This window comes from Choloepus didactylus, chromosome 5 (genome assembly GCF_015220235.1).
Source record: "Choloepus didactylus isolate mChoDid1 chromosome 5, mChoDid1.pri, whole genome shotgun sequence".
Taxonomy (NCBI): Eukaryota; Metazoa; Chordata; class Mammalia; order Pilosa; family Megalonychidae; genus Choloepus; species Choloepus didactylus.
The window spans coordinates 160,940,285-161,517,000 of record NC_051311.1 but is presented as its reverse complement, the minus strand read 5'-3'; the positions used below and the strand labels follow the sequence as shown (position 1 = coordinate 161,517,000).

The window sequence follows — 576,716 nt, the reverse complement described above, 5'->3', positions numbered from 1 at the left end:
ACAGTTATCCAAGGCATACAGTCAATTATTCACAGTACCATCATATAGTTGTGCATTCATCACCCGAATTTATTTTTTGAATGTTTTCCTTGTATCAGAAAAAGTGAAAATAAGAATAAAAAAATAAAAGTAAAAAAGAACACCCAAATCATCCCTCCCCTCCCACCCTATTTTTCATTTAGTTTTTTGTCCCCATATTTCTACTCATCCATCCCTACACTGGATAAAGGGAGTGTGGTCCACAAGGCTTTCACAATCACACTGTCACCCCTTGTAAACTGCATTGTTAAACAATCATCTTCAAGACTAAAGGCTACTGGGTTGCAGTTTGATAGTTTCAGGTACTTACTTCTAGCTATTCCAATGCATTAAAACCTAAAAAGCATTATCCATATAGTGCACAGGGATGCCCAACAGAGTGACCTTTTGACTCAATTTGGAATCTCTGCCACTGAAACTGTATTTTGTTTCCTTTTGCATCCCCTTTTTGTTCAAGAACATGTTCTCAATCCCACAGTGCTGGGTCCAGATTCATCCCCGGGAATCATATCCTGTGTTATCAGGGAGATTTAAACCCCTGGGTGTCAGGTCCCACGTAGCAGGGAGGGTAGTGAGTTCACCCACCAAGCTGAGTTGCCTTACTTTTAAAATGAGGCAAAATCCATCTGAACATTGTGACTTTGTCAAAGGGACCAACTGAAGAGCAGAGAATATAACTGCATGTGGAAAGAAAATGGAACCTTTTTTGTGTGCTAAATCTTCTACTATCTCAATATAAATGCACTACACAATTTCATATGGGGACATATGAAAAAATTGGAATTTAAATTGTAAGCTTTATACCAGTATTAAATTTCTTGAACTTGATAACTGTATTTAAGGTGGTTACATAAGTGAATATCCTTGTTATTATTAGGAAATATAGAGGTATTAAGTGCTCAAGAAGCATGGTGTACTCAACCTACTCTCAAATGTTTAGAAAACAGATAAATAGATGAAACACAGATACATGGATGGATAGGTAGAATGATTAGTAAAAGTGGCAAAATGTTAAAAGCTGATGGATCTGGGTATCTGGAGTGGGGATGTTGGAGCTTTCTGTATGGGTGTGTGTTATTTTCATAATTGTCACAGAATAGAGGTCATAGAGGTTGATGACTTGTTTGGCTTATATAAAAATTGAATTGTTCCCATCATTTCAAAGAAAAAATATGTTTTTTTTTTTTTTTTGCTTGCCTTATATCACTGGAGTCTGTGGGAAATCTGGTCCCACATTTGGACATGACAGAAACTGGCTGGAGTTGAGTAGCCTGTCATTTCAGGCAGAAGCAGGGGCTTTCCAATCCTCTAGGGACACCATCCCACCCACTCGTGATCATTGTTTGATCCATTTGACATTCAGACTCCACATTCACAGGTATGGAGTCCAGCGAAATGTGAAAAAGAAAGGCTGCTTCTACGGAGCAAAACTGTGTGGGGTCAAATGGCAGAGGTAGGGTGAAGGATGCTTGCATTTCTTTAAAAGCCCATTTTTATGATTTCATACATTTATGATCTGCTAGATTACTTCAATTAAACAAACAGAAAAGAACCACCATTAAGATATATGAAGGTAAGTTTCATTCAGTTCATTAAGGTTTTTTATTTTCATCTTTCTTCCTTAGATTTATTGTTTTTCTTTAATTCTGCTAATTTCCGCTCAGTTGTTTGGGGCTGTGGGCATCCTTGTATAAAATTATAGTGAATGGGGAGGCTGGAGAATGTGGTAGGAATGCAGAACTCTTACATCAGTGTCTCAGGGATAGAAAAATTGTTATTCTGTGTTTTGGCCTTGGTTTTACAAGGTGAAGCCCAGCCGTATCAGGGGCAGAACTGGGAAGCTATTTTTCCACTCATTCCCATCTGCCTTATGGTGAAGATAGAGCCAGTATTCTGCTATTTGGATGGCTGCCAAGCTTATTTTTTTAGTGTTTTATTTTCTAAAATTTTCTCTTGTATTGCTTGTTTTATTTAGGAATTGGAAGAGGCTTTATCAGACACTGCTAGTCAGATGCCATTTTGTACTAGAATTCTTTTAATGCTCTGAATTAGTTGAGTGTACTGGCCTTTCCAAGGATATTTTCCTAGTGCCAAAAACTTAAACTCAAGAAACCTGCTTTCCTTTTGAAATTCTAGACACACGGAAGACCAGTAAGGGGGTATTTTCATAAACCCTTTTTCCTACTTTTCTTAGATTTGCCTCATTTTTTTCTTCTAAGTCTACTTATTTTATGTGTTGTAATTTTGACTTTACAATTATGAAAATACTTAAACACAAAACTCTGCTGCTCAGAAAAGTTCTGAATGCATTTTTTAAAAAAATTTCATATCACACAGTCCTTTCAAATATGTATGTACCCCTATCCTGCCCATTTCTCTCTTTGTACACTTATACCTCCATGCTCCAACCAGAATTACATTCCGTCTGTGTTACTGAATAGTGTTTTAACTTGTATGTACATTTTTATTCTTGTTTCCTTGCCATCAGTTTACACAGTAGCCTGTGTGATTTTAAATTAGAAAGGGGATTATGTCATTCTTCCCCTTCATTGCATTTGGTATAAATGACAAACCATTTACTGTCTAATTTGAATGCCTCAATTCCTCTCACCCTCCCTGTTCTAGTTTGCTAATACCGCTGCTATGTAAAGCACCAAAAATGGTTTGGCTTTTGTAAAGGGGGTTTATTTGGTTACACAGTTAGAGTCTTAAACCCATAAAATGTCCAAGGTAAGGCTTCAATAGAGTATCTTCACTGGAGGATGGCCATTGGCATCTGGAAAACCTCTGTTAGCTGGGAAGGCATGTGGCTGGAGTCTGTTCTGGAGTTCTGGTTTCAAAACGGCATTCTCCAAAATGTCAGTGTCAGCTTCCAACGGCTGTCTTCAAAATGTGTCTCTCAGCTGCAGCTCTTCCAAAATATCACTCTCAGTCACTCTGAAGTTCCTCTGTTAGTGAGATCTTTTTACAGGAGTCCAGTGAACTAATCAGGATCCACCCTAAATGGGCAGGGCCACATTTCCAGGGAAACATTCAATCAGAGGTCACACCCTAATCAAAGGTGTCACTCACTGCTGGGAGGGTCACAGCTCCAAGAAAACACTCAGAAGTTTCCAACCTAATCAACACTAATGCATCTGCCCCCACAAAATTGTGTCAAAGATAAGGGCATTTTGGGGGACATAATACATCCAAACTGGCACACTGCCCCTCACTCACTTTGCACCAGATTCACCTTCTTTCTGTTCACGAATGTCCCAAGCTCATTCTTGGATGAAGGCTGATCAACTTGCAGTTCCCCTGGCTGGAAATGCTGCCCCATTTCTTTGCACAGTTTGCTCTCACCTGGCCTTCAGATCTCAACTCAAATGCCAACTCCTCGAGGAGGCCACCTCTCATCACCTGGCATAATTCAGGCCTCCTCATTCCCCACTTAGTCAATTTTTGTCATAATAGTGTATTTTAATTTCTGCATAGTAATTACTCTATGATATGATCTAGCTCATATGTGTTTGATTTTGAATCATCTGAATTTCACTAGAAAATAAACTCCAGGGAAGCAGACACTTCGTCTTCTTTTAGACTATATCCGTAGTGTGTAAAAGAGTATCTGGAACACAGGTGCCAAAACATATGTTTCAATAAAGTGACAAATTTTAGAAAATGTTGGAGACCTTATTTTTTTCTGATTTTTAAAAATAATTTATTTAAGGCTTTCTAAGCCATGAAAGCATTAAATGAAGTATATCTATATATGGGATGTTTCAAGTTAGTTAATTTGGATTTTAAATTTGGGCCCGGGTGGAAGTCAGGTGTGACACAATGGGAAACCTAGGCCATAACGCCTGAGCAAAGATCCTTTGTTACTCACAGATACCAGAGAGAGAGGAGGGCCAGGAGGGTCCACAGGGAGCTTGACTGGATGGGGTGGCTCAACCAGCAGGCAGGGAGCACACAAGTAGGGCAGGAAAACTCAGGGACTTGTGCCTTCACTGTGGTCCAGGGGTGGAGGTTAGTAGATTTCCCAAGGGAGAGAAGGCTCAGTTAGTTTAAGGCAAACACATGCAGAAAGGGACAGGAACTGGGGATCCATGCGTGCTGGGACGGTTAGCTTATCCTTTGGGATTGGGTGTGGGTACTTGAGGTGTGCGGGTGGTGTAGGTGGTGGTTGCAGGTGTGGGTTTGAGCTCTGGGGGGTAGGGGGTTATTCCCCAGGGCTGGAAAATGCTTATTAATTAGACTGAAGTTCAGTTGCAGCAAGTGTCTTAGCCAAAGGAGATGGATGCGCAGGCAGCAGACACAAAAATTTGAGTTATGACAAGGGATGTAACGTGTTTTATATATATATATACGCGCACACACACACACACATACATACTCACACACATGCATACATGTATGTATACATATATTTATTGGTATTCCTAATAAATTTTTCAACTGGTTTTTCATAGATCAACAAAGGCATATTAAAGTTTCTACTACTGTTTTATTTCTGTCATTTATTCCTTATTTTCTAATTTTTTAAAACATATAGATAAATTGAGAGACAAATTAATTGGATTTACTCTTCAATAACAGTTGAAACTTTGTTATATTTTATCATTTGATTTCTATCTCAAATGATACATATATACAAACATACATACATACACATATACATACTTTATTACATACTTTATTGTGCTTCCCCTGTGGCATGACTGTTTATTTGGAATCACTTTTTCTCTTTTATCACATTTCTGAGGCTCTTTTGATAGGTTTCCTTGTGTTGTTCAGCACAGAGTTGGATTTCGTAATCTGAAACATTCTGAAAGTCTTTTTTGATCCTCTAATTGAAATAATCCATTTGGATTCCTTCCAATGATGACATGTTTGCGCTTTATCTTAGATTTTTTATTTTTTCTTTTTGGGTTGTTTTTCTAATATTTGCAGCAAACAATATTTCTTCATATTATTTGAGGTGTTAATCCTGTTTTAATATATTCTTGATTACCTCTGTTAATTTTAATTTGATAATCATCATTCAACCTTTAAGTTTGGAAATGTTAACATCATTAAGAAAAGAATGTGTACTCCAACTTTCAACCATAATTTAAGTAATCTATAAAGGAATAAAGTATCTCTCATTTAAAAAGTCAAAGAAAATTGTCCACATTTCCTTTGATGCCCCAAAAGAAGTTTAAAATGCAGTGGACCAGAATTTTCCTCTGAAAGCCAAAGCCTTCATCCAAGACCCCTAAGAGTCTCCTGGATGACTCTGCCCCAAGCACAGCTCCACAGGGCCCTGCGTGGGGTCCTCTTCCCCCAGGTTTTGAGCATATGGGACAAATAAATGTCTGGACAGATGAGGGGGAACCTCATCTGTCCAGGGTCAGGTGTGGTGTGTGTTTGGCCGTCTCATAGGATTTAGGGCCAGGAATCCCTCTTTTCCCAAAAGGGTGAATAGGGGTGATCAGAACACAGTTCAAATGGGCTGTAGCTGTTCCTGGTTAGCCGACAAGAAAGGAAAGAGTGTCAGGTCAGTGAACTGCTGGTCTCGAGGCGGAAGGAAGCATCCTGGACTTGCTACCACCTGGGCAGAAGGAAAAGCCTCCAGCTGGTGGGGTAAGGAGGGATTCGGAGGGGTGTCTACAGGGACAAAATATTCTTGCTCTTTATATGGAGACATTTCTTCATTAGTGCTTTGTACTACTTTCCTTGTCACAGAAGCCCCTTTCCCAGGACATAGGGGAGAATAAATACGATTCCTCAAGCATCCAACGTGGCAACTAGTCAGTTTCTGCCTGTTTTTGTTTATATCCTTGAAACACGCCATGGGACTTTACCTCTCTTGAATCCCACATTCTTGATATCCAGATGCCAGCCACCATTTTCCCCTATACTTTAAGATGTCCCTTTCCCTCCCAAATCCTGATTATGACACAATAATCAATCATAGAGCTTTTTTTTTTTTAACTTTACCCAGGAAATATATGTGTTGGATACGTGAGCTAAGGACATCTGACCCTGCAGTGATAAATTGCCCAGGAGTCACATTTGCCATAGTTGCAATTACAGCAGACTTGAACTTATATTTTATCCTTTAAGACCCATTTAAGATTCTGCATCTGACTGAACTTAACACTTTTTGGTAGTAACATTAAACTTTCCATGTGCCTTTGGATGATGTTTATGAAGAAGATCACTGGTGTTTATTTCAGTGCAAAATCTTGCCTCTTTATTCCCTACAATGTGATTCGCTCTCTTATACCTTTCAGCAAATAGTACCATCTAGTATTACAGCTCTTGGAAACAGATAATAAAATGACCTGCAGGTCAGTACAGTAAAGACTTCTTGGCATTGACTGATACTTTAATAGCTCGCGAAGACTTCCTGTGAATAGGAACTCTTCTAAATGTTCTTTCCTCTAGTGTTCCCCAATCTTCTTCTTAGTTTGAGTTACTGAATCCATGGCGTTTTCACTATTGATTAAGTGTGAATTGTCCTTTTCAATTAAATAGGGTTTTGAAGATGTTCTGATTTAACAAATATTGTGTTAACCATCACTAAAATGTTCCGAAAACTTGGCAGAAAATTTCTCTTAATTTGGGGTTTAAGAAAAAAAATATGTCCCCTAATGAGAAAATATTTATATTCAACAGAGTAGCTCCACCAACACCATGGGGAAAACATTTCCTTTAAGACGCATTTCACATGCTACAGTCTCCGTGAAATGTTCTATATTTTGTCTCCTTAGAAGAACTACTCAATATTTATACATCTATAACACTTTCTCACATCTTCTATTTATTTCCATTTTTGCAGAATAACTAGCAATCAGTGAGTGATCCACCTGATGTCTAAACTCTTACAGATTTCATTTTAACTTGGATTAAAACATACCTCATGTTGAATTATTTGTCAACTACATTTACGATCAGGAAAATCACTTATATTCCCAATTCAGTATGTGAAAGTACATAATATTATGACTAAAATTTTTCAGTTTCTTCCTCCAAAATGTTATTAAATATTTTTAATAACCCAATAAATGAAAAAATACATCAGCATAAGCCACATTCATTGAATTTATTTCTATTTCAGCATGTTTTCTATCTAGATATGGAAATTTTATTATTTTAGCTAAGCCCTTAATATAACCAGGAGTTTAGTAATATACTGAGCTCTCTTTTGATAGAGTTTTCACAGATTTCAATTTTCTAAGATATTAATTGTGTTAACCCAGCCTTTCAAAAAGGGTCAATTGGCCAAGATAGTCCTTGAGTTCTTAAAAATACTACATTGTGAATTCCAGTGATCACAAATCAAATGATTTTACCCTGACTTCACTGACTTTAACACCCCTGTATTTCACTTTTAGAACTCTAACTTTGGATTCTTGAAATGTCTTATTCCTCTAAGCATTATATATTGCTTTGAATTTCCTTTACTGATCACCATATCTAGCTCCTTTTTCCTTTGACTCATAGTACTCTCTTTGCATCTCTTTCTTCTTTACAACAAAATATTTGGAAAGCAATCATCACGACTATACCCAACTATTATCTCTCCACAAACTAGCCCTCAAGTCTACATGTCTCCCTGAGTTTTTCTTGTCTGAAAAATCATTCATTTAATCATCTATTAATGTATGCATGCCTTGTTGCTATAAACCAAAAGCTGATTTCAGAACATCTCAGTTTTCAATGATATGCCAATATTTAATACTGGGCACCTAGAAAAATAAATTTACTATACCCTCTGCTTAACTTCTGCATATTTAAAGGATTATAGATTCATTCCCCAATTGTTACTCTTTTGATTTTTCAGAATAATGATGGATCTGGTAACTTCTCATGGATTTACATGGAAGAATCATCTTTTTCTCTTTACTATGATGAGAGGAAATATGTTTCATATGTATCTAATTTTAGAAGAAAAGGACTGGGTCCTGTGAAAATATTTTCAGGTGCTATTTTTTTTTTTTCCTAAATAGAAAGGAAATTTACCATGGTGAAAAAGCAAGTACTTTACAACCAGATTCCCCCAAAGCACTGTAATAAGAGAAGTGTCAGGTGTAATATGTTTAAACAATAGAAATGACCATGGCAAACTAATGGAATGAAAGTTGCTGGATGGCATTGTTTTATGGACCAAGGTGATGTTTTCTGGACAGGTGAATTGAGAACTGAATATCATCTGTGTGTGTGTGTGTGTGTGTGCACTTATGTAAAAAGCAAAGTAAAAAATATTTGTACCCAGGCCTGTATGTTCCTAGAGTGCCTGGAGGTGTGCTCGGGAGTGGTTCCAGAAGTCCATTCAGCAGGCAGCTCACATCTCATTATTCATGACTTTACCTTCATTTGCTCCATTACCCACTGCTCATCCAAGCTCTAGGATCTAGTTTAAAAGTTCTCACTGTCTTCTTTAGTAGCCTTCAGTAAATCATGATAATTACCTCCCCAGGCCATCTTCATGTTGTATCTTTCTATGAATTTTTAAATCCACCCTTTCTCAAGTCACAATAACCACTAGAAAATAAAATGAATCTTTATAATTGTCATTAACCACACAAGAAAACAATGACAATATTTTGTTGAAATCTCAAAACCTTGTAGTCAGTACCTTTACCACTCTTCTCCCCAAAGTATCCAAAAAAAAAAGGATAGGTTTTTATATACTCAGACTTAATATAAATTCATGACCCAGTACAAAAATATCTCCAAGAACACTCTTCCAGTTAAGTCACACCTTCTCAGGAGCTCATCTTTTGAAATTAACACCTTCCCAGGAATAATTTAATCAAGTAGTCAGATTGTATAAAATGTAATGAATTCTATAATATTTGAGAGGAAGTTGAGGCAGTTCCAGAGCACTGGAAATTTTCAAGAACAGATTCAAGCAGGCATGCAGTGGGTTTCCTCAAAGAGGCTGCTGGGACTGGATGGCAGATGGGCTGCCAGCTCTTCTCCTAGATGGAGCACATCAGACTGTATGAGCATGGGCTGAAGAGGGCTCACATTGAAGTGGGTCCCAAGACCATACTTGGGTTTGGTGAATCCCTAGAAGAACTCACAGCTATTATTCTAATGGTTCAGCTTATTAGAGTGAAAGGATATAGATCAAAGTCAGCAAAGGAAAAAGGCACATGGGGCAGAACCAGGAGAAGCTAGGTTCGGCTTCCATTGTCTTCTCCCAGTGGGATCGCACAGAGGACACTTCAATTCTTCCAACATCGATGTGTGAAAACACAGGCAAATTGTTGCCAACCAGAGAAGCTCACCTGAGCCTTGGTGTCAGAATCTTTACTGGAGGTCAGTCAGGTAATCATGGAGCACCCAGGTGACTGACTTTACTCAGTTTTCATCCCTTACCCCAGATGTGAGCTGATAAAACATGCCCCAGGGCCCCAGGTGAACAAAAACAGGTATACAACATAAAGTTTATTGTTAGTATAAACTATCTGGCATGGCCTAAAACCCCTGGTATACAAAAATACTCTTATTAGAGAGGATATTCCAAGAGTTTGAAAGTTATCTCCCAGGAGCTGAACAAGGGACAGTCCTTTCTTTGGAATGTGCATGGTTTGAGCACACGGAACCAACTGAGTTAATCCTTTCCTACACACTTATATAGTAAACATTATTTCTGTACTTCATTGTAAGGTCTATAGACATTTAGAAACAAATCAAAACATACCAAGTGTTAAAACTTTGTATGCACCCTACAAAAAGTAAACCTTAGGAAAGCCATTTAATCTCTTTGATTCTTTGTGAGAAATTGGGATTAAGAAAGAGAGGAAGGCAACAGAAGTGAGTCATATAAGGGAGACAGTTGCCTTGTAGCTTTTGTTAAGATAAAATAAGTAGAAACACAGGAAACCAAGACCTTAGAAGAGCCCTGTTGAATCTTCTGAGGTTGAGCTGGTGGCTGAGACTTGGGTAAGAAGACGGTGTTCTTGTGTTGTCACATGGTCTCCCATACACAGAACTAGACTTACCTAACCTTTCTTGTCTGAGAGAAGTGGAGAGAAAGTAGCAAAGGCACAGCTTGGGTTGTCATGTAAAGTAGCAGTTGAGACTGAAATCTCTGCACATCATGATATTTGAACTTAGCTGCAGGATAACTTCATGTGATGCATTTAACTTTGATTTCTGTTTTGCCATTTGTAGAATGGGTATAATAATGGATCTGTTGTCATAGATGCACAAAAGGGAAGACCACAATTTAGCTGTGCCACTGGGGACAAATAGTGGGCATAAAGAGCAGTTTTTGCATTTATATATAGAAATGATACTTACTTCAATGCCCCCTGTTACTTTATTTTTATGGCTGAGTCCATTTCCTCTTCTATAAAGAGGTTTCCATTCTAAACACTCTGTCCCCATCTTCTATTCACAGACACTTAGTGTAAGTAAATGATTAGTTCTCTATGAAGGTAAGATTGATCAACATCTCAGAAGAATGACTGCTCTACTTCAAATATCAGTCAGTTAACCTACAAATGGTATCCTGAGTCAAATTCTCATTCCTAATCCTAGATGTAACTTATACTGTTTATCTATCTGGAGTAGGAGAATTGCTATATTCTTCTCATTTTCTTTTCCTTTATTTTCTCTTCCCTTTTTCCCTACCCTTTCCTTTCCTTGTTTCCTCTTCCTTCCTTCTTTCCTCCTTACTCAGTCCTTCCTTCCCTCCCTCCCTCCCTCCCTTCCTTCCTTCTTTTTTCTGTGAGGCCTGACACTTGTATTATTGGAATCATTGCATTCTTGGAAAAGAAGGGTTTTAATAGAATAGAATTTCAGTTTGGATAATTCCTGAGTGATCCTCTGGGATTGGTCTCTCATCAAGCATTTAGTATGGGTGCTACATAGTACTGGGGTGTACCTGGCATTGAGCTAGAACTTAAAGACACAATTGTTGAGTTGGATCAGTTTGAGTGCTCTACTTTATTTTGGACCATTTTATCTCAAATATTTTACAGGAAAAAATAGTTGGAGTATACCAAAATGAATAATAGGAGGATGCTACAGGTTTAAAAAAATATAAAGCTTTCAGCATAATTATCCCTGGTATAGAAATTAAGATGATTTTTTTAAAATGAAAGACTCTATACTATTACCATTCCTTTGTTCTTGAGGGTGAAACTCATTTATATTCCCAGTATTTTTCTTCCATATAATTTCAGTAATTCCTATGAATAGAGACCAAAGACATAGTACTTGTCTCCTTAGTCACCAAGGCCTAGGGCAGAGGAATGATTGGGGGCTCATGAAAAATTGTCATTGATTACGGGAGGAGATCTGGAACTTGCAATAGAGCCATGAAGGGGGAGACAAGATAAACTAACAGTAGGATAAAGCAGCTCAGATGGGCCTTAAAAACAAACAAGCCAACAGAAACCTGAAGTGTGAGCAACTAAAAACAAAAAGATACTAAAGAGAAGAACCAGCTTTGCTCCATTTAGCTGAGATATTCTGCAGCCCATTCTCACCTGGAGCCCCCTAGCATTTGGACTGCTGGCTTTTATCTTTGTGAGTTACCCCTTGCTCTGTAACTCTGTCTGTCAGCAGTCACTCACAGTGGACGCCCAAACAGACTCCAAGATAATCAACAAAATAATCATCGTTTCCTTCATTTTGAAAGCTATGGTATCACAGTCGGAACACAAAGCATCCCTCAGTAGTACTGCATTCTTTCATTGCATCATCACTGCTTCTACATGTCCTCTAAGGAGCACAAAATGATTCCAGTTCTCTGGTGCAGATAGAGATAAAGAAGATAAGAAATTTGAGTGCAGATAGAGATCAGGCCAGTACAAACTCACCTACATAACAGATCATCTCTATATCCTGCCACCCTCCCTTTCTAAATCCTTTTGTAATATTCCTATCAATAAATGGAGAACTCCTTAATTTGCCACATGAATTTAGGTACCACATCCTACCATGCCTTCATAAACATATATGTTATTTATTTATTTATTTATTCATTTATTTTACCTGACACACTGCAATTTCCACTCTCCATGCCTTCGGTTATGCCATGTCCTCTGTCTACTCCATCACTCTCAGTATCCCGACCGTTTGACATGGTGGAGCTCACTATTAACCTCCTGTTTAAGGCCTCCCTGACTCATCACATACAAAAATAGATAAATTTATAACTCAATTAAAAATAAATGCAGCCTTACTCTCCATCCTCTCCTTCATAATGCTTCATTGCACATAATTGTAGCCACGTATCCCATTATGATCTTAGTACTATATCTTCCATATTCATTATATTTTAAGCACATAAAGAGAAAGACCATGTCTTACACATCTGTGCATCTTCCACAATATTTATAACAATACTTGGATCTCTCTAAATATTCATCATACAGTCACCATGATGACCTAACTATAATTTGTCTTCAAAGTTTTCCCCCTATCTAGAATCAAACAACATTTTTTTTTTTTTCCTGTTCCACCATGTAGGTGGAACTATCACGGCAAATATGAGGCAGACATACTGGATTCTCTGGATGAAGATTGGGGCTACACAAGATTCTTGCCACTAAAATGCTCACAAGCTGAGAACAGAAATTGACACATAGCAGGTAATACAATTCAGGTGTCACTGTAGAGATTTGTTCTCAGTGATATGGGAGTACAAAAGGGAGAGTGATTGGTTTTACTGAAGAAGGGTATATTTGTCCGGGTTCTATTGGGAAACAGAAACATTATGAAATTTTTATAAGAATTGTCTTATGCAACTGTGGGGATGGTCAATTTCAAATTCAGTAGGGCAGCCCACAAGCTGGGAAGTCTGATGAGGGTTTTCGGTGGATTCCCCAGGAGAAGCTGGCTGGTTGAAGTAGAGATAGAAACTCTCTTCTGATTGCTGAAATAATCACTTCTCCTTTTAAAGCTTTCAACTGTTTGGATCAGACTTTTCTCATGGTTGATGGCAATCTCCTCAGTTGATTGTGGATGCAATCAGCCATAGATGCAATCAACTTACTGATGATTGAAGTCCACAAAATATCATTACAGTAACAATCATGCCAGTCCTTGCTTGACCAAATAACTAGGCACTAACACCTGGTCAAGTTGACACACAAACTTAATCACCACAGAGGGAAAGGAGGACAAAAATATTCCAGAGAAGAATGTATGGGTGCAAATTTAGCCTTGCTGAGAGATGAAGAAAGAGAAATCAAGGCACAGAGAAGAGTATATGCAAAGGTACGAGGTTTAATTGGAGAGACTTACAGATATGGAGTTCAAAGAAAGTTTCAATTAATAATAAAAGATTCAATTAATAATAAAGTGACAAGGGCACTTTATTGGAGGGGTAGGCTTTGAGCAGAGTTTTCAGTAATAAATGTAATCTAAACTGATCAAGAGGAAAAAGAGGGAGCCTTATTTTATGGGACTTCAGTTGGACCAAAAGAATGGATTTGAAACACTGTAAAGACAATTTTGGCAAGAGCAGGCTTGGCAAGTGCCTAAGGAGATAAATATGGCAAGAAATTGAGGGCTTGAAAACTACCCTGAGATACTGGATATTCTTCTGTTCTCAAATAAAAACTACTGGTGAGTTTTGAGCAAGGTATTTATATGTAAGAAGACATGTGTAACCAGATTCATTCTGAAGTAGTTGGCCCATTTATGAATTCAATTAAAAACAAACATTTTGGATGATGACTTTATGACAAGTATTTTGCTCAAGTGCTAAAGCGAGAAAGAACATGGAAGATAGATGTTGCCTCAAAGTACTATTGCTGTGGGAGACCTAACAATAAAAATGAATAAATAAATATCATAGAAATACTGATGCTAGCTGTACCAGCCTGGGATTAGGGAAACAAACTCAGACTGAATATAAGAAAATAGAATTCCTTGGGCATTTTCCTTAACTGTTTTTGTGGGATCACCACAACCTCATTGTCAACCTCCATCAACACAGACTTCGCAGGAAATTTTAGGGTGTTTCTAACATGTGACATGATCCCATGGCCTAATGAGCATCTTCCTGTTTTTTTCAGCTGGGCTGGCCGTTTCTTTCCTATTTTCTCCTGAAGGGACATGTCTGCTGCAACCTCCACTATTGGGATGTCTTGCCTTCTCTTCTGAAATGGGCTCCCAGAGCTTGGTTGGTTCCTGTAAAAATTGTTGGTGCTGAAATCTTGGCTTCCTGAAGCAGTGTTCTTTTCCACATGACTGCACCTTGCTGAGCTACCCATGCGCTGCCACTGCCATGCAGGGACATCCATGCAATAAAACTACTGCACATTTGCTGGACAAGCGGAGGAAATTCCATTCCCTGATTTCAGCATCACACTTTGTTCCAGTGGCCACACACGGTGCTTCCTTGTCCAATAACCTCTCACACTGATTTTTGTGAAAAATTTCCAGAAATTTCTCTCAAAGCCTCTGTACCTCAGACCCAGGTAAATGTTCACAAGAGATTGGGATGGAGGTCCATGCGACTGAGACAATGCTGACTTCAGAAGAGCCTTTCCCTTAGATTTTACAACTCAAATGCTTTCCTTTCCCTTAGGAAGAGCTGGAAGCCATGCAGGTAGACACCGGGTGAGCTTGCCTCATCAATTCTCCTAAAGTGCCCAGTCATTTATTAAGCCTAGAATGAACATGGTTAATTGGAACAATCCTCAGCCCTCCTGGAGTGAATAAATAAAACTGCAACTCCTGTTACTGGAAGATCCAAAAGTAATGAACCCCTTGCTAAGAAGGCAAAATAGCCAACACAGGATCACCGATATTCACACATCTTCTGACACAATGAACAGAATTGGCCTTATGTGTAATTAAGCAGATGCCTTTCTGATGAGAAATGGTAGATTCTGGCCAAGTGCTCCTCACTCTGTATTCTCTAATCTTACTGACCATCCCATAGCCCCTCACCCTTATTCAGAATTAAACTCGTTATTGCTGAACCAGGAAACAAGTCCAAATGCAGTCCCTTCATGCTAGTAAGCATTACTCGTGAATTGATTGATGGTAAGTGCAATAGGCAAAAATATATTTAAACAAAAGAAAAACTAGCTGTTGCTCCTTTTTGTTCTAAGAGGTTGGGTGAGGGGAATGCAGAGTGTGGCATAATTTCATTCATTTGAAACTTACTGTCAACCTGTGATGTTTCCTTCTATTTACAGAGATTATGGGTGAGGGCAGAGAATAAAAGCTTTACATTTCAAAGCTGCTGACATATATTTTTGGTGGTAAAAAGTGAAACCTGGGGCCCACAGAGCTTTTGTTTCAGCAGAAGCCTTAAAGAATCTTTTGATATACAAAGGTAGACACAACACAAGTACAAAGAGAAGAGCTAAATTTTTCTGCATAATAAAGTAGAGAACTGACAGCCGAATGTGAGATTAAGTTCTGAGATTAAGAGGTTGGTTGAAAGGAATGACCATGAAACAAATAAGCCCCAGAGGAATTGAGGAATGGAGCCAATTTGATTTAAACTGCAAAGAACACGGTGAACTTAGCTAACATTTGGGATACACAATTGAACTATCTGATCATGTCATGTACTGGCTAAGCAAAAATGTTTCTCCATAGACTAAAATATTGTGGATTGAGTCAATTTTTCCTGCTTTCTAATAGAAATAAATTCATAAAAAGAAGCTATTCATCTCTTTTCCATGATGTTCATATCTGTGGGGAAGACCAATCAAAATTGGCCTAGTATTAATGGATATTATATTAAATATAACTTGCAGAGCTCTATAACATAATTTTACTCCTGAAAGAATTTATTTTCTTAATCAGAGTTTTAGAATATTTTATAATTAATAAAGCAATATGTTAAAGAAATATTTTTAATTCAACCACAATTTCCTTTTCCTGATAAAATACAAATCCTTATATATTTTTTGTTTAAGTGCTATTTTTCATCTCTATGGTACAGTTATCATAAGTTTAAATAATATATCTAAATTTTTATTTCTTGAGTGACCAGCATTTTCAATGTTATTATTTAAATTTGTACTATAAAAGAAGGCATTAAAACTTCTTCCCACTTTTGTTTCCTTCTGCTAACTATACATTTTATAAGTTAAACTATTATTTTGACATTACCTTTATTTAAAATATATTGTCTTATTAAATGAAGAATTTTTTTCTATAGGTTGATTACAATTTTTAACTTTATAAAAGAGTATATAAAGTATTATGATTGTGTCAGTAGTAAATATCATTACAGAGCCTATAATGTGATTAAACCAAGGGATAATAATGTAAACCTCTGCTTTCCAAACCTACCAATAGAAAAACAGGATAAGTGTCAGAGTCAAAAAGTACTTCTGATTTTTTTAAGTTTCTATATCCTAGTTCATACATCTCATGGATTAATGTTTTCTTATATTTCCTTCTAATTTTAGTGGAACATCAAACCAATATATAAAAGATGCATGGAAAAATAATCATCTTCAGAATCTGCATCAGTAAAATGTATGTATTTATCTTCATACTTGCTTGATTGTTTGAATCAATATTAAAACAAAAATTTCCCTCAGATTTTTAAAGGAATTTTTGTATTGATTTCCTCTATTCAGTGCTACCAACAAGAAATAATTTGTAAGTTGGTCTGTCATTATTATTTATGTAACCAGCATTGTATCTCTGTGAATGTTCAGGATTTTTTACAGTGTTTGGGGTTGTGTCCTTCCCCAGGTGCCTGGGCATGAGCCTTTCATCCTCCATCCTGATCTTGGTTGGACTGCTCCAGTCTGCCCTTTTCTGTGCCACAGGGCAATTGGCTTCCCTTACATCTTTATTTACTCCTCTGCAATCCATCAAGTTTCTATTTTCTGAAACTATATTCTTCAGTATTTCTCACATATTTTCCATCTATTTCATTCTCTTTGTTGCATGGAGTTTCTTTAACTTGATCAATCTTCAAGATCATCAGTTTATTTAGCTCTATCCATTCTATTATTCAATTCATCCACTTATTTCCTATTAATTTTGCCAGCAATATTTTTTCTTTTATGGAAGCTGTTTTGTGATGTTTGACTGACCCATTTTCAGACCACTGTATTAATGCTTTATGGACTTAATCACATGTCGAATCATTCAATTCTGGGACAATTCCTCTGCTTGTAGTAGGTTGATTTGTTATGAGCTTGTTCACTGACTTGGGAATTTGAGGGTTGGCTTTCAAAATGAAAGGGTGTGAAAAGAACCACCTCATTTTATGACCTGCAGGCATGAAACAAGCAATCAGGCAAGGAAACATCCCAGTTCTGCCTAGGCCACATTGTCTCCTGTCTTCCTTCTGTCGTGAGTTTGCAGGAAGATATTTTCAGGGAAGAGATGGATATCACCCTTAAACTATCTGTTTCTAGAATTGACTCAGATCCTGAGGTGTCCACAAGATTTCTCCCTGGATTACTGTTTTTTGAACAAACTTTGTCTTGTGTTACTTATCAAGACCTTATGAAGACAGTATTGTGTTGTTTTTTCTGTGAGCACATAGTTCTGAATGAGATCTCTTCTACAAGCTTTTTGTCCTCTGGGGATCAAAGATCTTTCCTCTGTAATTGGTGAAAAACAACAATAGGGGTCTGAAACACAAGGTACATGAACATTGTTTTCAACAAACTTTTGTCAGGCTATCACAGGTTTTTTTTCAGTCTAAACCCAAGTCCACGAGTCCTCTAGATGGAATACTGCATTTTATAAGAATAAAAATAAAAATAGTTTAATTTCTCCAAGGAAAATTAAATATCACAGTGCTGATTTGAAGCACCCTTGATATAAATAAATTTGTTCATATGAGAGGCCCTTTAGAACAGAATGGGAGTAAAATTCCATTCATTGGTCTGTGTTTGCTTATATTGGAAAGAAGAAGCTTCCAAATGAAATTCAGGCTCCCAAATTGCTTTCTTATAAAATTCCTCTGCCAAAGCAAATAAAAATGTGAAATATTTAAACCAATTTTTCTTTTAGATTACCCTAAATGACAACTTGAACTTAACTGGCCTTTAGCCTATTTTTCTCTTTCCTATGCTTCTACACTTTCCTTTGTATCTACCCCTCTGTCCAGCCCACTTTCTAACATTTCAGGCCAGCTGGAAACCCCCAAAGCTCAGTTGGTTCTTATAGTTAAATCAACTTTAAAATAGGCCAAGTCCCTTAGATTTTTTTTTTTTTTTTCCAGCCCTGGTATCACTCTGAACTGAAATTCACAATCAAAGACTTTCTGAAGTTTAGACAAGAAAAACATTTACAGAGGGATGTGAAATAGCCCTAGGAACATGTAATCCATAGCTGTCTGACCTATATAAATTTTCAGGTGTTATAAGGAAACTCAGATGCAAAAAAACAAAAACAAAAACAAAAACAAAAACGGATGGAAATTGCAGGTTGGAAGATACTGAGAAATTGCAGAGAAATCCAGAGGGGATTTAAAACTCTGTAGATTAAACAAAACATTTTGGAGACTATCTCCAAAGCCTTTGCATAAATAGATCAGATGCTAATTCATTCCTAAAAGTACTATGAGGTTCCTAATGATAGCGTCTTTAACACCTTTAAACAACACTCAAGAGTAGATCCTGAAGTGGATGTAACCTCAGCTCTTTTCTCACTTTTCATGAATGTCCTTAAGCTAGAAATGGGGGATTTAATATACAAAAGGATACTGGGATGTAAAAGAGCTCTGTGGCCAAATCTCCCAAATACTCACAGAACATTTTGATAGAAACTTAGACCAAAGCCTAAAAGACTCACTGCATACTAATGGCCTTGCAGATGAGGCAACTAGATTCTCCTACCTCAGTCATCAAGCACTGGTGGCGGGAAACACTTGGTAAGAATACCTGTAAATACTATAAGCAAAACAGACATTGGAAAACCAACTGTTCCACACCACCTAAAACACTGAAGAAGAAAAATTGAAGTCTGTGATTAATGAAGATGCTCTGAGGAGAGATTAAAGTGTAATTTCCCATTTTACTTTGAACTCAAAGGAGAAATTTCTTTAAATATTAAAGGACCCTTGAAAAATGTGATTGATACAGGTGCTTTAATATCAACCATAAACCCTGCCATTGTCACACAACCTTTCCCTTAGACTTAGCACACTTCTAGCCTCAGCCTGTGACTGTCATATTAGAATCTTCATTGAGAATTTTTTGCTCCTGTGACACCACACCTACTATCTTAAGAGCTTGGAGTCAACTATGCAAATGGATTTGCAAAATTAAATGCTCCCCTAGTGGCATTTTTTTTTTTTTTTTTTTTGAGATCCTTGAGCACTCTTCTATTCATAATTGGTTTATAGCTAATTGGGACTTTAAATTACCAGTATATGTGCATCTAATTAAGCCCAGAAGGAAGATCTCCATGAAGTATGAGGCATTTTGTGGCAAAAAATATTCAACTGTTTTATCTTCAGTGCTACCTAAGGTTCCATATGTTATTGTTGTAGATTTTTGTTCTGCTTTTTTCAGTGTCTCTATAGATCAAGATAATCAATACCTCTTTGGTTCTTCTTGGGAAGTTAAACAATTTACCTGAACAGTGATACCTCAGGGGTTTTCTGAGGCACGCTTCTATTATTTACATGCCATTAACCACAACCAAAGGGTCCTTAAATTTCTGTGTGATTCTACCTCTAAGTAATACATGAATGAAATTTTGCTATATTCTAAAGATAAAGCGACTGCTAAGATTAACTCCCTCTATGCACTTACTCTTTTAGCTCAGAATACATAGTTTCCAAAGAATATTTTTAATTTTGTGAGAACAAAATGTATTAGATGGGTTATGATTTATCCCAAAGAGTTAAATCCCTGCATCTTGATAGATTATAAGTCATTGAAAAATTGTCTAAGCTGCTTAATAAAAGAAAATTAAGAGATTTTATTGGTCTCATTGGTTACTGCAGGCAATGTGTTCCCAATTTTTCTAAAATTGCCACATTTGAATATGAGTTTATAAATCCTTGATAATTGATTCCTATCCTGGAACATACATAAGAATTGTATTTTGTGACATAGAATCAGGTCTTCAGTATCTCCCCTTGCTGGGATTTTCTAATTGCCATAAACCTTTCTACCTATTTGTATATGATCAGTCTAGACAAGTCCTTGATGTTCTGACTCAACTTCAGAGGGATCATGAGTGACCCATTTCTTATTTTAGTCTTTCATTAGTCCAGTAGGCAAAATTCTACCCACCTTTTCTAAGAGGTCTAGCAGCAGCAGTCAAATAAGTAAAGTCTTCTACTCATTTGATTTTAGAATGTCCCTTAAGCACTATGATCCCTTATATTGTAAAACCTTTGTTACCTACTGGAAATTTACCTTGTTCGGTATGCAGGCATAGCTCTTAGGAAATTTATTACTATCTTCTCCATGCATTTCTATTTATTCTAGTACATTTTAAATCCTGCTACTCTTCTTCCTTTGCCCAAGAGGAAATCCATGCCTATCTCTTCTCTGACTGAGAATTCACTATGTCTTCCATAGGACTGTTAGACAACCTCCCCAAACCTCCAAATTTAATCTTGTTTGTTGGCAGATTGTAGCTGAAGACTGAAATGGGAAACTATCAGGCAGGATATGTCTTAACAGATGCCAATTCTTCCCTAGAATATGACCCCTAACCAAATTTAAAATTTATCCATACGGCAGAACCTACCATACTCATCATAGACTGCCAATTGGGAAGAGATAAGAGAGTTACTATATACACAGGTAAAAGACATATCTTTTGAATAGTCCATGGTTTTCAAATGCTGTGAAAGCAATAACAGTTTTAAACCTCTGCCAGAAACAAATTTAAAATGATCCAAATATTAACTAATTGTTTTCACGCCTTCTGAGATGGCAAGTATCAGAAAAGCCCTTACAAAAAAAGGATAACATGGAGGCAAAAGAAAATGTCTTTGTTTATCTTTCTACAAGTAAATAATAAGACTGGATCCCACAATACTACAAGAAGTCAATTATTTGGAGAGGTTCAAAGAAGTTGTTATAAAATACCTGTGATTGACTTTGGAATCTGAAAAGAGCTATTAGAAATAGTTGTGTTGTAAATTGTATGATAACAGTCTCTGGAACTCTCATATTTGTGTAGTGGGATCTCAAATTAAACCCGACAGGGATTTTCCATAAAATAATTCAGAAGAGCAAGGTAAAATTGGATACTATCCTCAGCATCGACAGAGACAGTTTACAAAGACGGCTGAGAGTACCCCTTTAAACTTGTCTCATCTGTCACTATCATAATCCTGATGAAACTATGATGGTGGTACATAAACAAAAAACCAAGCCTCTAGTGCTTTAGTGAACACTTTTGTAGTACTTCCTTTTATGGGTCTTAATTATTGTTCACTGATTCTCTGGGTAGATTGAAGATTTTCAGTTCTACGGAGATACTGCTCTGACAATAGTGAAAATAAAATAAAATAAAATAAATAAATAAAAAACAACCCCCAATGAACCACAACAAAACAAAATACTTTTATGTTTTATCTATTTCAACCTGGGAAATTTCAACCTATCTCCAGTGATATGCACACTCTTATTACCAGTATTAGAGAACTTTGCAAAGCCTTCCTACTTCCTATTTTATTTATTGTTTCTATGTTCCTCAATCCTCAAGAAATTAGAAAGAACCAATGACATTTTAAAATCCAAGTTAGGAAAAGGATAAAAGGATCTGGAAGTCTTGAGCTTCATTGATCAAGAGTGTATCATGTGGATCTTCCATCCATGGGAGCCACACTCCAGACCTCATTGAATCTCAACACTTGAGCTCATTACAGTTCACCCTATTAGGTTAGATATTTCTCCCCTGATTTTCAGCTCACTTATTCAGGCAAATGTGGCAAAGTACTACAAGTAACTCATGCAATATACAAAATCTTATTACCCACCAGTAAAAGTGCCTTTTTTTCATATCCTCTCAAAAAGGCTTTATCGCAGTGGTCTGGAACTGAACGTGTCGGTGGGGTTCTTGTTTATAGCTACTGGCTGATCAGGGTATTGGCAACTGAAGGTTGGTGTGGCTTTGCTAATTTCTTAAAACAAGACAACAGTGAAGATTGCTGCATCAATTGACTCTTCTTTCTATGAAAAATTTCTCTGCAGATGCAATGTTGTTTGTACAGATTTTACCCATAGAAGAACTTCTTTCATAATTGGAGTCAATCCTCTAAAACCCTGCTGCTGCTTTATCAACTCAGTTTTTGTAATATTCCAAATCCTTTATTGGCATTTCAACAATGTTCAGAGCATCTTCACTAGGAGTAGATCCCATCTCAAGAAACCACTTTCATTGCTCACCTATAAGATGCAACTCTTCATCATGAGATTGGGACAATTCAGTCACATCTTCAGGCTTCACTTCCTATTCTAGTTATCTTGCTCTTCCTATTACATCTGCAGTTATTTCTTTGAGTGAAGTCTTGAACCGCTCAAATTCATCCATGAGGGTTGGAATCAACTTCTTCCAATCTCCCGTTAAGGTTGATATGTTCACCTCCTCATGGATGTTCCTAATGGCATCTAGAATGGTAAATCCTTTCCAGAAGGTTTTCAATTTACTTTGCCAAGATCCATCAGTAGAATCACTACCTAAGGCAGCTATAGTCTTTTGAAACATATTTCTTAAACGATAAGACTTACAATTCAAAATTACTTCTTGATCCATGAGTTCCAGAATGACTGTTGTGTTAGCAGGCATGAAAACATCATTGATCTTCTTGTACATCTCCATCAGCACTCCTGGGTGATAAGATGCATTGTCAAAGAGCAGTCATTTCTTAGAAAGAATTTTTTTTTTTTTCTGAGAATAGTGCCTCAGAATTATGTCCCAGTAAACCATGTTGTAAGCAGATGCACCATCATCCAGTTGTTCCATTAATATAGCACAGGCAGGGTAGATTTAGCATGATTCTCATGGGCTCTAGGATTTTTGAAATGGTGAATGAACATTGGTTTCAACTTAAGGTCAGCAGCTGCATTAGCTCCTAACAAGGGAGTCAGCCTGTCCTTTGAAACTTTGAAGCCAGGCATTGATTCTCCTCTCTGGATGTGTAAGTGCTAGATGGCATGTTCTTCCAATATAGGCTGTTTCATCTACAATGAAAGTCTGTTGTTTAACTTCATCAATTATCTTAGCTAGATCTTCTGGATAATTTGCTACAGCTTCTGTATCAGCCCTTGCTGCTTCAAGTGGTTGAGCTGGCTTCTTTCAATAAACCTCATGAACCAACCTCTGCTAGTTTCTTCTGCCAATTCCTCACCTCTGTCAGTCTTCACAAATTGAAGAGAGTTAGGGCTTTGCTCTGGATTAGGCTTTGGATTGAGGAAATGCTGTGGCTGGTTTGAGCTTCTATCCAGGCCACTAAAACTTTCTCCATATCAGCAATAAGGCTATTTCACTTTCAGTGGAGTAGTGCTTCTAATTTCCTTCAAGAACTTTTCCTTTGCATTCACAACTTGACTGTTTGGTGCATCAAGTCTAGCTTTTTGCCTTCATTTGCTTTTGACATGGCTTCCTTACTAAGCTTAATCATTTCTAGCTTTTAATTTAAAATGAGAGACTTATGACTCTTTATTTCACTTGAGCACTTAGAGGATATTGTAGGGTTATTAACTGTCCTAGTTTTAATATTATTGCATCTCAGGGAATAGGGAGGCCTGGGGAGAGGGAGAGAGACAGGGAAACTGCTGTTTGGTGGAGCAGTCAGTACACATGCAACATTTGTCATTGTTTGCCATCTCATACAGGCATGTTTCATGGCACTGCAGAACAATTACACCATAACAGATATAATAATAATGAAAAAGTTTAAAATATTGTGAGACTGCCCTCCCCCCTACGTGGGATCAGACACCCAGGGGAGTGAATCTCCCTGGCAACGTAGAATATGACTCCCGGGGAGGAATGTAGACCCGGCATCGTGGGACGGAGAACATCTTCTTGACCAAAAGGGGGATGTGAAAGGAAATGAAATAAGCTTCAGTGGCAGAGAGATTCCAAAACGAGCCGAGAGATCACTCTGGTGGGCACTCTTACGCACACTTTAGACAACCCTTTTTAGGTTCTAAAGAATTGGGGTAGCTGGTGGTGGATACCTGAAACTATCAAACTACAACGCAGAACCCATGAATCTCGAAGACAGTTGTATAAAAATGTAGCTTATGAGGGGTGACAATGGGATTGGGAAAGCCATAAGGACCAAACTCCACTTTGTCTAGTTTATGGATGGATGTGTAGAAAAGTAGGGGAAGGAAACAAACAGACAAAGGTACCCAGTGTTCTTTTTTACTTCAATTGCTCTTTTTCACTCTAATTATTATTCTTGTTATTTTTGTGTGTGTGCTAATGAAGGTGTCAGGGATTGATTTAGGTGATGAATGTACAACTATGTAATGGTACTGTAAACAATCGAAAGTACAATTTGTTTTGTATGACTGCGTGGTATGTGAATATATCTCAATAAAATGATGATTAAAAAAAAAATAAAATAAAATAAAATAAAATATTGTGAGAATTACCAAAATGTGACAGAGAGACATAAAGTGAGTACACGCCATTGGAAACATGGTGCTGATAGACTAGCTCGACGTATGGTTATGACAAACCTTCAATTTGTAAAAGCAGAATATCTGCAAAGCACCATAAAATGAAGCACAATGAAATGAGGTGTGCTTCTAATACAAGGAAGATCTCCAAATTTCAGTGAACATCTGCATCATGAAATGACTGAAATGTAAAATAATTTACTGCTCTATATGGATATATAGAAGAATCTGAGTTTCAAATTCTTCACCTGATTATTGGGCAAATCAAGATCTATCTTGAAGTCTTGTTAAAAAGACATAAGACAGCAAGGCGGGGCAAGATGGCAGACTGGTGAGCTGTATGTTTTAGTTACTCCTCCAGGAAAGTAGGTAGAAAGCCAGGAACTGCGTGGACTGGGCACCACAGAGCAATCTGACTTTGGGCATACTTCATACAACACTCATGAAAACGTGGAACTGCTGAGATCAGCGAAATCTGTAAGTTTTTGCGGCCAGGGGACCCGTGCCCCTCCCTGCCAGGCTCAGTCCCATGGGAGGAGGGGCTGTCAGCTCCGGGAAGGAGAAGGGAGAACTGCAGTGGCAGCCCTTATCGGAAACTCATTCTACTGATCCAAACTCCAACCATAGATAGACTGAGACCAGACAACAGAGAATCTGAGAGCAGCCAGCCAGCAGAGAGGAGACAGGCATAGAAAAAAAACAACACGAAAAACTCCAAAATAAAAGCGGAGGATTTTTGGAGTTCTGGTGAACATAGAAAGGGGAAGGGCAGAGCCCAGGCCCGAGCTCAGGCCCTGAGGCGCATATGCAAATTCCGAAGAAAAGCTGATCTCTCTGCCCTGTGGACCTTTCCTTAATCGCCCTGGTTGCTTTCTCTCTTAGCATTTCAATAACCCATTAGATCTCTGAGGAGGGCCGTTTTTTTTTTTTTTTTTTTTTTTAATCCTTTTTTCTTTTTCTAAAACAATTACTCTAAGAAGCCCAATACAGAAAGCTTCAAAGACTTGCAATTTGGGCAGGTCAAGTCAAGAGCACAACTAGGAGAGCTCTGAGACAAAAGGCAATAATGCAGTGGCTGAGAAAATTCACTAAACACCACAACTTCCCAAGAAAAGGGGGGTGTCCGCTCACAGCCATCATCCTGGTGGACAGGAAACACTCCTGCCCATCGCCAGCCCCATAGCCCAGAACTGCCCCAGACAACCCAGTGTGATGGAAGTGCTTCAAATAACAGGCACACACCACAAAACTGGGCATGGACATTAGCCTTCCCTGCAACCTCAGCTGATTGTCCCAGAGTTGGGAAGGTGGAGCAGTGTGAATTAACAAAGCCCCATTCAGCCATCATTTCAGCAGACTGGGAGCCTCCCTACACAGCCCAGCAGCCCAGAACTGCCCTGGGGGGAGGGCACTCACCTGTGACATAGCACAGTAATCCCTCAACAGAGGACCCGGGGTGCACGGCCTGAAAGAGGGGCCCACTTGCAAGTCTCAGGAGCCATACGCCAATACCAAGGACTTGTGGGTCAGTGGCAGAGACAAACTGTGGCAGGACTGAACTGAAGGATTAGACTATTGCAGCAGCTTTAAAACTCTAGGATCACCAGGGAGATTTGACTGTTAGAGCCACCCCCCCCCCCCCCGACTGCCCGGAAACACGCCCCATATACAGGGCAGGCAACACCAACTACACACACAAGCTTGGTACACCATTTGGACCCCACAAGACTCACTCCCCCACTCACCAAAAAGGCTAAGCAGGGGAGAACTGGCTTGTGGAGAACAGGTGGCTCGTGGACGCCACCTGCTGGTTAGTTAGAGAAAGTGTACTCCACGAAGCTGTAGATCTGATAAATCAGAGATAAGGACTTCAATTGGTCTACACATCCTAAAAGAACCCTATCAAGTTCAGCAAATGCCACGAGGCCAAAAACAACAGAAAATTATAAAGCATATGAAAAACCAGACGATATGGATAACCCAAGCCCAAGCACCCAAATCAAAAGATCAGAAGAGACACAGCACCTAGAGGAGCTACTCAAAGAACTGAAGATGAACAATGAGATCATAGTACGGGAGACAAAGGAAATCAAGAAGACCCTAGAAGAGCATAAAGAAGACATTGCAAGACTAAATAAAAAAATGGATGATCTTATGGAAATTAAAGAAACTGTTGACCAAATTAAAAAGATTCTGGACACTCATAGTACAAGACTAGAGGAAGTTCAACAACGAATCAGTGACCTGGAAGATGACAGAATGGAAAATGAAAGCATAAAAGAAAGAATGGGGAAAAAAATTGAAAAAATCGAAATGGACCTCAGGGATATGATAGATAATATGAAACGTCCAAATATAAGACTCATTGGTGTCCCAGAAGGGGAAGAAAAGGGTAAAGGTCTAGGAAAAGTATTCAAAGAAATTGTTGGGGAAAACTTCCCAAATCTTCTAAACAACATAAATACACAAATCATAAATGCTCAGCGAACTCCAAATAGAATAAATCCAAATAAACCCACTCCGAGACATATACTGATCACACTGTCAAACACAGAAGAGAAGGAGCAAGTTCTGAAAGCAGCAAGAGAAAAGCAATTCACCACATACAAAGGAAACAGCATAAGACTAAGTAGTGACTACTCAGCAGCCACCATGGAGGTGAGAAGGCAGTGGCACGATATATTTAAAATTCTGAGTGAGAAAAATTTCCAGCCAAGAATACTTTATCCAGCAAAGCTCTCCTTCAAATTTGAGGGAGAGCTTAAATTTTTCACAGACAAACAAATGCTGAGAGAATTTGCTAACAAGAGACCTGCCCTAATGGAGATAATAAAGGGAGCCCTACAGACAGAGAAACAAACAAAGGACACAGAGACTTGGAGAAAGGTTCAGTACTAAAGAGATTTGGTATGGGTACAATAAAGGATATTAATAGAGAGAGGGGAAAAATATGACAAACATAAACCAAAGGATAAGATGGCTGATTCAAGAAATGCCTTCACGGTTATAACGTTGAATGTAAATGGATTAAACTCCCCAATTAAAAGATATAGATTTGCAGAATGGATCAAAAAAAATGAACCATCAATATGTTGCATACAAGAGACTCATCTTAGACACAGGGACACAAAGAAACTGAAAGTGAAAGGATGGAAAAAAATATTTCATGCAAGCTACAGCCAAAAGAAAGCAGGTGTAGCAATATTAATCTCAGATAAAATACACTTCAAATGCAGGGATGTTTTGAGAGACAAAGAAGGCCACTACATACTAATAAAAGGGGCAATTCAGCAAGAAGAAATAATAATCGTAAATGTCTATGCACCCAATCAAGGTGCCACAAAATACATGAGAGAAACACTGGCAAAACTAAAGGAAGCAATTGATGTTTCCACAATAATTGTGGGAGACTTCAACACATCACTCTCTCCTATAGATAGATCAACCAGACAGAAGACCAATAAGGAAATTGAAAACCTAAACAATCTGATAAATGAATTAGATTTAACAGACATATACAGGACATTACATCCCAAATCACCGGGGTACACATACTTTTCTAGCGCTCAGGGAACTTTCTCCAGAATAGATCATATGCTGGGACATAAAACAAGCCTCAATAAATTTAAAAAGATTGAAATTATTCAAAGCACATTCTCTGACCACAATGGAATACAATTAGAAGTCAATAACCATCAGAGACTTAGAAAATTCACAAATACCTGGAGGTTAAACAACACACTCCTAAACAATCAGTGGGTTAAAGAAGAAATAGCAAGAGAAATTGCTAAATATATAGAGACGAATGAAAATGAGAACACAACATACCAAAACCTACGGGATGCAGCAAAAGCAGTGCTAAGGGGGAAATTTATAGCACTAAACGCATATATTAAAAAGGAAGAAAGAGCCAAAATCAAAGAACTAATGGATCAACTGAAGAAGCTAGAAAATGAACAGCAAACCAATCCTAAACCAAGTACAAGAAAAGAAATAACAAGGATTAAAGCAGAAATAAATGACACAGAGAACAGAAAAACAATAGAGAGGATAAATATCACCAAAAGTTGGTTCTTTGAGAAGATCAACAAGATTGACAAGCCCCTAGCTAGACTGACAAAATCAAAAAGAGAGAAGACCCGTATAAATAAAATAATGAATGAAAAAGGTGACATAACTGCAGATCCTGAAGAAATTAAAAAAATTATAAGAGGATACTATGAACAACTGTATGGCAACAAACTGGATAATGTAGAGGAAACGGACAATTTCCTGGAAACATATGAACAACCTAGACTGACCAGAGAAGAAATAGAAGACCTCAACCAACCCATCACAAGCAAAGAGATCCAATCAGTCATCAAAAATCTTCCCACAAATAAATGCCCAGGGCCAGATGGCTTCACAGGGGAATTCTACCAAACTTTCCAGAAAGAACTGACACCAATCTTACTCAAACTCTTTCAAAACATTGAAGAAAATGGAACACTACCTAACTCATTTTATGAAGCTAACATCAATCTAATACCAAAACCAGGCAAAGATGCTACAAAAAAGGAAAACTACCGGCCAATCTCCCTAATGAATATAGATGCAAAAATCCTCAACAAAATACTTGCAAATCGAATCCAAAGACACATTAAAAAAATCATAAACCATGACCAAGTGGGGTTTATTCCAGGCATGCAAGGATGGTTCAACATAAGAAAATCAATCAATGTATTACAACACATTAACAAGTCAAAAGGGAAAAATCAATTGATCATCTCAATAGATGCTGAAAAAGCATTTGACAAAATCCAACATCCGTTTTTGATAAAAACACTTCAAAAGGTAGGAATTGAAGGAAACTTCCTCAACATGATAAAGAGCATATATGAAAAACCCACAGCCAGCATAGTACTCAATGGTGAGAAACTGAAAGCCTTCCCTCTAAGATCAGGAACAAGACAAGGATGCCCGCTATCACCACTGTTATTCAACATTGTGCTGGAAGTGCTAGCCAGGGCAATCCAGCAAGACAAAGAAATAAAAGGCATCCAAATTGGAAAAGAAGAAGCAAAACTGTCATTGTTTGCAGATGATATGATCTTATATCTAGAAAACCCTGAGAAATTGACGATACAGCTACTAGAGCTAATAAACAAATTTAGCAAAGTAGCGGGATACAAGGTTAATGCACATAAGTCAGTAATGTTTCTATATGCTAGAAATGAACAAACTGAAGGGACCCTCAAGAAAAAGATACCATTTTCAATAGCAACTAAAAAAATCAAGTACCTAGGAATAAACTTAACCAAAGATGTAAAAGACCTATACAAAGAAAACTACATAACTCTACTAAAAGAAATAGAAGGGGACCTTAAAAGATGGAAAAATATTCCATGTTCATGGATAGGAAGACTAAATGTCATTAAGATGTCAATTCTACCCAAACTCATCTACAGATTCAATGCAATCCCAATCAAAATTCCAACAACCTACTTTGCAGACTTGGAAAAGCTAGTTATCAAATTTATTTGGAAAGAGAAGATGCCTCGAATTGCTAAAGACACTCTAAAAAAGAAAAACGAAGTGGGAGGACTTACACTCCCTGACTTTGAAGCTTATTATAAAGCCAAAGTTGCCAAAACAGCATGGTACTGGCACAAAGATAGACATATAGATCAATGGAATCGAATTGAGAATTCAGAGATAGACCCACAGATCTATGGCCGACTGATCTTTGATAAGGCCCCCAAAGTCACTGAACTGAGTCATAACGGTCTTTTCAACAAATGGGGCTGGGAGAGTTGGATATCCATATCCAAAAGAATGAAAGAGGACCCCTACCTCACCCCCTACACAAACATTAACTCAAAATGGACCAAAGATCTCAATATAAAAGAAAGTACCATAAAACTCCTAGAAGATAATGTAGGAAAACATCTTCAAGACCTTGTATTAGGCGGCCACTTCCTAGACTTTACACCCAAAGCACAAGCAACAAAAGAGAAAATAGATAAATGGGAACTCCTCAAGCTTAGAAGTTTCTGCACCTCAAAGGAATTTCTCAAAAAGGTAAAGAGGCAGCCAACTCAATGGGAAAAAATTTTTGGAAACCATGTATCTGACAAAAGACTGATATCTTGCATATATAAAGAAATCCTACAACTCAATGACAATAGTACAGTCGGCCCAATTATAAAATGGGTAAAAGATATGAAAAGACAGTTCTCTGAAGAGGAAATACAAATGGCCAAGAAACACATGAAAAAATGTTCAGCTTCACTAGCTATTAGAGAGATGCAAATTAAGACCACAATGAGATACCATCTAACACCGGTTAGAATGGCTGCCATTAAACAAACAGGAAACTACAAATGCTGGAGGGGATGTGGAGAAATTGGAACTCTTATTCACTGTTGGTGGGACTGTATAATGGTTCAGCCACTCTGGAAGTCAGTCTGGCACTTCCTTAGAAAACTAGATATAGAGTTACCATTCGATCCAGCGATTGCACTTCTCGGTATATACCCGGAAGATCGGAAAGCAGTGACACGAACAGATATCTGCACGCCAATGTTCATAGCAGCATTATTCACAATTGCCAAGAGATGGAAACAACCCAAATGTCCTTCAACAGATGAGTGGATAAATAAAATGTGGTATATACACACGATGGAATACTACACGGCAGTAAGAAGGAACGATCTCGTGAAACATATGACAACATGGATGAACCTTGAAGACATAATGCTGAGCGAAATAAGCCAGGCACAAAAAGAGAAATATTATATGCTACCACTAATGTGAACTTTGAAAAATGTAAAACAAATGGCTTATAATGTAGAATGTAGGGGAACTAGCAATAGAGAGCAATTAAGGAAGGGGGAACAATAATCCAAGAAGAACAGATAAGCTATTTAACGTTCTGGGGATGCCCAGGAATGACTATGGTCTGTTAATTTCTGATGGATATAGTAGGAACAAGTTCACAGAAATGTTGCTATATTAGGTAAATTTCTTGGGGTAAAGTAGGAACATGTTGGAAGTTAAGCAGTTATCTTAGGTTAGTTGTCTTTTTCTTACTCCCTTGTTATGGTCTCTCTGAAATGTTCTTTTATTGTATGTTTGTTTTCTTTTTAACTTTTTTTTCTCATACAGTTGATTTAAAAAAGAAGGGAAAGTTAAAAAAAAAAAAAAAGAAAAGAAAAACAAGGAAAAAAAAAAGATGTAGTGCCCCCTTGAGGAGCCTGTGGAGAATGCAGGGGTATTCGCCTAACCCACCTCGATGGTTGCTAACATGACCACAGACATAGGGGACTGGTGGTTTGATGGGTTGAGCCCTCTACCACAGGTTTTACCCTTGGGAAGACGGTTGCTGCAAAGGAGAGGCTAGGCCTCCCTATGGTTGTGCCTAAGAGCCTCCTCCCGAATGCCTCTTTGTTGCTCAGATGTGGCCCTGTCTCTCTAGCTAAGCCAACTTGAAAGGTGAAATCACTGCCCTCCCCCCTACGTGGGATCAGACACCCAGGGGAGTGAATCTCCCTGGCAACGTGGAATATGACTCCCGGGGAGGAATGTAGACCTGGCATCGTGGGACGGAGAACATCTTCTTGACCAAAAGGGGGATGTGAAAGGAAATGAAATAAGCTTCAGTGGCAGAGAGATTCCAAAAGGAGCCGAGAGGTCACTCTGGTGGGCACTCTTATGCACACTTTAGACAACCCTTTTTAGGTTCTAAAGAATTGGGTAGCTGGTGGTGGATACCTGAAACTATCAAACGACAACCCAGAACCCATGAATCTCGAAGACAGTTGTATAAAAATGTAGCTTATGAGGGGTGACAATGGGATTGGGAAAGCCATAAGGACCAAACTCCACTTTGTCTAGTTTATGGATGGATGAGTAGAAAAATAGGGGAAGGAAACAAACAGACAAAGGTACCCAGTGTTCTTTTTTACTTCAATTGCTCTTTTTCACTCCAATTATTATTCTTGTTATTTTTGTGTGTGTGCTAATGAAGGTGTCAGGGATTGATTTGGGTGATGAATGTACCACTATGTAATGGTACTGTAAACAATCGAAAGTACGATTTGTTTTGTATGACTGCGTAGTATGTGAATATATCTCAATAAAATGAAGATTAAAAAAAAAAAGTAAAAAAAAAAAATGTTTAAAGCATTTTCAAATTAACGACCTTTACTTTTAATTAAACTATCAATTAGATCTTCCAGAGCTGCATAAGATACAACAATTCCTTCTAATTACCCAAACTCAAAAACTATTTCCTTCTCCTTCACCCTTCAATGACCATCTCCCAACAAATCACTGTTTTCACTAAATTCTAGTTCACTTTCACCTTAAAAGGCCTCATTTCCTCTTCCTCTCCGTTCCAGGAAAATACTATCCTTAAGCTCCCATCCTTCATTCCTAGATTCCTGCAGTGAACTCTTGATAAACTGTCTTTAACATTCACCCTCCTATCTCTCAAAATCTATTTTACAGTACAACTGATTTCTCTATCTTCACTTTAAATGAAATCTCTGGTTTTCATTATCACCTTAGTATGTTCCCAAATAAGGGCTGGACAGTATGCACCATACTTTCCTACTTTCATAGCTTTGCTTATAACATCCCCTATTTTTTTTAATGTCTTCTTCCTATTCCATCTACCCTTGAGAAAACAGTTCAAATCTCAACTCTTTCACAAACCCTTTCTAAATGTATACAGCTTTCAATGATTTCTCCCATTTCTCTCATAAAATATTCAAAATCTCCATTAATGACTATTCAAAGACAAAACCTAAAATGTTAAGTTGATTTCAAAACAAAGAACAAGTAAACCACAATAATCAGTCAGGTAGATTAACTTACTCTCCTCCTTCTTCCAGATGATGTTTTAGGAAGATCGCTATCCTCCTTGGAATAAAATAAGAAAACCTTAAATGTTAGATTCACATTAGAACTATAATAATCTAATAAAAGGCATTTAAAAAAAAAAAAAAAAAGAAATATGCATTTAAGTCTCCTCCGTGTCTTTTCACAACTTGAGGACTCATTTGTTTTTATCGCTGAATAATATCCCATTGTATGGATCTGCCACAGTTTTCTATCCATTCACCTATGGAAGGGCATTGGGGTGGCTTCAAGTTTTGCACAGTTATAAATAAGCTTCTGTAAACATTCCTGTGCAGGTTTTTGCGTAGACATAAATTTTCAACCTTTTTGGGTAAATACCTTGGAGTGCAATTGCTGTATTGTATGGTAAACCTGTGTTTAGCTTTGTAAGAAATTGCTGTCCTGTCTTTCAGAGTGGCTGCACCATTTTCATAACCATCAGCAATGAATGAGAGTTCCTGTACCTGGTGTTGTCAGTGTTTTGGATTTTAGCCTTTCCAATAATTGTGGAACTCATATTTTTCATACGTTTTTTTGATTCATGTTTAGTTATGGGCTATCCTTGCAGGTGTTCTTAATCACTATATCCCAAGGACAAGAAGATTGGCTGGCACATAATTTTTGTTCAATAAATATATTTACTGACCAGGATATAAATCACTGAAGACTTTGGGTATTTTAGACTTTTAAAGTGGTGGCAGATATATTGTAGTGTTGAATTTAAAAATCACAAGGAACACAAGATAAATAATCATATTTCTTTTTTAAAATAAATAAAATAATTGGAAATAAATACACACTAAAATATTAACTGTTCTTCTGAAGTTATTTTATCTATGCTTTTTTCCTCCAGTGAACAGTTTTCTTTAAATCCAATACAAAACTTCGATGAGCTATACAACATAGAGCATGAGACAGTTACATGGTAATTTGCTGGAGGAGGAAGAGGGAGTGAAGATGAAGGAGGGAGAATATTAATGGTATAATGAAATTTCAAGTGTTTCTGCCCGATGGAAAAGCCATTTTCCTTCAAATTCCAATTAGGAACAGACTAATTACAAAGTCATCTTTTTGTTATAGAGCCAGGGGAAAAGTGACTGTACAGAGAACACAGACATGAGGCAAATTGATTAAGTTAGAAAGACAATCGGAAAATGAGGCAGTTAGATAAATAGAATCCACGGGACTTTACGCCAAAGCAGGAAGCCAGCATTTTGTGGAACGTGTTGGCAATAAGCAACACTTCCAAAGGATTTGGGTCTTATAGCCTGTATTTTACAGCACTTAAAGATCTACTTAAGTGGAAGGTTTTTCTTTCTGATCATTATGAGTTTTACAATAAGAACTTACCTTTCTAGCATGGACTTACTAAGGAAAAATAAAACAAGCATGTGGGGAATAGACTGTGATCAGCACAATTTGATCAACACAAAAAGAAAAATCCAGACAAGATGTCCAACTATTATCTGAATTACACATGTTGCGGGGTTCTCACAATTTTCCTAGAGAGCTTAGAATTTGGTCTTATGATCCAGGGAATAGCATTTGTGATTTTGTTACACACAGTAAATCTTCATACATGAAGAACCAAATCCAGCACTCATTCTATAGTGTGAGTTCAGTCACTTTCCATAAGTCCTTCTGTCCTTTCATAAGCTTGGCAAAACTGTCTGGTGATTTGTCCTTTAGGGTGAAAAAACTGATCCCCTCCAGCTTGGCCGCACAGAAAATGACTTGGCTTCCTGCCTCCTTCAACGTCTTTCTGCTGGATGCTTAATGACTTCACTTACTAAATCAGAGCAAGCAATTCATTTCCTGAGAGTTAATCTAGGGTAAGATGCCTTTCCTAAGGTGGGCAGCATTGTCGTGTGATGGGTGGAACAATTAGGAGATGGTGCTGGAGAAGTCACAGACACACACTCAGCGGCCATCTCCCAGCCCTCACCTACCCCCTGCCTCCTCTTCCACTGTGTGACTGTTTCATTCAGTTTCTATTCTACAACCTGGGGGAGATGTTATGTCTGATGGAAAGGTTGACCAGATCTCAAACCTGGAAACTGGGAACAGGCAGCCCCAGATGCTCATCGAGGCAGGAATTCTCAATGGCTGGTGCCCCTCCCTCCAGGGTGGATGAATACCACACTCAACCAGTATGGATTTGTCTGTCTTCTTGGACGCAAAACAGGGCCGGTGGAGCTGCCACCTACTGACCTCAACCTGAGAAATTCAGCCACCCTGGGAGACCAGCCATGATGGAATCTCTTCCCCCTGATCTTTCAGACCCTTCACGCTGTGTAAGTAGTAAAGCGCTCATTTGCTGAAAATTCCTGCTGTGCTTTGCGCCTGTGTTCCCACGATGAACTGTGTAGCAATTCTCCCCACAGAGGTGGGTTCGAGTCAGGTCTATTCACAACTAGACCAGCACATTCACTAGGTGGGCTTGTCTCTTCATCTATTTGGAGTGGTTTTGACACCACAGTCTTAGTGATCTCACTGGAATCTAACTGTGCAGCTGAGTCCCGGTATGCACTTGGCAGAGACTAGTCAAAGGGTTAGAGTTGGTTTTTAGGGTCTAGGGCTTCATATGATGGAAGTATGAACTGAGAATCTGGAAACACAAGGAGCACAGGATGGGATCAAACCATGCCTAAGAGAGTCTGAGGGTTAAACTGGAAACGTTAGATACACAAAGCACAAACACATGTCTGGGAGAGGGAGCCAAAACAGAAAGTCAGAAAATGAGTAAATTCTGAAATGGACACTCATTAAGGCACACTGTGGGGACAAGAGTTTGAGACATTTTCCTTAAACTGGGCTGGATACTGAAAGTTCTCCCTACTTAGTTTCTGACCTCATGGGAAGAGGTATGCCTCCAATATTTTAGTATACAACTTAGAAGGAAGCAGAACTCAATGAAAAGTATAATTTGAATTCATTCCCAACTCCAATCAAGTATGAGAGAACTGATTGATAAGTATGCATCTACAAAACTAAAAAGACAAGAATAAATTTAAAAAAATCTTTAAAATCTATCAACACAACCAGTCATCTCTAGAAAATAAATGATCCAGCATTTGCATGCAAATATGATGATACAATCTGAGAAACTCCAACAAGTATCCAGAAGGTCTTCAGCATTGTTTTGAAATATTTTCTGCCCCAGACTCCAGATTATGTGATGACCAGAAGGTCAGCTGATCCCAGAAAGTAGTACAAAGTTCAGTTGAATACAAAGTGTTAAAGCCATCCCCCAGCTTGAATTTGCAAAAACTCTAACTGACCATTGTCTTCTTGACGGACAGCCCCAAACTGGAATAAAATGTCAGGATAATCTGTGTATAACAATGGACCAACTACTCAAACCAGGGGAAAGGAATGTTTCAAGCTTGAGAATAGCAAAAAAAAGAAGAAGAAAGATAAAAGCAATTGTGATTGATTTTCATAATTGCATTTTCCATAAGTCATAGAGTTTATAGGCTACCCCTAATCTCAAATATTCTGTATATTGAGCTCACAAGTCGTGGACGTAGCCTCAAAACTTTAGAATCTCTATAACATTGCACATATAGCCACTTATACCAGCAAAAGTACAAAAATATATGTTTTTTTCAGACCCCGTGAGTAGTGGTTTGGATGTGCAAGTACCCCAGAAAAATATGTTCCTTAAATCTAATGCATTCCAATGGATGTGAGCCCAATGTAAGTAGGACCTTTTGATGAGATTGCTTCAGTTAAGGTGTGGCCCACATCAGTCAGGATGGGTCTTAATCCTATTACTGGAGCCCTTTATAAAAGAATGAAATTCAGACAGAGAGAAAGTCACAGAGGGAGCAGCCAGGAGCTGAACATCAACAGAGACTGAAGAGAAGGGAGAGACCAGGAGACGCTGCCATGTACTTGCCGTGTGACAAGTTAAGAAACAAGGATCACTGACAGTCAGCCCCAGAATGCCAGTCTTTGGGGAGAAACCATTGCCTTGATGATGTCTTGATTTGGGCCTCTATCTTAGCCTCAAAACCATAAGCCAATATATTTTCATTGTTTAGCTCAATTCATGTCATGGTATTTGCTTGAGAAGCCAAGGAAACAAAAACACTGTATCTTTCTACATAGTCCCTTTCCCATTCCTTCTGGGCACAATTACAAATTTTCACCCCTCTAAAAGACCCGTATTCCACCCCTATTCCAAATCTCTCAAGAGATCACTCCACTCTCTGCACCACAGTCCAAATGGAAGACCTAGGGAAAAATTCCTCAATGCCTTCACATGCCTAAAACCTTAACTATGTTTATACCCAACCCTGAATCAGGTTTTTAATGGAGGAGGACACTGGTCTGCATCTCCTTTTTCTAAGGCTGATCCATCCTCCATGCCCTCCTGTCTCTTCTCTTGACCTTCTACGTAATATTTATATGTATTGTTGCCTCCTTCTTATACTCTCATCCCATGATTTCCAAGCCACCATTTTCTCTGATTTTTCAATATCCCATTATAGCCATTTTCTCTTAGTTTTCTTCATGGGATCTTTTTCCTCTGCCCCCTTGGATGGCCTCTTTCCCATCATTCTGGTGTCAACCTTCTTTCCTCCCTCTGTACATCCATCTTCCCCATGATTTCATCATAACTAAGCTTCAAACATCCCTTGTTTTCCAGAAACTCCCACATCTGTATTTCCAGCCCTAACTTCTACGGCTGTAAAGGGAAAACCAAACACAGGTAGTCACTGGCTCACTGGCCACTTTCACCTTCAAGCCCCTCAAACCAACCTATCAAAAATGTTTTCTTTTTTCTCTAAGAGGGTCTTTCTCCTACTTCCTCCGTCTTTGTTAATGGCACTACCAGAAGCAACTTGAAGTGGATGCATTAGCATGCACTCATGAGATATTTTATCTTTAAGAAAGAAATGCATATTTACATGTAATTCCCTACCCTGTTCAATAAAATGTCCTAGTATCAATGGCCAATCCAGGAGCAATAGATATCAGTAAACCACATCTTGCTGTATTTTGGAGATTAGGTATGGTTTAAGGAGATGTGTATTGGGTGCTAGCTTGACAAAGGGTGGACTGTGATGGTTAATTTTATGTATCAACTTGGTAGGATATGGTGTCCAGTTGTTTGTTCAAACACTGACTTAGGTGTTGTTGCAGAGGTATTTTGTAGACGGGATTAGTATTTACAATCAGTTAACTTCAAGTAAAGGAAATTATCCTCAGTAATGTGGGTGGGTCTTTTTAGATTTGGTGTGCTACTCTAAATCTAAGTCCATTTGCCAAGCAACTAACAGAAAATCTGTTACTTTTGAGTGGGGACTGGAAGGGAAGGCTCTGAAACAGTTCCAGGATGCTGTACAAGCTGCTCTGCCACTTGAGCCAAAAGATCCAGCAGATCCAATGGTTCTGGAAGTGTCAGTGACCAATAGAGATGCTGTCTGGAGCCGTTGGCACACCCCTATAGGAGAATCATAGCAAAAACCTGTAGGATTTTGGAGCCAAGCCTTGCCATTCTCTGCAGATAATTACTATCATTTTGAGTAAATGTTTTTGGCCTGCTACTGGGCCTTGGTAGAGATTGAATGCTTAACCATGGGCCACCAAGTTACCATGAGACAGGAGTTGCCTATCATGAGCTGGGTGTTGACTCACCCACCAAGCCACAAAGTTGAGCATGCACAGCAGCACTCCATCATAAAACAAGAATGGAATATATGAGATAGGGCTCAAGCAGGCCCTGAAGCTACAAGAAAGTTACAGGACAAAGTGGCCCAAAAGCTGCATTACCTCCTCTCTCCTAGCCCACACCTAGGGCCTCTCGGGGAGTTCATATATGCTATCAAGAATATGTGGGTAATTCCAATAACTCAAAAACAAAAGGAAAAGAAGTACATTAAAAAGGTGAGCAAAAAATAAAAATGGCTAATTGAGGAAAGGAACAGCCTAAATGGTTAATAAGTTTATGAAGAGGGCTCAGATTCTTTAATGCCAATTTAAGTAACAACAAAATACCACTTTATGACAAGTATTAGAGAAGATGTGGTTAAACAGGAACCCTTGCCCCTTGCACACCACTGGTGGGATTGTAAGGTGGTATGGCCACTCTGGAAAGCAGAGGGTTATACTTGGAGTATTTCAGTGCGCATTTGCCGCATTACTCAGTTTTCGAGTTTGCTAAAGCTGCCATTAAGCAAAATACCAGAAATGGGTTGGCTTTTTATAAAGGGGATTTATTAGGTTACAAATTTACAATTCTAAGGCCATAAAAGTGTCCAAACTAAGGCATCAACAACAGGATACCTTCACTGAAGAAAGGCCGATGGCATCTGGAACACCTCTGTCAACTGGGAAGGCACATGGCTGGCATCTGCTGGTCCTTTGCTCCCAGGTTCTGGTTTCAAAACAGCTTTCTCCAAAATGTTTCTGGGCTTCTGTCTCTCTTAGCTTCTCACCCTCAGCTCCTGTGCATCTTTGCTTGTTCTCCCAGGACATTTCTCTAAGCATCTGGGCATCCTCTCTTAGCTTCTCTGGGGCAAACTGTGGCTTCATCTCTTAGCATAGCTTCTCCAAACATCTTTCTGTCTGCATCTCCAAGCATCTGGGGTTGTGTTGGCCCCTGAACTCTCTTAAGGACTCCAGTAAACTAATCAAGACCCACCTTGAATGGGCAGGGTCACACCTCCATGGAAATAATCTAATCAAAAGGTCCCAATCACAATAAGTCTGCATCCACAAGACTGGATTAAAAGAATATGGCCTTCACTGGGGTGCATAACAGTTTCAAACCAGCACACCAGCTATCAGCTCCCTGTCACACAGGAACTCTCACAGACATCACATGAGAAGGTTCTTCATGGCTCTCTAAGGTGATGGGACTGGGAGGACACCTAAGTTGCCATTTCATTTGAGGTGGAGGGAAGGAGAAAAGGAAAGAGAGGTCCATGTGTACTGACATTGAGATGTGGCCCTGAGGAAACCAAGGCTCCTGGGGTGCCCCTGATGGACACCTGTGGTCCAGACCCAGTCCTTCCAGGCACCTGTCAGACCACTTCAATCCAGAGGTGGTGGGACATTGTCAAACAGTGTCCAGAGGAAAGGCATTAGCATAATGAGGATATTTGCAACCTTGTTGGAGTTCAACAGTTTAAATGCTGCAAACAACCTAGAGAAAAGATTTTAAAGGAGACACACTATCACAAAAATAGAGATATTATGTTTACTATCTGTGTCTCCAAGTATAGTAGCAGTGAGGTACAAGGGAACTTTTTAGCTCAGCATCAGAGAGGGTTGTCTGAAAATTAGAGATATTGAACAGGGAAAAGAAAATCCCCCAGATTCCAGCTGATTGCTTGAAACCCTGGAAAAGGGTCCAGAGCAAGTCTACAGCAGAGGTGGAGGCTGGACTTCATGCTTCTAAAGGAGTGTTTCCAAAATAGTTGACTACAGGGCAATGCTTGATTACATGACAATTTGATTTCATTGGCATTTCATGGCAATGAACGGACAACACACCATATGTAGGCCAAGAAGTAGAAGGACTGCTCAGAATGGATACTTAACACGGCCAGATGAATGAGTGGCTGCTAGAAATCAGTGACATTTTGTTGATTCATAGGCTATTTTAGTTAAGTATAATAAGAAGCATGTGTTACGATTCTGAGGCACAGTATATGGCATAATCTAAATTCAATGCTTGATTAGTCAATGTGGCACATACCTCAGCATCACGTTTCTTGAATTTTTCCCCCTCTTGAGACACCTGTGGTCATCTCCTGGTACATATACATCCCCTTGAAAATGGTTTGGGAAATATGAGTGTCTCTTCTCATAGAAAACTGAGGAACATGTCCATTCAATACCCATGGAATGCTGCCTCAGACTCCCGTGTGCGGCAATTTTTGAAGCCAGAAGAGACTGAGTTTGAATTTTGCCTTTGCCACATGCTCATTAGATAATCTTGGGCTGATTCCTACCCTACTACACCTCGGTCTTCTCATCTGTACAATGGAATAATAACAGACACTCATCAGAACTCTTCTCTGAGCAATTAAATGAGCTAAAATTTGTAAAGACCTTAGACTGTGATAATGGTATTCAGTAAAGAACAGCTCTTCTTATGCAACCTTCCAAGTCTCCTGATTTTTCTCCAATTTTTCTAGACAGAATAGGAGTCAGCAAACTTTTTTCTGTAATGGGTCAGAGAGTAAACCTTTTAGGCTTTGTGGCCCCTACAGTCTCTGTTGCAAGTACTTGACTCTGCCCTGGTAGCATGAAAGGAATGGGCATGGCTGTGTTCCAATAAAATTTTTTGATTTTCTTCCTAAAATGCAAAACTGATCATGACATACTCCCTCAAACTCTCCAGGGATCCTCTTGTCTTTAAGACAACGTCTGAGCAGAGGCCCTCCATAATCTCCCCTCCATCTCACCAGCCTTACTTTCTGCCACACCCTCCCAGGCACCTGTAGCCACACGCCCCAGAATCCTGCTGGAAGAGCCAGGGCCACAGATGGGAAGCACGGGGTGTGAAACAGAGTCCCTCTGGAGAGTATTAATTCATTCTCAAGCTCGAAGCCCTGTTGCAAGCTTTGAGTAGACTGCGTTTCCTCAAATATTAAACAAGCCTACGTGACTGTACTCCTCTCTGATCTTGTCCTCATTTTTCCTCAATAGGTCCAACATCCATTTCTCATCATGTGTTCCGGGTGTTGGCAAAGGCCATCAGCGTCCATCTCACAAGAACGTCCCCATCAACACCTCCTCGCCTCCACCCTCCACATCCAGTGCAGTCCCGAATCCTGGTGGCTGTGCTGCTTAGATATGTGGAAACTTTTCACATTTTGGCATATTATTAAAATGACAATTCTTGTAGGACATATTGGGGGAAACCAGAAAGGACATGATGGCCTCAAGCTGGAGCTCGTAGGAAAAACTCATTACAATTTCTTAATAGAAATGATTAGAATAAGAAAAATGAAAGTATTAAGGGAGAATTAATCTTTAACTCATATTAAACGCCAAAACAAAAACTTTTTGAACATTTTAATAGGAAACTTCAGCATCCTTCTAAGATTATAACAGACCTCAGATGAATAAATGGACTATCAGGACTTTTGTTTGCAATGGTCATATGCAATACCTACCATGACATTTTTTTAAATGCAGTTTTATTGAGATATATTCACATACCATACAATCATCCAAAGTGTACAACCAGCTGTTCACAGTACCATCATACAACTGTGCATTCAACATCACAATTAATTTTTTGAACATTTTCATTACTCCAAGAAATAGAAATAAAAATAAAAGTACAAAGAACACCCAAAACATCTCATACTCCTTTTCCCCCTTATTATTCATTTACTTTTTGTCCTCCTTTTTGCTACTCATCTATCCATACACTAAATAAAAGGAGTGTGAGCCACGAGGTTTTCACAATCACACAGTCATACCATGTAAGCTATTTACTATATACTAAATATTATATATATATACTATATAGTTATATGATTGTCTTTAAGAATCAAGCATACTGAATTGCAGTTCAACAGTTTCAGGTATTTCTTTCTAGCTATTCTAATACACTGAAAACTAAAAAGGGATATCTATAAAATGACTTCTCAACTCCATTCAAAATCTCTCAGCCAGTGAAACTTTATTTCGTTTCATTTCGTATCACACTTTTGGTCAAGAAGATGTTCTCAATCCCACAATTCTGGGCCCAGATTCAACCCCCAGGAGTCATATACTATATTGCCAAGGAGATTTACACCCCTGGAAGTCATGTCCCATGTAGTGGGGAGGGCAGTGAGTTCACCTGCAGTGATGGCTTGGAGAGAGGCCACATCTGAGCAACAAAAAAGGTTCTCTGGAGGAAACTCTTAGGCACAATTATAAGTAGGCTCAGCCTCTCCTTTGCAGTAACAAGCTTCATAAGGGCAAGCCCCGAGACTGAGGACTTGGCCTACTACAATGGTAGTCCCCAGTGCATGCGAGAATATCAGGAATTCCTCAACTGGGGAAGTTTAATATTTCCCATTTTTCCCCAGTCCCTCAAAGGGGCTCTGCAAATACATTTTTATTCTCTGCCCAAATTACTCTGGGATGTATCGGAGCTTCATGCTAACCTGTACAAACCAACCAGATCTCACCCCCTATTGAAGGTTCCACTAGCATGACATTTTAATGGGGATCATTTCAAATTATTGAGAGACCCTGCTGACAGAGTCATTTTTCTTGTCACACAAGTAAGGAGTAAATAAAATAAAACCATTTTTACAACCAATTAAAAATGGCTGTAAATTTTTCAACAATCATTGAAAATTAGATTTAAATAATAAAGAAGCTTTCTCCTTGACTTTTATTTTTAAAACGTAATGTTGAAAACTCCTGTAAAAAAAAACAGTGAATGTATTTTTAATCCAAATTCACATTTTTTAGTTAAATAACTCAACACAATGATGAAACTCAAAGTCAAAGGCACTCTGTTGCCTGGAAGCCACTAAAATGGCCCATCAGCTGGAAATGGTAAGAAATGTCTACTAGTAGTGCAGGTCATTGCCAGAAGTTGTTCCCTCCAGGCTCCCTTTCAGGGCCCCCAAACCACATACCCAGGGGCAGATAGCCATAATGTGCTCCTTGGGCACTTGTAGCAAAATTCATGTGGAAGTGTCCCTCTTTAGCAATGTTTGTCATGGCACATTGGAGCAGCAAGTACCAGTAGTTACTGATGGTGTCCACCACCACACAAACAATTCCCTTAAGACTCCTCTGGGAAGCCAAAGATGAGGTTACTTGGCCCAGAGGCTTTGAGTCCTGGGACTCAAGCCTCCCCAGTCCCTGCCCAGCCTTCCGTGGGCTGCAGCAATGGGTCACCCATTTGCTGGGATACCCATAGGACATTCTTGCTGGACTTTTGCATCACCCTTCTCACTGCTTTCCCCCATCTGCTCTTGCCACCCTTCCAGACACTCCCAACCCACCCCACATGTGGCCAAAGTGAGTTTTATTTGAAAAATCTAAGTAGGTGACTCCCTGTTGAAAGCCCTTGATGAGTTTCACATCTCCCTTAACTAAACTTGAGTACCCTTGACTCAGTCTGCTTTGTCTGATGGAGGTCAACTCCTACAGTATCTTTCCATGCTTCGTGCATCCTTGTTCTCTGCATTCTGGTCACACTGGCCTTTGTTCGGTTCCTTAGATCACCAGTCTCCCTCCCATCACTGAATTTACCCATGCAGGTCTTTCCATTTGCACCATCCCACTCTCTACCTTGGGCAAAGTAATGCCTCCTCTTTCTTCCATTCTCAGCTTCATCCTAATTCCCCAAGGAAAACCTCCTTGACCTCCAGGACAGAGTCAGACTCTTCTTAGCATCCTTCACAATACTTGAGGCAGCTGTAGTTTTGCACTCGTATTGGGGCTATTTGGTTAACATCCATCTCTCTCACTAGACTCTAAGTCCATGAGGGCAGATGTGGTGTCCGTTCCTCTCTTCTCACCCTTTAGTCCTCAGTGCCTAGCAGAGAACCTGGCACCACGTGATTTTTAAAATACATGTTGAATAAATTAAAGAAGTAAACAATAATTTTCCTAGATGACATGTAAATTATGTCATTTTTACCATTGTCTGGTCTGTTAACCCCAACCTGGGGAAAGACCCAAGAAATATTTTAGATATCAAGACCTAGACACATCTGAATCTATCTAGAAAATTATCAGGGTGGGTTAATAAGCCAGGAGCCATGGTGGGGATGGGACAGGGGGTTGTTGAACAAAGGCTATTGAAGACAAATATTTGAATTTGGAGCAAAGGGTCTTACTGGCTGACTTGCAATGTCCTGTAAGGCCTCTATGTTTTTTGTTATGGGATGTGGATTATTACTAAGGTGATGAGAAAGGAGATGAATTAGAAAAATACTACAGTCTTGTCATGGGAGAAGGGAATTTTCTCTTATAAAAGGCTTAGTCAAAGTACATCCTTTTGAGTTTAATTTATATCTAACCCACTCCAATGGGTGCGAGCATATATTGTGATGTGAATAAAACTTGAAAGAGATTATGAGGCAGACATGTCTCCTGCTTGTCTGTATTGCCCCAGCACCCAAAGCACCTACAGTTGCAACTTACTGTGATAGGTTGTGGGAAGAGAGGAGAAGGAAAGGCAGGATTGCACTGATGGCAGTAACTTTAAGGTACAAATTATATAAAAACTTAAACTAAACTGAGTGACAGAAGACTGGACTGGTCTTGACTCATCCAGGAACAAGCTTTGAGCTTTTCAACTTTGGGCAAACCGCTTCACCCTTCCATCCAGCTCTAATACTTCATCAATTTATGATTGTTATCCCATAATATTTATATTGATAGGTCAAAACATCACACTGATTTCCTGAGAAAGCTCCAAATAGTGACACAAAGGCATTGCAAAGGGACAGGACATCAAAGGATGAGAAATTGCAGAAAGTCACACTCAAAGATGGGTGCCATGCAAACTGCAATAATAAAACTCTATCTGACCACTCGACTCTCTAAAATGAGAGGTGAGTCATATCTGTGAGGACACTGAGCCGTTCAGGAAAGATCAGTGTGGCCATTTGACCTCGGTTCTGCTTAAAGGCTAAGCTCATCGAAGAGTCCAAAGAACAAAGCCAGAGCTATCAAGGGAGTTGGAGAAGTTTATTTTTCCACAGAACAAGTGGTTTTCTTAACCTGAGGTGTTGAAATTTCATGAGAGGCTATATTTCTGTTATTTCCCTCAACAGTAACTCAGTCCAGAACTCTTGAGAAAGAGAAAACTCTCAATGGATCCCCAGCCTATTCCAATGTATTAAAAATGTGAATTATCTTGTGTTGATTAGAACTATTCTAGATACAACATTCTCGCATGGTCAGTCAGATGCCCTACAATTTCTGTCATAGTGTGACAGACAGAAATCCCCTGGAAGGCATTCTATCATATATATTTATATCCAGATATATTTATATCCAGAGGATAATGACCTAACAAGCAATAACTGAATGCACTTATTACAAGAGGAAATGCATCTGCTTACCTGACACAAACAAGGCCTTGAAGAAATGAAACTAAATACATTTTTTAGTCCATACAGTGTGCCAAGCAAATGGTGCTAGGTGCTTTACATATGTTATCTAATTTAATACTCATAATAACCCAGTGAGGTAAGGACTATAATTTTCATTTCATATGGGAAGAAGCAGAGGCTTGGAGAACACCCAATTAGCACAGGCTACACTTGGGATCTTAGTCACCATGCAAATACGTGCCTTCGGCTTCCAGCAGAACTGGAAGAACACAGATCAAATCAATCCAATTTCATTACTTGGGGGAAGGAAAGAGCCAGGTGCCATCATTCATTTATCAATTCATTCAACAAAACTTTAGTGCATCCCTAATAAATCAGTGATTCTTGAATGGTGATGTACATGTGAATCACCTGGGGAAGCTGTTACACTGCAGAGGCTGATTCACCCAGTCTGGATTTGGGGCCTGATTATTTACATTTTAACAAGCTCCCAGGTGATACTGATGTTGCTAGTCTATGGACCATCATTTGAATAGTAAGATGCTCAATGGCCAGACCTGTGCTAAGCCAGAGAAATACAAAATTATGCAATACCTGGTCCCTGAGCTTAAAGCACTTACAAGGATAGTAGAAGAAGGCAGAGAAGACAAGCATATCCACCAAAATGCCATAGACTCTGCAGGGGAACCCTAAATCTTCTGGGGTTAGGGAAGAAGAGAAGATTTCATTAAGGAGGTGTTTAAACTCAGCTGTGAGAAAAACGGAGTTGTTTACTCATGGGGAGACAAGGGTACAAAGTGCATTCTGAGCAGAAGGAACAGGATGAGCCAAGGCAGAGAGGGGTACATGCTCTTGAGGATGCTGGGAAACGCAGATGAGAATTTGCCAAGAGCCTGCTACGTGAGCACCAGTTAATCTATGGTAATGCTTACGAGAACCTTAAGGTAGACACTATTATCTCCATTAACAGGAAACATAATTTATTTGTTCATGGTCACTAATGTGGATTTAATTGTGCCCCCCAGAAAGACATGTTCAAGCCCTAACCCCAGTCCTGTAAATGTGAACTTATTTTTGTAAATAGGTCTTTGAAGAAGTTATTAGTTAAGAAGAGGCTGAAGTGGATTAGGGTGGGTCTGAGTCCAACAGGACTGGTGTCCCTAGAAGGGGCAGAAATTTGGACACAGGCCTAAAGCCAGAGTTAGAAAAAGAAATGCCACATGTCAGAGGCAGAGCTTGAGTTGTGCGGCCACAAGCCAAGGAACACCGGAAGCCAGTGGAGAGGCATGGAATGGATTTGATTGCAGACTTCCAGCCTCCAGAACCATGAGGCAATGCCTTTCTGTTGACTAAGCCAAATAGTCTATGGACCTTCATTACAGTGAGCCCTGACAAATGAGCATGGTCACACGTAGGAAATATGAGAAGAATCGAATGCAAAGATCTCCATCCTCAAGGAACTCAGAGACTTGTCTTTGTTTTAATTGTAGACTTGACATTTTCTTTTGTAAGGTGAGGACTTTGAAAAAACATTTACTGTTTCAGTATCAAAAATTTAGGAAGGACATATCTATGAATAAAGGAAAACGGTCAATAATAGTACATCAACATTTTCTCTGAGGACTAGAGAAAACTTCACCCTGGAATGACATCAGAATTCCTAGAGAAGGAGCTTGAGGGAGTGAGTGAGAGAGAAAGTGAGGTCACTGATGGGCGAGGCAGACAGACCTTATCTTCTGCACTTAGGGGCTGAGATTTTACCCTGTGGCGAAAGGACTTTGGTGAGCAGAGATGTGTATATTCAGTTCAAAGTTGAGAAATGTCGACCAAAAATGATAGATGAGTAAACTTTCTTGTAGTTATTAGCAGGCAGACCAACTATTGTTAAGGTTCCTCCTAGATGGAGTTAGTAAAACCATATCATGTGCTTTTAAAAGAGAGTTTGCCTAGATTTTTATATGACAGAAGGTCGTATGTGTAGTTCATGCAAAAGGGGCATGAGATTATTTAAGATCACATTCAATAGGAAGAGGGGTTAACACTGGCTTCTGGTTCCTGCATAGAGATAATAAGCTCATTGTCATCTATCTCTCCCACCAACTAGAACTAAAATCTCTGGACAAAATACAAAAGGCAACTGTTCTGGGTTGCTAATGCTGCCATTATACAAAATACCAGAAATGTATTGGCTTTTATAAAGGGGGTTTGTTTGTTTACAGATTTACCCTTCTACAGCCATAAAAGTGTCCAAACCAAGGCCTAAACATGAGTATATCTTCACTGGAGAAAGGCCATTGGTGTCTCGAAAACCTCTGTTAGCTGAGAAGGCATGTGGCTGGCATCTGCTTGCTCCCAGGTTGCATTTCAAAATGGTGCCCTCCAAAATGTCTCTAGGCTTAGCTTCTTGGGGCAAACTCTGGGCTAGTATCACCAACTCATCAGCAAAAGTCTGCTTTCAATGGCTGTCTCCGAAATGTCCTAAGCTGCAGCAGCACTGAGCTCCTTCTGTCTTAGCTCTTATAGGGCTTCAGTGATTAAATCAAGACCCACACTGAATGGAAGTAATCTAATCAAAGGTATTACCCACAGTTGGGTGGGTCACACCTCCATGGAAAAAACCTAATCCAAAGATTCCAACCTAATCAACACTAACACATCTGACCCCACAAGACTGCATTAAAGAAAATGGTGTTTTAGGGTACATAATACATCCAAAGTGGCACAGCAACTAACTGCAGATTCTGTAAAGTAATAGCAAACGGATTCTGAAAGGAAGTCCTTGAAAAATGACCAACATAGTGATGGTTTTTCTCCTAAGTTTATTCCTTCTTTGCCTCCCTGCTTTGATTTGAGGGCAGACCAAAGTAGAAAACTGTGTAATAGTTGCAGTAAGTAAAAACTCTTAAAAAAGACCACCTTTCTAGCCAGAAGACTGAGATAAAAAGTTCCTGCAAGTTTTAGAGTGTGGATGAATCCTTGTTTTCTTTCTCTCATTCTTTCTCTCCTAGTTGTGCCTCAAAGCCAGACATAGTTGTGGACTACACTACCACAATGGCAGAAACATTAAAATCACCTAAAGTTCTGACAGATGCACCCATCTCTCTGGATAGAGGAATCTGTAAAAGAGGTCCCTATTGTACAAAGGGGTATGGGAGCATCCCCAATTTCTCTCTTTTGCCCCAAGTGTGAAACTAAGGGGAGCAGAACTGTATGAGAAAGCAGGAGCTTAAAACTCTGGAAGAACCCTATTTTTCTGCTCAGAGGAATTTAGACTATGGTACCTGGAATCCAGAGAACATAGGGAAAATCTCTGAGAGGAGAGAGCTGGAACACTGCAACCCTAATTCTACTATAAACCAACTCAACTGCTGGCCTTGGCCCCAACCTATGCACGTGCAAAAACAGCCAAAGAAGAAAAGCAAGGCTTTGAGAACTAAACTGTGATAGAAACCACCACCCCCAAGTCTCAGGCCAACCATGAGTGATACATGAGAGCCACAGACCCAAACAGCATAGAAGAGATTTTGAAATCTGTGCTAACAGTGGAACCATCACTTACAGAAGGTGAGAAAGAACTGGTAGTGGGTACTTTACCAGTTTGACTTTGCTAAAACCCAAAATGTCAACATTCTGCAGAGTAAGCTAATGGGACCCGGAGTCCAACAACATAATATTCACATTGTCAAGGATACAATCCAAAATTACTTACACCAAAATAAGGAAAATCTGACCAATTATCAAGAGAAAAGATAATCAATAGGTTCAATGCCCCAATGATCCACATGTTAGAAATATCAACGATTATCTTCATAATCCATGGGATTACAAGTGCACATACTTGAAACAAACTCACAGCAAAGAAATAGAAACTATATAAAAAAGAACTAAATGAAACAGACTCCTGGGGAAGATATCAGAGTAGAGACTCAATTTTTCCTCCAAAACTATGAAACAGGCAGGAACTATTTATTTTGAAATTCCAGAGGCCAGAAGAACACTGTACAGCATCCGAGGAAGGGCAGGAGGAAGAGGCTGACAAATTACGCTAAAGAACTGTAAATTGATCTCTCCACATAGCAGCTACCAGTCCCCATGCCCCACTCTCATGGCAGGCTACCACAGGGTCCAGTCCCTGGCTAGCAGCTGGTGAAGAAGGGAAAACAAAAATCATCTTCCCCAAGAACCAGGATGTGCATGGCCCGTCACTGACCACAGCTTTTGATTAGCGAATTCAGATCGCTGGGTCCTGGCTCTGAGGGCAGCCATGGTTTCAACCCTCCCCAGACAGGGGCAGAGGTGGTAGAGATCTAAAGATGCACTGCTTCCTCGGGGCTGCAGGGGGAAGTTAGCTGAAGGGCTGCATTTGCCGGGCAGGCCAGGAAATTTCAGCTTGGGGAGACATCAGAGAAGTTTTTGGTGCCCTTCCTGACCCCCTCCATGGGGCATGTTGGAGCCGGTCTGCTCCCCCTTCAGGTGTCTCTGGCCTGTTTTGTCTCGAAAAACCAAATTGGGAAAGTCCTCTCTGGGATGACCCTTGTCCCAGAACTTGCCCTCCAGGCAAAAGTAACCAGAGGCAATGAAAGGAGTGTAAAAGACTATAGAGGCAGACAATTAGGACAAAGGCCTGTCTTTTTATTTTTTTATTTTTATTTTTTTCCAGATACTGGGGAGAGGATGGTTTGTCCCTTGGGAAACAGAGCAGACAACCAAACTCCTGTAAACAGGGGAACTCCAAAACAACTTACAAGCAAAAGCCCAGGACAAGACAGAGGCCCAGTAAGGCATGGAAATCAGTGCACACTGCATTCAGCTTGGACAGACCTTCCTGATAGGAGGCTGAAGCTCAAGAAAATCTCTGTCTTAACACCAGCTGGTTATGAAACCAAGAAACAATCATCCCAGGGAGTAAATCCCAGAGTTAACATTCTAAACTATTAAAATGTACAGTATGTAACAAAAGAGTAAAAGACAAACAAAGAAATAGGAAATTATGGCTCCTCCAAAAGAAGAGGATGAAAATACAGAGAACACCAATAAAGAAGATGAGAATGTGGGCATACTGAACAAAGCCTTTAAAAAAAATGATCTTAAAAATGCTTATGGAAATAAAACAAAGTACGGAGAAAGAGCTACAGGATATCAGGAAAACAATGAATGAACAATATGAGAGTCTAAATAAAGAGATAGGAATTTTAAAAAGGAACCAAAAAGAACTACTGGAGTTGAAGACCACAATCACTGAAATGAAAAAATGCCCAGGAGGGTTTCAAGAGCAGATTGGATCTGGAAGAAGAAAGACTCAGTGAACTTGAAGACATGACACTTGAAATGAGTCATGCTGAGGAGCAGAAGGAAAAAAACAAATGCAATATTAAAAATGAAAATAGCCTAAGACAGCTATAGGACACCATCAAGAGCGCCCATATGCATTATGGGAGTCCCAAAAGGAGAAGAAAAAGAGAAAGGGCTGAAGGAATGATCAAGGAAATAATGACAGAGAACTCCACAAACTTAGCAAAAGATGTGACTATACACAACCAAGAAGCCCAGAGAACACCAAACAGGATAAACATGAATAAAAATATGCCCTGCCATATACTGATTACACTACCAAATGCAAAGGACAAGGAGAGAGTTCTGAAAGCTGAAAGAGAAAAGCAATGTGTTACATACATGGGAATCCCAATAAGTTTGAGTTCCAATTTCTCATCAGAAACCACAGAGGCAATTAGGTAGTGGGTTGAAATACTTAAAGTGCTGCAGGAAAACTACTGCCAGCCAAGAATGTTATATCCAGTGAGACTCTCTTTCAGAAATAAGGGAGTGATTAAGACAGTCTCAGATAAACAAATGCTGAGGGATTTCATCACCACTAGACCTGCCCTACGAGCAATAATAAAGGGATTTCTTCAGACTGAAGTGAAAGGACACTGGAGAGTGGTTCAAAGCAGCATAAATAAAGACCTGTGGTAAAGGTAACCATCTGGGTAATTATAAATACCAGTTTTACTGTATTGTATTGTTTGGTATGTAACTCCATTTTTTACTTTCTACAGGTGCTAAAATGCAAATGCATAGAGTAATGATAAACAAATGTTTTTGGACATGCAGTGTGCAAAGATATAAGTGGTAACAAGTACAAAAAAATGGTAATGGTAATGTGCCTGCTATTGAAGTTAAGTTGGTATCAGACCAATTATTATATAATTATATATTTAGAATGTTAAATTTTAACCCATGGTACCTCAAGGAAAACTGATGAAAAACATATCCAGATAGAAATGAGAAGGCACTCAATATGGTACAACACAAGGAAGCAAATAAATAGAAAAATAGGCTTTAATAGAAGTTAGAGACAAAAAAAAAAAAGTATAAGAATTACAAAGCCTAATTAGAAAAATGACAGAAGACCTATAGTATCAGTAGTGACTTTAAACTGTTTGTCTGGATTAAACTCTCCCGTCAAAAGGAACAGATTGGAAGAATGGATGAAAAAAAGTATGACCCAACTATATTCTATCTGCAAGAGATGCACCTTAAAGTAAAAAATACAAGCAGGTTTGACAGTGAAGGGATGGAAAAAATATATCATGCAAGTAGTAACCAAGAGAAAGCTGAGGTGGCTATACTAAAATCAGATATGAGATACCTTAAGTCAAATCAGTTATGAGGGACAAAGGTGTTCATTACATACTGATACAGGAAACAATTCAACAGAAAGATGTAACAATTATAAATATATATATGTACCTAAAAGAAGAGCCCCAAAATATATGAAGCAAATACTATAAGATTTGAAGGGAGAAATTGGCAGTTCTACATTAATGGTAGGAGACTTTAACAAATCACTCTCAGTAATGGATAGAACAGCTAGTCAGCAGATCAGTTAGGAAGTACAGGACCTGAATGATACACTAAACCAACTAGGTCTAACACACATATATAGGACCCTGCACCCAATGAAAACAGAATACACATTCTTCATGAGAGCACATGGATCATATACGAGGATACTTCATATGATGGGTCACAAAACAAGTCTCAATAAACTCAAAAATACTGAAATCATACAATGTATATTCTCCCCACTACAGCATGAAGCCAGAAATCAACAACAGAAGAAAGGGAAAATTCACAAATATGTGGAAGTTAGACAACATACTCTTAAACAATCGGCTAAAGGAAATCAGAGGTGAAAACAAGAAATATCTTGAGGCAAATGAAGATAAAAATACAACATACCCAAACTTATGGGATGCATTGAAGGCAGTGCTGACAGGGAAGTTCATAGTTGTAAATGTTTACTTTAAAAAAGAAGAAAAACTTCAAATCAGAGACCTAACTTCAATACTGGAAGAGCTAGGAAAAAAAGAACAAACTAAATTCAAAGTGAGAAGAAGGAAGGGAATATCAAAGATTAAAGTGGAGATAAATGCAATAGAAAACAAACAAAAAAATAGAATTAAAAAACCAAAAAGTTCATTCTTTGAAAAGAACAACAAAATTGACAAACCTTTAGCTAAACTGATAAAGAAAAAAAAGATAGAGGATACAAATAATGAAAATCAGAAATGAAAAGGAGGACATTACTACTGACCCTGCTGAAATAAAAAGGACTATAAGTATATACTATGAACAACAGTATTCCTATAAATTGGATAACTTAGATGAAATGGCACACAAACTGCCTACATTGACTCAAGAAGATACAGAAGATCTCAACAAACCAATTACCAGTAAAGAGATTGAATTCATAATCAAAAACCTCCAAACAAAGAAAAGCCCAGGACCAGATGGCTTCACAGGGGAATTCTACCAAACATTCCAAGAAGAATTAGCGCCAATTCTGAACAAACTTTTCCAAAAATTGAGGAGGAGGGACCACTCCCTAACTCATTCTATGAAGCCAACATCACCCTGATACCAAAGCCAGATGAAGATAACACAAGAAAAGAAAACTACAGACCAATTTCTCATATGAATATAGATGCAAAAATCCTCAACAAAACGCTAGTAAACCAAATCCAACAGCATATTAAAAGAATTATGCACCATGATCAAGTGTATATTTATCCCTGGTATGCAAGATTGGTTCAACATAAAAGAATCAATTAATGTAATACATCACATTAAAAGAATGAAGGAAAAAACACATGATGATCTCGATCAACGCACAAAAGGCATTTGACAAAATACAGCATCCTTTCTTGATAAAAACACTTAGAACACTAGGAATAGAAGGAAACTTCCTCAACATGATAACGAGCATATATGAAAAGCCCACTGCTAACATCATACTCAATGGGGGGAGACTGAAAGCTTTCCTCTAAGACTGGACACAAGACGAGATGTCTACTGTCACCACTGTTATTTAACATTGTACTGGAAGTTCTTGCCAGAGCAATTAGGCAAGGAAAAGGAATAAAAGGTTTCTGAATTGGAAAGGAAGAAGTAAAACTTTACCTGTTTGCAGATGATATGATTCTTTATACAGAAATTCCTGAAAAATCCACAATAAAGCTGCTAATAAATTAAGCAAAGTGGTGGGGAACAAGATCAACACCAAAAATCAGTAGTGTTTCTATACACAAGTAATGAACAATTAGAAGAAATCAAGAAAAAAAAATCCATTCACAATACCAGCTAAAATAAAAATGAAATGTCTAGGAGTAAATCTAGCCAAGGATGTAGAGGGACTTGTACACAGAAAACTGCAATACATTGCTAAAAGAAATTAAAGAAGACCTAAATTAAAGGAAGGATATTCCATGTTCATGGAATGAAGACTACATATTAAGATATCAATGTTATGCAAAGCAATTTATAGCTTCAATGCAATCTCAATCAAAATTCCAGCAACCTTCTTGGCAGAAATGGAAAAGCCAATCGTCAAATTTAAATGGAAGGGTAAGAGGCCCCAAATAGCTAAATCCATCTTGAAAAAGTATGAAGTTGGAGAATTCACACTTACCGGTTCTTAAAACTTATTATAGTTGTTAAGGGTGCATTCCCTCCCCCTTCCCTGCAGCAGCCATGGAGAAAGGTGAAGTCACCGAAAAATCACAGATCCCAGGAAGGGATGGGACAATGGATGCAGGGTCCGGCGATGCTTGGTAGCAGAGACCACTTGAAGGAGAATTCCTGGGCAGAAGTTAGGTCAGCCAGAATGTGGCTCCTTATATTGGTGTCCATTTTCTTATGTGCATCTTTTGTTATGTTTTTGGTATATAAAAACTTTCCCCAGCTCATTGAAGAAGAAAGAGTGAATATGAAGGTTTCCAGAGATATGGATGATACCAAGGCTCTAGGAAAAGTTTTATCCAAATGTAAGGACACCTTTTATGTACAAGTACTTGTAGCTTATTTTGCTACATATATTTTCTTGCAAACATTTGCTGTTCCAGGCTCTATATTTCTCAGTATACTCTCAGGGTTTCTTTATCCCTAGCCTTATTTCTTGTTTGTTTGTGTTCTGGACTCCATGCCTCATTCTGCTATATGCTTTCCTATTTAGTTGGGAGACCGATTATACAAAAATACCTAACAGAGAAAGCACTGAAATGGTCACAGCAAGTTGAACATCATAGAGAACATCTCATTAATTACATTATGTTTTTGAAAATAACACCATTTCTGCCTAATTTTTTTATTAATATTATATCTCCTGTGATAAACGTGCCGTTGAAAGTTTTTTTTTTTTTTTTATTGGCACTTTTCTAGGTTTTGCACCTCTCTCTTTTGTAGCAATGAAAGCAGGAACAACTGTACCAGCTTACAACAGCACAAGAAGCTGTTTCCTGGAACTCAGTATTTGTTCTGATGATTTTGGCTGTTTTTTTCCATTCTGCCAGCCATCTTCCAAAAAAAAAACACTAAAGCAGAAATTTGAGTAAAAAAATCATCTGGGTTTTAGTTTTCTTATCATCATCATCATCATCTCAGGATTAGGAGATGCATCCATTTATGTTTTAAAATCATCTATTCAGGAATTGAAACAAGGAATTTGTAAAATAAAATTTCCTATAAGCTAGTTAAAAGAATGCATTTAATTGGCAAGGGAGAGGAGAAAGTAAAAATGGAAATTGATGTACTATGTAACGTGCTGTCGGTAGTAATGGTAAACACCTAAATTACTATGCAAAATATAGTAACAGATAATTAACAGAAGCATGGTAGTAAATTCTTGATCCAACTGATTCATGCAACTTAATTTATTTCATGATCTGGCTATACATTCTTACCCATGATTTGATAATTTAATGATATTTTTCTCTCTTAGCTCTCACTAATAACTAAAATAGATATACAAAAACAAAGATTCTAGATTCTGGCTAAGAGCAACCTTCTTTTAGAGCATAAATTTGAAAACTAATGCTCAAAAGAGACTTACGTATTTCATCCTCTTTCTACCTTTGAGGTGAAAGATTTGTTTAGAGCTTGTAGACCACTGAATATGAAAAGGATATCACATTATTTCTATTTTGTGAATTTTATTTTTGTTTTTTTTCTTTTCAATATTTTTATCATGGATTAGTCTGAAATTAACTTTCACAATTTTTCCACTGTGCATATACACAATGAGGAGTCTATGATAATTTGATGTTGATAATTTATATTCAGATAATATTTTGTTACATGATACTCCCTTATTATCTCAAAAGGGGATCCAAAAACACTGCAACATATGCAGTCTTAGATGTTAAGTTAATTGTATTACTTTAATATTTCTAAACAGACATAGAGGAAGCACAACCCTTAAGTGCTTAAATACAGCAATTGTTCAGTCCAATGATTGTAAAATTTACCTCATTTAATTATTAGTCTTGTCATTAAGATATGCATTATATAATTATCTTTAAGCATGATACACACATAACAAGCATGATACACACGTAACAATGCTGTGTTTTGTTTCTACTGATGGCCTTTTTTATTTGGAGCTGCTTTTGATTAACACAGTTTCCAGATTTAGAGTTTTTACTTTCTCTAATTCACAAAGTAAAGGTAAATTAACTTCTCATGTGGTAACTACTATATTTAAATAGTCCTGCAAAAACTAAAGAGCTTTTTGCTTCTTAATAGTAGGTTCTTGATTCCACGAGTCTAGGACATAGCCAACTGAAAGTTCCATCTTCAGTAAAGCTTGTCATTATGTTGAAAAGTATTTTAGCTATGGGAGAAATCCTCATATGTTGTTCTTGTGAGAAGTATGATCATCCTGAAAGCCTGTTTCTAGTACATAATGTGAATTGATTGATTTTGTTATTTTTTCTATCACAGTATTAACAAATGGATTTATTGTAAATACAAAGAAAATATATTCTTATGTCACCTGGCCTTTTATGTTAAGTTATTTATTGTTATTTCTAGCAAGGTTTTCTTCCTTTCTTATTGACCAGAGACTGAGTCATAAAAGCTTTTGTTACTTTTTAAAATGAACCTAAAACATACCCTTTTTGGACAAAGTTAATTAAATAGTACTGCGTAAAATGTAATTGAGTAAATTTTTATCAGACTTTAAAAAAATGAAAAGAAGAGTTTGGAAAAAAAACTTATTGTAAAACCACAGTAATCAAAACAGTATGGTACTGGCACAAGGACAGATATATAGACCAATGGAAAAGAATTGAGAGTTCAGAAATCAACCTTCACATTTTTGGAAAACTGATTTTTGACAAGGTGGCATAGACCATTCAATTGGAAAATAATAGTTTCTTCAACAAATAGTGCTGGGAAAACTAGATCTCCATTTGAAAAAAAAAAAAAAAAGAAGGATGTCCCCTACCTCACACCATATACAAAAATCAACTCAAAATGGATCAAAGACCTAAATATAAGAGCTGGAGCTACCAAACTCCTATCAGAAAATGTAGAGATGCATCTTCAGGGCCTTGTGTTAGGCAATGGTTCCTTAGACTTTATACCCAAACAAAAGCAACAAGAGAAAAAAAAGATAAATGGGACCTCATCAAAATAAAAAAACTTTTGTACCTCAAAGTTTATCCTGAAAGTAGAAAGACAGCCTACACAATGAGAGAAAATATTTGGAAACCTTATATGTAATAAAGGATTAATATTATACATACATATATATATATCCTTCAGCATTACAACAAAAAGACAAAAAAAAATTAGAAAATGGTCAGAAGACTTGAACAAACATCTCTCCAATGAAGATATACAAATGACCAGAAAGCATATGAAAAGGTGCTCAACATCATTAGTCATCAGAAAAATGCAAATCAAAACCACAGTGAGATACCATTTCACACCCATTAGAATGGCTGCTGTTATAAAAATGGAAAATAACAAGTGTTGGAGAGGATGAAAAGGAATAGGAACACTCATTCAATGCTGGTGGCAATGTAAAATGGTTCAGCTGCTGGGGAAGACAGTTTGGCAATTCCTCAGAAAGCCAACATAGAACTACTATATGACCTGGCAATCCCATTACTAGGTATATACCCAAAAGAATTGAAAGCAGGGGCTCAAACAGATATTTGCACATCAATGTTCATTGCAGCATTATTCACAATTGCTAAAAGAGGAAAGCAAACCAAGCATCCATCAACCAATGAATGGATAAATATATATACACATAAATGAATACTATTCAGCCATAAAAAGGAATGAAGACTAATGTAAACCAAACTAAAAGGAAAAGGATGATATTGACTGTGTTTTAAAACTTTGACTTCTGTATGAGACCAAAGGAAGTGATGTTTATTTAGTGCAAAATCTTTATTTTCTGTAGCATGCTATATAATGTAACTTGTTTGGCAAGTTTGTTCAAATACCATAATTACTTGGAACCTTGAACAGGTTGATTTGTACAGGTTAGCATGAAACCCAATACATCCCAGAGTAATTTGGGCAGAGAATAAAAAGTATTTGCAAAGCACCCTTGAAAGTTTGGGTAAACTTGGAAATATTAAACTTCCCCAGCTGGGGAATTCCTGATATTCCCACAAGCATTGGGGGCTACTATTGTGGTAGACCAATCCCTCATTCTTGTGGCTTGCTCTTGTGAAACTTGTTGCTGCAAAGAAGAGGCTAAGCCCATTTATAATTGTGCCTAGTTCACCCCCAGAGAACCTCTTTCATTGCTCAGATGTAACCTCTCTCTCTAAATCAACTCTGTAAGTAAACTCACTGCCCTCCCCTCTACATGGAACATGACTCCCAGGGGTGTAAATCTCCCTGGCAATGTGGAACATGACTCCCATGGATGAGCCTGACCCAGCATTGTGGGATTGAGAAAGTCTTCTTGACCAAAAGGGGGAAGAGAAATGAAACAAAAAGTTTCAGTGACTGAGAGGTTTCAAATGGAGTTGAGAGGTCATTCTGGAGGTTATTCTTATGCATTTTATAGATATCCCTTTTTAGTTTTTAGTGTATTAGAATAGCTAGAAGGAAATACCTGAAATTTGTTGAACTGCAATCCAGTATCCTTGATTCCTGAAGACGATCGTATAACTATATAGGTTATATGGGATGACTATGTGATTGTGAAAGCCTTGTGGCTCACACTCCCTTTATCCTGTGTATGGACAGATGAGTAGAAAAAAATGGGACAAAAAGTAAATGAATAATAGAGAGGGGAAAAGTAGTATGAGATGTTTTGGGTGGTTCTTGTTACTTTTACTTTTATTTTTATTTTATTTCTTGGAGTAATGAAAATGTTCAAAAAATTGATTGTGGTGATGAATGCACAACTATATTGTGATACTGTGAACAACTGATTGTACACTTTGGATGATTTTATGGTATGTGAATGTATCTCAATAAAATTGCATTATAAAAAAGGAATGGATTCCTGATACACATGACAACATGAACCTTGAAGACATCATGTTGAAATAAACCAGACACAAAAAGACAAACATTGTATCATCTCAGTGATTTGAAACAATTAGAATAAGCAAACTCATAAAGTCAGAATCCAAAATATAGGTTACCATGGGACTGGCTGGGGATAGGGAATGGGAAGTCAAGGCTTAAAATGTACAAGGTTTCTATTTGGAATGATGGAAATGCTTTGGTAATGGATGATGGTGATTGTAGCACAACATCTTGAATTCAATTAACAGCACTGAAATATATATATATATATATATATATATATATATATATATATATATGAATATGATTAAAAGGGGAAATGTTAAATTATATACACATGTAACAGAATAAAATTTTTTAAAAATCCATGGAGTGACATTACACAAACAGTGAACCCTAAGTTAATCCATGGATTTTTATTAATAGTACAATTATAAAAATGTGCTATCATCAGTTTTTACAAATGCTCCACAACCATGCAAGGTGTTGGTGGTGGGGTGCTGCATGGTAATCCTGCATTTTATACATGATAATTCTGTAAGCCCACAACTTCTCTAATAAAGGGGAAAAAAAAAGAACTAAATGAAACTTTTAGAAATGAAAGACACTATATGTAAAATAAAAATTTCACTGAATTGGCTCAATTGCAGAATGGAGGTAAGAGAAGAAAGAGTCAATAAGTGAAGATAGAGCAATAATATGATCCAATCTTAATAATAAAGAGAAATAAGTTTTAAAAGCAAACAGATCAGGGAGGGCAGGGCAAGGTGGCAGAGTGGTGAGGTGTGGAATTTAGTCTCTCCTCTAGGGCAGCTGGTAATTTGCCAGGAACTGTATGAAACATTGTTTTGGGGTCTCCAGTGACCAGCCACACATCATACACAAGTTTGGATCAGGTGGAAAAGCTAAGGTCACAGCAAAATTTATTCACTTCTGAAGAAAGTCTTCACCCCAGTCTTTAACTGGCAAGTCAGGCTGACCAAAGAATTAAACTGGAGTTGCCCCAAAGAGGAGAGGGGAGAAGGGAATAGTGGCCCTGGGAGATGGCTGGAGTTCCTAGGACTGGGAGAGTGGAGGGAGGTCCAGCTCAATTGGCAACCCTCCTTCTGGGAACTTGGACACCAGGGGTGGGAATTCAGAAACCAGCTTCAGTCAGCCATGCTCCCAATGGGATCAGAGTCACTGGGAGGACTAAAGATGCCACACCTCCTTACACTGGTGAGAGAGCTATGGGCTGGCAAGTGTCACCTCCTGAACATGATAGGAAAAGAACTGAGTCTAGAGGCCTCATAGGAGGCTCGCATTCTTAGGGAAACTCCATACCCTTCTCCTGAGACCTGGGCCTCTCTAGACTGGGAAAACCTGACTGGGGTTGACCATATCTGAGGAGACCCTCTCACAAAAAGACTACACAGAGGCAGGGCAAGAAACAGAAAAACAAGAGGTGAAAAATTCTGATCAACTAAATAGAACCTAAGTTAGAAGTCTAGAATAAGTTGAACTGAACACCAAAGTTTAGAGAACAAATCCATCCAACAAGAAAACCCGAGGTAAAAGAGTGAAAATGAGCCCCAGAATAAACTAATCAAGAAAGTCAGATCCCTAGAGAACTTAAGATAGTGAGTCATACTGGGAAACACAAAAATATGGACCAGCCAAAGGAATAATTAGTTCAACCGAGATACAGGAGTTGAGGCAACTAATGCTAAATCACTTCAATGAACTGACAGAAGAACTAATTAAAGATGTCCAAACAAATCTAAATCAAATCAATAAGCTGAGGGAAGATAAGGCAAAAGAGATGAAGGGTATAAAGAAGACACTGGATGACCATAAAGAAGAATTTATAAACTTGAAAAAACAAATGGCAGAACATATGGGAATGAAGGGCACAGTGGAGGAGATGAAAAACACAATGGAGGGATACAACAGTACATTTGAACAGGCAAAGAAAGGATCAGTGAACTGGAAGACAAGATGTTTGAATTCATACACACAAAAGAACAGATGGTGAAAAAAATGGAAAAATATGAGCAGGGTCTTAGGGAGCTGAATGACAACATGAAGCACACAAATATACATGCTATGGGTATCCCAGAAGGAGAAGATTCATGGATTGGAAGAGGACTAAATAGAACCTAAGTTCTATTTAGAACTTAAGATAGTGAGTCATACTGGGAAACACAAAAATATGGACCAGCCAAAGGAATAATTAGTTCAACCGAGATACAGGAGTTGATGGCAATTTTACCTAAATTGATTTATAGATTCAATGCAATACCAATTAAAATCCCAACAACTTACTTTGCAGAAATAGAAAAAACAATAAACAAATTTATTTGGAAGGGCAAGTGTCCCAAATAGCCAAAAATATCTTGGAAAGAGTAATGAAGTGGAAGTTCTCACACTACCTGACTTTGAAACATATTACAATGCTACAGTGCTCAAAACAGCATGGTACTGGCATAAGGATAGATATACCGACAAATGGAATCGAATTGAGTGTTCAGAAATAGACCCTCACATCTATGGACAACTGATCTTTTTTTTTTTTAATTCATTTTATTGAGATATATTCACATACCATGCAGTCATACAATACAAAACAAATCGTACATTCGATTGTTCACAGTACCATTACATAGTTGTGCATTCATCACCAAAATCAATCCCTGACACCTTCATTACCACACACACAAAAATAACAAGAATAATAATTAGAGGGAAGAAGAGCAATTAAAGTAAAAATATAACATTGGGTGCCTTTGTTTATCTGTTTGTTTCCTTCCTCCATTTTTCTACTCATCCATTCATAAACTAGACAAAGGTGGGTGTGGTCCATATGGCTTTCCCAATCACACTGTCACCCCTCATAAGCTACATTTTTATACAATCATCTTCAAGATTCATGGGTTCTGGGTTGTAGTTTGATAGTTTCCAGTATCTACCACCAGCTACCCCAGTTCATTAGAACCTAAAAAGGGTTGTCTGTATTATGCATAAGAATGTCCACCAGTGACCTCTCGGCTCCTTTTGGAATCTCTCTGCCACTGAAGCTTATTTCATTTCCTTTCACTTCCCCTTTTGGTCAAGAAGATGTTCTCCATCCCATGATGCTGGGTCTACATTCCTCCCCAGGAGTCATATTCCACATTGCCAGGGAGATTCACTCCCCTGGGTGTCTGATCCCATGTAGGGGGGAGGGCAGAGATTTCACCTGCCAAGTCGGCTTAGCTAGAAAGAGAGGGCCACATCTGAGTAACAAAAAGGCATTCGGGAGGAGGCTCTTAGGCACAATTATAGGGAGGCCTAGCCTCTCCTTTGCAGCAACAGTCTTCCCAAGGGCAAGTCCTGTGGTAGAGGGCTCAACCCATCAAACCACCAGTCCCCTATGTCTGTGAGCACATCAGCAACCATCGAGGTGGGGCAGCCCAATACCCCTGCATTTTCACCAGCTCCTCAAGGGGGCTCTGCATATTTTTTCCGTGTTTTTTTTTTTTTAATTAACTCTTTTTTTTAAATCAACTGTATAAAAAATAAAAAAAATTTACAAAAACATACAATAAAAGAACATTTCAAACAGACCATAACAAGGGAGTAAGAAAAAGACAACTAACCTAAGGTAACTACTTTACTTCCAACATATTCCTACTCTACCCCAAGAAAGTAACCTAATATAGCAACATTTCTGTGAACTTGTTCTTACTATACCCATCAGAAATTAATAAGACCATAGTCATTCCTGGGCATTCCCAGAACATTAAATTTACCCACAATAGCTTATCTGTTCTTATTGGGTTATCATTCCCCCTTTCTTAATTGCTCTCTATTGCTAGTTCCCCTACATTCTACATTATAAACCATTTGTTTCACATTTTTCAATGTTCACATTAGTGGTAGCATACAATATTTCTCTTTTTGTGCCTGGCTTATTTCACTCAGCATTATGTCTTCAAGGGTCATCCATGTTGTCATATGTTTCACAACATTGTTCCTTCTTACTGCCATGTAGTATTCCATCGTGTGTATATACCACATTTTATTTATCCACTCATCTGTTGAAGGACATTTGGGTTGTTTCCATCTCTTGGCAATTGTGAATAATGCTGCTATGAACATTGGCATGCAGATATCTTTTCATGTCACTGCTTTCAGATCTCCTGGGTTTATAACGAGAAGGGCAATTGCTGGATTGAAGACTAACTCTATATCTAGTTTTCTAAGGAACTGCCAGACTGACTTCCAGGGTGGCTGAACCATTATACAGTCCCACCAACAATGAATCAGAGTTCCAATTTCTCCAAATCCCCTCCAGCATTTGTAGTTTCCTGTTTGTTTCATGGCAACCATTCTAATTGGTGTGAGACGGTATCTCATTGTAGTCTTAATTTGCATCTCTCTAATAGCTAGTGAAGCTGAACATTTTTTCATGTGTTTCTTGGCCATTTGTACCTCCTGTTCAGAGAACTGTCTTTTCATATCTTTTGCCCATTTTATAATTTGGCTGTCTGTACTATCATCATTGAGTTGTAGGATTTCTGTATATATGCAAAATATCAGTCTTTTGTCAGATACATGGTTTCCAAAAATTTTTTCCCATTGAGTTGGCTGCCTCTTTACCTTTTTGACAAATTCTTTTGAGGTACAGAAACTTCTAAGCTTGAGGAGTTCCCATTTATCTATTTTGTTGTTGTTGTTGCTTGTGCTTTGGGTGTAAAGTCTAGGAAGTGGCTGCCTAATACAAGGTGATGAAGATGTTTCCCTACATTATCTTCTAAGAGTTTTATGGTACTGTCTTTTATATTGAGATCTTTGGTCCATTTTGAGTTAATTTCTGTGTAGGGTGTGAGGTAGGGGTCCTCTTTCATTCTTTTGGATATGGATATCCAACTCTCCCAGCCCCATTTGTTGAAAAGACTGTTATGACCCAGTTCAGTGACTTTGGGGGCCTTAACAAAGATCAGTCAGCCATAGATCTGGGGGTCTATCTCTGAATTCTCAATTAGATTCCAGTGATCAATATGTCTACCTTTGGACAATTGATCTTTGATAAGGCAGTCAAGCCAAAGCAACTGGGACACAGCAGCCTCTTCAATAAACGGTGTTTGGAGAACTGGATATCCATTTCCAAAAGAATGAAAGAGGATGTCCATCTCACACCTTATACAAAATTAACTCGAAATGGATCAAAGACCTAAATATTAGCGCTAAGACCATAAGACTCTTAGACGAATATGTAGGGCAATATCTTAAAGATCTTGTGATAGGAGATGGTTTCCTAGACCTCACACCCAAAGTGCGAGCAACCAAAGAACAAACAGGCAAATGGGATCTCCTCAAAATTAAACACTTTTGTACATCAAAGGACTTTGTCAGAAAAGTAAAAAGGCAGCCTACGCAATGGGAGAGATATTTGGAAATCACATGTGAGATAAGGGTTTACAATCCTGAATATATAAAGCAATCCTACAACTCAACAACAGAAAGACAAACAACCCAATTTTTAAAAAATGGGCAAAAGACATGGACAGACACTTTTCTGAAGAGGAAATACAAATGGCTCAAAATCATATGAAAAAATGCTCAACCTCACTGGCTATTAGGGAAATGCAAATCAAAACCACAATGAGATATCATCTCACACCTACCAGAAAGGCCATTACCCAAAAAACAGAAAATTACAAGTGCTGGAAGCTAAGTATAGATTTGCCATATGACCCAGCTATTCCATTGCTAGGTATATACTCAGAGGAACTGAAAGTTAAGACACAAACAGACATTTGTAAACCAATGTTCATTGCGGCATTATTCATGACTGCCAAGAGATGGAAACAGCCCAAATGTCCATCAGTGGACAAGTGGATAAAGAAACTGTGGTATATACACATGATGGAACATTATGCAGCTGTAAGACAGAACAAAAACATGGAACATATAATAACATGGATAAACCTTAAGGACATTATGTTGAGTGAAGTTAGCCTGAAACAAAGGGACAAATACTGTATGGTTTCACCAATATGAACTAACACTAATGAGCAAACTTTGAGAGTTAAAGTTGGTAACATAGGCTATCAGGAGATAGAAAGAAGGTAAAGATTAGACATTTGATGCTGAAGGACTACAGGATGTTCAACAGGATTGATTGTATAGATCCAGAAATAGAATAATACTGTGTGATGGTAGCACAATATTATAACTACACTGAACAAAGATGTCTGAGAGTAAGCTGAAAGAGGTGGGATGGGGCATGTATAACACCAGAGGTAAAGATGGATGATAAAGACTGGGACTGCATAGCTTAGCAAAAACTGGAGTGGCCAGTGACTGTTACTAAATGTACAAATATAAAAATGTTTTTACATGTGGGAGAACAAATGAATGTCAACCATCCAGAGTGTTGAAAAAGAGATGGTATTGGGGAAAAAACATAATCAAAGCAAACTGGAGTCTACGGTCAACAGTAGCTTATTGTAATATGCTTCCACTAAATGTATCAAAGGCAATATACCAAAATTAAATGTGGATGATAGGGGAATATAAGGGAGGGATATGGGATTCTTGGTAGTGGTGTTGTTGTCTGTCCTTACTATGATATTATATTGTATGACATTTTATTTTTCTTTTAAGTATCCTTTTTTATTCACTTAAAAGAAAAAAACTTTTTTTCATAGTGATCAATATGTTCAAGTGCTGACTGTGGTGATAAATGTACAAGTACATGATGGTAACATGAGCAACTGACTATACACTGTGGATAAATGTATGGTATGTGAATATGTTTCTATAAAATTGTAGGAAAAAATATAAATAGGGATAAAAGTGCTGGAGAAAACATGGAGAGAGGGATGTACCTATTTATTGTTGATGAGGAGGCATAATGGTGTAGCCTTTCTGGAGGTCAGTGTAGCGGTTCCACAAGAAGCTAAATATGTGGGGGCCATAAGGTCCTGCAACCTCATTATGGGGTATGTACTTGGAAGATCTGAGAGCAGAGACATGAATGGACACCTGCACACTGGTGTTTATGGAGGCAGTATTCATGATCTGTAATGGATGGAGCTGGCCTAAGGGTACATTGACTGAGGAACAGAATGGTGAACTGTGGTGTATGCATACAATGGAATATTGAGCAACTACAAGAAGGAGTGAAACTGTGAGACATACAACAAGATGAATGGATCCTGCAGATAGCATTTTGAGTGAACGATGACAGAAGCAAAGGCAAACACTATAATGCCTCACCAATATGGACTAACTACAATGTGTAAACTTGGAATTAAATCCTAGAGCACAGCCTATCAGGGGAATGATTACTGTAATGGTCCCTAGATTGTAAGCTCTTATAGCAGTCAAATCTATTCCTGAATTATAATAGCTATCTCCAAACTCTGAGATGCTGATCCCTTTGTCTATAACCTGATCGGTCTCTGGAACGCTGGATATCTGTGTGACACCTGAAACTCAGAGCTAGAGCTTGGCATATATGAATGTCAGTATTAGCACATACCACAGCTGTTAAAAAAAAAACTGAAAAAGAGTCTAGACTTTAATTAGAGATATGAATGAAGCAGATCTGGTTAAGACTAGGGCAAATCAGGCCAAAGTGTAAAGGTCGAAACTGACTGTGTTTTATAACTTCTATTTCCCATGTGAGACCAAGGGAAGAGATCTTTAGTTGGTGCAGGATCTATATTTTCTAAACAATATAATTTTTACAGTCAGTTTGTTCAAACACCATAATTACGTGGAACTTTAAATAGGAAGTGAGATATAGTAGGCTTGTATATGTTAGAGTGAAATAGCAGCACATCCCAAAGTAATTTGGGCAGAGAATAAAAATATAATGTACATGCAGGGCCCCCCTGAGGAGCTGGGGGAAAATGCGGAGGTGTTGGACTTCCTCACCTGGATTGTTGCTCATGTTCTCACAAACACTGAGGACTGACAGTTTGGGATGCCGAGCCCTCTATCTTGGGGCTTGCCCTTGTGAAGCTTGTTACTGCAAAGGAGAGGCTAAACCTGCTTATAATTGTGCCTGTCTCCCTGAGTGCCTCTTTGTTGCTCAGATGTGGCCCTCTCTCTCTCTAGCTGAGCCACCTCAGCAGGTGATCTCACTGCCCTCCCCCCTATGTGGGACCCGACTCCCAGGGGTATAAGTCTCCATGGCAATGCAGGATACAACTCTTGTGGATGAATCTGGACCCAACATTGTGGGATTGAGAATATCTTCTTGACCAAAAGGGTGATACAAAATGAAACAAAATAGTTTCACTGGCTGAGAGAATTCAAATGGAGTTAAGAGGTCATTCTGGTGGACATTCTTATGCATTATATAGATAACGCTTGATAGGTTTTAATGCATTGGAATAGCTAGAAGCAAATACCTGAAACTATCAAACTGCAACCCAGAAGCCTTGACTCTTCAAGTATACATTGTTACTATATAACAATGTAGCTTACCATGAGTGACAGTGTGATGGTGAAAACCTTGTGGACTGCACTCCCTTTATGGATGGGTGAGTAGAAAAATGGGGACAAAAAATGAAATGAAAAATAGGGTGTGATGGGGGGATGATTTTCTTTTTTACTTTTATTTTTTATTCTTGTTCTTATTTTTTCTGGTGTAAGGAGCATGTTCAAAAATAGATTGAGGTGATGAATGCATAACTATATGATGGTACTAGGAACAGGTGATTGTACACCATGGATGATTGTATGGTATGTGAATATATGTCAGTAAAATTGAATCTAATTAAAAAAAAAAAAAAAAATCTTCAGGGATCCATGTGACAATATCAAGGCATCAAACATGCATGTCATTGGAGTCTAGAGTCCATGAAGGAGAGGAGAAAGAGATTAAAGCAGAAAAAACGTAGTAAAATAAAATAAATAATGACTGAAAACTTCAAAAACTTGGTGAAAGGCATAAATTTACAGACCTGAGAAACTTAGAAAATCCCAAATAGAGTAATCTCAAAGAAACCAATGCCCAGATACATCATGATCAAACTACTGAAAACCAAAATGCAAATAAAAAAATCTTAAAGAAGTCAAAGAAAACAAGTACATTACTTTTGGATAACAACAATTCAAATGACTACAGATTTCTCTTCAAAAACCATGGAGGCCAGAACATAGTGGAACAACATCATTCAAGTACTAAATGAAAAGAAATGCTAACCCAGAATTCTACATCCAGAAAAAGATCATTCAGGAATGAAGGAGAAATAAAGACATTCTTTGATGCAAGAAAACAGAGAGAATTTGTCAACAGAGGCCAGTTCAAAAATAAATGCCAAGGGAAGTTCATACTCAAAGGTAATGCTACCAGAGGGAAACTTGGAATTTTAGGATTTAAGGAAGAAAAGCAGAAATTGCAAATATCTGGGTAAATATGATAGATTATTTTTCTCTTCTTTGGTTCTTTAAAATATATATGACTGTTGATTTGCAAAAATTGTGACACTGTCAGAGGGGTTCAACGTATGTCGATACAACACATATAACTAATACAACATACAGTAGGTTGGCTAAAGAGATCTCTGTGGTTGTAAGGTTTCCATGTCTTAACTGAAGTGGTAAAATATTAACTCTAAGTATACGGTGAAAAGTTAGGTATGTATATTATATTCCTAGAGCAACCACTAAAACAATAATCCAAAGACAAAAAGCTGAAAGTTCATTAGATAAGTTTAGAAGAAATACTAAAAATATTCAAATTATCCAAAAGAAGGCATAAAAAAGGAAGAGTGGAATAAGAATAACAAAAAACAGAAGAGACAAACAAAAAATCTATAAAATGATAGACCTCAATCTCAAGGATTACATTCAATGTTAATTATTTACATCTACCAAATAAAAGACAGATATTAAAAGACCAACTCAGCGCTGCCCACAGGAAACTCTCTCCCTCCCACGTACATTATGTATGTTTGGAGTTGGGTCCCATAGCAAGGGTTCTTGGGCCCTAAATTGTGTCTGAGTTTTGGAGACAGCACTTTTGGTTTAGACCCAGTATCTTTTTCTTCCAGAGTGTCCCCCTGCTGCTGGGATGGCTGGAGTATAGGGTCCACACCTCCACATGCTAACAGCAAGTGCTAACTCACCCCTCCTACCTACTTTAGAACCTTATTGCACAATCTTTTATCTGTGCCCTGCTACTTTCTCTTTATGATCAATTCTTCTTCTGGGACTGTCCATTTTACTGTCGTTTTGTTTTTTTCCAAATTCATCTGCATCAGTCAGGGCTTTTATTGGGCTATGAACAGCATAAAATTCAAACTATGGGATCTTAAATTAGCAGCTATGGAAGTCTAGAAGTTGGTGGTCCAGGGCTGCTGTGCAATTCAGTGGCATCCTCAGTGGAGGAGGCTCCTTTCATCCCCTTTCACTGAGTTGTGAGACGCATGGCAACCATCCTGTGAGCAAGATGGCCTTGGGACCCCCAGACATCACACGCTCCTCACAGGAAAAAGGCCAAAGTGGAAAGTGGTCCAGTTAGCCCCACCAGAAATCTTTCCTGAGGATTCCACACACCAGCTTTCTCTTGCATTTTATTGAACAGAACTGAATCCCATGTCACCCCTAGTGTCAAAAGGAGCTGAGAAAGCTGATATTCTAGCACATCCACATCTGCAGTGGAAGAAGTTGAGGCAGAAGAGGCTGGGCACAACATGCAGTATCTGGGTATGCCGCCAAAGGGGGATCTTTTGTGCTCCTTGGCTGGTAAGTATCATTCAATTCAAATAACTCAGGGAGAAAGTTCTGGTCGCCTGGCACCCCCACCAGCACTCACCGATACTCAGCCCCAGGCTAACGAGAAGCCCTGATAGGTATATTAAATTTGTGAACATGTATGTGCATGCTTTCACTCATGGCAAGTGTATTTTGGCTTTTTATAGTGAAGTGGTAGGTCAAATTACCATTACTCAGTTCACCTAGAGAAACTATGATTCTAAAACAGGATATACATTAAAAAAATGCACGGAAAAGAATAACTTCAAAAAATATGTATTGTCCTGCATCCCCATACTATCTTTAGAGCTTTCCCATCCTGTGGGATCCAGGTAGCTCCACTAAAGACCCAGGGAACAGCAGATGGTAATGAATGTTGACCACATAGCATTAGATCCTGTGCCTGAGCAATCCCCGAGCAGCCCCAGGCCAAAAGCTGCTCCTTTTCCAAGCCACCTAGAGGCCTTCAACCATTCCCCAAAGGCATGTTCTTTGCTTCCCTTCCTAGCAAGATATGACTGTCGAGGGTAGAACAGGGCAGGGGGACGCATAAGCTCTGTGGCCAAAAAGATCCCAAACCAAGCTCCAGACCTACTGTGATGGTTAAGGCCATGTGTCAACTTGGCCAGGTTATGGTGTCCAACTGTGAGGATATTTCATAGACAGATTAGCATCTATAGTCAATTGACTGCATCTACAGCTGATTGCATCTACAATCAATAAAGAAGATTGCCCTACACAGAGAGGGGAGTCTTCTGTCTCCTCATCCAATCAGTTGGAGGCCTTAAAGCCAGAACTGAAGATTTCAGATGTCAGGAAGAAGAATTTCTGCATCTTCTCCAGCCAGACAACTTCTCCTGGGAAATAAAACTTCACCTTCTTTGGAGTTTCAAGCAGGTGGCATTCCCTAAGGAATTAGGATTTGCCAATCCCCATGGTCGCATGAACCAATTCCTACTCTCTCTCTCTCTCTTTCCTTGGTTCTGTTTCTCTGGAGAACCCTGACTTATGCACTTACCAACCAAATGACTTGGGAGAATGCCTCAACTTCCTTATCAGCAGCACTAGGATTATTAAACCTTCCTGGGATGTTGCAAAGTTTAATGAGATAATGTTGTGCAAAACAGGCAACAAATATTTCTCTCCCTATAAAATACTAGATTTCTGTAATTTGGCATAAATGAGGATACAGGGATGACTGTGTGGTTGCATTTTTATATTTACACATTGGTCACTTTATAGAATGATATGTGTTATACAGATTGTCACATCCTCTTATCCATCATCTTCAGATATTTTCGTTTGTTTGGTTTCCAGTGGTTATTCTGAATTTGTTACTAGAATTGACCTCTTTTTTGTTGATTTTCAGAGGATCCTAGTTTAAAAAACAGTGGAGGAAAGTTGCATGTGTCCCAAACTGGGATGCTCTGTTATTTCCAAGTTTGTTATTTGTAAATGTGTTTTTCCCCCTCCCTGAGCTTTTCTCAAGGGGTTAGATAGTTCCAGATCTTTCCAGCACTTGGACTAAAGTTGAGTTGCACACTTAACATTCTTCTTTAATTATGAAGTTGAAATAAACATTCATAGATGCCAGACCCAATTGTTGATGGGGACAAAAGTGCATGGGCCCTTGGGGAGAGGAGTGTCAGATCCACACTGAAATAAAAATGATACATAGTCCACATTATCATCCTTTGAAGGAGAGACAAGGCAGAGAGAGTTTCCATTTTGGCTTTTTCCTTGTTTACTGAAAAGGAAAGGTGGAGAAGCCTGAGTTCCCACAGGCATATGCTGTGTTGTGCAACTTCCTTGAAAAGGTACCAGGGAACCAAGGCCTCTGCTCCCAGCTGACTACTCTTGAGGAACAGTCATCTCTGTGCCACTCAGACAGATATGTGCACAAGGAACCAGCACTGGGGTCTTTTTGTAGGGTCTGGTTTGCTCTAGGATGTTGCTCAGCAGAAGGGCATGAAGATTCAGGCTCAGGGAGAACTTAGAGGCTCCCATGCCACCATCAGTATGATGATGTCAACTCATAAGTCTGTGTTTCTGTTTTAGCTAAAACACTTGGGTGAGTCTCCACGTTCTGCAGGTAAAATAATAAGCCCCTCTACCTCTCCAGCATCATCCTGTCTCTGCCACTCCCCTGCAAATCCAGGTTATTGCCTCTGCGCTTTGACACAGTGGCTTCCTTTGAAGAGATGTTCTCCCCTTTCTTTTCACTGGAAGAACACTGACCTTCCCTTACGTCCCTTCCCTGCTGTGATCTGCTGGAGCCCTGCACTCCTCCATGGAGACAGGTACCACATTGCTCAATAATGTCCAACTCCTTGTATGATGGTCTCTTCGTACAACCAGGGGACTAGGATAGCATTTGAACCTCAATAAGCACTTCAAAAAAATTGACAGTGATAGTATTAGCAGTAGCAGCAGTTATGCTTGGTGTGTCTCTTGTTATTGTCATCAGACAGAAAAACAAACAGAAAAATAAAATTTTCTTTAACTGAAGTCAGAAATTTGCTTCTGGGACCTCCTCCCAATATACCAGGCAGTTGTTTTAGCCAAATGCTGCCTAAGAGAAGAGTAGAACAAATGGGATACAGGGGGCTGAGCTGTGATCAGGATTCAATAAATATAATGAGGGGAAAAAGCATGTTGCCTGCCATCTATTAGGAGCTCAATAAAGCTAAATTCTCCCCCTGTCAGAAAGCACAGCCCTCCATCCCCACTCCAGGGATATCTGGAGCAAGAAGGGACATTCTCCAATTGGTTCATTCTATTACCAAACACAAACAAGAGCCACAGGTGGGCATTCTTCCAGCTGGAAGATGTCAGAAGGAACAAACCAACTCCTGCCCTTGGGGAGTCTGCTTTCCTGGGGAGGGGGGTAGGTGGAAGCCCAATAAACAAATGAATATAATTATGATGTTAGGGGATGATAAGCACTAGGAAGAAAAACAAAGCAGGGTCCAGAGATGCAGTGGCATGGGTGCCATTTTAGACACATTTATTCAGACATTTAGCTAGTGCCTAAATGCACCAGGGATCACAGTGGATCTTGGGGAAACAGATGGATAAAACCAATTGGCTTCTCTCAGAGAAGTGAATATTGAGAGATGGAGAATTTTGTTTGCCCACCTCAACCACATCAGAAATTCTGCACATGCCCACAAATAGGGTCCTACTTGAAACTCATCTTTGTAATCACCCACTTTGATTAGACTAACCAAGGTTTTCTAAGTTTGATTATTTTTCTTTTCCTTTCTGCTTTCTTCTTCCACAACTGAATCTTTTTAATCTAGTGTCCTCAGACCTCTGTTCTCCTCTAGCAATATTTAGGGTTAAGACTGGAGAAATAGACTTGGGAGAATTATTGGACTCCCCATGAATTTCCAAAAGCAAAAGAATTAATTCTAAAACAAATAATTTTCTATATTCTAGCAGACACATCTCTGAATTTTTTAGGGCACTTAACTAATTTAAGAAAAAAAAAAATCTTTTGCTATAATCAAAGAAAAAGTGTTTCAAATGTATTATTATTTGATGTCATTTTCCAAGCCTCATGAATCTCTGTGGAGATCCACCCAGGCCCAATTGTCCACTGAAATACATTGGACAATAGTCAAGAAATAATCAGATGCAGGTGCTTTCAGTTTGGTTTTATTGATCTCAAAAAAAATGCATAAAGTTGTTGTCAGAGGCAGGTGTCCCTGCAAAGCAGATCCTCAGTGATGGTTCCTAACATGGGCCAAAAACATGTCCGTCTCTCCTGGCTCCTGCACAGCCTGCCAGGACACAGCCCTTCTCTTCATCTTCTCCTGGAGACTTCAATTTACTCTGCCTCATTCCTCACCCCAGAAATTGGCTTCCAATTTCCCTAGATCCCATCTTCCCTACTGTTGCTGAACCTAAGCCCACGGAGATCTCCCTCCCACCTTCCCTCTCTTAAACTATTTTACTTCCAGTAACTACAGTGAATGCAGGATCTTGTAGGGAAGTTGGAAGCTCCCTGGAATCTTCAAGGTTTTCAGGATCATTTCTATGGATTTCACTCCTTGGCATTGTATGAAGTAAGTGCTACCTATTTGTTTCCAAATAGAAAAAGACCTCAAAAAATGCACAGTGAACTGATGACAATAGCTGCCACTGGGAAAGCAAATGGAAATGGAGAGTGGTCAAGGGGGATTTGTACAAATTTTACAGTGAGAATATATTCAAAATAAAATCAGAAGGAAAATATTGGCTCTGAGCTTCTTAGTAGCCAACAACATATCTATATATAATCAGTTATGAAATGTGTCAGGAGTGGCCTGCCTGGTCTCTAACGGGTCATTTTAACTTGGGGGAATAAAAAGAGTCTGATTATTTTGGCATGCAATGTCCATTCACCCTTCTGTTCACCTGGGAGGCCATCGTCTCCCAACATCAGTACTGATGTCAGATAGTACTGACTCGGGATTAATGAGTACATTCTCTTGGAAACAGATTGGTTCTGGACTACGTGACCCATCAGAATCAATGAGAAGCAAAAAGACTCAGTGCTCCAGGGAAAGCGAAAAAAAGTCGAAGCTGAGAAGATGTTGGGCCTGTGGATGCTGTATAGCCCTGCTCCCAAGTGGAAGGGTAGGGTGGGCGCAGGGCCACAGAAAAGAAAGTGAAGCCAAACAATGGAGAAGCCAAACAGCCAAGACTGGAGGTGGTGCTCAATCCCCTGGATTAAGCCATTGAAAAGCAGAAGTACTTTTGAGTTGGGTGAGCCTCTCATTTTCTTGTCTTTTTTCCACCCAGCTTGAATTTTCCACCAGTGGAGCCTTAGAGAGCATGTGGGAGTGTGTGATACTGTCCCAATCCATTCGCTCCCCCTCTAGATAAGTGGATGCTAAGTCCACACCCATCTGCCCCTGTGGGAGGGCAATGCCCCCTGCCCTTAGCCCCTGGCCTTCGGGAGCTGCTCCTGTCATGCGATGTGATGTCATGTAATGGGATGTGAGCAGATGTGACACATGGCAAATCCAAGCAGAAGCTGTAAGAGTCATCTGCCTTGCCAGTTCTGGTGCCTTCCCTTCTCCCTGCTATGAAAATGGGATGTGACAAAGCAGAACCACCCCCTAACAAGGAGAACTCGTGGAGCTCGGTGCTTGGAGTAGTCATAGCCAGCCTGCAGCTGGCAGGATGGGGACTGCAGGGTGCATTGAGGGACATGTATTGTAAGCAGTGGGACCTGTTGGCTTCTGTTGCATTGACTAATGAAAGCGGACGAGTACGGAATCCTACCCCTACATAGGTTGGTTCCCAATCCAAAGACGTCCTTACCCTCACAGAACAGTCCCACTTATATCTCCCAGCAGTGGCTTAGAAAGCAAGATGGCAGAGATGTTTCTTGGATGCCTTCTCTGTCTTGGCAGGCTGTGGCCTCACTGGAAAAAGCAACCATCAGAACTGGCGTCACTGGCTGCATTAACAATCAACACTCCACAGAAACAGGTCATAAAAAAACAAATGCTTGAAACTGGCCAAACGTTTTCCCTTGCTATTTCCAACTCAGGGTTTCAATGTTTTTATCACATGACTAGAAAGTTCTACCATCTTAAAAATGTACATTTATTCAAGAAAACACTGGTGGCTTTTTAGAAATAAACTGCTTTCTGAACAAGAGAAGAGATGCCAAGGAACAAGAAAAGCTTGTTAACTAACTCCTTAGCGTAATGAAGTATAAAAGACATCTCTTTTTATGTCTCTCTTCTTGATGACATGGCTTTGGAAAGCAGTCAAGTTCCACAGAACCAAACAACCACATTTAAGAGAATTTGGTTCATTAGCAGAAATACATCTCATGATGAATAGAAAATGAGAAAAAAAATTTGGAATCAAATACGCTGAGGAGTTCTGGGAAGATTTAGGGGTAATCTCTTCAAAGAACTTCTCATATTATGGGTACCTGTGTTGTAGTACCACTTCATCCAAGACCCTGGAATTACCACAGAGGCCTCCACTGCAGAATTTGACAAGTCCAACAAGCACCTTTTAAAGATGAGGAAAGAAGGGATAGGACTTGTCTAAGGTCACAAGACAAGATAGTGGTTAAACTGGAACTAATACCTGCTTCATAATGTGACCACTTTCAACAACTGCATTTCTTTCCCATGAGATTGTCAGTGAACATCATTTTCCTCTAGGAACTGATGGCTCACTGGCAAGTGAGGTGCCGTGCTTGTTGGGGCCCGTGGGCAGAGGGGTTTGAACCCCCCGTGTAGTCTGTTGGAAGGGAGAATGCCAAAGTGGGGGTAGTTAGAGGATAGTGGCAAAGCCAAGAGGTGGACTGGGTGGGCTTTGGCCCCTTCCTCATAACTGACAATAGTCCCCAAACCACCTCAATTACTCTAATTAAAACTCCTTGTATGCAGATGCAACTTCTAGACCAGCTACTTGGTGTCCTCTTCCCTAAAGCCATCTGGTCCAGGGAGAGCTTCCTGGGAGGTAACTCTTTGAGGGGCTTCTGGGTTTTCCTGCCAGCAAGAGGAGATGAGAACAGAAATTTCCCAAGGATGGTCATGTGGGGATGGGGCTGGCCAATGGGAAGGTGCTGCAGGGCACAGCCCACTCTGCAGGGTAATCATTTCTTTTACCTTCTTAGTTTGACATAAATATAGACTTACAGGAAGTTGAAGTTCTCATGAAACTTTCATCCAGCTTCCCCCAGTGGTGACACCATGTATAACTGTAGAGCACTATCAAACCTGGAAATGGATACTGGTACAACACTATGCATGAGACTTCAGATCTTATTCAGTTTTTATCATTAATTTTTTTTATTATTAGAGCACCTGTAAGTTTACAAAAAAATCATGCAGAAAATACAGAGTTCCCATATAGCAACTGCCTCATACTCATAATTTTCCCTGTTATTAACACTTTGCCTCAGTGTGGTAACTTTGCTAGAACTGATAAGACAATATTATTATAATCATATAATTAACTATAGTCCATAGTTTATATTAGAGTTCTCTCTTTCTGGTTGTATAGGATAATGTTGTGGTTTGTTTTTAAAGTTTTATTCTGACAAACATATATATGACTTAAAATTCCCATTTGTGTGTGTCATGAATATATATGTGCACAGAGTTAAGATGGCCTTTTTCAGAGATGGTTGATACATCTCTTCCTGTGCATTCCACTTTGCCATCTGGGCCCTACATTCTAAGATGCCTTGGGAAGGTGCTTCTGCCCATAGAGTTTTGAGTGCAACTGCTTTCATTCCTGGTCCTGCCCCCACCCCTGGGAATCAGCCATGGTTCTGTTTGTCTTGGGTCAGGAGATAAATCCAAGATACATATCTCTGGCTCTACCCAGCATCTTGCCTCCCTCTGACCACTGAAGTTTGCTTCTGGGAAGAGCTTTCCGCACCCATCTTCTACTTCCCTTAGATAAGAGAGTGCACTCCCGGAGCTTGCTCAGCTGCCCAAGCAAAGGGACTTCTAAGGGCTTCCTCTCAATGCCAGACATATGAAAATCCCAGCTCCTGGCACACCCAGGCCTCAAAGCTGCACCCCACTAGATTGTCCCTTTAGCTATTTCAACACAGGGTCACTCAACTCAAGAATGGACTTCTGTGTGCAGGGCCCAGAGGCCGTGACCAGGAAGGCTGGTGGGAAGGTGAAGTCCAGGCGGGAGGCCAATGGGGAAGCCCCAGAGAGTGTCCCAGGATCCATATGCTGATGAGAAGGCTTTCCTCAGGAAGATGAAACTGCATGCAGCTGGTGTACAGCTCACTTCTCAACACATGACATAATTCTTTACATCTCAAAATTAAGGAAAGTAAGAAATTCATCATTGTTTTGGGGAGTCCCTTCCAACATCATGCAGAGATTTGGGGGCTCTCGGGCAATCCCAAACCATTGCAGGAGCTTTTGGCCACAAGGCCCCAGGTGGTCTCTGCTTTTAGACACACTTCCTAGGCTGCACAATCCTTGATGCACACTCTCCTTCCAGACCACTGACATCGGGCTCTGGTCCACTGAGCACCCCAGAGCATCTTCCTGTGAGGCTATCCGGAGAGCCAAGCCTAACTCTCCATCTCTCCTTTGATCTGGGTGGGGGTGGGGGGGCAGTCACTCAAAGGCACTCTCCTTTCTTCTCACACTTCTGGACCACTTAGCGTTATCCCTTCAATGATGTGTTTAAAAAACACATCAATAGAGGAAGTATAATGTTCTGTCAAATTATGCTTTCCATTCCACCATCCAAAATGCCCTTAAGCACAAGAACACAAATGTTTGGCCACTGGGTTTGAAGAGGAAAATGTTATATAGCAAAGAGAACAAAGCATGATAATGGATTAGGGCATTTTCCTACCATGTGTCTGCCGTGGGTTTGTGGTCCCAGGCCACCATCCAAGAGCCCACCACCAGCACTTTCCTGCACAGAGTCCCACAGACATTCCAGCTGCCACCCTGCTGAACTCTTATTTTTGTAAATAAGATAAGGAACTTATTCATTCAAATCAATAAGAGCAGTGTTTACTGATCATAAATACTTAATTAGCTCAAGCTACAACAATAATAAAACCATGAATAAAAACATGACATATTGAGAGATTAGTTGCAGAAAAGCTGACGTAAGGCTGGCCTAGGGAAATTTCTGGAGGGTTGTGTAAGTCAGAAACAGTGAGTAAAAAGTGAGCCATGACAGGTACTTCATTAGAGGAAATTTAATACAGGGATGTGGTTAAAACATGTAAAGCCCATGAGGAGACTGGGAGGCAATTCAGAGATGAATGGACTCAGGAAGCCACTGCAATCCTGTAGTGGAAAACTCTTCCACAAGGAGGAAGTAGAATTACCAGAGAGATGGGGCCACAATCAGAGAGGCTGCCCAACAGGAGCCAGAAACACCACTTGTTTCAGTCTCCTGGCTGCTAAAATAAATACCATACAATGGGTTGACAAACAATGGGAACTTATTGGCTCATGATTTTGAGGCTAGAAGATGTCCCAAATTGAGGTATCAGAAGGCAATTACCAGAATGTAGACCAAGACCAAGAACTTGACCAAACTGGGGTACATAATTCAAGTCATTGCACCACCCAACACAGGTTAGGGGGTGCTTAGAATACCCTCCAATCTTACACCAATGCCCCAAAAGGTACATAGACCCAAAAACTCATTGGCAAAGGAGACTGGGAAATGCAGTTCTCTATGAGACCCTGTGATATGAGCAAATGAGTAGAAGGATGAATCTAAGCGCAAATAATGAACAAAAGCAGGGAATAGATGCTTTATATAAAAGTGACTCAAAGAGCCAGTTAAATTCTTTGCTTTTCAGCATTTTGTTTGGTAGGTCATGATGGAGCCTAATGTGTGTGAGGGGCAAGAACCATAATTGCATGAAGGTCACTCGGGGATGGAGAGAAAACCTTGAAGATAAACAGAGGCCACAAGGCTATGAAGTTACAGCTACTCACAAGCAGTGGGTGAGGGGAGTGGGACAGCTGGCCTGCCTGCCACAGAGGAGTGTCAGGGAGGGATAACTACAGTGGGAACCATGTCACAGGGGAATATCTCATGTAATCATTGCAACTGTAGACTTGAGAAAACTTAGGCATAGGGACATTAGGCAACTTGTCCTAAGTAACACAGCTGGGAATAGATGAGAGGGAAAAGAGAGGGGGGTTAAAACCAAGAATCATGTAATCAAGGAGGACCGTGCAAACATGGGTTGCTTTGTTCATCATGTCATATTTATGTTTCTTCTTTCTTCCTTTTCCATCTTTCTCTGCCTCCTCCAAATAACTAATGTTACTTGATCTCTTAAAATATGCTAAGCATCTCTGCTTACATTTCAATTGTGCCATCTCATTTAATCCATGCAACAACACCAATTTATCTTGTGCTCCAGATATAGAAACAGGTTTCAAGAGATTTGCCCCCAATTAGAGAGTGAAAAAGTAGCAGAGTTACAGTCAAATTGTCCCACCTCTAAAATCTGTGGCCTTTCCACTGTATTACACTACCTCTCAAAAGACTGTTAAAACTCACACATCTATGGCCAATTTTTGACAACAGTGCCAAGACAATACAATGAGGAAAGAACAATCTTTTCAACAAAAGTTGTTGAAACAAGTGGATGTCTACATTTTAGAAAAATAAATTTAGAAACTTCCTCCTCACCAAATAATTCAAAATGGGTCATAGACCCAAATATGAAAGTGAAAACTGTGAAACTTCTAGAAGAAAACAGAAGAAAAATCTTTGTGACTTTGAGTTAAGCAAAGATGGTTTAGGTATGGCACCAAACATGATCCTTGAAATAAAAACTGGTAAGCTGGATTTGATCAAAATTAACAAAAAGACAAGCCACAGACTGGGAGAAAATATCATATGTCTGATAAAGGGCTTGTATCAAGAATATATAAAGAACATTTACCTTTAATAAGAAGAAGATAAACAATCTTGGCAAAAGATTAAAATAGACAGTAATAAACACATGAAAAGCTATTCAATATCATTAGTCATCAGGAAAATGCCAGTTAAGACCACAGTGAGTGTTCTAGTTTGCTAAAGCTGCTGGAATGCAAAACACCAGAGAAGGACTGGCTTTTATAAAGGGGGTTTATTTGGTTACACAGTTACAGTCTTAAGGCCATAAAGTGTCCAAGGTAACACATCAGCAATCAGGTACCTTCAGTGGAGGATGGCCAATGGTGTCCAGAAAACCTCTGTTAGCTGGGAAGGCACGTGGCTGGTGTGTCTGCTCCAAGTTCTGGTTTCAAAATGGCTTTCTCCTAGGACGTTCCTCTCTGGGATGCAGTTCCCCAAAAATGTCACTCTTAGTTGCACTTGGGATATTTGTCCTCTCTCAGCTTCTCCAGAGCAAGAGTCCACCTTCAACGGCCATTTTCAAACTGTCTCTCATCTGCAGCTCCTGTGCCTTCTTCAAAGTGTCCCTCTTGGCTGTAGCTCCTCCTCAAAAGTTCACTCTCAGCTGCACCGAGGTCCCTCTGTCCGTCAGCTCATTTATATGGCTCCAGTGACTCAACTCAGACCTACCCCAAATGGGCAGAGCAACACCTCCATGGAAATTATCCAATCAGAGTCATCACCCACAGTTGGGTGGGGCACATCTCCACAGAAACACTCAAAGAATCACAATCTAATTAACACTGATAACCTCAGCTCATACAAGATTACATCAAAGATAATGGCATTTGGGGGACACAATATATTCAAACCGGCACAATGAGATACCACTACATATCCATAAGAATGGCTATAATAAAAAACACAATGTCAATTGTTGATAAGCATGTAGAGGACTTGAAACCCTCACACACTGGTCATGAGAACAAACTACTACAGTTACTTTGTCAAAGAGTTGGACAGTTTTTTAAAAAACTAAACATAGGCTTACCCTACGCCAAACAATTCCACTCCTAAGTATCACCCAAGAGGAATGACACATATTTCCAAAGACTTCCGTGCAAATGTTCATAGCAGCATTATTCATAATAGCCAAAAAGGGGAAACAATCACATTAACTGGTAAATGTATAACAATATATGGTATACCCATATGATGGAATGCCATGTAACAATAGAAGGAAAGCACAACTGATACTAGCAAGGACATGGATGAACTTCAGAAACATTACGCTAAGTGAAAGAAGCCAGACACAAGACAGCACATATTGTATGATTTCATTTATATGCAATTTCTAGAAAAGGCAAAACTCTAGAGACAGAAAGTAAGTCAGTGGTTGCCTGGGGTCAAGAGCAGGAGCAGGGCTGGGTTGCAAATGGACACAAGGGAATTTGGGGACATGACGGAAATGTTCTAAATGTTCAAAAGCTGGATTTTAGTGATGATTACCCAGCTACATAAATCTACTAAAAGCCACTGAATGCACAATTAAATGGAATGAATTTTATGCTATGCAATAAAGCTGTTAAACAACTTTTACTTAGAATTAGTAATTATGACGTTAATGGCTACATTATATTCCATCAAAGAGAAGTGCCATATTTTACTAAACAATTCTCCAACTATTGATTAATGAGATTATTGCCAATTTTTCCCTATTTTAAATGCTTTGATCAATTATCCTTGTTCGTGAAGTTTTACTCACAACCATTTCTTAATGATTTCCTTGGGGTAGCTTCCCAGAGAGGGAATACAGGACAAAGGGACTGCCTTCCACCCTGCCTCAGTTTACCCCAGAGTTGCTAAAATATGAGGGACATTTGATTTCTTTAATGTTATGCAAGGTTAAACATTGAGTCCAGCAATGGATTGAAACACACAGAATATGTTAAAAATCCAGGTGTTCATAAAAGTACTAAATAAACAAGCAACAAACAAAAAATTATGTGGTTGCCTTTGGAGGATCCTAAGAAATAAACTAATTCTGAAAAGTGTTAAAAAAATGTAAAAGACTGGGCAGAGATTCAAGCATTTATTCATATTTGTTGTAAAACCTGTATTTCTGGGTAACAAAATGTGATCATTCTAGCTGGTAAATGCAGAAGGCAAATAAATAGTCACTCCAGCTAGTACATGCATAAGAGAAAAATATAATTAGGAGATCATCATTTTGTGATCCCCCCAAGTCACTATCCTGAGAAGCCTTTACTTGTCATAAAAGGAGTGGCCCCAGGGGTACTGAGGGTGGGTGTTAATACAAAAATGGGGGAGCAGGGGCAAAAATGCCAAATGCACCAGTCCAGGGGTCTAGATGAACTGACCCTGCTCAGAGGATGTCTCTAGAAAGCTGAGCTGGATGGATTGAGAGGAGCCCCCTGGCTTGTCCAAGGCCCTCGTGGGGAGGTCTCCACACCAGCCAATGAGGGCATCAAAGTGCTGCTCCCAGCCTGACCAAATGGAGGCTCCAGGAGAGCCCCCCTTCACTGACTGACCATTCGTGAGCCAGGCCAGCTCCTCTGCAAGGAGGTAGATGTGAGCCAGGGAAGACATCCGTGCACACCTGGTCACCATGTGCCTTGTGGGACCCCGAGCAGCGTGGGCTTTACTGAGGAGACAGCAAGACCCCTCACCCCCAAGTTTAGAGTTCCGGAGGCTTGGAGGTGGGGCTCATACGTGTACGTGAACCGGCCGCACCCAGCGCTGACTGCCTCCAACACCCTCAGGACTGCGAGATTTATAAATATCTTTACAGTGAGAAGGGAAGAATGACATTTTCCGATTCCTAGCAAACAAAGCAAGCCCCCTCTGACTTTACACCAGTGGAGCAATTGCTTACAAAATACACACCCCCTCCTCTCGTGTTGATAATTTTCTAGAACTCACAACACTTCTCAGCAATAGGATCTTTTTGTCTCTCATTTACAGAGTGGGGAAAACTGAGCCTCCAAGAAACCAGCAGAGAGAATTAGGCAGCGTCAGGAACCGCTAAGTGGCAGAATTCAGCCAATCAGGTCTCCATCCTTTTCTCCAGCCCCAGGAAGGTCAAAGCCTGGCATCCTCCAGGATGAAGGTTGAAGCAAGGGCTGGAGGTGGGAAGTGGGAGGTGGGGTTGGGGTCCCCAGTTCTGTCCACATTTGCTCATGCACCCTTTATTGTCTGTGTCTGTTCCATGCTCACCTCCTCTCATCACCTGTCTGTATGTCTGTCTGTCATCGCCAGCCCAGGGGTTCCCCTGCTCTGCGCTGCTCCCACCCCATCGTGCTCCCACCCCACAGTGCTCCCCAGCTGGTTCCTTACAAGGCCAGGGGACAGAAGAAACTTTGCCCACCCAGAGGCCAACGTGCCGGGTCGAGCCAGCCAAGCTGGGGTCTGGGTTAAACACGTGGAGGAGAGGGAGGCATTTGTAAGCCGAGCTCCAGCAGGCGCTGGGAGTACCCGCTTCTCCTTCCAAGCAGGAGCAGCTGAGCGCAGGCTCCGCCTCCATCGCCGGCTCCGCCCTCCCGCCAGGCTCAGGTGAGCGGCGCGGAGAAGTACACGAGCGCCACCTGCCGGCCACACCGGGATCTGCAGAGAGCCGGGACATCCACAGACAGCCTGGCAGGTGGATCTTTCTAGAACATCCTTAGAATGGTTCTAATCTGGAGTATTTGGTATAAACCTCTACATAGTGAAGTGCATTGCTGTGAGGGTTTATTTATAGGTGTTTTGGTTAAAATAAGTAATTTGTAAAATTATGGCCATTTTTGAAAACACACAAAAAAGGGGGAAACTCCCACCTCTCTAACACAACCACAACTACTTTTTGTGTTTCTCTCTCATATCTTCTTTCCACTGTATTTACACTTCTACATAATGACAATAATGGGGATAAGGTAGCCCAGGGGTCTGCAAATTTTATCATAAAGTAAATATTTTCAACTTTGTGTGCCAGTGCCTCTCAGACATCTCAGCTCTGTGGGTGCAGCAGTAAGGCAGCCACAGACAGCAGCTGAGCAAGATTTAGCCTGCAGGCAGTAATTTGCCAACCCCTGGTGGAGCCGATGGGAATTTGCAACCACCATCTCAGCTGTGCAAAATGTGTTTCCCACATTATTTTCTTTAAATCATGTGCCAGCTCGGCTGGGCTATGGTGTAGGTTTAAGTCATTTGTCAGTTGATTGCATCTATGGCCGATTTCATCTACAATTAACAAAGGAAATGGCCTTCAGTAAGGTCTCATCAGTCATGTGAAGGCCTTAAAGAGAGAACTGATGATTTACGCAGGCAGAAAGGAGAAGCCATGGGTAGCAGGCAGAAGCTGGAAGTCAACGGAACCTCTGAAGAGTAAGGAGAAGATGTCATGTGCATTGCCATGTGACAGAAAAGCCAAGGACCCTAAAGGATTGCCAGCCAGCCAGAAGGCACCAACCCCAGGAGGAAGCCAGCCCTCTAGCTTCTGAAACTATAAGCCAATAAAATCCTGTTGTTAAGTCAGCCCATTGTATGGTATTTGTTTAAGCAGCTGGGAAATTAAAACATGTGGTAAATGTGTCTTCAAACCCACAACTCTCTCAACTCTCTGGCATGTTGTTAGGTCCATTTTCCATTGGTTACTCCTGTCACACCCCAGCCTGGGCCATGGGAAGGTCCTTGGGGTCCCCAGACGTCCCTCTGGGTCTTGGGCCTGCTGTGTTGCTGAGGAGCAGGGAGGCCCCTGACGCCATGTGGTCCCAACCACTCTTGGTCCAGCCCATGCCACACAAACCTGTTGGGTTTTGAGGGTGATAAGGAAGACCTCAGACAAACACTCACACACACACACACACACACACACACACACACACACACACACACTCAAAAGAGCAGACCCACTTACCCAGAATCACTGCCACCCATCAAGTCTCCCTGGGGCTGTGTGACAGTTGGTTTCATGTGTCAACTTGGCCAGTTGTGTGGTCAAGCAAGCACTGGCCTAACTGCTACTGTGAGAATATTTCATGAAATTAAATCATCAATGAGTTGATTGTATCTATGGCTGATTACATCTACAGTCAGCTAAGGGGAGTGTCTTCTGCAATGAGAGATGCTTAATCCAACCAGCTGAAGGCTTCAAAAGAAGTAATGACTTCAGCAGTCAGAAGAGAGAATTTCCATCTCTACTTCAGCCAGCCAGCCTCTCCTGGGGAATTAATCAAAAACCTTCATCCGAGTTTCCAGCTTGTAGCCTGTCCCTACAGAATTTGGACTTGTGAATCCCCACAGTTGTGTGAGACACTTTTACAAAATCTCATATTTGCATATATCTCCTGTTGATTCTGTTTCCCTACAGAAACCTGACTAACATAGGCGGGGAGGGCAAGAGAAAGATGGTTCTGAATTGCAGCTGCTGTCATCCTCCAAGGACCATCCCCTCGATGAGCAGAGGCTTCCCTAGAGCCAGGAAAGGAAAGTGTCTTCTAGGAGCTCTGCTTTCCCTCAGCACTGCACCCCCCCGATAAGGGAAGCAAAAAGGGCTTCTTCAAGTAATGGCGAACAAAACACCAGTAATTCTCTTCGTCTTCCCAAAGCCTTACCCTAGCACATCTTTGCATTCACACAAAGATTACTTACTTGTTGCCCCCTGTGGACCTGAGCCTCACTACCTCCTGGGTAAAGATTTGTCAATAGAGCTGCGCTGGCTGGTGGGATGTTTTCCTGTGTCCTCCTCGAGATGCTCAGGCTTCACAGTCTAACGGATCTCAGGTTAATTTATGGCTGTGTGATTACCAGCCATGGTCATATCTTAAGCCCTCTTAGCCTCCTTCAGTTTTCTCAGCTCCACCATGGGGCTCTATCTTGTCATATCCACCTCACTAGTCATTCTGAGGACAATGAGATAATGCCTGCACAGATTAAACGCTCAATAAAGGCTACATATTAATATTGTTCAGGTCACTTGATGAGCCACAGTTCAGGAACCAATCCTAATATTTTGTATTTATTTTTTAATTTACATAGGTAAAATCCCTTTTTTTTTTTTGAGTGGGAGCATATATAGTTCTATGAGTTTTGACAAATACATAGAGTCAAGTAACCCGGCCACAATCAGGACACAGAACAGTTCCACCAACCTGAAACACTCTCTTGGAATGGGCAAACTGTGGTCCATCCATGCAGTGGAGTATTATTCGGTGATAGAAAGAAATGAGCTCTCAAGTCACAAAAAGACACGGAGGAACCTTAAATGCATATTGTTAAGGGTGGGGGGTGGGGAAGCCAGTCTGAAAAGGCTACATACTGGATTATTTCAAACTTATGACATTCTGGAAAAGACAAAACTACAGAGACAATTTAGAAGATTGGTGGTTTCCAGAGATTGAGGGGAGGAGGGATGAATAGGTCAAGCCCAGGGCATTTTTAGGGCAGTGAAACTATTCCATACGATACTGTAATGGTAGGTATATGGTATGCATATGTCAAAACCCACAGAGCTGTACCACACAAAGTGAGCCCTACCTATAAACTTTAGTTAATAATAACGTATCAATATTGGTTCATCAATTGTAACAAATATACCACACTAATGCAAGATGGTAATAATAGGGGAAACTGAGGGCGGAGACATGGGATTTGTGGGAACACTCTGTACTAGTTGCTCATTTTTCGTAAACCTAAAACCACTCTTAAAAACAAAGTCTAGTCCCAGACCAGCAGGGGAAGCAGCTGGAGAAGCTGCAGCCTGCACCCTCTCCTGCCTGCCCTGGGGTCTCTCCTCCTTCCTTGTCCTCCTCCTCCACACCCCCCTTCCCCCTCTACCCACTCCCGGCCTCCCATCCTTCCCCTTCCCAGCAGCTCCCCTTTTCCCCATAGTCGCCTTGCACCTGCAGTTTCTGGCTTTCATACCCAACAGTGACCAATGACTCGACCACTCAAAGTCCAGCTCCCCAGAACACTGTTCAACCTGGACACCAGTGTGATTGAAGGTGGATTAAATGCCACTCTCACCATCCGGCTATTTATGTGGTACCATCGGAAGGAAAGGAGAACCAGTTAAGAAGATGCACGAGGAGAGTGGTGCACGTTATCAACATCTCAGAATGGAATTATCCTGAGAGAATTATCACTTTGGCTGGACCCACTAACGCCATCTTTAAAGCCTTTGCTACGATCATTGACAAACTGGAAGAGGACATCATCAATGACCAATAGCACAGCTGCCAGTAGATCCCGGTCACCCTGAAGCTGGTGGTCCCCACTGGTCAGTGTGGCTCTCTCATTGGGAAGGGGGGCTGCAAGAGCAAGGAAATATGAGAGAGTACAGGGACCCATGTCCAGGTGGCAGGGGATATGCTCCCCAACTCAACTGAGAGGCCAGCGCTATTGAGTGTGTCAAACAGATCTGTGTGGTCATGTTGGAGTCCCTCCCAAAGGCCATGACCATCCTGCACTGGCCCAAGCCGTCCAGTTCTCTGGTCACTTTTGCAGGTGCTCAGGACAGGTAAGGCACAGGCAGCGAGGAGGGACCACCTCTAGAGACCTAACCATTCAGGGACAGTAAGCCATTCCACAGCCAGATTTGACCAAGCTGCCCCAGTTGGCGAGCACTTTCCCCAGGATGGGCCAGCAGGTGTCCTTAAGCTTCATTCTTACCTTAGGTCGCTTGTCTGCTGATCAGATCTTTCTCCTCAACTCAGTGTTTCTCCTCAATGATTTTATTCCAGTAGTCTAACTTTCCTTTCAACGGTGCCGTAAGAAAGGAAGCCCAGCCCTCTCACGCTGACTCTCACACTCTGAATCTCAGGGAGCCTCATGTTCCTGACCCTGTGGCCAGCTTTGCCAACAGGGAACTCAGAGAGTAGCAGTCTTGGGAGAGTCACACAAGGATGTATTAAATCCTCAGCTCAAGGCAATGGCATCCCAGCCATTTCTCTAATTATTGGACCATCCAAGGGGTACTTGGTGGAGAAAAGAATCAGCAGCTCCTAGATTAAAGTAATTGTACTCTAGAATTTAGTCTAAGAAGGCTTGGGGAAATTTTACCCCCTATTGTATCTATGAGGGATTTCTCCTGAGACTTCCCATCAGCACCAGCCAGCCCAAAACCCGCCTCTGAGATGTTGTTACTGGGGACCCAGAACACAAAAAGCTGCTTAGAAAAAACTGTTTGAGGAAACCCTGTTTGTGAACTGCCAAAGAAAGGTGAGAAACAGAAGCTTCTGCTTGGGTCTGCAGAGTGGGGAGAGAAAGAAAGAGACCTTGCTTTTCACTCTCCTGGAAACTTGTCCAATCCCCAGTAAGATTTTTCCCTTCTTGGGTGCCTTTAATACTTTAAAATGGCTCTTCAGAAGCCAGCGAAACCCAGGATATATGTGTGCGTGTGTGTGTGTGTGTGTACCACTGGCACAGACATACGTACACAAGGACATGTACACACAATTCTCTTCCACGGCCAAGCCCATGCCCCTTCCCTGGCTCTGTGTTGTCAAAGACTCATCATACCCAACACCGACAATGATGATGAAGATAATGCAGCACCATTTATGGAAAGCTTTCTGCATCTGGATTTTGCACGCATTCTTTTTATGCAAACTTTTCTTCAATCTTCATGGTAATCCATTGGAGAAATGTAGCCAGGGGCACGCAGGCTCCCAACCTGGCTTCCAGCCACGTGGAGAGCAGCAAAGAAAAACTGGGGTCACCAGCTCCCAGCTCTACAGCACGCTGGCCCTGCAGGGCTCTGACAGCCCCTCAGAAGTGATGCTAAAATGCTTTCTAAATGTTCCCATGACTGGTTTTCTCTTTGATCTTTACATGCACATGGGGACAGCATGTGCGCTTTCACAACTGTTAGTTGATTGGATCCTCTCAGATTGAATCACTTCTCAAGAAGTGATTTTCTTGGGATTTGCATTTCATGGAAGGGTAGGATCATCCCCCTGTCTCCCAGGGGTCTTCCCTCAGCTCAACTCCACTCACTGACTAGGAGCGCCAGGGTCCTGGGTCCTCTGGGCAGCTTAGAGACACCTGCCCACCCTTGCCAGGACACGTACCTGCACGTGGGCCCCGTGGGGCTTGTAGCTCTTCTGAGAGCAACTTCTCTTATCCCTCTTGCCCCTTTCTGCCTGCTCAGGGGGAGCCAACTCTGGGTGCCCGCTCAGGCAGACCCAGGTACTTCCCTGATCATTTTTTAATGATAAATCACCCCCCAGACAGCTTCAGCTGTAGAAAACAAGCCCAGTTCAACATGGAGGACAGGCAGGCCCTGGTCAGGGCTGAAGTTTTCCGTGGGCCTTGAAGCCGAGCGTCTCCCTGGCCCAGACCCAGAGGGGAGACAGGAGGGAGTGGGAGGGGATGCATGGAAAGAAGACAAGACAGCCTGGCCAGGGGGAGGTCTCCTTTTCCCTGGGGCTTCTGGGGTGCTTCAGAGCCAGGCCCCACTGCCCTGCACCTCCTTGACTTGGGTGAAGGCTTCCTATTTGGAAATTGCTGCTTCCTTTGTGAGCCCTAGAGCTCCTGTCTATTGGTAGCCGTTCCTCTGCTCAACCTGTCTGGCCTGTGGGGCGGCCACACATTGAGGTCCACAGCCACCCTTCCTCCAGCAGACCTCACCTCAGCACCTGCTCCCAGGAAGGGGCTATGCAGGGACATAGCTGTCCTCCCCATAAGCTGTGAGGCCAGTAGCAAACTGCGCTGGGTTTTGTTCCTGTCTTAGCATCTGCCACCAGGCCTGATGCAGTACATCTAGGCAGCAGTCGGAGAAGTGAATGTGCACAGCATTTCATGCACAGCGCCACACACACAGCAACACACACAGCACCACACACACACACACCACAGCACCACACACAGCATCACACAGAGCAACACACACAGCACCATACACATGCACCACACAGCTCTAAACACACAGATGCACACTGAGAGCTCTACACACACAGCTCTAAACACACAGATGCACACTGAGAGCTCTACACACACAGCACCACACACAGAACATCACACACAGCTACACACACATAGCACCATCCACAGCTCCACATACAGCACCACACACACACACACACACACACACCAAACAGCAGCACACACAGCATCACACACGGCACCATACACAGCTCCGCACACACCACACACAGCACCACACATAGCATCGCACACAGCACCACACACAGCTCCACACACACCACACACAGCATCACACACAGTATCACACACACCACACCAGCACCACACACAGACTCCACACACAGCACCCAAAGAAGTTTAAGGCACACCCCCAACATCATAAGGAACTCAACCTTTTTAGATGGACCAGCCACTGGGCTTCCAGAAAAGGAGCGGCTTATCCCAAATTGCTGATTTGTAGCCACAAGCTTGGTCTTTTCTCTAGTACCTTTGCTTCACATCTAAATAGACCTCCTGGCTTCCCCTTTCACACCTCAGCCGGCTGAGGGACTCTTGCACCGAATGTAGTCAATCCTGACCTGTCCAGAACCTTCCAGCCTGGGCTGGAGCCAGCTGTGACCAGGAAAGGCCCAGCTGAGAATTCCTGGGTTCCGCGGACCCCTGTCTGCTGAGTGTGGTGGAGCTCTGGATCTCACCTGCCCATTACCTGCTGTCCCTGCCCAGGCCCCCGGATCTCCATCCTGGCCTGCTCCCACTGGACCAGCCGGCCAAGCTCCCAGGATCTGGCAAGATCTTGCCAGTCTCCTCTTTTCTGTGGGCAAATTCTGCTGCTTGCCAGCTTCCCAAACGTTGGCTGGAACAGCCATAAATAAACCGAGCTCTCCTCTCCTGGCTTGGAGCAGCAATGTCGCCTCGGAGCCCACTATGGACTCTCACCTACCGGCTTGCATTTCCTAATCTGAGGGGACATTGGCGAGCTAAACCCATTTGTGTTGGGTAGTTGGTCTACCCTACTCAGAGCCCCTGTTATGTCTGGGGACATTTGCAAACTCTCTTCCACCCTCTCAACTTTCCTTCATCTGGGCTCCTGTTTGCGTTCCAGTGTGCCTTGCCGCTGGGCTGCTGCATTTCACAGACAAAGAGATCAAGACGCTGCAGTTAAACAGGCTCATCCCAGCAGGTGTTTCAGGATTTCTTGAAACCAACACCATTTCACAAGCTGTATAACTAGCAAGGATCATATATGCCCTGATGTAGTAAGTTACTGTGACCACTAGGGGTCAATACGCCCTCACAATTTTCTCAGCCTCCTGCTCTTTTTAGTCCTACTCGAGTGGTACTGACAGATCCAAGTTCAGCTGGGATCTCCCTATCAACTGAGGGCAAAGTGTGCAATGAGGGAACCAGTTCACAGGAAATGGCTCACCGGAGGATAGTCTGTACAGAAGACCTCTCAGAGCCACAGAAAGGACCCAGGCTTTGCAATATGACAGGGTGATTCTAGCAGCCTCCCATGCTCGATAGCCTGGTGCCCCAAGAGAAAGAAACAGAACCAAAATAAAATTAAATGAAATGAACAGAAAGGTGATGAGGAAACAGCAAACTTTTCATATTTATTTTCAGGCCTGTCTCCTGAAGGTGGCCGAGTCACTAAACTTTTCTGAACCTGTGCTTCCTAATTTATAAAATGGGGATGGGCCACTCTTACAGCCCAGAGGAGAAAGTGGCAACCCTGGGCCCATAGCAATGTCTGGCTCCCTCCTCTGGGGGAAGACCCTCAACCTCCTGCATCTGTTCATTTCCAAACCACTAGGACCATCTGACTCGTCTTTGGCTCTTAAATATAGGAGCTGCCCTTTAATCATCAACAGCTCTCATCTCCAAGGCGAGCTTTCTTTGCAGAGTGCCAGCCGGGCCACATGGCTGGATTTGTACACTTTGGGGCCCATATTGGATGGGCCTGGCACTGATGGCACATGTGACTCTCCCATCCTGGCCAACACAAGTTTGTGGGTATAAAAGAGTGTCAGTAGTTTTCTGGGGCTTCAGTAAAGGGGAAACTGGAAATACAAGGCCTTCAAATGATAGCTATGGTGGCAAGTACTTTGCATTGTGCGTGGCAAAGTGTAGGCACTCAATCAATGGCTGCTGTATTGTCCTAATCCACTAATCAACTAGATGTAGTGTTAGAATCCAGGTGACCAGATATGGTCTGTGAAACCGGGCCATGGCTCCCCAAAGGAGAGAAAAGTCCTTTCCGCTGACTGAAACATGTAACAGGTCTCCCTTTGTTCTTTGCAAAAAGAAGCTTTGAGCAACTTTTTTTCCCCATCTTTCTCTTTCCTGCCCTACTCCAAGCTGGACAGACAGACGGCTCTGTCTGTGTCTGAGGCATTCCCTACAAGGACACAGACTTCACCTGACCATACAGTAGAGCTGGTGGTCCAGCAAGAGTGTCAGGTTGAGTTGTGCAGTTGCCCCAGGACCTGAGATTCTGGTTTTATGGGTTGGATTGCAGCTGCTCCCCCAAAGAGATGTTCAAGTCCTAATCTCCAGTCCTGTGACTGTGACCCTATTTGGAAATAGGATCTTTGCATCTGATTAGTTAAGATGAGGCCAAAGTAGATGAAGGAGGGCTCACATCTAGTATGACTAGAGTCTGTATAAGGAGGAAATTTGGATGCAGAGAAGATAACCATGTGCAGGAGGCCGAGATGGAGTTATTCTGTGGATTGCTGGCAAGCCACCGCCGGGACCCTACAGACCTCAGAGGGAGCATGGCCCTGTGGACACTTTGGCTTGGACGTCTAGCCTCCAGAATTGTCAGAGATGTCTGTCATATTAAGCCACCTAGTTTGTAGTACTTTGTTATGGCAGGACTAGGAAACTCAGACACCAGTCCACCTCTCTCATCAGTTTGAGGAATGCTGACTTTTCCAGTACAACATAGGAAGCCTGAGTTTCACCAGCTTTTAAGGATAAAATTTTTATAAAATGAACTTTGAAGTCAAACGGACATAGAAAGAGTGCAGCTTAATTAATTTTCACAGAGTAGCACACACAAGTGAAGAAAGAGGATAGCATTAGTATCCCAGAAGGCCCGGTGGGGTTCCCTTCCATCCAGCACCCACCTTCTCTCCAAAGATAACCACCATTCTGCCTTCTACTGCCATAGGCAAGTTTGCCTGTTTCGATATTTATGTAAATGAAATTATATAGTATGTGCTCTTTAGCATCTGTGCCTTTGACCCAATGTTATGACTGTAAATTTCATCAGTGTTGTTGCATGTTGCATGCCCAGTTTATAGAGGCTCGAATGTCAGGTCTCAGTCCACTCCTTGCAGAGGAGCATCTTCAAATGGGTGTCTTACCTGTGCTCACAAAGGGTATCCATCCCAAGGCACCATGCAGCATCAGAGGCTCACGATGCTTCCAGAGCTTGTGGGCTGCTGGAGCATGGGGACACAAGGAGCCTTCCTTCCTGCAACCCAGTCCAGGGCACATTATGGTCATTGACTTGAAACTTTTCCCCATTTCTAATTTAAGTACATAGTGTTATAAATTTCCCTCTCAGCACAGCTTTAGTTACATCCCACATATTTTGGTCTGTTTCATTTTCATTCAGTTTTACATATTTTTTATTTCCCATTTAGAGAATTTTTTATGTTGTCATTCTTTTATTGATGTCAAGTTTGATTCCATTATGGCCAGAGAACACACTCTGTCTGGTATCAAGTACTTTAAATTTGTTGAGATTTGTTGTATGGCTCAGGATATTGTCTGTCTTGGTGAAAGTTCCATGGGTGCTTGAGAAAGAAATGTGTATTCTGTCGTTGTTGGACAGAGTGTTCTCTATGTAAACATCACTTAGATCCTTTTGGTTGGTTGTGTGGCTCAGAACCTGTATATCCTTGCTGATTTCCTATTCAATCAGTTCTCAAGAAAGGAGTTTTGAAGTCTCCAACTATAATTACAGATTTGTGTATTTCTACTTTCAGATCTTTCAGTTTCTGCTTCATGTATTTTGAGACTCTGTTGTTTGGTGCATTTAGGATTGTTATGCTTTCCTAGTGAACTGATTCTTTTTTTCATTATATAATGTCCCTCTTTGTCGCTAGTAATTTTCCTTGCTCTGAAGTTTGCTTTATTGGATGTTAATACAGCAACTTGTTTTTTCTTTTAAATTACAGTTTTGATATTATATCTTTTTTCATCCTTTTATTTCTACCTATATATATCATTGACTTTAAAATGAGATTCTTGTAAACAGCATATAATTGGGTCTTGTTTTCTTATCCGTTCTCCTAATCTGTCTTACGATTGGTGTAGTTCGACCATTGCATTCAAAGTAATTGTTGATGTGTTAGGTCTGAAGTTTGCAATTTTTTATTTGTTTTCTCTGCTCCTCATCCTCTGTTTCTTATTTCTTGCCTTCCTGTGGGTTACTTGAGCATTTTAGGACTCCATCTTAATTTATTGAGCAATACTGAATTAACTCTTTGCATGGTTTTGTAGTGGTTGCTCTGGTTGTTACAATATGAATATGTGACTTATCAGGGTCTACTGGTATCAATATTTTACCACTTCAAGTGAACTGTGGAAACTTCACTTCCATATAGGTCATCTCCAATTTTAAATATCACGGTCTTTTTTTTTTTTTTTAAATATCATGGTCTTGAGTCTCACATGGTATTGTAATTTTTGTTTCAGTCTTCAAAGAGGATTTATAAAACTCTTGAGGAAAAGGAGAGTCAATGGTATGTACTCATATTTCTGCTCTTTTGGCTGTTCTTTCTTCCTTCCTTAAACCTCATTCTTTCCTTTACTATTTCCTTTCAGTGTGAAATTTACTTTTTAAATAATCTTTGTGAGTAGCCCTTCTAGCAACTAATTTGTTTAATTATCCTTCCACTGAGAATGTATTTATTTCTCCTTCATTCATGAAGGATAGTGTCACTGTTCTAGTTTGCTAATGCTGCCAGAAAGCAAAACACCAGAAATGGATTGGCTTTTATAAAGGGGGTTTATTTGGTTACACAATTACAGTCTTAAGGCCATAAAGTGTCCAAGGTAATGCATCAACAATCAGGTACCTTCACTGGAGGATGGCCAATGGCGTCCGGAAAACCTCTGTTAGCTGTGAAGGCACGTGGCTGGCATCTGCTCCAAAGTTCTGGTTTCAAAATGCCTTTCTCCCAGGACGTTCCTCTCTAGGCTGCGGTTCCTCAAAAATGTCACTCTTAGTTGCACTTGGGGTATTTGTCTTCTCTTAGCTTCTCCGGAGGAAGAGTCTGCTTTCAATGGCTGTCTTCAAAATATCTCTCATCTGCAGCTCCTGTGCTTTCTTCTAAGTGCCCCTCTTGGCTGTAGCTCCTCTTCAAAAGTTCACTCTCAGCTGCACTGAGATCCCCCTGTCCATCAGCTCATTTATATGGCTCCAGTGACTCAACTTAGACCCACCCTGAATGGGCAGAGCAACACCTCCATGGAAATTATCCAATCAGAGTCATCACCCACTGCTGGGTGGGGCACATCTCCACAGAAACACTCAAAGAATTACAATCTGATCAACACTGATAACATCTGCCCACACAAGATTACATCAAAGATAATGGCATTTGGGGGACACAAAATATTCAAACTGGCACATTCTACCCCCTGGATCCCAAAATGACATTATCTTTCCATATACAAAATACACTCATCCCACAACATCACAGAAATTTACATCATTTCAGTAGCAATAGTTAAATATGAGATCCCATCAAAATCAGTTACAAACATGGTCTGTCCTAAAGCAAAATTCCCCCCAACAGTGGACCTGTAAACTTAGAACAAGTTATGTGCTTCCAATATACAAACGAGGGACATTCATAGGATAAACATTTCCAATGCCATAAGGAGAAACTGAAAGGGAAACAGGGTTAACAGGACCAAAACAGTTCCTAAAACCTGCAGGACAAACTCCATTAGATTTCAAAGTCTGAGAGTCATTAACAGAAAGACGTTGCATCCTTGGGGCTTGAGAGAGGGGGAGTCTAACCCTTCCTAAAGGCCTTTTCAGCAGCCCTTTCCTCTCCAAATGCTTGGGTGAGTGCTCCAACATATCCACACTTGGGGAGACCAACTTCTCAGCTCCACCCTCCTCAAACATTGGGGCAGCACCCGGATTCCCTTCCATCTCCGGGACACATGCTCAACCCCTTCATAACAGTGTGGTGGCAGCCAGGCTCTCCCCAAATCCCTGGGAATGTGCTCCACCTTCTTTGGGGCTTGGAGTGGCAGAACATTCCCTGAGCATTGAGGCAGAAGGCCCGCCCTTGACCTCCAGGGCAAACTCACCCTTTCCATGAGTGTGGGCTGCTCCGCTCTCCCAGCCTGAGACCTCTTGACTCCAGACCTCAACCTCCATGGCTCTGTCTTTGAAGAAAGTTTTCCTTCAATTTGTTCTTTGTCTGTCTCCTCCAGTCCAGACTGGCAGCATCTCTGTCTATAAAGATCTCACAAAAATTCTGTTGGCTTCGCATGAAGCACACAGGGATCAAATCCATCAGACAATAGGACTTTCCACAAATCCCTTCTGGATAACTCTATCTCCAATCTTGACTTGTACTGAAATGGCAGCTGGGTTCCATGTTTGGTTAAATCCTCATGTTGGGCTGTACCTTCTGGGGATCCACCCACTGGAAGCCTGGAATTTTCCAAACCATCAGTTTTTGGTTTCTTTGAATCCAAGAGTTCAGTTCTAAGTTTAACTCTCTCTGCTCACATTTTACTATAAGCTGCAAGGAGAAGCCAGGTTACATCCTCCACATGTATTCAGGAGATCTCCTCAGCTAAATATTCCAGGTTGTCGCTTTCAAATTCTTCCATCTGACATCAGGACTCAATTTTGCCAAATTCTCTGCCACTTTAAAACAAGGATCGCCTTTCTTCCAGTTTGCAACAACACATTCATCATTTCTGTTCAAGGTCTCATCAGAAGTATCTTTAGAGTCCATATTTCCACAAACAGTCTCTTCAAAGCAGTTTAGGCCTTTTCTATCAAGCTTCTCACAATTCTTCCAGAATCTTCCCCTTATCCATTTAAAAAGCCATTCCAACTTGTTTGGTATTTGCAAACTCAGCAGCACCAGCACCCCACTTCTTTGGTACCAATATCTGTTCTAGTTAAGTACAAGATCCCATCAAAATCAACTATAGTCATGGTCAGTCCTAAGGCATAATTCCCCTGTAGCCACAATCCCTCAAAAATATCACTCTTAGTTCCACTTGGTATATGTGTCGTCTCTTAGCTTCTCTGGAGCAAGAGTCTGCTTTCAATGGCTGTCTTCAAAATGTCTCTCATATGCTCCTGTGCTTTCTTCAAACTGTCCCTCTTGGCTGTAGCTCTTCTTCAAAAGTTCACTCACAGCTGCACTGAGTTCCTTCTGTCAGCTGCTTTATATGGCTCCACTGATAAACTTAGACCCACCCCGAATGGGAGGAGCAACACCTCCATGGAAATTATCCAATCAGAGTCATCACCCACAGCTGGGTGGGGCATATGCCAAAGAAACACTCAAAGAATTACAATCTAGTCAACACTGATATGACTGCCCACCCAAGATTACATCAAAGATAATGGCAATTGGGGGATACGATATATTCAAACTGGCACAGTCACGTATAGAATTCATGGTTTTCAGTTTTTTTCTTTCAAAACTTGAAAAATGTTGGGTCATTTTCTTCTGGCCTCTGTGACTTAATATAAAATATTCTGTCATTCAGTACGGGGTTCTCCTATGGGTAGTACATGATTTCTTCCTAACCACTTTCAAGATTTTTTTTTTTTTTTTTTTTTGCTTCAGTTTTCACAAGTTTAATTACGGTGTGTCTTGGCAGATTCTTTTCTTTCTTCTTTATCTTGTTTGGGATTCACCTATTTTCTTTAATCTAGAAATTTGTGACTTTTGCCAAATTTGGGGAGTTTTCAGCCATTATTACCTAAAATGTTCTTCAGTCCACTCTTTTACTTCTCTTTTTCTGGGACTCCAATAATACAAATGTTGGGTCATGTTTTTTTATTGTCCCACAGGTCCCTGGGGGTTTGTTTTTTTAAGTCTGTTTTCTCTCTGTTTTCAGATTGGCGAATTCTACTTATTTATCCTCAATTTACTAATTCTATCTTCTGTCCACTCTTTTGTGACCACCAGTGAGTTTTCCATTTCTGTTATTATATTTTTCAGGTCTGTGATTTCCATTTGGATCTTTTTTTAATAACTTCTATTTCTTTACTGTGATTTTCTATTTTTTTCCATTTGTTTCAAGAGAATTCATAATTGTTGTTGAAGCATTTTAGCGGCATTGCTTTAAAATCCTTGTCAGGCAATTCCAACATCTCATGTATCTTGGTGTTGGCAATGGTAATTGTCTTTTCTTACTGAAGTTGTGATTTTCCTGGTTCTTGGAATGTTGGGTGGTTTTCACTTAGATCCTGCACATTTTGGGTACTATATTAGGAGACTATGGGTCCTATTGAAATCATTTATTTTATCTGACATTCACCCTGTTTAGGCTTAGCATGCAACTCCTAGCTGCTTTTGTGGACTTTGGTTCCACTGACAGTTTAACTTTCAGAGCCTTTCCAGTGTTATTTTTGTCTGCTTGGTTTATCCGGTGCTGCTGGGCTCCCACTGATCCTTCCTGTTGCTGCTTGTGGAAGCGAAGGGCTTTCCCCAGGATGGGCCTCCAGGTGTCTCTCAGTGGAGGAGGGGTCTTGGACCCACAGGAATGCAGAAGCTACCCTAGCTGGGTGCTTGTTGTGGTCTGATCACCCTGAAGGGCATTCCCCAGCCTCCCTGGTGTCTCAGACTTGCAGAGGCTTCCTGGGCCAGGTCAATTGTGGTGGAATTGCTTTTTCTGATGCCCCCTGGTCATGTGGGTTGGTGACAGGTCTCAGGAGAGCCCCCTCCCACCCCTATCTTGCCTCAGGCCAGGCTTAGCACTATAGCCTCTAGTTCCTCAGGAACCAATAAGGCCAATCCCTGTGTAATACAATGCCCTTTCTCTGCACTGCCCCATGCCCCAAGCTCACCTGGAAAACTCCAATTCTTCCTCTAAGCCTCCCTGCAGATGTCCTCTGCTCTGTGAAGTTTGACCTCTCCATGGCATCAGGCAGCTCATCCCACCAGCCTGGTACAAGCATACCTGTACCGGGGCCAACAGACATGGACATGAAGCCTCCTGACGGGACGGTGGGTCTAAGGCCCCTGCTACGTTATCAAGTGCTGAATGATGGACAGTGGGTCGGGAGGCCTGCACATGGGGGATTTACCAGCTGGAGGCCTCGGAGTCACCGGGGCCTCCTTTTCCCCTGAGCAGAATCTGATCTGGGGTCTAAGGCTGACTGTTCTCTGAGTGGCATGACTATAATTAGTCCAGACAGTCTTCTTGAAAAGTGTACCCTGCCAACTACTGTGAACACAGGCCATCTCTCACCTTTATAACCCATTGTGACGTTTGCTGAGGACATGGGCATTGACTGGCTTCAAAGGCCCATTGGAAACTTCCTGCTCAGCAAGACTGAATACACCGTGGCCAGCTCTTGCTTCCTCAGAGGCCCCCAGGAACTCTGACTTGGGGCTCGGAGGGCAGAAGAATATCTCAAGTTCATCGTCTCAACAGATGTGGGGTGAAAACCAATCTTCCTTGAGTTTCTTTCATTGGAGTGTAAAGCTAAAGCCTCCACTGGCTCCGAACACAAAGAGGAAATGTGGACCTAAGGTCTGCAGGGAAAGGCTAATTTAAACTTTTATTATTTGTCTGGGACCATAAATGGGCCCGAATTATTGTTTCTTTCCCAATATGGAGCTGAAATAGTCACCAAAGGTTAAGTTACATAAACAGTGATACCTCCACCCTTAACCTCAAATTGTAATAACTACCACTGTGGAAAGCCTGGGGAGGAGGTGCTATTATTCCCGTTTTCTGTATGAGCAATGCGTGGCTTGCTGCCCACATCCAGTGGGTGACTAAGCATGAAAGCACATTACACTGAGATCTGTTAACCAGCAGAACTGCTCCAGACTTAAGGAGAATTAGGTGAGCAGTTCTGTGCCCCCATCTTAAATTATACCAATTCAGGAGGGAGATAGAGAGGGCAGAGGGGTTGGGGGGCCCAGACCCAATTGTTTTGTCCAGGTAGGAAGGGAGAGGGGCAGTGTGAGCAGAAGGAAGTAAAAGGCCAGGCCAGAGAAGAGAGGGTAGAAGGGGCAGTGGTCAATCCCTGCTCACTCATGAGGGCTGAGAGCAGGGGCTGGGCCTGCCTTGTTCCCAGGCCTGTCATCTGGTGAATGGGTATGTGAATCCAGCAGGTGACTAACTTTCAGGTTCCATCTCAACTAGGGGATGTGGGGAAGCTCCCAGCAGGGGACTGGTCTGACACCGAGGACTCAGTCCTGCAGCCACTGTGTGTGTATGTGTGTCTGTGTGTGTGTGTAAGTGTGCATGCACACACACCTATTCATCTCATCAAAAACCTGTCAGACATGCTGAGCCCTCTGTCTTGGGGCTGGCCCCTATGACGCTTGTTACTGTAAAGGAGAGGCTAAACCTGCTTACAATTGCACCTAAGAGTCTCCCCCTGAGTGCCTCTTTGTTGCTCAGATGTAACCCTCTCTCTCTAGCTAAGCCACCTCAGCAGGTGATCTCACTGCCCTCCCCGCTACTTGGGACCTGACTCCCAGGAGTGTAAATCTCCCTGGCAATGCAGGATATGACTCCTGGGGATGAATCTGGACCAGGCATTGTGGGATTGAGAACATCTTGACAGAAAGGGGGATGTGAAATGAAACGAAATAAAGCTTCAGTGGCTGAGAGATTTCAAATGAAGTTGAGAGGTCACTCTGGTGGACGTTTGGTGGATGTTCTTAGCACTATATAGATAACACTTTTTAGGTTTTAATGTATGGGAATAGCTAGAAGTAAATACCTGAAACTACCAAACTCCAACCCAGTAGCCTTGACTCTTGAAGATGATTGTATAACAATGTAGATTACAAGGGGTGACAGTGTGATTGTGAAAACCTTGTGGATCACACTTCCTTTATCTAGTGTATGGATGGATGAGTAGAAGAATGGGGACAAAAACTAAATGAAAAATAGGGTGGGATGGGGGGGATGATTTGGGTTTTCTTTTTTATTTTTACCTTTTATTCTTATTCTGATTCTTTCTGGTATAAGAAAAATGTTTAAAAATAGATTGGGGTGATGAATGCATAACTATATGATGGTACTGTGACAAGTTGACTGTATACCATGGATGATTGTATGGCATGTGAATATATCGCAATGAAACTGAATTAAAAAAAAAAAACCTGTCAGAGTACCTACCATCAACCCTGGGCATTGTGAAACCTTTGACTGTAACTGTGGTGGTCTGAAGTTGTATGCACCCTGGAAAGAAAGTGTTCTTAAGGTTAATCCATTCCTGTGGGTGCAAACCCACTGTGAGCAGGACCTTTTGATGAGGTCACTTCAGTTTAGGTGTGTGTGTGGCCCAGCCCAGCTGGGATGGGTCTTAATCATATCACTGGAGTATTTTATAAGCAGAATTAATTCGGACAGACAGACAGAAAGCCACTGGAAGCAAGCTGAAATGGAACCCAGAAAAGAAGGGAGAGACCAGGAGACACTGCCACGTGCCTTGCCAGGTGAAAGAGGAGGCCTCTGCATCCCTTCCTTCCTTCTGTTCAAGGACACCATAAACACAGGATCCCAACACAAATGCGTGTGGCAAGGAGCAGCCTGTGAGAAAGACTCAGATGTGAGCTTCTGAAGGTCAGAGGTACTTTATGCAATGGTATGTCAGGCCTTAATGTGACAAATGACAGGCAGATGCTAAGGGATGCTGAGTCCAAACCTAGTCGTTTCTGACCCCTTCTGGACTTTTACCATCAGAAAGGATGTCATCCATGAATCTGTCAGTGTCAATGTCAAAAAGACCTGTCAACGATTAAAGGACTGGGGTAGGCTATTTGAAGCAAAACAACCATTTGGTAGCATAGCTCATTAGAGACTTAGCCTCCCCCTTGGTCCATTGCCGCCCTCTATTTTGTGTGTCAAGGCACATACAGGGCAACCTCCATGGTGACAATCCTCCTGAAATCAAAGCTTCACAGGCTGCAGCATTTGGATACTTGTACAGTAGAGCAATGGCAAAATTCTGTCATAAATAATTTGGTGAGGATCTCCAGCAACAGAATGCTACCATCTTTGGGGAGAAAGCATCACCTTAATGATCTTTTGATTTGTACATTCTTTTAGCCTCAAAACCATGAGCGAATAAATTCCCATTTTTAAGCTGCACCACTTCATGGTATTTGCTTCAGCAGCCTCAAAAACTAAAACAACTTTTCAGAGGTTTCTGGGCAGAAATCTTAACACCTATTTCTGAAAGCAAAACATATATGAATTTACACCTGAATCCACTGATCCCTAAGCAACCTCCTTCAACTCCCAAATAACCCAGCCTCCTCACCCCAAAACTCCTCCATGCACACATACACACACATTCAAATCCTTAATCATCCAGTTGAAAAATATTAAGAGAGCCATTCAGAATGCTATCATCCAACACAAAAACATCTGTCACAAGAGGCTTACAAGCTCATAATTTTATTATACTCTGAATAGAGATGATATTTAAAGAGCAGAGAAAACAACTATACAAAGGATTTATAGAACATTCATTTACATACCAGATATATTCTTTACAGTATCAGAAAAGGTAAAAATATTCACTAAAAAGTAAGGCAGAGAAGGAGACATTACAAGGTCTTTGACGTTGAGGCAACGCACGGAAACCCTTTAATGCAGTGTGACTTTTTAACATGGTTAGAGTTTAACACTGGAGTATTACAACAATACATTGAATGAGTAGGTTAAAAGGACCCTGGATATAATATTTGTTGCAAATAGTTATTGTCAACTTATCAGCATTTTCTGTCCGGGACAGTCCATTTGTGCCCAACCAGATCGAGAGGCAAGCTGCCTGGGGACACCCCTTTTTCCAGGGGTGCAGAACCCCACTGGGTGGCCGTGGCTTGCTCCTGGTTTCTAGGTACAATGCATGGGTGGTGACTAACTGGAGTCACCTTGTTCTCTTTTAATGCACATGCTAATCCACCAGGAAAGGCAGCTGGTGGACTAGCTCATCAGAAACCACACAAACTGGTTTCTTTTGGCTCCTAAGAGGGAGCTCATTTCTCGGAGTTACTTCCCTGATGCTCTTGACTGCTGTGAGCAGAAATCACACCTGGTCAGTCAATGGAGCACATTTGTGTGGTGTCTTGAATGCTCTGCACAAGGACGGCTGTGGGAAGCCCTGGCATCTCCCTAATGCACTGGTAGCTTATGCTTTTCTGTATCGCACCCCTGTCTCACTCAAATTTCTAAACAATCCCTCTTGGGCTTCATTAGAAGGATAAGGGATCTGACCTGTGGTCTTTGGGACAAACTTGGGTTTCAACCATCAATATGAGGTGACCACTTGGTGAGAGCACAGACCCCTCCTCCCTTTTGACCAGCGTCTGCAGTGGGTGCTGCACTGAAATGCTAGATGCCTCCGCGAAAGACATCACGGACCGTAGGAAATGCCAGCAGAGGCCAACAGGTATCCGGGAAGGAGGCCCGTGAAGACCAGGGCAAACATTTGGCACAGAAACGAGGCAGCTGCCTTTGGTGCATCAACAGGAGCTAAAAGGTGGAACCACCCACCTGCTTTTGTATATATACACACATATGTACAATACCCACTGCAATCCAGCTCGTCGCTAACTCTTTCTCTGCCCCTCATTTTAAAACAGAGAATTCACCAAGCAGAATTTCAAACCCTAGCTGGGCAAGAATTGCTTGTGAGACCTGTGTGATCTAAATGCTGGAGTTTGAAAGCAGAGAATGGGAAATGCACAATGGATTGCACTCTGCACGGTCGCCCATATGACAAGCACACCGGATTATAAGGGGAAGGAGATGATGCCTTTACCAGGACTTTGGCCAGCCCCATCTCCCACTATGAAGAAGTTCCAGGATCATCAGCTTCATGTGAACCTGTGGCCACGGACAGATTTGGGTGGGAAACCCATTGCATTGGAATATTCAATGATTTGGGAGCTAAGACGATATGGGAAAGTAGCAGAAATAGTTCCAAGTATTGAGAATTGTTCTCTTGCACCTCTGCATCCCTTCCTTCCTTCTGTTCAAGGACACCACAGACACAGGATCCCAACACAAATGCATGTGGCAAGGTGAAGCCTGTGAGAAAGACTCAGATGTGAGCTTCTGAAGGTCAGAGGTACTTTATGCAATGGTATGTCAGGCCTTAATATGACAAATGACAGGCAGATGCTAAGGGATGCTGAGTCCAAACCTAGTCGTTTCTGACCCCTTCTGGACTTTTACCATCAGAAAGGATGTCATCCATGAATCTGTCAGTGTCAATGTCAAAAAGACCTGTCAACGATTAAAGGACTAGGGTAGGCTATTTGAAGCAAAACAGCCTTTTGGTAACATAGCTCATTAGAGACTGAGCCTCCCCCTTGGTCCATTGCCCCCCTCTATTTTGTGTGGCAAGGCAGCTGCAGGACATCCTCCACGGTGACAATCCTCCTGAAATCAAAGCTTGACAGGCTGCAGCATTTGGGTACTTGTACAGTAGAGCAATGGCAAAATTCTGTCATAAATAATTTGGCATAGGTAAACTATAAATTATATAGCAATGGCATTTTACTTCCATCTTCTCATTTTATCCTGTCTTGGCCATACAGGTTTCTCTCTGGTTCAGTTCATCATTCAAGACCCTTTCACATGAGCGTGAGGGTCCTCACCACATGTGGAGTTTGGGTTTTATAACATCACAGTGTTCTTTCCAGAGGCTTCAATCAGCTCATTTAGCATATCACATCGTCACTGCGTTCACGTCCCTCCAATGTCCCAGAAGCTCTGGACTTGCACTGACCTCCATCAAACATGCATCCCCTTCTAGGTTTCCCACATCTCCAGCATGGGAAAGACGAAGGTGAGAGAGACCGCTGGGTTTGGCGGCATTGGCTGGAGATGTTTCTGCAGGTGGCATGGCATGGCTGGTCACACAGGTCTCTACGGAGCGAGCCAGCCACTCCTCCTTCTCCAGGCAATGCTGGTGGACAAGGAAGAGGGGACAGCCCACTCGTTCTTTCTGTGGCATCTCCTTGCACAGATCTTTTGAGCATGGACCCTGTACCCATGGTCTTTTACCCAAAGAGCACTTGGCTGTAGAAATGTGTCTGATACAAGGCTTCTTTTGGAAAAGGCCAGAAAATGGTGAGGTGTTTTGTTCTTGTCTTTGTAAAGTTGGAAGCTCCTCCTTTCCCTCTTGGGCCGGGAATTCCCAGGTTTCACCAGTTTGCTACAAAGGTGGTGGCCCTGTCCTCATCCCACTGACCTCCCAAGGTCCGTGGAAGTCTTCCTGAGGGCTTGGGGTATGAGGGCGACTCAGACCTTCCTTGGGGAGCCAATCATGACTTTTGACACAAAGTTCACAATGGCGCTGGCAGGCTGCTCGGGGTCATGCTCCGCAAACAGGTGACACACATTGTCTGTGGTGCTGCCCTGCTTTCGGGCCACAAACCCAAAGACCCTGCAAAAGGAAAGCCGAGGTTAGCTGAGCCAGCATCCTGCAGTGCCACCTCTTCCCTCTGCCCTCACCAGCCATTACCACCATCACTGGGAGCAATTCGAACGGCCATTCCTGCAAAGTCTCCCGCGTGCCAAACACCCTGCATGGTACCCATTGGCAGGCTTTGTCTCTAACCTCCATGCACCCTGCATGGATGATGCCGTGACTCCTTGCTTGCAGGTGAGGCATTTGAGGCTGAGGGGAGTTGAGCGATCTGCCCACAGTCACAGAGCTAGGACATGAATCAAAGCTGAGGCTCAATTTACTGCACAGATGCTTCTCTATGGGGAAGTGGCAGTGGGACCACTTAGCTGGATTCCTCTGAATATCTCAATGGGATTCCTGAACCCCCTGGAGCTCCTGAAGCAGAGTCTCTGAGGGCAGGCGGAGAGATGATTTTTTTATCTCAGAACTTCTGAGCTACCTCAAGAAGCCACGTGTTGTCATTAAATCAAATCAGACCAGCTCTTGAGCACAGAACAAAGCAGCTTGAAAAGCACTTCTAAAGAGCCCTTGAGCATTAACAACTCATTTTTGATTCCTGAGATGATTTCCTGATGTGCCCTAACCCTGCCTAGATGTCAACTTGGCCAGATGCAAGTGAAAACAAACCTATGTGTTTGCAAATGACCGAGTTAAGATGAAAGCAGAACGCTGCCTCCAGACAGCTTTTGCTTTTAAAAAAAAAAATACGTGTGCAAAGATTAAAACAACATATAGGGGAAATAGGGATTTTGATAAAAGCGAAAAAACAAAGTTAGTCAATACTCCACTGACCCTCTTCTCTGGGTCTGTAAGCCTAAGTTACAAACCACACAGTCACGGGAACTGTTTGAAAGAAAAGCATATTCAATTATTGTTTCTGAGAAGAACTGAAGCCACCATCTTACCAGAGGGCTTCTGGGTCCTAAACTTAACTCAACAGCTACCATTATTTGTATCCAAAAATCCCTGGTAAAGGTCTTCTCTTTCGTAGAAAAATGAAGGAGCATGGCAGTTTCCATTGCATGGAAGAGATGAGCACATAACAACCAAGTAACCCCAAAGCAACTGCAAATTTCATGATGAGGCAAGCCCTGTCCCACCCAAAGGTTGGGAAGGGTGCCTGGAACAAAGTACCCACTGGAGGGCTGGGGGAGGTGATCTGAGCACTTGATCAGATCCCTCAACAGATGAGAACTCTGAAATCATCCCAGGAAAGGACACCTGAGATACGCTGTTTTTGGTCACTGAATCTAGATGATGCAGAGGAGCAGGCTGATGCATGGAAATCAGGACAGCTATGCCTCAGAGCAGGAGTGAGGACAACATCCGGCAGTCTGCCCCGATGGCCACCCTGGGGCTGCAATGCCAGAGGGTCCGGTGGTTGTGGGGAGGAGAGACGGGAGAGTGGTGTGGTGAGAACATATGGCCACGGGGCCCCTGGGAGACTCAGAGAACTAGGAAAGGTCCCTTTGTAAAGAGGGGGTCTGCCAAAGTCACCCCCAGGGGTCTGGATGGGACAGGGGAAGGAGCCAGACAGTGGAGGGCATGATGAAAACTGTCCTCTGCTCTGGATGTGACAGACTTCGAATGTCCGTGTCATCTGTGCTCATGTACACAGGAAGCTCTTCCACTGAACTCCCCGACCTCAGAGCTATTTCAGGTGACACCCTCTATCGAATGGCTGAAAAAGTGGCAAGATCTGTCCCGCTGTATTTATAGTATAATTGCATATATATATATATATATCAAATGTAAGTATTGCACTCAATGAAAGGCCAGCAGAAACATTAGCACAACCCAGGCCCTCTCTTGCAATGACCCTTCTTTTTTTTTTAAGTGAAAAACAAAACCACTGACATCATTTAGTCATTTTCAGGAAATCTGGACTGAATTCAACTTTGGCTCATGACTGTAAGAGACACAGTAAAGAATTTCTGGCAACTTACTTTGAAGAAGGGCCATCTTTGATCCACCTGGTGAATTAAAGAGAAAAGAAAAGTTGTGTTAACTTTTATTAAATTCAAGGGTAAAATGAAGCACACGCATGGCTTAATAAAAATGCAAATTTCTTACTTCCGGTCTTGTGGATCCAAAGCACAGAAAATCACGCTGTTTACGGGGTAGTGCCTGCGGAAAAAGAGCCTGTTGGGGGAAACAGGAGGGGAGAGAAAGAGCGTTGTCACTGGTACTTAAATGATCCACGATACTGCGAGGGGGATCTCTATATGTGAGGAGTTGGGGGCCCGAAAATCATTTCACATCTCTACAAATCAGTTGAATCTGAGCACAAAGTCTGTGCTCATTCAAAATCAACAGATAATATAAAGTTGGGCAGGACAGGTTTTGAGGAAGAGCTGGCATCCAAAAAAATAAGAAAAAGAATGACTTTAATTCTAAAGTCAAAGGCCTCCTTGTAGGAATAATGTGGGAAAATAACTTTGAAAGGGGAGTGAGATCAACCAGCATGTTCCTGCCACATCAAAGCAACTTGCACACTCTGAGAGCTCAATAATTGCTCACTGTTGGAACACTCTGAGACCTAATCCCAACTCATTAACAACAGAACAACATGCTGAAAAGTGACCTGAAACGGGCAAAAGGAAATAATGTATATCAAGCCTATACTCTCACCCAAATTGAAACAGCTACTGGTTAAAAATATCAGATTGTAGTGATGGTAGCGCAATATTGCAAACGTAATGAATACTATTGAAATGCATGCTTGAAAGCGATTCAAAAGGGAAATTCTGGGTTATATCCATTACTATAACTTCAAATAATTATTATATTTAAAAAACATCAGCAGACACTGATCATAGCCTCAGAGTGTTTTTCAGATGAACTGAAAAGATTTTTGAATTTGCAAATTAGATGCAAATATACAGGTAATATCTAAAGCACCAAATATATTCTTTTAAATTTTGCTGATTCCTAGGAAAAGCCTAGGGACAATTACCAAAAGCTTACCCATGGTTACTGGGATATTTTTAATGACAGGGTACAGCCTAGAAAGGAGCTGGTTCACTAATTACTTCAAGGACTTCTGACACTTTCCCTGGATGAGGCAGTAATCAGAAACCCCCAGCCCCTGCTCCCCCTCCCTCCCTCCACCCGGCAGCACCCCCAGTGGCCCCCCCAGCAGGCACTCACTTCCTCTGATTGTCAGTCAGGGTGATGCCTTGGGTGGACACCTTAAAGTGGACCACGGTGGAGATGGGTGGGGGCTCCTGGACCAAAGTGAGGCTCAGGGCCTTCTGCACGGCCTGGTGGCCTGTGAGGGACTCCATCTCCACCGAGTTCAAGTACCACACGTTGCAGGCTGCAAGAGAGAAAGAGTGGAACACATCCATCACGTGCTTGCAGGAAACTCACGTGTTCTTTCTACCACTTGGCCATTTATGGGCCCTGGGTTTGTAAATGACCTGGCTGTGCGACCTGGGCCAGGTCCCCAACTCAGAAGGTGTGGAGAGCAAGTGACCTAAAGGTGCACCTTCTCCAATGCCCATAAAGAACAGACAAGTTCCTAGAGCAAAGGAGACCCCTGTTCGGTGGCTGGGGGAACCAGAGCCTGCCCTCCTGCTGGCCCAGGGGCAGTATCCACACTTGCATTGTTCAAACCTAGTGTCTTAGTTGGCCATTGTTGCCATGACAAACACCACGTGATAGGTTGGCTTCAACAACGACTTTACTGTCTCATGGATTTTGGAGGTCAGAACCCCAACCTCAAGGTGTTGGCCTTGCCATCTCAGAATTTCTCAGAATCCTTGGGTGGCTTGTAATAATCCTTGTGTCCCTTGGCTTGGATTGCTTCCATCAGGTGGCGGTCTGTCTTCTCTCCGCTTCCAGCTTCTGCAGACAGATTGCATCCGAATTTCCTCTGCTTATAAGGACTCCAGCCATACTGGATTAAAGCACACACTGATTTACTGTGGCTGCATCCAAATAGGATCTTTGAAGATCCTATTTACAAGTGAGCACCACCCCCCGCCCCCCGCACCCTCCCACCACCACACACAGGACCAGGGGTTACAACTTGGATATTTCTTTGTGGGAAACACGATTCAATCCACCATAGCCAGTGGCTCTAGCTGGTGCTGGAGATGGCCTCCTCAGGCCTCAGTGTCATCTGGATGTGAAAGGAGCATGAGCACAAAATCTCAACTACAATTCCAGGAAAGGAGGCATCTGAGGGAAAGTGTGATTTTGAATCTCAAAAACTGCTTTGCACCACACAGGCATCAAGAATCAGCTGCTGAGTGAATGAGTGGCCGACTTGGGGTGAAGTCAGAACACAGGCGACCGAGAAGCTGGGACAGCCTGTCCTCGCCTGCCAGGAAGTGCCTGGGGCCGTTCTCCTTGGCCACCTCCTCTCGGAGGAGGAACAACCACCGAATATAAAGTGGGCTTTGTAAAAACCCTGATCTTTCTTTCAGCTTGAATTGCTGCAGCTCAAGCAGAAGCTAACAAGGGCCTTTTGGATGTGTGTGAAGTCAGCCTGCCAGTGCTGGGAGACCTTAAGACTCTGACTAAAGCCCATCCCGTCCAAGGGAACCACTCACTGCCTTGCCTGGCCAAAGACCAGAAATGTTCCCTCCCCTGAGGAAATTGAGCTGCTCTCTTGCCTCACTCCATGTATGCAAGTCCTTGTGTGTGAGCGTGGGGTGTTTAAATCCCATTTGCAAAGGCCGCTAGATTTCTAATGAGCAGGAGAAAAATGCTTCCCTATTATCCCTGCCAGTGTAGACAGCAGTCGAACGAGTGGCGCCATCCTCATTTGCAGCGGTTTCTTGCCAGGCACGGCCCGCTGGATGGAGCAGTTCCACCTGCTCTCTGCCTTCCGTTCTGACCTTGGAGAACAGTCGGGGGCACTGACCGTTGGCGTGTGCACCCTCCCCATACATGCACTCACACACAGGTGGACTACGAAGAAAGGAAAGGGTAGAGGTGTTCCTGGATGTCAGCATGCAGGGCCTCGGCTGAGCTCCAGAACCCTCCATCGTCTCAACAGCAAATGCTGTAATGCAGGCCATTTTTAAAGTTTGAGAAGTTTTGAGGCTTCTGAAATCCGTGTGGTTAGGAAACTTGTACTTCAGAGGGTATACAGAGTTACTGCAATGGGGAAAGAAAGTAGGGACAAGTCTTTGCATTGCTGGGTTAATAAGAAGAACTAAGCCATTCTCTTACTCCAGGTGATGAACAGAAGTCTGTCAGGATGCAAGTTTCACTGACCGTGCAGGGAAACGCTGTCGAGGATCATTTCATTCACTGAAGGAGGCCCAGCTGACCAAGGTGAGCCTTAAGGAAAGGTAGTAGATACTTTCAAGGAGGCAAACAGGCTTCAAAGATGTGGTGCCAAGTGTTTTTCCAGGAGGGTTGTCCACTAAATGGAGCTTTCAACACTCACAGAGAAAGAGTGAAGCATGTGACTCCTGCTTCTTTTAAACAACAGGATTCCCCAAACTTAATAAAGGAGTTCTGTCTGAGATGTTATTTTCCTTCTACAAAATTGAGTTGGCAGTTTGCTTTCCCTCTCATGAAAAAGAAGTTGATACTTTGCTTCTTCAGTTATTAAAATGGTGTTCTAGTTTGCTCATGCTGCCGGAATGCAAAACACCAGAGATGGATTGGCTTCTATAAATGGGGGTTTATTTGGTTGCACAGTTACAGTCTTGAGACCATAAAGTGTCCAAGGTAACAAACACATCAGCAATCGGGTACCTTCACTGGAGGATGGCCAATGGTGTCCGGAAAACCTCTGTTAGCTGGAAAGGCATGTGGATGGCGTCTGCTCCAAAGTTCTGGTTTCAAAATGGCTTTCTCCCAGGACGTTCCTCTCTAGGCTGCAGTTCCTCAAAAATGTCACTCTTAGTTGCACTTGGGATATTTGTCCTCTCTCAGCTTCAGTTTCAACGGCTGTTTTCAAACTGTCTCTCATCCACAGCTCCTGTGCTTTCTTCAAAATGTCCCTCTTGGCTGTAGCTCCTCCTCAAAACATCACTCAAGCTGCACTGAGTTCCCTCTTTTTGTCAGCTCATTTATATGGCTCCAGTGATTGAATTTAGACCCCCCCCGAATGGGTGGGGTTACACCTCCATGGAAATTATCCAATCAGAGTCATCACCCACAGTTCAGTGGGGCACATCTCCAAGGGAACACTCGAAGAATTCCAATCTAATCGGCACTAAAATGTCTGTCCCACAAGATTGCATCAAAGATAATGGCGTTTGGGGGACATAATATATTCAAACTACACAAATGGCATTGTGTCATTAGAAGAATTTATAAAGAAGTTTTTACCCCAAACACAATCATTTTCATTTCTTGACGCTTAACCTATTGCTGGTTATTAACAAGAATACCTACCCTCTATCAGGCATCAGTGGAACGTTTTACATATGTTATCTCATCAGATCGAAATAACAATCATATAAGGAAGATTCTATTATTACCCTCAATTTAGATAAAGAAATAGATAAGGAAACCAAGGCCTAGTGACATTAAGAAACTTGCCAGAAGTTTCCCAGTTTGGGGGACTGAATCGTGTCCCCTATAAAGACATGTTCAAATCTTCATCCATGTTCCTGTGGAAGCTGTTATTAGTTAAGGTGTGGACTCATTTGTGAATAGATCTTCAAAGGCCCCATTTCGATGAGGCCACATTGAATCCATATAGCTGAAGTCCTTATAAGCAAAGGACACTCAGAAGCAGTCACTTAGTAGAAGCCCAAGTCAGTAGAAGTCAGAAGCAAGAGAATGAGGCAGAGCACAAGTGACAGAGACACAAACCAAGGAACCCCAAGGATTGCAGCAAGCCAGCACCAGAATTCTGCAGACCCTGGAAGAAAGCACGGTCTGTCGAGACCTTGATGCTGGACTCCTAGCCTCTAAAACTGTGAGACAGTAAATTCCTGTGGCTTAAGCCAACCAGTGTGGTATTTGTCATAGCAGCTCTGACAAACCAAGACTCCCTAAGCCACTATGATTGTACTGCAATGTACCACCTTCATGGCAGACTCTTTAAATGTCTACTGAGAACTTACTAGGTACCAGGCATGGGCAAAGGACATGCAATCAGTAAGAAATGTGTAACATTCCTCTAGGATTGTCTATTAGTTATATTGTGAGGCATTTAAGTTTTCTGCAGTTTTCCTCTGTCATCGATCAAGCCCACTGATAAGCTCATTTAATTGTCACAGTACAGATCCATCCTTTTTGAAATGTGGAGAGGCAGGGAGAAATCAGTGATCCCCTCTCTCAGTGGTCTCTGGGGGGACGGAGCCCTTCTGCACACCTCTCAGAGCTGGCGGGCTCCATCCCTGTCGTATTGTGTCCAAGTGGGAAGAGAGCTGCTAGCTGCTGGTTCCCCTGCCTTCCTGCTCTTATCTAAACTTGAGGGATTTACTTGTGTGCTCTTGAGAAAGAAAGCAGAGTTGGCAAAAAGTCCTTAAAATAGCAATTGCCCGGTGCTCAGCGCTTGCAAAAGTTTGATGAAACGGGCACTTTTACGAAGTGCTGGTGTAAACTGGGAGAGCCATTTTGGATGATAATTTGGCAATATTTATCAGGAGGATTAAAAATGCCTACTCTCAGTAACCTAGTGGTCCCACATCTGAGAAAAACCTTCTAAAAATCTTTCTAGATCAGAAAACAAATAAGGAATTATTCTATAACCAGGTGAGATAACTAAATTGCGGGTGAAGATATTAGTGCCACATATTTATTATAGTGAGAAAATTTTGAAACAAGTTGTGTCCAAAAATAGGGGAATGGTCGACTAAATCCCCTCAATGGAATACCAAGCAATCAGAAAACAGTGATCATGAAAATTATATAGCAATATGGAAAACGTTGTTAATGGTTAATGGGAGAAGCAGAGTAAAAACTATCTCCCTGCTTTGATTACAACCCTGAAATGAAAACCATGTGTGCCTCTGAACAAGTTGGAAGGGTGCCTGGACATTTTAAAAGTTAGATTTTAGGAGAGTGAATATTCTTTTCTTTGATTTCATTGGTATTACTGTAATGCTAATTATTCCATTACAAAATAGAAAGAAAAGAGAGAAAACTGTGATTTCATTACCATTAGAATCCCACAAACACAACAAAAGCTGGACCTGGTATAAATTTGCATTGACAGGCTGCTACAACCCATACCTGTTCTCACGTGCAAGTACTTTGATAGTGAATAGTCTACCTGACTGGGGAAATGTTGGAGGTTGAGTTTGGGGAATCTCTCTCCCCAAATGAGTGCACCTCAAAGCAAGATGGGGATGCTGTCGTTTTTCAAAGCACATCTTGGAGGCAGTTCTCATGAAGACATGTTGGTCCATCTATGTGGAGTCCCCCAAAGCCCCTACATTCTTCAAGCAAGAGAACCATCCTGTGCCAGGTGGGTCAGCCAGGTAATGATGTGACTGTGCAACCAGGCCTAGCCCAAGCCTATGCTATTCCACTAGACAAGCAGTCTTGGCAAGGGGTGAAGTTTCAAAGGAATGGTGCCCAGTGAAGCCTGAGACGTCAGGTGTCCATCCAGTGCCCAAGCATGAAGCCCTGTACATAGGGCTACTGTGGGAAAGCAGTTTGACAATGCAGAACAAAAGGCTAACACCCACACGTTCTCACCCAAATTCTGGAAATTTCTCCTAAGGCAACAATCCAGAATTCAGAAAAAAAAGAAATAATGCAGAATGATTGTTGTTAAAGAATTATTTGTAGTGTCGAAAAATTAGCAACAAGCTAAACGTACAACCATAGGAGTTGAATTATAAGAAGGACCATTATAGAGCCATGGAAAGTGACATCCACATTACATCTGTAAAAAAACATGGACATCCTTATTATGCTAAGTGGAAAAAAAGAACATAAAACAGTTATATATGCAGTGTGATCACAAGAACAAAAGGAAAAGTAACACAGAAGAGAATCCAGCTGACATCAGGAGGGGCAATTGTTGGATTTGAGAATACAGATGCCTGGTTCCAACTCTTCTTTCCAATGTTTGACATTTTTAGTGGTTGTATACAGGTAACAGGTCTATGAGTAATTTTCTTTTTCCCTTTCTTTTTTGTATTTTCCTTTTTATAATTTAAAGAGCACATATTACTTTTATAAAGAAAATACACCTTATGTTAAGTTAAAAAAATTCAACCACAAAATTTGGGGAAAATCTTAGAAGTTTGGTAAAAATGCCTTTCTTTTCATGACTATACAGTATTCCCCTATTTCAACAAGATACAATTATAAACTGAGGCTTAAAATATAAACAAAAATTGTTTTAGAGACTGGAACAAATGCATAATGACCTCGATATCAAATGAAAGAGGATTAAACTGAATAGAATTACAAATTCATTCCCATCTTTATGAGCTGTTCAATTCACCTAATAATTCTGAGTCTCAATTTTCTCAGTATTTACAATGAGGAAATTGAAGGAGTTAATCTTGAAGGACCTTTGCAAGCCCGGGAGTCTAGGATGCTAATTGGATTAGGACAACTAATGAAATTTAGTGGAAAAAAAACCAAAAACTTTTTACTTGAAGGGACCAGAGAAGGAAATAGTTCAATAATTTCCCTACAATGGTCGTGTTTGCACTTATTCTGCACAATTGCACCCAGTCCTTTAAGGGAAGATTTCCTGTTACTGGTGATGTCTTCACTTCTCAAGAGACTTGCTCTCCTCATTCCTTGCCCTGTGCATCTTGCTACTCCACTATGATGGGAGCATGACAAAAATTCACAGCTCTTGATGTGTTTTAAAATTAAGAGATTTCTAAAGGAAAATAAGCTCCATGCAGTCATCATTTAAACCTCATACAGAAATGCCCAACTTAGAGCACTAAACAAGACCTCAAAGTTCTGACTCAAGAGCTCTAAGAAGGCCTCCCCTCCAAAAATAGTTATTGATACTTTTCATGTATTATTTTAGAAGATGGTACAGTGTACTTAAAATGATAAAACAGAATAGGAGAAAAAGCTTTTCTATCTGAAAATATGGGCTATTACATTATATTACTGTTATTCATTCATTCATTCACCCATTTATTAATTCAACGTTAAATAAATATTAGGTAAAAATGAAGCATACAGAGAAATATGAAAAAGTGCTTGTGATGAGCTGATATCAAATTGAAAGTACAGAACGCAGAGGGGTATGTACCTCTGACGGCAGCTACCTGGGAAGGAAGGAAAGGGTGGTACAGCGGCCAGCCGGCTCAGCCACTTAGGAGCTCTGGACCTCAGGGTAGACTAGCTAGTGTGGCTGCCTCAGGGACTTAATCTGTAAGATGTGACCATGAGAGACCATTGTCCCAGGTGCTGTGAGAGGGACATGCGTTTCCGGTCTAAGTGTCATGGAAGTGTTTGCTAGGATCATTCTTTGACATTTCTCTTTCGCGTTGTCAATGAATGAGGTGCAGTTAGAAGTATGGGGCAACCCCAACCACACCCCATTCCCTGCATATCTCGAGGGAGACAGGGACACAAAAGCTACACGATTGCTTTCACCGAGGGGAGGCTACAGTTCTGGGCAGGCTCTCGACACCACCTAAAACAGGACCCAGGTGCTGGAAGCCCAACTCTGACTTGGGGACCCATTTCCCCAAATGTCTGCCTGGTTCTATCTCAGGGACGAGGACAGGCTGCAAGGTAGAGCCTGGTTCTCACAAGGGAAAGGATGAGGCTGGATGCAGCAGGAAAGGCGAGTGCTCTTGGGCCAAGATAAGAATTTTCACGTGAAAGCGGAGTGGCAAGAATGCAACAGCAACTTATGTGACCAGAGCATTTTTCAATCTCCTACTCATCTGCTCATCGTGACCAGTGCGTAAAGCGAGATTAGTATCCCTGGCGAGCAGGTGTAAACCTCAAGTCTTGTACAGTGGAGGGATTTGCTATAGGCTAAAACCCTAAGTGGCTGGGACAGGACTGGAAACCAGTGCTGCCCAAAACCCTCATGATTTTGGAGCCCTGCATTCTGCTGTCCTTGCTATTTTGGACAAACTCTTGTCACCACTGTTCTGGCCCCATAAAAATTATCTATCTTAAAGAAGACTCTAAGGAGAGTTCAACGCTACAAAAATTCCTTCCCAATGAAATAAGCTTCAGTGGCAGAGAGATTCCAAAACGAGCCGAGAGATCACTCTGGTGGGCACTCTTACGCACACTTTAGACAACCTTTTTTAGGTTCTAAAGAATTGGGGTAGCTGGTGGTGGATACCTGAAACTATTAAACTACAACCCAGAACCCATGAATCTCGAAGACAGTTGTATAAAAATGTAGCTTATGAGGGGTGACAGTGGGATTGGGAATGCCATAAGGACCAAACTCCACTTTGTCTAGTTTATGGATGGATGTGTAGAAAAGTAGGGGAAGCAAACAAACAGACAAAGGTACCTAGTGTTCTTTTTTACTTCAATTGCTCTTTTTCACTCTAATTATTATTCTTGTTATTTTTGTGTGTGTGCTAATGAAGGTGTCAGGGATTGATTTAGGTGATGAATGTACAACTATGTAATGGTACTGTAAACAATCGAAAGTACAATTTGTTTTGTATGACTGCGTAGTATGTGAATATATCTCAATAAAATGATGATTAAAAAAAAAAATTAATAAAAAAAAAAAAAAAAAAAATTCCTTCCCAAACCAGAGTGATTTTACTCCACAAGGTAACAGATACAGTGATATACAATTTTACACTTTAAAAAAATCATAGAAAAATAATCCAAATTGTACATAGGAAATAACAAGGAAATAGAGGCAAGTCTCATTATTTGTGGTAATTATGAGCTAAAGAGTCACTGTGAACAATGAATTTGCGAATACTGGACCACTGCTCCCAGGGGAAACACAAGGTTGGGTTTCTGAGAGCCTCTGGTCCCAATATTTTCATCAAATGATCAATACATAACCTTGTTTCAGGTGTGCCTCTGTTTAAAGGCACCTTACTCAATAGATATTGTTGACTCATTAACACTGAACTCACAACCAACAGCGCTATAGCTCATGCCTGAACGAAGCTTATCTAACACATGTATTTTCTTTGTAAGGCACATCAGAGCCTTCCTGCACTTGGGAGCCCTGGACCAAAAGCCAGCCCTGCTCTTGGGGCTAATTTAAACAGCAAAATCACCAACAAAAAGCACCAAATGGCAGGCAAACAAACAAAAAAACAAAATAAAAACAAAAACAAAAACGTGGCACTAAGCAGACTGTGAAAAGGACACTTGTTTAAAGTCTGAAAGCTGAAACAGAAAGGCAGTGCCCTCGTCTTGATACACCTCAGCTGGGAACTTGAGAGTCAGGCAACTCAAATATTTTGCTCCTCTGCGCATGTCCACCAATGACTACAGAAGCATCACAAGGATTGGTTTGGGGGGTTACAAATCAATTCTAGTGAGGAGGCAAATTCTCAAATACAGAATCTGCAAATGAGAATCGATTGACCTGCATGTTTCATACACCTTTACCAAGGAGTGAGAGCTGCAAAATACTTTGCAGACCTGGGGTACAGAATGTAGGAACTTCTAGTTCCATCTTCCTCCAAACTCAGCAATCCCTCTGCAACATCGCCAACGGTGAACATCTACCTTGTACGAGATGCCTCCAGGGGTGGGAGCTCAATGCTTCCAGGTTGGTGGCTTCCATCTTCCTCTCCAGCTGTGTCCCTCCGTCACTAGAAGGCTCCTATGATCCCTGGCTTGTCCACAGCCCTCTTCGACTGAGGCCGTTAGAACCACCCCTCCCCATGCTCCCAGTGCCATTTGGTCTTTGGGGAGTGGCACAGTCACTCTCGTTGTCTGGTGCCACGCACGTCCTTCTGCAGCCCGGGCGGCTGGCTGCGTGGCTCAAACTGTTGACTCATGTGGAGCTCCTCATTGAGTCACATCTCGTGAACATTTTTACATTTACAGCTGGCAAGGCAGGCTGCCCACATCCTGGATTACTACATTTCCCCCCAACTAAATACAGGACTTGAAATTTATTCCACTGAATTTTGTCTTGTTAGGTTCAGATCAATGTTTCCAGCCTGTGGAGTCCTGGAGCTGTCACCCTACAGTTACTGCCTCACCCAGCTCTGGGCAAAGCTTCTAGAAAAGGCAACCTCCTTTCAAACACATAGGAACCAGAGGAAAGAGGTATAGGAGACCTGAAGGATGGATAGAAATGAAGAAAAACTGTATCACCGAATCATGTTTTCTGCATAGTTACTGGTGCTAATAATGAAATGAAACCACGTTCACTGACCTGCCCCCTGCTTCAGCAGCTCGGCTGCAGAATTGGCGGCTGTCTGGGGAGACGTTTCTGCTATTTCCTCCAACGGATCTGCACGAAGGAACAAGAAAACACAGAAATGAGTCCTGTTCACCAACAAAGAATCCCAATGACAAAGGTTTTTTGTGTCATTTGATGAAAGAATTCCCAGACAGTGACATGCACTGGTTTAACAGAGTTGGAAGTTTCTTTAAGAGTCAGTAATACAATCCATAGAAATGATGATCACATTTCTAAACAAAAATAGGGAGAGTATGGCCCAACAAAATATGTTTTGGATCTCTGAATTAATTTACATGAATAATTAAACAAATTTGAAAAGGCAAATCACATTCAGCCATGTTTACATCAACTTGTCTTTATGCAAAGTAATACGATTACGTGAAATTGATACTGTTTAGGAAAGCTGCGGCAGATGGTCAGATCACCATGGTATGCTGTGGATTTTATTTCTAAATGTTATAACAGGTATTTCTTAAACTACTATAAAAGTAATGGTAACCAGTCATCCAGCCCCTAAGTTCAACAGTATCAACATTTTGCTGATTTTGTAGCATCATAAAAATTGAAGTGTAAACATCCTCGAAGATCTCGTAGTGTGGATTATTTTATTTGTTTTAGTTACGCAGTCTTTGCTCCAAAAAACCCCTTCCCCAAAGCCTGCTTGGGTGCAGTGGGGCCGCCTCTTTTCTCTTACAATGAGGGAAAGTGTTCTGTCTTTTCTTGGGTTTACCCACAAGGTATGTAATAAGAAGAAACAAAACAAAAACCCTTCAGGTTTCATTTTTCTCAGTGGTTCCTTACGGATCCCCAGAACCAGCGGGCCTTGACAACTGCAGAGAATCTTATACAGAGAGCCGCAGGCCAAGCATTCAGGTCCTGATGTCCGTACCTCTGTCTGGGATGAGCAACTTGCAGGGCAAAGCCAAGGCAGTGATGGAGTGCTGATACACCAACGCCGTCAGGCTCCCTGCACAAGGGACGGACAGGGGAGAAGAGGTGAGGGCAATGCCAAACTCCAGGAGCAACACACATCAGAAGACGGACATCTCCGACTCGGCTTCACAAACAAATTCCATAAATTACCAGGCCAACACAATATTTGGATTTTCTATTTTTAGCGAGTTAAAAAACTAATAACGTAAACAAAAATAAAAACATTAAGTTTGCTTGGGCATTCCTGCTGACCGTCAGGGACAAGGGAATTCCAAGCAGGCTTCCTTGAAAGGTTTTCCAGAGTGTGTATAAGAAACACAGATCCACAGCGATGTTCCATGGGGGGAGAAAGCTCCAAGAGCCTGTGACTTAAATCCTCGCCTTAGAGAATTATGATTCACCCTGCACTGAAAAAGCCTCTTACATCCCGTTAACCCAGGGCTCCCTACCCTTACCTGAACACTGCACTCTTCTCTTGAGGCACAGGTTCTAATATGCCAAGGATATGTGCAATTTAGGAAATAAAGATCTAGACAAAGCATATTAAATAAATTCTCATCTCTTCCCAAAAGGAAGGCTGGATTCCGCATCTGACTCAGTTGTTTTAAACAACCTCTTTCAGATTTGAACCCCCAACCTGGTGGACCAGATCTCCATGCCTGAAACAATTTTCAATTTGGTTATATATTATAGGAGATGTTCTAGGCGACCAATTGTAGGTAAGTTAGTTTGAGATGCACTGCAGAGTTTGAATAACCAGTAAGACCATTCATACTGTCATGCACGGGAAAGATATGGGGATGTTCATTTTGTTAAAAACCCATTTTACATATAATCAATGATCTCATGAAAAAAGGCCATATGAATAAAAGGAACAAAGAGAAACATTTTCAGTATGCTGTTCTTAGCTTTAACGGCAACGTTATTCCTGAATGTTTCTGGAATGGCACAGTCATAGACACTGTATCAGGGACATGACATTCAAATTCACTGCTAACTCCTCCAGTTAAACATGATCAAATGCAACATAAATCCCCTCTACCCACCCTCCCAACCCCCAACACTCACAACATAACATGCATAAGAACTCAACATGAGCAATTTAAAACTTAGTTTAAGGGCAACTGTTCTCTCTGATGTAATGATCTGGAAGCTCCTCGTTGCAGACAGATGGAGAAAACCATCTGTGAAGTAGAGTTCCCATCATCATACTTGTTTAGAGGACATGGAAAAACCATCAGGAGATATCTGTACTCTCAGAATACTTTTCTACCCATCAGAAATCTCAGTCTCATTCTTTCAAAGAAATTCTTCCAGCTCCTTGGAAATGCTCTGTGAGGGCAATCTCTGGGAGTTACTTAGGGGCCATTTCACGCTCTCTGATGGAAAGGGCCTTTGAGGGATTCCTCTGCCCTATCGATCACTAATTCAGGGTGCTTTAGTTTTTACACCTTTTTGCTAGAATAGATACGGGCCCACTCCCCTACCCTGTTCACGGCAATGGTTCCCAACTGAGCCTTGAGGAGGTGAAGGGTACAACCCAGTTAGGAGCCCAATATGCACTGTATCGCTCAGCAGACATGAAATTGCTGCAAAGGGTGAGCCCTTATATTTTTAGAAACCAACATGTTCCAATAAAGGAACTTTGTGCAAAGCTTCAAGGAAGGGGCAAATTCAACCAAACAGTTAAGAGTAAGTAAAGGGATTCTTTGCATACACACGTCATTACTAAATTATAAGGAATAAAACATATGGTCTGCTGAGTCTGAAATGAGGGGGAGTTAAGACCAAGACAACTCCAACTTTCCCCACGTATGATGTCCCCATAAAGGGCTTCTGAAAGTGCTGTAATGATGATAATGCTTTCCATCTGCACATGTGCACAGGACTTCCCACAGGTCAGCTCATTTGGTCTTCCCAACCAGCCTATGAGTTAGGAACGGATCTCACTGTACGGACAAGGAAGGATGCTGGGGAGTTCGGTGCTTCCTCTTTATGCCAGTAGGATGGGGTCACACTCAGGCACCAATGGGGACCCCAGTCAGCCCTCATCTGTCTGCTGTGGCATCCACAGGACCAGGGTCATATCTTGTCAGCATCTGTATTTTCAGTCCTAGCACGATGCTTCTTGTTTGTTTTTGAGAAAGCTTTTCAGAGCAATTCCAAATCTGGGTTATTTTCAAGATAATTCACATCAGAAGAATCTCAAGACTGGGGATTAGAAGGAAACATTGTAAGTGACACACCACCAGGGTGATGGATACAAAACCTCAGGTGGGAGAACAGAGGGACCTTTGCATTGTGTTTTCAGGACATCGAGAGGAACCTCTCAAATAACTCACCGAAATACGGCTCATTCGGGCACCCTTTCAATCGCACGCCCTTGGGGGTACACTCGATTAAAAAATGCCGGACGAGCTCATTGGCCAAATCTCCAGCTGTGGAAAGAGATGGAGAAAAAAAAAAAAAAAGAATAATGAAAAAAATGAAAGAATGAGAGATGTTGAGAGAGAGAATCAATTAAGCAAGGACAATAGTCATTCTGGGAAAGACAGACATGCTGTAGGGCTGGAACTACCACTAGGAAGATGCTGATGACAGAGGGAACACAGGACAGGCTCTCAAACATTGCACAGGTATCCCCAGCTAAAGGAATGAACTTGCAGTTAAGAAGTACAAACTCGGATTGTTAGCTCCTTTCCCTCTAGAGGGAAGAGAAGTAAGAAAGAAACAGAACATAAAGTGATACCTAAGAACAAGTCATTGAAAAGCATTGGAAAGATGTGCTTCTCTGGTTAAAATTTAGCCCTGAAAGCTCAGGAAAAATAAACACCTGCAGGAGGAGAGCACACTTTACCAAATTGTTACTAAATAGCACATATTTGTTCGTGCCAGCACACGAATCCAAACACAAAGCACATCACGAAAAGCTGAATGAATGGCACAGCTGTCTAAGGGTGGAAGGGTACAAATAACATAAACAGATGAAGAAGGAACTATTAATCAACCCTCATGAATCCAACATAAATTATGCTGTCCTCTATTTTTGTCCTCTTCCCTATGACTCCTTCACTTTCCTCCTGTGAGCGTGTCTGCCTCAATGTATAACTGAAGACCTCCTGACAGCAGGACCTCATGGGGCTGAGTTGGTCCCCGGGAACTCGCCCAGGGTGGGCTCTCTAGTGCTGCTTATAAACTACAGTGGCAAATACGTGCAAATATTTAACAGGGGCAGTAAAGCTTGAAGAAAAGGAAAGGATCAGATTACATACAAGTTTTTATTGAATTTAGGAGGAGAAACATATCACCATTAGGTTATGGGAGGAAAATTGCCCATGATTTCCAAACCAAAAGAGAGACCAAGTTTGGGTGTGGATGCCAGTTGAGAAAAATAGCTCAGCTGGAAATCCATCTGCTAGGGGTGATATGGAAAACAGCACCCTGAACATCTGTAGCTGCCATGACTCCCTGTGGCTATTTGCTTGTTTAGCGAACTCTCTCTCTCATCTATCCTTGGACTATGAAGTCCAAATGCCAAATTCATGGGTGGGTGAAAGTTTTACCCAGAGGACATGGGCCACGCCTGATTTCTTGAGATCCACTATTCAAACAGCCTGCACTTTGTTACCATCATCTTAAAACTGGGCCCAAGGTCTGTCTGAGATGCACAATGGTCACCTGCCTTTCTTAGAATGCCGAGGAGATAAAAGCAGTCATATATTGCCCTCCTTGCCTTGAAACTGTCAATGGAATCCAAGGAGCTGTGGGGAAGATGGGAGCTGCCAGCCCCTCATTCCTGCTTTCCCGCACTGATCCCTCATCTCTACGGATGCCACAGATGTTCTTGTCTTGGGACTCTCATTTTTCCTATAATCATCATTTGCATGTTTCCAAAGAAGGCCTGGGTGCCTTAGATCCTCAACCACCAGGACTGGTTCAGAGCTCTTCAGCTAAAAAAAGGCCTGTATTCCTACTCAAAAATAGCACTTTGTTAAGCTTCTTAAGCTGGGATTTTGGGCGCTCCCAGACGCCACCTAAGCTCACCTTCTGTACCTCTTCTGCACAAAGCCCATTCCTCCCTTTACTTCAAGAGAAAGTTCTGTCTCCCGGATGTCTGCAAACTGCTCTGACTAGACCCTCTTAACGCCATCTCTTATCCCCTCACTTACACAGAGGCTGCTTTTTCCAAAATGCATAAAATGCACCCATCTTGGCTAATTCTTGAGGCATTAACCAACCAAATCTTACATTCTTCAAGGCCTAACTCCAGGGTTAGTTTCTCCAGGAAGCTTCAAGCATGATTTGGATACATTCTTTCAGGTACTAGGCAGGCAACATGAGTGCAGCAGGTAGCAAATTTAAAATCTACGGTTACTCTGATTTCCCACACTCCTAGCGAGCTAAGGCGTCCTTATAACTAAGTGACCTGGGGGCAGCATAGCCCACATTTCCATTTCAGAATAAAAGAGAGGGTAAGAAGAATCTTTTCCCACTCCTTAGAGTTTCTGGCATAGCATTTGTGGTGGTTTGGAGCTATGTACCCCAGAAAAACATGGTCTTAAACTTTATCTATTCCTCTGGGTGTGAACTCATTGTAAGTAGGACCTTTTGATGACGCTACTTCAGTTAAGGTGTGTGTGGCCCATCTCAATCAGGATGGGTCTTAATCCTATTACTGGAGTCCTTTATAAGAAAATGAAATTCAGAGAGAAAGAGAGAAAAAGCCACAGAAGCAAGAAGCTGGAAGTCAATGGAACCTGGGAGAGCAGGGAGTGACCAGCAGACACTGTCTTGTGCATTGCCATGTGGCAGAGGAGCCAAGAACCAAGGATCACCGGCTGCCAGCCCCAGAATGTCAGTCCCTGGGAAGAAAGCATCACCTTGATTTGGACTTCTCCAAGCCTCAAAACCGTGAGCCACTACATGGTATTTATCTAAGAGTGCATACGTTCAATGGAAGACTACAAGCAATGAAAGACAACAATAGCCATGAGCAATCTTCAAAATACAGTGAATGAATCTTAAAACCACAATGTTGTACAAAAGAAGCAAGACACAAAAAGATACATACTATATTCATTTTCCTATATAAAGTTAAAAACAGGAGAAACTAAACTATAATATGGAGGGATTCATATTTTGGTTGTTAAAACATGTGAACTTAACACTTGACATAATAGGTTACTGTTTTGCGATGGTATCGGTATAGTCATTTGAACTACTGTGTATATTGTAAGACAGAGCAAGTGAGTAAACATATTGATGTTCGTGGGAACCAAAGTTCTCCCTGTGGGAGGAGGGGTATACAAATCTAGAATGAGAAAAGATAGGGAGGAAGCCTATGATGCTGTATTTGAATCAGAGGTAATCTGCACGAGCTCATATATTTTTAAAAATATTTCTTAGCTCTGTTCACTATGGAGAAGCAATGGCACTCCATCAGCAAAGAGCACAGCCAGTGACTGGCTCTTGGTTTTTAGACACCATTCCCCAGTCGACATAAGTAGGGAGTTGGCAAGAAATGGCTTGGGTAGGGGAATTCCAAAGTTCCCCTCTACTGTTTCAGAAAGCCCAAAATGCTCACAGACGAATGGGGATATGTCTAAAGGATGTAGGAGCCAGCTTGAAGGGCCTTGCACTCCTCAAACTTGGAACCATTTGGACACCCAACAATCATGGCAATGACAGAGTAGAACACACCAGGAAGGGGCATGCAGGGGGCTTTCTAACAAGGTTCCGTTTCCTGGGCTGTGGTTACGTGTACATGTGCTTTACGATAATGTGTCGCACTGTACACTTATGCATGATGAGCTTTTCTGTCTGTGGACGATTTTCATGACAAGAAGGGCCAAAAAAAAAAAAAAGCAAGTAGGAGATTTGCATATATCTATACACAATTCAGCAAATACCTTTCCCCTGTGCAGAATGTGTGGGAAACAAGACAAATAAGTCACAGGTCTTTACCTTGAGCAGGTCATAACCTAGTGAATATTATCACTTTATGTTCGTGTCAATCTAGAGATCGCTACTAAGTACAGGTGCAGAAATAGTGTATGTCATATGCTACCTTTTATATAAGAAAAAGGAAGGAAAATACATATTTGCTTGCATTGGCTAGAGAATCAATGATAGGATACACAAAAATGTATTGCAGATTTATTGTACCCTCCTAAGGGAGGGTGAGGGGGTAGGGAGGTAGATGGGGTAAAAAAAATGGGTAAACTGGGGAAAAAATGGATAAAAATGGGAGAAGATGCTCAATGTTATGGGAATGCTCAGGAATGATTACGGTTTGCAAACTTTCTTCAGTATGGTAGGATCATGTTGGAAGCAATGTAGTTATTTTAGTTTATTGGATTTTCTTATTCTTTTGTTTTGTTAAGATTTGTTAATTGTCTTGGGGTATGGTAGGGACATGCTGGAAGCAATACAATTATTTTAGGTTATTTGTTTTTCCTATTCCTTTGTTTTGTTTTGTTTGAATTGTGTTTTTTTTGATGAAGTCAAAAAAGCCACTGCATTAAAAAAATTAGCTTCAATGTGGTTATTAAGGTTATTTGGTTTTTCGTATACCTTTCATTATGGTTTGTTAATTTTCTTGGGGTATGGTAGGAACATGTTGGAAGCAATGCAGTTATTTTAGATTATTTGTTTTTCTTATTCCTTTTTTGGATATGGTTTATTAATTTTCTTGGGGTATGGTAGGAACATGTTGGAAACAAAGTAGTTATTTTAGGTTATTTGTTTTTCTTAATCCTTTGCTTTGTTTTGTTTGAAATGCTGTGGTTTTTCTTATTGTTTGTTTTAATTTTTTGATAGTTAAAAAATTTTAAAAATGGGTAAACTGGGAAAAAATGGATAAAAATGGGAGCAGACAGTTATGGATGCCTTGTTCTATCGTTCCGATTTTTGAATAACGGAATCTATTATCTATTCAAAACAACAAAAAATAACATTTAAAAATAATGAACATTCTTGATTAAGAAAAACACTTATTTAAAATATACCTGAAAAAAGAAATAGTAAAAAGAAAACTCATGAGCATTGTTACAAGTCACATAGCAACTTATTAGCATAAAAGTAAACCAAGGGACACTCTAAGGGGGTTGGTTTAAGGGACCCAGCGACGCTACCTTTCTTGTTCAGCTGCAAGACGGAAGGCGGGGGTGTGGTCACCTTCAGAGCCAGACCGTACGCGCCGCGGAAAGAATGGCTGTCCCTGATGATGAAGGATCCGGGCTCCTTGTCCTTCAACATGGCGATGGCTGGAAGGACGGGAAAAGAAAGAAGTCAAGGTCTGCGGTGTCAGATGCCATCTCCTTTCATCTGTGCCATCGAGGGGTGCTCTGGGCTCAAGCCTACAAAACCAGCCCCCTTGCCAGGGCATCCCCTTGCCCTTCTGCAGGAGGGCCCTGTAGTGAAGCAGGACACCTTCCTGTCTGCAGGTGAGGGGCCCTGGTGGAGAGCCAGGGTGACACACACATCCATGGGGAGCCCGGCTGTGAAGGCGGCCAGGGGAAAGGGGGTGGCCCTCTGTGGGGCTCCGTCCCGGATGCTCTCTCTTATACAGGGTATCTGGTTACTCCCCCAGAACCCAGGGGTTCAGGAAGGTTCCCCCCACCCAACAGCCCCCACCATGGCGGGTCCCCTCAACAAGCAACAGGGTCCAAAGATGGACAGATGGTGCAGGAACTGGAATCCCAGCTGTCACAGTGCACCCCTGCTCCTTCTCCTCTTTGGAACCATCCCCAGTGTGCTATTTTTCAGAAAGATTTTAGACTATATAAGAGAAGAGAAGTTTCTAACCACATTTTCTGAAGATAGAAAGGCTATACCCCCAAAGGTACTGAACAGCTAACACAAATTCCAAGATTCGCCACAGGGAATGGCAGAAGGGTGGCCCCGGGGCAGCCATCTCTCCTGTGGCATCTGAGGCGGACATGGCCGACTGAGGCCAGCCTACAGGGCCCGTCTCTATGTGGCCGCTACCCATCAATCGGGGTGGACGGCTGAGCAGAGCAGTGCCCACCTTGCCCAGGCAAAGCTGGAGGGCATTTAGCTAAACACAGCTATTGCTCAACACATGAAACCCAAACAAAACCCACCTCTTCATGCTCAAAATCTGGCACTCCTAGTCCTCCCCCAGGATAGAGGGAAAAAGACGGACAGTGTTAGCGTAACGTCAGCTTCAAGTTGGATGCTTCCCTGACCCAGCCCAGAATTTTCTCTGACGACAGGAATATATCTCTGAGTTATATTCACAGAAAAAAAGAGAAATCTAGGGATTTAAAGTATAAGTTATATAAAGTTCCAGCTACAGCATCACTGTCTCTTTTTTTTTTCCATGCTGAGGGCTCTGTCTAGACAGATTAGGGCATGGGATATGAACCATTAAATGGCAGGCCATCCCTGTTACCCTCCAGTAAATAATTTCACAGTGTCTTCTGTCTGAGGCCCCCTTATGGGTTCCTACATTGGCCCCTCAACTACAGGCATGGCATCTGTTGGGCTCTAAGATGAGACAAGGGTTTCATCCACACACTTTTCCACAGCCCTGCACCCTTTCCCCGGGGCTGAATTAGGAGATGCAGGATAAGCTCAACACCCTTCTCGTGACAAGGCAGGAAATCATAAACTGGTCATCTGGAGGGGAAAGAGGGGGTGGAAAACAGGGACTCTCAAAGTGAAAGAGATTTGGTTCCAACCCCCAACAAGGGTGTAATGCCTGATACTTGTGGAATGAAAGCCGGTTAGAGCTTCAACCAACATCTGTCAAACCAAGATGGCGGCCCAGGGGGCTAAGGGGAGGGAGAGCACCAGGGCACAGAGCAGGGAGCTCTCTGGCATTTTGAGGACAGGCCTCTAAACCATGCACACAACTGCATTTTTCCTCATAATATGCTTTCTAAATTTGAGGGCTGAACATGTATTATTTTCCTTAAGTAGGGAAAATCTCAGAAATTTTTTTTCAATTATGATATATCTCAACAGACCTTTTTTTTTTTAAATAGAGCTTTTAAAAAGCTATGCTGGAGGCGGGGCAAGATGGCAGACTGGTGAGCTGTATGTTTTAGTTACTCCTCCAGGAAAGTAGGTAAAAAGCCAGGAACTGCGTGGACTGGACACCACAGAGCAATCTGTCTTTGGGCATACTTCATACAACACTCATGAAAACATGGAACTGCTGAGATCAGCGAAATCTGTAAGTTTTTGCGGCCAGGGGACCCACGCCCCTCCCTGCCAGGCTCAGTCCCGGGGGAGGAGGGGCTGTCAGCTCCAGGAAGGAGAAGGGAGAACTGCAGTGGCAGCCCTTATCGGAAACTCATTCTACTGATCCAAACTCCAACCATAGATAGACTGAGACCAGACACCAGAGACTCTGAGAGCAGCCAGCCCAGCAGAGAGGAGACAGGCATAGAAAAAAAACAACACGAAAAACTCCAAAATAAAAGCAGAGGATTTTTGGAGTTCTGGTGAACACAGAAAGGGGAAGGGCGGAGATCAGGCCTTGAGGCGCATATGCAAATCCCGAAGCAAGGCTGATCTCTCTGCCCTGTGCACCTTTCCTTAATGGCCCTGGTTGCTTTGTCTATTAGCATTTCAATAACCCATTAGATCTCTGAGGAGGGCCGTTTTTTTTTTTTTTTTTTTTAAATCCTTTTTGCTTTTTCTAAAACAATTACTCTAAGAAGCTCAATACAGAAAGCTTCAAAGAATTGAAATTTGGGCACGTCAAGTCAAGAGCAGAACTAAGAGAGCTCTGAGACAAAAGGCAATAATCCAGTGGCTGAGAAAATTCACTAAACAACACAACTTCCCAAGAAAAGGGGGGTGTCCGCTCACAGCCACCATCCTGGTGGACAGGAAACACTCCTGCCCATCGCCAGCCCCATAGCCCAGAGCTGCCCCAGACAACCCAGTGTGACGGAAGTGCTTCAAATAACAGGCACACACCACAAAACTGGGCGTGGACATTAGCCTTCCCTGCAACCTCAGCTGAATGTCCCAGAGCTGGGAAGGGGGAGCAGTGTGAATTAACAGAGCCCCATTCAGCCATCATTTCAGCAGACTGGGAGCCTCCCAACACAGCCCAGCAGCCCAGAACTGCCCTGGGGGGACGGCACTCACCTGTGACATAGCACAGTCATCCCTCAACAGAGGACCCAGGGTGCACAGCCTGGAAGAGGGGCCCACTTGCAAGTCTCAGGAGCCATACGCCAATACCAAAGACTTGTGGGTCAGTGGCAGAGACAAACTGTGGCAGGACTGAACTGAAGGATTAGACTATTGCAGTAGCTTTAAAACTCTAGGATCATCAGGGAGATTTGATTGTTAGGGCCACCCCCCCTCCCCGACTGCCCAGAAACACGCCCCACATACAGGGCAGGCAACACCAACTACACACGCAAGCTTGGTACACCAATTAGGCCCCACAAGACTCACTCCCCCACTCACCAAAAAGGCTAAGCAGGGGAGATCTGGCTTGTGGAGAACAGGTGGCTCGTGGACGCCACCTGCTGGTTATTTAGAGAAAGTGTACTCCACGAAGCTGTAGATCTGATAAATTAGAGATAAGGACTTCAACTGGTCTACAAACCCTAAAAGAACCCTATCAAGTTCAGCAAATGCCACGAGGCCAAAAACAACAGAAAATTATAAAGCATATGAAAAAACCAGACGATATGGATAACCCAAGCCCAAGCACCCAAATCAAAAGACCAGAAGAGACACACCTAGAGCAGCTACTCAAAGAACTAAAGATGAACAATGAGACCATAGTACGGGATATGAAGGAAATCAAGAAGACCCTAGAAGAGCATAAAGAAGACATTGCAAGACTAAATAAAAAAATGGATGATCTTATGGAAATTAAAGAAACTGTTGACCAAATTAAAAAGATTCTGGACACTCATAGTACAAGACTAGAGGAAGTTGAACAACGAATCAGTGACCTGGAAGATGACAGAAGGGAAAATGAAAGCATAAAAGAAAGAATGGGGAAAAAAAATTGAAAAACTCGAAATGGACCTCAGGGATATGATAGATAATACGAAACGTCCGAATATAAGACTCATTGGTGTCCCAGAAGGGGAAGAAAAGGGTAAAGGTCTAGGAAGAGTATTCAAAGAAATTGTTGGGGAAAACTTCCCAAATCTTCTAAACAACATAAATACACAAATCATAAATGCTCAGCGAACTCCAAATAGAATAAATCCAAAAAAACCCACTCCGAGACATATACTGATCACACTGTCAAACATAGAAGAGAAGGAGCAAGTCCTGAAAGCAGCAAGAGAAAAGCAATTCACCACATACAAAGGAAACAGCATAAGACTAAGTAGTGACTACTCAGCAGCCACCATGGAGGCGAGAAGGCAGTGGCACGATATATTTAAAATTCTGAGTGAGAGGAATTTCCAGCCAAGAATACTTTATCCAGCAAAGCTCTCCTTCAAATTTGAGGGAGAGCTTAAATTTTTCACAGACAAAGAAATGCTGAGAGAATTTGCTAACAAGAGACCTGCCCTACTGGAGATACTAAAGGGAGCCCTACAGACAGAGAAACAAAGACAGGACAGAGAGACTTGGAGAAAGGTTCAGTACTAAAGAGATTCGGTATGGGTACAATAAAGGATATTAATAGAGAGAGGGAAAAATATGGCAAACATAATCCAAAGGATAAGATGGCCGATTCAAGAAATGCCTTCACGGTTTTAACGTTGAATGTAAATGGATTAAACTCCCCAATTAAAAGATATAGATTCGCAGAATGGATCAAAAAAAATGAACCATCAATATGTTGCATACAAGAGACTCATCTTAGACACAGGGACACAAAGAAACTGAAAGTGAAAGGATGGAAAAAAATATTTCATGCAAGCTACAGCCAAAAGAAAGCAGGTGTAGCAATATTAATCTCAGATAAAATAGACTTCAAATGCAGGGATGTTTTGAGAGACAAAGAAGGCCACTACATACTAATAAAAGGGGCAATTCAGCAAGAAGAAATAACAATCATAAATGTCTATGCACCCAATCAAGGTGCCACAAAATACATGAGAGAAACATTGGCAAAACTAAAGGAAGCAATTGATGTTTCCACAATAATTGTGGGAGACTTCAACACATCACTCTCTCCTATAGATAGATCAACCAGACAGAAGACCAATAAGGAAATTGAAAACCTAAACAATCTGATAAATGAATTAGATTTAACAGACATCTACAGGACATTACATCCCAAATCACCAGGATACACATACTTTTCTAGTGCTCACGGAACTTTCTCCAGAATAGATCATATGCTGGGACATAAAACAAGCCTCAATAAATTTAAAAAGATTGACATTATTCAAAGCACATTCTCTGACCACAATGGAATACAATTAGAAGTCAATAACCATCAGAGACTTAGAAAATTCACAAATACCTGGAGGTTAAACAACACACTCCTAAACAATCAGTGGGTTAAAGAAGAAATAGCAAGAGAAATTGCTAAATATATAGAGACGAATGAAAATGAGAACACAACATACCAAAACCTATGGGATGCAGCAAAAGCAGTGCTAAGGGGGAAATTTATAGCACTAAACGCATATATTAAAAAGGAAGAAAGAGCCAAAATCAAAGAACTAATGGATCAACTGAAGAAGCTAGAAAATGAACAGCAAACCAATCCTAAACCAAGTACAAGAAAAGAAATAACAAGGATTAAAGCAGAAATAAATGACATAGAGAACAAAAAAACAATAGAAAGGATAAATATCACCAAAAGTTGGTTCTTTGAGAAGATCAACAAGATTGACAAGCCCCTAGCTAGACTGACAAAATCAAAAAGAGAGAAGACCCATATAAACAAAATAATGAATGAAAAAGGTGACATAACTGCAGATCCTGAAGAAATTAAAAAAATTATAAGAGGATATTATGAACAACTGTATGGCAACAAACTGGATAATGTAGAAGAAATGGACAATTTCCTGGAAACATATGAACAACCTAGACTGACCAGAGAAGAAATAGAAGACCTCAACCAACCCATCACAAGCAAAGAGATCCAATCAGTCATCAAAAATCTTCCCACAAATAAATGCCCAGGGCCAGATGGCTTCACAGGGGAATTCTACCAAACTTTCCAGAAAGAACTGACACCAATCTTACTCAAACTCTTTCAAAACATTGAAAAAAATGGAACACTACCTAACTCATTTTATGAAGCTAACATCAATCTAATACCAAAACCAGGCAAAGATGCTACAAAAAGGAAAACTACCGGCCAATCTCCCTAATGAATATAGATGCAAAAATCCTCAACAAATACTTGCAAATCGAATCCAAAGACACATTAAAAAAATCATACACCATGACCAAGTGGGGTTCATTCCAGGCATGCAAGGATGGTTCAACATAAGAAAAACAATCAATGTATTACAACACATTAAAAACTCGAAGGGGAAAAATCAATTGATCATCTCAATAGATGCTGAAAAAGCATTTGACAAAATCCAACATCCCTTTTGATAAAAACACTTCAAAAGGTAGGAATTGAAGGAAACTTCCTCAACATGATAAAGAGCATATATGAAAAACCCACAGCCAGCATAGTACTCAATGGTGAGAGACTGAAAGCCTTCCCTCTAAGATCAGGAACAAGACAAGGATGCCCGCTGTCACCACTGTTATTCAACATTGTGCTGGAAGTGCTAGCCAGGGCAATCTGGCAAGACAAAGAAATAAAAGGCATCCAAATTGGAAAAGAAGAAGTAAAACTGTCATTGTTTGCAGATGATATGATCTTATATCTAGAAAACCCTGAGAAATCGACGATACACCTACTAGAGCTAATAAACAAATTTAGCAAAGTAGCGGGATACAAGATTAATGCACATAAGTCAGTAATGTTTCTATATGCTAGAAATGAACAAACTGAAGAGACACTCAAGAAAAAGATACCATTTTCAATAGCAACTAAAAAAATCAAGTACCTAGGAATAAACTTAACCAAAGATGTAAAAGACCTATACAAAGAAAACTACATAACTCTACTAAAAGAAATAGAAGGGGACCTTAAAAGATGGAAAAATATTCCATGTTCATGGATAGGAAGACTAAATGTCATTAAGATGTCAATTCTACCCAAACTCATCTACAGATTCAATGCAATCCCAATCAAAATTCCAACAACCTACTTTGCAGACTTGGAAAAGCTAGTTATCAAATTTATTTGGAAAGGGAAGATGCCTCGAATTGCTAAAGACACTCTAAAAAGAAAAACGAAGTGGGAGGACTTACACTCCCTGACTTTGAAGCTTATTATAAAGCCACAGTTGCCAAAACAGCATGGTACTGGCACAAAGATAGACATATAGATCAATGGAATCGAATTGAGAATTCAGAGATAGACCCTCAGATCTATGGCCGACTGATCTTTGATAAGGCCCCTAAAGTCACCGAACTGAGCCATAATGGTCTTTTCAACAAATGGGCTGGGAGAGTTGGATATCCATATCCAAAAGAATGAAAGAGGACCCCTACCTCACCCCCTACACAAAAATTAACTCAAAATGGACCAAAGATCTCAATATAAAAGAAAGTACCATAAAACTCCTAGAAGATAATGTAGGAAAACATCTTCAAGACCTTGTATTAGGAGGCCACTTCCTAGACTTTACACCCAAAGCACAAGCAACAAAAGAGAAAATAGATAAATGGGAACTCCTCAAGCTTAGAAGTTTCTGCACCTCAAAGGAATTTCTCAAAAAGGTAAAGAGGCAGCCAACTCAATGGGAAAAAATTTTTGGAAACCATGTATCTGACAAAAGACTGATATCTTGCATATACAAAGAAATCCTACAACTCAATGACAATAGTACAGACAGCCCAATTATAAAATGGGTAAAAGATATGAAAAGACAGTTCTCTGAAGAGGAAATACAAATGGCCAAGAAACACATGAAAAAATGTTCAGCTTCACTAGCTATTAGAGAGATGCAAATTAAGACCACAATGAGATACCATCTAACACCGGTTAGAATGGCTGCCATTAAACAAACAGGAAACTACAAATGCTGGAGGGGATGTGGAGAAATTGGAACTCTTATTCATTGTTGGTGGGACTGTATAATGGTTCAGCCACTCTGGAAGTCAGTCTGGCAGTTCCTTAGAAAACTAGATATAGAGCTAGCATTCGATCCAGCGATTGCACTTCTCGGTATATACCCGGAAGATCGGAAAGCAGTGACACGAACAGATATCTGCACACCAATGTTCATAGCAGCATTATTCATAATTGCCAAGAGATGGAAACAACCCAAATGTCCTTCAACAGATGAGTGGATAAATAAAATGTGGTATATACACACGATGGAATACTACGCGGCAGTAAGAAGGAACGATCTGGTGAAACATATGACAACATGGATGAACCTTGAAGACATAATGCTGAGCGAAATAAGCCAGGCACAAAAAGAGAAATATTATATGCTACCACTAATGTGAACTTTGAAAAATGTAAAACAAATGGTTTATAATGTAGAATGTAGGGGAACTAGCAGTAGAGAGCAATTAAGGAAGGGGGAACAATAATCCAAGAAGAACAGATAAGCTATTTAACGTTCTGGGGATGCCCAGAAATGACTATGGTCTGTTAATTTCTGATGGATGTAGTAGGAACAAGTTCACTGAAATGTTGCTATATTATGTAACTTTCTTGGGGTAAAGTAGGAACATGTTGGAAGTTAAGCAGTTATCTTAGGTTAGTTGTCTTTTTCTTACTCCCTTGCTATGGTCTCTTTGAAATGTTTTTTTTATTGTATGTTTGTTTTCTTTTTAACTTTTTTTTTCATACAGTTGATTTGAAAAAAGAAGGGAAAGTTAAAAAAAAAAAAAAAAAGAAAAAAGACAAACAAGGAAAAAAAAAAAAAAAAGATGTAGTGCCCCCTTGAGGAGCCTGTGGAGAATGCAGGGGTATTTGCCTACCCCACCTCCATGGTTGCTAACATGACCACAGACATAGGGGACTGGTGGTTTGATGGGTTGAGCCCTCTACCATAAGTTTTACCCTTGGGAAGACGGTTGCTGCAAAGGAGAGGCTAGGCCTCCCTGTATTTGTGCCTAAGAGTCTCCTCCTGAATGCCTCTTTGTTGCTCAGATGTGGCCCTCTCTCTCTGGCTAAGCCAACTTGAAAGGTGAAATCACTGCCCTCCCCCCTACGTGGGATCAGACACCCAGGGAAGTGAATCTCCCTGGCAACGTGGAATATGACTCCCAGGGAGGAATGTAGACCCGGCATCGAGGGATGGAGAACATCTTCTTGACCAAAAGGGGGATGTGAAAGGAAATGAAATAAGCTTCAGTGGCAGAGAGATTCCAAAACGAGCCGAGAGATCACTCTGGTGGGCACTCTTACTCACACTTTAGACAACCTTTTTTAGGTTCTAAAGAATTGGGGTAGCTGGTGGTGGATACCTGAAACTATTAAACTACAACCCAGAACCCATGAATCTCGAAGACAGTTGTATAAAAATGTAGCTTATGAGGGGTGACAGTGGGATTGGGAATGCCATAAGGACCAAACTCCACTTTGTCTAGTTTATGGATGGATGTGTAGAAAAGTAGGGGAAGCAAACAAACAGACAAAGGTACCTAGTGTTCTTTTTTACTTCAATTGCTCTTTTTCACTCTAATTATTATTCTTGTTATTTTTGTGTGTGTGCTAATGAAGGTGTCAGGGATTGATTTAGGTGATGAATGTACAACTATGTAATGGTACTGTAAACAATCGAAAGTACAATTTGTTTTGTATGACTGCGTGGTATGTGAATATATCTCAATAAAATGATGATAAAAAAAAAAAAAAAAAGCTATGCTTTAACTTTGCTGTGATGAACCCTCGTGCGGTTCACACTGGCCAGGGCCCCTCAGGAAGCTGACGGCCAAGCCCCAGGACAGGCCCACATCCCTCTCAGTCCCCAGTAAGTCAGGCTAGCGTGTGCCAGCAAAAGGTAGCCAGAGGATAATTTTAGACTTGTTATTTTTTAAGACAGAAATGAGCTTAGGAGCCTAATGTGCTGAAGTTGTAAAAACGGAATTTTATATATCCCACATGCCAGACGGACACTTGGCATCACGATTCCCTTTTAAAGCTGGTGGCCTGGAGCGGAGGGAAGGGGCGTGAATGTGGTTTCTTCCCAACTTCTTTTCCCTACAATGAATACTTTCAAAGACAGTGACAGAAATAAAAGTCTAAGAAAATACAGCTGGAACAATAATATTTAATTTCTATTTGACTTTACTTTTTTTTCCCCTCCTAAGGTATTTTATGCCTCAGAAGAAAAACAAGGAATTAATCTTGCAAAAGTAAAATGTGATGAATCACACTCCAAAAGAAGCTATCTTGTCTTTTTTTTCCTGTTTCTCCTATACAGCTACCTGAAATTTCATTGTAGCTTTTTAAGAGGATATATCCTGATGGTTAAAACAAAAACAAACTAAAACCCATATCTGGCCTCATCTCCTAGGTAGCTAGATGAAAATTTCAAAAATTTCATCATAGCTTTTCTAGAAGAGGACACATCCTGATGGTTAAAACAAAAACAAAATGACACCTAGACTCAGTCTTGTTTGGAGAAGTTGGCACAATAGAACATGGGTTTGTCTGTACACAGGTATCTTTACTAAATATCTAGGAAATGGAAGAAGTCACGCTTTTAGAGTCCAGTCGGAAAAATCACACAGTGAAACATTTTTAGATGGGTCTACTCAAAGAAATAATCTTAAATGTGTTGTTAAGATTAGGGAAATGAAAATAGTAACTGTGACCATTTATCAAGCATCTACTGTTGCTGGCAATGAGGTTAAGTGTTTCAACACAGCATTTCTCGCAACCCTACATGGCAGATATCACCGTCTCTGAGCTACAGAAGAATCAAGGGGTGGATTCCAACTCAAGCCTGTCTGTCCTGAATTTGGAGCCTTCTGCACAACATCACTCTTGCAAGCACAATCAGAGAAGAGGGCAGCCTCACCCAGCACATCAGCCTGGTTTAGAAAACTGGATCAACTGAATATGGAGCCTCTACAGAGTTGTCTCGAACCTGGCTTTTGCTAAGAACCTTCCACAGTCTTTCCAGCTGGCCAAGACACTGTAGCTGATGGTGATGGCCATTGGAATTATTGCAACAAGAGCAAGGGATAGAAAAGTAGCAATAGGGACAGAGCATCCGGCCACATCAGAGCCCTCAAAACAGTGGTGAGTACCATTTTCACAGAAGGCCAATTCAGGAGATTAAGTCTTTCCAGGCCATTTCCCACCCCCCCCACTTAAGATGACAATAGCTTCATTGAGTTCATGCACATTCTTACAACTTCTATCATCTACTTAACTGAATAGAAGCATAGCAATGAGAAAATTTGGCAGTGCTATTTTTCAGCCACGAAACTATTCATCTCTAGGCATTTCTGAGAAATAACTGTAAGGGAAGAGCTTGATGGTTTTTCTTCCTGAGGTCAAGATACTTCGAGCCAATGTGGTTTCCCACTGACCATGGGCAGCTTGCTAACGAACCCTCACTGTTTTAAGTCATTCATTGCCTTTCTCCAATCCACCATCCACCAAACTAGCCCCCTGGGGATTAATTTCATTTCCTGGGTATCTTGATCCCAGTCTTCTGATCATTGGAAAGGCATGGCCCAGCTCCAACCCTGCCTGTGAAACATCAGTCTTTCCAAGGTAATCCCAAAGGTGATGAGCCCTACATGCCACCAAAATCACACTTCCCAAGAACGACACCCATGCCGCGGTGTCATCCCCTTCAGTGAGGACTGTGCAGCCCCTGTGGACAGACACCAGGATGTCATAGGGGCCAGACACAGGATGCTGATCACGCCAGGAGGCAGCCCCTCCTCCCAAGTTCTCCCTTTTGCACATCTCATGTCTTGGTAAAAAGTGATATATTACCCAGTTGCTCAAAAATACGAATGATTGCAGATTTTTAAAAACTGCCTTTAGGCTGAACAAGCCCACATGTCATCGGTCAATTCCACCACCAGTCCTTATCACGAAGAGCTGTGCTTTCGTATCTGAAGACACAGAAGAGGGCAGTGCCGAGGCAGCAGGGTCCTTGTCATTGTAGAACAAACCCGTTAAAAAGAGGGATGGCTCTCCTTCCTTTCTGACCTCCATCTTTTGTGGCTTGGGATTGGAACAGGGCTGGGGGTGTCCGTGCAGGTGCCAAAGGTACTGGTCTCCTCTCCTCACTCACTAGTTGTGGTGGTGGTGACGCTGGCCGAGCTGCTGGTGCGTTGAAGCAGCCAAAAATGACATATCCCACACTGGAATGTTTGGCCAGTGCCCATTCCCCTGCCAGCTCTTTCATTAGTACTGAGTTTTTCCTATAAAAATTTAAAGAACTCTACATTTTCCCCTGCAGCCATGCCATAAAGGGTAGGTCTTGCTTTGATTCAAAACCACACCCAGTCAACAGTTCTCTGACATCCTCACGCCCACAAGGAACCCAAGTGCTCAAGCGTGGCACAAGTCCCAGGAGGCCGGGCCTTCCCGACATACCTTGTTCTCTCGAAATATCTGGCTTGTACCAGAACTTGGATGTGTCTTGAACAAATTTCACTGTCACGTGTTTTTCACCTGGATTATCTGCAAAACAAAATTCAAAAAGTGTTAACTGCAAAGGGTGTCTTTTTATTGCCACATCTCACCTCTGATTATTAATATAGAGGCTCAAAGTTCAATTTCCAGGGCAGGGATGGGCGTGTGGTAAAAGGACAGAAAACTACATTGGAAACGACTATCTTGGAGATGGCGGAAACCACTTCAATAACACTCAACGAATACAACATAAGACTTTGGTTAGGACTTTGCAATAAATTTTTTTAAAATACAGAGAAAGATATAAGGTAAGATTGGTGTTATTTGATCAGTCTTGTTATTTCTTATACATTTGAAATCTCTCATAATTAATTTTTGAATGAAGTCATTTAATTTACAAGAGAAAGTTATTTTAGAGGAACAATGATTCTGAGTGAAAAGAACCACCGCAAATGACTGCTTTATGCAGTGTTGGAATGCATCTAACTTGAACAGATGCAGAAGCCAAGATGAATGAATAAGAAGCACCAGATCAATATTTTGCTTGTGTGATAGTGAGACGGAAAAGCTGGGATTCACACAGACAGACTTAAGGACTCTGGATTTTTCTTTCAAGGCGATCAGCCCAGTAATAGACATTGGGCTCTGGTGGGAACTGCATTCCAGTTCATTTAATCCATCCCAGGGGCCCTTCCTTTCCAGAGTGAAGCTGGAGGTGAGTCCTTCTACAAGAGAGGAAACACGCCTACCTGGCAAAGGTGAGGCTGCTTCTGAAGCCTTGGAAAATTCTGGAAGGACGTTGGGGAAAGGGATGCTGATGGTGCTCCCACTGTGGGGGCTGGAGAAGCCGCTGGAGGACGGGGAGACGGAGCCAAATGAACGGTCTCCCTCTGAGGCTCGCTTCTTCTCAGGAAGGGGTGGCTGCCCGGGGAGGGTCACCCCGGGGCCCTGCAGGCTGGGGCCGTGCTGCCCGCTGTGTCCAGCTGCCACTGTGAGAAAGCTGTGGGACAGGAAGCCATTGTCGGCAGCCCCTGCTGCTGTCAGCGGGGCACTGGGGGTGGCGGATGCTCCGTGGGAACCAGCCAGCAGGGCCCCTGGGTCTGCCCCAGGCAGCAGACCACTGCCCACTGCAGGACCACTGAAGCTCAGGAAGGCCTGGCCGCTCGGTGTGGCCAGAGCGCCTGGCGGCTCTGCCAGCGTGTGCTCATGGCTGTTGAAGGCGACCTGGAGCTCTGGAGGCGGGAAGTGGGACAGCATGGGCGAGTCTTTGACGGGGCCGGAAAACTCCGAGGTGCCAAGGACACTCCCCGTGGGCCGGCTGCTTCCCAGCATAATGACAGCGGACTTAGGGCTGGTCTCTAACCACTGGTGTTCTGCAGTGCTTAAAAGACAAACCAAAAGAGAAGGCGAGGTGCCTTATGAGAGGCTTCGGATCGGCAACAACATGTTCTTCAAGATAAGTGCAATTAGTTCCCACTCTTTGAAGTCCTCCCCAGCCCGCTGCCCTGCACCCCAGGATGTGTGTGTGCACCCATAGGGAAATCAGTGAACCCCTTCACCGTGGTCCTGCAATCCTGGGTGCCAGTGTCAACCATGGCACGCGTCACTATGCAGAGCACCGTTTGTTTATTGTGTGTCTTGTATTTCCCCATTTTGTTCATCTTCCCTGATTTCTAACATGGGTGCCTGGCACACAGTTTTCAAAAAGTTTGTTGGATGAACCAGCTGACCGAGGGATGCCAATGAGAATATCGGAAATTACCATACATTTAAGAATACAGAAAGTTGGGTAGCAAAACACCAAGTAATAGATGCATAGTTCAGTAACAAATGCTTATTGGGCACATACTCTGGGTGGGTGATACCAAGTGCTTGCCTGAGATGCTTTTTAAAATGAGAAAGGAGGTGAAATTAAGGAAGTTAAAGAAGGAGCAATATAATATGCCCATACACAAAGAAACGTATCCCTATTCTGGATAAGAGGAGTGGCACCGCATACAAATTTATGCACTGGCAATGCCTGCATAAGGTAAAAATAGGACATTTCTCTCTCTCCGTGGCCCCCTTCCTTTCTGTGCTCCCAATCCCACTGAAATTGATTTTTCTACATTGCCCTCTATTTCCAATGTGTTCCTGTATGTTCCCCTACACCGGCATAAATGCCATGCTTCCATGAGCCAGCCTCGTCTTGCACGTGGGCCCTAGAGCCTGTCTCCGCCCCAACCATCACTCCAATTTCCAGCCCTGGGCAGGGCCTCCTTCCTGGCCCTAGATGCAGAGAAGAGCCGGAGACGCAGCACGAACTTGCCCCACCACAAACTCCGTTTCCAACCTCAGTTCAGACCCTGTGGTCAGGCAGTGCTTTTACGGATACCCAGGTTTTAACTTTCCAAATCTCGGTCAACTCAGCAGCTAACTGGAGCTGTCTCAGTTTTCCCCTTGAACCCAGTTCTAAATCCATGCTCATTTCTACAGCTCTCTGCCTCTTAACAACTGGAGCCTACCTTAGGAATGAAAAAATCCTTATTCATCATTATAATTTCAAAGAGTGACTTTTTTCAATTGACAATGGTAGCCTAATGGGAAAACAAGCTTTCCACGTTCCCGTCATCTTGGTGAGCATTTTTAAGGGGTGCAAAGACCCATCTTCCTACCTCTCTCTCCTCTGGGCAGGGCTGTTACTTGCAATGGTGCAGGCAGACGTAAAAGCCTGTTGAAAGGCAGGCGTGGTTGGCATGTCGGCCCGAAGCATGGCAGACTTGGATCCAGTAGGGCTCTCTGACATCCCTACGGAATGGTTCCGGATCTCAGAGCAGCCACGTGGTTCTGTACCAGGACAAAATAAAAGACAGACAGACCTTTGTTAAAGGATTTGCTGGGTTGTATAACTTCAGGCTCTTTTCTTGTCCATTTCTGAAAGCTTTAAGTGTCCATGTCTCTACTGAACCAGTACAGTGAAAGAGATGGCAGGTTTGCTCTTGCTTGTCTCTGCTTCCAAAACGGGAGATACCTAGTGTCAATTCCCACATGTGGTTTTCAACAAATTATGGTTAATTCATCAACTTAATGATGGAATATGTGATAAGTGTCATGTCTATTGGGCTGGTCCTCTCAAGGCTTCTGTCACTAGTTTAAAGCCAGTTTACTCATAATTACTTATGGTGTTTATAAACAAGTGCACTTCTCAATTAGTAAGTGGCAAGGCCTTTCTTTGCAAGCCAGCAAAGAATGTGTGGCCAGAGGGAAAACCCTCTACCAAAGCAACTCACTCTCTAAAAAGGGCAGGACCTATAGGTGCCAGGCCAGGGAGGGGTTCACTTAACCCTTGTGCCGGTTTGGATGTATTGTGGCCCCCAAGATTCCATTATCCTTGATGCAATCTTGTGGGGGAGAATGATTAATCTTTTTGATTGGGGTGTGACCTTTTGATTGGATGTTTCCGTGGAGACGTGCCCCACTCAACTGTGGGTGATCGCTTTGATTGGATAATTTCCATGGAGGTGTTACCCCACCCATTGAGGGTGGGTCTAAATTAAATCACTGGAGCCATATAGATGAGCTGACAAACAGAGGGAACTCAGTGCAGCTGTGAGTGACATTTTGAAGAGCAACCGAGAGTGACATTATGAAGAGGAGCTACAGCCAAGAGGGACAGTTTGAAGAATGCGCAGGAGCTGAGAGAGGAGCCACAACTTAAAAATTTTGAAGATAACCATTGAAAGCAGACGCCAGCCACGTGCCTTGCCAGCTAACAGAGGTTTTCTGGATGCCATTGGCCATCCTCCAGTGAAGGTACCCAATTGCTGATGACTTACCTTGGACATTTTATGGCCTTAAGACTACAACTTTGTAACCAAACAAACCCCCTTTATAAAAGCCAATCCATTTCTGGTATTTTGCATAAGGCAGCATCAGCAAACTGGAACACCCTTCCATTTGGTTCCAAGAATATCTGTGGCCATGTGGTCACTGTACACTGAGCAATGAGCAGGGGTCATGCACTCTGGGTTGTGCTTTCTACAAAATACCACCGAGCTTCAGGACAGCCCAGCCCAGTGCTACTATCATCCCGTGAGGTTTAAGGAAACACCATCACCCACATGGAGAACGTGACGCAGAGCTGGGATGAGAACCTGCCCCATCTGATGCCCAAACGCATGTATACTTCACGGAACTGCACGCATTCCATTTATAAAACTTCTGCCCCGTATATGATCTAGGCTCTCCATTATTTTTTGATACCTTCCTTTCCCATTATTTCTGGATGCTTTAAACTTGTCTTAGATGAAAAACTTTGGGTGATCCATGTTGGTGATGGTAGCACAATAGTGTGAGTGTCATGAATACCATTGAATTGCATATTTGAAGTGGTTAAAATGGGAAATTTGAATTGTATATATATATATATATGCAACTACTACAAAAGTTTTTTTAAAACAAACAGCAACAAAAACACACCTTAATTTTTGTTTTTTTGTTTTAGATTTTTTTTTTTTAGTAGGCTTTAAGAACTGGACACATCTGCCACAGCCAATAAAATAATATTATGAGAAATACAGGTCATTTTTGCTGTCTGCTTTAAAACAAGGGAAGATTGATAAGAAAGGTTTCCATATTGTTCCTATTACTCAACTCCTGCAGAGACGGCATCAAAATTTAGAGGTTCCCAAAAGCCTTTGCTTCCACCTTGATGCACAAGTGTGCTTTAAATAAGTATGCTAATTTAATTACCCTGAATAAAGGCTATTTCTCTCTGAAAATAAAAACTTATAATAAAATGTGACACCAGAATCACACTCTTTATAAAAATGTGAATTTCCATTTACTAAGAATCAAAATTAAGGGATTCCCAAAAGCCTTTGCTTCTACCTGCATGTCCAAGATTATTTCCTAATATGCTTTAAATAATTAGGTTAATTTAATTATCTTGAACAAAGGCTATTTTTTCTCTTCAAATGAAAACTTATAATAATAAAATGTGACACCAGAATCACACTCTTTATAAAAATAGGTATTTCCATTTACTAAGAATTCCTTGAAAGGAATTATCCGTGGCATGAAAATAAAATATCTCTAGGTTTGCATTAAATTCAAGTATCAATAAGAACCCATCTGTAGATTATCCGGATGGGGTAAGAAATAAGATCCCCAATGTGAGCAAACTATTCTCCAGTCCACTCATGCGACTGCTCAAAGGCAGGATGTGATTTTAATGTTTTTTTTTTTCAAAATGGATCTCTTTACAAAATTGGCCCTATGAATTCACAAATGGAATTACTAAAATGGTTACACTTTGTTCCACTAAAGTAAACAGCCTCCCACTCCACCGAAAGAGAAAAGAAATGCTTTAAAAACTTACCGTGTTACCACATATGGGGAACAAGACACTTTTTCTGTCATATGCCAGCATTTCAAACAGAATTAAAGATTAATGGCTTACCTTTTTTTAATTTAGCAGCATATTTCCCTAATTAAACTTTATAGATTTCTGAGATAGTAATCAGCACACACAACACGTGCAACATGTGGAAATTTTAGTTTCTAAAGCATCAACATTCTTGGTTATCTCACAGAGAGAAAGTGCACTGCAAAACATGTCTTTAAAAACAAAACTGCTTTATGTTTTGAGGTATAACTGACTTACCAAAATGTGCAGATATGTAAACTGTACAAGTTTTGACATATGTAAAATCCATGAAATCATCACACAACCAGCTAATTAACATATCCATCACCACCAACAGTTTCCTGGTGCCCCTCTGTCACCCCACCCCTTCTTCTAACCCCAAGCAATCAGTGATCTGGTTTCTGACACTTTCCACTAGCTTGCATTTCCTTGAATTTTATATGAATGGAATCATACAATATGAATCCTTTTTTTATTTTTGCCTACTTTTACTCAGCATAATTATTCTGAAATGTATCAATAGCTCATCCCCTTTGTTGCTATGTAGTTTACCATTATATGGATATATAATTTTTGTTTATCCATTTTCCTGTCAATGGGCATTTTGGTTGCTTCCAGTTTGGGGCTCTTACAAATAAAGCTGCTAAGAACATAGATATTTTTTGCACTGAAATATACTTTCAATTCTCTTGGGCAAATGCCTGTTAATGGATTGGGTAGATTACAAGGAAGGCATACATTTAACTTTTCAAGAAGCTACCAACCTGTTTTCTAGAGCGGTTGTACCAATTTACATCCCCACCAGCAATACAAGTAGGCTCCTGTCCCTACAAATCCTGGTCAACACTTGATAGGGTCAATCTTTTTAATTTTAGCCATTCTAGTGAAATGTAGTAATGTCTGCTTGCGGCTTTAATTTTCATCTTTTAATGACTAATGATGTTGAGCACTTTTTTTGTGTGCTTGCTGATCATTTTTATGTCTTCTCTAGTGAAATGTCTATTCAAATTATTTGCTTATTTTAAAATATATATATTCTGGACACAAGTTCTTCCATAGATATATTATTTGCAAATATTTTCTCCTGTTCTTCCATCTGCATTTTTATTCACTTAACAGTATCTTTCAAAAAGCACAAGTTTGTAATTTCAGTAAAGTCCAATTTATCAAATTGCTATATTATGGATAGTGCTTTTTGTGTTGCATCTACAAAAATCTTTGCCTAGCCCTAAGTCACAAAGGTTTTTTCTATGTTTTATTCCAGAAGTTTTATAGTTGTGAGTTTCACACTTAGGCAGATAATCCATTTTCAGTTAATTTTTGTGTATGGTGCAAGGTATGCATAAAAGTTTCGGTCTTTTTTTCACATGGATATCCAATTGTACTGATACTGTTTGCTGAAAAAGACTATCTTTTTTTTTTATCACTGAATTATTTTTGTGCTTTTCTCCAAAATCAGTTGTTCTACATACATGTGTCTATTTCTGGACTCTAGATTCTGTTTCATTTATTCGTTTATCTCATACGAAAGGTATACTGTCTTGACTACGGTAGCTTTATAGTAAGTCTTATATTAAGGTAGTGTTAATCTCCCAAATTTGATTTTCTTTTTCAAAGTCGTTTTGTCCTTTAATTGGGGGTATTTATACCATTTACATTTAATGTGATTATTGAGATGGTTAGGTTTAAATCTATCATTCTGCCACTTGTTTTCTATTTGTCCCATGTATTCTTTGGTTCCCTTTAACCTCCTTTTCTACCTTGTTTAGGATAATTGTATATTATTTTCTGATGCCATGTTATCTCCCTTTTGGGCTTATTAACAGTAACTCCATGTATATAACTAATAAGCCAACAAAGGAGATCAAGTCTTTTAAAAATATACAATTATCCAAAAGAAGGGAGAAAAAAAATCTTTTATTTACCCATGTAGTTAACCATTTTCAGAGCTTTTCATTACTTTAAATTGATCCATATTTCCATCTGGTATGATTTCCCTCTAAGGTACTTCTTTTAACATTTGTTGTAATACCAGTCTGCTGGTAATGAACTCTTCCACACTTCTGTAAGTCTAAAGAAACGTTATTATTTTACCTTCATTTTTGAAAGATATTTTCACTGCGTATAGAATTCTAGACTGACAATATCTATCTATCTGTCCATTGTCCTCTTGCTTGCATGGTTTCTGACAAGAAAGCTCTTGTCATTTTCATAAGTGTTCCTCTGTAGGCAATGTGTCAACTCACCGACCCCTCTGGCTGCATTTAAGACTTTTTTCTTTATCATTGATTTTGAGCAGTTTCATTGTAACACGTCACAGTGTGGTTTTCTTCACTTCTTTTTTTGCAGCACATTTTTCACATTTATTTTTCTTTATGTGCGGTACAGTCCATGAACCTCAGAAAGCAAGTGCAGGAGGAATCATTTCTTTCTGGGGACAGCAATAAAGGCTTCCAGGAGGAAGTGGTATTGGAGGGAAGCCTGGAAGGAAGGACAGGTGGGATTCTGACGGATTGAATGAGGACAAGGAGTGTGCTAGGCTTGACTGTTCCTAGCGCAGGAGCTGCCCAAGGTTCTCTAGGACATTCATGCTATGGAATTAATGAATGACCAAGCAAAGACTCAGAGGAAAAAGGAAAAGCCCGGAGCACGATGTGGAAACACTGCTCAGAGGCTGGTTCAGAGGAGTGGGATGACAGATACATACTGACCAGCCAAGAGGTTCCCACGCCAAGGAGCAGCACAAAACCTCGGAATCAGAAAAATGTGTTTCTCATATGTACCCCCCAGAGCTGCTGTAAGAATGACACGAGTTCATATGTAAAAGAGTGTGGTCCCCGGCACACGCAGAGTTTACTCAGAGACATTAGCGATTTCTATAACCAACGGCGCTGCTGTACATTCAGAGTTGTGCCAAGTTCCCACTCCACGAAGATATAGACAATCCGACTCTAAGACTCAGAAACCCTGACCCTGCTCCTATGGCGCCTGAGAGCTCTAGCAAATAAGAAGAGACTGAAGGAAAATAAATCCTGCTTTGTTCTTCCTACCACTTCACTCGTCCCAGAAAATAGCAAGCCCAGCACTTGCCATGAAAGTGGGCATTATTTATATTCCCCTCGCACCAACTCTGGGGCAATACGACTCTGTTTTGTCCCCTCTTGTTGGAACCATCCCCTCCAAACATGCTACAAGACTTAACCCTTTATTTGAAGAAGAGGGGGTACCCAAAGCGCCAAGGGTCCTTATGTATTCCAAAGTCCTCAGCTCAGGGAGACCTCAGTTTCCAATGCCATTTCTTCTGCAGAAGCTTGGATCCACTGCATGCTCTGAGATGCAAGCCAGCTAAAAGCAACCACCACATGGCTGAATGCCACAGCAATGTAAACCACTCACTAGTTGGGTCTCGGTAGAAAAAGGAGGTGCTCTTCTTTCACAGTTAAGCGGGTTTCTGGCCATATTTTCGGGTCTGCACAGTTACCACTAGTTACAATTATTGCCATTGCAGACAATGATGAGGAAGAAGATGACAGCCACCTTTTACTAATCACCTATCATGTGCCAAGGACAGTGCTTGGCAGATTTGGATATATTATGTCTCCCAAAATGCCATTATCTTTGATGCAGTCTTGTGTGGGCAGGAAATGTACTGGTGTTGATTGGGTTGGAGACTTCTGATTGGATGTTTCCGTGGAGATGTGATCACTCAACTGTGGGCAAGATCTTTCATTGGATAATTTCCATGGAGGGGTGGCCCACCCATTCAGCATGGGCCACGATTAGTTCACTGGAGCACTATGTAAACTCAGACAGAGGGAGTGAGCTTGCTATAGTCAAGAGGGACACTTTGAAGAATGCACAGGAGCTGAGAGGAGCTGCAGATGAGAGAAGTTTGAAGATGGCCATTGAAAGCAGACTTTTGCTCCAGAGAAGCTAAGAGAGGAAAAATGCCCCAAGAGCAACTAAGAGTGACATTTTTGAGGAACTGCAGCCTAGAGAGGCACATCCTGGGAGAAAACCATTTTGAAATCAGAACTTGGAGCAGACACCAGGCATGTGCCTTCCCAGCTAACAGAGGTTTTCCGGACGCCATTGGCCATACTCCAGCGAAAGTACCAAATTGTTGATGTGTCACCTTGGACACTTTATGGCCTTCAGACTGTAACTGTATAATCAGATAAATCCCCTTTATAAAAGCCAATCCATTTCTGGTATTTTGCAATCTGGCAGCATAAGCAAACTGGAACAGTGCTAGACCCTTAACATCTCCACTTTCCTTAGTCTGCACGATACCACGAGATATGGTGCACCCCACTTTGCAGGGGAAGTCAATGAGACTTCCAGAACTTGAGCTCCTTATCTAAGCACTGCTGGAGGAGCTCTGAGTCCACTGCCCCTGCTGGGAATCTAGAACACATAAGAACAGGAACCCTACAGGACTGCGAAGGACATTTAAAATCTCAGTCCAATAAAAGGAAAAATACAAAAGCTAAAAGAGTTAGAGCCACAGGTTGCAACCTGTCCTGCACAGGTTAACTTCATTTCTAGAAATCTGCTCACCCTAAGAGTGGATGTTTGTAGTTTTTTTTGTTCAACTTGTACGCTTGATATTCACAGTTAAACTCCAGGTGAAATTTCCAAAACAACAACTGTGAGCCTGTCAAGCAACTTGTTTCTGAGAGGGTCAGGCCTCCACGTCTCAGCTCTGTACCCAGAGGAGGCCAGGGTATCGGCCCAGGGATGCTTTGGCAGTGATCATGACAATCTGTGCTTCCTAGTTTGGTAGGGAGGTCTTGGATGGCAATCTTCTGTTGGGGGAATTAACCATACGGCTGCTTTCTGAACGGGAAAGTGACAAGGCAGGCTGTTCTTAGCAATGGGCTTAGCACCATCTGTCTTGTTCTAAGTGTCAAAGGCGGGAACGCTTTCCATCGGGAAGACAGGGGATAGGCTTTCCTTCACCCAATTACACCCAGTGCCTTCTCAGAATAGACACGTTTCTTCCAAGGCAAAGCCTCCTTCCTGAAGCAAGGCACACCTCCGCTCATTTACGAGGAGCTTCCCCTCCACAGGACAGACTGAGGCGATGAAAAACAAAAAGGATGCTGTTTCTAGAACATTCTCACTCTGTCAGAGTCCTGCCATCCCATCAGGTCTCGGGCCCCAAACAAACACTCCTTTTAGCTCCCCATCCTCCTCCGACAAAGTCTGACTGGTTTTTCCTTTTCCAATGGGAGCAGGAAGATTCTCACATTTGCCCTTTCCTCCTGAAACACAGCCGAGGAAGGCAGGAGGCTCCGAGGGGTTGGGAAATTCAACCTCATTTCACTTTCTGATTTTTTTCCCCTAAGCCAGCTGGTGCCTCCAGGGCCCTGAGAAGAGTGAGGGGCCGGGCAGAGGGCGCTGGGGGGCAGCTCCCACCAGCAGGCCCGGGTGAGAGTGGCCAGCCTGCTGTCCTCCTGGGAGCTCAGGAATTTCTATGTGAGGACTCCTCTCAGCTTCTACTTCCTCCTTTTCCTTCTCCAGAACACGGGTGACAGAGGGTCACAGTCTCTTTCCCAAAAGCTCTATTTTTATACTTTCATTCAAGCTGCTGCAGTGAGGTTCCGTGGGAAGCTGGTTAACACGTGCTCTCTGCCATATACTATTTACATGATATGTCAGTTAACAGGAAGAAAAGAACCTTCTGTGGGCTCACTCATCCCCAAAGCCCTGGGGCCCGGCTAAAGGCCAGAGACCTAATTATGGAAAGAATTGTCAGATACATTTAAAAAAAAAAGAAAAAGGAGGGATTTTACAAAGTATAACCCTGCCATATGATTCTTATCTGTAGATAAAGGAACCATAACTTAACTAAACAAAAATCTGGGTATGTGACACAACATTTTCCTGTCTTCTCAATTATGTAAAAAAATCTTATAAAGGTATAAAAATTGTTCATTCATACATCAATTACTGTTAATAATTATAAATTATCTTAAAATTTTTTATATTAGCTTTGTTGAAAAAGAAAATAAACTTAGCTGAAGTCAAGACTGTACTCTCTTATTCGGGGGGAGAAAACTGAGTTTTGTAATATTTAACTAACAAAAACATCAGTCTCGATCTTTGGACCATAAATCTAAGGGAGTATTCACAATAAACTTCTAGAAGAGAGTGAGAATATCTATCTATCCATCCATGCATCAATCCATCCTTCCATCCACCCATCTATCCTTCCATCCACCCACCCACCTGTCCATCCATCCATCCACCCACCCACCCATCCATTCATCTATCCAAATTCCTTTCCTTCCTTCTTTCCTCCCTCCCTCCCTTTCCTCCTTCCTTCTCTCTTTCCATCCTTCCATCCATCCACTCATCCATTTCCAGAGGTAATTATGCAGTTAAATATAAAATTCCCTTAAGGCAGCTCTGTAAAATGGTGCATTAGTACACCTTTTGTCACTTTATTTCAGTATATTTCTAAAGTGGTGAATCTGGAGGCTGCTGAGAATGAATAACACCGATCTGCAAGTTCTAGTCTTGACTCTTTCACCAACAGACCATGTGACACTGGGCCCATTCTCAACCTCTGGAAGCTTAAGGTTCTTAGTCTGCAGAATCCCATGTCCTGGGGTCAGATTAGATGATTTCTAGGGCCTATTGAGCTCTCAACTACCAAATTCTATTTTAAAAAGTAGGATTTTATATGGAAGGTTCTATATCAATGAAATTTTTTTAAAAAGAGTCCTCATCTTTAAATTCTTTTGTTAGTTGTCTGTGAACAACAGGCCATTTAATTAACTTTCTTGGAAGCAAAGGAAAAATGGGCAGCCAGCCATTTTCCACATAATGAAAACCTAATTAATAAAAAAAACTCAAAACCATGAAAAAGCCAGTGCCATTGTACATGGTTTTTGATGAGAATCAAAGGCCTGTGAATCTAGGAATATAGACAGAAACGATGAGCAACCCCCAAACGGATATGCACATACTTTCTCGGTCTCAAGTTTTTTCTTTTGAAAACCATAATGTCAAAATCACAAATTCTATGCAATTTTTCCTATCACTTAAGGTCACCATTTTCTGCAAATAACAGGAGTGATCTCAAAATGACTAAATTGGCGGTGTCTCTTGGAGCATGCGGGGTGAGGTGTGTCCCAGCCAGAGGTGAACTCGAGATTCTCGTCTATTAACAGACAGGTGACCCTTTTGTTAATTTCTCATACAAATTCCTTTTACCCAATAACACAGTAGGAACCAGCGAATGCAGATACACTAGTTCGTTGCAATGGGGATCCTGTTTTCTTTTATTCCTTTGCAGATGCCCTGTGCATATTCAGATGTTCTCATTCAAAGAGAATGGAGAGAAAACACATTTTCTCCCATTTAGTTGGGGTGGTGGAGGGAATTCTAATGTTCAAACAAAGAAAACAGTTTTTTTCCTCATAGCAAGTGTTTCCAAAGCAGTTTCTATATTTTTTTAAATGGACTAAGCCAGGCCTCCTTCTCTAAGTGACTTAAAAGACCCTTTAGCAGCCTGTAACAGGCAGGAAATCCTGGGGATGCCACCTACATATTAACTCTCTGGGATAATAATGAAAAACAGTAATAATAACTGTTGATGAGGTGGTCACCACGTGCTGTGGAGATGCCAGTACGACCTCCGGTTTACAGAGGACACTGGGTCTGGGGGCCCTGTGGTCTGCCCAGGCTGTTTGTACTACTCAAGGAAGTACAGCAGCAGAGCCGCCACCTCCCCCCTGCCCCCCAATGCTGTCTGACTCCAACACCAGCCTTTCAAACACAACTTCACTCTGCCTGTCCTGGTTGCTGGCCACTGTCCATCCAGAGACCCCAACTTTGAATGAAGATATAAAATGCCGTAGTGAGAAAGGAGAGAGGGCAAATTTAAACCCTTTTCTCGTCCCCCAGGAATGCCTGCCTGAACCCCGTTTCTGTACTGAGTGATGAGATGCAAATATTGGCAGGTCCAAGGGACACAGGGGCAGCCACTCGGCCCCTGAGCCAGCTTTGTACCACGCTCCTGCTTCTCGCTCCACCGTCTGGCTGGCAGGGCACTCAGTGCCTGGGCCTCTCCTTGCAAATCACTCCCTAACACGCTTCCCAAGTTCCTGCAGGGCTGGATTACCGAGTAACAGGGGATGTTAGAAGTGAGTCTCAAGTAAAAGAAAACAGGCCACTGTCTTCTTTTCTCTCCCTCCTCCTCTCTCTCTCCCTGGGCCTGGAAGACTGCAACTGGTTAACTCACCAGATTTAAGAATTTAATCAATACTTACTTAGCCTCCCACTGAGTGCAATCACCACCAGCTTTTAATTCTGCCAATCACTCTTATCCATGCTGTCTGCTCTTTTAAACTTTAAGGTATTAAAATATCAATATGCCATTTTTACCTATCACAGGTTTTAATAATAGGTGGTATTGATAAGGACTGGAGAGAGGAGTTGCTTGCACATCTACTGATGACAGTGCAAATCAGTGCCACTGCTTGAGAGGAAAACTTGGTAACATCTGCTAAAATTAAAAAACAATGCATATAACCATCAGTCTAACAAGAATCCAAGAATTTGATAAAGAATGCCAAAGAGAAAAGAAAAGAAGTGAAAGAGGAGGAGAGGGGAGAGCTGGAAAGGGGAGGGAAGGGACAAACAGATGAAATGTCTATCAGGAAGAAACTAGTTTAAAAAAACATAAGAGAATGCTACGTAGACATAGTATGCATGATAGGAAAAGATGTCAAAATTACATGAAAGCAAGGAAACTGCATAACTGTAGGTTACTTTAAGCCCAGAAAATAAGTTCTGCACCTAGATGTACAGATTCACACAAAAGTTGGGAGGTTTTACAAGAAACTGCTGTGTCTAAGGAAAAGGAATGAGGACTAGAGGGGTATTTCACTTTTAGCCAGTTGCCCTATATCAATAAAATTATTAGTTAATAGAGAAAATATCTTGCCACTCTAAAAAGCTTTGTAACTGCACCTCTCAGCTATTACCTTTGAAAGCTCACAACCTCCTTCATCTGACCAAACCAATGCCACTCCTTCCACTGGGTTGTCAGGACTAATCAGAAACAAGACGGCCACTCACAGTTGCCTTTCAGTTGAGCAGGGTCCTGCCAAAATTAATTGAGGGTATTAATTTTATTTAAAAAAAAAATAAATTTTGACTGTGTGGGGAGATGTGGTTCAAGCAGTCTCATCCTTGTGTTGTCTGCGGATGCGTATTCTTCTGTTTGTTTTTGAAGGGAGGGATTGAGTCCTGGTATAACTTAGGTCTTCAATAAATTGGATCCAAGGCTGTCTTGTTTTGGAATTGTCAACAGTAATTGACAGCTGGCGATAACAAGTGGCCAGTGTACTTATTTACAGGTCATATGGGTATCTTGCTGTTAGGTTTGCTGTCCTGGATGGTAAGTTATGCAACTCTCTCCCCCTACACTGGGCAAACAGGCATTCCACGTGCATGCTGCGTGTCTGGGCTCACACATGTCAATCGTCACATTGGGAATGCAGAGATAGATGTATACATCATGGAAGTATTTGTTGATTTCAAAGTTCAGCATTTTCACCCCTTCTGCCAACAGGACCTTGATGCTGATGAGGGGAACCAACCTCTTCCGCTGATTAGCCCCTGAGCCTCCAGGAAAGCCAACTCCCCCTGCCCCCTGCTCCAAAGAACACCAACAGCGCCCCAACCCCCACAGGAAAGCATTCCGGAAGGATGACTATCTTACAGTGAGATGACTAGACCCCAAGGCTCGGGCTGGAGTTCTTAGGAAAACAAGCTACTTGCTTCCTGCTGGATCTTAAGAAAAAAGATCACAGGGCCTGGAAGTTTCTGGGCCATTTGGAGACCAGAAAGGGCCTGAGTGTGGAGCTAGAGCACAGGACATGGGGCTGAGAAGTTGGGGGGCAAGGGGGCAGAGAGCGAGGGGTGAGCGGGCGGCCGGCCGGCCCTGGGGATTCTGATGGGTCCTGATGAAACACCTGAGCCAGACCCCTCAGCTCTTGGGTCACATTTCCTCTTGTGTCCTTCAGCCAGTTCCAATTGGGACTGGTTATTTGCAACAAAAAGCAGCCTCAGTGACAAGTGACCCCTGCCTGAAAAGCTGCTCCTAATCTCATAGGAACCAGATAGACAAGTAGGATTACAGCCAAGGGCCACAGAACACGGTGAGAAGTGTGTGCAGTGGCGACTGAGAAAGAAAGCAGGGATCTAAATTCCCCTCAGGGAGGCCCTCTTTGTCCTGGGCCAACAACTACCGAGGAAGTGTTTCCAGGCAGAGAGAGAAGGCTGTGAAAAGGGCCTGAGACAAAAACTCCTGCTTTGAGAGACACAGGCTGATTAAAATGATAGTGATTACCATAACAAGCAAACCAGGTTTTACATGGGAATGGAGAATATATTAGCAGAAAGCACGGGCTACTCCAGACAACACTGAAGTCTATGTCATGGAAGATGCTGTGCTTATCATCTCCCCAGTATGGTAAAAAATCTTCAGTTCCCAGAATAATTTCAGTCCCATAACCGGATCAGATCACATGAAAAAGGTTTGATGCTTTCTTCAGTTGGGCAGGTTTCCCATTTTGATGGCTGGAAGCAGTATACCAGAAAAACATGTTCTTGAAGCTCATCCATTCCTGTGGGTGTAGATGGATTTTGGGTGGGACCTTTTGATTAGGTCATTTCAGTTGACAAGTGCCCCAGGGAGGGGTCTTAATCCTCTTAATGAAGTCCTTTATAAGAGATGGAATTCAGAGAGAGAAGGACACAGAAGCTCAGAGAGAAAAGCCAGAGAAGGTGAGAGAGGACACACAGAAAACAGAAAAACCACAGAAACAGAGAGGAAGTCATTGAAGCCAGAAGCTGGAAGCAACAAAACCCAGAAGAGAAGAGAGCAGCAGACGCTGCCATGTGCCTTCCCATGAGACAGAGGAATCCAGTCAGCAGCCAGTCTTCAGGAAGAAGGTATCGTCCTATTGATGCCTTGATTTGAACATTTTCATAGCCTTAGAACTGTAAAATTGTAAGCTAATAAATCCCCATTGTTAAAAGCCAGCCCATTTCTGGTATGCTGCATTTCGTCAGCTTTAGCAACACCCATAATATCTTGCTTTCCTTTAGAAACAAGATATAGAAGCATGCCAACCTTCTTCATAGACCTTCTAAGAAGGTCACTTCAGCCTGGTACATGATGGCTTGACTTTTCAAGTCCAGGAAAGAAGACTTTATCCAGGATAATAACTTTCTCCTGTAATGGTTATAACATAGAGATTTAAAAGGATGTTCAAACAGGGGGCCTGGGGTCGAACCTCTCTTATAATCTCAGAAAGTATCCAACTGTGACTGGAAAATCTTACTTCCCGTGGAAGATTTCAGGGGACATAAATCCAAGGATGACATCCCTAAAGGACCATCGTCTCTCATTTAGGGCTCTTGGGTGATATGAATCCATTAAGCTCCTTAGCCCATAAAATAACTGGGTCCCTGGGCGGTTAAAGGGAGGTTTTTAGCCTAACTTCAGAAAGAACTTATTTTCAGAAATTCAAGAAAATGTCACTAGCCAGATTCTAAAACCAAGTCCTGAATAGGGTAGTGGGGATTTTACCTGATATTTCTAAATAGCTCTGCGAATGATAAACACAGTATCATTAACCCCTTGTTAGGCAAGCATTTTGGGGGACTGAATCATGTCCCCCATAAAAGGACAGTTGGGTCCCAATCCCTGGACCTGTGGGTGTGAGCCCATTTGTAAATAGGACCTTTGAAGATGTCATCAGTTGAGGTGAGCCCAAACTGAATGAGGGTGGGCCTTGATCCAATAAGGCTGAAGTTCTTATGAGCAAAGGAAATTGGACACAGAGAGAGATGACACAGGGCACAAGGAGAAGCTGGAAGTCAATGGATCTCAGGAGAGAAATGAGAAGACACCATCATGTTGCCATGTGACAGAAAAGCCAAGGACCAAGGATCGCTGGCAGCCAGCCTCAGAACACCACAGTCTTTGGGAAGAAGGCATTGCTTTGCTGACACATAGATTCTGGACTTCTCCTAGCCTCAAAACGATGAGCCAGTAAATTCCCATTGTTTTAGCAAACCCATTATATGTTATTTGTTTCAGCAGCTGGAAAAATAAAACAGCATTCAAAATCTCAGTTTAAGTTAAACCTCTTTGCTAACAAAAAGTTGTATTCTCCCCGTAGTACATGCCATTGCTGATTAATTTAAGGCGGATTTTTGCAATATGGGCAGAGAATCGTACTGTTTTTTTTCCCAGACAAAGTGAACTTTCTTCATAAATTACCCATACATTACTAATAATTACTATCTGCCTGGTATGTAACAGGCTTATTTGCTCCTCAAACATTTCTCAAGGGTGTATGCTATCATTATCCTACACTTACGAGAAAGCAAAGGTTTAATAAATGCCTTTCATAACTTACATCAGTTAAGAAACTAACATGTATCACCCAGATGGTACTTGGCTGGACTGGGATTTGAACACACAGGTTTTCCAATCTCGTTAGCCAAAATCTCATTTGGCCTCCAGCCTTCTGGGTTAGAATCCTGATGCTCCTACTTATTAGGTGTATGTCTGGGGACATGTAGCCTCTCTGCAAAGGGCATGATAAATGATAAGGACCCCTGCTTCAGGGTTATCGGAAGGATTATCTGAGTTGGGACATGAACTGGGCTTACAACAGTGACTGGCCCCAGGGAAGCTTCAAAAATGTCAGGAATTATGGATAAGAAATTAAAATACACAAGAGGCATGAGAGAACAATGGCTTCTGAGCAGATGGCATATAATTTCTAATTAGTCCCTTCCAAGTTTGGGAAATGGCAATTCTGGCAAGGCAGGACAAAACTCTAGCAAATACAAATAATGCCCAAAGCCTCTGTCTCATGGGGGATCTGAGCTGATCCCAAAGAAGGAGCAGTCAAAGCCTTCTATCACAGCTCCTGACGCTTGTCCCTTCCAGCTTGTGGTTTAAGGAGCAACCTTTGGAGGCTCCGAGGGGATCACATGTCACTTGCCAAATCACTGCTACTTTTTGTTTTTTGTTTTTGTCTTTTAACTGACATTTTCAATTCACAATATTTCCAAGAGTCAGGCTAATAGCTTTGACTGATCCAAGCATCTTGTTAACGTCAACCTTTGATTTTTCATGTTTCTGTTTTGCTTCAGGCCGGTTTTATTTTCTCTTTGGACTACGCTATGGTCAAAGGCCCAGCACCTCACTCACACAGTACACCCTCTGACTCCAGCGCCGCTGTCAGTGTGAGGGCTGGGCTGTGAAATCACGCTTGGTCATATTCTAAACGGTCGAGCCCAGCCCAGTTAAATATAGTCCAAAGCTCATGAGTATAGATGACACCAATTCTGTTTTTTCCTAAGTTGCAATTTGGCTGGGTTTTGAGTATAGTTTTGAATGTATTAAAATTGCTCCAAATCTAACAAATTACCTTCTGATTAATAAGATAATTTTCATGAACCTGAAGATCCTGGTACATATGGTTCCCTCTACAAGAGGCAATGGCTTGCTAACTGGTAGACAACCCGAGACAGAAATTGGGACACACCTGGTAGTTCTCATAAGCACCTGTTCCAGAGGAACTGAATTCAAGAAATAGTAATTTTATCATGGGGGCAAGGAAGAGGAAAAGAGTCTAGGGGTCAGAAGAATCTTCCCTTTTAAGAGACTGAACTGACCTGATTTTATTATCTATTTTTCTTTTTCTAAAAAGGTCAGCAAATTAAAATTCACAGTAGAGTTTTGCTCCTTGTCTAAAACATTCCAAATGCCTTTCTAACCAATGGTTCAGGGTGAGTGGCCACCTGCTGAAGTGTCCTGCCTTTTGGTCCATCCATGTTTTAGAGTTCCCAGTGAAAACGGGGCAGAAATAGGTGATGGGAAGCAGAACAGGTGTGCATTGCATTTGTCCCCATCCCATCGTCCCTGGTGTCAGTGGGGCCCAGGAGGGGGCTGAGGCTTCCACCTGTGGGGGTGCTGGTATGAGATGCTGACCCAGTTTTGCTGGGAACATGTCAGCGGGGGCAAGGAGGGAGATGAGCTTCCAACCCACCCTCTACAGCAAGGCAGTGAGGCCAGCTCCCCACTTTTGTCAGGATGGTGTTGGCAGGGCCCAAATGAACATGAATATCCACTTGGCCCTTGAACTATACCTCAGTAGGCAGCTGCCTGCTAAATAAGGAACGTTAAATTAAAAAGAATCCAGAGCCTCATAACATAATATCAAAAAAAGTTCAAGATATGATAAAAAAAAAAAAAAATAGTTGTTATACCAAGAACCAGGAAAATCACCTGAATGAGCAAAGACTATCAGCTAAGGACAACATCAATATATAATCAGATGCTGGAATTATCTGACAAGGTTTTTGGAGCAGCCATCATAAAAATGCTCCAACAAATAATTATGAACTCTCTTGAAACAAATTTAAAAATTTGAAAATCTCAGCATGGAAAAGTTATCTTTAAAAAGGTAGAAAACTACAATAACAGACAGTTTTAAAAATCTCTGGATGGGCTCAAGAGAGTGAAAATGATGAGACAGTGTCAGTGAACTTGAGAACAGATCAACAGAATTCACTCAATCAGAACAAGAAAAACAAATAGCCTAAAAATGAAATGAACAGAACCTTATGGACCAGTGAGAAAAAAAGATGAAAATCCAACTTTGTATCACTGGAATCCCAGAGGAGAGGAGAAAGGGGACAGGATTGAAAGAATATGCAAATAAATAATTGCTGAAAACTTTCCAAACTTGGCAAAAGGCACAAACCTACAGATTGAAGAAAGTGAGTGAACATCAAACACAATAAATGACAACAGCAACCAAAACTCCCATCAAGACATATCATAATTAAGCTTCTGAAAACTAAGGACAAAGAAAAATTCTTGAAAGCAGTGAGAGAGGATAGATTACTTATAAGGGAACACTAATTCAAACAACAGCAGATATCTCATCTAAACCCACGGAGGGCCGAAACATGTCACACAACATTTTTCAAGCATGGAAATAAACATCTGTCAAGATTTGGCAAAAATATCCTTCAGGAACAAAGGGAAACTAAAGAATTTCTCAGATGAAGGAAAACTAACAGAATTTGTCACTTGCAAACTTACTCTTAAATAAATGGCCAAAGGAAATTTTCTAAACAGAAAGGAAATCATAACAGAAGAAGGCTTGGAATTTCCAAAAGGAAAGAATAGGTAAAAAATCAGGATAATACCATAGGCTAGCCTCTTTCTCATGAGTTTCTTAAATTGTATTTGATGACTGAAGCAGAAATTATAGTACTGTCTCAAGTGGTGCTCAAAGTATGTAGAGGAATTACTTAAGACAATTACATTTTAAAAGTGGGGAGGGTAAAAGGACTTAAACAGAAGTAAGATTTCTACAATTCACTCAAATTGGTAAAACACTGATACCATTTGACTGTCATAAATTTCATATATATGTTGTAATACCTACAGCAAACACTAAGAAAACTATGCAAGATGATGTACTCAAAAACACTATAAATAAATCAAGAAGGAATCCTAAAATACGTTTAAAATATATACATATATGGGAGAAATAGTGGAGGAGGGAGATACAGGGAAACTACCTAACTCATCCCTCTTTCTTTCACCTTGAGATTTAAAAATTGTGTTTCACTTTTATTTAGCAAGGGCTGGTGCCAGCTCATCTTTTCTTTTCCTTTCCTTCCCTCCTTCCTACCTTCCTTTCCTTCCTTATTTCCTTCCTTCCACTCTAAGGCTTATCAAGTAATTAAAATTTTTAAATCACATTGTTATTTGGTGACAGAATTAGATCAGGGGCTTCACGCATCTTAGACCAGTGTTTCTTGAATTTATATCCTGGCAAAGGATACTGGGCAGTGGCACTTAACAATGAAACAGAAGTATGGTCTGTGAGGCGGAGCTGGTTCCCTAGCTCCTAACATAAGATGTGAGTCATCACCTTTATATCATAAGTAATTCCTGGGGAGAGAGAATATATGGAATAAAGAAGGTCTCAGGTTGGCCTCAAGTAAGGTGAGTGGGCATAATATTCTAAACAGATACAGGACTTGGAGTCCAAAAGCCTGGGTTTCAACCCTGGATCTGCCATCTAATGATTATAAGACCAGCTTAGAGAAATTACTTAATATCCTTCAGCCTACTCAAAATATCACCACCACTCCCTCTCACCCTGATTCCATTTCAGCTGGGCAATTGTCCTGGACATTTTTTCGTTTTTTGTTTATTTAAATACAGGTAGGGGAAATTAATGCAGGAGAGAAGAGGCAAAGTGGGCAGCAGCTAGGTTTATTGTTGATAAATCACTCACCTACAAATTATAATGTTCATCAAACCCAAAACCACCAGCTGGTCTAACTTTCCTTATGCAGCCAGATCTGACTGGCAGCAGTTTTTAAATCACACATTTCTCAAAAGTCCGAAATCCTGGTTATATCACACATATCAACTTTCTTTCCAGAGACTAAAAACAGAAATCAGAATAATAGCTGTTTTTTACTGAGAGCCTACTGTATGCCATGGACAGGCATTAACTTGTATAACCCTCATAAAACTTTTCCATGTGCGAATCATTATGCCTGCCTCTGGATATGGAAACTGGGATTCTGAAGGGTGAGATTTAAAATACTTGGTCAAAGAAAACCAATTGGGCTCTGACTCGTAAAACCATAAGACATCCTTGCCACCACACATCGGTGAAAGCTCAAATTCAGCAGCCTCCATTTAATCCTCCCTTAAAGAAGCTTGTTGTTTTTCCCAAAAAGCAATATAAAATGCCTCTTGCAGAGGAGGCGGTTCACCGTGTGTGGTCATGGAGACACAGGGGTGCTTTGTGAGCAGCCTAAGACCACATAAACGCTACTCCCACGTGGACGGCTCAGCCACTGCACAGGAAGTGCCACCAGTGACAGTTTCCAGGTCCCAACCAGCCACCAGCCCACACGCTGCTGAAGGGCGAAAATAACCTCTGTCTCCTCATATAGACAGACAGGAATTCTCTCAATTTCATCCTGAGCGCTAGAAACGTATTTCTATCCTAACCAGACAGTTACCAATATATTGACCAACATACGGTGTTTGTGGAAAGTGGGAATGAATAACCAGACAACTGTATATAAATTGCATTAAAACAACAGGAAACATTTCAAAAGACATTAATCTTTCAATCAACTACAGAGAATCTGACTGATCCTGGAATGGATTTGAAGATTTCCAAACTGGAAAGAATGTGGCGTGGGGGGTGGGGGGGGGTTGGGGGTAGCACTAGCCAACTTGGTCAATTTTAGGGCTACTACATAGTTTTGTTTTTTTCAAAATAAAGTGCTTTGGATTTTTTTTTCTCTCTCTCTGCCTGTTCTTTTCAGAGCCACTACACAGTTTTTATTTTCATTATAAAGTATTTTGGGTTTCCCTCTCTCTCTCTCTCTCTTAATCTTCTCAAATCTTCCAGCTAAAACATACACATGCTGTGTATGCATGTATGTGTACGCACAGCAGCCACAGTTCAACAGAATGCAAGAAACCAGCAGAACCTGCAGACCCCCGCGGCCATCAGGAGCTGCACGGGGCTGATGTATGCTGGCTGCGCAGCCAACTTGCCCCAGGCGCCTGCCCACCAGTGCCACCATCACAGCTCAGGCTGACTCGCCTGGGTTCCACCACTAGGAGATATCAGGGCTAAGAGGCAGGGATGGAACCAGACACTTCCCTCCAGAACTTCTGCTAAATCCATTTGAACAGGTTATTTCAATGCAGGTTAGTAAACTTGTTTAGAAGTACATCCTCTCCTTGCTCCCGAGGTAAAAGTGCCAATGGTAAATCTCATTTCGAAACCCCAACATTTAATCCTGACACGTGTTTTAGTCTTCTCTTAGGAAGCTATACACGGTGCAATCAAAAAGCAGCCTTCTGGTTTCTGAGGGGGCCTGGGGACAGTTTTGTGTTTGAGGCAAGCAGAGGTCCTTCAGGGGTTCTGGGAGAACAATGACACCTCGAATAGGGGAAGAGGGGGCTCAGGCGCACTCTCTCTTTTTCTCCATGTTGGCAAAAGAATGCGCTGGGCCAGGAAGCAGTCCCCAGCTCCGGAACCACTGCACATCTGCAAACCAGGCCTTTTGTTCATTCCAAGTCAAAGTGGGCAAAGACAAAGCAAGACTTTCTTGTCTTCTGCAAGGAGAAACCCCTCTAGGCTCAGGGGCCAGAAAGTTGGTTCCAAAGCCTCAGGAGCTCGGGAATGGGCACAAAGTTACAAGGGAACCTTGGGTTACCTGGAAACGCCCCTCGCCAGCATCACACCTCGTCCTCACCCCCACCCCCACTCCCAGCCCGCCCCCTCCCCCAGCCGCCCTGGAGATCAGGTTTCAGCTCTGCAGCCAGACCCCTCGGGAGCCCTGATGCTCCAAAAAGGCCCCGTGGAGCCGGGAAGGCAGAAGGGAAGCAGCCGCGCGCCCCGGAGCGTCCGCCTTACCTGGGCACCCCGAGGCGCCGCTCAGTCCCTGGAAAGCCCCCAGAAAGCCCGGGGAGGCGCCCACCACGCTCTGTGCGGAGCAGCCCCGGCGGCCGGCGCGGCAGTGGTGGCGGCGCCCCGTCCCCGCGGCCACCCCGTCCGGCGGCGTCCCCCACCCCGGGCAGGGCTACTTGGAGCTCCGGTCTGTCCCCGGGGAGGCGGGGCGGCCACCGCCACAGAGGCCCATTCAGAGGGCGGGCAGGGAGCGCCGGTCCCGGGAAAGAATCCCGGGATTGTTGGGCGGCAGTGGGCTGTCACCGGCGGCCTGCCCATTCACGGCCTCCACGCAGTGACTCCGCCTCGTTCCACTGGGCCCGGCTGTCTCTGCATTCCTCTTTTCATTTTTTTTTCCTTCCCGCCCCCCTTCCCCTTTAATCTCTTGCAACCTCCCAACTAAAACACACCTTTGCTTTGTTTCATTGTCATTCCAGGGACAAGGAGCCACCCCAGGGGAGAGCCCCGGGACCCCCCTGGGAGAATGACACCCTCTGCCCCAAGGCCTGCCCCTCAAGCACCAGCTCCTTCAACTTCTGGGCTCTGATTCTCCCTGGGATCCCCCATACAGAAAGCCTCCAGCCACCAGCTAGAGCTGAAAGGAAAATCAGGGCATGAGAGTCAAGTAGAGTGAGGACGTCCCTGCTCTGTCCCCTTTGCGGAATCCACACAGCCACCCCTCTCTCCCAGGTTGGGTGCCTTTGCCTCTAGTTTGGTTCCTGGACCACCAACCTCAAGGCCGTTCACACCATCAGACAACGCAGATCAGAGGATCTTCTAAAATGCAAATCCGATCCTGCTCTAACCCTTCATGGCTCCAGATGCCCTGGTTGGCTCCAGATGCCCTGCCCAGAGTCCCCCACTGGGAGCCTCATCTTCAAGCCTTCAGCCCACCCTATCTGGTGGATCAGCTGTTCTACCAACGGGCTGGCTGATCTCTACACATTACATCCTTTCCTTACCCGCTTTTCTGCTCATGCTCTTTCCTTTATTTGAAAACCCACCCCCACGCCCCCCCCCCAAGAACTCCTATACATTCCTCAATACCCAGTTCAAATGACCCATATTTTTACAGAACTTTTTGACACAGTATCTTCCTCAATCAAACATAAGTACTTGCTCCCTCACTTCATGTGTAGCCTGAAACATACCTGTGATACAGTCTACACAGCGGAACAGAGGGGCTTTGCCACAGGTATTGGCCTTAGAGACTGTGAACTCCTAGGGGGCAGACACCACACATTACTCTTTATAGCCCACAAAGCACCAGAAACATCGGGCTCTCACTCTTCTCTTATGAGCCTGGCAAATTCCACCCATTCTTCCAATCCTCATACAGACATGACATTCTCTAGAAAATTCTCTTTGGAAGGCATAATCCCCATGTTTCTCTCTGGATGCCCCTTTCTTGCACATAGTCTGGCCATGCATTTGGTCCACTTATGCATCTGCCTGTCTCACTGAGCACACACAGGTTTACAGAAAATGTTTGTCGAATGGCACTTCAGTGACTCGTCAGCCTTCTCCAGACCCTGCACAACCCTCGAACACACTCATCGACCTGAAAAGATGCAAAAGCATCAATGCCCCTCCCAAGAGAGGCGAGGCTTCCTGGGGTGCTTAGGGCCACCTCTTCAAACCACAGGCCAGGAAGGCCCCTGGGACCCTCTGGCCCTCAGGTCTGATGGGGCACTTCCTCCAGGGACGTTTCTCCGACGTTCCTCAGCACAGACGCCGAGCAAGCTCAGCAGGCAGACAGCCGGTCGTTTGCCACAGAGGAGAGGAAGGCTGCCCTGCCAGCCGACAAGGGTGGCTGTGACCGGGGAGGGCACTTCCGAGGGTGGGTCCCTTTCCTTTTGTGCCTGCCGGATGGGTCTGGGCAAGCCCACAGGGATGGGCAGGAAAGGAAGGCACAGCATCCTTCTGAAACGAGGAGCCAGTTTCTCGCTGCTGCAGCCGAACCATTCCACGGACAGGGCAATTTTGAATTGGGAGTTTACAGACACTTAAGAACCTTCTTGAATCTTTCTTCCCTCCCTCCTGTCTGCTGGGCTGCAATGACGGGGACGGAGGAGATTTTTCCGGGCTGTGATCTGTTGGGGCAGCAGTTCTGCTGACAAAGACACATATTCAGAAAACTTGCCACTGAAACTACGCTGCTACCATGGTGGAACTAGAATGAGGGTCAGTAGGTGGGATTCGTGACCGTCAGGGGTTAAACAGCTCAGCTCTGTGACTGGCTGGGACCGCCTCTAAACCTGAAGTGAAATAATGAGATTCAAGCAAAGCCACAAATCAGAACCCTGAGAATTTTCTGCCCCACCACCCAGCAATGTCAACGTTTCCCTCCACAAACCTCAGGATCTTAGAACAATTCAGGCCTGCCCATGCCTGCCCTCTCCCTTCTCGCAGTCTTGAAGCTCACAGCCTTCGCCGTGCTTAGTGAAAGGCAAGCCCCTGTCTTTCTGCTCATTCGTTTACTAACTTATTTAAAGCAAACACACATTTTCACCCAGAGCCTACTATATGCGAGATGCTGGAGAACACAAGTGAAACCCATGCTGTCCTCAAAGCGCTCCCCATCTGATAGAGGGAGTCTAATGCATACAGTCCAGAACAATCCAGAGGGGTGCAAAAGGGTGACATCAACCAGGAATTTGAAGAGGCTTCACTGAGGAGATACCGGGGGGCAGGGGGTAGGGGGAAGGATGGACAGTAGGGGGTGTTTTTGGTGTTCTTTTTTACTTTTATTTTGATTATTATTCATATTTTTATTTTATTTTATTTTGGAGTAATGAAAATGTTCCAAAATTGCTTGTGGTGATGAATGCACAACTGTATGATGGTACTGTGAACAAATGATTGCATACTTTGGATGATTGTATGGTACATAAAGATATCTCAATAAAATTGCATGAAAAAAACAAACACATGAACAAACAAACAAAAGAATATACCTTTGTTGGGGTACATAATTCAACGTACCACAACAAGCTGGCATTTTATGGCGGATGTGCCAGCCTGCAGTGACAGAAGGCTCTCCAAAGAAAATACAGGGGGTGTTTTCCCTCTTGAAGCCCCCCTGAAAGACCACTGAGGTGGGCTGGTGTCCACAGGGGACAGCTTGGGCAGAAAGGAGTGAATGCTTTCAACAGAGAACCGTATTTTCAAATATATGCACTAAGCCTACAAAATGTATTTTCTTTCAAACTGTTCTGTTTGGTGAGACCCTCCTAAGCCACCACCCTGCTGTATCCTGCTCCGATCAGCAAGGGGGAGACAAGCGTGGGGCTGAGCTGCAGTGGAACTGGTGAATGGACCCCAGTTGGCTGGCTCTGGGTTGCTGTTCTCTGGGGAGCTGCCAGCCTGTGACCTGCTCCAGGGCCACAACAGACCCACTTCTCCAATCCCACGACAGAGCACAACTTTAACAAGGGACTGCACTTTAGGACTGCTGAGGAAATGCATTCTGAATTTAAAAAACTAAATTTAAAGGCACATTTTTGGTACATTATGAACATAATGTATTTGGTATATTACATACATTACAGTCTGTAAGCCGAAATCTACGTTCATTGTTGAGACTGTCCCCCAGTGCCATGCACAGTACACATGGATATTATTTTGCTCAAATTTAAAAGATGTTTTAAGAGGTTATAAAACTGGTATAAGGTCAGCTTCACTAGGACATTTGAGATTTTACAGCAGGATACAATGGCTCCGTGTTCCTGAAGAGGCTAAGAAGGGAATCTTTACTGAGTCATTTTGTTGCATCTTCATTTATTCCCTCCCTCCGTCACCCAAGGTTACGTGCGGCTGGAGAGGCTCCTGTGCCTGGTGGGGAGGGGGGCCACCATCAGCGTAGTAATCTCCTTGGTCATTCATACTCCCATCTGGTTCCCATTTTCTCTCTTCATCTGCCTTCTAATACCTCTTGTGAAGCCCATATCTTTTCTTTCCAGTTTTCTTAAGCAATCTGCAAGGTCATTGAAGGGCATGGAAGAAAGAGAACTGGAGTCATGTCCAATGAGCCCCCCCAATTGAGTGTAACCCAATTTTCATCTCTGGATATCAGTCACTACCTTAGTAAAATGTGGGGCAAGAACCAGAGGCCCTCCAATGGAACTAGAACCAGAGGCTCTCCAGTGAAGCTAGAACCAGAGGCCCTCCAGTGGAGCTAGAAGCAGAGGCTCTCCAGTGGGGCTAGAACCAGAGCTCTTTAATAGGCCTAGAACCAGAAGCTCTTTCCAAAGGAGGTAGAACCAGAGGCTCTCCAATGGAACAAGAACCAGAGGCCCTCCAGTGGGACTAGAACCAGAGGCTCTCCAATGGAGAAAGAACCAAAGGCTCTCTGATGGGCCTAGAACCAGAAGCTCTTTCCAAAGGAGCTAGAACCAGAGGCCCTCCAAGGGGGTGAGAACCAGAAGCTCTCCAATGACCTCCACCCTTCATCCCCTATCTGGAGGTTTACCATGATGCACAAGCATAATACTGAATTATCACCAAACTTCAAGGTAAGGACCAGAACAGCTTCCTTTTTCCAGTACTGAAAACAGGGGCATCTGCTCAGCAACTGATGATCAAAGTGGAGGGCTCTCTCTTCTTCTGACCAATGCTTCCACTATCACCACTGAGGCCTTCTCACAGAGACTTCCAGAACTCAAAATCCCAGAATCAGCTGGAGAGAGCGCACCACATCCTGGGCACAGATGCCCCCACATGCGATCTTAGGGACTCAGTAGAAGAGGAGGCAGAATTGCTACCCCATTCCCACCTGACAGTCTAGAAAACGGAGGGCCAGGTTGGAATACTGGCTTACAACCTCAGAGCCGGGAGGTGACAGTCTAGAGGCTGTGACTGTTTCATAGACCACAGCAAAATCCCACCGCTAAGGGGCCCTCGTCTCCTTTAGTCTCCTCCGCTAATAACACCCAGCCGTGGCCCAACACCATTCTTCGCGTTTGGACCGCAGGGGCTAGAAATGTGATAGGAGCAAAAATCCCTGTTGGCAACATGTCAGAATAACTTTTCCATGTGGGGGTTCTAGGGCCACTTTCCAGAGGAGTTGCTGAATAAATTTAGGAAAACAAAGATTCCTTTAACCCGAAAGCAAGCCAGCCAAAGAGAGCATTAGTTATGGTCAAGAAGTAGTTTGACTTACTTGGGGATACTTCTAAGCTGGCCTGTTTGGTGATGAGGTGTCAGTACCTTTTAATTTTTGAGCTTCATTCCACTGTAATGAATTAATGTTCCTGTCACCATGGACTCCTAACAAACCATCCACAAGCTGGTTTTTATGCTGATCTGCATGAACCCAGCATGGATGTTTATTTTTTAATACTTAGAAGCAATCCACTTTTTCTTTTTTCCATTTACTTAACTGTGGGTGGGGTGGTTGGACAATATTTGATAACCCACACCAGGTAATTGAGCTCAAATGTTACACTGTCAGAAGGTTCCCATTCACCAAGACACATTCCTTTGCACAAATCGGATCACTAAGTCTACTACACACATCTTTTCATATTCACATATATGTATATTCATAAATATATGCACACGTATAAATATATTTATATGGATTTGCTTTTGAAGTTCTGTAAAATTCAAAGTAATCAAGGGCATCTATAAATGTCAAACATGTTCACATTCAGTGCGAGTTTTTATTCCTACTATAAGCATTACCATTAAAAAAGTTCATAAAAATGCAAAAGAAAAAGGAGTTGGTACAGGAAGGAAGAGGGAGGACTGGTAGAAAAGCATGTTATAATTTGTCAAGCTTTGAAGAATGGCAGCTTTTAAAAAAAAAAGTGTTGTCTCAAAGTAATCTCAATCTCTCCCCCTCCTTCCACCTCTCCCCCTCCCTTCTTCCTCTTTTCTTCTCCTTCTCCCTCTCCCTGCCCGTCTCCTCAACAAGATATTCCTGGATATTCCTTTTCTTCCCTTGTTTCTGTTTCCTAGGCTGCTTAAAGCAAGTATCATGAAATGGTTTGAAGAATGGGAATTTATTAACTTACAGTTTTGAGGCCAGGAAAATGTCCAGTTCATGGCAACATCAAGGCGATGCTTTCTTCCCAAAGACTGGCTGCCGGCGATCCTGGCAAGACACATGGTAGTGTCTGCCGGTCTCTCCCATCTATTCCCAGTTTCCTTTCATTGATTTCAGCTTCTTACTTCTGTGACTTTCTCTTTTGTTTCTCTCTGTATTCATTCCATTTATGAAGGACTCCAGTAATAGGATTAAGACCCATCCTTAATGAGGTGGGTCATGCCTTAGTTGATGTAGCTTCATCAAAAGGTCCTACTTATAATGGGTTCACACCCACAGGAATGGATTAGATTTAAAGAACATATTTTTCTAGGGTAGGTACAGCTTCAAACCACCACAACCCTCTAGCAAGCATGCATTCATTTTTTCCCCTTTGAGAGGTTCAAATAGCATTAAGCAAATCCCCATGTGTCCCCTCCCTTAAGCCAATGATGAAAACCTTTCTTGTTCTTGTTGATTGTCAGTCCCCTAACCAAGTCCTTGGATTAAAGCGTTTTCTCAGGGGCCTTTCATGAAACCCATCAACTGACAATAGAAGGAAGACTGCATGCTTATCATTTCCCTAAAAAGATCAAACCCTACTCTACTCTACATGACAAATGAATTAGAAATAGAAGTTGCAAAATGTATAAAGGGGTTCTTTTTAAGGAAAATAACACCAAATGTTAATAATTTTCACTGAAATCCAAAGTCTCCAGATGACATCTGGAAAGTTATTATGGAATAATACGGAATAGTTATGGAAGAATTCATATCTCAAACTTCATAATTTTCCCTATTTTGCCTATACGAGTACTGAGATTAAATGACCCCTTTATTCAAATTCTTAAAAATGGGTTTCAAGAACAGCATTTCCTCCTGAGGTACATGTCTGGCATTCCTGAGAAGTCTAAGGATGCTGCCCCCAAGTATTTTGGGGGGTATAATATAGGCTAAGTCAGCAAGCCATGTAGATAGATCACTCTGAGGGCCGCCATGTTCTAGGCTGGGGCATGGTAAGATGGTAAGACCCAGCCCCTGTCCTCCTGGAGTTCACAGTGTTACATCAGTGCTTTAGTTTCATTGGCTGCTCAAGCAATACCATGCAATGAGTTAGGTTCACAATGGGAATTTATTAGTTCATGGTTTTGAGGCTAGGAAAAAGTCCAAATCAAGGCATCATCAAAGAAATGCTTTCCTCCCAAAGACTGGCATTCTGGAGCTGGCTGCTGGTGATCCTTGGTCCTGGGCTTCTCTGTCACAAGGCAATGCACAAGGCGGCCTTTCCCTGCTCTTCTGAGTTCTGTTTATTTCAGTTTCTTGCTTCCCATGGTTTTCTCTCTCTGTGTCTGAATTTCATTCTGCTTATAAAGGACTCCAGTAATAGAATTAAGATTCATCCTGACTGGATTGGGCCACACCTGAAAAAACCTCATCACAAGGTCCTACTTACAATGGTTTCATATCCACAGGAATGGATTAAGTTTAAGAACATGTTTTTCTGGGGTCTATAGCTCCATGTTACCACAATCAGACAGGAAAAGATGATAGAAACTGTGCTCCAGGACACTCGTCACATGGATGTCCACTGCCATCTCCTACACCTGTCCCCAATCATGCCTGTTCCTAAATCAGACACACTCCTAGGAGAATAAAATAGCACTGGAACTCATATTTAAATATTAATATTAAGTTAAATATTAATATTAAACATTAAATATTTGAGTAACTATTTAAATATTAATCACTCTCCTGGAGGTCATTTAAAAGAGGACACAAGGACAGGTACAAGGTCATCCAACAGGAGAACATACCTGAGAAGAATAGGCTACTTTGGCCTCCAGTCGACCGAGGGCTGTGCACCAAGGGAACTTATCCATGCCCCCAATTCAGGCTCCTTATTACTGCCTACAGTTTCATCCATCACTGGTCTTCTTTAGATTGTGATATTGTCTCTTTGCTTTGCTGTTTTACCAATATTACTGGCATCCACCCCATTTACTGAATGTCTATAGGTTCTGGGCCAAGGGCATCAGCTACACTTTCTCGCTTAATCTCAGTGACAATCCTGTGCAATACTGTCTTAGTTTGTCAGACCTGCTATTGCCAATGGTTTAGGTTTAATGAAGGGAAATTACCCTTAATTCTTGGTTTTGAGGCTAGAAGAAGTCCAACGGCTTGCTGTTACGTTCTCTTAATGCTGCTGTTATGCAAAATACCAAAAATGGATTGGCTTTTATAAAGGGAATTTATTAGGTTACACATTTACATTCTAAGGCCATAAAAGCATCCAAACGAAGGAATCAATAAGAGAATGCCTTCACTGAAGAAAGGCTGATGGTGTACAGAACACCTCTGTCAGCTGGGAGGGCACGTGGCTGGCATCTGCTGGTCCTTTGCTCCTAGGCTGTGTTTCAAAATGGCTTTCTTCGAGTTTCTGGGCTTCTGACTTTGCTCCTCTCTCTTTGCATCCTTTCTTCTTTCTCCCAGTTGTTTCTCTCTGAGCATCTAGGGGTCCTCTCTTAGCTTCTCCAAGTCAAACTCCGGGCTTCATTTCTTAACTTAGCATCTCCAAATGTCCTTCTGTCTGCATCTCCAAGTGTTTCCAAGTGTCAACATCTGTGATGGCTCTTGAGCTCTCTTAAGTACTACAGTGAACTAATCAAGATCCACCCTGAGTGGGTGGGGTCCACATCTTCATGGAAATAATCTAATCAAAAGGTCTCACCCACAGTTGGGTCAGTCACATCTCCACGGAAACACTCAATCAAGAGATTCTACCCAACAAGATTGGGTTAAAAGATCATGGCTCTTCTGGGGTCCATAACAGTTTCAAGATGGCACACTTGGTTTCTCCAGGAGTCTGTAGCTTTCTGGTGCTGACTGCCAGCAATTGTTGGGGTCGCTTGGCTTGAATCCTTGCCTCCCTATCCCATGGTGATGTCCTCTCCATCCCAGTTTCTCTTTCTAAGACATCCAGAAACCTGGATTAAGACCCATCTTCATTCAGCTGGCCCCACCTGGACTAAAAATAACATCTTCATGAGGTCCTATTTACAATGGGTTTACACCCACAGGAATGACGATTGAGATTAATAACATATCTACATTGGGGCACAGAATTCAACTGACCACAGAAAGGAATTATTCTATCTTATGGGAAATAAAACCAAGGCTTAGGCCACCTGCCTAAGATCATACAGTTAGGAAGCATCAGGGCCAAGATAAGTGTACATCCGGCATTGGAAAAGAGAGATAGAAGTCAGCGAGAGTAACCTCCAGACCCCTCTTTAGCAGATACTGCCCAGACCGCTCCCTTCCACTGAGAGGCACTGAAGACAGCAGCATTACAACAGCAGGACTTTGTTATCACACATCCTACTTAAGCAAGGCAATGAGGCTGGAATCCAGATGGTAGGATTCCTAAAATCTTTCAAAATATTTTGATGTCAAAGTGCACAAAGACCTATTTAGTCATTTTTCAGCTGTGTTCCTCATGAGCTAATAACCAAACAGAAAAAGAAAAAAAAAATGTGTGTGGGGGTATAGTTTCAACTGTTTTTTATGATACTTATTAAAATAGGAAATGTTTTTCAAGGGAGGGCTGGTTATAAAGACATTTTTTCATGGATCAGCTCAAATAAACTTGTATTTATCACCTATCTCACTTTATCTGCATGTTTATGTATCTGAGGGTTTCTTTCTAAATTTGTTGAATGCCCAGTCGATGACAGATGAATGACTATCGCAGTTTACAAAGCACTTTTTATGTCCACTGCCTTATTCAAACCTCGTGACTACCTCTAACTATGGTAAGGGAGCATTTTTATTCATGCACAAGTGAGAAATAGGAAGCTCTGCGAGGTTAAGGCAGATCCAAGACTTCCATGCAGTGCTCACCTGCAGAATCACAGTGAGATCAGGTAGAGACAAACGTGCCTCTTGGCTCACTTCCAGAGGGGTGGATGGTTTCTGGTTTGGGTTTCTGTTTTGGTGGTTTGCATTACCACATAATGGATCCTCACCAAGCTTCCAGTTCAGACTGATCGGTTTGGAGTAGCTTTGCCACTTACGTGGCTTTGCCATTTACTTCACTTCCCAGTGTCAGTATCCTCCTCTGTAAAATGGGGATTACAGTAAGAGCTACCTGTGTGACACGATTGCAAAGATTAAAGGAAATCACCCCTGACAGTACTGAGAGGAAAGCCGAGCACAACAGGAGTAGCCCGTAACCATGAGCAACCCACTGTTACCTCTTGAACCCAACAGAGTTCAGTGGCTCCATCTGACATTGCAAAGAAGGTGTGATCCCCAGGCAAGAGCTGGGGGTTAAGAGTGAGCTGCCTGTCCTGAAGCATCATAGTGAGTCAAGACCTTGTATCTTTATACTCCTCATGGTCTTCCTGGATGTTAATCTTTGGGACAACTGAAATAAAAAATCTAGAAAACTCTTACTAAGATCCTTAAGGTTATTCTTAAGATTAAATAGCTCAAATTTAACATCTGCTTTTAAAAATTTTTTTCCGTGTGGCTATTTTGCCCATGGAAGGGACTTAAGACATATCAGCTGAACTGGAATTCTGATACATGTTGCACATGCAGGATGTACAAAGAATGGTGTGTTCTTGACTGACCCGTGGCTCCGGCACACAGAACGTGAGAGTCCATGTCTTCCCACACGGCCTCTGAGCTCCAGGAGGGACCAGTCACGTTGGCATATATTTGCCGGATTCCTAAGGATCCTGTGTTGAACCCATTATAGGTGCAATATAATGGTCATAAAGTTCTCCATCATGAGCTGTTAGTGAGTTTGCAAGCTTTTTTCTGGTATTTTTTTCCCTTGTGCTTATCATCCGCCATCTGTGGCTTGTCATCAGTGTGTTTGCTTCTAACGAGCCTGTCTTGGGTGTAGTTGGGGGGATGGCTGAATGCCAGGTCAGAGGGGCTGGGTTCTAGTCCAAACCCAGTAAACATGTTCCAGAAGAGGCCATAGAGAATAGAGTGTGAGTAATCCAATGAGGAGGGGCAAGGCTGTTTGCAGCCAGAAGAGAAGGTCCCTTTATTTGCTTTCATCCAAATTATAAAACCAGCTAAGAATACACGCAGGGCTTTATGTGTGTGTCTGTTCTATTAATACTTATTTAAACATCCACACCTCTTCTTATGCAATGCTCATATAGTATAGAAATAAAAAAGTAACACTGCATACACTTTTTTTTTGAGCCCTAAATTTCAACCAGAGCTGCTATGAAATATAGCTAGCTTAGCTGCTATCCACTGGGTATAAAGAGAAGCATTTATGGTCCTAAAAGCATGAAGGAAACGTTAGGAGAAAAATGGCCCTTCTATTAAATTATACATAGACTAGGGTTTCTCTGAAGAAAGAAGGAAAATGGAGCCAGCTTTCAAAATTATGCCCATTCCTTGCATAAGGGGCACGATTTAAATAAAATTTAATGTAAAACTCCCAATCCCAGAAATATGCCTAGTAAACTCTATTATCAGAGAAGCCCCAACTGCCTTCACTGGGGCAGAAAAGAAGCAGCATAAAGAACCTGACATTACAGAGAAGAGTACTTTAGAACATGCGTAAGGGTTTAGGTAACGTCCCGTCTCCGACCGCCCAAGTCTGTCCCCATCTTTGAATTTCAAGGAAGAGACAGACCCTCTCTTGGGAAGATGTGCTGAGAACAGTCCTGATTCTCCTGCCTCCGTTTGAACTCTCTCCTCCCCACAGACGGTGCAGGAGCCAGACCCAGCCGGCTCCCAAATGGACACACTGTGGGTATGGAAAATGGTCTCGAGTGACCAGCATTCCATTAGGGAAGCCAGGCTTGGAAGGGCACGGTCAGGCCACTGCGTACAGCCAGGCAGCAGAGGGGCTGTGCACATAGACCCTTGCACAGAAACTGCTGCTCTCTACTGGAATCCACTTTTTCTGGATGGGTTGGGGTGTTCTAGTTTCTTCCTTTCAACTCCAGGTTGGCCAGTAATGCTGCAGGAGTTAAACAGCACCCATGCTCAGCTGCCAACAGAAACCACCAGCCCTGCCCATCAATGTAAAGCTCAGACAGTGGACGTATGAAAAGTATTTAAGAGACATGATCCCCTAAGGGTACCAGGCAGCCGTTCCACGGTGGGTTGTTAAATCCCTGGTAGACTGCATGGCCACCCTCCCACACGTGCCCCTGCAAGATCCGTCCCACCCAAAGCTTCTGAGATGGACACAAATCAAAATATTTCTGCTCAGGATAAGGCAGTAGTAGAAACAGTTACCGAACAAAGCAGTTTCTGGAGCAGACGAGGCTGCCTGCTCCTTGTAGTGCATCAGAAGCAGGTGACTTTCTTAGCAGGTGACTTTCTTACCAGGTTCTCCTTTGTACAGGCCAGCTGGGTGGCTTATCGGCAGCTCTGATGAACTGAAGTGAGGATGATGCGGCGGCGTTTTCACTACAAAAGAGAGCATGACAAGAGGCTGCTATCATTCTCCTCCTAGAGAGGGTCAGATCACTGCATCCGTGTCTGGCTGGTTATAGTTTTTTCTTACCATATGGGGTTTCTGGTGACACTGGAAATGCAGGTGTCGGAGGGATGGACTCGTTGCTATTTTTGGTTGGAGAGAAGATTCTGCCATTGATGACATCGATGCCTGCGGGGTAACTGGTGATCGCTGTCTAAAATCGGCACGAGGGAGAAAAAGATAAGAATGGAGGAGCCAGGTGGATCTCATCTGTTGTAGGGTTCCCCTTAGCCGGTCTGGTGCACAGATCCCTGGTATCAGAGTCAGGGGGCTGGGGCTGAATTCCTGCTCCACAACTAAGAAACCTGTCTCTCCTCTCTGGGCCCTGGAAAACTGGGGCAAAAAGTTTTAATGTTCAATATTAAAGGGACACATATTTTATACATCCTTTTCATAAGAGATTTTACAGATGATGAATGACATTTACAGAGTCTGTAATCATATAGGAATTGTGCATTACAGCATTCAGCGAAAAAGGCCTGATAGAATCATCTTTAGCTATGGTATGTTCACAGATGTGTGAAAATATGCAATAAATTAAAAACCTAGGCACAGAAAAAAAGCCTGGAAGAAAATATTCCCCCAATATTAACAGTGGTTCTTTTGTGTGTATTAAAAGACTATGAGTGGCCTTTTTTCCTCATCTATTCTGTAGATTCCAACTTTTTCAACTTGAGAATAAATAAAACCCATATTGGAAAAGGTCAATCATGTCAGGGCACCCCAACCTGTCTGATTAAAATTAACCACCCCTCCCAAAAGAGCACACCCTTCTTCTGTTGATCTTACATGGAGGAACAAATCGGCTCTGACGTGTGTTTTTCCTGCCTCCCTCCCAGGTGCTCCGGGAAGGTCTTGGATGAAGGATTTCAGATCCTAACGGATGACCTCAAAGGAAATCTGTGTTTGCCCATGCCATGCGGGCAGCCAGTTCTTTAATTATATTGTCACTAATCGACATCGCCCATGCACATGATTTGCGTCATCATGCCCACTCCACAGATAAGAACACTGAGGCTCAGGTGAACAAAGTGACTTGGGCAAGCCTGCACAGGTATTTCTGCGGTGAGCCAGGATCCACACTCGGGCTGGCGTGACTGTACACTTGAGCTCTCCCAATCACCCAGCTCTGCCTTTCAAAGAAGAACCCAATCTGGGGGATGGGGAGGACGGCCAGATGCAGGAAGGAGGGTGACAGCTGGCATGCATGATGGGACTAGACCTGGGCGTTATCCCGTGTCCCCCGACGTTCAGTCCAGGAGAGAACAACGATCTAGCAAGTGGCACACAGCAAACTCTCGGTGTTGGGAACTGAACCGTGTCTCCATAAAGCCACATTCAAGCCTTAATCTGCAATCCTGTGGGTGTGAACCCATTTGCAAATGGGACCTTGGGAGACATTATTATTAGTTATGGTGTGGACACATTTGTGAATAGGACCTCTGAAGATCCTATTTAGACGATGCCAAATTGAATCAGCGTGGGCCTTAATCCACATGACTGTGTGCTCACAAGGAAGGAAATCTAGACAGAGACATACGACTGAGCAGGAAAAGAAGAAGTGAGAGAATGAAGCAGAGCGCCATGTGATAAAGGCAGAGATGCACGCCAGGGGACCCCAAGGATTGCTGCAAGACAGCATCGGGATGCTACAGACACCGAAGAAAGCATGACCTTGTTGATACCTCAATATTGAACTTCTAGTCTCCAAAGCCAGGTAACAATAAACTCCTGCTGTTAAACCAACCCACTGTGTGGTACTTGTCATAGCAGCTCTAGCAGACTAAGACCTGGGACCAGGCTTCTACCTCTTTGGTGTCTGCCGAAGTGAGAAAAGACGACAGATGTGGGGCTTGGTCCACGTGGGTGGTCTTCCCCCATCCACATTTGGAGAAGGGCGGCTGCCCACCAGCATCATTGTCATACTGTCCAAGGCTCAACTTCCGGAGTCTTCCGCCCAGTGGGTCCTCGCTTACAGGGCCTGTCAGGAGAGATAACATGTTGACTTCAGGGAGCTTTCTTTACAGCTGACCAAGAAAATTCATAATTAAAACCCAATTCGCAAACTTCTGGAGGACACTGGGTATTTCATTACTGGCTGGCTCTGCTCCTTCAGGGGAGCCACTGGGGCCACTATTCCCAGATGTGTATCTCCAGGGAGCCATTCTCAGCCTAAGATGGGGATGAGAGCCTGGGGGTGATCGTGCAGCACGGGACCTCCCAACCATGCAGCTCCCACCAGCCAGGCTCCTTCTGCTGCAACGGGTTTCTAGGGGATGGGGGCCTACAGCATGATGCACCCCACAGCCCTGGGAAAGGAGAGTGTGAGTGTGACTTGGCTATGGCTGCATATGGACGGTGCACCCATGTGTCCCCGGCATTGTGGGGAGGCCCCGTGGGCTCCACATCAGGACCAGAGCGACCCAACAGCCACACGCTCTGCAGTGATGACATGCAGCATAACATAAGCACATCACTACATAATAGTTTGAGTGATAACAATGAGAAATCCAACAGAAAAATAATACAGCAATGTAATTCAAGCACCAGCCATAAATACCGATCTGTCCAAACTTTGCTGTGCAAGAAACATCTCAGGCATTTATTAGAGAGAGAGATTCCCAGGTCCCCCCGCTCTGGACCAAATCAGAGTCCCTTTTTAGGGGGTGGGGGTGGGGATGGGTAGATAAGAGGCAAGAGCTGGAATTTTTTTTTAATCTCCTCCAGAAGCTCTTACAATTAGGCAGACTGGGAAAAACTACCACAGGCTATTAAAATAATAATGTTTCTATTGATGATGATGCAATCTAAAAACTAAGACCTAACAAGAATGTCCCCTACAGTTTAGACCTAAGCTAATAACATACAACCTCAATAACTGTGCAGCTCACCGTGAAATTTCATTTCAAGGCGAGATTTAAACCACCAATGTGTGTGGCACATGTAAGGCTCAGCTTAGAATGACTTTGTTCCAAATCAGCTGTCTGGGGCAAGTAAAGTGAATATAATATGGTTGTGAAACATGCTGTGTTATGTCAAGCACCGCTGAGCAGTTACTGCCTCACCTCCATCTCTCGACTCCCACAACCTAATAATAAAAAGTGGAGGTAGAATGCAAACGCTTCCCGATAAAGGGACGATAACTTTGATGTTGACAAGTGTGCTGGTTTGTATATATTATGTCCCCCCAAAAAGCCATATTCTTTAATGCATTCTTGTGGGGGCAGAGGTATTAGCGTGGATTGGGTTGGAACCTATTGGTTCAGTGTCCATGGAGATGTGACCCACCCAACTGTAGGTGATAACTCTGATTGGATAATATCCATGGAGGTGTGGCCCTGCCCATACAGCGTGGGCCTTGTTTAATTTACTGGAGCACTATATAAGCTCAGACAAAAGGAGCCCACAGCTAGCTGTAGCTGAGACAGACATTTTGAAGATGGCCATTGGAAGCTGACGCAGACATTCTGGAGAACACCATTTTGAAACACAACCTGGGAGCAAGCAGATGCCAGCCACATGCCTTTCTAGCTAACAGAGGTTTTCCGGATGCCAACTGGCCTTTCTCCAGTGAAGGTACCATTTGTTGATGACACTTTATGGCCTTGAGACTGTAACTGTGTAACCAAATAGACCCCCTTTATAAAAGCCAATCCATCTCTGGTGTTTTGCATTCCAGCAGCATTAGCAAACTAGAACAAGAAGGCAGAAGACATGAATCTAATGTGTGTGAATGAAAAGGAGGAACAGAATGCTCTGGAAGGTGTGTTTTCTCGGTTGGATGGATTCCACCACCCGCCGTCCCAGCCACCAGGTCACCGTGGGTTAGAGGGCCCTGAAGTGGTTTTCCAGGGGTCATCGCCCTTGGTGAGGCCAGGCCGGTGACATCCGTCCACTGGAGAGGGGAGGAAGTCTGCCCGGTACCACCCCGCAGGTAACAGAGTGAGTGGAAACCCAAACCCAGGTCTCAGGCTCCCTCTGAGAATCCTTCCAACAGCTTCTTACACCCTCCGTCTCCACTTCCAACAGCTCCCTCCACAGATCCAGGGCTGGATCCATGACCCCTGACCCCACATGACCTGGGTCACGGGTCATGGACACGGGACCTTCTGACTTAAGCAGTAAGAATGGTGTCATTACAGCAGAGCACCCCAGGATGCTAAGCAGGGAGGGGAGGATGCTCACATAAGTTGTTGATGATGGAACACAGGAGGTGATCTTGGCTAAGTCATTGTGGGCCCAAATTCTTCTCTGAAAAGCAGAGAAAAGCTACCTATCTCCCGGGGCTGTCGTGAGGATTAAACAGGCTTATGAGGATTTCAGAAGGAGAAAAAATTTCACCCCAAAGGAATTTGTCTGTAATCGTGAGCTGGGGCATTCAGATGCCCTTTAAATGACATCAGCAGTCCATTTGTCTAGAAATACAGAGGTCCCACTGCCTCTAAGCTTTCCACAGATGCAATTAGGGAATGGAAAGTTATATTACATTGTTCAACTTGCAAGGGAATAAGTGGTGTCTAACCTCAAATAACCCAGTGTCTTCTCACTGAAGTTATTCCCTTAAAGGATGCCCACAGAAAGATGTGGCCAGGTGTCCCCTAAAACACTGCCTCTACAAATCCACTCCCAGGAAAATACCCAAAGAAACTGAAAGCAAGGACTCAAACAAATACTTGGAAACCGATGTGCATGGCAGTGGTATTCACAGAGGCCAACAGGTGGGAAAGTCCCACGTGTTCATCGACAGGTGAATGGATAAACAAAATGTGGCAGATCCATGCAACAGAATATTATTCAGACACAAAAGGGGAATGACATCCTCAGATGAAGCTCACGTTGATGTTCGCAGTGCAACACGGATGAACCTTGAAAACGCAATGCTGAGTCCAATAAGCACCAGAGGACAAACACTATATGATTTCCCTTACATGAAATATCCAGAAACACCAACTTCACGGAGACAGAACGTAGATTAGCGGTCACCAGGGGACAAAGGTTAAGGGGGAAGGGGGAGTTGTTGCTTGGTAGGTACAAAGTGGAAATCTGAAATTAAATTAAACAAACAATAAATATTGCCTCTTTGATCTGGGGAAGGTGTCCTGGAAACAAACTTTGACGCGTTGTGGTCCTAGCCCGTCAGCTCGTGGCCTGATGTCCGAAAGCAACTCCCTCTAGAAGCCATCAAGCCCCACTTGATGCACATCTGCTAGTTCATTTACAACTAGCGGACAGCCCTGTAGGTGTGCTCAGAAGGTGTCTCGGTAAAAAGAACATCTGTCTTGGGCTTTCCTACCCTTTCAACCCCAACACAAAGCTCTCTCCTCAAATTCAGGTGTTCCAAGAGCTGGCCCCAGTAATTTCCCTACTTAATACAAGTCTTTGCAATATTTTCTCAAAATTCTTTTCTCTCTGAGCATTCAAACAGAATGCTTTCCATTTAAAAATCCCTCCTGCAGAATGTTCTGATGATCAAATCCCAGACACCTATGCTATGGAAGATACAGCCTCTGGTTACGCACAGAGCTGGGTGCTTCTTTATTTGGACAGAGCAATGTTTCCTGATATTCTGTCCCTGGAGCAATTGGGAGGACTGTTTCCAAACCCACAGTGGGATCTGGGGCCCGACCCCAGAGTGGGGCTCAGCAAATGCTGATGAAGGAGTGAGTCAGTGGGCATGTGGAGAAGGATGAGCAAGGGGAACTGGGCTTCCAGGATGTGATGTACAGAGAAAGTCTCTCCTTGGCCCGGAAAGTGACATTTTACATCCCTGCAGAAGGAAAGACACAGTCATGGAAGGTGGCCAGAAACCTGAGCTCTCGCGGCTGAATCGGGGGCTCCGGGTCCTGCTTTCCCCTCACTCTGCAGCCATCGGGAGTAAAAGGTTCGCAGCATCATACATTTTCGAATTTGAAACTCCCAAGAAAACAAGCCAAAATAAAATCTACTTTTAAGGTATAGCAAACCCACAACTGTGTCTTGATATGAAGGATGCAACTCCACTGCCTAGGAGGTAGCTGAAATGGCAAAGACAAACAGAAACAAACCCAGATTTATCCAGCAACAGTGACCGTCCAGCATTGGGCAGGGTGTGCTCATTTTAAAAATCTCTTAATCACAAAATGCAGGGAGGTGAGGGAGGAAAGCAGGGCCTCAGGTTGGGGACTGAGTGCTGCACCACACTGCAATTCGCAACAAGGGTCTGGAGCCAGATTCATCTGACTTTAAAACCCACAACTTCAAACTCTTTTGGGGGGTCACTTTTCCTGACCCGCCACTGCTGTCCCTTCCCACTTCAAAAGGCCTCCTTGGGCCACACAGAAGGGTATGGGCCATGAGAGGCCCCAGTCCCCAAAGAGCACAGAAGCACCCCACTGGGAAAGGGGGGGCTCCTTCTCCTGAGTCGAACGGGGAACAAATAAGCTAAGAGACCTGGGAGCTGCAATGCTTTCTGAATCCTTATTCCCATGCTCATGGAGAAAGAAGAGTTAACAACAGTTGATTATTTACTATTTTAGGAAATCCTCCCTCATGCATTCGAGTAAAAATGTGGGGTCTGTTAAGGAAGCTGGCTGATGACGTGGTTTCAGAGAGTCCGAGAACGGAGGGTCTGGAGAAAGGAAGGAGCAATGGGATTTTAAAGTCCTTCCTGTCCTCAAACGGTGTGATCTGGATGGTCAGACCAGACAAGTCGATCTGAGATCTCAGAGAGGACACCCTGGATCTGAGTATGTGAGCCTGGTTAACGCTGTGTTTGGAGCCAGGACCCCAAACAAAAGGCAGAAGGGCTCGCCCAAGCATCCAGCATGGCTGCTGGGCCGGGCTCCGTGTTGGGCTGCGGGGTGGAGTCCGGCTCCCTGCTCATGAGAGGTGAGCCCCTTCCGCTGCTTTGTGTACAAAATGCTAACACATTATGGACTGTGGGTATTAAATGAGATAATGCAGCAAGAGCCTGAGACAGGTAAGTTCACAGTCAATACGTTAAAAAGCGGCAACGATCCCAAAGGCCAAAATTCAATACTCATGCAGTCATTAAAAAAATCTTGTGTTACAGGATTTGAAATGGACAAATACGCTAAAAAACATTACATGAAAAAGCCAGCTTACACAAATTGCTTGTGTAGTATGATTTCATTTTGATTTCAACACATAAGGAAATGTGTCAAAATGAGAGGTTCTCTCTGGGTTGTGGGATTTCAGACATCGTGAAAATTTTTTTGCAAACATCTATATCTACAGAGTTTCACTAATACTATGTATTACATTTACAATTAGAAAAACAAGATACATATTACCTTTGAGAAGAAAAATGTTTCTTTATATTCTGAGTCCCTACTCAGTGCTGCTACCTAAGAATTTTACAAAATCCTTATCTAATTTTGTACTAATATTAGTTTCTCAGTTTTGATCCACAAACTCATGTGCCTGGTCAACAAACAGCATTCTTTCGGATAAAGCTACCATGTCTGATGGCCACATCTAATCAGATACACAGGAAATAATACGGGAGGTGATTTTCAGTAGCAATATGCTAAAGAGAGATACATAAGTGATATTCATTTACAAGAATGGGATTTGTCTCCAAGATTTTAAAACATGAAGTGCTGTTTGATTTTAGTGTAGCATGATTTTCTACATTCCTTTAGTTATTCAACAAAGGCTGATGGCAAGTATAGCAGGTACCAAGGAAAGGACTATGGTTACTCAGGCAAGGAAACTTGGAAAATTCGGGTCCATGATGTGCTCTTTATGAGAAGTGGTAGCATGATAAGGCGGAATTCAAACCCAGGTCCCCTGAACTTTTTCCTGGAGCTGCCTGCATGGAACCACCCCACGGCCCCTATTGATACAGCCAACCCACGGCCCCCCAAATCTCACCTATGTAAGCAGAAGAGGCCCGGGGCAAGCTAGCTCAGGAGGGAATGTTGGCCATAGGTTGCCTGGAGCTGTGGTCTGTTGCTGCTTTCCAGAGGCAGCTTTGAAAGGGGGTTTCACTTTCCCCTTCTTTTTAAATAATGATTATAACAATACAAAGTGCGCCCCCTGGAGGCTGAGGGTTAGATTTTTCTCCCTCCCTCCCTGGATCTCTTACACACCGTCACACAAACACACATGCACTCACATGCAAAGGTGTATGCACTTGCACACATGTGCACTTGCACAAACACATACACCCACACTCACACATATGCACATGCACACATACAAACTTCTCTGGGCTTCAACCCAACCTCACAGCTGTGCAAGCTGCTAGCCAGACTCAGAGATACCATGGGGGACGTTCTGAGAGTTGACTTCTGTGCTCTGGAGAGCACAGAGGAAGCTCATTTTATATCACAACCCACCGATGTGCTTGGAGGGAAGCTCCTTCCTGTGTGAACATAACCTGTTTCCACCACTAGGGAGCTGTCTAACAGAACACCCTGGATGCTGTGTTTTCTAGGAATAATTTTCCCTCTTAGCCTTTCTAGGATGAGGAGGAACCACAAGCGGCTCTGTTTTAGGGGCATTGGTTCAAGCTTATTTCCCAAGGGCCGGGTAGGGGCAGGAGGAGACAAACCACGCCCCCACCCCAGCTTTCACCCCTCTTGATGGGCACTGCCCTCCCCTCACCACCTCCAAAGCTGTCCAGCCTGCCTGGTGCTAGAGGCTTCTCTGCACTGGACCCCCGTGGACTGGCCGGACCCTGCTCCCAGGGCTCTCCAGCCAGGCCCAGCTTCAAGGCACCCGGCGTGGGGCCCTCGAATGACCCGGCAGTGGGTGCTCAGTGCAGCGGGGAGACTTAGAGTTAGGCCACACAGACAAGAGAGCAGAAGGCCAGAGCTTGTCGAGAGCAGGATGCTCAGCTCTTGCTGATATTCGCTATCAGCACGTTTGGTTGACCTGGGGTAGGGGCAGTCTTCTTAACAAAGCTACTATAAGAACGGAGAGTGGCACTGTCCCCAGGCAGCACTCAGGGGGACCAAGAAGGTGGGGACAAAGAGCATTTCTGCCTCATGCATGGTGCCTGTGGGATGCTGCAGAAGCTGCAGGGGCCTCTTACTCCCTCAGTGGCGTTTCCTTCCTGAGTTCAAACACAGGGGCAGCAGGCCCTCCCTGTCAGGAGGGGGCAATGCCTGGGTCTTAGTTCAGAGAGCCCCCATTGAGCCCCGAACCTGCCCATCCTAAGGACTCAGTAGCTCTTCGTTAAAATGGTGAGCTCTGGAGGGCTGAGGAGGCAAGGGTGTGAACTGGTGATTCCAGGGCCACTTGTAGGGATCTCAGGGCTGAAGGACTTCTGGCTTGTGCCAGGCTTTCCCCCCAAAGGGACCTCAACCTCTTAGCAAGCACACACACTCCCGCCCCAAACACTGTCTCTCTAAAAAGTGACTTGCTAACAGGGTTCAAGTGTTTTTTTTTTTAGTACTACTTTTTTTTTTCTTATCAATAATAAAATGCATATATGTCTTTGAACGAAATGTGCAACATACAGAAAAATAGAAGGAAGAAAATTAAGCTTCCCTGGACTCCCCAAGAATCCCTGCAAACATGCCCTGTGTTTTAATGCATACACACACACACATATTTTTTAATTGCTTTTTTCATACTTAGTCTTAAATCAATTAAAATACATTTAATTTAAAAGTCTGAACCCATCAACTACTTATTACATACTTAATATATGAAATCATGAGCATTTGAATTAAATAGCAAAGGACCATGTCTTCCTTTTCACTCTCATCTTGGTCGGGCCACGGTCTCTGGAAGCTTCTCCCGGCCCTACTGCTGCAGTCCTATGGGACAAACACCACATCACTTTCATGAAGCTTCTGACGGGATGCCACTTGCCACACTGCTTGGCCCTCATGCCTCCGTTTACTCCCCGGGGCCCTCCATTCTCACACACCGAGCAGGGAGTACGGGGCCTGCAGGACACAGCTTACATGTGCTAGCCTTCACCACCAACATCTCACCAGGTGCCCAAAACGAAGCCTGAAGGCCGCCAAAACTTAATTCACAGCCACGGTGAAGAATTAACTCTGATTTAACTAGGCCAGGCAATGCGAATAATGAAATGCTCAGTGAGTTGAATAACGAAATAGTTAAAATCTGTTTTCTGAATGGTATTAAAAAAAAAATCCATTCCATAAAAATGGCCTTGGCACTATTGGTTCTTCCTTCTCAGTTAAGAAGTCAAATGCAGGAAAAGGAAACCACCAATGGAGAGCTAATGAAAGCAGGGAGCGTGCTGCCCGGCCATTGCAGGGCCCCCAGTGTTTGGGCAGGGCCCCCCGTGGCTGGATAGAGTGTAACCATCACAGCTCTGGTGTTGTGTGGCCCGACTACAGAACAAAGAGACACTGTGTCACCTCTGCAAGCACCTGTAGGAGGCTCTATGGACAAACAGCCCTTTCAACCACCTCAGCACCTCCCTAGGGGCCGGTTTCCCTCCTTAGGAAAGAGAAAAAGGGGGGTGGCAGAACCGGGCCGGTCGCCATGGGGCATGTCACAGGCAGCTGTCCCCTGGCAAAGGGCAGGCTCCGTCCGGGAATGCCCACCCACCCACAGCTCACCGCTCCCTGACCAGGTGCTTCCTCTCCTTCCCAGCTACTAAAAAGAAATCAGAGCTGCAGCCGACCCCTCACAGCGACACAGGGAAGAGGAGATCAGAGTGGGTGGGATGCACTGCAACCTAAAAGCACCGAGTTAAAAATAAACACCACTGGGGATATGTTTCAGATTTTCACAAGGATGCCTTCAGAGGCTTCCCCGCAGCTGAGGTCCCTGCAGAAAGGGAGGGAGAGCGGGTTTCCTTTACGGGAGAGCCCACTGTCCTGCTGGTCTCCGGAAGGTTCTTTCCTTGCTATCCCAATAAGGGGACATGGTGGTAACGGCTGCACTGCATCCCTCGACCAGATGCTGCACGGCCCCTCGGCAACCCCCACTGGGAGGGCACTGGACACCTGCCTGCTGGTTTCCTTTCCCCTCGCACCTGCCATGACTTTCTCAGAGCCTTGAGGTCTGTGCTGACCCTAAACTGTAAAATGAGCCATGTGTCCTCAGGCTCTCCCTCCTGTCACTTCTGACTATAGACGTTTTCTCACGTTAACAATTTCGCCGTCTATCAGGGGTGGGTGGAAGAGGGGTGGGGGGCAAGCCAATGAACACCCGTGGGCCCTGGCCAGCCAGCAGGCAGGCAGAGGTGCTACCTCTGCCTCTTGCCAAATCTAGGAGGTGGCTTGACTCCAACTATGAGCCTCAGGAGACCAGCCACACGCAGCTGTGCAGGCAGCAAGCAGGCACCGAGCCCTGACCATGTTCCTGGTAGGAGGCTGGGAGAGCGTGCAAGGAGAAAAGGTGGGGCCTCGGCCCTCAGGAATGTCCAGGCTACAGAGGTAGGACATTCCATGCGGACAAGACAGAGCAGGCGAGGGCCCTGAATGGGAAATGCACAGACTCTCTGAAGGCAAAGAGCAGGAGAATGGGCCTCGTGTAGGGGAAACCCAGGAGGGCCTCCCTGGGGAGGTGATATTTCAGTTAAGCCCAGAGGAAGGGGTGGGCATGGGAGGTGGGGAGCGGGGTGCACCTGGCCAAGGGTGCCCTGCTGAGTGCTTCTCTCCTGGGACTGAAGCCATTTTACACCCTCAAGAGTCCGTCTTTGCCATCTGTCAATTATCCCCAACCTGCAAACGAGGAGACTGAGGTGCAGGAGGTAACTTTCTCAGAACATTTAGCTAGAAATGAAATTTGCAAAGAAAAAAATAACCCACAAAGCTTCCTGGCAACTCTGTGACTTTTTAAAATATGCTTAATTTCTAGTGGCATAAAGAAATAGGGAGTATGAAGCAAAATATCCTAATGGATAACTCAGAAAGCACTTTCATTCTATTTTCTTTGAAATCTGCTGTGGGTACAGACTTGCTCCAGACAGGTGTGACTGTCGGGAGCTCTCTGTTCTGCAAGTACTTGGCCAGATGCACGGTGTCCTGAACCTCTGCTGGAGGCAGGGACAAGGGGAGGGAAGGAAGAGCTTACAATGCAACCCATCACGTTACAAACCCAGGCGCTCAGGCCTCACCCCTTCTGGGTGAAATCAGAACCTCTGGGGCTGAGACCCAGTTGCAGGCATTTTTTTAAAACTCCCCAGTGTTTCAACGTGCAGCCAGGCTTGAGGACCTCAGCAGTTCTCACCCCTGGGGTTCACAGTGGAATTGCATGGAGAACTTTAACAAACAAAACAAAACAAAACAAAACAAAAAAATAATTCCAATGCCCAGACCACAGCCCAGACCAATTAAATGAGAACTTCTGGGAGGTGGCAAACGGGCTCCTGTATTCGTGATTTCAAAACGGGCTCCAGGGTAATTTCAAAAGTGCAACCAAGACTGTGTACTCCTGGTCTAAAGATTAGATGGACCTAATGATATCCTATTTTAAAACAAGGTCTTCATTTTTTTTATCTGGGCCACTGGAAGGTAAATCGCCCTTAAGCTATCTGCTTATCTTTACACCATAGGAGTTGAAGCCCTGGGTCTCACAGGCATGCACAGTGGGTTCTGGAAACTCCCATGCATTCCTAGGAGCAAAAGCAAATAATCTCCAAAGACTGCTTCATGGTTTGTTTGAGGCCTCCTGATTTTGGTTCATTAAAATAAGCACGTGCATCTTCTAAAAAGCAAGCCTAAAAAAAGAAACGACAACGGAAAGCCCAGCACCCTTCTTAGCATAAATGTCCCCAGAAATGGTTTTAAGGAGCATTTTTTTTTCCCACCTAAACTAAAATAGGGATCTATTCACCCATCCCTCTGACGTACAGATCACCCTCTTGAAGGTGACATGCGGTTCTCTACAACATCCACTGTGAGAAATCACCAGCCTGAGTATTTGAGTTTACACACTATAAAAGACAGCCAAGAACAACTTTAAGCACACCGTGACACTGTCTCAGCGCTGCACCTCTTTGAAATCCACTGACACCAGCGTCTTACAATTGCTGAAGGGAAGAGTCAGGCCCTGGCAAAGTTACGGCAGCAGGCAGAAGAAGGCAACCCCAGTTTTCGGGTTGCAAAATCGAAAGTTCTTTCCACTGGGAAACTTCCAAGTGTCTGGTTGGAGGATAGAATCTCTTCTCAAAAGACATGGTTAAAAAAGGGACACACTAGGAGGGAATCCTTCCAATATTAGAAATTTTAGCAATGCCCCTGTTAAAACTACTGCACATAAACTGTAACTCACAGCGCAGATGTAAAAACTGCACAGGAGCTCAAGGGCCATAGCACAAACTGCCTCAGGCCTTCCTCCTGCTCTTGAGATAGGTATCAGGAGAATTTTATCACCCGGGCTTTAATTCGGTTTTTGCTTATTTTAATTTTTCTTTTTTATTGCCTTGTTTGTTTTTGAATTATTTGATTGTACCGGCCTCCTCTTCAACAGTTTATATGCCTTGCGCTAGGACGGTCATCATTGCCGACCCCACACATTTCCCTCCAGGGTACATGGTGGGATTTGCTTCCCGCCAGCTTTGGCCAATGGATGGAAAAGAGAAATGACATGAACTCCTTCTGGACAGAAGCTGTGAGAGCCAGCATGTGTTTCTCCAGTTCTCCAGACTGGTCCCTGCTTGGGCATCCATGCATGAGGTCCAAGGTAAGCCTGGAGCAGTGGACATGGGGCACAATGAAAATAAAAATAATAAAAAAGGTCACCGCTTTCAGTCACCGTATACCCTTGGAGTGGATAAATTAGCAATCCTCACCGAGCAAAGGAGGCCTTCTTCCCAAGACGTTTGTCCATTAGGAGATCAGCCTGCTTCCAATCTACCTACAGCCAGAGCTTCCAGAGACATTAGTTGCTTGCCACATTGGAGGCTGGGGGTTTCCAAGGTGGAAATGCAAAGAATCTAAAGGGTGTTTCCTCAACAAGTTCCACGTAGAATTATCATACGACCCAGCAATTCCATGCCTAGGTATATGCCCCAAAGAATTGAAAGCAGTGATCAAACAAATAACTCGTACACCAATGTTCATCGCAGCATTATTCACAATCGCCAAAAGGTGGAGACAACCCAAGTGTCCATCAACTGACAAATGAATAAGCAAATCGTGGTAGGTTCACATGATGGAATGTTATTGGGCCATAAAAAGGAATGAAGTTCAGATTCATGCTACAACTTGGATGAACCTTGCAAACATCATGCTTGGCGAAAGAACTCAGACACAAAAGCCAGGTATTGTTTGATTTCATTTCCATGAAATATCCAGAATAGGCAAATTCATACAGACGGAAAGCAGATCAGCGGTTTTCAGGGGCTCGGGGAAGGGGGAACAGGGAGTGACTGCCAATGTGTACAGTGTCTCTGTTTGGGGAATGAGAAAGTTATAGAACACAGTAGTGGTGAGGGTTACAAAACATTGTGAATATATTGAATGCCACTGAATTGGACACTTTTAATTGATTAAAACAAGTAAGTTTTATGCCATGTGTATTTTACCACACACACACACACACACACACACACACACACACGAGGGGGTGGTTACTGTTTTCGAGGTTGGGCCTGCCTGAGGGTTTTCACCTTGAAATACACATTAGTTTAATATAAATTACTTTCCTTTTATTTCTCCATTAACATTAGTGTTAGGGTGTTACATAAATTTTCTTTTAAAAATGCGACCCCTGACCCATTTTTCATACCCCCTTCCCACCACAGCCAAATCAACTCCCTCCCAAACTATGTTGCCAAAGTTTCCATTTCTCCTTTCTCCGAAATTCCCACCTATCCACCCCATAAATAAGTTCTTGTTTTAATAGCCCCAGCCAGACAGCCTTAATTTGCTTTAACCGAAACCTGAATTTAAAATGACCCAGGGACATAAAATACCCTGTAAGTGAAATCGAAATAACAGAGAGGAACACAGTCCCTGAAAGAAAGCAAGAAGTCCAATCATTACAAATTCTGGCAACGACACAAGCCCACTCCTCACTCATTGGCCAACGATAATAACCAGCATACATGTAAGAATACATGACTAGAGACACACCCAGGAAAGCAAATACACACATACAAAATCAATCAATGAAGAAATGATTTTCCAGCATGACAGCATGAGGAGCTCTGCTGACCTGTTCCCCAGTGAAACTGGTGAAAGTAATTTAAAAAACAAACAAACAAAACGAAACAAAAAAACAATAAGCAATAAAGCTCCTGGAAATAGTCCTACAGGCAAACAGCAAACAAAACAGCACCTATGTGATAAAATCTATGAAAGTTGGGTAAGAAAGGCAAGGGTCGGTGATATTTCAACCAAGCAAGATAGGTCCCTTCTTCCCATCCCTTTCTGCTCAGCCAAAGTGGAAACTCCACTCAGATCGCTGCAGGCAAGAACATGGGGCTCCCTCTGGCCCCAGCTCCCGGCTGCCTGGGCGAGTCTGGTTGAGAGGCAGGAGCTCCCTTCTTCCACCCAACTCCCACTCATGCTCTACCTTGGGCACGGTGTGCTGAGAATTCTGAGGTCCTGATCACCCCTCCACTGGCTCATGAGGCTGGTGGTTCCACACTAGGGGAAGCAAGCCAAGAGGACCACAGGCTGCTGCTACCGCCACCACTGAGCACTCAGCTCCTGGAGTGGGGGTGACACTTGGAGAGAAGCCTGCCACTGCCCCCTGCTCAGAGATTCTTACTGGCTTGGAGAGGTAGGGGGAGAAGCAGCAGGACACAAAACAGGTAGCTCCTAACCTCTTCCCAAAGGAACTGACTTCATTTTCAACAGATCTTGGAGAAGTTTAAACTTAAGAGGGCTCTCAAAAACGGTGGAGGTTGTGGGGAACGGAATTGTGGGGAGGAAAGTGGTGGTTCCAATGAAGATACAACCTAGACTGTAGGTTGGCTCATTAGCATGAGAGAACCAGAAAATGAGAGTTGGGAGGAGCTGGGATGGGGTCAGAGCAAATATCAAACACTGACCTCAGAAAGTCTTCCACCTAAGGAGGGACAATTTGATTAGTTTATAGGGAATTTATGCCCCAAAGCACTGTTGTAAACAATAAAGTGATCACACAGCAATCAGTGGTGTTTAACAGCTGGGTGTGATCAGGAAGGAGTGGAAGAGAGCCCTATCAGTAACAGTGTCGTCCCAGGGTGACCACGTGCAAAGCCAAAGCTGTGCCTTCCTAAGGAGCAATGTCAGAGTCAGCCCTGGGGGTGGGGAATAGAATTCCCGAAAACAATCCAGCCAGTCACTAAACAAATAAGCAAATAACAAGTCCCAGAGAGGGGCCACCAGTATTCTAAAGGAATCTATGAACAATTGCATGCCAACATATTAGGTAACATAGATGAAATGCACAAGTTCCTAGAAAGACAAACACCAAAACTAACTCAAGAAGAAATACACAATCCGAATAGACAAGTGAAGAGCCTGAATCAGTAATCAAAAAACTACCCATAAAGAAAAGTCCAGACCCTGACGGATTTCATCACTGAATCCTACCAAACATTCAAAGAATTAAAAATTCTTCACAAACTCTTCTAAAAAAAAACAGAAGAGGGACCACTTCTCAATTCACTCTATGAGGCCAGTATAAGTCTGATACCAAAACCACGTAAATCACAAGAAAATGGAACTACAGCCCAATATCTCTTATGAATACAGTCAACAAAAATCCACAACAAAACATTAGCAAACCAAATCAAGCACAGCCAAAATGAATTATATACCATGACTAAGGGGGATTTATCCCAGGGAATTTAAGGTTGACTTAACATCTGAAAATAAAATTAATGTAAAACATCATATGAATAGAACAAAAAAAAAAAAATCACATGATAAACGCAGAAAAGGCATTTTACGAAATTCAACATCCTTTCAAGCAAAAAACCCTCAACAAATCAGGAGTAGAAGAGAACTCCCTCCACCTCCTAAAGGGGATCTAAAAAAGCATCGCCTGAAAGTGGACCAAGGCACCTGCCATGTGTGCAGAATCATGGCTTTGGGGCTGATAAATGAGGAATGAAATGTTTTGAGGCGCTCTCAAGGTATAGAAAGCAGAGACGGGTGTGGATCTTACATTTCACAGGGGAAGCCATTCCTGAGATCCTCAGCTATTCTTAGGTCAGTGGAATGAAAGCAAGTGATGCAAGATATTCACTATGGGTTGAATTCTGTCCCCCCCAAAATATTGTAAAGTTCTAACTCCCAGCACCCCCAAATGTGACCTTATCTGAAACAGGGTCGTTACAGATGAAATTAGGCAAGTTAAGACGAGGTTTTACTGTATAGTAGGTTGGACCTTCAATCCAAGACAACAGACAGAGAGAGCAGAGAGCACACCACCAGGTGAAGATGGAGGCTGAGAGGAAGATACGCTGCCCCAAACCAAGGGACACCAAGGACCGGCAGCCACTGCCTGAAGCCAGGAGCGAGGCACGCATCAGGTTCTTCTCTACAGACCTCGGAGGGGGCACGGCCCAGTCGCCCCCCAACTGCTGGCCTCCAGAACCATGAGCCAATACATTTCTGGTGTTTGAAGTGATCCTGTTTCCAGTACTTGGTTTTGCAACCAACTAGGACACCACCCACCCAAAGGCTGCCCACCCAGGAGAGCTGGAGAGCAGGCGAACACCAGGACCTTAGCAGCACCAGGACTTGCTCGTCGCTGAGGTGCAGCCAGAGAGAGACGGGACCAGGGGAGAGGGAACCCCGAGGCAGCAGGGGCCCTGAACCTGATTCCCACCATGGCCCCATTTTAAAAGGGGGCTTGGCTGTGCACTGGTCTGCACTGGGAGGGCCCAGGGCCTCGGTCACTCGAAGCTTTGGCACAGGACACAGACTTTCTGAGAACGTTCTTGCACCTCACCGGGACAGAAGCACTCGAGGCTGTGAGGCAGAGGCCTTGCTCTGTCACCATGACCTGCACAGCCACTAGACAGGGCCAGGCCGTCCCACTGTGCCGCCCCACGGCCCCACACAGCCCTGTCTTCATTCACAAGCATTTATCCAGCTCTCACCCTGCAGGCGGATGTGCTGGGGAAATGAGGAAGAAGATGCAATGGGTGCTCCCCTCCAGGGGTTTTTCAGGCTAGCCAGAGAGTTGGTTTGGTGGGCGATGGCAACACCAGGGGATGTGGCTCTACATTCAAGGCACTGCGGGTACGAGGGTGAGAGGGGGGTGCTCGAGCTGCCAAAGGCAACTCTTACCATCATCATCCTCTTCATCACTGTTATTAGTTCTTGCTAGTACGAAGAAGAATGGCTTGGGAAGTCTTGGCCTTTGTGCCTTTTTTTTGTCTCAGAAATACTAAGACCCGCGGTGGGTGGGCTGCTGCCTGCAGGGCTGGGTCACCACAGAGCTGGGGTCACCACAAGAGCTGGGATCACTGCAAAAGCTGGGTCCACTGCAGAGCTGGGTCCACTGTAGAGGTGGGGTCACCACAAAAGCTGGGTGCACTGCAGAGCTGGGGGCACACAGCAGGGGTGGGTACACTGCAGAGCTAGAGGCACTGCAGAGCTGTGTGTGATGCCAAGTTGAGCAGGACACCTGGCATCTCCCCAGAAGAACCACCAGCTAACACCATTCCCAACTCCCTAAGTATGCAGGGAACTGGCTGTCTTTCTCATATTCCAGACATGATCTGCAAAAAATGAATAACCTTACTAACCCACTTCAGGTTGCTGAAGGCTCCATGCCAAATCTTCCTCTACAGCCAGAATGAATACATCTGTGCAGCAGTCAGAGTCAGTGGGCGAGACAGGAGGCAAGACAGTAACAATGGACTAGGGGAGAAGGCAGAGCACCCCTGAAACTCCCTAGCCACGGCTTTCCTGTTTGTGAGTGAAACTCAGGTGGTCTCTGGCCAGCCCTGGCACGCTGTCCATTCGGCTGAGCCCTCATGGCCCTGCCATGGCTGCAGAAACGAGCAATGTATCTGCGTGGGGTGCTGGCTGTTCCCTGGGCAAGCCTTTCAAATGTGCCCAGCCCTTCCTCCAACACACATGGAAGGGCTCAGCTTGCTGTCCCTGCTTCCCCCAACCAAGGTGGATGGATGTGGGCTGGTGGAGCTGGGACATCTTCAAAGCACAGGTTTTCACCCATTGCCTAAACTTCTGAAGATGTTCCAGTGGCTTGTAACCAGATGGCTAGCTACAATGCTTTCAGGCTTTCTGTGCCATCTGGTTCTTTTTTCTGTTGGTAGCTGGTCTAGCCTCTTCCACTCCAGAGAAATAAACAAGCACTAAGTTTAAATTTTGAAATCCAATGGGTTCCAAAATTCCCTATACCTACCCAGCTATACCATTCCTTGCTCAATTAAAACAGCTTTTGGCTGCAGACTTATGCACTCTTTTGATGGGACTTCCATCAACACAAGATGTACTGGAGTGGGATCCCAAATACCCTATGCAGGTTGTTCTGAGATTGAATGCCCACTTTCCAAGCTTGTTTACATTAAAAGGAGTGTGGTTCTCTGTCACATTTCCCTGTGTGAAGCTTTTCTAAAAGATGACACACATCCTGGATGAGGAACCCAAGGTTGAAGACATTCTGGTCATTGGTGAGCTATCCCTGTAACCTTACTTAATCACTGCTTAGGTAGAGCTGCTCATTTTAATGGGCTTCCTACTAAGTTCCAACGTTTACAAGGGTCTCTGACGATCAGCATCCAGTTTGTTTATATCTAACCTCCTGACATTGCTACAGTTCAAAAGGTATGAAAAAAGAACTTGCCAAGTGGCCCAAGATTCCTCTCAAAAATGAATGGGTTAACAGATATTTTAATTAAATTTACACGATTAATAACCAAATGTGCACTGAATTTTACTAGACTATTGTTGAAGTATTAAAGCTCTTTAATTTTAAAAAATGTAATTTATTGTTATAAAAGGAATTAAAGAGGATCCAAAACTGTTACCCTTTTTTTCCCATCTTAGTCCCCCCTTCCTTTTTTGCACCAATTTTCATCTCGATTATAGACAAATAGAAATTTCAATTACTGTTATCAAGTGATTTAAAGGCAGCCACTTGAGGGTTGAGCATATGAAGCTGCTTTAAAAAAAAACTCCAGGTTTACAACATTTTGTCATAACAAAAACAAAGAATCACTAAGTATTGAATTCAATCAAATAAAAAATTCATTAAAGAGGCCATTATATGTTAACTTGGGCTTTGAGGTCATTTTCCCTATATACAAATCTCATGTTTGAGTATACTCAGAAGCCCCCGACCTTTTCCAAATCTCAGAAACAGATTTTAATCCAGGAAAACAGACTTCTGATTTTAATGTTTCCAGGTAATACCTTTCAGATTGGTTTGGTGAGGCAAGTCACGTCCCAAGAAAATGGGGATGGTGCCATTCCCACCGAAACCATCATTTTTTTGCTCCAAATTTCATAAATGTATTTGCTGAAATGAATTAACACCTCTAAATTCTTCGAGCTGGACCTACCACTGAGCATCTGCTACACTGATTGATTATTGATGGTGTCATACTGTGGGATCATAGAGTTTGGTAAACTACTCTAGGAGACTTTCCTATTCCTTCTTTCTCCCAGGAAATGACACAAAGGGTCCAACTCACTCAGGCAAGCTGGTTGCCCGCAATGTGTTCATTTAGGGTCTCTGTATAGGAGAGGTACATGCAAACAAACACTTCCGGAACACCTTCCCTGAGACAGGCACTGGGATAAGGGCTTCCCTGTAAACCACACAGAGCAAACGGAGATTCACCAGGGTGACAGAATGCACCTGCCAATGTCACTCACATGGCTCAGCCTGGTGGCAAGGACTAACCGTCTGCAAAGCTGGCGTACCCTCCCCAGCCCGCGGTGCATCCAATGTGCCAGACCCTGCTCCAGGGCTGCAATCCGAGCCTGTGTGACTCTGAAGAGGGAACGGGCTCTGTGTCTACACTGCAAGGCTCCAACTACCACTACCTTGGACAGCTCATCAACCTCCTGATGCTTCAGTGGACTCAATGGCCAGCCCAGGGGGTCTAACAGTCCCTGCAGGACAAGATCCCTCATGAGCCACTGCTTCTAAAGCCTTGAGAACAATGCTCGGCAAAAATATCACTCTCTTCTCATCAGTGTTACTGCCACACCATGATAATGTATTTTCCCACTTATATTTTATCATCTCATTTAGGAACACCAAAAAAAGAAATAGGGGAAAGAAGAAGGAAGCAGTAAGTGTTCCTTTCTTGCATTAAAGCTTTTAGTATTTTACTCAATGAGGCAGGCCTCCTTTTCAGGAGACCCCTGATTACCCCAAGGCACACGCCAACACCCCAGGACTGGCGGAACGTTCCAGCATCATGGGGCACCATGCCCTCGGGTCCCTGGGGAGAGACTCTTATGAGAAGGCAGAACCTGGGACCCTGGTCAATGTCTGCGAGCCACGCTGGCTCTCAACAATGCACACTGACCACTCTTTCCCCTTCTCTGAGCCCCCAGCAGTCCCTAAGTGTAGCTTGCCCCAGCCCAGCCCCAGTCTCCCCGAGTTCACCTCCCTGTGGCAGCTTCCTGAGACCACACATCCTCCCTGCAGTCCCTGCCAGAAACACCCCCCTCTCCAACCCATCACACCTCTCCCTACACACCGAGCCATCCCTGAGGCCCCAGCCAGCCACGGCCACTCTCCAGGGACCTCCCCTCTTTAAACCCCCGTCAACATGGAGAGCATTTCATAATGAACGTATCCGGGCACTTGTCACATGCCACTGAGGTTGCTGGCTTAGGGAGCTCTCAGACGTGGCTGTAACCCCCTGCAGTCACTGCCCGTCCACTACTGTCATCCCTCGGCTGTCCCCAGGCCTCACGGGGGACCCACTCACAGAGGCTAGGAAGGCCCTGCCCTGGTCCCCACACCAACCCCAGCTCTTAAGGATGGAATATGCCCCCCAAAAACGTATGATCCAGTTCTAAACCCTGGCCTCGTGAACAGGACCCTATTTGTGTTATTAATTAAGATGAGGCCAAACTGAATCAGGGTGGGCCTTAATCCAAGATGATCGGTGTCCTTAAAAACAGAAAAAATTGGTGAGAGACGGAGGGGAGAACGCCACGGTTGCTGGCACTCCGCGAGAAGCACGGCAGAGACTTCTCTGTGGACCCTGAAGGAAGCACAGCCCCCCCGACACCTTCATTTCAGATGCCTGTCCCCAGAACTGTGAGACAAGGCATTTCTGAAGTTTTAAAGCATCCAGAGCATGGCACTTTGTTCCCGGACCATGGTGCCTGGCCTGGGGGGTGGGGGGCTCTGGATCCCCGTCCCAGTTCTCAGCCCCCAAACTCCAGAACCTGCTTCTCACCAAGCCTTCTGCATTCCGCTGAAGGCCGCCTCCTCTCTGCCCTCTCTCTCTGTCCCCCTTTTGCCAGCCCACATGCCCACTCTCTCCCCTGTGGCCGCACCGAGATCGTCTCATTGCCTGAGCCCGCCTCGTTAGCTCCTGCCTCGGGGCTCTGCTCACAAGCTGCTACCTCTCTCCAGATATTCCAGAAAACTCTCTCCAGACAACTTTAACTGCCTCGTTATTCCTCTGCCCCCACAAGGCGGCTCTCGGGGTCCCCAATGCCATCTTCATCACCAAATCTCCAAGCACCCCTTTCCTCAGAAACACTGAACACATGCCAATCCAGAGCTCAGCCCTGGCCTACAGAACAAATACATGCACAACTATCCTCCCTTTATTAACCTGTTTAATTCTCACAGCGAGAAAGGTTTCATTATTCAGCCCATTCTGCAGATGTGGAAACTGGGACTTGGAAAATTGCAGGGCCCAAATTGCAGGGCATGCAAGGGGCAATGGAAGAATACACACTCAAACAGTCTGGCTACTGAGCTCCGCTCGTAAGCACTCCTGCACTATGGCTGATAGATGCTAATAAGTGCCATTCCTTCTCGTAATTCATGGTATTATGTTCTGTAGAGTCAACACAAATACTGAATTCACAAGTGCTGAACCACTGCTCCTAGAGGAAATACAGGTTTAAGCACCCATGGACTCTGATCACAACAATTTTGTCAACTCGTCAATATATAACCTTATTTTCCTGTGTTTCTGTTTAAATACACCCTGTTTAATATAGCGTTGATTTTTAAAACACTAAACTCGTGACCAAGAGCACTATAACCCATGCCTGAACAGAGCTGATCTAACACACATTTTCTCCATACGGCACTTCTTGCAGTTGGGAAGACTGGACAGCACTTCGGCACTATGTTTGGGGGCCATTTAAATAGTGAAAAAAATTGCCAACAAAAAGCACAAAAAAGCAAAAACATATGGCACTACATAGACCATGAAAAGAATCTGTTTCTGTTTACAATCTGAGAGCTGAAACAAGAAAGCAGAGCATCGCCTTGTTCAACCTCAGCTGGGAAGTATGCGCTGAGCACCTCATATTTTTGGCCGCCCTGTGCATTTCCACAAATGACCGCGGGAGAGATGCAAACACTTATTCTGCTGTTACAAATAAATTGTAGAGAGGCAGCAAATGTGCAAATACAGACTCTGTGACTAATGAGGCTGTATTTGTAAAATGAATGAATGATCAACCCCTTCCTCTGGGCTGTGCCCAATTCCTTCCCTGCCCTAGACGTCATGGGCAGGTTTCTGTGCAGCCCATTCCTTCTCTCTGCCACCCACCAAATCTGCTATCAAGAGGTCACAGAGCCCATGACCTCCTGTGTCAAAATTCACGAGAGCATAAATGCCTCTCCATGGTCAACTGATCAAAAGCTAAGTTCAGAATTGCCGAGCAGCAGCATTTTGCAAACATCAGCTCACCTTGCCTCCCGGGAACCCTGGTGGCGGTGTCCCCTGTGTCCTTCAGCCGGCTGCTGCCCCGGAGCCCACCACCCAGCCTGTCCGGGGACGCAGAGCCGTTGGCCTGTCCACCCAGAAGGTTCATGTGTGTTGGGATGGGCTCGAAGGTTGGGTCTAGCTCCAAGATCAGCCTGTTGAGCTGCTCGATGGACTGGTCAATATCCAGGGTTGGGGAGCCCGGGGAGAGAGTGGCATTTGGCTCCAGGTCAACACCGTTCATGACCTTTGTGTCTGGAAATCTGGGCTTGAAGTCTTGGCTGGGAGGGGGCTGCTGGGGGGCTGGGGCATCTGGCCCCCCGCCTATGCCCCGCTGGACGGCCACTCTGCTGCTGGCCCCTCGGGTGGGGGTGACGGGGACACGGGGCTGTGCCGCAACAAGTCTGGTGCTTTCCGGCGAGCCACAGCCGGTCAGCTTGGCCTCACCATCCGGCGCGAAACTGTACTGATGAGCTGCCACCATCTGCTGTTGGCGCACCCAGGTCTGCGTGAGACAGCCGCTCTGCCCGTAGGTCTGCGTCTCGGCGGACACCGGCGGCTTCCGCAGCAGAGCCGGGGCCGGCTTGGGCTCACGGTTTCCGAAAGACCGCTCATAAAGGGGATCGGTGCCCATGCCCAGGTCGGGGGCCAGGGTGCTGTGCTGGTCCTCACCAACGTTGCTGCCGAAACCGTCAGACAGGAGGGAGTTCTGGCTGCTCTGATGGCCCTGGAAGGCGCCCAGGTGGGCCGCGGGCCCCTCCGAGGAGGACAGGGTCCCCAGGCTGTCGGTGCTGTGCAGGTCGTGGTGGGGCATCTCGTCGTCCAGGATGTCCGTCTCGCGGTCTTTCAGCTTGGCGTCCCCGTTCACGTGGACCTGGGCCGGCACGATGTGGCGGGTCCCGCTGTACTTGCCGGGAGCATCCGTCATATCCTTGAGGGACACCCTGGAGTCCTCGAGGCCAAAGCCGCTGAGGAGCTGATCCAGTTCGGCCTTCTCCTGGGGGCTCAGGCCCCGCCTGGCCCCAGGGGGCAGCCGCTCCTCGGTCCTGTCGGTCCTGGCGGAGGTGGTGGAGTGGCCCGAGTCGCTGCTGACCGACAGGGTGTGGTCGCTGTGGTGGGGGCTGCTGGTGGTCAGGACGGCCTGGGGACCGCCCGGGACGCCGGAATCCGAGGCGCTCTTCTTCCGCACCTTGGCGTAGAGGCTGCCGTCCACCGGGCCCTGCGTGTGCAGCACTGCGGGGAGAAAACGGGAGAGCGCCTCAGTCAAGCATGAAAGCCAGCTTCAAACGCCATTGGAGTGAGCAGGGACAGTTGTCAGACAAATAAATAAACTCATACCATAATGTATAACGAACAGGGACAGATACTCCCTTAAGATCCCAAGATTTTACATAATGTCCCAGCAAAGTGAATGCTGAATGACCAAAGGAATTCAAATAATCAAACCTCTCGGAAGCCAGATTCATTTCCACCCGTATCTCTGCAAAGAAGACTGTCATTTCACATCCCTATGGAATTCTTCACACTTCTTTTTTTTTTTTGATGGCTTACCATCAATTTCATCTTTATTTTGAATGTTAAGTATAGCTCAGCTCATAAATCCCCAACACTCGACCCTTCGCTGATACGACAAAGGAGAGCTTGCATCCCTATCTTTGCCTTACTGTGACGGTTAGTTTCATGTGTCAACTTGGCTAGGTTATGGTGTCTGGGTGTTTGGTCAAACACTGGCCTGATTGATACAGAAAGGGTAGATTTTGTAGACGGATCTACATCATTAGTCAGATGATTGCATCTACAGTTGATTGCATCTACAATCAACAGAGGAGACTGTCTTCAGCAAGGATGGCAATCTCCTCATCCAATCAGTTAGAGGCCTTAAAGTGAGAACTACAGGTATCAGAGGTCAGAAAGAATTTCTGCCTCTTCTTCAGCCAACCAGCTTCTCCTGGGGAATACAATTTCACCTTCATGGGAATTTCCAGTTTGTGTTGCTATCTATCTTTATCTCCTGTTGGTTCTGTTCCTCTGGAGAATCCTGAATAATACACTCATTAACATTTATTGAGCATCTCTATGTGCCAGTTAACAAAGTCTTATTAAACAGAATACCTGACTGGCAAACCTGCCATCCTCCCAACATTCAGAAACTTGCTAAAATCTAAATATATAACTAAATAACAAGAGAAAGTTAGGAATGGTCCTTGGCCTCCCCATCCAGGGGCCAATTGGCTCCTGACACTTGTATGGCAGGACCAAAGAAAGAATACCAGGGGGCAGATTATGATGCTCTGATCTCAAGAAATCTGGAATGTCAGAAAAACAAAAATGAGGCCCCAAGTGTGGGTAGGAACAGCTGCACACTCCGCAACCATCAGTAATTACAGCCCCAACTGTCAAGTTCAGCAACTCCCCAGGCCACAAACTGCTGACTGGCCACCATACCTCACCCTCACCACACACCTGAAGTCAAGGGCCTCCTGAAGGCTACGCCCCGAGCTGCCGAGAGACAAGCCAAAGAGCGTGCACCAGAGCTTGTTGCTAACCACCCCCATTCCATCCTCCTCCAGCTTTTCTATTTTCTTGACTGTGCAATTGTAGACATATCATAACAAGGGGAATCCATGCCTTCTGGTCACCCGGTCGAGAGGCGTGAGTCACACGCGTTCCTGCAGCAATTGAGCCTGGTCTGGAATGTTCCGGGGACCTGCTGTTCCTAGCTTGGGCTGCCGGGCTGAGGGCCTAACCACAGGTCTGTGCTTCTGGGCTCTCTAAACTCACTTGGGCAGCATGTCAGGACAAAACCCTGCGCAGCCTGAGGTGCTGAGCTGACAGCAAGCGCGTCGCTGGGCTTCCTTCTTGCTACAACTGTGCCCAAGGACAGGCCAAAGAGGGGCTGCTGTGGGAGAGGATGGGGACCTGGCTATGGCCCCTCAATGGGGCCCAACACACAGGAAGGTCTAGAAAGGGGCTGGTGAGCAAAATGACACGTCTGCAAACAGGGCAACTGAGGCATGAACTTATAAATGAAAGGTCCTAGTTTGGACTTGGCCGTGGGGCTAATTTAAGGTAGCAGCAGTGATAGATGTCATTTATTGAGACAACTATAGGATGAACACATGATCACACTTTCTCTCATTTTCACAGTATAACCTACCTAGGAAATGAGATCTTGTTATTCCTGTTTTATAGGTAAAGAACTGAGGCTCAAAGAGAATGAATAACCTGTCCAAGAGAAGGGCAGCTGCTGCCTGGCGGAGGTGGGGCTGAGCCCAGATCTGTGTCCTGCTCGGAGAGCCAGGAGGGCACACATCTGAAGACCCATGTCTGGTCCTGTGTGAGAGCAAGTTGGCATCGAAGTCGGGGGTGGCTGGTGGGTGGGGGCGCTAAGAAGCCAGGCCTGGGACTGGGGGCCTGCCCCCATATCCTGTGCTCACATGGCCTACTACTTTCGAAAAGGAAGAATCTGAACTTTTTCCAGTTGGGCAAATGAGACTCCTAAGTTTCCCCGGAGCTCTGAAGGTGGAATTCCCATTCTACCATCAACAGAGTGCATGTTCCTGGTCAGGACATTTAGACTCTTTGGGCCCCCTGGTTCCTTATTTCTACGTGGAAATAACCATCTCTGTCTTTTCTGAGAATTAGAGGATATATATGTAGGTACCCAGCTCACTGGCCCCTCATAAAGGGCAGCCGTAGTTACTAACAACATTTCTTTCTATGGCCGACAAGGCTCAGTGTCTTCTCTGGGCTTCATTTCTTCCCTCCCTCCTCTTCCTGGACAGGGCAGCCCGTGCCTGCCCCAGGGCCTCTGCTCTCACCCCTCGCCTCGATGCTTTCCACGGGTTGCTCCCACACCTCCTGCCTGGGCCTCCCTCCCCCGCTGGGATTTTGTTCACACATGCACTTACCTTCTGACATACACAGGTTTACCCCCGTATTTACAGGTTGCCTGCCTCCCCCACGAGAATGGAGGCCGCTCAAAGGCAAGGCTTTACTCTGTTTTGCCTCCTGGGGTATCCCCAGCATCAGAGACCACCCCAGACATCACGTGGGCACCGTAAAACCGAGCAAGGAAATGTTCTAGCTTGCTTTCCCATGATAAAACCTGGGGAGCTCTTTTAGAAAGCTCAGCTGCCTCCATGGGCAATACAAATGAAAACTGACCAACCACTAAAAATAAAACATAAACCACAAACAAACATGGGTCTGAATGTACAAATACTCCCCCAGCCCCCAGCCCCCAGGGTCCCCCCAATCCCTCTCAGGCATCAAAACAACCTCCTCCAAGGAGCACAGCCCACGGAGCAGCCTGGCCTTCCAGGAGAGCCGGAGAGCGGAACTGGCCATCTGTGACTCACACTCCGTGCTGGTCATCAAATGCCACCGAACAGAACTGGAAACAGGGAAATGTGTCTTGAAGTCACCTCATCTCAGGGTCCCAAAATTTCAAAGGAAACCAAAGCCATTATCCTAACCATTAGCCCAACGTGCCAATCAAATGAAACGGAAGGCAAGAGGACCCAGGATCTTTCAACATCACCTTTGTGGACACTATGCTCGGAACTGGGGGTGCGAAAATGAGGAAGAAACTGCGGCTGGCATACAGTAACAGCGTAATAAACGGTGTCATGCTGTCTGATAATTCTGATCCCCTTTAGCCCCCTGCTTTCTGTGGGGGGGATGGGGGTGCATTCCTCTGCTGTCATCCCCACAGCTCTAAGGGGCAGGGCTGGGTACCCCACCTTCTCCCCTGAGACTCTTGGAACCTCGAAATCATCTTACGTGAAAAACGGATACCTCATCTAAAGGCTTTCTGCTCGTGTTTTTTTTTTTTTTTTTTTTTTTTTTTGAGACCCACTTCAAAAATAGCAGAATAGGTGCAAGAAGGGAAACCAGTACTAGAAATGAAATGTAGCTGGGTTTTTCAGGAGAAGGAGCCTTGTGGGGTCAACTGCCAGTTTCTCCACCAAAAAAAAAAGGACCACGCCCTTGTGTGAAGGCCCCCAGAGGCTTTCGTCAATAATTAAAGGACACCCATACTTAACCAATGACAGGTTGCTCCTTAACATTGAATTTCTGGCTTAGAAAAGTGATCCAGAAAATTGTTTTCTGGATCCAAACCAGAGAACTGAGACAGCTGACCAAACTCCCATCTGGGGTCCTGGGCACGAGGCTGGTGCTGGAGCCCCTGCCCCACAGCCCCACCGACAGAGGAGGGGGAGACCCCTCTAGAGATTGGGACACTCGGCCAGGTGGAGGGGGTCCTGCTGGGTCCACCCGCTGTGGAGCCAAGCACGTGAGCAAGGATAAGGAGATTCTGGAAAGTGGCATCCAGGCACTTCATCTGCTCTTTGCATGAAGAAGAAATATTTGAATGACATATTTTAACTTTTTCCTTTCAGCTTGTTATCTTAGAACCCAGTGCTCAGAGGGAGTTTGGGAGAGTCTGAATCAACCTTCATTCTGCAAAAGAAGAATCTCAAAACTCTGAGAGGGAAAAGACTTGCCCAAGGTCACACAGAGCCTTTTGGCTGCAGACAGAAGACTAGAACCTGGAACCTTCCTAGAATGAAACATCCATTCTGTCTCCATTTTCCAGAATTTTGACCCACCCTCAACCAAGCAGGACAGAGGGCTGCACTTTCACTGGGCCTTCTAACATTGTCTGGCAATAATTTCCAAAGTGGCCAGATTCTAGTTAAAAATCAGACAACCATAAATGTGCTTCTGATTACGTATGCCGAATGACACACCAGTGAGTTTATCATCCGGAAAAGAACTAAAAGGAAGAAAACACAGAGCGGACATTCTCATTTCATTAAACGACAATAAAGGCAAGGGCAGACTCTCTCACCCCACCCCTTATTCCCGGCCCACCTGCACCCTACTTTTGGAAGGTGGCATTCTCACAAGGAGGGAAAGAAGCATTCAAAAACCATGTCAAAAGTAGTGGAAGAAAATAAGGCAGACCAAAAAAAAGAAGGATGCAAACATTCCTTCTCATCCTGGCTGAACACAGATGAGCCAACGCCTACCTGTGCTCATAGATGTGTTAAAAATCAGACAGCTTGCGGGAGGGCTGGACCTCACACTTTACCTCCTTCCAATTACTGGTGTTCAATGATGGAGAAGATGCATAACGGATTTATAATACGTTAATACATTCAACTATCCATTGGCTCTATTCCCTCCCCCCCCCCAAAAAAATAATAAGCCACCTGGAATCAATTTTCTTCTTTCTATGCATGGACCCTAAGAATGTTCTGTTTTTGTGATCAGGTTTACCTGAAAAGTAAATTTGCATTTCAAAAGAGCTAACAGTACCCTCACTCTACCCGCTCCATAAATCTGCAGTGAAGAAAATCGGAAAATTCCTCTCCAGGCAAGTCAGTACCTGTGTAAGAACTTGCTCTCTGTGGTACAGTTAACACAATGTGCTGGGGAAAGAGCTAGAGCCCAGGGAATAGAGAGGGGGTGAACGCACCCCCACCCTCCAGGAATGTCACTAGCACTGGGGAGCAGTGTGATGGAGGGAGGCAGGTACATTTCCAAGACAGCCAAACAGATGCGTGGAAAGAGACAGGAGAAAGAGCAGGTTGCATGAATGGAAATCCGTCCAGGAATGGCTGCTCTCAGGGGTCCCTGCAAGAAAGAGACCCTTTTTTAAGAATCAAAGACGCATTCTACATACTGGGTCGATTTTTAAGCAAACCCACTGCCATGCTCTGGAGCTCTCAATTCTCAAAGCAACCCTGTGAAGCAGGAATTGAAAAGCCCATTTTACAGATGAGAAAACAGGGTCTCAGAGAAGTTGTGCTAATATTTAAGATAAAAAAATCTTAGTAAACAGAGCCTCTGAGATTCAAACCCAAATCCAAAGTCCATGCTTTCTGTTCCTTGAAAACATTGTAATCCCCAAACTGGCCAACCTCTTTTATTTGAGATTAACACTTTAATTCTTGAAAGGAATCTTGAGTAACTTCTGAAAATAAAAAAATCTAAAGCATGCTCCATACACACACACACACTCATTTGCACACACACATACAATCACATTGACACACATACACACTCTCACACATCCACATAATCACACACACTGTTAAACACACATATTTCTCAGAAACTACTTATTCCTATACACTTTATGTTCTCCCTCCTAACTAACAAAACAGCTCATGATACAAGACAGAAACCTGCATTTTAGTGGCAGTTGTTAGCTATGTCCACAATTTCACACTGGAATTCCTAAACCAAAAAAGCAGGTGTTCTTTGGAGTCTTTGCACCTCCACTCTCCCAGTTAATGACTTCAGGTGCAGTTTTCCTTGCCAGCACCCCTGGATTCCTGCCCCACCTCACTTACCCGGCCCACAACCCCCTTGGGGTCAGGAGACCTCGATAAATGAGAGGCTCCCCAGCCCCCTACCCTGAATCACTGCGGGCCAAGCTGCTTGTTCCTCTGATGGTCTCCAGCTCACCCCACTAATGACTCACTGGAACCCCCAATTCACTCTAATGAAATAGTTCCAATAATTAGAGACAATATAGCTAACAGGAGGCCATGACTTCCAGTAGGGGGCTTCTTATAAACACAACCTTCCCAAGGAAAAGAGTTGGGGCAAACTTGGGTCTGAGAAGAAGGATTTTGCTTTCAAAAAAAAAAAAAAGAAAAAAGAAAAGAAAAAAGATCTTCTACATGCAACAATATGCACGGATCTCGAAATCACTAGGCTGAGAGAAGCCAGATTCAAAAGGCTATGACTCTACTGTATGATTCCACTTATATGACCTTCTGGAATATGCAAAACCGTAGGGTCAGAAAACAGATTGAATCTGTGGTGCTAGTCAGACCCTGGGGAGGGGGAAGGGCTAACTGCAAAGGAGCATGAGGGACCGAATTAATTGTGGTGGGCGTTTCGTGAATGAATGTCAAAGTCATAGGACTGTACCCTAAAAAGAGTGAACTTTACCATACGTACATTATACCTCAATTAAAAAAAAAAAATGGTCATGAGACCACGACAGAAATGAGTCAGAGTGTAAGGGATCCCACCCAAATGTGGCCCCTCCCCATTTTCCCTTCTCTCCTCCCCCTCCCTCCATTCCTCCCCCTTCTTCCCCTCTTCAAGGACCTCTCCTTTTTCTAGATTCCATGAGGTGGTGGGAACTCTTTTCTCCTTGGAATAACTGTCACAGTCTCTTTGTGCCTCCCTTGAGACAGGAAGTTTTTTTTGACTTTTGATGTGCATGTCTTCACTCCCCTTCCAGACTTTCTAGCACAATCCATCTGGGTTTGAATCCTGGCCAGACCACTGCTGTGTGGTCTTAGACGAATTACCTAACCTCTCTGTGCCTCATCTTGTCTGCAGAGAAGAAATCTGGTGACAGGCATTCAATGATACCTGCTGCTGGGGATCACTGTTGCAATTGAATGGAGTCAATGTAAAGGGCCCAGCATGTGGCAGGCACTTAATAAATAGTAGTTTCTTGCACCAGTGATGAAGTCCCAGGATGCACATATGATTCATATCTACATACCCTCGGGGCCCAGGACCACGGGAGTAAGAGTGTCACTAAGTGTTTAATTAATGCATATACCTAACTCAGGCCACTTATATTTTGGGAACTGATGAACTGTTTTGAATATGTCTAAAGTAAATGAGGGATTTATTTTTTAACTTATGCAAAACTTCCATACGTCATCCTCTGACATGCCTCAAAATTCCCCAGGCATCAGTTTGCCCAAATGGCACAGATTTCTGGTCATGCAGCCCCAGCTCAAGCTCTTACTGGCTGTAAAATGGTGTGTACGCAGCATACTTACTTTCTGACTTGGTTTCCTGGCTGACTGATAACACTGATGGCAAAAACAGCAATGATACATTAGCTGAACCACTACTGCATCCAAGAAGTTCATATATATTATCTCATTTGAGGTTTACAACAAACCCATAGGGTGCATGCAATTCTCTTCTGTCGTAGGCAGGGATAATGGAAATGAAGACTGTGTCCCAGTTAGACATTCAGCCAGCAGCAGGGAAGAGGCTCCAGCTGGGATCTTCCAACGTAGGCCCAGGCATCTCACCAGCACACACCACAGGGCTCTCCAAAAGGAAGGGCAGTTTCTCTCAGCCTTGCAAAGTGCATTCTGATAGACCCGCTGCAATATCAGAGCGAAGATTTCCACATTTCCTCTTTTTTTGAGAGTAGATGATGCCATTCAATCAGCTTGGCCCTAGAATGGGTCTTTATTTTCAGAGCTGGTTACAATGCAAGCTGAAGGGATATCTGTTAATTCATAATGTCTGAGATGTATAAAAGTTGATCACCAAGCGAGGCAGCTGAAAATTAGGATGGAGAATCTTCATTTCAGATTGGAGCTTGAGGGAGACAGCTGGAGGTGGGAGGACTTCTCTCCCCTAGGGGCCTTGGGGAGAGCAGGCACCAAATGGCCCGCCCCTTCCCAACTCAGGAAAAAGAGGCCGGAGCCAGGAAAGTCACCTTTTCAAGGCTGGGAGGTGTTATCTCACCAAATCACAAACGCAGAAAGTCCTCTCTTTTTCATCTGGCCATTTATAACTTTAGCATTCATAATCCCCCATTCAAGTCAGGTTTGCTTTTAGTTTCTAACAGTAGGATTCAGCCTCTTTGCTAATTCAAGATTCCCAGGGTTGGGATTGAATTATTTTTCATTCCGGAGAAAATCAAAAGCTAAAAAATGATGAATACACTTGGGCCTTCAAGAATGTTGCCTTTATTCTACAAAATCAGAGACAGTAATTTTGATATACTACAAGGTTGGTTAAAATGTATCTGTTCTCTAGCCTTTTCTTTTTTTAATGAAAATCTCTATTTCTGGGCGTGAGCTCCATTTCAAGACATAACTTCTTTTGGTGGGTCAGTCTCCCATTTCTTAAAGCTCCCTCCCTCCCAAGCCCCAGACACAAAAAAGACCCTGTGCATTGCAAAGCAGGAAGGTACAAGCGGCAAGAAAATAGCTTGGCAGGTGGATACACCAGGACCCCTTGCAAAGGGCTGTCAAGCTGGATAGTGAAAAATCTCTAACCTGGGGCAATGTGGGGCTCTGTGTTTATTTTTTTTTCTAAAAATGAGGCAGTATGCAAAATTCTTGGAGAAACACAGAACGGGAGCGGGGGAGATAACGGCAAGAGCAGAAGTGGGACATTCCAAAGAGAAACACCCTGCACAGAAACAGAGCCGCAAACTGCCTTCCCGGACGGCAGAAGCTTTGCACTTCAGGGAGGTGAGAGTCTTCATGAGCTCTGGGCTGGGTTCCAGGTGCCCCTGACAGACTCCTAGGGAAGGCTCCGGAATGTTGTGATAAATGAGCACTAGAATTCAGACTATGTCCCACAGGCGTGTTTAGTGCACTCGCCAACAACCCACACCAAAAATCAAAGCAGACCGAGCCGTTACCCTGGGACATTCTTGCCTTCATGGACCCAGGCATCTGAAAGTGGGCTTGTCGTATGAAAGCATTTATCTGTGCAGCCTCTGATGTTATAACTTATTTCCCTTTCAGGCACTTAACTCCTAAATGCACTCACACCCGAGTCGGCTAGATAAAAGGGGGTGGGGGGGTGGACATCAGCCTAACCAGAGGACCCCCTGAGCCTGCCAGCCACGGAGTCTGCCCAAGAGCTCCCAAACACAAAATCCTGAACTCTCCCCCAAAAGAAGGTGACCCGTATGACTCCTCTGACTTACAAACAAATAGTCTTCCCTGAAGGCAAACCTTGACAAGTCCTGAGCCACATTCCTTCCCGCCCAGTTAAAAACTTCTATTTCACTTACCACTTTCTCTCTTCTACAGTTTAGCACCATCAAGCCCCCTTTTGAGGTCTTGCTAGTTGGTAAAGCTCAGAGAGACCCAGGGGTCTATTTCAGGTCTTTGCAGCCTCAGAGAAACCATGTGCACAAACCATATGCACACACACTCACACACACACACACACACACCCTGCTTACCTTCTTCCAAAAAAAAGCCCAGCCACTCTTGCAAACTCTGACTGTTAGACCCCCTCTTCCTTGAAGAAAGCTTTCAACCGCATCCTGGAGGTGGGGGGCAGTCCTTCTCCCTGGCACGGAGGGGACCCAGCCTGCCTGCTGCAGATACTGTAGAAGGTCTCTTCGGATAAGCACAGGACTTTGATTCAGCCACAGTGGCCAGTGCAAATGTAAACACCAGGGTGGAGTTTAGTGTAATCAGGTTTAGTGAAATCTGAACTCGTGAGGCTCTGAGGAGGCGGAGAAAAGCATTCTCCTAAAGGGAAATTCAACCAGACTTCTCTGCCTTCACTCCTTAGCCTTCCCCGGAGCTGAAGTTGGGGAGCCAGCACTAACCTGTTTCAGTTACAGCATCCATTTGCTTTCTTCCAAATAATCCAGCTGGAAAAAAACATTTTGTCTCACAACCTCCATCTCCTGCGAGCTGTTTCAATCTTTTGTGCACAAAGGGGCCGAAAGTAAGTTTTCAGCATTAAATACACACTGCACATTTTCGCAGTTTCTCTCCACACCCCAAACCTCCACGATCAGTTTACAAGTTCCTTTTCATCTCAGCCTCGTCGCATTCAACTCAGGTGGGTTTCAGCAAGCGTTACACTCCGCTGGCTTTGGCTGCGTCTTGGTCACAGCGTGACCGCACGCCTTTTGCTCTTGAAATGAACAGAAAGTGCCAGAACAAACAATACAAGGCGCCTCTGATGTTTCAAACACAATTGGAACCCTTACAATCGGCCCGCGCTGGGGGAGAGAACACAACTAGGCTACAAACAGAGGCAACGGGTGATACTTACGTTTAACAAATCAACTGAACGGCCACAGAGGCACGTGTTAAGTATGAGGTATCGAGACAAAACTCCACTCCAATTCAAGAAGCAGGGTTCTCTTTTACTATGGATGGTGGCGTCCTTCTCGTGTGAGAAGCTCTATTAAATTTGGTACTAGGTAAAGGGTACTGAGTGATTGACTCTGCCCTCTTATCAAAGAGTCAATATCACTGCTCCCACTTTGCAAATAACACTGCTGCAGCAACGAAGGCAGCGACTGATTTCATCGTGCACTATTCTTCCTCGAAAGAATTCACATAAAAAGAAAAGAAATTAGAACCTGCTTATAATTGTGCCTAAGAGTCTCCCCCTGAGTGCCTCTTTGTTGCTCAGATGTGGCCCTCACTCTCTCTCTAGCTAAGCCACCTTGGCAGATGGACTCACTGCCCTCCCCACTACGTGGGACCTGACACCCAGGGATGTAAATCTCCCTGGCAATGCAGGATATGACTCCCGGGGATGAATCTGGACCCGGCATCGTGGGATGGAGAACATCTTCTTGACCAAAAAGGGATGTGAAATGAAACGAAATAAGGTTTCAGTGGCTGAGAGATTTCAAGAGGAGCCAAGAGGTCACTCTGGTGGACATTCTTACACACTATATAGATAACCCTTTTTAGGTTTTAATGCACTGGAATAGCTAGAAGGAAATACCTGAAACTATCAAACTCCAACCCAGTAGCCTTGACTCTTGAAGACGAGTGTATAACAATGTAGCTTGCAAGGGGTGACAGTGTGAGTGTGAAAACCTTGTGGGTCGCACTCCCTTTATCCAGTGTATGGATGGCTGAGTAGAAAAATGGGGACAAAAACTAAATGAAAAATAGGGTGAGATGGGGGGGATGATTTGGGTGTTCTTTTTTACTTTTATATTTTATTCTTATTTTTACTTTTTCTGGTACAAGGAAAATGTTCAAAAAATAGATTGGGGTGATGAATGAACAACTATATGATGATACTGTGAACTGATTGTACACTTTGGATGATTGTATGGCATGTGAATATATTTCAATAAAATTGAATTAAATAAAAAAAAGAAAAGAAATTAGAAATGGAAGTCTGAATGATTGGCTTTGAGGACAGAGACAAATTTCTTTCACTCCCGAGGGTTTGGAGTGTGCCAAGTTGCAGCCAGCTCCACATACAGTTATGGTGTGTGTGTAAGGAGGGGAATCCCAGCCTTGCATAGGACAAAAATCTTGGAATCAGACCACTGCACCACAAAACTGCCAACTGTGCAAGAAAAGCAGCAACTAAACTACCACTAATGAATAAGAGAACATAAACATTTTTGTCTTCATTCTCCATTTACAATAGAAAAGAAACAGCAGAATTCATTTTGTGTTCAAAAGGAGAGTTTCCTTTAATATTGCTAAGTTTTCTTGGTGGCTCAGGGTGACTTGTCTCCATGTTGATGATAGTGTTATAAATGAGCTGCTATAAGCCTTCTTGAATACACGGCAAGTGGCACCAACGTGACCTTCAGATCCTGGCCAAGGTGCGGGCACGCTCAAAATGCTTTCATTTTCCATATGTTCCGGCGAGTGAGTTTTGATTAGACAGAGCCTATTCAGGCTGTTAGGATTAACTACTCGGGAAGCAACGTGCTCTTCTGAAACTGTGCGGTTGCTTTGCCAAGAGGCAGCTCTGCGGCTCAGGGTGTTTTGAATGGCTCCAAACCTTGTAATCCCAATGAGTTGTAATTTAGTGCATGGGGTTACATATCTAATACAGAATAAACTTGGTGAGGTCCCTGAATATCTGAAAATAGTTGGCAAGTAGGACAGGAGGCCTGCAGAAGGTTTAGTGGGATTCCTGTTTGGGATGCAATAAAGACAGAAGAGACTTCCAGAAAGGGGAACCAGCTGGGAGGATGGTCCAACATGTGGAAATATTAAAAAAGTAGTAGAAAATATCAGCATTGTCAGAATATCTTAAGGTCAAAACTTGTATAAGAAAACTCAAAACAGAATTATTCCTAAGAGTCCAAAAGGGGAAATAACCCAAACGTCCATCAAATGATGAAAGGATAAACAAAATGTGGTGTTTCGGTTTGCTAAAGCTACCAGAATGCAATATACCAGAAATGAGTTGGCTTTTACAGTGAGGATTTATTAATGTACAATTTACAGTTCTTGGGCTGTGTAAATGTCCCAACTCAAGGCATCAACAGGACGATACCTGGACTCTGAAGACAGGCAGCCAGCATCTGGGACCCCTCTGTCACGTAAGAAGGCACCTGGCCAGTGTCTGCTGGTCCTTTGCTCCCGGGTTTCATTGCTTCCAGCTTCTGGTTCCTGTGGCTTTCTCTCTGAGCTTTTCCAGGGCTTTTTCTCTAATTTCATCTCTTTACTTCTGTATGTGTTTTATCCCCTTATAAAGGACTCCAGTAAGGGGATTAAGACCCATCTTTATTGGTCTGGGTCACATCTCAATTGAAATAACCTAACCAAAAGATCCCATCCACAACACATCTGTACCCTCAGGAATGGATTAAAAGAACATGGCCTTTTCTGGGGCACACAACAGCTTCAAACTAGCACATATGGTAAGTACACAGAGGAATATTATTCAGACGTGAAAAGCAAGGATATACTGATACATGCTACAACATGAAGGGACCCTGAAAACATTGTGCTGAATGAAAGAAGCCACACATTACATGATTCCATTTATTTGACATGTCCAGAACAGAAAAATCCACAGAGACAAAAAGTGGCTACCAGGGGCTGGGGGGAGGGGGGAATGGGAAGGGACTACCAATGAGTACAGCATGCAGTTTCCATCTGGACCGGAGGAAACCTTCTGGAACTAGAGCACGGTGACAGTGGCACTGCCTTGTGAATATGCTTAAAGCCAAACCATTGAATTGCATACTTTAAAATGGCCAACTGGTGAATTTTATAGATAGGTAAAATAAGACTATCCTAAGGATGGGAACTTGGATGGTAAAGTTGGTATATTTGGTTAGTATAGCTGGTATTTAAAAAACAAAAGTTTATCAGTATTTTGGTGGTTTACAGTTGTACATATCCCCTCAAAAAATATGTTCTTCAATTTAATCTATTCCTGTAGGTGTGAATTCATTGTAAGTAGGATCTTTTGATGAGGCTACTTCAGTTAAGGTGTGGCCCACTTCATTCAGGATGGATCTTGACTGTATTACTGGAGTCCTTTATAAGAGAATGAAATTCAGACAGTGAGAGAGCCACAGAAGGAGCACCAGAAGCTGAACATCATTGGAACCCAGAAGAGAAGGGAGAGACCAGGAGACACCGCCACGTGCTTTGCCATGTGACAAGCTAAGGACCAAGGATTGCCAACAGCCGCCCCGGAACACCCAATCTTTGGGAAGAAAGCATTACCTTGATGACACCTTGACTTAGACTTTTTTCCTAACTTGACCCATTAAATTCCCATTGTTTAAGCCAACCCATTGGTATCTGCTTGAGCAGCCAAAGAAACTAAGTATCGAACACAGCCACACGTGGACTTGTGAGGATTCAATGAAGATTCAGAAGCCAACCTTGAGGAAAAAGGGGATTTCTGCAACAGAGCCTGAAACTCAGAGCATGGAACATCACAAGAGCAAAAAACAAATTTGGTCTTGTCCACGTGACCAACAAAATAAAGCTGGAGAAGGGAGGGAAGGAAAAGATGGCAAGGGGGGAGGGAGGGAGTGAGGGAGGGAAACTGAGTCCAGGGACCTGCACAGCCTGCCCCCTCCAGCACGTAGGACCTCTGGTTTTCTTCGATGAGATACCCAGAAGGTGATCCTGCTGCTTCTGCTCCCCAGGTGCTCTCCCCCAACACTCTGACATACGATTCATGAGAAAGCCATACTGTATATGCACGACCACAAAGAATTAACTACCAATCCCAAGACGACGTTATCCACACAGCCCCTATGATCCCCTCGGTAAAGGGGGATTTTCCATTTTGCCCCATCCTATTCAAGAGCCCAACAACATCCCTGACCCACTGGGCCTGCTCCCAGTTCAATTCTAAAGTATCTCTATGGATAGCATCAACAGCAAAGTATCAGTATTGAAATTCTGGCAGAATTCCTGGGATCTGCACCAAAGCACAGCTGTAAGCCTAACCCTTTGGCCTAATTCCAGTGAAGATAGAGTCCAGATCACAAAAGTAGCACCAAAGTCCAGCATATCACTGGGGTATGTCATCCTTGTTAATGGGCCATATACATTAAAAACCAAAGGTATCGCTGGCTTTTAGCTCATGGGGCCATCACTGGGACACCTAAATGGCTAATTTATGCAAACATGTACTGGAACACATGATTTTTTTTTCATTTTTTAAAATTAACGTTATCAAAAAATTTAAAAAAAACAGACAATAAAAAAATTTCAGACAAAACCAGAACAAAGGAATAAGAAAAAAAAAATAACCTAAAATAACATTACTTCCATAATGTTCCTACTCTACCCACAGAAAATATACAGACTATAACCCAGCAAAGGAATAAGAAAAATAGATAATATAACTACATTTCTGTGAACTTGTTCCTACCATACCCACCAGAAATTAACAAACCTTAGTCACTCCCGAGCGTTCCCAGAACATTAAATTTACCCACAATAACTTACCTTTTCTGATTAGGATATCGTTCCCCCTTAGCTATTTGCTATCTATTGCTAGGTCTCCTACATTCTACATTATAAACCACTTATTTTACATTTTTCATTGTTCACATTAGTGGTGATATGTAATCTTTCTCTTTTTGTGCCTGGCTTATTTTGCTCAGCATTATGTCTTCAAGGTTCATCCATGTTGTCATATGTTTCACGAGATCGTTCCTTCTTACTGCCGCGTAGTATTCCATCGTGTGTATATACCACATTTTATTTATCCACTCATCTGCTGAAGGACGTCTGGGCTGCTTCGATCTCTTGGCAATTGTGAATACTGCTGCTATGAATATTGACGTGCAGATATCTTTTTGTGTCACTGCTTTCAGATCTTCTGGGTATATGCCGAGAAGTGCAATCGCTGGATCAAAGGGTAACTCTGTATCTAGTTTTCTAAGGAACTACCACCGTCTTCCAGAGTGGCTGAACCATTATATAGTCCCGCCAACAATGAATAAGAGTGGAACGCATGACTTTTGTGGCACTTTCTCTAAATTTCAAGAGTATGCTCAATTGACAGAATTCTGAAGGCAGAGGTCAGCTCAGGTTTTCCAGACAAGAAATTAAGGTTTGAAAAGGGAAGAGAGTTGGCTGAAGACAAGAAGCACACCAAGTAGGGCAGAGTGTGCAGTTCATGAGAAGAAGCACCAACAGGCTGTAGGGGAAAAGTGGGATAATGAGCAGGACTGGAGAAGTGGTGGGATAATGAATGGGACTGTAAAGCAAGTACAGCCTGAGGACCTAATGTTCCCCACACAGCCTTGGTTGGTCTCCCTTTCTCCTCTCTCCAAAGCTCTCCTCCCCCTCACAGAGGCTTTCCCTGCCACTGTCTCTAATATTCCATTACCAGGATGCCTGGCCCTGGCACCACATGGGTTAGGAAAGCAACTGGCCCTGGAGGAGGTGACAGCTCAGGGCCTGGAATAACTAATTAAACTGTCTCCAGCACCATTCGATTTAAAAACATAGCAGCCAAATTGTTTTTTATGACTTTTAACACAGAGGGCAAGACTCTTAAGATTTCTAGAAAAATTGCCCCATTGCCCTCCTTCCCAACTGAAAACACCACTAAGCTGTGCCTGGAACTCCTTGTCAAATGTCAAATAGCAGGACTCACATCAACAGCAGAAGTATGTGGTTGACGGGCTAGAGACTGTAAGTCAAACAAGTGAAAGGAAGGTAAAAGCAAGGCTTGATGGCCACCTGGCCCGTTGGAATGGCTAACGCCATCATCTAACACAATGCAAGCTGCAATGCCTGCAACACGTTAAGGAAAGCTTGGTTTTCTGGGCAAGATCTAGAGACATCGTCCTCTGTATGGGTTCAGGGAGTCAAAACATTAATTGAGTAGCCACAGAGACCAAACACTGCCATGAAGGCCAGCGGAGCCTTCTCATTGTGGATGACAGCCCTTGTTCCTGATGAGCCATTGCAGCCTAAAGGAGGCTGTTTTAGTTTTCTGGTTGCTAAAACAATTAGAAGCCATTGGATTGGCTTAAACAGCAGGAATTTATTGGCTCATGGTTTCAGAGGTCAGAAAGTTGGCTTCCTCCAGGGATCAGGATCCTCTGGCTGGCCGGCAATCCTTGGGTTCCTTGGCTTTCCATCACACAGTAATTGCATATGGCGGCATTTTCTCCTTTCTCTTCTGGGTTCCACTGACTCCTATGTCTTGCTCTACCCGTGGCTTCTCTCTGTCTGAATTCCACTCTGCTTATAAGGACTCCAGTTACCTGGATTAAAGCCAACCTGATTTGATCGGACCATACCTTAAATGAAGTATCATCTTCCAAAGAACTTATTTACTGTGGGTCCATACCCACAGGACTGACCGGGGGCTGGGGCCCAAACATGCCTTTTGGGGGAAATTGATTCAATCCCCAACAGAGGCTGAGGGACCTGCGTAAGCCCACACACTGAACAAACAGCAGAGACAAGACATGAAATTTTAAGTCAGATTCCGATGGCCCCCTCCTTCCACCAGGTTGCCAAAACGTGCCTCACTTTCCAAAATCTTAAAAACCAACCACAACTTCTGGGGAAAAAATGCGTTTTCAAAATGGTACCGCCTGTCACTTGACACGTCTAACACACCCTGTTTTGGGGGCCAACCCCCCCTCCCCCACACCCCTGTCCTTCTTGACTCAACTTGTGCTACTGAGCAGCCCAATTACAGGAACTTGGCAGAGAGTCTCCTGTAAGGGATGATCACAACCCTCTCAGGACAGCATCTTATTGTGGAGCATGCTGAGAAATCTGAATCCCCTTTAGACAGCCTGTTCCAGCCAGCCGCTGTGGAGGCTTCGAAACAACTGTGGTTGTCTGGGAAGCCAAGCATGAGCTCTTGGAATGTTTCTGAAGGCATCACCTTAAATGAGCAGAACCCAAATCTGGCTGTTCAGTGACCCTCAGTAAGAATTCTGGCTGTGGCAAAAAAACAAAACAAAAAATCTAGGCAAAGGCAAGGAACTGAGGGAAAAAGAAGGGGCTCCACGAACCTTCGTGTCCAACTCTGGGCCACTCTTGAAGTGTCCCTGCCCCTTTTGCCCTTCATTTGAACCTGTAACAGTCTTGCTCATCTACCTCATAAATGTCAGAATCACCTTCTCTATCCCCACGGCCACTGAGCACTCAGGACTTCAACAGTTCTTGTCTGGGGAACTCTGGAAACCTCTTCACTGCTCTGCCCCTGCTCCAGACAGAGTTCTCCGGGGCCTGCTCCCTAAAGCTTCCTGTGTCATCCTTCTGAATCACAGCATCAGCCACGCACTCCTTGGATCCCAGGGAAAGAACCAAGCTCCCAACCGTGATGATTCCTAACCAGGCTTGAGCTCACTTTCCATCTACAGTCATCTCTCTGCCCCAGCTGGGGCCCCTCACACCCCCACACCATGCTAGGCACACCCTCTTCCTGCCTTCCCTGCCTGCTGAGGCATCTTCCTGGATTGCACAGGCTGAGTCGCTGCTTCTCTTCTCCACTTCCGCAATTCCAGGAACATGCAGCAGTGACGGCCCTTGGGACACTCTACAGTAACAGCTGACACCTATGTCTTCCCAATGAAGGGCTCTGCTGTGTTTTTCTCTCCTCCAGCCCCTCGCAGCCACAGGCAGACAACAGGCTCTAAGGAAATGTGAGATGTGTGGAAAAGAGACATTCTATGCATAATGTCTTCAAAAATAAAAATCACATAGAGCTTGGGGACATCTTTAGGATCTGCTCATTAACACACCCTTTTATATGGGCAGAAACTGAGGTTCATACGGAGCTGCGGCTCATCCAAGCACACAGATGGGGCGAGTGGCGGCAGCACCAGAGCAGGGGTGATGGCCAGTGGGAAGAAGGAAAGAAGCCCTCCACGGGGCCTGGAAACCTGGGGACACTCAGGCCTTGCAGAGAGAAGCCCTGTCGAGTGCTGAAGAAAGAATCCAGTTTGTGGGGGGTGGAGAGGGGTTCAGGGCCCAAGGCTGGTGAGAACAAGAGATCTTTTTTTGGCAAAAAAAAAACTGAGTTAGAGGAGAAAACAAGCAACAGGCAACAGCTGCAGCAAAAACATGCCCCAGGTGCCGACAACTCTCACAAACACAAAGAGCACAAGGCTGCTGGTGGCACTTGATTTTTCGAACAGCATGCAGTCCTTCATGCTTTAGCCCCAGCCACTCTAGAAAGGCACGGACAATTAGAATTTGTCCAGCCTACTGCCTTCCTTGGGGGTGTCATCTCAATTCTGAGATCCCATGCCTGGAAGGGAGGATTTTCTTCAACCATCAATTGACCTGGTCCTGATATAGCTGGGAAGTATCCTGCTATGGTGAGAATCCCCCCACCAGTCCTCTCTCTGGGACAAGGGGGTCTCCCAGTTCTGGCCATGGATGGGCACCCACTTAGGAACATCCAGCACGATCACAGACTCAGAGGAGAAAAGGAAACCCAGGCATGGTCGTGTCATCCCTTAGCCACGTCAAGCAAGAAGGCTGAGAAAGACATAAGAGCTCTAGGGTGGAAATGAAACATCATCACTGACATTTGAAGGACATTTAGAGGACAGTGTTCCCATGGTCACCAGTCCTGGTATCATGGCTATTTTGCTGTGCTGGAACTGGGAAAGTTGAGGTAGATACATGCTTCTCCCAAGGACATCTCAGAGTTCAGGTAAGTTCCCCAAATCTTAGTGACCTCCTATTTTAGGCCAGGTCATCAGCCCAACTCGGGAGATTCAGAGGAAATGGCAACAGCCATGGAGCCCTATTAATGCAAGATCTGAGCTTAGGGCTTTACACTGATCATTCCGTTTCACCCTCTCAGCAACTCGACTGCCACCTGCAGAAGAGGAAACTTGCCCAAGACTTATGCCAGTAGGTCGAGCATCAGGGAAACCAAGCTTAGCTGTCTGGAATGAACCAGAGGGGCACACTCACAGGAGAGACAAACAGAAAAAAGATTCTTCTAAAGAAACAAAAGCAGCAGACAACAAACTCCTACCCACCCTTCAAGGCCCAGGCCAATTTCCCTGCTCTTTCTGAAGCTTTTCCTTAAAAGATGCAGGCTGTTTCCCCCAAAGCCTCTGCCCTGTGTTCCAGCTCCATTGCCCCTTGAGCATGGGCCCTGTTAGGTCAGAAACAGGTCTGCACAATGTATCCTTGTGTCCCCAAGGCCCGGCAAAATACTCACGTGATGAATGCTTAAAGAATGAACACGGTTGGGCATAAGCTAAGTGGAGGGTAAGAAAAGCAGGTAGGGGAGGAGACGCTGGGCCAGACCACTCATATTGATCCCAAACAATCCTATACATGTGGGGCTAGTGACTTCCCAGGGGAATAAGCTCTGAGCCCCCCAGTGGCCCAGCCACTGAGCCTTTCCACCCACCAGGGGTTTCTGGCCAGCAGCGGAGATGCTGGCGCCTCTTAGGTACTTTGAGGAGCATGGGCAGGGTGAGTTTCCGGAAGACGGCATTTCAGGCACTTCTGCTTTGCTCCTGCTGATAAGCCTCTATGTCTGTTTCCCTGCCCTCTCTCCCCTAGAAGCTCCAGAGTGCCCAGTGCCCTTGAATCTATTTCTCTCTGTTTAAACCACCTGAAGAGGATTCTGTTGTCTGCAGGCTCCACCCTGCCCAGGAGGACCACAGAGAGTATTCAGTTGCCGGGAAGATGTCTATACCAAGCAGCTTTAGGAAAACAGATCCAGAATCAAGTCCCATTCCCATGGTTTCTCGACCATGTGGTTTTGACAAGCGACAAGTCACACAGCCCACCCATGATGGCTGGGCAACAAAGCCCACCTTGGAGGTGTTTCTAGGGACACCTCACTAGTTTCCAGCTTTTGGTTCCTTCTGGGCACCATTCCCTTCATCTCTAAAGTGGGCTTGCAATACCTTCAGCAGGTTCTCGTGGGGATTACACAGAGAGCATATATGAAGTTTCCAGAAGGCTGCCCTAATGTATACCCAATGATATTCTTTTCCCCCCTACACTTCTCTCTCCTCAGGGATATTAAGTGACCCATGAAATGCTGACCCTGTGGGGCCTGCTGTGGGTACAGCAGGCCCCACAGGCCCCAGCAAGGAGGAGAGTTACCGAGATTACGTGTGCATCTCAGCTTTGGGAAGATGAGACCTTCTTAACCCCTCGCCCGCAATGGAATTAACTTAATGCCAGCTTCTCTGTCAATAAAGAAAACAACATGGCATTTGCAGACAAAAGGTGCAGGCACTTCCAACAAGAGCCCCAACTGACTGCAGCCGCGGAAGGTTCTACGCCAGGACAGCAAGGATTTCTGAAGATAAACACCATTTAAGTTCTGTTTTTATTACCAGTAGAGACTAAAGGCGGAGGTGGGAGGGCAGAAAAGTGCACCCCGTAATACATCATTTTCCAGCTGAAAGAAAGCGCTTCATGTGCTGCCAAACCTTCCTTTACTCCTTGTAGCTTTAAAGAACAAAGCTGGATGGAGTTTCTGCCCTGGTGAAAAAAAAAAAAAAAGTGGCTGAAACTCAGCTTCCCACCCTACCAGGGCCCCAGCTCCCGGCTGGCGCATACAGCCATATGCATCCTTCTCCAAGAAAACCAGCCAAGGACCTGCCTTCTCCAGGCTGCTGCAAGAGTTAAGGGGAGTAAGGAGCACCCCTGGGGAAGCAGGAATTCACCAGCCCAGAAGAAAGTCTCACCACGCAAGAGAGGCTGACGAGTTTTGAAGAGCTGAAGAAAAGGAGAAAAATTCAGAAAGGGTAAGTCTTCCCGCAGAGAGTTTACCTGTGCTCCCTTTCTGGAGGATGGCTTGGCAAGACGACCAAAACCTTGAGAATTCTGCAGAACCAAGCGGCTTAAGTCACTGAGGAGGAATTGCTTATTAATAGTGAAATCTCTGGAACCACATCCAAACTCAACAGTAAGAGAAGAAACGCACGTTGGTAATCCCCCTAATGGAATACAGTGTCGTTACCGAATAGGGCAGAGGAAAAACTGTTAAAACAGTCTATCGAAGCAGAGATGATTAGATGGATGGGTTATGTGAAAAATGCAGGTTATATAACAATACAGGATGATGCTGTTCTTGTTAAACCTTTAAATGGTGTTGTTCAGCCTTTACATGGTATTTAAAACCCATGCTTCAAATATACCCAATGAAAAGTGGTTTATCTCTACATAGTAAGGTGAGGAGTAACTTCTCCTTTTAACTTTTTGCCAGTCTGTATTTTCAAAAATTACTATTATAAGCCTGAATTCATTTTATAATAAGAAAACACAAGCAGAAAAGTCACTCCATCGGATTGGATGCCGTGGCCACATTCCATAACAGTCCAGTTATTTTATTATTGTTTTTTTAATCATGGGAAGGGAGTGGAGTGAGCAGAGGAAACCCATGCACTGTTTGTTTGTAGGTCATGAGTGAGAATTCTGCAGGAATTCTCCAGGAACTTGCTGGTGGGAATGCCAAGCAGTCATGATCCAGGCTTTGGGTGGAACAGCTCTGAGCTAGACTTCCAGATTCCTGGCCCTTCCTCCTGGCTCCCTGCTCCCCAGAGGCACTTCTGAGCTGGGGTGTAGGGGGTTGAGGGTGCAAGGACAGAGCCAAACACACAGAGCCCAGGGCCATCGAGAGGCATAGAGGAAAGCTGTACTTGCATCCACTTTGTCTCTGGGGACTATGGGAGCAACTACTTGAAAAGGGAATGTTTGGCTGCTTTACAAAGTCTGAAAACTATCACATGGTGCCCCAAGTCTCTTTCCATGGACCTTGTGTAACTGATTCTCTCGATGCTTGCTAGATCCATGAGTGATGACAATGTGTTCTCAGTTGCTGACTCCTTGATGAGCCAATGGAACCAGGGATGGACCTGAAGTGGGCATCTGCTACTATCCCCGGCCCAACGTCCACCTCTCCATCCTTGGGGAATGACCCCTTGATTTTCCTCTGGGAAACTAGCCCTCGACATTGCCCGCAGCCTCGGTAGGCCTGCTGATCAAGGCACCCTGCCCGCCCCCAGCCAGAGGTCAGCCCATGGCCACTCAGAGTCCCTCCTCCAGGAATGTGAATCTTGAGACACTGGACGGAAAATGGCAGAAGCCCACGATCCTAACGGTGGTCCCTGCAGGGGCGGGGTCCTGGTTATGCCATCCAGACCCAGAGCACCATGGGTCTGGTCCTTTCCAAAACCTCCAAAAGCTAAATGGCTTTCCAGCAAATTCCTTCCCCCCACCTACCCAGCTACCCAAAGTTAAATTGCTTGCAATCGGAGAAACCACTGAGCCAAAAAGTCCAAGGGTTCAGAGGCAATTCCCTAACTAAGCCCATCCATGGGGCAATAATTTAAAGGTCCTGGCACAAAAAACAAAAACAAAAACAAACAAACAAACAAAAACAATGATAGAAGTAGCAGCACTGATAATATCAATGAACAATGTCATAGACTCTTGGACGGCCACTGCTGGGTCTGGCAATATTTATTTTTACTCACATCCACTCTTCCTTCAATAGCCCTGTAAGTGGGATATTTTCATGATGGCAAAGTAAGTTCACAGAAAAGCTGAGGTTTAAAATACAGAAGCATGGACTCCCTGGCTTCACTCTATTTTCACAGGCAGGCTATAAACCTTTTTCCCTACTCCCTACTCTAGTCCCCTTGACATTCTCTCCCCCAAAGTATCTGTGACATAATTCTTTCCCAGGTTGCCTCCTCAACTTCCTTCTGATTCACTCTCAGTTCCTCCCTGCACAGTTGCTCCTTGGGGGTGGTGCGCGCTATGTCCAGCTGGGCTCCCTGTACACAGGGCAATGCTGACCACCAGCCCCTGTCTGCTGGCTCCCAATCTGAACCCTTGGCCGGTGACATCCCTTTGGGTCACTCAATGGCCTGCTGGAGCCCACCACCAGCACATCACCAAAAGGAACTCATCACCCTAGGCAGGCCAGTTGGCTCAGGCTGCTAAAACAGATACCATACAATGAGTTGGCTTAAGCACTGGGAATTTTATTGGCTCATGGTTTTGAGGCTAAGAGAAGTCCAAAATCTAGGGTAAGCAAGGCCATGCTTTCTTCCTGAAGACTGTGGCATTCTGCACCTGGCTGCTGGCGGAGATCCTTGGGTTTCTTTGGCTTTTTCGTCACATGGGAATGCACATGGAGCTGTCTTCTCCTTTCTCTCCCAGATACTGTTGACTTCCAACTCCTTGTTTCCCTCTGGCTTCTGGCTTTCTCTCTTTGTCTGAATTCCATTCTGTTTATAAAGGACTCCAGTAGTTTGCATCAAAGTCCAACCTGATTTGGTGGAGCCACAGCTTAACTGAAGGAACATCTTCAAGAGATCCCATTTACAATGGTCCATACCCAGCAGAATGCAGACCAAGAACAAGAACACATCCCAATTCAATCCACATGAACGTTCCTCTCAAAAGAAAACTATGTACAAGGGAATTGTTTTCTTCATCATTTTTAAAAGCTAGAAATATCAGACCTTAGATATTTACAGTTCAAGCTGTTTCACTGATAATTTATTCCACAAACATTAATTGAGCATCTATGTAAAGAAGCACTCTGGGAGGATACTACGGTAGACTTCTGTTTTCACAGGCTCTGTGATCCTTTTCAACTGGCTGTAACTGGCAAGGGCTCTACAATGTATGTATCTCTTGACAAACACCCCCTCCACACACACACACACACACACACACACACACACACACACACACACACGTATTTTCTACACATGTTCATGTGAGTCTTAAAGGGTGATGAACACAACTATTTGGGTTTGTTTGGGTTGTTGTTATGTTTTTTTACACACAAAACCAACATGCATCCTCCATCACACTGGGCCACATCACCGGCTTTCAGTTTCTATGTCATAAAACAGGAATGACAATGCCTGCCCAGCCTGCAGGCTCAGATCGGAACCTATACAAGGACAGCTTTGCTCATATAGTACAAGAGACCGGGGATCAAATAGAGAGTGGCCAGGTACAGAACTCTCCTCTGAAGCATTCTCTTCTCATCACTGCAACCTGGGGCCCCACAAAGCTGTCCCCAGCCCTCCTCTTACACCATCAGTGCATGGGGCATCCATTCTCGTGACCAGCTCTTTAGAAGCCTCTCTTCCCCAACAGTCACTGATGCTCCAGCATTGTTCCTTCTTCAGCAGACAAGGACCCTCCCATCAACAGAATAATGCAGATTCCAGCCCCTTCCTTTTCACAACTCCCAGGATGACGCTGGGCTCCTTGTTGCATTTCTTTAGTCTTGGGTAGATTCATTTTATAGTTGCTCATCTGTTAACTCAACATATCACCCTGCTCACCAGCTCTCACATAAAACTCAACCCTTCTGCTCAAATACCAGACCCCTCAGCCTGGCATTTAAGATTTTAAGTCAACTGGCCTCATATTCTCCAGCCACCCCCTCAAATTCATTTATTTACTCTTTTCGCCTTGGGTTCTTGATTCATTTCTGCATAAACCAGCCCTTCATCTTTCCTTCCTCCAGTGGAGAACCCCACAATGTGTTCTACAGAAAACACTTATGCTGAATAGCGAGACATATTACTGAAGAAATAAAAAAAGAATTCTGTGGTCACATGTTTGATAACCCTTATTTAAATAAAATGACAGTGGACATTTCTGCAGATATTCTCAGAGACCATTAAGATATAAATGTACACTGTGCATCTTTATGCTACCCTCTGTATTTTATCCAAATGTTTTCAGCTATAATTATTTTAATACGCTTCTTATCTTGAACGACTAGAGTTCTGAGTCCTGCGCATCGGGAAAGAAGACTGTTTACTTTATAGCCCACAGAAAGACTCTTGTCTTTCACAAAGACTTGCCACTGACCCCCAAACTTCATATTCTTGTTCATGTCCTCAGCATTGACCTCCCATCTCTGGGTTTTGACCTGCAGTGCAGGTGTATTCTGGGTCCCAGCAATTTCTTTGATTGAAATTTCATTTCAGACAGACTACGGAGGAGCATGCCTTCCCCAGCACAAGAGGAAATAAGTACTATCAGTGGGACACAGTGGATGATGATTCTCACACTGAAGAAGAGTTTGCCTCCATGTAATCACTGGAAGCTCAGCAACCCACAACGGTGGGGCAATTTTGTTTTTATTGCCACGGCACCTGCTTTCAGCTGTGTTTTTTTTTTACATCTGGATGTAACTCATTTGACAAAAAGTGTTTTGATTTTCCCTCCCAAATCAGGTCTGGTTTTCAATCAGTGATTGAAAAAGGTGAAAGACCAGAATAATTACAAACTGGGATAAAGACTTGATTCCTGGCCTCTGCTATCAACCTCCAGGTGTTTCTTCAAGTAATTCCAGCATACACTTGTCCCTTCATTCCTTTCCTCTTTTGTGCTTCTACTTGTGAACCAAAGTGTATATTCCGTGAGTGAACAAAGACTATGTTTGGATGAAATGGACTCACAAAAATAGAGATTAAAATGTATGTCCATTAACCTGGGACACCACAAGTAACAAGCCAACAGAAATAAAAACACTGTCTCTGGCCCTTGGGGTCACTCAGTAATAAGGCTGCCCATGGTCATACGTTTGGCATTCCCCATATGCAAACAGGAAGTGAGGGCATGAAGGAAAAAACGGTTCCTGGCAATAAACAAACATACAATTTCAGGCAAGGAAATTCCTATATATAACCTCACTGACTAGCCACCCACCAGCTACAGCTTTGCAAAGCACCGATCAAAATCCAACAAGCATGAATGCCAAAGGGTGTGTGTTCTGGACTTCTGAAAATGCAACAGAATTTTCTTCTTCTGAGCCTACTGCAAGAATATTTCTGACCTAAATGCCAACAGGCTGTTTTCTCTGCCCCTTCTTTTCGGTAACTCTTTGCACAGGTGATAACTCAACGTACCTTCTCCATCTGCACTCAGGTTCTCATAGGAGTCCCAGCGGATCAGCGGGTCTGCGGTGTTGTAGTCGACAATCACTCCGTGACCGTTGTGGAAGTGTTCAGACCCTGCCGGAGCACAAAGAACCACCGTTAGTCCTTGCAAAGCCCGGCACCTCCACCTGTCCATCCAGCAGGTGGAGGTGGGCAGAGGTGAGTGCCCGAAGTGAAATGTGTAGATTCACCATCCCACCTTTCTAGGGCAGGGATAGTGAGATAGTTTGCGTTATTTTCAACAAACTGAATGGTGGTTAAAACCGCTCAGGGAAAGAGGAGTTGGACATCTGCCATTCATCTAATGCGTTCAGGCTCTGGTTTCCGAGGGTTGTTACTTCTGAAAACAAGAGTGCCTGGATCTTCTTGTAGATCTGGAAATAGGCCTAGAGGTATAACTTTCTGTCAGAGGAGGTAGGTGGGAGAGGCACGATTTGAATCCAGGCTTTATGGACTCCCAAATCGTGGTTTTCCTTTAATCATCTTAAGAAGGCAAGATGATTTTTATGACACAGGCCTTGGGTCTAACTGTTCACGCCCAAATCTACAACAATGCGCACAGGAAGAGGGTAATTATGTTCCACTGCTATTAAAAACTGAATTAAAACTTTCACGCACATAGACTGCAGTGATAAAATGCACTCACTTTGACAGTAAAGAGACTGATTCGTTTCTTAAACATATTTTTATAAGAAAGAAGAATGTGCTTTGCAAATAAATACCTGCAGTCGATTGCATTTTTAATTCTTTCAAAAATCGTGTGGCTGTTTTGGGGGAGAAATAAATGTTCAGCACAATCTCTCAGGAGAGCAAGAGGTAAAATTCCAAGAATGCCAACAGGGCAGGACCCTAGTATGCATGTTTTGGACCCAGCACCTCCCCTACTGGGCCAGGCGACCTTGGGAAAATCATGCCTGCTCTTGGGTCTTAACTGCCTTAGATCTCCAAGCCACTACCACCTCCCCACTTGCAATTTTCTTTTTCTTTTTTAATTAGAAAAATCTTTTCAAACATGCACAAAGGTAGGAGAAGAGCCCAACAACCCAACGTATCCATCACCCAGCTTCACTCTCCCTCACCATCCTGCCATCCACTATTCTGCTAATCTACTCACCTTGGATCCTCTCAGGGGTGGCTGAGAAGACTAACTCGATCTTCCCATAATCAGGAAAACGGTCATCTAAAAGAGAAATAGTATCTCAAGAAATTTGAAGACAGCAAGCCCAAAACAGTGAGGCTCGCATGGAATAATTTTGTCCTTATATCCCGCAGTACAGAACTAGTCCAAAGCCTGCAATAAACACCCTCAGTGGCATGGAAAGCATGGATACTTTCATTGCTTTCTATCATTTTCTTCTTTGAGAGATCAATAATAAATTTTTCCTAAAATTCAGTAATAAATTTTTCCTAATTTGGTCAACAGACTCAAATATAGGGGAGGAAGAGGAGGAGGGAGAACAGTGAAAGAAACAAACCAACAAGTCTATGCCAGAACCCAGGCTCCTGCTCAGTGGTGGGCTGGGAGGGGCTGGGCTGGGAAAATTTATATTGTATATATATTTCCAGGATTTTTCTTAAAAGGGAGCAATTAAAGAGACAATAACAATTAAGTGCAATGCGTGATTCTGGAGAGCATCTAACAAGGGAGGAGAAAAGCCTCAAAGGGACAATACTGGGACATATGAAAACACCGGAACATAGACCATAAGCTTCATATCAACGTTAAATCTCTTGAACTTGATAACTGCACTTAAGGTGGTTATGCAAGTGAGTATCTTTGTTCTTTGGAAATGTACATGGAAGTATTAAGCCTGATGTATACAACCTACCCTTAAGTGTTCCGAAAACAGACTGATAAATATGTAGACAGACAGGTAAAAGGGTACAGCAAGTGTGGCAAAATGTTAAAACTGGTGGATCTGGGTCCCCAGCTGACTCAGGGGGATTGTATTATTTTTCTAACTGTCCTATAAGCTTGAAAAAATTTCAAAATAAAAAGTTAAAATTAAAAAAAAAAAAAAAAAAAAAAAGGCGCCCGGCTGCGCGCTCCCCCTAGCCGCAGGGCCACCACTTGTTCTCCGGGGCGCACAGACGCAGCGCCCCCGGCCTCACCTTGGCTGGCGTCATCCAGATCCTCCTTTCCAAATACAAGCCCGTAGCCCTGAACGGCGCCCGTGTGAAACTGCAGGCGGAAGATGACATCGCGGGTGGCCGCGCCGTATTTCTTGTGATAGCACTTCACCTGGATTAGAGAGGGAAAGAAAAGGAGACGCTGATGCGGCTGGAGGAGAGCGCGGGCGCCCCCCACTTCCAGCGGATGCGGCCGGCGTGGGCGCGGCGCCGCCCCCCTCTGACCCGGGACAGTGGGGGTCTCTGGAGATGCTACTGCCTGCAGCGAGTGGGCGCCTCAGGGTGCGCCTTTGGCTGCGTTCTCTCCTAGACCTTCTGCAGATGTCTCCTCCCCTGTGTGGTTTTGATGGAACCGAAGTTCTGAAATGCCAGGATTCTTAGTCTTCAGAAGGCCACACCCAAATCCTTTTAGACTCAGGAGAATGGACCCCATTTTGGAAACCATCTGGAAAAAGGAATTCCAGGACTTTTGTTTTTTTTTTTCCCTAAATTTTAACAACTGACGGTAAGGACAACTGTTAACTCAACTGTCCATGTTTCGACTTAAAGCCTTCCTAGTTTCAGGATAGAAGAACCACCTAGCCATTACCAGCTGTAACATAAATGCTTCTGAGCATGTTATGATTTAAAGGGGGGGGGGGGGGGAGAAGAGAGAGAAGGGGAGAGAGAGGGAAGGAAAAAAGGAAGGAGAAAGAGAGGGAGAGAAAGAGGGGGAGCAAAGAGGGAGAGAGAGAGAGGAGGGGTGTGGAGAGAGGGAGAAAGAGAAAGGGAGGGAGAGAAAGGAAAGAAGGCAAAGAAGGACCAAGAAAGGAAGAGACAGAAAGAGAAAGGGGGGGGGGGGGAAGAGACAGAGAAAGAGGGGGAGAGAAAAAGAAAGACATTTATTCTCATGTTTGGGGTTGTCCAGGTATCCCCGAGGTGGTCATTTAAGGTAAGTCTTCAGAATCACCACTGAAGTGATGCAAAATTAAGGAGGTGCCCCCCAGCCTCTCTGGATGATGGGCCTGACGGCCCCAGCTAGGAAGCCCCAGCCTCCAGCATTTCAAGCAGGGAAGCTTGGGAACAGCAGGACGCCCTGAGGTCCTTCCCCATCTTTAAGCAGGGGAAGGACTCCTTGCCCTGTCTGTGCCCACAGCTGGCCCCGGAGGGATCTGACTCGTATAAATGAGAAGATCCCTGCGCAGCAGGCCGGAGGGAAAGCAGGAACCTCCCCTCCTTCAGAGGGAAGGGACAGAGCCTGCAAGGGTTACCAGGAGCCAGGCTCAGGTTGGAATCTGCTCTTAGATCCAACAGTGAACCAGGCGGGAGCCAGTGGTGACACCCAGCCCCAGTGGGAGGGGCAAGCTGGAGATGCCGGGGCTGGGGGGGGGGGGGGTGTCCTTTTCTCAAAAGAGACTTTTCTTGGAGAAAGATGGGTTTAAACTATTCAAACAGTTAATGAGAAAGAGCCATGCCAAGTGTGACATAGACTAGCAAGCTGGGAGAATTTCACAGGTGAATGCACCATGTTCCCAATTGGCCAGAGTCGCTCTGACACCAAAGAAAAGGAGTAAAGGAGCTTCAAGAACTCATGGCCTGTGTATGTTGAGAATGTGTGGCCCTTTGGACAAACAGAAGTCATTTACCCTTGTACTATCTACAAGGAAACAGTCTGATAAACAAATGAAAAAAAATGTAAATAACACCACTGGGAGGAATGTTTCATGTTGACAAACACTTACTTGGCACTTAGTGCCATCACAGGTGCTGGCAGGGGCTGTTTTAAACATAGAGGGGAACCGGACTCAGGCCTCTTTTCCAGAATCCCTGGGATGCAGGGTGTTTGTAACTGATCAACAGTAATTTTGAAGAAACAATAAAACCTCATTTTTTCTCTCCAGTGGCAAGTGGCATGTGTCTTGTTTGCCAGATCTGCTGTGACAAATACCACACTGTAGGAGCCCAGGGCCCAGGACATTCCCCAAGTGCCTTGAAGCCTGTGCACACAGCAGCTTGCTAGACCTAGGACAGTTAAGGTTTGACCTACTCCTGTTGCAGGATCAGGCCTCCGGTGCTAAATGTAATCTACAGCTTACCTCCCTCCTCAAACTACCTCCCTCCCTGAAACTCTCTGAGATACTATTATCTACAAGATAATCTATAATCCTCCCCTCCTCCCTGTTGACTACAATCGATCCCTCCTTATGTCACAAGACCCCCGCTCCTGCGTTTATGCTCTCGTACCCATTTGAGTGGCTTTGCCCTAACCCTTACAAACTACTCCCTGGGACCCCCTGCTTTTGCGGAGTATCTTCACTTTGAGCTCTGAACCCACTGCCATTCAGAGCAGCTCCTGAATCCAGGCAACATGACCAACTTCCATTTCCTTGTAAGTAAGCCCTGAATAAAAGTTCTTGCCTCTGAACATGCCCGGCATCTTCTTTGGCCTCTCGGCAGCAAAGGCCCACTTGGGCCCTGACACACACTGAGCTGACTTTATAAATCATAGGGATTTCTTGTCTTGCTGTTTTGGAGCTAGAAGTCAAAGACCGATGTCTTGACAGGCTGTGCTTTCTCCTAGAGTCTGTAGCGTCCTGTTGCCGGCTTTCCACAATCCTTGGGGGTTCCTTGGCTTGCATCTCTCCTTTCGTCACATGGTGATCTGCCTGGTTCTCTGGCTTCTTCTAACTTCTGGCTTCTTCTGACTGACCACGTCCTAACTTCCTTTGCTTGTAAGGACTCCATTCACATGGAATAAGGCTCAACTAATCTGATCTGGCTTCACCTAAATAGGTTCTCTGAAGACCCTATTCCCAAATGAATCCATATCTTAACTAATAACGTCTTCAAAGGTCTTCTTAATAAATGGGTTCACACCCACAGGGACATGGCGGATTAAGACTTGAACTTGTCTTTATGGAGGGCATGGTTCAATCCCCAACAGCATGTTAACCACAAATCTTCTCTCCCACCTTTGACTGATGAACTCTTTAATATTCCATCGGGACCCAGTCAAAGACCATCTTCTCAGCATTCCACTGAGACTGTGCTGACAGCTGTGCCCTCCTCCATGCTCTCCAAGCCCACTGCACTGACTTCTCACCAAATGCTTTGACCCTTGTTTACTGCAAGTAGAGACCCCTGGAGAGAGATCCTTCCAAGGAAGGGAGTAAATCCCACATGTGCCCCCACCAAACACACAAACACTGCCTCCATCTCCAGCACCAAAGGATACCAGGTATCCCTCTCTCCCTCTTTGCCTGCTTCCCATTGGGTGCCTTGGAAGTGGGGAAAAGGAAAAGAGAGGACCCGATTCAAGCCATTCTTGCCCTCAAATGTCATACTTAGGAGCACCAAAGATTAAAAAAAAAAAATGAAACACAACAAGGCAAGGCCCTGAGGGAGGCGGACCCCCACGGCCACCATGGAGATATGGCCCAGAGAGAGTGAGCATCCAGAGAGCAGAGTCGGTTCAGGCATGGGTACCTGCATCTGCCTGAGGAAATCAGGGAAGACTTCTCAGAGGAGGTGATCTTTGCCTAGGATCTGACATACAAGAAGAATCTCCCAGGGAAGAACATGGGGGTGGGGGTAGAAGGCTACAGGCCCTGGACATGGAGGTGTGAGCATTTCACCCACTAAGCCATCAAAGAGCTATCTTACCTCTGGCCCCAGTCTGTGCCTACTTCCAGGCCCCAGTTGTACCCCTACCTTCTCCAGAACCTAAGACTCGTGCTAGTTTCCTCTCTTGCACCTGAATGCAAACAGTGGTGACTCATCCTGCAGGAATTCAAACTAGGCTGCACACACCAGGCAGAGGGGAAGAGTTCAGCCCTGCGTGCCCTGGGGTGGGGGGAGGGGAGAGAGGAGGAGCAGGAGATGGGGCCCAGGTCTGCCCCCCAGTGCCCACTGAGCAGAGCTAGGATCTCACAGGCCCCTGTGCCAGTCTTGTGTTTTCAGAGAACAAGGTCCTCAAAAAATACTAGGGCTCAAAAACGGAAGGAACCATGATCCACTCCCATGTTGCAAGACCATCTGCTGCCCTGCGCTCACAGGACACTTATCCTGGGTGTTTCCCTGGGTATTTTGACAACATTTTGATGTTTGCAGGCTGACTTGAGATCCTCACCCTTGAGTAAGAAGCCAAAAAATCATACTCCCTCTGGTGCACATGCAGCTTCTTTTCCCATTCATCAGGGGAGGTAAATACCACCCCCACCCCCTCCAATTCTCCTGCACACTCAGAACTGACCCTAGCTCTCCTCTGCAACACACGGAAAATCTCTGAGGTCTTCCCAGGGTGCCGTGTTCCTGGCAGCCACCACCAATAAGCTGGATTCCAACCTCGAGAGGAAATCTGCCCACCAGCCAGGAGAGGCTTTGGCTTCTTTTGTCCTCCTCCTTAGCATCCAACAATTACAGATTATTGCTGTCAGGAAATCTTTTTAGCAGTAAAGAGATCAGAAACGTGCTCTTAACACTCAGTGGAAAGAACTAGCAACATTTTGCTTAATACCAGGGCCTCAAATTCCTCCTTCTAAGATAGAAAGTGAGAAACATTTCAGGAAGATTAGAGCAACTGAAGTATACAATGTTCCCTTCTTCCTTCTGGTTTCAGTATTTTTATTCACCTAGGTCCCTCCAGATAGTTTCTAGAAAACGTTGATCCTTTGCCTTCAGATTTTAGAAAATCCTCATTTGAAACAACAATTCAGAGAGTTGCAATCTCAATTCCGAAGTATGGGAACATAAAATAAATACTAAACGCTGCATCGAATCACAAACATGGGTCACAGGGCAAGGGTGGGGTGGAGGTTTAGGTCACAGCTTACAAGCAATGCTCAGATCTTGGGAAAGTTACATAGCTTCTTTGGAGTTTACCCCTGAATACAACTTGTAAATCCAAATGTTCACGACAGCTGACATATCCATATATATCTTACAGGCTATGGACTTCTAGAGAAACCAGTGCTACTCAAAAATGTTGTGTTGAGTGACTAATGACTGGATATATTTTTATTTCAGACTCTCCATCCACAATAGAAAGAACACTTTCGGCTAAAGGACAAGGATGGAGGTCAGAACTCTGGGGTACCTGCCCCCAATTCAGAGGTTAGCCCTGAAGCACACTCAGCATCTACTCTCCTCTCTGTGGGTCAGCTGTTCTCAGCAATAACTCCTATTCAGATCCAACTTTCCTCAAACTATCTCACTTTCCATGCACATAATAAAAATGGAAAACAAACAAACAAACAAACAAACAAAAAAACAGGACTCTCACAGCATCACCTAACATTAAAGAAGCATCACATCCTGTTTCAACACACTTTCCTAGTGTCCTCGGTGGCTGTCTACACAGTCTTCAAAGAATCTGTCCTCAGATAATGTCTATAACTATAAACGTAAATGTTTAAGACATTTGATAGGTAATCCACCGAAGTCAAAGGACGTATATCATCCAAGGACACCACTGATGTGATTTTCCTTGGAATTGAAAATGATTTCCCATGGCTGGAATATGGCAATTCATTACTGAAAACCATTGGAAGTTTAGTGGACACTGACTGTACATGAAACATGGCTAAATCCGCTGTGCTTAGAATGGCTTAAGACCTGGGCCAGGTCTTAAAGATTCACAAGATAGCAAGGGAAAAAGAAATATATCCACAGATAATCACAAAAATAATGTGATGAGAGGTAAAACAGAAGTCTATAATAACAACCTATTGTGGGAGCAAAGTCCAAGGAAGGAATGAATAGCACCTTCATTTTCTCCGATGTTATATAAGTGCCCTCCCTAAGAAATAATCATCATGGAGTTCTTTGAGACAACTTCTTGAGGAGGGAGCTTCTTATTGAACTCAGTCAGGTCCCTCAAGTGAACTCACAGAGGCGAGCAACCAGGAAGATAGAATCTAAGTGGCCAGTGGGTTTGCCCGAGAAGAGGGAGCAAGATGGAACGTGTCAGAGGGAAAAGCATTTACAAGCTCTGAACCAGAGATACCAAGACAGGAGGTGGGGGGGACGACAAGCTGGATCAGGTCTCTGGATCCTGGCCAGATAACCAACGGGCTTGCTGCCCAGCGTGAATTCTTTATCAAGGTGACATAACATCTCAAGCTAGGGTGGTGTTTCTTCATCGCCCCTGAATGCACTGCCCTCTTATCTGACAACATCGTATTTTTTGAACATGTTGAGGTCCTGACCTTTTGGAAAGGGTGGATGTAAGAATCTGACTTTCAGTGAAAAGCACTTTGCAGGGAAGGGATGGGTTAGGTCTGTGGCTGGGGAGTGGCTGAGTGGGGAATGGGGTTTGGCTGGGGTCAGGAGAAGGCAGAGAGCTGGTCCACGATGATTTTGCAGTCATCGGTAACAGTGCCAGCCACTATCTGCCAGACTGGGAGGAGTAACAAATACAGCTGCCTTTCCCCAAGTAATTTTCTTGACCGGTGGTTAGAACTAACTATGGCCCTTAGTTCTTTGTTAATTTGTCCAGTGCTATCTTTGTTAGCAAGTCCCAATGCAGAATTCCTCGTGAGGAATTCCTCACGAGGAATTCAAATTGGCAGACAGGCCAATTCGTCTGCAAACCAGGCAGCCAGCTAACAAAATCGAGGAGGGGAAAAATAAAAGAGGACAAGATGCCTTTCCAAAGGGCACTGATGACCAACAGTAAGCCAGCCTTTTGAGGCTACTTTCCTCCTTCTAAAGCACAAAGGTGGCCTAAGGAAAACACCCACACAAAGAAAACTCGGGCTGAGACATCTGCAGCCTTTTGGGTGGTAAATCTATAAAAGCGTTTTCTGCTGCTTGGGATCCTTTCCAAGTCATAATCATTGCCAAATTCTTTATGAGAACTCAAACTGCCTGCAGAGCTGAACCTTCACCCTGAAAATGCCCTTTAATTCATTTTCCTCCATCTGCAGCTTCCTCGACTTATGACAGGCTCCCTGAATTTGCAGAGGTACCCGTCAAGAAACAGGGCATGTCGAAATTTAAGGATGGCTGCAAAATGAAAGCAGCATGTACTGTGTGTGTGTGTGTGTGTGTGTGTGTGTATGACCATTTTTGGTTCATTTAGAGATGGTGGAGGGGCTGGAGAGGAGGAATTTGGTGTTAGCTCTGAGAGCCAATGCCTCAAGGAACCTAGAGCCAATTTAAGTAGAAGAAAGGAAGATGGCACTCTATGCCCTCCAAGAACACTGTGCCAATAACAAGGAACATTCCACCACATTTTTTCTACCTGTATTGATCCTTGAGTTCATATGGGATCAAGAGGACTAGGATTATCAAGCTGCTGTATGACTTAAGACTCCTTCAATTACGGTCTGAGTGGTGTCTACTGCCCTCAGCGGTGGTGTTCCTGCAGCCGTGTCCTTCAGGCGTCCACCATCTCAGCTCTGTCCTCAATCTCTCCTCCTCTGAAATGCTGGACATTGTCTCTTCAAACCCCTGAATCTTCAACTCCTTCTCCTGTGGCACAGGCACACAGGGACACAGTAGGTTCTATCAGGACTAGAGTTATTTGCTTGCTTATCGCATTAAACAATTGGAATCTAAACTCCCAGGGGTTGGACCTGTACATTATTCTTTTTTCTGTCTCCAACATTACCCAGTTCAGGTCAGACGCTGTGACCACGTGTTCCCAAATGAATGCTGGTGAAAGGACACAGCCAAAGGTGTCAGATGAAAATGCAAAATCTTACTAAACATTCTAGAATTGTCTTGCTTAACGAATACAGATTAAAAAGCACTTTTAGGTTTCTTAGAGAGAAGTGAACTGAACCTCTAAGCTAATCAAGTCTATCAGGGCAAGGAAAAATCATGCTGTCATGGAAAAATGCCATTTTTCGGCTTAAACCACATCATTATTCCTCCTTGCCTCTGATAAGGCTGCAGAAAATAAGTGCAGAGTACACGAAAATGAATCATAAACACAGGAAGGAGAAACCAGATAATCACACACTCCTAAAAATATCCCATGTTGGGGATGGATAAAGCTGCAGGAAGGAAATGACTTTATCAAAGTAAGGATCTCCTGTGAAAAAATACAGGATACTGTATTTGCCAACATTTCAAATGGTGACAAATAATTCATGGTAAAGATGTCCTGTGGCATCAAATATTTGCCCCAAGAGATTCCAAGCTCAACCCGGACGCCTGACTTCCAGAACTCTTGCAGCCCCACAAATTCTTCCCAGGTGGACACACTTAGAAAACCCCATCATCTGCAAATCACACGTCCATGAATCATTAGCTGACTGTTCCCCACATAGAGAGGTGAGGGGACCAGCTCCGCACGACATCAGGTTCTCTAGATCAACAGTATGAGGCAGGTTTTTCCGGCAGAGCTCCCGGCCCACCCAACTTGCTGGGGATTTGGCCTTGGCAAGCCGGTCTCTGCCCCTAGTCCCAGGCTCCTCATCCGTAAGACAGGAAAATAAAAATGCACTTGGTCCAGCAGCAACACCTGACCAGCACTCAACAAACGTGAGCCGCTATTACTCCTCTTTAGTTTCTCAGCCGTTTATCGAGTGTCAGTTTCCTCTCTGACAAGCAGGGTGACGGATTCGGGAGAGTCTAAGGTCAGTAAGCAATGGCCCCTGCCCACGAGGCGCTCAGCATCCCCTGGGGGGTGGACCGATTACTGATTATTTGGATGCAGTCTAAGTGAAGGGCTAGCCGCATGCCCAGAGGATCATGGGAGCTCAGACAGACAGACACCAGCGCTGGATGGGCAGTATCAGCAAGGCACAGGGAAAAGGGACGATGAGACGTGCAATAAGCCACTGATGACGCTGTGCTACTGCAGCCAAGTGGTTCAAAGGGACTGGGAAGAAATCAGCAAATTTTCTGTCCCATTAAGGAATGTCATCGTTCTCCCGTGGACGCTGGGTGGTAAGCAGGGAAATGCCGTTGTGGTCAGAGCTGAGCCCTAGATCCTTCTGGTGGAGGACAGACCAGAGGGGAAAGGCAGGAGCTGGAGGGGAAGCTGGAGTGGGGCCCTGGCAGTCGTGGTCGAGTCAGGGAACCTTCCGAGTGTAAAGTCTGCATGACTGAGCAGAGGCGGGGATAAGGGGCATGCCAAGGATGAAGCCCAAGTTTACGGTTTGGGGAAAGTGGTGGGTGGGCAGTCCTAGAAACCAGCAGGCTTAAGGAAAGAATGAGATCATGTGGCACAAAAAATGAGTGGAGGGTGGATGTCAGGAGGGAGGTGGGCATAGACGTCTAATCTGGGGGGCCCGCGCTGGACTGGAATGAAAAGCAAATGAAAGGCAGGGGGAGCCAGAGGCGAGAGCCGGGCAGTGCTCTGGAGAGATGCAAGCCTAGAGGATGCCTGCCTCAGAGGGAGCTCAAAAAGGAGCTGGAGAAGGCTCCAGGGAGGGATACGTGAGGAGAGCAGGAAGGAGGCTTCACGTGGGAAATCAAGGGAAAAGAAAGTTCCACCAAAGAGGAGATGCACACATGGACGAATGCAGCAGAAAAGGCCACAATGGTAAGGTCCAACGATGTGTGCTGCAAGGCCAAGGCCACTGTGGTGGGCAGAAGCCAGAACCAAGCCTTGGAGCTAAGGAGTTAGGAGGAGAATGGAAAGTTAGGTATGTCTCTCCTTCCCTGAAACACGCTAAGGAAGAGGGAGAGAAAAACTGGACAGTACCCAGAGGGGATAACAAGTCAAGAGAGGGTTCGGTGCCTGGTCATGGGCTAAACAGAAGGAACCAATGATGAAGTACAGAAGAGAAGACATTAAGAGACCTGAGAAGAGACAGGCGAGCCAGGGTCAAGGGCAAATTGGGAGACGTCAGTCTGGAGGGTCACTCAGAACCCCAGAAGAGGGGAAGGAAGGCAGATGGGCTACGCGTCATTCACACAGCACCCCACACAGCACAGCAGCCCCCTTCTCCCTCCCTGACCCAAGTTCTGCTTGAGATTCAAGCTCAAGTTGAAGTGCAACCTGCTTTATGCAGCCTCCACACACTAAGCCATCGGATGCAGGCACGTCTTTTATGAATTCCTGCAGCTCTTTCCTGTATGTCCCTCTAGGTGCTGGCAGTTCAGCTCTGCATCTGGGACCTTCTACATTGGCTCACTCCTGCATCTCACAGTCAAAAAGGACACCTGGAACAGGCTCCTAACATGCTCCTGCAGTTAGCCCCGCAACATTCACCCCCATCTCTGGCTTCATGGCTTCCTAGCATGCCCTCATTTCATATCATCTGCTCCTTGTCCTGCAATTTCAGTGCTCTTCATGTCATCATTCTCTCACTTGGATCTGGGGCTTCATTCTACTTCTCTAGGTCTGAATTCTCTTTACTCTCCTTTGCTACGACTCCCTCTTTCCCTTTGGATTACCCTGTTTGTAGAAAACTATATACAGAGTCCCAAGGACCCTCCACCCCAGCTCTGGGCCTCATGCATGCCCAAGTGCTATAAAAGAGGAGGGATACAAGCAGCACCCTGAGGGTGCTTTATACCCCCAGCCGCTGATGCAGGGCCTAGCTCATCAAAGGCTTACAGCCATTCACTCTCCTTGCTGAATGGCTGTATCTCCAGAAGTACTGACAAAACAATAGGCACTTCACAAATGCGTCCTGAGTTTAGTCTTCTTTATCTGCAGCATGACCTTTAGAATATCCCTGTTCAGCATCAAGTACACTTACTATTTTGAGTTACAAATGAAAACTTCTGAGAAGGTCCAAATATGCATCGTTTCAGATCTCCTGTCATAGCAAAGAAGGATCTTCTAAACCCTGGGTCGATGGATAAATATAATTGAAAACAACCAGGGGCCACCTTTCACGTGGCTTCTGGGTGCCCAGAATGTGTCATCTTTCATCAAAAGACAATTTGGGCAACACCATCCTCCAGCACACGGGAACCATGCTTTCCTGCGCTTGTGCAACCACAGCTTCAACAGCCTCCTCGGAATGCCAAGGTATTTCATCTCGGAACGGCATGTGGTCCCAGGCCAAGTCCAGGCACGCCCGGTGGGGAATGCCTCCTGCACCCACTCACGGCCCCTCTCCTGCCACCCCACCCCATTCCTGGGCCTGCCTCCCAGAAACCCAGGGCTAGACCACTCACCTCCCATCTCATGGCCCCTCCAAAACCTCCTATGCTCACCCGCTGAGGGCTGCCTTCCAGCTGCTACAACTGCAATTCGTGATGTTTATGCTCCGAGTGGCTATTGTCCCCCCACGGGTAGGTTATGAGGCCGCGTGCTCTGGCTGTAGGGCGGGGGGGAGGCTTGGCTTTCCTGGTGCCAGAGCCAGGCGGGACCCAGGCCAGCCTTGTAAGGCATGTGGTGTCGGGTCACTACACAGGAGGAGGAGGGAGGGCTCCTTCCCACCAAGGTCATGCCTTGCCCTGGTCTGGAAGATGGCAATGAGGATGGCTCAAGTTCATAGGGGTGTGGCCCCTGCTCCTGCCAGGGGCTGTCTGTCCAAAGAGAGTTACATGAATGAGCTCACAGAACCTTCCTGAAACCCCGGCATGATCTTCATTTTACAGAACGGGGCACTTTGAGCCCAGAGAGGTTAAGAGACTGGCCTAAGGCCACACAGACTCTCTTTATGTGGGAAACCTGGTTGGAACTCAGATGGGGGTGACTCTAAAGCCAATTAAGTCTGTGCGACTTCCAGGGGACACTTCAGTCTTCATGGTGGACTGTGTCTCCCAAGGAGTTCCTGTTCATGTAATACCTTCAGGGCATGTTTCTTGCCACTTCCAAGAGACCACATCCTTTCTTCCCCATTCTAGCTACTACTCCCCAAACTGACATTCCTACAAGGATTACATTCAAGGTATAATTCAAAGCATTTATGGACACATAAAAGAGTTCTGACACATTTCCCAAAAGTAAAATATGAAAGCAACTGACTCCTACAGAATCTGGCTTCAACCTTCCTGGATATCTCACTTTGTCACAATGCCTTCCCAACAAACGCACAAAATTCCATCAGAGGTCTTGAAACTTCGGTACTCTGTGCCCTCAAATTATAATACCCTTTCCAACCCCAGTCGCCTCGGGACCAACTTGCACATCACTTCCCTCGGGGACCCTCTCCCCAGCCCTGTCACACATCCCAGAGACCCGCTGCCATCCAGGCCACAATCAGGGGAAGGGAGAAGGGTCATCGTATGCTCTTTAGGGAAAGAGAGAGAGAGCACACCCCAGCACGCGTCCCCTCTCACTTCTTGGGCTTTCAGCCACATCTTGCAGGTCATCGCAAAGGGACACAGTCAGAAGCACCGACAACTGAGCACGGTGAGTCCTGTTTGTGAGATGCCAACTCCCAAAGCCATCCCTCCCCCGGGACAGGTGAGTGGCCACGGGGACCGGGGAGGGTGGGGAGTCACAGCACCTGGGGCAAACCCTAACACAGCATCACTACCTGCCCCTCAGCCCCTCTGGGTCCTGGGGGACTCCTGTTTCAAGTTGGAACACCAGGACCTACCTCCCGGAGCTGTGGGCAGATTAAACGCTGGATATGTGTAAAGCCCTGGTCGATGTGGGCATACAATAGGTGCTCAATCAGTGCAGGGCCCCTCTGCCAACAACCCCAGGAGGTCCATGGGAGACACCATCCAGGCTGCACTCCCAGGAAAATGGTCTCGGGAAGAATAGTGAAGAAACACACTCTTTACTCCTGTCTTCTCTTCCTCTCTCATCATCAAACGGGTGAAGCCCCAGAAGTGTTGCTGCAAAACCCTACAAAGACACCAAACTCCTCTTTTCCCAGACCCTTCTTTCTTGAGAGGCAGCAGAATATAGTGGTTCAGAAAACAGGCTTTGGAGGCAGACACTACTCTTACAAAATCTTGTAAAACTATTAGCCACTCCAAACCCCAGTTTTCTCACCTGTGAAATAAGGACAACAGATCTTTCATCTTGAGGCCATTGGAGGGTGCAACAATATTTGTGAAGTGCTTAGCATAATGCCCTGAATCTAGCAACAGCTCAATCTTTCGCTGTTGGTCTTAATTTTTATTCCCCATCAAGCATGTCCAAACTGCCTTTCTGACTTGCAGAATCTTTCTCTCACGCTGGCTAGCGTGTGAAACTGGACACAGAATGGGGAGGACTGGTCTACCCCCTGCCTCGCAGCCCCAGGGGAGGTTGCAGACAGACTTAGTCGAACGTGAATACATACACAGGGCCCTCATCCTTATTAAACTCCCTGGTTTGATTTTTGTGAGTCTTCAGGATAGAGGAGGTGAAGTAAGTGTTTTAAAATCCAAATTTTTACTAGAAAGTAATGAGAATCCTCAAAAACTTTGGATGAATCATTTATCATAAAATAAAAACCTAACTTAAACATTCTTACCTGCTTATTAAGGCAGGTCCTTTAAGGCCACATGAAGATTACATTTAAGTTATTCCATGCATGTTGATAGCAATAAATGTGTGCTAAATTTTTCCCTATTTCAGACCAAAAGCTTCCCTGAAATTATTTTAAATGCCTGACTTTTTCTATTTTCAAGATACAAAAAAGGCAAAAGTGTAATAGCTAATCTCAACCAAGAACCAAAACACCCAATAATCAAAATTATCAGGCAAAATCATTGTTTTGATCACTAACCAAGCTGTAATAACACTATTTGTATTGCATTTCATATTTTAACCCTTAATGATAAGTCAATATTTCACAGTTATGCCCACTCCCCGAAAGTCCTATTATCAGGGTACGACTGCAAATTACAGTCACAAAACGAGAACCCTCATATGTTCAATGGCTGAGTAAGGACTTTAATTTCAAATTAATATAAATCAAATAGTTGTGCAATGATAGAGAATTTGAGGACAAAGATTTGTACTTTCTCTTTAATTAAAATAGTTTTACTCAGAAAATTAACCAAAGACCTGAAAGTAAAGGCTAGTTTTCATTCTTTCTACAGTTTCTTTTTTTGGGGGTATGGGGGTGGGAGCAGGTTATTGTTTTAAGATAAAACTATTTGTTTTCCTTTTGAGTGACTGTCACTTGGCAAGCAAGGACTCTGCTTGCAGACACTCATGCACTTACCATGATGTCCCCCTTCAGCAGCTGGGCTGGTTCTACGGCAATGCAGATCCTGCTTTGGTTCTCTGGGCCAACATTGCTTTGAGATAAACAGAGAGGATAGATTAATGTGCAGCTACATGATTTCATGCAAGGAATACATTTGGAAGAAAGCAACACTACAAAAATATCCCAAATAGCCCAGTATTCTAAATTCTGAGCATCTACCCTGTGGAAATGAGTCAAAAGTTTCAAAGAAGCTACTAGAGAGGGTCACGAGAGTTTTATCCCTGTGAGTGGGTGCCCTGAAGTTGCTGAATGTCCAATGCAAAGGGACAGCCACTGAACCATGATTTGGGAAACACTTCCATAATAAACTGCAATGCAACTAGAAAGTGTCATCCATATCTGCAGAGTCCAAAGGGAATCTGGAATCGTGAGCATGGTTCATTTTCAGGGGCAGCACATTAGTGAGAACATTCTTTACCTTCATTAGCTTTCCTTCAATGTTCATGAAATACTTATCCCAAAACAAAAGTACAAAGCAAAAGAGCCCAGGAATTATTTCAGATTCTAAAGCTGTCTGAGTACCCTTTGTCTAAAACGCACTGGAGAGAAAAAGAAACAGAATTAGACACTTTTGTAGGACTCTTCCTAATATGTTGACTTCTGTAGGGCAAATGAATGTCTTCCCATGAAGCTCCTTTCTCCAAGCCCCTTTCACCAAGGAGCCATCAAGAGGTACAGCAACAGGAGGTCAGCTCAGAGGCAGGAGCATGTCCAGATGGGATGAAGGAACCACCCTCGGGCTCTCCTTGTCAAATCCATGCCTCGGGTTCCCACAGTTTCTTTTTACTCCCTCCCATCCCCTTCATGAGAATGCAGCTCAGGCTGGACCATGGTTTCTGGGGGTATCCTCATGGAAAAGGATCGGCACTTACTAGATCCCCGAGGTGTACACGGGCTGCATGGCTTGGTAGAGCTTCAGAAAGGGCCGGCACACTGGAAGAGAGAGCGGAAGCTTTTGTCAAGGCATTGCATATGTGGCTGCGTGGAGTAGAGTGAAGAACAGTTTAAGGAGCAGAGAGGAGAGGGACGACATTTGGAAACACGGAGACCATGTGTGCCGCTGTCGGAGAGCACTGTGTGGGTCGGGGGGAAGCAAAGGGAAGTACGGGGGACTCCTGGGGGAGACCGTGGACCTGACCTTGAGGAAAGACCTCATCAGGCAGAGCTTGCAGAGCCAGTTAAACAGCTCAACCTTCATCCTGAGGGCAAGCAGCGGTCGCTGAATGGTCAAGCCGGCTGCTGGCACCATCAACTTGCAATTCGGCAAGATCGCTTGGGCCTCCATATGTGAGGAACTGAGGACAGTGACATGCTTGAGGGAGGCAGGGAAAACTGATGAGCAAGCACCCGAGCCAGAGTGGAGAAGAGGAGGAGGAGGAGTTCCTCCCATTGGGAATATGTCACATGCTTTCCCATCAGGTCATCTTAAAAGGAGGGAGAGGAGATGATATTTTAGAGACTAGTTTGAATGGAGAATGACAGATTTAGGACCCTCTCTGGACAGGCTTCCCTCAAGGCCAGTGGGCGCCTCTGAGACCAAGTTCAGAGCCGCAGAGCAGGCCAACAGGAGCTGCTGGCCCAGGATGACATTCTCCTGGGGTTGATTGTGGGTGGAGGGGTTGGGTGTGGTATGGTGATGAGTTCTGGGGGTTCTTTTTTGGGTTTGATGGTTTTTTTGGTCTATCTTGGTGGAATGTTGGTGGTGTTTGGATACACTACTGCTATGGCAACTGAAGAGTACTCTGAGGCTTGGGGGTCAAATGCCGCTGTTTTAGGGGGTTTATTTGTGGGTTTGTTAATTGAAGGGTTGGTGGTTGTTTTGCTTTTAGGTGGTGATGATACAGAGTGTGTTTTGTGGTCTTAAGTATATAGAGGATTGGGCTTCCTGTCCTCCTTTTGATAGATCAGCTGGCCAAATCAAAGGTGGTGCATTGTCCACAAAATGATGGCCTACAATAAACTACCAGAAATGCTAAGGATCACATCTGAGATGTCACCATCCTGATTCCCGAAGAAGGAAGGGAAAGACTTGCTTAAATCAGAGAACCCAGGACCGTCCCTGCAGGTGTATGTATTGTGGCAGCAATCAAGAGACTCCACTGCGGTGGACGATGGCTCACCTCCTCCTGTATCAAAGTTGGGGATTCCATGTAGGATGACAAAATGCAGAAAGAGAGGTGAGGCATTCATTTTCACCGACCCCGACAGAAGACCGCTGAGAAACTGGACATACCTGCAAAGACATCAAGCTTAGAGCATCCAGAAGCACACTCTACTCCTCACGTCAAGCTTAAGTAAAAATCAGAGCTGGAAGGGTTGTGGGGAACAGTTATCACTGCCAAAGAAAATGAAACACAGCCTTGCTCTCCCTGGGGTTCCTGGAGGTGAACAATACTAACTGTTTGCAGTGTGGTGGAGTTTTCAGCAGCCAACTCCCACGGAGCCCCAGCCATGGAGCTTGCAGATTGGCCATGCACCTGAGCAGACATTTACTGCGTGCCACCGTATGCCAGGCAGCAGGGCCACGGACAAAAGGAAGCCCCAGTCATGAAATCCCCACACTCAGCTCTTATTGCTCTGCCCCAAACAAGTGCAGAGCAATACTTCACAGGCAGGGATGTCCACCAAGACAAAATGTGGGCAAGGCGTGCCCCCTCCGCCCCCAAGCTGTCAACAGTCCTCTGGCAGGGAACAGCAGGAAAACAAAACAACTGCCCTAAAATGAGGGTGTGCTCTCTGACCAAAGCCACACCTCACAAAGCATCACGCCTCCTCAGTCCCAACTTGTCTAAATTCCATCAACTCTACTTTCTCATCATACACAGGAAACCTTAAGTGGAAGACTTGAACCCTCACTCCCATCACATGCCGATGACTTCAGAGACCACAACTAATGGATGAGAGGCTCTTGGAGCTTAACATAAGGGGTACAAAACCCCAGCTGCTGAACTTATGCACTGCTGCTAGTCGTGTTTTCTCCTACTGTTCCCCTTTTCTTCGTAACTCATCTCCAAACTGGCAAAGTCTGCCTCTTCTACATGCCTAAAGACAAGCTGTGATGGTCAAGTTGGTATGTCAACTTAGCTTGGTTATGGTATCCAGTTTTTGGTCAAGTAAGCACTGGCTTGACTGTTCCTTTGAAGGTATTTCCTAGATGAGTCACATCTATAATCAGATGATTGCATCTACAGCTAATTGAATCTACAATCGACAGAGGACACTGCCCTCAGCAACTCGGGGAGTTTCCTAATCCAATCAGCTGGAGGTCTTGAAAGCCAGAACTGAGGATTTCAGAAGTCAAAAAGAAAAATTTCTATCTTTACTTCAGCCAGCCAGCTTCGCCTGGGGAATTCAGACTCAGCAACAGCATCAGCTTTCTTGGAGTTTCCAACTTGTGGTTTACCCTGCGGATTTTGGATTTGCTGGGCCCCATGGTTGCATGAACCAATTCCTGTAATAAATCTATCTATAGATGGATGGATGGGTGGATGGATGGATGGGTGGATGGACGGACGGACGGACAAATGATAGATAAGATACTCCATTGGTTCTGTTTCTCTGGAGAACCTGACTGATACACCTGCAGCCTTCCTCCCTGGTTAAGATATATTAACCTTCATGCAGGGTGTCGTTGCTGACTGCAGGCAGCCCATTGTGCACATTTGGCAGTTAAGAGAGAAATTTCTGTGTCAGCAGTGTTTTCCCGAGGTAGCACTCATCAGACATGACCTGAGGTGATGGTGGAAAAGCAAGCAGACACCCATCCTGCCCACTGATGCCTTGTGGCCTCAGCTCACCGTCCTGGAGGGCCTGGCCTTGCCCTGTCCTACCTGGCCAGCCCCTCTTCCTGGGCAGCTCCCATCCTTTAGCTCCCCTTTCTGGGGTTCTCCTTCACCCAACACACACCTCCACTTAGGACTCAACACCTCTCCACACTCAATCTACTACTTCTCACATTTGGTTGCCAGAGTACTGCAATCCCCGGAGGGAAAACAACAGACAAGCAGTAACAAAAACTTCACAATATCTAATCATCTATGTTTATCTTTAATGCCTCCAGCAGATTCTAGAAGACAGGAAGCAGTTAAGTAAACATTTGCAGAATGAAATAAATGCCTGCACCACCATCCCACAGGACCGTTTACACCTTCCAACCATCCCAGTCCCAGGCCGACCCCTGGGTGCCTCAACAGCCATCCTATCATAAGAGGAAATGGTCATCAAGCTCAACCTTACTTATGTTTACTGAAAGTTATAGTTTATGTCAGCAATTCAGACACAGTCCATTATTCCAAGGAGCTAGAACTGAAAGCAAATCGAGCACAAGGAAATTTCTGGTAAACATTACAAAACACCTACTTAGGAAAATGTTAGGAAAGACATGCTTCAGCTCAGATACAATTCATCCTGAAAAGTGGGGCATTTCAGCATTTCCATCTTCCTGGTGGCAAACAGCCTTTCTTCTCTCTCAGAGCAAGAGGAAACCCTACCACGGTGCAGGAGAAAGTCCGAGAAACCCCTGCCTGGGACCCTCAGGGGGCTGTGGAGACCAGATGACTGGGCCTGGCCAAGGTGGGCTCACCACCAGGGGGCTCCCACACTCTTCCCTGTCCGGCATTTTCCATCATGACAACAAAATTTCTTAACTTTTCTGTACTTAGAAATAAGAATGGGTGGATGTTCTCCTTATTTTCAGTCACTTAAATTTGACCCATTGCAGATTTCACGGGATTCCGTGGTTCCCTTGTTTTGAACGAAGGTAAGACGGGAATCACAGATTTTATTTGGTTATTTTGGTTGGAATTACAGATGTGGAGATTAGAGGGAGCCCTGATACATCCACCTCTCTGTGCAGCTCTAGGCACCAGAAAATCCGTTCTTGGCTTGTGTTGCCTCTTGATAGCAAACTCCATCTGCACATGGTCACTGCCTCGGGGGACTCCCCTGCAGGTGTTCCAGCAGCCACTCCAGGTAAGAGGATGCCTGTACTCCACAGGACACTCACCTGGCCCCAGGTGCAGGCAGAACTCAAGGCCTCCAGGTGGAAGCCCTTTCACAGTCTACATTGATGGGAAGGGGCTTCTGATGGTGGTGGGATCAAGATGCTCCCAGTTAAGTCAGATGCCAGCTTTGAGCCCAGATCCCTCCTCCAGACAGTGAGCCGGGGGCACCAGCTTATTTATCGCCAAGGCCCCCTTTGGAGGGAGCCCAAGTGCCTCCTTGACTTAGCCGTCACCCAGCTCTTGTTCCTTGCCGGGAAGAGCCTGTATCTTGGCTGACACGGTTTAGCCTGAATTGTTGCCCAACGTTGCCAGTGAGAGCCAGAGCAGTTTCAGAGAAGTTTGCTTTTCCCAGACCAGGAGACTAAAGGTGACAGTAGGAGAATCCGATTTCCCAGCAAGACCCCCAAACAAGGAGGTAAATGCCCAGGGTCACGAGCTGCTCCTTCTGCCGTCTCTGTCCCCAAGGTGGGAATTTTCCCTAAGCCCTGAAAAAAGTAACACTTTCAATATAAGATGTTGGCATATAATCCTCATCTGCCATTTCAAAAAAAAAAATCTTTTTTTAAATTTATATTTTCAGGGACATGAAAGACATAAAATATTAAGGATGAAACAACTTATTTCTCTTTTCATATTTGCATTCTTAATTTAAGCAATTTATTTTTTGTTTCAGGGTATTTTCAAAATTACTTATGTTTCAGGGTATTTTCCCTTAAATGAAACACTACTTTCCAGCAATTCTACTGACTAATTTAGTAGAGCTGAAGTTTATTTTTTGGTTACACGTTCTTCGGATTTGCTCATAACTTCCGGTTCAGAGCTCTCAATGTGATGATATTGTAAAGGCTTACTATACAGATTACTTTAAGTACAACCATGATCAGAATGGTCACAAAAAAAAATTTCCACCAACCCCATACCCCTCCACCCCCATTCGCACTCTTGCAATCCCACTTTGAAGACAGGAACAAATGACAAAAGTTCTTCATGTATTTTTTGGTTAGATATGATGAGTACAGATATCACCCTTTTCTTCTGCTTTCAGGCTATAACTATTAAAACTTTGGCCAGCGGTATAAATGAAGAGCTGTCACTTGTTAGATGAGAATGAGGTCAGCACTGGGGGCCCTGGACTTGGAGTCCCCCAGTCAGCCACTGCCAATTCAGAACTACAGATCCCAATGGGGCAGAGTGATTGGGGAGGTCCCAGTTCTGCCAGCTAGTGTGGGACTTTATGCCAGTCCCTTAAGCCTATGATTCTCAATCCACAGCAAGCACACGTGGGAGGGGGGATGCCGTAGAGTGATAGCATACACCCAGTGCCATAAATTTAAGCGCAGCTCCTCTTTAAGCAATGATTTTACTTTAGTGTGCATGGTGGAGTGAGGAGACTAGAAATTTAGTCATTTCCTGTTGGATTAAAACTTTTATATAGTTAAACAAACACAGATATATGAAAAAGTTGTACTAGAATCTTCCATGTCAAAGAGAGACCCCGAGTGTGGCCAGAGGATGGTGGGGTGGCACCTTCAAGACCCCCTCATACCTGCGATACCCTAGAGGACATCTTTGCACCCCTCTCTCAGGAAATGTGAGCTGACCCAAAGAATTAAGCTGCCATTCTCCATCATTAAACACAAAGTGATGGAAGTCGAGAAATACGTAACTGCCTGTTCAACTCCTTCTTGAAAAGAAAGGGAAAATGGAAATGAAAAGGAAGAGGCAAGGGATCAGGGGACTTCAATAATTTTCATTTATCACTTTCATTATTCTACACAAGGATTTTTTTCTTAATTATTTATAAAGAAGAAAGGGCTCTGAGCTCACAGTACGGCTCTAATCCACCAGTGAGAACGATCACCAGATGATAGGAAGCCAACACCAAGGTTTTTGACAAGTCGCCCTGTCTGCTGAAGGATAAAGGTACAAAAAAACAGAACTGTCCATTGCCACAGCTCTTGTGTCCTAAACAAGCAATTAAAATGGGCCATGGTTGGCCTGGCTCCCGTGGGCCAAGGCTCAGTGGCATTTAAATGTAATGAGGAAAGGAACCCAGAATGCACTTCCCGCTGAATGGGCCTCAAGCATAACAAGCCTGCTAAACCAAATATTTATCATCTAAAGGCTCTGAGGAGGCTCCGTCATTTCTCCATCTGTGGCTGCTGTGGAAGCTCTAAGCTTCTCGGGGCAACAAACCGCAAGCTCATTAATTCACCCTCCTTACCTACTATGAGAACAGTTGTGAAATGATCTCTTGAGCTCAGTCCTAAAATAGCCTGCAGAGCTCCCACATGGGGCCTTTAGAACAACTCCCAGCCACAGGGCCTACTTGGAAAGTCTTTTCACTTCCTTTCGTGATAAGGAATGCCAAGAAATTTCGCCCCTGCTCTGAAATATCCCTGTTGGTGTATATCACGCATCCATCTGTCCAATTATTCACTCACTCAGTAAAGGGCTATTTGGCGAGCAGCTTCTAAGTGCTGGTACTGGGCAGATAAAAGGAAAACGGAGTATTAAGTAATTTCTCCTGATCTTTGGGTGCATTGAGATAAGTTTTGGAATGTAAACTGAATCCACACCATCGTTGCAAAAATGTAAATGTTGTAGCTTCAAATGTGCAATGAGAGGAAGGATCCATGAAAACTTGGGGGGTGGAGGGGGCATGGATATTAAAGTCAGAAGATTTTTTCCCCTTTTTTCTACACTCTTTTAATGTTATTATAAAGCTCCTGGAGCAGTAAGTGACAAGAATAAAAGAAGGAAATAAGGGCAAATGAATTAGATCTCACTAACACCTCACGCCCCACCCAGGAGTTTGGATAATTGGCCCCATTTTGGAAAGGGGTCAACAAAGAAATAAAGACCAATGGTTCATATAAGGGGTTATTACTGACAAAATGTTCTGTTTTCCTCAAATGCTCACATTCTCTGTGAGATGTTTTGCTCAATATCCATAACCCACATTTCTCCAGAACATTCTGGTCCAAACCAAAATGGAGTCAACCATTGGAAATGAGCGAAAAAAAGGAATAGGAGCCTCAGACAGTCCTTACTACCCCCTTACTGGGTTGAAAACACAAGGCCCTTCTCATCGCCGACATATACCTCTGCCTTCCCACCCAGCGCCTGCTGGCTCAGGGTACTGCAGAGAACAGATGTGAGCTATCAAAACTCACATACAAAGGGTCAGGTATACAACTAAGGGGTCTCCAAGACATTAAACTCATTTTGGCAAATGCTCTGGAAATTCTTATAAAAATTAACTGTTGCTTCATTTAAAACAAACATACAAAAGTTCTATAGCCCTATTATGTCACCATCTGAAGAGGAGGTGGGTCAGGAGGGAAAATTGGCCACCAGACTTTCTAAATGCCTCTTGACTGTGACCTCCCTCAAGGTCATCTTCTTCCCCTCAGGCTTGTGGGATAAAGAGCAAAAGGAGAAAGTTCTGCTGTACCAAGACTGTTTCCCAACACTTATGGAGTGCTACACAAGCAGTAGGGAAGCAAATTGGTGAGGCAAGGTGAGTGTTTGAGTTTGCTTGGCTGCTCAAGCAAATACCATGCAATGGGTTGGCTTAAACAATGGGAATGTATTAGCTCATGGTTTTGAGGCTAGGAACAAGTCCAAATCAAGGTAACATCAAGGCGATCATTTCTCCTGGAAGCCTGTGGCACTCTGGGGCTGGCTGCCAGTGATCCTTGGCCCTGGGCTCCTCTTTCACACGGCAAAGCACATGGCGGCCTCTCCTGGCCTCTCAGTTCTCTTCTGGGTTCTGATGAATTTCAGGTTCTTGCTTCCCGTGGCTTTATTTTATTTTTATTTTTTCTGAATTTCATTCCACTTATTAAGGACGCCAGTAATAAGATTAAGACCCATTCTGACTGAGGTTGGCCACACCTTAACCGAGGTAATCTCATCTAAAGTTCCTGCTTACAATGGTTCATGCCCACAGGAATGGATTAAATTTAACACTATGTTTTTCTGGATACATACAGCTCCAAACCACCAATATAAAAGAGAAATACTGCCCTGGCCTCAGGGAGTTGTCTATTACAGCAGTTGGCAAATCATGACCAGCGGGCCACATGTGGCCCATCGGCTTGTTTGTCCTAATAAAGCTTTATTGGAGCACAGTCAATTTCATTCATTAGGTTTTGTCCTGTCTTATGACTGCAGAGTTGAATAGCTATAACAGAGACCACAGGGTCCACAATGCCTAAAATATATACTTCCTAGTCAAATACATATAAATGTGCTGACCAGTGGTCAGGCAGAATAGAAACAAGTCCCAAAATAATAATGAAAATCAAAACCTGCCCCAAGAGCAGAAACCCAAATTTCTGAGCATGTGGAGAAAGTGGTCATAGACTCACCTCTCTCAGAGCTAGCCAGTAAGCATTGGTGGCTCTGACCATCGACCTTGGGATGGCTCATTTTTGCTTTCAGCATGAGAAAGCACCCCCCACCCCCAAATCCTCTGGCATATTCCCAGGACAGCCGTTCCCTATGGAAGATCAGGGGAGGGGGATGTCCTCTCTCTCTTTGGAGCAAGAGGACTATTTGGCATGTTTCCACATAAATCCCACTTGCATCTTTACTCCAGCTCCAGGGGATATATACATACCGTTTCTGGGATGGTTGCATTAAAGCTGAAACTTTATCATCATAAAATTTCTTCATTGCGAATCTGTCGAGGGCCTGGTCAGCACTGTGGAAGCAGAGAGAGAGGACATTAACTTGATGGCCCAGAAAGCAAGGCCAGCTCTCTGCAGCCGTTCTATGTGACTGGCTTCTACAACGGGATCCATTCTTCTGCTACACCTTGTGTTCACCCACTTCAACCATCTTTTCTTGGAATTTATTTCCCCACAGATCAAAGCACAAGTCATACCAGCAGACTCTGAAATAGCAGCTGAAATCCCTCCATCTTACCAGGGGGCTGCTACTTAAAAGTGCAGTCTGCATGGCTCACATAATACAATCTGCCTGAGGTTTCTTAGTAGTTCCCGTTTCCACACTACCTCCCAAATAAAGGGGGCCAGTTTAAATGGGAATTTGTAGGCAGACCAACATGTCAGGATCCAGAAGAAGCTTGGCAAATCAGCAGAGATTTAAATATAGGGAACCAAGATATAGGGTACCAAAGAAATGGGGAACCGAAGTCCAAAACACTTCCTTTATTGGACACCCCATTAAGTTTCAAGAGGCAAGTCTAGGACAATGAAGGGGTAGGCTTAGTGTCCCCAATTAGTGAGTCACTTTACAAACAAACTCAAGAAGTGTTCAGAACACTGAAGTCCAGCCCAGGATCGTCACAGTTTTCTGAGGTTTCAGGAGCTCCATGCTAATTTTTTTTGAAGTCACTGCCACAGAAAGTAACCCTGCTTTCTCACGCAATTTATCTGACAGTAAACTTTAGTTTCAGAAAGCCTACAAGTGGTATTTAACAGAACTTTTAGGAAACACCAGAACAGAACATTCTTAGGCTTTCCCGATCTTCCTTCAGCATAAATAGTGGAACATGAGTCTTAAACCCTGAGATGTGTTTGAAAATCTGAAACGTTTGGACCCTCTCCTTAGAAAACTGGGCACGGACCCAGCCAGACAAATTTTATGTACAGTCCAGAGACACATGGGCAATATGAGGAGCCAGAAAAGACTAGGAAAAAAATATGCAGAGAGCTAGACATAAGGACAATAGCAAATGCTCAAAATTAATTTTAACACATCTTAACTTTCATCATTTGCTGTAAAATGGATGACTCACTGCTGGCATTCATCTAAATGAGGGGCTGTGCAAGTGGGATAGTCATAAACTGAAAAGTCCATTTAAAGACTCAATATTTAACATATTAAATGGACTTCTGACTATTTTATGGATTATTATTTTTTATGGTGAATGTACAAGAATGTTCCTTGTCAGCTGAGGTTTCTGGAGTACAGTTGGTGATAATGTCACAAAAATATGTGCTTCCTGTGACCCAATCTACTTCAGGGAATATAATCTAAGGACAAAAGATTATAGAAATGATCAATGATGTATAAATAAGAATGGGTTCAACATGGCATGCTTTATAGCAGAGGATAAAACAGAAGCAACCTAAATTCCAAAGAAAGGCTAAGAGCAACCTCAATCAGCAGTGGGTTAAATAGACACTATTATATCCATCTAATGAATTCTATCCATCTAATGAATCACTATAAAGGAGCACCATGCAGCCATTAAAATGAAGCTACAGATCTATATTATTGTCAGCAAAAGACATTTATGAAAGTGTTAACTTGGAAAAGCAGGTTATAAAGCAGTGTTGTGGTGTCATCTTATTTTTTGAAAGTAATTAATATTATTACTATCAGTAATAATAAGAGTATTAATCACAGCTAATGCTGTGTCTGTCCTCTCCAAGTGCTTTAAAGATGATGGCTTTTAATTTGCACAAAACGCTATGAGGTATGACCATTATCCCATTTTCTAGATGACAACAGTGAGGCTTACAGATTCTTGTAAGTTGGCTGACACCACACAGCTGAGACACGTGACTGCAATTCCAAAAATCAAGGGTTTGTAGAAATAGTGTCATTGATACATTTTCAGTGAATACAGCTCGTGGCTCACCAACACTTCTACAAAAAGACGGGACTGTCCAAGGTGCGTGGAAACTGGTCCCATAAAGAATTGCACTGTCAGGGGCAGAGGGTGTTTTCTCTCCAGATTCTGCCGGGTTCAGTTTGGCCTCTGACCAAATGTCTCTGGCTTAATTGAGTGATTCAATGGGAACCTGGAATCTCAGTTTGCCTGGCACACACACAGACGCTTATTCTCACCAGGAGGGGTCTGACTTTCACTCGGGGATTGGGTTTCCTCCCTGGCAGGCACGAGCGCCCCACTTTGTATCCAGAGAAAACATTCAGAAAGTCAAATTTCACTCCTTCATACTAAAAAGGAAAAGGTTTATCAGTCAACACCAATAGGCTTAGATTTCCCCAGAAAGGAATGGTTCATGCTGCACAAAAGTGGGCATTGAAGAGAGAGGGCAGATGCAAATTCAAAACCGAGAAGGAATGAGATTTTCGGAACAGAGTTTCCTGTGCCAGTGGTGATGTGGATGCTGGTGGGTGTTATCTGTGTAGACCAGGAGTGCTGGCTCGTGGCCGAATGTCCTGTCGGCTTTGCCGTGCCCAGCATCCAGGGTCCACGGGGGCACAACTGGGAAGCCTCTGCAATTACTTTCCCACCTCCCGAGAATCGTTTCCTCCAAACAGACACTCCCTGGGCACAACTGACAGGAGACAGTGAGGTCCCGAGTGCACCCTGGTTTCGAACCTGGCACCCCACTCCCCCAGCTATGTGACTGCGAGCAAGCTGCCCGACTCTATTGAGCCTGTTTCCTCACCTGTAATGATGAGGAAGATGCTGACTGGCTCACAGGTCAGTTGGGAGGATCAGGTGAGAAAAGGACCATTCACGAAGAACGTCCCAAGAGCCCGGAGCACACAAGTGATGGCAGCTGTCGCCATAGTGTGTATAACGTGTGAAAATACAGCGTGAGATGACACTGCTCTTGCTTTTAGTAAGTCATATTTATCACTACTGTTTTTTTTAGAGAATGACAGTAAGCTCAATGTATTTTTGATGCCTTAGTATCATTCTTATATAACTGCTAAATAGGAAAATGTCTTTTCTGCAAGCTGAAACCCTTAGCCCTACACAACAGCAACGATGGAATTCAAAGCCAAGGACCACATGGCACCGGGCTGAGCGAGGATATGCATCTGCTGAGCCTGCAGGCCTCCAGCTCAGCCCTCGGGCCCACAGCCCCCAGCCCGCTCAGCCACAGAGCCCCTGGGTAGCCCGAGGCAGCGTGCCCACACTGTCATCCTACCTGGCCGAAACGTTGGTGAAGTGCATGTAGGATGAGATGACCACTCCGATGCGTCCTTTCCCGCCCTGCAGGAGACAAAAGAGGAACTAATTTTCTCTCGAATCCCAGAGCAGAGACATCATCGGAGCAGGAAAACCCTCCCTCCCCGAAGGGTGGATGGAGAGCTCGCTTTGGAACAGGTCTCTCCTCTGCCTCCTGGCCCTGGGAAGATGGAGCACCTGACACAACTGCAGCCTCTGCAGTAGAGAGCACGCAGGCTGGGTGCAGACGCAAGAACTGGGGCGTCTGCGGGAAAGAAACCCTGAGGGCAGAGCACGCAGCAGCAGCCAGTAATTTCACTGCTTCCCAATTAGGCCAAAAGAAACTGTGCCTGGGGCTACAGCAATTTGCAGGACTTAATTACTCAGGTGAGACAGAAATGAATGCGGGCCCCAGGCTGATGACGATGGTCGGGATTCAGGCAGAGCTCAAGTCGGTCAGGAATGCAATGACAGATTCCAAAGTGCTGGCAGATATCACAGCTTTGGTGCCCCTGACAGCTCAGAGCTCGCTGGCACCACCTTCCCAGAGGAAGAAGTTACCAAGGCAGGTGGTACTGAAAATGAATCACTCAAATCAAACCCACAGATGTCCACAGTCTAGACAGGGCCACCCAGCCCCTTCTGAGGGGCCAGCATCACTATCAAGAAGATAATGCAGTCTGGAAGCAGCACAACTACATAACAAGCCACTGTCACCCAGAAGTGCAGCTTGACACTTTCCGGAACATTCCGGCATTCCTAGAATGGTGGTTGGCAAACCACAGCCTACCAGCCAATTCCGCCCACCACGTGCTTTTCCTGCAACCTGTGAGCTAAGAATTGTTTTTACATTTTTTAATGGTTGAAGAAAAATCAAAAGAACATTTTTCCTTGTGAAAATTACATGAAATTCAAATTTCCCGTGTCCATATTGGTCGGAACAAAGCCGTGTTCATCTGTTATGTATTGTCTGTGGCCACTTTTGCAAGAAAACAGCAGAGTTAAGTAGCTGCAAAAGAGACCACTTTGCCCACACCGCCTAAGACAGTTACTCTCTGGCTCTTTAAAAGTAAGTCTCCCATCCCCTGATCTAGGATTGCATAAAGCCAAAATGACAGGGTCTCCAATATAAAGATCCCTAAGTCTATCCTTTAAAGGAATGGCCAAGCAAATTCAAATCAAAATTCCAATAAACCTACAATCGTATGTGTGTGTTACTGAGGAGTATCCTGTCTCATGAAAGTGAAGCAGGATGCCTTTTAAATATTTAATGCAGACATGAGAAATCCTCTAGAGCCGAAACCTGACATTCAAAATTATTCAATGTCCAGCTACTAGTATGGTTCTTGCATAAAATTATTTCTTTTAAGACTGAAAATTAGTTAGAAGGAAATAACAGCAAACATCAGCTAAAATAAGCTCAAATGGTTGCCCTCTCTGTTACCATCTTCAATGAATTATTGCTTTTCTAGCTCTAAGCTATGGATATTAAGCCTGTTAGCACAGGCAACACTCTCGGAGACGTGAACAGTTTTTGTCTATTCTTAACAAAAAGCATAGAATCACTGGACAGCACAATTTGCTCTGCGTGTTCTCCACCGTTGACTCAAAAACAAAGGGTGTAATGGCGATGAAAGCTTCCAGGCTATTTCTGCTGAATCAGTAACTCGGGGATGGGTTGGATGAGTGAGAGAAAGGGGATTGCAGGCCGACAGAAACACTCTCCTTCATATCAACCAAAAGAATGGGGAACATTGCAATACTGACCTCTCTGTCTGTTACTCTCCAAGCCACGACAGGCCCAAGTATGTTAGTAATTTTTGGCACGATGTTAAAAAAAAAAAAAAGTACATTCTGCAAAGTGCGTGGATTTGGCAAATGTCAGCAATTTCACCCACCAGTTTATGATGAACTGTTAATGTCAACATCAGCAATTTCAAATTAAAAGTGGACTTCTCTCTCATGGCATGTTTTCTAAGAGTACTAGAAATGGATTATATGATACCAGAACAGGGAAAACGATGAACACATCATCTTTAGTATGTTTCAACACGTTTCCAATTAGTTCTGTTAACAAGATTTACCCAGAGAGCCTCGAGTTGCTTAGGAAAAGGGTGCATGTTGGAAATCTCTATGTGGTAATCTCATTGTTATCCACATGTTTTAAATATTAATATAATTTATTTCATTTAAAAAAAACTGAAATGAAAAGGAGATATGGGATGAATAGTTCAGGGCAGTGCTTCCCAAACTCCAGCTTGCACCAGAATCCTCTGAAAATACAGATTGCCGGGCCTCACCCCAGCTTCAGCAGCTCTGGGCTGAGGCCCTAGGATTTGCATTTCTCACAAGTTCCCAGGTGATGCTAAAGTTGTTGGTCCCTGGACCACACTTTGAGAACCACTGGATTCAGGACTGCAGTTTGGCTTGGCCTGCTAGTGACCTTGGGCAAAAAGGACCATCCGTATGAGGCTCACTGTGTAAAAAATAATCAGGTCAAGACAAATGAAAAACTTAAGAGTTTGTTTTAATTAACTACAATTATTTAGAAAATATTTAGAAATAAAGTCTCTTTTTTCCCTATTTTTTTTTTTTTGTTTGTTTGCACCAAAAGACAATATTTGGGGGAAGCTCCTTAAGATTATGACATTCTTTAAAAAGCTCAGGTCAACTTGGATAATTTGGCAAGAGAACAAATGAGACCCGTTTGCTTGAAAGGAGTATATAATCATGTTAGATAGGAGAAAAACAGATGAAACCAGAAGCTGCAAATTGTGTTTCTATTTTTCCTTCCATACCGAGTAATCATCAAATGCCATGAATGGAGTGGCTTTAAAAATCATCAGCAGCTATCTCTATTATTACATGAGTGGATTTCAGTACCTTTGAAGGAAGGCAATATTGAAAAGCTGCTCAAAGGAAAGATTCTTTTAAACCAAATTCCGTAATAGATGTACTTTTGCACTGCTTTTGAGTGTCAAAGGCAGTCTGAAAAAAAAGGTGTTTGAAGATGGAAATATTGACATTTTCTAGATGTTCTGATGGTCATAGAATGTGACGCAGAATAATCAAAATGGAGAGCTGCCCTGAAAGTACCCTGACACACCCCACTGGCAAACTTCCCCTGCCAAACTGTTTCTCGCACACGATACACTAATTCAAGGTAAGTCTGGGATGATAATTTTTCCTTTTATAACAAAAGTAGCTCCCGGGAGGGTGAAGTCCCACACTATTAACTGATAAATCTGCTTTCAGTTCAGTCCCTTTGACATTAACAAATTTGCAATTCCAAGGCAGTTAATAAACCTGAGAATTAAAAGAAAAACTCTACCAGGTGGTGAAAACAGGAAGAAAGGATGCAAATAGCACCGAGGACAAATGTCCCCTCTGCAGTGTGTCTGGACTCCCGGTGGCAGGAAACGCCTGCAAGCTTCTGAAGCCATCAGGGGCTGAGGTTAAAGGTAACCAGTCTGGGACTACCCAGTGAAAACGCACATGTAGCTTTTCAGATGGGCTGGTGCAGCTTATGAAAGCTCATATGTCATTGCACCTAGCATCATGCTCATAATCACAAGTCAATCAGTTACTGTAACTCAGATGGGACAAAAAATTGGATGCTGTGTATTATAAAAGTGCCCTTCTCTTAGGTGGAGCCCTAATCTTGGGGTTTGCCCTTATGAAGGTTGGTAACAGCAAAGGAGAGTCTAAGCCTACTTACAACTATGCCTAAGAGTCAAGTCACCCCCAGAGAATCTCTTTTGTTGCTCAGATGTGGCCTCTCTCTCTCTCTCTAAGCCAATTCTGCAGCTAAACTCACTGCCCTTCCCCCTTACATGGGACATGACTCCCAGGGATGAACCCAGACCTGGCATAGTGGGATTGGAAAAGCCTTCTTGACCAAACGGGGGAAGAGAAATGAACCAAAATAAAGTTTCAGTGACTGACAGATTTCAAATGGAGTCAAGAGGTCACTCTGGAGGATGTTCTTGCACATTATATAGATATCCCTTTTTAGTTTTTAGTGTAATAGAATAGCTAGAAGGAAATACCTGCAACTGCTGAACCGCAACCCAGTAGCCTTGATTCTTGAAGACGATTGTATAACTATGTAGCTTACACTGTGTGACTGTGTGATTATGAAACCTTGTGGATCACACTCCCTTTATCCAGTGTATGGATAGATGAGTAGAAAAATGGGGACAAAAAGTAAATGAATAATAGGGAGGGATTGGGGGATGGGATGTTTTGGGTGTTCTTTTTTACTTTAATTTTTATTCTTTTTTTTTTTTGTAGTAATAACGTTCAAAAATTAATTGTGGTGATGAATGCACAACTATATAATGGCACTGTGAATAACTGATTGTACACTGTGGATGACTGTATGGCATATGAATGCATCTCAGTAAAATTGAATTTTTAAAAGTGCCCTTCTCTTTTCAAAATGAGAGCTTTCCATGAAATAAATAAGTAAATAAAAATGAAAGGATTCACACTCATAAATATCATCATTAGTTTAAAATTCAGTTACACATTCAGGGACCTCAATCCTACAAGCGCTCCTTTCGAAGTCTGGGAGGTTTGGTGTTTTTTTGTTTTGTTTCTTTTAAGAAGTATGAAAACCTAACCACACAAAGACCTACAAGGTATGTCACATCAACTGAAAAGTTAAAAGCGCCCACACGGTTCATTAACCCGAGATGTGATCAGCTGGATCTTCCTTGCTGCAGGGTGGAGAGCGCCCCCTGGAGGGCGGGGCGCGCCCTGCTTACCCGGCAGTGGACGACCACCACGTGCTGGGGGTCGCTGTTCAGCCAGGACTCCTGAGCCTTGCAGACAGTGCACATTTTATCAAGGGGCGGGGCGTGCAGGTCTGGCCAGCCCACATCCATGATCTGGAACGAGAGACAGCGTCCTTAGTTTCCTTTGAAGCATTCCACAGAGATCTCGGGTTTGTCTGACCTTTATATTTCCTTGGGGAGTAAAGAATGATGCTGCCTTACCACATGGCCCAGAAATCCCATTCCTAGGAGTATACCCTAAAGAACTGAAAGCAGGGGCTCTGAGACATACCTGTCCACCCATGTTATTCCCAACAGCCAGAAGGCAGAAGCAACCCAAGCATCTACCACCAGATGAATGAATAAACAAAACATGGTCTAGGCACACCACGGAACGGTCAGCCGTTAGAAGGAATGAAGTCCTGATGTATGCTACAACACGGATGAACCCTGAAGGCATCAGGTTCAGTGAAATAAGCCAGACACAAAAGGACAAAAAAGTGCACGATTCCATTTATGTGAAATATCTAGAATTAGCAAATGCATAGAGAGAGAAAGAGATTAGCAGTCATCAGGAGCTAGGAAGTGGGGTGGGGAGAGAGAGTTATTGTTTAATAAGTGCAGAGTTTCTGTTTGGGGTGACAAAAAAGTTTTCCTAATGGACAGTGGTGATGGCAGCACAACATGTGAATGTAATTAATGCCACTGAATCAAACACCTTTAAATTGTTAAAAGGGGAAAATTTGGGAGAAAGAAAAATTTGAGAAAAAATTAGAGAGAATGCACAAAAATAGCAACTCTGAGTAACCCTGATAAATAGATCCAGTTCTAAAATCTATGATAGCCAAGTAACATTTTTATTGTATTTTATTTTATTTTCCTTTTTTTAAGGGGAGAGAGGAGGCAGAGCTCTCTCTCTATATATACATGTCTCTATATATGTTAGTTACCACGACACAATTGTTTTAAAAAGAACACAAAGAAAGTTTTTTGTTTTTATTTTTAAGGCCCATGCTATGTGTTCCTTTTCTAAAACTTAGGGAGAATGGTGGCCAGTTTCCTTTACCGCAAAGAAAAAAGGTCACGGATTATGTTGCCTAATTGAGACATCTCTTTGAGCCTCTTATCTCTGCTTCTGCAGCTGGGATGACAATTCTAGATCAGCCTTTCAGGAGCCGCTGATGGGGCAGGTTGTGTGGGAAGGGGCTGAGACCTGGCAAAGTCTGAAACAGAAGTTCTTGGCCCAAGCTGCTGCCAAAATTCCTCTCTTCAAACTAAAATCACAGTATGGGAAAATGCAGTTAGCCAGTCCCCCACACACTGTGTAGATAACATCTTAGAGACCAAGGACTATCACACACAGTCAGGGAAACAACAAAACTCCTCTAAAGAGAGGAATGCACCCACGTAAGGGGAAGCCCCTGACAACCTGAATTTTAATTTGCTGCATTAACAAAGAAAGCGAGGCTCACGCGATAATGAACATACTGGGTCTATATGCATTGCTATGCACAAAAATAGCAACTCTCAGCAATCCCAATAAATAGATCCAGTTCTAAAACCTATGAGGGCCAAGTAACATTTTTACTTTTTAATTTTATTTTCCTTTTTTTAAGGGGGCAGGGGAGCCAGAGCACTATCTGATTACAAAAGCAATAGAAATAGTGTAACATGATTGAAAAGTTCAGAAAACCAGCAGAGAGTAGGAAAAATCTCTCCCTTCAGAGGTCACCAGTATTCCATCTAGATGAATTCCTTGATCTCTTTTTCTCTGTGCACATAGCATAGATGAGATAATTTTACATATAAATTCTACATTCTACTTTTGGTGGTCTCTTTTTCTACATGTATGTAACATAATTGAGATAACATTACACGTAAATTCTGCATTCTACTTTTGTTAATAGCATCAAAGCGGGCAATTTACCATGTTACTATGTTTTTTTTATTCTAATGGCTGCAAAATATTCCAACCCATGGACATCCCATAACTTATATATTATGTTTGCAGCCTTAAAATTTCTCTCCAAATGTCTGTGATTAAAAACAACAATGGAAAAAGAAGGGGTGGATGTGGCTTTATAAAGAGGCAGCACGAGGGAGCTCTTTGTGTGGATGGAATGGTCCTGAATATGGATTGTGGTGCTGGTTACACAAATCCACACATATGATAAAGTGGTAGATAACTACACACACACATACACACATATACACGAGTGTATGCAAAACTTGCAAGATCTGAATGAGAGCCGTGGAGTGTACTGATGTCAATCGCCTGTGCACTCTTAGTTACGCAAGCTCTGACCATGGGGGAAACTGGGTGAAGGGGACATAGGCCTTGTCCAAACTGTGCTTGCAACTTCCTGTAAATTTATGGTTATTTCAAATTTTAAAAATAAATATTAAAAACAGATATGCACAGCTCCTAATACCCATTAAGTCACTTTCCCCAAGATGCATAACAAACTAGATGCGCATGAGGAGGCTGAACGTCTTTACATTTTAGGAAACTCAAACTATAAAGGAATAAAAGCCATACCTTTGGGTTAAGTTTTGTCAGGTCATATCTCTTTTCAGAAAGGTTTAATACCTACAAAGAGGAGAGAAAAAAGAAACAAAACCTTTTAGGCAAATCACCATCCTCTGAGATCACAGGAAAAAACACTATTGCATTTTTATTCTGTTTGCCTTCCAGGTATCAAGAATTGTGAAAGATGGCAATATAAACATGTATGTTCTGCCACAGAATAATACAGATAAAATACAATAAGGATGCATGCCCAATACCACGGGACCTGTCCTGTCCTAGAAAACACTAGCTTATTCAGGGGGAAAGGAGGCCCAGTGGGAGGGGAGAGCTGTCCCTGGTAATTGTCCTGCAGAGTATAAGTGGCCTGGGCCTGGAAAGTACTGGAAAGGACGCATTCCTGATATCTATAACCAACGAAAAAGCACATTCTAATTTCATTGGCAAAGCAGAGCTCCATGCAGAAAGTTAGCAAGTACTCAAGTAAAGGAAAAAGAAAGAAAAGACAATTTCAAACAGTAAGGGACCTTAAAAATTACCATACCAGTCCTCTCCTTCCAGAGACTGGAAATCTGAGGCACTGAGAGAAGGTGGCCTGTCCAAAAGTCACCCAGCTAGTTACAGACTATAATGGGCATGGGGAGGCTGCTTTGACCCTTATCTAGGATCCCACAATGTATTTTTAACCTCAGCACAAGCTGTGCCCTCAATGCGTTAAATATCAACTATATCCCCAGCCCTGTTAGAAATACTAGAGGCACAGCAGATATAGACCTCCTCACTCACTATGGAGTGAGAAGACACATCAAAGTCACAGGAATGGTTATGGGGGATTGAGGAGTTGTTTTATTTTCACATTTAACAGTCTGAGAAAGCAATCTGTGGGGTTAGAGACCCTTCCGACACAGAAAGAAACAGCAATACCTCATCTTTGGACTTGTTAATCCGGGGTTTCTGCAAGACATGTGCATGTGGCTTTCTTCAGATTCTGCAAAAGGGTCCATGTCCCAAAGCAAGTCAGGGACCCCTGTCGGAGCATTCTGCAGATGATTAAGCTCTGGTCCCAGTAGGGACCCTCGCAGCATCTGTGGAAGCACTGCCGCGAGACCCCAGCCCACAGGGACACAGCTAGTGTTCTGGTCTCTCTTGGTGGTCTACAAAGTGAAGGTGTGCCCGGGGGAGGCGGGGAAATGCTGGAGAGGGGAAGTCAGAGTGTGCCTGTGAGCCAGCGGGGAGGCTTACTATTCCTGATGAGGACACCCACTTGTGAGAAAGGAAGAAGTCCCGGGAGCCGAATGCGGAGCCCATCGTTGGAGTCCGTGACTACCAAGATAGAGGGGCTCAGACGTCCCTCCCCCTATTTATACAAGCAGGTCACTGCCAAGGGCAGATCTCAGGAGGAGAAAAGGCTGGGTCCTTCAGTGTACTGAGGAGCTATGAACAGAGAAATACATTCCCGCAGTGGAGGCCAGGGCTGGGGGGACAGAGGCTGCTTTGAACTGAGAGGTCCGCAGCCCTGCTCTGCCTCCTGGGTACACCTGAGTCCAAGGTGAGTCACCTGCAGAACGCTGATGACAATGACAAGAACTGCCTCATTCACTTATGGTCGATACATTCGCTTATGGTAGATACATTCGCTTATGGTAGATACATTCGCTTATGGTAGATACATTTGCTTAATGTAGATAAAGAAGCCTTACAGGGGCAAGAACAGAGTCAGTGTGAAGGAGCTGAAATTTAATTCAAAGAATGACTACCTCAGTCTAAGGAAGAAGACCTGGCAGCAGGAGACAGGCTCTCCCTAGGCTAGAAAAAGTGGAAGAGAAAATAAAGGGGCAAGTTCAATGAAGGCCTTCGGTGAGAGGCTCTTCTCAGGGACATCTTCAAATTTGGGCTCTGCCTGCCAACACTTATTTACCACGTGGACTTGGAAAATCAAGCTATCTCCTTGTCTCCTGGGCAGCCCCTTCCTTTATCTTCCTAATTTTTATCATGCAGGAGGGGAGAGTCAGAGTCAGAAGTTGACCTTTTGATACCAGGGATGCCGTATCCGACTGGCTGGGGTGGCTGGCCAGAACAACTTCCCAAGAATTTTCTGGACAATGGGAAAGAAGGTGGGAATGCATCAATGCAGGAGGCAATAGTGGCCATCCCTGTTCCAGACTGTTCCATTTTTCTGACTGTTACCTATGAAAAGAGATCACTCTCTTCCCCGGCAGAGTAGTATAGTGGCAACAGCACAAAACTAAATCCTGATTTTGCTGTGTGCACCAAGGCTCTCTGAGCCTGCGTCTTCATTGGTAAAAAAAGGGATCTAAGAATATGGAACTTCTTTTTCTACTTCCATTTTTATTTGATGTTTCCAAACACACAAAAAAAAGTCAAGATTCTTACGCCAATTATCTTAAATGAAGCAATTCAAAGTGTGTACAACAGTCATTTTCCCTTCTTCAGTGTTGCTGAAGTGTGATCAACAGAAAAATGAAAGGCGTGTGCTTAGTTGGAACATGTCACTGTTTACAAAGCATGAAGGACAGTTTCTACCTCGTGTCTGCAAATTCTTAATTTACAATAATGAGTTCTTTTCTGTTTTGTCTTTTTTTTTTTTTTTTTTTTTTTAAATTTGCGAGGCACATGAGATTGAAAACTTTAGCTGCCAATTTTATCCAAGTACCACACCAAAACCACAGGTGACAGTTCCAACACTGCAAAGTTTGGTGGATTGAGATAGTAGACATTATTTTTTGTAGTAGGTTCAACTGTTTAGTTTGAAAATGTTGGCTTTTTCTTTTAAGAAAAATGAATTTCCTTAGGGCCTTTCCTCTAATTTTGCTTGACTGGGATCCAAAAGAAACCCACACAAATTTAAAGTATGACAACTCTAAAGTATTCTGTTGCAGTATACAAATAAAAGACACAGGAACTTTGCTAGTTGCATAGACTAAAGATGATCATTTGCTAAACGACTCACATGGCACAACTTAGTCCAAACATTTCTAACCAAAGAAAACTATACAACAATATTTATAGGTTAAATTTTTAAGAAATGGTAGTTATCAGTTCTGTACATATTTTTGCATGTCAAACAAGAAAACATGCCACATACCATGCAACCCTTGCACAGCTGCCAGACCCCTAGTCACGCAGTCACCTAGAGCCATGTCCTGCTTACCAAATAGTTGTCCCCATGCTTGGACTTGAGCATGCGTGTGACCTCCTCCAGGTTGTGGAGGTAGGACTCCTCTGAGCAGCTGGCAGGGAAGGAGACAGCGATGATGCGCTCCGTGATATAAGTCAGGTCGAGCTCGTAGCCGTCCTCCATGGTGGGGCTCAGGACAGCAGGCCTGGGGGAGAGGTGGGGGCTCGTCAGGAGACAGGGACCCAGCAGCCAGGAGAAAGGAGGAGAGGACGGGCACTCGCTGGATCCAGTTTACATATAAGGACACGGAGCTACGGGCAGCGTGGGGCTGCATTTTCTGAGCTCTTTTCCAATCACAGGCTGGCACTGTATAAGTCTGAGAAGTTTCCTTAAAGGTCATTTCAGGGTCAATACAAGCTACTAACAGGGAAAAAAATCAACATGGAAAAAAGGAGTTGAAAGCAGGGCCTCGGGAGGTCTGAGAGCCAAGCAGACGGGGTGCAGTGGAATCAAAGTGGGGGATTTTAATTCTGGTTTCGATGGGAGGAGGGGTCAGGATAGACTTAGCCTCCTTGGAGGTTTCTAGGGCAGACAAAAGGCAGGAGGGAAGAGAGCATTCCAGGAAGAAGGGGTCCTGCCAGCAGACTCCAGGGCTGCGAAACAGCTCCACACACGTGACACCTGCGAGCAGCCTGCTCTGTCTCACCTGTCCCGGGCTGGGGGCAGGTGTAGTAAGAGAGGAGGCTGGTGGGTCCCAGGGGCCAGATCCGAGGCCCTGGAGGCCCATGGGGGAGGCTGGACTTGACTCTCTCAGGGGTGGGGACGAACTGGGAAGGAACGTCGGCTGCAGAATAAGCAAACGAGTTTTCATAAACTTTTCATAAAGTTCATTCAGCCAGGAGAATTGACGATGGAGGAGGGGGGGAGGAAAAGGGAGAGGTGGAGGAGGAAGAGGAGGCAGAGGCAGAAGAGAAGGAGGAGAGGGAGGAGGAAAGGGGGTGGAAGAGGGGGAGGAGGAAGAGGAGGAGGAGGAGGAAGAGGAGGAAGAGGAGGAAGAGAAGGAGGAAGAGGAGGAGGAGGAAGAGGGGGAGGACGAAGAGGGGGAGGATGAAGAAGAGGAGGAAGAGGAGGAAGAGAAGGAGGAAGAGGAGGAGGAGGAAGAGGAAGAGGGGAAGGATGAAGAAAATGAGGAGGAGGAAGAGGAAGAGAAGGAGGAGGAAGAGGGAGTGGAGGAGGACACTCTTTAAAAATGCCTACAATACCACCATCATACCTAAAAGAACTTCAATATCATCAAATATCCAACATCATAAGTTTATTTCTTACAGTTCATTTGTTCAAATCAGGATCCAAACTATTTACCAAGATCTCTCCCTCTCCTCTTTTCACAGATATGGATGCAAAAGACACATATATTATTATTTTGAAAATCAAATCAGAATTTCTGAACATGGATGTAAAAAAAAGATGTCTCATACACCAACCACAATCCCCAAATAGGGAGTCTTGAAAGATTTTTGCATCCAGAGCACTGGCTGAGGGTAGTCTCTACGGAGGCAAAGGCAGGTCTCAACCTGCTAAAATTGCTAAAATCAAATCTGGAATCTTTTATTTTTACAATCAAACCAGTCTGATGTCATTACTCACTGACAGACAACCACGTGTTCTCACAGTCTGGGCTTCTAATACCGTGAGATCACATCCAGGAAAAGGGACCTAATATATCTCATCTTTGAGCAGTTACCCTTAAAATTAAAAACCAATTAAGAAGTGAAGCTAAGATGGTGGCATAGAGGAGTGGAAGCTAGTGAGTCCCCCTGGAACAACTAATTAAGCAACCAGGAACAGCTAGTAAATAATCCGGAATAACTGTGGGGGCACAAAGGTAACCATCCACTCATCATACACCAACCTGAATTGGGAGGAATGCCCAAGATCGCAGCATAAAATCTGTAAGTAAAAACTGAGGATCCAAGCCGGGAGCCCCCTTTCCCCACATCTCAAGCTGCAAAGCCTCGTGGAGCCAGAGAGCAGCTCTCTCCAAGCGAGTGAATATAGCACCGCTGAGCTCCAACTGGGGTTTTAATTATTAAGTGTGGACTGTTCGATACTTTGGGTGAAGACTGACCTTGGAGAGCCGGAGGGTGGCCACAGACTAGCCCTGAAGAGAGCTTTCTGTCCCTGTTTCAGCTCAGTGGAGAAAGCCTCAGCCATTTTCAGTTCCCAGTGCTCTGACCCAGACAAGGGTAGAGATAGCACAGGCAGAGAAAGACCACCGAAATGGTAATAAACTCCCCCTAGGGGTATATCTTCCCTAAGAGGAAAGGGGTGGGGCCCAGCTCTACTACCTGCCTTCCATTCAGAACCAGACCCCCAGAGCCTGGGAGAAAACAGCCACGGGCCACATCTACTTACACCAGTCTGGAGTTACAGGCTGACAGGCACCACCTGCTGGGCAGAAAAGCACAGTAACCCGAGGCCTCATAGGATGTACCAATTTTCTAAGACACCCTCAGGGAAACCGGATACTGAATATTTCTTCCGTCTGGGACCTGAGCCTGTCTGGTCAGGGAAAACCTGATTAGGGTAACCAAGGAAACCATGCCTAGACAACATAAAACTACAACTGACACTAAGAGAAATGAAGTTACGGCTCAATCAGAGGAACAAACTTACACTTCAACTAACATACAGGAACTTAAACAACTAATACTAAGTCAATTCAAGAAGTTTAGGGAGGATATGGCAAAAGAGAGGGACCGTATAATGAAAACACTGGGCATGGACAAGGCAGAATTGAAAGTTTAAAAAACCAACTGACAGAATCTATGGAAATGAAAGGCAAAACACAAGAGATGAAAGACATAACGGAAACATACAACAGCAGATCTCAAGAGGCAGAAGAAAACACTCAGGAACTGGAGAACAAGTCACCTGAAAGCCTACACACAAAAGAAGAGATAGAGAAAAGAATGGAAAAATACAAGTAACATCTCCAGGAACTTAAGGACAAAAGAAAAATTAGGAATGTACATATCATTGGTGTCCCTGAAGGAGAAGAGAAGGGAAAAGGGGCAGAAACAATTATACAGGAAACAATTAATGAAAATTTCCCATCTCATATGAAAGACATAAAATTACGATCCAAGAAGCTCAGCATACCCCAAACAGAATAAATCTGAATAGGTCCACACCAAGACACGTAATAATCAGATTATCAAACGTCAAAGATAAAGAGAGAATCCTGGAAGCAGAAAGAGAAAAGCGATCCATCACATGCAAAGTGTGCTGGTTTGGATGTATTATGTCCCCCAAAACACCATTATCTTTGATGTAATCTTGTGTGGGCAGATGTATTAACGTTGATTGGACTGTAATTCTTTGAGTGTTTCCACTGAGATGTGACCCACCCAATTGTGGGTGATGACTCTGATTGGAAAGCTTCCGTGGAGGTGTGTCTCCACCCATTCAGCATGGGCCTTTATTAGTTTACTAGAGCACTATATAAGCTCAGACAGAAGTAGCGAACTTGCTACAGCCAAGAGAAACACTTTGAATAATGCACAGGAGTTGAGAGAGGAACTGCAGTTTAGAGAGACATTTTGGAGACAGCCTTTGAAAGCAGACTTTTGCTCCAGAGAAGCTAAGAGAGGACAAATGCCCCAAGAGCAACTGAGAGTGACATTCTGGAGAGAAGCTGAAGCCTAGAGAGGAATGTCCTGGGAGAAAGCCATTTTGAAATCAGAACTCTGGAGCAGATTCCAGTCATGTGCCTTCCCAGCTAACAGAGGTTTTCTGGATGCTATTAGCCATCCTCCAGTGAAGGTACCTGATGGTTGATGCATTACCTTGGATATTTTATGGCCTTAAGTCTGTAACTGTAACTGTGTAACCAAATAAGTCCCTTTTATATAAGCCAATACATTTCTGGTGTTTTGCATTCTGGCAGCATTAGCAAACTAGAACAGATTTTGGTACTGGAAGTGGGGTTCTGCTGTGCTTGCAAATACCAAACATGTTGGAATGGCTTTTTAAATGGATAAGGGGAAGATTCTGGAGGAATTGTGAGGAGCTTGATAGAAAAGGCCTAGACTGCTTCAAAGGGACTGTTTGTGGAAATATGGACTCTAAAGATACTTCTGATGAGGTCTTGAGCAGAAATGATGAATGTGTGGCAAACTGGAAGGAAAGTGATCGTTGTCTTAAAGTGGTAGAGAATTTGTCAAAATTGAGTCCTTGTGTTGGATGGAAGACAGAACTTGAAAGTGATGACCTGGAATATTTAGCTGATGATATCTCCAAGCAAAATATAAAAGAAGCAGCCTGGCTTTTACCTGCAGGTTATAGTAAAATGCAAGAGGACAGAGATAAGCTGAAAAATGAACCCTTGGTTTCAAAGAAATCAGAAATTGATGGCCTGAAAAACTCTGGGCTTCCTGGGGGTAAAACACCAGAAGCTACAGCCCAATGTGAGGATGTAACCAAACATGGAACACAGCTGCCATTTCAGCACAAGCCAAGATTGGAGAAGGAGTTAAGCTGAAAGGATTTGTAGAAAGTCCTATTGTCTGATGGCTTTGACCCCTGTGTGCTTCATGGGAAGCCAACAGAATTTTTGTAAGCTCTTTACAGAACCACTTCCAGTTGGGACTGGAGGAGACAGACAAGGAACAAATTGAAGGAAAAGTTTCTTCAAAGACAGAGCCATGGAGGTTGAGGTCTGGAGTCAAGACGTCTCAGGCTGGGAGAGCGATGTGGCTCACACGCATGGAAAGGGTGAGTTTGCCCAGAGGTCAAGTGTGGGCCTTCCACCTTGATGTTCAGGAAAGGTGTTGCCACCTTGGGCCTCAAAGGGGGTGGATCACATTCCCAGGGAATTGGGGAGAGCCTGGCTGCCACCCCACTGTTCTGAAGGGGTTGAGCATGTGCCCCAGAGATGGAAGAGAATTGGGGCTCTGTCCCAATATTTGACGAGGGTGGGGCTGAGAAGTTGGTCTCTCCAATGTGTGAATATGTTGGAGCACTCACCCCAATGTTTGGAGAGGAAAAGAGCTGCCACGAAGTCTCTTCAGAAGGGTTAGACTCCCACTCTCTCCAACCCCAAGGATAAATGACTCTCAGACTTTGAAATCTAATGGAATTTGCCCTACGAGTTTTAGGAGTTGTTTTGGTCCTGTTAACCCTGTTTTCCTTTCAGTTTCTCCTTATGGCAATGGTAATGCTTACCATATGACTGTCCCTCCTTTGTGCATTGGAAGCAGATAACTTGTTCTGAGTCTCACAGGTACGGAGCCAGAGGGGAATACTGCTTTTGGACAGACAATGCCTGTAACTGATACTAATGGGTTCTTGTACTGACATATTGTTACTGAAATGATGTAAGTTTCTGTGATCTTGCAATGGGACTAATGTATTTTATATATGGAAAGATCATGTCATTTTGGGGTCCAGGGTGTGGAATGTGCTGGTTTGGATATATTATGTCCCCCAAAACACCATTATCTTTGAAGCAGTCTTGTGTGGGCAGGAAAAGTATTGGTGTTGATTGGGTTGGAGATTTTTGATTGGATGTTTCCATGGAGATGTGATCACTCAATTTAAGGTGAGATCTTTCACTGGATTATTTCCATGGAGGTATTGTCCTGCCTATTCAGCAGGGATCTTGATAAGTTTACTGGTGCACTATATAAGCTCAGACAGAAGCAGCAAGCTTGCTACAGCCAAGAGGGACACTTTGAAGAACACACAGGAGCTGAGAGAGGAACTGCAGTTTACAGACATTTTAAGGGCAGCCATTGAAAACAGACTCTTGCTCCAGAGAAGCTAAGAGAGGACAAATGCCCCAAGAGCAACTGAGAGTGACATTCTGGAGAGAAGCTGAAGCCTAGAGAGGAATGTCCTGGGAGAAAGCCATTTTGAAATCAGAACTCCAGAACAAATGCCAGCCGCATGCCTTCCCAGCTAACAGAGGTTTTCCAGACACCATTGGCCATCGTCCAATGAAGGTACCTGATTGTTGATGACTTACCTTGGACATTTTATGGCCTTAAGACCGTAACTTTGTAACCAAATAAACCCCCTTTATAAAAGCTGATCCATTGCTAGTGTTTCCCAAAAAAGCAGCATTAGCAAACTAGAACACAAAGGAAGCGTGATAAGACTATGTGCAGATTTCTCAAAAGAAACCATGGAGGCAAGAAGGAAGTGGGGTGATATATTTAATATACTAAAAGAGAAAAACCACCAACCAAGAATACTATATCTGGCAAAACTGTTCTTCAAATATGAAGGAGAGCTTAAAATATGCTCTGACAAACTGACAATGACAGTTTGTGAACAAGATACCTGCTCTACAGGAAACACTAAAGGAAGCACTAAAGACAGAAAGGAAAAGACAGGAGTGAGAGGTTTGGAATACAATTTTGGGAGACAGTAGTACAGCAATGTAAGTACACTCAACAAAGGTGACTGTGAGTATGGTTGAAAGAGGAAGGCTGGGACCATGTAGGACACCAGAAGGAAAGACAAAAAATAAAGACTGGGACTGTATAACTCAGGGAAACCTAGGGGGCTCAACGATTGTAATAAAAGGTATAAATATGTTTTTACATGAGGTAGAACAAATGAATGTCAACATTGCAAGGTGTTAAAACAGGGTGGGATTGGGGGAAAATACCATCATTGGAAACTAGAGACTATAATTAACAGAAACATTGTATTGTGCTTCCTTTAATATAACAAAGGCAATATACCAAAGCTAAATGCATATGGGGGGTGGGGGGAATAGGGGAAGGATATGGGACTCCCGGCCTTGGTGATGTTATCTGACTCTTTATTCTACTTTAGGTTAATGCTATCTTCCCTTTTGTTGCCGTCTAGCTGTCATGTTTTTGTTGTTGTTGTTTTATTTCTCTCTTTCTTTTTTCTTTTTCTTTTGTCTCTCCGCCTTCTTTGACTCTTCCTCCTCTCTGGGGAAGAAATGGAGAAGTCCTTATATAGATAGTGGTGATGGTGCGGAATACATAAATATGTGACTATTCAATTGTTTACTTAGGACGGAATGTGTGGTGTGTGAACAAAACCATCTTAAAAGAAAAGGGTTGAAGAAGAAACCTTGAGGGCACTATATTGAGTGAAATAAGACAGACACATAAAGGCAACTATTGCAGGATCTCACTGATATGAACTAATTGTAATATGTAAACTCATAGACATGAAATATAAGTTACCAGGATATAGAATGAGGCTAAAGAAGAGGGAGTGTTTGCTTCTTACGAGCAGAATGTTCAACTAGGGTGAACTTAAATGTTTGGAAATGGACAGGAGTGATGGTAGCATGTTGTGAGAATAACTAACAGTGCTGAAAGGTGTATGAATGTGGTGGAAACGGTAAACTCAGAGTCACGCATGTCACCAGAAGGAAGGCTGGAGGTCAAAAGATGGGAATGTATAAAACTGAATCCTATGGTGGGCAATGTCCGTGATTAACTGCACAAATATTAGAAATGTCTTTCTTGAACTAGAACAAATGTATGACACTATAACTAGAAGTTAATAATAAAGAGGCATATAGAAAAATATATATACCTATTGCAAACTATATACTACAATTAGCAGTATTTTAACATTCTTTCATCAACAGTAACAAATGTACTATACCCAAACTATGAATCAGTAACGGGAGGGGGTGAGGGGTATGGGAGGATCTGAGTTTCCTTTTTTGTCTTTTATTTCTTTTCTGGGGTAACGAAAATGTTCTAAAAATTGAAAAAAAAATTAATTGTGGTGATGAATGCACAGCTGTATGATGGTATCATGGGCAATTGATTGTACACTTTGGATCTTTGGATAGTTGTATGGTATGTGAACAATCTCAATAAAATATATATACATTAAAAAAAAAAAAAACCAAGTCCAGTAAAAGGGAACACAGTGAAAATACCAGAGAAAAGAAAGCAAGCAGTGTGGTGTGTGTTTTAAAGTAGATGTGGTGCTAAGGAAAAAAATGCTTACCCTCCGTTTCCAAGTATTGTCAGAAAATAAAGTCTTTAGATTCCAAAAAAATAAATAATAATAATAATAAAAAAAGCAATTAAGGTTACTGTAGAATAAATCAACATAGGCCCAAGTTTCCTCTGGGAACTTGATTTGAGTCAAGGCCAGAGACGTGGAAAGAGTTTTCAACACGGATACTCACTGCAATGATTTATCACAGCAGATAGGTGGGGTTCGTAAGTGGTGGCGTCCTGGCACCTGCAAATAACAAGAAGCTGGTCATTTTGAGAGTTCATCCTCCTGCCAGCTCATGCATTCCCATGGACCACAGAGAAGGAACAATGACAACTTTTGCATGGTCGGTCAAACATTGTGACGGTCGGCTTGTTTTGTCACCTCAGAAGGTTCGCCATCACATCAGTGTATTTCTACCCTGAGATTCCAGATCGCACATGGCTCATCTGCAGGAAACAACTTCCATTAAGGAACAGGACAATGGAGCTTCCCTCCAGTTAAGGCAAGGTAAAGAGTCACTAGAAAGGTAGAAAGTGCTTTTCTGATTCGCACAGTAGGCACTCAATAAATACTAGCTGTCACCACCATCCATTAGTAGAACTTTCTCATCATGAACATAATTAACACCACTGAATCACATATTTGACTGTGGTTCAAATGGGAAATTTTAGGTTGTATATATGTTACTAGAATGAAAAGTAAAAAAAAAAAAACATAGGACTATACAACACAAGCAGGGAACCTTCATGAAAACTATGGACTATAGTTGATAGTACAATTATAATAATATTCTTTCATCAATTGTAACAGAGGTACCACACTAGTGCAAGGAGTTTATTTTAGGGGGTTATGTGGGAAGTCTGTAATTGATGCATCTTTTTACTGTAAACCTACAATTTTTCTAATATAAATGAATGAATGAATGAATGAATGGTTAGCCACCACCATCATCATCATCATGACTATTCTTTTTTTGAAAGAACCAGTTAATGACTTTCAAGGAGTTTTCAATTGTCTACTCCTTTTTTTTAAAAAAAAAAAAAAGCCTAGTCAACAGGGAGAAAAGTCTCCCATCTTAAGCACCTAACAGTTTATATTACCCTTCCATAGACATCCACCATTTTGGGAGATGTTCCCAGCAACTTGAGGAGGAAAGAATTAGTCAGCAGCTTTTCAGAAGTGAGGACATTGAGGGTTGAGAGACAAAAGTGGGGACTGGTGGAGAGGTAGGAGATGGCCTCATGGCACAGCACTCCTAATGCTCTCCTGCCACACTGTTCTTTTCTCTCAGGACTCCTGGCGAGAGCTCCTCAGTGTCCACGTGGGCTCCTGGATGCTAGCTCCTGTGAAGCGCCAACCCAAAGCACATCCCCGCAGAAGGTTCTACCAGCATGCCAGCTGCCCAGAGCCTGCCTCTGCCTCCCCGGAGCCCAGGACCTCCCCTTCAGCGCCAGAGCTCTCAGCACTTCCCCTGGCCACAGAGAAACCCTTTCCAGAGAGCCTCCAACACCCACGACTGCCATGTGGTTTCCCACTGAGGCACCTGCATCCTAACCTGGGCTCCACGGTTTCTAAGGAAATTTCAGGGATCAAGGTAGGTGTTTTCCCGGACACAAAGCCTAAAGCCAACTGCAAACACCAGAGAGATAATGATCTCAGCTTCAGGGGAGTAAAAAAAGAAAAGCCAGGGGTGACAGCTTGCTCTTTCCTCAGATACACGGCCACGTGTCCAAGAGATCAGCCTGGGAGCCAGGTTGCTTGGGTTTACCTCCCGAGCTGCAAATCGCCAGATGTTTGCCCCAAGGCAAGCCTCTTAAGTCTTTCTCTTCTCCAGTCCCCTTGTTTTAGAAGTGAAAATAACAGTGCAAAGTCTCAAGGAGTTGTCTGGGGATTCACTGAGACAATTCCAGCAAATGGCTCAGAACCCAAGTGATGGGGACAGGAAAACACCCCGTCTCCACTGTGCAAACCCGAACCAGGGGCAGCACCTCAGCTCCCTGCCGCCCCAGCCCACGGACCTCCCCACTCCCAGAGCCAGCCCTTCCTGCTCTGCTGCAGTTTCATGAGCCCACGCAGAAATGGGTGCAGGAGGCTCTGAGCTGACTGGCCCCAGCTTCCAGAAGCCCTGACTGAGCCACACTAGACAAACTCGAAAACTCAAAACAATGTTCTGTTTGGTTTGCCTATAAGAATAGTGAAAATTAAAATGCTGAAAAGATTAAAGTATTGGTGAAAAGGAAACAGACTCAGCCTCTTAGAAGACAATTTGGCAGTATCTGTATAAAAAGCCTTTAAAATGCATGTACCATTTGACTTAGCAATTTCAGGAGTCTATCCTAAGGAAATAACAGATAGTGTGTACGACTATACGGACAATGGTGCACTGTGCTCTGTCACTTATAAAATACCACAAAGTAGCCCCCAGCCTAAGAGCTCAGCAGTATACCGTGATTCAATACAGTAAATGGGCAGGTGAGCAAGCTACGCAGACCCCATAGGTGCCAATGATCCACTGAACAATTAAAGCAAGCACAACCAGCTGAAGAGCACTATGGGCACACTATTGTAAAAAGAAAAGGACAAGTTTTACACACACACATGGGTGTACACACATGAACACACATATGCTTACATACATATGTGCCTATGTGTGTGTATACACTAACACACAGACTCACACTCATGTATGCACATACACTTTTACACATGTGCTCACACACAGTCACATGCTTATGCACACATGCTCATGTGTGTACTTTGCACACATGCTTTTGCCCTCACATTCAAACTTGTGCACATGCACACATTCATGTGCTCATACATGCACACATACATGTTCACACACACGTACATGCTTGTGCACACACATGTTCATGCACAGGTACAATCACATGCACACATGCATATACACCCATGCATGCCTGCTTGCACTCACACATGCTCACGCAACACACTCTCACGCACACATACGTACACATATACCCTCATAGGTGCACACATGCCTACACTTTCACACATCCTCACACACACACACACACACATACACACCCACATGGATGAATGGCCAGACTGTAGACTGATGCGGCAGTAGTTTATTTCTGGAATGTGGTAGTACATTATCCCTTTTTCTGACTTTTTCCTGATCTTATGCATTTTTTTCTTTTTCTACCATGAATTTGGATTACTTCCATCAATGCAGGGGAAAGCGGCCATGCCTCCAGGGATGAGGCTCTAGTTCTCCAGTGTAGCATTCAGGATCCCACCCCACCCCCACTGTCATCAAAGGGGCTGCTGCCACCTGCTTCCCCACCGCAGGACGAGGCCAAAAGTGGATGGTGAGGACCCAGGAACCGGACAGCCCACAGCCCACCTAAAGACATTCAGATTCAAACACTGCACTGGAAAAAAGACACAGAGGGGCTGAGGCCGGCCTGAGAGCGAACCCCTGCCACTGCTGTGTGGCCAGGTCACGGCACCTGAATCCCTCTCCCAAAGTGCTGCCCGGAAGCCCCTCCCCACCATCCATCCCTGCCTGCCCCCTGCCTCCCAGGCCTCCACCCACCTTTGGCGACCACAACTTGGCTTCAACCTCTGCCACCAATCCCAGCTGATCGTCAGAGTCACCAGGGTGGGGAGTGGGCACTGGAGACTTTAAAGGTAACTGGGTGATTCCCCCCATCACCGTGTTAGAGAAACAGAGGACCCCAGAGGGAGGCACATGACACAATTCATGGTCCTTTTAGCTCGTGCGGGTTTTTAAATTTCATTTGGGGGCATGCTGGATAATGTACGCAATATATTTGGAAAGTGATACATGTACACAATTTATTAAGTAAATACACTTATTGTATTATGTTATACTGTATTCACAATTAAGAATAAGTATTTTTTACTGCAAGGGTATATAATCAAAACTGGAGAGCACTGCTTTCACTACTTAATTAGCATAAAAGAATTTGATTCCTTCATTTAATATTTTCCAAACTTTCCTGTATGTCCACGAAGAAGGGACAAACTATGATACACCATGTTGTGACCCAAGTAAAAACATATGGCTGTTTCCACAAAGCAGGAGAGGGAAAGGACAAAACCTTGAGGGAAGGGAAAGGTCTGTTGCATTTGTTTCTGAATCCTTCATCCGAGGTTTGGCAGGTCAGAATAAATTGCTGAATGAAAGAATAAATGAGCTGAAAAGCAGACATGAAAAGCAAAATGGTCTGGTTCCCTTACCTGGTCGACAGCATAATTCTCAAGCACATCATCACTGAGGGTGCAAAGCCTGCTCAAAGTCTCTAAAGGGAGCCCCGAGAATGAAAAATTGCAATGTGGTTCCAGGTTAGGGTAACAAACTGAGCTCTGAAGGGATAAGCCTTTCCTTCTCAGCCCTCTGCAGGGGATGAGGTTTTTGTGGTCCCATATGCACAAGGTTCTACCCCACCCTTGGCTGCAACAATCCCCACAAGTCTCAGCATCTCCAAGCCAACAGCTAGAGGTCAGAGCTCCCCTCCACCACCTTACTAAGAGCAAAGCCCTTCAGCTGCAACCTCTCCCTGCCAGCCATCTGCATCCCAGCACTGTGCCCGGTGCCCAGAGAATGCTCAGGAAAGGACTGGATTAGCCTGGCCTGGGTCAGATAGGACCCCTTGGCCTAAGACTCCTGCTCCTTCCAAACTTACTCCTGATCAGGCAAGATCAGACCAGCTCAAGGCAATGACCTGCCAGGGGACAGGGATGGGGAGGGGGTGGTGTCCCTGTACTCGCAACTTATTCTAAATCGCTGCTTCTTCAATTTCCTTCAGCTTATTTTATTACCGATTGGATTTTCCATTCACTCTAGTTAATTTGTCCGTCCTATTGTTCTTTTCCATTCCATTCATGGCAACCTCCCCTTTTCCTGGCCTTATAATCCAAACTGTATCAAAATACCGTATTTTCAAAAGCAAGATTCCAAACACTTCCCTGAAAAGACACTGTATTTCCCTCCCATCCAGTAAGATGAGGAGTTAGAATATTCCAGCAGCCCTCCTCCTCTTTCATCCATAACTCATGCTCCCACGAGCCCTTGGCCATGACCCACCCAACCCCCCTTGGGGTGTGGAGCTCTGACTCCTCTACAGAGAGTAAGGAAGTGATGGTGCAATACAGGGGGCACCTGAATGTCACTGAGAAAATGGAGCAAATGCAAACTTAGCAGAAGTGCAAGACCTCCCTGGGGAATGGGAATGCGGTGTGAAAGGACCCACCGCTGTAGAGTCCATGGCAGGTGCATCATCAAGGGGGGCCAGGGCGGAGAGGGGGTGTCAGAGAGCATGTCTGCCGGAGCCCAGGAGTGAGAAGCTGTCTCTAGAACCACGGACAGTTCTGTGTCCTTGGCCAGCTCACCTAATAAGTTCTCTACACCTCAATTTCCTTATCTGTGGATGGGTATAAAATAGCATCCCACCATTTACAGGGTTGTTCTGAGGTCAACAAAGTCATCTACAGGAAGTGCTGAGCTCAGCAAGTTGAAACCATGCAAATCCATCTCAATTATCAATCCTTTGAAAATTTTTATCATCAGTTATACCAGGCAAGGATAAAAGAGTAAAACTAATATTTATTTAGCTCATTGTAATTTAAATCATTAGGAGCATTGAAAATTAAAGAGTTTTATTTATTTGTAACTTAGCAAAAATAGTTCCAACAGTGCTTGCCACCATCTTCTCATAGTATAAACGTACGATACGGAGTGAGCACCTTTTCTATGCCTTGGTGAACTGCCACACTCCTAAGTTCGATCAGCTTCCAAAATGTTGTGTTTTGTACTTTAATGCTGTGAAATATCACTGAGAGTTCCCTTAATGGGAAATCTGTAGCTGACTTCTTTTCCTCTGTGACATCTTCATCCATTTTGCCACTTTCCTCTTTTATGCTGACAAGTTTACCATCTCTGAGTTCCTCTGGCTGCACATCCAGAGTCTCTTGAACAGTGAAAGTGTCAACATCCCTGCCATCAGCTATTTCTTTTACAATTCTATTTACATTCTATCTGGATTTCACTTACAGCATTATTATTCTCATTCCTGGCTGCACTTTCATCTTTGTAGGCCAGCTCCATCTTTCAATAACCCATTTTTGTCTAATGTCACCTTGGGTTTATCACGGGAGAAAAGAGGCAGCACAACCACACACACTGCTGTCTGTGTGTGACCTAATGACAGATGCGCACCACCAACCACCCTTGGGCTTTGAGAGCAGTGACATGATTGGTCACTGACATGATGTGCATCTGTCATTTAGGCTGTGATTGGTGGACCAAAGAGCTAGCAACAAAGTTTGTGCTTTATGTAATTACTCACAGTTAGCACACCATGGCAACCTACATTTGAACTGTGCTATTGGGAGACTGGTTCTACTTAACCAAATTGTGGCAAGTGAAATGAGTGCACACCAGAACTGTGCAAAGCAAAGACCACTTGTAATTAAATTACAGATAATGAGATTTTGTTGCTGCTAGTTTCCTCCCTTCCCACACATGCCCATCGCCCTCCTGGGGCCTTGGGAACTCTCACTCTGCGTGTTTTACTGGAGTCACAACGAGGAAATAACAAGACTTAAAAAACAGGGAGACATAAATGATTCTAAACTTCCCCTTCCCACCACACTCACACACTATTCAGACCTGTTAATTATTCTCACTGTAATGTGCTACCATCACCTCTGTCCATTTCCAGATGTTTAAGTTCAACCTAGTTAAACATTCTGCACATATTAAGCAACCGCTCCCCATTCTTTAGCCTCATTCTATTTCCTGGTTATCTATATTCTATATTTTATGTCTATGAGTTTACACATTATAATTAGATCATATGTAAGATCATGCAGTTTTTGTCCTTTTGTGTCTCATTTATTTCACTTAACTTAATGCCCTCAAGGTTCTTTCATGTTGTTGTGTGCTTCAGGGCTTCATTCCTTCTTACTGCTGAATAATGGATTCCAAGTTTAGAGGCATGCATGTCACCAGAAGGAAAGGAACGTGGAAATGTATAACACAGTGAATATTGTAGTGGGCATTGACTGTGATTAACTGTGCAAATATTAAAAAGTTCTTTCATGAACTAGAACAAATGTATGACACTATTATAAGGAGTTAATAATAGAGGGGTAAATGGGGACAATGTACCTATTGCAAACTATGGACTAAAGGTAATAGTAATATTTTAATAATCTTTCATTAGCAATAACAAATGCACCACACCAATACCATGGGTCAATAATAGGGTGTATACAGGGTATGGGAGGATTTGGGTTTTCTTTTTCATTTTTATTTCTTTTCTGCAGTAAAACTGATCATGGGGTTGTATGCAGTCTATGTGATGATACTGTGAGACAGTGACTGTATACTTTGGATGGTTTGTATGGTGTGTGAATATATCTCAATAAAACTGTATTAAAAAAATATACAAGGAGGTAGAACCCCGCTCACTATCTTAGACCTGCATATGACACCTGATCCTTCTAGAATATCTGCAATGGAACCAATCCATGCCTTTCAAGTGTCCCGCATTCCCAAAGGGAGCCTGAGCTAAGGCTGAGGCCATAGCAAAGACCCCACTAGCTTATTTAAGGTCGCCCCAGTCCCTGGTCTCAGCCATTGAGACACTGATTCTCAGTTTGGCACACCCCAGGGATGAGCAGGGAAGCTACTCACAGGCAGTCAGTTCCTGCTACAACTCAGGCCCACAGCTTTTTTTTGTTGTGCAATCCTGCCAAAAATACTACGGATTGCCAAGCTACAAGAACTTCATTTTTGGCTCAGAGTGGCAGAGCGTGTTTGGAGAAATCAAGACCAGAGCACGTTTTGAAGGGCATTTGTTCACTAATGAGGTAGAATTTGCAGAAGCAAATACCAGAAAGCAGACCTGGCCCCTGGGAACTGATAATCCACCATCTCAGCTTAATTACCATAACGTGCCATATAGAAGGTGAAAAGGAAATGAGCAGGGCTTAGCCTGAACGTTAGACAGGCCTGGCTTTGGGAAGGCAGGTGTGACTTCACATCTGCAGACCCCTTACCTGCAGCCAGGTCACTGGCCCTGGGTTAAAGTCTTCTCATCTCTTTTTCTTTCATCCTAGCAGCTCTATCTCTACCTTTTCAAACCCCAAACTGGCAACTGAAGTGCAATACTGAAAATAAATGTTTGCCTGGTCATGGGTCTGTCCTCCCAGTTGTTCTAGAAACACCGCCCTGGGTTTGAATCCTTGCTGGGTACCCAAATCCCTCCTCTGCATCCTGGGCAAAGAGAACAGCGCCCTCCCAAGACAGCGTGCTCACCAGCAGCCTATGCAGTAACAGGTGGCCCAGTGCAAGATGCTAGTAGCTACAGTCAGGCACTCAGATCCCCGATATCAGGATTTTGGGGGCATTTTTTTTCTCTTAGGTAAAAAATCCTGGCTGTGCTTCATAGCCTTCCATATTCAATTAATAAGACAGGCACATTAAAAAAAAAAAAAAAAAGTCTGGTCAGATCTATCAGTCACATCCTGCTTACCTTTGCAAAATAACTCACACATGTGTGCATACACACACATACACACACACACAGAGCTCCAGAGCTTTTTAACTTACAAAAGCATTTGCATGCACAGCCATTTTCCCCGTTGAGTCAGTGATGACTGTCAGGACTCCCAAATACTTGTCTAAATCGATGCCAACAACTGGCTGGGCAGGGACAGCCCACGATGCCAACTTGCACAGATCCCTGACTTAACCCCACTCTCCTCACTCAAGGAAATACCAAATGGGGCAGTGCCTTGGTTTGCCAGGGCAGCTATGATGTACTGATTTATTGCCTCCCACCTTTGGAGGCTGGAGGTCCAACATCATGGTGTGGGCAGGACTTTCTCCGAAGTCTGCCGCGTTCTAGTGGTGACCTGCTGAAAACCCTCCATAGGTCTCCTCCGTGGTGGCCTTTGGCTTCTACTTCTGTACCGGAATTTCCTTTGCATCTCAAGACTCCAGTCATATTGGCTTAAGGCCCACCCTGATTCAACTTGGATCATTTTAATAGGATCTTTGAAGACCCTATTTACAAATGGGTGCACACCCACAGGGCCAGGGATTAGGACATCAACAAGTCTTTGTGGGGGACACGAGTCAATCCCCAAGAGACAGGTAGAGAAAGCCTAGTGGAGGGGGTGAGAGCACCTTCTTGAATCCAACCCCCCTCCCCAACATTCCCTCTCCACTCTCTGCCTCAACCACACCTCGTGGACCCTCAGAGCCACATTCACCTTCATTTTCTCACTGCCCTGCACCCACCCACTGGGTAAAGACCCCAGGACAGGCCAAGGGAGTCTCCTGGGCTTTGACGCAGAAGCCATCCCAGTGCAGGTGGGATGGTGGAGGGAAAGGCTGGAACTGGGTGGATGGAACCAAGCACTGCACATTGGAGAGGATGGGTTGGGGGGGGTGTGGGGGAACCCCACATCCAGGTGCAGGAGAGGTGCCAGGGATGAGCTGTGCAAACTCTCCTGTTTACATCATGTATTCACATCATTATGATTCAGCTGCTATGTTACTTGCCCCATGCTGCCTGCTGCAATTCCTTGAAGTAGATCTTACTGTTCTCATTCTATGCCTGCCTAAATTGAATTTCAAGGGAGCCAAAAAGCTAGCTGCTGACCAGAGAGCTGGTAAGTGGCAGACCTGGGGGTTCAGCACAGCCCACTACAAAACCCACAGTCTTTGCACACTCCTGTCCTGTCTAGGCTGAACGGCTGAGTAACCACTTTTAGTTTGGCCCTTTACTCTTCCTCCAGAATTAACGTGCGGGTGCAGCAATTCCTGTCCGGGGGAGCCCTCATGAATGGCAGGGCACCCCAGAAGCTGCAGCCAGGGCGCTGAGCCTGCAGGGGGCAGCACCAGCCCTCCCTGCAGCAACAGCGCAGCCCTGAGGCTTCTGCCGTTTTCTGCAGATTCTTAACCAGCTGTCACCTCCCCCGAAAAAGCTCTCAGCGCATCTCCCTTTACAAAAAAAAAAAAAAAAAAAAAAAGGTAGAAGGCAAAACTGTAGCCTGCCCCCTTCATCTCAACCATCGTCACCTACAGCCACTCAGCTGCATCCTATGCCAATCAAGAATCAATTTAGAACAATAGGACACTATCACCATGTGCAAGTTTGTCAATAAAGAGAGACCTTCTTGAAGGCAGGGACCTCCCATCTTCTCCACCCCACACCCACCTCTTCAGCCCCTAGCCAAGGACCCACAGGTAGCAACTCCCTGCTTGGGGCCTGGCAATGTGCCACCCAGCAATCCTTCAGTGGCTCGCCCATTTGGAGATGGGGGACAAGGTGTATCCGAGGGGGTGGGAGGGTAGGGCTGGTTCAGTTAGGGCAGGGATGGGAAAGTCCTCCCTGTCTGGGTGACCGCTTCCAGGGAGACTACCAGAAGGGAGAAGGTTTCAGACAGAGAGCACCATGAGTGCAAAGGCCCTGCATCCTGGGAGCAGCGACAGACCAGGTGGGCAGAGCACAGGCACGGAGGGGAAAAGGGGATAGGATGTGAGGCTGAGAGGAGGTCCCTGGCAGGAAGACAGAGGACCCCCGGTCAGCACCAGGACACACCAAGGCTGCAGAGCATGCCGGGCTCAGCCTTGTTTCTCAGACTCCCCATCCTGAGCACCAGCACGCCACCCCCTGAACAGCAGAACCAGGAGCCTGTGTGCCCACGTCCCTCCTCCTCCCGAGGGTTCAACACTGAAAGCTCAGCCCCATCTGTCAGCTCCCTTTAAAAAGCCACAAGGTCAGTGGCACCCAGAGCAGACACAGACAGGGGGTCCACGGGGACCAGCAGAGGCAGGTGGGACCCATGGGGTGGCACTTCATTTTACCCAGTGTCACCACCCCGAATGTCTTGTCTCCTGTCTCAGGCAGCCAGGGAACTGATTTCAGGCTCTGGGCCGGTAACTTGGCAGGACACACAGTTCACATAAGGTCCCCGGGCATCGACGGCGAACAGGACGAGGGCCCCTGGCTGTTGCACAGTGAGATCCAGTGCAAAGGGGCAAGGCAAGCGGGGTCTGGATTCCAGGAGCCCACCTTTCCTGGGGTCTCAGCATGCCCCAGGCCCTGGGCTGGGCCTCCTCTCATAGAGTCTCATGTTCAGTCTTCCCTGCTTTGGAAGAGTTTACTAGCCTCATTTTCCACAGGAGGAATCAGAATTCACCGTGGAAGAAATTCCCCAGAATACAGCAGTGCTGAGGCCTGAAGCTGCTGCCCCCCTAAAAGGACACCCACTTTGGGAGAGATGGCTCCTCTGTAGGTCCATTTTGACCTTTTACAGCAACCTTTAGGACTCAGTCCTACAAACCCAAGTCATCAGGAATAGACCCGGGTGCCACCGTGACCCCACCCTGTGGGCTCAGGGCTTGGGGCACTGCAGTCAACCGATCAGAGATTAAACCTGGGTTGGCTTTCCTAAGTAAGGCCATGTTCAAGAAAAACCTGTAGTTTCATAAGGAAAAGGGAATACGTTTTAAGGATGTGTGAGACATCTGTTTGCACCACCACTATTTTATTCTCATCAATCCGCATGAGAGAAAAATATATTCTACAAAATACACTGATGGTTAAAGGGGCTGAATGTGTCAAAGGACATTATACCATACTAATCTTCCATTTCCCTTCTCCCAGGGAGGCTACGTTAACAGAGGCACTCCCCAGTTGAGGAATGAATGAATGAATGAATGGGGACTCGGGCTCTGGAGCCGCACGGGGCCCTAAAATCTCAGTTTCCTCCTCTATGAAAGAGGGACTGGGTTAGGATGGCTTGCCTCAGGTTGTTCACATGAAGTTGTTCTCTGGTATGTGCGGTGTTTATGTCCTATAAGATCCCCCGAATACAAAATCAGAGAATACTGAACCATTCACCCAGAGGGAAATAGAGGGTTAAGTTCCTGCAAAGCTCTGGTCACAAGGTTTCCACAAGGATCAATACCTAACCTGGTTTTATGTGTGTTTCTCTCCAAGGATACTTTACATCTCTTGCTTCCTCCTTAAATTTGCAAATTATGACTCTCCAGTTAGTTCTTTGCTCCACCAGCCTCTTAGAGACTGCCCCCATTGAACCCATTTAGAAGCAGGATCGTTGCCATCTGAGCATTCAAACAAGCCGCAGAACGCAAATTTAAACAAGTTTAATTAAAAAATTGCATTGGGGGCAGGTCCCTGGAGCTCATGACACAAGGTGCCGATTCATGTGCTCTGTGCATGGCCTGAATGACCACAGAAGAGCCCGAGAACATGTATTTGGGGTGACAGATAAATTTTAGTGAGTAGGAGAATCACAAACACAGAGGATTGACTGTAATAAGAAGATGCTGGATTTTAGCTAAAACAAACACTTGGTTTTATAATGATTGTTTTAAAATACATTAGTGACCACAGTGTACTCAAATACCCTCCCCCCAAGCAGCTGAAATTCAGTTAATTACAGCAGCAGGGACAAAATTCCAATACAACCAATCCCATGTGTTGAATGATGTACCCCCCCAAAAAACACGTTCTTAGTCCATTCCTGTGGGTGTGAACCAATTGTAAATAGGACCTATTGAAGATGTTATTTGGAGTTAAGGTGTGGCCCAACTGAATTAGGGTGGGTCTTAATCTATTACTGGAGGCCTTATAAGGAGAAAGCCATGGGAGGAGCTGGGAAAGGAATGCAGAAGAGACAGGAGAGGACAACTCCATTTGATGGGAAAACCAAGGAACCCCAAGGATTGCCAGCCAGCCCCGGGAGGAAGCAAGACTTCCAGCCTCTGACACATGAGCTAATAAACCCCTGTCGTTCAGCCAACCCTTTGAAGATGTCCACTTCCTTTAAAAACCATTCAATATGCCAGAACTTTCACAAGACGCCTCTTGGGAGAAGCACAATGGATTGGAACAGCCGTGGTCCTGGGTCTTATGTAAACGTGTCATAATCTGATAATCCATCCCACACCTTGATCGAACCACGGATCCAAGATACAGTTGCTAGTTAGGCAATGCCCAGTTGTAACCCACCTGCACCAATGTAAGCAAGTGTGCTATGATTACTGAGCTTAAAATATTTTTATGATTTAAAAACAAAGCATAATGCCATGTAGCTTAACATAGAAAGCAAGCATTACAATAACCTGTTGGCAAAACAATGTGATTCTCACCCTACACGTCATTCAAAGATTAAAAATTTGAAAAGAATGCATAACCACCAAATGCTGGCACCATCATTCATTCACCCTTTCCCAATGAAAGAGCCCACAGCACTGCCCAGATCCCAAAGAGGTAGCCTCACGGGCCCCTTTCCTCCACCGCAGAATAGGGAGGCTGTCAGACAAAAACAAAGACCCCTTGGCTCCAATACTCTGTGACTCCAATGTAGCATTATATGGCTTGATGTACTACTAACTCCAGGCTGGAAATCTGAACGTCATGCAAAGCCCAACCACCGCCCAAGTCTTTAAAACATCAAGAATTGTATCATTTCAAAGTTTGGGGCCAAGAAGAGGAAACTGCAAACTGTGCTTTCACCACTTGGAGACGCCCCTCAACCACTTCAGTTGGTCAAAGTCAGAAGTAGTGTTGAATTATGCAAAGTTTGACTATGTGAAGTGTTCAGAAGTAAAGCCTTCATGTAAATTATGCCCACTTGGGACCCCCAACATCCCCCCAAAGGAACTCCTTCTTGAATCGCTACATGGAGGAGGATGGGGTAGGAAGGAGGGCTGTGCATCTCTCTGACTATTTAAGGGCATGGTGAGACACCCACCTATACCACCTGAAGTTGACGTAAGACCCAGAGCGTCTCAGGGACATCCTCCAGGTGCTCATAGCCTGCAAACCACATTCAGGTCCCCAGCTCCACACCAGCACCAGGCTCCCACAAATCTCCCCCGTTAGAGGTACAAAGGCCCGGGATGGGGACAAAGCAAAGAAAGAGACAATGACAATTAAATGCAATACAGGCTCCAGTAATGGAGGAGAAAAGGCCCAAAAGGACACTAATGGAAAAATAATGGAATATAGGCTGTAAACTTTGCATCCATGCTAAATTTCCTGACCTTGATAACTGCCGTTAAGGTGGTTTCAGAAGCAAGTATCTTTGTTCTCAGGAAATGCACATGGAAGTATTAAGTATTCACAGAACATGATGTATACAACTTACTCTCAAATGTTCAGAAAATAGATTAAAAGAGACAGACAGACAGATAAATAGATGGGTGATGGATGGATAGAATGATACATCAAATATGGTAAAATGTTAAAATTGGTGGGATCTCGGTATCTGAGTTAGGAGTATGTTGGAGTTCTCTGGGTTTTGTACTATTTCTGCAACTCTCCTGTAACTTTGAAACTATTTCAAAATAAAAAGTTTAGGAAGAAAAAATTGCCAATAAAAACTTGATGACTGGCCACAAGCACTCAGATAGATTTGTTTTGCCCCCACTGTCAATAACAGGCATGCACGGTACTCAGCAGTCTACACAGCACAGCCACCAAGACAGCCTTCTTTGATGCCAGCGGGACCCCCTGTAGATAGACATGGCTACCCCTAGCCTCAGAAAGGGAAATGAGGATTTAGAAGGACCCCAGATGCGTCTGCCATCTCACAATTAAGATGTGGCAGCACCTTCCACTACCAAGAATCTGGAATCTTTCCAATCCCCCAGCTTTCCAATTCCTCCCCCAAATCTGGACTCTTTCCCAATCCCTCAGCCACAGAATGCTGTCCCTGAAAGTGGGATCAGTGAGGGAAGGGGCCTTTTCTTAGGAGGATTATAATAGCCCTATGCTCAAGAGGACAGAATACTGTAATCAACTCATCACTTCTAAAGAGGCTTCTGCTATTTGGCATGTTCTGAAATCTCCCAAGGGGGTAAATAAAAAAAAAAAGAAACTTCCTTCAGGGGTTATATTAGGAATCAAGCGGACGACGTGCCTGTGATAGGACCCCTTGTCCACTGGGATAGAATTCCACTCATGGGCTCAGGGAGCTGGAGAATGGTTTCCCCAACCCCTGCTGAAGCCAAAGGGGCACCAATGCTTTCCCAAACCCCACAACTGCCAAGAAGGTGACTCAGGGAGAAGCAATTTCTGAGTGAGTCTTTATGTAAAAGTAAAGAATATACCCACACTTGGGGCTCACAAATCCAAGCCCCCATTTATGCCCCACAACACAGCTGATGACTTAAGTGGGATGGAGAAACTCCACCAGGAGTTAATTAAAGGATCCTGGGTTGTGAGAAACCCCGAGTCCTAACCTTGTGGAAGAAGAAAGAAGCAATTTAGTAGAAACTCCTCTCCCTCCTTGGAGACATAGACCCACAGATTTGTGATGCAAACGCATCCTCTCTTGGTGATTTCCTAAAACAGAAGACTGGTCGAGGCTGCGTGCTCTCTGGATGCTGATCTCCACTGGCCAATGACAAACTGGGATAAAATTCAAGTCCTCAATGAACTGAGAACCAAAAGAGAAAAGTAAGGGGCGCTTGCTTTGCCCTCTTCCATTTTCCAGTTTTATCTGGCAGAAATCTGCCCCCACCCCTGGCCAGCGTCCCTGCACACCTCCTTCCCCTGGCTCCCCTTTTGCTTAACGCTGCCTTCGATGTCTAAAGGCGCTGGAAGAAAAGAAGGGGAAGGGGACAAGGTAAAGTTAGAACGTGTGGTTAAGCTTAGATCTGCTTAATGCGAGACAAGAGTTGGGGGACCTCATGTTGCTCTGGGGTTGCTGCTCATTAAAGGCATTTCTTCTGGCCGGGGTCTGGGTTCCAATTCTGGCTTTGCAAGGACCGTTCTGTGACCGTAATGATGGCACTAGGCCTCTGGGCTTATCAGTGTCTTTCCTGATAAAATGACAACTTCAGTTCCGGCACCTCTAGGGGCCATCCCAGCCCTGGAATCCCGGAGTACATTAGTAAAAACAAAGAGGAATATACACCATCAGATAAGGACTTAGACACCCAGAAGTGTCTTCTCAATACGTATTTTTGGAAATTATTAATAACCATTTATTTTTAAATTATTCCTTATTATTAATTTTTTATTTTTAATTATTTTAAACAGATGTAGCCATGGCAATTTGGAAGTTATGGGATATGAGCCTGTGTGGTCAAATTCTCAGGAGAGGAGGATGATCATCTAGCAGCCAGGAGGTTTTGTGGACTTAAATTTTATCAAAAGAGACACTGGTTAGAGAGTTATACACAGCGGAGGGGAAGCAAAGGCTTGAAGGTAAGAGAACTTTCCTTGGCAGAAACCGGTCTAGCCTTATGCCAAAGAACAGGGGCTCTAGGGACAGACAGCTAGGCTCAAGTTCAGGCTCGGTCACCTTGAACCCTGTGACCTGAGACATGGCCTTCACCGGGTTTCTTCCTGTCTTCCCAGGGCTAAGGAGAGCAATCCCTCTCCCACCACAGGGCTATGAATCTACCTGGATCCTAGCAAAATGCTTGCCAGGGAATGGCTGCTGTTAACACAGTAATATCAGCCTCTTTGCAACATGCAGGGAGCCACTTTAATCAGCCGGGTAGCTGCTAAGACCAGCAAGGCCATCCCAGAATATTTGGTGCTGTGTCTGCAGGAGGAAAATGCTTTCTGCCATCTATAATGGCAGCCGCTTTCTAAAGACAGTGGACCCCCCCCGGGAGAAGGAAGGCCTGTGGTCCGGACAGACTCTCTGCTGGGTTTGGGAGCAGATGCTGGGGAGAGCCAAGCACAACCATGAAACAGCAGGAGAAGACAGCAAGAAGCTCAGGGAACCTGGCAAGAGGAGGGGAGGCCAGGGATTACTCGGAGCCAAAAAGCCACTGGAAATTCCCCAGTGGGGAGCACGCCAAGGAACATTTTCAGAACAGGGAGGTCCAGTGTTCATCAGAATCGCTTGCTTTGCTGCAGTGTAAATACCTCTCCCCCACCACCTGGACACAAGCAAACACACACACAAGCACTCACTAGAAATATCCAGGAGCTTCTATTACAAATGGGAGAGGGGACTGGTGCGGGGGAGGGGGGGGACACAGAGAGGGGAGAATCACTGTTCACTCTGCAAAAAATTGTCTCAGGAAGTCCCTAAGAGTCTTCAGGAGGCTTTACAGGGTCTACAGGGTGGAGGTGGGATTCCAGCTCATTGGATGGGCCTCCCGACAGGTCAAGAATCCGGAGGTCCCAGCTGGCACGTGGCTGACAGTTCCGAAACGAGCTGTCAATCAACTAGAGCTGCACTCCAGCAAGGACTGTTTTCTTACCCGAGTATTTTTTTTTTTTTTGGCTTAAAATAATAGAAATTTATTATCTTATGGTTATCAAGGTCATAAATATGAAATGGTTCTCAATGGATAAAATCAAGTGTCAGCAGGACTGCATTGCTACCTGGTGGTTATTGGAGGGAATTTATTTTCTTGCTTTCCACAGCTTCTAGAGGCCACCCACCTTCCTTAGCCTTCTGTTTGTTTGTTTTTTAATTCAGTTTTATTGAGATATATTCACATATCACACACTCATCCACGGTGTACAATCAACTGTTCACAGTACCATCATATAGTTGTGCACTCATCACCACAATCTATTTTTGAACATTTTCCGTACACCAGAAAGAATCAGAATAAGAATAAAAAATAAAAGTAAAAAAGAACACCCAAATAATCTCCCCATCCCACTCTATTTTTCTTTTTGTTTTTGTCCCCATGTTTCTACTCATCCATCCATACATGGGATGAAGGGAGTGTGATCCACAAGGTTATCACAATCACACCGTCACCCCTTGTAAGCTACATTGCTACACAACCATCTTCAAGAGTTCAGACTACTGGGTTGGAGTTTGGTAGTTTCAGGTATTTACTTCTAGCTATTCCAATACATTAAAATCTAAAAAGTGTTACCTATATAGTGCGTAAGAATGTCCACCAGAGTGACCTCTCGACTCCGTTTGAAATCTCTCAGCTACTGAAGCTTTATTTCTTTTCATTTCACATCCCCCTTTTAGTCAAGAAGATGTTCTCCATCCCATGATGCCGGGTCCAGATTCATCCCCGGGAGTCACATCCTGCGTTGCCAGGGAGATTGACACCCCTGGGAGGCAGGTCCCATGTAGGGGGGAGGGCAGTGAGTTCACCTGCCAAGGTGCCTTAGTTAGAGAGAGAAGGACACATCTGAGCAACAAAGAGGCATTACCTGAGTTATTTTTGACTGCTTATTCTGACAAATCAAAAGACTCTGAAATCTCACAGTGTGGTAACAGAATTTGAAATCAGGCAGACCTGGGTAAAACTACGAACTCCCCCCACCCGTCAGCTGTATACTCCTGGGACAGAGACTTAAGAAGCCTCAGTTGGCTCATCTGCCAAATGGGATTACGATGCCCCTTGCCAAGTTGTTCCTGGATAGAAACAAAACTGCCAGGTGCTTGCTCAATGCTAAGGATATGGTAGCTATTAGTTATTACAAATGTTCTATTACCTTCTTCCATGCGTTTTGTGAAGTACGTTACTGTGGATGCATCAAGGTTAAACTGCCCATCTCCTTTTCCTTGGGGAAGCCGTTGCTCAGTGTTTAGCAAATCCAAACACAGGTTTCAAGGGAAAAGGGTCCCCAGTAGGTGGTCAGGGCATGGACATGAGCTCGGAAAGGTGCATGCCGGCCAGTCAGGGGCAGGCTAAGGACAACGAACTCTGGGGTAGGAAGAAACAATGCCAAGTGCCAGTAGTTGTCAAGAAACCAGGCTATAATCTCACAGACATGGAACATCTGCTTGACGACAGCCAGAAATGGGAGCTCCCTGCCTCCCAGAAGGGCCCAGGCCATCCTGAGGACATCTGTCTTCTTCCGGGCCAACCTCCCTCCCGTCCCTCCTGGCCAGCAGCCTGGGTCTGTCCTGTGATGCTCATGAGAAAAGTTTAACCCTTTGATTTCGCTCTTTGAGTATTTGATAATAGCCGTCAAATTTCTCTGAGTCTTTTCTTTCCCAGGTAATATGTCCCACTGCGTTTCAGGTTTCTGCTTCGTGACAGGTGTTGGCTGATTGATTGAATATTGTTCTTGTTATTGATCTGATTAGCAGCTGAGCAATAGCTGGTTACGTACTCTAAAGGACTGACCTCTCATTCTCACAATCCTGCAGGATGGGTTTCCTTGTCCCCTCCTTTCTTACCTCTCCGCGGAACGGCAGCAGCTAAATAACTTGCCCCAAAAGTTGGGCATTTGACTGGCAGCCAGAATCTGAACCACGTCAGGCTGAGTCCAAACCTTCTGCACTTGCAAACAAACTGTGCTGCCTCGAAAATCTAGATCCCCACCTATGCTCTTCCTTTAACAGGATACACGTATTATTTAGTGAACATTTAGTTTCAATCATTTTTAAAGGAAAAGGTATAATCAATATATCACACACAGCAAACACCCTGAAGATCATCCTATAAAATGCAAAACAAGATGCTGGTTAACTAGAAACTCCGTTTCACAGAAAAGCTCTCCATGGAGACCAAGGCACTAATCTAAGGCTAAAAAAGCCAGGAATCCAGGTCTTGATAGATGCTTTAAATTTTCAATAATCATCTTGGATCAGCACATGACTCACTACCCATAGGCTTCTGTGAAAAGTGATGCATTAAAAAAGCCAGACACAAGGAGGGTGTTGTATCAGCTCCTTACACATGGGGCATGCCAGCAGAACCTAGAGGACCATCAGGTAGGGTTATTGTCCCGATTTAGCAGTGATACCAGCTGCCACGCACTGAACTTTCATGTGTGCCCAACCCCAAGCTGAGAGCTACTTCCGTCACCTCTGTAACCCCCCGAGGTAGGGAAAACCAACGCAAAGATCCAGAGCGTGCCCAGGTCACAGAGCAGGTAAGAAGCAGAGTCGGGTTGGAACCCCCACTTACCCATGGGAGGCCTCACCCCACCCCCCACCAACCCCAGAGGGCTGTGACTGCAGGGACGGCCGAGGGCTAGCCCACCTGGGTTCTTTCCCAGCACCCCCAGGGCTTGCTCTCCCGCAGACCAAGGCCACCTCCCCAATATTTGTGGTGAAAACTCTGAAGCTTCCAGAACCTTGCCTCAATTTTCCCTCTTCAGGATTCAAAGGCAGGGAAAAGGCCCACACATTTCCCCTCCAACCCGACTGGGTAGGCTGAAGGCCAGGCCCAGCTGGGGCTCACACAGCGTGGCCCCCAGGCTAGCTCCGCGGGCCTCCATGGCTGGGGATACAAAGCCACATTTGCAGCTGTGAAGGGCCTCCGGAGAGCCAAACCCCAGCCACGAGGAGACACTCTCACCAGGTCCCCATGACACAGACCTGGCAGGGCAGAGGAGGCCTGGCACAAACCCCATGCCAGATGCCCCGACCTTCAGCAACCACTGGTCTGGAGAGTGGAAGGGTTTGAATCCAGTCCCACCGCTTAGGAGCTGTGTGACCTCCGGCAGGTGGCATGCCCTCTCTGTGCCTCAGGCCCTGCACCCAATACAATAGGGTTAATGATTGCAATAGCCTCTTTCAAAATGCCGTCTTGGGGATTAAAGCAGCAAAGACCTGTCAAACAGGTAGAACAGTGCCTGGCACAGAGTGAGCCCATTATTAGCACCTAGGACAACATATTCTCTGGGGAACTCACTCAACCATCAGAGTCACAGGAGAAAGAGAAAGGAAGAATAAGTGCCTCAGTGAGAAGCAACCTAGCGAGAAGGTGACCCTAATGTCAGCCAACAGGAGGGAGAAGACCTGCCACAGGGAAAGGGCAGCCTTGCTTCATCCCTTGACAGTGGAGAGGCATTTATGACATACCCACACTGTGTCTGCACCAGGTGCGAATCCTACAGGAGGAAGAGAATACGAGACCCATGCACAAGTAGGCAAATCAAGCTTAATGTCTGAGGTTAATGCTAGTGATATGGTCCTTTGTTGGCATCCAGGTGCTCTGGGGTGAGGAATAAATACTCAGCCTGGCCCACGCAGCCTTGGTGAGCCGGCCCTGCCCACTGGTTGCCTCTTCTTGAGCCCCCCCTCACTCCCGGTTCCTGCCTTACAGCCCTCCTTTCAGTTCCTCCAGCACACTCTTCAGCAACCATGGGTCTGGAGAGTGGAAGGGATTGAATCTGGCCCCACCGCTTAGGAGCTGTGTGACCTCCGGCAGGTGGCATGCCCTCTCTGTGTCTTGGGCCCTGCACCCTTACAATAGAGTTAATAATTGCAGTAGCCTCTTCCAGAATGCCGTCTTGGGGATTAAAACAGCACCAGGGCCTTTGCACGTGCAGTCTGTGGCCTGGGATATCCCCTATCCACATATTCAAGCTTCACCTGGTTAACTTCTAGCACTCCTTGAGCTCTCAGCTCAATGGCATCTCCCCAGCAAAGCAGTCCCCAACATCCCTGCCCCACCTGAGTCAATGTGGCCCCTTTTATTGGGTCTCATTCTATCTTGGTCTTCTTTATTGCACTTATAAACAACTGCAACAAAATAACTGATTGTGTGAATCTTTCTTTAAGCTCTATAATATCCCCTCTTCCCTCAAGAACATAATGGCAGAGGGGCTCCAGCCTGGTTCTCAGACACATCTAGCCCTTAAGCCGTGGTCTGCAGAATGAAGGAAGGAATAAATGAAAGAAAATAGATGGAATAACTCCAAAATGTCTAAGGAATTATCTGGTCATTTTACGAGGCACGAGAATACCACGTCCACATTTCACTAACAAATGTCGCACTAGCTCTATTCTTAGGATAACAAAAATAAATGTGCCCAAGTTACTTTAACAGACCTATCTCAAGGTGATTAGGACAAAAAGCAGTTAACTACTCCTTAGCAAAGTCATAACATGTGGAATAAGTGAACGTGGGCATCGTATTCAGGAAAAAATTGTCAACAGAACAGCAGCGTAGTTATGCATTAACTTCAGAAAACTCAGTAACTCTTAGCAATGCAGCTTGGCTATCTAGAGTTATAAAATACAGACTTTTCTTGGTGACTGAGTTGGGGTCACTTTCCTGTACCCAACTAGGTATACTGGCAGTGAAAACATATGTTCTTGCAAATGCGCTCTCATATTCTCCAGAACTATCCTGGGAGAAAGGCTTCATTGTCACTGCCCCCACTCTACAGGTAAGAAAACAGAAGCAGAGGTGTTAAACCACTTCACACACAGGTCACTGCAACAGGTAGCAGACTTCAACTCCACCCCAGCCCTAGTAAAAGGAGACTCAACCACCCAGGCTTTATCTCTAACTCGAGCTCACCCTGGAGGCCGCCAGCTGGGGTTAAAGGGAAGCAACCCAGGATCCTGGCAACAGAAGCAGATTAAACATGGGTGCCAGAGCTGCACACCCCACCCCTTCCCACTCTGGGGTGAAAGGCAAGGAGAGAAAAAACTTTTGTAGCTGTCATGCCAGGAATTTTCGCAAAGGCCTGAAAATGCAGAGAGAACACAGCTTCTTCCCCTGGAGTTCCTAGTAGGGCCAACAAACCCTGAAATCCTTGGCCATGAATGATTCCCTAAAAGTGAGTCAAAGGGACGATTGTATGCCCGGGGCCACATCCACCAGGAAGCAGGGCTGTGGCCAGGTCTGGGGAGCTGCACTGAGATCACAGCTGCTGGGCTTTTGGAGGTGGGAGGGGGGTGCAATTAAACAGCTCAGGTCAACCAGTCCCATTCAATGGAGAATGGACGTAAAGGCATTTAGCTGTTTGCTCACTCATTCATTCATCAGTCAGGCACACTCAGCATAAGGGTCAGTGCACACACAGTGCAATCCTAAGGCCTGGGTTCGAGGCCGGCTCAACTACCTCACTAGCTGCCTGACGTCCAGAATCTGCACCTCTTGGTGACTCAGTTTCCTCACCCAGAAAGTGGCGATCAGAACAGCACTGTTGGGAGAATTACAGAAGGAAATGCTTGGCAAGAGCTGACCATAGCACCTGGCCCTTAATAAGTGCTAAATAAACATTAGCTATTTATTCAAGAACTATATTTGTGTGCATGCACATATTAGCACCTGTAAAGCGTTTGTTTCTCAACACCACACCAAACCCAGTAAAACAGGGCATGATTCCCCCAGTTTTAGTGGAAGAAAGAAGACTCAGAGTGGTGAAGTATTATTTTCCCAAAGTCATACAGCTGGTAACACATTGTTCCCTTCCAGAGTGAGAACTCTACAAGAAAATCAATTATCAGATTGACCAAGTTGAGTTTTTTCTTGATGTCCTTAAACATGAACACCAACCGCCAGGAACTGCCAGATAAAACATGCCAGACTCGGCGGTGGGAAACACAACCAATGGTGTTTTGCAATCACACTCAGCTATGACAAGGGAAATGATCTGCTCAGACTCAATTATATCTAAGTTTATTTTTAACCAGTTCTCTGAGAATACTGCATGGCAAGTCAGGAGACATGGGTGGTTCAGAACCATACGGAATCAGGAGGGGTTAACCCAGCCATGGTGGATGATGAAAAACAAGCAACCATTACTCGGGGAGGGGAAAGAAGACTGGAATTTTACCATAACATATGTGAAGCGTCCCCAGAAGAGGCTGGAATAACAGACAGATCCTAGAAGCGTAGCAAGCTGGCCCCAAGGGGAGATGGTAAAGGTTCCCACAAAACGTCAGCAGCACAAAGGCACAGGAAGAGTCTGTAAAACTTGGGGTGCCTCTACTGCAAAGCAATGGGGACAGAAGCAAACCGAGGAGAAGCTCAGGGACGGAAAGCACGTGTCACAGAGCCAAACACAGCTCAGATTCCAGCCAAATGCCCCACACACACTCTCTGGAACTTACTGTGCTGGGAAGGTAGGTGGCTTGGGCAGGGCTTCCTGAAGGAGGGTTTTCTCAAGTTCCTTCCTTACTGCATTTCTCCTTCCCCTGATTTTAGTCCAATGTGCTCTCCTTCACCAGGCAGCCAGCCTGGGAGGCGGCAGGGACAGTCCCGTCGGTGAGAAGAGACCCAGGAAATGTGGGGAGTTTCAAGGGCAGTACCACAGGCTGCTGGCAGCCACTCGGGGCCCGATAAAGGTGAAAGCTGCAGTCCTCCAGGCACCCCACAAGGACAATGTTTGCCCAAGGCTAGCAGGGCCAGCCTCTGCCAAGGCTCAGATTAACCAGATTAGCGTGCTCCAAAGAGCCATCTGGCCGGGACCTGCCCACTCCAGATGGGCTGAACCCCACTGTGCCCTTGTGGGAAACTGGTGAGACCACCCTTCCCTGCAATGGAGGGACAGCACTGCCTATGGCTTTGCTTCTCTGAGATTTCTCCCTCTGGGATGAAAAGATCCACAGGGGGTTCCTGGGAAGCCAGGTACTCCTGTATCCCCAGAATCTAAGAGATGCCTGGTTCCTGCCCACCCGCCCTCCTTCCTTCTTTCCTTCTTTGCTTCCTTCCTTCCCTTCTTCCTTCTCTCTTTCCTTCCTTTCTACCCTCTTTGCTTGCTACCTCCCTTCCTTCCTTTTTTCCTTCCTACCTTCTTTACTATCTACCTACCTTCCTTCCTATCTTTCCTTCCTTTCCATCTTCCCTCCCTTCCTTCCTACAATCTTTACTTGCCACCTACCTCCTTCTGTTGGATCTTTCCTTTCTTCATTCCCTCTTTCCTTCCTTCCTTGCTTTCTCCCTTCTCTCCCTCTGCTCTCTCCCACCCCCTTTCATTCCTTCCTTTGTTCATTTTTGCTCCATCTCATTCCAAAAACAATTCGAGTGGACACATCAAACAAATTCAGTATAATTAACAAAAATTAAAAATCAAAGCAAAAGCAAAAGCAAGAAACGAACACAAAAACAGGGTCAATGGAAGTGTAGCCAGGGCAGAGAGAAAGAAGGGTGCACACCATACAACCTCAGCTAGTTACTAACATTACATGCCGAGTGGGTTCTGAACTTCCTGGGGGCCAAACAAATGGGAGAGAGCCTGCCTGGACACAGGTGCAATTGTAGTGATGATAAGGACATTAAAGGTCACCCAAACCGTCAGATGCTGTGAGGTCACCCACTCTGAGAGGCGAAGGCAGCACCTGGAAGAGTGCAGCCGGCTGGAGGAGGAGCTCCATCTCCTCAGGCATCAGATTGTCCAACTTCAGAGCCTCACCCACCCACACTGCTGAAACTCATGACTGTCAGATATAAACGATCAGTTATATCTTGTAAATCGAGAGGTAGATACTTAGGTATTCATTTTATAATTATGCCTCATAGCTGACACATTCTAGGATTTTAATCCATATTCTTCTTAGGCCCATATTCTCTTATTGTTATCACTTATTTCATAACAGAAATTATTTATTTGCAAAAGAAAGAGGAAGCCAGGGAAGGAGACATGAGAAGGGTCTCCTCCTGCCCCACTCAACCCCAGTCGCTCTCACTGGGGTGACTCATGCCTTCTTCTGGGCCAAATCACCCCAGAAAGTGTAGGAGGCCCTGAGCTAAAGATCAGCCTGAGATGAGCTGCAGAGGCCAGGCTTGGTGGACTCAGGGGGGCAGATGCTGCCCACCGATCCTCCATCCACGGGGCAGGCACAGAGAGGGGCAGTGTGGCCTGACAATGTGGGAAGGGGACCCACCTGTCACCTTACCCATCACAGTCAAGAGACTGAGACACCAAATGGGGTTTCCAACTCTTCTGGGCATCAGTTTCCACATCTGTAAAATGGGTTGATGACACAGTTGATTGCTGCTATTTGCAGTAGTTATGTTTTATAAAGTCACTGAGAACACTTAGTTAGCAAACACTGAAATATTCCCCCAGGGGATACACAGGGGGCGGTTCCTGCTAGCCCCTGATTGTGTTTTAGCCGACAAATCAACACAGAGCCTGGTTTTGTGTGCGTTTCTGTTTAAAGACACCTTATTTACTATACGGTTGATTCATTAACTTTGAACTCACGGCCAACAGCACTGTATCTCATGCCTGAACAAAGCTGATCTAATGCACGTATACTCTCCACGAGGAACACTGCGGACTTCTCACACTAGAACACTGGACGGCACCTGAAACTAGGCTTCGGGGCCATTTTAAACAATGAAAAAAAAATCACCCACAAAAAAGAACCAAAGGTGAAAATCGTGGCACTAAATATACCACAGAAAGGACAGTGCTTGAGAGCTGGAATAAGAAGGCAGAACACCACCTTGTCTGACCTCAGCTGGGAACACATGCATCCAGTGACTCAAATTTGCCATCACTCTGCACATGCCCGTGAAGGACTGTAAAGTGTCATGGGTATTGGTTTGAGGGTTACAAATACACTTTAGCAGGTAGACAGATTCGCAAACACGGAATCCGCAAATAATAAGGATCAACTGTATCAACACCCCAGGACTGCTGTGGGGTCTAGAGAAGGTCAGCAAGCACAAGTCCCCTGCCTCGCAGGACACATCAGCTCAGAAGACAGCACCGGTTACCATTATTAATCACATCTGGAGGAAGCTGGTTCCAGTCCCAGTTCATCTACTTGCCAGCTGCAATCCGACAAATGCAGAACGTGATGGGAAAGGGGCTTGGGCTCTGCGGGAAAGTTGGGACCCTGAAGAAGAGGTCGGTTCAATCCTTACTTCAGGTTACACAGCACACATTCAGCCCTGGGGACCCAGCACTCTCAAGATGCCACCGAGTACACGACAAGAGCACCCTCGACTCAAGAGGTTTATCGTGCATGGTTTAGCAATGCATCAGGAGCGGCACTAGCAGCAAGTGAGAAGTTTCCTTTAGAGGGCAATTTATAAATACGGCCACGTCAATACCACCCTCATTTTCTGGCGAAGCTCTCTGCCTATGGTTAGAGAATGCTCCCCTGAGTGTGCTCTGCCCTGCAGGGGAGCGTCCTGTCCTAAAGGCCCTGTCCTAGCCCATGGCGGGGCAGGGGTGCAGAGCCGTTGCAGAAAGTCAGCATCCATTGAAGACATCCCTCCACAGCCCAAGTGAACGGGGGCAGCGTCCCATCTGCAGGGTACACTCGGGGCCAAAGGAGTGACAAAGCCACTGGGGAGCATCAGAGACACATAAATGCAGAAAGGAAAAAGGAGCTGACCTGCAGCCAGCTGGGTCTGAGACAGTGCTCAATGGATGCAACCTTGCCCAGCCTGAACTGCTGGGCAAGTAAAAAGACTGCCCAGAGAACTCGGAGATGTCCACATGACTCAGACTAGGGCCAACACTTACCCTGCCCCAAGAAAGGCAGAGTAAAGCCTTTGATGTAAGATGGATGGATGGACAGAAAGAAGGATGGGAGGGGGAAGGAGGGATGGAGGGAGGGAGAGAGGGAGGGGGAGGGAAGGAGGAAGAAAGGAAAGGAGAGGTGAAAGGAAGGATGGATGGCTAGAATGGATGGAAGGATGGAAGGAAGGGGGGAAAAAGAGAAGGAAAAATGAATGGATGGATGGATGGAAGGAAGGAAAGAAGGAAGGAAGGGAGGGAAGGAAAGAAGGAAAAATGAATGGAAGGATGGATGGATGGATGGAAGGAAGGATGGAAGGACGGATACATGCATTGTACTGATGCGTATAGTACAGACTTTAAATTTAGCCTGAAATAAAGACAGAGATTCCTAGAGGTAACCGAGACCAAGAAATAATCAGAGACACTTCCCAGCAGCCCTGCACACTTACCCCAAGGAGGCAGGCAGGGGTCTTTTCCTAGATATGTCCTCAAAACTCTGGGATTTCAATCTGGGAGTTCTTCATGGGTCTATGACCCAAGTTTAGAATGGCAGTGCCTCTGGAATGCATTAGATCTGGTATCTAATGCAAATGGGATCTGACCAAAAAAAAAAAAAAAAAAAACCCCAGACACACACACAGTACTGAGACGAGGGAAACTGTCCAAGCTGTCCCCTGGCAAGCAGAATTTGACCACAGACTAGGCCTTTTGCATGAGGAACTAGCAGTCTATGCTGTTTTTCCCCCTGGGGGTAGAGTCACAGCCTGGGAGTTAGAAACCCCAACCTGCAGGGCAAGCAGCCCTCGGAGGAGAGCCTTTAGTCTCCCACCAAAGCCAGCGTGGCCTGTCCCACCTGTGCCACTGGGGAGCCAGCTCCATCCGTAACTCCACTGAGGCTTTTAAAAAACTAACAAGTCCCTACTTTCTTTCTATAATAAAAGTATTATATTGTAGAAAATTTAGAAAGTACAGATATACAAAAAGAGAACAATTGAATCATGTGTAAGTGCCATCACTTCACTCTTTCCCACACCCTAAGATAACACTTAGCAGCACAGCGAAGACACTTCCTAACTTTTTTCTATACATACGTATTTAAAAACAGAAGAAACATCCGCATCATTCCACTGTTTTCTACAATGCAATTGGGAATAGCTGTATAATAGCTGTATGGTATGCCACTGTCTAGCAGAAACAAAATTACGTTTTATCTGAATGTTACCTGGTCTCTCATTCTTCGTTCTCATTACTGATGCTGTGACAAATATTGTATAGTTTAAAATTGGCAACATCCTTCATTACTGCCACAGGGTAAACACCTAGAAGTGCAATATGCTTCGTGATTCATGTCACTAAAACTTCCTCTAGCCCACCTTTTGGAAACAGAAGCAGAGGATCTAAATGTGCCCTCTGTAATTTCCAGAACTACACGCGCACACACCAGTGCTTGCAGAGCAACGGTCCCAAAGGTGAGCAGCTTATTTGATACATTTTTATTTGAATGTATTTGATCCCCTTTGCCACAGATTTGTCTCGGCAAAGTAAAACAGAGATTTGAAGTGTCTGGGTAGTTACACAACCAGGACCTCAAAGAACGAAGACAGGGAGGTGGTAGATATTTGCCTCTTCCTTACCCTAGACATGCAGCCCCCCAGCCCATCCCCTTCCCCAGCTCAATGCTATGGCCACAGACCGAACAGATTTGGAAGGAGAACTGGAGAAAGCAAAATATTTAACCACTATAATATAAATCCATTAACAACAGAACCCATATCTGATATCCCCAGCATGTGGTCATTTACCTGACACACACACACAAGAGGGGCCTTCACCCAATAAATACCTACAGATGAAATGGATTGAGTTGAACTGGGATGGGAGGACGTTTCCCAAAGTCTGCTCTATGGGTTTCAAGACCACAATCTATCACCTCCCCCCAGCCACCCACCCAACACACACACACACACACACACACACACACACACACACACACACACCTGGAGTCTGGTGATACATTTTAACCTGTTAAAGCTCAGAGGCAGCCTGTGGTTATTTGAAGAACGAGGCTGCAGGAGAGACCTGTGGTCCCCAAAATGAGCAGAGGGAGCCTGGAAATGTGCTCTTCTTTTCACACGTCTCCTACTCCCCTGCCCTTTCCCCCCATCCTCTCTTCCTGAAGGAAGTAAGGGCTGAATGTGTGTCTTAAGCACTGTGGCACATGGGTGTGGAGAAGAAATGGTCACCTGCCCAGAGTGGCACGTATAACCCCCAAAAGCCAACTTCTCCTTTTTGACTATACATAAAAAAAAAAAAAAAAAAAAAAGGGGGGGGGGGGCTGGAGAAAAGCAACCCAGGAAAGGAACCCGGTTACTGTAATTAAGACTATATTACGGAAATTGTAAAAAAAAATTGGAGGAAGAGGAGAAACAGCAGCTAAGACACAGGATATCCAATCATTTTCGGCTCTTCCTCCAGCTAATTCCAATTTTGCTAAAGTCGACTGAGGAGCCACTCAAGACCAGAGAGTATAACAGGAAGTTTTATGAATCTCTTATCATTTACAATTCAGTTGTTCTATAAATGCCTCCACAAGAGGGCTAATTAACTGAACAAGTAACTTCAATAGTTATATTCCCAGTGCTTACTAAGTGGTCATAATCATAACAAACTTTGCAGATGGAAAACAACATGAAAAGGTATATTTCCCACATTTGGGAAACAGTTTTGAGAGACAGAGAGCAAGCGGGCATGCACATAGAATACCAAAATATCAGATGACAGTGAGTGTAGAATTAAATGCTGGATACTGAGGGAGGAATGTTAAAACCCATTCAAAAAGTTTAGGCATATGCTGAATGAATAAGTGAAAGGTTAGTATAACTGGAGTACTTTGTGAAGGCCACAGAGAAATTATGAAACTTTCCTGTTTACCGATGGGAATTAAATTCCATGTTACTCTCCAACAAAAAAATAAATGAGGACACAGGGAAACTGCCTTTCTATCTGCCCACTGATTGCCAATCACACTCCACTCCTGCTGTAAAACAAAATGCCTGATACCCAATGCATACTGAGCGCTCAGAGCCAGCCAGCCAAGCTCAACTCACCCGAACCCTGCTCCCCGTGCCAAGCTGTGGGCTTACCCAGAATCCTCCAGGTCTGTTCCTGAGCCCGTTTGTGTCAGTTGCACTGGCTGGGGTAAATACATCATTTAATGAAATACTGTATACAAAATGAAATTGGAGCACAACAAAAAGAGATTCATTGTTGCTATAATTATTGACTGCCAATACTTTCAAGAGACCTCAAAGATAGTTAATAGAGTTAAAGTTCTCTACATAATCAAGTTTATATAAAAGCACTGTCAAAATCAAGGGGAAATCTGGAATAGCTATATAGTCGTAAACATTTTTATGCTTTTGTAACACTTTGAGGAAACCCAAATGGGAAATTCTAGAGGATTCAGTGTGGATGTAGATTTTGCAGAAATACACATCTGGGAACTGGACTTCACTCAAAGATCAGGTGAGCATTACATCAAAGATAGATGGTTACTTATATCTGTTTTCAGGCAAACTTAAATGCTAAAGTGAATCATTTTTTTTTTTAGAAGTCCACAAGTTAACTGATATTTTAATTTATTAACCACCTCCAGATTCCAAACATTTCAAATAACAGGTTTTGACTGAATGTGAAAACAAATAAATGGCCAGTGGCATGCAGACAGCTTTCTCCTTGTTACTGTTATAATTGTACGAACAATGGCAAGAGTGACATTTATTCAACATTTTCTCCATTCCAGAAATAGACACTAACAGTTTTACTTGTATTATCTCTCTCAATCCTTACACAACAGCCTTCTGAACTGGGAACCCTCATCACTCCACTTTGCAAATAAGGGCATTGAGGACAAGGCTCGCCCAGGCCAGGCAACGTCCCCAAGAGTCACAGAAGCAGTAAGTGGCAGAACTGGGAACCCGGGACCGTCGGAGCCCAGGAGCCAAGCTCTTATTCCACCATGGGAGATCATCAACTCTCCCAGTTCCCTAGAATCCCAAAAAGCTAAGACCAGTCAGCCCTCTGCTATGGATCCCCCCACCCACCCCTTGGCCTCTCCTTCACTCCCCATCCTACACCCCCCAAACTGCCCACCATAGATTCACAGAGGGCAGGGTACATTTATGTAAACCTCAGCACCCATTTAGGGAGGCAGCCAGAATGTTCGTCTGTTCTCTCCGATAGCCAGGGCAGGGGAGAAAGGTAATTCTTAAGCAATAACTTGACAATGGAGCAGTCTGAGGACCCTTAATCAATACCTAATCAATTAATGGAATCTAGACAAATTTTTAGATTACTCAGTCATTTACATCACTTAAAAAGATATCTGAAAAGTGTTCAAATTCCTCTCTCCACACAATAAACCTGCCACTATAGCACCGTAATCATAATCACAGATGCATAACCCAAGCCTGGCAGCCAAGCCTTTTAACTGATGTAACTACATTGTTTTATACTGAATAAGTCTCATGCTTCTGGAAGAAGCAAAGCCTCCAGGTATCCCTCTCTCCTTAGAAGAAAGCCACGGGATGACAGCTTAACACCTTAGACACTGTCTCCTAAATGTCATCTTCTCCCTCTTCCAGGTTCCTATTTTCTGCCTGAGATTTCTATCAATTTGCCAATGTCTTGCACTGAGAGCTAGGGAATTTTCTAGGTGGAAATTCTGAACAATCTGGCACCAGAATCCCTTCTGGAACATGCACGATGCAAACTACAGAGGGTTGTTTGCCCAGGCGGGAGCAGAGAAAAGCATCACAGAAAGAGAAGTTCTCAAGTGGGAGGGACCTTAAAAGTCAGGTCACCCAGGCGTTGTGCAGTCCCCGGGAACTCCCCGCAGCCCAGGCTCTTCCCAAGTGGCCTAAGCAGCCAGGGACTCAACCCCAATAGACGATTTTGTCTAGAACTGCAGTTTCCAAAGTTTAGCTGGCATGAGAATCTCCTAAAGGGCTTGTTAAAAGACAGATTTTAGGACCCACTCAGAATTTCCGATGCAGTAGATCTGGGATGGAGCCAGAGAATTTGTAATCCCAGGTTGATGCTGGTGCCACTGGCCTGGGACCCCACTTTGAGAATCACTGACTGAAAATATTTGCGCATAAGCTTGCTTTGTACTAAAGGCCTTGTTACCACATAGGATGCTGGCTTTATTAAAGCATTCCTTGTCATCACTTTCACTCCCAATCTGCTTAAGAACTACCACTGCATGACACTGTACTCCTCTGTTTGAATAGCTCCAGTGACAGGGAGCTCACTACCACACACAATTCCAAGTCTGTTTTTAACGGTCTCGATTTTCTAAAGTTCATCTACCAAGTTGAAATTTGCATGTACCAAATGTCCACAATTTCGCCTTATTTCTTCTCAGGAACAATTCATATTAAGGTTAATTCCTCCACTGAGGGAGGTGCATGATTTCCCCAAGGAAGAAAGAAAGAATGCAGCTGGCTGGTTGGAGACAACCCTTTCTTCACAATGATTCTTTTTTTAAAGGCTTCAGAGGCAAGTGTTGCCGTCTCACAAAACAATGTGTCAACTTTGTGTCAGTTTGGCAAGTTTTCAGTGAACTACTTCATCATATGGACACATTGTCTAACCGCGGAAAGACTGTCTTTCCAAATGTCAGCAGGCAAATTCCACCCCAAAGACTCAGGCACAAGTCTCCAGCCATAAGGTAATGGAAGATAACTGTGCAAGAGGGCAGAGACAAGTGTGTGCAGGAGTGCTGGTGCACAAGGTGTACAATAACGATAAAGCAGCCAGGTGTCACGGGCAAGGTCACCCACCAGCCCACAAGATCCGCCTTTATATGCATCTGCTGTGCCCTGCACAATATCCGGTGAAGGAGACCAGGATGCTAAGTCCAGGCAGCATCACCTAGTTGCAACAATTATCAACTCACGCCCAAATGCATTCATTCCATCCATACACACCCTCTCCCCTCACTGAACTGTTTTAATTAAAAGCTAATCCCAGACATCATATCGTTTCACCCATAAATATTTCAGTAAGCATCTCTAAAAGAGAAGGACTTTCCAAAATACAACTAAATACCAGTATCGTGCCAAAACATTTTTGACAATCATTCCTTAATATCATCAAAGATCTAACCAAGTGTTCAAATGTCCCAGTCTCAGACTTTTTTTTTTTTTTTTTTTTTTTACAGTCTGCTTATCTGAATCAGGATCCAAATAAAGCTCACCATGTTTATTTGATACATCTCTTCCGTCTCTTTAAATATAGGTCCTTCCTCCTTTTCCCCTTCCTCCCCCTCTGGCAATTTATTTGTTGAAAAAAGCAGGGGGTTATTTTTGTCCAGCAGAGTTTCCCACAATCTGAAATCTGCTGACTGCGCTGGTATTATTTTAACATATCGCTCTGGCCCCTGAATTTCCTGTAAAGAGCAGATGCATCTGAGGCCTGGGCCGGTTCTGGTTCGATTTTGTGGCAGGGATGCAGCAGGGGTTACCGTGTTCTTACAAGGAGCAGGCACATGATTTGTGGCTGACTTTCCTTTTGTGACAGCAGAGGTTACTGAAGGTCGTTGCCTTGAGCAGGCCACTCGCTTATTAATTGCGGGCTTGACAAATGGCAATATTCTATCATTTTTTCCCAACATCTATTAGCTGGAATTCCTCTTGAAAGAAAACTAACTCTATCATTTTTTACAAAAACTATTCACTGGAATTATTCTTTAAAGAAAACTTTCCCCTTTCATCTCTTTGGAAACCCTGGGGTACAGTTTGTACAGAAAAGAGAGATTAAATGCGTGATTCCTTCCCTTTATTTGCCAGTGATCAGAATGAGCTGGTTCCCTGGCATCCTCCAGAGGTAACTAAAAGGAGTTTTGTTTTTGTTACTGTTTTTACGAATTTCTTCAAGTCTGTTGTATAAATCAGAAAATTATTTCTCAGTCCAAATTTCAAGGTGATTATCATGACCTGGATTTGGAGCCGTGCCTGTCACTCTGAAGTCCCTGTTACTTTGCAACTTATCTGCCTTTCCAGGTCCAGTTCATTCCAGAAAAGCAGGCTACAGTGTGTCCTCAAACTCATGAGCTCCCAGGACTGGGGTGGGGTGGGGAATGCCCATTGCTAGGAACATAAATTGTTAGCTAAGTGGGGAAGGATTTAACTAAAACAGAAAATGTCCCAGCAATTCAGCATAACTTCCCTTATACTCTCTGTACAAGAGAGCCTCAACATATGATACTTGGTTTCTGGTAACGACAAAATTACTTCTACTTTTTTTTTTTTTTTTTTTTAAACAAAAATTGTTTCCATATAGTCTAGAGAAAGAAAATGTTTTAAGCAAACCTGTTATCAATGTATTTAGAAGAACAAGATAATCATGAAGAGTAGTTGTGAAGACTGTGAACTTCTGATGCTTCATTTTGCAGGATGAAAATACTACTGCCCGGCAGGGTTACGCTAAATAACACCAAATAACGCAAATGGGGTCACCTCCCCAAACAAATGGGGTCAACTCCCCAAACGCTCAAAAGTGCTTTCTGTGACCTGAAGAAAAAGGCCCCAGAACCGCAGCTACTTGATTCTCTATCCCTTTACAAGCTTAAGTATTCAAAGACTATTTAAGCTGAATGGCTATCACAGATATCTATCACCCAACACTCACATTAAGAGATAAGAAAACAGAAGTTTAGAGAACAAGGCCACATACAACTTCTGAAGAAAGGGAGTCTAGAATCTTGGGCCCCCAAACTGACAAGCCAGTGTTCACTCCCCCACCACCACCCTGATTTGGGGAGAAGGGGGTTATTGTTGCATGTTTTGCTTTTTAAAATAAGTAGCTCCCTTGCAAGTACGATACCCCCAGACAATTAAACGTTGTGCCAATATAATGACTCCTTTAAGGAAGTCGAGGGTCTTTCTCACCCAGACTCAGATTTCTAATGCCACTATTATCATATGCTATCTTCTCACTGTCACAGGGCATTAAAAAAAAAAAAAAAAAATAGGCATTTTATTTTCTCCTTCAATAGTTACTGCTATTTCCACCAAATGATCACACACAACAGTTGCTTTCAAGGACCCCTCCATGGTTAAAATTTGTAATTGGTACAAAATTTGTACCATAAAAGAAAAGCAGTACCATTGAACTTATCGATAGCCAGCTTCCAATCATCAAATCCAGTGGGTGTTTATTCATTCAAACTCATTTCTTCATTCTTCAGGCCCTGTGAGAGAAGCCCCCTGTTTCACTGGTTGGAGGCTTGTCAATATTTAGGCTGGAAGGTATCTTAGGAGCTGACCTCCCATCACCCCAGCACAGCACAGGCGTGGGGTGAACCCACAAGCAAGGATCGAGAGCCCCTGACTCAGCCCTACTCTCTAATTCCAGGGATGAGGAGCCTGAGGTTCAGAGAAGACCAGTAGCTCACTCAAACCCACAACTATGGTTAATGATAAGAGTGGGCAGGGATACACACAATGTGTGGGCCACACACCTGGTTGTGGATGAGCCCCGGGGGAATTCCCAATATCCAAGGCTTGGCCAGCCATGGACAGGGAGAAGTCCCCACTAGCTAGCCTGGCAGTTTGGATTTTTAATCATTAGCCAGTGCTTTTGTGGGAGCCAGGATGGATGTAAACTAACACCCGGGTTAATGTGTGCCCTGCTGTTAATTTTTCACAGTTCCATCCACCTGCAAACGTGGTGGACAATAGTTACAAGGGACCGCATCTACACTCATTCACTTTCAAATACCAACTACAAAGAGCACTGTGCGCACATGTGTGGGAGGCTCGGCCTTTGTTCTGTGTGAGTGTGTGTGTGTTTAATTTGTTTAGGATTTTCCCCTTTCTCCACAGATGGGTAAACTCAGCCTTAAGGGAAACTCCTCAGCTGTGGGCACTTGAAAACAGCCCACAAAGGCCTTTCCCAGAAATCCAGGCAGCTCTCACCCTCCACCAAACGGATGGATGTCACCTTAGGTGTGGGAGGAAATGGTGAAATCAAAGACAAATATGAAGCAAAGCTTAGCCCATGGTGAGAGAGAGAAAAGGGGGGTGGAGGGCATGCCACAGACTGCAGGGGAAATTTACAACAGTACTGGCAAGAGGGCATCGTGGCAGTTTTGCGAAACTCTTCATCAAGCAGCTGATGAAAGAGGCTGCTGGGCAGAAGCTGGGCCAGGTGAGTGTCTGCCAACTCTGGGTCCTGCTCAACTAGGGAGCTACTCTCCGGAAAGAATGGAAGCGAGTCTCCAGGTTCAGCCAGACACACTTCAGGCTACCCCAGGGTGCTTGGCAATGAAGGCTTTGAATTCCTTTCCCTGGAAAATTCTGGAATGATGGAGACCCTGAACCTCCCCAGTTTGCATTTCAGTTTGTAACCAAAGGCACCTCTTTGAAACCAATTTCCACAAACATCCTCGTTGGCTCCTCAGCACATTCTGCAAAGCTGTTACATCTGTGCAGTGATGGGTTACAGAAGGGAACACAGCCATGCTCCCCTCTCCAGGGAGCTCAATTCCTGTGCTCTTATTCACCGGCTCGCTCCGAGGTTTCTCCATCTGGGTGGAGGTCTTGGGCCCTGACCATGCCCAAACTAGGCTGTGAGCCAGCTTTATCTTGACTCTATCGGCCAGAAAGGCATACCAAAAATGCTTGGAGAACAAATAAGCAGTGTGAAAGACGCACAGGCAGGGAGCCCCATTCTACAGGTGAGAAAAGAGGGCACCAGTGGCCTGCTTGCACATCTAATGTTCCTTTTCTGATGCATTTTCTTATCTAAGGAGCCAGTTTTGAGTTTAACTGTAAAAGTTGCCCTGGGCTTGCCCTCCTTCCCTGATAATCATTTTGCTGGCCGCAAGAGAAAGACAGAATGTGGAAACATATACCAGGGATAGCTTCAAAGGGGTGAAGTATACAAAGGGTTAAGATAAAGCAAATCTGAGAATAGTTTGGAATTTATGGCTTTAAACTTTTTCCTCACAGGTTCCATATACTTTAATGTTCATTCAGATGCTCCGAGTCCAAAAAGGACTCCATGGGAACTGAGAAATTGGTAACTGAATTATCAAGAAATGAAGTTTAATGAATCGACGGCAACAGAGCCGACCCAGGGAGCAAGTGTGGCCTGCTCTGACCGCCACGTGGCTGGTGAGCATCTGGGATCACCGGGTCAGTGGCTGGTGAGCATTTTGGATCACCAGGTCTGGAGCACACCTTGGGAATGGGGAGCCCCGGGCCACAAGCACCCCTTCATCTGTAGTTCTTCCTCAGAGCTTCCCACACCTCTCCTAAACACACTTACGTTAGCTTGCATTGGCTCTGAGAAAGCCAAATAGCCAGGCACCCAGCCCCAGCCCCCTCACTCTTTCCGAAGATCAGGCTGGGAGGGATTGTACCAAGACCCCTCCCCGCCTAGGACCCAGGAGCTGAGCCAGGATCTCCACGGGGATGGCCAAACCCCCTCACCCCTTTCTAGCTTGGGCATATCCCGACCCCTGAATCTAAGTCTCCTCCCTCTCACTTCCATCCTCCTAACTTAGCTTTTTTCATTTTGCTCTCTGTCTACTTTTGAACAGGGATCTCTATGGTGTCCTTCTGATGCACCAATGCTGGGTGTTAGGTAACTAGAACCCACAAAGTTCAGATAATGTCTTTTCAAGGTGAAACAGTGGGAATGCAGCATCAGTATATATTTTATTTCTGGGATTTTTCGGGTTTTTGCCAAACTATTGATATTAAGTTTGGTTCTTATAAGCAAATTGGATATTTGGACTTGATCCATAGTATTCTTGAAATCTGCCCTCTGCCCTCTGCCATTTCTATCTCTCTCTCTCCCCTGAGGACCAGAGAGAGCAAGGATATTTGCAAGTCTCTACTGCCCTGATACAACTTCATTTCATTGGGATGCTGGTCAAACATGTTATTATCAAGACTCCTGAGACATACAGAATTTGGCAGGGCAATGTGGGTCCAGCCATGTCTGTGAACACACATGTGCACGTGTATGTGATTTGCAGAAAACAATATCACTACACAGCGGAGGCTCCGCTGAGACACATGTCTCCATGTTTCTGGAGTTTGCTACAGCAGTGGAAAGAACTTATGAGCATGAAATAACCAGCGTCCAATCGCTTGAATTTATTGACTAGAATAGCAAGAAATTCACACTGAGAAATGATTACTGTGAACTGGGGTCGTCAGGGAGGAACTGATGTAGCACTTGAGCTGGAGGTGAGCCAGGGTTTGCTGTCCTGGATTACTGTAGGTTCAGCTTCTTTTTATAAGGCTCCAACCTAATTATATTACCACCCAATTATTTTACAGATGGAAGGCTCAGATGTTTTGTTTAAAATGTCTTTAAAACGTGTTGTTGCTATCCGGCTTTGCAACGAAATAAAAGAAATATCATTCAAGTAGATTTCTTTCCTTCCACTGCAAACTTCCAGTCCTCCAAACTGGCGGGCATTGTTTCTGAAATAATTAAATAGCTTTGAGGGAATCTGTCATGCATCACTGGTGAGAGGATGGACAACCAAAGAAACACTCAATGGGGGATATTTTTCCTAAATATTCAGGGTCTGTTTTCATGTTCATCTCACGGCTCCAAGCATTTCCTCTATTTGACTGTGTGATTTTAAGCAAATCATATTGAACAAAGTCCCAACACACACACACACACACACACACACACACACATAATACAAAGAGGGCATAACTAACAGAAGAGGACCTAGCTGGAAACTCTGACCTCAGTCCCTGTAACCTGATTCCTGATGTCACCTTTGATAGAAACAGCCCATTGTCTTCACATAAATTAAACAAAGAGAAGCGCGGTCATTGTGATTTCAATAAACAGCTGACTCAAATTTCAGGGACTATTATTAGAGAACCTCCTCTCCCTTGTGAGAAACAACAATGGGTCAGAAAAGACAAGAAATGCATGAGTGCTGGCAGCTGGGAGAGGCTCTGGCACCTGCATCCTGAGCAGCCGACCTGGGTGAGGAGGTCCCCAACGTGACCCCCCAGAAGGCAGGGACATAGAGGTCTCTTCCAGAGAGGGTAGCCACTGGGGAAAGAGTGACCTTCTCAGATGAAGCAGAGGGCCCTGCTGCAGAACTGGCCACACGGACTGCACATGTCCTTCTCGGTCCAGAAGGATCTCCGAGGGCTGCCCGGGAATGACAAGGAGTGACAGACACTCACAGTCGTGGACTTGGCAATCTCCTAGAGAAGATCACACCTACGCCTGGGAAATCGCTTCCGGATGCATCGGTGCACCAATGCAAATCAGCTTCCTTAGAGACTGTGTGAAAGGTAAAGGTATAATGGGAACACATTCACACACAGCTCTGAACATCCATAAAAAGCTGTTAGGCTGCTGTTCAGGCTGTCTGGTGAAAAGATCCTGCAAATCTCCTCCGTCCCTGCCCTCCCCAGTCCTCCAGCCTCCACCTTACTCTCCGCCTCGCCTCTCCCCTCCCCATACTCATCTGGCTCCAGCCTCCCTCCCTCTCGCTGGGAAATCACAGTGCGCTCCTACCCTTCTCCCCGAGGAAGCACATTGGCTTCTGTTCTGGTTTACTAATGCTGCTGTTTTGCAAAACACCATAAATGGATTGCCTTTTACAAAGGGGGTTTATTTGGTTACAAAGTTACAGTCTTAGGGCCATAAAGTGTCCAAGGTAATGCATCAATAGGGTGCCTTCACTGGAGAAAGGCCATTGGCATACGGAAAACCTCCATTACCTGGGAAGGCATGTGGCTGGCGTCTGCTTGCTCCCAGGTTGTATTTTAAAATGGCATTCTCCAAAATGTCAGCATCAGCTTTCAATGGCTGTCTTCAAAATGTGTCTCTCAGTTGCAGCTGCTCTGAAGTCCTTCTGTTTCTGAGCTTTCATAGGGCTCCAGTAATTAAATCCAGACTCAAGCCGAATGGGCGGGGCCACACCTCCATGGAAACAATCCCATCAACATGTCACACCCTAATCGAAGGTGTTACTCATCACATCTCCATGGAAACAATCAAAAGTTTCCACCCTAATCAAAAGACTAATAAATCTGCCCCCCCAAGATTGCATTAAGGAACATGGCATTTTGGAGGACATAATACATCCAAACCAGCACATCTTCCAAGGGTCAGAACCGGGTCCAGCCTGCCCCATCCCATTTAGACTTGGAATGAAAGCTCCACCTGCTCAACCCAGCTCACTGGGCTAATGACATTCAAATGGACCCAACAAGCAGAGCCCCAGAAAGGGATCTTGACCCCAACAAGGAAAGCCTGGCTCTTTTAGATATATAGAAACGGCCAAAACCTATGATATGACTCTTACAACATCTCTCCACTTGCTAATGACTGGAGTTACCTAGAAAAACAAATGATGCATCCTCTTTGGGACCCAGTGGACCATGTCCCTTAGATAAATAGTGCAAGGGTGACATGGACTAGAAGGCCACCAATCCTATTATCCCCTCCTATTTCTAAAAGTAGCATCAAGGGCCCCAATAACATAAAGCCAAAGGTCCTTCAACAAGCACTGATGAGGCCACCTTGCTGCATCGTCTTGGACGTTCCTCTAACGCCATCATTCAGCCCATCCTCTGAGGAGGCTGCAGCATGTGCTATGTAGTTATGGTTAAAGACATCCTGCACAATGGCCTGTGAGGTAGTTTCCCCACCAATCCCCGTTTGTTTCCCTACTTCCAGAGAAGGTACACACCAAGATGTGTGGCTTCCTTTTCACACTGGCTTCCAGGAAACTCAGAGCCCATTTGCACATCTAGTCAGTTTAGTTAACATTTACAAAAGGAAGACCTGCCTCCCAGCTTTTTTCCCCCAACCTCACCGCCACTATTTTTCAGTCTGGTGCCTTAATCTAACTTCACATCCCACTTTGGGGAGTTACCGCAACAACAGAAGGTTTTACTCACGGAAAAGCAATGGAACCATGGGCATTGCAGGTGAACATGCAAGGGTTCAGAGCACTGAAAATACTCGAAAGGTTTCTGCCCTCTTGTGTCTTAAGCAGACCAGGTGAACTCAAAGGCACCCCTCTCTTGGCAGATAAATGGCCCTCGTGGAGCGCACTTGCAGGGTATTGTCAAGTCCTGCTGTCGCAGCCTGACATCTCCTCTCCCAATCAAATATTTCAAAACCAGCATGCTACAGCCAGTGCTACTCCGGAACAGCTGCACTTGGGCAGATCAAGCTGCTCAAAGTGTTAAAATGTGCTGGGATGAAGCTATTCTGGAACCTCTGAGAAGGGCTCAAGTCCCTTGAGATGACTCCGCAAAGGAGAGGGTGGCGGTACAGTAGCCACTGCAGAAGGAGAGCAACGGGACTGAGCAGGATGTCAGCCAGGTCTGAGGGAAGGACACAGGGGACCTCCCCTCTGCCCCCCACCACCCAAGAGAACACACAAGGCCCCCAGACTCCAGAGCTGCACACGAAAAGGAGGACACAACCCCCAACAGGCCACCTGCTCCAAAACCTGAATGGCTGATGATTCATAGAGTTCAAGGATGAATGAATCACCGTGACCACAGATAACATTCGAGGACAGAGTGGGAAATTCTGAAGGAAACAAAAGGGACCCTGTACAGATCGGGCTCAGGAAGTGCTGAAATCGGGAGGGGCTTGGGAGGGGCCAGAGACTCAACTTGAAATCAGAATCCCCACTTGCCCCGTTTTTATTTCATTTATGAGCAATGTAACCTTGGGATAGTTACTTAACTACTCATACCCATGAGGTTTATCTCACAGAGATGTCCTGAGAATTCAGAACTACCAAGTCAAGGGTCTGAAAATAGAGGGCCCCAAGTAACAATTAATATCCTTCCAAGCACTCCTTGGAATACAGAATATATTAGGTATTTGTTTTTTGTTGTTTTTTTTCCCCTAAGCAAATTATCTTTGGTTTAAAAATGTGGCACATCTAACAGTTAGAAGCAGCACCAGCAGATGGCTCTTGCCTGTAAAACTCGGGGAAGTGAATGGCAATGGGGTGAGCAAATGAAGCCAAGCCTGGGGTGCTGGTATACCCACGTGATCTTGGGGAAATTACTTGACTTTTATGAGCACCAGATTCTTTGTTTCCAAAATGGGGTGAGTGAAGGTTACCACACAGGCAAACATGTTCAGCACCGTGTCTGACACCGGTTAGGCACTCCGTGAACGGCAACAACGGAAAAATAACAACGGATGCTGGGGTTAACCTGTCCAGGGATTCCCAAGGTGACATCGGGGAGTGCTGGTGTTATCTGAAGGTGCATCGTGCCACTCCAAAATTCCAGGCTTATGGTGCTGGAAGTGCACCAGGAGACAGAAAGAGAATTTTGTGCTTTTGGTCCAAGGATGGATGTGTCAGTGGAAACCTTCCAACTGAAGGTGACCCAAACCCACTGTGGAATGTGGGCTTGCAGCTGCAGCCAGCTCCAGGGGACAGAGGCAGTCTCTTACAGGAAGTCATCTGCATACCTGGCAGCAGAAGACAGCCAGGTCCCGGAGTGCCCACAGTTGCTGGAGCCTGACTTGAGCTCCCCACATCCATCCTTCCATTTGGTGTTGCCAGTGTGCCCAGGAGGAAGACGGCCTTACCCCTATTTTAATGAAAGAACCACACACAGGATTCAGGTAGGTCTTTCAGAGGTCAAAAGCCACTTGTTCTCCATGACCCCACAGGGCCAGACAGCGAAGGGCAAGCTGAGGGAGGGAGGCCGGCACACAGCAGAGCCACGGTGGAACATTCCAGCGTACGCCCAGCCTCCATTCCCCAGCCCTAAGACCACCATTCTCACAGGTGAGGGACCTCAGCATCACCTGGAGGGCTCCTTAAAACACACCTGCTGGGCCCCAGTCCCCCAGTGCCTGAACCAGCAGGTCTGGGTGGAAAAACCGAGGATGTGCATTTCTAGCAGGTTCCCAAGCAATGGTGCTGCTGCTTCTGCTGCTGATCCAGGAATCACACTCTGGGAAGCACTGGTCAAAGCAATTAGAAACGGGTCCCTTATAGGACCGAATGGGCTGAGCATTCAGCTGGGGAAATAAATCCATGTAGAATCCATGTACAGGGGTTAAGCAACCATATGCATACACAAATCACAAATCTAAGAGACCTATGCACACACTTAGAGCTGCAGGGAGAAGAAGGGAAGAGGGAGGGAGGGAGGAGCTGAAAGCAGAGCCAGCTCACTTACTGACCACGTGTGGGGAAACAAAACAGAGGGACAGTGTTCTGCATGACAGCTGGCACAGACAGAGAGGCCTCACTGGACTCTGGGGCTCCAGGAAATGCAGAGAAAACTCTGAGGCTTTGGCTGTTAAGGCCCCGCCACCCTGAGGCAGCACCTCCCAGGGACTGACAGCCGGGGCTCACCCACAAATCCCACGGCTGGAGAGTGCCCTGAGAGATGGGGTGTCCACCGCTGAAGCTGGAGCTGGAGGAGATGTCAGCCACGGCCTCCACCCCAGGAAGGCCCCTGGCCTAGCCCTCCGCTGTTGCCCTGCATTGTCCCCTCCCTGAGCCTGGGACCGTCCGAGGGAATGAGACAAGCTGCAGTCTGTCAAAGCCAAACTAACAAGGTGGCGCATCAGCAAAGCCTAAGGAGGCCGAGTGTCCCTGTGGCAGAGTGAGGAGGGGAACCACACGGCCCAGAGGGAGGCACCACTGAGAGTACCCACGGTGAGATGCAAATGGGACCAGACTCGCCTTCTCTGCTGGCCCAGGCTCTTGCTTGCTGTAGAGTGAGTTCTTTTTAACCTTCTTATACCCTCAAATACACAACTGGCTCTCCCAGAAGCAGAGAAAGAAAAGGAAGCAATGGATATGAAAGAGGTATGAGGACAGCACCCGGTGGGCAGGTGCAGCTTTTGTAAATTCCCGACCCCTGCACATCCCTCTTCTTCCATCCGTGATCACCTGGGCTAGGGGAACACCCCCAGCACCCCGGTGGATAAAGGCACAGAGCACAGCCAGTGGGCAGCAGAGCGGGATCCAAACTCAGGTGTCCTCACAGCAGGGCCCAGCCCTTCGGTGGAATGTTCTATTGCCAGTAGAGTGAAGAACCCAGTCTGTTTCCAGATGCAGGAAATATGACCAAATCCCAAGCAGAACTCTCGAGATTCTGTAACCAGGCAAAATCCGGGCCAAAGATATGGTTCCCCGTCCGGTTTGGGAACCATGAAGAACACACCGACGGATGCCCGGGAGAAGGAGGCCTGGGACACCTGCTTCCTCCCCTCGCAGGTGAGTCTGGGAAAGGGACACACTTCCCAACAGCAGAATGGCCACCTCATGCTGGCCTCCCCAGGAGCCACTGAATCACTGTCCCTAGAGATTGGGGTGTTTAGCCCAACAGGGGTCCTACAAGCCACTAATAAGGCATGAACACAAGGCTTAACCCCCACCCCACCTCATTTCCAACTGGTGGAGCCAAGAGAATACTGAGAGGTAACATGACAGCCAAAGAAGTTTCATTTAGAGAACAGACAACAGTTTCTGTTTACCTTATTTCCAAAGAGGAAATGTCACCGTTACGCTTACCTGGAATCTCATACAAGCGGAGACTTGGTCAGATCTACTACTTCCTGCTCTCCATACAAGCACATGGGACCCAGGTACTTTCACTGTCCACAATCTTGACAGCTAAGAGTGGAAATGCCAGTGTCTTTGTTTTAAAGATGAAACTAAGGCTCAGAGAGATGAAGCCTTCGAGGAAACTCGTACGGAATCAAAGCGTATGTAAGGAAAGCAGGCCAAGGGCTAGCTGGCAGGGTGAAGGTCCCTAAGGAGAGCTCTGTAAAGGAAAGATCCAACAGCACGAGGGGAGTGAGTGGATCCCAGAGGGAGAAAGGCAGGACGTCCGCAAAGAGAGCACAGTTCCTGGCCCACAGGCTTGAATCAAACAGCAAACGCAGAGGTGAGGTTGCAATGGCCCTAAAGAAAGCAAAGGACTTACCTGCTCTACCTGGACTTGCACACAGCAGGGGATCCCCACCTTAAAGAAAACAGAAACAGGATCAAACAGAGAACAGTGAATGGGTCCTCAAGAAACTGCTTGGCATAATAATCAAAGCAACCACACAGATGCAAAATGTGAATAATAGGGAAAACTGGGGGTAGGGGAAGAAGGGCAGAAGGGAGGAATTTTGGAACTCAGCGCTTTCAGCATGCTTTTTCTGTAAAACTACAACTGCTCTAAAGAAAAAAAATCAAAAATACAGCAAGCAAGGTTCCTGTGCTGGTTTGGATCTGTTATGTACCCCAGAAAAGCCTATGTGCTTTTAATCCAATCTTGTGGAGGCAGAGCTATTGTTGGGCGGGACCTTCCGATCCAGTTGTTTCCATGAAGATGTGACCCACCCACTCAGGGTGGGTTTTAACCCATTTGCTGGAGTCCTTGAGGGAAAGAGATTTTGCAGAGAGCTCAGAGCCCAGAGAGTTCAGAGAAGCTAAGAGAGAAGTGCAAAGACATTTTGGAGAAAGCTGTTTTGAAACCAGAACCCAGGAGAAGGAACGCAGATTTCGCCATGTGCCTTCCCATTTAAGAGAGGAACACGGGATGGCAGAAGGTATTGTCCTGTTGATACCTTAACTGGGACGTTTTCATGGCCTTAGAACTGTAAATTTGTAACCTAATATAACCCCACTGAAAGAGCCAACACATTTCTGGTATATTGCATTCCGGCAACTTTAGCAAACCAGAACAGTTCCCAAAAGCTGAAGCCAGCGTTCACCATATTCACCAAGCTTTTAGAATTTCAAAACTGACAAGACTCAGGGTTACTACAGTCCAGCTTTTTTTCTAACTTTTGGAAAGTCACAGTCCTATTTTGAGAATTTCATGAAAACCATGGCGCCTCCCCCCAAGAAAAATGCACATTGCTGCTGTATAGAGAACTTTACCTTCAATTTCAAAGAGCTGACGGGATCTTTGAGTTAATCCAACCCCCTGCTTCCTGGGGGAGGGGTGGGAGGTGGGGTTGGCAGCCAGGGGTCCAGGACTCACCGTGGAGGTCTTCCCACTGCCCCACACTTCACACAGGACACGGGAAACCACACCCAGGGCCTTGCATTCTCTACGAAATAGACAGCCTTTTCTAGAACTTCCATAACTGGACTGAAAACAGAGTCTACATTTTGTAGTAATATCAATGTGGTTATTTTGCTCCAGGCTTAGAAGTGCAGTGCATGAGACAGCAGGAAGGAGCTTCCGTTGATGCTACTGTGATCCTTTGGAGAACTGTGGGTTCATTGAGATAGACATACACACAAGCTAACTTGATGAGAGAGCACAGAAAACTAAGTCACAGGAGACAGAGCAGAAGGCCCTGGGGACAAATGACCCAATGGAGACAGACACCAGATTTGCAGTCTATCTTTGAGAGATTTTGACATTTAACTCTCAGGGCCTCAATTTTCTCATCTGAGAAATGGACGTGATAATTGTAACTTCCTAACAGGGTAGTTGTGAGGATTAAAAGAGATAAGTTTGTGGCTAGATCAGGCAATTCTCTGAAGTAGGAAGGGCCAATCGTGGGGAAGGAAACTGGATTTGCTTCAGAAGGCTCTGGTAGGCCAAGCAGGACCCCATGGACCTAAAAACAGAATCTTTGGCTCCCCAGAGCTGCTTCGACTCCTTAGCTTCCTCCTGGCTTTCCTCTCCCACCGAATCCCTTGCACCCCCATTCTCAAAGAGTTTTCAAAACAATTGTGCAAAGGAAGGAAAAATCTCAGGGTCTGATTAACCAGGTCTTGTGGCCTGGAATGGGTGACAAGTAACCTTTGTTCTTGACATAGCAACTATTTATAGCTCTCTTGCTTATCTTACTAAGTTCCTCCAGAAATATATGACACATGGTCATTCGTCTGTGGATTATCAGTACATCAGAATTCTGACTCACACTCTAAGGCAGTGGCCCTTTCCGTGGCACTCCGGTCCCCTGCTCCCTATTACCCGTCCACACCCCTACATGTACAGTAGCTCTCGCACTGCCCAGAATCACAGGCCTCGTGGCCTGCTTCACTACAACACTAAGACTTCCTGGGAGGCAGAGACCGTATCTTTTTTATTTGTGTATCCTCAGCTCTATACACAAACACACACACACACAAGTTTGACGAATGGATGATGGATAAAATGAACAAATACAAAGGAATGCCAAAAAAAAAAAAAAAAAAAAAAAAACCCAGCAAACAAAACAAATAGCTTTGGAAATACAAGGATTCCCAGAAAGATCCTTATAGGAAGACCCCCTGGTTAATGCAGCCCTATAATCAGATTTCATTTTCAATGTGGTACCCACTTAGCACACAGATGCTTCCCAGTATGCCACTAAATGTGTGATGTGCTGCCAAGGGATGGGCAAAGAATCAGAGCACCTCCTTTTAAAACTGATCCTCTAGATGCCTGTGTTTGCTGGGATAATGAAGAGAAAACCCCCATGCAATCTCAGAAATTTGAGTGTTAAAAGAGGCAGCCATTGAAAGTATTCAGCTCCTGAATCCCAGTGTGTTCTGTGCATCCCAGGCCCTGCTGTGGCCAGATGGGGGATTATAACACAGCCACCTGGTATGGCCCCGGGCTGTCCTCCAGGAAATAATAAATTATCTCTGTGAAGTGCCCTAGCCAAGAATCCAACCTTGCCCCCATCCATCGGCAAGACCCCACATCCAGAACTTATATCTCTATAGAGCTTTCCAGTGGCCATACCTGATCTTGTCTAACTCTTTCATTTGTTCAATGAATTGTTACACAGTAGCCTCTTAACTTATTGTTCTCTCGTGCTGGTACATTAATAAACAAAACAGACAAATCCCAATTTGTCCTGCAGCTTACATCCTAGTGGGAGGAGACAGTGCATGTAACAAAGGCATAAATCACAAGGTTTATTAAGAGAGTGATATTGGGATTATGGGGCTGGAGCTAAAGAGGGTCCAGAGAGCCCCTAGGACAGTGAAGCACCTGCAAAATTCCTACCAGACAAGAAACCCTCTTCCAAGGAAACTAATTACAATCCATGCTATCTACAAAATCCACAGCATTGCTATAAAAAAATAGAGTGACTCTGAGTGAAAATCTTAAGTAAAACAAATTTGCAAATGAAACACCAATCCAGAGAAAATAAAGAACAGCAAACACCCAATGCAGTAAAAATCACTATCAGGCATATACATTTGGGCTCTTGTTCCTTCATTGTGGCCAAAACCAAATTCTAGTTCAGGTACATCCTGAAGATACACTGTATTTTCGTCTTATTTTTCTGCCCTTCTAATAAGAAAGAGGAAAGCAAACCCTTTTTTTCAGCTGGGGCAATTGATTGTGGTTTGATAAAATCCTGAGACGATGCCGTCTGCCTGGGGGTTCATTTGTGTTTTCATTTTAAACCATCAGACCCAGCATTGGGGAGCCTGTGGGTACCCAATGGCTGTGCAAGAGCGCCCCCCTCTGCTGAACTGACTGGAGGTGCAGATGTAGGCATCACTGCCCATCCTTTAACTTGAGCAGAGAGAGAGAAGTACAGGGCTTTGGGGACAGGGCTGCACCACATGTCTGGGACGCCCACAGAGAACCAGGCCTTTCCACTCCCCAACCCCGCAGTGTCCCATCCCCTCTGCCCGATGGGGGCCTCAGTGCACACTGGGGAGCTGCAAAGAGTTTCTAGGGTGCACCCCAGGGAATGCACTCACGGAGCAGTCCTCTGCTCATACAGAGCTTTTCAGCACTGTGGGCTGCAGCCCAGCAACCAAGCTCCCTGCTCTGTTTCTTCCAATTTCCTCAACCCCCAGCACAGGGTCAGGGCAGGGTATCCAGCCTCAAGGGTATTTCGGGCTGCCCTGTGCAAAACCCAGGTGCAAACTCCAGCCCTGCCTTCGTAGACTGACCAGTTCCAGCAACACCAAAGGGGGCCCAGGGCCCCTACAGCCAGGGCCTCTCCCTCCCACATGGCCAGGTTCCACAAGGTCCGCAACCCCAGCCGAGGGAGTCACAGCACCATGTGCACCCTATGAAAGCAATCCCCATTCTCTAACCACTGGACTCCAGCTGCTGGGCCAGCTAGTCCCCCTGGCTGAGGGTCAATCACCAAAGTCCCCAGATCTGCCCATCGAGCCTCAGAGATGAGATGACCAACAGGTCACACAACAGTGCATATTTTAACACCACAGCCTTTTATGTCCTGCCCATCATGTTTATGGCTGTCCACTCAGTGCCAGGAGCGATGCTGGGTCCTGGAGACGCAGTGTCGGCTCAGACTTCAAGCCTCCTGTCTTAAAGGGGCTCCTGGCTGGTGGAGCAGACAGACGGCTAAACAAACCATTTCAACACAAAACGATACACACCCTGCAAGGGCAAAGCACAAAGTGCCGGGGAAGAAACGAGAAGAGTGCAGGCATGCATTCCTGGAGAACACAGGGCCTGGGCTGGGCGTTCTGCAATGCGCATTTGGCCAGATCTTGGGCCTTTAAACAACGAATGTGGGATTTACTGAGAGCCCTCCTTGCCTGGGCTCCTCTCTCACAGAAATTCAACATCACTTGACACATAATACACTTTGGATGAGGGTTTTCATCCAGGTAACTGAAGCCTGCCTCTCCAAGTACTCACTTATTTTTCTCGGAGGCATTTTTTTTTTAATGTTTTAAAGATACAAGGCTTTTCTGCCTGCTTAGTACAGTGATCAGATGGACACTTCCAATGGATGCCAGCCTGGGCCAAGTGCCAGCTTTGTGTCTAATTTAGTCCTGCAGGTGGCCCGATCGTCGGGCGTATCGTGTGCACTTTTTAGATGAAGCCCAGAGGCCCAGGAGAGCGAAGTCACTTATCCCAAGACCTGCAACAGGCAAAGGGCTGTGCTGGCAGGACGCCCAGCTCCATTTAGCACCACAGTTGCGTTCAGTGTCTCTACCATGCCCTTTGACCAGCTCCTCCTTACACGGGGAAAATTCCTCAGTGATTCCAGGTCACCGTGCCAGCCCTGCAAAAAGGCCCGATTTTCCTTCTGCTATTCACGGCCTTGGGGTCTGACAGGGAAGGGATCCCTCTGTGGGGGGCCGCTGGCCCAGCCCCCCTAACCTGCGGCCCCTGCCCAGCTCTCTCTCCTTTGAACGGCGAAGCCAGATGCCCACGTCGAATGCGGGTGCCAAGGGCTCACAGCCATTCCATGGCCTTGGAGCAAGCTCACGTGCTTTCAGCCCTGCCCATCTCACATCCGACCCTTGAGCAAATGCCTCACACAACACAGTCTGGTTGATTAGCTACTTTTCTATGACAAAAGGAAATACTGTGCTCCTGGGTGATTTCTTGGTTGGCTTCACCTTCCTGGGCGGGTAAGGAGCCAATGCTTCTTTAGCTTTTGGGTTCTCTGGACGCAATTGACATCTGACTGATGGAGCTGCAAACTGAGCGGGTGCCCGTCCAGCAGTGCTCAGGCTCAGGTAAGGAGCCCAATGCCAAGAAATGAACAAGACATCCTGAAGACGCTCCTCTCTGCCAACTGCTAACTATTCTCTGTGACTCTGTTGGCACACATCCAGGGTGGAAAGGCGGGGAGACCCCATGCTCCAGAGAGCAGCTGTGGGGTTTGGGGTGGCCTCCCTCCCTTCCTAAACCATGTAGGGGGAGCCGCAGGGAGGGTTTACAAGGATTGGAGGAGAAGAAAGGGCTGGGGTCCTTCCTTCCATGGATCCCCAAGGCTCATCTAGGCTGTGCATTTGGGGGCCTACAGCCAGGTCCACATGCCATTCTCATTACCCTCCCCAAAGCCCAGTGAGCTAACGAGCACCCTGTTCTAGACTTGGGGAAACTGAGTCGCAAAGCGGTCACATCGCGGGTACAGAGTTTTACAGAGAATAAAGACCAGTCACCTGGATTGCAAACTCCATGTTCTTCTTCTAGTAGGAACTGTTTCCCTCTTTCTCACCAGAAGGAGCACCAGAAGGGGCTAGGATGTCCAGAAAAACTAAAAACAGTGGCACTGGGGCTGGGAGGCAAGCAGGCTCACCAGCTGGCTATAAGAAACCCCAGAGAAGGGCGTGCGGCCCTCCGCAAGGCCAACCCTCCCAATGATGCAGAGAAGGGCCCTGTTTGAGAATCACTTTATGACCTTCTCTCAGTTATATTCTGGGGCCTAATCTACAGTTACCAAGGACAACCACAAACAAACAAGACTGCGCCTGGCCCCGCCTGCCTACGTCAGTTCCTAGAGCTCACTGATATTGATAACCTTGTCTCCAATCAGCAGATCAACAGAACTAAGACAGGCCAATGCGAGGGCTTTACAACCAGTCCTGGGAGTGTGTGTGTGTGTGTGTGCGCGTGCACACATGAATGCAACCAAAGCTCAGCACCAAAATTTCACTACTCTGGGTGAATGACAGTGCATCCAGCAAACACTTCCTGTCTATTTTTTTTTTTTAATCTTCATTTTATTGAGATACATTCACATACCACGCAGTCATACAAAACAAATCGTACATTCGATTGTTCACAGTACCATTACATAGTTGTACATTCATCACCTAAATCAATCCCTGACACCTTCATCAGCACACACACAAAAATAACAATAATAATAATTAAAGTGAAAAAGAGCAATTGAAGTAAAAAAGAACACTGGGTACCTTTGTCTGTTTGTTTGTTTGTTTCCTTCCCCTATTTTTCTACTCATCCATCCATAAACTAGACAAAGTGGAGTGTGGTCCTTATGGCTTTCCCAATCCCACTGTCACCCCTCATAACCTACACTTTTATACAATTGTCTTCCAGATTCATGGGTTCTGGGTTGTAGTTTGATAGTTTCAGGTATCCACCACCAGCTACCCCAATTCTTTATAACCTAAAAAGGGTTGTCTAAAATGTGCCCACTAGAGTGACCTCTCGGCTCCTTTTGGAATCTCTCTGCCACTGAAGCTTATTTCATTTCCTTTCACATCCCCCTTTTGGACGAAAAGATGTTCTCTGTCCCACGATGCCGGGTCTACATTCCTCCCCGGGAGTCATATTCCACATTGCCAGGGAGATTCACTCCCCTGGGTGTCTGATCCCACGTAGGGGGGAGGGCAGTGATTTCACCTGCCAAGTTGGCTTAGCTAGAGAGAGAGGGCCATATCTGAGCAACAAAGAGGCATTCGGGAGGAGGCTCTTAGGCACAATTATAGGGAGGCCTAGCCTCTCCTTTACAGCAACCGTCTTCCCAAGGATAAAACCTATGGCAGAGGGCTCAACCCATCAAACCACCAGTTCCCTATGTCTGTGGTCATGTTAGCAACCATCGAGGTGGGGTAGGCGAATACCCCTGCATTCTCCACAGGCTCCTCAAGGGGGCACTACATATTTTTTTCCTTGTTTTGTTTTGTTTTTTTAACTTTTTTCTCCTTTTTAAATCAACTGTATGAAAAAAAATTAAAAAAAAAAAAAAACATACAATAAAAGAACATTTCTAAGAGACCATAACAAGGGAGTGAGAAAAAGACAACTAACCTAAAATAACTGCTTTACTTCCAACCTGTTCCTACTTTACCCCAAGAAAGTTACCTAGGAAGCATTTTCACACACCATCTCCTCCACGGCAACCTGGGATAAACAGGTGCAGTCACCCTACAGACATGGAAACCCCACCCTACAGACGTGGAAAACCAGGTTCTGAGGTTAAGATCTTTCTCATGAGGAACGAGACAGGCTCTTAAAACACAACTCAGTCCCTCCCTGCTTACCTTCTGCAGAGATTACAACACCCGGAGAGAGAAATTACAATTCAGTTCTCCAAGTGCTTTACAGAGCTGTTTTCCTTTCTGATTAATACAAGGCAACAATGAGCTCTGCTTCTTTATCGTTGTTCCTGATTAAATTTTACTTTGGGCAAAGCCATATGAAGAGTCACATTCTCCACTCATTTCTCTAAATATGCAAGTGTCTTATTAATGCACGACTTATTACTGCATGCACAGAACAAAGGTGAATTTCAGTCCAACTTTTTCTCAATCATCAAAAATTCCAGTGGTGCTGGATCAAATGAGTCAGCATCATAGCACAGAAATATTTAGAGAGAAGCAAAAATAGACTTAAGTATGTAGCATGTATTCACATGTTTGGCCGCTACGATGAAAACCTGGCCAACTGGCCTCTCCTCCTCCATTTTCCCCTACTTGTTCTCTGGGTAATTCTGCCCATTGGTAAATCCTCCACATTTTTGGCATCAATCTGATGTGCTAGATGGCATAAGCAAATCTGACAATGCCAAGGTTCTAGAAGGGCAGATCGGCACAGCAGTCTCAACCAACAGATATTAAATAATCATTAAATAAATGCACCCATCTAAAAGAATGCCATCTTCCATTATTTGGGTTCAAAAGAAGTTCAGACAAGGTAGAGAAGAAAAGACCAGGCAGGATGAGTTAGAAAGCAACTTGCTGAGTGAAACCAAGTAAAAAGGCAGCACTCTAAGTAGCAAGTTCTATCATTATATAAAATTATTTTAATCGTAATTATTTGAGTTTTAAGACAACTTTGGCAAAATCTGGAGTGAAGTTTGTTCCTGTCTTATCTTTTTAAAAACAATTATTTGGGAAGTGTGCCAGTTTGAATGTACTATGTCCCCAAAACGCCATTATCTTTGATGCAATCTTACATGGGCACACGTATTAGTGTTGATTAGACTGAAATTCCTTGAGTGTTTCCATGGAGATGGGACCCCACCCAACTGTAGGTGTTAACTCTGATTAGATAACTTCCATGGAGGTGTGGTCCCACCCATACAGCATGGGCCTTGATTAGTTTACTGGAGCACTATATCAGCTCAGACAGAAGGAGCGAGCTTGCTACAGACAAGAGGGACACTTTGAAGAATGCACAGGAGCTGAGAGAAGCTGTAGATGAGAGACAGTTTGAAGACAGCCGTTGAAAGCAGACTATTGCTCCGGAGAAGCTAAAAGAGGACAAACGCCCAAGAGCAACCGAGAGTGACATTTTTGAGGAACTGCAGCCTACAGAGGAACGTCCTGGGAGAAAGCCATTTTGAAACCAGAACTCTGAAGCAGTCGCCAGCCACGTGCCTTCCCAGCTAACAGAGGTTTTCCGGACACCATTGGCCATCCTCCAGTGAAGGTACCCAATTGTTGATGATTTGCCTTGGATACTTCATGGCCTTAAGACTGTAACTTTGTAACCAAATAAACCCCCTTTATAAAAGCCGATCCATTTCTGGTGCTTGCATAACGGGCAGCATTAGCAAACCAGAACAGGAAGGAAATTCATGAAGTCATCAAGACTGTAGCACTTTCTTTCTCAAATCCTAACATCCATCACGGGTTCCCTTCTGCCCCTCATGCCCTGAACTGGGCACCAGGGAAATGGTTGCAGATATAAAATGTTCCCTGGTCCCCTGGACCTGGAGACAGGGATGCTTTCCTAATTCCTGTGCAGAGTGGCAATCTGATGGGAAAGAGCTTATTTTGGAGGGGCACTTTTATTATGTTTCAGCTTCTTCTTACATTGTATGCTACTGATCAATAAAAATAGCCAGATGTTTTTGTTCACCTATTAAATACGACTGAGAAAAGACAAACTGTCTGTTCAATTTTTTTTTAAACTATCATTACTATCATTTATTATAAATGGGAAGGTTGAATGAAGAGAGGAGAAAGCTTCTTCCTCTTAGTGCTGACACCAAGTTGGTGGAAATACCAACAACCAAGGTACATTACACCCAGTGGCTGAATTAAGGTCAACACGGAATGTTCTGGAATGCTAGCGGGAGACCCTGGGCAGGGCTGCCAAAGACAGCGAAGGCGGGGTGTTTCATTCCTTCAAGGGTGGTCCTAAAATGCTCCTCTGGGATGAGTGAACTCCAGTGAGGAGAGAAGAGAAACCCAGAGGCAGCCTTTTAACACAGACCTCAAAGCATGACCGGGTCTCTCTGAAGTAATGGCCACACCAAACCAGGGCAGCCAAGACTTGACTCACTTTATTTGCTTCCTTCAAGAGCTTTTCCTTAACTCTGTTTCTGTGTGCTCTTTGTCAAGCCTGACCCTGGAATCCCTAATTAGGTTCACATTCCTCAGTTAGCTCTGTTATCCCGCTAAGCGTTAAAGCCCAATTTAGCCGGCTCTAATCCCCATGAGAAAACATGCCTCCCTGCAAACCCAATTAAACCTTCGCAGTCCTGCCTGCCACAAATGGGGGAGTGGAAAAGAAACAGAAGAGAAATGAGTGGAATCGTTTTATTATATTTTTCCCCTTAAAGTTAACAGGCAGCCAGTGAAGATTATTTCCCCAGACAGTCTGGGGAAAATAGAGTAAACAAGAAGCCCCAGGCTTTCTGGGTTCTCAATTTAGGCTCTCCTCCATCTCTCTAGATCTCAATGTCCTCTGCCGAATAACAAATAAGCATGAGGGTTTCTTCCACTTCTATGATTCTAATCATTTTTTGAGAAAAAAATAAATAAACGAAACCAAATGGGCATGTGCCTATCCCAGATGTGATTAGCTAAAATCATTATGTGTTCCCTTTCAGACGCTCTTTTTCATAGCATTTACCACAGAGTGTAACTGTTTAATGTCGGCTTCCTTTACCCAGTTGAGGCCCAGGCCCACGAGGCCAGGGCTGGGTCCTCCTTGGCTTCAGCCAAGCATCAGTCACCACTCATGAGGAATACAAGAGAAATAAAACTGTAAAATCCTGCTCTGCATCCGTTATTTCACCAATATTTGTCCCAGATCAGAAATCGAAGGAGGGTCTACTGTTGGAATGATATCTTAAGAACTCTTCTCAAAGTGGGTGGGTGAAAAGTACACTTTTCAGTACACCTTGTAGCACTGTGTACACACTGCAGCAAAGGGCTCATGGGAGGTGTGCATGGTGACCAAACCCGGGTCCCTGTGAGAAAGTCTGCCCAACAAGAACAGAGCTGGCAGGGAGGTGAGTGAGCTCATTGGGCACAGAGATTAAATGGCCTGTCCAACATCACCCAGGTAATCAGGCAAGATCAAAATCAGAGTCTACAGATCTCTCAGACAAGCCTTCATCAGATTCCTGCGTATAAAATTACAGGAGAAAAACAATATATGTCATGATGGACAAACTGCTAATGGCATGGCATGCTCAGGAACCAGAAGAAAAACTCAGAAGTCCAACTTCAGTGCAGAAGGATAAAAATTAATATTTACTTCAATTTAATTTACAAGATCTTTTTCTAAGTTTTGTATCATTTAAAACTCCGAGGATCAAGATTGAGCTGCTTCAAAATGATGGATCCATTTCCATGAGAAAAGTCCTTTTCTCGCATTCAGAGTTGCTCTTCATCAATTATGTCATGATCAACTTGGAAATGTATCATAAGCGAATTGTAATGAATAATAAAGTACCAAAGTTGGTAATGATTTACTTGATCAGAACCGATGGATAGTTACACTCTCCAATCCCATCCCTGCCCGTGATTCCCCATGCTTCATTGAGTAAGAGCTCAGAAGATTGCATTTTCAAAGATGGCAGCATCATGCAGACTCTTTGGCAATAAAGTAGAGTCAATTTACCCTCCCCTTGAATCTGAGCTTGCCCAGTGACCTATTATAATCTAACTTCTGAAGCCGGGCCATCAGAGAACCAGAGCTTCCACCCTGGCCTCCTGGACCACTCATTCTTGGAACCCAGCTGCCATGCTGAAAAGAAGTCCAAGTAGCCATATGGAAAGGCCTCCAAGGAGGAACCAAGAGCCAACAGTGCCAGCTGCATTTCTAATCCATAGCCAGCACCAACTCCCAGAAATGGGAATGAGAAGGCTTGGGACCTTCTAGCCATCCCAGGATCCCAGCCAATGCCACATGAAACAAGGACTGCCTGGTCAACGCACAGAATCAGTCATAAGAAATAATCAATCCTTGCTGTTTTAAGCCACTAAGAATGGCGCTGACTGGTTTTGCAACAACAGATAACCGAAACAGAGCGTAAGGAGTTGAGCAAGAACTAGGGTGCCAGGACATTTGCAAAACCCTGAGCATGCCCAGACGAGTGTGTTGGCTATTCGAATGTCATCCTTGACCCAGGAAAAAATGAGCAAAACAGCTCTAAGGCACTTTAAAAAACATAGGGCAGTAATAAGACCAAGCATTGCCAAAGAGGTGGCTCTACTAGAACTCCCCAACTTTTTTTTTAATTCAACACTCACCATTGAGGGACGGTGAGAGAAGACCTGACCGGCTTCCCTGGATGTTGAATTAAGAAAAAAAAAGGGGGGGGGGCGGGTTCATACTGTCAAAGTAGACTAGAGATTACCTGGGAATTGGGTATGGAGCATTTAAAAAAAGAGCTCATACTATATGATTGCATTTAAAGTTCTAAAGCAGACAAAGCTAAACTACAGTGTTCCAGAGCTTACAGTATGCAAAAGGGCACAGGGGGGCTTCTGGGGTTTCAGTCACCTTCTGTTTCTCCATCTGTGCTGTGATTACCCAGATATGTTCACTGTAAAAATTCATCAAGCTGTAAATTTATATGTGACTTTTCCGAACATATACTTCAATTTTAAACCAAAGTTTATTTAAAAAAAAAAAAACTTATTGGTTGCAAGCCCCATAGATCAGCCGATTTGTAAAGAAGCAGCTCTGCACTTGCATCAGGAGATGGACATATAAAGGGCACCCCCTCTGCCTTCTCTCAGCCTTGTCTGATTAGCACACACAGACCTTCCTCTCATGTTCCTCATCTGTGAAATGGGATAATATTACCTTCTGGGGTGGTTGCAAGATAATAGGGACAATAGGAAAGCCTTTTATGAAGCAGTAGCATAAAATAAATACTATTAGCTTGGAGTGGGAGGTCGGGGAGAGAGGGGAGGAGGGGGTCCCTCCCCCTTCCTAAAGTGGCAGAAAGATGAATTAAGAAAATTTCCCTGGACCTTGAGGATGTAATGGATGTGCCCTGTCTTTCCCGACATACAAATTCCACAGTATTACCCAGATGTTATATTTCCCGAGGCAGACTTCTGACGACACGGCTGTAGTAACAACATTGATAATATAATAATGTTTTAACGGGGATACAAGTGGACACTCCGTCACCTCCCCTACCACTCCCCGTTTGACCAGGGGGCCCAGGAGGTATCAGGGCTTAAGATGACAAGCCTGAGGAGAGTGGTAAAAACTCTGGGAGTCCACCGACGTCTGGGAATTGCCCTGGCGACGATGCTGATATCCACATGTCCCCATCCATCATGGTCCTTTCCTGAGAGTAATCCTATACACTCCTGAGAAGGACATGTTTGGACGACATGCTTGACACCATTAACATTTAGAACAACTCAATCGGTGGTCTCAAGCAGGTTAAGGAATATATTTGGCTTCAACGCATTCGTGTTTCAAATAAAAGTTAAAATACCGAGCTCCCAAGAAGGCGTATGGAGTCAGCCGAATGCGGGCCTTTATAATTTTCAAGAGAGCGGGACGCCTTCCAAACAACTTCTCAGGAACTCCTACATTCCATGCACAAATTACAAGAATATATCAATCTTCAGTCCACGCAACAACAGCTTTTGAATTTACTGCTCTAGCCAAACTTGTCCCAAGCAAATCAATCCTTGGCTTGCTCAGGAGCTGTTCCCATCGCTCCTTAGAGATGTAACGGAGTCCCCCCAAGGAGGAAAGTCACCCCCACTGGGTGAAAACAGCCCCATATACGAGAGGGGTGCAGGCTGCGTGTCACAGCTGGGCCTTTGTGCAGGACACCCACAGCCTGCCACTGGTGACCACCCAGCCCCAGTCACTCACGTCTCCTCTCAGTTTTTGAGTTTTTGCTTTGACTGTTTCCTCTGCCCTAGCAAGCCCACCTTTCCCACCCCCTCCCACCACAACAGACCCCGTACTTCAAGGCACAATTCAAAGGCCTCCTTCTCCAGCAGACTCACAGATTTCCCCCTCCACCCTCACCACCCAACTCCAATCCTCAGTCGCTCTCCACATTCTCTACAACTTGGTACGGTCATCCATGTTTGCATCCCGTCTTCCTTAATCCACTCAAATGAGGTAATTATTAAAGGCCACCCAACTCAAAACCCACATAAGCGAACTCTAAATGGAAGAGGGTGTCAGCCAGGCCACCTTTGCAAACTAGGAGCTCAGACGGAGGAGGCCCTTCTCGGATTCTCCAAGATGGCAGCTTTAAAGCTCAGCCAGAGTTGGCCAAAATCGCAACAACTCCTGCGTTAAAGGCGAAGGGAGTATGGAGAAATAAAAGAGTGAGTTGCAGGACAGGTGAAGTGTGCACTTTCGGGTTTTTTTCTTTAAGGGAAGAGCTTAGAAATGAATATGACACCCCCATGACGTTGATAACAACCTCCTTGTTATAAAGAAAAAGGTCCAAGGAGGCAGTAATATTAAAATAATGAGCTATTTTCAGTTTTGAAACAACTGGCAGTCCCAGCACACTCCTTGGAGTGGGACATGAATACTTTGAACAATGCAGGCTTTATGTAGAGAAAGAGCTATTTCCACACATCAGGCACTGAATACAGGATGGCCCGACGGCTCGTGCTGGATCTGAACTCATGCAACGGGCCAGGCCATTCGTTCAGTGGCAGGGGAACTCGTGGGGAGCAAAACACTAGGCAGCTAATGTAAGCTAATGTCACTCCCCAATCCTCCTCCTTCGGAGGGGGCCACAGAGGATCCAAAGGTCAAAGCCACTGCTGAGATTTCCATTTGAACCCAGCCACAGGCCCCTCAGATCAAATCCTTCATTTCTACTGACTTCTTGTTAATGATAATACAGAGAAAGCGTAAACCTCCAAGGAGGGGCTGGAGGGTCACCAAAGTAAAATCGCCCTTCCAGAGTTCACTGCTGTTTCTCTTCGAGTCAAATTTCAGTGGTTGCCGGGGAAAGAAAAGGAATAGCACATACATGTAAACGGTACACTGATCCAAACTCTTTACTGATCAGTAGTCCCAATCTCTCATTCATTCACTCACTCACTCATTCATTCCATCATTTTTTTAAAAAAGTTAAAAGAAACCTTCAAAAGTACAAAAAGGTTTTGTACATAATAAAAGTTCTGGATCAAAATTTCAGATTTCAGAGTACATTTGAGCTACTCTATGAAGAAAAAGAAAGAAAGAAAGAAAAAGAGGAGAGGGAGAGGGGTGGAGGGAGGGGGAGAAAGGAAGGAAGGGAGGGAGGGAAAAAGAAAGGGACACAGAAAGAAAAAAGAGAAAGAGACAAAGAAAGAGAGGGGAGAGAAGGAGGGAGGAAGGGAAGAAGAAAGGAAGCAAGAAGTCATAAGCTCATTATTCTGAAGATACGCAGAGCAGGGAAAAGTTTCTAGGTGGGGAAGGCTGATTGTACTTCGCTCTATGAAGAACAGAAGTCTGCCTGTGGGCTTTGGGAAGTCCCTAGAAGGGTGAAGAGGTGAATGTTATGCAGACACACTCGGAGCACATGAGAAGGCAGGAGTCGAAATGCCAGAAACATCCCAAAATTCACCCTGCTGGCTGCTGCTGCTGCAGCGGGGAGAGGCGTCAGGAGACATTTCCACACTTGCAGGAAAATACACAGTAGGTGCCTCCTGAATTCCTGCCTCAACTGAATGGCTTCACGGAAAGAAGAAACAACAACAAAATGTGCATGACAGAACTGAAGTTGTCTTTTACAAACTGAATCCTGGAGGTAGGGACTGGAATGCTTAGTTATATATTTTGGCCCTGCTGCTAAAAATGTAGCCGAAGGGAGGAGAAATGGCTTCTTAATAGGAAAGCTATCCTCTCGAAGTAGCTACACAAAAACACAACCAGCAACTTGAGCCGAGATCTTCTTTTCCATGCGTGATACTAGGCAATTTCAAAATGAGAAGGCATGACAATACATGCACAAAGACCCCACAGCACCCCCCCCCCCACCGAAATAAAGACGCGAGCGGTCCCAGAAAGCGTTAAGTATACATGCTCTATTTAGGGTCCTGAAGTAAGTCAATGTCACCCTCTGTCCCAAGGGGGATACAGCGCAGCCCGGGTGGCCGTCCAGGTACATGTGCTCTAACAGTTCATGGGGGACAAGGGGCAGGACACGATACCACCAGGCAACGTGGAAAGGTCTGGAAGTATCACTGGCAACTATCACTGTCATTGCAAAGATTTCTCAAACCCAGCAGAGTTTCCCACACGGGCAGGGTGAGAAAAGCTTCCTCAACCTCAGAGACAACAGGAGGCACGATCCCTTCTCCCAGCCTGAGCCCAGGGCTTCGGAAGACGGAGGAGGAGATGGGCAGTAGTGAAGTGTCACGGGGAGCAGGGTTGGCCTCTCGGAACCCATATGCAAGACCAGCACACGGCCTCCTGGCCTAAAGAACAACACCGGAGACTGCGAGGCAAGTCCTGAAATTTGCTACTGTAGACACAACTCTGCTAGAGGCCAGAAGAGACAGGACTGACGTGAAAGAAAAACAGTAGTGAAAAATGGTCTGTTGCTTTAAAGAGAAAACACCAAAAAGGACAGATGCCCTACTTATGGTGTCTACAAAACATGCCAGGAACCACTGGATGGTAACAAGGTCAACTTGGAATTTCCATGCTGGGACACCATTCACCACTGGAATACACCTATGTCTCTCCAAAGAAAGACAGCTGAAGGGGGCAGGGGGGCAAGAATAAAATATACAACAAAAGAGAGGCAGAGGAAAGTAAATTCTAACAGATTATAAGGAATAAATTTCAAACCTTTAGAGAATGCAAGGACCAAGGAGAAAAAGGAACCTGTAATACTGAAGGACCCCCTAGAACGCACCGGAAGCCAGGCGAGAGGGTGGCTGAGAAGAAAGGGGTTGGCCCATGATTTGAAGAACAGATTGAAGGGAGCAGGGAAGGGCTGGATTGGGGAGTTAGAAGCTGTTCCAGAGATAGTGTGTTGTGTAAAAAGAAGTGTTCAATTCCTCACCCCAGCACCTTACTTAGAAATAAGGATGCTATAGATGGAAGTAGTTAAATTAAGGTAAATTCATACTGGAGTAGGGTGGGTCCTTAATCCAGTAGGCCTGGTGTCCGGCTAAGAAGAGGAGAAGAGAAGGCCACGTGGAGATGGAGGAGGCAGGGACGGAGGGCTGCAGCACCAGGCCAAGGAAAACCGAGGACAGTCAGCAACCACCAAAGCCGGAAAGAGGCCAGGAAGAGCTCTCCCCTACAGGTGTCAGAGGGAGCACAGCCCAACAGCACCTTGGTTTCGGACATCTGGCCTCCAAAACTGAGAGAGAAGACATTTTGTTGTTTTAACCCCCCCCTAGCATGTGGTACTTTGTTCCGGCAACACCAGGAAACTGAGACAGAAGGACTCTGATGAGCCTGGAGTAATGAGCCTGTAAGAAAAGAAAAGAAAAAGGAAACCAGTCAATAGGAAGGCAACTCACCTGGGGGGAATGAAGGGTTTGACAAATTCTAAAGAAGCCAGAAGCTTCCAGAGACGAGGCAAGGAGCCAGATGGGAGAGAGACTGGAGCCCAGTCTGTGGAGAAGGAAGGACATTTCTTCTCCAAGGGCCAGAGGTGATGGGGTGGCGTGAATATGCTACGTATCCTCAGGACCAGAACTCATGGGGTGCTGGAGCCGATGGCTGTGTGTTCAGGAATTCTGCAGGCTGATTAATGTCGTGCTGGGAAGCTTCACAGGAGCCACAGGAAGAGCTTTTTACCAAGGATCTTAGCAAACACTACAAATCAGCCCCGTCCCCAGCCAGTTAGGAACACACACGCCACCAACCGGAACCCTGAAGAGAGAGAAGGTGGGTGCTCCTGGTGCTCCCACAGGGCCAACCCAAGAAAACCAGGATTGTCCTTGAAAAACAGGAAGTGGGGCCACCCTCTAGAAGCTGGTGTCTGGTTCCCAGTCTTGGGAAATATCAAGCCATACTGAACCACTCTCCCGGCTGGGCCCAGCCGAGTTAGAGGTGTTAATTCAGCCAATTTAAATAGGGTTGGTTGGTTTGAAAAAGCAGACTTCATTCTGAGAAAGTAGAAAATAGACCCTACTTTCACGCAGTCTTAGCAGTTAATAAATTTAAAAAAAAAAATGCATACTGGCTTCTGCTAGTGGGAGGCCAACATGTCATGAAATAGCTTAACTGCTATTAGAATAATTACAACTCCAGAGAGAATGGTGTCTAGCAACTGGAACTGCAAATATCTATATTGATTCTTAAATCGAAATTAAACACAACATTCCAAAGGGAAGGCAGCTCTCCTTCAGAAGCTTCCATATCCTGGCTCTACATGTGCCATTTATTCAGTTCTCAGAATTCCCTGAGGTAGGTGTTTGTATTCCTCATTCGTAGGGGAAGAAATGAGGTGTTTGGTTCACTTCACTAATAAGCAGCAGTCAGAATCCAAACCCAGGTCTATTGCTTGCCCTGCTCTTTTTAGGTCCCCAAAATCTAAGGGGTTGCTTGTGACAGCTACACGTGGAAATATCCATTTTCTACTTTTGTTTCCTGTGCCAAAAAGAGGGCAGGAGAGAGGAAATAAATACGAGGTCATAAATAATCACCCATGACAGAATTTCATGCACTGATGGATCCAGTCACTACACACAGAGGAGGAAAATATTCGACTAGTTTAATTTCCCTTTTATTTATAATTGTTTGTTTGTTTTTACATTTGAGCTAGTAAAAACTCATGCTCACAAGACATATCACACCAATGTTCACAGCAGCATTATTCACAGCTGGCAAAAGACAGAAACAACCTGAGTGCCCATCAACAGATGACTGGATAAGCAAAATGTGGTATATCCATACAATGGAATATCATTCAGCAGTAAGAAGGAATGAAGCCCTGAAGCTCAAAACAACATGGATGAACCTTGAGGACATTATGTTATGTGAAATAAGTTAGACACAGAAGGACAAATATTGTATGATCTCGCAATATGATATGAACTTATAATATGTAAACTCATACAGAATGAGGCTAAAGAATGGGGAGTGGTTGCGTAACATGTACAGAATGTTTAACTAGGGTGAACTTAAACGTTTGGAAATGGAAAGAGGTGATGGTAGCATGTTATAGTGAGAGTAATTAACCATGCTGAATGGTATGTGAATGCGGTGGAAAGGAGAAGTTTCGAGTCATGTATGTCACCAGAAGTAAAGTTGGAGGTTAAAACATGGGAATGTATAACACAGTGAAACTTGTGGACAATGTCCGTGATTAACTGTGCAAATAGTAGAGGATGACTGTGATTAACTGTACAAATATTAAAAAGTTCTTCCATGAGCTACAACAAATGTATGACACTATTAATAAGGAATTAATAATAGAGAGGTATATGGAAAAAATGTACCAAATGCAAACTATGGGATAAAGTCTACAGTAATATTTTAATATTCTTTCATCAACAGTAACAAATTTACTATAAAAATATCAGGGGGTGGATTAGGGGTATGGGAGGATTTGGGTTCTCTTTTTTATTTTTATTTCTTTTCCAGAGTAATGAAAATTTTCTAAAATTGATCATAGAGATCTATGCACAACTATGTAATGAAACTTTGAGCCACTGATTACATACTTCAGATGGTTTGTATGGTGTGTGAATATATCTCAATAAAATTGCATTAAAAAAAAAAACCTCATGTTCGTGTAAATGCATCTTCCAACATGGCATTTTCCGACGTGACATCTGCCCATTGCAGCCTAGGGCCAGCACGACATTCCCACAGGGCCTGCAATGGGCAGCTTCTGTCTGTCTTTGCCAGGGCCTGTGGTCCTATAATTGATATTCTATGCATGAAAGTGCTTCCTGACATTGTTTTTTAATTCATGGACTTTAGCCCTCTGGGGCCCTTGGTCTATTGTCAGAGATGGGTGGGGGCTGTGAAACCAGATGACACCTGGGTCCCCTGAGCCCCTGCAGTCAGACCCGCAAGAAACCCCCGTCCACTCAGGGACTTTTGGAGAAGAGTGGGGGGTGGTCCACCACGAGCAGAGCTTGCTGGGATTGCCATGGAACGCCCTCCCAGAGCATGTATTTTAATTCTGTGCAAGACTCACTAGGAAACTGCATTTGATCATCTCGTCTAATTAAATCTCCTTTGCACAAAGTGGTTCCAGTACACTGGGGTTCAATTTGCTAAAAATATTTCTGACTTTTCCTAACACCAGCCCTGCCCTGCCCCACCCCCAAGTCCCACAGATGTTGGGAACATGGGCTTTGGTTACTTTCTCATATGGTGCCCACCGATAAGGTCTCTGTATATACAGGAACATACCATGCACTTGGCTAAGTGTAGCTACCCAGCGATGGCAATTTTTAAAGAAACTTTCCAAATATAAGCATTTAAATGGCTGCAGGCCCTCAAAAGTCACCTTAGGGATATGACTCCCAAGGATGAATCTGGACCCGACATCATGGGATTGAGAACAACTTCTTGACCAAAAGGGGGATGCGAAATGAAACAATAAAGTTTCAGTGGCTGAGAGATTTCAAATGGAGCTGAGAGGTCACTGTGGTGGGCATTCTTATGCACTATATAGATAACCCTTTTTAGGTTTTAATGTATTGGAATAGCTAGAGTAAATACCTGAAACTATCAAACTGCAACCCAGTAGCCTTGACTCTTGAAGACGATTGTATAACAGTGTAGCTTACAAGGGGTGACAGTGTGATTGTGAAAGTCTTGTGGATCACACTCCCTTTATCCAGTGAATGAATGGATGAGTAGAAAAATGGGGACAAAAACTAAATGAAAAATAGGGTGTGAGGGAGGGGGGGGATTTGGGTGTTCTTTACTTTTTTTTTTTATTCTTACTTTCACTTTTTCTGGTACAAGGAAAATGTTCAAAAAATAGATTGGGATGAGGAATACACAACTATATGATGGTACTGTGAACAACTGATTGTACATCATGGATGATTGTAGGTATGCGAATACATCTCAATAAAACTGAATTTTAAAAAAAAAGTCACCTTAGGGGACGAGGCACATGTTCTAAAAATTGTGTGGTCAATGAAAACTCAACTGAACTAAAACCCTCTTGGAATTGACTTCAGAATGTGCTTCAAGCCTTGAAAGAAAATCGCTTGTGACAGGAGGTAGGTGAGCCAGCAAATCCCCAACACGGCACCAAGTTCTAGCACCAATAATTGTGGCATTCATCAAAAGTGGAATTTTCCCCCAAAGCATCGAGCCTTGCCATGAACGAAATTATAGAAAAATAGGTGCTTCCAGCTCTGGCAGCATTCTCAAAAGAAATTCTGGGAAATGTTTTCGGCAAAGGCCCGGCGTCTGCCCCCCACCCCCACCCAGTCAATGTAAGTTTCCTCTTAGGATGGCACGGATAACTGAGAACTGATGACAACTGGGTGAAGAGTTGGCCCTGTGTGCATTCCCAGGGTGGTGGGACTGGCCAGCGATCTGTAATAGAGGCTGCAGCGAAAGCCACTCCTAGGTTAACATCAGCTCTGGGGTGTGAGGGACAGTTATCTAGAAGTGGGTTTCCAAAGGCATCTTAAAACTACTATTTTAAATAACAACATACAACAGAAGCAAATGTACAGCTTAAAAGCACCATATGAGATGGAAATGTTTTGGTGATGGATGACGGTGAGTAGCACACCATTGTGAACATACTTAACGGCACTGAAATATATTATCTGAATATGATTAAAAGGGGAAATGTTAGCTTGTATATATATATGGTAACAGAGTAAAAGTAAAAAAAAAATAATCCATAGAACTACACTACACAGTGAACCCTAAGTTTAACCATGCACTATAGTTAACAGCACAATTACAAAAACATGCTCTCATCAATTGTAACAAATGTTCCACATCAATACAAGGTGTTAATGGGTGGTGCGTGGGAATCCTGTATTTTAGGAGTAATTGTTCTGTAAACCCACAACATGTTTAATAAAGGAAAAAAAAAGGGAGGTTCATATGAAAAAACAATGCTTAATGGTGCTTCTGATCCCAGTGACAACTTGCAAAACAAAAACAAAACCCAAAGCAGACACACGTCTGGGTCACTTGCAGGTGCCCCATCCTCCCACCTGGTCTGCAGACGCCCACAGGCCCTGAAGCAAAACACAGATGTCTGTTGCACTGACCAGCTTAAAAATTAACCACCTCCTGTCCTGGCCTCCTCCCTTAGTGCCAGCGGTGGGGGAGGAAGGAGGAGGATAGGAAGTTTCAAGATTTACTGAGCCAGCAAAGGAAAGAGAGGCCACTTGGACCAGCGTTGGGGACAGGGCTCAGAGAGGGACACAGAACTTTGGTCCAGAGCCCTGTCAACCCGGCGGGTGAGGACACACCTGCAAGCCCCACTTCTGTCACCTATTCGACTGGAGCAAGAAAATACCTACTTTGTAGCATTACCATGAAGATTAAATGATAGCATTCAGCATATTACTCATCCTTCCTCAAAAATTTCAGCCAGTTTTGAAAGACTTCTGGGTATCGGTCGCTAGGCTAGCTATTTAAATATGTGCTCCCAGATCAGCCCGAAAATCCTCCTGTAGGGTCAAGATTGGCCAACCATTTCTCAGAAGAAGAAGCAGAATTCCTCAAGGAGATTAAATATATTGTCAGAGCCACCGAGCTCACCACCATGGGATACTGATAGTCAACAGGAGCAGTTTAAGCTCATATTTCTTCTGCATGAAAAATGCCTCCATCCTTCCTTTTGACTAGCACATTCAGGTAATTTCCTCAGTGTCCAAATATAAATAAAAGCCTCATCATTCACCTTCAAGCTCATCCTTTTTTTCCATACTAAGGGAAAGGCTGACACTCTCCCATATCTTAAATTCTGCGGGCACTGAGCACTACCAACTTCATTCATTCAGCAAATAGACACGGTGCCCCGGCTCCATTAAAGCCTCAATGCTAGGGTCAAAAAATGACACCTCCAGGGAGCCTGCCCCCAAGGATGCTAGAGAGAACAGGGCAGAGCAGGACTGGGCAATGGAATTCTGAGTAGCGAGGGCTTTTGACTGGGGCCCTAAGAGATGGGTGGGATTTGCAGACAGGAAGGTGAGGCAGAGCAGAGAAGTCCAGGGGCCGGGAAAGCTCGGCACTGGAGACAAACACAGGGCTCCTCCAGCTTCGGGGCCCCTCCCAGTCTCCAGCCTCCATGCACACCTTTGCCACAATGAAAAAACCAACTCAGAACTCCCAGAGGAGTGAGAACTTCAGACACAGAAATGCACACTTATAAACAGGGCAGGTCCCTGCATGGTTTACAAAGAGCTAGGAAAAGCCAGGGACAGACGCTGTTCCTCCCCAGGATATGGAGAGCAGGTGTCGGAGGGGACTTCGCAGGGGGCATGTAGAGAATTCACCGGGAATCTATCATGGGAGAGGGGCAGAGACGCAGAGAGCCTAGGCCAGGGTGGGTAGGGCCTTGCGCCCTGACCCTGTCTGTGTCTTGGAGAAAGAAGCAGGAGGGCTTGAATCAACAAGGGGGTGGAGGTGCTGGAAACATAAGAGCAGGGTGAGCTATTCGCACATGGATGTCAGGTGCATCTCTGATACTTGAAGCACCAAAGAACACCCAGAAGCACAAAAACACGGACTCTAAAACCCAAAAACCCCTTCATTCTGGAACTTAGATGCTAGGTGACAGTGGTGAGTTATATCACCTCCCGGGTCTCAATTTGTTCTCATCTAGTGGGTGAGGGTGGGGATTGATTGATTTTGTATACCAGAACACAATCCCTGAAATATAAAAGACCTCGAAAAAACAATAACTGTCACCATTAGTCAAAGGAGCTATTTGAAGATGAAGGCTAATTTTTTAACAGTTAAAACGTGTCAGTGAACCCATTGGTTATCCACTGATGCCCAGGATGAAAGTCTGTGGATGGTTTCTGAAGAGTATGAGGCTCTGGACCTTATATTTGCCGGTGCATGAAAGGTACCATCTAGAAGATGGTGTCTTTGGCCTGAGCATGTTGGATAAAGTCATTGAAGCTTCTGCACCAAACTCAGGCAGAACTTGGGGACCCCCTGATCCAAGAGGCCAGCAGACGCAATCAGGAGACGGGGTCCTGCAGGGAGCCCTGGGGCAGGAGACAGTTCCTTCTCCTTCCCTGGTGTCTCTGGGGTGGCCTCTTCCGGGAAAAGAGCTGCACAGTGATCCCAAGGAGCTCATCAAGTTGGAATTTGGAGGCTATGCCGAGGCTCCAAGCCTGGGCAACCCCAGGAATGGAAGAAGAAAGCACACAGAAAGAAGAGGTCATCTGCAGGAGCCAGGAGGATGGACAGAGCCCGGGACTTCTCTCCTCTCATTGCATTCACTTTCGGCAAAGCCTGCAAGGTGGCTTCCACCCTGCCAGCAGCCCCGCTCCGTACATCCAAGGAGGATACAAATTAAGGAGTGTCCAGAAAGAGGAGGGATGGACGGTGGGCCTCAGGAGGTCTGAGAAGGCCTTCTGGAGCCAGTGAGATGGGCCAGGTGGCTCAGCAGACATCCTGAAGTAGGGAGATGCTGAGCCTGGAAGCCCTTGGCGAGACAGCTGCTTGTTACTACCCTGTGTGCATGTCCCAGCTCTGCCAACTCATGTGCAGTCCCCATGTGGGACCTTAAGGTTGCAATGCAATCTGAATCTGATGATTCAGAGATTACACTTAATCTCATGAACCAAATGAACGTCCCAAAAAGCAGATGGGCCCAGTTATAGGCAGATGTGGAAGGAACCAACATCTGAGTCATCATCAAATTGCAAAGGCATGGCTCCCTTTGCACAGATGTTCAATGCCTTGCTTTGCCAAGTCTCAACAGAATGCCATCTTCATCTCAATGCAACACAGATTCTGCTTCTCTTCTCATTTTGGGGCAATGACAGCTGGGAACTCTTCTTCCGCTTTGTCTCCTCGCTGAAATCTACCTTCCTAAAATTGCCTTATTTCCCCTACTTCCTTTTATCCCCGCCTCTTGCTAATGAATCAACTGATTGCTGGGTAGAAAGCAGGTCACAATGCCCCAAACAGCACACACGGTCCAGATAAGCACAGCATCACAAGGAGTAAACTACTGGGAATCCCAAATTTCCAAGTCATTGTGCATAAAGTATGTTTAGCTACCCTACAACTTAAAGACAAATAACTATTATGATCAGAATTAACGGCTAAAAGAAAATCATTTTTATGTGCATTGTAGGAGACATTATTAACCTAGTCTATGCATGAAGAACCTGAGGCTCAGGAGAATCTGACTTGCTCAAGCAGATAAAAAAAATACCCACTGGAATTGAGGCTCAGGTCTCTGACTCCATTTGCCATCTGAACGGCACAGCCTCACTTGGGAGGAAATACCACCCACGGTCTCTGGGATATAGCAACCAGCTCGTGGTCCCAGTTTCCCTGCTGTGCCCTGTGCACCAGCTGTGAAGCAAGCCAGAGAGGCCCAAGCAGGGACTCTTGTTTCTGGCAGAAAGGATCCTCCATTACCTCTGTTCTACAGAGGAGGTACTGCAGGCCTGGTGTGGAGTTGATGGTGGCATGGGTAGTGGCAGCAATGACAGTTGGGTGTATGGCACGCTAACCATGCACCAGAGAGCACGCTAGGCCCCCAGCCATCAATGCTCATCCCATGTCCCCACCAGCCTGCAGACGTCAATGTAAGTGATCCCACCTTACAGAGGAGGACACTGAGGCCAGCGGAATCCACATTCCACATAGTGCACTCTGTTACTCAGTCAGTAATCGGCCAAACCGGATTTGACAATAGGCCAAAGCCTGTTGTGATGGTTAATTTCACGTCAACTTGGCTTAGGTTATGATGTCCAGGCCCAGCTGGGTGAAGAAAGTTCAGGCCTGATTTGTACTGTGAGGGTATATCCATAGATGGATTTGCATGCACAGTCAGTTGACTGCATCTACAGCTGACTGCATCTACCATCAACAAAGGCCACCTCCCTCCACAATGAATGGAGTCTCCTCATCCATCAGTTGGAAGCCTTAAAGGAAGAACTTAGGATTTCAGCACCAAAAAGAAGAATTTCTATCGCTACTTCAGCTAGCCAGCTCTTCCTGAGGAATTCAGTGCCAACTTTGTCAGAGTTTCCAACTTGCAGCCTGTCCTACGGAATTCGGACTTGCCAATCTCCACGGTCACGTGAGCCAATTCTTATAATAAATCTCTTAATATTTACACACACACTCTCACACACAATCTCCCATTGGTTTTGTTTTCTCTGGAGAATCCTAACACACCTGAGTTCATAACCAAATCTTAACAGCCTCTCAAAGAAATTTGCACACAAACTGTGGTTAAAGAGAGTACAAATAGCTATATATCCATTACCCAGGATGTGAGAAGACACAGGCAGGTGGTTTACAGGGGTCTCCACAGCAGAGACCCATGTGGATGAGGGGAGCACATCTAAATCCTCATGAGGGGAGAAGGGGAGGCCCTTTCCAAACTCTGAAATATCCCCCAAAGGTTGTATTTTCCACAATCACCACCACATACAGGAACCGCTGCTCTGACTTAATCACTTAGATTAAAAGCATACAGAATTATATATCACAAACAATGGAATATTATTCAGCCATAAAAAGGAATGAAGTTCCGAAAAATGCATCTACATGGATCAACCTTAAGACATTATGTTGAGCGAAATAAGTCAGACACAAAAGGGCAACTATTGTATGAGCTGGCGTATATAAAATACCTAGAAGCAGCAACTTTCATGGAGAGAGGCAGAAGATTACAGGTTATCAGGGGCTGGAGGAAGAAGGGCAGATAAGGGGGAGTTAATGCTTAATGGGTGCAGAGTTTCTGCTAGAGGTGATGAAAAAGTTGGAATAATGAATGGTGGTGGTGGTAGCTCAATATTTGAATGTAACTAATAGCAGTGAATCACACACTTGAAAGTGGTTACAATGGGAAATTTGGGGTTGTATATATGTCACTAAAATAGAAAGTAAAATAGATACAAACACATATATACAGAACTACCAGGAAAGGAATGTGATTGTGGGCAGAGTAGACTAAAATAAACCAAGGACGGAAATCAGTCACGCCTACGAATTGTGTATGAGCAAGAAGCATCTCGCTTGAGCTGGAAAAGGGAAGCTTTCTCCAGAGTGAGACTCAAAGTGGTAGCAGAAAAGTCCAGTGAAACCTGGCCAGGGGGTGCCTCATTTTTCACAACAGCTTAAAACGCAGACGCCGTGGCATCTGGGGAAAGGCGGGGGACGGACACAGGATAGGGACGACAGACGAGGGTGATTGCTGGTATTGGGGCCTGGTAATGGGTACGTACGGTACGGTGCATCCTCTCTACTTCTGCCTATGTTCAGAATGCTCCATAATACAACATTTATAAAGAAAAGTCATATAATCTACTGGAAAAAAAAATAAGGGTAGGCTAGCCTGTAGTTCTTAGAACTTTGTGTGTGATTGGGGGTGGGAGGGGCCACCAGGAACTCTGGACCTCACATATAAAACACGTCCAAGTGAAGCCCTTTCACAAAAAAATGTGAAGTATGGCCTTCTGCTCAGAATCTGAGGACAGACGAATGAGAAAACCTAAGGAACAGTTGACGCATGATCATAAAAGCAGCAAAATTCCAAGATTCCATAAAATCCTATCTCCCTAAACCACCAAGGAGGTCTCCTACCAACCCCAATATCCAGAAAACCCAAGAGGGGCAGTACCTATACTCCAGGAAGAAAACCCTGGGCTATTCCAAGGGGTGCCTGCAACTCTCTAGAAGCTACCTCTATGCCATTTCCCTTCCAGCTAATAAAAGTCCTGAACCCAGTGAAGCATACCAAGGCCTCCAGGGCTTACTGGGAAGCCACTCAGCAATTTAACTTCTTCAGAACATGCAAACTCAGGATAATTATCACTTAATTCAGGTTTTCCAGATTTCCACAGTAGTGGGATTTCCCACTGCAAATCCCAGTCCATCTATGAGCAACTACCCTCCAAGAGAAGCCAGAAATATCCTTATGGCCAAGCTAATGTCCTTAGACCGTCTCTATTCCCACCTCTCTCTAGACCCTGAAAAGTAGCTTGTCTGTGTAATTAGAAACAAGGGATCACTTTGTTATTGAGAATGTTCTGGCGACACGGCCAAGAGAAAATCATTCCATTCTTATCTGAAATCAAATTCTTGAGAATTACATTCCATAATAGAAACGTGGATCTCATAGCTCTTTGGTTGATTCCTGAGATGAAAAAGTATACATACAGCCCATCAAAAATTATCTACTGCCCGTTTTCCTTTCCTTGGGCATTCCATTTCAGTGGCTATGTTCCAGATGGGTCCCCCTTCCACACGTATCATTCAACAGAGGCCAATTTGGCCATAAAAAGTCCCATGGGAAAAGAAGTGCAACTCTTACCTTGGCTTCACATTTCTTGTGGCAGCAATAGTTGCAGACTGGAAGAGAAAAAGAAACGGGTGTGTGTTGAGTCGTCTCTGCAGCAACACTTCTTAAATCTCCAAACCCGCCCAATCCTTGAAGAGACCCGGATTGAAGAGCCTATGACAGGCTCTCAGCTGATGACCTGGACAGCTTCTCCATGACATGAGGGACGTTATTCACTTCTGTTGCAATCCAAAGTTACAACAGAATTTAGTGTGGGCAGCGTGTTTAAGAACTAAGTTATAGCCGTTCTCTGCTAGCGAATACTCACAGAGGGAAGTTACACTGGTCCAGGTGGAAACTTCTTGGGAGCAGAGTTATAAACAGATAGTTTTAGTAAGAAGTGCATCCTCCCAGATTTGGTCCCCAAAGAAGAAAGGCAGTGAATTTGGGTAGTAAAAGACATTAGTGTATGCCTGAAAATTACAGCATATCCCTGAAAAGAGAAGGGGACTTGAAAATGCCCCAGGAGAATCAGGATTTGGAATCTTTAGGTTAGAGAGGAAACTATGCATTTGATTTCCATGCCCATCCCACTTCCGGACAACCGGAGAACTGACTGTCAAAACAAATTCATGTCTAAATTCCTACAGAGGAAACCTTCGACAGGGCCAACTGTGTGAACCCAGCAAGTCATGTATCAGTTTGGAAGTCCCAACAATGCAGATTTAGAGCTGGAACCAATGCTGATTTCACAGGCCCTCCTCCTCCAGAGATGCAGCTGTACTGACAAGACATAAGGGCCTTCTCCCCCAGCCACGGGGGCATACAGCAAGCAGGAACCCCAGCCCCAGCCCAGCCCCAACACTTCCAGGCAGAGATGTCAGAACAAGGAACACTTAGAAATGAAGTGACTGTAATGAAAATCCCATCAGAGCTTCCCCTGAAGGCTCTGAGAGGACATCCAGAAAATTTCCTTATTTCTGCAAGTCAAACTGCGACCCATGGAGGCTACTGTGGGATAAGGGAAAGAGACCCGGGCCAGGGGCACATGCTGGGCTACCACGCTTCAGCTGGCTCTCCCAGGCAGGTGGGGGTCCTCTCTGAACCTCTGTCTCCTCGTACAAGGTTATTATTGTGGCATCAAATGGCACCCTTCATGCTTTGTAAATGTCTATAAAAGTGTGGCATCCTGGAGTCTAGTAGGGATTCAAGTAGTTTCCCACACCAATCAAGTAGGTTCCTCATACTTTAAGACTGACCAGAGAGCCTCTCCCCGTCCCCTTTTCCCTTTTCCTGGTCTCCATAAACATACATTGGTTTATTCTCTGTCCCAAACGTTGCAGGTACAAAGATAAATAAAACAAGGTTCATAACCTCAAAGTGCTCACAATAATTTGGTGGAGCTGGAAGTGTAGAGACAGATATGAAAACAGAATTTTATCATGATGGGATAAAGTTAGGAAAAAGATCTGCACATGTACAGAAGGGAACACACAAGTCAGGGAAGGCTTTCTGGTTTAGAAGACTCCTAACCTAAAGGAAAAGTAAGAGTTATCTAGTTATGAGCAGTGCAGAATACAAACTCTACTGAATCACCTAAATGTCCATTCATTTCTTGGTGGAGACAGACCTCCCTCAAATCCTCAGCTCTAGCTGTGCTGGTTCTTCTCTGTCACCCCCTCTCTTGACCCAAGCCTGCAGCTTCACTCAGACTACCTTACAGTCATACTCCTCTCATGGCAGCTACATTCTATAATCCAAAATAGTGCTGCCTAATATAAATTTATATTTATATTTATAAATATAAATATAAATTTTCTAATAGCCACATTCAAAAAGGAAAAAAAAACAAATGAAATTATTTTAGCAATATATTTATTTAATGTAATACAGTATATCCAAAATATAATTCCAATTTTAATATAAAAAACTATTGAGATATTCTGTGGGGTTTTGGGGGTACTTAGTCTTTGAAATCCTATACTTGTAGCACATCTTAATTCAGACTGGCCACAATTCAAGTACTCAATTGCCACATATGGCTAGTGGATACAAAAAGGATAGTGCAGCTCTAACAATTTTCTCAGGCTGAATGTACTTGGCAAACAGGTGAGGCCCATCAGAATGGGGCATTACTATGTGTTTCCTCTGAGCCTGTACCGGTTTGTATATATTATGTCCCCCAGAAAAAGCCATGTTCTTTGATGCAATCTTGTGGGGGCAGACTTATTAGTGTTGATTAAGTTGGAACCTTTGGATTACGTTTCCATGGAGATGTGACCCACCCAACTGTGGGTGATAACACTGATTAGGTAATTTCCATGGAGGCGTGGCCACACCCATTCAGCAGGCCTTAATTAGTTTACTAGAGCACTATATAAGAACTCAGACAGAAGGAGCTTCCTGCTGCAACTGAGAGAAACATTTTGAAGATGGCCATTGAAAGCAGACTTTTGATCTGGAGAAGCTAGAAAGGACAAACGTCCCAAGAGCAACATTTTGAAGAACCCACAGAACTGAGAGAGGAGCTAGAACACAACCCGGGATCAGCAGATGCCAGCCACGTGCCTTCCCAGCTTACAGAGGATTTCCTGATGCCACTGGCATTCCTTCGATGAAGGTACCCTATTGCTGATGCCTTACCTTGGACACTTAATGGCCTTTAGACTGTAACTTTGTAACCAAATAAACCCCTTTTATAAAAGCCAAAAAAAAAAAAAAAGTGTGGCATCCTGGATGGAGAAGGTATTGAAGTCAAACAGATAGGGTGCCAACCCCAGCTCAGCCGTTTGGAGACTCCATGAGTTTAGGAAACTTTTCACTCCGCGTACTTGCACATTCCTTTCCATGAACTGAGGACAGAAATGCCAAGATCATAAGGGCTGGTGTAGGACTGAGTGAAGATAAATTGAAAAAAGTCACTTGGCCAATGCCTGACAGATTCTGGAACTCTAGTAAAGAAGAGTTGGGGTTATTATTATTGTAATACCTATTTTTTTAAATTGTCTTTCTATGTCTCTAAAATTTGTAAGACAAGTATTTATTCAATACCTTCCAGCAGGTATACTGCACAAAGGGGATAGATGGTTTTCCATTGGGAAAAAAGGAGTCTCCACCCCAGATTCAAAACCAGACAGGAAACAGCCAGGAGCCTGAAGTGAGCTAGAACAACAGGGGAGAGGCCCATTGGTCTTTGGCAAGTGAGAATCAGCAGGCACCCAGCCACTTCCACCCACACTCACTCAACCCTAGGGGATGGTCAACTCCAACAGCATTTGACTGGCTCATGGCATCAACGTGCAGCCAGCCATCCCGATGACCTCCAACAGTCCTCACCTCCTGCTATCCTCCCCCACCGAATCAGAGCTGCTGTCTGGGGCAATAAAGGATGGCAGAGGGGGCAGCATGTGACTTTTGAGGTGAGGTCATGAAAGGCCTTGTGGCTTTGGCCCTGTTCTCTAGGATCACTCATGCTATGGAAAGCCAGGCGCCATGCTGGAAGGAGATTCAAGCAACCCTCTGGAGAGGATCACAGGGAGAGAAACCGAGTCCTCCCACCAGCCCTGTGGGAAGCAGATCCTTCAGCCCTAGTCGAACCTTGAGATGACCGTAGCCTCATGACAGGCCCTGAGCCAGAATTGCCTGGCCAAGCAGTTCCCCAATTCTTGATCATTTGTTAGACGACTGTGCCTTGATGTTCACTGGTGGCAGGCCATGTTCTCGAGCTGTACCCAGCAACATCATGCCTGGGTCATGATGTCACCAGGCTCAAAGGAGGCCACGAAACAGCAACAGGACCTGTCCGTCAAGTTGCATCCCACACCACTCAGCTCAGAAAGACAGAACGTACGTGTTTATTTTGAATTCAGCACCTAGAATTCACCATTCTTCTAAGAAGCCAAAGCTGGCAGCATTTGCTATGCTTTTGCTTTGTTTTTACAGCTTTTTACTTTGAAATAACTTCAAACTTAAAGGAAAGTTGCAGAAATAATACAGAAACAATACCTAGAAGTCCAACATCCCCCTCAACCAGATATCCGGACTACAGGTTTATCACATTTGTTATATCATTCTATCTTCCTATTTTCTAAACATTAAGAGTAGGTTGTATATATCATGCTCCTCTGTCTTACTTTATTTTAAATATTTTAACTTTTATAAATATTAGGCAGCTTTCAACGTATAAACTGTCTTGAATTACTCAGAGTAAAAGAAAAATGTTTTTTTTTTTAAAAAAAATCAAGCAGTCCTCCGAAGGGAGCAGAATCTGTGCGGGTTCTCAAACAAAAAGACATTGCACTCCATTCCCAGATGAAAATCAACACATTAATCTCACCATCTCAGGGACTACCAATACACCATTCCTTTAAGGTTGTGATTCTGCTTCCTAATACCATTTTAAGACCCATACATATAAAAGGTATGTATTATGTAAATAGATCAATCACAATTTCCCAACGCCTCATTACCTTCAGTTATTTATTTTAGGCAAAAAGAATCCTGTTAATGCTAAAGGGTAATATGTCCCTGTCATTTAAAAAAAAAAAAAATCATTTGCCCCATTATCCATTGCTTTTTGCTCCCTCAGACCTCCTTGCGCAACTTTTCTTCTGAAATCACCAACACGCTCTCCGATCTTATGGAGAGAAGCCTTCAAGCTGTGGAGCTCAGTGTCCTCTTCTGTAAAACGGGCCACTGTGAAGCTTATTAAAACACACAGATGCATAAAGTGCGCACAACAGTGCTGGCTGGTGCTCAGTTAATGCACCTACTATTATCACTTCTACTATGATTACCCGTTCGAAGTGTGTGAGTAGATAAATTTCCCCTCTTTAAACCCCTCCTCATTGTGGCTTTGTCTCCATTACAATTGCCCTACCTTTTGGCCTTCACACTCAAGGCCCAGGATCTGTCGCCCAAATGCCAGGCTCCTGGGGCCTCTGATAGGTTCTCCTGGCTTCCCCAGACCTCACTTCCCATGTGATCCCCATGTGACACTGCTCACATCACCCTGAGTTCTCCCCTGCAATAGTCCAACGTTCTCCGTGATTCCAACGGGTCCCACTCAGTCGGGTGTCATCATCTGTTCATGTACTTCTTGCTACCGCTACACCCAAGCAGAATTACCCAGGGAGACAATGGACTTAGCAGAGAAAGCCTACCATCTACTGAAAACAATTACGTACTTGATACGCAACACCGAAGTATCAGGAAGTATAAATGCACAGCTGTGTAGTATAGTGTTTCTGTCCAGCACTTACTCAGTGATTCATTTCCCACCTCTTTCTCACTCACAGAGTACTATTTTGTCTAGATTTTCCTTCCCCCGTGTGACTTCCAGAAAGGTGACTCCAAATCTAGGGTTAGATCCTGCTTTGGTCCAACCCAATGGTTCTTGGAGACACCCTAGAGGTCTCTACGGCCTTTCAGGAGATTGACCAAGGTCCTTACGAACTAGTTTCATAATAGTTCTTGCCTTTCTCTTGTTCTGACATTGGCATCGATGGTGTGAAAGCAAGGGTGGGTAAAACTACTGGTGTCTTGGCCGAAATCAGGCCACACCACCAATCTGTGTTAGTCGTCCTCATATTCCTCACCATGACATACTCACAGTTAAAAAAAGAAAAATTTGTCATTTCCACTCAAGAACATCCTAGATGAACAGTTAAAAAAATTAATTTTGTTAAATCTCAACTGCTGAATAAACATCTTTTTACTATTCTGTGAGACAAAATAGGAAGCCCACAGTGCTGGTTTGAATCTATTACGTACCCCAGAAGAGACTATGTTCCTTTAATCGAATCTTGTAGGGGCAAAACTTTTGTGGGTGGGACCTTTTGATTAGGTTGTTTCCATGGAGATGTGACCCCACTCATTCAAGGTGTGTCTTAATTAGTTTACTGGCATCCTCTATGACAGGATAAAAGGTAGAGATACTTTGAAGAGAGCTCAAAGACAGAAATGCCCCAGGAGAAACAAGTAGAAGGGCCCAGAGAAGCTAAGACAGAATCCCAGAGACATTTTGGAGAAAGCCATGGAAACCAGAAGCTAAACCCAGGAGAGGACCAGCAGACCCCAGCCATGTGCCTTCCCACGTGACAGAGGAACCCCAGATGCCATCGGCCTTTCCTCAGAGAAGATATCGTCCTGTTGATGCCTTGATTGGGACATTTTCATGGACTTAGAACTGTAAATTTGTAAACTAATAAACCCCCATTGTAAAGCCAATCCATTTCTGGTATTTTGCACACTGGCAGCTTTAGCAAACAGGAACACCCACGTACAGCACTTCTCTGCATGGGGAGATGTGAGCTGGCAGCTCACTTAGCCAACTGCATGTTCAGGGAACATCGTTTGCGTTGGAAAGAACTTCTGACGGACAAAACATGGTTATTCAGACTCAGGTAGTCACAAGTCCTCAAAAACAAACAGAGCGCTTCATCACAACAAGGAAAACAACTGATAGTGATTGTTGCCAATGATAAATTTCGAGCTTTCAAGGGAAAATTAGAATTTTGGGAAACGTGCATATATCCAAATGAGTTTGAAAGCTTTCTAAGACTCTTCTGATAAAATAAGTAATATAAACAAATGTGGGCATTTTGGGGGTCTTATATAATAAATGTGCCACTATCTGTTGGCATAATATTTTCTGACATAATATTGCATAAGTCAGTGAACCAATATTTTCCAAATGATCAATACATGAAGTTACAAAAGCATGCATGGATAAAAGATCCATTCAAAGTGCAAAAGAAACCAGTGGATTTTAATATAAAAGAGAAGAAAATGTCCCTTGACACGGTTTCAGATTCCACTTTGACACTAAGAGATCGTCACTTAAGTTTTGGTGTAGTATAAAAAAATTGACAGTAATCTGAAAAAGCTATTAAAATGCTTGCTCTTCCAACTCAATTTCTACTTGAGGTCAGATTTTCTCAAAGTATTTCAACCAAATCAACATACTGAAACAGAATGAATGTAAGAGCAAATTGGAGAATCCAGCTGTCTGTATTACGCCAGATATAACAGAATTGTAAAACAATAAATAAAACAATATCATTCTTCTCTTTTTTTTGTTTTGAAAGATACAATCACTTTTTCATTAAAAATGCTATATATGTTAACATGCAATGGGCTACTGATGCTTTTAAATGAATTAATAAATATTTTAACTATTCATCAGTCTCAATTGCTACCATGGTGACTATCAATAGATATAAACCACAGAAAGAGGCACATAAGAGAGTAAAGGGGTCCTCGGAGCAGCAAGTTTGAAGACTGCTGGCTAAGTCAAGATGGCAATTCCATTCTCCTGGCTTAGGACTGCTTAGGAATGGATGGGGGGACCAATTCTGACCAGCGGACAGTGAAGTGAAATCTTTTGGAGGTTTCTGGTGAAGGTCTCTGCACTCCTACAATAGAGATCCAAGAAGAAAAACTCCACTTTCACGGACAAGTCCTGCTGCATGGGGTGCCTGGGCCACGGGGCCACCCAGCAGGAGAATCAGGGAGCCCTAACTTGCCCTCCCAGAACCTGCTCAGCCTCTGCACTATTCCACTGACTTATGTCATGCAGACAAATGATTTAGAGCTGCTCCAAGCCTTTGACCTAGTATCTCACTAATCCCCACAATAACCAGGGAGAAAGTTGCATTTTTATCTCCATTTTGCAAAGAGAAAAGTGAAGTACAGAGATAAAAGCCTTCCCCAGGCAACATACAGGTAAGTGGTTGAGGGGGATCCAAGGAAGCAGAGACAGATGCCTCAGCCTGGCTGGAAGCAGGGAGGAGAACAGGCCTACAGGGCTGGATTTAAATTGCTGATGAGCTAGTATATGAAGGTGCTCATTATTTATGTTATAATCATAGGGCCCCCACAGATGACAAAGCAAACACCTAAAAGGAGGAGGTGTCAGGGTGCCCGAGTTGCTGGAAAGTTCCAAGGCCAACCCAGGCTTCCTGACTAAGTATCTGAAGTCCCCACACAAATCATGTTCCTTCTCCGGCACTAATTTTCTCCATCTGAATTAGGGGAAGAATGAGGTGTATCAAAGATTCCTTTCCACCCTGAAAAAAAAATGTTGCCCAAGCAATAAAAAAGAAAAATGATATCTCCCAAAATAAAAGGTTAGCCAACTACTACAAATCATTTCTAAAAATTTAACATGTGAAAATGATTATAACAGGCAAGCTTAAAAATCTCAGGCTCTATGTACAGAACTTTGTGAGACAGATGTGCTCTGTTAAGGCCACCCATGTAGAATAGGATAGAGGTATCATCGTAAATAAGTTAAAGGACAGAGCATACAATAAATCTTGTTGAGAAAACTGGCTCATTCTTCCAATGGAAAACATAAATAATATAAATTCCACATGAGTCAAATATTAAACTGGGTCAAAATGGGAAAAGCAGAAATTTATATTAAAATACAACAGAATATCTGTGTGACCCTGGAGTAAGAAAGACATTCTTACATAGGGAACAAAAACAAAGTGAAAGACGTGTAGATCTGAACAAACCGAACTTTAAAGCTTTTGCACAATAAACATACCATAAGCAAAATCAGACAAACAGCTGGTTGGAATGCTTGAAATACTTTAGGTGGAATGACAAAGCAGTATTTTTTGTAGTCAAAAAACCCTCAGAAATTAGCAAAGGGCCTGCCCCATACAGCAGATAAAAGGTTAATATTAATAATAGAATGAATTCTTACAAATCCAAGAGAAAAGAAAAATAATCCAATTTTTTAAACAAGCAAAGGATTGGAATGGCTAATTGAGTAAATAAACAGAAATGCCACAGACATCTCATCTGTCTCTTTTTAGATGCTCAACTTCAGAAATAATCAGATGAATGAAAAATACAATAAAAATGAGGTGCCACTTTTCAGCCATCAACTGGCAAAGATTAAAAGCTGAGATGTAATCAAGTGAAAGAAACCATGATCAGTGAATGCTTCGGCTTCACGGAGCCCATTTTTCCTGTCAGAAGCCCTGTTCCTTCTCCCCCCACAGCTTACATTGCTGGGTCTGAGAGGGTGCGTGGGGAGAGGACATTTCTTATGAGTTTCCTGGAACTAGTGACACGCAGGTCTAGACTGCCTGGATGCTTTGTCTCCCAGCTGAGGGTCTGCAGACCACCTGTCAGCTCCCTTGTCAAACAGGGGTTTCCAAAGTCATGTTTAAGAATCTTGGCTCCCACTCGGAGAGGGGAACGCTCCAGAGCTGTCTGGCTCTGAAACACCCAACATTTTTACACGTTGTCTTGGAACTGCTATTCTTCAAAACTGCTCCAAGAGCCTTGGGAATTCAGACCACTGCTTTGCAGGGCTGTCAGAATCTTTTATACAACACTCTCCTCCTATTGACCAAGTTATATATACCCTTGTTCAGCAACCTCTCTAAAGGCACTGTGGGTCCCCAGGAATGGGCTACGTGAAAAAGATGGGGATGGACATCCATGGCAGTAGGGACTGCAGAGAAGACCCACCCAACACACACACTCACAGCTTTGAGGTGCTGCTCTCTCCAGTGCCGTGTTGGTCTTAAACACCACCACATCCTGGTGCAAAGCAAGCACTAAATAACTTCTTCTCAAATGGAATGATCACCCACCTACCCATCTGCCAATCTTGCTCCAAACTTTTATCTATAATCGCTTAGTATACTGTGAACTCCTCAAAGTCCCCTTCCCCCAATCCCAGACCATGAGCTCCTCAAAGATGGGACGTCCCACCACGGACCAGGAGCTCCTCAAAGACACAACTTCCCCCATGCCAGACCATGAGCTCCTAAAGGCAGACTCACTTCCTCCAGCCCATACTGTGAGCTCCTTCAAGGAGGCTCAATCCACGTTGGGCTAAGCGAATGGAACGATTCATTATCAAATCTTCCTTACAAAACTCACTGCAACCCATTTCCTCCCTGGCCTCTTTTTTGTTCCCTTTCTCAATTTTCATTTACCTTGAGCTCTTTTTTACAGTTGTTCAAGAATAAGTGTCCCTAATGTAGCATGGCTTTATTCTGTGCCATCTTTTTCCATTCCAGCCTATTTTCACATATTCCACTAGTCAATCCAGGAAATAAGGAAGCATTTCTATTTGGTCTGATCCCATATCCTCCCTGACCCCATCTCCCTCTCGTGGGCAAGCCCCCAGAACTTCCAAGTCCTATAACCCAGGAGAAGAGGGCCCCGTTCAGTGTAGAACATCAAGATTCACCCAGTGCTTACTCTGGCTTATCTGAAGTATGATCATGTTGAGCTTGTAAAAAGATTGTCAATGATACAGGACCAAGTTCACCACCCAAGGACACCCAAGAGTGAGAACAGGTCACCACGGAGTTTTAACTGAGGGGACAAGAACAGCCCAGCATCAGTAAAGTTTTGAGAGTCATAAGGCAAACTACAAGCAGACAGGGAAACCACTGCTATCATTTCCATCTTGTGGCTTGCACCTCAAAGTTCCAGAAGTAGGGATAAGGGAATCACTACATGCAAATATAATGGTTTCTTAAGAATGAACTTCTTCTAATTTAGCGACACATAAAATTTGCAGGGAAAAAAGATGATAAAAAGTGAAAATCAAGGATTTGAAGGTCAAGAATAAGTCAGAAATGGAACAGCAAATATACTGACCTGAGTCACAGAATATACCCCTTCCCCTCCCTCCTCTTTCACCATCATCATCACCACCATCACCACCACCATCATCATCACCATTATCAACATCATTATCATGCCATGACCACCACCGCCACTGCCATCACGATCACAACCGTCACCACCACCACCACCATCACCATCATCATCATCACCACCACCACCACCACCATCACCATCACCACCACCATCACCACCATCATCACCATCATTACCATCACCACCATCATCACCATCACCAGCATCACCACCACCACCACTGCCATCACCACCACCACCATCACCACCATCACCACCATCATCACTATCACCACCATCATCACCATCACCACCATCACCCTTGCTACCACCACATCACCATCACCACCATCTCCACCATCACCATCACCACCATCACTACCACCACCATTGTCATCACCACCATTGTCAACATCATCATCATACCACCACCACCACTGCCATCACCAACACAACCATCACCACTACCATCACTATCATTACCGCCACCACCCCCACCATTGCCATCACCATCATCACTGCCACCACCACCATCACCACCATCAAAAACGCTCCTGAACACTTTCTTGAGCCAGGCAGTATTCTTCATGTTCTTTGTGAATTTACCATTATTCCTCCCAATGACCGTAAGAGAAAATTCAAGCATAGAGGCAGAATGGAAACCCTGAAAAAGTCTGTCCCCGGAGTTCACTCACCTCTACCATACTCCTTAAGAAATGAGCCAAAGAAAGAGCACTTCTACCAAGACGTCACATCACTTTTATGCATGATTACTTATTATAATACATATAAAAGGCATATATGGTTGTCAATAAGCAGCATGGACACACAGAGATCAACATGCAAATGTATATTATATATGTATATAACTACATAAATTGTGGTTGCTAAATAGAGTATTGAGAAAAGGTGGAGTTCCTCGAGATCACTATTCAATCTACAACTGGTAAAGATCACAAAAGACTGAGGACCAGAAAAGAGATGCAACCTGTCCAGGGCAACAGCTTCTTGTGGATGAGCCAATCACTGACTCTGCCAGGCTCCCAACTCCAACTCAGTAAGCAGGGTCCCCACATCCCCGTAATGCTCCCATTTATATACACAACAGCATGGAAGGGGGAAAATACCAGGCCCTATTTTCCTACCTCCTAGAACAATGACAAGGACAATAGCTAAAACAATTTGAAGACATACACACACGTATCCCACATATATAAAATACTTAGCTTAATTTAAACTGGTACACTTACATAGGACCATTCTATCCTTAATCATGTCCAAACAGGTACGCCAACTCTGTAGTCATATTTTGAGCCAGGCTAATGTCGCTGGAAGACAGGAATGCCTTACCTTGTAATAGGAACCTCCACAGTGTTGTTTTCCTTCTCTGATCTCTAACAAGGCCCTCTCCAAATCATTACACTCATCTTACAAGGGATTCTGGCCAGAAATGTACAGCCATCCCCCTATCAGCAAACGAAAACTGAGAGGAGGGATGTAATTACAAATCTCAGGAGTGACAGCCTTCTGCAGAATAGAAATGTTCTCCTTTAGGTGAGGCTCCATCAGGGAGAGAACATGTCACTCAGCAACTAGGCAAAGGGGGCTCCACCTGAGAGGGTGCCACCCATCTCTAACAAAGCAGATTTTTTTGAAACATGCTGAGTTAGGAACCATTCAAAGGGGCCAAACGTTTTTGGGGGTTTGCTTAACCATTTATTCATTCATTAATTTAACAGGCAGTCATTAACACCTACAACCAAAACATGCCTCAAATCTATAACTACTGATCAGGCACCTTTACCATACAGACATCGATATGGACCCTGGGATACATTCGAGAAAAAAGAGAACATTCTTCACGAAATTCACATTCCAGTGCCAGAGAGAAAGAACATAAACAAGTTAATGTTGAATAATTCAGACAATGGTGTTAAGTGTTATGGAGAAAATGAAGCAAGGCAAAGCAGGGAGGGAGGGTTCAAAGGGGAAGGGGCATGTGCTGATGTTTTACATCAGGGGTCAGGAAAAGCTTGAAAGGATGGGAAGAAGAGGGGCAGCAACTAAATGAGAAGGTGGCAGGAAGCCGGTTACATGGGATAAGCTGTTGGGGGCATTAACCAAAATCCAATGAGCGATCAATCGATCAGTGAGGTCACTTCAGGGTGATGGGACTCCAAAGAGCCCTGACCATGAACAGCATGCACTGCCCATTGGGCCATTCCCTCTGCTCAACACCTTCTGAAAAAGGACCACATGCAAGTCAAACCCCCAACAATGTGAATAAGGTTCAAGATGATCCTATTTCACCCAAACCACCCCCAGAACCCTGCACTGGGGAATCCTCCAGCACAGGCAGCACTCTCCCTGCCACCCCCTTCCATCCGGAAGTTGCTGCCCAACTGACTATCTCTGGGGCCTGGGATCTCAGCTGTTCTCATTCTTTTCATGTATCTTCGCCTCATTCTAGATTTTCCCAAGAACGTTAAACCATGCTACAAGAAAGATAGTAAAATGACCCCCACAAAAAGCTTGACATTGATGTTCCAATGAATTCAGTCTTTAGCCTTTCTCTCCGATTTTTCCATGTGTTGATTTTCTCATCTTCAAAAATAATCATTATTATGAAAACCATGTGGCTCACACTTCCTTTAGCCAGTGTATGGACAGATGAGTAGAAAAATGGGGACAAAAAGTAAATGAATAATAGGGAGGGAGGAGGGGTATGAGATGTTTTGGGTGTTCTTTTTTTATTTCTATTTTTATTTTAATTTTTTGGATTAATAAAAATGCTCAAAAATTGATTGTGATGATGAATGTACAACTATATGATATTGTGAACAACTGATTGTACACTTCAGATGATTATATGGTATGTGAATATATCTCAATAAAATTGCATTTAAAAAAAATCATTAATCCTTCCTGAGGGATTACTATCATCTCAGCACAGTTCTAGGTGCATATATACAAATTTGGTCCTCACAGCAACCCCTGGAAGTGGTTTAATTATTATCCTCATGCTACTGATGAAGAAACTGAGGCTCAGAGAGGGCAGCAGTAGGGCTGGAATTTGAACCCAGATTTGCCTGACTCTAGAGATCGCATGCTTAACCGTTGAGCTGCTTCTCAAAAAAAAAGGGTGGACTTAATCTTTGTGAACAGTTCATTGCATCAGCTACAACATGGACTAATATTTATATACCACTAAAGAGTTGACAAAGGACCTTTCTAACCATTGAGTCATATCATCACCCTAAGTGGCCACTTGCTGGGCAGACAGGCATCCCTACCCAACTCTACAACTGTGGAGAAGAATGCCCAGAGATCTCCCACAAAAGACATGCTCAAGTCTTAACCCACATCCCTGTGGGTGTAAACCCATTTGTAAACAGGACCTTGGAAGGTGTTATCAGTTAAGGTGTGGCTGAACTGAATCTGGGTGTACCTTAGTCCACATGGCTGGACACCTTCTAAAGAGAGGGAGTTCAATCTGTCAGTGGAAGCAAGAAGTCAGAAGAAGCCGGAGAGGAGCCCAAGAATGCCATGTGCTGGGAGACTACCATCCCAGGAGAAAGCAAGGCCTTGCCAACAACTTGATTTTAGACTTCAAGTCTTCACTCTATAAGCCAATAAATGGTTGCTGTTGAAGCCAACCCACTTTGCAGTATTTGTCATAGCCACTCTGGCAAACTAAGACATCTGATGACTTGCTAGGCTCCTACTGCCTGTGTCTCTCGGAGTCACCTCCAATCCCCAACTTCAACCTGCTCACTCTTCAAAGTATCGCCCATCCAATGAGGGATGGGTTCAAAGGAGAATATTCATGGGTCTACCTCAGACATTTCAAGGCATATTAAAGATTAAAAGTGAAAGAAAGAAGAAGTGAAAGAAAGAAAGAAGAAGAAGTGAAAGAAAGAAAGAAGTCTAATTCAGGACAGAGAATCAGCAGACAGCTTCATCACATAGTTATGCGGGGACAGGAAGCAAGTCCCCACCCCATTCTGTACACTCACAGACCACTCCCAGAACTTGGTGCTTGAGTAGATACCACCCATCACCCCATACGCAGTGGACAAGCAGAAGGAGAACAAGGGGCACAGCCTCCTGCAGCCCCCAATTCCCTCCACCTGCACACAGCTGCTCTGCGTGACCTCTCTCCACGCTGGCCCAGCAGCCTGGTGGCATGGGACACATGCGAATGCCCAGTGCCCAGCCACGAGCTCACACACAGGAAAGGGTGGCACATGCGGGACTTCCACGTCCACACTCAGCCTGGACAGGATGCCTCACCAAGTTCCACCAAGGTCCCAGGGCCTCAGATTCCATCCTCTGGGAGGGGCTCCTGGAGACATTCTTTAGTGTCACTTGAGGCCACCCCACGTCCCATGGCTGATGACACCCATGCAGGCGTAGTAAAACATCACTCTCCATCCCCTCGCTAACTGCAAGAATGGACATATTTGGAAGCTGCTATTTCAAGTTTTCCTTCCCAGTACCCCCGTCACAGCAGGAGCACCCAAAGAATGACATTTAATAGATGCAAATAAAATTGTGGAAATCAATGATTACACAACTTGAAAAAAATTCCAGACCACAGTTATTGAAAAACAGAAAATTTGGATTTATCTGCTTGGCTCTATTACTCAAAAGTTTAAAAAAAATATCTCTGGCAAAATACAACAAAGTAAGACTAACACAATCCAGACATCTGTAGTCTGCAGAAACCTAAAACCCTGCCAACCCAGATGCTTAAGAAACAGCCAGGAGATATCTAAGGCCTCTTGTCCAGCCACAGATTCCGAAAACAGCAAGCACTGAAGTCAAAATCCAAGATGAGAGCATGGGCAGACAGCGGCTGAGAGAGCCAGCACACTGGGGACCCTGGGAGCAGCGTTCAAAGAAAGGAGAGCAGGCATAAAGACCACGAAGCAATGAAAAGATCACTACCTTCAAATTCGTGGGAAAAGTAGAAAATCTCTCGGGGCCGAGCTGCTTTTCATCTGCTAATCGGCAACAGAACCAGAACTGTAATCATGTGGAATGCAGCCTGGGTGCCTTCCTCTTTCTTCTTGGGCTTCTGGAAAATGATGTCAAGTTGCTGAAGGAAACCAGAGGGTTTGTGCCTTGCAGGATGTGGCCAAGTCTGCTGGGCGTGGGCGTTTAGAAAGCAGTGGGAGAGGCTGTGCTTGGGTGAGCGAGCCAGAGTCATCGAATCTCATGCATTCACAGAGTTAACGGGCAACTGTGTTTGTGGTTGGCATTGGCCTTCGGATTAGGGGGACTTACCACCTTGGATTGTTCTGAAAAGAGCTGATGAAATCATATTTGGAACCATGTAACATGGCTTGGCCAAAGGAGAAGGGATTGATGAGCCGGGCATTTATCAGCACAGACAAATCCATTTAGATTTTCATGCAACCTGTGCTCCCGTACATCGACTAAGGCTCGGAATACGAAGATAACTAAGAGACCAGACTATGTTGCAAGATCTCATAGTCGGTGGAGTAGATAGTTAGGTAAATAAATAATGAGAACCCAGTCCTGCTTCCCTTGCCACTAACTCCTCCTTAGACTAACCAGTGTCCTCCTCTGCTCCCAGCATAACTTGTAAATGCCTCTGCTGAATCACTTACCATGCTGGATTGCCTGCCTGTTTATTAGTTTATCTTGCCCACTAGACTCTGAACTCTGACTGTAATGGCTGAGCTGTTTGGAGCACTTGCTCAATAAAAAGTTGCTGATAAACTGGCCTGCTCTAAGACAAGTCAGTAGTGCTTGCTGGGAGGACACGCATTCTGCAATTTGCCAGTACCATGCTCCAGGTATCCTCGGGTCAACCCAAACCAACCCAGGTCCTCATGGGCTGCCAGTTTGGGGTGGAGACCACCGCTAATCCAACAATGAACTCTGGAGAGGGGCAACTCAAAGTGTGCAGGGGAGCCAGGAAAGACCACGCAAGGGAGGGCATGCCCTCAGCATCAACTCAATGTCCCACTTTTCACAGGCCGTGCATCAAGGTCAAGCAGCGATTACTCCTGCTGGGTAATTCTCAGGTTCACCCGGCCCATCCTCTCCACATACACACAGCAACAGGACAAGATTGCCCAGCAGGTGGGACAAAATAAGAGAAGGTACATTCCAGCCCAGGTAGGCAAAGGGTCGAATGCAGGATTCCCAACAGGAAGAAGGGATGGCAAGCAGTGCAGAGTGGGTGGTACAGATGGGGTCCAGCCACCGGGAAGGCCGTACAAGTGCCCGAGCACCCAAGCCTGGCCAGAGACATCTGCACACAGCTGGCTGGGAGCGGCAGCTCTGGATCCCCGGCTGTCAGCAGTGAATGGGGGTTCCTGCCACTCTCTGAGGCAAAGGTGGCCATTCTGAGGTTCTCCCCTATTTGCCATTCTGAGGTTCTCCCCTGCTTCCTTGGATGCAACCTGCACCTCATATTTGCTACTCACATTCAATTAGAGAACTCAAAACCCTTGAGTCCCAACACTCTTTGAAACTCCATATGTATCTTGGCCAGGCTTGCCCAGCCATCATCCAAACCAGGTCCAGCAGATTCCAGGCCCTCTGACAGAGGTACGATGGGAGCCACACATGTCATTTTTTAAATGTTCTAGTAATCACATTAAAAGTAAAAAGAAACAGAGGGCATTCATTTTAATAACATTTCATTTAACCCAATATATTTGAAATATTATCATTTTGACATGTGCTCATTATTTTAAAAATTACAAATGAGATAGTTTGCACTCTGTGTCATACTATGTCTTGAAAATCCATGTATTTTTACACTTAAAGCTCATCTCAGTCTGGAGCAGCCACGTTTCAAGGGTTCAAGACCTGGTACAGCTTGCGGCCGCCAAAATGGACATCAACAGCTCTGGAACTTAAAAGTTTACCTTGAAAAAAATCTCAGAACAACAGTGACAATAACGACAACTCATTGCCCATTTACTGTGTGCTAGGCATTGAGCTGAGATCTTTTTAAAAACCATCACATGGTGATGAATGTACAACTCTGTGATTACACCGAGAGCCAATGATTGTACACTTTGGATGGATAGTATGGTGTGTGAATAAAACTAAAAAAGCACACCATGTTTCATCTTTGCAAACTTGTGACCTGAGTATTTCTGACACTTGAACTTTGTGTGCTTTCGTAAAAAAAAAAGAAAAAAAAAAAAAAAGTTGCACAATTCATTGTAAGTTACAAGCAGAGAGACAAATAGACTCGGGAGGCATTTCTGCTTATAAGTGGGATTTCCAGATTTCTCTGCCTGGGTTGAATATACATATGCCATGTTTCTTTGGCATTAAAATTAGGTCAAGGAAATTGAGTTCGGCTTCTTCCACGCAGCAGTGTTTTCTGAGATCCTTGATTCCTGATCATTTTTCCCAGGTTATCCACACAGAGCTCCCTCCAAAAAAAGAAAAGTTTAAAAAAAGCTCCCAAGACCAGAGAGGAGAGGAGGGACAACATCTGGTTCACACACCCAATCATAAATGCCGACTTCCCAGGTCCCTTACCTTGCCCCAAGCCTGCTGCAAGACTTTTTCTCTTGAACCCTTGCACAGCCAGAATCCAGCATGTCTCCCTAATGTGTTTCAGATCTTCCTGCATCTCAGCCACACAGCCTCGTCACACCCACTCTTGCAGGGTCCCGAGCAGCCTTCTGTCCTCTGTGAAACTTTTCTGACCTTCCCAGCTGCCCTGACCTTGGCTTTCTCCACCAACCCACAGCCCGGAAGATACCTGCTCATGACAGACCAGCCCAGGCCCCGCTTCAGCTTTTCCTGTCCTCAAAGAGATTATCCTATCTTTGAGCGGCAGACTGGCTTGATCATCCTTGAACATCTTCGTGGTGTCTAGGGTCAACATTTCATTGAATTCAAAAAGAACGAATATCTTAGGTTAGTTGTCTTTTTCTTACTCCCTTGTTATGGTCTCTTTGAAATGTTCTTTTATTGTATGTTTGTTTTCTTTTTAACTTTTTTTTCATACAGTTGATTTAAAAAAGAAGGGAAAGTTAAAAAAAAAAAAAAGAAAGAAAAACAAGGGAAAAAAAAAAGATGTAGTGCCCCCTTGAGGAGCCTGTGGAGAATGCAGGGGTATTCGCCTACCCCACCTCCATGGTTGCTAACATGACCACAGACATAGGGGACTGGTGGTTTGATGGGTTGAGCCCTCTACCATAAGTTTTACCCTTGGGAAGACGGTTGCTGCAAAGGAGAGGCTAGGCCTCCCTATAATTGTGCCTAAGAGCCTCCTCCCGAATGCCTCTTTGTTGCTCAGATGTGGCCCTGTCTCTCTAGCTAAGCCAACTTGAAAGGTGAAATCACTGCCCTCCCCACTACGTGGGATCAGACACCCAGGGGAGTGAATCTCCCTGGCAACGTGGAATATGACTCCCGGGGAGGAATGTAGACCTGGCATCTTGGGACGGAGAACATCTTCTTGACCAAAAGGGGGATGTGAAAGGAAATGAAATAAGCTTCAGTGGCAGAGAGGTGTGAGTGATGTTTTGAAGAAGAGCAAGCTTGCTAGAGAGGAATGTCCTGGGAGAAAGCCATTTTGAAACCAGAACTTTGGAGCAGACGCCAGCCATGTGCCTTCCCAGCTAACAGAGGTTTTCCGGACGACATTGGCCATCCTCCAGTGAAGGTACCCGATTACTGATGTGTTACTTTGGATACTTTATGGCCTTAAGACTGTAACTGTATAGCCAAATAAACCCTCATTTTATAAAAGCCTATCCATCTCTGGTGTCTTGCATTCTGCAGCATTAGCAAACTAGGACAGAAAAGAAACTAACCAGGATTCCCTCAGTAACGGCGAGTGAACAGGGAAGAGCCCAGCGCTCTTCCCTGTGCTCACTCTGGTGGGCACTCTTATACACACTTTAGACAACCCTTTTTAGGTTCTAAAGAATTGGGGTAGCTGGTGGTGGATACCTGAAACTATCAAACTACAACCCAGAACCCATGAATCTCGAAGACAGTTGTATAAAAATGTAGCTTATGAGGGGTGACAATGGGATTGGGAAAGCCATAAGGACCACACTCCACTTTGTCTAGTTTATGGATGGATGAGTAGAAAAATAGGGGAAGGAAACAAACAGACAAAGGTACCCAGTGTTCTTTTTTACTTCAATTGCTCTTTTTCACTCTAATTATTATTCTTGTTATTTTTGTGTGTGTGCTAATGAAGGTGTCAGGGATTGATTTGGGTGATGAATGTACCACTATGTAATGGTACTGTAAACAATCGAAAGTACGATTTGTTTTGTATGACTGCGTGGTATGTGAATATATCTCAATAAAATGAAGATTTAAAAAAAAAAAAAAAAAGATAACGAAAACAGTAATGTCTAAAAGGCTCCAGGCACAGAGAATTCTTGACATTTCCAATGGCAGGAAAGACAAAAAAAGAGTAGATGCTGTTAATTAACATAATTATTACAGGTATATGCATCAATATGACAAGCTAGTGAGTATACTCATAACATGTTTTGAAATTCCATAATGTGAGGAAGTTCCATAAAAATACTTCATGGGGAAAAGACAGCAGATATTTCACTAACATAGTGCTCCAGGAAAGGCTCCCTCACCCTCAATTTCGCTACAACTAATGACCAGTGACATAGGAGACGCTACCCCATCCCCAGTGTCCCAAGGACACTACAACCAACCCAGCTCATGGAACACCTGAAGACACCAACCTGGGCTGAAAAGACAGGAGCCACCTCCCATGTCACCAGACTTTGGGATGAGCACACCCCCAAAGCACCTCAGTGCTGCTACCTCCATCTTGATGCCATATATAGGCCTGTTCTGGAATCCTCCCTCAGCTGCCCAAGCTTGCAAGATTTCCCTGGTGCTCAGCCACACACACCCTTCCTCCAGAACATGGGTGTTTTCCTTCACGTGGATATTCTCTAGGTCCCCTCTCTGGACACATTCCTGATGGTCCAGCTCTCTGTGGCTTGTTTAAGAAGCTTCCCACAACCTTCACTGAACCTGCCAGGCTCCCTCTTCCGGAGAAGCATGCAAGATGGACGAATTGCCAGGCACACACGGGACAACCCATGTTTCTGAGCCTGGAGCACCTGGAGAGACTGAAGCAGAAGGGCTTTGCCTTTATGAGAGAAGCACAAGGAGAGGCTGGGCGTGAACAGGGTGTGCCAGCACACACCACAGGGCACTTTGAGGAACACAAGCATACACACACTAGGAAGGACGAGCAGAGAGAAGGGTCACTGCTAAAGCCTTATACCCATTCCTAGGATAGAAGACAAGCAGATCATGGGGTTGTGCTTTCCTCTTGGAAGAGATGAACTAATATCCTCAGAAGTGGCAGAACACACTGAGGGGTGTGATGCCAGTGTTGCATCTTAGCACTAAGGAACAATCGGGTGGAGTGGGCACTTAGCTTCAGCTCCCTCCTTGGTGAGTCGGGCACGGCCCTCTGCAGAGATGACCAAGCACCTTGACGTGGGTATCTCAAGTGGGACCTGCCTATCTGCCATCAGAAAACCCATGCGATGGTTGAAAAAAGTGACACCCGTAAAAGCTTAATGGCCAAAGTTACCCAGGATGTTCTAGAACCCACATTCTAGGCTCTTCCTCCTGCCAGCATTCTCTTGAAATCAGGTGTTCCATCCCAGCTGAGGAATCCCACCACCATGAGATGGCAACACACAGGGGAGCCTGTGCCCCTGGATCACCTTCCATCTGAGCACAGAAGAAAGTACCTGTGCACGGGGAACCAGCCCACAAAGGCATGTGTTCCCACAAGGCTACATGAGATGGGGAAAAGAGGGAAGCAGAAAAGAAGGAAGATAAGCCAATCATGAGAAGACAGGTGTGACAGATTGAAATGTACCCCAACAAAGGCATGTACTCAATCTTTTCTTAATTTTTATTTTAGTGGCATATACACAACCTAAATTTTCCCCTCTTTAACCACATTCAGGTATACATGTTCTTCATCTTAATCCACATCCCTGGGGTATGAACCTGTTTAAATAGGACTCTTAGAAGATGTTATTATTAGCTAAGGTGTGGCCAACTGAAGCAGGGTGTGCCTTAATCTGTATGTCTGGAGTCCTTTAAAAACAGAATAAATTTGGATGCAGTGAGTCAGAGAAAGCCACAGGAGGAAGCTGGCAGTTAGCAGAAAGCAGAAGAGCAGACACAAGGAGTAGACTTCGCCATGTGACAGGAGGTGGAGATACAAGCCAAGGAGCCCCAAGGATTGCATCAGGGCAAAACCAGAATGCTAGAGATTTCTGGGAGGAAGCATGGCCTTGCCAACAGCTTGACTTTGGACTTCCCACCTCTGAAATCACAACCTAAAGAATGCTTGCTATTTAAACCAACCCACCGTGGGGTAGCTGTCATAGCAGTCTGGCATACCAAGACAACAGGTGAAAGTCACCCAGTGGGACACCTGTTAATGATGATTTTCTTTAAGAGAAAAAAAGTGGATCAATAATTATCTCTACTGGCCTCAGACGTATTTCATCTATGGGAAAGGACAGGTCCACACTTGGCTTCTTGGAGGAGGGGAATGTCAGACAAACAGGACACTAAGAAAACACAACATGAATGGCTGGTCCTTGCTAAGCATTCCCCTAGCAACCTGCCCTGGGATCTCTCTCTCTGCCTCATGACAAATTCAAACTCCAATGGAGGAGAAGAAGGGCAAAATGTTGATGGTTGATGGGCCATGAGGTTCCTTTGTATTGGACTCTCAACTTTCGTGTGTGTTTGAAAATTTCCATAAATACATATATATGTACATATATAAAGCCACTCCTTGCTCCATCTTTCTTTAAAAATGAGATGAAATATAGCAAGATGAACATCATGACCTTCTTGCCCGTCTTGAGCAATGTCCATTCCTGCTCTTCTCTTGCGAGAAGATAAACAGCTCTCTCTGCCTCTTTAAAGATAAGAGAATGGGTGCTGTAGAGCAGCTTCACTTAGGAAGGGCCCAGAGCAGGAGGGGTGCTCTCAGAAGGACTATTACTATATAGAAATAAGCTCACACATGCACACGCACGCACACACAATCACATGCATACCCCACAACTTTGGCTGTTCCCCCCAATCCTCTCCAGCCCTCAGGTACCACATGTTAAAGATGCTGCAAAACAGAGCTCATTTTGAAATGGAGAATGCATTCAGGATCTTTTCTTGACCTTCTGTGAATCTGTGGAACTTCAGGACAGTGCAAGGATGAACGAGTCCCAACCGCGTGAGCTCACTCCAAACCCCGGGAAGGTGCCAAGAGAATCTGAGCTTCATCGGGGTGCAAGAGGGAGGACAGGTTCACGCTATCCAAAAAAGGTCCTAGACTGCGTTTTAAACCCTGCTTCACTTATACAAAGAAGAGGAAGAAAAAATACTCTTCAAATGAATCACAACATCCAGGGCAACAAGCTGTAAATCTTGTGAAGCAAAGCCATTTTATTTAAAGGGCCTATCACTAGACCACCCACCTGCAGTCCACACGGATGAGCTGTATGTGTGCACAGCAGCTAACCCAAGAACAAGTGTGGACACCAGCCACGTGGATACCAGCCACGACATTTTCAGCAGGATGCATTCAGAAGAAATAATCGCAACATCCACCACAAAATTAATTCCAGAAAGCTGACTAAATGCTGGACGCACCTGTGATGGTTAGTTGTGTGTGTCAACTTGGTTAGGTTATGATGTCCAGTTGTCTGGTCAAACACACGCCTAGAAGTCACTGTGAAGGAACTGTGTGGATGGGATTAGCAGCTCTAACCAGCTGCCTTTAAGGAACGGAGTTACCCTCAGCCATGTGGATGGGCCTCAATTTACTCAGTTGGAGGCCTTAAGAGCAAAGAATGGAGGGTTTCAGAAGAAGAGGAAATTCTATTTCAAGACTATACCCTCTACTTCTCTCTGAGTTTCCAGCCTGCCAGTCTTCCCTATGAATTTCTGACTGAAGACTTCAGCATCAACTCTTAGTGGGGAATTTCCCACTGGCCAGCTGCTCTATTGAAATTTGACTCAAGACTTCAACATCACTCATGCCAGGATTTCTCCTCTCTAAGGAATTCAGACTTATTGGTCCCCACCACCATGTAAGCCAATTCTTTAAAATAAATCTCTCTCTCTCTACACATATATTCTGTTGCTTCTGTTTCCCTGGAGAACCCCAACTAAAGCAACACCCCATCTCCTTTAACACTCACAGAGTAGAAATTAAGACTCCCCCTTTCATAGACTCAGAGGGAGGAAGAGACATTGCCCTTAGTCACTTGAATAATCAACCGATGAGCCAACACTCAAACCTGGGTCTATCCAACCCTCCAGCCTATAACCAGTTCAAGCAAAACTCGGGTGATAAGCCTGTGGAGTGGCCCCCTCGCAGGGTGCTGGAACCAAGAACAGGGCATCGAGGTGCCCTGTGCAGGTGTCATCCATGCCGCAGTGGTCTCCACCGAAGCAGAAAAGGCCAGCTGTCATCTGACGAGCCTCCCATGAGCTCTCACCTCCAGGCCCAACAGGATCAGTGAGCAACAAAGCTCTGAGGCGACCCAACAACCTGGGAGTGTAAGAAGGACCTCAGAATGGCCATTCTGGCCACACATTCCAGGCTCTCTAGATCATGCTGAGGCCACAACTCCAGATTCAACTCTAGGATAGTCATTTTCCTTATTTCCACACTGGAGGAATCACATTTAGAGACCGGACATTAAAATGGTGAACGTATCTGTGCAACCTAGTTGATAAGCACGAAAAGAATGGGGTTCAAAATTGGGAGAGACTCCTTGGGAGCCCAATCCCCACTGTGTTCTTGGAGGGGTGCAGGGTCCCCGCTGGACACTAGAGGGCAAGACGCAGAGTGAACGCTGGTCCTGAACCATGGAGAGGAATGGAGCAAGTCTTGATATAGGACGATGCATCTCAGAGGGCAGTCAAAGCTATTTCTTTTCACTTTTTATGTGGGGGCTGCACAGAGCTATGCACATGGAAAGGGCCGCTGTGCATAGGGTTAAAGCAACTTTCCTAAATCCACCAAGAAGTACATGGACATGACACAAGGGACGGGCTCTCGAAGGCTGACCCAGGAAACCACCCACGGGAAGCCCCATGTGCAAGTACAGGCTGACGAAAGTTTTCCATCACATTGATGTCACATCAATCTGCTCAGTATATTTTTTTATACACCACTCTCTGCCCTGGAGGTTGGCCTCAATGAATAGTTCCCTTGTTCTCAAGCTTCTATTTGGGTTCAGCCACCAGGGAGCCCCAATGGGAGATCAGAAACAGAGAGTAAGGTCACGCTTTCTGCAAGGTCAACTCTGGCTGACCGTACCCCTCGGCCAATCAGTTCCCTGTTCTCCTCCAGAACACCAATGATGCCCAGCTCCCTCCTTCTTTCCTTTAGGTCTAGGGGTGGTAACAGCGCACTGCTACCACCCCCAGGGTAACTGCACTCTCTCCTGCAGTTCTCCCACACCCATTGCTTTGCTTCCTCTTCACATTAGCCTAGTTGAGTACACCCACTGTTTCCTGATGGGATCCTGCCGGTGCAGGACAGAAGGGCCCCTCAGTGTGGCCCCCAAGTGCGTGAGCCTGCCAAACTCTGTAGCATTCACATTGTCATCCCATTCTGCAGATGAAGAAAGCAAACCTCACAGTCAGCGACCTCCCGATCTCAAGGAACTAGAGCAGTTTCCAACAGATGGGTGTTGTTGCTAAAAGCCTTGCCTGTCCACGATAGACGCACCGTCTGAATTTTGGTATGAGTGTGCCTGCTGATGGGTGGGAAGAGAGATGGAGAGGAGGCCTTGGGTAGGTCCAGCAGTTATGGCTCTTTCCAGAGGGCAGCCGATCTGTGTCCAATATTTACCCCCAACGGTAAAACCTGTTGCCTAACCTTACGTTTTCTACGTGAAGAGGTACCCCCAGACCCTCATCACCAGAAGATTGCATCCAGGGGAGAAAACAGAGTGGGAACCACATCTTCTGAGAAGCAAGTGAAGGACCTGAGGTATGCTGACTCTGAAATAGAGACATCTGGAGATGGTGAGAGGAGAAGGAAGGGTAGACAGGCCAGGAACAGGCCTAAAGAGTTGCAGGTCAAAAGGAAACAGTGGGGGAAGATGCAGAGGTGAGTTGACAGTCCTGATCCCACCTGGAACACATTCTTTAAGCCTGGCTGCCAAAGAAAGCCTCTTCAGTGAAGAGTACTTTCACCTTCCTGCCTTATCTCAGCCACTTCATGCAGAAAGAATCCTAAGAGACCCTTGAAGACCCCCAGTCACACCCCCAACCCATTAGGGTTTGAGCAGTTTGTATCTCCCTTTTCCAGCCATGCAAGTCCACCAAGGACCATCTGCCAATGGTCTATGGAGAGGCAGAAGCAGAGAAGAGGTTGTCCCACCACAACAGAAGCCCAGCAGATGGGACCCTGGAAATTTTCTATAGAAGAAATTCAAACCCCCGTAAATGGGAAGACCCAAAGGGCAGCGCCAATCATTGTCCAAGGGTCTGGTTTCCTGTTCCACCTCCCACTCCGTGACTGGGTACCCACCGGACCACCCAGCCACCTTCACCTACAGCGCCAATTCTAAGTGTTTGATCTGGTTTGCTAAAGCTGCCATTATGCAAAATACCAGAAATAGCCTTTTATAAAGAGGATTTATGAGGTTACAAATTTACAATTCTAAGGCCATAAAAGTGCTCATACTGAGGCATCAACAAGAGGATACCTCCAATGAAGAAAGGCCAATGGCATCTGGAACACCTCTGTCAGCTGGAAAGCACGTGGCTGGTGTCTGCTGGTCCTTTGCTCCTGGGTTGCATTTCAAAATAGCTTTCTCTAAAACGTCTCTGGGTTTCTGTCTCTCCTAGTTTCTCTCAGCTCTCTGCTTGGTTCTCCTGGGGTATTTCTCTCTAAGCATCTGGGGTCCTCTCTTAGCTTCTCTGGGGCAAACTCTTGGTTTCATCTCTTAGCTCAGCATCTCCAATCATCCTTCTGTCTGCATCTCCCAGCATCTTCAAGCATCTGGGTCTGTGTCGGCTCTTCTCCCAGATTCAAACTCTGGATTACATTTCTTAGCTTCTTCCAAAATGTCTCTCTCAGTTTCTCAGAGCTCCTTGTTTCCGTGAGCTCTCTTAAAGGACTCCAGTGATCTAATTAAAACCCACCCAGAATGGGTGGGGTCCACACCTCCATGAAAATAATTTAATCAAAGGTCTCACCCACTGTTGGGTGAGTCACATCTCCATGGAAAAACTCAATCAAAAGGTTCCACCCAACAAGATTAGGTAAAATCATGGCTCTTCTGGGGTCCATAACAGTTTTAAACTGGCACGGTGTTCAAGGGAAACAGGAGATGCTATATCCACACATCCATTATACAGATTTATAAATGTGCAATCACAAAGAAAAATTACCAAGTGCCATCAATTACCTGATTTTAAACGTCAAACAGCCAAGATGGTGGCTTTGTTTAGTGTTAGGAGTGATGCCTTAGCAACAGGCTGAAAGGGGCCAGACCAAAATGAACTCTAATTTCAGAAGGACAGAAAAACTTCATTTGGAAACTCAGATTAGAGATCAGAAAGGAAAACTGCATCAACTGAGGTACTGACTCCACAGAACAGACTAAAGAACAAATCCTGAATAGCTAACTGTTGACCTCTCTTCAATGAGTAATTTTGCTCTTTCTGGAAGATTTTATCACATGAGCACATATTTGTGCAAATACAATTGCCCCCTACACACACACACATACACACACTCCCAAGGAAGGGTGGGAGTAAAAATAAGCTATGAAGGGAAATTCCATGACTGAGTTTTTGGAAACTCCCGAAAATAACATTTTTATTTTGTGACTTGCTGTTTGTTTGTTTGTTTCGCTTCACTTTAATCAGCGAGAGAATTATAAATGTGTACTCACCTCGGCATGAAATACCTTGACCGTCGATAATTTGTTTGCAAACTCCGCAGACTTTGGACTTTTTAAAGGCCTTGTTCTTAAAACTGTGCGGACTGGCAGTTAATTCTTCTGGCTGAAAAAGTAAAGGAAGAAACTCAACCCTTGAGTTCATAATTTGCTTTTTTTTCTTTTCCCCTCCAGGAGATAATAAATCTAGCGGAGTCGGTCAAGAGCTGAAAGAAGAACTTTATCACTCAAACAGAGAAAACTAAGAAACCATCCTCGCAATGCAACAATTCCCAAGGCAAGCCGATGATACCAGGTCAAGCCTTCTCAGTTCTAGAGCCCTGGATGAAGTTTACACTTACACAACTTCCCAACCCTCTCTGTGAAGTGTGTCAGGAGCATGTAAATGCTATTGCTTACTATGATACCATACAAAGCTTCCAGGCTTAAGGTTTATGACCACCCTCTTCAGTGACAAAGTAAATCACACACTCTTCCAGGAGGCTTGACCCTTTTCCTCTGGCAGACATAACTAGCAAATGCCATGGTTATATTAAAAAGGAAGCTAAATGGCTGATTTTCCTGGTTCAACAGTGTCACAGAATCATCGAGATCTGCAAATCTGAGCCAATTTCTGAGGCTCATTGAGCTGATGTTCAGTTCTTCTGCAGTAGAATAGACTATTGTGAGATTAGCCTGTGATAAGGCATGAGATACTTCCTTAAAAGCGATACCGCATTAAATCTATTATAAGCATTAGTGCTAGAAAGAAATTAACCAATCATCAACCAAATTCATGTTTGCCTGTAACCAAGGCTCACAGTTGTAATCGATGATCTCAAAAATTCAATTTGCTTTAGAAACCATGATACCTATATGCTGATATGTGACAGGGTATTCTAGCATGAACTAAAAATCCATATGGATTCAGTGAACTAAAATCCATTACTCACCAGAAAAAGCTAAAATCAACGGAGAAGATGAAATGCTGTCGACAACATAGAACAAATGGTACAACTACTTCGGGAAGAATTTGACAATCTCTTATAAACTTAAACATACACTTATCCAATGGTCCAGCAATTTCACTCTCATGTATTTAAAAAGAAAAAAATGCATATATCCATAAAAGTCTTGTGCAAGAATGGTTACAACAGCCTTGTATAAATGAACTCCAACTGCACAAAACCCAAATGTCCAACAAAAGGGGAACAAATAAACAAATTAAATTCATACAATGAAATACTGTTCAGGAATACATAAGAACAAACTACTAAGACACACAACAATAAGGGTAAACATCAAAAGCATTATGTCTAGTGAAAGAAGCCAGACACAAAAGGACAACTGCATAATTCTGTTTATAGGGAGTTCACAAACAGGCAAAACCAATCTATGTTAATAGAGGTAAGTAATGGGTGGTGATGGGTTGGAAAGGGCATAAGAAAAGTTACTGGGGTGAATGAAATGTCCTACATCGTGTTCTGAGAAGTGGTGGTTACACAGGTACATACATATATAAAGCCATTACAATTTTTGCTTTTCATTGTCTGCAAATTGTAAGAGTCTCAGTAAAGAACTATCAGAAAGGTAAAAAAAAAAAAAATTAATAAGGAGACAATCCTGGAAAGATGTTCATAATATAGTTTAATTTAAAAGACGCTATAAAAACAATGTTAATGCAATAGCATTTTTATTTTTTAAAAATGCCTAGAGGGACTAGATTTATCTTTCACCAGAAACAACCAAAAATGCATAAAATGTACAAAACAACAGTTTTAAAGACACTGAATCAGGAAACAAGGGGCAGTGATACCTCAGAGATAAGAAAAGATGGAGTGAACTCTAAGATTACCCCCAAATTACTGCACTGGAAGAGTTTTCGGGCTGCAGGGCGGGAAGGCTGAGCTCAGTGTACTATCTAGGTGGAGGAGGAAAAGTTAAGAGTCCAGGGAGAACAAGGCAGCAAAGGTTTGCTGGAAAGACAACCACAGAACAGACAGCAGCACGCAGAAAGAACTCTGAAGATCTGCAGAAGGCACCTCTCAGGTATTCAGGTTAAGTACAAATGAGCACGTGCCAAGGCTGGGGAAAGGGTTGCCAGAAACGACGAGAGGAAACAGTGTCCAGTACTCACCTAGAGCTGGGAATAGTGACTGTTCTGACAGCCAGGCTGGAAAACCTCAGGATTCTCAGTGTATTGCACAGAATACACAAACGAATCCTACTACAGCAGTGGGAAATAATTAGCTCTAAAATAAGCACGACTCCAGTCCTACCTACCATATTGAAAAAGCTAAACCCAACAAGAGCATCAAATTGTTTCCAAATAACATAACTGCATCCCGGAACAAAGTTCAAGAATATTTATAGGCATACAAAAACACCTAGCACCCATTAAGGTAAAATTCACAATGTCTGGTATTCAATCAAAAATTACCAGGCTTGCAAAGAGACCAGAAAACATGACCCATAGTGAGAAGAACAATTTATTGAAACTAACCCAAAACTGACAGAAATGTTAGAATTAGTAGACAAGAATATTAGAACAGATATCATAATGATATTCCATATGTACAAAGTTAAGTAGACATGGAAGATATAAAAAGACCCAAATCAAACATTTAGATGAAAGCTATAAAATCTGAGATGAATAATCTACTGAATGGGATTATTGGCAGATTAGACACTGAAGGAGACCAGGTTAGCGAATTTGAAGACATCATAATACAAACTTCCCAAAATAGAGAGAAAAGTCAATTAAATAAATAGATAAACAGATTATCAGTGAGCAGAGGGACAACTTTTAAGTAACCTCCCAAGGAGAGGAAGGACAGTGGGAGACATTTGAAGAAACAATGGCTGAAAAACTTCCAAATATGATGCAAATTATAAATCCACAAATCCAAGAAATTCAACAAACCCCAAGCACAAGAAATGTGAAGAATGTTACACCAAAACACACATAAACAAATTGCTCAAAAGTAGTGATAAAGAAAAAAATTTTTTTAAATAACCAAAGAGAAAAAAACCATCAGGATAACAGTAGATCCCTCATCAACAACAACACAATAAAGAAGAAAGTGGAGAAACACAGTTAAATCTCTGAAAGAAAAATCTGTCAACCCAGAATTCTACACCCCACAAAAATATCTTTCAAAAAATGAAGGTGAATTTTAGGAGGTTTAAACACACAAATGCTGAACAAGTTCTTCAGCAGCAGACACATATCATAAGTCAAGTTCAAGAAAGTCCTTGGGTAGAAGGAAAACGATGCCAGATGAAAATACGGCTCTACATAAAGAAATGAAGAGCACCAGAAAATGGTTATAGCAGGGTAAATATATAAGATTCTTTCCTTATTATTTAAATCTCCTTAAAAGACAACTGTCAAAAATAGTAGCAATACTATGTGGGATTAGGCTGCCTAAAAGAAAGACATTTTATATACAGAGACACAGGTTAATAGTAAAAGGATAGAAAAAAATAGCAAGCTCACATTAAACAAAGGAGAAGTGGAGTAGTGATATTAATATCAGACAAAGTAGACTTCAGGAAAGAATACTACCAAGGATAAAGAAAAGCATTTCATAATAATAAAGGGTAAATTCATCAAAAGGACAAAACAATCCTAAACATTTATGCACCTAATAACTAGATTTCAAAATACATGAAGCAAAAAGAGAGCTGCAAAGAGAAGTAAACAAATGCATAGATATAGAAATAAATTTCATTACCCCGTCTCGATAAATGATAGAAAAAGTAGACAGAAAATAAGTAAGGAGACATGAACATTATCAAACAACTTGACATAATTGATATTTATGGAACATTCTATCCAATAACAGCAGAATATCCAATGTTTCAATTGCACATGGAACATTTGCCAAAGTAGATCATATTCTTCTGGGACATAAGACCAGCCTAAATAAATTAAAAGGATTTAAGCCATACAAAATATGTTCTCTGATCACAGAGGAAATAAATTAGAAATCAATACCAGAAAGACCTCTGGAAAAGCCCCAAATATTTAGAAACTAAATAACATACTTCTAGGTAACTCATGGGATGATACATTATGACAAGTTGAAGTATCCCAGGTATGCAAAGTTGGCTTAACGTGCAAAAATCAGTCAATGTAATTCACTGTACTAATAAACTTAAAAATAAAATTAAAAACTACAGGATCATCTCAAAGTTGATGCAACAAAGGCTTCCAAAAAAAAATCCAACATCCATTCACGGTAAGAGTTCTTAGCCAGGTAGAAATAGGAAGGAACTTCCTCAACTTGATAAAAAGACATCTACATAAAACCTGCAACTCACATCATATTTAAAGATGAAAGATTGAATGTGTTCCCTTTAAGATCTGGAAGAAGGCAAGGATGTCTGCTGTCACCACTTCTATTCAACATTGTCCTGGAGGTGCTAACCAATGTAATCAGGCAAGAAAAATAAATAAAGGGCATCCAGATTGGAAAAGAAATAAAATTTTCTTGAATCGCTAGTGACATGATCATCTATGTAGAAAAATCTGATGAAATCTACAAAAAATGCTTCTAGAACTAACAAGTAACCTTAGCAAGAGTGAATGGTAGAACAATATACAAACTGATTGTATTTCTGTATACTAGCAATGAACATTCAGAAATTGAAATTCAAAAAACATTACCATTTACAATTTCATAAAAATATTATTACTAAGGGATAAATCTGACAAAAGCTGTGAAAGACCTACACATTAGAAACTACAAAATATTGCTGAAAAAAATGGAGAGAAATTCTAGTTCAAGGGTACAGAGACTCAATGTAGTTAAGATAGTCTTCCCAATAACCTATAAATTCAACACAATTGCAATCAAGATCCCAGCAGGCCTTTTTTTATTTTTGTAAAAAGTGACAAACTAAGGCTAAAATTCCTGTGTAAAAGAAAGGAATCTAGAAATGCCTAAGTAACTTTGAAAATTGCACATATTCAAGTGTACATGTTGGTACATTTTCTATTGTATTTTGAGAAATGTATCTGCAATGTAAAAACACTGAACTGAGTTCCAACCACGGTGTAATTCTGGGGTCCTTTCAAACTAACAAATAGGGGGGTTTGGATGAAAACCTTGAATCCTAATTTTCAACACAGCAAATACTCCCCTGAGATCTAGTTACCCTCCCTATCAAAGGGATAGTAAAGAGCACACTGACCCTACTCCTCCTTCCGTCACCTATGGCAGACATAACTAATCAATCATGGCTCTCTTTCCCAGTTGGCCTTACAATCCTTCTCAATGGAGAACTTCAGCAAGTCACTACCAATGGACTAGAACTGGCACAGGACTGAATCGCACATGCCACCCCAACTTTAAAGCATGCTTCAGTCATCCCCAACTCTCTCCTGCTATTCATACCATCTGGAATGCCAGTAACTTCTAGCTTCCTATCATGACAATTCCCAGCCCCACCCTCCTCCAAGAAGTCCTTTCTGGTCACTTCAGGTCATAACGTAGTTTTCTCCTTCAGCACTCCTATAGCAGTCTTGACACTTCATCACTCATCTATTCCTTAATTTCTTGTTGACTTTGTCAAGTCTGTCAAATAAGAGCACATGCACTGAACTGAGAAGTCATAACTTTTTGTCACCTGCAACACAAGCTCTGTGACCTTGGGCAAGCCATAAGCTCTCTCCGGGCCTCTGTTAATCACCTTAAAATGGAAAGGGTACCCCTTCCCCCTCCTACCTATTGAGGGAGCTGTTGTCAATGATCAAACACTATACTATGATTTAGTTGTGAACTCTGGCAGTCCTTGGGAGTCCCTGGAGAGAGTTGTAAAGCAGCAATGCCCAGGCTCCATTCAGCCTTCATTCATTATTCTATCAGATTATCTAGAAGCAGGGCAGAGCATGATATGGTTTTCAAAGCTCTCCCAGGTGATTCTAATCTCAACCACCATCCGAAAGTACTACAATATAAGGATCTATATACACTCAAGGCATTGTCATTATATATTGGTTCTTATGTTTGTGCTCGATTTTTCCAAAGAGATTGTGCAATGTATTCCATGCACTACAAAAGAGGCATGATGATGCTACTGATTAAGAAAGTCGTGACATTTCTGTGCATTTTCTCAGGTAATCTTCCTGTGGCATTATCAGGATCATCATTGTTTTACAAACAGGGATGCTAAGATTCAAAGAGCATGAAGTGCCTCTCTGGAGACCACAAAGCCCATGGATGGGGCCTCTGGGATGCAAACCCAGGTTCAACTTCCAATCTCACACTGAGACAGGGGTAGGCATTCAAATGTCTGACAAGCACGACCCTCTCTTGGACTCTTTCAGCTGGCCCGTCCTTTTTCTTCCTCCTGCTGCAATTATTTGTTTACACATCTTATCTCCTGTGCTGGATTGCAATTTCCTCAAGGCAGGAGGCCACACTCTTTCGCCTTTGTACTTCTAAACTCTCCCACAGAGCCTGGCAGACAGGGGACAGTGGACCTTCAATTAATACTTGTTGAATGAATTAATTGGCAATAGTCCGTGGGCTAATGAGCAAGACTGTGACCTTTTTATTCCTTACAAATACCTTTATTCCAAGCAGGGAGAAAGAGACACTGTTTCCTGCAGTTTCCTTGCCCACTGTTCCACAACTACCAGAGTCAACTAAGGAAACAGCAGAGGCACTGTGTGGAAGCTAAAGTTATTCCAATTGCTGGATCTCTGAGGAATTCATTTAAGATCGTGTAATAACATCTGCTCACACTTCATCTGTACATAACATCTCTATTGTGAAATGAGACGAGACGGGATTAGACTGCCTTTGTTTTCACCTGATACTGTGCTTTCATTTCTCCCAAAGAGGTGGGGCCAGTAAGCGCACAGGGGAAGGTGGTAGTAACACTGGAGCATTTAGCAGGCTCAGTTCAGGAATCTAAATTGCATTTAATTGTTAGGAGCAAAAAGTTAGAAGGGTAGCAGAGCTCCAGGTTCCACAAGGATTGCCTGAGGGGGTACACAGTAATTAGTGCTGATCCTGAATGTAAGGTCTCTTTTTAGCAAGGAAAAATCTCGGCAAAATTAAATAAGGAAGTGCTCCGCAGAAAAGCCAACGGGTACCTCTCTGCTCTGTTAAAATGCAAACCTGCCTGGACTCTCTGCTAGCTTCTCCGGGCTAAATGTAGCAGCAGAACAAAAAGACAAGGCTCAAACAGCTTGATCCAAACTATGTGTTTCTTTGGAGAAATATTTGATTTATTAAGCTCTACCTGTAGTAAGAGGACTTAGGCTCTCATTTCAATACTTGAGAAAACTTCAGGAGCATTCTACAGGCACTGAATAAAACCACACTCCCCAATCAACGTTACTCTGAAATTAAAATTACACGCACAAAAACCTTCCGCCGCAGCAGTGTTGACCCCAGATGCCCAGCGTGATCCCGCCCTGGGAGAAGTTTCCCACCCCGGTCATGCAGCCCCAGTGCTGACAGCCACCAGCACACGCATTGTTCTTACGCTTTCGAGCAACAGTGTTTGGTTGTTAAAGTGAAATACCAAACGCAACGCAACTCAAGTCCTGTAAAAGAGCTGACATTTTGATGACTTCTCACGCCACAAAACCGTGCAAAAGTTCCAGGGAAAAGGAATGCAATAAATGTCTGCTTGTCAGACTTATAGAGAAAGTGCGGCTGGAGCAATTGCTCTCCACCACTCAGTTTAATTCCCACACTGGGTATGAATTCCAGGACATTGTGTGTTGTGCATGCTGACCCCAATGAACGGGCGCCTGACACGACACCCCCACCAGTGCTGATCTAAAATGCCCTTTTCTATGCAAGACACAAGAGCGGAGCAGCTAGCCTGCGTAAGGACCTATTCCTATTTCCATTACAGGAAAAGGCTTTTGGAGGAAGCTTTTCAAAGCCGCAATTGGATTAGAGAGTTAAGCCACCTTGATGTGGGCTCACCAGGGTGCCAGCGCCTCCCAGTAGACACAGCCCCACTTTCCCTCTCTCCCCTCTCATGCACACATACGTGCGCACACGCACATGCACACGCACGCGCGTGCACAGACATGCACACGCGTGCACGCAGGCACAGGCGCGCGCACACATGCCTACCACGCACACGTGCGCGCTGGCCCGAAGGAGCCCCGAGCTCCGGGCACCAAACCCCTGGACCGACCCCTCCGACGGGCCACTCACCTGGCGCCGCTGCCGCCGCCGCCGGGGCTCCGGAGCGAACATTCCCCGCGGCCCCGCAGCCAGGGCACGTAGCCGCATCGTCCCTCCGGCGCCCGCAGGGGAGCCCTGCTCCGGCTCCGGCTCCGGTCTGGCTGCGGACGGCCACAGGGGCGCGCGCCCCTCCCCAACCTGCGGTGAGAAGCGGAGGCACTGTCCTCCTCGCCTGAGCCCTGCGGCTGGGAGTCGCGCGATCCGTGCGGCCCGAAGGGGCCCTCGACGGCCGCCCCGGTCGGTGCGAGCGCGGCGCGGCGCCCTCCCGGTCCACTCCGCCCGAGCCCGTCAGGAGAAGTCAGACACGCGGAACAAAAGCCAGGCGGGCGAGCGCACGGCCCCGGCGCGGCGTTCCTCCATCTGCCGTGAAAACGCCTTCTCCTCCCCCACCTCAGACCGCAGGCCAGGAAAGGAGGCAAAAGGCTTCTCCGCCAAATACAGGGCAAAGTTGATGAAAACGCCTTCCAGGACCGGAGGGGAAGCGGAGCCTGCCACCCGCCATCTGACTGGAATTACCAATTCGTTGTGGGGGGGGGGGGGGGGTTGCAGCTTTGCCAGGATTTCAGACCTCTTTAAGGATGCTGGCTTGAGGGGGCTTAAGAACATCGAAATACAGCCGTCTCTTCAGGGTTCCTGTTTTCAAAATGATTGAATATTGTCCAGTGATCAAGATCTGCCAGGCGCGTACACAACCCGGCAAATAATCCATCAGGACTGGAAAGAAGAATAAAACCAATGCAGAAAGGCTTTTTTCCTGACTTGGATCTTCAACCAAGAAATAACAGGAGGCTGACCTTGCTAAAGAGGCTGGCAACCTACCGTGTGATGGTTTCCAGCCAAGCTCAAAGCAGAGGGGTGGTAGGGGCCTTTCCGCCCCAGGAGCCACGGTGGCTGCCCTGCCCTGCTGACTTCCCCATCCCGAGTGCCACTCTTTGCTCCCTGCAAGTCACATCTGGAATCCAGTTGTCCTCTCTGGGGTCTGTGTTTTTAGAAGGAAATTAAAAACCCGGAGCGAGGGCAGAGAAGGTGCTGGGGGGAGCCAGGATGCCTGGGAGAACCTGGAAAGTGGTGGGTCATTTAACCTGAAGAAGGGAAGTCTGCAGGGTAGGGGGAGAGCGACAGAGGGAACAGCTCCTTTCAGATGCTTCTCAGACTTCCACGTGACGCTGTTGTAAGGAACCTCACTTACAGAGACGTAGATCTTAGCTTTCTACAAGGAGAAGCGCCACAGTGAGTTTAACTTCTGAGAAAAAGAAAAGGCTGCCAGTGAACAGGGGCATGTTCAAGCAGAAGCCCCTTCCTCGCTTCTATGGGGTACAGAGAGGGGACCCCAGCACCAAGAGGAAAGTTGGAACAAATAGCTGCTAAGGAGCCTCCCTGCTTCAGGCTCCAAGCCCAGCCTTCCAGCAGTTCATAGATAGGAACTTCCCTACCTTCCCTCCCTGTCCAGCCCACATGACATTCCACCACCTCTGCAGGTGAAGTGACACAGTCTGTACTCCAGATCTTCAACTCCACTTGCAATTACAGACCTCTCAGATTTAGGGCACTACCTGGGTGGGCTAGCCCAGGGCCTTTATGAATGACGTGTGCAAATTCCAGTCCTCTGTTCAACTGGCCAGCATGAAACCTCTGACGTTCCAGCACTGAACATCCATCTTTTCCTTTCTGAGGTCAAATAGCAAAGCTATTCTTCAACTTTCAACATTCAAAACAACAGCCAAACACAAAAAACCAGCCTCCTCGCCTAGGCATGCCATTCTGGGTTCAGATTCCTCACCAACTCGTCCCCTGGCAGACAACAGTTCATTCTTGTTTCCCCCCCAACCCTCAAATCAGATCATTATTCCCCTTCATTTTTCCTATAGCTTATTTTAACTTCAGTTTTTGCAAACATCTCTCGGTTACCTGCCTACGGATACATCCATCTCTCCCACCAGACTGAAGGCTTCCTGGGAATGGGTCTATGTCGTCTTCATTTCCAATTCTCCAGCATCTAACAGACGAACTGGCACATAGTAGTGTCTACAAATTGAACTGAAAGCACACAGCACTGCTGTCGGAGAGTGCACGATGCAAGCATGTTTTCCAGAAAATCAGACTGCACTTAGCACCATGCTTATGAGGTACCTGCAAGAACCAGCAAAAGGAGCCTGAATCCAAATTTAAGAACAGATTATCTCCCCCCACCCCAATATGTTCTAAAAAGCTCCTTGGAACATCAGTACCAGGCTCAAAACTCCATAGGAATACACTCGAATGGGAAAACAAGAAGTTAAAGGGGGCTTTTTATGGGAAGGATATCCCAGAATCTGCTCTTAACTAATTTCTTTTCAAAAAGCTACATCGTTCAAAAAACTTCAGCCACATTATCACTTGTAATAAATTACATGCACCTAATAATCTCACAGATAATTGCCACAAACTGCTTTGTCGCTACACAGGGGAAACAACTCAAGCTCTATCCCCAGGCAGGAACTCTGAAACACGCTTTTGCAGTCTAAGGTCCTGCTTCTGTGACTCGGCTCTCAGGTTTCTTGGCAGTTTCCCATTCTGCCTACCTGGCTGCAAACCACTGCCTTCCAGGTTTCCTGCTCGCCCAACCAACCCCCCTCCGGGTTAATATTCTCATCGCACATCGCTGACCCGACGCCAACACTGGAGCTTCCCCTCTCTAAGTCCCGATGTTTCTCTTGGTATCTTCCACACATAAACCAGTGGAGGAACAAGAAAGGCTGTTGCAAGAAGGGAAGTATTCTGTTTTGCTGTTTGATGTCAGATCACAGTCTTTTAGCCCCCTTGGAAGCATATTTAACCATGAGGGGTTGTAGGCAGCACAGGCTGAGGAGGCAGGCGAATTCCAAAGCCAGAGCAAATGCCACCGGGTGCAAACAGACTCTGACCCTGCACCTGGGCTGACCAATGGGTCTTGCCCTCTCGTGATCCCGGGGCACCCACGTGTTCTGACCCAGCTTCCAGGTTTCTGCCTGATTCACCACGATCCTCTGTGTTTCTCACCCTGGTCTGACACCTACACTGGCTTCTGATAACACTTAATCCCAAGGAACAAAATTAAGTTCTTCCTGCAGAGGATAGATTTACTAGGCACCAGACTGCAAAGGCAGACCATGGGGTCAGACTGCAAAAGCTGAGCTTGGGATCAGAATGCAAAGGCAGACCATCCACAAGCTAGGTTTCAGCAGCTGGGTGAATACCCTGAGTAAACTGGGGACCCCTGCTCCATGATGAGGTTTACATTAACGCCAAATCCAGGGGTTACTAGGGATGGGCTTGAGGGGCCCACTCCAGGGCATCAGGGTTCCCATCTGTAACTGTTGGCTGCTCCCTGCACACACACTCACTCACTTGCTCACTTACTCATTCATCAAAAAACCATTTATGTCTCCTCATGGCAAAAATACCCGCACACAGTGTTACAAAGTAGCAGCTGGCTGCACCGATGGCAATGTCAGGGACAGTGTCACAAAGGACATGGCAATTGAGCTGTGATGTGAAGGAGAAGCAGAAAGTCTCAAGACTGAAGAAGAGCAGAGGAACCAAGGCAAGGGATTTGGGGGGCACCTGGCCAAATGCGGGGGTGGTTAGAGCATGGCATGTGCCAGGGATGCTGACAGCAGGTAGGGCTGGGGGAGCTGGGTGGACGTGCATGTTCAAGGGGAAGCGAGCGTGGTGCAGAAGGAGGCTAGGGACTCAGGCAAGCCAAGAATGCAAGGCTTTGTAGGGAATAGTGCCAACTGGGCTTTAGGCCAACAGGACACCTCTCCAGGGTAACAGGTAATGTCACCATGTTTGCATTTTAGAAGACGATCTGACTGTATTGTGGAGAATAATTTTCATTATCAGTTTTTCAAAGGCAAAGGACTTTTAAGAAAGTACTTACATGAGTAACACTCAGGAACTCCCCCACCCCAAAGTGCCATCAAGCCACCCCAAAGCAGGTGCCCACCATATAATGGGAGACTCATAAAGTTTTTATGAACGAGAAAAGGAAGAAAGGAGAAAGGGAGTAAAGCAGTTGAATTCAGGCCAAACTGGTTCAAACCAGCGTCTGCCCCTCATCCCAGCTTCTCCAGTTTGGGTCACCAGCCTGGCCAAGGACACCCGTCTTTCTCCACCCTCTCCAGCCCCCATCACCCATAGATCATTCGCACTTTGGGACGGCTTGAGGACACTTCAACGTGAGGCAGTTACTAAGGGCTGCCTACATAAGCCCCCCCCCTTTTTTTTTTCTTTAAAACATTTTGACAAAGGAAAACCACTGTCTTCCATGCAAGGAATTTCTGACATCGAGAAGCTGTTGCAAACCCTCATCTCCAGAAATCTCTGAGCCCGGCCTTTTCTCCTTGTCCAAAGGCAAGCATGGAATGGCTCACTGGGCTGGCCGGCCAAAGGTCTGTTCCCCAGTTGCTCTTGGAAACAAGAGCTTGAGCAAATCCTCTCTTCCAAGACCTTCTTCTCCTTCCCTCTCCCTGCTCAACTGGCTGTGCTCCACTCCCACAGGGGCACAGTGCCTCCCAGGGCGGTAAGCACCCTTAATCCTTCCCAAGGCCTCCATCTTCTGACTTGGTGGAATAAGGAGGAACCCATGTGTCTCTCTCACCCTACAGATAATAAAACCCCTCTACGAGCATCTTCCTTTTTCCTTCCTTTTCCCGCACCCACAAGCACCTTCCCTTCTTTTCCCCTGGGTTATTAGCCATGGCCAATATTATTAGCATACGTGGGAAGAGGGAAGCCCCAGGAAGTCAGGGGCTGGCTAGGGGCAGCCCGGAAGACAGGAGCAAAGGATCACAGCCAAGGGGGGCTGGCTTCAAGTCGCAAGGAGGCAAGCACACGATCTAACCTGGCCCCCAATTCCTCAGCTAGGGGACGTCTTTCAGGGACAAGGATAGCTTCCTCACTGAGTAGTTATAAGGATTAAAGATGCCGTTTGCAAAGTTCCAACCACCCTACGCCACCCCACTTCACCCTGGCAAATGATCCGAAAACAGAAGTTATTATCTATTGGGGGTGGGGGTGGGGAAAGCAGATAGGACTTGACTTCAGGTGTCAAGGCTCCAAGACCTGCCTCTGCTTTTAAACCACAGCCATTCCTGATAAAAATTGTAGTAAGTGCTGGCTGCATGTGTCCAATGAATGAGTCCCCTGACCTCAAGGGAAGTCATTTTTTCCATCCAGTTTAACCGAAATGTATTAACCGGCTACGGAGCTCGAAACCATTTCTCTTCTGAGCACACAACCTCCTCCACAAAATGAGAGCCCCCCTCAGAAGCATCTACAAGAGGAGTTGGTACACCAAGTTATGTCATCATTTTAGCCACATCTCGTGGCTTTGAAGGAAGACATGGTGACTTTTGACCTCCTCAGCATAATGTTTTTGCCGATGTTAAGGAAATAAGCATTTGCTCTTAATCATCCCCCCCCCCTTTCCTTTCCTGTGACTCCTTCCCCCGACTTTGAGAAATTAAGAAAAAAAAAAAAAGTGCTTTCCCTACAAAATGCCCAACATGTGCTTGTTCCCTCTTCCCTGCTCAAAAACAGCAACTGTTTTATTTTGTGTTTAAAGAGCACTCAGAACATAGCAAACTAAAGGGCTCAATTAAAGAGCCACTGCACCCCCCACCCTGTCCTCCCAGGACGGTCACCTCCAGGAGCTGACCCCAGTGTCCCTCTGCCTGGCCCGGTGGGCCAAGCCCCACTGTCCTCAGGTCTGCCGCCCACCCAGAGGAGGAGGCAGGGAAGAGGCTGGACTGAGGCAGGTCAGCAGGCAGGGGTGCTAAGCTAGTGAAGATGAAGGAGGGAAAGGAGGAAGAATCACTTCTCCGGGAAAGGTAAGGAGGTGGGGAGGCCCCAGGTAACCCAGAATCCTGCACCCACAGCGGGTGACGGACTCACACGCACCTGGATACAGAGGCCACAGCCTGAAATCTAAAACTTGAAGGCTTTCTAAAGCAAATGCTATTTGTCATTTTTTACATGCCAGCTTCCAGGCCCCTCTGTCCCCCAGAAGCCTTGGGTTAAGGTAAGAACGGACCCCCATCTATAGTCCCAAATATTCAGTCCCCTCCTGCACCTTGGAAAAAAATATCTGCAGAAGGAGTGGGGAGTTGAAATAATAAATAGCAGCCCAGTACATTTAAAAGACATTTTCTTGTTGCACACAAAGATGGCAAAGGGTAAGGGGATTTAAGCTTGGAGGATGCTTAGGGAGCATGCTAGTCTCACACACACACTCATACTCTTCCAACTCACACACATTCTCACACACACACACTTTCACACACTGGCTTTCACATGCATCCACTTGACGCACTCACTCACATTCTCTTGCACACTCATTTTCACACCCACACACCCAGATGCACACACTCACACTTTCACACACTGGCTTCTATGTGCATCCACTCAACACACACACTCAGTTCTCTTGCACACTCATTTTCACACACACACACTGGCTTCCATGCACATCCACTCAACACACACTCATTCTCACGCACTCATTTTCACACACATTCTCACACACTCATGCACACAGTCTCACACTTTCACACACATCCACTGAATGCACTCATACATTCTCCTGCACATTTTCACACTCACACTCAACACACATTCTCACAAACATACACTCACTCTTAAACACTCTTGCATCCACACAACCCTCTCACATTCTCACACTCTTACATGCTCATCTCTCCCACACTCTCACACTCATATTCACAGCCTGCCTGAGAGTGCCCCAGATCTGCAAGCCCACAGATCCCCCGCCTATCTCACAGACCCGCTGCCACCCCCAGCGCCCCCAGGGTAGGGGCAGGGAGAGTGGAAGAGCCCCTGTGTGAAACCACTGGCCCAGGGGACATGCACGCTTCCTGGCAGGTAAAGGGAGCCGCCGCATTCCGTCCTAATTCTAGCCCCCAGCAATAACCTGGGAAACTAGCTAGCTGCCCCTTGTTGGGGTAATAAGAGGGGACTATGGGGTATACGTTCAAGATTCCCTGTCGTCTCTTTGCCCAGCATTCGTTCAACACCAGCAGACTCCGGATATAAAGAAGCCAGCAGAGTGCGTTTATAAGCAAAAGTGTGAGAGGCACAATTTCAGCACCAGGACCCCCCAAAACGAGGGGGTAACTTTCACTTTCTGACCCAGTAGATGGTTCTATGTCTGCCCTTCAAAACTCTTCCCCGATCATATCATACTAAAATACTTAAGAGCAAGTAATAGATAAGACAGAGGAAAAGCCAAAACAGGTATAATACCTGCTAAGGGTCAGGCAACAAGCTGGATATCTCCCTCGCGTGGGGAGGCTTGGCCCCTTCTATTAGAGACAAGGAAACTGAGGCACCAGGAGGTTAAACAACCCATGCTGTGGAGCTGCACCTCCACAGCAGAGCCAGCTCCTGATCCATGACTGGGTGGCTTCCAAGCCCGTATTCTTTCCTACCACCCAGGTACCGAGGAGCAGAGAGGACACACACCCAGGTTTCTCTGGTGCCAGAGCTCCCCTCCTTTTGCTAGAACATTGCATTTCTGCAGCCCTCTCCATTCACAAAGGCCACTGACCACGACCTTCCACGTTCTGCCCAGGAGTCTGCCAAACAGTTAAGAACAACCAGAGAAAGGCCAGTCTAAGTCACTGGGCTTCTAAAATAAATCCCTTGAACTACTGCTAGTGTTTTATTCCTCCTCAATTGTTTCTCGGACTGACAATGTCCCAGTATTCCCTGGCTCAGGCCAGAAAATGGCAATTGCTGGGTCACCTCTGACACTTTGGGTAGTGACTTTTGCCAAGAAGAAGCCAGCAGAGACTCTGGTGTTCCCACCTGGAAACAGCCCGTACAAGTTCAGCCCTGGCTGCACTGAAGGAATCCCTGGGGGAGCTTGTTTAATAAACACACCCATGCTCCACCTTCAGCCTTACCACTGAAAGCAGAATCTCTGGGGGCAAACCCCAGACACTGCAATTTTTTCAAAACCCTCCCCTGGGATTCTAATGAGTAGTGAGGATAAGAACACCAGGTAATAGGACTCGGGGGACAAAGTGCATGCTCTCCCCTATGACCCTCACCCGGAACATCCCCCTGGGGGCCTGGATAGATGTGGGGCACGACAGGTGTGGAGGGGAGAGTGCCAAGGAGGACCTGACCATCCCGTTTCTTGTGGCATGGCCCCCATTGGTTCATCTGCCAGTGGGGATGATAAAATTCTTACCCACCCCAAAGGTTTATGCCAGACAATGCATGTAGTTCTGGTATGATGCCCACTCAATATTCTTTCCCCCATAAGATGGCTCCCTACACAGATCAAAAGAGTTGGAGGACTAAGGTGAGAGGTCTTTAATAGACTTCAGAAAGATAACATTACAGTTTCTGCCTAGGTTGGGCTTTTATTATCAACATGAACACATTTTAGCTACTTACTATTTACATTTTTTACAAGCAAAAGTTCTATATTGATTTTCTAGAATTGCCAGGGTGAGTGGGTATGTTTATGCCGGGGACGGATGGAGGAGGCAGACGTGGCCAGGGAGCCAGCTCTTGCTCTGGAGAGGCTGAGCAGAGCAGGGCTTTGGGGGCAATGCTGGGGTCACCTCCTAAACTTGGTGAGCCCAAGGGTGAGCTCCATCTTCTCACATAGGCCAGAACAATGAACTTGCCATAGTAAAAATGACACACCACATGGGAATATCAAATGTTGAAAAAGCGTGATGTATGCAACATACTCTCAAATGTTCAGGAAACAGAAAAATGGTTGATAGACATAGAAATAGATGGACAGATAAATGATGGATGAATCAATGGATTAATGGACTTATGGATGGATAGATTGATAACAGAGAGATGGATAGAAAGAGAGATAGAGGGATGGATCAATGGATCAATGGTGTGCTGGTTTGGATCTGTTATGTACCCAAAAAAGCCATGTTCTTTTAATCCAATCTTTTGAGGACTGCCTACTGTGGGTGGGACCTTTTGATTAGGTTATTTCCATAGAGATGTGTCCCAGTCCATTCAAGGTGGGTCTTAATCCCCTTGCTGGAGTCCTTTATGAGAGGATAAAAGACAGTTTGGAGCAAGCTCAGAGAAGCTAAGAGAGAAAGTGCCTAGAGACATTTTGGAGACAGCCATTGAAACCAGAACCAAAAGAGAAGCTAAGAGATGAAATCCAGAGTTTGCCCCAGAGAAGCTAAGAGAGGACCCCCAGACACTGAGAGAGAAATGCCCTGGGAGAACAAGCAAGAACACACAGGAACTGAGAGAGCCACTGAACAGCAGACATTGCCATGTGCCTTCCCATGTGACAGAGGAGCCCCGGATGCCAGCTGCCTTTCTTCAGAGAAGGTATTGTCCTCTTGATGCCTTAATTTGGAGATTTTCATGGCCTTAGAACTGTAAATTTGCAACCTAATAAGTCTCCATTGAAAAAGCCAACCCATTTCTGGTATATTGCATTCCAGCAGCTTTAGCAAACCAAAACAAATGGATTGACAGATAGATGATAGATATGATGGGTGGATAGATGCATGCGTGGATGGATGGATGGAAAGAGAAATGGTGATAGATGATAGGTCAGACAGATAAACGGATAGACAGAATTATATGCCAAATGTGGCAAAATATCAAAAGATGATAAATCTGGGTGGGACAATGTTGGAGTGTTCCGTATGGGGTTTGCATTGTTTTTACAACTGTCCTGTAAGTTTCAAATTATTTCAAAATAAAAAGTTTAAAAAAAAAGTATATGCCAGCCCTGTTCTCAACAGGTTCAGTACTACAAGGCAGCCACAGACCAAATGCTTCCACTCTGGGTTCAGTAGAAAATGGCCATCTCCTTCCCGCCGAGCAGGGACTCCTGTTTCCCCAACAGAGGGTCACCTTTATTTTGCCCACCTCTAACCCTAAGAAGTTGCCACTACATGAAAACATGTTCCCAGTTAACAAAATTATGTGTCGCAGCTCAGGGAGATGGGGCGGGGAGACCCTCTAAAGCAAAAACAAAATCTCTGTCCAAGTCCCCCCAGCCCCCAGCCCCCCGTGCCTCAGTCTTCCTAGGGTGATGCATGGTCGTGAGAGTGAAGCAAAAGGAGGTGTCCAGGTCCTGGACAGGGTGACAGGAGCCCACACACACTGGGACCCGAGTGTGCCCTGTTAATTACCAAGACGACAGCGTCAGCCACAGATTGCACAAGAGTGGCCAGTGCTCCAGACGGCAATGTGGTAGGAAGGGTGGCAACTGGTTTAGACGATTCTTTCGCCCCCTCGTTAATTTATCCTCAACCGCAGCCCATTACACACCAGGTATGTTCATGAACACAGTTTCCAAAACGCTCAGACTCGCACTGCAAACAAGGTGTCTTTCTCCCATTGCCCGGCTGCAGGAGCTGGGCTCAGATGTCAAGCCTCTACTCCAGGTCACCGGTCTGGATAGAGGCAGAGGCGGCCACAGGCTCAGGGTCCCCGCCAAGCTCCTCTCCTTGCCCACATGCCACTGCTACACCTCCCAAGGCTGGACAGAGTTGTCTGCTTTGGCGATAAACATCTCCCAGGACTCCAGTCTCAAATCTATAAAAGCTACTTAATCATATTCTTCCTATTCCGTCGACGTTCGGATACATCACCTTAGTAAAAGCCTGGGAGCCTGGGGATGCTTTTTCCTAAAAGACAGTCCGTTACCGGTTAGAGGTTTGGAAACTTTCTGAAATGTTATTTAAATTGCTTTTATAATTAAAAAAAAAAAAATCACTCAAGTATATCCATAGCCCAGTGCTGACAATCCGCTTACTACTTCTTTGTTTAAAAAAAGAAAAAGTAACTCATGCAAAGAAAAAGGCAGTTAGGTCCGCACCCCAGCTCCCGGCCCTCTCTGAAATGACATTTCCTGCACTGTCATTTTTCTTCGTACACCCCCAGATCTTGGGACCCCGCTCGTGTCGTAAACTGTGTGTGCCCGGATTGGGTTTTCTTCCACTGCACGCGACTCAGCTGCAGCCCGTGAGATGCAGACAAGGCTGGATGAGTTTACGGAATGAATGAATGAAAGCAGGAGTCCATCAATGGACAGAAGCCTAAGTGTTCACTGCGAGACCAGGCGCGCCCAGGGCACCTGGACAGTCGCTGGAAAGTAGGGGCCTCTTATCTGCTGGGCCCTTATCTTATCTGCTGAGTCTCAGGTGAGCTGATTTACAATTATTTACACCAGCCATTGTAGGGTCCATTCTCTCCAGGGCTCCAGAGCGACTCCCTGGGAGGGAGCAGAGAGAGAGCAGAAGACAGAGCCTGGAGCCTGATGGTGCCCTGGAGGAAACAGCTGAAAGGCTCAGAGGGCCAGGCTCAGGTTTAGAAGGGGCCCTGGAGAAAATGGGGAGTAGGGAGAGGTGTGGAAGCAGGCAGAGGGCAGGATCTTGTACAGGGAACTGAGAGGGAGGGCTGTGAGAAGCCTCTGCCAAGAGTCAGGTGGTCAGGATGGAAGGCATCCAGAAGGACAACAGTGTTCAGGACACGTCGGAACCAGGGGGCTCATCAGGGAGCAGAAAGGACAGAGCATCCTCCAAGGGGTTGAAGAGGACTTGGTGGATGGCAGCAACTTGAACTGGGCTGGGAGTCCAGAGGAAAAGAACCGGTTTGGTGGGGGAACAGGGGCAGGGACATTCCGAGGTGATCAGCACTCAACCACAGGAGCACGGGAAGGAGCTTCGACGGGCAGACAAGCTTTTGCTGAAATGGCAGGGGTTGTGGAGGGCAATGCACACTGGAAATGAGGAGAGCAGGACAGAGGAAAAGCTGTAACTGGGGCTCACTCTTCAGGTGTCCACCATTCTGAGCATAATCATGGGATCGCCCCATGTGTTCAAATCCATAGTCAAGTCCTCTTCTGCACTGCTACACATAGGACCGGGAAAGGGAAGTCAGAGGTCAGAAAACCAGGGTCACTGCCCACCAGGAGCTCTAGGCTTGGCCCCTTGGAAAGACTCCTAAGTTTAGCCACCCCAACTACCATCATTCCATAATGGTAGTTACCCATGATGAGTCTCTGCTCCAAGAACAACCATTCACAGGAGTTTCATGCTCCAAACACATCAACAATTGCACCCTGGGGGAAACCAAAATTCAGAGCTAGTGGAGTGGGCTGTCTCAGGCACCCATTTCATACACAGTGAAGTCCAGTTTCAAATCCAGAGACATAGCAGGCTGCTCCTTGCCTTGAAGCCTCCAAAGGTTCCCTTAGACTTTATCAGTTTTTAACTCCCTACTCTAACATTCCCAGCAGTGTATAATATGCTCTGATCTATCCCATCTTAAAAAGAAAAAACAAGACAAAAACAACCCACCCTTGACTCCATATTCCCCTCCCACTACTGGTCTCCTACTCTGTTCCCCTTCCTGCAAAATTTCTTCACTGGGTTGACTAGAGCCATTGCCCCATTTGCCCACGGTTCTTCACTCCTGAATCCCACAGTAAGACTTCCTCTCTGTGCCACTGAACCTGCCCATCACCCATTAGCCACCGCTGGTCCAATCCAGTAAGTGATTCTGCGTCCCCCTGTGATTCAAGTTCTCAGCTTTCTTTGGCCATTTCCTTCATCTCTGTGATCCAGGGTGCTAATTTCTCTCTGATTTCACCAGTCCCTTCTTTGTCTCCTTTGGAGGGTCACTGTCCTCTCTGAGCCCTCTAAGTGTCCAGGGAACCCCCAGCTCTGTCCCAGACTCTGCTGGGGGCACTCTCCCTCCCTAGCTTCCATCCGCTGGCCCCACCCTAGCCCTTTGTCCATGGACCTCATTGGTTCTCCTCCAGGCCAACTGCTCTCCTGGACTCCTGACCCCTATGTCCTGTTACCTACTCCACATCTCCACTTGGCTGTCCCCCATCCCCAAAACACAACCCCTGATTTCCTCCCACCAATCTGCTCCTCCCCATCTTCCCCATTCCCACACATGGCACCATCATTTCCTCAGGTACTCACCTCTAAAATCTGGGAACCCTTCTCCTTCCAAGCACACATCCAACCCATCAGCAGGTTCTGTAAAATACATCCCAGAAGGAACCAGATCTCATGGTCTCTACCACTGGACCATGCCACCAGTAAACAGACGGGTCTCTCCACACCCACTGCTGCTCCTGGCAGTATAGGAAAAAGCCAGACAGAGCTTCTCATTCTAGGAGTCAGGCCATGACGATTCTAGCACAAAACCCTACAATGGCTTTTAAAATTTATACCCTTAAAAAAAAAATTTTAAAAGCCAGGTTCTGATCATGAGCCTGCAGACCAACTGGAGCTGTATCCCCTGCCCATCTCCAACCTATTCTCCACCCCTTTGCTCCTTTCTCCAGCCACCTTGCTAACCCAACCTGCTAATCCAGTCCCTGCCTGAGGACATTTGCATATGCTGTTCCCTCTGGCCGTAATTTACTCCCCCAGATCCTTGCCCAGCTTACTTCCTCTCTTCCAAAATGTCACCTCCCACAGAGAGTATATGCATGCTACCCTATCTAAAATAGCCCACCCACCTCTGCCAATATCCACTTACCCCTTATCCTGCCTTGCATTTCTTCAGTGCACTCTCCACTACTTAGCGTCATATCTTGCAGTCATTTGTGCAGTTTACTATCAGGCACGTATTAGCTCCACATTGCCCATGCCCAGGTCAGCCCTAAAGATTTGCTGAATGAATGAGTGAATGAGGGCATGAATAAATGATATTCCTGATGGCCCCGACATCATCCCCCCAAAAAAGGCATATTAAGGTCCCAGCTCCCCCCCTCCCCGGTCCTGTGGGTGTGAGCCCATTTGTAAACAGGACCTTTGAAGATGTTATTAGTTAAGGTGTGACCCAAACTGAATGAGGGTGAGCCTTCATCCACCATGGCTGAAGTCCTTATGAACAAAGAAGATTGGACACAGAGAAAGAGAAGTCACGGAAAACAGCCAGAAACCGGAAGTCACTGGAGAAAAGAGAAGCACCACCATGTGCACTGCCGTGGACCATGGACCATGGAAAAGCCAATGACATGAACTTACGTCAGCATAGTGGGGCCAGAATGGGGCCTCAGCTTCTTGGGAAGCCTCTGTGTGAACCCCATTAGTCAACCCAGCCCGAAGCACCAGGAAATCTTCCTAATATATCTGGTCCCTAAAAGAAGCATCTCCTTGGAGCACCCCTTGCTTCTCTTTCTCAAACAGGCCAGCCAGGGGTCCCTGCCACAGGGAAACACACAAAATTCAAGCATGCAAGTCCTGGGCTGGACGGCTCTCTAGGGGTTGCACAGTCCGAGGCTGGGAAAGTTGCATGGGGCTCTGGCACTGCTGGGCTCTCAGGTCCTCCCCCAAAGAGCTGACCGGGAGAGGGCTCCCAGGCAGGATGGTGGCCGAGGCGTCCACATCCTGCTGAGCAACAGAGCAGGAACAAAAACCAAGTCCGTGCCCTCATGGAGCTTCCCCCCAGGCAGGGCGGACAGCCTGCCAAAGGATAAAAGGTGGATGAGATGTAGCAACTGCTATGAAGAAAAACAAATAAAGCAAAGGAGTAGGTGTGGCTGGCAGAGTGAGGGAGGACTGCTCTTTTATCAAGGATGATGTATGATACAGATTCATGGAGAATGGACGTTCCAGCAGAAGGGAGGGGTGGTGAGGGGCTCTCAAGGGGACGTAGATCGGAGAGGGGCTGAGCGACCCACTGGCGTGAATGCAGCGGAAGGGACAAGTCAGAGGACAGCCAGGGCCAGCTCAGAAGGCCTGTGTCCAGAGAGACTCACAATGAAATAGGAAATTGTCTTAAGGTTTTGGTGCAGTTTTAAAAGATTTTAAGGTTTCATTCAGGCTGACCTGGGAAGAAAGTGCAAGCGAAAGACTTGGTTCATAAGATCCTACAGGACCCAGGTAAGCTAAAACGGTGGCTACGGCAAGGTGGAGACTGTGGTCGGGTGGAGGCTGTGGCCAGGTGGTAAGAGTGCAAAGAAGCAGCTGGACTCTGGACCTATTTTGAAAGTAGAGATCCAACAGGTCTCACTGAAGGGTTGGATGGACCCTGTCTTGCTCAAGGCACACAGGGTAGACAGAGGGAGGAACTGGGATTAGAAAACACTGCATAGGTAAGAGCCACGGGACACGTGTCCCGAATGTGGCCACCTTGGAAAGTGAGACCAAGAAGAAAATGAAGGGGAGAACTGTGGCACCTCCTAGGGATATATCCCACAGAACTGAAAGCAGGGATCAGACAGATACTTGCACTCCAATGTTCACAAAAGCATTATTCACAATAGCCAAAAGATGGAAGTAACTCAAGTGTCCATTAATGGATGAATGGATAAACAATATGCAGTATATACACACAGTGGAATATTATTCACCCATAAAAAAGAATGAAGTCCTGATGCAACTTACAACATGGATGAACCTTGAAGACATCATGTTGAGTGAAATAAGCCAGACACAAAAGGACAAATATTGTATGACCTCACTGATATGAAATACCTAGAATAAGCAAATTCATAGAGATGGAAAGTAGATTACAGATTACAGGGGCTGGGGGTAGGGGCGGGGTGAAGAAAGAAATGGGAAGTTAATGCTTAATGGTTCAGAGTTTCTGTTTGAGGTGATGCAAAATTTGGGTAATAGATGATGGTGATGGTAGCACAATGTTGTGAATGTAATTAATACCACTGAATTGTACACTTGAAAGTAGTTAAAATGGAAATTTTACTATATATATATATATATTATTATAATAAAATTTAAATTAAGACAAAAAAGGATGGTGCTGAAGTTCCCAGGAGCAGCATGAAGCTGAAGCGTTTGGCAGAGTCAGTGCCCAAAATTACAGAGGAAGAAACATCTTCTAAGAGACAATTCATCTAAAGTAGGGAAATCACGGTGGAAAGTAATTTTACAACATATAGAGAACTACAAAAATCTTCATACCCACAGCCCCTGATAACTCCACATGTAGGAATCTAAATGAAGTTCGGATTCCAAAGGGAAGATGCTCCATGCATGAAGATGCAAAGGCACCATTTTTATGAGAGTGAAAAGGTAGGAGGGAAAAAACTGTCCATCAACAAAGGAAATAAATGGATTTAGAGATTTGGGGGTCCCATTGCCAAGTACCCAGGATGCACTCCACAAACAGGTGTTGAATAAATGGAAGAATGAGCAAATGAGTAAATCCTCAAAACGGAAATATCATTTACCTATTACATATCCCATTTGCAGAGGCTTTGTAATAACAAAGAATGATTTCTGCCAAGGAATGTGAACAGGAAAACAAAACTACAAAATGGTATGTCCACAGTTACACAAAGAAATTTAAAAAATGGGTCTTTGCGAGAAAAGACAGTGGGGCTCACAAAGAATGGAAACAGCTTTTCTGGGGGGTATGCAGAGCATTTCTTTTCCTTTTCTACAAATTCATTTTAATGTTTTAGAGTGCTTTTACAAAAAAAAAGGAGGGAAGAGGAGGGTGGAGGAGAAGGAGGAGGAGGAGAAGAGCAGAGACATTTAAACAGGCATTTAAAAAAAATGCAGCTTATTACCCTAGCTTATTTATTTGCAAAGATACCCTGCCACATTCTTCTGACACACCTAATTCATTTTTTCCACATTGTTTTTCCCCCGAGGCTATTTTGGCTGAAAGACAGAGTCTAACAAAATAGTGGGGCTTTGACAAATAAAAGGACTGTTTTAAGGATGCACTAGCAGTAATCTTTCCACGCCCGAAGGCAGTCTGGAACTCAGCTCGGCAGCAAGAGTGAGAAACAATGTACCAGAGGAAACAAGAAAAAACACAGCAAAGGGAAAGAAGCCACTCTCCCTGCTTCCCGTACAGAAATCGACAACACACATGCACACGTAGAGGGGTAGGCAAGAGAGTGGGGTTCCAAGCGTGTTCAGAGTCGTCTCCATCCCAGACCCTCTTTTGTAAAATGAACCCATCAACTCTAGGACTAAGAGGTGTTTTTGTCAAAGTGAGATTCTGGCAAGGCTTTTAAATCAAATAATGGTAGAAAAATAAATAAACATATACCTCTTTATTCAATAAAATAAAAGTTGTCTACACTTAGGAGGTCCCCCAATTTTTTTTTTATTTTTTTAACTTTATTTATCAAAAAATTAACAGACAAAAAACCCAGCAATTAAAAACAAACCAAAACAAAAAAAAACCCTCAACATTTCAAACAAAACAAAGGAAAGGATTTAAAATAACTACTTTGCAGAGATGCTAAACCTGCTTATAATTTTGCCTAAGAGTCTCCTCCCGAATGCCTCTGTATTGCTCAGATGTGGCCCTCTCTCTCTAGCTGAGCCAATTTGGCAGGTGAAATCACTGCCCTCCCCCCTACGTGGGATCTGACACCCAGGGGAGTGAATCTCCCTGGCAACGTGGACTATGACTCCCGGGGAGGAGCCTAGATCCGGAATCATGGGATAGAGAACATCTTCTTGACCAAAAGGGGGATGTGAAATGAAAGAAAGCTTCAGTGACAGAGATTTCAAATGGAGTCTGGTGGACATTCTTATACACTATATAGACAACACCTCTTAGGTTTTAATGTACTGGAATAGCTAGAAGTAAATACCGAAACTACCAAACTCCAAACCAGTAGCCTTGACTCTTGAAGACGATTGTAAAACAATGTAGCTTACAAGGGGTGACAGTGTGAGTGTGAAAACCTTGTGGATCACACTCCCTTTATCCAATGTATGGATGAGATGAGTAGAAAAATGGGGACAAAAACTAAATGAAAAATAGGGTGGGATGGGGGGATGATTTGGGTATTCTTTTTTACTTTTATTTTTTATTCTTATTCTGATTCTTTCTGGTATAAGGAAAATGTTCAAAAATAGATTGGGGTGATGAATGCACAACTATATGATGGTACTGAGAACAGTTGATTGTACACCATGGATGACTGTATGGTATGTGAATATATCTCAATAAAACTGAATTTTAAAAAAAATGAAAATAACTACTTTGCTTCCAACATGTCCAAATTATTTTTAAATTTTAAATAAACTGAAGGGCTGGGGTCCCTCTGGCCTTCTGAGCCCCACCAATGGAACACAGAGGTATACACACAGACGGTGTGTTCACAACCCATCCCCAAGCCCCAGGGACTCCCCAACCATCTGAGAAGGACAGGGAAGCAGGAAGAGTCACGGGTTGGGACTGGACATCTCAAGCTGACATGGAAAACCGGCAGAGAGAGGAGGTCCCTAAGCCCCTGATGTCAAGCATCTGCTTACTCAAGACTTCCAGGTTTGAATTCAAGACACGTCAGGGGTTAAGGGTTTGCTCTGTCCAACCCATGAGAGGGTCCTCTTATTTGTTGTTGTTCTGATTGGTTGGTTTTACTAATTTTTAACCCAATAATTCTGCCCTGCTACAAAGAAAGCTTGTTTAGTCAATGGAGGTAGGTCTAAATCAATGTTTGGGTGTAGAGGGTGAGCTAAGCATCTCTAACCAAGAACAAGAAAGCAGAGCTCTGCCCAGACAATAAGGTGCATGGTGACGTAAGCCATGCACACACCAACCCAGACTCACATCCTCCCTTCTCCAGGCTGGAATGGCACCTGGAATGGCACAATATGGCTAAACTCCACCCACAAGCTTTCTGGTCCCACCAGAGCTTTGGTGGGGTGGTTGGTCTCCTCGACAGACGCAGGACTGGCACTTGCCTCAGTGCACAAGTGACAACCCCTATGACATAGGAGCCGGCCAGAGCACAGAGATGCTGTCACCTGCCTGTCATCATCCATCGAGGCCCTCAAGAATTCAGGCCCTCCATAAACACCCTCATGCCCATGGATTCCCTCCACGAAGGACAGCCAAGGGCGGGAGAGGCACACAGGAGATGGGTGTGGAGGACGGAGCTCTGCTCGGCCATGGGGTGTGGTTGATGCCTCTATCCTAGGCTCAACCAGGGAAACCAGCGAGGAGGCAAAGACACTTCTGGCTGAATGCCGACAATCGCAATGACACTTTAGTCCAAAAAGATGGGCTTCTGTGTGTTTGCAAATGTTCTGAAGCATCTCTTATAAGGGACACGTTGATTTCTTCCTTTGGGACTTGGGATAAACATCTCACGTGTCCGGTGACATCACTGGTGGCCAGGCCAAATGTACAGGGTCTCAACAAACAGGGATGCTGCTGTCATTACTACCTCGATTATTAAACCCACAGAAAATGACCTTTTTACCAAAAAAAAAAAAAAAATGCTATTGTTAACCCAGTCCCTCCCCTTCCCCTTTCCAAAAGTACTTTTAATCTTTTAAATACAGGAAAAGAATACTCATAGTGTATAATGGCCAAGATCTCCCTGTCGATTTCTGTGATTTTTTTCCAAATCTTTTGATCACAACATACAATGAGTAATACACTTTAAACAGTGGCCCAGTAAAACACATCCATATGAAATAACTGAAAGGTTTCACCAAAAAATACCTCCTATGACAACTTGCAGAGTACTCTCTGGTATTTTTCATTCTAGTTCACTTTTTAAAAGCACCATCAGATTCTCTATTCAGTAATCATTGGAGATGCCAGAGGGCATCTGGAAGCACCAGGTAACATTTTTGCCTGGGAAAGCCACCAGCATTTAATGGGAGGAAGTAGGGATGTGATGCAGTTTCCCTGGCAAACCCCTCCAACAAAGAATTATTCCACCCCAAATGCCAGTGAAACGAGCACTAAGGGATCACACCTCTGGGCTGAAAAGCATTTACTATGGAATTCTCCAGATAAAGCCTATAAACTGGAGGAACATCCTATTTCCAGGAAATCCAGGTAAGAGGGGACGATGAGCACAGGGTCAAGCTCTCCCTTGGCCAGCAGTCAACAGAGCACCCCGCCCTACTCAATGCATCCCGGGTAAATGCAACTGGGGGCGGGCCAGATGCTCCCCTCTCCTTCCTCTGTGTTGGCGCTGCGGGTGGAGAAATTCTTCTGCAGGCAAGAACGAAGAAGGCCTTCCAGTGACAGAGCCCTGTGCGGGCTTCCTGACATAAAAGGAAAAAGGGAACTTGCTGTCCTGATATTGACAAGCTAAAACAAGTCCCGGTGCCGATGGAGGATCAAAGTGTCTGACTCATCTCAGAAATAATCCCCTCCAGGAATGTTTTCCTCTGTTGGCCTTGTTTGGCTTTGCTTTTCCTGCCCGACAGCAAAAGGCAAAGCTCCGAGCTGGTGCCCCTGTTTTCGGAACTGGCTTGATATTCCAGACAACAGCCCAGCCTCACCCTGCAGGTTCGGTAGCCTTTCAGTGGCCCTGACATCCCCCAGGAATGTAGCTGGAGCTCTGACTCATACATAGGTCTGCCTTCCGCTGTGCCTCTCTGCTCTGCAGCCACCTGGCTGTGCAAGGGGCAGAGGAAAGGGCCCTGGGGTTTCATTCTAAGGACTCGGGGTGGATGCCCAGCTCAGCCTCCACCAGCTTGCACGTTTCCATGGGTTCCTGTTTGCTCACTGGAAAACCTAGGGGGAAAAACCGGCACCAACGTGATTCCACAGGTTTTCCACATGTATGGTAAAGACAGGGAGAGCCTGTGCATAGTAGCTGCTCAATAATGCCTTGACTTTCCTCATAGACGTGCACTTTGATTGCCCTTCTGTCTCCTCCAGGCCACCTGTCACCTCCTCTGACCCCCAAGTGCCCACTCGGCCACTATTTGGGAAGTTCCCCTGTGCATCCCATGCAGGGGACCCCAGCTGGGGCGGAGGGGGCACCCTCCCTTAACACTGCTCCTCGAACCGTGTGCAGGAAAGAAACCTGCAAACGGCCGTGGGAAAAATGGCTGAAAATATCCCAGACCTGTGCACCCAGGAAAAGCCCAGGAGAAGCCACTGGGAGACAAAAGCAAATATCAACTTCCATTTACACTGACTTCTTCCTTCACTCTTGAAATGCCACACTCGATGTATACTTAGTTAAATAAATAAATAAATAAATAAATAAATAATATAGAGGTGCATGCTCAGATTTTAAATGGTGGGGTGTACAATCAAAGGTGGGCAAGATTCTCCAAGGAAGGGTAGCCTCAACAGCAGATGCAGCTTTATGAGACTTTATCTTGAGAACCTGCACCACTGGCAAATGCCAGAATGTTCTGCTGCAGAGCCATGCCTTGGCTTTTAGCTAAGAATCACCCCGGGAGCTTCACAGGTTCCCAAGTCCACGCTCAGGGATTTGCATTCGGGTTCAGGCTCACATGGCACCAGGAAAGAAATTTCTTTGTTCCCTCCAAGGGCAGATAAAGGCTGACCCAGCTTCTCTCCAGCTACCTGTTCTTTTCCACTGAAGACTGCTCATGGGAGAGGGTATCTACAAATCCAGTGCAGGGAACCCCTTTATCCCACACGGCTGGAGCATGCTCTGTCGGAGAGCGAGCAGCACTGACTCAGCCTGGTAGAGGGGACTAAAACCAAACATCTGGACATCTCTGGACCAACACCGTCCACCAGAAATTTAATGCAAGCCACAGAAGTAATTTTCAATTTCCTATAAGCTATGTTTTAAAAGGGAAAAAGAAACAGCTGATAGTCATTTTAATAGCATGATTTATTTAACCCAAAATGTCCAAAACAGCATCATCTCACCACATAATCAATATTAAAAAATTATTAAGGAGATGTTTTACATTTGGGGGATACAGTCTTCAAAATCCAGTGCATATTTTACACTTTCAGCACGCCCTAATGTAGACACTAGATTGTCCATGGTGAAACTGAAATGTAGTGCTACCAAAGCAGTACAGGAGCAATGTTTTTCCACTGGTATAGTTCTTAGATGTTAATTAATTATAAAGAAGTAAAATAGAAAATTCCGTTTTCCATTCACACATGCCACATTTCGAGGGATCGGCACAAGGCTGGGGGCTTTCGTGTTGGACAGCAGAGGTCCATCTGAGAACTTCTGGCACCAGGCATTCAGGCAGAACTGCACTTATACCCTGGATGTTTGGAAGCTGCATATTCAGAGAAGTAGGGTGGAAAACTCGGGGGACACATCAGCATAACCACCTGCTGCAAGGAGTTAGTAAAGGAACAGTGTTGGAGCTTCCTGGTTCCCAACAGGAAAGTGCAGGGCCCCTCATGGGGGTGCCCTGGGGGGCATGCTGGTGTGGATGAGCACTTCTACAGGTACATGGTGGGGAGCGGGGGTGGTGATTCTATTTGAACACCTTTGGTTCCATGCAATACTAAGAGTTTATTTTTCTGTAGTTAGGTGGCAACATTCTAACTTTTTTTTTTCTATTCAAGAGTTGTATACTTGGGGCAGAACATCTAGACCCTTTGGAAAGGTAAGTTTGTAAATCTGCCATTGCCTAACATGGAGAGCTGTTAAAAGAAACTGTTGCGTTACCCTTCTCCATTGTGTTGGTTGTAGGGGGTAATTAAGGACACTCAAGTGGGACTTTCAGGAAGCCACTGCCTTCTGAATTCCACCTCAGAAACATCCCTGCTCTCCGGTCAACACATTTGGTTTTGTGGTTTTTTACTCCTTTATCTCCTGGATGCTATGAAACAATTGAAAAACAATTGCTTCCTTCCTTGCACTGGCTGCCAGGAAGCTCACAGCCAAATCCTTGCAGTAACCGAGCTTTGACAGCCTCCCCATTGGATTCCACCTTCCATTGGGCTTCACCGTTTTCTCAAACTTTTATTTCCCCTTTGAGTTCTTACATTGTTTTAATCTGGCTATATTTTATATGCTGTATCTTTTCAAATCATCTGTGGTGCTAGGCAGGATATTAAATAAATGTAAAAATGAGTTAAAATTCGGTGGGCTATGATATGAACTTGAGCATTTCAAGGATCAACTCTCACCTGAACTTAAGAAACACATTCACAGCTGCTGCTGAAAGGCATCAGTCCCCAGGGCCCAGGCCAGGCTCCAGGGCTGCACTGCCTGAGCACTCACTTCAGACTGGGAGCAGGCCCAAGCACACTACATCCCTGCACACAGCCAGGCATACCCTCTGCCAGTGCCTGCCAATGCCAAGTTTATAATCCTTTCTTTTTAGGTCACCGCCAACCAAAATCTTTTCACAAACCTCATTTGACTCTCATTTTCCATCAAGGCAAGGAGAGAAAATAGGCTTACTAACCTGGTTTACAGATGAAGAAACAGACACCCCAGAGAGGTCAATCAACTTTCCCAATATCACACAGCATGGTTGATGGAATGATGTACCACAACACAGACATGTTCTTAATGTTAATCCTTGTTCCCGAGCGTGTGAACCCACTCGTAAATAAGACCTCTTAAAGATGCTATTTTTAGTTAAGGTATAGTCCAACTGAACAAGAATGGATCTTAATCCATATTACTAAGAGGCCTTATAAAGAGAAGAGACCGGAAGCCAAAAGTTGGAGAAGTCCATATAAAAAGAAGCTGAAAGTCAGTGGAAACCAGAAGAGCAGACACAAGGAATGAGAGATGGCCACATCAAGGGAGGCAGGGATGCAAGCCACGGAACCCCAAGGACTGTGGCAAGCCACCCCCCGAACGTACAGACCCTGGGAGAAAGAAAGCCTTGCCAGTGCCTTGATTTTGGACTTCTCCTAGCCTCACAACTGTGAGCCAGCTCCTAATGCTCTAGCCAACCCACAGTGCGGGTCGTGGCAGCTCTGGCAAACTAAGACCCAGCAGTTCTTCAGACCGCACACTCACTTCTGGATGAAGGTGGCGACTGCTCAGCCCACTGGCAGCTTCCAGGCTCAACGACTGGTTCTCTTCCGGAGCCCAGCTCAGAGAAGCGTTAGCTAACAGCTCATGTAAATGACCCACAGGATATGTTCTAGGGATCCGGAGACACCGAGTCAGCTTTCCATACTCCCAGCTCTCCAAGATGCACCTTAGATACCCTATCTGAACACCTACCAAACACCTACTCTTGTAAGAAGCAAATGAATAAAACCCTGACTCAGAACATGTGCCCAACACACACGGCTCTGCTCCCGAGGATGGACGGGCAGCAAGAGCCCCACAAAGACAACAAGAGAGGAGAGAGAAATGTGAGGGAGGGGGCACACGCACACATCATGCTGGGCACGGTCTTCTCTGAGGCCTTGCTAGTAGCATAGAATGTGCTTTCCAAAGAGACAAGCAAAAAAAGACACACGCAAACAGGCTTTGCATTGTAATAGCCACATTCAGCCTACAGCTTCTCGTTTTAGTACTCTGTTGCTTTATGCCCCGTGGACTCCCTCTCTGTTTTAGGAATGATGGGCATAGATGGACTTATTCATCTGGCAGAAAGTTCTGGCGTGTTTTCTGTGCCCTGCAGATGTTGCAGGGGCCCCTGCAGTGGGGACGGACCAAGCAGCAGCAACCCCTGTCCTTGGGAGGACAGGATTTAAAAATGCAAAGGAGGGGCAAGTGTGAGAAGTACAATAAAACCACAGTCCCTTGGAGAAGCAGATGAACCTTCTAGCATGTTGAGATGACTGGATTCTTTTCTGGGGGGAGAGGGGGTGGGATTTAGCTCCCAGCTTGGTACTTAGCAATTGCAGAACACCACTGAAGTCTGCAAACACTCTTGGTTTCCGTTTTCTATACTATAATATTAAGAAAATACCTTACATATTACCTTAATATCTATTGCCAGGTGTGCCTGTTTGGATATATTACGTCCCTCAGAAAAGCCATATTCTTTAATGCAATCTTGTGGGGGCAGACTGATTAGCCTGTAGATTAAGATTGAGCCTCTGACTGAATTATTTCCATGGAGGTGTGGCCGTGCCCATTCAGAGTGGGTCTTGATTAGTTCACAGGAGTATTTCAGCAAGAAGCCAAGAGCCAACACAAACCTAGATACTTGCTGATCTTGGAGATGCTTGGAGATGCGGACAGAAGGACATTTGGAGATGCCAAGCTAAGAGATGAAGCCCAAAGTTTACCCCAGAGAAGCTAAGTGGGAACCCACAGATGCTTAAAGAGAAGGCCACTGAAATCAGAAGCTGAAAGCAATGCAACCCTGGAGCAAAGGACCAGCAGACGCCAGCCACGTGCCTTCCCAGCTAACAGAGGTGTTCTGTTCTTCTGTGAAGTTATCCTCTTGGTGATGCCTTAGTCTGGACACTTTTATGGCCTTAGGACTGTAAATTTGTAACCAAATAAACCCCCTTTATAAAAGTCAGTCCATTTCTGGTATTTTGCATAATAGCAGCTCTAGCAAACCAGAACACCAAGGTTGGGCATTAGGTGTACAAAATACTTTGGAAGTTGAAAAGCATCATGCAAGTGTCAATTATGACTCTTCCGGAAACCACACTCGCTACAGAGGCCAAGCTGGGCCCAACCCCCAGACCACCATTACTGTCTCTGCCCAAATGCTCAGGAGCACTCCAAGGACACTAAGGGGCTTTGAAACGGAGGCCTCAGGCCCTCTGGCTTCCCTGCTTATAAATCACCGCTTTGGAAAGCACAAGGCTTCCTTCAGGGATACTTCGGGCTGCGGTAAACCACCCCTCTGCCACCTCCAAATCCAGGAGACATCCGATTTCTTAGTTCTGCTGATGTCCACTGCTGCAAAACCAACCCATAGAGCTCTTCAAAATGGTTTCTGGCATTAAGGTCTGTCCCCACACAAGGTTTAGAAATCCAGACACAGTATCATTCGCCTTCCCTGTGCCGAGGCCTCCTGGGTGTCTACCAAACTTCGGTAAGAAGCACAGTCATGGAATTGCTGGGAGCCAGATTTAACTGTGCCAGGCCATCGGATCTGGAGATTCTCCACACTCAGGGCCATTCTTCACCGAGGGCGAAAACCTCACCAGAACAGCACTGTCCTGAACATTCCGGAATGTAACGTTTCAAAGCACCTACCTGTCCAGGACTACCTCGGGCAGCCTCCACCAGGCCTGTGAGGTTGGCAGAGTGGGTGCAGCTACCTCCACGTTAGACCAAAACTGGAGCTAAGGGAGATGAAGTGACAGTGATGGAACAAATGAGAGCCCCCAGGCTATGGGGCCAGAAGGGACATCACTGGGAAGCAGTCACACGCAATCTCTGAGCCATAACTTCCCCAGGCCCTGTGTCCCCTGGTCCGGCCCTCTGACAGCTCATCCCCAGGACCCTTGGAAGTGGCTCTGAACAGGTGTCATCCCCAGTGCCGTGAACATGTGGCAGCACCTGGAGAGACATCTTTGGTAGTCACTCTGGGGGAAGGGGGTGCTCCTGGCATCTAGAGGGTAGACACAAGGGATGATGCTAAATACCCAACAGTGCACAGGACACTCCCCAACCTCCACTCCCAGACGAAGAGTCATCCTGGCCCAAATGTCCGGAGAACTGAGCTGGAGAGCCCTGCTTTCAGAGGGAACAGAACCTGCCCCCTTACCCCAACCACGTGCCCTCCTGAGAGCTCTGCCCCCTGCACTTCTTCCTCCTGTGCATTGAGAGAGGGAGGGCAACCCACTGGAAGAGGAGCCTCTGCCTGGGACTCAGTTTCCACTCAGGATTAGCCACTTTCCCCCAGTCCTCTAAAGTCCCCTGTCTCTCTTTGCCCACAGGTAAAGCAGCAAGGCTTACTGGCCTCGCCTGGCCAAGACGCAAGCTCCCTTCTGATTGAAGGATGTTTTTCCATTCTGGGTATTACTGGTAGGACACTGAAAGAAAGTCTGCCAGTTTGTCTATATTATGTCCCCCAGAAAAAGCCATATTCTTTAATGCATTCTTGTGGGGGCAGACGTATTAGTGTGGATTAGGTTGGAACCTAATGGTTCATTGTCAATGGAGATGCACCCCACCCAACTGTAGGTGATAACTCTGATTGGATAATTTCCATGGAGGTGTGGCCCCACCCATTCAGCATGGGCCTTGATTGGTACACTGGAGCTCTATAAAAGCTCAGACAGAAGGAGCTCATAGCTAGATATAGCTGAGACAGACATTTTGAAGATGGCCGTTGGAAGCTGATGCAGGCATTTTGGAGAATGCCATTTTGAAATGCAACCTGGGAGCAAGCAGACGCCAGCCACGTGCCTTCCCAGCTAACAGAGGTTTTTCAGATGCCACTGGCCTTTCTTCAGTGAAGGTACCCTTTGTTGATGGACACTTTATGGCCTTAAGACAGTAACTATGTAACCAAATAAACCCCCTTTATAAAAGCCAATCCATTTCTAGTGTTTTGCATTCCAACAGCATTAGCAAACCAGAATAGGAAGAAATGCCACCTCAACTCCCTGCCCTACCCCTCCCACCTCTCCAAAGTTGTCACGGTTTGTGGCTGGGAACTAGGCTCGGCCAATGGAACATTCTAGCCCAAGACTTTGAGTCTTAAGGGAAAGTCACAAAGGCTAGAGGAGGCAAGGCCATTAGGGCGAGAATCTGGAGATAGTTGGAGCAGCCAGACACTGGGATGGTCCCTGTCACTGAAGCCACCATGTCATCAAGCTGCACAAAAAAGCTGGGCTCATTGTCTTTGAAGGCAGAGCACTCACTCATGGCTCCCAGCACTGTGTGGGCACGGTCACCTTGGCCACTACACACTTTCCCAACCCAGCTCCAATATTCACAAGGAGGCTGCGTGACTCCCAGGTGTCAGTGTTCATAACAACAGGCCGATATTTTAAAACAAAACTTGCTCAAAAAACTAAATGGATAAAGGTGGAAGCAACCCAAGTATCAAGAGATGCATGGATAAACAAAATGTGGTACATCCATACAATGGAATAGTATGCAGCCGTGAAAAGGAATGAAGTCCTGATGCATGCGACGACATGGATGAAACTTGAAGACATCATGTTGAGTGAAATAAGCCAGACACATAAAGACAAATACTGCATGATCTCACAGATATGAAATACCTAGAATGAGCAAATTCATAGAGACAGAGAGTAGATCACAGATTGCCAAGAACTGGGGGTGAAGAGAATGGGAGCTACTGCCTAATTGGTACAAGAGTTTGTGTGAGGTGATGACAAGCTTGAGTAACAGGTGAGAGGAGCACTATAATGCTAATGTAATTTGTAAATTTTGAGTTGTATATATGTTACTTCAATAAAAAGTTTTAAAGAAAATAACTAAGTGGGAGGTTCAAGCAACAATCTAGAATGAAAAACATGCTGGCAATATTGTCCCACAACTGCCCTCGAAAGACAGAGTTTATATCCCATCCCTCTAATCTGAGCTGTTCTTGCTTTGGCTGACAGAAAGTCCTAGAAGGGGTGATATGCAAGCTCCAGAGCCCAGTCCTTAGGAGGCCTGTTGGAAGCTGGGACCATCGTGCTGAGAAGCTCAGCACATGAACCACAGAGATAGTGGCCCAGCCACCCCAGCCATCCTGGCTAAGCCCTGCTCCCAGCAGACCCACCAGCGAGCACAGCAGAAAATCCACAGAACCCTGAGAAACACATCTTGTTGTTTTAAACCACTGAGTTTGGGGTCTTTTGTTTTGCAACAATTGATAATGGTTGCCAGTGTCAAGCTCTAAGTTGTGAAAGGACACCCAGCCAGGCCCCAGTGACAGCGCAAGGCTGGCGAAACACAGTTGAGTACCTAAATACTTCTCCACTTGGGCAAGGATGGCAACAGTAACCCACAGCCACTCCTGTCCTGAGTGGATCCAGTGCAGCAGTCTACAAAGCAGGAGCTTTCTGCAAACTACTCTGATTTGTGTCTCTATCACCTTGAAAAGTCAGCCAATTTTTCCTAAAGATGACTCTGCCAAGAATATCTTTACCAGCATCATTTATAATTATTTTAGAAGACTCTAAGAAACAGGAACTAGAATTATTTGCTCAAAGGTAGGCAGGGTAAATGCTTGAACAACCACATCCCATAGCCTGGTGATGGGCTTTCTACTTAAGGGAGTATTTTGGCAAAATGTTGCAACTTGGTGACACCGGCATCCACGGAGATGCTGCTGTGTGTTGGTTCTCTTTCAGCACAATCCCTGTCTGTACACGGATCAGGTAAAGTCAGTCTCTTAGGCTACATTCTTTATATTCACCTGAAGAAGAGTGAGAATAGAGTAAATAAATTCAAGGCCTGTCACTTGATCAATGTTTTGCGCTGGGAAAGTAGATCTCAAAACTAGCTGACCCCGACCATGTATGAAGCCAATTCAACTTAATGGTCAATTACATGTCAAGCTCTTCAGTGGGGAGAGGACAGAGGCACGATGCGAACCCAGGACTTTGCACTCCTGCTCCCAGCCTCTCTTGCAACACCTTGCTCTAACCATGCCCACCACTGTTCATGTCCCCTGACAGCTAAGTCAGTCGACAGTCAAAGATATTCATCAGCCAGACCCTCTGCCAGCTTGAGCTGGTCTCCACGGAGCGATGGAAGCCAACACAAGCACATCAAGACCAGGAATAGCATCAAACCAGCTGGAAACACCAGACCACCTCCTGGCTAGGGCTCACCCTTCGAGGACTAGCAAAACTCTAGGCCAACAAAAGAGGGTCTCAGGTCACCAGTGATGGACACTGGGCATGGGACATGAGTCAACCCATGTAAAAATGGCTTCTCAACAGGGAGGCACTCGATCAATGCAAAGGAAGGAAATAATCTCTCCCTAAAGTGCATCTGATCCTCACTCCAAGAGACACTCCTTTAAGGAGATCTAATTACCCATTTCTCGGTGGAAGACTACTGAAGTGCACAGAAATGAGTGGCGAGCTTCTGGGTCACTGAGCTGGTAAGCAGTAAGACCGAAGCACACTCCACTAGTGTCAGAAGTACCCTTTTCTCTGCAGGATGGTGAACTTATTTATGCTTTGGAAATCCTAGCTCCCCATCAGGATCCACTCAAAGCTGACATATAGAAGACCCTTCCTGATTCTCCAGGGAGGAGGTATTATAATAACACTAGCTATTTGACAGGGAGAGGTTTCAGCCTTTCTGTGTATTATCTCATGACAACCCTGGGTTGAAGCACCTGAGCAAGATGGACACTGTTGGTGGCTTCCCAGAGGCCCATGTTCCAACCAGCATGAGATCTCCCACCTTCTCTGCCACAGTCATCAACTCCAAGGAGGACCTACAACTTTGGTCTAAGCCAGTCAGCACAAGCCTTCTGTGATTACAGGGAATGATTTAGGACTTTTGTTGAATGGCTGTAGAAAAGACACTCTCTCTGGAAGTAAATGAAGGGCAGTTGGCAGCTATTTTGTAGTCATGAGAAGGATGGTCTGGGAATGGAGGTGACAACTCAAAAGGCAGAAATGAGAAGTGGTTATGAGCAATCACAAATTGAGTTGCTTGATCGAACCAACCCTGATGCCCACATTACCTCTGGTTGTTCTAGTTATATAAACCAATAAACACCCAGTGAACCTAAAGACCCTACCATCATTGAGGCTTACAGAGGGGAATTAAAGGGTCCAGATTCCCAAGACGATAAGCAGCAATGGTATTATTTGACTATGACTCTATCTGGTCCAAATTCCCTGTCTTTAACCACTATGTGATCTACTGCCTCCCTCTTGCTCACCTATCAGTTCCCACAGCACATTCTTCTGCTCTCATGGGCATGTCTCCTCCATATAGCATGTTCCATCTGTGTATGTGGCTAACCACTGTGCCCCAACTCTAAGCCCCTTGATTCCTCTTTGCATGAGAAGCACAATCTTGCACACAAAAGAAGCTCAATCTACATCTGTTTGATGATGAATAAAAACTAATGTACAACCAGCAGAGCTAGTTGCAAAAGGCAACAACTTCCAGAAATGTTGACCATCAAGCAACAACAGCACATTCATGTGAAGCCAGTTAGTGGGGAACGAAGTCAACGACGAACAAATGCTTGAAAATATGCATGAATTTACCCTTTCTCACTCTAACCCCATTTTCCAATTCCACACATGGCCAGATTTCCTTTGGTTTCTAGGTGTGTGCAGGAATAAAACTGGGGGTTCAATTTTGAATAAAATGCTCCTAAGTATGAGAACCATACATGCAGTTATTTCTTCTCAAGAATTCTAAATGGCTTTGGAAAAGCAGTCAGCAAGTCTGATACTAAGAGACGTATGAATTATTGCAAAGTAAAACCGAATTTTTAAAGACTACTTAATAGCTTCACTGGGGTTTCCAGTTAATGTTAATGGGCAAAGGATTACCTTAGCTGGCGGTTCTCAAACCTGCGTGAATCTCCTGAAGGCCTGTCACCATCCTCGTGGCCAGGCCTAATCCCCAAGTTTCTGATGCATTTCCAGCAGGTTCTGAAGGCCATGATGATGGCACTGGCTTTGAGAACCGCTGACTTAGGCAAATGTCTGAAAGCATGGGCTCCCTCTCACACAGCCAACCAAACAGCTTGCTGTATGCAAGCTGCATCTTGGACGGGGGCTAACAGAACCAGGAGCTGCGGGAGAAAACCTGACAGAGGGAAGGAGTAAAAGCTCAGGCAGCCAAGAAACATCATCTAGAATCCTCTGCTCTGCCATTTCCAAGCTGACATATGGGACAACTTACTTAACCCTTCCCAGCCTCAGTTTCTTCAGAGTTCAGCAAGGGTTAAATGTATCGGGACCCAGCTGGCACTTCATGAACATTTACTTCATGAAAGGAATGATTGAATGAATGCATGAATGAATGAATGAACAAAGGGACAAGCAAATGTGTTCCCCTAGCACAAGGCCTAAATAATAAATGTCAGTTGCTTCCCGGCATGCTGTCTCCACCCCAGGTGCATGCATTTTACTCCCAGCACAAACCAGAGGTTCATGAATTTATGCTATTCCACATCTCATTTATGAAGCTAAAAACAACACACTGTGTTATGGAAACCTGGGCAGATGATGAGGGAGTCATGTCCCCATAACAATGGGACACTGAGCCGTGTGTTTCACCCAGGGACAAGGCCAAACGCCAACTGGTGGATACAATGGCATTGAACAAGGCTGCAGCCTCTTGGAAGAAGGACAGATAGATCAGCTGATGTAAAGATAGCTTGTACCCGGACACGCTATCTTCCCACGGGGTCTGATGAACAAAGCCCACACTATCTGCAACATGCCCTGCTCTCCTATCAACCATCCTCCATCGCAGCAGTCACGGGGTGTGTTTCTAGGCACCAAGTGTATTACACAGCCGATGCAAACATTTCTGCAAAACTTGGCCAGTTTTTTAGACACAGTCAGCCTCACGTAATGAATTTGTGAACATGATCTGGAGAAGCTCAGCGGAAAGCAGATAAGTGAGCCTCTTTTCCCAAGAAGAGTCTGCTGTTTGTCAAACATTTTTATAGGATCAAACACCCCTTCGTTTAAACATGAGATGAGAGATTCCACATTGCAAGTGGGTCTGAATCGAGATCGGAATCCATTCAGAGAGCAAGACAAAGGAAATAAATTTCCTGCCAGTATACAGTATGGACTGCAAGAAAACCTCATAACACACTGGATCCAAAAAGAATATTCTTTTGTGCAACAAAGAATTGTAAAGTAACAGCTCCATATATGCAGCTACAATCTTCATATATTCCTTACAGACATTTAATGTAAACTTTCAATAATATGACAACCTCATATATGGATGTTTTCCAAGAAAGTAACAGTCAGGCTGGATCTTAAAAAGGAGCAAACCACTCTTCTCTGAAAGTTAATGAAGTGTACTGCAAAGCAGAATTCCAAGAAAGAAAATGATGGCCCTAAAAACAAATTGATACCGTGAGAAAATACATAAGCATCTCCCTCTCCCCTGGTAAAGAAACAACTTCTAGAAAGTTCCCACGGGGGTGCCGAGGCGTCGCTTTGCATTGTGAAATATGCCCCTACTACAGTTTTGTCAGGGCTACACGGGCACCCAGTTAGGGAGCCCAGCCCTCTTGCATTCCAAAGTATGGTATGGGGGTTCTTGGTGATGTCATGCCTTTCCCAAGGTCACCAACTAACTCTGGGCTCCTTCCAAAGCTCTTATCATATTAAAAAAAAAAAAAAAAAAGAAGCAGCAGCTTTGGTTCTTGTCCTTGGAGGAGCTGAGATTGTAGTGAGGAGAGAAAGAGAGAGACAAACAGAAATCACCCTCCTCTATCCCACGGTACGTTAGAAGAGGACAGGCATGGCTAACTGAGCCTCCGGAAAGAAAGTGGGCTGTGACAGTCAGGGTCCCACCCAGACAATCCCTGCCTCCGTGGAGATGACGGCCTGATGGGACGCGGACTTGGAAAGAGGACAGGAGGCCCCACCGTGTCCACCTCATCCCCAGTCAATCTGCTGAGGGACGAGCATGGAATAACTCCAAGCCCTCTGCAGAAAACTTCTTTTGCATTCAGTGCTCCTTGAAAAGGCAAATCACAAAGATGAAAGAAAATTTACAATGATAGCACCTAATTTTTATCAAAGAGGACCCTCAAATCGACAATGTCACCGTGAAGTTCTCAATATTCAACTAGACTTTAGAGAAGTTTGGTGACTACCCCAGGACCCCAATGCCTGTTCCTCCAAAGCCAGCTCTCCTTCCATGTCACCCCCAGAGTAAATGCAGGTGGGATGGATGCAGTGTCTGAGGACTTCTTCTTTCCCAAACCCACCCAGCATTATAGGAGATGGAAAAGCTGATGACCTTATCCAGCTCCTCCAAACACACAGTCTGACAATAGGCAGAACACAGCAGCCAGATCCAGTGCAGACAAATAAAAGATCAGGCAGTCAACCCAGAAGGTCACAGGAACACAGGACAATAGACATCACGGGTGGCTAAAAGCCTTTGTCAGCTTCAGCTAATTTGCCAAACTCATCTTGGCACCGAGGAAGGAAACCTGAGCCTGCCAGGAACTCAACTAGAGTATTACTGGTGGTAGAGCTGAACTCTGTACCCACAGCTCCTTGCTGGACACTTTCCAAGGTCAGAAGATCTGAAGGGCCAAGGTCAGCTTTACAGTGGGCTCCAGTACACCAGCCCCTCCCCTCGGTGTCCTGCTGGCGACAGGTTGTTGTGCTTTTTGCCTATTGCACATGGTGTCCCAGGAATCTGCTTCCAGCTAAACCAGTTTGCAAAGCCCTAACGTGGTGAAAGCCTGCTCCACCTCCCACTCCTTGGCAGCATTCTTCTGGGGAGAAGAAAGGTGATTCCCCAGGGCACACCCAGCTCCATTCTCTGCACAGGGACCATTGCACACCCACTGCTGAGTGTGAGCCTGCACGGGGCTTCCCCACAGGCAGCATGCAAAACCCAAGAGGGGACAGGCACCCACCGAGCAGGCGTGCAGGCTGAGTTTATTTTCTGGAAGAATAAGCTTTGACAAATAACCAGCCCAGCAGATAACTGACCATGCAAAGCCAGGCTCAGAGTTCTAGAAGCTGTTACAGTTGTAACTGTGAAGACGTTTGTAAAAACCTGGGCAAACGCTCAGTATACCATATACATTTACGAAAAGCAACAGCATTAATATGTATGCACTAAGCTTCCAACACTGAAATGTTGCAAAAACCTAGATGGGAAGAGGGTTAAAGGGTCATATGTTTTGTTGGACTGTAAGAAGGCGGAACCTTTCAAAAGCCTATAGACATCATTCAAAGTTGTTATATTCTCTCCAGCAATGGACAAAATGCTTTAAAATTTCATTATACTTTTAACAACGACCTATACGTTTAATTATTCCTATTTAAACAGGTGGTGAGGGTGAGATAAAGAGCAAGATTAACCACACCCAATGGGTTGCCAGTTACTCATCCTACCCCAATTTTTCATCAGCAGAATCCAGTTAAAATCAGAGCCTTGAAGTTGGGTACTTCAGAGGAAGGGGTATGAAGGATCCCGGGGAACTGCCACCAAGAGCGCCCCAGAAATGGAGGTGTGCGTGGCACCCAGGCTTTCAGGACCCAAGGCTGGGGCACTATCGACAGTTTCCCCACATGGACCCGGCACCTCCAGAGGGTACCGTGCAAACAGGACTAAATGCTAACTCACTGACTTTTTCCCACTTACCAGGGGTCTTCACACCTGTAACTTTTGAATGTTCGCCTTCAATATCCAGGGCAGAGCTGCATTGTTTTAAGCAGCATGGAAAGTTGCTGAAGGCTTTGATACTCTTTTCCTAGTTGAAAGAATAGAATGTTCCCGGTCTTGTGTCTTTGTGTTTCCTGCTATGCCTCCTTGAATCTCCTTAATGTTGCTGTAACACACCAAGCACATTTCTGCCCAGGGCCTCTGACCTCTCTGTCCCTCTACCTGGACTGTCCTTACTCAGGAGACACCCCTCCCTCCTCAACCCAAACATCATTTTGGAAAGAAGCCTCCCCCCTCTGACCGGCTGGGCCTCAGCCCTCCCCCCGTCCTCTGCCCTCCCCCCTCTGACCCCCCACCCCGTCCTCTGCCCTCCCCCCTCTGACCGGCTGGTCCTCGGCCCTCCCCCCTCTGACCGGCTGGTCCTCGGCCCTCCCCCCTCTGACCCCCCCCGTCCTCTGCCCTCCCCCCTCTGACCCCCCCCCGTCCTCTGCCCTCCCCCCTCTGACCGGCTGGTCCTCGGCCCTCCCCCCTCTGACCCCCCCCCGTCCTCTGCCCTCCCCCCTCTGACCCCCCACCCCGTCCTCTGCCCTCCCCCCTCTGACCGGCTGGTCCTCGGCCCTCCCCCCTCTGACCGGCTGGTCCTCGGCCCTCCCCCCTCTGACCCCCCCCCGTCCTCTGCCCTCCCCCCTCTGACCCCCCCCCGTCCTCTGCCCTCCCCCCTCTGACCGGCTGGCCCTCGGCCCTCCCCCCTCTGACCGGCTGGTCCTCGGCCCTCCCCCCATCCCCTGCCCTTCCCCCCTCTGACCGGCTGCTCCTCTGCCCAGTGCCCAGGGCTGAAACCGTGCCGGGCACAGTTAGCCTTGACGAGTGACAAATATGTGGCTGAATCTCCCTCCTCCTCACACCTCCAGCCCCCACCTCCCTCCGAATCTCACCAATTCTGTAAATGCCAACTTGGAAAAAATGCCAGTAATTCTGGTCCGACATGTTCCAAGGTCAGGGGAAAAAAAAAGAAAAAAAAAAACAGAAGGAAAACAGTTGTTTACATTCCTGACCTGTGACTGTGAATACACTTTTAAAGGGTAAAAATTAACCAGAGTGGACCTACATGAGCAGAACGTGAAGGGGACCTCTGGACCTGAGCACATTTCATTTACTGATCAGGAAAGACTGTGACTTGTCTCCTAAGAAAGCCTCATGCCCACAGCTCAGCCGCTTTAAACTCCCTTTAGCCCAGGCTGACCCAAATCAGGGCGTCAGTTTTGTGTTTTCCAGTCAGAAAAGCAGGCGAGGAAACTCTGAATAATTACACTCATAGATCATAGGTTCTGGCATGCAGTTCCCAGACGGAACCATTTATCCAAATTAAAACCATTCTCCAGAAACAAAATCAGACCCTTTTAATTGAAAATAAAACCATGCCAACCCCGAAGGCTCTTTTTTTTTTTTTAATGAAAGACATTCTTCCTGCTTTCTCATTCCATTCATCATTGAGTTTACACAATCTGTCAAAATCACTCGCTAAGTCTCCCTCTTCCTTTTCCTGCAGGCCTGGTTTCTACCCTGCGGGCTCCAGCCCTGCGTTAGGGGCATGAGGTGGATATACTCTAAGGCCCCAAAGAGCACAGTTTCTCAATTGCAGTTTGACCACACGTACCAAGGGGCTTCAGAAACTGTGGGATCTTTGACCTCAAACAGCCTGCTAGGAATCCTTCCAAGGCCATCACTGAATGTGCCCAAAGATTTACGTAAAAAGTTGTTAATACAGGGTTGGCTAAAACAGTTTAAAAAAAAAAAAAAAAAAATTGGGGGTGGGAGAGAGGAGGTGGAGGCAGAATTTAAACAACAAATGGGAAAATGGTTAAGCCTATTTACAATACATCCACATTCTAGGGTATTATATGGCCATCAAAATGTGTGTGCATGAAGAGCTATTTATAGACTGGAAAATGCTTAGACCACCAGGCCGGTTTAAAAAGCAGGATACAAACTAAAATATACAGTATGATTTCAATTGGGCTAATTCACAAAGCCTTAGAAAACACACTAGCACACCAACAGGCTAAAATATTAACCTCCAGTGTGGTGATAGGCAAAGGAAATTTTTCCTGCTTCCTTAGTAGTCTTCCATCTTTTCCAAGTTTACAATGAACACGTATGACATGGAAAAACAGAAAAAAATAAGAAAGTTATTTTGCAGGAAAAGGTCCAAATAGCAATTTAGGAAGAAAAGATCCCTCCATTACGTGGGAATCTTCCACTATCATCTCCCAAACAATACAGATTACAGATGCTCCCCCACCTCCTTCCCCTCCTGAGCCCAGGACAAGAGGGAAATGCATTTCTCAATGGCTTAGAGCTCCTCTCGGCCTCCCTAGAGCTCCCACCCCCAGTCAAAGACATGCACGTAGGCGCCCCTTTGCCCCCACTCCCCACCACCAGCTCTTCCGATGTTTCCAGAGGAGATGAACTGGAAACACACCTGTCTTGCAGATTATCAGAACAAATCCATCTGTCACCCCTGGCCTCCAGCAATCCATTACCTCCCTCACTCCTGTTATCACCGGGGCTCACAGCCCCCTTGGGTGATCAGATAGCACCGCCGGGGAATCGGGAAGCGGTGCTCCAGCACCAGGAACGAGTGCTTTGCAGACCTCTGGGGCTATGGAAATCCAGCAGGAACAAAGCTAGCAGAAGAGCGTAGAGCCACTGAGATCTCCGTCACTAACACACACCCCCAAGGGCTCAGCCTCCAGACCTTTTCTATCCAAAATGACAGCCCTCGGGAGCACTGTGCTCCCCACCGCCCCTTGCTCGTACTGATGTCTCCAGGCTGCAGGTGAGGAAAGACCAGGTGAGTCACAGTGGCTAGTCCAAGGCTTGAACGGGTGTCATTGTTCTACATCTAAAATGACAAACCGTGAAAGGGGCCAGTGTTCAGTGAAATATTTCAGAAAGGCGCTAGATCATACAGGGGAGAAGCCACCCCGGGAGCAAATCAATCGAGCCCTTTTGCTTGTGACTGTGCGGGGGCAAGTGAAGTGGGGTCCGGGGCACCCCAGCCCAAGGAGGAATGTGTAGAGAATGCAGACCCCCCCCCACCCTCAATGGCCAAGGGTGGCCCCCAGATGGGGGCCTGCTCCCTGCACCGTAAAACTCGAAAACGAGTGAAACGCAATTCAACAAAGATGTGTTCCAGGGTCCCAGGGAAGATAGCAGGATGTCTCAATCCACAGGCGGGACAGGTGTCCAGGGGCCCGGTGTGCAGCCCTGCCTCTCATAAAATGAGAGCACTGCAGAACACAGTTAAGACACTTAGTCTTCTTTGCCCTGGCCACTTCCTGGCTTGCAGATAGTTTATACACTGGTCTATAAGAAACTTCAGAGATTTGCTTTTACTTATTTCATAACATCTGCACACAAGGGGCAACCAAACACAGGTGAGACCCTTGGAGCCCCCCACCCAAAGGTTGCCGGTGCCTTGAGGCGACGGCTGGAGCGGTGGCGGTCGGAGTTGTGCAGCCCCCTTGCATTAATATCTACTGGACATCAAGTCTGGGCACCTTCAAGGCTCCCTAAAGATGGCTTCTACTTTCTTGGAAACAAAAAGAAAGCTGGGCTTGCAAAGGGTGTATTAAGTGTTATTATCTTTCCCCACAGGAGAAGAGGAAGAGGAAGGGGAGGCCACTGAAACATGTGCCATAATTAGAGCTGAGGGGGAGGAAGGAAGAGAGCAAGAAGGAAAGAAAAGGCCTGGGGTGTGCGAGGAAGTGGCTGCGGCCGGAACGCTTGCCAGCCCTGGGACCCAGGCAAGACGCGTGGGGCAAGCTCCTGAGCCTTCCCCCCACCCCCACAACCCCCTCTGGGCTCCCACTTCCCTCACCCTGCTCAATGAGACGTAAGGAGGGTCACCTCACAGGCGGGTCATGGGGGCTGTGCAAACCCCAAGCAAGGTCAGGCCTTAGGAAAGAACTCCAAGCAGGAGAGACAGAACCGGATTCAAATCTAGTCGCCCAGCTTCCACCACCTTCATCTCCGTCCACTCACAGGCTCAGCCCAGGACAGCCCAGCGGCACAATTCACCTTCTGTGGACGACTTCCAGGCCCAGGCTTTGTCGCCAAGCTACCCACAAGACATGGAGGGGTTATTCAGAAGCTCACCAAGTCTCAGTGCCTCTTCCAGAAAATGGACACTAATGCACATTTTGCAAGGTTGGCTGAGGATCAGAGATCTGCATCGAAAGCACCCCACACCGGCACAGGAGGCATCATTCTTAGCAGTTAGATGGCTAGTAGCAGGAGGGATGCTTGGCCCAGGACCATGGAGACATAGCCAAGAGAAGCCATCTTCCCCAGAGCTGGCAGCCTCTGGGGGCTTTCCTGATCACTGAAACAGACTCTTTAGGCATCATCTTTAATTTTGCCCATTTGGGACAAAATATACTTGTACATCACTGCCTTCTTTAAAACAACCACCACCACATAATTTTATTAAGTGTCGTCATGATGACCACCAAGAACTGTTTCGATCCATGGCACAGCGAGGTGTTCTGAGGGCTACCGTCACTTGTCCCTAAATTAAATGGCCCCAGGCCAAGTTCATTCACCTCCTTCTCTCTCCAGTTCTGCAGATAGCAGCACCCAGAGGTGGTCTGGGACCAGGTAGCAGAGATGCTTACACGAGGCCGGGCTGAGCCAGGGCTGGGCACGTGGTAGGAGCCTGGATGTCACCAGGATGCATGAAAGAGCAGAAGGGAGCGATGGCCGGCTCGCTGAGCTGGGTATCACAGGCCCTACAGAGCGCCTGCTCCCAGGGCCTCAGTGCACTTCGAAGACCCCAAGCCAGCCACCCTGTTCCCTGGATCCTGAGCTCAATAGAATGCCCCCCATCACAATGGTGGAAGCAAACAAAGCACATCCCTGATACACAGAATTCAAATAGGAACGCAAAAGAAACTGGGATGTTCTCATTTTCTGCTTTTTCTAAGAAATGAACAAATATCCAGGGAGTACATTTTCCTATCCCCTAGCTCCCTCCAAAGAACTGCAAAGTTAGGATGGCTCAACATAATATAAGATGCAAACTATCTGCAGAAGCAAACAGAGGTTAACTCATTTCAGTAGCATTTGGTGACCAGTGATGGTTATGGTCTTGGTTTTCTAAAGGGAGTAGAGCAAGGAGGAAACAGCATATTCCTTGCCTTTAGACAGTCCTGCATTTAAATATCAGTTCTTCTACTCTGGGGAACATGGAGATTTCTATAAAGATAAGGCCACACCACACCCACCTCACTGCTTTGCTTCAAGGATTGAAAGAAATAACTGTACCAAGGCACCCAGAACACAGAGGCTGCTAAAGACATTAATAGTTTTCAATGCTCTTATTAATTACTGTGAGGAACTGGACTCCTATTTAATTACCCAATGATCCAGAATCCACCCACCCACCCTGGATCCACAGGGGAGGGCTGCAAAGGCCTCTGGGTAGACAGTGCCAGCTGGGAGTCACCGCTAGGATCCTGGGCTCACCTGGGTCCTGCAGGAAAGGCCCTGGGTCTGGGGGTCAGCCACACTCCTGGGCACCCCAGCTACTGCTGGCAGGAGCAGACCAGCCAGACTCACCCACCTCCAGCCCAGACTGCCTCTGGCTGAGAAGTCCCTGAGAAGTTCCCGGGAGTCTGCTAGAGCCCCACTTAGTGCTAAGGACACTGTTAAAACATTCAGTGTCTCCAGGCTACCTACTAAATGGCAGGGATATAAAAAGTAACTTTCCACTCTCCCAGAAGTTGACTGGTTCCCTTTGTATCCTCTTCTTCCTGGAACTTACTGCACCTTCCGCTTACAGAAGTTAATACATAGGGGTCAGGGGGAGGGAACAAAAGGTTTTCCCCCTTCTCATGAATGGTTTATGCCAAGCTACCCTTCGAGAATGAGCATGGGTTCTCATTCAGGTCCCTAACTCTTCCTGGGGCTTGGAGAAATTCACTTAGTGTTTTAATTGGTAAAATGGGTTCTTGTGTGGATGTACAAAGTCCTATAGAGAAAATGTTCAAAAATTAATTTTGGTGATGAACACACAACTATATAATGGTACTGTGAACAACTGAATGTACACTTTGTATGACTGCATGGTATGTGAATATATCTCAATTAAAAAAAAAAGTCCTATAGAGATATGAGCTGTAATGGCCAGATGGAGGTCAGAAATCTGCCCCCTCTTAGCCTCCTCCACTCATGTTTCTTGCCTCATTGTCCCCTTTCCAGGTCATTTTTATCCCCTCATCAACATCTTGGGTAGAACATCACATTCACCACAAAATGCAAAACTTTTCAAGCAGCTCCATTTAAAAACATGAGGTGCCAATGTCATACTTTGCAAAAAGCCCATCGGTTTGCATCCAGGAGTACAGCTTCCAGCTGCTAGAGCTTTTTCTGTCTTCTCAGAGGGTGGGGAGCGGGGGGGTGGGGGTGGTGGTTAAAGAAATAATTTATCTGTTGCTATGGATAGCTTTGGCAGTCCCTGCTGAGGAATTTGCTTCCAGGACATGCATTAGAATCTAATCAACAAAGTGTTAATAATAGAGTGGTAAATGGGAACCCTGTATTTTACACATATGCTTTTTCTGAAAACCCACTTCTGTAATTTAAAAAAAAAAAAAAAAAAAGAATCTAATCAAGAGAGATACAGCAGCTGGAAGCAAGTTTCTGGAATATCACAGTCCTGACCAGGAATCCTGGGCTGCACTGACGTTGTTTCATGACCTTGGCAGTAACTCAGCCCTTCTTGGCCTCAGTTTCCATATCTGGGAATAGGGAATAAACCTGATGCCCAGTGCCTGGCACAACTGAACACTCAATCAGTATTCACTATGGTCATGACTATGGCTTTGTCTGTGAGGTCACTGGGTCTGGCACAAGCCTTCTGTCGGGTCCCCTAGACCCAATCTCCGGGCAGGAGCATCTGCATCTCTGCTGTCCCACCCCCAGGGGTGTGGGGGCTTCTAGCCTCCAGCACTTTGCTGCTGCGGGTGCCACATGGCCTAAGCTGACTCACCACCCCCGCGCCCAGGCCCCTCCCCGGCCTTGGCACAGAAAAGCCTTGCTCAATACTTGTTGATTGATTTGCAAATACAACTTCCCAATCCCCCAAGAGGGAAGAACCAAACACACAAGGACTTCACAACCTCATTCAAAAGGCAAAGAACCACAGTACTTTAAAAGGAACAATCCACCCAAACAAAAAGCCTGGAGGAAATACATTGACATGTCCAAAGGGTGAGCTCTGATGGGTAAGACGGATGATAATTTTTGCATTCAAACTTTCCAGTATATTTTAATAGTCTTCAGTGATTATGCATTAATATTACAAGTAGTGGAAAAGCATAGGGGGCTATAACAGAAGATCAAAGCACACGAATGACTTGGGTGCCCTCTGAGGCTGGGGTTCGACTCTGGGCGCTCCTAAGCATGCTGCAATCACCCCCAGTAGTGCTCTCTGGCCACCCCACATGCCAGATCGCGTTGTTTTGTTGTTGGTGATGTGTGCGCGTTTTTGCACGTTACAGCGTCCAAGTCAGCTGCTTGCGCAGTCGCGAGAATGAGGGTCAAGCTCTTTGGCCTCTTCCAGCCAGACGCAGATTTTCAAATCACTTCAAGCCCATGACCCCTTGCCTCACTGGTCAAGTCCCAGGGCCTCAGGATCAGAGCGACCCCAGAGCGGTGCTCACGCGGGCCCGGGGCCCTCCTCCTCCCGCTTGTCAAGCGAGAAGGCCGGCGTGCCTGGAGGCGCGTGCCACAGGTGGCTCCGGTCCGGACGCAGGTCCCCCTCCCGTGCGCTCCCACTCCTCGAAAGGGGGCAGAAGCCCGCGGAGGGACCCCTAGCCAAAGCAAAGACAAAAAGGAAGAGACATACGCCTCCGAAAAACTTTCCCAAAAAGGGCGGGAGAAGGGGCTCTAGTTCTCCATGGCAGCCACACGCTCGGCTCTGCGCCGCGGAGTCTCCGGCAGCGCGCCCTAAGCGGGCAAGTCCGCCCGGCCGCGACCGCACGGCTGCTGCCGACCGGGACCGCGGCCCCGGGACACGTTCAGTCCCCGCCCGCCGGCCAGGGACCCCGGCCCAGCTGAGCGCGTGGCCCCGGGTCCCCGTCCCCATGTCCCGATCCTCTGGTCCCCCGAACCCCTTTCGTCCCCGTACCCGGAGCCCCGGTCTCCGCGGCCCCAAGTCCCTGGCCCGGCGCCCCAACTCTCGGCGCGCCCCGAGACTTCGTCCCCGCGCCCCGCTCCAGGTCCCCACGCCGACGGCGCAAACGCCCGATCCAGCCCAAAACAAAGAGAGAGACGCGTGGGCCCCCGTCCGCTCTCGCCCGCCCGTCCCTCCGCCCCCGTCCGCGCGTACCTGGGGCCGAGGCCGGGCCGGGCCGGACGCGATGGCCGGCGGGAGGCTGGGTGCGGGCGGCGCGAGCAGAGCGCGGCGGCGGCCTCTCCTCTCCGCGGCCGGCGGCGCCCGCGGCAGGGCCCCCTCGAGGCGGCGCGGGCAATCGCCGCTCCCGCCCGCCTGCAGGGAGGGGCCGCCGGCCCACCTGCCCGCCGCCCCGGCAGTGCCGCGCGGGTCGTCCTGGCGGCGCTCGCTTGCCCAGGTTCACTGACCGGGCGGGCTGGCCACATGCAATCATCCCACCCGGGTACAAGACCAGGCTCCGAGTGTTTATCAGGATCACAGGTTCTGGGCAGTGAAAAGCCCTCGGGTTCGAGTCCTGCTTCTTGCAAAACCAGGACTTCGTTCATGCATTCAACGGGTATAATTATTGTGCTCTTGTGGGAGAAAGACCAAAGCTGCCGCAGCTTTAGAGTCGGGAGGGAAATGTGTATACATAAGGCAGGTAATTAGGACACAGCGGAGTAAGTGCGTTGGTAGGGAAAGCCCAAGTTGCCTTAGAAGATCCTAGAAGGTGCAACTAGTAGGGGGTTGGGGAAGAAATGGGGTTAGATGCTTGAGGTCCCGTGACTTCTAAAATGATCCCGGGTAAATGACAAGGATTTAGAAATGCCAAGAGCCAACAGGAAAGAATGTGCCAGGCAGATTCTGCAAGTGAGAAAGGGGCATGGATTCTGGAATCTCCAAGATTCAGGGTGGCACCTCACACAGCCTTTTTGTGAAATCTGGGGAATGGGCAACATGCTTTTGAAGGTCATCCTTGTGAAACACATGCTCTAAGAGACTTCTGCCCAAATTAGAAGGGTGTTTGTCCTGGGAACAGTTTTATCAACACCCTATCCTGTGGGTGTGGCCCCTTATACATGGAAGAATTTCTAAGGAGAAAAAAAAAACAAAAACAAAAAAACACCTAGGTTTCCCAGAAGAGGGACACAGCTTCTTCTGTCTGCTGCATGGAACAAAATTCCCACCCAGAAGAGGGTAAAAGTCAAGTCTTGGAGTGCATCATCAGAAAGCATTCCTGATCCAGCAACAGAACTTCCAAAGCCACCGCCTGCCCTCTGGGGCCCTGTCCTGCCTCTCTCCCACACGCAGGGAAACAGGGAAAACAGAACTTTGCAGAACTCTGGCAAGCAAGTCTCCCAAACCAGTCAGTGGTGGTCGAGAAATGGTGGAAGAAAAATCATGCCTGAAAGGCTTTTTTTAGGAATAGCCATCAGAAAGTTCAAGACCCCAGAATCAAAAGAAGCAGATCCAGCAGGAGACAGTGTCCGAGAGATGCTCAAATTTCACTCTGCCACTCAACGAGGCAAGAGAGTTCCTTTTTGAAAGGACTTAAAAATCCCTGCAATGCTCTAGGTGGTGGTATTCTTTCTCTGGAAGCAAAGAAATACAGAAAACTCTCATCTGCAGACTTGAGCTGGGCATCCATTCACTGATGCAAACGTTTATGCAATGTTTCCTGAGCATGAACACGAGGACTTCAGAAGTGAAGCCGACATTTTTCCTGCCCTTTAGGGGACTTCAGCCCTGGAGGTGACAAAGTAACTGCCACTCAACAGAATGAGGCAGGCAGACACCAAGAGAAGGAACCACAGCTGCATGCACAGGAGAAAGGCACAGCCGAGCTGTGAGCATCCTGAGAAGTGGAGTCAGGCAGGTACTATCACTATTCCCTCTTATTGATACAGAAATAGGCTCTGAAATCTTACAGGACTTGTCCAGCCTCACCCTGCTGGTCAGTGACAGACTCAACAAGGACCCAGGGCCATCCGGTCTCAATGTGTCTTCCCAGCTTCCCTCATCACCTCACAATTGTACTGGATGGTCTCCTTGCTTAGACATCTCTGCCACTAAACTTTCAGACCCAGAGCCAAAAACATCCTATCCATCTGGCATCCAAGAATCTATCCCAATGACAGAATCTACATCCACTGAATGAATAAAGCAATTTGAACCTCATGAGCTATTGAGATACTCATTGGCAGGAGCCAATATTGATAAAAGTGCCCACACAGCTAGGAAGACTCAGAGCAGGGCTCTGGTTCCTTGTCCCTCTGTCAGGCAGCCTCTCCTAAAACTCCCCCAAAAGCTGCTTGGGTGGCTGGCCCCTGCCCACACCCTTGTTTCCATGCCGACTGTCAATGGAACACACATCCATGAAGTACTTCCCCTTTGTCGCCCAGGCAGTTGACAGAGAGAGAAGGGACACCTCTGTACTCTGTGTTAGCCTAGGTGGCTGGTTCCCTGGTTCTCAAAAGTGCAGACACTCACCCTTGGCCCTGGTGCAGGGCAGCCTCCAAAAGTGCATCCTTCCAGGGCTCTGCTTGACAGCACCTTCCCAGACCTACTTCATTTTCCAAGAACTTAAAACAAAAACCAGGCGTGCAAGCAATTATCTGCAAAGGGGAATGGGCATTTTTTTTTTCCCATCTTCAGCCATCCAAAAAATATCTCACATTTGAAAACAAAAGTCTCAAACTAATTCAGTTCAAAGAAAAGCGGCCATGTGCCAAGAGTGACCCCTCTCTTCCCAAAAGCAAGAGTGGGGGTGGAGGAAAGTCAGGGGGTGGGGGTGGGGTCGACCCAACCTCCTTCCTCCCCTAACCGTTTCCCTCAGCCTCTTTCTTGCTCCTCTCAAGGCCAGGAGTTCCGTAAGAATTTTCTGGAAGCTTGCGATTGCCATGGAGATCACCTTGGCCCCGGTTGAGATCCGATAAATTCCTAGTCCTAGATCAAGGGAAGTGTGTGGGCAATGACTTTGGAGTTTTTTCTCATTTCTTATTTCCTTCCCCTGAAAATTAATAATTTCCAAAGAGCCACTAAAAGGGTCAGCAGGAAACAGTACAAAAAAGATAGTGTTACACTGTTCTACAATGGTCTAAGAAAATGATGGATTTTAAGGAGTGTGAACACATTACCTATGTTTTCCCTTAAAATACTGTGTCCATTGAGGATCTTTACTAGAACACGTTGCCATTTCCTCTCTTTCCCTCTCTCTCTCCAAACACACCAGAGATGCGACAAGTCCCTCCCTGCAACCCAAAGATGTGAGCTTTGCACTGGCCAAGACCTGTGAGGGGCACCTCAATGTCCCAGAGCCTTTTGAACATCTATGAAATCGTGGTACCCTCTCCCCAGAAACATGCACACATTCACAAACGTTTGCACTTGTGAACACCTGGCAGCCTGTTCAACGGACACAGATTCAGAGTCTTTGTATCACAGGTCAGGTTCCCCAGGGAGGAGAAAGAAGAAATGGGCAGAAGGGAGAGTGGAGCTGTGGTGCTGTGAGCCTACTCTCCCTGGAGTGCTGAAGACTGGATGAAATTCAGAGCCATCCCAAGGAAGAGTGGAGAGCCAGGCCTTTACCCCCTGCAGGAACCAGTCATTGGAAGTGTGCCACCCCAGGAGGGAGGGAGCCCCCTTGTCAAGGCCATGCTTTGCAGCTAATGAAATCCCCCAGGGGCAAAGCTCCCTGCCTCTCTGCAGCCCTCCCAGCAGCTGGAGCCAACAAAGTCTTCATTGAAGAGGCAAATACTGAACAGAGTATTACAGAGTCTACTACATAACACTGTCATGTCTTGTCCTGGAGCTGCAACTCAAAAGCTGGAAATCTCTTAGGAATAACTGGTTAACCTTCCAGCACTATCTCCATATTGAATATGGAAGGGCGGAAGATCCTGCTTTCCTTACCATCAGCAATTCACCCCCAAGACTAGTCTGCAAGCCCAACCCAGCCACGCTCATTTCTGGAAGTGAGGCAGGGGATACATGCCTTCCCTTCCCAGGGAAAAAGCCAAAAACTCCTATCCATGGTGCTTGTGAGATGCTTAGAACTGGAGTCCTTGAAACCTGAGGCAAAAAAAGCATGAGGACAAACATTTGACGATGACAGAGCTGACAGAAAGACACTGCTGAGCAGCTGAATATTCCTGAACACCCTGTCTCCAGACATCTTGTTAAGTAAACATTTGACATGTTTACTGTTGAAGCTCCTATTAGTCACGTTTTGGTTCCTTGCAGCTGAATGCATGCCTAACTGAGAGCTCAGCTGCACATGCTCTATGAAACGAAGATATCTGGAGCAAATGGGAGAGAACTGGGAACTTCAAGGAGCAAACTAGTGTTGGGAATCGGGGGCATCTTGACAATCTGTCCTCCTCGTTGTCTTTTGCCATCATCAATCTCTTACTTCCATAGGTGTTTGAAGAGTCATTCCCTTCCTTAACTTACATGTCAAGTCAGCTTATGGGACACCTTGGAAGACCCCCCTCCCCTGCCCCCCATCATTCCACACACAGATTTAGAGCCTCTTCTCTGGGTTCCCAGAGCATCTCGGATATGTCTATTTTATACTGCACAATAATCTTTGGTGGGAGGCCCCTCCTGGTATCCTCAATGGACTGCTGTGCCTCCTGAGCAAGCATCATGTCTTGTACATTTGTGTACCCCCAGGGTAGAACTTGATGCATAGGCCATAGCCAGTCTTCCATAAAAGCATGTATTGAACAAGTGGATGACGGTGAAGTAACCAATTTGCGAGGTCCAGAAACCCCAGGAGCAGTCAGGGTTAATGAAATTTTGTCTCGCAGCATGAAGGCGATAAGCACCCTTTCCATGCCTGTTCAGCCTTCCTCCAGACTTCTTGTTCAGAAAGAGGGTCCTAAAATGTGAGAGAAGACAGGCACCTCAAAGAGCCACATCTTCATTTGACTTTTAAGGTAACTGAAGCCTACATGGTTGGTAACTTGCTCAAGGTCAAATGCACATTAGCAGACCCCTAGCTTCTGCCCAAGCGCCTTTTAAGACAGCCCTTTCTATCTCTTCTCCTTAACAATGTGCCCTTCGTGGATGGCAGTGTAGTTGGACGATCTCTTCTAGCTTCCTTTGAGATGAACTTTTGCCTTTATTTTTAATCTGCCATCTGAGAGGGCTTAGAAGTAATGACACCCCAGCAGCAATGAGCACATCTAGTGCCCAGATCTTGGTCTCTAAGACCCTCTCCAATAAAAGGAACCAGCCAGAGCTCCTTGGAGAAATGGCTGATTCCAGACTGGGGCACAGAGTATCCAAAGATGAGTCCGGAACATTTTGTAATGCCAGAAAGTTAGGAGGTGCCCACAAAGCAAAAGGATGAGGGCATATCAGAGGGACACAGGAGCCAGTCTGAAAGAAGTCCCAGTGGCCAAAGCTGGAATGATTTGAGCAACACAATAAACAAGGTAATACTGGTTTATAATTCAGAGTATAAAATAAATATCCATGAGACCATAGTGATTTAATTCTTAAAACTAATTAATTTTAACTAATTAATTAATGGAGGAGAATAGACAATTCTGATTCCAAATAATTTATGTAGATAATCCCTGCTCAAGAAGGTGGAGCATAACTCCCCACCTCTTGAGAATGGGCCGTGCAGAGGGGACCTCTGTCCACAGAGCACGGTAAGGAGAGGGAGAAAGAGAGTCGCTTTGCAGTGGGGGACCGGGCCACACTGCTCGGCCAGGGGATGCAGGTCAGCCTCCTCAGTGACGAGCCCTGCACACAGCACAGATTCCTGACTATGACGTGAGGAAAATGACACTTTACCTCTGAGGTCTTCCTCCTCCAAATCATAACCACAGTCTAACCATGAAAAAGCATCAGACAAACCCCAGCTGAAGGACATCCTACAAATGCCTGACCCATTCTCCTCGAAACCGTCCAGGTCACCAGAAACAGGGCAAGGCTGAGAAAGTGCCAGAGCCATGAGGAGCCGGAGATGTGATGGCCACATGTGATGTGGGGTCCTAGACAGGGCCCTGGGATGGAAAAAGGACATCAGGGAAAAACTAGTGAAATCCGAATAAACTAAGGAGATTGGTTAATAATCATGTTCCAGTATCGGTCCCTTTAGCTGTGATGAATGTACTCTAATGATGTAAGATGTTGATCTGAGTGTTGGCGTATGCAGAAACTCTTTGTACTATCCCTGCAACTTTTTGGTAAACCTAAAACAATTCTAAAAAAATTTTTGTTTCTTTTTTAAATATGTTCTCTGAGCTACAAGAAAAAGATGACCATCTTTAAAGACGCTGGCAGAACAGTGCTTCTTGACTGCAAATATCCAAGTGCAAAGAAGGATACTGGTCTACTCAGTTGAGAAGGCATCAAAACTCTGGGCCGTTGACTGGGCTCTTTAGTTGTGTAGACACAGTAGAGGTTTGAGACAGCCAGTGCAATGCACCAAGTCCCCGGTGTGAGGAAGTAAAATGGGTGCTCAGCTGGAGGGCAGAAGGCTTGGACCGCAGTCCGAGCTCCCCATGCTTCAGCTGTGTGACCTTGAGTAAGTTACTTGCCCTCTCTTGGCCTCAGCATTTGCAAAAATTTCCTAACATTCTAAGAAGGCCCCCAAAGGCAACCAGTCACCGATGCACCGATGCAGTGGATTGCCAATGGATTGCAGTAAAAAGACGTATTCGAAAATTTACTTGATGGAACTTTTCCAAACCCAAATTCATGGAAGTTTTAAGCTGATTTCCTCAGTTTCCCTTTTGACCCTAACATCTGCACCACTCTTAAATGTTATCATAGCCCTTTTCCCCATCTCTTATTTTACGGAGAAATAATCCATACACCATTAAATTTACCAATTTTAAAATATACAATTCAGTGGGGTTTTGTATAATTGCAAAGTTGTACAACCATCGCCACTATCTAATTCCAGAACATTGTCATCACCCCAAAAGGATACATAGCCTGCTTTCACATACAGCACTTAATCCGAAACAGTGCATGGATGATTACATTCATCTCAAGAGGGAAGTAAGTGATCAGGGGACAAGGCAGCCACTCCTCGCTGAATCCTGGATAACAAGGCACTGGGACAGGTCTCGGTGGAGCCTGGGAGGGAGTGGACCACCGTGGCCCCTCCAGGCTGCCTGTCTGAGAAGGTACCAGTGACGGCCCCAACCAAGACAGGGGACAGCTGGCAGCTGACAGCCACCCAGCTTCCCACCAAGCACCTGCAAGACTAACAAACCAAGGGCATGGCCAGGCTCAGATCTCGTGGCCAAGTCCACCTTTTTCAACCCACCCAGTGTCCATCTGGAGCACCCGAGAAAGTTGATCTTTCCCACCAAACAACAGAAGAAGGAAGCCGTCCGGGGCAGTGGCCCAGGGTGGTGGATACAAAAAGCAGCTTCTCTAACAGACCCACTGAAACTTCCCCATGCTCACAGCACCACCTGCAGGGATGGAGACTTGCTCCAGGCTTCCTTCCAGGAAAGGGACTCTAAGGTGGAGACTGCTGGACAAGATCCTGTCCCCATTGAGCCCCTCCAAAGTGCAGGAAGACACCTGTCTGGGTTTGCGGCCATGACAGGCCAGGGTGGGCTGTTTGGAAGGGAGTTTGCAGTCTCAGGCCAGGCCCTGCAGACAAGAATTAAGATGGAGAAGAAAAGAAAAAGAAAAAAAAAAAAACCTGCCAAGACCTCAAACTGAACTGAAATTTGATCTTTGCTGGCTTGACAAAGAGGAGTGCACCCAACTGCAAGAACCTTCGCAAAGGTGCGTGCAGCGGGAACCGGCATGCAAAGGAGGGCCTGGAAACTGAGAGTTGGGCCAGAGGCCAACCTGGAGGAGGCAGCAGCAAGGAGACAGGGAGGGGCACACAAGACCCCCCGTGGGCTCTTCTTTCAAATTGGATCTCAGGAGCTTTCTACAGGGACAGGGCAGAAGAGAAGCATGAGTCAGGGATGCCGTGGGCACCTCTGCAGCCTCTTCAGCCAAATTCTACCTGTAAATTATTAATCAGGGGCCCCAGCCCTAGGTTAAAACACAGTCTGGAGATCACTTATCCATTTACTCATTTAATCATTTATCCATTCATTCATTCATTCATTCACGCACGCATTCATGCATTCAACACACATCCACCAAACACCTACTGTTAGATGCTGTCAGGTGTTTCACTTAATATCCACCCAACAAAACCCCCGTGAGGACCGCTGGGCTCCTGTGGGTTTGTTCATTCAGCAGATCTTGACTGAGTCCTCACCCTGTACCATCCTAGAAGGCCTCTGGTTCTGGGGCTGCTGCAATGAGAAACTGGAGCCTGACTGAAGTTGGTCCCACTGGGTGGACCTGAGGATCCCAGAATCGTCCAGCTGGAAGATTCTCCAGGCTCCACCTTCAATGCCAAGATCTCCTTCCATCACTAACTACCCTTGGTACAGGCTCAGCAGGCTTCAGCTTGAAGGCTCTCCATGACAGGGCTTGCCCTACTGATGTAAAAATCAGTCTATTCTACTGAAGAGCAGTTCTGGCTGTTAGAAAGACCTTCCTTGGGCAGCTGCAACGTAACATGACAAGGCCATGACAGCTGTCTCCGCAAGGTCAGTGGGAACACAGGATTGGGTGCAATCAGGAGGGCTTCCTGGAAGAGTTGGAGGGAGGAATAGGAGTTTGCCAGGTAATACTACCCAAGGAAGTATGTGTGGAGGAGCTGCAGATCATACATACAAAGTGTGGGGCCCTCATAGTGTGTGGTGTTGGAGGAAAGATGTCCGGGGACTTGGGGTGGGGTGGGGGGTACAAGAGGTGTAGGCCAGTCAGGAGGCTGCCACAAGCTTAGGCTGGCAGTTGCAACATGGAGGAAGCCAGTCCATGGAAGGGTTAAGACCGGGGCCTATAATTTCAGGCAAATGTGACTAAGAATCTTGGAGCCCCACCACAAATATCTCTGCGAACCTCAGTTTTCTAATCTGTAAAAATGAGGGCATTAAAACTAAACTCGGAGAGAGAATACACAGACGATGACAAGCCAGTGAAACACGTGATCCTGGACTAAATCTAATAATGGATGAGAGAAGGCCCAAAAGGACATTATTGGGGCATATGAAAAAACTGGAATATAAGACCATATGCTCTGTATCAACGTTAACTTTCTTGAACTTGATAGCTGCACTTAAGGTGGTTACATACGTGAATAGTATTGTTCCTAGGAAATATTGGAAGTATTAAGTACTCAAGAAACATGAGGTATACAGCCTACTCCCAAATGTTCACAACATATAGGTGATAGACAGATAGATAGACAGATAGATGGATGGTGAGTGGATAGATATATGATAGAATGATACAGCAAAATGAGGCAAAAAAAAATTGGCTGTGTTGGGTATCTAGGTAGAAGGCAGATCTGGGTATCTAGGTATGTTGGAGATCTCTGTATAGGTTTTGTATTATTTTTGCAACTATCCTATAAGTTTGAAATTATTTCAAAATAAAAAGGGGGGAAAAAAAACTAAACCCACACAATCTTTATAAGGATTGAATGAGGCTAACATTCATAAAGCACTTAGCACAGTGCCTGACACATAAAAAGAACTCAACCAACAGTGCATGGCATAATTTTTGGGGAGAGATGCTGGCATGGGTTGGATGTGGTGATTTTCTGGATGTGGGAATGGAAGAAAGAACCTTGAGGAAGGGCCACTGTCTGATAATGATCTCTATCTTCTCAGGGTCTGGTATGAGGCAGAGGACTCGAAAATTCTCTTCTACGCATATTCTGGGCTGCCATGGAGAAATAAATTCTAAAGCAGGCAGGCCATCAGCCTGGGGCTTTGTGGGTTTGCTTTGTTTTTCTGCATTTAGACAATTATGAACCAGAGAAGGAAAAGCCCACCATGTATTTCATGTTTGTTCAGCAGTTTTCCACCAAGTACCCTAGACACCTTACAGTTAATGTGATGTTCCTGACCTCCAAGTAAGAGAAAAGCCTGGCTTGGATGATCATACCCCATCAATCTACCTGGCAGGGCCTCCCCTTTACAACTGTCTTCAGGTGTGCATCTTCTGGGAAACCTTGGACTCTTCCACCAGGTTCCTTCCTGGCCACTCACCCCACCCCACACCCCATCCTTAAATGGCTGTTATCTGCTCCTGTCATCAATTGTCACCTCCTAAGAGCTCAATGCATTTTGGAAAAGATTTTCATTTCCACAACACCCCTTCCTGGCTTTCATGCTCTACATCGTTTGCACAAATATACCTGAGTTTCTAAAAACTAGACTCACAGTTTCCTAGTTTTCTGGGCAATGGCCCTGTTTTCTGCTGGGAAATGAATCCTAGGAGGGGAAGGTGTCCTTAAAGCTGTCCTGCTTCCCAGCGAAGTGTCCACATTGGACAAGGGTGCTGTGCTGATACGGGGCCCACAGTCCTGGTGATGCTTTGTCCGAGGCTCACAGGAGGCTCCATGACAATTCTGACATTGATGCAACCACCATAATAATTCATTTTAAACTTCCTCTAATTCTGCATCTGTGTAGGTTTTTCTCACAAGCACCCGGAACTGAAAGCACTCCTAGAATCAAAGTAATCATCATCACTTAGCTTTACTGAGGCTTTATCCCCCAAGTATCATCAAAGGAATGAGAAAAACCCAGCCTCTACGATTCCCTGCAAGAGAAGGACAGAAGGCCTTGGAATGGCTCGACCTATTGGCCTGCCCTGGAGAAGAAGGCTGTGAGGTGATGTTATTTGGTCAGCATCCTACAGACTCACAAATGTCAGCTGGGACCCTGCTGGCACATCTGGGTGGGAGCAATTAGAAATCTGAGAGCAGACAGAGAGGACCAAATGCCATGGGGCATTTACACAAACTGGCTCTCTTCCCTCCTCCACCCCATACACACGTCATACACATACACACGACCTCCGTTTAGGGCATTTATCCAAAGACCTAATGGACTCGGACAAAAACTGAGCAAGAATTGTAGGAACTGTCCAGATGACATGGAGGGAGCCATCTTGTTTGGGCTCTTCATGACCAACAGTCTGGCCTGGTCCATCTCTCCAGTTAACTCTTAGAGGGTTACAGTCCCAGCTCTGTCAGTTGCCGGCAAATGGGATAGAGATTCCCCTTCCACTCTGAGTCAGTGTCCTTATATACAATATTGAGATCATAATCCCTGTCTCACTCATCTTGAAGTGTTGCAAAGAGCAAGGACATGATCGATGGACAGAGCAACCCATGAAACAAAGAAAAATAAGCTATGGTTATACTGAAGTCTGACTTTGATCTTTTTCATCAACCACAATAATTATTATTTGCGTAGGGCTTTCCTTTACAAAGTGTTTTTCCCATATTTTATTTAAGGTTCCCAAATATCATTTGGTAACAGCCAGATCACAAGAAACTGACCTGGAGATAGCACATGTCTTGCCCAAGATCCAGTGTCCAGCAGTAAAGCTGGGCAAGGAATCCTCCCATTTTTCCATTTTTGAAGCATGCATGGGAACAACACAGAAGACCCAGGGTGTTTTTGGTTTTGGTTTAGTTTGGTTTTTGCAGCAAAGTTGGATCTAAGTAAGTATATTCTCAATGAAAGAAACCTTACCCTCCTGCCTTGCCACATCTGCCTAATGGGGTAAGTGAATTCTTGTTATACATTCAGAACGGTTGTCTTTTGCTAGAGCAAAAGAAAAGAAAAAACAAAAGGAGGAAAAGAAAGAAGTAAATGAATAAATAAGCCTCCTCATAAGTGCATTAGAAGAATAAGCATCTTCTCCTTTAGCAACAATCTCCTTACGTGGGGAGAACGACAAGGTATTTTGCTTCAGGCACCCCATGTATATAATTGCAAATTTACACACACACACAAAGAAAGTTCCAGGAATTATTTATAAAATGGTACTGGTTTACAAAGGTCACTTAATAGAAGATTTCTAATGTGAATATATCTCAATAAAATGATGATTAAAAAAAAAAAAGATTTCTAAACATAAATCCCTTTCAAATTATAAAATATGGTTTACTTACACAAAATGCACATGCAGCATTTCAGGATTGCATCTGTTGCTGGTAGAGAAGGCCCTGCCCCTGACTAAGCTCAAGCCCCATCTCTCCAGCAGAGCATGCATCCCAGGAGCGGAGCAAGGCAAGGGCTGCCCAGCAAAACTCTTCTCTGATCTCAGGTACTTTGCATCGTTTGGGGTTCTGAAGTCTGGGCATCTCTCTGTACTGGGTGAACTGAGCATGCCACTGGTCTGCTGAGGTCCCAGGGAAAGAAGCTGGCTTGGCTGCACTTCCTGCTACGTGAACCTCCTTCAATACCTCCCCTTCCCTGAGATCAAAAGAAATCTCCCACCTGAGTGTGGATTCCAAGCCTTGCTCATTGCCAAAATCACTTTGGGGGAAGAGGTGGTTAGAAATTCAGATTCCTGATTTTACATCCTCTGAATTCCTGGGTCCAAGAATGTGCTCTTTAAAAAAAAACCTCCATGTTTTTGTAATTTCATGTTTTGTAATTACTGCATTAGAAAGGAGTGTATATGTATGAATACACAAAGATTTGTTTTCTTTGAAGCATTATGAACCCGTGCCTTTTTTTCTATTTGAAGACTATCTTTCATTGGGGAAAAAAAAAAATCTATAAATTTTAAACTAGTTCAAAAATTTAGATGAGTGTATTTCCAACAGTTCTAAGCAAAGGATTCTGCTCTGTCAAATTTCTTAGTTGAAATAACTAAAATGACTGCATTCCCTGATCACTCATCAGCCAAATCCACCAGTGCTCTGGGCAACTCACGAACAGACACCCGTGGGGCTTTGGGAACAAACCTTTGGCATCTGAGTAGATTTTTACAATCTGAGAGGCAAGCGAAAGCACTGAGGTTTTGAAGGAGCCCGACTACAAATCCACTTTCTTCCAAAGGGCAGAACAGGAGTTCCTCCAACGCACGTCCCAGTTGTAAAGTCCCCTCACCCCAGCCCTCAGTGAAGGCTCACTGTCCACACTCAACTCCACTGGACTCGTGTTATTCATGCCACTTCCTGGATCACCGGGAGCGGTGGCCCCAGGAGCCCACCAGTGGCTGCTAAACAGTACTGAGATTTACTTTTGGAAATACATTTTTACTATCGTAACAAAACATAGTATCACCCTCAAACGTATCCATTGCCAATTTTTATACTCTGCAGACCAGAAGCTAAAACCCTTCTGGCCCCATAATTTTGCATGTTATCTGAACTCCCTGTAAAAGTGTCATCAAAACAGCAGTGGCTCTTTTTGATACCAAACACCCCCAGAGGGCTAGCTCTGCTCCTGAGAGTTCACACGTGAGGTTATGCCCACACTGCCTTATAGAGGGCTTGACTTCAGCCCTCATTGCAAGTTTTGGCTGCTACTCTGTGACTTTCGAAAGTCAAATCTCTTGAGAAATTCAATCAGTTGGAGAGTCTTAATGAACAAAATAGAACTTTCTTCCTAGTCCCTCAGGTTTCAGGATTTGTTTTAACCGGAGAATCCCTATTCTACCAAGAAAAAAAACACTAAAAGTGATAACAGCAAACCTGCTACCCTTTGCATGGGGAATGAGATTTTCCTAATTGCTCTTAGCAGAATCCAAAAGAGGAAGACATTTGTAAAGCTGCTTGTGACTCTCATCCTTCCCCAGGTTTCCAACGTTTGTGTTTGACAAAGCACTGTCGCCAATCTTTATGAGCTTTTGTGCAAGAAGAAAGGCTTTGAATTTGAACATATAAAACAAGCTTTACAGAAAGAGGCAGCAGATTTGTCTTTTGCTTATTAGTTTCATTGATTAAAAGGTTCTATTACGTAGAAGTTCAGAAACCAATCACTGAACCAGTGCAGTTCAATCCATGTGACTGATAAGGGAGAGCCCTGAGTGGGAAAACAGGGTGCCTTGCTGATTGTGGGGTCCAATTTCCTTCTCCAAGTCAGAGACGCTCCATTATACCACCAGACTCTTTCCTGTTCTAATCATTCATTTGGTTTCCGGCTGGGGCCAGGCACTGGGCATGCATAGCAGATGCCAAGTCATCACTGGTTAACTATGCTCAACAAATGTTTCAAAACTCAAAGCTGAATCTCTGGTCATCCAACAATGAAGGACATAGCGATAGCTCCTGCCTGTTCTTTGGCAGGGAGGTAACTGCTTTCAAACTCCCTTGTCCACAACCTGAAAACGGTGATCGAAAGAAAAGCATGAAAGTCATTGTCATAAAACACATGATTGAGTCTTGATTTTAACTTTTACCCTCAAGGTAAAAGGCAAGAAGAGGAAAGATTTCTTTGCAATTTCATTTCAGTTTAACAAATACCTGTTGGAGCAATGCCTACCTCCAGAAAGCACGATTTACACCCCCCTGGAATTGAGTAACGCTGCAGCCCTGCCTAAAATTATTCATGTACACTGACTCATTAGGTTTATAAAGATGATCCATACACAAATCCTGCCTTCCAGACTGCCCGGTCTAGTGGAAGAAGATGACGCATAAGCAGAGAATCATCAGGTCCTATCAAGGTGACACCGAGAGGGGCTCAGGGATGTTTCCATGGATATGGTGACATGGCAGCAAACTTTTGAAAGGTGTCAATCAAAACCACACTCAGTCACCAGGCCCTTGCCTGCTGGCATCCCTTTGTCATACTGCATGTGGGATCGGCACCATATTTCAATCATACTGCAGAGCTGCCCACAATCCTGTAACCCAGGACCCAACGGGGGGCAGATGTGGTGCTGTGAAAATGGAACACAGCAGAGTCTGCCTTCTTGGAGCTACGGCCCATCACCCCCTCCTGGCCCCACGGTCCTTCAGGTTTAAACTCTGCACATGACAGCCCATCAGAATGGGGACCCGGACATAGTAAACTGTGCACAGTCAGCCAGGGAGGGGCTCCAGGCAGAGATGGACAGAGCTGGGCAGAGAGTCTAGGGAGTGACTTCAGTCGAGAGACACTAAAAAGTATCTCAATACCTGAATTCTGACTCTGGGTTACTGCACCAGGAAAACTAAGCAGTGCATGTAGCTGATTCCCAGTGCAGAAGTAAACTGCATAACACAAGGCGGTCTAGGGTGAGAGAGCAATTTGAGAGAAGGACCATTCCTTTAACTGTTTAGTAGTTTTGCCAAACAGTCTCCAGCCAGCTGGCATTTAGGAAACCCTTGGGAAACTTAAGTATCATCCCTAAGCACTATAGCGAATTGCTAGAATGAAAACTAGCTAGATGGAAAACAATGGAGATAAGCATAGTGTTTACTAGAGTTGTGGTGAGAATTTAAAGAGATAATATACATAAAGCTTTAAGAATAGTACCTGGCATGTACCATCAATAAATATTATCTGTTATTACATCTGTAGTAGGGAGTTCTTTCCAGCAATATATCTCAGCCAAGTCCAGGATTGCCCATGCCCATTAACAGAGCACTGGCTAAAGAAATTATGGTGCATCCATATGTCAGAATACTTTGTAGACATTAGGAAGCATAAGGTAGAGCCATAGATACTGATATTTAATGAGCACCAGGATCTATATTTAAATGAAAAAAAAAAAAATCAAGGTGTAGTGTGATCCCCTTTGGGCATACTTATACATTTTATAGTATACATAATCCACAAGGGATATATGTAGAATTTGTTACAATTACTATCTGTAAAGAATCACCAGAAATTATTTGAGGTGAAGAACTTGGGGGAGGAAGGAAGTCTTCACATTTCATTTTCTACTTTTCTATGTTGCCGAGTTTTCTAATCGTGCCACATATTACGTCTGTTTTGTTTATTTTGTTGTAATATCATCAGGGGTTATCTAGGAATTATGATTATGAACATTTTAGTCCATTAAATATTTTTTTTCCCTAATCAACATTGGGGAAAAAAAGTTCATTTCTGTTCAACAAGTAATTTCCTACTAGGATTTAATCCCCAAGAAGTTAGCAGAGATACAACCTGGGATTTAGACTCAAAGATGTTCAAGTCAGTTTTGTTTATAATTAAGAGAAATTTAACAACATTTCCTGAGAAAACAGTATGACTCAGGAACCATTCCACTTGTTTTGTAAGTATTAACTTATTTTATCACCTCAGTAGCCCTAGGAGGTAGGTATTATTATTGTCCCCATTTCACAGGTGGGAAAACTGAAGCTCACAGAGTTTAGGTTTGAACTCAGCCAGCACTAGCTACATGCCTGCCCTGCTATATTCAGCAACCTCTCCAGGCGAGAATAATTGAGTTCCACATAATCAGACCTCTATGCAGTCATTTAAAATGATGGCTTCAAAAAATTCGCATGGCATGAGAAGATTTTGTTTAAGCTAAAGTGAAATAAAAAAAATCACGGTGTATGTTTGTATATGCTTTACATACGTAAAAAAGATGCTCAGAAGAAATCTTGGAAGGAAGATGCTAACAGTCTAACACAGGTCATCTCTGACAATTGTTAATCTCATGTTATACCCTTCTTTAGTTTTCTAGTACTCCACCGTGGGTTTCTATTACTTTTATGATATTAAAAAAAAAAAAAAAGACAGTTGCCAATATTTTAAAATGTTTTATCTTATAGCACCGAACTCCATGAGCTTTTGAGCTCCTCACTATAAAGACTGTATTCTGGCTATCCCTGTGTAACCTTCTCCAATGTCTACTTGATTTAAATGTGGATACTGTTCCCAAGTAAAACAAATTTCACTTCTCCAAACAGAAGTGAAAAGAAGCAGCTTTTTCACCCTGGTCTGCTCTGGCCACATAGTTGGGATGCCAAAATTCTTCCAAATAGCATGGAAAGTCCCAATTACCAACCTAGATATCAACCACGAAGTAAATAATTCACTTTGCCAACATTCTTTTCTGGGGTGAATCTTCCAACTTCTTCCTGCTATTTAGGTCTACAAACTAGAAGCAAGCACTCTGCAGAGCATCAACCCTAGGAGGCCCCTGCTTTAAGCTTTAAGCAATGCACCTTTGTATCTGTAATTAAGAAGCTCGGTCACCATATCCCCTAGTGTGACTGTTTTCAGAAGTGCAATTTGTTACAAATAATAAAGTACTGATGATAGTGATACACTTAAAAAGCAATGACAGTTGTCAAGAAACAAAAACAATCCAAATGTCCTTCAACAGATGAGTGGATAAACAAAATGTGGTGTATACACATGATGGAATACTATGCAGCAGTAAGAAGGAATGAGTCATGAAACATATGACAATATGGATGAACCTTGAAGGTGTAATGCTGAGTGAAATAAGCCAGGCATGAAAGGAGAGATAGTGTATGTTACCACTAATATGAACTCTGTGAAAGATGTAAAACAAATATTTTATATTGTAGAATGTAGGGGACCTAGAGATAGACAGCAATTAGTGAAGGGGGAACGATAGTAAAATAAGAACAGATAAGCTATTGAGGGTAATCTCAATGTTATGGGAATGCTCAGGAATGATTATGGTTTACAAATTTTCTTGGGTCTGGAAGGGACATGCTGGAAGCAATCTAGTTATTTTAGGTTATTTGTTTTTCTTATTCCTTTGTTTTGTTAGAGTTTGTTTGGGGTATAGTAGGGACATGTTGGAAGCAATGCAGTTATTTTAGGTTACTTGTTTTTCTTATTCCTTTGTTTTGTTTAAATTGGTTTATTTTTCCCTTTTTTTCTTATTTTAATTTTTTTTGATAAAGTAAAAAAAAAGCTATTGCATTTTTAAAAATTAGCTTCAGTGTAGTAATTTTAGGTTACTTGGTTTTTCTTATGCCTTTGATTATGGTTTGTTAATTTTCTTGGGGTACAGTAGGAATATGTTGGAAGCAATGTAGTCACTGTAGATTATTTGTTTTTCTTATTCCTTTGTTTTGTCAGAGTTTGTTAATTTTCATGGGATATGGTAGGGACATGTTGGAAGCAATGCAGTCATTTTAGGTTATTTGTTTTTCTTATCCCTTTGTTTTGTTTTGTCTGAATTGTGTGGTTTTTTTTTGTTTTGTTTTTAATTTTTTTGATAAATTAGAAAAAGCTAATGCATTTTTAAAAAATTAGCTTCAACGTAGTTATTTTAGATTGTCTGGTTTTTCTTATGCCTCTGTTTGATTATGGTTTGTTAATTTTCTTGGGATATGGTAGGAACATGTTGGAAGCTATGTAGTTATTTTAGATTATTTATTTTTCTTATTCCTTTGGTTATGGTTTGTTAATTTTCTTAGGTAAAAAGGGGTATGGTAGGAACATGTTGGAAGCAATGTGGTTATTTTAGGTTATTTGTTTTACTTAATCCTTTGCTATGTTTTGTTTAAAATGTTGTGGGTTTTTGTTAATTTTTCGATAAAGTTTAAAAAATGAAAAAAAGTAATGAGATAGAGTAGAGTCAAGGTTATTTCTATGGCACAGCCATTCTCACTCCCTTTCATGTTGACATATGTGCCTGGGTACCTCAGGGAGCAGGACAGTTGTCCATCAGGTGCCATGGCGGATGGAAAGATGGAGAATTCTAACTACTAGATTACACAGATTGGAAAAGGAGCCTGCCTCCTCCAGGGTCCTGTCTAAGATGGCATCAAGGCTGAGGACCAGGTAGACCAGATAACCGGGTGTGGCACATTGGCCTTGGTGGATTTTCTGACTGAGTGAGTTCAGGGTATATAGGGGGAATACAGAGGGGGCCTGGGAGAGGGACAGGGCTGCTAAAAGCAGCCAAAGTAGTGAGGAGGACCTGGGGGGAGACAGGGAGGGAGGACAGAGTGTGTGAGAGGACAAACTTCTAGGTCAATGCAGTGGCTGGCCAGGTGAGCTTTGTTTTCCGTTTGATTTCAGAAGTCTTGCCAAGCGTGAGCCACAGTGTTACTCACAGGCTTGCAAGCCAACATTTGGGGTAAATGTCCTCTCCGGTTAAAGCAGGGACAGACAGGCCAGGACTGATCCTAGTTCCTATTGCCTGCCATGTGCTTATTATCAATCTTGTAAAGTTATAAATGGTGTTTTCTTAAGAAAAAGAAAATTAACATGAAGAATAAAATAAGTGTTCTTTTAATTATATATATACATGCACATACATACACTCCATGTCATACTTGCCATTTATACACTTTAAAGTGATTTTTCCCTGGCCTATGGACTTGGACTATGAAAATTACAGGTACAGTTTTACATTTGTAATCCTGTGCATTTTGGTCACTTTTAGGGACACTTGTCTATGGGGTCCCAGAGCCCAGCTGCCCTAAAGTGCAATCTGCCTTATACGTGTCCTTGAGTGATCCAGCCGGGTTGGAGGGTCTGCAGATCATGTGATCCCCAGAGGTGGGTAGCACATATCACTCAACCAGAAACACACGCGTTAGTGCCTGTTAGAAAGGCAATTAGTCAGTTAGTCCAGGTCCCAGTTCCTCAACCTTTCTGATCAACTCTGGAAGATCCCAGCATGGGAAACCAGATCAGTCCACTCAAGTGTAAAGTTATTACCTGGGCTATATCACTGGCAGCCAGAAGAATATTACCCTGGGAAGAATAACTTCCAGAGAGCAAAGACTGGATCTAGACTCAGGGAGCAAAGGTTTCTCTACCCATCAGTCCACCGGATGGACTGAAAGGGCTCTGCAATTGGGGAGAAAGGTCTAAAGACTGCAGCACGTTCAAATGCCCAGTGCTAACATAGCAAATGAACCCCCAGTCAAATATCGGGCTTTTCATTCCCTTACACAACTATGAATCTATAAATCTGCACTAATATAGAAGAATGTTATCAATCTAAAGAGGATGTTCCACCAGAGTTTAACTCAATCAACAAGTCAAGTTTTTTCCTTGACAGTTTTCCAGTTTGGAAAATGTTAAAAACCAGACATTTCCGAATTATGTGATCATAGTTTTGCCTGCCTATTTAAAAATTGTAAGTTACTTGATTATAGTCAGAAAATGAATAGGCAAAAGCAAAAAAAAAAAAAAAGAAAAGAAAAGTGTCCATTTACAAGGTTGCTAAAACTTGTAGCATTCAAAAATTTGGAATTTTTTGTTTAGATTTTCTTTTTCCCAACAGATTTGCTTTATGAACTAAAAGTAGGGACGAATCAATGCTTATGAAGCACTTTTCACATGCCAGACACTGCAGGGGACATGTCACAACCCTTTTTTCATAGGAGCAACCTCTCTGTGGTAGGAAATAATCAATAATGACCAATTATTTATATGCTCATTACTTACCAGGCTTGATTAGAGATTAAGCTCCCTGAATTCTGACCCTACCTCTACAGGGATGAGACTGAATTCCAGAGGAAATTTTAATACATTGTTATTAACATTTCTTGAGCAATTCCACTGTGGTACTTACTTGCATGGATCAGCTCCATCACTCTTCATAAATGAAGAAGGGACTCATTATGATCCCGTTTTCTTGATGGAGGAACGGAAGTGCAGAGACTAAGTAACTTACCCCAAACCGAGCTGTTGACAGGGTGCGCAGCCAGGACAAGAGTCTGGAACCCAAGCCCTTCAAGAGATTGTTAACTCACACAAGGTCAAACAATTATCACGTACTAGGACACAGCTGTCTACCTTTGAAGATTTTTCCCAGTCATGGAGCAAGAAAGGGAAAAAAAAATTCCTTTTCCGGTTTCAACCCTGATGAGAACTTAGCAGCAGGGCTGGAGATTAGACCCAGAGCAGCTCAGTTGGCTTCCCATTATCAGTTGTGCCTCCACTGGCTGCTGCAGAGAGAGCTCAAACACATCCAGAGGAAATGCCATGAGCAGGAGCTCATTAAATAGAGGATTTTATAGGATGCCTGGAATGCACAAAGCCCCAAGGAGGGATGGGGGTGGCGAGCTATCAAAGGCAAGTTTGCTCCTTTTCCAATGCCAGGGGTCCGTTTCCCCCACCTCCAAAGCTGCCAGTATTGGACATGGAGCAAAAAGTGTGAACCGTTCACAACTGATCCAATTCTTCCAAAGTCCCAAATGAGATGCTCACGGAGAGAGAATCACAGATCTCAGACGAAAAGCAGGCTCCCTCAGGGCAGGCACTGAAGAGTTCATTGTTCTCTGGGTAAAAGCCCTTCCCAGGCAGGCTCCCTCCCTCATCTGCTCATTGTGTAACCTTGGGGGCTCTGTTAGCTGCTACTGGCTTGTTTATATTTACAGCCAGCAAAGTAATGTGTGGTCTCCACCAGAGAGTTGGATGAGCACTGTAATTACACAACGGTAGGAGACAGCAGCTCTGCTGGGGAAGCTGGGCTGTGATTTCCCAGCCAGCATGGTTTAGTGAGATAACTTCAAGGCAGGCCAGATGATTTAGAGCTCCACTTCCTCAACCAGTTTCTCCTTCTACCAAGTGAATTTCCTTCTGGCTAAACCGGACTCACCCACATCTTCACTTTGCATCTTAATTGTCCTTTACAGGCACCATCTCTAATTAGAGATGCAAGCTGCCCTTGGTTTTTCAGTTCTAAGGACCAATCTTGAAAACTCTTGAGTGCAAGCACTTCTGCTTGGCCACTGCCACTATACCCCTCTGCCCCAAGGACACACAACTAGTTGTGACTTCCCTCACACACTTCCAGGTCTCAGCAACAGTAAATCTTTGGGGGAAAACCCAAAGTGATTTCTCTCTCAGAGAAAGGCTGCCCTTCTTGATCTAGCTGCTTCACTTCTCCAACTCCCTAATATTCTAATGTTTTACAGCAAAACTGCCAGTAATAATTCCCAGCCAGGGGTGAAGAGAGAAAGGACAAGCCAAATCAACACAGACACATTAGCCAAGTTCAGACAGCAGGGTCTGTCTCCAGAGGAGGCCGAACATTTGTACTGAGATATGAAGGTTTGTCCTTTAAAAAAGTAAATTCTCTGAGATATTAGTTTACTAGTGTGCCAGTTTGGATGTATTATGTCCCCAAAAATGCCATGCTCTTTGACACAGTCTTGTGGGAACAGACATATTAGTGTTGATTAGGTTGGAATCCTTTGATTGAATGTTTCCATGGAGATGTTACTCAATCAACTGTGATTGGATAATTTCCATGGAGGTGTTACCCCAACCATTCAGGGTGGGTCTTGACTGAATCACTGGAGTCCTATAAAAGTGTTCAAAGACAGAAGGAGGTGCGGCAGCCAAGAGAGACACTTTGAAGAATGCACAGGAGCTGAGAGTGGAGCTGGAACACAACCAGCCATTTGCCTTCCCAGTTAACAGGTTTTCCAGATGCCATTGGCCTTCCTTTCATGACGTATACTTGTGTTGATGCCTTCATTTGGACATTTTCATGGCCTTCAGACTGTAACTTTGTAATCAAATAAACCCCCTTTATAAAACCCAATCCGTTTCTGGTATTTTGCATAATGCAGCAATAGCAAACCGGAACAACTAGCATTTGATGGAAATGTTGTGGGATTATAAACTAATAAAAAGGAACAGCTTTGCATAGCAAATAAAATTGTCTACATTTTGGATGGGAAAGAGGAAAGGGAGACATTTGAATTGTCAGTCCATAAAATAAGTGGGTTGGGTGCCGTCGTCCTTCTGTGAAATCAGGTCACCAGCCTGAGGGGTACCCACAGAACAGAAAAATAAAACCCACCCTCTGACAGCAGCTGCAGTGAAATGAGCCCGTTGTTAGGTCTTTTTGACCAGGAAGAGAAGAGACCAATGCTCAACTGGACAAAGTTTTAGTGTAGCCATGAGCAGGCAGGCTGAAGTCTAAGACGGCAACAGCCCCTAACAAAGGTGGGAGTATGGTTTTATAGCTTTTGGGGAGGGGAGTTGGGGGAATAATTGTTGGTGGGTAAGACAGAGAAGTAAGGAGTTGATGTCAGGGGATTGGCTTGCTTAGGGTAAGATAAGGATTTGACAGGGTGCTCAGGGTAAGATAAGGCATTAACATCAGAGAAGTTACTACGTTATGAAAAATTGTTTATGCTCTTGCTCAGACTACTACTATGTTAGCTAAGAGTGGGTTTTATGTAAACAGTCATGTCTGTTGTAGGAAAGCTTCTAAGGGTGTGTTGTGCATGTTTTGGGGGTGGGGAGTTTTGCCTAACACCCATCTTCAAGGTTCCACAGGAGTAGACCACCTAAAAAACTTCCCATCTCTCTGCCCCAGTGTCTTAGTTTGTTAGAGCTGCTCTAACAAACTGGTTGGCTTAAACAATAGGAATTTGTTCTCTCACAGTTTTGGAGGCTGGAAGTCCCAAATCAAGGTGTTGGTAGGATCTTGCTTTCTCCGAAGCCTGCCGCGCTCTGGTGATGGCTTCCTGGCTATCCCTGACTCCATCGCTGTCTCTGTCACACAGCCAACTCGCTCCCCATCTGTCCCCTCCTGCTGTGCCCAAATCTCTGCTCACAAGGACTCCAATCATACTGGATCAGGGCTCACCCTGATTCAGTTTGGCCTCATCTTAACTAGTAGGGTCTTTAAAGGTCCTATTTACAAACCAGTCCACCCACAGGGCCAGGGATTAGCAGGTAAACATGTCTTTGCGCAGGATGCAATCCACTCCATAACACCAGTGTCTTCACCTGACAGATTGTTTTGTTTTAAATAATGGTAGAAAATGGAAAAAAAAGGAAAAATTATAGGAATCAGTCATATTTCTTCCATACAGAGATGAAAGTCTAATGTAAGTTTGATTTTTTTTTTTTTAAGTCCTGCTTTTCCACCCAATACAGCATACACGAGCTCTTTGCAAACTTTATTTTTCAGGAGGGGTAACCCTCTACCCTATGAACATGCCACTATCTGTTTAACATTTATATTTTGATAGACATTTTGTTGATTTCTTATTTTTTATTATTGCACATCATACTGGGCTGAATATCTTGCTGTAAAATGCATTTCTCACTCACTCCTATTATTTGGATTTTTTTTTTTTTGAATGCTTTTTTCCAAGGAGGATTTGTAGGGCAAAGGTTGCGGAAAATATGGAAAAACACTTTAAAGAGATGGAGTCTGGTTCCTTTCAAGATGCAGAGGCTAGACCCAACTCCCACTGCAGTGTGCTTTTATTGTTTGCATCTTCTTAACCTCCTCTGTGTCCCAGTTTCTACTTCTCATCCCACCATCCATGGAATTGTTCACTTTCAAAGGTAAACATCCTCCTTGCCTAAAATAGAAAAAGTTGAGATTGCGAAGATCAGAAGCATCTTCATTTTTCTGAAGTTGCAAAGAAATAGATTTTCTCTGAGATTTTTCAAGAGCCGGGGCGTGTCCTCCAAGGAAGCCCTGCGGTTCTAGCCACGGTGGGGCACTCACTGCAGATAGGGCTCTGCAGCTTCACTTTATAAAAGAAGCTGGGACAGGAGGGCAGAAGGGGCAGCGCTGCAATTTTACTCTTCCCACAGGAGGACGGAATAGATTTAGACAGTAGCTTTTCCCCTGATCTGGCTCAGCGAAGAGGAGACCTTTGTTATGAAATCTGGGGAAATCTTGATGGAACACTGCCTGCAATCTTGAAAACAAAAATATCCTCAGGTGGTGCCACCTGTCACAGAGACTTCAGATGGGGTGGGAACAGAGCAACTCCAGAGCCCATCCAGGAAAATGTGAGTCTCCATGGCAATGGCTGGACTGTCCCAAGCGGTCAGCCTCAGTGCCTGCAGAGCGCAGAGTGTGGGGTCGAAGGACAGCCCAATAGCCTTTCAGTAGACCACACCCAGGAAGAGGGACACTGACTAGTTCAATGGGTGTCCCCCAGCAGTGGCTCTCTTCTCCTAGCAAGACGGGCTGATTGTTGCTTGCAGGAGAGAACCATCGCACCTTGGAATGGCGAGGGGCACCTCAGGACCCCAGCAGGGCCCACCACGAGTGAGGAACCCTGTCCTTTCAGCAATCTGCACCATGCTTTCCCCTCTGCCTGGCAAGTCTACACCTCACCTCCTCTTCTGGCAAAGGTCTGCTCTTTGGGAAGCTTCCTTGACCCTCACTGGGAGAAAAAGGCTACATCGCCAGCAATCCTTCTGGACTGGACCCAAGACTCCAGGAGAGCATCATCAGGGAACCCAGCTGTCCACGCTGACCCCTCGAGTCTGCTCCCACCCCAAGAGGGCCGGGCTGGACCCATCCACCTCTACGACCCCAAACTGCCAACACCAACACGAGAAAGCAAAGCTTCCCATTTTACATCCCAACAGGGCAGGATGAACAGTGACAAGCCTCTCTGAGCTCAATGCAGCCTCACAGGGAAATGGGGTCTCCTGACTGCCCACTCAGCTTCCTGCCGTAAAAGGACATACGTGATGGACACTATTTTAATTTTCTCGTAACTGTACTTAGTTTCTGTCTGTGTTTGCTGGGCTTACAGAGGAGCACAGTGGCAGTGTGAGGACAGGACATTAGCATCCCACAGACTCAAGTAAATTCCTCCCCTGCCATCCCCCACTTTGGGAAAGAAGGCGTTCACTCAGGGACTGAGATCCCTCCTCGGTGAAATCAAGATTGTACTGATCATCCATTGCTGAGTAACAAAACCAGCCCAAAGCTTACAAGGGCTGCAGTTGTCTCACAGGCTCTTCAAAGACTCAAACAGCTGGGGATCTTTAGGTTCAATCTCTTTTTCTCTCATCCTCTCTCTCATCCTCCCTCTCTCTCTCTCTCTCTCTCCATGCGGCCCCTCCAGCATGGCAGCTACAGGGCAAAGGGGCTTGATGATAACATGGCAGGCGCAGAGTTCCAAAGGCCCAGGTCTCGAAAGAGAGTGAGTTAGATGGGAGCTAAGGCTCTTTCTACAACCTAGCCTCAAAGGAAACGTGCTGGAGCTGGCCAAGCACCAGCCCACAAGAGCCTACTGTTAAATTTTCAAGAATTTTCTTAGCTGGTTGTCGAACAGAGCCATTGCTAAACACTAAATTATAGAAACATACAATTAAACAACTTATATTAAAAACGAAGCTAATACATTCTCAAAACCAACTTCCAAATTTTTTGACCACATGTTACTATTCTGCATGCCCTTGAGGTTACTTACACCTGTGTTATCTGTAAGGCAGATATAAACTATATATAGTATTCATAATGGTCTGCTACTGCCCTCCCTTCCCACTTCCATGAAAGGGTATCACATTAGTAGCTCAAAATCAGCCATGGCCACAGTGGTCAAAAGGGGTTGGTATTAGAGAACCTTTTTTGTTGCTCAGATGTGGCCTCTCTCTCTAACCCAACTCTGCAAATAAACTCACTGCCCTCCCCCGCTATGTGGGACATGACTCCTGGGGTTGAGCCTGGACCCAGCATCATGGGATAGAGAAAGCCTTCTTGACCAAAAGGGGGAAAAGATATGGAACAAAATAAAGTTTCAGTGGCTGAGAAATTTCACTTAGAATCAAGAGGTCATTCTGGAGGTTATTCTTATGCATTATATAGATACCCTTTTTAGTTTTTAGTGTATTAGACTAGGTAGAAGGAAACACCTGAAACTGTTAAACTGTAATCCAGCAGCCTTGATTCTTGATGTTGACTGTATAACCATACAGCTATTATCATGTGACCGAGTGATTGTGAAAACCTTGGGGCTCACTGTGAGGACCTAGGCAACAGGTCCCTTCCCCCCACCCCACCCCCAGCAGGAAAGCATTAAAACTTCCCTCCCCTAATCACTGTTAGTAACTAAATCTCAGGAGACCTTGTTGCCAAATCTCACGAGTTCCTGTTGTAACCAGATCTCGTGAGAAAATCCATTGTCACAAACCTTTATCCCGCCTTGGCATGCCTCTCTGCAGAATGGCAGAATGCTGACTTCACCCTCCCAACCTGCCACCATTGGGTTGTCTTCTGTAAGTCTCTAATTAGACTCATGGGTCTCTGTACCAGCGTGCTCTTCAGTCTTAGGGCTAATCTGGGTTGGAACACTGACACTCCCTTTATCCAATGTGTGGGCAGATGAGTAATAAAATAAAGACAAAAAATAATAAATAATGGAGGGGAGATACAGGGTATGGGATGTTTGGGGTGTTCTTTTTATTTTCATTTTTCTTTTTTTTTGGAGTAATGAAAATGTTCTAAAATTGATTGTCGTGATGAATACACAACCATGTGATTATACTGAGAGCCACTGATTGCATACTTTGGATGGATTATATCGTGTGTGAATATATCTCAATAAAATTGCATTATAAAAAGTAAACAGCTCAAGTAAATGTTTTTGAAAGACTACAATATACCTGATAATTGGTTAATTGAACAACTTTTCTGGAACCTACGATGGCCAGGTTGGGGGATGAGGATAATCTGCTGAGATCCGTTCTGTTTGGACCCACCTACCCCTGTGGCCTCATCTCTCTCCATGCTCTCAGCCTCTGCTTCAACCTTAAGAACACCACGTGGTTTAGTTTCCCCCAAGAAACCATGCTGTGCCCCCTCCATCACCTCCTCCAAGCCTCTTCCACCTCCAAGCTGGCCTGCCAGCATTTCCTCAGTCCTGGGTGGCTCTTGCTCCCACCCCATTCAGTTTTACTAACTTCTAGCTCCCCTTTGACATTTATCTTACGTTTTCCTTTTCCTGTGCTGTCCTTCCCATCCCCCCTGGCTGCACTGGGTGCGCGACCCCTGGGCTCGTGTTGACCTGCACAAGATGGCAGATTCACATGTGGACTTCTCTATTGGCTCATCTGCAAGGAAGAGACAACCTGGCACCACAGACTTCATCAACATGGAGAATCAAAGGCTCTGGAGGTCGGATGGCTTCTAGCCTGGGACCTTCCCACGATTTTCTGTGAACACCCTTGGCTGGCTCCCTCGCGGTCACCGAGATGCCCGCAGCAGTTCTAGACTTCACATCCTCCCCAACAACGGCCAAAAGCCACAAAAGGAAAGAAGATGTGTTCCTTCCTGGGTCACACATTAAGGATGAGGCAAACTTTCCCAGGAGCCTTATAGGAGATTTACCCGCATATCTCACTGACCAAAATTCGGCCCCATGACATTCCTACAACAATCACTGCCTGAATCAAGAGTGTATCTACGGGGCTGAGGAAGGGACCAACTTCCCCTAAGGCACAAGACTACCAGCTCCCTGAGTGCAACTGGATTCTCTTAGGAAAGAAGGAGGGGAATGGCTATTGGGCAAGCAGCCAACAGTGTCTGCTCCAAAGCACCCTGGGGACAGTGGGGCCAGCCAGGCCTGCAGGGGAAAGACAATCTTTGGAGGGGGACACTGTCTCAGACAAAGCCCAGTCAAAGGAGTCCCAAGGGGAACCTTAAGGCAGTACTGAAGGGTGAGTTCCAGAGGATGGTCCCAGAGCATCTGAAATCCCCCAGAGAAAAACATACATATACCTAAGCACAGCTGGCTAAGCAAACAGGTAAAAATCAAGAGGATTCAAGACTGAGCAAAAGAAGATTATTGGATAGAGCTGGATAGGCAGGTCCTTGCCTCAAACAATTTGGGGATGTAATGAGCTAACCTTCAGTTACCAAACTGACATTTCTTTTTCTTTCTTGCTTTCTCTCTTTTCTTTTCTTCTTCATCTCCTTCTTTCTCTTTTCCTTTCTTTCCTTCCTTCTTTCTTTCACTTTCTCTTTCTGTCCTTTCCTTCCTTTCTTTCTTCCCCTTCTTTACTTCTTTTCTTTCTCTTTATTATCTTCCTTGAAACCTTTCAGTACAAACACTCTACAGGGTACCAAATATTACCTGGAAGGAATCTTATGTTAACTCTTCCAGCATTGAGAATTCATTAAACCCAGACCCTCTTAAATTTTTCTCTCAAGATTTAAGGGTTTTAAAAAACATCTTGGCTTTTTTTCTTTTTAACAAATGAGATCAGGAAATGCCTAAGAAAAGATCCATATGGATTAAAACTCGTCCCTCAATTCCCATAGGCAACAGGAAGTCAAGAGTGGTGTAAAAATTAAAAGCCACCATGAACATACCTTTGGCAGTTTGAAAAGATCCAGTCCTGCTGGAACTTCAAAACTAACTCTGTGCAAGTTTGGTCTCAGCTCTGCTCAGGGAATTTTCCCAAATCAAAAACAGCTGTTTCATCTTATTTAACCATTAGACTGGGTTACACAGATTCATGGCAAGAATCTTAGAGCCCTTGAAATTCTCTTCTCAGAGTGGCCTCATTTTACAGAGTAAAGTAAATCAAGTTCCTTCACGGCAACTGTTTACATTTCTTTTCTAAATACCCAGCAGCCCTCTGGGGCAAGACTAAATTATTAATCTCTGCTTTCTAAGAAAATATTACTGCTTAAGCTTCTGGTAAACATGGGCATGGTTTTGTCCTCCCATGTTATCAAGAAAGCTAGGAAAGTGCAGCACAGGGCTTTGTGGAAACCCCACAGGATACATTTCTCTCTCACACTGATATCTAGAGTTAAGACCTCTTTTTAAAATTGGTTTCTTTTTATGGTTATAAAAATAGAACGAGCACACGATAAAAATTCAAATGTTAAAGAATGGATATAACGTCCAAAACAGAAGCTCCCCTCTCTTGCACCAAATTCCCAGTCCACAATCAATCCATCTGATTGTTCCAAGTGTAGCATTCCACTATTTTTTGAGCGTATACGAGTGTGTGTATGTGAAACGTATTCTATATGTGTGCATGTACATATATGTAAACAAATACATATATAGAGACACACACACACAATGTAAGGCAACAGTGGAGAAGCTGGCACCATTTCTCATTCTCTCTGCTCTCTCTCTCCTTCCTCTCCTTCCTCTCCCCCCTCTCCCTCCACCCCCACCCCCATTTCTCAGCCTAGTTCAGCCCTGCATAGGAGAGGAAGTCAGTGGTTATGAGTATGAGCTTTGGAAGCAGACAGCCTCCTAGTTACTTTGTTACTTCTACATCTCAAGCCTGGGTTTTCTCATCCAATTTTTAAACAGTGCTGTGATTCCTAACTCAGAGGATTTACTGAGATAATGCACACATCCTCGTTCTTCTCTTAGATTAGTATTGAGAGGTGATGATATGTTTCTCTAAAGCAGAAGGAGGAAAAAGAGATGACCCCCGAAGTTAGGTCTGTTCCCTGGGCCGGCTGCCGCCTGATGGCCTCCTGCCTCCCCTGGTGGAACCCTCTAGACTTCGGATGTTTCGCTGGCTTGGCCCCACGGTGAGACTCGCAGGAAGCCCAATGAGCAGCAGAGCAAGAGAAACCCCGAGTTAAACCTGCAATCACCCCCATCACCTGTCGCGTGGCCAGGCAGTTCCTCCCGATAATGCAGGCACAATTGTCTGGGATGTGCAAAAAATGCCTCTTGCCTCCCTGCCCCCTTCCCTCCTCAGCCCCCTGGCCCCTCCTTTACTTGAGTTAACTCTGGGGCAACTACTTGCAAGGTTCTCAGCTGGTCAACTGACGAGCGCTGGGACAGCAGGAGTCAACCTTGCTGTAACGAAATGGCTTGCTCAGTTGTTCTGTGCCGCTGCATTGACAGAAACTGGTCCTGGACAATCAATTGCAAGCCACACAAGATTGTCAGGGTTGCACTTCATGCCCTATCAGGCTGTCAGGAAAGTAACTGGGGTCTCCGTCATGGGGCTTCCGTTTTTATTTCTCTTGCTGGGACGCTGCTGGCCGGGCAGGGTTGTTTTACCGAGATGCCGAGAGTAACAGCAAACCCCTTTATGCTAACACGTTGGCACTAGGGTCCCAAATTCCCAGACCGTGGCTAGAACAGACACCTCCCAACAGCTCAGGCTGGGAGGTTTCCCACATGGCAGAGAACGGGAGACTGAGGCACATAGGGAGGTGCAGCGGAGGGGCGGGGCTGCTCTCTGGAACCCTGCAGCTCCCCATCCGTTCCCAGACTCTCTGAGGCTGCCGACAGATGCCCACCACAGAGTCAGCTTCTGGCCCGTCCAACTGCCCCTTGGTGTGAATTAGAAAGGAGACCCTGCCCCTGGGCAGACACATCCCAGCAGGGCTTGCTATGTGGGTTATAAGCCGAATTTGGGCTCAGTAAGTGTTTTAGGTTCCAAGGCTGCCCAAGCAAATACCATGAAATGGTTTGGCTTAAACAGTGGGAATTTATTCGCTCATGATATCGAGACCAAATCAAGGCATCATCAAGGCGATGACTGTAGTGTTCTGGGGCTGGCTGCCGGCGACCCTCAGCTCCTCTGCTACATGGCAAGGCACGTGGCAGCCTCTCCTGGCCTCTCCCTTCTCTTCCGGGTTCCATTTCAGCTTCTTGCTTCCATGGCTTCCTCTTTGTCTGAATTTCATTCCATTTATAAAGGACTCCAGTAAGAGGATTAAGACCCATCCTAAATGAGGTGGGTCACACCTTAACTGAAGTAATCTCACCAAAAGGCCCTTCTTACGATGGGTTTACACACACAGGAATGGATTAGATTTAAGAACATGTTTTTCTGGGGCACATAACAGTTTCAAACCACCACAATAAATTTCAGGTGTTAGGTTGTTGTTTCATTCAACACACATTTTCTTTTTCCCTAGAAAACTAGTTGCAGTGATTATAAACATGGGTCCATAAATCCTTCGATATGCCTGCCTTAAAATGTGGAACCTGACACCCCACCCCTTGCATGTGGGTTAGAAGGGATGCCTCGCTTGCAATGAATAGAATATGCCAGAAGTGGTGGTGTGACTTTGAAGATTAGGCCATCAGTAGGCACTGTGGCTTCCATCTTGAATGCTCTTTGTCTTGGCTCACTCGCTCTGGGGAAACGAACTGCCACATCACAAACAGCTCTCTGGAGAGGCCCGTGAGGCAGACAACTCAGGACTCCAACCAACAGCCATCAAAGAATAGAGACCTCCTGCCCACAGCCGCATGAGTGAACTAAGACATGGTCCCTCCAGCCCCCATCAAGCCTATAGATGACAGCAGCCCTAGGTGACAGCCTGATGGCAACCTCAGGAGAGAATCAGAGCCACAGCCACCCAGCTGAGCCTTATCTGAATTGCTGACCCATAGACACAGTGAAGTAATCTATGTTCGCTGCTTTAAGCCACTAAGTTACAGAGCACTAGAAAACTGATAAACTAACCTAAATTAATTATGCACCATGATGAAAAATTCGATAAATGCACACAGAAGAACAGACATACACCCAAGCTTTACTTTGTGTAAACATCTGCCCACTTTTGCTAATACCCTATTCACAGTCAGAACATTTAAACATTCCTTTAACAGGAAGAAACATGCAGTGGAGGAACATACACATGAGCAAGGGGCAGGAACCCAGGTTCTAGCCAACTCGGCCACCGACCAACCAGTGCAGAGCAAATCCTTTAACTAGATCGTCTTTCCACCCACACTTTCGCACACCTATTCTATGCTGTGCAAAATACTGTACAAGGTACTGTGTTGGGCCTTTCTGTATATATCTCATATTTCACAATAAGGAAATGACTGAAATTGTGGAACTGTAACCCATAACATTCTTTGAAATTACCTATATAACTACTTGTTAAATCGTACTTTGAAAGTTATCACCTTCCTGTATATATGTCATATATCCCAATAAGGAAATGACTGAAATTGTGGAACTGTAACCCATAACATTTTTTGAAATTTGCTAGCCACTTGCTAAATCGTACTTTGAAAGTTATCACTGTTCTGTATATTTGTTAAATTTCACAGTAAAAAAATGTATTAAAAAAAAGGTACAGTGTTGGGGAGGTGGGGTATACAGAAATCAAGAAGACACAATCTCTGATCTTTAGGAAACTGCAAACTAGCCAAGAGACATGTATATATGTATGTATGCATATGTATATGCCTCAGATTGGGGAGCCCCAGATTGGAGGGCTCAGATTGGGGAGCCCCACACCAAGTCACATGCCATGGGAGTCAGCCCCACTTTCCTTAACAGCCTGTGTGAGGCCAATGCGCTCATTCTCAGCCTCACTGGCTGCTTTCTGGGTACCCCACATCCCCAAAGTCTTGTAGACAGGGGCCAAGGGGACCTCCCAATGGCGGGAGACCTTTCAAGGATGAAGTGCCCCCCACCCACGGTCTGTCTGCTGGGGCGTTCCTTGACTCTGCCACTGAAAAACTAACTCTGAGAGCAAACTGGACTTTTAATAGTCAGTCATCCAAGAAAAGCAATGCCAAGTGATTGTGAGGCTAAAAGGCGATCCTGCTCTAATTCCCACTTGGTTCTTTAATGACCAAGAAGTTTCCCCTTTTTTTGTCTCCCAAGGACCATCTCAAGCAGAAACGTTTCTCAAGTCACTGAAGATCAGTGTGTGTGATGACTTGAAGGTATATGTACCCCAGAAAAGATCATGTTCTTAAAGCTAGTCCATTCCTGTGGATCATAAGTAGGATCTTAAGATGTGACCCACCTCATTCAGGGTGGGTCTTAATCACTCTTACTGGAGTCCTTTATAAGAGGATGAAATTCAGACAGACACAGAGAAGCTGGGAGAGAAAAGCCAGAGAAGAGAGAGAGAGAAAGACACAGAAGCTCAGAAAGTAAGCTACAGACAGGGCAGCCAGAAGCTGAAAGCAACAAAACCTGGAAAGAGCAAGCAGACGCCGCCATGTGCCTGGACGTGTGCCTTAATTTGGACATTTTCACAGCCTCAGAACTGTAAGCTTTTAAGTTAACAAATCCCCATTGTAAAAGCCAACCCATTTCTGGTATATTGCATTTCATCAGCCTTAGCAAACCAGAATAGTGGGTGTGGAATGCTTCTCTCTTCCCCTCGTTGTCATTAGCCATGGCTGTCACCAAGAGGAAAATAAAAACACTTGTGTCTGGTTGCCTTGAGGCACTGGCTCCATCTCGGCTTGAAGACTTGAAGATTTGAGCAGACCAAGAAGAATCCATTTACAAATGAACTCTTCTCAGTTTGGGAGTTTCAAAAATAGAAACAGCCAAGTTTAGAGATGGAAATACCATTTCAATATCTACGGTTACAAGTTCTGTGTGTGGTCAGTCTCAAAACGGTTGTGAATGAAGTGTCCCTAATTACGCACATCGCTCCCAAACTTTCTAAGTCGTCACAAAGAGCTGGCGTTTGTAAGCTGCCTGCACGGCACCTTCTTTCTCATGATCATCAGATTCTCTTCCGTTTCCAAACCCATTCCCAAAGAGGTTCTAGATTCTGTCGCAAAGGAACAAATACGGAGATCAAACTCCAGTGTAGAGCAAATGGTCAGCATTCACTTTATTTTATATCCTTACATGTACGACACTGTATCCTTCAGTCATTTTCCTCCTTTGATTTGTTATGAAAAACTTCAAACAGAGAGAAAACATGAAGGAATAGTATAGTATGAACCATTGTACTCACTAAATAGCTTCCTTCACTGGGAACATTTTGCCATATTTACTCTTTTCTCTACAGATTTGTCTTTTTTTCTTTCATTTTTTTTTTTTTTTTCCGAATCACTTGAAACTAAAGTACATATTTGTGACAATACAGAGTTAAATATTTCAGCACACCTCTCCTGAGGATAACAAAATTCCCTTACATAACCAAAACAGTATTATCTTACATAAAAAATAAACAGCATTTCCCTGATATTATCTAATATCTGATCCATATTCAAATTTCCTCAATTGACCCCCAAATGTCCATGATAGCCGTTTGTTTTTTTCTTTTGAAGCAGCATCTAATCAACATCCATGCACTGCATTGTTTCATCCTTTCAAAGTCCTCAAATCTGGCATAATCCCCCATCTTTTTTATGATATTGATTTTTTTAAAGACACCAGGCTAGTCAACAACAACACTCGCTTAGCTCTAGAAAGAGTCCCAAGCGCAGTCAATTGCACTCCTAAATACCCAGCTCACTTCCTGCTCTCCATTCTCCCTGCCGCCGCCCACTTCTGGGATTCACCTCCCCGGTCTGTCATTGTCCCCAAACCCCCACCATCTCAGCCCTGTTCCAACCATACCAGCTCCAACGTTATTTTCCTGAAACAATGACCTGAGAATTTCACTTTCAAACTTTGGGTGGCTCCCCATGGGGGCTATAGGATAAGGTATGAGCTCCTCCAAACCTGATCTCTTAGCTTCATCACTACACATGCCCCAGATATCTCGATAATAAAACCACACAGACCTTCCCATTGACATGGGCTCTTTCCAGCCCCCTATTATTGACAAATGCTGCTCCCCAATCCTGGAAAACTCTTGCTTTCCATTTTTACTGGACAGAAATCTATCTACCCTTCATAACCCAGTTATCAATTGTGCCTCTGATCTCCCATAAACTTCAGTTTATTTCTCTATGATACCACATCATGTTATATTTAATTCCTGCTTTCCAAGTGCACCTCCCATGTAGGACTGAGTTCCTTGAGATGTTGTGTGATGGTTAGGTTCATGTGTCAACTTGGCCAGGTGATGGTGTCCAGGTGTCTGGTCAAGCAAGCACTGGCCTAACTGTTACTGCAAGGACATTTGTGGCTGGGCAATTAACCAGAAGGCTGGTTTATTAAATCATCAGTCAATTGACTGCAGCTGTGACTGATTACATCAACAATCCACAATGAGAGAATTCAATCAGTTGGATTTAATCCAATCAGTTGAAGACTTTTAACAGAGAAGAGAGAGAAATTTCACTTCTTCAGCTAGCCAGCCTCTCCTAGGGAGTTCATCAGGGAAATTCATTGGAGTTGCCAGCTTGCCGCCTGCCCTATGGAATTTGAACTTGTGCATCCTGCCCTATAGAATTTAGACTCACGCATCCCCACAGTTGCATAAGACACTTTTTTAAAATCTCATATTTACAGATATCTCCTGTTGGTTCTGTTTCCCTAGAGAACCCTAACTAATACAGATTGTTTTTGGGATTTGTTATAAACAAACCTGCAATAAACATTCTTGGATATACCTCTTTGGGCAGTTGTGCAAAAATTTCACTATAACATACGGAGGAGCAGGACCGCTGGAGGTTATGCAAACCCCTTCCACCTTCCAACACAAAGCAGATGCCTCTCCCCAACTGTTGCATTTATGTTCCCACCGCAGGAATTGAGAGTTCCTGTTTCTCCACTTTGTGGTCAACTTTTAGTGTCTTCGGGATTTTTAAAGTTTGCCACACTGGTGGATGTGTAAGGGCATCTCGTGATTGCAATTCACTTGTCCCTGGTTCAGAGGGAGGCTGAGCAGCTTTTCTTTTTCCTTGGCCATTGGGCCTCCCTATTATTGTGAGAATTTCCTGCTCATTTTTCTATTGGGCTCCGTCTTCTTCAGAGGAAGGACCATGTATAATCCACCTTTGCATTCTGAGTCCCCACCCACAGCCTGCGGTATTGCAGCTGCTAGGAAATGTTTGCTCAGAGAATGCATGCATGGTGGAGGGAGATGCAAAACTATCCACTATCCGCTAAGCGGGAGGCTTTGATTTAATATTTATAACACTCTGAACTTACATGATCGCACTAAGGGATCCTCACTCACCATTAATAATTTGAGTCATTAAGAGAGACAAGAATTGGTGAAGGAGAGGTTGTTTCTCGCTGGGAACTCATCCTTAAGGAGCTGCATCAGGCAGCCATAAGGAATGGATAGATAGGGAAAGGTGGCTCTGTGAGTCTGTCTGTCTTTGTAGCCACTTCATGCAGATGAAACAGGAGTAAAGGCCAGCAGGTGGGGATTGCTTGGGAAGTACAGAGACTTCTGGCTGGCTGGAGCATAGTGGCATGTAAGGGAGATGAGTGGGAATAGCAGCTGGCAAAATCGATTGAGGGGTGTTACGGATTTAACTCAAAAGATCTGTTCAAGTCCTAACACCTGAGCTCTTGAATGATCTTATTTGGAAATAGGATCTTTGAAGACATTATGAGTTAAAATGAGACTAACCAGGATTAGGCTGGGCTATAATCCAGTATGACTGGGGTCTTTATGAGGCAAGGGGATTTGGATACAGAGAGAGAAGACAGCCATGTGATAGAGGCAGAGATTGAGTTGTGGATGACCGGCAAGCCACTTGCAGAACCCTGCAGGCTTCAGAGGAAGAATGACTGCCAACACCTTGATTCGTATTTCTCTCCTCCAGAACTGCAAGACAATAAACTTTTGTTGTTTTAAGCTGCCCAGTTTGTGGAAGTTTGTTACACCATCCTAGGAAACAAAGACAGGCAGGAAATGCAGAGGGCCCTGACTGCGAGACCAGAGGGAGGCCAAGTTAGCTGAGCTGCGTGCCTGGCAGGCTGGCTGGCTCCAGCAGCTGGGAGACGACGGAGCTGGACGGTGATGGAGCTGGGCCATGCCATGAGTATCCCACGACTCCGTTCTTTGTCCAGTGAAGGAAGCCCATTTTTAGGTTGTTCTATATGAGTTGCAAACACATGAGTCCCGGAATGAGCTAGTGCCAACCCCAGCTCAATTCTCATTACATCAGGGAGCAACTCCATAAAAAAAGGCAGCACAGACCTGAACAATTGCAGAGAGCCTCAAGAGAGTGGCACAAAAAGCAAAGGGCTTTGGTTGCTGCTGAGAAAGGGAGAAACAGGGAGAGGCTTTAGGTGAGAGAGGAGAGTCAAACCCCAGCACAGGCTACTCACAGAAATGAGCCATTTCTTCATCTGCAAAATAGGGGTTAAAAGCACACACTTGGGGGACGGCTGAAAAATGAAATTCTGACATATGCCTGACACTCAGTCCCGTCTGGTAAAGAAGAGGAGCCTGGAAAACCTTTCTCTCACTCCCTGCTTTCCTGTGCATGTACACATCTCCCCTGTTCTTTTCCAGTCACGCCATCCCTGGTGGGTGGCCTGGTTCTGGCGTCTGGGTCAGAGCTCGGGCATCCAGACCAGCTGGCTTGCTCACTGGGGCTGACTCAGGTCCAACTCACTTCCAGCTGTAACTCGAGCATGCTCCAGATTGCAGGACGGCACATCCAGACCACATCAACAGAGCCAATCTCATTGGAAAAAATAATAGTGGGAGTAGGATGGAGAAAAGGAAGGGGGACAACAGGCAGGGAGACTGCTCAGCACTCATTCCACAGCTTTCACATGAAGCCATCCACGGCCTTTGGGCTGCTCTCGAGGGAAAGACATTTTCCTATGGCTTCTGCAGGAGAGAAAGCAGCCGAGACTTCAAATGAATTATGTATGAAGAGCTGCTAAACATGTGGAGCTGGGCATGAAGGCTCTAGACGGCAACTGTGAAATCCATTTACCAAGTGTTTACTGAGCCTGTATTATATGTTATGCCTGTGTCAGGCTCTGGGGTGCAGGAGGGAGCCTGACCTCAGAGGGGCTGTGTGGGTCCCCAGTAGACCAGGAAGCATCTCCAGCCCAGTGGAGATGTCAACTGTGCAGGGCAGAAGCTGCTAAAAGAGCTAACCTGGAGCACAAATCTCCCTCATTTAAAATATGATACCTGGAAAATGCTCGCTGACATACAACCTCATTAGAAATTCATCTTCTGCACAGACTGAGGTAGACATATCTAAAACAGCAGGAACCAAAAGAGTTTTATTAGATACCCCTTGCACCTTGGTTGAGCCCTCTGTCAGTCACATCCTCAGAGAGGAAATTCTCCAGCTTCCCAAGTCTGTCTTCCCACAGGGGAAGGTTTTATTTACCACGAGCTGTGCAGCTGAGGTGAGATTTGAATCTCCCTCCTGTACTCTGCATGTTGCCCTTTCTTCCTCTCCATCCTTCCTTCCTCTTCCTTTGCTCCCTCCCTCATTATCTGCATGCAAATCTGTCTACTTCCCTTACAAAGCAATGCCTATTCTGATGCACTGTTGTAACACAGCAAAGGTATTGCACAGCTCCCTAAATATCTGATTAATTTAAAATGTGTGTGCATTTCCATGTTCACTCTGCACCATTCGTCATTGTCCATCTCCATTTTAACGTGTCTACTACTGGAAACTTCCAGCAGCATGGTGGGCTCCGCTGATGTCAACCTCGGATTACAATCTCATAGAAATAATGAAGAAAAAGTTATGTTGCCAAGTGCCTAAAGAGTAAAGGTAAATCAGTCTGAGCTGGAAACAAAGACAAAACAGTACAGCCAGGGTTGTAAGAGAAAACAGAGCCAGCATGGCCCTTGGAGATGGTAAGGATCATTAAAATGCTTATCCAGGATAGCAGACAGAATCCAGTCCCTGGCAGCTCAGGAAACTATCAACCACTCTGTAGAGGGCCCAAGACCTCAGACGGAGAAGAAGTTTGCAACGCTTCTAGGGCTTGAGTGACAGAAATTTTTAAAATACCTTTGAGAAGTTACCAGCTTGGTCTATACTGCAGTGGGTGAGAGATCTGAATTTATATCACCTGCAGAATATAGGAAACTCTAAATTAGGACATTAACATAAAAATGGGGGCAAGACCACCCATTTCTCCTTTCTCCTGGGCTCCAGAGAAAAGCAAGCCCCCAAATGCTCTGTAGAGACAATCTTACAACCCAGAGCACATAGCACTTCTGGTTCAAAGTAAAAATTATAGGCCACCTATGAAAATGATACAGCAGAAGAATTAGCATCCCAGAACAGGAAATAATAGAACCATGGAAAAGTGAAGATAAAAGTGAGTGTGCTTAAGATGAAGAAGGATCAGTGTCTGCCATGGAATAGGGACTGGAGGTGGGCAGTTGCATATAAAGGGGTAGCATGAGGGATTTCCTTTGTGGCTAACAAACAGTTCTGTATCAGTTGTCATGGTGTTTATACAAATCTACAAAGACAATAAAATGACACAGAACTATAGACAGACATACTAACAAAAATGAGTATATGCAAAAACTGGTGAGATCTGAGAAAGGTCTGTGGTCTGGTAAATTTTATTGTGCCAATGCCAATTTCTTGGTTTGAATAATGCACTATAGTTATGTAAGATGTTACCCCTGAGGGGTGCTGGGTGATGGATACATAGACTCTTCTGTGCTAATTTTGCAACTTCTTGTAAGATTATAACTGTTTCAAAAGAAAAATCACATATATATTACTGCAATAAAAGTTTAGAGAAATCATTTAAAAAAAAAAAGTGAGTGTGCTTAAAGTTATAAGAGAGACAAAGGAAGGAAGAGAATCAATGATGGAGGAACAGGGAAGGATGCAAAAAAGAAAAAGTAGGATTTTAAAAAGAACCAACTAGAGCTTTGAAAACAGAACATGTAATCCTTGATTAAAAGTCCAATGAGAAGGATCAACAGTCATTTAAAAAATAGCTGAAGAGAGAATTAGTGAACTGAAGAATATATCTGAGGAAATCAGGCAGAACGCAGCACACAGGGAAATACAGAGGTGGAAAATATGAAAACGTAGTTAAAAGCGATGAAAGATCAAATGGGGATACTCATATTACATATAAAAGAAATTCCAGGAAAGACTAAAGTGAATGCAGGAGAATAAGTAGTGCTTTTAGGCTCCTTTCTTGGGAATTCACATCCATATTCTGTAAGAGAAAAGCCCTCCTTTCCTCTTCGGTCACTAAGCTGAGGGTGGAAATGAGGAGCTCTCTCTGGTCATGACACACAAGGTAGCACAGCCAAGATTCGGGATGGGGGTTGGGGTAGGAGAGTGAGGGTGAAACTAAGAGCAAGGCCCAGAGATGCCTGGTCCTAAAGGTACCCTTTGAATCCCCAAGCCCCAAGACCAGTCTCAACACACACATCCTCCCTGTGAAAGGAGACAAATCCCTACTTGGCTCATGTCTGTCTGAGTTTTGTTTCTGTTGTTGCAACTTAGAACCTCAATGAAGATCCTCCTTGTATAAATGAGCAGATTCAAACTCGGCGAGGTCAGACACCGCTAAACTGTGGCTAGCCTGCAACTGAAGTCCACTGTGTCTAAACCCTGTGTCCTCTAGAGCAGAGCTTCTCAAACTCCACATGCACACAGGTCACCTGGGGGGCCTGTTAAATGCAGATTCTGACCTGAGAGGTGTGGGGTGGGACCTGAGAGTCTGCATTTCAAACACGCACCAAGGAGAAGCTGATGGCGCTGGTCTGCAGACCACAATTTGAGTACATACTGATGCAGGTGACAATGACCTTGGGGGGGGAGATGAGTAGCTGGCAACAGTCACTGGTTAGTGGCTTCTGCATGTAAAGTTATAGGCTTACTTGACTATATTATAGGGGTGCGGGACACTGTTATCGAGTTCCGACTTGGCGGGCCTGGGCTAGGGGAACTGATCAGCCCCTAGGAAAGGTAGTGAGGCACGGGCGACAGCGCCCTCCACAGCCCCCCAGGCCTGAGAAAGTGAGGCCGGAGGCAGGCCCCATTTCCTCACCCCAAAGTACAATCGTTGGGGAGGGCTTGCCGGAGAAACCCCCCCCCCCCCCGTGCCTTACCCGCACCCTCCACCCTCTTCGTTACCGGAGCAACTCCCGCCCCTTTTCAAACAACCTCCGCGCCCTCTCAGAACCAATCCAAGCCTTTAACCTCTACAGCTACCCCGCCCTCTAAACCGCCCGATATAAGCTTGTACTCTCCCCTAATAAACTCTCTTGGCTTCCTCACCCTCAAAGAAACGTGTCCCGCCTGTTCCTTCTCGCCACCCTCCACACCTTGCACGCCACCGCCGGGGACCGGGCCCAGTCCCCCGCCTCGCCCTCGCCTCCGGGAAAGAGCCCCCGCCGCCGGTACCCTCCGAGCAATCCCGAGAGCCTAGGATTTAGCAACCGGCCGCCATCCCCCCCAAGACGAGTCAACTGCGACCGCAACTGGCGCCCAACGTGGGGCTCGAACCCACGACCCTGGGATTAAAAGTCCTCTCCACGCAGCGGTCCAGTAAAACCACCCGCTCGCCCGGACGCCTCTCCAACTCCCCTTCTCCTCGCCTGCAAGGTAAGGGCCGCCTCTCCCTCGCCGCCCCGCGGAGCCGCCTCTCCCTCGCCGCTCCACGTCCGGAGCCGCCTCTCCCACGCCGCTCCGCGCCCGGGCCGCTCTTCCTTTCCCGCATTAACCTGGCTCTTGCCCCCGACTACCTTTCGTCTTCTCTTTCTATGTCCCCCCCATTCCTCCTAACACTCTTCCTCCAGTAGCTTTCCCTCTTCCCCTCCATTACTTTGCTGTGGTCCTTTGTGTCTTTGTTTCTTTGTTTGGCACCGTGTGCCTCTTTGCAACCGCCCCTCCCCCCAAACTGCTCTCGCTACCAGAGGGTCCTGCTTTCTATTCTCGCCGTCTCCTTCGGCCTCGCGGCCACGGTTTACCTCATTTTCTTTACTCAATAATCAACCCCCCCTTTTTTTTTCTCCCTCCGCTATGGGTAATCGTCTATCTGCACGCCAAGCACCTCAAGTTCGCACTCTAGCGGGTCTCCTAGACACACATCGCCGTAAGGTGTCTGTCCGGCAGCTGCAAGTATACTGGGACCTCCTGCTGCCCTTTAACCCATGGCTCACCACTTGCCATCTTTGGGACCCTGTTACTTATAATCGCCTTATTGATCGGGTCACCAACGCCATGGAACATGAGAGCAAGCGCTTCCCTCCCGGCTTGCTCCCCACCTTAATAACCGTCCGCTCCTGCCTTCAAGGCTCCCTCCCCCCTGATTGAGGCCCCATTAAATCCAAGGAGGCCCTATCAACCCAGTCAACAGATTCAGACAGCGATACTAATGTAGACCACGATTCGGACACAGAATCCTTAGTCGAGCAGATTAACAACGCGCTCGAAGTCGCCCCCGAAAAACAAAGCAATACTAAACCTCTCCAAAATGGCGAACTTCCTCCTTCTTCTTCCACTGAGGGGAGGAAGTGCTCTAGTGATGACGTCAGCCCTAAGCCGGGCCGGAAACCGCATGCGCTTTACCCCGCCCTTTCACAGGGCGGAGCTAGTCCACCATCCTATGCCTTAGCCACTCCCACCGCGCCGCCGTCTTGCGACGCTTGGGGCCTCCCACTTCCGCCTCCCCCTCCGGCGAGCTCCCCCTCAGAGCCGCTACCGGCAGCTGCCGCCGCTCCTCCCACCCTGCCGACTAACAACCCCTGGCTGCCTTCTACACCTCAAGGCAACCCTTGGGGCAACGCTGCCCCTACCCCCACTCCCGCGCCAAGCCCTCTGGAAATTTAGACTCCTCCATGATCTGCGGGAGATCAATAAGCATATTCTTCCCATGGGTTCCCCGCAGCCTGCACAATCCCCCTCCTTTGTTTTTAATGCCACTGATCTGTTCCCCCCTCCTAATCCAAAACCTATTGGTTATCCAGGCAGCCTAAATATACAAAATTATTATATGTGTCCATCTTCAAATCCTGGAAAATCATACTGCAATTCCCCCTATGAGTACTACTGTGCATATTGGGGGTGTGAAACATTAGCCACTGGCTGGAAACCTTCTGTCCCTGACAAATTTCTAAATCTTACAGTAATCCCTTATACTTGCCTAAACTCAGGCAATCGCTATTTCGACAGGTACCTTTGTCCTAAAAGGCTAATGCTCACCGTACAAAACCCTACCGATATGTCTTGGCTCATGGGTCGAACCTGGGGCTTCCGAATTTATCTAGCGGGGTCCGATCCGGGATCCCTTATTCTCATAAAAAAGGAAGCAGCTCAACATTCATCTTCGGGCATTGGCCCCAATAAAGTCATTAACCCCCTTTTCCACAGCCCTCCAGCCGCACCTCAGCTCCAACCAGCCGCACCTCAGCTGCAAACAGCGTATCACCAACCCCACCACCCCAACCTTTTCTGCCCCCCTCTCGTTACTCCTCTCCCCTCCTCGGCCTTATCCAAGCGGCCTTCACTTCAGTGAATTCCTCCAACCCCAATCTTACCTCCTCTTGTTGGCTTTGCCTCTCCACCTCTTTCCCCCTGTATGAGCCAGTTGCCTCCAACCTCTCCTTTTCAGAAAACACAGAGGACAGCCCCTCGGAATGCAATTGGAATACCTCTGCCGTCCCCCTAAACTTTCATTCAGTCTCCTTTACAGGACAGTGCATCCGCCCTCGCTCAAGTAACTCTCCCAACCTCACAGCTTGTGCCAACTACTCATCTCCCAGCAGCTCTGCCAAGTTTCTTATTCCTCACAACTCCTCCCAATGGCTCTGCTCCTCTACAGGACTTACCCCCTGCCTTAACGTGCAGACCCTCAATACAACTCATGAAACTTGCCTCCTAATTGTCCTTATCCCCAGGGTCCTATACCACAGCGAGGAAGACTTCTTCCTCCGCCTGGAAAGAACTGCAGCTCCTGACACTCTGCAAAAGCGAGAACCCATCACCGCCCTCACAATTGCCTCCCTCCTAGGTCTTGCAGGTGCTGGCACCGGAATCGCTGCATTAGCCAGTCAAGGCTCCGCCCTAACTCACCTCCGGGCGGCTGTTGACGAGGACATTCGTCACCTACAAGACGCTATTTCCCATCTTAAAAATTCTGTCAATTCCCTCTCTGAAGTCGTGCTCCAAAACCGCCGAGGTCTCGACCTTCTCCTCCTCAAAGAAGGAGGCCTTTGCGCCGCCCTAGGAGAAGAGTGCTGTGTATATGCCAATTCCACAGGTCTCGCCGAAGACAGCCTAAAGAAGGTCCGAGAGGGACTAGAACAACGCAAAAGAAACCGTGAAGCCACCAACTATTGGTCCCACATCTTTACCCCCCTCCTCCCATACCTCCTCCCTCTCATCGGCCCCCTACTAATGATTATTCTAGCTCTCACCCTAGGGCCCTGCATTATCCGCAGAATTGTCCAGCTTGCTAAGAACCAAGCCAATGCTGTCTTTTCATCATTTGTGCAAGTCCAGTATCAACAACTTGCCTCCACTGAAGAAGCTGACCCTCCGCAGCGTCGCCACCCTCGTCCATCCCGCAAGCAGCGAGGCCCCTCTCGAACGCCCGGGCGCCACACCAACGTCGAGCTCCAGCCTCTCTAACTACCATCTACCCCTATCCCTTCCCCCACCTCCCCTTTCCCTCATCCCTTGGCGGATCTCTCCGGTAAGCTTCTTCCTCTAATTAGAAAAGAAGGGGGAAATGCGGGACACTGTTATCGAGTTCCGACTTGGCGGGCCTGGGCCAGGGGAACTGATCAGCCCCTAGGAAAGGTAGTGAGGCACGGGTGGTAGCGCCCTCCACGGCCCCCCGGGCCTGAGAAAGTGGAGTCGAATGCAGGCCCCATTTCCTCACCCCAAAGTACAACCGTTGGGGAGGGCTTGCCGGAGAAACACCCCCCCCCCCCGTGCCTTACCCGCACCCTCCACCCTCTTCGTTACCGGAGCAACTCCCGCCCCTTTTCAAACAACCTCCGCGCCCTCTCAGAACCAATCCAAGCCTTTAACCTCTACAGCTACCCCGCCCTCTAGACCGCCCGATATAAGCTTGTACTCTCCCCTAATAAACTCTCTTGGCTTCCTCACCCTCAAAGAAACGTGTCCCGCCTGTTCCTTCTCGCCGCCCTCCACACCTTGCACGCCACCGCCGGGGACCTGGCCAAGTCCCCCGCCTCGCCCTCACCTCCGGGAAAGAGCCCCCGCCGCCGGTACCCTCCGAGCAATCCCGAGAGCCTAGGATTTAGCAACCGGCCGCCATCCCCCCCCCAGACGAGTCAACTGCGACCGCATAGGGGTTGAGGTTAAAGGGGAAAAAAAACTTGATCTAGAATGGAAGGTGTGGTAGACTGAATTATGCACCCCAATTTAGACACGCTCTTAAATCTTAATCCACATTGTAAATAGGATCTCTTGAAGATGTTATTTTAGGTAAGATGTGGCCCTATTGAATGGGGGTGAGTCTCCATCTGGATTACTGGAGACCTTATAAAGAACACCCAGAAGTCACAGAAGCCAGAAAGGAGAGGACATTGCTATGTGACTGAGGCAAAGAAAAAAGCCAAGGAACCCCAAGGATTGCTGGCCATCTAGAATGCTATGGACCCTGGAGAAGCGAGCTTTCTGACCTCTGAAACCACAAGACAATAAATTCCTGTTGTTTAAGCCAACCCACTGTGTGGTACTTATCGTAACAACCTGCAAACTAAGACAGACGCTAAAAAGAAAAAATACTAGAGACACAGGATTTCCAAGCCATCCTCCCTGTCATGAAGACCTCCTGAGTTCAAACACAACTGGTCACATCCAGCTTGTCCCAGCCACTCCAAGACATTCCTGGGGCATTCCAGAATCCAGGCCAGATCATGCAACCCACAGTCACCCCCTCACAAGTTGTGATTTAAGGTGGCCTGTGCTTTCAGTAATAAATGCCAGAGTCTCCTACTCTGCATCTTTTCTCCTCTGGGCCCTTCACAAGGCAGCCAGTCTTGAGCAGCTTTGGCAGGAAAAGATTCTCTTCATCAGTAACCTCAGAAGCTCAGGAAACAGCTTCCCAAAGGAATGCAAATCCATCTGTAAACTCATCGACCGAGCGAGACAGAAGAGGGGCCGAGGGGGGAGGCTGCCACCATCACTATCAGGAGAGACCATGGTAAAACCTCCCCACCCGACGAGGCAGTTAGGGTATAGCTCCCATTGGAGCTGGGCAGCAGGTGTGTCTGGAGCCTGTCTGTGAGCAGAGTAGATGAAGAACATGGATCCAGGGGCTGGAGAAGGCTGGGAATGAGGGTCCTCGAGGGTCTGCTATGCCAACCTTGGCTTTCGTCCTCCTCGGCCCACCAGCCGCAGGCCCGGGTGCATCTCTCCCAGCCCTGACCGGAGCCAACCAAGTCATCCTGGCCCTGGCTGGAGGAGGAGCCAATGGTGATGTTGTTTGGGAAAAATGTCAAAGCAGATTCTCCCTCTGGACCCACTAAGCTTTTAGAATGTGCAAATGAAGCTGATAACCAGCATATGAGATACCGGAAAGTAATGGTCCATCCTGCCTCTTTCCTGATGCAGAATCCCCTCCCCTCTCTGGCTCGGGAGGAGAGAGGGGTTCCAGCCCCAGCCCTGCTCCTTTCCAGCGGGGTGGCCTTGGAGTGAGGTTTCACCCGCTCAACCTTGGGTTCTTCCTCAGAAAATGCCACATCAGGCATGTGCTGTCTAAACTGATACTTCATTATCAGGGGGAGTTAAAAACAAACACAGTGTTGTGGGTGGGGCTCCAGGTTCCCTGAGTATCAATGACCGAGTTAACATGACCGAGTTAACATTTACCTTCTGAGAGGGCTTCGGGGCCAGATCATCTGTTGCTTTAATAACAGACAAAGCCAGGGAGCAGCCATTCAATTACTAACTGATTACTTCCACATTTACTGAGCAGGGGCTATGTGGTTAGCTCAGTGCAAAACACTCAGAACCTAGAAAAACAAAACAAACACAAAACCCATCCCCAAACTTTCCCTGGAGGACCTCACAGCTTAGACACCAAAATGGTCTCATTTTCAGGGATAACCATTAAATCAAAACCTGCTTTTGTTTTTTCCTTCTCCTTTCGTATTTCATGATCAAAAAATCCTGAAGGATTCTCCTTTTCTGACTGTCAAGAGAGAAACTGCTTCAGTGGCTGAGAGATTTCAAACGGAGTCGAGAGGTCATTCCGGAGGTTATTCTTACGCATTTTATATATATCCCTTATTATTAGTGTATTCAAATAGCTAGAAGGAAATATCTGAAACTGTCGAACTGCAATCCAGTATCCTTGATTCTTGAAGATGATTGTATTAGCGTGACCATGTGATTGTGAAAACCTTGTGGCTCACACTCCCTTTATCCAATGTATGGACAGATGAGTAGAAAAAAGGGGGACAAAAAGTAAATGAATAATGGTGGGGAGGGAGTAGGAGATGTTTTGGGTGTTCTTTCGTACTTTTATTTTATTTTTTTCTTGGAGTAATGAAAAAATGCTCATTTTTTCATTTTTATTTCTTGGAGTAATGAAAAAATGCTCAAAAAATTGACTGTGGTGATGAATGCACAACTATATGATGATACTGTGAACAACCAATTGAACACTTTGGATGATTGTATGTTATGTGAATACATCTCAATAACATTGCATTTTAAAAAATCCAGAGAGAGAGAGAGAGAGAAACTGCTTCTTGAAAAGTGCCCTGGCCAGCAGCATGGTCACCCAAGGAACACGCCGTTCCCTCATTTCTGGGAAACGCCATCCCCTCCCCCAGCGATACTCTGGGTTTCCCCAGAAAACATGTTTCAGGAGAGGAGAATAGATGCCGATGTTGGTTTGCCTCTCCTCTGCCTGCTTATTTTAGTCTCTAAAATCTCTTTCATTCCACTGAGGTTTCATAATTAGTAGGTCCTACTTGTCCCTATATCCATCCTCCAGAAAATACCACACAAAGGGAGAGTAGCTGGCGTGTCCCTGGATTCTTAAACAGCAAAAACAACAACCAACCACATAACCCACTGAAAACAGCAATGACTACAAAACTATCATTTCCCAGGCAGATCCAGAGAGGCCAGAGTTGTGGGAAAGTCTTCGACATATTGAAAGGGTCCCTCGTAATCCAGGGATTTGTTTCCCTCCCTCCCACCCAAGATGCATGTGTGGGTTTAGTGTTTCAGCGAGACTTTCATCAAACCTCACCACAGAAGATAGATGGGTTTGCACTCTTAAGATCGCTTCCTGATTTTTGTGGAGAAACTCATACTGAAGTTTAAACAACATATCTGTATCTCTCTCTGAAGACTGTCATCTAATTCAGAAATACATTCAGGGTGGTTTAAGATGATGGGAAAAAGTGTTGTGAAGACTCAATAAATTATCCACCCCTTGCACCACCCATGGAAAATGGAAACAGAAAACGATCTGGGGACAGAGAAAACTTTTTGAAATGGTGACCCAAGGGCCTGGCAGAAAATACCATAATATAATATAGTGACATTGATGATCTTATGGGGTTTTGCTCCTCTGAAGGATCAAAAGGAAAAATCCCACAAAAATCCCCACACTTCCCTTCACCAACAGCCCTCCATGAGCTCAGAGGGTCCTGCCGCTGGGAGCTTATTTCTCATGGCAGCCCGTGAGAATGACTCAAGGAGCACATTCAAAACACAGATTCTTGGCATCTACCCTGGACTCATGAAATTAGGGATTCTGAGGATGGGCTCAGGAACGTGCATTTTCAAATGGTCCACTCTCCCCCACTGTGGTTGTACTATCCCAAAAACTTTGAGAACTGCTGGTGCAAATGATCTCCATGTGGGTTTGGTGAGGTGGGTGGGCTGTATACAAACTGTGGTCCCAAGTCCACATTTCCCACTAAAAAAAGCACCTTGGCACCTTAGAGTAATGTCTGAGGAAGGAACTATATCAGTTGAGCCAGGGACACCTGGTCCTACCAGCAAGTAAGGATGCTGAGACTACCAAGGGATGTCAAGAAGATAGGAAAACCAACTTGAAGAGTAGGATAGAACTATTTGAACATCAAAAAGAATAAAGACGGCATCAGGCAGGAACACATCCGTGACTTAAAAAATTCATGGGTTCACAATGACAATAAGGATCAAAAACTCACTGGTCACCTTCGATAGCTGCTAGGAGCTAAGACATTGATGAAGCAATGCATCACGCATCTATCTTGCCTTTACCTATGAACTTGTACTGCTGTGGACAGTGACCACTCATCTTTGCAGCCCCCAGAAAGGCTTCTCCAAGCCTTGCAAATGCTTAGTGAATGTCTGAGAAATTAGTAGGGTGGGGTATTACTCCACCGGCAAAGAAGACTTCCCTCCAGAGGTATCCTAATTACCTCTGCAGATTGAGGGAAGTATCCTGGTCCACAGTTTCCTGATGGAGTCTGCCTATTAAACTGGAGGGTGATAGAGACCTTGGCATTCACCTTGAGGCTCAAATCCCTTGTTTCCCATCTCAGATGACTTTCAAACGTCTTAGGCATCCCCCATACCATATAGGTAAATCTCCTGCAATTTTCACATCTACTGTGCACAGTCCCAGGAAAGGCAACTGTTCACCAGGGTGCCTCTCTCTCTGGTTTTGCTAAAACTTGCTTCCTTGCAAAAGGACTTCCAGTTACACATTGTTCCTTGGACGGGAGCCGTGTCTGAGCCAGGAATGACCTTGGGAAGGTGATTGGGGACCAAGTTGGATCTTCCTTGCACCCATCCCACTTCAAGGAGGAGCAGGCAGCAGCACGACCGTGGATCAAAGTCCTGGGCACCTGGTCTCCCAGCTTCCCATCAGATGGCGGCCCTTTGAGAGCAGGGAGTAAATCTCAGTCTTCGGTGCACCCAAAAGCTAAGCTAGCCAGATACCTGCAATCACCAGGTTCAACACATGGATCAAATCCCCCTCTTAGTTTTGACTCCTTTCCACCTCTTTAGCTTAAGCTTGCTTTTCAAATGTTTCCCCTGGAGAAACTCAACCTCCCAAAGCTCTGAGATATTTGCTCATCTGGGGGTAGAATTGGCTATACAACTCAGATTCGCCCACCACAGGCATAAAACATTTTAGAAGACTCATGATTTATTTTACAAAATTCTTGTGAATTGGGCATCTGGTGCATAAGTCCTGTGTGTTTATTTTGAGGTACTGTGTTTATGTTATAACTGGAATTCCCTTGAGAAAGGTTGAAAATATTTAGACAGGACGTCCTGGAGCCTGCTGTCTTTAAGGGTTTTTTGGGGAGGGAGGAAGGGGGGTGTTGGTAACAGTAGGAGAGGGTCAACCTAAGGGATGTGTTGAGAACATGAAGCCAGGGACCCCACATCGGTCCCCTGCCAACTCTACAGCCTGGGGCAAGGAACATCCTCTCTGAATTTCTGCATCCTCAACTTAAAATGGTGACCAAGGTGACTTTCCCAGGAGAGCTGTGACAAGGGAGTGAAGGGGTATAAAGTCTCAGTCAACACTGTGTCCCTCCCCTTCCTCTTTACACTAGGGACCTCAGGAACCCAGACTTGGTAAGGTTGGGTGTACTTCAGCCTGCCCCTCACCCTGAACCACTGTCTCCTGTCACCCCTGGTCTGCAATAGGTGGACATTCTGACCTCGGGCAACACGCCGTGGGCATTGAGTGACAGCACCATCTCGTCCCGCCTGGGACCCAGGGTGGCACTGGGGAGCAGCGCCCCCTGCTGGTTGCCCCCACTCCCTGCAGCTCTCAACAAATGACGGATACCTATGTCATCTACACTGAGAAGAGGGAAGTCCCTCTCTCATTTGGTCATAATTGTCACATATTTGTGAGTCTTTTTACATGGGCTGACTTCATTTCCATTCTCTAACAACCCTGCGATGTGGACAGGGCAGGGACAGGGGGTGTTATTATTCCTTTTTAGAGATCAGAAACTGAGGCTGTGGAAACCAGTGTCCAAGGTCACACAAGGTCACACAGCTCGGGGGCAGCAGATCTGGACCACACAACACGCAATCCCAGCCCTCCAGGCTTCCTCCAGGAGCCAGGACTTGCCAGATTCACTGTAAATCCCACAAATACGTGGGGACTTTGGGTGACCCCTTTCTACCCTTACCAGCCCCCCTAAAAAGCCCCGAAAGACAGCAGGCTCCAGAACATCCTGTCTAAATGTTTTCAACGTTTCTCAGGAGAACTCCAGTTATAACATAATCATTTCAACACAAAACCACAAAATAAACACATATGAATTATGGACCAAATGTCCAATTCACAAGAAATTTTGTAAAATAAATCATGAGTCTTCTAAACTATTTCATGCTTGTGGTGGGCAGATCTGAGTTCTATCCCCAGACAAGCAAATATCCCAGAGCTCCAAGAGTCAGAGTTTCTCTAAGGGAAACATTTGAGAAGTAAATTTCAGCTTAAGACATGGAAAGGAGTCAAGGCTAGGAGTGTGGGATTTGGTGCTAGAATGCCTGTACTCAAAGGCTAGCTCTATCACTCGCTACCTGTGTAATTTTGAGAAACACACTTAGAATTCCTGAGTCTCCATTTGCTCATCTGTATAATGGGGTGCTAAGACTTTCTTCAAAGGTTACTGTGCTGTTTCAATGCTGTAAAATGCGCATAAAGCTGATTCTTCTCGCTTATTCTGAAATAATCAGATTTACATTTTCTTTCCTGTTTTCTGCCTTGCTGTTGAGCTTTAAGACAATGCAATTCAGACTTAAAATAAAACACATGATCACTTGTTCTGTAGATAGCTTTCTGTGAATCCTAAAAGGCTTCAAGAAGTCACTGTGGAAACTGGAAGCCCTTTGGTATTGGTTGTGTTTGCTCTTTGACCTAAAGATCCATTCAGCTCCAAGCCAGGTCAAATATAACAAGAATAGAGAGGCCTGAGTCCATGGAAAATAATCATCCTTTTCTCTCATCACCTGTCATATATTTTTTACTTCCAACCTCATGCCTTTAAGCTACAAGCCCCATCCCTTTGCCATGTGCCCTAGACACAAGGAAACTGGGCCCATGAGTGCCCACTTCAGTTTTTCAGCAGCTACCTTCCAGATCGGACACACCCTGCTTCCTACGACTGGGGATTTTCTCATTTGCTCCAACCGCCTAGAAGTCTCTAGCATGTTCCACATACATAGCTCGAGGTCAACCTCAAGTCCCACGGGCTCCAGTAACCTTTCCTTTTCTAGGACTGTTCTCCTCCACGGCCCGAGATGCTTTCGGCACCTGCAGGTGACAACCTCATTTGGAGGGAAGGAACTGAGGCTCTCAAGGGGAGATGTGCCCTGAGTAGTTAGGTCCAGAAGCCAGGAGACTTTCCCTTTTATGTCTGGAAGCAATGTGCAAGATGAGGTATAAAACTGAGGTGTTATGAACCTCATCACATTATCTACCAGGCAAACTCCAATGTCTGCTCCTCTAAGCCCCTGGCTCCTCCAGGAAGAGTAACCCCCACTCCACATCCAACCTCCCACTCCCCTCCTAAGCACATGGTCATTAGCCTTTTTTTTTTTTAATAATTTAATTTTATTGAGATATAGTCACATACCATGCAGTCAAACAAAGCGTACAATCAATTGTTCACAGCACCACCATATAGTTATGCATCCATCACCAAAATTAATTTTTAAACATTTTCATTGCCACACACACAAAACTAAAAAGAATAAAAATTAAACTGAAAAAGAACAACTAAAGTGAAAAAGAACACTGGGTGCTTTTCTTTGTCCCCGTTTTTCTACTCATCCATCCATACAATGGACAAAGAGGATTGTGATCCACATGGCTTTCCCAATCACATTGTCACCCCTCATAAGCTAGACTGTTATACAATCGTCTTTAGATTCAAGGGTTCTGGGTTGTAGTTTGATAGTTTCAGGCATTTACTGCTGGTCACTAGCCTTTGCCTGCACAATATGAATCTAGACACACCTTATGCTTTTCACACACAAAAAAAGTTAACCAAAAATGGGTAACAGCCCCAAACGTAAAGCACAACACTACGTAATTTCCAGAAGAGAACACAAAAGCATGGTCTACAGAAGAAAAAATTGATAAGGTACACTTCATTGAAATTTAAAACTTCGGTTCTGCACAAGATACTGTTAAGAGAACAAAAAGACAAGCCACAGGCTGGGATCAAATATCTGTGAAACACATATCTGATAAAGGACTTGCATCCAAAAATACACAAAGAACTCTTAAAATGCAATGCTAAGAAACCAACAACCCGATTAAAAAATGGGCAAAAAATATAAACAGACCCACACCAAAGAAAACGACAGATAGCAAATAAGCATAGGAAAAGAGGTTCCAAGTCCTCTGCCATTAGGGACTACAAATTAAAAGGAGATACCACCACACACCTATTCAAATGGCTAAAATCCAAAACACGGAAAACACCAAATGCTGAAGAGGATGTGGAGTAGCAGGAACTCTCATTCATTTCCGGTGGGAATGCAAAATGGTACAGTCACCATGGAAGTTTGGCAGTTCCTCACAAAGCTAAGCACACATTCACCATATGATCCAGCAGTTGAGCCCCTAGATATTTACCCAAATGAGCTGAAAACTGATGTCCACACAAAAACCTGCACCTGAATATTTATAGGATCCTTATTCATAATTGCCAAAATTTGGGAGCTACCAAGATGTCCTTCGCTAGGTGAACAGATAAACAAACTGTGGTATATCCATACAATGGAATATTATTCTGCAGGAAGAAGAAATGAGCTATCAAGTCACAAAAAGACATGGAGAGAACTTGAATGCATATTGCTAAATGAAAGAATGACATTCTGCAGAAGGCAAAACTGTAAAGACAGAAAGATCAGTGGGTGCCTGGGTTTAGCTGGGTAGGGTGGGGATGGGGGGGTGAACAGATAGAACCCAGAGCATTTTTAGTGCATTGAAACTATTCTGTATGATACTGTAATGACAGCTACATGACCTTACCCATTTGTCAAAACCCACTGAACCATACAACACAGAGTGAACTCTAATGTAAACTATGGACTTCAGTTAACACTAACGTATCAATATTGGTTCATCAATTGCAAAAAATGTACCCCACTAATGCAAGATGTTAATAATAGGGGAAACTGGGGAGGGGAGTGGGATACAGGGACTGTCTAACTCTCTGTACTTCCTACTAAAAAAGTTGGGGAAGAAAAGGTCAAGTTGTTGCTATGAGAGAACCGGAGATGTCCGGTACATTGTACCCCTTCTAAAATGGTTCTAAAGTTCCTTTCACATTGACTATTGAAGTTATTTCTGCTTTCTTCTCTCTTCTCCTACAAATTGTTAGGAAATACATTTTTCCCCCTTGGGGTGGAAACAATAATTCAAATGAATGAGAAGACACAGGATTTTTATTGATGCTGTTGATGACTTAAAAGCATGCCAAAAATATGACATAAACTCAGTTTGCCAACTCCCCGTCGGCCCTCAGTTTGTAATCATTGCCCCACAACACACAGGAATAAAATGGCAACATGGTGAAACAACATTGTATTTCCATATTCTTAGCAATAGGTCCCTAACATAGATTCTGGGCACTGAAAATTACAGGACTTCAGTGGAATTCTAGGATTGCCAAGTTTCCCATAGGAACGAAGTCTTAATGTCACAGAAGGTTTGAATGTAAGAAATAAATCAGCTTACCCTTATTTACAGAACTGGTGATTTGCTCAGTCAGACACCTCTTTAGAGCCTGAGATGGGACAGAAGTGAAGGTCACCTGACCCCTGAGCCAGGGGTGCCCAGTTTGTATGTCCCAGGAAGAGCATCCAAAGGACTCTGGGTAAAATCCGGAGCTGTGTGTCCACCAGGGGTGGGAGGGGATGTGCTTCCAGGATTGGAGGTGGGAGGGTGGGGTGTAGGCTGTGAGATCCTGACATCAACATCCACCCTCCCCATCAATGCTTCTGTTTAGCAGGACAAGGGGCAGGCAGGACGTTGACAAAGACACGAAAGAGGAGGTGGCCACCAGCCAGGTCTTGGGGGAGGGGTAAGGTCAGGACAGTGGTTGTTTCAGGGGACAGAGAGGGTAGGAGGGTGGGACCTGGACTGCCGTTAATGTCCCGTTTCTTGGCCTGGGAGATGGTGACATGGGTGTGTTCACTTGTGACAATTCATTGCCATTTTTCTGTGCACTTTTCTGTATTTTTTTTGTATACTGCATTTTAATTTCTTTTTTTTTCATTTTTTTATTGTAGAATATAACATATATACATCAAAGTGACAACTTTCTAAGTGCAAGTTAACAAGTAGTTAGCAAATTTCAAAGAATATTATAGGTTATAATTCCATAGTTTCAGTTATTTCCTTATTACAAAATATAATATATATACAAAAGGTAATATCTTTCAAAGTATGATTTAACAAGTAGATATATAGGAAATTTCCAAAGTTATTAGGAGTTATTGTACCATAGTTTCAGTTACTTCCTTACTGTGAAGTACAACATATATACAAAAAGGTACAGCTTTCAAATTACCATTTAACAAGGAGCTATAGAACAAATTTCAAAGAATGCTATGGGTTACAGTTCCACCATTTCAATTCTTTCCTTCTAACTATTCTAATACCCTAGCAACTAAGAAAAACAAAATTATTTAACGATTCAGTATCCATAATCCTTTGTTAAATTCCATCTTGTCTGTTGCTACCCCTTCCTCTCGTTTAATCACTTTCCCAGTCTTCCAGGATGTCTAGGCAGTGACCACCCTAACCTGGTAATGTTGAAAAGGGGTGTCAACTTTAAAACAGTGGTTTTTAATCCACAAATGTTTAGAAAAAAATCCAAGCGTCTTAGTAAAAACCTGGCACTAGAGGGAGCCATGAAAATGACAGGACAGAATTTCCCATCTTGGAAGGAGGATGACTCAGAGTTGTATTTAATTTCTTTAAAGGAACTAAACTCGTTATTTCTTGCACAATGAGAAGAAGAATTGCTTGTCAAATATCTGGTATCTAGCAGGTGCTCAGAAGGCACATTACTAAGGGCATGTTGGGGGTTGAACCATATCCCCCGCAAAAGGCATGTTCAGGTCCCAAACCCTGGTCCTTTGGGTGTGAGCCCACTGTAAAAAGGATCTTTTGAAGATGCTACTTCAGTTAATGTGTGGCCCAACTGAATCAGGTGTGGCTTTAATCCCAGTTGCTGGAGTCCGTTATAAGCAGAATGAAATTCATAAAAATGGAGATGCCATGCGGCAGAGAAAGGAGAAGATGCTGCCAGGTGCATTGCCACAGGACAGAAAAGCCAAGGAGCTGGGGTCTCTGGCAGCCGGCCCCAGAACGCCATAGACTTGATGGAGAAAGCATCACCCTGATGATGCCTCCATTTGAGATTTCCAGCCTCAAAATCATGAGCCAATAAATTCCCATTGTTTAAGCCAACCCATCGTACGGTATTTGTTTTAGAAGCTGAAAAACTAAAACAGGGAGTTTTAGGGTCTTTGGCTCCCCTGGCTATTCTTGAGAAACTATACCCTACTTTTCCTATGGCTTAAATTTCTTACAGAGTGTATAGATATCATTTTATAATCAGATAAACTCCTCCAGCCAGGAGACGGAGTTTTACTCTCTCCCTCTCCAAGTACCCAAACATGGTGGGCTCTTTACCGGGTAATGATGAATGTATTTTACGGGCCATTTGCTCTTAAGTATTCTGTTCTCCCAACAAGCATCCCAGGGAGGAAAAACTATTAATAGTGATAATATGGATATTAATTTTATTGAACATTACATGCCAAGCAACAAAACAAAACAAAACAAAAACCCTACACTTAAAAACTATGAAGATGGTATTTTTGTTAGCCATACATCTTACAAATGAGAAAACTCAGGATTCCAGAGGTTTACTAACCTGTCCCAGGTTACATGGCTGCACAGGTTCCTAAACTGCCTTTCCCTGCTTTAACCCAGGATGAAGGAAACCCTGAGGTATTGGCCATAGCTCAGCCTTCAGGTGACCCCACCACCCACCCACATGCCCTCCCAGGCCCCTCCTCACCAGCCCTGCACATCCCATCCTTTTCAACCACCCCACCTCCACCCACGGGTATCCTGTAAGCTCTCACTCCTCTCCCAAAAGGCACAGGCTCCCCACCTTCAGTTTCCCTCCTGAAGTCTGCTCATCACAACAGCATTGGAGCAAGTTTATTTTCTGCAAAATTAAAATTGCTTTCTTATTTATCTGATTATAAAATGATATCTATACACTCCGTAAAAAATTTAAGCCATAAGAAATGTAGGGTATAGTTTCTCAAGAAAAGCACAGTACACTTTCTCAAGATATCACTTTCCGGTAAGCTGTGTCTGTTCAGTTTTGCAGGACACCCTGTGTATGATTCTTTTACGCACATGTGCACACACACACGCAGGCACACATATGTGTGCACATGATTGCATGCACAGTGCACATACACATGTGCATACATGCATGTGCAAACATGCCTGGATGCAAATACACATTTGCACAACAGGCTAAACTGCACATGACATTCTATAACATAGCTGACCATGACAGTTTGAGCAGATGGTGTGTTGGGGGTGTCAAGGGCTTCCCCCTGACCTCCAAGGCCTGGCGCTCACCCATGGCCTTTCTGGTGTATCTCCCAGCATCCCAGCATGCCCTTCACCTGCCCACACAGGTGCTCCTTGTCTCGGCACCTGGTATCTCTCAATTCACGGAAAATCCTTCCCTTTCCCTTATTCGTTCCTTTGATTATTCTGGCCCTTTGCATGGAAGGCCCTTCCTTCTCTTTTTCTCTTTTCTATAAATTTTGATGAATTCCAATACAGCCTCTGTCAACCCTAGCGAGGCTGAAGAGGATGGCTCCTCACCTCTGAGCGCCCCCTGAGAGTCCTGTAACATCCCACCAGGTGATAACTGCTGCCACATTTCCTAGTCTGTCAATTCTTAGAGGACTGGAACTCTCTCTAAGCCTTTTATGAGTGAGAATAATAGTAATAATAAAACAGAAACACTATCAATCATTAAAAATTTTGAATGCGCCACTTCATAGACAAAACACTGAGGTGCAGAAAGTTGAGGTCACTTAGCTGAAGCCACGTGGCTACAGAGCAGAGCCCAGGTTTGCAGGCGGGCAGCGGCACCTGGGGCCTGTCCTCCCAATACGCACACCGTGCCTAGCTCAGGGCAGAGGCACCTTCAGGTAGCCTCCAGTAACTTCTGGCACCTTCTCAGGGCTCTGCTTGAGACTTTGCTCTCCCAGGGAGGAGGGGTGGCCCATGGAAGAGGGAGATGGGCTGGAGGCAAGGGCATTGGCTAGAGAGGGCAAAGGCTACTCGTCAGGGCCTAAGGCTTGAGGGTAGCTCTTTGCCAGAGCAGGAGAGGAAGCTGCACTGACCCTTCCAGCTAGAAGGATTTCGTTAAGGAAGAGTTGGGCAAGTCACTTCCCTTCCTGACACTTGGAATCTTCCTCTTTAAGTCAGGGACCTTCCTTACGCAATATATACCTGCTAGGAGTAGGCAGAGCCAAAGAAAGAGAACTACATTTTTAAATTTTAATTTGTTGCCTCCTATGTATCAGGCAACTGGCTGGGTATGGTGTATACATGTCTCTAATATTTTAAATACACAAAGAATAAGCCAGTTCTCTGAAGAAGGTTCTGCAGAAGAAGACAACGTTGAGACTCCAAACATCGTGCAAATGGACAGCCAGAGAGGGGCCGGCCTGGGGCTCCCCCCAAGGCCCACCTGCGCCAGAGCAGCCCTCTCCCCTGAACCTCAGAGCTGGTGGCCATCTTGGTCAAATCTCCTCGTGTAATCAATCTGAAGCTTCTCTCTCTTTGGATCTAATTAGTCACTGGACATTTTTCCTGTCAATCAGATAAAAGCCTCAAAGAGCAGAGGCACCAGAGTGGCCCCAGGGGTAGCCCCTGAGTCCAAGTCGGGCCCTGCAGATGCCCCAGGTCCCCCGGAGGAGGGGAGCAGGCAGGCCTGAGGAGGCCTGGGGGGTGCCATCTTGGTCCCTCACACAGGCCACTGCCTGTGAGAGAGCCCCTAAAGCTGAGGCAGAGCCAGGCCAAGAACGTCCCAGACCCATAACTTCGTGGGGTTGAGAAAGCCTTTTTGACCAAAAGGAGGAAGAGAAATGAAACAAAATAAAGTTTCAGTGGCTGAGAGATTTCAAATGGAGTCGAGAGATTATTCTGGAGGTTATTATTATACATTATGTAGATATCCCTTTTTAGTTTCTAGTGTATTTGAATAGCTGGAAGGAAATACCTGAAACTGTTCAACTGCAACCCAGTAGCCTTGATTCTTGAAGACAACTGTGTAACCATGTAGCTTATACAGTGTGACTGTGATTGTGAAAACCTTTTGGCTCACACTCCCTCTATCCAGTGTATGGACAGATGAGTAGAAAAATAGGGACAAAAGTAAATGAATAATAAGGAGGGAAAAGGAGTATGGGATGTTTCAGGTGTGCTTTCGTACTTCTACTTTTATTTTTATTCTTATAAAAATCTGGGCCCAGATGATTTAATTGGGGAGTTCTGCCAAACGGTTAAAGAAGAATTAACACCAATGCTATACAATCCTTTTCCAGAAAACAGAAAAGGAAGGAATACTTCCCAATTCATTCTATGAAACCAGTTATGGTAGATTGAATTATGTACCCCCTCAAGACATGCTCTTAAACTTAATCCACACTCTTATGGGTGTGAATCCATTTGTAAACAGAACCCTTTGAAGATGTTTTATCAGTTAAGGTGTGGACTCATCTGTGAACAGGACATTCTAAAGTCCTATTCAGGTGTAGCCCAACTGAATCAGGGTGGGCCTTACTTCATGTTACTAGAGTCCTTTATAAGTGGAAGAAATTCGGATGCAGTCAGTAAGAGAAGAAACCAGAAGAGCAGGTGCAAGGAGAGATGGCCATGAGACAGGAGGCAGAGCTGCAAGCCAAGGAACCCCAAGGATTGCTGAAAGCAAGCACCAGAATGCCACAGACTTTGGGAAGAGAGCATGGACTTGCTACCACCTTGATTATGGACATCTAAGCTTCCAAAAATGTGTGCCAATAAATTTTTATGTAAGGCAACCTACTGTGTGACATTTGTCACGTATAACATTGTACAACTAGTATGGTACTGATACCAAAATCAAAGACACTATAGAACCAGATCCCTCATGAAAAGAGATGCAAAAATCCTTAACATAACATTAGCAAATAGAATTCAGCAATAAATAAAAAGAATTACATGCCATGACCAAGTGGGGTTTATTCCAGAGATGAAGACTGATTAAATACTTGAAAATCATTCATTGTAACCATCCATATTAACAGGTAAAGAAAGAAAAAAATCACATGATCTTATCAGTTTATTCAGAAAAAAAAGCACTTGACAACATTCAACACCCATTCAGAACAAAATTTTTCCATACACTAGGAATAGAAGGGAACTTCCTCAATCCCACAAAAAAAGCATCTACAAACACGCTACAGCTAATAACATATTTGATGGTGAAAGACTGAATCTTTTTTCCCTAACATCCCAGAAAAGGCAAGGATGTCCCTCTCGCCTCTCCTATTAAACATCATGTTGGAAGTTCTAACAGTGCAGTAAGTCAAGAAAAGGAAATAAAAGACATAACAAATTGGAAGGGAAGAAGCACGACTACCCTATTTGGAAATGACATGTTATCTACATAGAAAATCGCAAAGAATCTATTAAAAAAAAAAAAAAACCTGCATCCTAGAACTAATAAGCCATTTCAGCAAGGTTGCAAGACACAAGATAAACATACGAAAATCAATTATATTTCTATATACTAACAATGAACACATGGAAATTAAAGTTAAAATGCAATATTATTTATAACAAAAAAAATGGTATATATCTAACAAAACATGTACAGGACTTGTATGCTAAAAGCTACAAAATGCTAATGAAAGAAATAAAAGAAGATCTAAATAAATGGAGAGAAATGCTGTGTTCATGGATTGGAAGACTCGTCATTAGATGTCAATTCTCTCCAAAATGACTGATGAGTTTAATGAAATTCCAATCAAAGAAACAAGATTTTTTTATAGATACAGACAATATCATTTTAAAATGCATATGGAAAGGAAAAGGGATTAGAATAGCCAAAACAGTTATAAAAAAGAACAAAGGTGGCAAGAACCAATCTACCAGATTTCAAGACTTATTATATAGCTACCATAATCAAGACCGTGTGGAATTGGTGGAGGGATCGATACAGAGATCAATGTAACAGAACAGAGAACCAAAAACAGACCCAGAACAGAGAACCAAAAACAGACCCACAGAAATATATTCAACCTATTTTTGACAAAGGTGAAAAAGCAATTCAATGAAGAAAAGACAGCCTTTTCAATAAATGGTGCTGGAGAAACTGGATATCCCTAGGCAGAAAAACATGAAAACACAAAAACCTTGACCTAAAACTCAACCTTATACAAAAAATTAACTCAGAGGGATCACAGATTTAAATGTAAAACTTAAAATTATAAAACTTTTAGGAAAAAAAAAAAATATATATATATATAGGATAAAATCTGTGGAATATAGGCTGAGGCAAAAAATTCTTAGACCTGACACCGAGGGGATGAGCCATTAAAAGAAAAATTATTAAACTGAACTTTATCAAAGTTAAAAACATTTGCTGTGTGAAAGACCCTAATAAGAAAATGAAAAGACAAACTATAGAATGACAGAAAAAATATTTGCAAGTTGCAGATCTGCAAAACACCAAGGACTGGTATGTAGAATATGTAAAGAACTAGCAAAACTCAACATTAAAAGAAAAAATCCAATTACGGGCAAAAGAAATGAACAGACATTTCACTGGAGAGGATGTACAGATGGCAAATAAGCACGTGAAAAGATGGTCAACATCACTAGCCATTAGGGAAATGCAAATTAAACCACAACGAGATATCACCGCACACCTATGGGAAAAAAAAAAGGAAAAAAAATAAGTGATAACACCAAATGTTGGTGAGGATGCAGAGAAACTGGATTACACATCCATCCATTGCTGGTGGGAACGTAAATTGGTACAGCTGCTCTTTAAAACAGTTTGACCATTCTTTAAAAAACTCAGCATGGCCCAGCATTTGCACCCCTGAGCATTAATGCCAGAGAAATAAAGACCTATGTTTGCAGAAAGCTTGTACACCGATGTTTATAGCCACTTTATCCTTAATTGCCGAAAAGTGGAAATAACCCAGATGTCCTTCTACGTGCGAATGGTTCATCAAACTGTGGTGGAGTCACACAGAGGATACTATTCAGCAACAAAAAGGAATGAACTATTGATACCTGGCTGAATTTCCAGGGAGCTATGTTGAGTGCAAAAAAGTGAATCCCAAAAGGTTACATATAGTATGATTCTATTTATACAATATTCTTTAAAAGATAAAATTATAGAGATGGAGAGCATATTTGTTGTTACCTGGGATTGGGAAAGGAGGAAGAAGGCAGACATATGTGGGTGGGTTGACTACAGTAAGCCAACACAAGGGATCCTTGTGGTGTTGGAAATGTTCTGTATCTTGCCTGTATCCATGTCAATATTCTGATTGACGTAATGTCCTATAGTTCTGCAAGATGCAACCATTGGGCAAACTGCATGAAGGGAACACGGGAGTTCTTGAATTATTTCTCACAATTATGTGTGAACCTGCAATTATCTCTAAAAGTAGAGATTTGACCTTGTGTTTTGTATATCTTTGCCTTTTATTCATTTTATTACTCTAGGAATTTGTTTATTAACGGTGTGTGATGGACTGAAAATTATAAATTATAAAAGGAATTGCTCCTTCACCACAGATAGTTTAAGAGGCTCTGTTTTCACCCAAATGCAAAATTCTCGGTGAAACTGAAAATGCCTATCAGCGCAGGGCGGGAAATGGGTCACAGGATACCCACATTTTGCCACTTGGTGTGGTGAGTCGAGTGCCATGGGAAAACATGAGAAGCAGCACATTTGGAAGGTGTGGGATGTTCACCAGGAACCAGGCTTGGTTGTTAGCAAGAGCGGATGGATGCGTTCCTTTATGAGACACAGACAGGTACCCTGGACGCAGCCTGGGCTTTCGAATCACCCAGATCTACATTCAAATCCCAACTCAGCCACTTACAGTCTGGGCAAACTTGAGCAGGTTGCTTCACCTTTCACAACTTCAATCCCCTCCTCAAAATCACAAGGATGATCCCTACTGCGTGAGACTGTTGTGGTCAAGGAAAGCAAAGTGCCGGGTCCTTGCTTGAGACTCGAAACCTCTGGCTCAATAAATCTGCTATGCAGAACCCTAACAGTGCAAGGCAAGAGTGGAATGGAAACATTCAAAAGTTCATTTAGTCAAAACGATTCATGTTTGGATGCTCTTTTGTTTGCAAGGTCAGGTGATTGTCCACACCACACTAATCTGAAAGCTGGAACAGAAATTACGTGAATATTTCCAAAGCTTCTTCTGCTCACAGGACCCAAACTACTTCTTGGGAGGTGCTTGGCACAATTCTGCCTCTGATGCATCTTGTCTTTGCCACTAACTTTCTGTGACTCTGAGTAAGTTGCTTTCCCTCTCTGGACTCCAATATTCTCCAACTTGCTGAACTTCTGTATTGTCAACCACAGAGTCACATCAAACTGACACTGGTAAATATTTATGGGTCTTAATTAAAGCCCATGAATTCTGTGATAAGTATGGAGAAAAGGGAATTGTTGGCAAGAAGTTGGCTTTTCTGCAAGACCAACAGAGAGAGCTTGGGAGTTGGAAGTTTGGGCTCCCTCAACAGCAAACTGAAAGTTTCCTTGGGGTCTCCGATGCAAGGAAGAACTGGCTTTCCGGAAAAACGTATCACCCCAAATGCCAGAGTTATACTTTTCCCATAATGAAGTAAGTCAGACTTAGGAAACCTCCACTTCCATTACCTGCCTCTCCTGACTTTTCGTCACATCCTCTCCAGATCTGCCTCTCAGTTTGGCCTTTGGCTTTCAAGCCCTGCCCTTCTGCTCAAACTGTGTACCTGGAATGACTTTCCCACCATCTCTGGCCACCAAAATCCTACACACCCTCCTGATCTGCAGGTTCCCACGCAGATTTAAGCCTGACTCCTCTAGAGGTCCACGGGCTTTCCTCACTGAGCAAGGGAAATGTATTTAGTACAAATGGTTACGTGCATGGAACTGGGGGCAAGCCTGCCTGGGTGTGTATCTCTCTGCCACTTTGCAGCTGTGTAAATTTGGAAAAGCTCTGTGCCTCACTCTCCTTATCCATCGTAGGGGGTGAATAACTGTGCCATTCCTTGTAGGGTTATAATAATTAAGTGAGCTGACATTTGTTATTATTGCATTTATCAATTGATTCCAGTAATTTTTCACCTTTCTGTGCCCTTTCCAGCCCCCAGACCTTGGTAAAAGAAGCTATATTCATTTTTATATCCCCAGTGCCACAGATTCCCTTTGGACCGAGTGAAAGACGGATGTTATTCCACGTGCAAGTCTTACTACAATTCATCGGTGCCAGACATGCATATTTTGAGATTACTCAAAGGGCTTCCAGCTCTTGCGGGGGAGGGAGCTAAATCATCAGGGACTGTGCTGAGCCCTTTGATCTACCTGGCTTTGTTGATCCTTCCCCTAAACGCTTTGCACTGCACATCATTTTGCAGGTAAGCAAACAGCTTCAGAGAAGTTAAGCAACTTGCCTAAGGCTACCGCGAGCTATTCAGCAAGTAGTTAACATTAGAATGTAGGGGTGGTGGCTTAGAAGCCAACATTCCCTCCCTTCAAGGTACAGTTTATAAATAACGTTGGGGGCGGAGGACGTGTTCTGGCTGGGTCGTGGTGGCGTGGATAGGGATTTAATAAAATCCGCCTTTCTTTCCTTCACACATAACTGCTGCTGAACTCATTCAGAGAAACACAGGCAGCGTTTTAAAATATGCCAGAGAAGGGTTCAGAGCCTGATGTGGGAGCAGAGGGCTGATGTTTCTGTAAAAGGAAGCCACCGAGGATGGGGTGGCTCAGAATTTACTTGCAAACTGTAGAGGAACAGGAGATCACTGGGATTGATCCAGGCAAATCCCAAAGTCATAACCCTTTTATCACAGATTACAATCAAAAAAAGTGAGGCTCCCAACCAGGAGACCGGGACACCTTGGAAACCACCCCTTGCTGGGGTCCGGGTCCCGTGCGCTCCCGCTCAGATCCCAGAAGGCAGAAAACTCGTACAGGGACCTTTTCCCCTGCAGCCCGTGGTGGGGTCCCGTGAGGTCTGCCGTGGAGGATGGCAAAGGGGCGCAAGACACAGCGCTGTTCTCAGCGATGCCGCCTGCCATCCCCCGGGGCACTCGGAGGGCAGAGGTCTGTGTTGGAGCTTGACAAAGGTGACCCCACCCCCAGCCCCATATACTGAGGCTGACTAGCTGCTCAGCTCCCCAGGTGTGACATTCTGGACGACCGAGACTCGAGTCCCTCCCAGTGCTCATCCTCCTTCCCAAAGTCCAGCAGCCAAGCAGAAGGCTGCTGGCCTTCAGCCTTTGCGCAGCCTTGAAAACTCGGCCAGCGCCAGCAGGGGACGAGTCTCCGTCCCGGGACGGCTCCCGGGAGCTCCACGTGAAGGCAGCACCCGGGGAAACCGCTCCCGGGAAGAGGGGCGGGCTCCTCCCAGGATGGCGCCCCCTGCAGACGCCCCCCACCCCCCAGCACCCCCTGCATACCTGGGTCATGGCCACGCGGGCCTCGGCTCTCGGGACGCCGGGGGCCGGACGCGCGGCGCACAGCCCCTGCCGCAGACGGACCAGGCTCGCGGAGGCTCCCATGGGGTCGGGGCTGGCAGACAGCGGCCGGGCACGCCCTCGGCCCCGCCCCGTCCAGGCCGCCGCCGTTTGCAGACCTCCGCCAGCGGGCGCTCGGCGGGCCATGCCCCGGGGCTGGGCAAGGCGCTTGCATGAAGACCCCGCCTCGCCCCTCGGGGTGGGCCTGCGGCTCAAAAGTGAAGTTCAAGAGGTTTCCCTGCTACTGATTTTCTGGTGAGGAGGAAGAAAGGTGATGCATTTTGAAAAGAAGGTGTCGATTCTGACGGACTTTTAAAAAAATACATTTTTATATATCTTTTTAAACGTAAATGCAAAGCATACCTAGTATTTTAATATATAACACAGGCAGAATATTAAACACCTTTAATTCTCCAGTGATGTGCACATCGTCAAAACAGAATTCTCTAGAGACTTCTCCCAGCTTCCCACCTCCCCATTAAATATTAGAACAATTTAATAATTGCCCTGAAAGTTCAGATAATAGCAAAAAGTTAACCCATATGCTAAAACGGGGATAACTTTACCTCCCTCCCCCCATCCGGGCTTATTCATATGCAGGCGGCACATTCTTTATTTGTAGTAAACTCACAATTTGGTATCCTGCTTTTCGTAACTTTGTATCTTGAGATAATTTCAAACTTAGGAGACAGTTGCAAAAATAATACAAACCCTATACAGAGAACTCCAATATACCCCTACCCCAAATACCCAGATCCACCAGTTTTAACTTTTTGCCACCTTTGAAGTATCATTGTATATCTACTGTCCATCATCTACATTTTCTGAACATTGGAGAGCAGGTTCACACCTGTACTCCTTGAACATGTAACACTTCCATGCACAATTCCTATGAACAAGGACTTTCATTTATGTAATCAACTTATGTGCAGTTATCAAAAAGATAAGAATGTCTTGAAATGGTCAAGAAATTTAGCATTGATATAAAGCTTGCAGTCTATACTCCAGTTTTTTCCTATGTCCACTAATGTCCTTTTGAGCCTTTTCTCCTCCATTCTTAGATCCCCACCCAGTATCGTGTATTGTATTTAATTGTCACTCTCTCTTTAGTTTCTCTACCGCTTTTCTGATTGTGGAAACACATACACAACATAAATCTGCTCCCTAGGAACGGGCATCAGGAACCCACCCTGGGGGTGTGGGCTGGCTCCATGCTGGGACGGTGAGGGGTGAGAAAGAGAAAGGACATGCGGGGAAATTTCCATCGCCTTTAAGGGACCTTTTCCTTGATTTGGCGCTGGTCCTCTGACTGCAGTCCTTTAACCATTTTCTGGAGCTTTGAGAAAGGTGTTTCTGCCGGTTCTTGCTGGTTGTTCAAAGCATCTATGGGAGGGTGAAGCCCTTCATCTTCTTGCTCAGCCTTCTTGACAGCCGAGGCTGTCAATGTATTATCCTTCTAATTTTACTTAACATCTTATCAAGAAGCCTTTTCCTCTATTGCTATGTAGTATTCACAATGATCATTTTTAATTAAGGCATAATCTCATGGGTAGATTTTCCATAATTTACTTAATCATTCCCTTCCCCCACCCCTTGTATTTAGGATTTTCCAAGTTTTCACCATGATAAGCAGCATTTCCAAGAAAGCGTTGTTGTGAAACTTTGCCCACATGTACAATCACTGCAGGGCACAAATTCCAGAGCAAATCCCAGTATCAACATTTAAAAGGGTTTTGATGTTTGTCGTCAAACTTCATGTCCATTTTTACCAATGTTGGTAATTAACATTGTCTCTGATGAGAGACATTTATCTCTAGATGCTGCAGAGCTCACCAGAACAAAGCCCAGGAACCAGCCCCTTGGTTTCCACCATGGATTACGTTTACCTGAGGGAGGGATGTCAACTCTCAGCTAAGTGCCTTTTGCCTGTTTGGAAAAGGACAATCTCTGGCCCCTGCATCAGTGGCTTCTGTCCTTGCTGGTGGCTCCGGGTGGTCTCTGTGGGCAATGAGTGAGGGGGGCAGGAGGGATATGCACTTTGCCTGAAAATCTGGGATGATGATTTCTGCAGGAAAAATTCAGCTGCCCCACCCTTGGGGATCAGCTCCCTGGGATGTCATAACCCTGGGTCCTTTGGAAAAGGGTCCAAGGTCATGACCACCCTCCCTCACCACTCCACTGGGGAGATTTGAAAAGTAAACATAGATTGCTTGGTAAATGATTTTTAAAATGGACTGGGTGGGGCAGTGGGCTCTGCTTATGTGAGACCTCCCCTAGCCAGCGTCCTGCCAGGGAAGTACAGCCCATTAACCCAAAGGAAAGTTGCAGATTTCAATTCCATGGTTGGGTTTTTGATCTTGTCTCCTTTTAATTACAGGAACTGTTTCCTTTTAGTTACAGGAACTGTTGCCATCATTTCCGGTTTTTCAAAAATGCATTTTATGTGTTAAAGGGTTTTACTTATTTTGTATAGACAGAGAATTCAAATCCTCAGATGGTATCTAGCTAATGACAAACAACCCTGAAAACATTTGAGAGAGGGTGATGTCTTGATATTTCAACTTTCTGTGACATGTAAAAAGGAGTTTCCCCTTATGGAGACATCATGCTTAGTCTTCCAGGAAAACTGCTCTGTTGCCTTTGAGTTGTCCTGGGGCCTCTTCGTGATACCCCAACAAATTATTTTTTAGATGTTTCTTTCCCTACCAGATGTAAGCAGGACCCATCTGCATGAGCTTACTTTGAGGGATGAAGAAGCCTGTAATAAATATTACTGCTTTGATCTAAAGTGATTGCCTATTAGCTGTACTTAATTAAATTTAAATGTATTGACCATTTACTGTGCATGCTGGGTGGTAGGGAGACAAAAGTGAAAGCACCCAGCAGCCTGCCCTTGAAGAGTTTGCAGCCTGGAGGCAGCTCCTCTTAGAAATGGTTTCCTCTGGGCTGGAGACCAGGGGAAGGCAGATGGGAAGGCGTCTCCAGATACACCTGCATCTTCCAGTACAGGGTTTCCCTGCATTAGGGCCAGAAGAAGGTCTATTTGTTCAGAGTTATATTCCAGCCTGTAGCACATAGTGGGTGTGCAGTAAATAATAGTTGAATAGATGAAGAAATGAAATGCATGTACAATAAGGAGCTGTATGACCTTCTAGTATTCTCTTCTTGGGGTCTCAGTGTCCTCCGACATAATGGCCATCCCTTCCTGCCCAACACTACTCTTCCCCTTTGCTGCCAGACCCCTCACTGAAGGACACCAAGGGGCAGGTCTCCATGGGGTGGGGTGGCCCTCCACCCAGAAGCAACCCTGAGTCATTCAGTCCTTGTCCTGCTCCCAGGCAGCTACTGCACCTTCTGAGAAATGGTAGTTCGTATTCAAGACTGATTATCCCAGTTATGTCATTCCTCCAGCATAACCCAAAACTTGTTTCATACATCTGTCTCTTTCACTAAATGTGGAATAAAACAAAATTCCTCCTCCTCCTCCTCCTCTCTCTCTTTAAAAATTTTAATCCCTAGTTGTTAGAACTAGATATAAACGGTTATATTTTTAGCACACATCCAGGGTTCAGTGTAAAGCCCACATTAAACAAATCTGATATTCCGGGCACATTCTATTACAGGTTGTCAAGCTCACAGTTTTTACCCTTTATCTTCATGGCAAGGCACCTGGCATGTCTCTGGGTCTCTTCAGTCTCTTTCAGGTTCTGTTGAATTTCAGTTTCTGGCTTGTCTCTGTGGCTTTTTCTCTCTGTGTCTGAATTTCAACACACGTATAAGAAACTCCATTAATAGGATTAAGACCCACCCTGAATGAGGTGGGTGTGCTGGTTTGAATCTGTTATGTAACCCATAAAAGACTATGTTCTTTTAACCCACTCTTGTGGGGACAGACCTCCTGTGGGTGAGACCTTTTGATTAGATTATTTCCATTGAGATGTGACCCTGCCTATTCAAGGTGGGTCTTATTTAGTTTACCGGATTCTTTTAGAGAGCTCAGGGAGAGAGAACTCAGAGCTGGACCCAGACGCTTGGAGATGCAGACAGAAAGACATTTGGAGATGCTAAGCTAAAAGATGAAGCCCGGAGTTTGCCCTGGAGAAGTTAAGACAGGACCCCTAGATGCTTAAAGAGAAAGCCACTGAAATCAGAAGCTGAAAGTAAAGTAACCTGGGAGCAAAGGACCAGCAGACGCAAAGGTCCAGCTGACAGAAGTGTTCCGGGTGCTATCAGCCTTTCTTCAGTGGAGGTATCCTCTTATTGATGCCTTAGTTTGGACACTTTTCATGACCTTACAACTTTAAATTTGTGAACTAATAAACCCCCATTGTAAAAGCCAATCCATTTCTGGTATATTGCATTTTGGCAGCGTTAGCAAACCAGAACAGTGGGTCATCCCTTAACTGAAATAACCTCATCAAAATGTCCACACCACAGAAATGGATTAAATTTAAGAACATGTTTTTCTGGGGCACATACAGCTCCAAACCACCACAAGGAGTTAAGGAGGGAAAGCCAAAATGTTGGTTAAGGTGGGGCAAGATGTAGAAAGCATTGTCTGTTTTGGGCACTGTGAGTAATTTAATAGAATTTGAGTGTGTGAGGTAGCGGCAGGGCACAATGCCAGGTAAAACCACATTATAAAGGACTTTAGGGGCTAAGCTGAAACATTTAAATTCCCTCACCAAAGAAGAAGAACAGATGGCAAATAAGCATAGAAAAAGATGCTCAACATCCTATGTCATTAGGGAACCACAAATTAAAACAATGAGACACAACTACACACCTGTTAGAATGGCTAAAAAGCAAAACACAGACAACAACAAATGCTGGTCAGGATGCTAAGAAACAGGAACTCTCATTCATTGCTGGCTGGAGTGTAAAATGGTTCAGATATTTTGGAAGACATTTTACCAGTTTCTTACAAAGCTGAATATAGGCCTGCCATACTATCCAGGAATCATTATCTTAGGTATTTACATGAAGGAGCTGAAAACTGATATCCACACAAAACCAGCACACAAATGTTTGTTTATAGCACCTTTATTCATAATTGCCCAGATTTGCAAAAATAGAGGAAAAGATAAAGACACAGTGGTACATTCATATAATTGAATATGTTTCAGTGATAAAAAGAAATGAGCTATCAAACTACCAAAAGACTTGGAGGACCTTGAATGCATATTGCTAAGTGAAGGAAGGCAGTCTGAAAAGGCTACATACTGTATGATTCCAACTATAGGACATTCTGGAAAAAGCAAAACTATAGAAACAGTAAAAAGATCAGTGGTTGCCAGGGCTCAAGACAGGGGAGGGAGGGAATGAATAGGTGGAGTCAACACATTTTTAGGGCATTGAAATTATTCTGTTTGATACTGCAGTGGGGCATACAGGATACTAAGCATTTGTCAAAACCCATAAAACTGTACAATGCAAAGTGTGAACCCTAATGTAAACTACAGATTTTAGTTGATAACGTGTCAATATTGGCTCATCAGTTGTAACAAATGTACTACTTTAATGCACAATGGCAATAGGGAAACTATATTGGGGGAGGAAAACGGGAACTCTCTGTACTTTCCGTGAAATATTTTTGCAAACCTAAAACTGCTCTAAAAATAAAGTCTTCTTTTTTTTTTTTTTTAAGTCAGCTGGACATCTGTTTCTGGCAGTGTGGTAGACTAGATGCCCTAAATGACCTTCCTGATGAAAACAATGAAGATGCTGAAATTGAAATATTTTTAAAAAATATTTTCAGATTAAAAAGTATATTTGATTTTAGGCATGGCTTAATCCAACCCTTGTCTGTTAGAAATTTATCTTTCCCCTTGTGGAGGGTGGATGACAGCCAGCAGTTTCAGGCTCACTTACAACTTGCTGTGAAGAGAGACCTCTTCCCCAGTAACATCAAAAAATGTGGGTGGCTTGGCTCCTGTGCCTATCCAGGAACAGATCCTGGCCAATGATGGAGAATAGAAGCTGTACCAGTCCACATCATTTGCTCATTTCAGGAACTAGAAAGTGTTTTGGATCATAAGAATTGCCCCGTGTGTTGGTTTGATGCTGTTATGTGCCCCAGAAAAGACCATGTTCTTTTAATCCATTCCTGTGGGTGCAGACCTGTTGTGGGTGGGACCTTTTGATTAGGTTATTTCAATTAAGATGTGACCCCCCCATTCAAGGTGGATCTTACTTCACTTACTGGAGTCCTTTATTAAAGGATAAAGAACACACAGAAAAGGCCCAGAGAGCTCAGAGAAAAGTCTCAGAAAAGCTAAGAGAGGACCCACAGAAGCTCAGGGAGGAAACCACTGGAACCAGAAGCTGAAAGCAATGAAACCCAGGAGTGAAGGACCAGCAAATCCAGCCATGTGTCTTCCCATGTGACAAAGGTGTCCCAGATGCCAGGAGCCTCTCTTCAGAGAAGGTATCATCCTGTTGCTGCCTTGAGTTGGACATTTTCACAGCCTAAGAACTGTAAATTGTAAGTTAGTAAATCACCTTTGTAAAAGTCAACTCATTTCTGGTGCATTGCATTCCGGCAGCTTTAGCAAACAAAAAAAGTCTGGTTCCCTCAATGGGAATCACAGCCCAGCTCCCAGGAGAAAGGGGAATGGGTGCTGGGTGAGCAGAAGCATCAGAGGTCCACAGCTGTGCTGTTCATTGGGGAGTCTCAGTGATCTTGGGGGGAAAACATCCTGGCCTTTTGGGATCATTGTTAGTCCAGTATTCCATTCGTAACCAAAATAATATTCCAAAGGCATTCTGATTATCTTGAAGACCATTAAAGGGATTTCTTATCATTACCCATATTCTCCCCTTTTCTCTTTTCTTATTTTTCCAAATCCCACAGTTTCTCTGGACCTGTGACCCTCTGATTCACCAAATTTTGTTCTCATCCTCACCTCTCTTACATAATTTTCTCCCTTTATACCCACCTCCCTTCAGTTCTTTATGATGTAAAATGACTTAGACTTTCCAGGCTACTCTCCCTATTCCCTGAATTCTGCACATCATGGGGAAGGACAGAACAAACTTGGTGTTCTAGTTTTCTAATGCTGTCAGAATGCAAAACACCAGAGATGGATCGGCTTTTATAAAAGGGGGTTTATTTGGTTACACAGTTACAGTCTTAAGGCCATAAAGTGTTCAGGGTAACGCATCAACAATCGGGTACCTTCACTGGAGGATGGCCAATGGCGTCTGGAAAACCTCTTTCAGCTGGGAAGGCATGTGGCTGGCATCTGCTCCAAGTTCTGGTTTCAAAATGGCTTTCTCCCAGGATGTTCCTCTCTAGGCTGCAGCAGTTCTCCAAAATGTCACTCTTAGCTGCTCTCAGGTTGTATTTCAAAATGGCATTCTCCAAAATGTCTCTGTGTCAGCTTCTTGGGGCAAACTCTGGGCTAGTACTTCCAAAGCTTCAGCAAAACTCTGCTTTCAACAGCCGTCTTCAAAATGTCTCTGTAAGTTGCAAGAGCAAGCTCCTTCTGTCTGAAACCTTATACAGTGCTCTAGTAAACTAATCAAGGCCTAAGCTGAATGGGCAGGGCCATGTCTCCATGGAAATTATCTAATCAGTTATCACCTACAGTTGGGTGGGTCACATCTCCATGGAAACAACCTAATCCAAAGGTTCCAACTTAATCAACACTAATATGTCTGCCCACACAAGATTGCATCTAAGAACATGAAGTTTTGGGGGACATAATATATCCAAACCAGCACACAAGCAATATAGCTTCCCATGAGATTCCTTTATAAGATCCATTTCACAATGAGGAAGCCCAGGCTCAGGTAATAAAATTAGTAGGTGAAAGAATGAGAACTTGAACATTGCTTTCCTTCCCATCTCAAGGTCTAAAGTCCTTCCATAATTCCAGGTTGTCTTCCTGAGTTAGTGAACTTCTGGAGGATGAGTAGTTTAGCCATGCTTTTAAGGGGTCGTAAAACTAATAAAGCCCTTTAATCTACTTAAGAAATACTTTCAAAAGCCTGTCAGAATCTGTTTATGTATATGTATATGATATCCCATTAAAAGTCAAATATATGCTTTTGGTTAAAATGTTAAAATGTCATCTAATTGTTATCATGCTAGTTGCCTGAAACTATTGGGTTTTGATAAAATTGCATCAAGTAGTCAAAGTTCCTTAACTGAACGTATCTAGCTTGGGATCAGTCAAAACATGAAAATAGTGTATCTGTGAGATTAGCGGTGGGAGTGGGATGGGAGGAGAAGTAGAGGTAGAGGTGGGCAGGAATATAATAAAGGTCTGACCTAGAGAACCTAAAGGGTCCCTGGCTGATGGTTTGGAGACTGCTTTACACCCTTGTCCTACAAGTCTTTGTCCCAAAATGCATCCAAACTCCTTTGCTCCATTCTGAGAGAATCACTGGATGTAGAGCTGGAATACACTTTTCAGATCATCAGGTTAAAACTCACCATTTTAAATTTGAAGAATCTGCAACTCAAGGAAGGGATTATATTTCTGCTGTGCCTCTTGCTGGCTGTGCAAAGCATGCTGCATCAGATGCTTCATGCATGGATGATAGCATCGCCTAGAATCATTTTACAGAGGAGGGACGCTGAAATGTAAAGAGGTTTGCCACCTGTGATAGTTGAGTTCATGTGTCAACTTGGCCAGGTTATGGTGTTTAGTTGTTTAGTCAAGCAAGCAGTGGCCTGATTGTGAGGATATTTCATGGACTTAAATCCATGTAGATTGATTGCATCTATAGTGGAATGACATCTACAATCAAATGAGATGGTCTGCAGCAATGAGAGATGTCTCCTCCAATCAGTTGAAGGGTGTAAAGGGAGAAGTGGTGATTCCAGCAGTCAGAAGGAAGAATTTCCATCTCTACTTCACCCAGCCAGCTTCTCCTAGGGAATTCAACTTCATCTTCATTGGAGTTCCCAACTTGTGGCCTGCGCAATGGAATTTGGACTTGCCAATCCCCACTGTTGCATGAGCCAATTCCTATAATAAATCTCTTAACATTTATCCCATTGGCTCTGTTTCTTTGGAGAACCCTGACTAATAAACTACCTTTCTCAAGATACACAGAGGCACACTCCACACAGGCTGACTCCTCTAAGTCTCTTCCACCTCTTTTGTCGAGCTCTGAGTTGGGTGGCTGAGTTTTACGATGGGATCAAGTTCCCCACAGAGAGGTGGGATTTTAACCGAGACCATATTTGTCCTAAGGCCCAGTCCCCTTTCACAGGCACTTTGCAAAGCTTTCATTTTAAGGCATGGCAAAGTGTCTGGTAGCATGGATTCATTCATTCATTCATTCATTCATTCACTGTTGAACAGCAGCTCTGGGCCGGTTTACCAAGTGCTGAAAGAGTCTAGATGATCAAGACACAGCTTTTGCATTAACAGAGAACAGATGCATTTACCCCATTACCACACAACCCAATAAATAGACATTCATGCCATCATTTAACAATCATTTATGAAGTGCTTCCTCTGTGCCTGACATGGTAAAGTCACTGGGGCTGTAAAGAGAAGGGCGTGCTCATTATGTCCAAGGAGTTTACCGGGAAGCAGGTAGGTACTGGGGCACAAAGACCTCTCGAAACACGGAGGGGGCAGTGGTGGGCATCATGGGGAGGTGTGGGATTCTCTGAGCATGGTTTGGGCACTGGGAAGGTCTGAGCAGCCCAGTGAGATTCAGGGACATTACCAGCATGCAAGCCAGTGCCCACCAGGAACAAATCCTCTGGTGGGATCAGCAAATGGGTCCCTGGACAGACATCATGGAGAGTGTCACTCTATTGTCATGGGCAGGGACAGAGCGGGGTGCATGTCTACCAACTCCAGCTCTCCTGCAAGGATCTGTCTACTACCTGGTGAAAATAATTTTTTTCCCAATAATGCAATTTGTAGTGTCACAATTTTGATAAGAGTGCTTACAGTTTGCCTGATGGAAAATAAGTGAGCAAAATGTAAAACAGTACAATTCACTGGCTAAAGTATGCTGTGCCTACATTTGGGTATGCATATCCACTTTGTTCCAGCAAGGACTTAAAATAGCTTATAAGGAGAAAAGAAAAAAATATGATACCTTTAGCTAATTGATTCTTTGGCTTTCCTTGGAAATTTGCATTCTTTTGTAGAATATAAAGTGCTGGACTTGGAGGCAGACAAAAAGTAAAAATAGAAACTGTTGCCTCATTACCTGGGACATGACCTTGAACAGGCTGTTTGGCTTCAGGCTTCCCTTGCTCAATGGCCCCTTTGTAATAGATGTGCATGAAGTGACTGGGTCCAAGGAGGAGCTGTGGAAATGCTGCATCCATCTGCATATAAATTACACATTCCATCCAGATTGCCTAAATATTGCACATATGTTAAGGCAATTCAGTTTTTCAACCATGAAGGCACAATGAAGATATAGTCCACTGAGGGAAAAAGAAAGGTATTTCTTCTTGCTCATTTCTTTTTTGTCATTTGTAATAATAAATTTAAGAATGACTCAAACCTTAAAAATTCACATTAAAAGAAAAAATAGTTGGGGAAAAATATGGGCCATTCCTGGACATAGTAAGGGCTCAAAATGAGGTAGCTGCCGTGATTATTACTAAGAATGTACAGTAATGAACTGCTTAGTGATCTAATCAAATATGTTTAACTACAAAGTAAAACCCAGCCCCAGCTGAAGTCCTATGGATCTGTGACTCCCAGGGACTCTGGGGATTGGGTCTTCTGGTTTCTGGGATAGCATTTTTTTCTTTCTACAAAGAGAACCTGATTCAGCTTGCTTTAAGTTGGGACATTAATCCCTCCAGACCTACTTAAGTTGACCATTCGCACCTGTGAATTCACACACCTTTCACACCACTTTCTGAACACTATTGGGGCTTCAGAACTGGGGCCAGGAATTCCAACACATAGATATTTATTAGCAAGCAGGATCCAAACAACCCAGATGCTCTAAGACTAACCCACCAGCTCTGTCCTTCAGCTGCTCTGGTGGATACCATGGAAAGGCTCATCCAAAGCAGTTGCTAGAACATCTCAGTGGCAGGATGAGCAAACCTTCTGGTTGGAGCTGGAGTCAGCCTCCCCCGATGGGGGCTGCATTCAGGACCTACGGGGCCCCCAGGTCCCCACTTCCTCCTCATTGTCCCTGCAAAGATGGGGGTGCCTGAGCAGCAACCCAAGCCATTCTGCGAACCTTGAACATGACTCACGTCACCAGTGCAAAAGTACTTCTCATGTGCCTTCTGAACAGTGCTCTCTAGAGTGCTTTGCAATGGCAATAGCTGAAGGACTTGGAGAGCTGCCTCTGAGAAGGATTTGATCAGGGCCTTCTAAAGTGCGAAGAGGATAATCACCCCAGAAAGGTGCATTCCTCAATTAGGGTACCACTTCACATGTTGACTAACTGCTCCTAGGGTGTAGATTAAAGTAACTTACACATTGTTCCGGTCTCCTAATGCTGCTGTTATGCAAAATACCAGAAATGGATTGGCTTTTATAAAGGGGGTTAATTTGATTACCACACTACAGTTTGAAGGCCATGAAAATGTCCAAATTAAGGCATCAACACAAGTATACCTTCACCAAAGGAAGGCCAATGGCGTCCGGAAAACCCATTAGCTGGGAACACACGTGGCTGGCATCTGCTGATCCTGGGTTATGTTCCAGCTCCTCTCCTAGCTCCTGTGTGTTTTTCAAAATGTTGCTCTTGGGATGTTTTGTCCTCGCTTAGCTTCTCTGGAGTAAACTCCAGGCTAGCATAAATCTGCTTTCAATGGCCATCTCCAAAATGTCTCTCTCAGTTGCTCTCCAAAATGTCACTCACAGCTGCTCTGAGGTCCTTCTGTTTGTGGGCTTTTTTATAGTACTCCAGTGATTAAATCAAGACCCACACTGAATGGACAAGGTCCATATCTCCATGGAAATAATCCAATCAAACATTTCCCTTGCCGTTGATTGAGTCACATCTCCATGGAAACGCTTAATCAAAGGATTCCAAACTAATCAACACTAATACGTCTGCCCCCACAAGATTGCATTAAAGAACATGTCATTTTGGGGGACATAATACATCCAAACCAGCACACACATACTCACACACCTTCAGATCCCATATCACAGACAATGTAACCTCCCCAGCCTCAAAGAACCCATCAGCCACTGTGGGTGCTCTACCATGTGTTCCAGACATGGTCAATCTTACATCCCCAAAACACCCAGTGTTTTCTCAAGCTTCCCTCCTCTGCTTAGTGGGTCCCTCTATGAGGGATTCTCTTCTTCACCTTCTCCACCTGTCAAACACCTACACACCCTTCAAGGCTCAGGTCAAAGTCATTTCCTGGGTGGGGGTTTGGGAAGGGGTGTCTCCCTAATACACAGGTCCCTCCTTCTGCTGTGCTCACACCAGATTTTGCACCTTCATCTAAGTAGAATGTAGCCCTCAAGTTGTATGTGTGTGTGTGTTGGGGGGGGGGGAAGGGGTGCTGTACCTGTGGTCTCCACCAGATTGAAATCTCAGAACCTCATCTTGCCCAAGCCCCCAGCTCTTCAAGGCAGCCTCAGTGTTGGACCCAGTGAACAGAGATCAATCTTGGGTCTTCTGTTCTCCATACAGCACCTGTGCCAGACACTAGGGGTTCAGTGATGGGTAAAGGCTGGGTTCTCTAACTCCAGGGGCTTCCTGAGCTCTGAGGTAAGTGAGCAGCAATCTCCACTGGACTCAATGTGGCTAAATGCAGAGGAGAGTGCCGTTTTCACTCCATTGTACCTAGGATCTCCAATCACTATTGGAAAAGAAATATTTGCTGAATGAATGAAAGTGTTCTTTTGAAAATAGCAATAGCCAACATTATTACCGAGTGCTTCCTCCATCATGCCGTGTCATGTCGCATTGCCAACTCATGTGATCATTATAACAACCCTACAGAGGAAAGCAATATCATCATTTTGCTGCTGAGGAAACCAAGGCACTGAAAGCTTGAGGCACACTGCAAAGGGCATGCAGGAAGAAAGTGGAGGCTCTGGGATTCGAACCCTCACCTGCCTGTTTAACCATGATTCTGGATTTGCCTGGGAAATCAAAAGACAGTAGAACAAGGTGTGACTGACTCCTCCTGGGCAGTGCAGAAAGCCTTCCTGGAGGCAGCAGTGCTAATTGGTTGAGATATACTTACATGGCCAGAAAAACCAATTCACGTGCAGCTGCAATGCACGGTCCCACCTATCCTTGGAACCAGTGTGTGTCTGAGCTTTCCCTCAAGCCAGCAGTGGAACACTGGGCTTTCCTTTTCCGTGCTTTTTCATTGGCATTTGTGGACAACCTCACAGCCTGCAGAACAATCATAAGTTGAGGTTGCAAGAGCAGAAAGAAGGAGACTAGTGGGGGTGTTGAACGAGAGAGAGAGGAGAACTGGAAACTTGTTTAAGAAGAGAAGCTCAGCTCTTTCTCCTAGGCAGAAGCCAATTGCCCAGATCACGTTTTGTCCTGTTCTTACAGAAACAGCTCCCTAAGATAGGCTTCACAGTATATCTTGCTATTTTGGATTACATATGAAGGAATAAAGCAAGCATGTGTCTATTGCAAAGCATAATAATAAAGCCATTCCACTAAGCCTTAGTTGCCCCTCCCTGTTCCTAGGTTCAAATTTTGTATTCATCATTTCTTAAAAAAAAAAAAGAAAAAAAGAAAGTTGTAACAAGCATGCATCCCTAAACAGTGAATTTCTTAGGCTTACATTGGAGCGTTGTAGAAATGCTACCACACTTTGTATCATCTTCTGGGGCTTGCTTCCTGCACACCACCCCCCCCCCACGACTTGATTTTTTTCTCCGATTTTATGTTCTTAGCACTGTGTTCCCTTCTCGAGTCTCACCCAGGTCAGTGGGTTCTTTTAACACCCTGAAAATCATCTTGAAGCTGCTGTTCCCTCCTTCCCCACAGCTTGGGTACAAAGACCTAAGTGACCCAGTCTTACCCAGGGAGCTTCCCAGAAAGCTATGCTCCTGATAAACCAAGAGCACATGCTACTGTTTCTGGAAAGCTCACAGTCCAATTCATTCTTAGGGTTTCTGCTCTCTTTACAACGCAGTTTCCTGAAAACATTTTTTACTTCTGCTTCCACTGTTGTATTTGGAAACGGAGTCATTTTTGGAACACATCTACACTCATCCATTTACAAATTGTGGATGGCCGCTTAACCAGATGGACAGGGTTGAGTAGTTGCTGTTTGTGGCAGAAACCATATTGTCAGCAAAGTCAAAAACATTTGCTACCTGGCCCTTTACAGAACAAGTTTGCTGACCTCTGCTTGAGATGACATTTCTCCTTTCTTATCTGTAGAAAACCTTTGATTCTCTTATATTTCAGCTAGCAACATTCCTAAAGTTTCTCTTCCACCAAAAACAGATTAGGTGCATTTTTTTTTTTTTTTTTAACAACATAAAAATAGAGAGGGTCCCTGTGAGCTTGTTAGGATGCAAATAAGAGTAGCCATCTGCAGGACAGATGTAGATCTGGCTTTAACAGAGGCAGATTCTCAGCCTCTGCTGTCTTAGCTCTCTGATTTCCATCTGCAGGGAGGCTCAGCTGGTCTTAAACTTGTAGTTTCTTGCTTTCATTTTCAGTGTTTGTTTTATTCTTAGCCTAAGTTCCACACTTCCTCTTAGCAAGATGCAAACAAACAAAAAAGCTGTCACAGTAGTCTGGAAAGTTCCAACACAAATAAATTGGTAGAAACAGTGGGTCTGTGGTGGGGTTCCTTTTTTTGTTTTTTACCTTTTGAACTGTTTTTTTTAGTTTTTCACAGCAAACATGCATTGTCTTGTGTATTAGTCAGGATTCTCCAGAAACAAGACCTACAGAAGATTATATATGTACATTTATATGTATATAAATAATTTTATATATAATTTTATAAATAAATTATATTTATATATATTATTTGCATATTACATATATATGTAAATATTAAGAGATTTATTGATTGATTATAGGAATTGGTTCACACGACTGTGGGGATTGACAAGTTTGAATTCCGTAGGGCAAGTTACAAGTTGGAACTTGCTGAAGGTGAAGTTGAATTCTCCAGGAGAAGCTGGCTGGCTGAAGTAGCGAGGCATTCTTCTTTCTGATAGCTGCAATCTTCCATTCTGGCTTTAAGGCCTCAAACTCTTTGGATGAGGAGGCTCCCCTCATTGCTGAAGGCAATCTTCCTTGTTGACTGCAGGTGCAGTCAGCTGTAGATGCAATCAACTGACTAATGATTTAAGTCCATCAACGAAGTACAGTCATAGTAAGAATCAGGCCAGTGGTTGCTTGACCAAACAACTGGACACCATAACCTAGCCAAGTTGACACATGACATCAACCATCACATCTTGTAATGAGGAAAATCCTTCACAGAGTATTACTAAGGAATCCAAACCCCAATCTTCTGTTCCCTCATCTGTGAAATGGGTTAGGACTAGGATTTCCTCAGGAAGCTTGTTAAGCGCTTAGTTTACTGTGACAAACATCATTGAGCACCTTCTTTGTACTAGATATTGAGGACATGGAGACATGCGCCCTGCCCTGGAGGGATAATGGGGAAGACGGATGTTTCTATATGCAACTAAAATTCAAAATGGCACTTGTGATGGTGGAGACATGAACAAGGTTCTGGGGCAAACAGAGAAGGAGTGATAACACTTCCTGGCGGGGTGCATCTCTAAGGAACTGGAGATTGGATCAAGTTGGCCAGAATGGGAGCCAGGGACGTCTGGGTACTGGAACAGGACAGAAAGGCATGGAAGGAGAAGAAAACATAGCATTTGGGGGCTGGCAAGAAATCACTTGGGCTAGGCACAGAGTCTGTAGAGCCCACCAAATGGGGAGGAGAGGATAAGGGGCTGACACCTTGGAAGGGCTTTGTCCATCAAACTAAACAGCTGGGATTCTGGGGTTCTCTGCTCTGGTTGCACTTTAGAAGCCCCAGGGAGTTACTTACAAACACCAGTGGCCGGGCTCCTTCAGGTTCATTGAAGCCATAATCCCTGGAGTGGGGACCTGCCTGGATAGTATGGACATTTTATAATTTATTTTATTTTCAGCAACGCTGAATTACCTGAGACTTTCAACAGGGGACTGATTATAAGAAATTTGCATTACAGAATGAAAACTAGAAATATTGAAGTTTGACAACATCTAAGTTCTGGAGTAGCTGCACCATCTTACATTTCCACCAGCAGCGTATGAGGGGACCTAATTCTCACATCTTCACCAGGATTTGGTGTTGTCGCTACTTTTTTATTTTAGCTTCTCTGATGGGTGTGTGATCATAGCTCCTGATTTAATTTGCGTTTCTCTAGTGGCTAATGATGTTAAGCAACTTCAGTGAGTTTATTTGCCATTCGTACGTCCTCTGGTGAAATGTCTCTTCCTGTCTTTTGCCCACAGTGAGCTTTCCTTTTCCCTGCCTTTCACAATGATACTTGGACAACAAATTAATGGTTGCCAGGGGTTGGGGATGCTGGCGGGAGTGAAGGTGTATCTATATAGGACTAGCCAGAAGGGTTCTTTGTGCCGATGGGATAGTTTTGTATCTGGATTGCAGTGGTGATTGCACAAATCTACACGGGGGTAAAATGACATGTTAACTATATACACACATTGTACCAAGATCAGTTTCCTAGTTTTGATATTGTACTGTAATTATGTAGGATGGAACCACTGGTGGTGGTGGGGTAACAGGACCTCTCTGTGTTATTTGGCATCTGTGAATCTGTAATGAACTCAAAATTAAAAGTTTTACTAAAAGTCAGCACCAATCATTCCAGCCATAAAAGATCAACTGACCCATAATTATTACCTTTTTTCCCTTCAATTGAGTATTCATTTATCCTCCAACAGCCAAAGCAAATCATTGGATACTTGGGTTCTACTCTAATCCCCAAAGAAAATATGCAAAATTGAAATTTGGGGAAACGATTGTTACATTTTCCCCAAGGAAAGTGCACATGGGAACAGGATTATTTTCCCAACCAGGTAACTGAGAAAGGCAGGCGGGCTAAGGAAGCAGCCTCCGTCCCCTACCGGGGAGCCTGTGGGCTCGGTCTTTGCTGAGTGACAATCTCCTTCTTAATGAGAAGCAATGAAGGCTAATTACCCCCAGCGCTTGACAGGCATTTCTCAACACTTCTGCATAAAAAAAGCGAGGCCACCCAGCTGGTTTCTGGACTGCAGCCTGAAAGGCTCCTGTTGTGTTTTTTTAAACAAATGAGAAAAGGTACATCAAAGGGGCATCTTTCAAAGGGCTCCCGGCAAGGTGGGGAGGGATTTGGAGGGGGCAGGGTTCCCCACCTTGGAGAAAGGCAGATTAAAGAGTGGCCATTTGTAAATGGGGAGGAAAGAAGTGGGGCATTGTGTAACCAGGCCGAATAAAAGAGACCTCACCCATCAAACAGCAAGAGGGGGGTGATCGGCAAATATCTGAGAAATGGCAATTGTAAATAAAGGATGCATTCTGTGCATAGGGACTGATGGTAAGAGATTCGTGTTACAGTCCAAGTAAAAGCACAGTAAGAATGAAATGAGGCATTCCACTATTTATCTGACTTATGTTTTTGCTTCGAGGCTTAGAAACCTGTGGACCAACAGTTTTACTCAGCCGACTCAGCCCTGGCTTTACCAGATCGTGGAAAGGTCAGACGTAGCCCCACATGTGCCCAACGCTTCACAGGTGGTTCATAATCGCGCCCTCTAACAACCCCACAGACTTGGGGTCTGTTGGCCCTTGCATTACTAGGACCCTGGCCCAAGGATGAAAAATGGGGCAATGGCCTCTGTCTCTAGTTAAGTCACCTTGGCCGGTGATCTCGCTGCCCTCCCCCCTACGTGGGACCTGATTCCCAGGGGTGTAAATCTCCCTGGCAACGCAGGATAGGACTCCCGGGATGAATCTGGACCCGACAGCGTGGGATTGAGAACATCTTCTCGAGCAAAAGGGGGGTGTGAGATGAAATGAAACAAAGCTTCAGTGGCTGAGAGATTTCAAATGGAGTCGAGAGGTCACTCTGGTGGACATTCTTATACACTATATGGATAACACTTTTTAGGTTTTATTGTATTGGAATAGCTAGAAGTAAATACCTGAAATGACCAAACTCCAACCCAGTAGCCTTGACTCTTGAAGACGACTATAACAATGTAGGTTACAAGTGGTGACAGTGTGATTGTGAAAACCTTGTGGATCGCACTCCCTTTATCCAGTGTATGGATGGATGAGTAGAAAAATGGGGACAAAAACTAAATGAAAAATAGGGTGGGATGCGGGGGATGATTTCTTTTTATTTTTAGTTTTTATTCTTATTCTCATTCTTTCTATTATAAGGAAAATGTTAAAAAACAGATAGGGGTGATGAATGCACGACTCTATGATGGTACAGTGAACAGTTGATTGTACACCATGGGTGATTTTGTGGTATATGACTATATCTCAGTATAACTGAATTTTTAAAAAATGGGGCAATGGAACCTGAGGGACGTCAGCCAAGGGCACCTCCAAAGTGGGGCAGGGGCCCAACTCAAGGCCATGGCGGTATTGGCTGCTGTCTTCCTGCTTCCCAGACTCCCATGAATTCTACTCATTTTGGGAACCTCTATCTTCAGTCTTCCTTTTGATACCGTGAACAACCTGCTACTCTTTTAATGAGTGCCTTTTCTGCTTGAGGCTACCTGTGATGGTTGGGTTCATGTGTCAACTCGGCTAGGTGGCCTAGCTGTCTGGTCAAGCGGGCACTGGCCTGACGATTCCTGTGAGGCTACTTGAGGCTGGTTGGTTTGTCGGATCATCAGTCAATTGACTGCAGCTGACTGATGACTCATCAAGGGGCGTGCTTCCACAGTGAGAGAATGCAATTGGCTGGATTTGGTCTGGGTGATCAGTTGGAGGCTTATAAGCCGGACGGTTAGAGAACCTTCACTTCCTCTTCAGCTGCTCAGTGAAGCTTTTCCTGGGGAGCTCGTCGAAGTTGCCAGTTCGTTTCCTGAGGAGTTCTTCAAAGTTGTCGGTTCGTTTCCCGAGGAGTTCGTTGGACGTCTTCCTTGGAGTTGACAGCTTGTTGACGGCTCTGCAGAATTTGGACTCGTGCGCTCCCGCAGTTGCGTGAGTCACTTTTACAATTTGATAATAAGAGACATCTCTCATTGATTCTGTTTCCAAGGAGAACCCTAACTAATACACTACCCAAATGCATTTCTTTTGCTTACAACCCAGAACCCTGACTGATAGGTCCTATGGCCAAAAAAGATTAATATCATCCATCAGTAAAGTTTTCTTAGAAGCCAGGGAACTCACGTTCTGTCAAAGTCATCTTTCCAGTTGTAAGATGCAATGATTGCCTCAGCAGGGCTCTTAAGCAAGAAGCTTCTAGAACTCCAAATGCTTACAGTCATCCAAGATATTATCAGTACACTAAAACTGGCAGTGTGCAGTCATTTTACATCCTGAACAACTATTGTTTTCCATTTTTCTCCATAAATATCTCTGCGGCAGTGGTGAACCGCAAAACTTTCCTCCCTGAATTAATCATTTTTATTTTTAAGAATAGTAACAATAGACTGAAGCAATTCAGCATACTGTAGGCACCAGCTCAGTTCCCCCAATGTCAATTACTGCTGCTTGTTACAACCGTGCAGAGCAAGCTTTATTATCCCTAGTTACAGATGGGGAAACTGAGGCTCAGTACACTGATGTGATCTGCTGTGGTTCACACAGCTAACAGGTGGAATCCAGATTCAAACCCAGTCGTGTCTGACTCCAAATTCTCTGCTCTGTCTAAAGTGCTGTAAATAAATAGAAATTCCATAAATTTGTTGCATGACTCTCCATTCAGTATACACCAAAATTAGCCACATATACCCTAGAAGTATATTAAAAGGAAATTCCTAGGAAACAACACATAAAATAATCAGATGGGTGCTATGTGATTTTAGGTGAAGCTTGAACAATACTTTCCACTAGTGCTTCACAGCATTCTGGATGCTTTCATAGAAATTAACTCAACAACCCTGCCAAGCCCATGCAGAAAGGGATTATGCCGGGTCATGGATGAGGAAACTGAGGTCAGAGGGTTTAGTAACTTGAGCAAACAGGCTCAGACATTAAATGAGGGTGCAGACTGCTCTGCATCTGAAGTTCTTGCTCTCTCCACTCCCAGGTGCTGACATTCCTCTGGCTCAGGAGGCAAACTGGCTGCTACGCAGACCCTGCACTTTCTCAGGGACACAGACACTGAGGGTGACCCCAATTCCATCCGTTTTCCCCCAGTGACAATGGGGACTGTTGACTCTGGGTCTCCTGAGGTTCCTTGCTCTCATCAGTTTGTCTCTATCCATTTACCCCTGACAGGACCAAACAGTGTTTGTCTGACTTGTCCCCTGCCAATCGCCCATCAGCTGTGTGGGAAACACCGAGGACATCACTGAGGGTGAGAAGCTGAGTTGGTGGCAGGGAGTTTGAATCTTCTGGACAAGCTCAGGAACATTGATGTCCGTAATTCTCTGCACATGGGAGACTTGCTTGAAAAGACCTCCCACACCACTGTCTACTTGTGTGCAGTCCTGTAAACAACCCCCCATGCTGGCCAAACATTCCCGTCTTGAGTCATCACGGCAGCCCGCGAGGTCTCAGCCAGATTCTCCCGGCCCCACTTATCACAGGGAGAATCAGTGGTACCGAAATTTGCTACTAATAGGGCAATTAGGCCCCAGGGGCTTCCAATTACATTTCTTCAGCCAGACAAGTCAGCTAGACAACTCTCTGCCACAAAACTGACTTGATTTGAGTGCCCAAGAATTGGCCTAAAAGAAGAGCTGAAGATGGTGAGAAAGACACAGAGGTCTAAGTGCTGGTACAGGGTGGTGGGCAAAGTGGACAGCCCAGCTTAACTCCTTCCCTCAGGAAACTGATAGTTTATATCAGTGTACCCGATTGGTGCAAAAAGTGGTGTGACTAAAAGGACTGGATGAGTAAGTAAATAAATGAATATAAAATCCTGAAAAAAAAATACATATATATATTTTAAATATTTCTCATGGAATCATTGTCTGAATCCCTGGGGTTTCATTCCAGAAGATACTACCTTTTCTTAGCTTCCCAGCCTCTGTCAAGTCCCATAACTTTTCCTCAGCTTATTTTCCTATGAAGATTGTCCATGGATCAGTACTGAAAACTCTTTCTGGATTTACTGAGTCAATATGGAGATGGGACGCCTGAAAGATTTGTCTTTGGGGCTGAGTCTTCCAAGAGTCACGTACTGTAAGGCTGGGGCTTGCCCAAGCCCACCAGGTCTCACGTCGCCATCTGGGGTGGGTTCTTGTGGAAGACTAATGAGGCATCTGGCTTCTGACTCACAAGAGGCTGGGAGATTGGAATTGTGCTGCTCCCTGAATTTGCCACAAATTCTACTTCTAGGGACTGAGCTTATGGACAAGTGCAGCCTTGAGAGAAACCAAATTTGGGCTCATAGGGGAAGGAAAAGGGCTCCTAACTAGAACTGGGCATGGCCTGGGCCCTGTTGGCCCTTGTGGGTCCCTTCTACTCCCTGTGGGATATCTCCTGGGACACCCCCTTTCTTTCACTCTCTTTCCACCACTGTAGCTATTCAGTAATCAGTGGTGGGATTCCCCATTGTTGGAGATCCTTGTGGACCCTGAGTGTAGGGTAGGCAGTGATGCTGGCTTCTTCATGCCTTAGGGAAAAGGGCTCTGACTCTTTTCCGTGTTCTTTCTCATTTGCACCCATCCTAGAGAGGGAAAATGCCAGAATGATGAAGGGAGGGAGGGGCTGAGGGGTGCCCTCACCTGCTTTTCGTCTAAGACATAGCCCAACTGCAGGGCTCCCAGTGGCCTGATCCTTATCACCAGGAAAGGAGACCATGTGGGCAGGGTGGTTTGGATCCAAAGCTCCAATTGGTAAAGTATTTTTCTTGCCTGAGTGTTCCTGGGGTCCTAGTGGTACCCTAGCTAGCCAGCTGCTCTGGGATAATTCAGCAATTCAAAACTCTGGTCATTTCACATTGCAGCGTGAGACCCAGCTCTCTCCATTATGATTCTTCATTTAAATGGGGGGAAAAATAGAAGAGGCATAAAATAAATGAGACAGAGTAACTCTGAAGTTTATACATGTACTAAGACGGAAACAGGTTTTATTCTCCTAGCAAATGATCTGAGAGTTCCTCATAAGGACATTCAATCATTTTTGGGAAAAAAAGTCCTCCATAAATTCATTTAGGGTTAGACTGAGATGCCCCAGGGGCCTGAATACAGGCAGAACTATTGAGCATTAAATAAGAAGGGGGATTGTTTCCAAGTGGGAGGAGATAAGTTGGAGGAAGAGGGAAGTAGCAGGGTTGGAGGTGGTGAAAGGGAAACAGCTCTGTGGGCAATCTCTAGGCTAGTCTGCAAACATACATGGTGTGCTGCTGGGGCTGGGAGCGAGCTTGGAAGAGAAAGACCACGTGTGGAGACAGGTGGGGGACTGAGAGAATACGAGGAATTAAGGAATTATACAGGAACCCACAGAAGCAGGGAGGCAGCTTTGGGCTGTCATGAGCCATGATGTTGGGGTTTGACCATGTATGGCCAGCTCTCCTAGGGTGAGAGAAGACCCAGTAGGCACTTGGGGTCCCCTTGATGAAAAGTAGAAAAGACCAGACAGGAACTGGTGGCTGTGATAAAAAAAAACAAAACAAAAAACCCAAAACGAAACGAAACACACCTGTCCCGAGTGGAAGAACCAAATGTTGGTTCAGGAAAACCCTTCTGACCTCCTTGAGAGCAACTAAAGCCAGGAAGTATGTTTAAAGACATAGGCAGAGGAGTGTCTTGAGTGTTGGAGTGACTGGGGGCCTGGTGGGGACCCTGCTGGCTCTTGGGACAGAAAGGGACAAACAGGGGAAGGTATCTCTTCTCCCAACTTCTTCAATACCTGAGACAAACTGCTGATGTGGGAATGAAGGATTTGGACTAAATCCACCTGTAGAAGTTCTTTACTGGATAGGCTAATAGGTTACCAAATTACATTTTAAATATTTTAATGGTTAAAATACTGTGTTAAACCCCTGTGCCGGTTTGAATGTATTGTGTCCCCCAAATGCCATTATCTTTGTGGTCTTGCGTGGGGCAGATGTTTTTGGTGCTGGTTAGATTTGCTTGGAGTGTGCCCCACCCAGCTGTGGGAGATGATTCTGATGAGATGTTCCCATGGAGGCGTGGCCCCGCCCATTCGGGGTGGGCCTTGATCAGTGGAGCTATATAAATGAGCTGACTCAAAGAGAGGGAACTAACTGAGTGCAGCTGGGAGTGATGTTTTGAAGAGGAGCAAGCTTGCTAGAGAGGAACGTCCTGGGAGAAAGCCATTTTGAGGCCGGAGCTTTGGAGCAGACACTGGCTGCCTTCCCAGCTAGCAGAGGTTTTCCGGATGCCATTGGCCATCCTCAGGTGAAGGTGCCCAGTTGCTGATGTGTTGCCTTGGATGCTTTGTGGCCTTAAGACTGTAACTGTGTAGTGAAATAACCTCCTGTTTTATAAAAGCCTATCCATCTCTGGTGTTTTGCATTCTGCATCATTAGCAAACTAGCACAACCCCCTTCACTCAAAGGTGTTACATGACGTTAGCACATTAGAAACCATCAACTTTATCATCATGCCAAATTGAGTTACTCAGAGTTGAAGAAATATTCCACTGAAATCCATTAATTTAACTATGGTTCAGTTTCATTAGTTTGTACTTTTAAGAGAGGATTTTCAGCATTCCACTCCCCTGCTTTTAAGGCACGATTTGGAAATGAGTAACGTGTCAATATGCACATTAGCCGCTGTCCTCCCAATCTTGGCTCAGATTCCTTTGCCACATTCATCAACCTGGCCACACACAACGGCCCCGGTCCTGGAGAGGATTTCTGGGCAAAGGGGATTCTTTGCTTGTACATCCAAGACACATCTTCATATTCCTCCGCTATTTCAGAGAGAAAAAATGACTTTGATTAAAGATTTAACTTCCAAGAGCTTTTAAAGCTCAATCAGAATGCAATGACCCAGGCTTTTATGCATATTTATAGAAAAAAATGCCACTCTTGAAAGGATATATTCATTTTTTTTTTCTTTTTGAAAGTTCATGCTCAAGGACAGGCATTTAAGACAACATCATTTGGCACCTTTTACCTAGTGGTTTCCACTCTAAAATTTGTAGTTAACTGCTGATTCTTTTGTTAAGCCACCGGGATGATTTGAGAAATGATTGCTGGTAAAAGCAAGTGCCTCCAAATTAAAGCAAAACAAAGCAAAACATAATAATAATAAATAAAGTAAAGGCAAACACCCATTATCTACAGCACTTTAGTCTTCAGCGTTAGTCCTTAAGAGCGTTTGCAGGAGCAGGGGAAGCTGTGATCTGGCCGTCTATGGTCTGACTTCACCACTTTGAGGCAGCCACCTAATCTCAGTATTGCAAGCTGGCCCAGGGAAGGCACTCAGATAAAAGCTGAGGCTGGCCTCTTCCAGAGGACTAGATGGGGCCAGGAGACTTTTTGCTGCGGCCATCACAACCAGGTCTGGAGGTGTGTTTACCTGCAGCCACCCTGGAACGCTTTCACCAAGCAGCCGATCTCGGCTAAGGAAGTTCCAAAGCGGGATAGAGCTCCAAGGGCGCTTGCCTTCTAGCAGAGGCCAATAGGGCAGGGAGGAAATCCCCTCCGGACAACAACACGACTAGGATTAAGGCAGAAAAAAACAAAAAACAAAAAATAAAAAAAAAAAACGGGTCGGATTAGGGCCTGGCAAAGGTAACTGCCGGTTTCCGCTCCTTGCATCCCTTAGCATAGTGGAGGTGTCATAGGATCTTAGAGCTGGAAAGACCTGGAACAGTCACTGTGACCGCGAGAGACGAGATACGAGAAAAGCGGGGAAGCCAGAGAGGTGGTGGTTGGTTTCCGATTCTGAATACGATTCAGTCCAAGTCCTGTCTCCTAATAGTTAGTGGCCCTCGGAACCCCTAGCCCCACTTTCTCTAACCGCAGATTCCATGGGCTCCTAAGTGTGAAAAGGTTCAGCCCTTTTGAAGTGACCTCTTATATAAAAGTCAAGAGAAGAGTTTCAGTTCTGAAGCCCTCGGGAGTTATCTTTAAAGACTGTGGTGGAAGATCTTTGTTCTTTCTTTCCTGTTTTCCTTCTCCTAGAACCACTGCTGAGGATTGTTCATCCTTACTAATGTACTTGAGTGATTTTGGTTTTCTTTTCTGATGTATGTGTATATTTGATTTATGCTATCCTGTAGAACACACACCATAGTTAACCAATTAAAATACTAGTAATAAAAATTTTTTTTCAACACCTCTGTTTGCATTGGAGGATAACGGACCCCAGAAGGAAGTGACAAGACAAAGTCATACTAGGGAGGTGAGGTTAGGGCCAGGCCATGACCTGAAAGAATTCTAAACAGTCACGGACAGGAAGAAGCTGACAACGGCCCGGGGCCTTGGGGCTGGGTGGGTCTTGTGTGTCCGCATGGCGCACCCTGGGGTGCCCGCGCTAGTTCCACGCGGAGGGCCCAGGCAGGCTCCCCTGCGTGGGGACTCCTCCAAGCCGGATCTCTGGCAACTGTCAAAACAGCAGGGACATTTCTTCACCTAACCCAGGACACAAAGGCTCCTCTGCAGCCCCAAACAAGTCGCTCGGTGCATTTTATTAGTCAAGGCAAACTCATAAATCCCCTCCGGAATGCTGGCCTGCCCCCTCCTCTGTTCTCCTTCACAACGTCCCAGCCAGAGAGCGGGGACCAGCTGCGCAAGTTCAAGTCGGGTTTATTTTCCTTCATTATTAGAAGCAATTTTTCAGTTCACTGCAATATTAAGGATTCTTTGTGGACAATTTGGAAGTTACAGAAATCACAGAACAGAAAGTAAAAATCATATGTAATATGTATATCCACAAGTAATTACTGATTTTACATACATTTGAGTGGATTGGTTTTTTAATGTGACATATACTTACAGTGTATAAAACATAAAATGTGCAGTTCAATAAATAATTATCAAATGACTCCTGTTACATTGCCAGTAGCTCAGAAAACCCCTGACACAATTCCTGCAAGTCACAGACCCTCCACACTTTGCCCTAGCTTTAACTACCATCCTGAATTTTGGGATAAATATCCTCTTATTTTTTGTTGTAGTTCATTAAATATGTATCTTTAAACAATTTACCTTTCGCTTAGTGTTGAACTGTGTCGAATAGAAACATACAGTCGAGGTACCTTTTGTTTCTTTACCCCAGTTTTGTCGGGGTTCAGTTTTGTCTGTTACTCAGGTGTGTTCAAAGGATTAATCCATGTTGGATAATATAGTTCATTCCTTTTCATTGCTGTATAGTATTCCTTTACATGCATATACCATATATTATTGCTGATGAACATCTGGATTTGAATGTTTCTGTGCAGGTTTCCGGTTGCATATGTGCCTGAAATTCTCTGTCTAGGACTAGAATTGTTATGTTGTGAGGTATCCAAAGAAGAAAACGCCAAACTGCTTTTCAAATGTTTGCACAGGTTTATATTCCTGATGCTTCACATCCTCCCTGACACTTGGAATTACCAGGCATCTGATATGGATGTGCATCTCATTATGTTTCTAAATGCATCTTGTTATGCTGAATAGAAATATCTGACACATGGTACACATTTAGTGATGTGTGCAGAGGGAATACATGCAAAAAGAAGTTTTAAGTTGTCCCACAGCTCTATTTATGGTGAATGTCATTGTTTTAGTTATGTAATTACTTACTTACATCTTGCATAGTCATAAGTTATATGTGTGACATCATTATGATTTAACTATACATTAGTAACTCAACTACATACACTATATATGACTACATATATATAGCTATATATAGTTTTTTGGTAATTTGGTAGTTATATATTTATTATTTATATAATTATTTTAGGTAACTAAAGTATTTTAGTTACTATGGACAGCTTACTTTAACTCTCCACATGCTGTTTTTCATTTGTAAAATGGGGATAATAATCCCTGCCTTACTGAGTTGTTATAAGAATTAAATGAGCAGCCAGGCAGGTTTCTGGTACGTAGTAAAATTTTAACAAATGCTCATTTCCTTCCTCCTTTCCTTCCCTTAAATAATAATTGTAGGGCACGGCTAAAATGCCCGGTAGTCTGAGTTTTCTGATTGTTCATATTTTAGATAGGGGGAATGATATGCTTCAAGTCACTATAATCTAGGGGAATATATAATTTAATTAAAAATCTTATTTTTATTTAAGAAAAGTATATTAACCTCTCTCTCTCTCTCCAACACCATTCTTGTTTTTCATGTGATACCAAATAACTTATAAGTCATCAGTCATTTCTTACATTTACCATTTGGAGAAACTGATTTTTAAAATGTGTGAACATTCCAGGATCATGACACTCAAGAACTCTTATTAGCTAGGACCACAGACCCCAGCGTGAGGCTTTCCTGAAAATATTGCAAGCCCGCAGGCCAGATGGAAATAGCTGGCTTTTGCTTTATGTTTTTTATGCACTGTCTTAAAATGCTTTAGAATGAACTGGCTTTCTTTGAATCTAATTTTTTTTTATGCAGAGCTATTATAATGTAAAACATTTTTTAGAAAATGACATGATTATTTACTTAAATCTTTGATATATAATTCTGAACAGTTAAATATGACCTTTCTGGATTTTATATTTCAAACAATGCACTAGTTTATATTAGATACAAGTAGAAAATTCAACTTTTTCCAAGAGTAACACAGAGAATTTTTAGTCATATTTTACTCACATTAAGCATGTGGTTAATGCATTACTAAAACAAATCAAAAGAATTTATGACTTTTAGAAAATCCATAATGCTGGCCCTTATTTAAAAAAGAAAAAAAAGCAGGGTTGAGGTTGTTGCAAGAAATGTTCTTTCACAGTTATTTTTCTTTGGATATTTTTAACATGTTTTATTACGGGAAGCCTGTAAGTACAAAAGCAAAACTTTGTCCTTGAGTCTTAGAATACAATTTTCACTTTCAGTTCAAATTTTGAAGATTTTAACAGTTCTTGGGTTTCTTTTTAAATTAGATCATTAAAAAAAATAAGTCATCAGAATATTTGGAATGAGCCATTTCAAAGAGCTGATGAATTCATTTGACTTTCTGCTGCTTGCTTTATTTGTTCTTTCCGCTTTCTCCTAGAGTGAAATTAGCATTTAGCTAAATGAAAAGCTGAAGTCTTTGGAGGTTTGAGAGAAGAACTAATTGGGAGGAGCTATGACTAAGGGCATCAAGTTCTGGAAAGTGCAGTGGGGAAGAGATGGTCCATGGGGAAAGTCCTTGAGACTTAGCAACTGTGGGCACAGCACCAAATCACTCGCAGCAGGAGGATCTGGAAACCCACCTGGGGCATCTGTCCCTGGTGAGGACGCACGGACAGCTTTTCAGTTCTCCATTTAAAATGCATTTACTCCCTCTGGGCATTCTAACCTTCTCGATTCCTGGGACTCCAATCTCACAGTCCCTAAGCTCATCCTCTGCTTGGGCTGTTCTCCAGGATGACCTCAACTCTCAGTGCTCACCCATCACCTACCAATCATGAATGCATCCCCCATTTTATTTTCAGCCATCATCTGTTTCTTGAGTCTTGGTCCCCTAAATGCAACATCTTCACATTTCATCATCACTCCATTGGGTGAATTATTGTATCCTTGCTCCATAACTCCACACCCCTGCGCATTCTATGTTAATTTCCGGCACTACAATTTACCCAGTGGACTGGACAAGAAGAGTTAGTCGTGATTGTCTTCTTGGACTTTAACATCCTTTCATCCAATTAGTCACTAGTTTCTGTTCTGCTGATTTTATTTCTTAAATGTCACTCAAATCCATCCCCTTCTCTCTATCCCAACTCTATGGATTCATTCCAATTGCTTTCATTATCTCGTCTTTTAAAATAGCTGTTTAACTGGTTTCTCTCCCTCTAACTTTCCCCCACACACCCTAATTAATAATCTACAGTACAACCGGTGATCTTCCTAAAACACAAGTCTGATCTTATCTTTTTTCTAATTAAAATAGTTCAATAGCTCTCCATCTCATTCAGGATAAGCCCAAACTTCTTAACATGGCGATCAAAGCCCTTGAAACAGACTTTGACTTTTTCAGTCTGAGGAGGGGGCTGCGATGTCTAAGATGCTGAATTTGAGAGGTTTAGTTCAATAGAAAGAGATGGCAGGAGAGCACCTACCCTTTCTTATAGGTTCTCGAGACTTACCCTAGTATTATCACACATCAGATAGCTGCTTCTCTCACTAAAAGCGACAACTGAGTTGAGTTCACCAACACATTGTCTGCCCATATGGACTTTTGAACCAAGAAGTTGAACGTTTCTTGTAAAATCACTGCAGAATTTATTGTCAACTACCAGGAGTCATACAATAAATTCCTGTGTGAGTTCCATTCCAGGAACTATTTAGTCTCTGCAATTGGAGGCATCTGTTTTCTGTTGCCAGCAATTTAAGTCTGTGTAACCTAGGGTCTACTTTGGCTTTAAATGCCAGAAAACTTGGAACTAGATATATCAGCCAAGAATTGTAAACTGCTCAGCTCTCCTGTCAGAGTATGGACTCCTTTTGCTTCCTTTGAATGGATTCTTTCCCTTAACTCCTGAAAGTCATTCTTGCTCTGTTTGTTCTCTTTTTGTTACTGGAGAAACAAGAAACAACCGGAAAGACTTCCGGGGGGTCAGGATGAGGTGGTTTGGGACTCAGATGTCATTAAGGCTGAATGTAACAACTTTTCATGTTTTGGTTGCTACTTTCTAGTCTTTACCCATGTACTTTTTTTTTTTTTTTTTTTTTTTTTTTTACCCATGTACTTTTAAAGAGTTGCAATGTTGTTGGTTTGTTTTCACTGCACATGAGAAACATCAACAAATCCTGTACCTTCTACCTTTTCTCTGGACCTTCGTCCCCATTCCCACTGTTTCTATTATGTGGTTCAGACCCCATAATTTCCCACCAGGATCATTGTGGTCCCCCTTTTTGGACCTCTGCATCCATACCCTCTTCTTCCAATCCAGCCTCCAAGTCTCCACCAGAGCAATCTTCCTAAAATTCATGCAGACAGAAGACTTTCTGATGAGGTGAGATTTTATTTATGTGTGCATGTCTGTATTTTACCAGCTTACTTAGGGAAGAGAACTATTATGGCAAGCCTGGGAGTTGCTTGGTGGAGGTGGTGACCGCATTAAAAAATTCAAAGATCCAAATGTATTCAAAGATTCTGGAAACCAAGGAGGGGAAACTGATTGAAGGCCTGGAGGCAGGACTCTTGACCCTGCTACTTACCCTGCCGGGCACTTCCACTTAGTCATTCACAAACCCAACGCCCTTCTCTAAATAAACTGAACAAACTTTCTGTGTAGAGTTAGAGCAGCTGTTACGTGGGTTGAATTTTGGCATTTCATGCCTTCCGCCTTCCCAACACACAAAACAATCATTTCTTGTCCCCTCAACCTAAAGTGGACTTTGCCAGTTGACACGTGCAGCTCACATGTAGTTTCCCACTCTCTGGTCCTCAGATATGAGCAGTAACTGAACATCACCAGGCATTCAAGGAAAATCTTCAGACAAGATTAAGCAGAGTAATTCAGGGGAATAGATAGCAAATTGCAACAGCAACCACAAACCTTCAAGTACCATTTGTCCAGAATTGCATCCATAAAGCAAGGATAGGATGTTATAGAAAAGGAATAATCAGAGAATAAGAAAGACTCTGGGTAATTAAAAAAATATTGTTACCCAAAGAATAAAATTTGTTAGAAGTGTTGATAGATAAAGCCAAGGAATCCTTTGGAAGTAAAACAAAGCTATAAATAAATTAAAATATGAATTAAAACTTAAGACAGGTACCCAGGATTAATCCTGGAGTGCAATAGCTGGTTGAAAGAATTCCAAAAATGACAGAGAAGGTAGAGCCTATATGTAATTACTAAATTCCTAATAGAAGACAAGATCCAGGTGTAAAGAGAGAAAAGAGAACCTAGTAAGTGCCAAGCAGCAGGAATAAAAAATATCTCACATCTAATAGCAAAAATTAGTCATCACCACCACCACATCCACCACCTCCACCACCATCTCCACCATCACCACCATCACCATCACCACATCCACCACCACCATCACCCCCACCATCACCACCACCTCCACCATCACCACCACCACCATCACCCCCACCATCACCACCATCACCCCCACCATCACCACCACCACCACCGCCTCCACCACCACCACCACCTCCACCATCACCACCACCATCACCACCACCATCACCATCACCACCACCATCACCACCACCACCTCCACCACCATCATCACCACCACCATCACCACCATCACCACCACCACCACCATCACCACCACCTCCACCACCTCCACCATCACCATCACCACCACCATCACCACCACCTCTACCACCACCACCACCTCCACTACCATCACCACCACCACCACCATCAACAACATTGAACATTTATTCAGCGTTAACTATGCTCCAGCTAGCACCAAGTACTTTCCATGTCTTAACTTATTTTATCAGCATAGTAACTCTTTATGTTGAAATTTCACAACACCAGGGATGAAGAAATGGTAGTGAAATATTCCAGAGCAAAAAAAAAGAAAGTAAAGTCACTCACAACTAAGCAAGAATATTACTGGCATTAGACTTTTCATTATCAATTTTGAACATTAGAAGGCAATGATCAACCTGTTCAAAGTTCTGGGGGAAATGATTTTCAAATTCTGTACTCAGAGAAGCCATCAATCCAATGTGTAGACAGAGTAAAACATTTTTAGAATTTAAGGATTCACAAACTCTTTTTTCAGAACATCCCTTGAAAGTGTGTTCCAAAATTACAGAGGAAAAGATGAGGTCCAGGAGAGAGGAGACCAAGGAGGATCAAGGGCTCCTGATGGGCTGTGTCTCTAGGAACAAAAGAGCCTCATAGACTAGATAGTGGGCTTGACAGGTTGAAAGAACTTGAGGACACAATAAAGGCTGAAAGAGAAAGGGAAAAAGAAAGACAACTTTTCTCTGGGTACAACCAATAGCTGCATAAGAAAGTCATTGTGTTAGTTTCTCGGGTGCTCAAACAAATACCATGATATGGGTTGGCTTAACAACAAGGATTTATTGGCTCATGGTTTCAGAAGCTAGGAGGCTTGTTTCCTCCTGGGGTCAGTATCTTTTGGTTGACCATTAATCCTTGGGGTCCCTTGACTTTTCCATCATGTGGTATCTTCTCCTTTCTTTTCCTGGTTCTGTTGACTTTCAGCTTCTGGTTGCTCCCCGTGTCTTCTCCTCTATGTTTGACTTTCACTCTGTTTATAAGGGACTCCAATAATCCAGATTAAAGCTCAGCCTGATTCAGTTGGGCCACACCTTGACTGAAGTAACATCTTGAAGAGATGTTATGGGTCCAGAACACCAGAATGTGGTCCAAGATCAAGGACATGTCCAAACTGGGGTATGCAATTCAGTCCACCACAGTCATGAACAAATATGAATCCAAATATGAAGTCAGTGTGCCTCAAGGAAAAACAAATGGATTCTAAGTCATTGAGAAAGTCAGAAATGAGAAAATTTTAGGGAGTTTGCATATGTTTCTTCCCTGTCATACACAAACATACACCCATAGACACACACATATGCCTGCACGCACACACACATACACACAAACACACAGGAAAGCATCTAGAATCTCAGGATTAAAAAAATAAAAGAAAAGGACAATATAAGGCAGGCATTGTCCAAACATGAAGGCAAGAGCATGTTGTACCTTTCGAGCCATTGGTAAAATATGAGAAAAGAGAATCCACTATTGAATATTTTAATTTGAATAAATTTTAATTTTAATCAAGATGTGCCAGTTTGAATATATTGTGTCCCCCAAACGCCATTATCTTTGATGTAATCTCGTGTGGGCAGATGTTATCAGTGTTGATCAGATTGTGATTCTTTGAGTGTTTCTGTGGAGATGTGCCCCACCCAGCAGCAGGTGATGACTCTGATTAGATAATTTCCATGGAGGTGTTGCTCGGTCCATTTGGGGTGGGTCTAAGATGAGTCACTGGAGCCATATAAATGAGCTGACGGACAGAGGGAACTCAGTGCAGCTGAGAGTGAATTTTTGAAGAAAGCACAGGAGCTGCAGATGAAAGACGTTTTGAAGACAGCCGTTGAAAGCAAACTTGCTCCGGAGAAGCTAAGAGAGGACAAATACCCCAAGTGCAACTAAGAGTGATATTCTTGAGGAACTGCAGCCTAGAGAGGAACATCCTGGGAGAAAGCCATTTTGAAACCAGAACTTTGGAGCAGACGCCAGCCATGTGACTTCCCAGCTAACAGAGGTTTTCCGGACACCATTGGCCATCCTCCAGTGAAGGTACCCGATTGTTAATGTGTTACGTTGGACACTTTATGGCCTTAAGACTGTAACTGTGTAACCAAATAAACCCCCTTTTATAAAAGCCAATCCATTTCTGGTGTTTTGCATTCCAGCAGCATTAGCAAGCTAGAACACAAGGTATGGGGTTTGGAGCTATGTATGCCAGAAAAACATGCTCTTAAACTTAATCTATTTTTGTGGGTAGGAACCCTTGCAAATAGGACCTTTTGATGAAGCTAGTTCATATAAGGTGTGACCCAGGATTGTTCTTCATCCTATTACTGAATGCCATGTAGGGAAGGTCACACAGAGAGAAAAAAGCCACAGAGGGAGTAGGCAGAAGCTAAAAGTCAATGGAACACAGAAGAGAAGGGAGAGGCCAGGTGAGGCCGCCATGTGCCAGAGGAGCCCAGGACCAAGGATCACCAGCAGCCACACCCAGAACACCAGTCTTTAGCAAGAAAGCATTGCCTAGATGAGGCCTTGATTTGGACTTTTCCTGGCCTCAAAACTGTGCGCCAGTAAATTCCCATTGTTTAAGCCAACCCATGCATGGTATTTGCTTTAGCAATGGCAAACTAAAACACAAGGTGGTATAAATACATACTTAACAAAAAATTAACCACCACCAATAGTCTTATGCTAACATATAGTAATCCCTTGCCTCATCATTCTTGTCTCCTTCCCTCAATCTCCAGAAGCAAGAACTAAATATTCTTTTAGTGATTATTAATAGTGTTTATTTTCATAGTCCTGAAAAACTTTTTTGTATTGTCTTTTTGACAATATGAATTAACTTCCCATTATGACTGTGGTGGTTTGGATGTATTATGTCCCCCAAAATGCCATGTTGTTTGATGCACTCTTATGGGGTCATCATATTAGAGTTGCTTGGGTTGGAATATTTGGATTGGGTTGTTTCCATGGAGATGTGACCCACCCAACTGTAGGTGATAATTCTGATTAAATCATTTCCATGGAGGTGTGACCCTGCCCATTCATCATGGGCTTTGATTAGTTTACTAGAGCACTATATAAGCTCAGACGGAAGGAGCTTGCTGCTGCAACTTTCAGAGACATTTTGAAGATGGCCATTGAAAGCAGAGTTTTGCTGATGCTTGGGAGGTACTAACCCAGAGTTTGCCCTGAGAAGCTGACACAGAGACATTATAGAGAATGCCATTTTGAAATGCAACCTGGGAGCAAGCAGACACCAGCTACGTGCCTTCGCAGCTGACAGAAATTTTCTGGATGCCAATGGCCTTTCTCCAGTGAAGGTACCCTATTGTTGATGCCCTACCTTGGACACTTCATGGCCTTGAGACTGTAATTGTATATCCAAATAAACCTCTTTTATAAAAGCCAATCCATTTCTGGTATTTTGCATAAGGCAGCATAAGCAAACCAGAACAATGAGAAACGAGATTTAGCTCTCATAGCTGTTTCTCTCCCTAATACTTCACGCGTACTTCCTCTACTTCGCCATGCCAATGTATCCATGCCATGATTTCAAGTTAAATCATTAGTTGATCTTAACATTATTACAACTTTGTAAATATTGTCCACTCTTGTATCAAGTGGTGTGTGCTCCATGTTTACATTTCATTTTCTTTCACAGAAAAAATTTTTTTTCCTGAAATTATTAATTACTTTGTTTTTCTCATTGTTTAGGTTTTCTTTGTATCTAAGCTCATGTATTTTAACACATGCTGAATTTGATACCCTATTTTCTGTTATTCTTTTCTGGAAACCCACCATGGAAACCTATGTCCTCAGGCTCCAACCCAGCTTGGTTGCCTCTAGTTCTGCTGCACAGCTGTCATCCAGGAATTTCCCAGGCTGGATCCTATTTTCCAGATCCTATGCAGCAGTGTGTTGGAACTGCTTCAGTCCAGCTCTCTAAAGGTGATTGTTGAATATTCAGGAGTTTTTTGAGCCACACTTTTGACAGCCATGATAGGAGTAGTATACCCATGAAATTGTTAAATGCTGCAAATCAGGACATTTTGTGTGTGTGAATGTTGCGGGGAGAACACCACTGATCCCATATCTTCCTCTTCCTTTATTTACTCTTTTTAGTGGAGCATGTTCTATAGTATATCCTTGAGAAAGGTGCAAGGGCTGTAAATTTTTTGAGTCTTTACGTGCCTGAAAATGTCATTATTGTACTCCTACACTTGATAGATAATTTGGTTGAGTAGACAATTCTAAGTTCTATGTTCTCCAGGGAAACAGAAACAATATAATTTAATATTATGTAAACATTATTAGATTTACTATAGGAATTGACTCATATGACTGTGGGGATTGGCAAGCCTGAATTCCATATGACAGGCTGCAAGCTGGGAACTCTGATGAAAGTTTTCTGTGAATTCCCTGGGAGAAGCAGGATAGCTGAAGTAGAGAGAGAAATTCTTCTTTCTGACTGCTGAAATCATCAGATTTCTCTTTTTTTTTAATGTTCATTTTATTGAGATATATTCACATACCACACAATCATACAAATCATACATTCGATTGTTCACAGTACCATTACATGGTTGTACATTCATCACCAAAATCAATCCCCAACACCCTCATTACCACACACACAAAAATAATCAGAATAATAATTAAAGTGAAAAAGAGCAACTAAAGTAAAAAAGAACACTGGGTGCCCTTGTCTGTCTGTTTGTTTGTTTCCTTCCCCCACCTTTCCACTCATCCACAAACTAAACAAAGGGGAGTGTGATCCCCATGGCCCCCCCAATCCCACTGTCCCCCCTCATAAGCCACATTTTTATACAATTGTCTTCAAGATTCATGGGTTCTGGGTTGTAGTTTAATAGTTTCAGGTATCCACCACCAGCTACCCCAATTCATTAGAGCCTAAAAAGGGTTGTCTATATTGTGCCCACCAGAGTGACCTCTCGGCTCCTTTTGGAATCTCTGCCACTGAAGCTTATTTCATTTCCTTTCACATCCCCCTTTTGGTCAAGAAGATGTTCTCCATCCCACGATGCCAGGTCTACATTCCTCCCCAGGAGTCATGTTCCACGTTGCCAGGGAGATTCACTCCCCTGGGTGTCTGATCCCACGTAGCGGGGAGGGCAGTGATTTCACCTTTCAAGTTGGCTTAGCCAGAGAGAGAGGGCCACATCTGAGCAACAAAGAGGCATTCGGGAGGAGGCTTTTAGGCACAATTATAGGGAGGCCTAGCCTCTCCTTTGCAGCAACAGTCTTCCCAAGCGCAAATCCTGTGGTAGAGGGCTCAACCCATCAAACCACCAGTCCCCTATGTCTGTGGTCATGTTAGCAACCATCGAGGTGGGGTAGGCCAATACCCCTGCATTCTCCACCAGCTCCTCACGGGGGCATTACATATTTTTTTCCTTGTTTATTTTTTATTTTTTATTTTTATTTTTTAAACTTTTTTTTTCCTAAATCAACTGTATGAAAAATAAAAAAATTAAAGAAAAAATTTAAAAAAAAGCATACAATAAAAGAACATTTCAAAGAGACCGTAACAAGGGAGTAAGAAAAAGACAACTAACCGAAGATAACTACTTTACTTCCAACATGTTCCTACTTTACCCCAAGAAAGTAACCTAATATAGCAACATTTCTGTGAACTTGTTCCTACTATACCCATCAGAAATTAACAGACCATAGTCATTCCTGGGCATTCCCAGAATGTTAAATTTACCCATGATAGCTAATCTGTTCTTGGATTATTGTTCCCCCTTCCTTAATTGCTCTCTATCGCTAGTTTCCCTACATTCTGCATTATAAACCATTTGTTTTACATTTTTCAAAGTTCACATTAGTGGTAGCATATAATATTTCTCTTTTTGTGCCTGGCTTATTACGCTCAGCATTATGTCTTCAAGGTTCATCCATGTTGTCATATGTTTCACAAGATCGTTCCTCCTTACTGCCCTGTAGTATTCCATTGTGTGTATATACCACATATTCTTTATCCACTCATCTGTTGAAGGACATTTGGGTTGTTTCCATCTCTTGGCAATTGTGAATAATGCTGCTATGAAAATTGGCGTGCAGATATCTGTTCGTGTCACTGCTTTCCGATCTTCCGGGTATATTCCGAGAAGTGCAAATCAGATTTCTCTTTAAGACCTTCAACTGATTGGATGAGACTTCTCTCATTGCTGAAGGCAATCTCCTGTGTTGATAGTGGATGTCATCAGCCATAGATGCAATCAATTCACTGATGATTTAAATCCATGAACTATCTTCACATTAACAATTAGGCCAGTGCTTGTTTGACAACAACTGGACACCATAACCTAGCCAAGTTGCACACATGAACTTAGCCATCATATAAGTTAGGAATTATTAGCGCTTGAAATTTTTGAAGGCATTGCTCCATTGTCTTTTATCTGCCAATGTTGCTGTTGAGAAATCTGAAATCAGTCTGTTTTCTGATCTTGCTCATGTAACCTGATGCATTTTTTTCCTCTTTGGAAGTTTCTAAGGGCCTTCTCTTTTTTTTCCTAGTGTTCTGAAATTTTATGAGTTATGCAATGGCAAGTGGTTTTGGTGGGCCCTGTAAATCTGGGAATGCACATTCTTTAGTTCTGGGAACTTTTCTTGCATTGTTTCTTTGATATTTTCACCCTCACCCTTCCTCCATTCACCTATCATTTTCTTTATTTTTCTTTCTCTAGAACTTTTGTTGATTGGATGTGGTATCTTCTGGAACAATTCCCCAGTTCTCTCCACCCCCTCTTCAATTTTGTTCTCATTTCTCTTTTTTCCTACTTCATGGTATCTTTTATCATTCTGTTCAATTTTTTGTTTCAGCTGTCAGATTTTCAATTTCTAAGAGCTCTTTGTTTTCTGATTATTCATTTTAAAAATCACATCCCAGGGAATTTCATTGAGCCCGGAGAAATATTTGATAAAGAAACCCAGGAAGAAAGCATAGAAGTCAGGTCTTCTAAACAATGGAAATACTGCTTTCAGGTATGAGCCCTTTAGGAGATTATTCTCTTCCTCCTCAAATTAGGGCTATCTATGTATCACCTGCTATTGCTGCATGATGACCTGATGAAGAAGCCAGATTCTGGCCAGCTGTCAGCTAGCTACGCAGGCATATTTGTAGGCTGTGCATTGAAAAAGGGGGCCTCTCCTTCAGTTTTAGCATTGCTTGGCTCTGTACAACTCAGGAACGGTGATAGCTAATATTAGAGAAGCACTTTCAATTAAAAAATAGTAACTAACATCTGAACTTTGAGCAATTGCAGATCAAAACCAAGAATTCTGGGCTATTAACACAAAAGTCATTATACATGAAAGTATTGATTTCTGCTAACACAGATGTGGTACACAGCAGGAAGTAAAGACAGAAGCTTAACTGTGCGTTAGAAGTAAAACATCTCTACTAGTGAACCTAGCTAAGGATTTCACCCTCTCTTGATGAGGAAAAGGGATTGGGGTTAACCTCAGAATTGCATCATAACTAAATCAGAGCTTTTATGTGATACAGTCATGGGAAATTAATTGCATACATCATACTGGTGCATAAATAATTCTGCAATCTGAGCTCATCATTTTCAGAGGATTTTTGTTGTCTTTATAAAAGTCCCGATTATTTATTGGCTACCAGATGTTGATTTTCTTCTAAATACTACTCTGCACTCTCTGCATTATGTGCATACACACACATCTCAGTATATGGTTATAATTTTTGTAAATTTTTTTGCTTACTTCATTTTATGCTTTAAGAAACTGAGAAACCTACCAAAATGAAGATGCTTGCTTAAGGGCACAGAGCAGATAAGGGTAGAACTGAGATTCAGATGAAGTGTTCTGATCTTAGCATCTGTGATCTTTGTGCCTCAGCTGGCAAGTAACCCCCACCCCCTTTACAAAATCATCAGGTCAGGAGAGTTGCCCACTGAGGGGACATCCAGGAAAGAGGGATGGTTGATCTCTGGGAGGACCAAAGAAAGGTTAAAAAACAGAGCAGTCTATTCTTCTGTACCTTTAAGAACAGCAATAGAATGCACCAACCTGAAATCTCTAGCCACAACTCCAGACATTGTCATTATTTGAAGGGTTCTCTTTTTCTTTTGGAAAAACTTGGGAAGATGGAGATTTTTTACATCTCAGGTCAAGTTGATAACAGACCCATTAATTATTGCTTTGGTTTTGGGTGGTCTTTGATATGGGGTTCTTAGATGGGAATGCAATGCTGCTAAGGCAACTGTGCCATTTTGAAACTGTTAAGACCCCAGAAGAAACACGATCTTTTAACCCAATCTTGTTGGGTGGAAACTTTTGATTGAGTGTTTCCATAGAGATGTGACCCACCGAATAGTGGGTGAGACCTTTGATTAGGCTATTTCCATGGAGGTGTGGATCCCACCCATTCAAGGTGGGTCTTGATTGGTTCACTGGAGTTCTTAAGAGAGCTCAGGAGCCATCACAGATAGTGATGTTTGGAGGTGCTTGGAGATGCAGACAGAAAAATGTTTGGAGATGCTAAGTTAAGAGATGAAGCCCAGAGTTTGCCCTGGAAAAACTAAGAAAGGACCCCCAGATGCTTAGAGAGAAACACCCTGGGAGAACAAGTAAAGATGCACAGGAGCTGAGAGAGAGAAACTAAGAGAGACAGGAGCCCAGAGACATTTTGGAGAAAGCCATTTTGAAACCAGAACCCAGGAGCAAAGGACCAGCAGACACCAGCCATGTGCCTTCCCAGCTGACAGAGGTGATTCAGATGCCATTGGCCTTTCTTCAGTGAAAGTATCCTTTTGTTGATGCCTTAGTTTGGATGTTTTTATGACCTTAGAACTGTAAATTTGTAACCTAATAAATCCCCTTTATAAAAGCCAATCCATTTCTGGTATTTTGCATAATGGCCCCTTTAGCAAAGCAGAACAGCAACAAAGACATCTCCCATCTTTAACGTGGAACACAAGAGAAAATTCTGCTAATGAATGGAAGGACCAGTCTTCAGAACCCTGAGCTTAGAAGAGAATGTTCTGCATAGGTGGAATCTACTCACCTGCCAGGTGTTAAGGAGATTCCCGACTTTAGGTGCAGTACATCGAATAGGATTGTCAAAATGGGTCAGTGCTTAAGTGAATTTATTTTAAAATTCAGTCTAGTGGGGAAAATGAGCAGATTGTAAAGGTAAAAGATAAAGTAAGGGTAGATGGTTTTATTTATAGGGATGAAATAACACAAAATGGAAGGAGAAAGAGAAGAAATAAAAATGAAAGAAGAAAAGAGGGAGAAAGGGAGAGAGAATATGGGGGAAGCAAAAAAAAACTGGAAATGAGAGATTTATGAAAAAGAAGACAAAAGGAAAACAGAGCAGAAGGTAAGCAAACAAGATCCTGTAGCAGAAAAATAAGGTGCAGCTACAGATATGTGCTTCTCTTCACCTCTATGTGGCTGAGATCCCCTGCATTCCAATCAGCTCAGTTCTTAGCAACTCTTTTGGCTCTCAAGTCTGTTTAAAATATCACAACATTCTGACCTCAAGATTTTCCTGTAAAAATAAGTTGGCTGACAGAAAGAAGCACAGGACTGGGTCTAAATATTCTCACTGTGACACAGGACTGTGGGAAAATGAGAGGCCGGGGATGTGAAACAGACCAAGATGGTATCCAGATGGAAAATGCGTATAACGAATATAGCAGAAAACATTCAGATGCAAAAAATATATACGTAATTCTCCATAAAATGGAACTAGGCTAAGGAAAGCAGAGAGAAGGCACTTTCAACCAAGTAATACTTCATAGGCAATAGTGTTTATTTCCAAATAGAATTCTTTTTCCCCATAGGCATTTTTTGGTTTCATGATATATGATAAAGGAAATGTGGACATCGTCTTTGTTTTTCTTTAATACTTACACAAATGAACTAGAAAAGTAGCAGTTCTCATGTTTTAAAAAATTCAGTTTTATTGAGATATATTCACATACCATACAATCATCCATGGTTACCATCAATTGTTCTCATTACTTTTGAAAAGCTGGACAAAGTTGCTTCTAGTTCGGATGGAGACCTGCCCTGTGATTTGGCTAATGGCATCAACTCACAGGCTGCTTCCCTATTTGACCATGTCAGCAGCCAGTGTGGAGGCTCTCTGACACAAGTTGCTCGTCTCGGGGGACACTGGCCACGGCTGTTCCTGTGCCAGCGGGAAATGGAGAAGCAGCTCCTGCCTTTGCCAGATCTTTCCCAAGGAGAGCAACTGTTGCTCCATCGCCCACAAGGATGGCATTGCACAGCCAACTCTATAGCCAACTCCTACATTTTCCTTGCTTTGTTGGGCAACTGCATTCATTCATTAGCTCAGCAAACATCTGCTGGTCACCTGCTCGGGAAGAGAAGCTGACTTTAGGTTGGGAATGATATTCAAGTCGAGTAATGCATGGACCTTGATCTCAAGCTCAGAGGCCAATGGGGTTGGACCAACTGTAAACAAATAATTCAACGGAAATGAAGAATAGGGTCAGGATGCTGTTGGAGGAGGAGGAGAAGGTTGGGGAAGGTGTCGTGAAGAAGCACATCATTCAGGCCTTGGAAGACGAGAAGGTAAAAGCTGGTAGGAAAGGACAGGTGGCGGGAATACCACATGCGAAGTTACAGGGGCGTCGGAGAGTCTGGTGAGTCCCGTATGGTGGAGAGGAGGCTGTGGTGGTGGCCGGGAGCCGAGCCTGAGGCTGGGTGGCCCGCAGGGCTCAGCTGCCCTCCCCTCTCCATTTTTATTAGCTCTTCCAGGTTCTCCGGCCACTTGAGAAAGTGGAACAGATGAACCCCCAAGGGGCAGCCCAAAGCACCCCTGGGGAATGGCTCCATCCACGCATAAGGTGAGCCATCCCTGAGCCTACCACGGGAGGCCATGTGTCCCCTTCCTTCTTCTCTGTGGTTCCGGCAAGCTGTCCCATGGGTGCCTGTCAGAGGGATCTGACAGCTGGGAGTCCTCAGCCTCAGGGAAGGGGGACCTTCCGGACTAGTCAACCCACAGGGGACTGCATCTCTGAAGACAGTGGAGGAGAATCTGAGGGAAGTTGAATAGATGCCATTCAGATTCATGCCTGAGGCCTACACAGGTGAGGAGGCCGTGAATCTCAGCCGCAGGAGCCCTTCCCTCAATCTCAGGAAGTTTTCAACACAGGTGACAAGCTCCATTGTCCTGCCAGCAGTGCCCTCACCTTTTGCCAGAGTCCACCACACAGCCTGGGCAATACAAGGCTCCATGTTTTGGTGGTGGGGTCTCGCCACTTGGCTGAACCTCACGGCTTTGGTGGAGCTGAGGACTACTTTGGGGGCTGTATTTGGAAATGATGGATGTCTTCCAGGAGGAGATGGAGGTGACACATCAATGGGATATCACTGCTCCTGTGGCCCCGTTTGTACCTCAGACTGGGGAACCAGGGAACTTTGGGTTTCATGTTCATTAAAATAAGCTGGTGTCTCGGTGGTTTTCAACCCCGACTGCACATGAAGAGGAACTGGGAGGTGCTAGAAGGTATCAGTGTCAGGGCTCCACTCAGAACAATCGAATCAGAAACTGGGGGTGGGAGAGAGGCATGTGCATCTGTGTTTATAAAAATCTCCCTAGTATATGTGAACATGCAGCCAGGGTTGAGAACGGCTGCATAGATCCCTTTAGTGATAAGAGAGGCCCAGGCCGGTTATCTGTCATCAGACCAGCCCGTGCCAACTCAGGGGCCGTGTGTGGAGGGCCTGGTGGGCTCAGAAAGAGCCACCTCCATGCAGTCTTCAGGCAAGGTGAGGATGAACAGGCAGCCAGTTATCCCTGTAAGCAGGATAATGTGTCAAAGAGAAAGGAAAGGGGCTCCATCCAAAAGAGGGAATGGATATAGGTAAATTCCTCCTTGAAATCGGAGCCAGTCAGGTATCTGAGCCAAAGAGACTCCGGACAAAGCTGTACCCACACTATTTGATGCTCTGGGGATGCCCTGATCTGTATAGAGTTTGTGTCTTGGGAGGTCAAGGCTTGAGAGGCATCATGGAAGTTTCCAGAAGCCTCTTGCTAAAACAGAGACAAGCTTGGTCCTGTTTGAGAGCTGAAGCTCTGATGAGGCCTTAGCAGGCAGGTCCTTTCCCACAACGAGTTGAGGACCTGGAGAAAAGTGACCCTTGAAGTGGTGGCTGGGGATTGCTGGAGGGGAGGGAAAGGGTTCACACTTGGGTTACGTATTACATACCACAATATGTGGTTATGTACTGGCAAATCTTCTAAGCTCTTGGAGATTTCTGATGGTATTGCATGAGCACTGATAAAAAAGCTAAATTTAATAAGAGGAAATATTGAATGAGAGTAAAGGAATTTCTACTGTGTTAGAGACAGAATTGAGAATTAAGTCCTGAGTCAAAAATACCCTTGGGCAGCGTGGCCTGTATCTGTAAGCCAGCTCTGCAGGTGAACTCACTGCCCTCCCCTCTACATGGGATGTAACTCCCAGGGGTGTAAATCTCCCCGGCAACGTGGGATACAACTCGTAGGGATGAGTCTGGACCCAGCATCATGGGATTGAGAAATACCTCCCGACCAAAAGGGGGAAGAAAAATAAAACAAAATAAAGTTTCAGTGGCTGAGAGATTTCAAATGGAGTTGAGAGGTCATTCTGGAGGTAACTCTTACACATTATGCAGATATTCCTTTTTGGTTTTCAGTATATTAGAATAGCTAGAAGGAAATACCTGAAACTGTTGAACCATAACCCAATAGCCTTGATTCTTGAGTTATCCTCAAGAATTGTAAAACTATATAGATTTTATCATGTGACCATGTGATAGCGAAAAGCTGGTGACTGATACTCCTTTTAACAAGTGTATGGGCAGATAAGTAAGAAAATAATGACAAAAATATGTAAATAATAGGTGGGATAAAGGGTATGGGATGATTTGGGTGTTCTTTCTTTATTTCTTTTATATATATATATTTTTTTTTTCTTTTTTTGGGGGGAATGAAAATGCTCAAAAATTGATTGTGGAGATGAACACACAACTATATGACGATACTGTGAGTCATTAATTGTATACTTTGGATGGATTATATGGTGTGTGAGTATATCTCAATCAAACTGCATTAAAGAAAGATATATATCCCTGAGCAACCAAAATAGATGCTGTCTGCCTCCCTGGGCTATCACCCAGCAGCTGTGGCTCCTGGGTGGGCATCCCAACCTTTCATAAAGAGGTAATTTATGTGCTCTTCTTAAATTCATTTTTTTAAAAAAACCTGGGTTATGTGACTTCCCAGTTCAGAGAAGGTCTGGAGCAACAGATTAAGAAGGAAGAGAATATGTGATGCTGGGAAGAGGAAGGCTGGAGGGAGAAAATAATACTGAGTGCGAACTCAGGCTCTGGAGCCATTCGGGTTAGAAGCTCAGAGCCCCTCTGCTCTCCGCAGCCTGGGTGGTGGTCATTCCAGCTGCACCAGCACCTTCTGTGGGCTCCCCGGCTGACTTGAGATGCTGCACAGTGTGTGGGTACAGCAAGGGACCCAGATGGGCCATTTGCTGGAGATGTTCTTTAACGGGGAAGCTACTTGTCATCTGTGCCTCCATTTTCACACTGTAGAATGGGGACGCTAGAACTAGAATGTCCCTCATAGGATTTTTTCAGATTTTATTGAGATATATTCATTTGTCACAAATCCCATCCAAACCTCATAGGTTTTTTGAAGATTAAATACAGAAAGAACAACAGAAGTATCCTCCTTAAGTGTGAGCGATTATCATGATCACTATGGAGCCACTGAAGGAAGATAAAGTTAAGCTCTGTGCACTTCCATGGATTTCCATCCAAAGTGTTTACAATTAAAATAAATACATTAATTTGGCATTTCCAACAGTAGCCTCTCAGCTATTCAGAGAAGTTGAGTTGTCTGCAGGCTCTGGACACGGTAAGGTTTTAGTGCAATAATCCTGAGGTTTTAAAATTGATTTGCTTTTATGTCAAGAAGAAACGTGGCCTCTTTTGGAGAGCTAAGCACTAACTTCGAGTCACTTTCTTGTGTGACTGCTCCCTTTCACTTGTTCACCCATTTGAAATAGGGCACTCTTATTTATTCCTATTACCTAATGATTTACATCAATATGCAATATAAATAACGACACTCAAAACTGAGTTTGAATTATCAAAATATTCTTACTAAATGCAACAGCCATAAATGGCATAATGATGCTGGGTAATTCATGTAGTTGCTGCATATCTGCTCTTTCAATTAACCACTGTTGGGAGCCAGGACCTTCAAAAACAGAGTCCTGCAGAAGGAATTAGGGAAGAGCTGTATTCTAAAACATCTTCAAAGTGCATTGAAAGTTACCATGAGGTATGGCTTACCGACTCCTGATGTCAGTTATGCTTCTAAAATTCATAGCAGCTAAACTACAAACACTCCATCTTGGCTAAATTAAAATCTTCAAAGCAGATCCTTTAAAGTAGACATAAAATGATCGTCTTTAAATAGCACAAGAACTAAAATATGTGAGGTTAAAGGCTCCCCCAAATAGATGATATTGCATGTATTGTCAAGAACACCAGAGCACATTTTCTTTTAAAAATGCTTCCATTGAGACAAATGTAAAAAGAAAGAAAAATCTTTTCCCTCAATGATTACCACTGAAATTCTATTTTAAACCTATTTATTTAACAATCTTAAAATAATTTTTCTAATACTGATGACATTACTGTGAAATGATTCCTCTTGATGAATAATTGGTTATGTTGCAGGTTGCAGCAACTATTTCAGAATTCAATGTGGTGTTATACTTCAAAAACCATAAAAATATTTTATACTCCTTGGCCCCATAATCCAAATTCCAAGGACTTATCCTTAGGAAATATTTCAAAAGAGGGAATAACTTAGAAGCAGGATAATGGTCATTGTAGTATTTTATGCTAAAGGAAAGAGAACAATCATTTATAGCATCCATGGGCCAGATGCGACCTGCTGACTGTTTTAGTAAAGTTTTGTTGGACACAGCCCTGCTCATTTGTTTATGTGTTGTCAATGGCAGAAGTAAATAGCTGTGACAGGAACCATATGTCTCTCAAAGCTGAAAAATATTTACTATCTGGCTTATCATAGAATATTGACTTTTTAAAATCCTGGATTATGATATCACTCTATTCATTAAATTTTTCATTTGTATCATTCCTTAAATCTTAACTTTAATCCTGAGCATTTCATGTTTTTCTTACTATTGTGAATAGTACCTTTTAAAAATTATATTTTCTTATTGATAATTGCTGAGATTGGAAAAGCTTTTGATTTTCTAATGTTTACATTATACTCAACCACCCTCTGAATTCTCTTAATTGACCAATTAATCTATACTTGATTCCCTAACTTTTTCAGGTAGACAATCATATTGTCTGGAAGTATTGAAATAGTATTTTGCACCCACACTTTCAATATTTATTCTCCATTTTTCTTGTCTTATTAAGTAGACTATTAATTCTAGTTAATTAATAGTTAATAGTGGTGATGGTGAGCATAATTCCATTAATTAAAAAATGTCCTTGATATAACTATTCAGAATGCAAGAGCCTGAAGGCAACCCTAAAATCCCCAATTACAAAGAGTTTTATATTCCCTTAAAATAATCCTTCCAGATTGGATCATCTTCAGAGGACAGCTCAGATGTTCACACTCTGCATGGAATTCCATGTCTGTTCTGCTCCGCTGGCTTGGGAAAACCCTGGATTTTTTTCTCCTCCCTACTTATAGTCAGTGGGATTTTGGCTGCAAAACTCAAACATTTTTCTCTTGAGACATTTAGAGACAGGCGTGAGAAATATGAATTTCAAAAGCTAAACCAAACCAACCAAACAAAAGTATTATGTTGAAGTGAGAGGTACCAACACAAAGTCTGGAAGAGGTACAACCCAGGCTTTGGAAGACAGATACGGATTTTGTCTTGCCTCCTATAAGCTCAGTGATACTGAGCCAAGTTTCTCTGAGTCTCTATTTCCTCAACTCTAAGATGGTAAACGACACCTGAACTGTAGAGTTATTGTGAGAAGTAGAAATAATTCGTAGGTTTGGTATGTAATCAACATTGAATAAATAACCACTCCTTTCTCAGCCATTTGGGGGAAGTTCCTTTGGATGCTCAAAACACGACCACTCTGAGCATGAGAAGTGACTGAGGAGATGCGGCGGCCATGCTGGTGGCCATGTTGGTGGTTTCTCTTTCAGGTTCTCTTCCTTACAGCTGTGCAAACCAACAGCCGACATCTTGGGAGTGGTCATAATCCAAATTCTTCGGCTAACGTAAGCCCGCCTTTGCTATGGAACAGCCTTATCATTCCCATTCCTTTTTAGTGGACCACCACAATGCAAGCCACCCCACCCCATTCTCCTAGGTGGGCACAGGACAGTTTTAAGAGTAATCGTTGAGTGTGACCTGCCCCACATCTGTTGTGTAGCCATTTTGATCCATGAAGGGGCCATATAAGGCAGGTTTCAGGTTGTCATTTCTGACAGCATTGACACCTCTTTTCACCACATTATCGAAACCCCTTCCTCAACCTGCTATATGGCTGAAGCCCCATCCATTTCATTTCTGCCAGAATTTTCCTCAACTGGGGTGCAATGCTTCTGGTGACAGAGATTAAAGTGCAACCTTGTGCCCCTGTTTAAGAAAGGAAGTGCTCCTGGGCTTTCCATTGTTGAGAAAGAAAACAGAGCCTGGTTAGATGAAATTAAGGACCCTGAACCTAAGTGACAGGCTGTGGGGTGCTACCTAGCTCACCAACTGCATCTGTGCAAAGACTCTTTTTTCTTTTTAAATTAAATTCAGTTTTATTGAGATATATTCACGTAGCATACAGTCATCTATGGTGTACAATCAACTGTTCACAGTGCCATCATATAGTTATGCATTCATCACTGCAATCTATTTCTGAACATTTTCCTTACATAAGAAAGAATCAGAATAAGAATAAAAAATAAAAGTAAAAAAGAACACCCAAATCATTACCCCCTCCATCCCACCCTATTTTTCACTTAGTTTTTGTCCCCATTTTTCTACTCATCCATCCATACACTAGATAAAGGGAGTGTGAGCCACAAGATGAACAAAGACTCTTGACTCTCACAGAACTAACCCGAGAGCAGAGAGAGTGTACCAGTATTTTTCATTTGTGTGGAAAACATAATGGAGTTTCTTTAATGTTCCTTTTCATGGGATCTTTCCCCATCAATATGGGACTAAATTATTTATATTTAATTTGCTAAAGATTGGTTTGCTTTTTTAAAACTTTATGAATTAGCACCTAATGAGTAACAACTTCTATTGTCTTTCAGTGATGGTTCTTAATATGAGAACTATTTAAATTCTTTAAAACTGCTAAATTTTCTCATAAATTAAAACAGAGAAGTAAGAAATGTCTTGTTTTGTCAAAATGGAGAAAGTGTGTGAAAGTATCCATACTTTGTCAAATGTATTGGGGATAAGTGTTAAAGTGGGCAAAATATTTTCTCCTCTCCAGTTATTTAATCCTCACAATTACCCTAAAAGGTAAAATCACGTAGAACAGTGTCTTTGCCTGAAATAAACCCATGCATCTATGGTCATTTGATTTATAGGGGTGCCAAGTCAACCCTGTGGAGAAAGAGGAGTCTTTTCTACAAATGGTGCTATCCCATTCCTTCAACTGGACATCCATGTGCAAAAAATGAAGTTGCACTCCTACCTCCCACCATATACAAAAATAAACTCAAAATGGATCAAAGACCTATATGTAAGAGCTAAAGCTATAAAACTCTTTGAAGATAACATAGGTGTAAATCTTTATTGGGTTAGGCAATGGTTTCTTGGATATGACACCAAAAGTACAAGCCACAAAAGAAAAAATAGATCAATTGGACTTCATCAAAATTAAAAACTTTAGTGCATCAAGGTGCACTATCAGGAAAGGGAAAATGAAATCAACAGAATGAGAGAAAATATTTGGCAAATTATGTACCTGTTAAAGATTAGTATCCAGTATATATAAAGAACTCTTACAATTCAACAATAAAGAGACAAATAACCTGATTAAAAAGTGGGCTCATTACTCAAATAGACAGTTCTCCAAAATCCGATATGCAAAATGGCCAATAAGCATGTGAAAAGAAGCTCAATATTCTGAGTCATTAGTGAAGTGAAAATGAAAAATCACTGAGATACCTCTTTACACCAACAAAACCACTAGGATGGCCTACAATCAAAAAGACAGGCAATAGTACATGTTGGTGAGGTTGTGGAGTAATTGGAATCCTCATACACTCCTGGTGGGAATGTAAAATGGTGCAGCCACTTTGGAAAATAATTTGGCATTTCCTCAGAAAGTTAAAAATAGAGTTGCCACATGACCCAACAATTCCTCTCCTGATTATATACCCAAGAGAATTGAAAACATACGCTCACACGAAAGTTTGTACATGAACGGTTCTTAATAGTAGTATTATTGCACCAATACACTGAAAAGTGGAAACAACTCAACATCCATTATCAGATAGCTGATAAACAAAATATGGTATATCCATGTAATGAAATATTATTCAGTCATAGGAGGGAATGGAGTCCCTGATATGTGCCACAACACAGATGAACCTCGAAAACATTATGCTAATTTCAACAGAGCCAGACACAAAAGGTCACGTATCCCATGATTCTGTTTACTACATGTAGTAGACTCAAATCTATACAGACAGAAAGTAGATTAGTGGTTGTCAGGGACTGGGTGGCAGGAATGGAGTGGCTGCTAATGGATTCAGGGTTTTGCTTTAGGGTGCTAAAAACATTCTGGAATTACATAATAGTGATAGTCACACAATTACCTTGTAAGTGGTCTAAAAACCACTGAATTGTAGTTTTTAAAAATTGCCAGGAACCCGGGAGCACCCTATAAGTGTTTGCAATTACTGTTACGTTTATAATTAAATGCTATTTTAGCCAAAGTTTACACATGCAGAATAGTCTGAGGGATAGGTGTCTCACCATGGGCACCCAGCTGTGGAACAGAAACTGAAAGTCAAGTCTAGATCACAGTTGGTTACAAAACCCATTGGCTTAAAACCAAAACATCTTATGTCTCTCTGGGATTCCTCTCTCCCAAAATTGTCAGTAATTTCTAACCTAAGTGTGTCTGATGATTACACAATCCCTGTTTGTTCTATAGGGAGATAGAGCCTTTGCATCAATGTCTTTGTGTGATGTAACTTTGTGTGATGTGTTTTCATAAAGCACTGTGGAATCCACACCCATTTAAAATGAAGTTCTGGAAAGCCATTCAGCTTTTCTAATCTGAGAAAGTGTTCTTCTACAATTGGGTTTGTTCCGGTTTGCTAATGCTGTCATTATGCAAAATACCAGAAATGGATTGGCTTTTATAAAAGGGGGTTTAATTGGTTACAAGGTTACGGTCTTATGGCCATAAAAGTGTCCAAGCCAAGGTGTTGACAACAGGGTACCTTCACAGAAGAATGGCCAATGGCATCTGGAACATCTCTGTTGTCTGGGAAGGCACGTGGTTGGCATCTTCTTCCTCTGCTCCCAGGTTGTGTTTCAAAATGGCTTTCTACCAGGACATTTCTCTCTAGGTTTCTGGGGGTATTCTCTTAGTTTCTCCCAGGAAAACTCTGGAGTAGCAAAAATCTACTTTCAATGGCCATCCTCAAAATGTTTCTCTTGGCTGCAGTTCCAAAATGTTACTCCTAGCTGCTCTCCAAAATGTCACTCTTAGTTGCTCTGAGGTCCTTCTGTTTGTGAGCTTTTTTATAGGGCTCCAGTGATTAAATCAAGACCCACCCTGTATGGGTGGAGTCCATATCTCCATGGAAATAATCCAACCAAACTTTTCACTCACAGTTGATTGGGTCACATCTCCATGGAAACAATCAAAGGATTCCAACCTAATCAACACTAATACGTCTGCCCCCACAAGATTTCATTAAAGAACATGGCGTTTTCGGGGACATAATACATCCAAACTGGTACAGGTTTTGAAGCTCTGATCAGTTTAGCCTTGTCCCTCAGCCACAGGGTTGTGGAGAGGCCTTGGTAAGCAAATTGGTGTGCAAAGTTCGGGGTGAATTTGTGAGAGCTGCATAAACCCAAATTGCAAACCCGAGCAAGTAATAATGGTGGCTGAAGGATCCTTTTTAGAGGGTGCAGAAGTGGCTCTTGTTCACCTTTCTGTTGGGCGCCCTCACTCCCTGACCTCCTGTTCACCCTTCCAGCCATTGGGCCGAGGCCGGTGGGGACTCCCAAGAGGGATCTTTGTCCCAACCACCAGGTTCTTGCTCCGATCATCATCACCACTTCCGTGGCCTCCTGGAAAATCCTTGAACTTGCTGCGAACTTTACAGAGATTACCCTGCTCCCTGATGTCTGGGCTGTTGTAAATAATAAAGATCATGAAAATGAAAAAGAATCATGAGAGATGCCACAGGAGGCCCCAGACTCGCTAGGGGAACAAGTAATCTCACATCCAGGAGACTGCTTTATGTACCTGGTGTTAGTAAATCATCATAATGAAATACTTGTCTGCATTGTTTGAAATCCATTTCTTCCTTTCTGTGCAGCATTTGCAGGATGATGCAGACGTCGTTTCAGTCACTCTCGGTATTCACGTTTACTGAATGCTCAGGGCTGGTTCAGGGCCTGGCGTCCCCCTTCCTTCCCATGGCTTCTGGGCCTGGGCCTCGCTTCTCCTGCAAACTTGCCTGGACTTGAGCTCTCCCCCTCCTCTGGGCATACAGTTAGTCACCAGCAGGGCCACCTGGAGATGAAGTGCCTAGAACCCAGACTGAGAGACATGATGTTGCCATAACCCTCAAGGTGAGTTTGTCTTCCTCTGGTGGCTGAGTGTCCCAGGGCTGCTGTAACCGTGCAAGTGCAATTAAGTTGGCTTGAAACAACAGAAATGGATTGTCTCCGATTTCTGGAGGCTAGAAGTCCGAAATTAGGGTGTTGGCAGGGCTGTGCTTCCTTTTGCCTGTTCCAGCTTCTGGTGGATTGCCAGCCAGCCTTGACGCTCCATGGCTTGCAGCTGCATTGCACCAAGCTCTCCTTCCATCATCTCATGACGTTCACCTCTGTCTGCGGCTCTTTTCTTCTTCTTTAGGACACAGTTGCATTGGATTGGGGCCCCTCCTTATGCAATTTGGCCTCATCTTAACAAATCTCCCCTTTCAGAGACTATTTCCACATTCCCAGGACTACAGGTTATGACTTGCACATGTCCTTTGGGGGATAAAATACAGCTCCTAACATCTGGGTGAGGCACCTTGCTGAGCCACCTGTAAGCATTGCCTCATTTAATCTTCACATCATCTTTGGGCAGATAAGGAAACTGTGGCTTGAAGCCTGGCCTTGAATTGGGGCTCCGGCCTTTGCCAGCATGTTAATTAGTCAGGTGAGGCGGAGCTGTGGTCACAGCATAAATCCCAGTGGCTTCACCCTGCAAAAGTTTATTTCTCACTCGTGTGCAATCTTCTGTGGCTCCGTGACATCCCAGGGTGGCTATCCTCCGTGCAGGGTCTGGGGTCCTGCAGGCTATGTCTGTCTCCTGGCTTTGCCATCTCCACAGGAGGTGTTCCTTATTTTTGCAGCAGGGCAAGAAGGTGCATGGAGTCTGGACATCCATACCTTTAGCCACAGCCGAGAAGTGACACCCTGGCTTCCTCTTACACCTTTGAATCCAGAAAGAGTCAAATGCCCCATCAGACTGCAGAGGCCTGGGGGTGCAGGTAAGGAGAGCTGGATGTGGGCGAGCATGAGCGGTTCCTGCAGTGGTGATTCTCCCTGGGGGCAGAGTTGATAGTTGGGGTCAGAGAATTCTTCATTGTGCGGGGCTGTCCTGTGCCTCGTAGGATGTTTAGTAGCATCTCTGGCCCCATTCCATAGAATCCAGTAGCACCCCCCCAACACACACACACACACACACACATCAGTGATGACACCAAAAATGTCTGCAGACATCACCAAGAGTTCCCCGGGGGTTGAGAACCACTGGGCTACGTCACCGTGTGTCTTTGGGAAAATTCCTCAACCCATCTCTTTACTAATTTGAAATTAAAGTGACTACCACCTACCTTGGGAAGAGGAAGTGGGGATCAAATGCATTTAATGTATGCGCAAATGTATAGTGCTCCATCCTAAATCAGTTGGAACTGGGTCTTATTTTCTCCCCATTCTCTTCCCAGCGACTGGTGCAGAAGAAGCTCTCCGTATTGATTTAGATGATGGATGAATGGAAGAATGAATGAATGAATGAATGTATGATCAGCCCTGGCATAGGAGAGGTGCTAAGTGAGCAGCGGGTCTATCCCATCTTGATTATCTAGTTATACTTAAATAGGGTATTCTGAGCTTTCCAAGGAGAGAGGGACCAAGAGGAGAAAGAGATGGCCTGCTGGGTCTCTGCCCCCTCGCTGGCAGATCTCCCCTGCTGCTCGCCTCCCAGTGGGGCTGTGCTCAGTGTTGTTCCCAGAAAGGGTGGCTGGGGGTGCTGCTCCTAGTCAGTCTTTCCTGGGTAGGGGCCCTGTCATGAGACGGCTGTCCTGAGAGGGTTTCTCTATCTGTGGGGATTCAGTTCTTTGGCTTGGGAGTTACGTCCTGGGATGGAGGCTCTGACCAAGGAGAGAGCATCATGGTTCCTTAGACTTTGACAATTTTAGGCTCAGCTGCCTTCTTCTCTTTGTGACATTTATATCAGGATGTGTGGAAATGGTAACCCTCCTACACACTCTGAAGGTTTCCTCTCCCATTTGGGGTGTGTGTTTCTCCTTCTTGCCTTGGGCTCATTTCCATCAAACACTTGGTCTGCCCTCCTGCTCTTGGTGAAGCCACCCCATACCCCGTGACCCCCTCCTTCTTGCTGCCCTTGTGCCCCAAACTTGCAGGTGCTATCCTCATCCTCGACATCTGGCGAGACCCAATAGCAACTGCCTCCCTGTTTCAGCTCAACTCACAGCCCCTCTTCTTGGCTCAGGACCCCTTTGTGCTCCCATCTGCACTGCTCTGTTTGTGGGTAGGACAAAGGGGCACTGCACCCACCTTCCCACTCATGTGGGGGTATGGAAAGAGGTGATGCTGGGACAGATCTGAGGTCAGTTCCAGCTCCACCTTTCACAGTGGGAGTCCTTGGGGAATTTACTAGACCCCCTTGAGACTAAATATTCTCATTTGCAAAAGAGATAGTAATAGTATTTACCCCAGAATGTGGACAGAAAGATTAAATAAAACAGTTAAATTGTTAATGTAGCTAGATCCTGAATGTGCCTTTCCTTTTCTTTTCTATTAACTCTGGTCAATTCATTAGTTTCTGTCTATCCTTACCACAACCTTGTCTCCAAACCCTCATCTCCCATCAAAGGGCTACTTTCGGGGTCAATGGCTTGGTATGTTTTGACAGAGAGGTCAAGATCTCCCAACCAAAATATTCATCTCCCCCCCACACACCCCCAATTTTCAGTTATTTGATTTTCATTTATTTTGTGCAGGGAGTATAGAAATGAGACAAAAGTTGCTCATAGATGGATGGATAGGATATTGAAATAAATGCTGGGTGGCACCACAAGGTGATGAAAACAATGCAACGCAACCATGAAGAACCACATGGTTGGTTGGCCAGAGCATGACTGAAACCCTCTGAGGGCAGGAGGGCGGTGGGGAGGAGCAGCTGCTTGACCTGGGTTTTGCAGGGATGATAGGAATTTTCTGGCAGTGGTGGTGGGATCACAGGAGCATAAGTGAGCAGCAGGTGCAATGGAGAGGGACAGCCAGCATGGCACACTGGATGAGCTGCAGACAGTTGAATATAGCAGGATTCAGGTGTGAGAAAGGCTGGCATCACAAGTGGCAAGGGCTGTGGACATGGCAATGGTCCTGCTTAGCCAGTTGATGGTAGGCCATTTTCCCTAGCTACTCGGCTTTATTTGTTATAGCCATGCCCCAGGTATGCCACAGTACTGGTTCTGAATCACTCTATCGTTTCGTAAGTACATGGATCCCATGCAGCTTGGTTTCTGGTTTGTAAATCATAGCTCCTTAATTTTGCTCAAGGATAGGTGACTTTGTCTCTGTCACCCAAGAGAGGGTTTAACGGGTGTGGAAGCTGTTGGAAAGCTGCTACCCCTTAGAGGTATGGCGAATGACTGTCTTTCTCTCAAATATGTACCCTTCCTGGGCCATCCCTCCATACTGACTGGTGTCTCCCAGATGCCGGGCATGGGGAGGACCTGGAGCTAGGAGTCAGATGCCCACGCTGCTCTAGGGGCTCTGCCATCTGGTGGCTGAGAAGCTGGAAAGAACCGAGCAGGGCAGAGGGATCCCTGTGTTAGTCTGGAGCAGCAGGGGCTCGGAGAAAGCTTCCTGACAGGAGGTGTGGCATTGCACGCCATTGTTCAAGGAGTTCAGGAGGAGGGTTGGAGAGACCCAAGAGCAGATGGGACAGCCAGGATGGTGCAAGATCAGGTGTGTCAAAAGTTTGCCTCCCTTGACAAAGAGCTGCACATACTTGCTCTGCCTGCAGTGCCTCAAACCACGGTGCAACCCGAGAAATCCAAAGTTGAAACCAAGCAAAGCCAATGCATTTAAAAAGCCTGCCCGTCCCCGACCCCAGGGTGGCCCCACCAAGATCCTAAAGAATGCTATTCATGGCATTTTCAGATGAAGTCATCCGGATTCTTTCAATATGCTTAGATTTCGTGTAACCTGAAACTTTTACACAAGCATTATTTCTGTCTGTGGATTAATCAAAAAACAAAACCTTCCTTTCCCTCCTTCCTTTGATCTAGTGACAGACAAAGGAGGCCTATGGAAGCAATGGGATTTGGGCTTCAGGTTTACTCAAGTGCTTATTTTAGAGTTCTCAGAAATTAAATAGTAAATAGTAGTGTCTCACTGCAAATCTGAAACGTACAAAACAAAATGAGTGCAATGTCTGAAGGGAGAGTCTTGGGAGCCAATCAAGGTGGTTGAAGCTAACAGTGGCGGGTCCTGGTTCTCTAAGAGCCTCTGGGAAAATGCCTGGAAGTGATTCTGAATCTGACATCTAGACCCGGGGTGGGGTTGGGTGCTCTCCAGACCTGGTGGAGGCTGGGTGGGGGGAGCTTATGGCATTATAGCACACCCTCCTGCCCATCTCTGGGGACTCCCATAAACCACCTGGAAGATGGAACCAAAATAAGGAAGTTTTAAGACCAAAGTTGCCCTTTAAGGAGCCCCAAAGCCCTGAACATCCTTGGGGCCTGATACCTAAATTTCACTGGGAGGACATGTTCTTCTCTTATTGGACAGCCAGTCCAGCTCAAGGTAATTTGAGTCACACAGAACTGCTTTTGTCTGTTCAGGAAATCATTGTTTGGATGCCATGTGTCAGGGGTTCTTTCTCTGACCTGCTAAGTAGAGAGGGGAAGGCTCTCTATTCTGCAAACTTTCTGTTCTGTAGGAGTCTTGGACTCTGCCCCCCTTAAGTGATGTATAACGCTTATGAATCTGTTCTCCATCAGCAAAATCTGACCCTGTATTGCGAGTACTGTACCCAAGAGTATGGCTTGATATGTGTTGGTGCCCAATTCTTATCAAAAGTTCTGCTACAGAAAATAAAAAGTTTAGATTCGTGGAGAGTTGCATGAACGTCTGTGGCTCCTCAAACTGGTGCTAAGCCAGAGCAGGGAAGCATATATTTAAAATGTCTTGTTTTGGCCCCTTGTAGGATAATCTTTATCTTCATTTCTGGGCATTATGCCAACAGTTGGCTTTCAGAGATTTGATAAGAGTTAAATAAAAATAGGCATAGGCAATGTCATGCAGGGTTTAAGAGAATGAGCTTGGGTGCCAGACAAAACTCAAATGTCCTCCAAAAAGTTAGCTCAGAATCTCTTTGCCTCAATTTCCCCACCTGTAAAATAGAGGCAACTTTGCCTACTACTTCAAGGGCTGGTTGGGAACAATTGAACGAGATGAGAAGGGGAGATACCAGGATCCCATAGAGCAGGTGACTGATAGAAGTTATGTCCTTCAGGGCAGGTCAGTGGAACTCAAAGACCTCACAGTGGAGACTGAAGATGGTGGGGATGGGAGGGGCGGTGACAAGCAGAGGCTGCCAATGGCTAATGAGACTGGCTGGCACCGATACTGTTTTCCCAGTTCTGCTTTGTTCCGTAAAGCCAAAAGGGGGGATTTATTCTTGCTCAGAAAATTTAACATCCAGCCAGCCTGGTCTGCAGCCCTGCATCAATTGAAGACATTCTGGCCAGCTGGTGAGGGCTAACCTGATTTACTCTGCCTGGCCCTGTTCTGGTTTGGAAAGCAATGATCCACATTAGCGTGTGCTAGTCAATAAAGGACGGGATTTGAATTAGGAATTCCTGATTTAAAGCCAGACCGTTTTTGAACTCTCCATATCCTGGTAAACTTTTAAATGTCCTATTAGGAGGAAATGAAAGCTCTGCTGAGCTAGTTATAGATTAACAATAGGAAATCTTATTATGAAAGTGTAAGGGGATTTCACATTTCCTCAATATTTAGAACAACCCAGCAACATCAACTTACTGTTTGACATTAAGCACAGAAATCCGATTTTCACTGCCATTGTTTTTGAACTTGTTTTTCTGTTCTTACAGTAATGAATGACACTCAATTCCTGGATATGGTTGACTATAACTTGTCATAACAGTCCTCATATGGGATAAACCTGCAGGGATAAAGATGTTCAGAATCAATGGCTCTCCATGTGAAAAATCCTTTCTTTGTCCCTTTTCTTCTTCTCTCTCTCTTTAAGCCTTCTTGTCTTTCCTTCTTAAGGTGTCATTTTTATCAGTTGACAAGTTATTGTAAGACAATGAGCCATTACTTGAGCAATAATCCCTGTGAGGACTGGGATGATGAGGCCAGGCTGGCACTCAGATGATAGCTATTTCTGAAACCTCACCATGTGCCAGGCACAATGTGAGGGCTTCTGTGCAGGTGTAGCCCTTCTGGCTGGAGACAATTCCCTTTCTCTAGGAAGGGTATACAGAGGTGGTGGGTGGAGAGCTCGCCCCACCTTTTCCATGTTGAGCGTGGCTGTTCTTTTTTAGACTCTGCCTATCCATGCATTGGTTAGGGGGAATTCTCAGAATATAGTAGATTGTTGGTTGGAAATTTTAGTTTCCTGAGCTGTCGATGCTTTTTCAGGAGCATATTTTTTTAAAAGATATTTTATTGTAGTAATGAATATTCAACTAGAAATTTCCCATTTTAGTCACATTCAGGTGTATGTTTCAGTAGTATTAATTGCATTCACAATATTGTGCTACCCTTACTCCCGCTTTTTCATCACCTCACACAGAAGGTCCTCACTCATTAAGCTCCAACTCTCTCTTCCCATCCCACCCCCTACCCCACCTCTGATTCATGGTAACTTATAAACTACTATCTATCTCTATGAAGTTTACTTATTCTAGGTATTTCATATAAGTGAGATTATACAATATTTGTCTTTTTGTGTCTGGCTTATTTCACTCAATATCATGTCTTCAGGTTTCATCCATGTTGTTGCATGCATTGTAATGTCATTCCTTTTTATGGTTGAATATTATTCCATTGTGTTTATCCATTCAACTCTTGATGGACACTTGCATTGATTCCATATTTTGGCCATGTGAATAATACTGCTTTAATATTGCTATACAAATATCTGTTTGAGTCCCTATTTTCAGTTCTTTTAGGTATATACCAAGAAGTGGGATTGCCAGGCCAAATGGTAGTTCTATTTTAAAATTTTTAAGGAACCACCAAACTGATTTCCACAGTGGCTGCACCATTCTATAGCGCCACCAGGAATGTATAAGCGTTCCTATTTCTTTCAGGAATATTTTGATGGAAATAATAAAGAGGACGATGACTTAGATATTGCCATCTGGAATCTATCTTAATCTGAAAATTCTCATGTACTTTTCTGAGTGATGGGCTGGCAGAAGCAAGACATTTTAAGTATACAGTAGCTGGCTTAAAAAAAGCAATTGACAGCATCTTACATGACATCTTTGAGAGAAAATGGAGAAATGCAAATTGGGGGATGAGGAAAGTAAGTACCTGCTGTGGACTGCTGATTAATGGATCCAGGATAGCAAGGGACATGTGTCTTAATCTCATTATTTTTTGTTGTTGTTTTTACAATTTATTTATTGTACATTTTATTATGTAGAACAGCACAATACAATAGAACTATGATTCAAGAAAATTATGCACTTCTTCTTAGTTTTTAGAAGTTTATGATGTGTGGTGGTGTGAACTTCTTTGGGTTATCCCAATTGGAGTTTATGTTTTTTGCCAATTATGGGAAATTTTCAGACATGCTTTCTTCAAATACTCTTAGTCCCACCCTCTCCTCTCTTTCTGGAATTCTGATGACATGAATGTCAGATATTTTGTTATAGTCCCACAGGTACCTGAGGTTGTTTTCTTTGATGCTCAGATTGGACAATTTCTTTTGTTCCATCTTCAGGTTCACTGATTCTTTCCTCTGTCCTCTCTATTCTGCTCTTGAGCCCATCCACTGAGTTTTTAATGGCAACTATTATTGTATTTTTTTTATTTCTAGAAGTTCTGTTTAGTCCTTCTTTGTATCTTCTATTTCTCTGCTGAGGCTTTCTATTATTTTCATTTGTTCCAAGTGTGTTCTAAATGTTCATGAAAGCGTTTTTATGATGGCTGCTTTAAAATATTTGTGAGATAATTGTAACATCTGTGCCATCTTGGTGTCTGTTGATTGTCATTTCTCTTTCAAATTGAGATTTCCTTGGTTCTTAGTATGATGAGCGATTTTTGGTGGAATCCTGAACATTAAGAGGTTCTGGATCTTATTTAAATCTTCCATTGTAGTAGGTCCCCTATGAAGTGATGCTGGCAGGGGAAAGAGCACCACTTTTTGCTGCCAGATGGGAGTAGAGATGCAGGTTCCCCATTTGGCTTCTGTGATGTTTAGGTTCATGTGTCAGCTTGGCCAGGTGATGGTGTCCAGGTGTCTGGTCAAGCAAGCACTGGCCTAACCATTCCTGCAAGGACATTTGTGGCTGGTTAATAAACCAGAAGGCTGGTTCATTAAATCATCAGTCAGTTGGCTGCAGCTGTGACTGATTATATTAACAAAGGGCATGTCTTCTGCAATGAGAGAATTCAATCAGCTGGATTTAATTCAATCAGTTGAAGACTTTTAAGGGAGAGAGAGAAAGGACTTTCAATTCTTCTTCAGCTAACCAGTGAACTATTTCCTGAGGAGTTCATTGAACACCTTCATTGGAGTTGCCAGTTAGCTGCCTGCCCTATGGAATTTGGACTTGTGCATACCCACAGTTGTGTGAGCCAGTTTTATAAAATCTTATATTTACAGATATCTCTTGTTGATTCTGTTTCCCTAGAGAACCCTAACTACAGCTTCCAATGACACCCCCTAGGGGAGGGTCACCCTATTACTGCTGGTTGGGATCTCTAGCCCTCTGCTGCTACCCTTGACTGAGTGCTTCCTGACTCCTCCCCATGTGGCCCCTATCAAGGCTGCTGGAGAGACGCCCTCTTTACTCATTGATGGTGGTGAAAGTCCTGACTCTCCACCTGACCTCCTATGACCCCAGCCCACGGGGAAGGGGAGGGGCACCTCACTGCTGCCAGATGGGGGTGGAAATCTGGGTTCCCCGTGTGACCTCCATTGGCACTGAGTGTGCATGGGATGGTTTGTTACAACTCACTCGGCAGAGATGAAGATCCTGGCTTTCTTTGAAACAACCAGGCTTGGATTGGGGTGGGAGGGAGATGGCAAAGAAGGTGTCTCATTATAGCCGGGCGAGGGTAAAATTCTAGGCTCCTTGAGTGGATTTGCTAGGGGGGGCAGGAGTGGGGCTGCAATTTGTTCCATTGCATTGGGCTGGAGTAAGCCAATTATTGTCTAAAAGTTTTCTGTCTGCTTAGGCTGCCCCTTTCCTAGTCCTTTGACTAGAGAGAACAGGCTCTTTTTTATTTTTAATACAAATTTTATTGTGAAACTTAACATACACACAGAACAGTGATAATTTTCAGAATATGGTTCCATGAGCAGCCAGAGAGCAAACTTCAAAGAATCCCAGGGGTCACAGCTCCACAATTTTAGCCATCTTCCCACTGTGAAATACAACTCACATACAGAAGGTGACAACCCTCAAAGTACAATTCAACAAATAGCTATAAAGGTAATTTCAAAGAATGTTATGGATTATAGTTCTACCATCCCAGCCACTTCCCTGTTGTGAAATACAACATAAATACAGAAAGGTGACAACTCTCAAAGCACAATCTAATGAGCAGCACAGGGCAAACATCAAAGACTGTTATGGGTCACAGTTCTACCACTTCAGCCATTTCCCTTCAGCTATTCCAATACCCCAGCATCCAAGGAAAAAAATATTTGTATAAATATTCAGTATTTGAAGTCCTCTGTCAAATCCCATCCCATCTGTTGCTATTCCCCACTCACCTCCAATAACCTACCTGATCCCCAAGGATGTCCAGTGATGTCCAGGGATGTCAGTAACCACCCCAATCTGCCCACACCGAAAAGGAGTGCCGACACCATGGCAAAGACAGATGCATCCTGCCCACGCCCCCTAGACGCTACCGTCTCCGCGGCCCAGTACCCATCTGGCACAGGAACACTCTGGAGAACCCAGCCTCCAAAAAGTAAACACAGTGAGTGAAACTTCTACAGAGTCCCAGACAGCGACTTAGGTATTTCGGGACCACTGCTGGCCAGGGCCTGGCACTCTGCGGCCATTTGGGACATCCAGTCAGAGCCCGCACAAGAGCAACCTCCAGGACAGCCCCCCAACTCCACCTGAAATCCCTTAGCCTTTGCAACCCTACCCTGAAGAAGAGCAGGACATCTGCTCTTCTTTGTCTGTATCTATTGGAATTTCTACATTGTCAACTTCTCCACCTTCCAGTCTGAGATATAAGAAGCAAGAAGAAAACTCAGAGAACTGACTGCTGTGTGATTCTTTGGGCCCCACTGTTGGCTATCTGGTCTACCATCTTCTTGCCAACTCAGAGCCTTCTTAATTTCCTTTATCTATAATGTCCAGGGATTTTAACTGTGCTTAGCAGAAAGACTAGGGGGAAGTATGTCTACTTTATCTTTCTGGAAGAGGACATTCCCTATTTGGGTTTTAAAAATATCTTAGTCTGAATGCACAACTATATAATGGTACTGTAAGCAATTGTTTTGTATGACTGCATGGTATGTGAATATATCTCAATAAAATGAAAAAAGAATATATTAGTCAATGCATGGAGCTAGGAGGAAAGCATGCAGATGCACACATGGCACCAAGACAAACATAACGGTAGACAACAAGCATGCTGGATGATAGACTCAGCCCCAACATTTATCAAGAAGCTGTGCACTGCTTTCAGATTAACTAAATGAAAGTGAATGCAACAATATTAAAAAATTGAGCTGTAATAGTAAAGAAAAGAAAAACCTCGATGAAAGAGGTATTGCTGTGTATTTAAAAAGTGCTGGGTAATTCCAAGCTCAATTTCAGCTGGCAGGGTTTCTGTAGGACTGATGATCAGGGAAACAAACCTTTGACTTGCAGAGAAGGATTATGTTCACCCTCTTCTAGCTTCTTAATAAGCCCTGGTTGCCCACCCAAGCCTGCCCCGAGACCACAGGGAAGTGTTTGTCATTAGGGTCCAGAAATTCTTGGGTAATGCAGTAATAGGGAGAGCTTATATGTTGGGAGAATAAAAAGCATACACAAATTGAAAAATAATAAAAAGATAAAAAATAAAAACCTGAAAGAGTTTCTATTAAAAACTCAGAGACATCATCAAGCGTAACCAATATTCCACCCCAATGCCAGGTGTTAATAATAGGGTGGTCTATGAAAATCCTGTATTTTAAGCATGATTTTCTGTAGACCCACAACTTCTCGAATAAAGAAAAAAAAAAAGGAAAAAAAAAACCTCATAGAGTCAGGCTAAAACATTGTGTTGAATATTCTCAAAGTAATAATTTATGTTCATGCAGTTCTTTGCAGATAATGATTTCAAAGCACTCTATATATTCTCTTAACTCATTTTAATTCTTTCTCTCCTTTGCTTTCTCAACCCTCTGAATCTCTCTCTCACACAAGAACATGCATATATGCACTTACATACACAAGCTCACAGTTAACATAAGTGAACATTAACATTAAATGCTAAAGAGAATAAATAAAGGGAAATAGGAGGCCATAAAACAAAATCAAATATCTGGCTACATTAAAAAGTTACATTAAAACTTTTACTCAACATCTTCGTTCCAAATGTTAAAGTCAATAAAGAGATTCAATTCCTTTCCTGAGGAAGAAAGGATTTTTAAAGACGTTTTTAAAAGGAGTTGTTTACTACCAAAAGATCCAGATGTGGTCATGGCTTTAAAAAAACTTAAAACTAAAAACGATGCCCAAATGAAGGAATCATACTTTTCTGTTTAATGCGGTTATAGTTTAAATGGAAATCAGACTATTTATAACACTAGAACTATTTTAGTTCTGAAAGTTAGGGGAAGGCACAAAGTTTTAAAGAACAAATTTCTAAATTTTGGGTGAGTGGGCAGCAAAAAACATTATACTGCCATGCCGGTTTGGATGTATTATGTCCCCCAAAACGCCATGTTCTTTAATGCAATCTTGTGGGGGCAGATGTATTAGTGTTAATTATGTTGGGAACTTTGGATTAGGTTGTTTCCATGGAGATGTGACCCACCGAACTGTGGGTAATACCTTTCATTAGATTATTTCCATGGAGGTGTGGCCCTGCCCATTCAGCTTGGGTCTTAATTAGTTTACTGGGGTCCTTTAAAAATGCTGGCCCAGGCCTGGATGCTGGCTGCCTTAGCTCAGAGATGCTTCGATTATAGACCCCTGACATTGGGTACAGCTTAGAGAGGCATTTTGAAGATGGCCATTGAAAGCTAATACTGACATTTTGGAGAACACATTTTGGGAGCAACCTGGGAGCAAGCAGTCACCAGCCACGTGCTTTCCCAGCTAACAGATTTTCTGATGCCAAAGGCCTTTCTCCAGCGAAGGTATGCTATTGTTGATGCCTCTGTTTGTACACTTTTATGGCTTTAGAACTATAACTTTGTAACCAAATATACCCCATTTATAGAAGCCAATCCATTTCTGGTGTTTTGCCTAATGGCGACATTAGCAAACCGGAACAGCTGCTTTCAAATTCTAACTGCAGGTTGAAAAAAAAATTACTGTATTTTCAATGGTTTCAGTATCAATTTAATGCAACTTGGCTGTAGTTTAAACTCCAGGTTACAAGTGAATTTTAATAGGCATCCAGAAAATTCCACAAGTCATTATTGTACTGTTTGAAGAATTCTCAGAAACTGAATATAAATACACTCTGTATAATCATCATCAAATATAGTCAAGGATTAAAATAACATCGACCTTCTAGAAATCCCTCTCATGACTACCCCCCCCCCCCCATTCTCTCCTACTTTCTGAAAAGGAACCACTCTCCCGCTTGCTGGTGACAAAATGAGTTTTGCTTGTCTTTGGATATTTTTGTGCTGGCAATTACACACCACATATGCCTTTGGCCTGGCTTCTTTGGGCTGACCTCATGTTTGTGAGATTCATCTGTATCATTGCAGGAAGCATTAGTTCATTCATTTTCTTTCCACTCCATGTTCTACTGTATGACTATATCACAATCTATCCACTGATGGATGTTTTTCTTTTTTTTCCAGCAGTTGGTTATAACAAATGACATCCCTGTAAACATTTTTATATATGTATTTTGATGTCTATGACCTTGCATTTCTGGTAGGCTTTTTTTTTTTTTTTTTTAATCTTCATTTTATTGAGATATATTCACATACCACGCAGTCATACAAAACAAATCGTACTTTCGATTGTTTACAGTACCATTACATAGTGGTACATTCAACACCCAAATCAATCCCTGACACCTTCATTAGCACACACACAAAAATAACAAGAATAATAATTACAGTGAAAAAGAGCAATTGAAGTAAAAAAGAACACTGGGTATCTTTGTCTGTTTGTTTCCTTCCCCTATTTTTCTACTCATCCATCCATAAACTAGACAAAGTGGAGTGTGGTCCTTATGGCTTTCCCAGTCCCATTGTCACCCCTCATAAGCTACATTTTTATACAACTGTCTTCAAGATTCATGGGTTCTGGGTTGTAGTTTGATAGTTTCAGGTATCTACCACCAGCTACCCCAATTCTTTAGAACCTAAAAAGGGTTGTCTAAAGTGTGCATAAGAGTGCCCACCAGAGTGACCTCTCGGCTCCTTTTGGATTCTCTCTGCCTCTGAAGCTTATTTCATTTCCTTTCACATCCCCCTTTTGGTCAAGAAGATGTTCTCCGTCCCACGATGCCAGGTCTACGTTCCTCCCCGGGAGTCGTATTCCACGTTGCCAGGGAGATTCACTCCCCTGGGTGTCTGATCCCACGTAGGGGGGAGGGCAGTGATTTCACCTTTAAGTTGGCTTAGCCAGAGAGACAGGGCCACATCTGAGCAACAAAGAGGCATTCGGGAGGAGGCTCTTAGGCACAACCATAGGGAGGCCTAGCCTCTCCTTTGCAGCAACCGTCTTCCCAAGGGTAAAACCTGTGGTAGAGGGCTCAACCCATCAAACCACCAGTCCCCTATGTCTGTGGTCATGTTAGCAACCACGGAGGTAGGGTAGGCGAATACCCCTGCATTCTCCACAGGCTCCTCAAGGGGGCACTACATCTTTTTTTTTTTCCTTGTTTTTCTTTTTCTTATTTTTTTTTTTAACTTTCCCTTCTTTTTTAAATCAACTGTATGAAAAAAAAGTTAAAAAGAAAACAAACATACAATAAAAGAACCTTTCAAAGAGACCATAACAAGGGAGTAAGAAAAAGACAACTAACCTAGGATAACTGCTTAACTTCCAACATGTTCCTACTTTACCCCAAGAAAGTTACCTAATATAGCAACATTTCTGTGAACTTGCTCCTACTATATCCATCAGAAATTAACAGACCATAGTCATTCCTGGGCATCCCCAGAACGTTAAATAGCTTATCTGTTCTTCTTGGATTATTGTTCCCCCTTCCTTAATTGCTCTCTATTGCTAGTTCCCCTACATTCTACATTATAAGCCATTTGTTTTACATTTTTCAAAGTTCACATTAGTGGCAGCATATAATATTTCTCTTTTTGTGCCTGGCTTATTTCGCTCAGCATTATGTCTTCAAGGTTCATCCATGTTGTCATATGTTTCACGAGATCGTTCCTTCTTACTGCCGCGTAGTATTCCATCGTGTGTATATACCACATTTTATTTATCCACTCATTTGTTGAAGGACATTTGGGTTGTTTCCATCTCTTGGCAATTGTGAATAATGCTGCTATGAACATTGGCGTGCAGATATCTGTTCGTGTCACTGCTTTCCGACCTTCCGGGTATATACCAAGAAGTGCAATCGCTGGATTGAATGGTAACTCTATATCTAGTTTTCTAAGGAACTGCCAGACTGACTTCCAGAGTGGCTGAACCATTATACAGTCCCACCAACAATGAGTAAGAGTTCCAATTTCTCCACATCCCCTCCAGCATTTGTAGTTTCCTGTTTGTTTAATGGCAGCCATTCTAACCGGTGTTAGATGGTATCTCATTGTGGTCTTAATTTGCATCTCTCTAATAGCTAGTGAAGCTGAACATTTTTTCATGTGTTTCTTGGCCATTTGTATTTCCTCTTCAGAGAACTGTCTTTTCATATCTTTTGCCCATTTTATAATTGGGCCGACTGTACTATTGTCATTGAGTTGTAGGATTTCTTTATATATGCAAGATATCAGTCTTTTGTCAGATACATGGTTTCCAAAAACTTTTTCCCATTGAGTTGGCTGCTTCTTTACCTTTTTGAGAAATTCCTTTGAGGTGCAGAAACTTCTAAGCTTGAGGAGTTCCCATTTATCTATTTTCTCTTTTGTTGCTTGTGCTTTGGGTGTAAAGTCTAGGAAGTGGCCGCCTAATACAAGGTCTTGAAGATGTTTTCCTACATTATCTTCTAGGAGTTTTATGGTACTTTCTTTTATATTGAGATCTTTGGTCCATTTGGAGTTAATTTTTGTGTAGGGGGTGAGGTAGGGGTCCTCTTTCATTCCTTTGGATATGGATATCCAACTCTCCCAGCCCCATTTGTTGAAAAGACCATTATGACTCAGTTCAGTGACTTTGGGGGCCTTATCAAAGATCAGTCGGCCATAGATCTGAGGGTCTATCTCCGAATTCTCAATTCGATTCCATTGATCTATATGTCTATCTTTGTGCCAGTACCATGCTGTTTTGGCAACTGTGGCTTTATAATAAGCTTCAAAGTCAGGGAATGTAAGTCCTCCCACTTGGTTTTTCTTTTTTAGAGTGTCTTTAGCAATTCGAGGCATCTTCCCTTTCCAAACAAATTTGATAACTAGCTTTTCCAAGTCTGCAAAGTAGGTTGTTGGAATTTTGATTGGGATTGCATTGAATCTGTAGATGAGTTTGGGTAGAATTGACATCTTAATGACATTTAGTCTTCCTATCCATGAACATGGAATATTTTTCCATCTTTTAAGGTCCCCTTCTATTTCTTTTAGTAGAGTTATGTAGTTTTCTTTGTATAGGTCTTTTACATCTTTGGTTAAGTTTATTCCTAGGTACTTGATTTTTTTAGTTGCTATTGAAAATGGTATCTTTTTCTTGAGTGTCTCTTCAGTTTGTTCATTTCTAGCATATAGAAACATTACTGACTTATGTGCATTAACCTTGTATCCCGCTACTTTGCTAAATTTGTTTATTAGCTCTAGTAGCTGTATCGTCGATTTCTCAGGGTTTTCTAGATATAAGATCATATCATCTGCAAACAATGACAGTTTTACTTCTTCTTTTCCAATTTGGATGCCTTTTATTTCTTTGTCTTGCTGGATTGCCCTGGCTAGCACTTCCAGCACAATGTTGAATACCAGTGGTGACAGCGGGCATCCTTGTCTTGTTCCTGATCTTAGAGGGAAGGCTTTCAGTCTCTCACCATTGAGTACTATGCTGTCTGTGGGTTTTTCATATATGCTCTTTATCATGTTGAGGAAGTTTCCTTCAATTCCTTCTGGTAGGCTTTTTTTTTTTTTTTTTTTTTTTTTTTTTAGGAGGGTGATTGTGGCTTTGTAGCCTAGAATCTGTAAAGATAATATCACTTTTTTTTTTTTAATCATCATTTTATTGAGATATATTCACATACCACGCAGTCATACAAAACAAATTGTACTTTCGATTGTTTACAGTACCATTACATAGTTGTACATTCATCACCTAAATCAATCCCTGACACCTTCATTAGCACACACACAAAAATAACAAGAATAATAATTAGAGTGAAAAAGAGCAATTGAAGTAAAAAAGAACACTAGGTACCTTTGTCTGTTTGTTTGCTTCCCCTACTTTTCTACACATCCATCCATAAACTAGACAAAGTGGAGTTTGGTCCTTATGGCATTCCCAATCCCACTGTCACCCCTCATAAGCTACATTTTTATACAACTGTCTTCGAGATTCATGGGTTCTGGGTTGTAGTTTAATAGTTTCAGGTATCCACCACCAGCTACCCCAATTCTTTAGAACCTAAAAAAGGTTGTCTAAAGTGTGCGTAAGAGTGCCCACCAGAGTGATCTCTCGGCTCGTTTTGGAATCTCTCTGCCACTGAAGCTTATTTCATTTCCTTTCACATCCCCCTTTTGGTCAAGAAGATGTTCTCCATCCCACGATGCCGGGTCTACATTCCTCCCCAGGAGTCATATTCCACGTTGCCAGGGAGATTCACTTCCCTGGGTGTCTGATCCCACGTAGGGGGGAGGGCAGTGATTTCACCTTTCAAGTTGGCTTAGCCAGAGAGAGAGGGCCACATCTGAGCAACAAAGAGGCATTCAGGAGGAGACTCTCAGGCACAAATACAGGGAGGCCTAGCCTCTCCTTTGCAGCAACCGTCTTCCCAAGGGTAAAACTTATGGTAGAGGGCTCAACCCATCAAACCACCAGTCCCCTATGTCTGTGGTCATGTTAGCAACCATGGAGGTGGGGTAGGCGAATACCCCTGCATTCTCCACAGGCTCCTCAAGGGGGCACTACATCTTTTTTTTTTTTTTCCTTGTTTGTCTTTTTTCTTTTTTTTTTTTTTTTTTTAACTTTCCCTTCTTTTTTCAAATCAACTGTATGAAAAAAAAAGTTAAAAAGAAAACAAACATACAATAAAAGAACATTTCAAAGAGACCATAGCAAGGGAGTAAGAAAAAGACAACTAACCTAAGATAACTGCTTAACTTCCAACATGTTCCTACTTTACCCCAAGAAAGTTACATAATATAGCAACATTTCAGTGAACTTGTTCCTACTACATCCATCAGAAATTAACAGACCATAGTCATTTCTGGGCATCCCCAGAACGTTAAATAGCTTATCTGTTCTTCTTGGATTATTGTTCCCCCTTCCTTAATTGCTCTCTATTGCTAGTTCCCCTATATTCTACATTATAAACCATTTGTTTTACATTTTTCAAAGTTCACATTAGTGGTAGCATATAATATTTCTCTTTTTGTGCCTGGCTTATTTCGCTCAGCATTATGTCTTCAAGGTTCATCCATGTTGTCATATGTTTCACCAGATCGTTCCTTCTTACTGCCGCGTAGTATTCCATCGTGTGTATATACCACATTTTATTTATCCACTCATCTGTTGAAGGACATTTGGGTTGTTTCCATCTCTTGGCAATTGTGAATAATGCTGCTATGAACATTGGCATGCAGATATCTGTTCGTGTCACTGCTTTCCGATCTTCCGGGTATATACCGAGAAGTGCAATCGCTGGATCGAATGGTAGCTCTATATCTAGTTTTCTAAGGAACTGCCAGACTGACTTCCAGAGTGGCTGAACCATTATACAGTCCCACCAACAATGAATAAGAGTTCCAATTTCTCCACATCCCCTCCAGCATTTGTAGTTTCCTGTTTGTTTAATGGCAGCCATTCTAACCGGTGTTAGATGGTATCTCATTGTGGTCTTAATTTGCATCTCTCTAATAGCTAGTGAAGCTGAACATTTTTTCATGTGTTTCTTGGCCATTTGTATTTCCTCTTCAGAGAACTGTCTTTTCATATCTTTTGCCCATTTTATAATTGGGCTGTCTGTACTATTGTCATTGAGTTGTAGGATTTCTTTGTATATGCAAGATATCAGTCTTTTGTCAGATACATGGTTTCCAAAAATTTTTTCCCATTGAGTTGGCTGCCTCTTTACCTTTTTGAGAAATTCCTTTGAGGTGCAGAAACTTCTAAGCTTGAGGAGTTCCCATTTATCTATTTTCTCTTTTGTTGCTTGTGCTTTGGGTGTAAAGTCTAGGAAGTGGCCGCCTAATACAAGGTCTTGAAGATGTTTTCCTACATTATCTTCTAGGAGTTTTATGGTACTTTCTTTTATATTGAGATCTTTGGTCCATTTTGAGTTAATTTTTGTGTAGGGGGTGAGGTAGGGGTCCTCTTTCATTCTTTTGGATATGGATATCCAACTCTCCCAGCCCCATTTGTTGAAAAGACCATTATGGCTCAGTTCGGTGACTTTGGGGGCCTTATCAAAGATCAGTCGGCCATAGATCTGAGGGTCTATCTCTGAATTCTCAATTCGATTCCATTGATCTATATGTCTATCTTTGTGCCAGTACCATGCTGTTTTGGCAACTGTGGCTTTATAATAAGCTTCGAAGTCAGGGAGTGTAAGTCCTCCCACTTCGTTTCTCTTTTTTAGAGTGTCTTTAGCAATTCGAGGCATCTTCCCTTTCCAAATAAATTTGATAACTAGCTTTTCCAAGTCTGCAAAGTAGGTTGTTGGAATTTTGATTGGGATTGCATTGAATCTGTAGATGAGTTTGGGTAGAATTGACATCTTAATGACATTTAGCCTTCCTATCCATGAACATGGAATATTTTTCCATCTTTTAAGGTCCCCTTCTATTTCTTTTAGTAGAGTTATGTAGTTTTCTTTGTATAGGTCTTTTACATCTTTGGTTAAGTTTATTCCTAGGTACTTGATTTTTTTAGTTGCTATTGAAAATGGTATCTTTTTCTTGAGTGTCTCTTCAGTTTGTTCATTTCTAGCATATAGAAACATTACTGACTTATGTGCATTAATCTTGTATCCCGCTACTTTGCTAAATTTGTTTATTAGCTCTAGTAGGTGTATCGTTGATTTCTCAGGGTTTTCTAGATATAAGATCATATCATCTGCAAACAATGACAGTTTTACTTCTTCTTTTCCAATTTGGATGCCTTTTATTTCTTTGTCTTGCCGGATTGCCCTGGCTAGCACTTCCAGCACAATGTTGAATAACAGTGGTGACAGCGGGCATCCTTGTCTTGTTCCTGATCTTAGAGGGAAGGCTTTCAGTCTCTTACCATTGAGTACTATGCTGTCTGTGGGTTTTTCATATATGCTCTTTATCATGTTGAGGAAGTTTCCTTCAATTCCTACCTTTTGAAGTGTTTTTATCAAAAAGGGATGTTGGATTTTGTCAAATGCTTTTTCAGCATCTATTGAGATGATCAATTGATTTTTCCCTTTCGAGTTTTTAATGTGTTGTAATACATTGATTGTTTTTCTTATGTTGAACCATCCTTGCATGCCTGGAATGAACCCCACTTGGTCATGGTGTATGATTTTTTTAATGTGTCTTTGGATTCGATTTGCAAGTATTTTGTTGAGGATTTTTGCATCTATATTCATTAGGGAGATTGGCCGGTAGTTTTCCTTTTTTGTAGCATCTTTGCCTGGTTTTGGTATTAGATTGATGTTAGCTTCATAAAATGAGTTAGGTAGTGTTCCATTTTTTTCAATGTTTTGAAAGAGTTTGAGTAAGATTGGTGTCAGTTCTTTCTGGAAAGTTTGGTAGAATTCCCCTGTGAAGCCATCTGGCCCTGGGCATTTATTTGTGGGAAGATTTTTGATGACTGATTGGATCTCTTTGCTTGTGATGGGTTGGTTGAGGTCTTCTATTTCTTCTCTGGTCAGTCTAGGTTGTTCATATGTTTCCAGGAAATTGTCCATTTCTTCTACATTATCCAGTTTGTTGCCATACAGTTGTTCATAATATCCTCTTATAATTTTTTTAATTTCTTCAGGATCTGCAGTTATGTCACCTTTTTCATTCATTATTTTGTTTATATGTGTCTTCTCTCTTTTTTATTTTGTCAGTCTAGCTAGGGGCTTGTCAATCTTGTTGATCTTCTCAAAGAACCAACTTTTGGTGATATTTATCCTCTCTATTGTTTTTTTGTTCTCTATGTCATTTATTTCTGCTTTAATCCTTGTTATTTCTTTTCTTGTACTTGGTTTAGGATTGGTTTGCTGTTCATTTTCTTGCTTCTTCAGTTGATCCATTAGTTCTTTGATTTTGGCTCTTTCTTCCTTTTTAATATATGCGTTTAGTGCTATAAATTTCCCCCTTAGCACTGCTTTTGCTGCGTCCCATAGGTTTTGGTATGTTGTGTTCTCATTTTCATTCATCTCTATATATTTAGCAATTTCTCTTGCTATTTCTTCTTTAACCCACTGATTGTTTAGGAGTGTGTTGTTTAACCTCCAGGTATTTGTGAATTTTCTAAGTCTCTGATGGTTATTGACTTCTAATTGTATTCCATTGTGGTCAGAGAATGTGCTTTGAATAATTTCAATCTTTTTAAATTTATTGAGGCTTGTTTTATGTCCCAGCATATGATCTATTCTGGAGAAAGTTCCGTGAGCACTAGAAAAGTATGTGTATCCTGGTGATTTGGGATGTAATGTCCTGTAGATGTCTGTTAAATCTAATTCATTTATCAGATTGTTTAGGTTTTCAATTTCCTTATTGGTCTTCTGTCTGGTTGATCTATCTATAGGAGAGAGTGATGTGTTGAAGTCTCCCACAATTATTGTGGAAACATCAATTGCTTCCTTTAGTTTTGCCAATGTTTCTCTCATGTATTTTGTGGCACCTTGATTGGGTGCATAGACATTTACGATTGTTATTTCTTCTTGCTGAATTGCCCCTTTTATTAGTATGTAGTGGCCTTCTTTGTCTCTCAAAACATCCCTGCATTTGAAGTCTATTTTATCTGAGATTAATATTGCTACATCTGCTTTCTTTTGGCTGTAGCTTGCATGAAATATTTTTTTCCATCCTTTCACTTTCAGTTTCTTTGTGTCCCTGTGTCTAAGATGAGTCTCTTGTATGCAACATATTGATGGTTCATTTTTTTTTGATCCATTCTGCGAATCTATATCTTTTAATTGGGGAGTTTAATCCATTTACATTCAACGTTAAAACCGTGAAGGCATTTCTTGAATCGGCCATCTTATCCTTTGGATTATGTTTGTCATATTTTTCCCCTCTGTCTATTAATATCCTTTATTGTACCCATACCGAATCTCTTTAGTACTGAACCTTTCTCCAAGTCTCTCTGTCCTGTCTTTGTTTCTCTGTCTGTAGGGCTCCCTTTAGTATCTCCAGTAGGGCAGGTCTCTTGTTAGCAAATTCTCTCAGCATTTCTTTGTCTGTGAAAAATTTAAGCTCTCCCTCAAATTTGAAGGAGAGCTTTGCTGGATAAAGTATTCTTGGCTGGAAATTCCTCTCACTCAGAATTTTAAATATATCGTGCCACTGCCTTCTCGCCTCCATGGTGGCTGCTGAGTAGTCACTACTTAGTCTTATGCTGTTTCCTTTGTATGTGGTGAATTGCTTTTCTCTTGCTGCTTTCAGAACTTGCTCCTTCTCTTCTATGTTTGACAGTGTGATCAGTATATGTCTCGGAGTGGGTTTTTTTGGATTTATTCTATTTGGAGTTCGCTGAGCATTTATGATTTGTGGAGAGCCGTCTCCCGGGACGGGCATAGCGCATGCGCTGTAAACCTGCTCCAAAGTCCCCCCGCCCATCGAGTGGTGCCAAGATGGCGCCCACATCCTGCTTCCGGCTTCTGATGTATGTAACCACCCGCTGTATTCACCAATCATGCTTGTGTGCGTGGCGTTAGCCCATTGGATACACGCAAGGTTTATAAGAAAGTTCCCGGGCAAAGCTCGGGGAGACAGCCCACAAGGAGCCGTACCTGACGGCCGCATCGAGGTTGTTCTCCCCCGAGGTGTCTCGCCCCGGGTGGAACCTGTAAAGATGATGATTGCCTAGTCTCATTAAAAGTTTATTTGCTTTACCACCGCGAGTCCTGAGTGATCACAAGTGCTCCGGGTAAGACGTTGTCCGCACCCTCTCTCCCCTTATCTCTCTGGTCCCCATCGCCGGCCGACCGAGGACTCGAGGCGGGGCGGAGAAGCGCCGGACAAGTGGTGGCCCGTACGGGGAACTTCGAACCCGCAAACTCATTCGCGTTCCCCTCGACCCGACGGAGACGTGCTCCCGGGATCCGTGGCTTGACTTCCGCGACTGATCACCGCGAGAAGGTAAGCACCCCTTTTTTTCGTGCGAGGACTAGGGCCCGTGGGCGTTCAGGTAGCCCCGGGGACTCGGAAGAGCTCTCCGAGTGATTAAGAGATAGTGCCGACTGCAAGCATGGGGCAGTCTGAAAGCTCACCCCTATTAACCCCCTTAAAGACCCTTTTGAAACAGCGGGGTATCTCAGTTAAGAAAAGTTCTCTCCAGCGATTTCTTGATGATGTGGCCACTTTTGCCCCCTGGTTTCCTTGTTCTGGCAGCCTTAATCTGCCCTCTTGGATGAAACTTGGTCGTGATATAGACCGAGCGCGCCAAACGGGTGTCTGTTTGGACCCGATTCTAGTCCTTATATGGGAGACTGTTAAGGGCCATATCGCTCCCTCCACGTCACAGTGGAAAGGCCCTGACCCGGTGCTCGGCTGGGCCGGAGGCTCTGTTTGTGTTTTTCCCCAGGAACCAGGACGTCAACCAGTGTGGGTTCCGGAAAGACTGGTGGGAACCGTGGCATCACCTGGGGAGGCCGGGGAGCAGCTGTCAGAAACGCCAACGAATATACGGCCTGGGCCATTGGACCAAGCCTCCGGCCTTCAGGGACTTGAGAACATTAGGAAATTGAAGCCTGTTAGTTTCGACCTTTCCACACTGGGCGAGACTGTAAAAAATCTGTGGGACCAAGTCACCTCTTGGTTCTCTTGGCCCAATTTGACTAATTGGATTCTCTTGATGGTGGGACCATTGGTGGGATTAGTCATTGTTAAATCTTTGCTAGAACACCTGTTTCAAGCGCGGCAGTACCGTGTTACCACTATGATGGCTATGTCCTCCACCTTTGATACCCCCAACAGCGACCATTCTGATGGCCATACCCCATCCTGGCCGCCTCGGGCGGGGCACTCGGGAGCGAGGTTTGTAGCTAAGCGCGCAGCTATGTCCCGGGTATAACGGGCGACGCCAGCAGTCATAATTTTTGTCTCAGGTAGGTCCCTAAGGCAGAGTCATAGTTGTGGCCAGACTTGACTCTAGCCAATGCATAGGGACGCCTAGTGACGCCTCCGACTCTGGTTAATGCTATCCCTGCCCCCGCCTTTGTCCCCCAGTTGCAAGGCAAAGCACTGCAGGGAGAGTCATGTTGTTTCCAGCTCACGGACTCTCCTGTCTCCATATGAGGTGAGCATTCTGGTCGGTGCTAGAGGCTCCGCCGCTAAATGGCTGAGACCTAGTCCAGACTCCCCAAAGCACCGGAACAAATTGTGAGCCATCTGGGTTCACGGGAGCACACTCATCACTGGGGACACTGGGTCGATATAAATAATAAAGGGGGAGATGTGGAGAGCCGTCTCCCGGGACGGGCATAGCGCATGCGCTGTAAACCTGCTCCAAAGTCCCCCCGCCCATCGAGTGGTGCCAAGATGGCGCCCACATCCTGCTTCCGGCTTCTGATGTATGTAACCACCCGCTGTATTCACCAATCATGCTTGTGTGCGTGGCGTTAGCCCATTGGATACACGCAAGGTTTATAAGAAAGTTCCCGGGCAAAGCTCGGGGAGACAGCCCACAAGGAGCCGTACCTGACGGCCGCATCGAGGTTGTTCTCCCCCGAGGTGTCTCGCCCCGGGTGGAACCTGTAAAGATGATGATTGCCTAGTCTCATTAAAAGTTTATTTGCTTTACCACCGCGAGTCCTGAGTGATCACAAGTGCTCCGGGTAAGACGTTGTCCGCACCCTCTCTCCCCTTATCTCTCTGGTCCCCATCGCCGGCCGACCGAGGACTCGAGGCGGGGCGGAGAAGCGCCGGACAATGATTTGTGTATTTATGTTGTTTAGAAGATTTGGGAAGTTTTCCCCAACAATTTCTTTGAATACTCTTCCTAGACCTTTACCCTTTTCTTCCCCTTCTGGGACACCAATGAGTCTTATATTCGGACGTTTCATATTATCTATCATATCCCTGAGGTCCATTTCGAGTTTTTCAATTTTTTTCCCCATTCTTTCTTTTATGCTTTCATTTTCCATTCTGTCATCTTCCAGGTCACTGATTCGTTGTTCAACTTCCTCTAGTCTTGTACTATGAGTGTCCAGAATCTTTTTAATTTGGTCAAGAGTTTCTTTAATTTCCATAAGATCATCCATTTTTTATTTAGTCTTACAATGTCTTCTTTATGCTCTTCTAGGGTCTTCTTGATTTCCTTCATATCCCGTACTATGGTCTCATTGTTCATCTTTAGTTCTTTGAGTAGCTGCTCTAGGTGCTGTGTCTCTTCTGGTCTTTTGATTTGGGTGCTTGGGCTTGGGTTATCCATATCGTCTGGTTTTTTCATATGCTTTATAATTTTCTGTTGTTTTTGGCCTCGTGGCATTTGCTGAACTTGATAGGGTTCTTTTAGGGTTTGTAGACCAGTTGAAGTCCTTATCTCTAATTTATCAGATCTACAGCTTCGTGGAGTACACTTTCTCTAACTAACCAGCAGGTGGCGTCCACGAGCCACCTGTTCTCCACAAGCCAGATATCCCCTGCTTAGCCTTTTTGGTGAGTGGGGGAGTGAGTCTTGTGGGGCCCAATTGGTGTACCAAGCTTGCGTGTGTAGTTGGTGTTGCCTGCCCTGTATGTGGGGCGTGTTTCTGGGCAGTCGGGGAGGGGGGGTGGCCCTAACAATCAAATCTCCCTGATGATCCTAGAGTTTTAAAGCTACTGCAATAGTCTAATCCTTCAGTTCAGTCCTGCCACAGTTTGTCTCTGCCACTGACCCACAAGTCTTTGGTATTGGCGTATGGCTCCTGAGACTTGCAAGTGGGCCCCTCTTCCAGGCTGTGCACCCTGGGTCCTCTGTTGAGGGATGACTGTGCTATGTCACAGGTGAGTGCCGTCCCCCCAGGGCAGTTCTGGGCTGCTGGGCTGTGTTGGGAGGCTCCCAGTCTGCTCAAATGATGGCTGAATGGGGCTCTGTTAATTCACACTGCTCCCCCTTCCCAGCTCTGGGACATTCAGCTGAGGTTGCAGGGAAGGCTAATGTCCACGCCCAGTTTTGTGGTGTGTGCCTGTTATTTGAAGCACTTCCGTCACACTGGGTTGTCTGGGGCAGCTCTGGGCTATGGGGCTGGCGATGGGCAGGAGTGTTTCCTGTCCACCAGGATGGTGGTTGTGAGCGGACACCCCCCTTTTCTTGGGAAGTTGTGTTGTTTAGTGAATTTTCTCAGCCACTGGATTATTGCCTTTTGTCTCAGAGCTCTCTTAGTTCTGCTCTTGACTTGACGTGCCGAAATTTCAATTCTTTGAAGCTTTCTGTATTGAGCTTCTTAGAGTAATTGTTTTAGAAAAAGCAAAAAGGATTTAAAAAAAACAAAACAAAACAAAAAAAAAAAAACGGCCCTCCTCAGAGATCTAATGGGTTATTGAAATGCTAATAGACAAAGCAACCAGGGCCATTAAGGAAAGGTGCACAGGGCAGAGAGATCAGCCTTGCTTCGGGATTTGCTTATGCGCCTCAAGGCCTGATCTCCGCCCTTCCCCTTTCTGTGTTCACCAGAACTCCAAAAATCCTCTGCTTTAATTTTGGAGTTTTTCGTGTTGTTTTTTTTCTATGCCTGTCTCCTCTCTGCTGGGCTGGCTGCTCTCAGAGTCTCTGGTGTCTGGTCTCAGTCTATCTATGGTTGGAGTTTGAATCAGTAGAATGAGTTTCCGATAAGAGCAGCCACTGCAATTCTTCCTTCTCCTTCCCGGAGCTGACAGCCCCTCCTCCCCCGGACTGAGCCTGGCAGGGAGGGGCGCGGGTCCCCTGGCCGCAAAAACTTACAGATTTCGCTGATCTCAGCAGTTCCACGTTTTCATGAGTGTTGTATGAAGTATGCCCAAAGACAGATTGCTCTGTGGTGTCCAGTCCACGCAGTTCCTGGCTTTTTACCTACTTTCCTGGAGGAGTAACTAAAACATACAGCTCACCAGTCTGCCATCTTGCCCCGCCTCTTCTGGTAGGCTTTTTACCTACGTGCAAAATTTCTGGGTCATCTGGTTTGAGTGATGTTCAGATTCAGTAGATACTAGTTGATTGTTTTCCAAGGTGGCTGTAGCAACATGCACTAGCAGTGGTGTGTGAGATCCTGCAGCTTGTCTTGCTGCAACTTGGCCTTGGCCCAGTCTTGGTGTTCCCACCAGGTCATGTCCACATCATTTCACAAAGGAGCTCCAGGGCAAAGGTGCTTTAGCTTTCTGGTGACTGGAGCATCACGATCCCACTTCAGTAAAGTACAGGGCAGATAGTAGAGAGAACACAAATGTTCATCAACTAATGTATGAAAAATCAAACATGGTTTATCCGTACCATGGAATATCATTCAACCTTAAAAAAGGAATGGAGTACTGTGCTGGTCTGGATGTATAATGTCTCTCTACTCTTTTGGCTATTTTGTCCTATTTATTTATTTCTATTTAATCAGGCTCTAATTCACAGACCACAGAATGCACCATTGTAGGATGTACAATTCAGTGGTATTTAGAACATTCACAAGATTGTGAAACCATCACCACTATCTAGTTCCACAATATTTTCATCACTCCAAAAGGAAACTTGGTGCTCATTAGCAGCTGCTCCCCACTCCCCTTACCCTCTACACCCTGGTAACCATTAATCTACCTTCTGTCTCTATGGATTTGCTTACGCTGAACATTTCATATAAATGGAACCATGTGTTATGTGGGCCATTGTGTCTGGCTTTGTTCACTTAACAAAATGTTTTCCAGGTTCATCCGCGTTGTAGCATGTATCAGTACTTGTTCTAGTTTGCTAATGCTGCCAGAATGCAAACCACCAGAGATGGATCGGTTTTTATAAAAGGGGGTTTATTTGGTTACAAAATTACAACCTTAAGTGTCCAATGTAAGTCATCAACAATGGGGTACCTTCACTGGAGGATGGCCAATGGTGTCCGGAAAACCTCTGTTAGCTGGGAAGGCATGTGGTTGGCATCTGCTCTGGAGTTCTGGTTTCAAAATGGCTTTCTCCCAGGACATTCTTCTCTAGGCTTCAGCTTCTCTCCAAAATATCACTCTCAGTTGCTCTTGGGGCATTTGTCCTCTCTTAGCTTCTCCAGAGCAAAAGTCTGCTTTCAACGGCCATCTTCAAACTGTCTCTCATCTGCAGCTCTTCTCTTCTCAGGTCCTGTGCATTATTCCAAGTGTCCCTCTTGGCTGTAGCAAGCTTGCTCCTTCTGTCTGAGCTTATATAGTGCTCCAGTAAACTCATAAAGGCCCATGCTGAAAGGGCAAGGCCACACCTACATGGAAATTACCCAGTGAAATATCTTGCTCACAGTTGCATGATCACATCTCCACAGAAACATCCAATCAAAAGTCTCCAACCCAATCAATACCAATATGTTTCCTGCCCACACAAGACTGCATCAAAGATAACGGCATTTTGGGGGACATAATACATCCAAACCAGCACAGTATTCCATTCCTTTTTTAAGGCTGAATAATATTCCATGGCACAAATAAGCCATGTTTGATTTTTCATTCATTAGTTGATGAACATTTGCATTCTGTCTACTTTTTTGGCTATTGTGAAAAATATTGCTAAAAACATTCATGTATAAGTGTCTGCGTAGACATGTTTTCAGTTCTCCAGGGTATATATCTAGGGGTAGAATCACTGGGTAATATGGTAATTCTCTGTTAACTTTTTGAGGAAACACCCGACTGTTTTCCAAAGTGGCTGTACCACCTTACATCTCCACCAGCAGTGTATGAGGTTTCCAATTTCTCCACATTCTTTTCCAACATTTGCTATTGCCCATCTTTTCTCATTATAGCTATCATAGTGGGTGTATACCTGCCGCTGAGTTTTTCCCAGAAGATTTTCATAAGCTCAGAGTCCTCAGGCCAGAGTTTTTTTCTTTAATCTCCCATAGGGAGAGAGATGTATCATACCTTTCAGAAAAAACAAAAAACAAAAAACAGAAATACAGTTAAAAGTCTTGACTTGTTACTGTCAGAATTACACCAGCTTTTTAAACTTTTTTAAGAGTTGAGATGATGAGAAGGACTTTTACTGGTGCCCTGAAATTGATACCTATGCCCCAAAGCTTGGAATAAAAAGGCATCAATTTCCCCACAATTTAAAGAGAGTCACAAAAAATTCAGAGGCAAATACTTGCTTCAAATTTTATTACGAGGTGGCCTAACTTTGTCGCTACAAAGGAGAGGCTAAGCCTACTTGTCATTGTGCCTAGGAGTCTCTCCTAGAGAACCTCTTTTGTTGCTCATATGTGGCCTCTCTCTTGCTAAGCCCACTCGGCAGGTGAACTCACTGCCATCCCCTCTATGTGGGATATGGCACCCAGGGGGTAAATCTCCCTGGCAACATGGGAAATGACTCCTGGACATGAACCTGGACCCAGCACTGTGGGATTGAGAAAATCTTCTTGACCAAAAAGGGGAAGAGAGATGAAACAAAATAAGGTTCTAGTGACAGAGAGATTTCAAATGGATTTGAGAGGTCACTCTGGAGGGCATTCTTATGCACTATATAGACATCACGTTTTAGTTTTTGTGTATTAGAATGGCTAGAAGTAAATACCTGAAACCGTTGAACTGAAACCCAATGACCTTGATTCTTGAAGACGATTGTATAACTATGTAGCTTGGCACAGTGTGACTGTGTGATTGTGTCAACCTTGCGGCTCCCACTCCCTTTATTCAGTGTATGGACAGATGAGTGGAAAAAGGAGGGCAAAAATTAGATGAAGAATAGGTTGGGATAGAGGGTATGGAAAGCTTTGGGTGTTCATTTTTGCTTTTATTTTTATTTTGGAGTAAGGA

The 576,716-nt window shown here is 44.3% G+C and overlaps 2 protein-coding genes and 2 pseudogenes across 7 annotated transcripts in view; 2 read left to right on the top strand and 2 right to left on the bottom strand.

The window, feature by feature from the left end:
* Positions 1 to 12,115, bottom strand: part of LOC119535491 (thyroid receptor-interacting protein 11-like) — an 80,672-nt gene extending 68,557 nt beyond the window's left edge. The window contains exon 1 of the mRNA XM_037837812.1: positions 12,025 to 12,115. Coding sequence (XP_037693740.1) covers positions 12,025 to 12,115 — 91 coding nt within the window. The remainder of the gene's footprint in view (positions 1 to 12,024) is intronic.
* A 43,480-nt stretch (positions 12,116 to 55,595) lies between these two features.
* On the top strand, positions 55,596 to 56,397 carry LOC119535490 (annotated as a pseudogene).
* Positions 56,398 to 88,373: 31,976 nt separating this feature from the next.
* LOC119535489 lies at positions 88,374 to 89,276 on the top strand (annotated as a pseudogene).
* A 14,728-nt stretch (positions 89,277 to 104,004) lies between these two features.
* Positions 104,005 to 494,964, bottom strand: TNS3 (tensin 3). 6 transcript variants are annotated; one of them, XR_005217079.1, is made up of 32 exons: positions 494,857 to 494,964; positions 377,692 to 377,803; positions 350,087 to 350,124; positions 321,724 to 321,762; positions 276,766 to 276,821; positions 268,602 to 268,773; positions 265,442 to 265,492; positions 262,894 to 263,016; positions 258,105 to 258,169; positions 254,846 to 254,929; positions 247,336 to 247,448; positions 246,088 to 246,148; positions 245,171 to 245,246; positions 231,150 to 231,279; positions 230,152 to 230,217; positions 229,008 to 229,112; positions 201,122 to 202,369; positions 179,172 to 179,344; positions 177,391 to 177,517; positions 177,210 to 177,293; positions 143,509 to 143,680; positions 141,604 to 142,235; positions 140,816 to 140,902; positions 128,382 to 128,513; positions 123,591 to 123,686; positions 121,205 to 121,282; positions 120,286 to 120,363; positions 110,196 to 110,364; positions 109,119 to 109,187; positions 108,992 to 109,018; positions 106,791 to 107,021; positions 104,005 to 106,738 (listed from the first exon to the last, which is right to left on the bottom strand). XR_005217079.1 is itself a non-coding variant. In XM_037837214.1 (31 exons), exons 1-31 carry the CDS (start codon positions 494,956 to 494,958, stop codon positions 106,877 to 106,879), a joined length of 4,710 nt encoding a protein of 1,569 aa, XP_037693142.1. In that variant the 5' UTR covers positions 494,959 to 494,964; the 3' UTR covers positions 104,005 to 106,876. The 6 variants fall into 6 exon arrangements, 5 of the variants coding, with proteins under 5 accessions (XP_037693142.1, XP_037693147.1, XP_037693144.1 ...); XM_037837214.1 differs by having other exon boundaries at positions 104,005 to 107,021; XM_037837219.1 differs by lacking the exon at positions 494,857 to 494,964 and adding an exon at positions 429,212 to 429,265 and having other exon boundaries at positions 104,005 to 107,021.
* Between the last annotated feature and the right edge of the window lie 81,752 nt (positions 494,965 to 576,716).

Bases quoted from the DNA above. Each gene is read 5' to 3' on its own strand.
- TNS3 (XM_037837214.1), bottom strand. From the start codon at position 494,958: ATGGGAGCCTCCGCGAGCCTGGTCCGTCTGCGGCAGGGGCTGTGCGCC. The intron at 177,518-179,171 runs GTAGAAGCCTGG...TGCCGATTTTAG, and splicing joins CTTCGGCAGACACCAAAGAG to ACAGCGATCACCAGTTACCC. The intron at 142,236-143,508 runs GTAGGAAGATGG...TTGTCTTTTAAG, and splicing joins CCTGCCCAGAGGAGAGAGAG to CACTGCAGAACACCAGTGGT.